At 40.8% G+C, this 499,556-nt stretch overlaps 6 protein-coding genes across 17 annotated transcripts; 4 read left to right on the top strand and 2 right to left on the bottom strand.

Moving 5' to 3' along the window:
* The first annotated feature begins 17,213 nt into the window (after positions 1-17,213).
* On the top strand, positions 17,214-60,041 carry gfra4b (GDNF family receptor alpha 4b). Its single transcript, XM_034208143.1, has 8 exons — positions 17,214-17,596; positions 50,229-50,504; positions 50,760-50,840; positions 52,807-53,152; positions 53,914-54,023; positions 54,771-54,905; positions 58,028-58,194; positions 58,794-60,041. Exons 1-8 carry the CDS (start codon positions 17,554-17,556, stop codon positions 58,935-58,937), a joined length of 1,302 nt encoding a protein of 433 aa, XP_034064034.1. The 5' UTR covers positions 17,214-17,553; the 3' UTR covers positions 58,938-60,041.
* Positions 60,042-92,407: 32,366 nt separating this feature from the next.
* Positions 92,408-121,678, top strand: LOC117541089 (sodium bicarbonate transporter-like protein 11). Of its 3 annotated transcripts, none has more exons than XM_034208174.1 (20): positions 92,408-92,628; positions 105,556-105,606; positions 106,840-106,923; positions 107,250-107,293; positions 107,766-107,985; positions 108,487-108,568; positions 108,779-108,902; positions 109,425-109,634; positions 111,373-111,457; positions 111,623-111,748; positions 111,826-111,939; positions 113,827-113,959; positions 114,245-114,318; positions 115,201-115,480; positions 116,553-116,659; positions 116,990-117,155; positions 117,340-117,513; positions 118,140-118,335; positions 120,074-120,243; positions 121,233-121,678. In XM_034208174.1, the coding sequence occupies exons 1-20, from the start codon at positions 92,568-92,570 to the stop codon at positions 121,297-121,299; spliced, it is 2,568 nt and encodes an 855-aa protein (XP_034064065.1). In that variant the 5' UTR covers positions 92,408-92,567; the 3' UTR covers positions 121,300-121,678. The 3 variants fall into 3 exon arrangements, with proteins under 3 accessions (XP_034064065.1, XP_034064066.1, XP_034064067.1); XM_034208175.1 differs by lacking the exon at positions 92,408-92,628 and adding an exon at positions 96,895-97,147; XM_034208176.1 differs by lacking the exon at positions 92,408-92,628 and adding an exon at positions 103,468-103,516.
* Positions 121,679-122,670: 992 nt separating this feature from the next.
* LOC117541056 (ecto-NOX disulfide-thiol exchanger 2-like) lies at positions 122,671-383,954 on the bottom strand. 9 transcript variants are annotated; one of them, XR_004568261.1, is made up of 16 exons: positions 383,846-383,954; positions 286,207-286,350; positions 227,790-227,915; positions 203,589-203,744; positions 193,076-193,291; positions 189,998-190,231; positions 185,499-185,711; positions 175,809-175,915; positions 171,997-172,117; positions 149,009-149,196; positions 141,906-142,046; positions 133,471-133,527; positions 132,654-132,759; positions 128,617-128,702; positions 124,510-124,691; positions 122,671-123,493 (listed from the first exon to the last, which is right to left on the bottom strand). XR_004568261.1 is itself a non-coding variant. In XM_034208109.1 (15 exons), the coding sequence occupies exons 1-15, from the start codon at positions 383,865-383,867 to the stop codon at positions 124,560-124,562; spliced, it is 2,049 nt and encodes a 682-aa protein (XP_034064000.1). In that variant the 5' UTR covers positions 383,868-383,954; the 3' UTR covers positions 124,247-124,559. The 9 variants fall into 9 exon arrangements, 2 of the variants coding, with proteins under 2 accessions (XP_034064000.1, XP_034064001.1); XR_004568260.1 differs by having other exon boundaries at positions 122,671-123,428; XR_004568259.1 differs by lacking the exon at positions 122,671-123,493 and adding an exon at positions 124,017-124,234.
* Positions 273,881-276,761, top strand: LOC117541058 (zinc-binding protein A33-like). Its single transcript, XM_034208111.1, has 2 exons — positions 273,881-273,969; positions 274,077-276,761. Exon 2 carries the CDS (start codon positions 274,079-274,081, stop codon positions 275,705-275,707), a length of 1,629 nt encoding a protein of 542 aa, XP_034064002.1. The 5' UTR covers positions 273,881-273,969; positions 274,077-274,078; the 3' UTR covers positions 275,708-276,761.
* LOC117541059 lies at positions 309,797-312,997 on the bottom strand. The gene is made up of 3 exons (XM_034208112.1): positions 312,276-312,997; positions 310,878-311,013; positions 309,797-310,669 (listed from the first exon to the last, which is right to left on the bottom strand). The coding sequence occupies exons 1-3, from the start codon at positions 312,866-312,868 to the stop codon at positions 310,370-310,372; spliced, it is 1,029 nt and encodes a 342-aa protein (XP_034064003.1). The 5' UTR covers positions 312,869-312,997; the 3' UTR covers positions 309,797-310,369.
* Positions 383,955-424,744: 40,790 nt separating the features above from the next.
* LOC117541094 (pectinesterase inhibitor 10-like) lies at positions 424,745-430,074 on the top strand. 2 transcript variants are annotated; one of them, XM_034208182.1, is made up of 2 exons: positions 424,745-424,965; positions 429,338-430,074. In XM_034208182.1, the coding sequence occupies exons 1-2, from the start codon at positions 424,820-424,822 to the stop codon at positions 429,960-429,962; spliced, it is 771 nt and encodes a 256-aa protein (XP_034064073.1). In that variant the 5' UTR covers positions 424,745-424,819; the 3' UTR covers positions 429,963-430,074. The 2 variants fall into 2 exon arrangements, with proteins under 2 accessions (XP_034064073.1, XP_034064074.1); XM_034208183.1 differs by having other exon boundaries at positions 429,373-430,073.
* Positions 430,075-499,556: the final 69,482 nt, after the last annotated feature.

The raw sequence follows: 499,556 nt of genomic DNA, 5'->3' as shown, positions 1-499,556 counted from the left end.
AGATTGGTGAGTCTATACAATTGCAGGGATTGGTCAAACATACCTCCAACAATCTCCTGAAGCATTGGATGTTGCGTCTTGTATTTTCCAAAAAACAGCCCAAAATCTGTTGTTCAATAAAAGAAAAAAAAGAAAATCTTCACGTTAAGAGAAACTAGGAATAGAGAGCAGTTAGTTTTTGATTCATGCTTGAGTTAATTAAGCATAATTCATTTTCTGACTCACTACTTTGTTGATTAATTATTTCAGCTAAAAACTTATACATAACTTTTATCACAATGTTTGCAACCCCATCTATTAAATGCTATTCAAATCATTTCTACAAATGAAATGTCCTTGTTTCCTTGCTTTCTTTAATACCGTTTGTACTCTTGCTGTTTTAACAATGTTTTAAAAAAAGTATTCAGTTTTTTACCTAACATATTCTAAATGATTTTAACGCGTGATAGAAATAATTTAGGCACGTAGTTTTATCCTATCATACTTTACTCTGTCCGTCTTTAACATTTCCAGCAACCTGCTGTTGATTTATCCGCCCGGGTGAAAGTTGAACTGTGTTGTTATGACTGCTCGTGTGAAAGTTGTCGATCTATTTCACATTGCATGCTCCAAGTGGGTAAACTATGAAATTAAAGCTGGTTTTTAGACTCAAGCAAACTGAAAACAGGCCCCATATGGAAACAATCTCCAGCCTTAGCTCTGTCCAGATTGGTTACCACAACGCATACCATTGCTACCTTGGAGGGCCACTCCAGAACCACAGTGATGAACGACTGCTTCATGTGTAATTAGCCGACCTGAAGTAAGGTTATTGCACTTTAGCTCACCCTGCATAAAAATAAACAAGAGCGAGGAATACAGTTTGAGAACACTAACATGGCTCCTGAGTGACCCACTGGCTTTGATCAATGTTTGAGATTTCTGCGGTTCACTTCTGCTGAAATCATTTCCTCTGTGAAAATCAAAATTATACAAATTGTCAACAGTACTGACCAGAAACACTGTGGGCTGCCCAATAACATCACATTCATCTTCAGGGAAAAATGTTTAAGACCTCAATGGCGTCATATAAATCTTGCAGTGCGTCCTGAGCCAGTGGGATGGAACATGAAGAATTGAGCTGTGAATCATCCAAACAGAGGCTTTAGCATCACAAATACAACAACAGGGTCTACAGTAACACTAACACCATGTTTGTGACGGAGGACTCAAGAGAAATCTGCTATTTGTGATACCTGTTTTTGTGAACAGTTTCTCTCTTTTGGTTCCTGTGACACAATCAGGTGCTTCTTTGTTGAGAGTGTCGGAGCAAAAAGGAAGAATTTCTGCAAACAGAAAAAAACATTATGGATGGTTATAGTTGTCAACTACAATTGTAATCCATACAATGTTTTACACCCTCAGGATGAACTGTTATATATTTTCTGATCAATAATCAGGTCATAATTAAGAAAAAAATGTATACACTGTACTGCATCATTACAAACATCAAAAGACGAAAAATAAACAATCAAAATCTGATAAGCAGTAATGTGTTTACCCACTGAAGTACTGAAGAACATGAAAGCGACTGCTTAGCTCAAGCATTTTCCTAGCCGTTTTATGCAAACACAAGGTATGCAAATTTGAACAGACAAGGACTCTATGGCTGCTGTGAATTAGCAAGAATCTGGTGATATGTGATGTATCATAAAAGGCCTATAGAGAGTGATTTTATGATCAAGGCCACATGAAGTGCTTTTTTAAATCTTATTTTAGATTGACTGCCATAGTAGCCTTTTCTGTAGAGAACACATAGCAATACAGCGTACATCAAATCAAACACAATGCTTTTAATGTAAAGGTTTAATCTACATTTTATTACAGTCTTAACATAAAAAATCAAAGCAAGCCTTTTTGTGCAATCTGAGCCTCTGACCATGAATGCAATACCCCAAAACATAACATTGCAACACTCAAATGCAGGGATATTACACCCCATTGTGTCCGAATTATTTTGTTAGAACATTTTCCAAGAACAACTCAGTAGCTGTGGGTTTTCCATTCCTGCCTGGATAGCGTAGTTCTTTTTTCTTCCCTCCCTCAGCACAGATTTTTAGACCCCCAGGATGTGTACATTTACTTTTTTACAAAACCTCCCATTTGGTGGCTTGGACAATTAAAACAAGTCCATTGTGCTATATGTGAAAGAGCTCAACTGTGATCAACTGTGAATGCTTAGATGAATTCTTTCTCTAAGGTCAAGCCGGACATTCCCACTGAGACCAAACATGGTCTGACTCATGTAGTGCAAATGAGGCATTTGAAACACTTTGGCTATTCAGCTTTATCTCTCGCTATCTCATTTTCACATCTCGTGCAGGACATTCACAAATCCTTACAGGATGAGGCTAACGCTTTCTTTTGGCTGTGGCATTTCAAAGTCCTAGATGCAAACGAAGCAACTGTATCCAATCACGTGGAGCGTATTCTTGCTTGTCAGAAACATGCATGGTAGAAAGATAGCTTTGCGAGATAAGACACTTTTCAATATGAAGAGCTGCTCCCACACCCTGTGGGCAGCTGGTTGATGAACTGTTCATCAGGAAAAAGGTCACATTCATGAACCAACTACAACAGGAACCTTTACATACAAAAGCCTTTTATAATTTTGTTTTAATTTCTGCTGCATGGATATTCATTATTCTGATTGCACCATTCTGCATAATAAAAAGGTTTAATGGCAATTAACATGTGTTTACCACATATTTTAGGTGATACAGTTGTGCAGTCAAACATGTATTATTAACAAGTACATTTTTTCAATATTGATTAATTTACTATCTGATGAAAAGAGAAACTGGAGATAAATGGGAAATGTATTTTAGTAAAAACATAATCTGTAATCTGATACATTTCAAACTTGGTGGGCGTATTTCTTAGGAACCAGGGAAGTGTGGTGTCGAGTGTAAAGTTGTTTGGATAAGTGGTTCTCACAAAAGCTGCAAACAGGCCCTTTACTAGTAGTACATGCTGCTATACGATGTACAATAACATTCAGGATTATAAATAGAAAATGTCAGAAAACTGTGACAAATTGTCTTGACAATTTCATATATTCATATATTCCAACCTATTTAATGGTTAAAAAACCCAAATATGTTCAGTTTACATCATAAAAAACACATAGAAATCATATTTGAAAGCTGTTAGTATTAAATGTTCGGCATTTCTCCTTGAAAAAACTAACAATAATCAGCTATAAATAGTAACTTTTTGAGTCCATTTACCAATCTAATAAATGTGTTATAATTTCAGCTGTAGTTGGAGGTTCATCAGATAAATATGCAGAATCTGTAACCATAGCAAATGTTTTGCTTTTGGTTTTATACATATTGATCTCTTTATTGGGCGCTGTTTTGTTGGCCCCGTGAGAATTGTGTCTTCTAAATCAATCCCTGATGAAACGCCTGCAGGCAGCAGGAGCCTCTGCAGAGTGACCCCTTTCAAGATTTATGGCCCCCATACTCGAATTTAGAAGAAAATGATCCTTCATCTGCAAATTTCACTGCTCCGTCCCAAATGAAATGGCCTGCGTGTGAAAGTAACACCCCCCCTCATCACCATTTACCCTCAGGACACACTTTGACCAGCATGGGAAGGGGGGGGGGGAGCCCATGCCTAATGCTTTGTGTAGTTTCCTCACAATTTCCATTGATTACACATAAAAAGACCACATACAAGCTTTGGTTACACGAGGCCTTTTCATTATGCTTTCAGGATGAGATAACCCAGTGAACAGTTTCCTCATACATCTGCTATTAAAGCCACACTTCTACTTTCTGAAATTGATTAATAAAGACCTTTACCTGAACACAAACAACAATTGGTATGCAAAGGTTGGCCATTTGATTATTTTCAATGTACCGGTAGGTTGTTTCTGAATGTTAATAAATAATGAACTGGCTTTATTGCATATCCTAAGCCTTGTGCTACTGTTATGGGAGAACATATTGTCAGACATCAATATCACCTCAGGACATCAGCTAATTAACAAGCTGGAACAAACAATAAGAATATTATCCGGAGCTGACTTCCTAATACATCTAACGTCTGTTTACAGATTGAACAGATGAAGTGTTTAAATGGAACTGTCTTTACAGCACACTACAAGAACACCCATGTGCCGTGAGCTACCTAGAATTTCCCAGACGACTCAGCTTTTAGTTTAAACAAACAATCCTCCAAAGACAACTCCCGCTCAGATGGAGTGACGCATCAGGTGCTTCTATGACGCAGTGAATGTCTCGTTCTCCAGATGGATGTGCCTCTGAAGGCCCCCGCTGTCTGAAACCAAACCCGTCCAAAGAAGTTTCATGATTGAGCTTAAAGGTACAAAATCCACCAAGACAGAAAGTTGGATCCAAGCACAAGCTGGAAATGTGATTAAGGCCTGAACGGTTCCTCAGTGGTAAGGATCCACTAAACAAATCCCGTACCCAAAACTGTAATTCTGTCGCGGTTCCTCAGGAGACATTTTGCATTTTCCTAACATGAACCTGTTTAGTGTGACATGGGATGAGGGACCCTGAAGTGACAGATATTTCTCTGGGAAGTATTTTCTTTTTTTATCAGGGGAGGGGCAAAGCTTTGTGGGGCTCAGTGAGATGTTCAGGTGCTTGGGGCTATTTAAAATACTACGCTGATCCATGCTTTCTCTCTGTTAAAGCTGTGCATGTTGATACGAAATACACCTTCTCTGTTTCAGAGAGGAAATAAACTGCGCAGTCATTTCCTTGTTTTTCTCCTCCTTTAGCATGGCAGAGTCAACAAGTTATGAAAATTGAGACTTTCAAATAATTGGGGGTCATGGGGGTAGTGTAGCCTCAAGCAAGGTGCCCTGAACATGTAATTGTTCTTGCACATACTAAGTAAAACAGGGACCACTTTTCTTTCTGGGTTTTAGGTTTAGCTAAATATTTAGGAAAATACTTTTGCCTTTAATGAAAATATCCTCGCTCCATTTCTCTGATGACGGTCCATTATTGTCATCTGCTAACTACAAGAAGTGAATCACAGATTTTGCAAACACTGCAGTGTTTGTTTAATTGTAATGGGACGGCTCGAGCATTGTAGAGGAAGAGGAGAAAAACAAAGGCCTCTCTCATGGAGCTGGCGGTCTGTTTGTGTGGCTGGTTGAAGAGTGTTGAGACACCAGAGGGAAATCCACTAGACCTTCAAAGAGGAAGCGCAGCGGGGCGTGCTGGCAGACGGCTGGTTTGGACAGCTTGCATACCTTACACAACATAGCCCCAGTTAACTGACCAGCACACATAAACACAGCACCACCCACCATCGTGGAGGAAGAAAAGCAATGTACAGGACAACACATTTCAATTGAAAAATAATGACTCCCAACTGGGAAAACCATTACTGTAGCTCCAGGGTTACTTCAGCCTTTACCATGATTGCAGTGTAGTTTTTAAATAGAAGGCTGTAACATCCAAACATTGAGCTGTGATTGAAAACTAGAGATGTGTGAACAGGTCACCAAAAGTAATACATTTTTCAAATGGTTTGCTAAAAAGCAATGAATCGCTCCATTTTGTCAAAATAAAGGGAAAAAAGGTATAGAATAAACATGGATGTTCTTTAACTTCAACTATTGATCAATAGGGAAAAAGCTTGAATTATTAAATCATGGTGAAAAGCTATATAGGGGATACATGGCTGAAATAGAACATTACATGTAATGACAGTTAAAATAGTTAATTAAAAAAACGTGATAAATATGAACAAAGCTAAAAGTAGTTGGGAAAATAGACAGTTTTATGAAACTGATCAAATTGGTGAAAACATAAAAAGCAGCCAATTGCATAATGGGTGAAAATGCATCCATTAAAAGTAATGGCTTGATGTTTGAAGCATAAAGGATTCTTCTATGCAGAAGTCATTGCTGATCAAATGAAAACTGACCCAATTGAACATCAATATCTATGTATTTAAAAATATGATGTGGATTATAGCAAAATTAAAGTTAAATCACATCCAGTTTTAAGTCTCTTATCAAATACTTCTGTATGATGACGTCCATGCAAATTAATAAATGTGTATATTCCATTATTTCCATCCATTCCTCATACACACAGGAAGCCACTGAATTATAGATGCAGAAACAGGAAATGCCTTCCTCTACCCTCTGTCACTCAGCCTCCGACCTTGCACTAAATCAATTAGTGTGCTGCAGGCAATCAGCAGACCTCCCCAGAGTCGCTATGAATGTAGCCTTAATTCACGAGGGCCTCTTGGATCCCTCTCCACAGCCTCTACCTGATGGGTGGCCAGCGCTCCTGTTCATACAAACAGGACAGTCATTTCACGCTGCGCAAATCAGAGAGCAGCAGGGGTGAGATGGTTTTGTTTCCTCCGCTGTGCAGCATCCTGTCTTCTCCGCATAAAGGGTCTTCTCTTCTGTGGTCAGGGGGGGCTTGTTCCACTCGCTGACCACTGTGAAGGTCCCTGACTGTGTCCTTTAGGGGCTTTTGTCTTTTATAGTGCTGCTCAAGGCAAGTGCTGATATAACAACATGGTTTATGATGTAATTAACCTGGCTGAAATAACCAGGATATATAATGTTGAGTTTAATTTGATCCTAGTATTAAAGATAACAACTCCCTGTGAGTGTGACTGCAAACCAGCTCATCACGAGAGGATTTACCTATAGACTGAAAACAAAACAAAGTAGAGCGCCAAAGGGGTTACATTTACTGAATATGTTCTGATATCATTGACTGATCATTAACTATGGAAATTAAAGAAAGTAAATGTGTCTGAATTTGTCTTAAAATTACGAGCAATAAAAGATAACGCAACAGACAGCAACATTTGTTTAATTAAACTTACTATGAAGCTCCTTAAGCCGGGGAGCAGATTCAGGTTATAATTCTTTGTATGTTCATCATGTGCCACATTGTCATCAATTTCAAATTTTTTGTTAATACAAAATAGATTATAGCCATTTAAATGGATTGTTCAAACCTTTGTTTTCACCCAAATATGTGATACTGTCAATCAATCTAACAGAAAGTTTACCAGAACTTTGGATGAAAAATAAATGTCCCTCTAACTACTCGAGAAAACACACAGAACAGGAAATCATTTAGGTCTGTCTCTCATTAAGTGCATGTTTCCATCAATTACACGCAGTTGGGGATTTATGTAAATTGTGGGCAAATAGTGAACATTAGTGGTAATTCCACATATTAGTTGGATTGCATGTCTTCCATACAATGCTCCGAACTTTATTCTGGGCTGGTTTAGCGTTTCCGTTTGGGGAACCTGACACTTACTCAAGCTTCCAGCCATTCAGTGTTTATCAGCAGGATCAATGCAGCATCTGTGTCTTTCTCCCCACGAGACTCTGTGGGATGTAATCCCTCTCCAGCCGAGCGGATCCTGAATCTTCCCCATTCACTCTCGCTCCCAAGAGGACACGGAGGCACATTTCCCATGGACCTGAATAACTCTGCATGATTTGCGCAATGTATCGCAAGATTATTGTACCATAAAGTAATGGCTGTGAATCATTATTAAGAGTGGTTGCTTTTGAGATTGTGATGCCAAAGTGATATGACCCTTTATGAAAAAGCAAATCTACACAGGGAAACTTGCCCTTATATCCCCGTGAAGCTTTTCATACTACCGATCTCAGATCAAACAAATGCTGTGGTTTTCTGCATTAAACTGGGACTTCACACTGATTTCCCTTGGTCATATTTCCCTGACAAACATCAATGTGGGATGAGAAGGGCAAATCACCAGGGAATTACACACCGAACTGGGAAATAAAGAGAGTGGTGTTCTGGGAAATTAACCAAATTACGACATGAGATTTAATAAAGCAAATGAGCAAATTAAATAATTCAAACACTTAACAAGCTAATACACACAGAATGCACAGAGAATGGCACTTTGCGGTAAAAGACTAATTATTTATTTTCCACAAAATGTTGTTTAACTATAAAAACATGTGGCTGCAGTTTCATGGTTTTAATAAAAGCAAAATAAAATATGATCTTGTAACATTAATTTGTACCCAGTACAATCACCACCCTTTTCATTCTCAACAGCATAATAAGACCAATTATCACTTGTGCTATTACATAATTATCTCAATCAGATTTGATTGTACTTCTTTATCAGCACTTCTATCAAGCACCTCAGGGCGAAACACCCTGGAGGTTTTTAAGAATTTGTTCTTTTGATAGTTTAAAAACAACCAGTTTTCGTAAACGTAATCACTTAACATGGTATATCCATTTGAATCCTAAGGTAGGGTCACACAGAAAATGTAATAATGAAATGAAGGATTAGCTGAGCTTTGAAACTCTCTGCTTTAATGTGCTGTCCAATCCTCTTTATATCCTCCCTGGACAGTGTCCCTCATCATATTATTCTTCACATTTACATTATGATTTGTAATGAAAATAATTTAACACACACCATACAAGTATTTGCTCACATCTTTCATTGAGAACACAGCTTTTAGAATTGGTATCTATGGTCTTTGTGGAAGCATCTAAAGGTGAAACTCCACCTTATTGTTTGTTGTTATGATTGTGTATTGAACAGTAAAGAATATGTGGTAAAGAATATGCGCCTTCCTTTATTAGCTGATGCAGTAACTCACTAGACTCCCTTTTGGTCTATCTACTAAAGGATGAGACTGAGTTTGTGACTAACACATTTAGATTTTTGAGTGAAGGATTCTCATTAATCTAAGGACTGCCCTGTCTCTGCAGCTCTCACTGTGACTGTTACCAAACTTGGCACCATCCAATAATTAGACTGGCAAAAAATCATTACATCATTACTCGAAGAGGCCGTGTAATCCAATACTTTTTTTTGCTTGTTGGACCTCCTTAGTATGTCACTATGATTCAACTTACATGGACACTCGGCTGGTTAAATCTTTAAACATGAATGCTGTACACATCCGGGCACAAGTGAAACAACTAAATGCACATTTTCATGGTTAAAATGTATTTTTTGCCAGACGGAAAATTCAGATTCCAGAAAGTTAAGCTAAATGCCTTTAATCTGCAATATATGTTTTCCTTTTAAAACGTTATAAAACGTTTCAATGTGTGTTTTAAGTTCATGAAAGTATCATTTTGGTCACCAGAAAATGGATTGTGTTGTATCTAAGCTCGACCCACTCCAGTCATTGCTGCTTCCAGCCAAACTGCTAATTTGAGGCTTTAAACCCATAGTCCACAAACCAATGGGTGATTTCACAGTGACTACTTTCAGTTATTATACTGTATACAATCTATGGTTTATGCACAAAACAGAAACAGGCTCTAAAACCTCTACAGCAAAGACTGTTATATTGCAGTACATTTGTTGATATCTGGGGCCTAGTAGTGGGGCCCAGAGCAGTCATTTATTAAAGCAGGAAAGGATAACACCTACAGTAGATTGCCTTATTATTTATAATGCTCGCTGCGCATTATGTGAGAGTTTTTACAATGACGGTTTATAAGGGCAGCGAAGAGGAGAGAGTAAAATCATGGCACAGCTCCTATTGTGGCATCCTGTCACAGGTTGTTCATTTACAGTTTGTATTAGTTTAGTGTTTAGGATGATTTGCCCAAGCTAACCTGCCTGTACAGTATACTTAGTGCTTTACTATAAAAGATTCATGATAAAATATATATATATATTTTTTTTTAAGTGAATCCAAGAAATTAACCTTGGATACTCAGAAATGTCTTCATTTATAAAGCCACTATAAAGTTCATCAGTATTTCTAAAGACTGCAAAAAATGCAATAATCTATATCTGAAACTGTGGCTAAAAGATACAAATATAACAGAAAATGTATGCATAATAACATGAAGACTTTAACTAATGTTAAATGCAATAACGTGTACCAGTTGTATGCATTACATGAGACGAAACACATGCATACAGGTTCTAAACCAAAAATAAGAAGACAAAACTAGTACTGTATCTGATTTATGGGTTTATCCAGAATGATTAGCGGAGAAAAGAGGTGATCTGTGAATCCATAATCTGAACCACATTGAATGTGAGGTATCCCTCTGTCATAACCTTCATCTCTAATTCATGAAGTAATGCGATACACTGCACACAACACAGAGTTTATCATAGAGCATGCTACATTGAAAAATGCATGGAATCCTCAGGCCAGCATAAGCAGTACAAGGCCCTGTGAAAAACCTAAAGAGCTGAATACTGCACAAGTTGAAGGATGTCTTTGCCTCTGAGCCAAAAGAGTGAATCACCACCTGATGCAGAAGCTACAAAATGCCTAACCTATATCCTACATGTGGCTTAAACTAATGATCACATATGGAGACCATCAAATAATCAGCCTCTGAGTACTTTAAATTCACAATAAATACCCTCACAACTCCTACTCAAGTGAGATCAAGCAGCTGCTAAATCCCCTGTTAACAGAAAAAGTAGCGTAATTTTACCAACAGGAAAAAACAACAACACAATGACTGCTTGCAAACCACTTTGTGGATGTTAACGCTCGCATCCATACACACTGTCGAACAACACCTTTCACGAACAAGTGGAAGCAGAGCTATTTACAAATTGCAAATTAATTTAGTTGCTGAAGACAGTCACCACAACCTCAACCACTCACTCTGCAGCCAATTAAATGAAGACACAAGGAAAATAGCTAATTCAGCTTGTTTTCAGGAGAAATGAAAGTGATGATGACTTCAAAGCTTTGGAGATTGCATACATTATGGAAATGATGTGAAATTCCCTATGAATACTCCAATAGTGTGTAAAATAAAATATATTTGCACTTTTGCACTCTTGTATATATTTATGCATGCACTCTTGTTTAATTCTTTGTAAAGCAAGACATAAAGTGGAGATAATAGTGTTTATAAGAGAGGTAGCTCATGAGACAACAGCCAAAGTAATAGTTTTCCACTTTAGACTCCTAAAAATAACACTGCCGCTGAGCTGTTTGCTTTACAACCAGCATGGAAAACAGCAGAGGTTCCCCTTTCAACCTTTGCCCTCGCCAGATTTTGCCCTCTAATTTGGCTAATTGTTTTTTTCCCAGGGGAGGTGCATACACAACCGGCATATGCAACATCAATGAGCGAGTGTCCAGGTCAGGTCAGTCTTAAAACGCAAAGACATGCGCCCAAAATGATCTTGATCTGTCATTCCACCATAGACTATTAAGGCTGTATGTTGGTGTCTGCTGTTTGTGGAGTTTTCACAACACAGACCTCCAAAGGGAGATGCTGCTGTCTTCATATCACTAAGGTTTTCAAACTGTCCGCAAACAGTAACACTTCATTTTCACTGCTGCCAACATGGCTCTGTATGCTTTCACTCCAGCTCCTTTACTTTCACAACAACCTGACATGTCTGTTTATGTTATGAATCAATATGTGTTAAGCTTATACAGATATACATGCTGCTTGAGCGATGCAGTCAGTGAAGATTGGTTGGTGAATTCACATCAGCTGTAATTAAACATAGTTACTTAATTAACCTTGAGAGCTATTAGGTTGACTTGAGCCCTGCATGGCAAAAAGCAGCCAGTTTGCAAATGTCGCTATGAAAGATTTAATAGTTGCCACAACAAAATCCTGTGGTGTATCATAGACAAATGCAGCATCTTGGCACCTGATAAACCTTTAAAAAAAAAGTATATGTTACCCACAATGTATTTAATTGTTTCACTATTTAACACACTACTACTAACAAAGGACTTGAAGAGTCCATACACTTCATAACATCCAAGTCACGACTCAGACGTCCAAATTATATTACATCTGAATTGAGTCCATTAGTTTCCAGTTGTATTGCTGCAGGTCTTGGTCTTTTTTGTAATGTGTATAATAACTAAGTGAGTCCAATGTCCAAGTAGACCCATGATAATCTCTGATCACTCTGTGAATATAATCATTAAAGCAAGATGGAGCATTGTACCACACAAGGAGTATTTTGTCAGGCTCCACGATCATCACGCAAACATTCACACAAGTAAACAAAATGATCATGATTTGAGCATTCAGAGTGCCAATAATCTAAAAGTTAAAACTATTTCAACTTTGAGCAGAATGCACTTCAAAACTGGTTTTCAATAGCAGCATCACTTCCCACGAACATCTGCTCTGCGCTTCTAGCTTACAAAGATGTGTGCGTTGAAGTCGAGTGTCAGAGAAAAAGACCAAGTAGCCATTTATAAACACAAAGAAATCTGCATACACTCTCCCACACATATTTCGGTGTGCGCGCTCACATTGACAAATCCCTGGAGGATGAGTTATGGATCTTAAAACACAGAGCTGTTGATCCAGGTGCCATCTGATTATTTTCGGCCACCAGGAGTGTCAGGGACTCTGTGATAGATGCTCACGGATAACCTTATCACCCCCTTAAACCTACCACAGAGATAAATTGCTCATGCTGGAAAAAAGGAAGGAGAGTGTCATGAATTTAACATCTGTCACAGGCAGTGTAACCTGATCTCTTTTTCTTTTCTTATCTTTAATTACATGAGTGATAATAGCTGAACCCTGGGGTTAAAGAAAGGTGTTTTGAAAAGGAGCGTAAGGAGCGGATGCATGTGTTCTATTTTCAGCAAAAATCAACCCACACCTCAGTTGGTGTTGCAGCATGTTGTGCCAATCTTTACTGTGCTGACTATTAGAAAAAGTTGATCCTTATATCAGTAGCACACTCTTTTCCTCTCCATGTGTGTTTTATGAGCATGTGTCTGTTTGTGTCTGTGCCTGTGTGGTCCAAATTAGGTTTAAGACTCAACTAGGCGTCCACAGAGAAGTAACATAACCTTGCACACAGTGGGCATGAGACAGACCATCTGTTGTAGTGAGAGGTAACGAAGTCGCCGTCTGTGCAAATGCTCGCCACGCAGTCTGGCACTGCTCTATTTGGCAAGGCCCTGTCTGTGAAACAGCATCTTCAGACCGCTATAACTGCTTGCCCCCAAACTTCTCTCCATGTTGGACAAACACTGGAGTCCCTCTTTGTCAAACACTGTAGATGACAAGGTAGATTTCCTCCCCTGACATTTACAAGTGACTCCTCTGCCAATACCCACTAGCCTGCGGGAATAAAAGCTTTATTAAACCACAGTATGCATCTTCAAATATTCAAGAATGACACACGGGGTGAGGAAAAAAAGTTAATGGGAGTTGTTTCAAATAATGGTCTACTGAGCTGGGAAGAAAGAGGAAGTGTCCCAGGGGTTCACACAGAACAGCAGCCCCTCTGTTCACAATCAAGACATGATGTCACTGTCCCGGGAGTAATATGTATGGCCTGCTTCTGCGTCAACTGTGTGTGTGTGTGTGTGTGTGTGTGTGTGTGTGTGTGTGTGTGTGTGTGTGTGTGTGTGTGTGTGTGTGTGTGTGTGTGTGTGTGTGTGTTGAAGGTGTAGAATGAAGTCCTGAAACACATGCAACAAGACTCATTATCGCTCACTGCTTCACAAACACTGTCTCCACTTCCCATCCACATTTTCCACCTTAAAATAGGTTATTTACTTGTGTTTGTCTGACCCGGTCATAACAGATGTCTCAAACATGATTACATGGATAAGAGAAAAACACGTTGAAGTTTCTACGGATAATTTCATGCTGCAGACTTTCAATTTCCTCCACTGAACGTCAGATGATTGGCAGTAGTTTGAGTGTAACACAATGCAGATCCTGATGCAACATTTCTCCACTTAGACAGGAAAATAACATCACTAAAATGAAGGATTTCTGCTTACTGTGAAGAATTATCCAGAACAGGGAATGTTCAAGTCTATGAAACTTGTTTACAATGCTGCACAACAATAAGTGACAGCTAACGACTGTGTCTGAAGGAAGAACAACAAAGCAGTGATACCTCAAAGTATGGTTACAAATAAACAAGAGAAAACTAATTAAGAAAACTAATTAAAAAACAAAGTGGATGATCTTTTTAGGTAGAGTAGCAATTAAACATAAAACACAGTATTTAAATAGACACACAAACATAGTTGTGCTACCTCATTTAGTCTGAGACCTCTCCTCAGGATTCTACAACCTGACTGATAATTATTATCTCAACTTACAATTTTCATCATAAACGACTTTCTCGTTTACTCATTTGGTTTAAAGGGGCCCTATTATTCTCAACTCCCTATGGCGTGAACTTTGGGATTTTAGCCTTTGAAGACCATTTACATGCACACAATCCTATACAACACACCACGGGAAAGCGACAAATCCAAAAAGCATTGTAGGGTCTCTTTAAAAATGTCAGAAAATAGTATAAAAATGTAGATTCTAGTTTCTTAGAATTTAAGGGGATGTCTTTAAATGTTTTGTTGTATCAGTCCAAAACAACAAAGTAACCAGTTTAATGATAAACAACAGGGAAAAGCAAGAAAATGTAATTTGAGATGCTGAAATTGAAATCTTTTCACATGAAAAATTACTTTGATTAGGAATCGATGATCAAAACAATCGTCGATAATTTTTCTGTTGCGGAAAAAAAGGATTCAGGGCATTTGGCGGCTTTTGTTGTTTGTTATTTATTACAATCCCCATTAGCACGAGCATTAGCGGTGGCCTAGTAAATCCCAGCCTGACACCACAACATTTCAGACCCAATAAGGTCTAGTCAGGAATATAAAAGAAAAATCTTGTGAGGCTTTGCAAATAGTGTTTAGAAGCCTTAAAACCACCAAAACAAAAATGTACAAAACACATGCATCATGGAGGACACTTTGAAGCTAAGGGAAATTAGGCCACTGGGCTTTGTTTTGTCATGGAGAAGTTAAAGTCTGCAGTTGGCAGTGACTGGAGCCTTTAAATGCTGCCAACTAATATTTACAAAGCCACTCTTCATCACCCAGTTCTGGCACCTTGACACAGCAGTGATTAAAGGTACAATGACTAATCCCTCATTAATGTCGTGTCCACATGGCCCTGGGCTAACTTAGATAGGACATCGATGTACCTTTGCCTGAAGCAAGAGCTGAGAGCTGTCCATCTCCCATGTTTAAACAGCAGCTACTGTCCATATTGAACGATTGTAAGAGAAGTAAAAGACGCAGGACATATTGACAGTAACTAGAGGCTTTGGTTTTAGACACGATCTATGACACATTTATGGAAGAGAGATCACAGCTGAGGTGATTCAGATCACGTTAGGTTGCTGTTTGTTAATTTGATGGTAAAAAAGACAAAGCCCTCTACACCCATAATCCACTGGGAGGGAGCCAAGGACTTTAATGGTTCAGAAGAAAATAAACATTTTCTCTCTAATTCTCCCCAAGCCGTTGACGGGGCTTTTTCATTCTCGGAGCATTTAGTGTTGATTTGAATTACAAATGCCCATGCACATTACAAATATGTACTTTACTCCGGAGCTCCCTATGGCATTGTGCTGCTCTTTAAAGATTCATAAAGCATTTTCACAGCCTATCTTCTCCATGTTTAAGCAGTCTAACTCCCCATAGAAATGGTAATGTATTGTTCCAAATATTCTCATTGCAAGCTTGTTAGAGAGTTCAAATTACAATCGTTGAGGCGTAAAGACATTTTACAGTTACAGTCTTTCCAATTTGAGGCTTCAGCAAAAAAAAACTTAAAACAACTAAAGCTCTGGAAATGCTTAACTTTGCCAGCTCATGTAAGTCCAGTGAAGCCCTGTAGTGGAGCGGCCATGAATGGCTGTAAAGATAACACCAGCCGGCTGAAAGGCCTCTTCAGAGGTCTTCATTCTGTCTCTGGTACACAGCTGGATCATCCTCTTGGACCCCTGTTGTTGCCTTACAGACACACATGCACACACATACAGTAAAGCACCCACACTGAGTATGGCGGATACAACATGGTGACCCTTTGTTATCTGCTCCTCAACAGCTTTGTTTGTGAGGATCATCTGGAAACTCCATTTGTTGTGGCCGTCTTTGAGACGCAATAAATGGGCGAGTCAACAAACTCCAAATGCACATCATGACCCTCTGATCATTACTTTACAAAAAAACAGTTACTGAACCATATATTGAACAGATGGTCAGAAAGCTGAATTCTTAACATTGAAGAATCAATAACTTGTCTGTTTCAAAACAGTGAACAGCTCTGAAAATGGAGCTGCGCAGCTCTAGTAGTCAGTAATGACCAGCAACTGGATCCACCTCTCTGTGGGGGCCAGTGTTTTTTAACATTTGAGGATCACAAATACATGTATTTGTAAACTCTCATCAACATAACTGTCTGTCCAGGTGACTTTCTGCTGTTCCGAGCAGCATTCTCCTCCTGTTAACATCAGAAATGTGGTATAATTATTTTTACCCAATAGCTTCTGGGAGTATATGCCAATTTAAGTGGCTCATTGCCTAAAGCTATCTGACTTGTGAAGGAATCTAGAAAATGAGTCTGCCCACTCTGTCTGTATTTTATTGTATGGCCAATTATGTGCTGTCGACCTGCATTTTTAACTAGAGCTCTCACACTTTGTGCACAGGAAAACTGAAAAAGGTTTTTGGCTGAGAGTGACCCAGATCTGCCTCTTCTGTTTGGATTTTTCTTGTATTGATATTAATCTTTTGTTTTTCTAAGATAACTGAAATAGCTATCAGTGAGGATATAGGCTATGACATTTATCATAAAGTGTCTCAGATTAAGATGTGTATAATCTGACTGACCAACATTGTGACATTTTAAAACAGGGTTATAAAGAAAAAAGTAAACAAAGTCGAGACTGTACCAGGAAGGTATCACAAAGGGATTTTAAACCAAACTCCAACTTTAGTTTAAACAAATTAACATGATATGCTTTTTTTGTGTGCCTTTCTAACTCTCTGCTGCACAATTTCCCACTTTAGATGACATAAGAACTAATGTTGAGGTTAGAATTATAATATCATAAAGGGAAATTATATTATAACATTATTGGAGCATCTGTTAATCCTATAGCATCATAAAAAATACAACCACACAGGTTAGGACCATTATAATATACAATGGCCATATTAAGTGTCAGTAGAGATAATATAATGCTGTTTTCGTAGCTGAATTAACCTTATATCATATTCAACAACGCAACAGAAGCCCTGGCTGTTTAATGCCCTTTCCTGCACAAACAGCTCTCCCTCTCTCCCTCCCTCTTGGCAGTGGCTCTTCCCGGCAGCAGTCAGCATCTCTTCAGCAGCGGACTCAAGGACTTGTGCGACCACCTCGACGCGCAACAGAAGGCTCTCCCTCACAATACCAAACCATTCAGCGCACCGGACAACTTTCACTCGCATCATTACGCATGGCTCTGGCTTTGGGCAAAAGCGCGTCTGCAACACAGTCTTGCAAGAAACTGATGGGATTCTAAGATATTTAAACACAGCCACAACCAACTAAAAAGACGATTTAAGGAATTTGCAAGACATTATTTTCCTTGTCCCGATAATGTTCTCCACACGCAGAGCAGGATATCCTCTTGTTGCCGTGTAGTTGTATAGCATTTCGTGAAGATCCGACGCGTTATCTGAAATTCATATTTCATATAGAGATGGATCTGTGGGGAATGTATCTGTTTCACCTCATAACTTTTGGTAAGTAAATGTTAATACATTGAATAACTGTTTGAACTATTTGTCTTTAGCAGGTTAGGATAATGTCCAACCCGCTACTATACAAATTCGATTAATCTTTTTAAATTAATCAAACAGAATGAGACTGTCGTTTCTTTCTTTATTCTTTTGGATGCCAGCCTGCTAATATCTTTATATATATATATATATTTTTAAAAGACCCACGAACTCAATTCAAATAATTTTAAATGTTTGAGTTATTAAAGAATGTAATTTTCCTGTCAGATATCACCTCTGTTGTATAGGATTGTATGTGTTACGCAAACAAGAGCTTTACGCAAACGCGCACGGGATACAACGTGTGCATGTGTGCGCCTGAGCGCGTGCATGGGATTCTGTGCATATCAAATCTGCAGTAAACGCTCCGGGGCTCAGTATAGTGAATGTTTTGCCCCATGGACATGCATATAGAAACCCCATAACATATCCACATTCTAGGTATATAAATGTCGCACATTATTTATCATATAGGCTTTTTATCCTTACACCAAATAGTATTTGTAATATCGACCTATACATGCATTATACGTTTTATGAAACTTGCTCATTGTTTAATCTATTAACCCGTCTAAAAAGTGACCATGCTCAGCAATAAATCAGTCATTGCAGTGTCACTGAGCTACCTGCTCTCATGTAATTGAGCAACGCTGGAATATTGATTTGTGTGGCAACAACCCACAGTCTTAAGGGGGAGAGCTGCATGTTGTTGGCTCACAGTGTCTCTCCATCTCTAATACACAAATGTGTTCATCTCAACCCCAGTGTTAACTGCCATTATAATTATACCACTGATGGCCATGGCACCAGAGATATTCATTCTCCTTTTAATTAGCATAGTTTCCTGCCTAACAAAGGCAGCAATGTGCATTATATCTTACCCTTTTATTCATTATTAATTAATTAGAGGAATGAATGGAGATGCCATTAAGAAATGCTGAATGGAAATGATTGCAGTTTGGTTTTTGAATCAGCTTTTTTCTCGGTAATGATGTCTGACGGTCACACATTAATTTGGCTGTTAATAGATGATTGGAAACAGATGGGGACAGTGGTGTACTTCAGTGATATGCCTGGAAACAACTCAGATATCTGTCTGTTCTTTATGCAAACCTGCATATTATAATGTATGCCAGAGTATTGCTCTACTCAGGATACATTACCGATAATAAACTGGATGCTGATTATAGCCAGTTTATCCATCTGCTCAAGTTAATTAGCCAACACCAAACAGCAAAAGGTCAGAAACTGTTGGATGACTCAACCCATTTTTTGCGGTGAGTTTCTGTGACTTTCAAGGCTGAATATGGACAGAAAACCGAGCTCAAACATTATCCAGGCCTCTTAACTGCTCCAAATACCTGCAAGCCAACACAGAGGGATTTCAAAGTCACAACAATTTCTCAGGAAAAACTCTAAAAGCAAGGCCAACAATTTATAAATGTTTTGTTAAAAATATATTCTGAAAACAGTCTTTGGCTGCAGCTCTCCTACGCATATGGACAGAATTACATTGATAACCATGGTTCTTGAATGTAGAGCAATATTAGCAATATTTCTAAGCTTGCTCATTAGGAAATCCAATTCATGTTGGTCTGGGATGATACATGAACCTTGAGCAGCAAAGATGTTCAGGTCCTGAAGAAAACATTAATCTAGCAGAAGGTCAGTTCATGCATTGAGAGGAGTTCAAACTGAATTGCTGTCTCTACTGCTTTGAACAATACAAATGAATCCCAGGCAAGTAGTTGACTGTCCTATTTTTGATGATATCTGCATGATGAATGTGCACCGGGGTTCACTTTGACAGATCCACACAGAGGTTCAAAATTATATGGAATTACCACAATTGTGCAGTGTAAGACTTTTTTCTTAGGTAAGATAACAATTTTCAGGCAATATAAGACCCCATTTACACGGGAACGTTTGCGTTTACGCAACTAATTCGTTTTCAAAAAAGTCTTCCGTTCACACGCATTCGGCTCATTTAACGTGTCCGTTCACACGAGACCACTGGAAACGCTGTAGCACATATGCCGGGCCTGTAAGTGGCGCTGTACTTTCACCACAAAATACACCAAAAGCAGCGAAGAAGACCCCCGAGCATGGTTGCCATAGTTGCCCTGCTGTTTATGCCCCGCGGTGGATTTAGCAATGTAGTTCAAGTAATTCTCCATGTCCACTTCTTGCTGATGGTTGTGGTAGAGGAGCTGTAGATTTTGTACTAACATCTGTAGCATGGTCAGTAGCAGTAGCTACTGACCATGCTACAGCAGTGAGCAGCAGAGGTGGGGAGAGGTGGGGCTATGGCTTCATCGTTATCAGGAAATGATCGTATGGGTGTACACACTGCGCCGTTTGGCCCGCCAGAGCGTTCCGGTTGCAGATCTATCCACCTTGGGACCCGTTATCGTTTGCGGGGTCCGTTTCCGCGTTTTCGTTACGGCCTCGTATGGCCGAACGGGCTAAACGAAAGAGAAAAGTTGCAGATACAACCGTTTGCGTTATCGTGTAAACACCGCCTAAGCTTGAAATGGTAACAGGGCCCCCCCAGTGACTTCACATCCATTTTATATGAAGTTCCAATTGTAGCACAAGGTGATTGCATTTACTATTAATGTCGAACTGGAACTGCAAGCAATGATTTCTAATGGCACTGAAACTGGTTGTAGTTGCAGTGGAAACCCAGTAGCAGCAGACAAGGATTATGTAAATTGTCCATTATTCTTCTAATGTTTCTAAATGAGGCTTAGTTTGCATTCAGATTTTTTGTACTTTAACCTATTTTCTCAATCAGAGCTTCTCTTTTACTGCATCAGTGGCCAGCTTCAGCCTACCATCATGCAATATGTTTTGATTTAATGGTTTTGACATTGTGGGATATGACCTGTGTCTTTAATGGAGACAGATAAGTACTGCCAAGGATGCTATTACCTGGCATATTGGCTGGCCTCTTGTAAGGGATTTGTCATGAATCTCATTTGAAGCAGGCAGTACGAAAGGCGGACAAACAGCCCATCACATGCTCATGCTGTCTTCATGTGGGACAGGACAGTCATTCCAGTAAAACTTTGGCATTACTGGTGAGAGGACACAGTGTAACCTTGACTGTGGGATTTTCACCAAGATACTATTACCAGATTAACCCCATGTACGGCACAAGATGTATTTGCACCATAATACTCACTGTTGGTCGGGGTTAAATATACTAACACATCACAACTAAACCATCTGATTATACATCATTTTGAATAATTGTGTGTGGTTATAGGAATGTTGTTTCTTTAAAGTGATGACACTGAAGATTCAATGTGCTTGTAATTGTGAGCAAAATGTGTCATTTAATGGCACATATATTTTGACAGCCTATCACACGTTAATGGAACAACTGACTTTCTAGAGTATTTTATAGGTATTTTTAAGACAAATGTATGTCTAAGAGGGCTACAAATCATGGTGCTGTGACATTTTGTTTAATGGGCCCCTTGGTTTTCAAATAAGTTCCAAAAGAGGAACTTTGATTTAACTTTCTATATTTAATAGAAACTCTGACCTAAAATATACCTTCATTTGGTGTAGCCTGGTTACAGACTATCCACCTCATTGATCTGTTCAGGGAAGGGCACAAGAGCATAAACTGAGTTTCATTTCTAGCATTGCCTGAAGATTATACTCAGTAGTAAAATTCATAAAAAGTAGTCAAAATATACTTTCTTACAACTCTCAGCTGCCAGTTTATGTCATTAAGGAGCACACTGAATCTTAGAAAGGTCTTAGTATAATTTTCTAAAATTCAACAACATCACAGTGCATCCCCCAAAGTGAACATAAATCAATGAATCAACACTTCTCTAAAATGGTTTCCATAAAACTGAACATTATAGCCCTTATAAAAGCTGAATGTATTTCAGGGCAGTTGACTGCATTCTTTTTTAGCCAGGTGTACATAATAAGAAGGACCCATACAATGAATAATAGTAACAGACTGACATTGAGCCCCACATGGGAGCTAGTCATGAAGCCAGGTAATAACTGTTACAGCCAGACCAATACTAGGTCTTTTTTGAATAAATTAATTACAAAAACAAACATTTATGATAGGGATTCCTTAAAGGTGGGGTAGGTAAGTTTGAGAAACCGGCTCGAGATACACTTTTTGTTATATTCCATGGAATGCTCTTAACATCCCGATAGCAATGAATATCTGAAGTGCTTTGACAAAAAATCCATTAAAAAAACGTCATCTGTGGAAGCCGTAGCGCTGTAAAAAGCACGACCAATCATCTGAACCGGCCCGGCTAAAATAACTGGATGGCCTACCTGCCTGTCAGCCTTCCATCTGTGCACAAACTTATCTCGTGCCCTCATTGGTCATGTGCGTGTTTGTGTGTGTTGGAGGAGGGGCTCTGTAAGGAAGTGGCAGATTCCGGCTGTGTATTTTAAATTCTAGCCCACTCGAGCTGGTTTCTTCAAAATTACCTACCCCACCTTTAAATGTCGTTATAATTGATTGAACATTGAAAATGTAACTTGTTAGTGCTTACTGCTGGACCAACTATGTAATGAATGCCGTTTCTAAATTGCCTTGACATATCTTTACAAATGTATTGTAACATCCAAGCCTCGACACATGCATATATTGATACATCTTCAAATGAATAACAGGGTTTCTTTTGAGTTTGTGAGTTGATACAAAAATGGGGTTTTAAAATATGAATCTTTACCATAGGTACTATTATATAATGAAGTAAAACAGGTGAGGAAATTAATGTAATAGATTTTCACATTAATAATAGCTGCAGGAAACACTTAATGCATCTGTCCTTATGGTACCTTCACTGAACTTTTTTAAATACATGTTTATAACTCCTCAAGAGTCAGATCCACAGGAAATAAAACTCTGTAAAAGGATATGAGTTCAATACATCTGAATAACATTCACTCTGACAGGGCTGGGTTCAAAGCTTTTACACTTTTCCTGTGGGCAGCTATGTTCTCCACCCATTGTCAGGGCCCTTGAAAATGCCTTTGTGTTTAATTAGTGAGGTTTTAAAATCGGCTGTTGAGCTGGCACAATGCCTTTCATCTGATGTCAGTCTGATTGCTCTGGCTTTTAATGGTGAAAGTATTGAAAGTCCCACATAGTCATCAGCCTATACTATTGAAATATTATAACTTCAAACATTACTTAGGACTTCTATGAAGTTTGGAGAAAAAGCAGCTTATAGTTTAAAAGACTGAGGCAGGCAGTGACATTGTCAGGGTCTGCTGGGGGGGGTTGAAGCCGAAGACAGCATTGATTAGCCGTGATGAATGTGGGTGAAAAATAAATGAGTCTGAGTTTAAAGCCCTATTCCATTACTGTAGTCGAGTGCTTCTGGTTATATCACTGTTAACTCATCAGTGATGTGTTTACATTTTAAGATTTATGTGATTGAAGTCACTCTGTTGGGAAGTAATGACCAACAACATGTAATGGGGAGACACTGACTACCACTCCTGTCTATCTAACATTTATATTTCAAGTCTTAATAGGCTTAGTGGCTTAGTTCTCCAAGGCTGTTAAACCTTATTGTTTATCCATTCGTTTTATTAATCTTCCATCCTTTTGTCCAGCCGTCATCAAGTGGGAAAATATTTTGAAATATAACCAAATCCGACCATTTAAAAATTCCATACTTTAATTATAAAAACATAATTTAATCAAATGTATAATATCTCTTTGGATCCTCAAAAGACAAATATCTTATATTACTCAAAATACCTTCAATGAGACCTTGGTGTGTTAAGATTCTGTAAATAGTACTATATCCATGCTAATGTAAAATGATAATGTCCCACAGAATGTAAATGGTTTGATAAAAATATCCATATTACGTACTATGGCCCATATTGCCAGACTACACTCTTCCTTTCATTTGCCTTTATACACTCAGACGGAGTGAATGCTTTAAAGCAAAAAGCTAACTTTTGTAGATTTAGTCCAGGATGTACAACAGCAACCACTGACAAAGATCCTGGCAAGAAAACCCCACTGTGGTTAAAGCTGGAGTCAGAATCGAGCTCATGGTGAGGTGCTTTGTTTTCGGAGAAAATCTTGACACTCTGTGGTTGTAAATTGACCTTCCCAAAAGACAGAACATTTTGTTATTTGGATTAAATGTTTTTCTCTGAACTGCTGAGCAAGCCTTTATTTTCCTTTAGTCAACGATTTGCATTAGTTGATGACATTGTGTGGGTTTAGTGAAAAAAACACTGCAAAAGGCTAAAGAAAGATGATGCTGTTCTGTAAAATGCCTCAGGATTACGTCAATTAAACTTCTGGGATGGACATGCTATAATATATATTCTCAATTACAGAGTATCTGCTTCACCAAAACCCCTGCCCCCTTTCCTATGTTTGTCGCAATATTACCCTCAATTATCATGTTACTGGTCAGTGTCCAAGATCAGGTCTGATACTCTACTAGATATAAGACGATGCCCTCTATAATACTGGTAGGTTCTTTTCAAACGTAAAACGGATAAACTGACAGATTAAACGTCACTCAGATGAAAGATAAAGCAGCACTGGTCATTATCTTAACTCAAGTGACAGTGATCTATTCACACAAAGGGTTTCCTTTAATCTGCATAGCACACTGGTTTTTAAAAACTGCTGTTGATCATCAAGTTTAGAGCTGGAGGTGAAAATGACACAGAGCGTGCATAAGTAGGGCTCCTGATCAGACTAAAGGCAGCGTCTCCCTCTCCATTAGACCTGTTAGGAAATTCAGAGAATGGCTCTGAGGTTATAGACATACAGCGGCCTCAAAGGGCCAAACAGAGGCTCATTAACTCAGAGTGTGTCAGTGGTTATCCGGAGAGAGAGACAAGTAGGCACAGCCCCATTGATATACAATTTCAAACGGAGGGCTTAAGCCCCACTTCTTGTAGTCAGTCTGCGACACAGCTAAACCTGTTTGTTTGTATGAGTGAAGTTTCATAAAGATTGAGGCAAATTGTGGACGAGAACGTGCAACCGAGGTCAATAGACTTATTTCAAGGTCTCGGTCCTCTTGTTAAGTGTGAAATTATAATGTCATTGAACAAAGGCATGGACTACAGCCACTGAGTGGGAATACATTCTTTAACGCCGACGGACATGAGTAATAATCGGAAATAAATAATGCAATTTATAGACCTTGGTAAGACAAGTATCCTTATAAGAAAGATAAGACGAGCAAATGTGGACCTTTTTTAATGTGTTTCTCCCAATGTAATAACATTTAGTCAATGTTGAAATTATTTTAAATTATTATAGTGACTTTTCCGTTTCCTCTTTGACTCTGGCATTAATGATGTGCTGACGGTGAAGCAACTTCTTAATGAAAAAGTCATCTGTCCTGTTGTATTTTAACTTCAGATAGCAATGACTGCTTCTGATATTCATTCCTTTTTACGCTTACCAATATGTCTGCAGTATAGATCTACAGTATCATACCGTCCTTTGTTGTTTTATGTTGTTTTATGTTTCATGTGTAACCTGCTTGCTGCAGGTCTCCCTTGAAAAAGAGATCAATGATCTCAATGGAACCTACAGTACCTGGTTAAAAAAAGGTTTGAAATGAAATGAGTGGGCAGCTTTTTGGGCTGCAATATATTGTACAGAAATGGCGCTATTAACTGCTTAAATAACGTTATAAACATGTATTGTATTTGTCCCACCATATACTAATCAGTTAACTTATTTTTGCCGTAAACATTGACACGTTATGTTTTAAAATGTTTGAAAGTGTGAGCCAAATACAGAAAATATGTAATAAAAGTTTATAAACCGACCACAAAGCCAGAAAAGGAGCTGAGACAGCGATGCTTGCAAATGATGGATGCAGCATCGTTGTATCATTGCATTCCCAACAAAGGTTTCATGACAGGCAGGATGAATGAGCTCGCTAACTGAGCGTTTTGATATCTGTAGCTGTGCATATGTACCATACTGATCTACTCTTGCTATTATTTGATTAGTGCAGCCTCAAACTTTATGGTATTTCATTACCATTTCAATGTTTGTTTACATGCACAGGGAAGTGAATTACACTGCAGTTCAGCCAGTAAATGGAATAGTTTCTTATCAGCATCCCCAGACTACACCATATACCAGGAAAGCTATAGCACTGAGCAGTTTCTCACTGAAATTAATTTGGCATTTTTATGCCTTGGGGGGGCAGTTAATCAAATCAGTGAAATCAGTTTGTGGCCTCATGGTAGCCACAATAAAAAGGAATGACTGGAAATGCTTGTTTGCACAATATAAATTGAATTATTGTCTACACCGAGAAGTAGTATTAGTAAAACCTAATAAAAGGCCACGTGTCGTCACTATATGTTTAAACCATTTCACTCATACTATGGCCCTAGTGGTAACTTCATTATACTCTGCAGCCTGTCAGGTGAAGAGACATTGGATTTGATCTCAGTGGAAATAATGTTGACTCTCCCTGAGGTAAAGAAAATATGACTAAATATTGCAGATTTTGCAAAGCATATTTTACTATTCAGTAAAAAAATCAACCACATGCACTTTTGTTAGTTACCGTAGCATAGAGATTTGGAATTCAAGTATACTTGTATTGATAATGATCCAACTATGCAGGACAAGTCTACTAGAAATCAACAACATTTGTCCTTGTTATCGAAGCAAACTAACACCTAAAAGTAATCTTAAAGTAATCACTCTAACAGGCTTAATTCTGGGAGTGTTTAAACATGTCTATCTATGTAAGACTAAACCACCTTCAAAATGTATGTAGCATCTCCAAAATAGTGAGCTTTTGTCGCAGAAGCAGCTTTTAGACATCATATTTTATTTCCTTCCTCCTTTGTCTGCGAAGAGTTTTCTCGGGAATGCACCCTTATACACTGACACTTGAAGATAATAAATAACTTGAATTGTCTGACTGAAATGTCTGTTATTGCAAAGAGCTTATTCATCCGATAAGTGAAAGGAACTAGAGAACATTGAATAATGCGACTGCTTTGGATTCAATACATGTGTGGTGGTGTGGTGAGGGTAGGTGTTAGAAGTCGGTTGCGGACAACGCCACCTGGGGGAGTTTCGCCCCCAGGAAATTATAAAAACTAGGTGTAATGCTGATAAGGACAATCAGGTTCGTTTTACACCACGGGCAGAGACAGTTTTAAGGGTCAGAATACAGTTTTATTTATAACATACAAAATATCTAAAAACACCACACACAATACATTTCAATAAAATACCCACTTTGGGGAAACGGACAGGGCTTGGCTTACCACGGCGGCAGTTAACTAAAAGGGGAGTAAGGGGTCCAAAATAAATCACCTGTGACACTGCACACCACTCAAAACAGATACGTGAAGAAAACCACTGCCACCACCGGCACAGGATCAAATGTTATAGTTCTGACAAAAGGATAAACAAAAGGAAACAACAAAATACACCAAATCTAAATGAATGTAAACAACAAATGAATACAAAAATTAAACCAAATTAAAGCAAATGTAAAGGACTGCAAGGAATAAACAAATTAAATCAAATTAAAGCAAATGTAAAGGACTGCAAGGAATAAACAAATGAAATAATAAATGTCCTTATAGTTGTATTAGGACAATTCCCTGACGCCAAGAACGGCTCCAGCAACAGGCCAGACATGCATATATACACTGTATACAAGTCCAGTACATTTTGTTCCACCAAGCATCCTTCTGAGGGGATCAGTCAACTTGTGTGCTGAATAACCTTGTAATGTAGAGATGTTGGAGGTTGGAGTGAGAGCTGCTCCATTCCTCCAGTGTTTAAGGGAAGGAAACACGCCATTACAGAGGCAGCAGACAGGAACCGGCTGGAGGGCACCTGTCTGTGAGAGCTGCAGAGGATTTACAACATCTGCTCCATGCGGCGGAGTATGCCACCTCCATACACCAATATTTAATTAATTATTATAGGCACAGCGAATGACGCACACAACATAAACTGTGTGGACAGAAGATTCTCATTTCACTTGAGTCTGAATCCGAGAAGATACATTATGGGATCTTCGTTCAGTTGTTAGGATTACTTGGTTTTAAGTAAAGCCTCTGAGGGAGATTGGCAGGCTTTATTATGTTAAAGGTCCCATATTATACTGTTTTTTTATCAATATATAATAGGTCTCAGATATATACAAAACATGTCTCTGAAGTGTTTGGCTTGAAATACCAAACAGATCATTGTAGCATCCCATAATCCCCTCTGTTTCAGCCCTGTTTCAAACGTGCTGATTCTCTGTCTGTTACTTTAGATGGAAATAAGGAGCCCCTCCCCACACCCCTCTGAGAGATATTTGGTTAAAAGAACACAATGGTGCTCTAGGAGGAGATTCAGGGGATAAGGTGGGGGGGGGAGTTACCTTGGTTGGTGATTGGCTAATGGTTACACAAGCCAAAAAATCGTTATGACATCATAAAGTGGCCAAAATCTGATCAGCTCATTTTCAGACAGGTTTTTATATAAATGGATCAGGACAGAAAGTGAGAGAATCTTTTTTCCTGAAACCTTCAGAATCTCTTTACACAGAGGGGACACATGTTTATGTATAAGAGACATGAAAAAGTGGATTTTGCATAATAGGTGACCTTTAATATGTGTTTGGAAACCTAAATCAGCATGTTCTACACTCACAACTTTCTTTGACACAGCAGCACCTCATATGTCTCATTAATGGCCAGAGCGTGACGAGACGTTGGCCTCGCCTGCAGAGACCTTTGACTCTGTCACCACCCAGTAGATTAAAATCCCTTCCCCTGTCCATGCCTTGTTAGGTCCTAATTAATAGCATCAAGAGAATGCCACTAAGCGTTTGACAGCTTTCTGTGAGTGATAACTGTGAAATCAGAGCTGCATTCCCATGGATATTCCTCTTGAGAATAATCACTCGCTATTAGGGCCATTGACTCTCTGCCACACACATCCTGGGGGATTCAATACGGCTGATAAAAGTAGGAAGATTTTCTGCATTACTGTGTCATGATGAAAATATCTTCACAGTGGTAAACATTGTGAAAAACTTATAACCATTAACAGTTTGTAGTATTCCAAAGATTTTTCGTGAGATCAAATCCCATTTTTACATTTTGTATAGTCCGCATCTCTGAATTACCAATGTTTTTACAATCGGTACATGTATATAGACGTTTTTATTGTGGTTTGCAGAATCTGCCATTGTCCAGCAAGATTCAAATTCCCTTCACACTTTTAATATGTTAAAAGAAAAAGGATTCATGCTTCAATCCTAACTTTTCACTTTCGTCACAAAATATCACAGCTGTATGAAGTGCTAATGAACTAATGAAGTACTGCTGCTGCCAAAAAAAAGTGTTCAACTCGCGAAACAAGGTGATTTTATTGTGAAGCAGCCACAAGAAACACGATGTCTTAAAGGTGATAAGAGCAAACTGCGACAACAGTATTTTGGTCTTCTTGTTTTACAGTGGATCAGTTTAAATATGCAGATGCCATTTTGTGTTTTCAATAAATGTATTAAGATGTAATCTGAAAGGAATGGACGTTATTTGATGTCCTGTGAATCAGGAGCAATGAGCTGCTTTAGGTAGAGATGCCAAGAAGTTTTTGGCAACACTGCTATTTATTTTGTATGTGTGTCTGGGGGTCGCAAGTCCTTCTTTTAACTTTAAAATATGCAGTTGGCTTGTATCTCAGGAATGAATACAATTCTGTAAAAAAGAAATATATATATATAAAAGTTGGGTTATTCTTTTAGATACAAATATTTTAATAAATTCACAGGAAAAGCGCATGGTTTAAGACCTGAACAAGTTATGTTCACAGAGGCTTTCTCTGTATAGCAGCATTCGATTGCACTGTTTGTATGTACTGCTTTTTCTTTGGACACATCCATGAAATGTGTCACTTGGTCAGGGTCGTCAGATTATTCAGTGATAGAAAATGTGTCCCTTAAGGACACACCATCACGTTTGGCATACGTAAGATGAAGAGAGTCTTTGAGCCTTGTTGAGGAGAAGGTGGGAAGAGGAGGAGGAAGGTGTCTTTACATCATGTTGCAGAACAAGCTGCTGCCTGAGATGACCTGTGTCAGTACTTTTTACCCTTCGAACCTGGGAAGAACACCTCATTACAAGGCTACAAGACTATTCAAGCAGAAAACAAAGGTCGCTTCAGGATGACTGTCCCGCTCTGAGTACATTTGGAATGCTTTTGGAAAGGTTATGCATAGCGACAACACAGAGGATAAAATGCTAAAATGATTTGCTTTAGAAGCTTATCCATAGAGCATGTCTACCTCTTTTGATAATTAGACTAATTTGGACGTATTCTTTTTCTGGCATTACCCAGGCAATTACAGTGCAACCTTTCGGGGAATGACACCACTAGTCAGCTCGGCATTTTCAAGTGTGAATTTCATAAAAGTAGAACAAATGCTAATTACTCAGGTCATGTTATGGGTTTATTGTCTCCATTTTTATCTTAAGAAATGTAGTCTAGCCAGCCTTAAGTCTGGCCTATCAGTAGGGAAGTCGTTTTCTTTTTTTAATCAAGCAGGTTAATCACATTAATGTGCCCATATACATTCAACTGAAACAGATGAACACACCAGGAATCCTTGAACAGGCAGCTGGACGAGACATACGTTGCATTCAGTATGAGCTAGCCTTGACAGTCTTGGTATTCAGGGACCAAGGAAAGTAATGTATGTGAATATCATACAAATGGCAAAGCAGCACACAATAAAATCGAACCATGTAACTTACTGCTGGAGAATAGGTCAGTATGCTTTACACAGGTACAATAGTGACTTAAATGTATTGTAACGACGAACATTTGATTTAATTCCTAACATTCATTAACTATAGTTATTTTCCATTTGATAGCGCTTACATTAATTGAGGATTCATTTTCGCGACGCATATAATGTGGACCTCAATGCATGTTGGACCCACTAATAAAAGACAGCTACAACAGCTGTTTGTTTTTATTATGCCTCCTGTAGCACCTTGGGATTGCTGTGAGCAATGAAAAGTGCTTTATAAATCGAATTTATTATTATTACAATAAGTTCATCTCTCATTGTAACCAATAGCAAATACTGCAGTGCAGTTCCATACACATTCTGCAAATGCATAAATAACACTGACATTCAATTGGTTATTGCCAGGGTTAAGTTGGTGCACCTCTTTCGATAAGTATTTTCTCAAAACATCAAAGCAGCGTCAGACTCCTGTCAAATCTTGGTCAACTGGTTTGTGGACACCATGTATTTTAGCAATTCTTTAAAAAAAATCATGTATTGTCCATTGCTTTGTTATGGAAGATGGCTTTATATGTTACATGACCCTGCACTCCTGTTTGAAGGAGATTCTTTGAAAGTAAAAGCCTGGTGTATAGTGAAATTGAAATGCCTCTTTGTGAGATGCTACTTTGTTGCAGTTAGAATCCAAAACCAATGGTTTTCAAATCTAAAAAAATGAGGGACAAAAACATGTGTTCCTTTAATGAAACATAAAGAAGATGTTGAAGTATAAACCCAAAATACAAGTATGAACTTGAAAATAAGCATTATATATGCACACTTTAAGATGGACCACTGATGCCTGTGTCAGTCAGAAAAAGGGTGCCAGAAAGAATTGAGTGAAAGTCTACAAAAACAAAGCACTATTAAAACTTATAATGTGATATATTGAGAAATCTATTTCAAAGCCCTTTTTCTTGAAATGTTGTAGGCCGTGTTGGACAAGTCTGTATATATTTTAGAGGAGTTCTGGCAAACTATGAATGCATTAATGCTGCACAGTGAAATGTGGATAACAGTCCACCATTATGAAGGCAGAAACTGGCCTCAGATGAAAGCAACTGGAATGCCGCTGGGATTACAGCACTCGTCATGTACTTGTCATATTTTTGGATTTGTGCAGAGCTTGTCATATTAATTTTGTCATTCTAGAAATAAACAGCTTGTTACTCTGTGGCTGAACAGTTTCAGATTCCTTACCATTACCTTCACAGAAACACAGCAAACATGGTTAATGAAGTCCTTATTCAATTATACTCTAGCCTCAAGCTATAATCCAGGCAGCCTGTTTGACTACGAATTTCAGAGCTGAAATTAATTAGGACATTGTTATGGTTTATAGCAAGTGGAAGTTAAATTGAAGTGACTGAAAAAGAAAATTGTAATCATTTTGTGCACGGCACTGTGTTTGTTCTACAAACTGTGACAGAAATATCTAATGGATTTTGTCTGAATAATAGATAGCTTTTTCAGTGAGACTCAGTATTTCTGTTTACAACAAACAGTGAATGGGGGATGAAGCAGGAAGCAGTGTCATGAACCATGTTCACCAGAAGATTTGAAGAGAATTAAACACAAGCTATTTTATATTTCACGTCTTAAAACTGGAATAATAAGAAAAAACAACATTCGAGGTGAAATGCACATCAATCATTAAATAAGTATTAAACACATTTGCAGAGCTTCTTCACAAGCATACAAGGCTACATGCTATGGTATGATTCACACTGAGAAGGAGCTTTACTGTGTATATTCCCAGTATTTTTTAAGACTGCTCAACACTTCAGCTTCTGACTTTGAATGTCATTTATCACCAACAGTGTAAGCATAACTGACAACTCTGAAGGTGACGAATAGGTAGCTGGGTTCTTTGAGGAATGACTTTCCCATATCCTTTGCAATCATATCCAGAACAAGTCCCACTATGCCAAACAACTTTACAAGAAATAACAGAAACCTGTGTTAACTGAGGGCTTTGTTCCATTTAAACTCTAGGTCATGCCTTTTGGTGTTTCTTATCCCTTTGTGACATTTCATCCGATGCTTTTAAACACTGAATCACTAAGACGCAGAGTAAATTAGCTTCTGAAGATCATTGTTGTAGTCCCATGGGCAGCGCATGATTGACAGAGTCCTGCGCTCTGGAGTCTCTCTTAATAGGTTAACATCTGGTCATGCTGACCCACATTTCACTTTTTGTTATCTCAATGTGGGCTTTGGGTGAATAATAATTCCCCTGCACTGATCCTCTTGTACAAAGTGGTTACAGTGTATGTGTTATTACACCGATTACAGATCATGGAGGCAAATGGAGACGCAAAATCAAACTGAGATGAAAGGCAGAGCTGCTTTAAAGGCCAGTCAACACATTGAGATAATTTACAGCTAAACCGAATTGTTCCACATCACCGGTGTGGTGTGCATCTTGACCCATAAAATTGAAAAACACAGTAAAAGCCGTCAGATTTATGACCTGAATAAAACAACGGGGCTAAGGAAAATGCCATGTTGCAACTCTTTATCGCATAGGAGGTAATCAGCGGAAGAGCCCCATCTTCCTTATTCATGTGTGAGCTCCTGTCATTTGCTGCTTCTGCTGCATTACAACCCAACAGACGGTCCTCAAGGACTGGAGGCATGCTGGGAGTATTAGCAACACAGGGGACCCTGCTGTTAAAGAGTCTCATCAGTAAAAGTGTCCATCAATCATCGCATTGGTATGCATGGACCCTCCCCACGCCTGTAATGACTCTTGAGTGACAGCCACAGCTGGCAGGTGTTATGGTCTTGCCACAACATCAGACCCGACAGAAGGTTAACACTTAATCACTTTGTTAAGGCAGCACTGCTACTGTTCCCTAAATAAGTTCCTTTTATGCATTAGCCCTGGGAAAAGGTCACAAGGAACACTATTGTTCCTGAGATACAGTATGTGCTTCTACCTGTGTGTATATTCCAACGATTTTAGAATAAACGAGGAATGCTTAAACTCAGTTCGAACCCACTAATGTAATATGCAACTGCTAAGACATACAGTATGTTGGTCTACAGACCTCATTCAAATGTTAAATATTAACAAGAGTTTTTATTCTGGTTGTGATATATTTTACATTTTGGGATCAATTTAAGTTTAAAGTAAGAGCTTTAACCTCCATTTTGAGAATGAATATCTGTGTCATGTGATTAGAGTGTGAAGAAGTGTTTCTTTTTTAGATCTACTATTAAACTACTATCAGGCCCACATTTCAAATAATCAAGCCCATATAACAACTTCAATTTAAAGTGGCCCTATTATCTGATAGGTTAACTGGCTTGCTCTCTTGTGATTGGTCAATCACTAAGAGATGTCCCACCCCTTAGTCGACCACCTACACGTGTTTGGGCGCTAGCCAATATAAGCGCGAGTGTTACATAGTGATGTCAATATGTCACGTAAACAAAGGAGAACAATTTAAGGGTTTCAGGCAAGGGGGGAGAGTGTGGGAGAGAAACTCCCTCTGGAGGGAACTTTGGGATTTTAGCCTTTGCAGACCATTTACAAAACCTACATAACATACTTCAGGTAAAGAGAAAAACCCCAAAAGCTAAATAGAGTCTCTTTAAAGCTACAAAACTCTTCTCTCTCGAACATATAAACATCTGACCAACAGAACATATAGTTCATGAGATTTAAGCCTCATGTCAAGCTCTCATTCACTGCTATATAATACAAACTGCAGCCAAGTTAACCTAACTTTAAAAGTTAGTGAATATTGAGGTAGTATTGTTAACCTTGGTACCATCTCTCTCTTATAATCAAAGGGAAAGGTGTTGCATAAGACCGCACAGTGAGAATAACCATCAATAGACTGGTGAGATAAGTAATAGCGATATAACAAGTGCCTGTTTATTCTGATTGCGTTATAAAAGCAAGATATGATTGGCAACCACCTTGCAATATGACAGCAAAGTTTTTCTTGAGAATCATGTTTAGTATTTTCACTGTGCTGTATCTTCTATATTTGAAAAGACCCATCATTTGTAAGCCCCGATGGCTGGCACGAGCCCTGCTCAGTGCTGCAGACTGCCAGCGCTCTGAAAAACATGATGTGTCACCCTCGCCCCCTCACCAGGCAAAGGACGATATGCTGATAAGTTAATTGCAACCATTACATACCAACAGTGGATGCACTCATGTCACAATTTCCAAGTGAAGATAAAGCAGTCTTTGTTGTGCCACATTGAGACTGAACTTGACAATGCAACACCAAAATGCAAATTGGCGCACAAACGTAAAGATAGGGGACTGTCGGACATTATTGTGCTAATTTTTGTCACATACACAAATACTTGAACATAACTCTCCAGCAGATCAGCGAACTATGAAGTACTGTAAGGCAAGGCAAGGCAAGTTTATTTATATAGCACTTTTCAACACAAGGCTATGGACATGGACTACTTTTAACGCAATTCATTTGGAGGTATTTCCAATAGTTCCTCTTTCACTAAAACATAATACAACCCAATCTCTATTTGATTTCCACTTACATTTCCGATGTTATCATCAACTACAGAACAGTGTTATGATTATGACTGCAGGATGCTTCACATTCTTTACTTATGAAAGAAAAATGTATTTGGCAAATATTCCCCAAATATTTGTTGCTGATTTTAAAACATCATTTTAGCTTAGACTGCTTAAGGTTTTAGATTAAATAAAAAAACAAGACATTGCCTTGGCCTCTGGATAAATTGTTGTGGAAAAGTCTTACTATTTTTTAGGATAAGCAATAAAACGTATCAAACATTTCTGAGTTAATAATTAATAATATATTTATGGGTGAATAATTATCAATAATGGAAAGACCAGTTAGTTGCAGCCCTAATCTTCTTGCAGAAGGATAACTGAAATAACAATTAATATATGTGTAAATCATGGTTTATAAAATGTGTAAATGAAAAAAACAAACTTATTTTGACATAAAAAAAACAAACATTCTATTGCAACTGAATGTGAAAGTTATAGATTTGGCACTTTTCTTCAATCCAATCCATTTTATTTATATAGCACATTTAAAAACAACAGAGTTGAACAAAGTGCTGTACATCAACAACTGTATAAAAACATAGCATAAATAAATACATAAAAACAGACAGGACATGAAACAAATGTAATACGAGACAATGAAACCAGATCAGAAGCCACCGACTGAAAAAACTCTCCTATATGACGTAAAAACAATACAAAACACTAGTAAGGTAAAAAAAAACAAAAAAACAAAACACATTTAACAGCACAAGTGTCACCTGGTCTGTACAGTAAAAGCCAAGGAAAATAAGTGGGTTTTTAAGCGATATTTAAAAACAGGCAGAGTTGGAGCAAGTCTAACCTGGAGGGGTAATTTGTTCCATAACTTTGGAGCTGCAACAGCAAAGGCTCTGTCTCCCCGCTGCTTTAGCCTCGATTTTGGGACTACCAGAAGGAGTCTGTCAGCAGACCTCAGTGACCGTGTGGGTGTGTATGGTTTTAAAAGATCTGCCAGGTACGGTGGGGCTAAACCGTTCAGGGCCTTGTATGCGAACAGCAACATTTTAAACTGTATTCTAAAATGGACTGGTAGCCAGTGTAAAGAGGCGAGTACAGGCGTAATATGTTCACGCCTGCCTGTCCTTGTAAGGAGGCGTGCTGCAGCATTCTGGACCAGCTGTAGGCGTGACAGGGAAGCCTTGGTCACTCCAATATAAAGAGCATTGCAGTAATCCAGTTTAGTGGATATAAAACAATGTATTATCTTCTCAAAGTCATTAAAAGAAAGGAAAGGCTTGACCTTTGCTAAAAGTCTTAGCTGAAAGAAGCTGGATTTGACCACACTTTTCTTGTTTTTGTGTTCCTGTGTGAATGTATGTCCTCGCAAACATCTATTCAGCCATCTCTGTATGGATATATTCTTAGATAACAAGGATGCAGATAGCGTAAGCATCTTCAAACCTAAACCTAAAGAGCTGTTACTGAACTGCTACTGTGTCTGAATGCTTTTTTCAAGTGAAATATTTTCTATTGTCAGGTTGAGATTTGCTACAAGGAACAGTAAATTGTCTCCCTCCAATTATGTGAAGCCAGTCAAATAAGACTTTTTCAACAGTGCCTTTGTCCTGTAGTCTTTCTTAAGGCTCAACAGGAAAATATTAAGCTGTGGGTTTGTTGTCTGCTCATATATGTTTCCATGTGTTGGCTCACGGGTGGTGTTTTGCCGGACTGAATTTTGGCACTTGGCCCACTTGGCTTTAAGACTTTTTCAGGCTGCCAGTGATATATGCCTCAGGTGGGTTAGAAAGCCTTCAGAAACCACCTGAGGAGGAGCGGTTAACGCTTTTGCAGAACACAGTGGAGTTAGTTTTTCACTTCAGCTACAATAACAGAGAGAGCAAACAATGGGGTGATGATGGCTGACATTTCCAGGCAGCCTTTTTTTCAGGATAGGTTACATTTTAGTGTTTACACCAGTGAAACATCTGTTTTTTAAGTTGCCTAGAAAACGTTCTGCTTTGGCTTAATATTGGTTTTGGCAAGAGTGGCTACTTCTTATGTTTTCTTGTGAGCAAACCAGGAGCCAGGTGCATTAAACTTGGTGTTTTTTTCAAGGCTACTGATGAAGCCATATCTAGGAGCTTATATTATTTAATAGTTATCCATTTATTTTATTGTTCTTTTTTTGTTTATAGTAAATCTTCCTTTTAATTCTTATTTAAGTTGATCAAATAAGTTGTACCATGCCTCTGTTTTGTAAAGACAGCCTTTGGGCACCGGGGGAGGGGAGACCGGCTCATTATAAATATGGGAAACAGGTGGTAGTGAGCGGCGCACCCGGTAGGCTTATGGTTTTTTACCATCGGGTAAGAAGGAAGAGAAATGCTTGATGTGTTGACAATAAATTGCACTGAAACGACTTTTGCTCGGACCTTGATTTTACCCATGCGTAAGATTCGCTGACGGGTGCCTCAGCGGCACTTTGCGTTATATTTCTTTCTTATATTTTTATGATTTTGGCCGCTATAGCTACAACTGCACAAAATCTATGGATAATTCAATGAAAAACAGAAGAAAGAAGAACCATAGCTTCACAAGATCCTCTCCAGCAGCAACACATCAATCCTCTTGTGATTAGGCACAGCTGTGGCTATTCACAGCACAGAGTCTTAATATATCCCACACGCACCTGTAAATCATCAGACAGTGATCACCATCAAACAGTAAATAGTAATGAGGATGATTTGATGAGAATGATTTAGCTGAAATAGTTTACAAAGTGTTTTGACAAACACAAGGAAATAAAAGGATGTTACGATTAAAAAAGCAATAAAGTTGAGAACACAAAAGCAATTTAAAGTTTAGAAATCAGCCTTTGGCAATGATATAGTATGGGTGAAATAACCCAGGAGAATAACATTGTATATTATATTCCATCTCTTATTAATTTTCAATTTACCTGAACAGTCAGCCTTTTAAAAAAAAAAAAACACCAGTATGTATATAAACATGGAAAAGCTCTGTATATCTGAATTATACAAACATTTGCTTATTGTTACTGAAGCCATGATAGCACCATGCCTCTAATGTTGGTTGTTCGGACTGAAATATCTCAACAAACTACTTTGTATTCTCATCTCATCCTGGCAGTGATATCGCATCCTGTGACTTTATCAGCAAGAGTTTTGACAGGACTCTGGCAGTGTTGTTCAGTTAGAGGTTTATTGATGTCATTAATTATTTTATTCTCCTTTAAATACCAAACTTCTTAATATCCCAGCTCCCTGTCCACACAGGGCTCAAACTATTTGTTGAAAGGATAATACAACAAGAACACAAACAAACACAAACGTTACTAGTCAGCTTGTACTTTGAAGATCCAAACAAACTTTAATGCTATACGTGCCAGAGTTAGTTTTACAGCATCTAGCCTTTGGATCAAACTGACATTAGGTGCTTACATGAAGCAGTATTTCGAGTCATGAATAACAACCACCATCTTCCGTGAATTCAGATATAATCTTTTGTTTACAACTCGCTCCCTTCAGCGAGCATCCCCTGCATTAAAGGATCCCTTTGTGTGTTTGTGCGGGTTTTCAAACAACACAGTTAGAATGTGAAATTCAAGAATAAAAAAACACAGCAAAGCACGTTTCAAAATAAAACTTGCCTGTGTTAACACATGGTGAGAACAAGGAAACATCACGCCCCTGCCGCCAGTTAAGGAGAGTGATTAGTTATAAGAATATTTATCAATGTAAGTACCTCTGTGAAGAGACGTAAGCACATGCAGTGAAATACACAAGAGGCGACTGAGGAGTTGAAGCTGTGATAGTGAATTTATTATAATTCATTACACTGTATTCAGAGTAGCAGACATGAGTGTGCAGAAACGCTTGCTACTGGCTGAGATTATGTATATTTGTTATTTACTTAAATGCCACTTGTTTACTGCACTGCAGCATTTGTGTCCATGTTTGGAGATGGGAAAGAATGATGCGTTTAGGATCGTCTTCCTACAAACTGAAGGACCATCTCCTCTCCAAAGCTCCTCGGACGGAAGCATTGATTGAAGATAGGGTTGGTTGTGTTGGTGGAGGACGGGAGATGGCTATCAGGGAAGTCATTTGTTTATAGTCTAGACCTGATGGTATCTCAGAGACGTGAGACATCACTTAGAGAAATACAGGTTTATTGGTGCTTTAATGGACATCTACAAGCAAAATACGTGGTTGTGTTTAAGTGCATGTGACTTTGTGGTGTTCCATCCTCGTTTTTGCAACATTTTAGCTTTTTCATGTTTACCTGTTGCAGCCTATAAAGAAGTTGACTTCAGTGGCTTTACGTAGCATAACTCCCTCAGTCATAGATTAGCAAAGCATTTAATTCATGCATGTTGGGTGTTGATCAATATTAAATGACTTCTAATCATCAATCAGTCTTTCTAATATATTCCAATACTTCAGACCCTTGTTGTCTGCTATTGGCATCCCTCCATCACTGGAACATCCTCTGTTCCTAAGCTTACTAACCTCTTTTGATGGCATTTCCTGCCTTAGGTTCAAGGTTCTTTATTTTTGTCATACGAACATAGCTACAGTGTAGTTATGCCGATGAAAATCTTAGGTCACAGGCTTCTCCAACAGTGCAACACAATAACACAGATAAACAGAAAAATATAGTAAATAGTAAATACAAAAAGAAAAATAGTTTAAAAAAGTGAATGAAATAGTGCAATAAGAGTCTATATGCAAGTTATTGGAATGATATATTAGAGAAATAGATACATAATTACTAAGTAGCAGATGAATGTTATGGATGTTGTTTCAACAGTTCAGGTGTTTAACAGTCTTATTGCCTGTGGTATGAAACTGTCTCTGAGTCTGGTGGTTTTAGTCCGGATGCGGCGGTAACCCCAGCCAGACGGCAGCAGACTGAACAGTTTGTGGCTGGGGTGATGGGGGTCGTTTATAATCCGGAGGGCTTTCTTCCTGAGGTGCTGGGAGGCAGTTTTCACCCACCTCTGTAAAGCCTTACGATTGAGGGCGGTGCAGCTGCCGTACCAGGCCGTGATGCAGCCAGTCAGGATACTCTCTATGGTGCACCTGGAGAAGTTGCAGAGTATCCTGGAGTCCATGTTGAACCTCCTCAGCCTGCAGAGGAAGAAGAGCCGCTGTCGAGCTTTTTTGGTGATGGTGGTGGTGTGAAGAGTCCATGTCAGATCCTCAGTGATGTGGACACCGAGGAACCTGAAGCCTCATGCTTTTAGGTACTGCAACTTGTATTAATAGTATGCGTTTGCTGCATATCTATTAATTGCCAACAATATCCTTTAATGTGTGCATATCGGACTGAGCTTTTGTTGAGATTATTTGCAAAGAAGCAACCATTGGAAAATATTGAAAAAAGCTACAAAAATGTATATCCACCACATAATAGTTACCTAACACATTCAGATGAAAGTGTGAATGCTTCTCTTTTTAATACTTTGAAGTTGTATTACTGCACTTTTCTAGGTCTTTGTGCCATATTTGTTTGATGTCCAAAATGAATTGTGATTGGAGCTGACATTGCTTTGTTTTAAATATAGATGGATATGTTGCAGTCTCATTTGCAAAATTCAATCTACTCTGCTTTGATGTCTGAAATTGCAATACCATAAAAGTAAAATGCTGTTGTCTTATATTGAATATCAGACAGCAACTATTTATAACAGAAAATACAGGCTACGTCTCTAAAATAAGATGATTAATTCACTGGTAGAATCTATATTCACTTATGCTATAAAAAGCTGTAATTGATAAGACATACAATAGGATACATAATAACCTAATTTACTTTAACAATATAAAGAACTTTACTTTTACTCCAATGGCAATATTCTGCAATATAACACTACTTTAATGCGATAAGAAGGAGTTTAATAAAGAATAAGACCAAATGTAATATTAACTTGGATTTGTATTAAAGTGTGTCACTTATAACCCTTTACATTTAACCTCTTAAGCCCGAAGGTCCCCCCAGTGGACCCCTCCCACAGTTTTTTTTCGAGACTATGTCTCAGGGCTTCTTAACATTTATAAAACTATTAATGTTTCATACCCTTTTAAAGGTAAGAAACTCCGCTAACTGACAATAAGAACAATTTTTAGCTAAAAAAAAACACAAGAGTAATACCAAGCCTTTGAATTAGCATTGAGCGAAAAAATACTAACTAATGCTAACGCTTTTTTACACAGAACTCACGGTAGAAATGCCCTTATTACTCTCTTAACTGCACAAATAAGATATACGATTTAAAGCTGAGACTCCACAGATTCCACACATGTAATGTCATCACTGTCCGACCTCGAATTCCTGGAGCTATCAGCCAGAAAAGAGAAAGTAAACAACATCCGGTTTCAAAAATATTACAATAATTACGTCTTACCTTTTTTGATTTGTGATCAAAAGTTGTGTTCGACGGAATAAAAACGCCGCTCAAGGTTAATCCAATGTCTTTGTGTCACGTAGACATTTTTACTGATAATCCATCATCATATTTATGGCAATATACTGGGTATAAAGTTTTGCCGTCCAGGCTTGCACTTTCAGATATGCTTCGTTTGCTTCTCTATTACGTCCGCTATGGTAATGTTTACGTGGATTTGGGAACTGCCCATCGATTCTATTGGTTCTGATGGTTAAGAAAAAGGTGTAAATCACACGAATCGACCAATGGGTTCCAGAGATATGGTCCTGCGTAAAGTATAAAGAATGCCAGCCAGCGTAACAACATTACGCAGCCGACTTCATTTATTGTTTACAACGTAACGAAGCAGGAATTGCAGCAGGACCCAGAGCGCACGGAGCACAGAGCGGATAGCAGATACCAGAGCAGATTACAATATTTGCGTTGAGGACTTTTTCTGTACTTTGACTTTTGTCAAATAATGGCTCACAGGAAAGAGATGCTTACTACTTTACAGGCAATGGAAATTGTGACTAATGTTGACAGTGATGCAGATATGTTACCTGTTGATTCTGAGTCAGACGACGAGGATCTCCTGCAGCCAGAACGGAACCCGGACCGTTGTGACTCTGATGACGAAATTCCACCACGGCAAAGGTATGTATCTCTGTTTTTATCTATTACTTATTTATTTGGTGTACGATTATTCATATAGTAAATAAAAGCGTCTGCTAAATGAAATGCAATGTAATGTAAATTCACACGCAAAATGGCATGTTTGGCAGGAATTAGAGGGATTATTTACAAAAATACCAAATAGTGTTTATTGTCCGTTACATTTACTAAAAGTATAGGCCAGTGTTCGTCTATAGTCACTAAATGTATTGCATTCACACACTTAAAATGCCATGTTTACTGCCAAGGAAACAGGAATTCATCTAATCTCTTTGTTATTCCACATTTATTTTCATAGTGATGGAGATGAGGATGAAATGACTTCTGGACCCCCACCATTGTCTACTTTCACCCAGCCCACACCTGCCTCACCCTCACATTCCTCAACTTCTGCCTCACCTTTCACTAGAAAGAGATCTGCACCAATATTGGCCACTCAGCCTGCATCCAAAAAGCACTCACTTCCAAAGCTACCATCGTCTGCTTTCTACCAGCTTTCTGCAGCGTCAGACACATCTGTAAAACCCAGGAAGCGTGGCCGAGGTGGGGCTCCCACTCCTCAGCCAGGAAAAGGAAAAGCATCAGATAAATGTGTAAAACCCAGGAAGCGTGGCCGAGGTTCTTCCTCTTCCAGAACGACAGAAGAAGAACTCGGGTGGCACTGAATTTCACGCCAGCCAGAAAAAAGGCTGAAAGGGGAGATCTGCGGTGGATAAGGGAAGGCAAACTCCTGTTCATAAAGTGGATGGACAGCCGTGAAGTGACCATGTGCTCCACAGTGCATGCAGCCTTCAGTGGAAAGACTGTCAGGAGGAAAGTGAAACAGGCTGGTGTTTGGCAGACTAAGACTGTTCCCGTTCCTGACGCTGTGTTGGACTACAACCGAAGCATGGGTGGCGTGGATGTGTCTGACGCTTTGATCGGGTACTACAGCGTTCTCCACAAAACAATGAAATGGTACAAGACTTTTTTTTTCCATTTTATGGACATTGCCGTGGTGAACAGCTTCCTTCTCCACAAGGAGCTGTTCAAGATGAGGAGTGACCCCAGCAGGACAAAGCCACACACACAGAAGACTTTCAGGGAGCAGCTGGCGGCAGAGATGTTGGAATATGCTGAAGGCTCTGCACCTCCACTACCCCCACCACTCACATGCGGGCCCATGTTTTATGGGAAAGATGTCCGTATCCGGAAGAAGTGCAGGAACTGCCATGATGCTGGCAAAAAGAGAGTGAAGACACCATTGCACTGCGTGAAGTGCCAGGTCCCTCTGTGCTTGACTCCCAAAAATAATTGTTACCAGGATTGGCATGCCAAAATGTTGTAACATTGTAAATGTTTAAAATAAATCTGCTCCAGTTGGAGTCAAACTTCATTTTGTATGTTTTTTTTATTTTATTTTTACAACAGTTGTATTTGGATGGAATGAATACCTATAGTGAAAATTCAAAGTAATACAATTATTTTTACAGTAAAAAAGGTCAAATGGAACTGATGGTTCCCAAATTACCCAGAGGTGAGTCCGCCTGGACTTTATTTTTCTAAATCTCTCTAAAAAGGTCGAATTTCACTTGTTTTGCATTAATCTTGATACAGGGTATACTTATTATATGTTATAGTTTGGATTCCTAAAGCTTTTAGTCTACTAACCCATCATGCAAGGGTGGTTTTCACTATAAGTAAAGGTTTATTTTTAGGCGGACATTAGAATTTACATGTTTTTACTATGTTCCATCTGAATTTACTTTAAAAATAAAAACATCTATATTGATTCTGACACTTCTACATCCAACTCACAGATGTAACCTAGCTTTGAGAAAAATAATTATTAATTTACCCCTTTTAGAAGTGAAGATATATCATTTGTTGTGTTAGTGGCATTTTCTAACCTGAAACCTGAAAAACAGGCTCAGGGCTTAAGAGGGAATGAGTTGTAATGAGTGAATTAAAATACAAAGGCACAGTTACAAGCCTCAATGTCCTTCTGCTTTCAGTAAATTAATGTTGGCTCAAGGTAATATTTTAGAGTAGAGAAGTGTAGTTTTTGAAAAAACGAATGTGTTTTTAAAGCTTATATTGCTTAAAACATTAGAAAAACAAATGTTCAAAAGGAAATATGAACTGAAGGAAAACTAGTGTATCAAGAAATGTAAAATAAAACAAATCTGATTAAGGTCAAGGTCACTGTAACAAAAATGTTTTGCCCATAACATAATAAAATCATAAAATGTTGGTTCGGACAGAAATTGTTTAACACGTCCACTGGTTGTCAATTTAAGCTCAAAATGATTTGAACACACACAAAATGGCTTGTGTTTTCTTCCTGAACATCCTTTGTTACGTAGCCATCAATCCAATCCACTTTATTTATATAGCACATATTAAAAACAGAGGGTTTACCGAAGTGCTTCACAGCAAACATAACATTATAATAATATATAATATTACAATAATAGATAAAAGGCATACATAAGAATAGATAAAAGACACAAAGGCTATGGACATACAATAAAAGGATAAACATCGATAAAACAGAGCTCAAAAGCGAGGGAAAAGAGGTGGGTCTTCAGGCAGGACTTAAAAGTTTGGAGGGTGGGCGACAATTTGACATTGGGGGGCAGGTCGTTCCAGAGCCTGGGGGCTACCGCTGAGAAGGCTCGGTCTCCCCTGGTCTTTTTCTTGGTTTTATGGACTACTAGCAGCAGCTGATCAGCCGACCTCAAAGCCGTTGAGGGGGTGTACACCTGTAGGAGGTCAGAGACATACAGAGGGGCCAGCCCATTAAGCGATTTAAAAACAAACAATAAAATCTTAAAATGAACTCTAAAATGGACAGGAAGCCAGAATAGGTGTGATGTGCTCATGCTTGCGTGTTCCTGTAAGCAGCCGAGCCGCAGCGTTTTGTACCAGCTGCAGGCATGCCAGCGTGGTCTGGTTTAGGCCGGCATAAAGTGCATTATAGTAATCTAGACGAGTAGAAACAAACGCCATCAATGCTGGAGGATCACTTACAATTCACAAATCTTAGGATTACTGAAACAAAGGTGATAAGTCTTTAAATGCACCAACACAAAAGCATTTTGTTTCCCGGCCTCACTGCTTTGTAGGAATATATAGGAGTAAGGTAACAATCCAGATGACTTCATTAAGTTTCATTTTCCATTGTATCTCTCCTGAAGTGGACAATTAAGTTAAATTGAGGGTAACTGATCAGCTAATCTGCTTGTGATTTATGTGGCAGGGAAAGTGAGGACTTAACTGAGCCTCAGACCACATTGATTACTGACATGGTTAATTGGCTAAACCCACTGGTACATTGAGACAGGCTTATTGGAAATGTCAAATCAAGCGCCTCATTTGCATTCATGATGTATGGTGTCTATTCCAGCTTCTGCCCAGGCAGCACAAACTGCCACACATAGCAGGAAGGGCCTGGGAACTCTGCCTTGAATTTGCAACTGACCATCTGGCCGTGGTCGGAGTTTGGCTATCTTTTTCCCCCCATCATCATGCACACGTTTGAATTGGATGCACATAGGTTACATGTGCTGAATAGGCGATGAGGACTTCAAAAAATCCTCATGGGAGTGAGACCGAATTCCCCAATGGGGTTTGACTAAAGATCCAGCTTTAAAGAGACACACGCAGATGATTGAACATTTTAGATATTTTTTTGTATGTCGGTTCATTACTTTCGTGCTGTGTGTGTGTGTGTGTGGGGGGGGGGGGGTGTGTGTTTGTTTATTTCAGATCAAAACAGTAGCTGAGACAATTTCGCCAACAAAATTCTGTAAAATACCTGTGAGAGCAGATGAAAGCAGCATGAAATTGAATATTTTTTATATAAGCAGATGGGATAAAAGACATTACGAGAGAAAACAAAGGGGGTATGAATTTAAAAGTTTGAGTATTATGATTCTCCTGGCAAATGTGCTTGTTTAATCTACTTTGGAAATAAACTAGGAAAAAAAAACACATAAGGAATATTGGTCTACAATGAATCCTCTACAGCAGTGGTTCCCAACCTGGGGGGCGCCAAATATTGCAGGGGGGGCGCCAGGCCTCAGATGATTTGAGGCCAAATATCATATTTAGACTTTTTTTTTTTTTACATATAATTGTAACGCAATACATGATTGTCACTAAAAGCCTTGTCTCTACATTACAATAACATATACAAAATAATTAATTAATTTGAATAACAATTCAAGTTAGTAGCTAATAAAGGCATAAAAGACAGAAATGTATAATTCTTTCTTTAATATAAATGTTTCTTCTGCCCGTAAAGTGTCCAAACCAGGCTTTTCTGGATAAACGCATTTTTAAAACATGTCCATGCCGGTTTCAGTTGGATTATTTGTCACAGTTGCTCCGATCAGATCGATCTCCTCCATTTTGTAGATTATTTACGACTTTTGAATTCACATAAACACATCGGCAACATTTCCAACAGGAGTCATTCTCTTGGGAAAAAAGGTTGGGAACCCCTGCTCTAGAGTACCATGATCAGATCACTTCATGGTCAAGTTTATAACAGAAAAAGTCATCAGTGGCTAAAATCCGTAGAGGAGTGCTTTTCAACATTTAACAAAAAACAATCTTTTCTCAACCAAACTTTTTATTGCGCAAGCCCAACCACAGCTGTAACTCTTGATGCACTGATTTTAGTTTAAAGAGCCTTATGCACACAAACAAACAATATCTTTGAACGTAATAGAGGCAGCAATCACATTAAGACCCAACTAGATACACAGAAGGCAGAGCATTTAATTACTTCTAATTCATTACATATGAATATGCCTCCAAGTGTCAGCTCTTAGCACGATACAGTTTATAAGAACAAAGAGCCATAACACAATATAATTCGCATAGAATGCACTTCCATTTTTTCAATAACAACTACACTTCACCTACAAGTAAGTAGTGCAGGTGCAAGTTTAGGCATGACTTTATATCAGCTTTACTTTTTGTCTTCTGCCATCCGAGGTCAGCCATGCGAAAGAAAACCAACAGCTCCAATCTCACAAGCTGTTATGTTGTCAAACTGAGATAGTTCAATAAACAATAAACATGGTAATACATGGGCTCTTCACCACAGCAACGCATAAATACCGTTGATTCTTTCACTCAGTAACTATGTCTGTATTTCCTGCATGACACACACCTGTTATTCAAGTTATCTATCTGAATAGACTTGACTAATTTCAGGGGCAAACGCTAGGGCAAGGTGAGTCAGTGAATGAGAGCATGAATTGTAAAAGTGTTATGAAGCGAGAGACAGGACCCAAAAGCAGGACTCGGAGACAGTTGTCCAAAAATAGAATGTTCTTTAATAACAAAAACTAAATTGTACTTTCAAAAAATAGAAAGTAGTTAAACAGCCAAAACTAACTTGTACAGCAACACAAAAACTCACTTGGCAAAAGGTCTAAATCTCAAGGTAGGTATCAGGAGTCAAAAGGCCTAGGTGCTCACGACATGAAACATAACGAACTGACAAAGGAACAAAGAAACACCAGGGCTATATATAGGTGAGGGGGATGGGCACAGGTGAAAACAATCAGGGCAGGGCCAAGCAATCTCACGGGCGGGAAACACACAAAGGCAGGAAATGTGGGATCTGGAATGACAGGAAAGATTACTTTAAAAAATAAAAACAGGAAGTGACAAGATCAAAACTATAGTAAAAACATAACTAAACCTAACATATCTGTCGAGTCACAACAAAAAGTCTGTCACTTCAGATTTTTCACACCGTGTGAAGCTGACCGTTGAGCGGCCCGACCAAGCAAGGAGGCAGAGGCAGAGAATTCAAATATAACCCGGTGTGGGCATTTATTCATCGCTGTGGTTCCGTACAGGATACACAGCCTCAATATTGCTGCCCAGGTGAACACACCCACCAGCCTTCACCAAACAGGAAACACAGAGCCTAAATCAGCAATTAGACACAGGTGGGGGGGGGGGGGGAGGAGACAACACAGGGCACCAGGTGAACATAATCAGGAGTAACAGAAAGAACGGGAGGGGGAACACTTTTCAAAATAAAAGACATGTGCAATATACTTCGGCCCGAAGCCGTTAGTCCAGTGACGAAGTTACCTTCGTCACATTTCCTCCTTCCTCTCCCGAAAGAGAACAGTCGCTCATTCCTGCGACACTTATGGATCTTGGCCATTTTGCTCTCCTCCATGTGTCTCCACTCCGTCCGGTGTTTCTGCATCTCTTTCTTCTGGATCCTCTGTCTCTTCTTCAGACTCAGTTTCTTCCCGAGACGTTTCTTCTTTTGGCCTGACGCGAGCAGAGAGGCGTCTGCGTCTGTTGTCTCCAGCTCCTTTTCTGTCTCTGCATCGCCCCCTGCTGGTTAGTCCTCAGACTGCACCTCCTCCTGACCGTCCACCTTCTTCCCCTTTTCCCCCCTTCTTCTTTACCTCTGCTGTCGTTTCAGCTGGACTCACAAGACCCTCCTCGTCCACTGCATCCGGCTCCATTTTACTTTTCTTAACCTTCTTCAATGGAGTGGCCTGAGGCATTTGTTGCTCTGCAGCCGGCTCTGCCTTTAGTCTGTTCTCTTTTATCAGGGAAACCTGTTCCTGTATCCCTGAAAACGGCTGCTCCATGTTTCCCAAACGGCACTCCTCCCGCTTGAATCTGGCTGTCTCATACTGCATGTATGACTTCGTCTCCATCGTTTTCACCTCCTCACTTGGTCAATCCCACTTCTGACACCAAATGTGAAGCTGACCGTTGAGCGGCCCGACCAAGCAAGGAGGCAGAGGCAGATAATTCAAATATAACCCGGTGTGGGCATTTATTCATCGCTGTGGTACAGGATACACAGCCTCAATATTGCTGCCCAGGTGAACACAGTCACCAGCCACAAGGCTCTCACCCACACTACCAGCCTTCACCAAACAGGAAACACAGAGCCTAAATCAGCAATTAGACACAGGTGAGGGGGGAGCAATTAGACACAGGTGGGGGTGGGGGGGGGGAGACAACACAGGGCACCAGGTGAACATAATCAGGAGTAACAGAAAGAACGGGAGGGGGAACACTTTTCAAAATAAAAGACATGTGCAATATACAAGGCCCGAAGCCGTTAGTCCAGTGACGAAGTTACCTTCGTCACACACAGTAACTGCATAATACAAACATTTTCAGTGTGCATTAATACTAGTTTTCGTAAAAAAAACTCTCAGTGACGTTAGAGGGAATATAGCAAGTGATTCAGCCTTCAGGCCAAATAATGAGAGAATGGATAGCTACAAATCATGTTATTCATGGTAATGCACTCAAGCAAAGTTATAATCATCTCAATAGAGGTAATGTGAAAAGAGACCGAGATATAAAGCACATGTTTTCCTAGTTTTAATGCTTTAATAAAGAAATCTAAAATCTTGATAGAAATGTTAATGTGTGTTAATGCCAAATCTGTGAGGAAATAATGTGCCAGAGGCAGAGCTGTCTTCTGTATACTATGATCTGTTTTTGGATGCGAAGAGAGAAGACACACATGTTCACAAATATAGGCCATTACCAATTGTTAGCTGACACTGGTTGGTTGGAAAACATATCGTCCGGTCTTAGTCTATTAATCAAATGGGTTCGTGGTTTGATTACCAGTTCTTCTTGTCAACACTAAGTTTCATTGATAAAATTAAACCCTTAATTGCTTACCAATGGTCAAGACAGCACATTGCAATGTAGTAGTGTGTTTGAATGGTGTTTGAATGGTTAAATGTAAATGCAGCAATTTAAAATTCATCGCTATCTTGGTTTAGCATGCTCTTAACACAAAGCAGAGTTGATGCTGATAGAAATAGTGTTCGTTTGGCAGGCCATTGTTCATAAAGCAAAGAATTGGAGACATTTCAACTTTGACCTGATGAAAAACGGGGATCACCAAAGTCATGAGGATTCATTCTCTAGAGATCATTAATGTCCGAGTCACAAAAGCAATGAGATGCATCAAAAACATTTATTAAAATGTCACTGAAGATAATCCAACCTGAGCATTCTCACATTTTCAGATTTAGAGTCACTGATTTAACTTAATGCTCACATACCTCACATAAAATTGAGATTTCCCCCCCAATACCTCTGCTCTTTGTTGTGATCTGATTTTCTCTCTCACAGCTCTGTTAGAGGTCATTCTTGCTGGCAGAGACTGCTTGGTGGCTGGAGACTCGTGCTCGAGTGATGAGACTTGCAGTCCACGTCTGCGGACTCTGCGTCAGTGCGTGGCGGGGAATGGCAGCATGAAGCTGGGCCCCGGGGCCAGGAGCCAGTGTGCCAACGCAGTGTCGGCGCTGCTGTCCAGCCCCTTAAATGGCTGCCAGTGCAAACGAGGCATGAAGAAGGAGAAGAACTGCCTGAGCATCTACTGGAGCCTTCATCAGTCCTTCATACATGGTCAGTGTCTAGAGGATAGCAGTGGTCCTTTAAAAGTGTAAAAATCAGACCTTTGTTTAGTTCTCATTTGGTAGCTGAAGAACCACAGGTCATTACAAACTGTACCGATGACTAAATATTAGACTGTGTACAAATGATCATTTAGGCGATTGGAGTCTTAGTGGCAACATGATAACATGTGATAATTATAGTATACAACCTAATTAATTGACAAGATTCATGTAAATGTTTTACCTGTTTCTATTTTGCTTTCAGGGCTCAACCTGGTGGAGAGTTATCCCTATGAGACCGTGCACAGAGATTACGACTATGTCCGCTTGGCCTCTATTACAGCTGGCAAGTTCACTGACCTTCATGAAGTTTCACCTTATTTGATACAATTTTAACCTTTGAAGATGCAGTGTTCTTGCACAAATACATGACTCGACTGAATTTACCTCTGGAAGCATGCCTGGGGCAATTAGAGGTCCCTTCTGTTCTTAAGACACAGTTACACAAGAAATGCTATTCATCCTCAGACAACTGCCGCATCCAGAAGGGTGTTGTTGTCTTTGGATTAATTTGCCAGATTGACGTGAAATAACAACGAATGGCTGCCAATGCTGTCCATATGAAGTCAATATTATACTTAGGAATTCAATTATATAAAAATCTAATTTAGCAATGCCACTCTTAAAATGTAATAAAACAAGCCCAAACTCTGAAAGGCAGGTTAATTCTGTGAATACAAAACATTAGAACAAACTATTAAAAAACAACAGAATAAACTAGCTATGCCTCATTAACACGTTCATCGCCTGAAATGTTTACTAAAGGCTACACATTTAAGTAGAAGGTAGAAGTCGGAAAACATTGGCCGAAGTTAAATGAGAGTAAAAGGTGTGTTAATGCGTGTATTCTTTTTGTGGTAATTGTAGGCCAATCTGGTCCTGTTGGATGTTAACTTATCTACAGTGACACTCCTTGTTTTACCTCTAGCCATAGTTGAATACAAACAATGTCCAGAGAATTATTCTGCCTAAAGCTACCATCCACCCCAAGAAAGTTCATGTTTTTCATCATGTTTACTGCCAGAAAAGGGGTTTATACTGTATATTTATCAAACTACAAATCCGACAAGAATACCTGAAGAACTGATGACTAATCCCTGAAGCTCAAATAGCTCAATGAGGTCGGCTCGTTGCTCATTTCCCAGGCAGGATGTATACAAAAGGATCCATTCAGAAGTTGTCATGAGGAGCAGGGTTCACTCTCACACCAAACATGACCCGTCACAAAGTCAGGCTTGCTATATTTACTGATGCAATAAAGGACAGGAAGCTGTTTGGATGTTTCTCGCAGATCACAAAACGCTAGCATTACTCGAGTTACACTTGATCTCAGGTGGGAAGATACTCAGATATCAACAGTTTTAGGCATGTTCCTGAATCTTATTTAGATCAGTTTAGTATTTAAAGACATTTGTTTGCTTTTTATGTCTTCATTTGATAGCAATATTGGAGAAAACAAAACCTAAATTGGGGAAACAAAGCAGGGGAATGACATAAAGCAAACGGGCCGAACCAGGACATTTACAGATAAGAGGACAGCAGAGAGAAATTAGCAAAGTAGCTGACTATAATGCAAACTATACTTTTAAAATATGGCATATACAGTAGGCCTAGTATTTTGGTGCACTATGCCTGCTTTTATGATTATTTTAATCAGGATGATGGAGAGGCATAAACCTTGTTCTTGTACTAGCAAAGAAGCTAGCTGGATTATATATTTATTTTTATATATTTTTATTCAGATCTTTCATTTTATTACATAACAGTACAAACGAATTTGCACCCAATCCCTACCCAGAACAGCGAGGGTGATGCAACCAATAGCAAAAAAAATACATACATAAAAGAAAAGAAAGAAATGGTCACTAGTGCACGGTAATAACATCAGTAACAACTGTCTAGCTGGATTATATTTGAGTCATTATTCTCAATGCAATTCAAGAAATTGTTCTGTTTTCATAACGTAAGAATGACATACCAGACTCCTCTCCTAAAACTCGTTTTGTTATTCTGGTCCTCGGGAAATGAGCCACATTGCTTATTCACAGACACTTCCACCTTGCTGCGGATCTTAAATTCCAAACGACCCATCTCAACTTTTGAAAGATTACATCTCAGCATGTTGAATGAATACATCAGTGCAAACTACAGGTCTCACACGCTGTTTATATACCAATAAAACATTTTTGCTCAGTAGGATTTATATTTCCACTGATATCTACACTTTTCTTTGACCTTACTTCTATCCATAGACTCAGACGTTGGCATGACAACTGTGAATCGCTGCCTGGACGCAGCCAAGGCTTGCAATGTGGACGACGTGTGCCAGAAGCTTCGCACAGAGTATGTGTCGGCTTGTATCAAACCCACTGCCAAGTCGGGATTGTGCAACCGGCCTAAATGCAATAAGGCTCTGCGCCGGTTCTTCGACCGAGTCCCCGCCGACTACACACACGAACTGCTCTTCTGCCCCTGTACGGACACAGCATGCGCGGAGCGGCGGAGGCAGACTATTGTTCCCAGTTGCTCTTATGAAAGCGCAGAAAAACCCAACTGCATTACACAGATAAAGATCTGCAACACTGACTACGTGTGCAGGTTTGGAGATAAATGGATAATTGACTCCCATTCATTTTTATGTCTTTCTCTCAGGTCTATAATCTCAGGTCTATAACAGATATTAAAGTTATTTCTCACCTGGTCTCATATGGATACGATAAGATATTGCCGTAATATGATAAAATTCCCCAGTTTCGTTTTGCTTTAATGAACTAACTATTTTCTCAATGTATCCCAAATCATCAAATACAATGTTTAATCATTCCAGGTTTCTTCAAGTACTCCTTGGATATAGATTTGAAATATACTCACACCACATATTTGGGCTAGTGCTGTTCAGTATTATGTCTCTTTGAAACCAAATAAACAGCCATTTAATCAACACAATGGCCTGCTGTTTTACCCTAAAGCTTTCTACCTCCATTGGTTAGAACACCCCAGAGAGCCGGTTGGAATAACACATTAAATATTTAGCACAGATAAAGAGCCAGATGGATCTGAGTTATCGCTCATTGCTATCTCTGGTCATGGCCATTATTTTTCACAGCCCCATTACACTCAGAGGGCTTTGCTAATGATCCCCGGTCTGGGGGATGAAATATATTACTCTTTCTATCACTTTACACATTACAGTCCAATGCTTTCAGTCTACAGCACGTCCAACAATATTTCCTTATGTCAGAGGGGCGAACGTAATTAAATGAAAGTTGTAGTACAAAAATGGACTAAACCAGCAAAGTTTTAACATAAAATCATACAGAGAGATGATCTTGCTAACCAGTGTTTCGTTTCTTCTCTAGGTCTCGCCTGGCACAGTTCCAGTACGATTGCGAACCCTCCGAAATATCTGCCAATGGCTGCAAGCAAGGGAACTACGGAGCCTGTCTTCTCGCCTACACAGGGCTCATAGGTAGGTGCACACCTGAGAGGTGAGAAAAACACATACAGAAAAGAGAAGATTAATTTAAATTAACAGGTGGAGAGACGTGCAGCATATGGCATATGCTGGGTTAGAGAAGCAAGCTTAAAATTGTGCAAGAGGCAGAAAAGAAATAGATAATTAATAAATACTGAACAGGTCAGGAGTGAGTGGGAGAACTAAATAATATTTCTAATTAAAAACCAGAAGACAAACGTTCAACACAGTTTAAGATACAAAAGCATTCATATTAGACTGACTAACAGAGGCTCTTTCTTTACACAGTGTGTTTTAAAACAAACCGTAAAAGAAAATAGGAGCAGCGACTTATTTTCCGCAGAAACTGGAGAGAGGAGATAACCTAATGCATTTCAAGAACCTCAAATGTTGCCCCTCAGCACAGACACACACTTTGCATTCTTATTCCTGTCTTGTATTTATTGAAGCACTTGGAATCCAAATTCCACTATGTTGAAGGAAAACAGCGAGAGAAAAACATTATTAATGCCGGAGACTTCCATGACCTAAACATTTATCAGTCTCTCTCTATAACATCATACAAGTCAATGCACAGCCAGTCTAAGCAAACGATACTAGAATGTTATCATCACTGTGTATCAGGTCAGCGTAAAGGAAACGCAGCGTCCATTACTACAGATGATAATGCACACGGTGTAACAACTCAAAGGGAGGATGAATATTTAATATTGATTGATGTGCGGTGCGTTTTCTCTGCAGGAAGCACAATAACTCCCAACTATATCGACAACTCAACTTCCAGCGTGGCTCCATGGTGCTCCTGCTCGGTCAGCTGGAGCCAGAGAGAAGACTGTGATCACTTCCTGGGATCCTTCACCACCAACATCTGTCTCCGTGAGTGTCTCTGACCCTTTCCACAATGTTTGAATGTACCAACCTTTAATAATAATAATAATAATAATAATAGATGAAATTTGTATAGTGCCTTTCAAGGGACCCAAGGCCGCTTTGCATGGTGAACAAACAAACAAAGAAAGAAAAGGGACAAATAATTTACATTCAAAAGTACCAACATAAGTTTTTGTGGTTAGGGGATTTGTTTGTAAAGCTATTGGGGAGGAATACAAAATGTACTTTTAGTTGCAATTTAAGGGTAAAAGCTGTGGTTAGTTTTTAAAGATACATTTTGTATTTTTTTTTTTTACTGCAGGAAAATAATGAAACTTCATAGAATTTTGTGTTTTTTTGTTTCTTATCATCGTATTGAATTGGGTTTTTAAAAAATAATAATCAATGAGTGTCAATGGTATTGGTATCCACTTTTAAAGTTCTTGTACAACTGACATCCCCAGTTTATACATGCAAGGTTTTGTCTCAAACAGGGGCGCTGCGCCCTCTTACTTTCAGCACCCTCATACCAAAATGCAGATTTTCCACGTAGAATTTTAAAGTGATGCCAGAAAACAATATTTCTGTTCTTCAGAAACTGTAGACAGATTTGTATTTACAGAGCTCCGACCTTGCATGCATCATCACAAAAGTAAGCATATGGGAACTTTAAATTGAAGTGTGCGTATAACAAGAGGATAAACGGGTATAAAGAAAACCCCATCACTGTCAAAAAAATACATTTCATAACGACCTCAGGTGCTTGTATGGTTTCATATTAATTCCCCTCACTGCTGGTACAGAGTAATTGCATTATGATATGAAATATACAAACTGTGTTTTCTAATCAGAATAATTTGAACTGATAACCTGCAACAGGAGGCATTTAAACAGACTTCAAAATTCAAGTAAATGAGTTTTGGGTGTGAAGAAAGTGACAGGACAGAGCAGATGGGATTAAGAGAGACATATTGTTTCCCAGCATGCTCCAACAGCAGCAGCAGAGTGAAATGTATTTAAATCAGATATTATGTTATTTAAAAAAAATATGAAATGTGCTTTTTCTCACTCTCTCTCTCTCTTGTGTGTGTTTTCTCTCTTGTGTGTGCGTGTTTTTATCCCATTTACTTCTCTCACTCCATCGTCTCTTGTTATAAATCATCGACTTCATGCTGTTTCCTTGGTAATTCCACCTGGTTGTTCAGACAGTCACTTCTTACTGAATAATAAGTAGCTGGGCTGTGAGTGTTGTATAATTGGATATTTATTGAAACTCCTCCAAACACCTAATGTACTTTCTTTCCTTTTTGTTTTAACATATGACGGAGAAAACGTTAATCAGAGATGTGCTAATTATTATTGACACTAATTTCCCTGTGTTTGGACCAAACATTCATACCAAGTATTTAGTGACGCGTTTCCAGAGCTACTAATTAATATAATATTGCTTGTAAATACATGTATAGCGTTTTATACTTGTGCACTAACTGGTCGCTGACTCTTAATGTTAATAAACATGATAATAATGCTCAAGAAGACAATGTTAACACCATATTTATGTATGTCAGTGGTGAACCGTTAACTAGCGGGCCTTCTAGAATACCCTGGAACCGAGGGAAACTCTGAAAGAATACGCCCATTGGCTACAAATCAATATATGATTGGTTGATCAAACTGTCAGTCCAAACGTACGCTCTCATTCAGTGTAACGGCCAGGGCATTCGATCTCATTTATTCATTTTATTTATATAATTAAATCGATTTTTTTTGTTTGTTTTATCTGTGTTCCAGGTTATTCTCTGAATACCTTGAAGGCCCTGACGGTTCACCACTGTTGTGTACACCATGCTAGTCTGGTGTTAGAGCATAATACCTTTTGCTAATTAGCACTGAAAATAGTGTACAACTGAGGCGAATGCGTATGACACTGGATTTTCAAGTATTCGGACATCAGCAAAAGTAAAATACACATATGACTTGGCAATGGCACTGGATGAAATGTCAAAAGATCTTGAAAGCCATACAAAAATAGACTATTGGGGAAACAGTAATGTCTTAACAAAATGTCATGGCAATCCATCCAACAGTTGTTGAGACATTTGAGTCAAAAATACAAACTGAGGGAGGGTCTACAAAAAAAAGTCAGCAGAAATGTCAGAACTGTTGCTTGAATACATGGCAATGTGTCTATAACATGCAACCAGTGGGTTTTCAGATATTTCAGTATACTGAGCAGACAGACCAACTAAACAAAAGGCAAATACAGAAAGCAATTGAGGGTATAATTAAAACAAGGTGTGCATTCATTGGGACTTAATCTTTATTCAGTTTCATATCTAAAGAACTATAGTTTGAATTTAAAGTTTGCTGCTGATACTTGACTATCCATCATATAAGGAAAATGTTTTGAAACCTGAATGATGAAGAAAGCTGCAAAGATTTGGATGGTGCAACATGTAACACATTAGAAATAGCAGTCTTAAACAAACTATAAGACTACTTTTTTTTAAATTTAAATCAGTTGAGCTGATGAGATAATTGTATAATATGGTACTACATCAGCCTTAATGAAGAAGGCCTACATTGGTGTCTTGTAATTATTAGTGTCTTCTGTTCTTCTACCATGTTACCCAATGCTAATAGTCTTCTTTCCATTTCTCCTATGACCTCTGCTCTGGAGTATGAATAATTAACGGTCCTTATTATTGACCTTAGCAACATATATATATATCACTGAACCTGTACGAGTATCTTAGCTCGGTGTGAGCGGCGAGGTGAATCTTTGGCCAGTTTCTCCTCGGGCCCAAAGCCTACAAAGGATACAGAGAGAGTCTCAGAGTTGTTTGGCCAGTGCAAACGCTCTACGAGTTAATGAGGTTGATGTGGAGAGGCAGGTGCAGTTTGGATACTTGAAGAGAATACTGAGTATTTTCTGTTTTCCCTCACTCTCTCTTGCCTCTGCTGACTAAACTAGGTCTGGCTCAGCAAATCATGAAAAATGTACGACTGAGAAGCGGAGGCCTCCAATGTGAAAGCATAGGACATGACTGGAACTCTGAGCATATTGAAACAACGCTGCTGAAATATAACAACTGTTTGTCTTTTGATTTCCATATCTAATATTTCAGAAAATGCTCTTATGACGTTTGGAAGTGAATCAAACCAGCAGCCAACTGTCAGCCAGGCCAGCATGCCGAGCCCTGGGTCCAGCAGCAGAGAAACCAGGAGCACCACTTCTCCACAAGAAACCATTGAAACTATGAGGAACATTCTGGATACAATAATACCAACACAGGTGTGCAATGTTATTGTCATTTTAAATATAACATTTTAAATGATTTTGATGGCATACACTTATGTTTAGAGAAAGACTAGGGAAGCACATTTTGAGCAATTTTCTTAAACTGATCAATCAATTATCAGTTAATCATTAATACATTAAAATGTAGAATCATTATACCCCTAGTGCGCATCCACACACCATCTTTAAACGCTCTGGTAAGGAAAAACAGAGGGCCTACCTTCATTGCTGACGATGAATGGTTCCTCGGTTCACTTTTATTCATAGAAATTACCTACATAAATATTCAGTGAAGCATTGAGGTTTTCTCCATGGCACTTTACATATCGCCTATGTACATAATGCAAGCTGCACAAACAGAAAGAAATGATTCTTCAAGGTCCAATGTGTAGTAAGCTGCGTGCCAAGACACGGCAGGAATTTATGACTATTTAATCCTGACCTTCAGAGCTAAACACAAATTATCACCCTTCTGCTTTTACACGATGATTAATGATGAGAAACCAAAGGGCTGTTTATAACACACAGATCATCAGGATTGGACCATTCAGAAAAAGAGTGGCCATATTAACTGATCTATGTGTCTCTTCCAGGCCCTGGGAAATGAGCTGCTAGTGGGTCAGTCCACCCTGCCATCCAACAGCTTCCCAATCTCTGCTTCACCTCCCAGCTTAATGCTCCAAGCTGCCCTCTGCCTTCTGCTGTTGCTCTTTCATCTGCTCAACAATGGACACTAAAGGCTGCAGGGGAGCGTGCTGAGGACCCTCCTAGTATCAAGCAGATGGGAGGACCACAGCAGCTCAAAGGAAAATGGACCGTGCGGCGTTACTCCTCCCTCTAAATTTGTACAGCAATTCTGTTTTTCTATTTTTGTGTCCGAGTGGTCCAGTTCCACCTGCCAGTGTGCTCTCAGACTGTGGGAGACCTCTGCAGACTGAAGCCAGTCTGTACATTTGTACATTGCCGTTGCGATCAAATCAAGCTGAAATGAATTGTCACGTATGTGGACTTACGCAACTCTCAGCTATCGAGCTGTATCAATTTTCAAGAGTTATTATGAAAATATACTGCAGATATGTATGATACAAAGATATGAAGTATAAAAGTACCTGTGAAGATTTGTGTTATCAACAGAAGCTCTTATTTGAAATATTGTAAGGGGAACTGGTTGGAGTAAACCGGTAAGCTTTGTGCCTGCTCAGTTTTCAGCAGACAAAGTCATTGGAAAGCTGCTGGAAGATACCACTCTCCTCAATGGACAGAAAGAGAACCATTATTTCTGATCAATACTGCGATAGTGGGGAGGCAGAGGGACAGAATAACTCAATTTTACTCAGACAACAGGAAGAAGAAATGCCATGTTTCTTACATGTCCAGCAGCACTATCTAGAACAAAAACTACCAGAGTACACAAGATAAACCTTGGCATAATAATCGTCCTATCAATCGAAACTGCTGCCCTATGGACAAACTATCTCACAACATCTGATGTGATATTGCTAAAGCTACAGTATCTGTTAAACAGTCCTTGGTCTCTATCGGCAAAGACAAGCTCTTGGACTTGATGCAGTAACTCTTTACATGTAGCTGCTATACTATGTGTTTGTGAGCGTAATACCCTTTTATTTCTCATTGTGTCCGTGAACATTGCTCTACTGGGCTATGAGTGTTTGTGCCAGAAAGGAAAGTAAATGGTTGGACTTACTGAGCGTTGCCAACTCCAGTACGGAGACCGTGTGAGAAAAGACAGTGATGAATGATTCAGTATTTTCTGTTCAAGGAACGTGACAGTGAATTCTGAACAGCAGCAGAGGTGCTGCAAATAAAAAGATCTCAGATAATTATGTTTACAAATTAGCATCATTTCACTTTTTGACTAATGACAAATGCTTTTTTTGATGCTGTTGAATTAAGTTTTCTGGGGATACAGAGGCAACACAACTGGAAGACATTGTTTACCTAAACTACCACTCCTCAGATGACTTTCGCAGCACTCTAGGGCACATTATTGGAAATGGGATTTAACAGGATTTAAAGCATTATCCAGTACTATTTGTGACCTATAGTCTTCTCAAAAACCAATCTGAATAAAAGCCCATCAGCCGCCTCACTTCACAGAGCTACTAGACTTATTTCTTGGTTTCCTAAAGGCAAATAAAAAATCCATGTCGACCCTAAAGGTATTTCCGCATACTAATTTACAAGAACTATTTGTTAATCTATCCCTTATCTGACAACTTGAACTATTTTATCCCTACTTTAATCTATACCAAAGACAAACAGGCAGTTTTCTGTAGTATAGATTAAAGCAGTGCTCCAATTACTAAAATAAATACCAAAATCAATGGCAAAAGCAGCACAGTGTGCAATAAAAAGCTGTCTGATTACCTGTTTCAGTTTATATACTCAGAAGGAAAAGGATGACTTTAGTGGCTGATTTCTGCTGGCAATCCCACTTAACCCTCCACTGTTTTATTGTTTACATTTTGCCTTTAGTTTGCTGAATACAGACAATTAACATTACTTAACTCACAACAGGCACCATAATTAAGCCCTGGTGGTAAAACACAATGAAGTAATTATCTAGTAAGTGTTGTCGATGCAGAGCCTAACTGCACTGTAGAGGGGCTAGAGTGTGTGTCAGATGGGAAGAGGAAAAGCTTCTGCAAGTGTAAAATTGCAAAAAACACAATTGAAATACAAACATTTTTTTTTTTTAAACAACAGTAGCTCAAAGCACCATTTTTTTTTTTACTGCATCCCCTTACAACGTGAATATATGTAGGATTACTTTAAAAACGTTTTCAGTACTTTTTCTTTGTCACTCACATTTGCAGTTAATCTATTGTAAAAGTAATTATTTGGAAATATTGCTATTTCAAACCTAAAAAGTATAATTGATGCCAATAATTATGGATAAAATATCTTAAGCCATATATACGCTGGAATATACCCCAAAATCAAACCAAAAGTTATCAGCTGTCAGGCGAGAGACCATGATGCAATGCTATAAAATGACACCAACTCTAACCAGGGGCCAGTTTTGCAGACAACCTCCCCAAGACGGAGAGTGTCGCGCACTCGGCAGTGAGACTGACCCCCAGTCAGCGGTTGATGTAACTCGTGCAGACATCCCAAACCCCCACTAAGGTTTTTGGCCAAAAATATTGGAAAACATTTAACAAATAGGCCATACCAAAGGAGGTTGTGTTGACCTAACTGTGAAGCTGGTGTACATGTCACTGCAGTTAAGATGTATTGTTAATGATTATTAAAAGTCTGTTTGCTTAAGAGTGTATAACCATTCTTGAAGATCTGTGAGGCTGCATACATACAAAGCTGTGCGCAGAGCTAACTGCTAACGTAGGCATGTTTTCATGCTAGCAATTACATAATTATAATGCTGATGTTTGCAATCTTCATTTACTTATTAACACTGAACCCAAAGTACAGCTGAAGTTAATGAGAAGTTTGGGCGTCTCCAGTAATTACAGTTAATCCTCTGGGGAACATGAGTGTCATTACCAAACCTCAGTACATCCAAAAGTTCCTGACTTGTTTCAATCTGGACACAAGTTGTTGGCAGACCATCATTACAATCCCAAGAGCCAAACTTCTAGCAAGGCTACTATGAATAATAAGATAACAAGGGTCTAAATGTTGGTCATATTACACACCAACAGCTTTTACTGAACTGTATATGCCTGGCATACTGGTCCAATCATTTTATAGGCCAATAATGAATGGTTCCCTTTGGTGATGTTTGTCTTTTTGCTGGTATTGGTTGTAAGTTTATTATTGTTAGATATTAAACTGATATACTCGCAGTTTGAGTTTTACACAATTCCGTATTTTTTCAACTGCTCTGAAAACAAACCAATGACCAGTGATTGTCACACATTTGAATCAAAAGCTAAAGTGGCAACAACTGATTATTTTGTTATGGATTAATCAATGAATATGTTTTGTTAATGAAAAGCAGGAACTGTAACAAGTTATGTGATTCCTCTTTGATGCCATGTCAGAACAAAAACCCCAAATTATTCAATTTAAAAAAAGATATCAAACAGAAAAGCAGAAAAGTCTCAAAATTAGGAATCTAGAACGAACCCAAGGTTGCCTTTGCGTATTGGCTAAAACATGGAAACAGCTCAAATAAAATGTCAAGATTGATGAGGCTCTTTGTAGCGGTGATGCTAACTAAATGAGTTACTTACACCACAGTGTCAATCCTTCTTGATGGTATGCTGCACTTACAAATGAATTGTATGCATTGTAACTAATGTCATTTTGAAAGGTTACAGCTAAAGCAGAGAGGCAAAGTCAGGAGAAGGCTGCAATATTAAAGTTATCCAGCTCTGCTCAGGGAGAAAACGTAGCCATGTGTATCAAAGTTGTCTAAGGCTCAGCGTTATGACTGGAGAGGTCCTTACTCGGAATGGGGGGAAAGAGAGAAGAGGGAATTTAGGATTGTAACACTTTGTTTGGACTGTGGTGATATTACTCCAGAGGCACTGACACTGGAATGAGCAGGAGCAGTGACTTGAGAAGTAATAACTGCACAGGGAGGAACTGTGCTTATTATAAGTAGGTGAGAAACAGATTGCTGGGATGAATCTAATGCTCAGAATATGATCTGCGCAGCTGATTTATCCCCGACTCATCACTCCATGAGTGATGCACTTTCATTTTCAGTGTGCAGTGCTCTGGAAAAAACAAACATAGTTTAGTCTAATATGTTCTATCTGATGACCCATGATACAGTTTGTCAAGGTGGCGCGACACTCCATAAAAAAACGTGTCACTCTAATTAAAAAAAAACACTCAAAGAGAACTTCATGTAGCTCATAAAATATGCAAACAAGGAGGAATTTGATGCGATGATTTCATGTTTGAGAGTTGTTAAATTCAGTCTAATTCATTGCTTTTTATCAAACACAGTATTGTGTATACGAGTAGGAGTTCTTTAATGTATGAATGAATTACTTATTGTGAAATCAAATACAGTTTGAATAGAAAGAAAAGCCCATGAAAGCAAAAAAACACAGCCAACAGATAAAAAAAACAACCTCTATTTAGTATGGGGCAACAATGTGTGGGTTTCAAAAAATTATTGTATGAGGTAACAACTGCATACATTTGAGCATTGCATGTGTATTCTACATATTAATGTATTCATCACATGTATAGATCTTAAGCTGACATACACCATACTGTCTATGACTAAAGCATCACGTTGTTATCCACTGTGGGGATATTAGTAAACTCCACCACTCACTGGGTTGTGTAAGGCGAGTGTGGACTGCGAGGTGTAGTATTTTAAATATGTATGATGAGCTTTCCAAGGTTTGAGATTTGATATGATTAAGGGTTTAGGTTCCTCCATAACCTTGTATCAGGTAAAACAACTGATGTAGCTTTGAAGCAAAGTTGGCTCACTGCTTATTTAGGCTATCAGCACTAGATGGAGAAAGCGGCTTATGAAATATAGGCAGGGAAAAATAACCTGACACACACAGAAAATATCAAATATTATGCTGCCCACGTTTCTTTCTTTGCTTACTTGTCTTCTAATATTCTCTAGAACTTCCATGTGTGAGGGACTATCGCTCGGATTTATTCATCCATATCGTCCTTGCCCCTCCATTCACCGCAGTTTCTGCCCAATGATGGCTCTGAATCCAACACCGATCAATAGCAACAATCAAATGTTGCTCAAGGGTGTTGAAAACCTCTTACTATTTACCACTGGATCATTTTAACCTGCAACATATCAACCGACTTTCACTACTTTCACACTTTTCTCACCATGCAGTTACGGTGTTTTTTCAATAGTGTTTGCAGGGAAGAATTCAAATGGATTCCTCCCACTAATTGTTGTAAACACCGCAACAAATATAGACAGCGCTTGCGACATATGTCAACTTAATTGTCTCACTGCTCTCACTCCAACACGATGAGTTGTTAGTAGCTGCGGCATGATTTCACTTGCAATGAAAGGCGTGATTAAAACTCACTGCAATCAAACACAAAACCTATTCAATGTTCCCTCTTAGAATACTGTATGAGCAGTAAGTACATCTAAAATGTACTAGGGAAATTAGTAATGATGGGTTTGAACTGTTCAAGTGTTCTGCTGGAACAAAATGTATTAATTTTGTTGCATTAGAAGTCAATTTTAGTTGTTATGCAGAAGGTCATTAAATTGCAGCATGATTAAAAAATCTACTTCAGCATTATGCATCAGACGCAGAAACAGGTTTATTGCCAAGTAGTATGAAGAATGTGCCTTGGTGTATATGGTGCATGCATACACACAGACAAAGAAGATCAATTATAAGAAAAGGACCAAACAAAAAACTATTATAATAATACAATCTAGCAATATTTACATTAAATATAGATGAAATATAGATAAACCTGTACAAAATCAAATGTAATAAAATAAAATATGACAGTATTGGTATGACCAGTGGAAAGCCGTTTAGATATAAGAGGTAATGATACTAACGACAGCAGAAATTAGCTTCAGCCTCCTTCCAAATAAGTTAATACAAATAACAATGTTTAATATAGGCAGAACAAAAACATGTAGAATGATTTTTGAAAAAACTACCCATGTGAAATGAAAATTGACAATCAGAGACAATCATCTACACAAAGGGATTTGTAACTAATTATAGTTTTTAATATGAGTATCCAGTATGTATAACCATGTCTAAAGAGCATCACTTTGTTTTCCCCAGCAAGGTTCCAACAGCGCGGAAAATCTGATGCAAATTCCTCATTACACAACAGTTTGATATTTATAATGCTTTCTACTAAATACTGAGTTTAATCTTTGAGGTACAATTACTGCTCTAGACTAATATTGGGGTAATAAGTATATCTAGAGACTGTTATACTTGATATAACCATATAACGAATTTGCCATCATCTCCTTGGCCGTGATTTCCTCCATTGTCACTGTGTACCTTTCAGTCTTTGTGTCTCGATGAGATGAAAACATATTTTCTTGCAGATACACTCCTCCAGATGTATGAGTAGGTTCAGGTTTGTCCGCTCACATCTGTGGTTGAATGCAAGCCTGTGTGTTCATGCGTGTGTGTGTGCAGCATGTAGGCGTAAGTCTGCAGACATCTGTTTGTGTCTATAATCTGTGTGTGTCCATGCATATACATGTGTATTTGTGTGCGTTTGCATGAATGCACATGCACACATTTGTCTTGTAAAGGTGATTTATTTATTTTTTTCCCCTCATAATATCGTTTGTTTTACTGCCCGAAAAAGGCTCAGCGTTTCTACAGTAATATATAAGTGGTTCAAGTGTACAGGTGTACACATGAATGTGAGCATAAAGACTGAAGTCTCACAGGGAAGGAATTATTGTTACCAGCAGCTGCACTGTAGAAGACGCTGTCGTGTCCCTGAACAGGACAGTGTCTGAGGGGGAGCAGCTGGACAGTGATGTCTCCCCACTACTCACCAATCCTAAACACCCTTTTACCCCCGATGGACTCCAACCGAGGCCTCGTGGGAGCTCACTTTATTGCTGGGTACTTGTGTTCTTCCTGTGGAGGCCAAATGCCCCTCCCCCAGAGACACTTTCACAATTAATGCCAAAATGACTGCAAGTATGTCATTGTGAGCTGGTTTGTATGAGTGGCATGAGTCACAGTAACATGCAGAGCTAATGTACGGCCTAAAAGTAGAGAAATAGCAATATTCTTCTCCAGAATCACAAGGAATTACCGTGATCCATTCTCAATTTAAATGAACTATAAAAGGTGCTTTTGGAGGCCGCAGTTTGTAGCGCTGTTGAACTGTGTTGAGTTATGTTTAAGGGTGTTTATACAATTATGTCGACCCCATCATATCAATAGGACCATGATGAAAACAAGCTATATTTAACTTTTTAAATAAATCAAAATGAGGACAGTAAAAATAACAGCAATAACTCTTTTTTATAATGATTGCATTTGCTTTAGCTAGATATAGGCTTTTCTTTAAGTTGCCATTGTCTTTGAAAACCCATTAAACATAAGGTTTGCATCATTGACAATGTAAGATTGTGTTATCTTTCAAATGTCAGTTCCTGCATTCAAGGATCTTTGGATTAAATAATTTGCACTTCTTGACAATAGCCTGAAACCAACACGGCAGGTTGTCAATAATATTTTTGATGGAGCATAATAACAAAGGCTACAGGGTATACATCTTTACTTTAGACAAAGATATTATGAGGTTGTGCAGCCTCTTCAGTTATTCTGCCACACAATGAATAAAATATACAGTAGTGCTACTTTTATCTGGATGTGCAGTTACAGCTCAAACAAAAGCATGTTTTCTCTCTAATAATTCTCCATTGTTTCCCCAAAAGCAGCAGCGGGAAGTAGCCCACTCCCCCCAGCCCCCCATGAAATGAAATCCATACCCCTGATAGTGTGACACCAGAGTACAGAGACTAACCACAGATAAGCCAGCAGGCAGCGCCTCTGCACTTCTCACCCCTTTTGACATTTCAAAAATGCCATCCCCAATCATCCCTTGGCTTAAATCATGTCCCACCACCATGAAGACACTGCCCTCTATAATCTCTACAGGACAGCTGTTTTACTTAAGGGAGTCATTGTGTAAGAAGTGACTTTTTACACTATATGTGTAAAGATGTAATTTATGGTCACTTTATCCGACATTTCTAAAAATACATAATTAAAAAAGATAGATATTTAAAAAAGCAATTGATATTTACGTTTATGCCCAAAATCCCCACTCTATTGTATTAAAACCCCTGAAATGGAGATGTTTGAACACGATGATGCAGACAGAAATTGTTAGTGTGGTCTACACACCCGCAAACCATTTCCTCCTCAGGAAAGTACTACCTCTCTAGCAGGGACTATCTGAGGGTGAAAAGGTTTGTGCGAACTAGGGGCTATTTCCCCTATCGGCCTAGTTCGGGGGGAAAAGCGCCTCGTGATTGGGTCTTATCGGTCACGATGTGCCCTTCTGTAGGGTCATAATCAGAGTTTAAGTCACAGATCTGACCATTTTTCAGCAAACAAAAAGGAAACCCAATCACTGTTCATGCGACCAATTTCCGATAAATACTAATCTTGCTTTGTTGATTTGTTTTTTAGCATCTGGTAAACAAAGCTCTTGACTAACCTTTTCCCCACCGTGCCAAAATTGTTTTTAACTGATTCGAAGTCAGTTTAAACTGTCACAAATGTGAAATCCATTTACTTTGTTATACACCTGACCTAGCCCTTCCCACCAAAATAACATGTGAAAGATTGCTACAAAATACTTCCTAATTATATGTTTAGTAAATACAATGTTCTATTCAAACTGCCAAATGTACACTTGACAGGTGTCTTCACATGTTCTCTCTTTTAAACTGCAATGTAGAAAATGTGTCTCAAAGTCAACTTGAAGTGTAATAATTGAAAGAAAGCCGAGTCAACAGAAGTATAGACTCTGACTGGTTCAATTAACTGAATCACTTAGTCATAAACCCCCCCCCGCTAATTTACCTTCAAACTCTATAGGTTAGCGGGCTAACATCAATTTCAGTTAAGCATTAAAAGTGTACATTAGGTCAATCACCATATTGCCAAGTGATTATACAAATGATGCATACAGGTCCCAGCTACATAAACGCAAGCACTCAAATTTGCCCCAAAAACACATTCCCCATGATTCAAAGTCTTGACCTTGCTGACAGTAATGTTTCAGATCATTTCAGTCTGGTTTCTGCTCGGCTGCTAAATGAGACATTCTGAAGGCAACAAGCTGGTGGGTTGAGTGCATGAAGTTGTCAGTTCACATCCACCTCCGATACCAGTAGTGCCCTCACTCAGTCACTATCATAAGAGCAAAGCTGTTCAGGCTACAACAAGCAGCAATTTGCCCGAAGGGAAATCTCTGCATGGGCCAGAGGTTGGCATGTTCTCTTTTTGTCTCTCCCTCTCCTGCAGACATATCAACAACTTTCCTACAGATTTAGTTTAAGACCTAAGTCAAGCCAACAGCTGCCCATTGGAAGCACATCACCATGTCCAGTCAGCCTTGATAAAACCACCTTTGCGTTCTTTATATTTTCCCAAAACAACACAAGGAGTGAAAATCACCACAGGCTTTCATGTGTAAACGTTTGGAGATGCCATTGTTCTAATTCTGAAGTTGTTTTCTTATTATCACAATCACAACATGTGTACAAACAAAGCAGATGTGCAAATATTAGGGTTTGAGCCGCTTGTGCAAAGACAACTTGATCTATTTATGTTTTCCTCAGAGCTACCAACAACACAGGACAAACGGCATTTTTTTTCAAACAATCACATCAACAGAGACGGTGGTAACATATTTTCTCTCTGTGTTTTTCATATGATGAAGAAGAAGAAGAAGAAGATTCAACTTATTGTCATTAAGTAGTACAGGTACTATGTAACAAAATGGTTTCTCTGCATTTGACCCATCCTAGTGTTAGGAGCAGTGGTCTGCCATTATGTACGGAGAGCAGTGTAGGGAACGGTGCCTTGCTCAGGGACACCTCGGTAGCACTTTCTTTCCGGGACTTGAACTGGTGACCTTCCAGTTGCCAAGCCAACTTCGCCACCACCTTCCGATATGAATAAGATTGATCTGCTATTCACATATTGTTAGCAACAATCACTTGGCAATATGGTGATTGTCTACTGTCCAAGAAAGAAGCAACCTTAAGAATCCCGGAGACCAATAAACATCCATATATAGTTCACAAAGGACAGTTTCCACTGCTACCATTGGTTGTTCTGCTACCTTAGCACTTTTTTGGTTAAGTTGTTATCAATATTTTAAAATACCATTTTAGCAATATGCTTTCTTGAAGACAATGATTCAGTGTATTATATGTATAGGGCTTTTATTGTGAAAGGGAGGCAGGAGAACTGGATTGTAAAGCGGGGCTATAGGGAACTAAATTGAAATGCCAATGGTGTCATTATTCTACAGCTATAACATTTTGCAATCGACATTAGGTCCATAATAACAAGCAAAAATGTTAACTATTGCCACTCCACTTTTTGTAAATGACCACAGGTTTAAAAGACGTATGTAAGAAATGAAAACAAGTGTGAAGGTAGAAATGAGCAAAACACGAAGCATGGCCATCAGAAAAAATTAACCGCACTTAGTAGACTTTAAGTAGTTAGCAAAACATTCAGTATCACTTCCTGCCAAAACCATTAATCAGTATAAAGGAGGCAACAACCCCTCACTTAATGTTTTGTAGTTGTTCTTATGAACATGCAGTTTAAGAGACTCTGACCTGGGATTATACTGCCCCCTCGTGGGTTGGGCGAGCAGTACAGCACATCCCCAGAATTCAAAATATCAGGACCTGCTGATGGTTTACAATTACTGTTGATTTTACAGCCACGTCAGTGTTGCTGTGACTGAAATCAAATACTGCTCTCAGTGCTACGAGAATAATCCAACATGTGCTTTTCCCTGAGATGACAAGTGTGATATTCAGAGCTGGTAATTCGACCTACAATAACCGAAGCTCTCTGCAGTCATGGCAACGTGGGACTGATACTCAGACTGTACACAGGTGCTCAAACAATCTTATGAAGAAATGTCAAGTTTCATACAGACCAAGGACGAATGACATTAGAAAATGGCAAATGCAATTTCCAAATGTCATTTATTAAGGTACATTATGAAATAATGAAATACACAGAAGAGATGAAAGCTCCTTTTATGAGGAAACTGTGTAACGAAGAGTTGGCAAGAGCAGCAGTTCAGTGGCATTAGGGCAGTGGTTCTCAAACTTTTTCTGTCATTCCCCACTTTGAACAGGTGGGCCTTTTCAAGCCCCACCTGTTCCTCATCGCTCCAATAAAATGGTAGGCCAAGCTTAAAATTGTCAAATGTGTCTTTCTATAACAGGGGTCTCCAACCTTTTTTAGGATGAGGGCTACTTTCACAAAATAAAACAAGTCGTGAGCTACTTTTGCTCCTCTTTTTTTTGTTTTTTGCAGTGTATATATTTAGCACATTTTAACATTATTATATGCTTACCTTTAACCTTTGTGTGCTGTTTGGGTCTGTGGGACCAGTTTTCAGTGTTTACTAAAATAAAATGTATGCAATTTAATTATTTTAACCTACTTTATTTGGGGGTGGACCTCACCTCCTCTAGGGGGGTCCTCACCTCCTCTAGGGGGGTCCGGGGGCATGCACCCCCGGGAAGATATTTTTTTAAATGTTGAAGTGAAATGCATCATTGCATCCAAAATATCTTTAGAATATGATCACAACCAATAACAAATCATTTAAACTTGTTTATTATCTTATGTTACCTAGTTAGCATTCTTTCTTTTTATTTATGCATATTTTACTAATCACTCCCCTTTTAAAAAAAAAATTTGGAATGATTTCTTACTTTATTTTTTACATCTATATTAAATAGATAAAGGTGTGCTCTCTCTAGCTCTCTCGCTCTCTCTACTCTGTCTCGCTCGCTCATAGAGGCTGTGTGCTCCTCCGTGGCGATGGCGGCTTGCGTTAAAAAATAATAATAAACAGGCCTATTTGTAAAGTGGGGGGACACAAACGGGATTTCGAAAAGTGTCACTGTTAAACTCCTTATGAAGTGGTGAGGTGCCGCTCCACATTGCTTTTCTTCCCGACTGCAACGCTGTTGTGTGTGTGTGTGTGTGTGTGTGTGTGTGTGTGTGTGTGTGTGTGTGTGTGTGTGTGTGTGTGTGTGTGTGTGTGTGTGTGTGTGTGTGTGTCTGTGTGTGTGTGTGTGTGTGTGTGTGTGCGCATATGTCTGTAAATGATTTTGGTTTCAGTTGTGTGTGTGTGTGTGTGTGTGTGAGCAGGCTCGGATTGGCCATCGGGAGATTCGGGACTTTTCCTGGTGGGCCGCTGCCGTTGGTGGGCTGATGCCATCGGTGGGCCGCTGGCTCTGGCATAGGTGGGACGTGGACTTTCACAGCGCCGCTGCGCCGGTACCAAATCCGCCGCCGCAAACACCTGGCGGTTCTGGCGCAGCAGCGCTGTGAAAGTCCACCGCCGTTGCGAGTCTCCGGCTGTAACAGTCCACGACCGCCCGCGAGGACCCAGGTTCGATTCTGGCCTGAGGTCCAAAAAATTTATTAAAAAATAATAATAATAATTCTCCCGTTCATCGCGTCCGTTTGCGACCCACCTATCACATCCCTGCGCCCCACCAGTGGGGCGCGCCCCACACTTTGAGAAACGCTGCATTAGGGAGACATGCGTCATTGTTTTGTACTGGAAAATATATTGTTTTCTTACAGCACGATTTAATTTAACTTAAGCTGTGCCATACACTAGGTGCATTTAAATGTTTTATGGTGTTTGAAATTTATTTAAAAAGTCTAGGTTTCTCCATTTTGAAAAAGACTGTCTTGGGTGTGGTATTGTGCAACATTTCTGATGTTTCAAAAACCTAATAATTGGTAAAAACTGAATTTCCCTTTATGTAATAACAATACATCTGATTTATTTTAGTTAAATTGATTAACCTTCTTTAAAATGATTCAGTATTCTTATTTTCCTTGCAAGATGTGTATTTTGCTGCAGGGCAATTCTGATGGGAAACCAAGACATACCGTAAAAAGACTTCCATTCAAGCTTCAAGGTTCAAGGCTTTTATTCCAGACTTCCATGTTACCCAGCTGGCAGGCATTTCTTCTCCACCTTTCTGTGCCACATTATAGTAAGTCACTAAGCCAAACTACCTTGATCCGAGTTCTCTATGTCACCTTATTAGTGCTGCCTCGCTGCCTTAGGCCCGCTCAACCAGAAAATGTGTCACCTATCTGTGTCATTATTTCCCCATTTTTGTGAAGCAAACAGTTCACATCTCAGTCTCACTGTGGTTTATTATCCTGTTTAAACTAGACTGCTGGAGACAGGGCAGTATTTTTGGCAAGGTTAACTAAATCCAGGTTGACTGATTACCTAATGGTTGCTCATTAACTATAAGTGACAGTGACCTCTTCATAACACCCAACCTTATCAGAAAGCCTCGCAAAATGGACCAAACAGCACACCAAATGAATTTGGTTGACATATGATAAGCCCCAGCTGATGGCTCTATGTATCATCAGCTATAATTAGTACAAATAAGCTTAGTGTCTAGACAAATGCAATGCAATTTATTTCTTAAGATGCCAGTCCCAACTCTCAGGGAAATGTTCATATTCAATTAACTAATCACATTTTTCTGAGAAGTATAAGCACATCGTTTTAACAACCATGGATTAACAACAGGATACTTTAGCTCAAGTGGGAGGGCATCACAATGAGAAACACATCTTAATATAACCACAATCACTCATGTAGAAGGCAAAAAGAGGTAGACAAATCAAGTGAAAACTGGTGTCATCAAACACAAAAAGGCACTAATTGAGCTTTGACAAGCAACTTGCGTAAGAGCAGAGATGACACAAGTCACCTCAGGGATAAACATCGCAACTTTACAAGTTATTCCATCATGAAGTTTTAACTGACACACCTTCAAAGGATATCCCAACCCAGTCTCACAAAAAAACGTGTAATAACTACGTTGGTCCACAACGTAGGACGTAGTATTTCTACAAAAACGCCTCTGAAATGGTAAGATCCCTACGTTTTTTTTACACCATTCATTCCAATGGCTGGCGTCTATGTCACGTGATCTTCACATTTCTCCCTGCAGAAAAAAAAAACATGGCCGAACTTCGTTTTATTCTCGGTGTAAAATGCCTATTTTAAAGTTAGTTTGGCCATTAAAATGCCTTTTGATGTCATTTGATGCGAGAAATATGAGTTGTTATTTCAGATGATGTGTGCAGTACATGATCTTTAGTTTGCTAGTTATTACGAAGATTACTTCAGGAAATTGTGTCTATACAACGTTTTCATTGTTACCAAGGTGGTTGCTAGGGATGCTGCTATCGATATTATTTCTGTTATGTTGTGTAACTGTTTAATGGTGTTATCTTTATTGCTACCCCCTTCCCCGTCAATGTATAGGGTTGGTCCACAGCGCAAACGTATTAGTTTAACAAAATCCGCATCTAAAATTGTGGCATAGATACGTTATTTTCCCCTGTGCAATTCTCCATTTACTCAACAATAACACATAATTATCCTTGTGTGTTTGATTAATAAACACAAGTTGGAGTCCTTCAGGATCGAGGGTCGGAGCAGCTAATTTGCTTTACAGAATATTACACCCGGAAGTAAGTATTCTCTCCGCTTCGCTTGACAAACCCTGTGATAGTCCTCAAGCTCTGTGATTGGAGAGTGTGCCGAGCGTCGAACAGCACTTGAAATGGGATGGAACCACGGCAGACTGTCCAAAACTGGATTTGAACGGGTCCACCCCGCCCCCCCCTCCCCCACCCCAGAACTACACATGTTGGCTATTGTGTGTTTCGCAACATGTTCTATGGCACGTCTCTACTGGGAATTGTAGTTTTAAAAGACGTTTTCGTATTTCCCATAATAAGAAGTGGCCAGTATTAAACTGTACATCCCTGGAGGTTTAGGGGATAGGAAACACTCACAATTTAAAACATATAATTAATAAATGGGTGAAAATGGCTTGTGCCCATAATGGGCAGCATTAATATATACCCACATGCCAGCTAAGGTCAGAAGAGCTTTATTTAACAGCTGGTCTTATGTCTGTGACCCCTCCTGTTGTTAATTGATAAGCCTGAAACATGCACTTGTCAAGTTTCAGAGGCAAATTTTGCAAATATGGCAGTAGCCATCGATCATCTTAAGATAAGATATACTTTATTGATCCCAAGTTGGAAACATTTGCGTTACATCAGCATGTGTAACAGTTGTAAATATGCAGTGGTGTTTATTTACATCATTTAGTATAATCACACAAATTCTGTGTTTTATATTTAACAATTCTGTGTTCTTTATTTATTGATTGTTCAATACCTGACAAGGCCGGAGATGAAAAACTTTGGTCGCAGGTTCCTCAACAGTGCATTACAAGACATCTATCAATATGTGTATACCTCTACCATTAAACTGTCGTATTCTGCACATTTCTTATACTATCTACATACATCTTATATAAGAGTATAATACATATGTATAATATCAGTTAAAATAAGTGCTTCAACATAGTTGACATTGCTGGAGGTATACACAAAGTTTTTCATTCATTGCATAACTACACCGTAGTTGTGTATATGATATGTCAATAAACCTTAGAAAATCTTGAAATCTTGAAAGGGATGTGCAAAATAGTCATTATATACAGTCTTTATTTAACTATTAGTAGATAATAACGAGTAATGGCTATACTTTATAGGGATCCTATTAATATCTAATAATACAAATAATGAAATTCAATAACATGCTTTAACCACTAGGTGTCCCTTTATATCAGCTGTGCACGTTTATGGTGTAAATACAGCCTATCTACCAATTGGATCAAATATAAAAGTCAACCGAATTAGTGTTGATACTGCAAGGAGATATATTGTGTGAAAAGAAATGTAAGATGTTGTTTAATTGCTGATATATTTATGATCCATGTCACATTTTCAGTGTTGGCGGCAGTTCCTCATGTTTGTCTAGAAGTCTTCTCATCAGGGCTCTATAAATAGAGAACTACGGCAGATATGTAATATTAAATGCAGCCGAACCGTGTATTACAATGCCGTTATGTGATGACCTCCAAAGAGAAAAGCAAGCACACTCGGAATAAAGTGTTTTCGGTCTGTTTCCGGTATTTGTTAATGACGATGTGAGACTGGAATTGCACAGGGGAAAATAACGTATCTATGCCACAATTTTAGATGCAGATTTTGTTAAACTAATACGTTTGCGCTGTGGACCAACACTATACGTTGACAGGGAAGGGGGTAGCAATAAAGATAACACCATTAAACAGTTGCACAACATAACAGAAATAATATCGATAGCAGCGTCCCTAGCAACCACGTTGTATCGACACAATTTCCTGAAGTAATCTTCGTAATAACTAGCAAACTAAAGATCATGTACATCCACTGCACACATAATCTGAAATAACAACTCATATTTCTCGCATCAAATGACATCAAAAGGCATTTTAATGGCCAAACTAACTTTAAAATAGGCATTTTACACCGAGAATAAAACGAAGTTCGGCCATGTTTTTTTTTTCTGCAGGGAGAAATGTGACGATCACGTGACATAGACGCCAGCCATTGGAATGAATGGTGAAAAAAAACGTAGGGATCTTACAATTTCAGAGGCGTTTTTGTAGAAATACTACGTCCTACGTTGTGGACCAACGTAGTTATTACACGTTTTTTTATGAGACTGGGTTGGATATCCTCACACACAACCTTGGATCACTGCTGACAGTTGGCGTCCAAAAGATCATGTTATGTTTATTTTAGCTGCAGATGAGGACAGTTTACTCAATCTGTCATCGTGCCCACATCCGTGCCCTATTGCTTCAGTACAAATTGTTGACTTTTTGTCAGTGAGGTCTTAGTTCACTTTAATGAAAACTCCTGTTCTAAATTGTCTCTCTAAAATTATGGAAAATAGTGCTATAGCCTGCATAAAACTAACACTATAATTAAAAGTAAATAAATGTGGGTACTGAAGAGTTTATCGCCGGCCACTAGAGGGCAGCGTCACTGCTGTCGCTGTCCGGGTATGCCGTGCTTTGACCCGGAAGTGCCGAGCGGCCATTTTAGTTCACATGTTGTTCATTCACTCCGCCTCGAGTTGAGACGTTCATCCACTCACTCATGTAAGACTGTTTCCACTATTGTTTGGTGTGTCTTTACTCTATGTAATTGAATATATGTGTATTGGTCATGACATGCATGTATGTAGTACTTTGTCAGCTTATCCTGCGGCATTGCTCTGTTTCAGGGTGTCGTCATCCTTGTCATTAAAGTACCGAAACTGACATTAAGGAGTGTGTTTCTTCATGACGACACCATGGTCGTTGTTGGATGCCCCGTCCCCGGCTGCGAGTTCAAATCCGAAGACTTGTCTGAAGCACTCGTCATTATTATATTGACGATTCATGGATTTAGCCACCAGCACGCAGCGCCTGTCATGGCCGCGCCAGCCCAGGCCCCAGCCCCAGCCCCTCACGGCCCGAGACACGATCGGCCCAAAGTTGATGTGGGCGTGTCGATAGAGGAATGGAACGTGTTCATCCGCCGTTGGGACGTATTCCGCGCCGGCTCAGGCATAGGGGATGCCCAGGCCCCCTTCCAGCTGTTTCAATGCGCTGGGCCTGTACTTGGAGACAGCCTGTTGAAAGCCGCCCCCGACGCCGCTTCCGGACCCTTGCCACACCTAATCACCGTCATGCGTTCCCTAGCTGTCATCCCAGTCGCTACATGCATTCTGCGCACCGAGCTACTTCAGTTCCGTCAGGAACGCGATGAGACATTCCGTGCATTAACTGCCAGAGTGCGGGGTAAAGCAGAGACATGGGCATATAATGCGGTATGCGAGTGTGGTAAGGACGTGGACTATACCGACCACATCATCCGTGATGTTCTGCTCAATGGCATTTATGACTCAGATATACGCCGCAAGACGCTGGGGACACCTGACGTCCTGGTTAAGCCAGTTAATGACGTAATTGCACTGGTCGAGAACAGAGAGATGGCCCGTAACACTCTCCCGTCGTCTTCCCTATCAGCCATGTCGTCATTCCGGCGCCTGAAGACGACTCCACAGACGAGCCCCGCCCCGAGCCCTGCGGACAGGGCGAAACGTGCCTCGTGCCCGGAATGTAAGAGCGTCTTTAACGTCTTCACGGAGGGGCCTCGCGGGTGGAATCCTAAGCCTCACCAGGTGTGTATCGGCTGCTACAGGGCCCGCCGACGACAGAGGCGTCAACAGCCGTCGTCCGACAGTCAACAGGCAACCATGGGGTCGTTGCCGGTCTCACAGGTCTCATCGGTGCAAGCTGGGGCCCGCCCTGGCCGACGTCATAGGAGCCATCGCCGACACTGCGCCCCTACGTCGCACGGATGTGTCAACCGGCAAGCACCTATCAGACTCGAGCACCACATCTTCTCCAAGGGTGAATGGAGACGGGCCAGGCTGAGAGACCACCCCCGAGCATTAATCACCATCTCGATGGACATGCCAGTCGGGCTGAGGGATGGCACCGGCAACCGGGGCTCGGCGGATATCCGCCGTCGCGGACACTGGCGCGCAGTCGGACCTTTGGTCGCTGGAGGAGTTCCTGGCCTGCGGTTTCTCGCCAGGACGACCTGCGACCAGTCAGCCTCAGCCTGTCGGCCACCAACTGCTCCCCCATAACCATCGAGGGAGCGTTCTTCGCTAGGCTCTCGACAACCTGCAGCGGGGTGCGTGTCACATCCTGCCGTTCCATGGTATATGTGAGCAGCTCGGTCCGGGCCATGTACCTCTCCTACGAGTCGTTGCTCAACCTCGGCCTCTTGCCCGTGAACTTCCCATCGGACGATGTTGCAGGGGGGCACAAGGACAGGCGTAGCCCTGACACGGCTGACACGCCAGACCAGCCCTTGTCCGTCAATGCGACGAGGTCAGCCAACGGCAGCTGCGTGGGGCCAGGTGACCCCCGGGACGCCCAGTGCACATGTCCTCAGCGCACGGTCCCCCCGGCGCGCCCCGTTGCACTGCCGTTCCCTTGTAAGCCAGAAAACAATAACAGGATGAAAGATTGGGTACTCGGGAGATATGCCTCGTCGACGTTAAATACTTGCCCCCATCGAGCACTACCATGCATGGAGGGGCCACCTATCGAGATGCACGTGGACCCCGCAGCTACGCCTAGGGCATGTCACACCGCGGCTACAGTGCCTCTACACTGGCAGCGGAGGGTCCACGATAACCTCCTGCGGGACGAAGCCCTTGGGGTCATTGAACGTGTGCCATACCGCGAGCCAGTGACGTGGTGCCATGGTATGGTAGTCACTCGGAAGCACGACGGTTCCCCACGCAGGACCGTGGACCTCTCCCCCCTTAACAAGTTCTGCCAACGTGAGACCTTTGCCACTGAGTCCCCGTTCCACCTTGCACGCCGCGTCCCGAAGGGCACCTTGAAGACCGTCACGGACGCCTGGAATGGCTACCACAGTGTCCCCCTGCGTGAGTCGGATCGCCACCTCACTACCTTCATCACACCCTTCGGCCGTTGGCGTTACACCAGGGCACCACAGGGCTTCCTGTCATCAGGGGATGGCTACAACCGTCGGTTTGATGCCGTCCTCTCGGACTATGAACGCAAGGAACGTTGCGTGGATGACACCATCCACTATGACACCGACCTGGAGCAACACTGGTGGAGGACCATCGACTTCCTGACGCGTGTCGGCCGGTCGGGAATCGTGTTGAACTCAGACAAGTTTCAGTTCGTGGAGAGGTGCGTCGATTTCGCTGGCTTCAGGGTGTCGGAATCTACCATCGAACCGCTCCCGAAATACTTGGACGCCATCCGGGACTTCCCCACCCCTGGCTCCACGACGGACATCAGGAGTTGGTTCGGCCTTGTCAACCAGGTGGCCAACTACGCCCAGTTGCTTGACACGATGGCTCCATTTAAGCCGTTCCTCAGCCCACGCTGTGTGTTCCTATGGTCCCCCGTTCTGGAGGAGGCCTTCCAGGCGTCCAAGCAAGCCATAATGGAGGCCATCCGCGAGGGCGTGGAGATCTACGACATGCAGAAGCGTACCTGCCTCCGCCCTGACTGGTCCATGCGTGGCATTGGCTACTTCCTGCTCCAGCAACATTGTCACTGTGCCTCGGGCATACCGGACTGCTGTCCAGGTGGATGGAGGATCACCCTCGCGGGTTCGTGTTTCCTGTCCCCTGCGGAGCAGCGCTATGCGGCCGTCGAGGGAGAGGCCCTAGCTGTGGCCTGGGGTCTGGAACAGACGCGGTACTTCACGCCGGGGTCCGACAACCTCGTCGTGGTCACCGACCATAAGCCGTTGGTGAAGATATTTGGCGACCGTACGCTGGATGAGATAACAAACTCGCGTCTGTTTAGACACAAGCAGCGCACCCTCCCATGGCGCTTTGACATTGTGCATCTGCCTGGCAAGAGCAACTATACCGCTGATGCCACGTCGAGGCATCCTTCCCCCTCGGGCTCAGCGAACGGCCTCTCATTGGGGCTGCCGAGCGGGCCTGACGCCGTGGAGTCAGCACTCATGGCCTCCATCCGCGACGACGCACGGGAGCTCGGAGCCGTCTCTTGGCCCCTCCTCGCACGGGAGACAGCGGCTGACGGATGCCTCGGCCACCTCCTCCAACTCATCGAGCAGGAGGGTGGGATTGATGTAAATGACCCTGCCCTGGCGAGTCTGTCATCGGTCTGTGAGTCCGTCTACGCACAGGATGGCGTCCTGCTCTATCGGGACCGCGTCGTGGTCCCCCCATCCCTCCGTGGGAGAGTCCTTCGGCATCTCCATGCCGCTCACCAGGGGACCTCAGCGATGGGGCAGCATGCCCGAGCCATAGTTTACTGGCCCGGGATGTCCGGGGACATTCAGGCCACCAGGGACGGGTGTGCAGACTGCAACTGCAATGCTCCGTCACAGGCGGCTACACCCCCCCTGCCGTCCTCACCCCCGTCCACGCCATTCGAGGCGGTGTTTGCTGACTTCTTCGACTATGGGGGCCGCCACTACCTAGTTGTCGGGGACCGTCTCTCGGGCTGGGTAGAGGTCCTGAGCTCTACGGCGGGTACTGCCCTGGCGGGCTCAGCTGGCCTGGTCCAACACCTCCGTTCGTTCTTCGCCACCTTCGGCGTACCAGAGGAGCTCTCGAGCGACGGTGGTCCGGAATTCAAGGCGAGCCACACTGAGGACTTCCTCCGCTTATGGCACGTCAAACACCGTGTGTCGTCCGTTAGCTTTCCGCAGTCGAATGGGAGGGCGGAAGTTGTGGTTAAGACTGCTAAGCGCCTCCTGATGTCCAACACCAGCCCGTCGGGCGGCCTTGATCAGGACCGCTTCCTGCGTGCTATGCTGCAGTTGCGAAACACGCCTGACCCCGACTGCAACCTCTCGCCAGCGCAGATCATCTTCGGCCGCCCCCTTCGTGGCTCGCTCTCCTTCGTGAACCGCCTCGAGAAGTTCTCGAACCCGCACATCCGCCTGCTATGGCGCGAGGCATGGGCGGTGAAGGAGGACGCCCTTCGGACCCGTATGTCCCGTACCACCGAATCTCTGTGGACTCACTCAAGACCGCTCCGCCCATTGGCACTCGGCGAAAGGTTATTCCTCCAGAACCAGCAAGGCCCGAGCCCCCACAAATGGGACAGGTCAGGGGTCGTGGTGGAGTCGCCGGGCCACGACCAGTATCGGGTCAGGGTTGACGGTTCGGGACGTTTGACACTGTGCAACCGGCGTTTCCTCCGTGCCTATACGCCGGCCACACCCTGCGCCCGTGAGCAGCCGGCTGCGCCGTTGCCGCCACCCGCTGCTCTGGGCCATCAGCCCCCACCTATCCACAAGGGCTGGGCGACGCCCCAGGGGATTGCTCAGCGGCCGGCTGTTGGACCCCGCGACTCGGCTATGGGCGCTTCCCCACCGGCACCTGCCGTTGAGGCGTCCTCTGACCTCACCGTTCCTACGGGTGCCTTCCTGGGGGCACCGGTGCCGCAGTCGCCGCCGACGCTGCCCTAGCCTACTCGGCCAGGCCGCGTGAGGAGGCCGCCTGCACGTTACGAGCCCGAGTCCGGCAGCTGGATTTAGACCGTTAATCTATTCCGGCCCATAGTTTTCCGGTCTGGGGGGGATGAAGAGTTTATCGCCGGCCACTAGAGGGCAGCGTCACTGCTGTCGCTGTCCGGGTATGCCGTGCTTTGACCCGGAAGTGCCGAGCGGCCATTTTAGTTCACATGTTGTTCATTCACTCTGCCTCGAGTTGAGACGTTCATCCACTCATTCATGTAAGACTGTTTCCACTATTGTTTGGTGTGTCTTTACTCTATGTAATTGAATATATGTGTATTGGGCATGACATGCATGTATGTAGTACTTTGTCAGCTTATCCTGCAGCATTGCTCTGTTTCAGGGTGTCGTCATCCTTGTCATTAAAGTACCGAAACTGACATTGAGGAGTGTGTTTCTTCAGGTACCACTTTACAATAAGACTACCCTTATAAAGGATTCATAAAGGGTTTATAATTAGGTTATGAATTAGGTTGTAAACACTTTATTAATCATTAAGAACCATTTATAAACTAGTTCTAACATATTTGTCATACTGTACATCAACACAGGCTCACTATTTGGCAAGATGACTAAGCCTTATAGTGGCTACTTATACCTCATTCACACCAACGCAACTCCGGTTCAAGCTCCGTGCTAGAGCTTTTCAGGTTCAGAACCGGTTCTTCGGTTTAGCTCCGGCTCTTTTCACACTGCCCAGAGTCCGACTGGTGCTGCGGCATTGCGTCATCGTTTGCGTCATGACGTAACCGTTTGCGTGCCTGCTTCATAAAGCCAAACCGCGCGGAAACCCCTCACAGCTGACACCGACAACAACAACAATGGCCAATTGTGCTCCAGCTTCCTCTGTACCTCTTCGGAAGACCAGATTCCCAGTAGGTAGCTGGTCTCTTCAGTGGACCACTGCTGCTTGTTATGTTTCTCCATCGTTGTGTACAAACTGGATACAACGCCGGCTTTTTGTTGTTGTTCAGGAGTTGATCCCGCACCTGCCCCTGCCCCCGCCTCGACGTAAGCATGCGTATGCGGTGCTTTTGCTCTGGCCGGACAATTTTTGGGTGCTTGAAACAAACCGGATTCCGGAGCTAAGAGGCTGCTCCGCTGCGGTGTGAAGAGGAAAACCTGGTGCTTTTCAAGCTCCAGCTCCGAACCGGCCCTGAAACACCGTTGGTGTGAATGAGGTATTAGCGAGAATCAACTCAGTGAACAAGATACCAAGGATGATGGCTGATGAAGAAGACGAAGTAAGCTATAGGTAGCCAATATAAGGCTTAGCAGTATAGATAAATGTGGGCTCACTATTTGGCAAGCAACCGGTCACAGGTGCCCTGTTTATCTCATGTCTTATAAAAGCTTATTAATGATTTATAAAGTGTTCACAACCTAATTAATTAATTAATTACAAACTATTCGTAAACCCTTTATAAGGGTAGTCTTATTGTAAAGTGGTACCCAAATGTGTTGTGTGGAACAGTAAATCATGGGAGTTTTATTTCTTTATTTCTCAAAACTAAGAAAAGTTATATATGGCTAATGATTGTCTATGCTTATCTCTTTTTGGTTCCTGTAAACTCGACTGTTAACCAGGGAACGGTGTACAACAATGTTTCTCCAAATTACAAACAGTCACAGTTTACACTTCTCTCATTTCAAAGAGCTTCATCTGGAAACTGAAAGAGCCCCAAAGGTCTCAGCATGCCATTTTGCAGCTGCTGAGGTCAATTCAGGTCAGCCAGGACACTAATATACAATTCATAATTGTATCATAATGTTAAGGCTTATTTATGGAAGTAAACAAGAGACAGAAGTATTTGAATTTGATCAGACACCGAATTTATAGCATTGAAAATAATTACTTTGAAAATCACGTATCTGAATTTTTTTTGCTCCGAATGTGAAATAAATGTGAAATAAAAATGTAAAAATTCAAGATAAAAAAATTTGAATGTTCAAATTCAGATCCCAAAAATTCAAGTGAAAAAAATTCGACGTCAAAAATTGCGATGAAGCATCATCCGGGCTACTCAGACAGGATAAGCAATCGAGTCCGAATGCAATCAAACCGACTTCTGGCCTGTCAGAGCCAAGCGGCAAACCCCGCGACAATGCGGTGAAGCCCAATGCTGCAAACTGTAGGCGATGGATGCAAATGGGAGCAATTCCCGTAGACCCTATGTGAAAATGTCCAACTTAACATCAGAAAATGAACATGTTTCTAGCCTGGATCCACAAAAACATATTCTGTATATAGTTAGATTCCCCCTTCATGACAACGGGACTGCTGCTCCTAGCTCCTCTCTGCTAGCTTCGTTAGCTCCATTGGCTCTGTGATGCAGGGTATATGCAGGAATCCTGAAGTCAAATTGAATACCTTTTAAGACCTTTTTTAAGACCCTTTCCATACATTTTAAGACCTCATTGCAACTTCGAGTTCATTGGCGACACCGGTTACATTGGCGACACACTTTACCTCACATTTACTATATTGATTGTAAGATAGCACAACTAAACAGAGTGCAGACAGACTACTGAAGCCTCCTCTCCACATGAACTTCAACCTCTCTGTGAAGGTCAGGTTTAATGCAGTATGCTGCTTTGTTGCTTCTGTACTCTGTGCTCTTTCATTCCAGTAGAACTCCTCAGAAACCAGTAGAAACCAGTATTTGACCAATAAACAAAACAATTGACAAAACTTTGAACTATGAAATATATTAAACTTTGGTGAGCTTCAGCGGGGTAATGCCATATAGGAGCTCCCTCACAAATACCCAGGGGTTAAATTGATCTGGGGCTGTCCGGGGCTAAGCCCGGCACATAGGACGATGCTCTGACGTCATCACCCTCACACATTTGTCATATGTTTACAAAAAACGATATATATGTTAAGACTTTTCTCGTTCTTAATATAGACTTTATTTAGGGTCGATATGTGTTGACCTTACTTTAAAATAGCAGATCGCTGTGACCGGATATAGTTTGGCTTAGACCCCGGCCCCACGAGGACGCATACAGTAAAACGCATACGCAAACGCAAAAAAGTCTTCCGTTCACACGCATTCGATTCATTAACGTGTCCGTTCACACTAGACCGCTGGAAATGCTGGAAACGCTGCAGTACATATGCCAGGCCTGTAAGTGGCACTGCTGCCGCCACAAAATACACCAAAAGCAGCGAAGAAGACCCCGGAGCATGGTTGTCATGGTTGCCCTTCTGTTTATTCTCCGCGGTGGACGGCGTGTTCTCCTGCTGTATATCTCTCAGGTAGTCCACCAGCAGATAAACCCCCCCCCCCCACAGAGCATTTTATGGCACGCTATGCATGGGGCCACCTTGAGGGGGTTTCCCGACATGTTGTTTCAGTAAATTAAAGGGTGTTTCATGTTGTCGTTGCTGTGGACCTTCTTAATACCTTGGAAAATGCCGTTTAATACTTTAATACTAATAGCCTTAATTTTCGCTAAATTGATTCATCAACTTTTAATACTTTTTAAGACCCCGCGGACACCCTGTGATGCTACAGCGGCTCAGCTCATGAGGAGAACACTACTTGAACTCGGCCGTGTTTGTTGTGTTGGTTCCTGGTGGACTATTCGTCATGCAAATATAGGATTTATCTGCGGTTAAAACAGACCATCCATGAATGCAGTTTCTTCGGTAAGTCAACCCTGCGTACTTTATGTTACTGGTGTTTTTATTTAATCGCGATTAATCGCATGATTGTCCATAGTTAATCGCAAATTAATCGCACATTTTTTATCTGTTCTAAATGTACCTTAGAGGAATATTTTTCAAGTTTTTAATACTCTTATCAACATATGAGTGGACAAATATGCTTTATGCAAATGTTTATTATCATTTGAACAATGACAAATATTCTCATGAATATTAAACACAACAACCTCTGAACATTACAAATATTCGCCTCAATTCAACCTGGAACCTCTCTGGCGTTATTAACGCGTTAACTTGACAGCCCTAGTTAAAAGTGATTCTTTCAGTGAGACAACCGAACATAGCAAGCTTCTACAGTTGCACTAAGTTTTGATAACAGTTAAATATTATTTTAATAATACATTTATTTCAATGTTGATGAATTTAGAACGGTTTATTCATAATCTGATTATCTTTGTAGTACACTGTTGGATTTAAAAAACACATTCAAATAAAATAAAAAAACATTATATTTATAGCCCCTGAACAAACAAACACACCTCTTTCTTAAATAACACACTTGCTCTGCAATAATATGTTTTTTGATATTTCTGTTAGGAAAGGACATGCCTGAGAGACAGGACTGCTTCACCATTTTCTCTTTCTCTGAGGGTCCAGAAGAACATCCAAGAGGGAAAGGAGAAGCTGATGTTATGAGATATAAGAGCAGTACAGGACATTCACTAAGAGACACTTATATTGTACCACAAAGACCTGCACACTGAATAGTTTTGTAGTCTAACAGGAACTTCATTTGTGTGTTGTTTTACATTGCACCTCAGAGACAGTGTGATTATTGTCAGGCCTATAAAGTTTGGCAAAAAAAAAAAGTCAGCTGATCAAATGCATTTGCCTCACTTTATGAGCTTCACAATACTTGTGCCTTGTACCGCTGAGTTTGCGATGTCATAAATAAATGGTGCAAATCTTCAGTCAGATGTGAATGTGTAATCTAACATTTTCAGTAAGGATAACGGACAAAATGAATGCAAATACAATTTCTTGAAATGTGAACTAAAAGTTATCAAGCATGAACCATCACCATTTTTTTTTTAAATAAAAACGAAATAATATACATAAGTTACACTAAATGTTAACTGGTTAATTGATTAAGTAAACACATTTTGTCAAATAAAGTGACAGGCTAGGCCTGTGCAGGTGGTAACAGCTATGCCCAGCATGGGATAAGTTCTGTAGGTGCAGCTGGTGCAGGTCCTCCTCCATCAGGTCTGGTCCTCCTCCCTCAGGCCTGGTCCTCCTCCCTCAGGCCTGCAGGGAAAGACCCTCAGCCCTCTCCGGCCAAACCAACAGACAGGACGTTCATAAAGCTGAGGTTTTCCCCAAATTCTCTAATCATCCATCCTGTGAATATGAGAGGGGAACAAATAGTGTAATAGATGCTTTGGACAATAATAAATATAAAGTTAACTGTTGAGTTGCTCAGTTTTTTAGATTGAAAGGGTTTAATAATACAAACAAAAGGAGAGGCACCGTAAAATAAAGATTGGTCTTTCAATAAATTGTGTTGATTTTATCTTTTGAATTATTTGTCTAAAGTCAAGTAGTTAGAACTGTTACTTATAGTTTGAATGATACAGTCTGGTTATAATGTTTGGAGGAGGCATCACAGGTAAGAGCACCATTTGTTGTGTTCCATCCACAACAAATGCACACAGATTGATGTGTGTATTTATTTATCTACTATTTCTTGAATCATTACTGTCAGTCCAAAACAAGAGATTTTGTTTTAGTAACATTTAAAAAAAACAAAAACATTATCTCTTTTCCACTACAGTACACTATCTTGAATACTTTAGTTTTTACGCCACTACATTTATCTAACAGCTTTAACATTGTAAAGGTGTCACTTCAGACTGGGTAATTATGACAGCATGTCCTACTATTTTGAGACTGAACAAACCAGACCTTCATCTGTTAATGTAGAAACTAGTCAGCACATTAAACCATTATGAAAGTAATAATTAGTTAGCTCATTGTTCAAAATGAGCTCCAACTACATTTAAGTCAACTCGTGCATCGGTAATAACAATAAATCAAATTATATAATATAATAGTATAACTTGTGTCTACTTTAACAACACTTTCCTAATTATACTAGCATACTTTTACTAAAGTAACATTAACATGTTTAAATGCAGGGCTTTTGTAAGAGAGTATTTCGTATAGTGTAGCATGGTCTACTTGACTTATCTAACCGAAGTGATCGTTACGTTACTTTGCAAACCGTCACCCCGCCACACACACACAAAAGGACATGGTAACGTTGTGATTCACTTAATGATAACTACGGAGCTTGCTAACAGCAAGGCACAAGGCTACTTCACTCATTTAGCTAGCTAATGTAAGATACAAATGCTGTCGAGCCCTCACTGCTTGTAAAATAAAGAGCACAAACTGACTACTTACCCGAGCGGCGAGCCCCGCTGTTCTCCGTAATTTTTCTCCCGGGTTGTTGTGTTCACATGACTGACAAAGCCGTGCTCTGATAGGCCAGAAGTCGGTTTGATTGCATTAGGGCTCGATTGCTTATCCTGGCTGAGTAGCCCGGATTATGCTGCATCGCAATTTTGGACATCGAATTTTATACACCGAATTTTTTGACGTCGAATTTTTTTCACTTGGATTTTTGGGATCGGAATTTGAACATTCGAATTTTTTTCACTTGAATTTTTACATTTTTATTTCACATAGGTAAATTCGGAGCAAAAACATTCAGATACATGATTTTCAAAGTAATTATTTTCAATGCTATCAATTCGGTGTCTAATAACATTCAAATACTTCTGTCTCTTGTTTGCTTCCATACTTATTTCACTATCAGAGAACTGGTTAAACATCCTGTAACACCAAAGGACTAAGCTGTCGTTTTACTGGCTTGTTATACTGTACAACAGCCAGAGTAACTTGCAGACATCCTAATGTACAAAAGCTACTAAACAAACCACAGGCCCAAATGCCAAATCACTGCAGAAAATCGCTTGATAACAACCATCCAATGCAACATGTAATTGATGTCAAGTTGTGTAGTGAAGTTGAGCTAAACCCATTGCTAGTTAATGTTATATCTGCACAAACAATACTTAAATCAATGCACCCAAACAAAGCTCTCAGTCTCTCAAGGAGCAGTAACATAAACTCCTACACAACAAGTTTAAAGGACATCAAGAAGTCACACAGAGTATGGCAGAAATAGCAAACAACAGCAGCTGTGCAACAAGCCAAACAAACCACACGAGCAAACCTCTAAGCAGCAAACGGTATCACACTGCACATTTGATATAAAATGCGTGGCTTACCTTTAGATGAGCATCTTCTCGACGTTGTGCAAACAGATCAATGAAGTCGTTAAAGTTGTATTTGGTCGCCAGGTCGGACTTTATTTACAGCAGTGACAACACAAAAAGTGATGGTTTATGATCCTCATTCAAAATGTCACATTGTATCTCAATTGTCTGCAGATTGAAGACCATATGTTCATAAAAATGCTACATGATGTGCGGTCATATTACTGCTTATCACGGTCCTGGAGTAAGGTGAGGTGCAGCCATGACATATATTCATGCTAATAAAAGTTGCTTATCGGGCCAACATTAAAAATACAAATCCACAAAAGGACAGCTGAACTCTGTCTGCAACAATTCATCATGATTCACGTCGATGTCATTTGCAAAGTAACACAAACACGGCCTGTCTAACTTGTGTGCAGGTAAATCCATGGATGTAGGATACAACCTGTTTAAAAACCAAGATGGCGCATAGCCTAATTTCTTCTCTGATTACCCAATTGACCTGTTGCTCTCAGTGTTGCCACTGGTGGCCGGAAGCTAAAAAGCAATAATCTTTCAGGCTAAAACCATACGCTAAAACTAATGAACTGAGTGAGCAATAACAACACAATAATTGCGATTACATAGCACAAAATAGAAAACATGTTTTGATATAATATTAGAAGCCACTTAGCTTTTTAAACAATTAGTTTAAAGGTAAATACTTGTAATGCTTCTAATTAGTTGTAAGTATTTTTCTTCTGTTGTAAATCATGTGTTTTACTTTTTATTTGATAGTGCTATTTTTTTTTTAAACATAATAGAGAAAATAATTACTATCACCTACATACTTAGGGCACATACCTGAAGTGATCATGCCTTTAGTTTTAAATGTACAAATATGATTTCTTCTGTTCTCAAGTTGAACATAGGTGAACGTTGTTTTTTTGTTTTTGTTTATTGACAGCACGTTGAGTATCAAACTCCCTTTCAGATATGTAGTAAGAGCCACACAACTTCCGTAAACATGAACTAAAGAAAGCTTGGCACAACCAATCACAAGGTAACAGAGAACAAAACTCCCTCTGATGCTTAATGCAATAATAATGCTGATTTATGATACCTTGGGTTGAGGGAAACAGCTTGCACATTAATAAATCAATACATAATCTGAAACAATGAGAAACAGATGTACTAATGGTTTACTGTAGCTTGTCAACATAATCAAAGATATTCTTTAAAAAGTTGTGAAATACTGAAACACAGAAGAATTGTAATACACATTGATGTATGTAGATTTGACTGCAGGGTTTAACTATTGATCTTGGTATTGCAAAAGATATCCCTCTAGAACACATCTACTTATTGCACACTCGGCTGATTACTTCCTTGAACTGCAGCGGAAGCCACTTGATTACATTCTGAAAAACAAATAATTTAATAATGTGTTTTGTGACCTTGCAAAGAGAGATTTAGTCATCTGTATCACAACATATTACAAAGGTTGCAGTAGTACACTCACAGTGAACTATAATGACATAATCCTGAACTAAGACTTGGAAGAGACCATTGGCAATTTATTATATAATCATGCATGTGACAGGTCAAACCGTGAGATGCGAGAAGATTTAAAACCTACAGACAGATCAAATTAATATATGTCCTATTGATTATGCATGAGTATATGTCAAATCAGTTATAGGGGTAATCAATTCACGATACATCATGAGATCTACAATTTATATTCTTAACCATATGTGATGTACCATACTCTCAATGTACAAGATAGTGACTTTCAAATTATGCTAAATTGGAGATATATAATGAAGTAACTAAAGAAACTAACAAGAAGCACATTTTCTGAGGAATGAGTTTCATTAATTGATTACTCAGAACATTTGAATTGAAATGTCTTGTTATTGTTTTCAGCCTTTCCTTCGTGTTATAAGAATAAAACCATAGTTAAATTGTGCACAGGTGAATGTTATAATCATGCATAAGTAAATGTGTGTGCATATTCTCACAATATTGCATAATTAGACATGTACCTTTAGACTTCCCTTTCGGCTTTTTAGACAAGTTAGTGAAATGGCCTTTTGGTCCATAAAAAATATCTCAACAGCTTTCGCCATGACATTTTGTAGAAATATTCATGATAAAGGCTGAATACTATTGACTTTGGTCGCTCCATAATGGTTATATTTCTGGATTCAACCATAAGTCTCGGCAACTGTTGGATGGATTATATTACAGATGCTCATGAGGCTATCAGGATGTACTGCTTTTACTTTGGTAATTATTTACCTTTTCTTTAATCATGTCAATAACGTTAATTATAAAAATACCTGGTCTGTGACAAAATACCTGAAACTGAAGATATTCACATCTTTAGAAGCTCTTTTGCGCTACACTAGCAAAGGTTAGCATCAAACCTTGTAAACATTATACCTGCAACAACACACTACATGTTCTTCTATTAGCATTTCGATAAGTATAGCCTCAGAGCAGCAAGCACAGCTGTAGACTTTTAATCTGGTTATTCAACGGCTTTCATGTTTGCTTAAGGTCTCTTCCAGGGCATACATAGTTTTTGTTTCACGTTTCAGTGACAATTTAAAGCACTACAGTGTTTGTAAAGCTGACCTAGTTTGTATTCTCCTGCTGCTTTTGTAACAATTCAGGGTTAAGGGGAATGAATTGGCTTTTTTTTCATCTAAGGTCGTACATTTATTAGCCTCCTCTGCAACATATCAATGTCTGAAGCATCTAACTCTGGTGTGTATTTGGCTAATGCCTGCTGATCAGAGGATATGAATGTTTGTGAGTCTTTTCTTTTTTTTAAAGAAGTATCCGTTGCTTCTGTCTGAGGTGTTGTTTTCAAACACACCCTTAGGTGATAAGCAAAAAAAAAAGGTCTCCTCACTTTATCCATGTGTTTGGTGTTGCTGTTTGCTTCAAATCAGGTTGGATATTGTAATATAGACAGGAGCTGTCGAGCAATTAGAGCACTTGTTAGGAAATAATTATCCAGGTGGCATTTGAGTAATCTTTACATTCAATTAGTAAGTTCAATTTACAATATCACCCGCTGGCACTCAAAGACTCCTTGGTTCCCACTCTGCTAGGGAAGAGAAAGAAAAAGAGACAAAAGTGAAAATTGGGTTGATAATTGAACTGATTTATCATCTGAAATAACTCTTGAAGACCTCCCTCTTTGGCAGGAGAGGGATTTGAGTTGAGTGGAAAAAGATATTGCCCAATAGGAATACTTTCACTCTGAGGGATGCAATGTTTTTCTTTTAAAAATGACACAATAAGTGACGGATTACATGTGAAGGTAGATGATTGACGTGCATTCCTGCGAACATTATGCCGTCATATCACCTAAATTGATGTATTCTACATTAAACACTGATCTTTTAAAATGTTTCCAGTCCTGTAAAGATAACCACATTCATGTGAAATAAAATACGCTCTTTTGTTAAAGGCGTGCAGGGTCTGTTTCTTTTTCATTTGAGCTTTTGCTTTGTGCGTCTTTCATGGCCCACCGCCTGTGTTTATACCCTTTACCGACCAAATGAGTGTGTGTGTATATAGAGGTTTTTAAATTGAGGAAAACCCTCTTAAATAGGGCAATAGACTCTATTTTTCCTGTAGATATGCCTTTCTGTTTTTTTAAATGGGTGTGTTTACGAGAACCGGAAATCAGATTTTAGTTAACAGAAGACGGCTGCTTGTAAAGCCACTAACACATTCAAGAGGACACTTTACTTTCTTTTGTATCTGTTACATAATTTAATCTCTCTTTAAACTCACAAACCGGAGTTGGTGACTGTTGTGGAAAAACAAACAAACATGGTTTTGGTACGTTTTATTGAGTGTCTGCTCAGTTTAAATGGAGTGTGTTTAAGGGCAGCATTTGTGTGAGTTGGAGTCAAACAGAGAACCTCTGGGTCTGCAAAATTCAAAGTGCATTAAACTTGCATTCTCTCTGCTCTGGGTGTCACACAACACATATATAAACTACAAACATGTTTCACATTCTTCTCTTGCTTGAATGACCTCACGAGGACTGCTTGTGCAACATGTGGCACCGCAGCATTCTATAATGAGTATGTGCTAATTGTACATTTTCAAAACCCTTTTTTGTGGCTGTGAACAGAAATTGTTGTCTTTAAATAGAGGAAACGCATGGCTTTGAGATCCTTGGGTGGAGCCTTTTGAATCACATGAATGCTGCAATGACTCATCCAGGTGAAACACTAGGGTTGTTTAGCACAACAGTGAAGTGGTGAACGTCTCACAGGACAACTGCATTAAAATATCAAAGAGTCCCAGCTGTAGTTTCCTAACACCTTTCTTCCCCCATCTCTTGTCCCCCACCTTTTCTTTGTTTCCTCTTTCTCCACATTGCCTTTAGCACATAAAGTCAGCTTCACTGTGATTGGCAGGGAGGACATTAATGTGTTATTCATTGGTGGTGAACCATTCCCATCTACCTGAGGGCCTGCCTGCGTGACCACTCATGCAGCAACTCTCACACAGGAAACATTATTTCCAATCCCTGCTTTGTAAAGTCATTTTAACGCTGTTTCCAAAAATATCCCTGACTTTTGGCTGCACTGCAAGCATCTCCAGTTTATGAAGAACCAAAAGGAGGTAGAGGAGATGTCCGGAGTCACTGTGACTCACTTTTCTGAAGGTAAGCGTCATGAATTTCGATCATATTCAGGCACGAGAAAACAATGTGAATAATCATTAGTGCATGTTCATGGCTTTGTGCGCTGAGTAAAAGACAGGAGGACTTAACCTTTCCAGGAAAAGTTTGGCTTGTTTTCACACATACAATTCTAGTCAATTATTGTGCACTGGTCTGTGATCTTTTACTCAGAATGAACTATGCCACTTCTTATCATTGTATTTTCACAATAGAATTTGATTCAGATATTATTTCTGGTAAATAAAAAGTGATACATGTTTGATGAAAGTATGCCCCTCTTATCTAGAATGTGCATTAATTTGCATGCATTTTCCATTGTGCTCGTTCAGGATGATATGCAGTAAACACGGTTGGCTGTTAAGCGATGACCTTTATGGACAAAGGTCACAGTGGGAATATAATGAGCAGCAAATCAATTTAAATGATTTATTCATTGAGAGATGAACACAGTCGACACAAAAAAGGGTTTATGTTGGACTTCAGGTCCCACTGCTTCATATCTGCTTTGTTGTGTATTGAACTTTACAGTGTTTATTTTTGTCATAAAAATGCATACCAGAGTGACTCGTGTCAAATTGATCAATCTCATCGATTTAGAATAAACACGGAAAAACATTTTGAGACAGTCTCTTAAGTTTTATTACAGTTTATGTTTTTATTGGAGGCAGTTTGTGGTAAATGTGTCCTAGCTCAGTCTGTCTGCACAATCACATGTGCTGCACATATTTAATGTTTGACCACAAAAATGAACGTTGTAAGCTGCTGTGCACTCTGTTAGACATTTAAAGCTCTAAGTCAGTAACATATTGTCAACAGATTCATCCAGTAGCTCTTATATGTCATCCATTACTGAATCATGAAACGTTGATCATGCACATTTTATTGAATAGACATCCAGGGAATATGCTTTGTTGCTTCTATAGACAACAATGTTAATATCATGCCTGTGTGTGATGTGTTGAGTTCCTGATGCTCCTGCAGCTTGACTCATGTTTCACACGTAGACTAAACCAAACTAACGGTGCACTTGCAATGGACTCGCTGATCACACAACATTAGTTTAGTAATGCAGCATTTTCTTGCTTTCCTGGCCTTTTTGTTAGTGATGTTATAGTCAGTTTGACTCTTTGCTGTGTCAGCGATGAAAGTCCACAATGCATACATGTACATGTCTGTGCTGTAAAGGAAATGTAGGGGTTATATGAGGTCATGTGTCAGTCTATTTCTACATGGATTTGATATAGAGTAATAAGCAATGACCAAGCTCTACAATATGAAGGTTCGATCTGTGCATGTCTTGTTAGAAGGACAAATAAATAATAACACAAACTATACGATTGTGCTCTCATGCAGTCATTTTGGTTCAGGGCCTAAGACAGGACATGAGACCTACATGTGTCTTTTTTGGGGGGGCCTGGGTTTGGTCAAAGACAGATAACAGTAATACTACATGATCAAATATACCTTTTTATCATATCATATATAACGTGCACATCCATACTTAAGGCCATATTCACCACAACTCGTGATACAGCAGCTGAGGCCTACATTTCGAGATAAAAGTTGATGTGCTCCGGTTTACAGATAGTTTATTATCATTATGCAACACAGTTTCACAAAGAAATACAGTTGCAAAACTATTTCACACAAGAAGAGCATGATGAAACACTATGCACTTTTTAGACTTTTTGTTTGGTCTCTATTGATTTGTTTGCAGGAGACAGACAGGAAAGGAAGAGCGGGAGGGGGCAACATGCAGCAATTGAGTTGTGGGTGAGATTTGAACCCCTGCTGCTGCAAAGACTAAAGAGTCAGATGAGCTATCAGGGCGGCCATCATCATGCATTCACACCAACAATTGAGTTGTTAACTTGTCTGAAAATTCACACCGGCAAACAGCTATGACCATGTTTCAGAAGAGAGACCAATGGAAACAACAACCATGTCAATGATTGCACATCTTGACACATTTTAAAGCAAACATTCATCAAACTGGTATACAAATATAAAAACTGCAGCTTGCGTTTTCAAACCAGATGCACTACACTGATAGGAACATCTATTAATTGTTTTTAGCTGGCCTTTTTCACCAAGAATAGCTGCTTCTCCTAATTGGAAACTCTTTTGATTGTATCCTTAAATGAACTGAGTCAGATTCTGGCTGAAATTAACAAAAGACTGTGCTGCCCTCTCATGGCAGTGGAGGGAAGAGTCATGTACTTCTTTTGTTACCTTTGTCTTGCCTCTGGCCACTAGATTACCAGTTTATTAAAAATCTAGGAACTTTTTCTACTTGGGGACATGGTTTATTATTTTGCATCCACCAACCAATCCAAAATCAACCAGTCCATTTGAGAAATACAATTTTACTGAGCACCTAAGTTGCTCCAAGAAAGAGCTTGTAAGGTTTGAACTTGTAACTTCTATCATTACATTGCATTTAGCTGATCATGAATAACAAGCAGATATAATGTCAGTCATTATATTTCACTATTAGTAATTAAATACAAGGAATCCACAAGGAAATATTATCACCTTACACAAAGACTATTTGTTTTGAATGCTACGTTATTTCCTTTAGAAAGTAATCTTCTCTCGTAGAGGTTTTCTCTTTGTTCCCGTTTATGCCAGTTATAATATCTTTCAACATTGGCAACTAAATTACTCTCCCAAATTGTCAGAGAAAATCACATACATTAAATTCTTCCAACAATAGGCAAGTACATAGAAATAAGTACAAAACAAATTGGTCAAAACAATTTTCATGAAAGTTAGATTTGAACGAATGAATGAGTGAAGAACAATTCAGGAAGTTACAGCTAGTCAATGAATAGCTAAATGGTTTCTGAGTAAGTCTGAATCAAGATCTATAGATAATGACGAGACAAACCGGCTGCGACAAATTATAGTATGTTAAAATATATTCAAACCATGGAATCAAAACAACACATATCTGATATACCCATCTAACACAATAACAATTTGTCATGATGTGTCATTTGATTTCTGCTGAGGGAAGTGCCAAATACTGTGAGAAGAAATGCATCCTTTACGTTATAAAAATACAAGGTAATGTTCCTCTTCCTAGGAGGTGACCACCAGTGGAGTCATTCTATTCCTCTTTCAATTTTGCCGAGCAGCAGGTGCATTGGGTTGATACAGCTAGTGTGTCATGAGCCTTGAAACAATATGTTTTATTTATATTGTACTACTTTGACTCTGTTTGTCTTTGGTCTCAGATACTCCCTGATGCCTTCTGTGAAAACCTATTAGTATTAGTAATATTTGTTGTTAAAGTGATACTGTGAGTTTTGCCTGAAAGGGATTTGGAGCTGGTTTTAAAGATGGTTTCACATTTCGTATTCTTTTCAAAGGGTGGTTTGATGCAATTCTCCTGATTGACAATAGGTGGCAGTAACGTGCCAAGAAATGCAGCAATGACATTACATTACAGACATAGCAAGAAAGGAGAACTCTGTAAAAATGTTTAAATTATTCAAAAAATTTGCTCTGTACATTTGTTGTCAAGGCAGAGTTTACTTAACATGTTATTTTTTTTTATTTAGGCCGAAGAAACACTATCATTTTGGTAAATGGTAGTTTTGTATGTTTACAACAACATGTTTTGATGGGGCACAGATTAATAACTAACTCAAAATAGCAATTTAAAAACGTTATAATCCAATAACAATCTCCACATGGATATTTTAAACATATCAAAATAAGTAAAGATTAACTTTTGTTAAGATTTTCTTCATGAAAGTTGACTGCCTGTCTTTTCTCACTGCAAAGTTATTTAAAGAGGGTTACAATGAATGAACAACACATAATTACAAAATAAAAATAACGCATATTTGCATTTTACTTACTTACCCAAACATGAATCGACAAATTTGAAAATAGAAAGAGGTTATCATTTAAAATGTTTTGTTTTTTGACTCAGTACAGATGCTTATTGGCACCCCACCCCATCAGTAGGTATATACAAGATTTCACAAACAGGACATGCTTCTGGTGATTCAGCAGAATGACATGTATCATGTTTCACAAGACGCTTCAAAGACAAAAGCACTGAATGAATCACAGCAGTGGGTGAGTTAAGGTGTGTACACATTTTACAGAGTTAGCTAACTTTCTTATAAAAGTTTAATCAGGACAAAAACATCCAGAAATATCAAACACAATACACATATTTCAAAAACTGAAATACTAGTTCATAGGCACAAGGACCCAGCAGACAGAAACATGCCTCCCTCTTCCTGCCCTCTCACTTCCTCGCTCAAACCTCCTGCTGGAGGAGGGGCAGTTTCACTTCAGAATGTGTGTGTAAGTGTGTGTGTGTATGGGTGTGTGTATGAAAGACATTGAGAGCACATCAGTGGTGAGTGCAGGGTGATTTGGGGGCAGAGAGAAGGATGATGGGTTGACCTTTGGAGAGCGTCTCACCTAAATAACCTGGATAACATGGAAGCCAAAAAGGTCCTCCATTTTGTGCCATCTGGTAAGTATACAGGGGTGGAGGGTTGTGAGAAGGTCTGTCATGATGAAACATGAGCCAACAGAGCCCAACACGTGGAGAGATCCTCTCTACAGACTGTGTGTGTGTGACTGAGCTGATAGCATTTGGAAAAGTTATCTATAGTGCCGGCTTTTATCGTTGGATGTACAATAATTTCTATTATCTTTTATGTGCCAGCTTCTGTGGGTGCTATTTCCTTTTTTTTATGTCTTTATGTGCTCTGTTTTAAAAGCACAGAATATGAGCAAGATGCTTTTTATTGCCAGGAAAGCCAGGAAGTCAAACGGATATGGCTTAATATTTACAATGTGGCAATAAACGGCACACTTATCTGTCATAGATAGGTTTTTTACAGCTAACCTGCAATTTATTTTGGCATGTTTTAACACTGTTATAAAGCCACACTGCTGGGGTTATCATTCAGAAAAGCACATTGCATTCAGTGTGTATTAAGTTAGAAAGACTATATTTTATGTTGCTATAGTGTCATATATTATCATCATAGCTACACAACTCTTATTTTATCACGTCACTTGCATAATATAACTATTACTCTGGCTATCAAACAACTCACTAGAGCTCTAAGACAATTATCCAACACAAACATGATTGGAAACTATTTTGATTATTGTTTTAGAGTATTACAAATCCGGCCAATACTAATGGGTCTGGATTATTGTGAGGCTTTGCTTCTTTTCTTTATGTTATATAAAGTGAACTGAATATATCTAGGTTTTGGGCTGTTGGTCGGACAAAGCTAGTGGTTTTAAATTGTAACCATGTTATTTGTTTTACTATTTTAAACTTATGATCAATTAATTGAGAATTGGCCAATTATTTACCAATACTGAAAAGCAATTGCAGAACTACAACAGGTATACATGTTTTTCTGTTCAGTGCCATTAATGGGTTAAAAAGTCCTACTTGAGTTGTCTCAGGTCAAGGATTAAGAAGATTATCTACCAGAAAAATGTCTAATATTCTAATCTGGCCTTTCCATTCTTGTTCAAGACATTCTCTGCTTGAAGTTGAAGATAATATGATACAATTGGATATAATAAAGAAGTTGTATCAAATCTACAGCATCCCCTTTCTTAGCTGCGGTTATCTTCAGGCTTACAAACGTTGTTCAAGTTTTACATCATCCAACAAAAAAATTGAATGTTATTAACAAGTTTTAAACACTTCAGTTTCCCAGAGGATTAATGTCACACTTTGAAGTTTACCTGAGTAGAAAGCACCTTCAGATGTGTACTTTGGCTAGTGAAGGACAACCTGTGTGACTGTTGCTCCGGTGCTGGATAACTAACATCGGGTCGTCCTTATCATTGACGTGTTGAAGTGGAATGAGCTGTAGTTCCTCCTTCCTGTTATTTGCTTTATTTCAATATATGAATGTGTACATTGTGACCTACAGAGCACACACTGTTCATGGTACAGCTGCATACACTAACCGTGGTCAAATATAACGCTGATAAGAGTTTAGTATACTTACTGAGAGGACACAATTACAAGCAGGTCTTTATGTTTAAAAGTCAAGGGTTCAAGTAGCAGTCAATTCACAAGCGTCTGCCTCGATGATTTGACCTTGTTCGGTTCAGCACAGATTTCTCAGCTTTGTAACTTTTGTTCCCAGAGACCCAACAAGATTCCTCTGTTTTTATATCGCTCAAGGACGTCCTCTCCCCACAGATAGCACTGTGACAGGGATGAATAAAAAGATGCCTGAGGCTTTAAGTAAGTCCTGTTTGTCAGAAGAGAGACGGCATTGCTAGATCGGAGATCGGGTATGTCAGGAGATACAGAAACATGTTTGGTTGAATATTTTTGAGAGAAAGGAATGAGCAAAATAACTGTTGAAAAAAAGACATTCTCTGTTGCACATATTCAATCCGAGAAAGATTAATAAATAAACATTCAGTTTCTTAATCCTGGTGAAAATGCAAGAACAGTGTTATTATCTTGAGTATTGTGGTGTATTTTCCACACATTTCATATTACTGCTCGCCTCCATCACACCTCTCTCATCTGTGTTGGTAGATCAATATAAAGAGGATGAGGAAGCAGAAGTGAATTCATTAAAGCAGAAACATGTCTTTTTCCCAACTGAGAACCAAACAAAGATCTCTGGCACATTACTTTTTTTTGCTAGCTATTAAAACCTAGAGTAAAGTTGGCTAGTCATATAAAATCACATTTGATTGGAAATTTAAATGTAACCAGCCAAGAGTTCAACGCTTTGTAGGAAGAGATACGGATATGAATACATTTACATATTTGTGAATATATGGCATTGAGTGGTGGAATGAAAATGTGTACATTTAAAATGTTCAAGTACAATTTTGAGGTACATGTACTTCAGCTCAGTATTCATATTTTATGTGACTTTTAACAATTACTCCATTACATTATGGAAGCAAATATTATACCTTTACTCCACTACATCTGAAAAAAGGAGTTGCTTTATAGATTCAGACAAAGAGCTAATGACAAATATAAATAAAATATTACATAATTCTAAAATTAGCCCCACAATTGCTGGCTGTTATAGAACCATTAATGCATCAATAGTCTTGATCCATACTTAATCCTTATATATGATTTTGAAATGGGTTCTTACAATAAGTACTTTAACTTGCGGTACTATAAGTGTATTTTGATACCAATTCTGACTTTTGCTTGAGTAAGGTTTTAAATGCAGGATTTTTACTTTCAACCTGTAACTTCTACTTGAGTATTGGTGATGTCACTTGAATAAAATATCTGAGTACTTCTTGCATCACTGCTGGCATAAACCAAAAACGATAGATTGAAACAGAGACACAGGATTATAACTTGGAAAGTGTCTTGCAATAGTTTCACAGACAGATGTCAAAGCTGGACCAAAGAGTTTCTCTTACACTGCGATGTCACAGGAGTGCACAGTAAGAGAGAGTGTGAGGAAATTGGCCGCATGGCAACAGGAAACCCACAGGCATGAGCCATCGTAACTAACAGTATTTTGCATTGAACAATCATGTTTTTGTCTCCAAAAACTATCTATAGTAAACTAAATACATTCAAGTACATGTGATTATTGATGGCCATGCCTATATCCTCTAGAACATGGGTAACCAACAGGTCGATCGCGATCGACTGGTCGATCTTCAAAGCCTTCAGTGTCGATCCCTAGCATTTAAAAAAATAATAATAATATTTTCCAAAATAAAAATATTTTCCAAAAACTAAATATTTTCAAAAAAAAAAAGAAAATGTTCATGCTCTGGTTGGTTGGTTGTTTAAACAAACTTTTTAGAGCTAGCTCTGGCTTGTTGATTTGAATCACGCACAGGTCATTTTACAAACTCCAATTGGTTATTACATATGTTGACGTCTATGAATTGCTGCATGCAATTGTGGGTGGGGTTAAAAATCGTATCTTAACGGTCATCTTGAGGAGTAACTTAAACTGTACCAAGTTCTGCTAATCTTTAACCAACATCGATATGGCTGAGGATCTGGCGAAAAATAAATCAAAAATGTATTATTTCCACCCGGAATGGGAGCATGAATTTATTTTCACATCAGCGAAAGAGAAGACTATATGCCTCATACGCCTTGGCGAAACGGGGCAACCTGGAGCCATCATGCGAGCACCCATGGTAAATTCAAAGACTCATATCCACTCAACAGCGCATTAAGAACCAAAATAATTGATGAACTGAAAAGAGGACTAAAAGCACAGCAGTCGTTTTTCATCGCGCCTACAGCAAAGAGCAATGCAGCTACAGAAACGTCCCTCCGGATTTGCCATATTTTGGCTCAGCACAAAAAAACATTTACGGATGGTGAGATGATTAAAGAAGCAATGAGCGCCACAGCTGACGTCTTGTTTGCGGATTTCAAAAACAAAGAGGACATACAAGCGAGGATAAAAAGTGTACCACTTGGTGCACCTACTGTAGCCAGAAGAGTCGAGTCATTGCCCGAAGATGTATTCCAGCCAGTATTAAAAGACTTGTCTCTCTCTGAATACTTTTCAGTTCAATTTGACGAGTCTACCGATGCCACAGACACAGCCCAGCTAGGTGTGTTTGTCCGAATGGTTTTCACGGATTTTACTGTCAAGGAGGCCTTTCTTGCCCTTATCCCATTGAAAGAAAGAACCAGGGGTGAGGATGTGTACACGGCATTCAAGGACTATGTTCGTCAGTACAAGATTCCCATTCATAAAATAGTGTCCTTCACACAACCGATGGGGCACCAGCGATGCTCAGTGTTTGTTCAGGATTTGTTGCGCTGTGCAGAAAAGACCCAGACTTTCCACCATTTGTAAACTATCACTGTGTGATACATCAACAGGCATTGGCAGCTAAAGCAATTGACATGTCGCATGTATTGAATGTTGTTGTTAAGATTGTCAACGCAAAAGCGCTCTAGCACCGGCTATTTAAGTCTTTATTGGACGAGCTCGACTCTGTATGGAGATTTGATCCTTCACGCAGATGTAAGGTGGCTCAGTCGGGGCAAGGTGCTCCAGCGTTTTCTGGATTTGCTGCCAGAGATCATCAGTTTTCTGAAGTCTGAGGAGTATGAGCAGCTGCCCGACGATACTTGGTTATTGGACCTGGGGCTCCTTTCCGATCTGACTGCAAAACTCAATGACCTTAACCGAGAATTGCAAGGGAAAGACCGAGAGCTTGGTCACATGATTAGCGCAGTGGAGGCATTCAAAGTGAAGCTCAGTTTGTGGACCACTCAGTTAAGACATGCGAGGCTGACACACTTCCCAAATCTTGAAAAGGTGTCACAAAACCTCACAGACAAAACTGCTTTCCATCCTGAACAATTCTGCGCCCATTTGAACAAACTGACATCAGAATTTGGTGCTCGATTTGTGGAGCTACAAGACATGGGGCAAGTAGTTGGTTTTGTATCAAACCCTTTCCTCAGCATTGACATTGAACAGCTGTCAGCTAAAATGCAGGAGGTGTTTACATTACCTATGGGTGTTGACATGAAGATCATTGAAATGCAAAGCGACATTGAATTGAAGGCCAGAGCAAGAGATCAGGACTTTTGGTCACTCGTGAGTAGAGCGAGGTATCCACTGATTGTGCCATGTGCGCTTAAACTGAAGGCCTACTTTGGCTCCACATACGTGAAACGGCCTTTTCACAAATGAAAATAATTAAATCCAAGTATAGAACTCGTATGACTGACACACATCTTACTGACTGCCTCCGGCTGGCAATCACTAACTATCAACCAGATTTCAAAAGGCTTACAGATAATGTGCAGTCACAGCAGTCTCATTAAAGGCAGGCTGATAGAGCAACTTGAGCATTGGAAATATATTGTGCATTGAACAGAGAAGCTTAATATGGATTACATTGAACTGTAGGCTAATATCTGTACATGTGAATATTACTAATTTAACTGAGAAACTAAATATAGTGCATTGAACAGATAATGTAAATATGAATAGTTTGTATTGAACAGATATGCCTACCGTAAATATTAACATTGTACATTGCACAGATAACTGTGCATAACTGTGTCTTTCTTTGTGTGCATCTTTACACGTACATTGAGCCTGTTGTAACATAAATTGATTGCAAAAATAAATATGATGATGAATAGTCTTACTCCTAAATGGTTTTTTTGGAAGATATCGGATTGGTAGATCTCGGTTTACATTTTGGAATGAAAAGTGATCTTGGGCTTGAAAAGGTTGGTTACCACTGCTCTAGAAGTTATTGATTTTGTTTGTTTTTTAACATAGTGCTGGCTTTTATCATAAGCAGCTAATCACAATTTAAGTAATTGGACATGTTAAAGATGTGTATGGTCATTGATATCTGATACTTTTATTTAATTTAATTTTGTTCTCTCTTTTAGGTGTAGTTTTTAGATAAGCTTGTAGTTTGGTTCTACCTAACCTGCACATTAATTTTGTTTTTATTCACTTTTCCTCAGTTTGACCTTCCATTAAAGTGGAGCTATCATGCAAAATGCACTTTTGTACGTCTTTTATACATGAATATGTGTCCCCGGTGTTCCAGGGAACTCACCATGTGTCAGAAAATACAACCCTCTCTCTTTTCCTAAGTACCCAAATCTTTTAAAAACGGGACTACAACGAGCGGATACAGATTCCATCGGAGCTGACGTCAGCCCGGAATAGTGTTGTTCACACGAGACGTGTCCATTCACACGAGACCGCTGGAAAGCGCTGGAGACGCTGTAGTACATATGCCAGGCCTGTAAGTGGCGCTGTAGTCCTGCCACAAAAGCAGCAAAGAAGACTTCCCGCACATGGTTGCCCTTCTGTTTTATTCTACGCTGTGGCTCTTTTTCTCCCTCCCCGAGGTAAGCGTTTACTCCTGCTGTAATTCTCCCCGGTAGTCCACCAGCAAATGACAAACACCCACCTCTCCGCCTCTTCCAAGGAACGAGGGGACCGTGCGGCAAAGTTTCAGTTCGATTTGTTTCCGCCGGTCAACATGTCCGTTAAAGTTTAAATCTTCCGGACAAAATTAGAAAAGTGCCGGTCAAAGCTCTTCTTTGTTATTTATTGAACTTTAAAACAAATGAATAACGACTCTATATAATCATATAAGAATAAAACACGGAGGACGGAGATCTCTTTTCCTCCCCCTCTTCTGAGAGCCCAGCAGGGTGATCTCCCTCTCCTGCAGGGGGGCATGGTCAGCTGCAGCTCATTTGCATTAAAGCTAGGTCACAGAATCAGCCCTTGCAAAAACAGGGCTGGAAAAGAGCAAATGAGGCATGGCTAAAATGCATGATCGGTTTGGTATTTTGAAAAAAAACTTCACAGACATGTTTTATATAGGTATGGCCCTACAATATATATCTCAAATATAGCATGATAGGTCCACTTTAAGAAAATAATAAGACAGAAAAGTTAACAGGCCTGCAGAAAGACGGACTTACTGTGGTAGTACAAACAGGGACGGATAGATAAAGCAATCAGGGGGAAAATTCCCACGGACACAGTTTTGCTTTTGAAGCTAAAATAGAATTTGTCGCCAATCTCAACGTTGCAGCAAATGAGAAAAATAGTTACTGTTTAGTGTTAGTCAGTGTCTACTGTTGATCATGATGATAAGATGTAATGGAAAGAGTTTCCAACAAACTTGACCTTTATCTTAATGAGCCGAGACAGTAGAGGTCTCGATGAGTAAATCATCGTCCCTCTACACGTCCTGTGGTACAAACAGCTTGCTTTATAAGCTGAGTGGCCCCCTGTTGTCTGTGCAGGCTCCTGTGAAGTAGAAGAGGCCTGGGAATGTTCTGTCTAATCTGCTTTGAGATGTATTCTTGCTGGGAGCCCCCCAGAGCCAATCTCTGCCTCAGGCGAGGAAAAGCTCATCCGTGCAGCTTCAACACAGAAACACGAGCGCCTATACAAACATCAGGCGCAGGTGTCAGGTTTTTGTTGTAACAGAGAGCGAAAGGGTCTCTTTTCAATTCCTACTTCTGTTTCTCTATACTTTTGACATCATCATATCATGTGTAACGCTTCTTAAGTCTTCAAGGACTGACCAACTGCATCACACTTATAATATACGTTTAGACATATCAATCTTCGTCCAGGAAATGTGTTAGTGTATGATGGTAAATGGCTTGTATTTATTTAGTGCTTTTACAGTCTTTGCAACCCCTCAAAGGTGCTTTTTATTTATATATTTCTTCATTCACACATTCATACAGAAGAGCCTTCCGCTCAGCCGCTGAGAGAAGTTTGTGAATGTTTTGGTCACTTTAAGTTTATGCTACTGTTGCACAGGTCAGACGCAGCATGGCACAACTGTGTAAGTTTGAGAGTTTCACAGTTTTATCACCCTTAGCTGGTCACTTCGTATCTGTGACAACGTGTTTCGTAAAATGGGTTGCTCGTACTGACAGGAGGTTTTATCGCTCTGGAGCATTTAGCTCTTTCAGCTCATTATTATGGGTTAACAAAGGTCAATTTGACTTTTTGTTCCACTATTCCCACTCTCACCAACCTTGTTTGCAGCCGACAGCTGTTCTTGGCTGAGGAACTTTGATACAACTATTGTAAGCTATCTGCTCTGCAACAAACTGATTTATCTGCACTGGTAAAGATAGTGGAGAATTTACCCGCTGAGAAGCCAGATATTTCCCCCAGGTTTTCCTGAAAAGGAAATCATAGCTAAAAGATAAATACAATTGGACCTCCTTCATTAGACGGCTGAAAACATGACTTCAATAAATGTTGGACCAAGTAAAGTTTGCTAATATGAGCTATCATTTCCATAATGTGGTTGCAACTTAAAAAACAATGTTGAAAGCTTCTAATATAAAACACTTTATTATAAAAATGGAACGTGCAGTGAATAACACATTTGTCTTTCCTTCTACAGAGGATCCATCCAGCGGGAGGTCAAAGAATGGATATGTTTTCCAAGAGATGGGTGCGTAGCAGTGATAGATATCTGGATTGCTTTTTTCTCAGCATGGTTCCTGCTCCTTTGTGCAAGATATGCTCTACATTATTCAGGATATGAGGCAGAATAATGTAGATTTTCACATGGAAATGTGCTAATGGTAATGCTAATATTCCTCGCTGCTCACTGATGACCCATTCCTCATGCTGGTGAGCACAACACGTGTGTTGAGAGGTTAATTAATGGGTAAATAATGAGGCAGATCATCTGTGGGTCGATGACGGGAAGCGGGAATAATCATAGCTCAAGCGTAGCTCTTGAAGGGTTAAGGTTAATCCTCCAATTCTGTAGCTGTTCCTTTCCCCCCTCATTAAAAATGGCGATGGAGATGCCATATTTATCTTCTATACAATTAAGGAATTTATGAGCGGCTGCTATTGTTAAAGTGCTGCGTGTAAGGGGAATGTTTTTATTGGGTCTCTCTCTCTCTCTACCCGCCTGCTGTGTGCCTGTCAACAGATGGCAGAGTGGTGGAAGGAAAACATAATAAATAATAATAATCCTTATATTTATTATAGCGCTTTATCAAAGACTCTCAAAGCGCTTTACAAATACACATTACACATACAGATCATACATGTAATGGTCATTTACTGTGGACAATACCCACAGGAGCAAATTCGGGTAAAGTGTCTTGCCCAAGGACACAACGGCCTGACGCAGTGGGGCGGGAGCGGGTTTCGAACTGGAGTTCCCCAACGCCCCCTTGATCTGATGATCAAACGCACAGACCACTGCGCCACCCGTCCCAAAAAAACATAAATTGTCCCTTACTGGAGACACGGTTTATGTGGCTGAAGCTGCATCTTAAACTTAACAGTTTTATCTCACTGTTATGTTCAGCTATAAAATGGCCTTCATTATTATATATCATATCATTATTATTACTTTAATCTCTTATGTTTATATATTGTATTTGATCTTTTATTGCACATGCTAAAATATTTTGTTTATTTAATATATTTTATTTTCTTCTTCTATGCATTTTTAAATGGAACAATTGTTACTAAAACCAATTCTCCCCTGGGATTATTAAATTAGTTCTGATTCTGATTTCTCAATCGTCAAGTCAATTGAAAAGTACTGCAGCAAAAAAACTAAGTCTGACACCGAATCTCTCAGTTTTGTTCAAATTAAAGTTTGTATGTAACTTTTAAACTGAGATTTATTGACTGTCACTCCTTATTTGTATATTCACAGAGCTGAAGGATGGGGAACAGAAGGATTGTGAGGATGATCTCAAGGACCACATCTATGACAGCCAGGTCCAGATCAGTGCGTCAGGTAATAATCATTTCACTATAACATGTTCAGCCTGTGGTTTGATTTGTTCTAAGATTATACATTAGAGAGAACAAAGAGCCATTATTTACCGATACACATTAATGAGCTGATGTAAGTGGCGCTGTCTTTCATGACTTCTATCATCTGAGGATAATTTGCCGCCTCTGCAATTAGGGAAATCATGTGTGCTAGCGAGTCATGCACATGCGGTTGCTAGATGTATTAGTTAGTTCCAAGAATAACTTTAGAAATGTGAAAGAACCATTCGGTTGCTGGAGGCAACCGTGTGTACAATGATATATTCTTTATGTGGTTTTTATTTGCAGATCCTGACTGTCCTGGCTTTGGGCTTTTGAACACAACAAGAAAAGTAAGATATGTTTTTCTTATCAGCTTCTCATCACAAACATGAATTTTGCAATACTGCAAAGAAAAACGGCATTTTACACTTTCAAAAACTGTTCCATTTTAATGCTATAATCCTCTTTTTCTAGTGCATGCTTCATATTTTATACTAAATAAGAACTGTAGATAGAATAGTCTGCACTGTTATTATATCCTGTTTCTATTATATTCTATTTTATTTAATTGTACTATTTTATCTGTGTTATTGTGTTGCACTGTTGGAGGAGCCTGTGACCTAAGATTTTCATTGTCATGACTACACTGTAGCTATGCACACATGACAATAAAAGCCTTGAGGCGAATATGAAAGCAGTAAGCTGGGAGGAAATGTGTGGATTAACTTGCCTTTGGGCGGATATACAGTCAGCCAAAGGAACATTACACCTGTTTGCACTTTGACATTAAGCTAATTTCCCTGTGTTCTTGGCTCACACTAGTATGTGAAGCCGATGAACTTCCATGAGGAAGTGCGCGCCCACAGAGACCTGGACAGCTTCCTGGCGCAGGCGAGCATCCTATTGGACGAGAAAGCTGCCACTCTGGACGAGGTCCTGAGGCGGATGTTAACTCACGTGGTAGAGGACGGCCACGGGGACTGCGATGTGGACGAGGTCATGAACTCGCTGTTCACGGACACAACAGGGGAAGAATTGAATAGTGAGCTAAATATATCATAAGCACTTTGAGCAGTGGTGGAATGTAACTAAGTACATTTGCTAAGTACTTATATCGTTGTACAATTTGGAAGACCTGTACTTAACCTGAATACTTCAGTTGTTTGCACCTTTATACAACTGAAATCTAACGAGTCATATATACGTTTTTTAAAAGCCCCACCAATGAAGAGATGAGCACAATAACGCATCTCTATAAACACTTGTAATTCACTTGCATGACATATTGATCTTCAGGAGGCCATTCAGCAACATGGCTACTTTTACTTTGGTTCTCCAAGTTCTACATTTAATTGGGAAAGAATTTGAATGCAATACTTTCATTTGTACTTGAGTAGTTCTCTATTCTTGTATTGATACTTTTACATAAGTAAAAGTTGTGAATACTTCAGTAATTACCGAGTGTAGTGTGTGTTTTCTTTAAACGATGCTTGTAATATCAACTTGTTTTGGCGGTTCAGTTAATTGTATTATGCTCCCACAGTTCACCTCCTGTCAGAGACCCTTCAGGGTGTGATGGCTACTTCCACCGGCATTCGTTACCAGCAGTCCTGGCTTTGTATTCTGTGAGTTCTTCCACTATAATATCAGTTCAGTAGAGTTCATTTGACTGTACAGTGACAACAAACATAAAATCATTTCATTGGAAAAGCAATGTTCTTTTGGCTTTTTCACACCGAACTGGGGTCTAATTTACACCTGCCAATACAGAATGCTGCACAGTCAATCATTTATACACCACTGATCACATATCAATTAATTTCCCATTGATTCAGCTCCAATGTGAGGAGCCTGCAGAGACGCCATGTCTGCATCACCCGCCTGGACAGGCCACAGAACTGGGGAGCGAACTGCCGCGAGGCGCGCTACGTCATCCTCATCCTGGCCCCCCCACGGACGGTAGGGACAATTATCAGTTCTGCTATTTAATATTAATGATATAATGGAGGAAATATCAGGAATGTCCCCCTTGTAGCATCTTAAAAGTGTATAGGCGCAGGTTTTTCTAGCCTTTCATTTTAGTAACCTTGTCATCTTTGCATTTTGAACTGTTAATCAACAAGCAACTTGAACATGTCCCTTAGGTTGTGGGAAAACAACCATTTTTCATAATTTTTCTAAGGGATTTTATTTACCAATTACAGAGGAACTAATAACAATGGATTTTGTATTTGCCACCTTAATCAGGTGCATTGGGAACAAAACAACATTTGAATGTAGTAATCTTTGAGGTTTAGAACTGGCTGATGACCTTCGTTGTTGCTTTATCCTCACTCTTTTTTTATGTGATACAAAGTAAAAAATGGGCCCCACATGCTTGAAAATGTTTTCTCTCTCTGTGATATTATGAACAATTGAAACTGTGTAGAAGTTGTTGTTTAAAGCCAAATTAAAAGAATGTCTCATACCATTCTTCTCCAGAAAAGCACCAAGTCGGCCGTGGAACTCGGTAGAACATTTGCCACGATGTTCTCGGACATTTCCTTCAGACAGAAGCTTCTGGAGGCCAAGACAGAGGAGGAGTTCAAAGAGGAGCTGGTGCACCACAGAGAGCAGCTCTCCGTCGGCTCTGAGAAGCCGATTGTAACGGAAGTGGAGGACTCCGATCCACGGAAAGGGAAACCACTTGAGGTGTGAAAGAATAGCAAATAGGAGATGTAAAACACAATCTGTTATCAGTGCAGAGTGGCCCTTTGACTGTTGTATAACTGCAAAAAAGCACAGAGCTTATAAGCCAATATACAACGATACTTAACTCTACAAATAATGGAGTTGTGCTTGTAAAACCAACACTTATGTTCTCTACCAACTGTTAGATCTCCACATGTGGGACTCACCCGTGTGTTCTCCCTCCATCCAGGCACATAAAGATGTGAGGCCCTAAAGTAAAGTAGTTGAGCCAGATTATCCGATTATCCTGTTTCCACGCTCCATCAGCCAGGCCGAGGAGCGAGCAGCTGGGCAACAAACTGAGAGCGCTGCCAGGTCTGCCATGGCTCTGGCAGCAGAATGTGGCTCCATGTAATGATAAAGTACTTCATTATGTCCTGTGTTTAAATTGAGAGGAAATGTTTGCGCCCAGCAGGAGGGCGGAGAAGAGGGAACACCCAGATACTGCCTAGAGAGAAAGCATGCATTTGGGTTGTAAAAGAGCTAACAACAGGTTGTGGCTGCACCTGATGTCCTGAATGCTTTAATAACAGAATTGAAATGTAGGGTTGTTGCTGCCAAACCAACCTTTTAACCTGTTCTGCAATTACAGAGTTGCATAATACAAAAACAAGCAATGATGGCCCCTTAGATGTGTCATTATGTCCAATTTTATAATGGATGCGAGTTAAATTCCTCCAACAAAAATGTATTTAACATTTTTTTTATTACGCTCATTCAAAAGACCTTTTACACAACCAGCAAATTAATGAAAATTAATGTTATTCAAAAGGAATGTCCCAGTCAGAGGAATCTTTCAACATAAAGTCGTCTTTAGCACAGGAGGTTGCTCAGGTTGCAGCACAGCAAGGCCAAACAAATACATGCAAATGCACCGTCCTCAGTACTGGAGGATGAACTCAAATCCCTCCTAAAAGTAGGCTACTAATACTCCTATAAATACTCATGTTGGAAGTAAAACTCCTGCATTTGCAAAGTAAATTAGTTAGGTATAATCAGGAAAGATTCACAATAATTTATGACATGTCATACTTAATACATATATACTATATATATAATATGTGCTATATAAATCAAATTAAAAAATATGTAAAAACGTGCAGAATAACGTCACATTTAAGAAGCGTGAAACAAGAATTAGAAATGAATTAACACAAAATAAGTGATAGTTAATTGACAGATAATTTCAGCTGTATATTTTCATATGTTTATAAATGTACAATAGCTGTCAGATAATTGTAACGCTTGAGTAAATATACTTAGTGACTTTCTACTGCTAACACTAAGCCTGTTAGATTACTTTGTGTACTTCTACTGTTTACATCGCAAATGTCTACCCAAAGTTACATTGATTTCCATCTTAATAACTTTCTAGAAATGAAAAACATGTTCTGAACATATCAAAGATCACTGTGCACTGTGTTTGCAACTGATACGCTTGAAACTGAGTCAACTAAAGTATTTCATCTAATTTAGTGCCAATTTACCAACACCGTTTTGAAGGATTAAGGAATATCAGGATTACAAGCCATAACACATAGTTGTGCTTTTAGTATTTTAATACTGATTTCATTCCACAACTATAAGTCTCAATAGTCCCCTTCAGGGGGCTCTCTATGTAGTGAACATGAGTTACAGCATCTGAATAATTACTGGAGTGTTAAGTCTGAATGAATAAATCCTGTCTCTTTCTCCACAGTTCAAAGAATTCCTTAAATTCGGTAAAGGTGTTTTTGATGACCTCCGGCGCAGACTCCCTCTCTACCCGTCAGACTTCACAGATGGTATTAATCCTTTCTTGAAACACTGCCTTCTAAGAACAAATCTATTTGACTTAATTGCCTCGGCTGCAAAATCATAAAACGTCTTATTTAAAAGCCTAACACATTGAAGATAACTTGAGGTTTCGGCTGTTATATCTTTCATAACCCTTTAAATAATCCATCAAGGAATAACTGGGAAGGACCGCTGCCTGCTGAAGTACACCACCACTGCCATCTTCCTCTACATCGCCATTCTCCTGCCTGCTATCGCCTTTGGATCATTAAATGACGAAAGCACAAGAGGAGAGATAGGTATGCACCCTTGTCTTTATCTGCAACATTGTTTAATGTATGGCATGCAAAATTACTTAAGTCAGTTTTCTTGACAGATGTTCAGAAGACCATTGTTGGGCAGAGCATTGGAGGAGTGATCTACTCTCTGTTCGCCGGCTCACCTCTCGTCATTCCACTGACCACTGCACCCCTGGCCATCTTCATAAGTGGTGTGTATTGTGTATTACCATTTAAAGGTCACCAAGGTCCATTTTTTCATGTCTCTCATACATCAACATGTGTAAAGAGATTCTTAAAGTTTCAGGGAAAAATATTCTCTCACTTTTGTCCTGATCCATTTATATAAAAGCCTGTCTGAAAATGAGCTGATCAGATTTTGGCCGCTTTATGATGTCATAACGATTTTTTGGCTTGTGTAACCATTAGCCAACCAAGGTAACCCCCCCCCACCCTATCACCTGAATCTCCTCCTAGAGCACCATCATGTTCTTTTTCACCAAATATCTCCCAGAGGGGCGTGGGGAGGGGCTCCTTATTTTCATCTAAAGTAACAGACAGAGAATCAGCACTTTTGAAACAGGGTTGAAACAGAGGGGATTATGGGATGCTGCAATGATCTGTTTGGTGTTTTGAGCCAAACACTTCAGAGACATGTTTTGTATATATCTGAGAACTATAATATATTGATGAAGAACAGTATAATAGGGGACCTTTAACTAATAAGAGGCTGCATCTTCTCCAATTTCTCTGGCACAAGCACAAATCTGTAGGAAGTTTCAACATGGGTCAAACCATTATGTTTCCTTTCACTGTTTTCAGTCTCTCAGGGTTTATTTAGATATATTTCATTTAATTCTAGGCAAAAACGGACTCAAAATAGTATGATTAGAAAATGCATGTACCTCAAAAACCTCAAGGAGGAGCGAATTGAATATCAAAGATATGCACAACAGTACGCAGTGTATACATGTTCTTCATACTGAGACATTTGATACAATGTTGGCGTTTTTTAATTAATCTTTATCAGGAGTCCTGAATTTGACTATTCATTAAAGGGTTAAATGTACTGTGATCTAGACATTTCAAAGTTCTACTGTTTAGATATTTGCCTAGAGTATGGTGTAACACATTTCAGGCCTAAGTAGGGATGGGTATCGTTTGAAATTTATCGATTCCGATTTCGATTCCGGTTCTGCTTATCGATTCCGGTTCTTATCGATTCCCCGTTTCGATTCCAAAATTGTAAAATAAAGAGGTCAAACGTTTAGATAACAAAAATATATTTATTCTTAAAAGCTTTAACTGAAATTGTTACTAAAAAATATACATGCAATACAAATGTATTGCACAATAGCTGTGCTTTATTTTAACTGAGCTATGCCTGTGGCAAGCTATTAACAGGCATTACACTTTGCCTTTTCTTTTTTAGTGTAGTGGAGCCTCACTTCAGAGTGTTTACCGCGACCTATCTTTGGTGTTATGAAGTGACTGAGCTCGTGAAATGTCTACGGGAGGGCGGGGGAGCATCGCTGCGGGGCAACTGTGGACCTCTGTCGCCTGTCAGCGCAATTTATATGATGCCGTTTAAAAAAATGAAGGGCGGTGCCGGCCGTCAGCGTACCGAGCCGGCCGTCAACGGCCCGCTGACGACCGGCCGTTCTGTGATTCTCCAGGTCCGCCCTGTATTCCACCGGGTCACCGCAGCACCGCGGTGCAGACGGACCCGCTGGAATACAGGGTCTACCGCGTTAAGGAACCGTTAAGCAGAACCGAAATTGTGTATTTTGTATGGGTACCCGGTACCCGGCATTTTCTTATCGGTTCTCATCTGGAACCGAGTTTCGGTTCCCAACCCTAGGCCTAAGGCAAATCTGAACCAAATGTTGTTGCATTTAATACTGAACATAGTCTTCGGGCACAAATTGATTAATCAGGTGGATAATATGTAGGGGTTTAACTTTGAAAAAACAACAGATAAACTCCAATAAAGTATTATAATTACCAACAGGTAGCCATTTTACCAGACAGTTGCTGTGAAAACATAATTTTTAATATTGTGATTGACTTATTTTTGTGTCAATATGTATGTTTTTCAGTAATCAGGGGAATCTGTGATGACTACGACCTTGACTTTAAAGCTTTCTACGCCTGCATTGGTTTATGGAACAGCTTGTTCCTCATCCTCGGAGGCTTATTCAATGTCAGCCTTTTTATGAAACTCTTCAAACGGTGAGTACACAAAAACAAATATATTTCAATATGCCATATCACAGACAGAAACTTGTGGCCGGGCACTGAGGTGAGGCTACAGATAGGAGAAGACGCATCTGTTATGACTTGTTTTCAGACATAATTATACATTTGGTTTAATATGCACTCTCGCTATCTGGGCTATTATTTCACCTTGAGCGAACTGTTATGTCTGTGTTTGTATTAATAACACAAATCTGTTTAAACATGAATGATCATGCAATCTTTTTTAGAACACTTTCTTTTACATGTTCTATCTTTCAGCTCAACAGAAGAAGTCATTGCATTGTTTATCTCAATTGCTTTTGTTGGGGATGCAGTGAAAGGCACCGTTAAAAGTAAGTCAAGACAAGGTTAGACTACATTAAACATGTTTTGAATGTTTTTGCAGCAGAGCTATCTCCCCACACCGCAGGGGGGATGACTAAACGTCCCTCACACCGTTTGTTGTAGGTAATGAAGCCCAGCAAATATTCAGATCCATCACAAAGTCTTTAGAGGAAAAGCAAGCATAAAATCAAACAGGCTCCCAACCCTGTAATGTAAATATAATGTAGTCTGTCACACAGCTTCTGTTTCTATCAGTTTTATACAAGGGTTTGTCACAAGACTGGAAATAAATGCATTAGATGTATTCTATTATTTTAAGCCTCAGGTTGTTGTAGCTGCTAAACTGCATCAAACCGAGCAAAGCTTCAATTCAGAGCAGTGCTTGAATGCCTGTAAATATACTTATAATTAATACATAGAAGGTACATAATATCAATAAGGTAGTAGAATATCTTATGGACACTATCTAGCCGAGATCTAAGGACTTCTTAAATGTGTCAGTTTCTAAGTACAGTTTTATTTTGTACAGCAGCATGTTCCTGCCATCATGGCAAAACATGTTTTTCATAACAACAAGGAACTTCTTAATTTTTTACAAGATCCCAAATAACAAACTGCATTATATAAATGTTACAGGGAACATGTTCTTGTAGTAACACCTGCACCTTACAGTGTACTTTAGTTGTTAAAACACACTTGATACATACAATTACATTAAAAAGATCTGGTAAAAACAAGAGCAAGGCTGGTAGCAATCCCTTTACGTTAAGATCTGAATTATTTTTCAACAAGAAGCAACATTTAAATTAATGTGAAATGGTTTCTCAAAAATCAGAAAGGTGACCCTCTATAACAAGAAGCTTGTCCTCTCTCTTCTTCCCCTTCACTAGTTTTTAACCACTTCTACCATGCACCCACACTGGCGACCACAAACACCACGTTCGTGCTCCAGCAGATCACTGAGATTCTAGAGAAGGCCAACAACCAGACGGGGAACATGCTGGCGTCTCCGAATGGGACCGTGTCGGTGATGGGACACGCAGAAGAGCATACGTTAGTGTTCCTGCCCGAGTCTCTGGTGCTGACCACCAGAGAGAGACCCGTCCTCTGTCTGCTGCTCATGCTGGGCACTCTGTGGCTGGGATACGCCCTCTACCTCGTCAAGAGGAGGTACGCTCCTTTTCTGAACTACTTATTCAATTTATCTATACATACTGCAAGAAGTGCGACAATAACTTGAACAACATCCTACAATACCACAAAGTAAAATTGCCTCGTTTTTTAAATATTAGTTCAAGTAAAGACTTAAACATTATAAGCATCTAGTGACGTGACTGTTTCTGTTGTCTTTACGTATGCGGTCTTCAAGCCACATCATACGTATGGTGGAGAATGAGATACTAACGTTTATAAAGATACCAAAGTGTAATGCTGGGTTAATGTGTTTTAATGCCATGAAAAACAAATAGAGAACATACTGTATGTGATATTGTTGTCAGTCTGACAGTTCTGTTGGGCAGGTAACACAATAAGCATTTCCCTTTGAAATGTTGAGTAAGCATTAGTGTTAAGTATATTCACTCTAGTACTGTACTACTTACGTAACATGCTGAGTTACTTTTCCGGCCACTTTATAATGACTTTTCTTCAGCTTTAAGAAGAAAACGTGTGCTTTGTACCCCGCTGCATGTATCTTACAGCTGTAGTAACTTCTTAATACTTAATATATTACTCATTAATTTAATTAGATGAAAAAAGCACTGTTTTAAATGCAGTTCTTTCATACTGTATGTACTGAAGTATATTTTACATTGTTGTTTTGCTAGTTTTATATAAATAAAGGATAACAACTTTAAATATGAAGGGACATAAATGAAAGTAATTGTACTTGTGTATAGCCCTTAGGATCATGTTATTAGTGACTTTCTACCTCTGTGAACAGTAGTTGCATATATGTCCTCACATGGAAAGATGTGAAAAAGATGGAAGATTTCCCAGGAGTCAGGCAGGATGTATCAAATTATCCGCAACGATTTCCACCCTTCGGGTGTAGTAATGTAATGCATGAGGTAGATAAATGTATGTATTTCAATGTCTCCTGGGATATCTCCAAAACTTTTTACCACCCTGTATGAATTATTTTGAGCTAAGAGAGTAACTAGTGTCATCACTGTAGTAAAACTTGTAGAATTGATTACATCAGAGTTGTACAATGTTGAAATATCTTCTTTATCTCCCACAGTCCGTATCTGAATGGCAGAGTCAGAGAGGTGGTGTCTGACTGCGCTCTGCCTATCTCTGTGGTGGTGTGCTCCTTTATTGGCTCCTACCTTTTTCTCGACATACAGCGTGAGTAAAGATCTCTCATATAAAAGAACTGATTGAAGAGTACCCTCGAGACTTAAAATCACAACCTTGTCACAGAACACATTTCACTGTTCATAAATCCTCGGTTGGAGGTAGAGAAAAGGGATGTATTTGCTTTCAGGAAGCTTTCAACTCAGCGTGGCTCCTGAATCAATCTGGGTTAAAGACCCGGGGTTGAACGTTGCTTTAACACAAGCAGAAAAGTTAAATATGAAGACATTTCTTTATACAATGTTATCATCTTTTCCCTTGCAAGTGTGATGTCTCTGTTTGAGATGTGTATACTCAATGTTATGCTCTCTGTGCTATTAGTTCCTAGGTTCAATGTCCACGATGGCCCCATCTTCAACTTCCCTAATTTTGACAAGCTGTCAGGACTGAATACACTGTGCGCGGTCGGGCTGGGTTTCCTCCTCGCTTTGCTCATCTTCATCGACCAGAACATCGTCATCTCACTCACACATGTGCCTGAACACAAGTAAGACTTTGATTTTAGATGTACTTGCCAAACCAAGGCTATAAATGTAACATTACTCTAGTTTTTAAAGTGTCCAAATCTCATAGACGCTCTACTGCTCCTCTGCCATCTACAGAATAAAGAGGTTATATTGTTCTGCTGCTGTGTTGCATTGACAAACCACTTGACACCCGTGTGTTACCAGGTTGCTAAAAGGCACGGCGTTCCACTGGGACTTGGTGCTGACGGGCTGCATCAACATCCTCATGTCCTGTTTGGGGTTGCCATGGATGCACGCTGCCTTCCCACATTCCTCCCTGCACGCCCGTCAGCTGGCCAAAACAGAACAGCACGTAGAGAACGGACACGTCTACACAACGTGAGTCAAGTTAAAATGAAGAAGAAATCAGAGTGGGGCTTTCAAAGATTGAAAACACCAGCTGATCTTAACCCGTTTATCCGAGTGTTTGGAGGCTTTGTAACAATGTTGTTGATTTGCATACTGACAATAATATCTTCATTGTCACTTAAGTGGAGATACTCTATTTTGAAAAAAACTATGATCTATTTATCTAATTCTGAGTTTTTTGGTCAAATATATCTAAATAAAAAACATTATTTTGGTACATATATTATTTTAAAAGTACATTTTATTTTAAATATATAAATATTGATCCTGATTTGAACATTATTTTAGTCATATACTGCAAGTATATTGGATTGTTTTTGATATTTCCATTTCCCTTGAAGATTTCTGAGGTAAATCATTTTCATTAAGCTGGGATGATAAAAGGGATAAGAAAGTAAAAATAGGACTTACTTACTATTAATCTTAATATACTAGTTTTTTCATGTTGTTAAGGGCCCCCTAAATGAAGAACACTCTTTGATTGACATTGATGTCTTCCACATAGATGTAAATGGTTGTACTTACGTCTTTCTCTAATCGGATAAGAAGTGTTTATCTGGATATTTAAAGTATTTCTCTGGCTTTGTGTCCAACAGTATAGTGAGTGTGAAGGAGACTCGTCTGACCTCGCTGGTGGCCAACATCCTGATCGGCCTGTCTGCCTTCATGCTGCCCATCCCTCTGCAGTGGATCCCCAAGCCTGTCCTCTACGGCCTCTTCCTCTACATCGCAGCCACATCGCTTGATGGGAACCAGATGGTGGACCGCATGGCCCTGCTGCTAAAGGAACAGGTGAGCAGCAAGGACACTGTGGTGTGATTGGTTGATCTCTTTTTCCCCCTGTTTATCCATTAAACTTCACATGGTGTCTGCTCCAAATGGCCCTCAATGGTAGATGTCTAATTAAGGGCGAAAGTTATACGCCAACCTTGCTGCTACCTTGACATATAAGAATCCTGCTCAGTGTCATGGTTATACCCCAAAGCACACAAATAATTATTTTTGTTATAATATTATTACATTATTACAAGACACCTCTGCATAACAGTTGGTGAACAAAATACAATCCTATCGTGTTATAAAAACAAGACACTTCTATTAACAGTTCTGTATTTCGTTATCAAGATTGGTTATATGAAGACACATGTTGAGTTTGTGAAATTATTAAAACGTTTTAGTATAAAACAAGATCAGAGGCCTGTACTACGAAGCCGGTTCAACATAACCTGGATATGTTTGAGTTACCCGGTTTACCTAATCCAAAACAAACGCGCTCTCGCTAAACTGTCCTACGACGCTGGTTATCAACTTGTTAACTCAAGCCAACTTTGCCCTATCTAGTTAGGTGCGCGTTCACATGAAAGGGGTGGTATTTGGAGCATTCGACCAATCACAAACATGGACAAGCGTACTGACAGCGCAGCGCGTCATACTTCCTGAATGAAAATTCAACTATAATTAGACAAATATGAAGACGTTAAACTTTAAACATCCATGACTTAAACACTTTATCCAGGATAAAAGCCACATAGCTGCACCTACAGGTGAATACAGCTGGTAAAAGAAAAAGTGTTTGAATGCGTACATTAACAGGTTTATGATATCACTGCCCCGTCTAAGACACGAGTGGATCTGACTTTAATTACATTTGACTCGAGTGTTTCGTCAACTTAATGTGTTGCTTAAAATAATACTTCTGCATACAGTATGTGACACTGTGCCAGCCAGATGCGGCTCGAGAAGCTGACTCAGATAAGGAAATAGGCCTATATGATACATTATGATGTGATATGATATGAATGATAATGGGACACATCGACGTCTGCACTCACAGTGCCGCGGACTGTACGTAATGTTACTTTGATCCGGTTACTTATGTTGTGGCAGATATGTAAGTAAGCTTTCTTAACGCTAATGTTATAATAGTCAGATTGCTCTGAAGATGGGAGGTGATATTCTATTAATTTTCACGTTCACACAGTCGTGATTTTTGCCGGCCGTCTTTCCTGCAACGGCAGTCTAAGCTGTATTTCCTTTCTCCTGTAATATGACTTGATCGCTTTAAACTCCGCACACTGAGCTCTGATTGGTCAGCAGGCGGTGCTTTCACTGACTTGATCTATTAGCCTGCAACCTAACCTGCTCCGGACCAGGCAAGCCGCTCAGCATAAGTTACCATGGAGATCTAGCCCGCTATGAAGTGAACCAGCGTCGTAGGACCGGAAACCCAGAGTTTTCCCTGACGTTAGCTCGCTAAGCGACAATCCGGCTTCGTCGTACAGGCCTCTGGTGATATCTTGTTAAAACATTTCTCATAGAAACATGATTTGATAATAAATAAAATACCTTATTATAACATTTTCCAACCAGATGTTTCATTCATCCTGCAACAACTGTGTCTTTACATGAACATATTACCCAACTTTAATGGACTTGAAAGTAAACTACTTTTACTTTAGGAAACTAAATGTAATGCAACATGTCATCTAAAAGCATTGTAACCACATGTTACTCACTTTTCTTTGTCCAGACCTCCTATCCTCCCACACACTACATTCGCCGCGTGCCTCAGAAGAAGGTCCACTACTTTACGGCGCTGCAGATGCTCCAGCTGATCATCCTGTGTGCGTTCGGGATGTATCCTCTGCCCTACATGAAGATGGTCTTCCCCCTCCTGATGATCCTGCTGGTCCCTGTCAGGTAAGAAGAGCCAGGCCAACAGGGGGCAGAGCGGCACCGTGGAAACCAACACACTGCTGCAATGTCTGCATAGAGTTTACAGTATATTGGCCAAGATTCGTTCTTGATATGAAGTTCAGTTTAGTTCTGGAAACAGGTCGATTAAGTACTGTGGCTCTGGGGGGGACTTTATGAAATATGAGGAAATAACCGAGTGATATCATTTTAGCTTGGTCTTTAAAACCAAACCACAAAGTTATAAAAACTCAGGATGAGGAGTAAGGCTGAACAACATGTAATTATTTGACATATAAAGATGTTGGATTGAATCCTCGAATGTCTGTTATATTATTATAATATAGATTTTATGACATCATCATCCTAAGAAACAAGTCTTTGAACAAAATCCTCAATTTGGATAATGCCATGTCATCAGAGTATATGCAGTAGTCTTTTTTATAATGTCAACTTACTTTAAACTTTAGTTCAGCATTGTATGCTCCTCTGTGTGTAGGAGAGCAAACCGTTTTAAACTCTTTCCATGGTTTGAATTTGAGAAATGATTATATTTATATTTTATTACTTTATTGAATTTTGCACTTTGAAATACAATAACGTTGTTGGAAATGATTTGATCAAGCTAGTCGGAAACAGTCCTTTCCAACAAGCTATCACTGAAATCTAATTCAACATAAAAGATATGACTTCTTATAGAATATAACTAAAGCCTAATCTTTATCTGCAACTGTGCAGAGAGACCATAATGAATAGAGATGAAAGAGAAAGAAGCTGCGCAGCATTTGAATATGGCTTTAACATTTGAGTTTCAACGTTTGAAAGATAACATACAGCTTTGAACTTTTTTGTATTGCCCTATATGAAGTTTGAAACACTTTTGTAAAGCGTTTTGTGTCTGTGTATGAAGGATTAATACATTAAGAAACCTTTTCCAAACTAACATGTACGTAACTGCACAACATCATCTGGTATCTCTTTGTGTTTTATTTCAGGACCACCCTTCTACCCCGAGTCATCGAAGCCAAGTATCTGGATATCATGGACGCCCAGTACATATAGATCAGCAGAGCGCACCTTATGGAAAGATTCACTTCTTCCTGTTGGGAGGGAAACAGACTCAGAACTCAATGACTGTGTTATTACTAACTAAACAAAATGCATTCGGAATGCAAGATGTGGATGTGAGCATTCTCTCGTGACTGGACGACATTTACATCCCTCAGAAGCTTTCTCATTGTTCATCACACATCTACCATCAATGTAGCTGCCATTTTAATATCCAACATTCCTGCATCTTTATTGTATTTACCAGTCTTGAAAGAGTGTCTTCTGTTTTGCTTATTCTTTATACACACACACACACACACACACACACACACACACACACACACACACACACACACACACACACACACACACACACACACACACACACACACACACACACACACACACACACACACACACACACACACACACACACACACACACACACACACACACACACACACACACACCTGGGGCCTATACTACGAAGCTGGTTCAACCTAACCTGGATATGTTTGAGTTAGCCGGTTGGCCTAATCCAAAACATACGCGCTCTCGCTAAACTGTACTACGACGCTGGTTATCAAGTGGATCACTCAAACCAGCCGTTTCCTATCTAGTTAGGTGCGCGTTCACATGAAAGGGGTGGTATCTGGAGCATTCGACCAATCACAAACATGGAGAAGCATACTGACAGCGCAGCGTCATACTTCCTGAATGAAAAGTGAACTTTAATACTAGTCAAAAATGAAGAAGTTAAACTTTAAACATCCATGACTTAAACACTTTATCCAGGATGAAAGCCACATAGTCTGCACCTGCAAGGTGAATACAGCTGGCAAAAGAAAAAGTGTTTGAATGCGTACATTAACAGGTTTATGATATCACGGCCCCGTCTAAAACACGATTTGACTTTAATTACATTTGTCTCGAGTGTTTCGTCAACTTAACGTGTTGCTTAAAATAATACTTCTGCATACAGTATGTGACACTGTGAGTGTTGCACGGCCAGATAGGGCTCAGCTGACTCAGATAAGAAAATATGATACATTATGATTTGATATGCCGCGGACTGTACTTAATGTTACTCTGATCCGGTTACTTATGTTGTGGCAGATATGTAAGTAAGCTTTCTTAACGCTAATGTTATAATAGTCAGATTGCTCTGAAGATGGGAGGTGATATTCTATTAATGTTCACGTTCACACAGTCGGTGATTTTTGCCGGCCGTCTTTCCTGCGACGGCAGCTTTTCTGTATTTCCTTTCTCCTGTAATATGACTTGATCGCTTTAAACTCCGCACACTGAGCTCTGATTGGTCAGCAGGCAGTGCTTTCACTGAGTTGAGCTCTTAGCCTGCAACCTAACCTGGTCCCGACCAGGTTAGCCACTAAGCATAAGTTACCATGGAGATCTAGCCTGCTAAAAATAGAACCAGCTTCGTAGGACCGGAAAGCCGGAGTTTTCCCTGAATTTAGCCAGCTAAGCGAAAATCCTGCTTCGTAGTATACCCCCCTGCTCTTAGCTGGTAACTTGACTGAAATGGTTGTAATGTTTAAAAAACATGTTAATAATTTCAAATAATGTTGGCATCATGTGTTTGATAGAGCTGCTTGGTGTGTGTGTAAAGTGCAATGTGGATGAGGGGGTTACAGTATTTTACCACTGTGGAATATACATGATCATTTAAAGAAACAGTTGATAACATGTAGGGTGAAGTGTCACCACACCTTGACAAAGTGTGTCAACAACACAGATGTTGAACATATATATTCTAGTTGTTTATCTGTGAATAACTGCTATTTTCATTCTGAGGAGACACATGACATGATAAAGTATGTTTGTATAAAAAATATGTTCTGTGCACTGTAATGTTTGGATTAAATCAAACTGTTGTTACACAAATAAAGCCCCTTTAAGGAACTAAATGCAAATGTTTCATTGTACTGATTGTCCTCAATATAAAATGCAATGTGCCATCAGTCGATACAGCAGGTAACAGGAGAGCATTTTCTTAAATACCGTCGCACACAGCACAACGCCAGCCGTTATTGACCCGAGGGTGTGAAGCTCTTCTGTTTAGTGTCTCCAATAGATGGCAGTAGATGCTCGTCTTCAGCAGGGTTTGGGATCAGACTTGGCTGACATACAGAACAGAAACAATGAGGCAGATTTATATCATCCAGCACAATAAGCTGGGATAATTCTGTGGGCAGAAAGCATGAACAGTTTCAACAAAATGTACAACGGTAAGATATTTTCTTCTAATATTTGTTTCATCTGTAACTTTCTGTAAAGCCACATATTAAAGCCACAAACCACCTGATGCTTTCATTTTAAATGTATTTTACTGCTATAGTATTCCTCCATAAGTGCATCAACAATGTTTGCCATGGATGTGTAGCGGGTGCCTTGCACATATTGCAGGAACAGAAACACCAAACTGTTAGTTTGAGCTTTTGAGACAAACAAAAGGAAGCTCTGTTTCACATTTTGCTACAAAGACGCTACAAAGACAATTATCTTCTGTGTCTAAATGTGGCTGAGGCATGAATCCGGCAGAAGAAAGGTTTGTTATTGACATTCAGAAAATGTGAAATAAAATTGTAAAAGGAAAATCGACTGTCTGTTTGAATGCATCTTGGCTGAAAGGCACCGTTTGAATGTCGTCTAATAGCCAATGTCAAACCTGTTCTTTGTTTACAATAACAAGAAAATCACTGCTATGATAAAACGTGTACCTTAGCATTTATTTCATATTTATTTATTGTACAAAATCCAAAGGAAGCCACGAAGGAAGCTATGAGAGTTTTGAGGTTGAGAGGTGACCTTCCTGTAAAGCCCTTTAGTCCGGGTCTGCGAGTTCACTGAGCCAACCGGGACCGGAGTAGAAAAATACAACCGATGCCGTGAGTCCGCTGAGATTGGCTCTCTGATGGGACTTTAGCTGAATCCCATGGGTAAAAAAAAAAAAAAAGGATAGAGTGAGAGTGTGCAACTGTCACCATAGAGATATATCCATCTCCTGATCACCATAGAGATGCAGCCAATTATTTGCCATCACAAAAACCTGCATATTTATCTCTCTGCAACCTACACAAAACACCCCCTCATGATCTGAGATATGCGGTGGATAATTTGGGCTCTTGTCTTAGCAGGTAGAGCCCCACATCTGCATTAGTGTTGTGCGTCCTCCACATTTCTAGAGTTTCCTCCGTGTACCTGTGTGGCCTGTCATCTCTCCCTCTTCTCAGAAGCGTCTCCGGCAGAGTTTATGTGCTCTTGATGCCCTGGAAGCCGCAGAAGCTCCATCGTTTCTCCAGACTCGCTCCGACTCCGCTCAGCTCCTGCCTGAAGGTGCAGGGCAGCCGAGAGAGAAGAGCCTCCACCTCACTGGTGTTAATCTGCGGACACATGTCAGACAGGCAGAGACTTGAATGCCACACACAATTAATTTCTCACGCCTCTGCTCTTCATGTTCACAATGCTCACACTTAGTTCTCACACCTTCTCTTAAACCATATGAAAAGGGCAAGCATCAAGACCATGATATGAGCTACATGACAGGAGCTCCGCTGGTTCACACCACCCGTGTGGACTGAGGGGCACCAACAAGGCGAAGGTGACAGGAGAGACAGAAATCTACTTTATAAGCTGCTGCGGATCACCCACACAGCCATGTATTAAAAAGCTATGTTGTTTGAGCCGTGTGCCAATGTCAGGATGCATTAAGGTCCATCATGGAGATAGGACTCCTGTATCATTACAGACATGGAGCTGTGTGAGTGTGGAGCCGGTAGATAAGCACGGAAGCGGGGTTGTTGTTGGGGAGTCCAGCCAGCACTATTGACAAAACTCTGTGGGTTGCTTGTTGTGCAGACTCAGTGTCAAAAAGGAGATATACAGGCAAACAGCCGCACACAGACTTTAAAGAGGACATATAATGCTCATTTTCCGGTTCATATATGAATGTTGTGCCTCTAATGTGACATGTTTCCATGCTTCAATGTTGTAAAAAAGGTATTTATTTTTATAAGCATAATAGGGCCCCTTTGACAACATTACGCAACACAATCATGAATAAAGCATGTCTCACACCTACACAACATGTATATTTTTGTATTAGGTTTAGAGTAATGGGTTGAGCATTTTGGAAATACCAAGCTTCCTTCTTTTTTTTAATATGCAAAGATGTTTTTGTTTGCCAAATATGTGTGTGTTTTGTAGTTCCATTAAGAGGATTACTAGTTGTTCAAAGAATGATTCAGCAAGAAACACAGGGATATTCTGAACAAAATATAATAATTGGGGCCACTTAATTGTTTGCAGAGAGTCTGATGAGAAGATTGATACTACTTATGCCTGTAAGATACAAATTAAACATTAAGACTTGCTTTGCTTTGACAACAACCTGACTATCAGAAACTTCACAGCTCTTTAATTATAACATTACATCCCTTTTGATTAAGCAGTACAACAAGTGAGTGAAAAATAGAGTTAAACTGATTTGTATTGCATCACTTTTCGAAACAAGCATGTTATCCTAAATGTTGAACTATAATTTAACATTTAATAATAATATTGGGAGGGATGAAACCCTCTTTGGTCACACATGCAGAGCACACAGAGTGAAATGTGTTCTCTGCATTTAACCCATCCTAGTACCAGGAGTCTAGTACTAGGAGCAGCTATTGTACAGCGCCCCGGGAGCAATGGGAGTGAGGGGGGAAGGGGGTTGTCCGGTGCCTTCCTCAAGGGCACCACGGCAGGGCAGGAGGTGAATTGGGACCTCTCCAAGTAGCAGTCCACAATCCATTTTTAGGTCTGGTCGGGGACTTGAACCTGCGACCCTACGGCTCACAGTCCAATCCCCTACTGACTGAGCCACTACCGGTGTATATGGTGTGCATTAAGAATTACTTTCAATGTTTCTAGAATATATATATTAAAGATCTATAACTCAAGTAACGATCACCCACATTTTAATATTCATTTAAAGGTAGGGTAGGAATGGAGAAACCAGATCGAGTGCGCTAGAATTTGAAAGTACACAACTGGAAAAAGTCTGCCCCTTCCTTCAGATTTCCTTACAGAGCCCCTCCTCCAACACACATACACATGCACATGACCAATGGCTTCCACAGATGAATTTTGTTTATGTATCTATTGTCAAAGCGTTTAATATATTCATTGCTATCGGGATGTTAAGAGCATTCCATGGAATATAACAAAAAGTGTTTCTGAAGTGAATTACCTACCCCACCTTTAAGTGCTGAAATGAAGTCAAAACATGGTTGATAACTAAGTGACTAAAAAGTCAACTGTAGCATGCTGAAATTAGCTTTTGATTCTCCTTGCTGGTTGAATGTTCACATGTGTTGCGTCTTTAACCACACACAGTGATGTCACAGTGTACCAACACAATCTGTGGTACACTGTGACATCACTGTCTATAACATAATATTTTTTACCAGCAATCAAGTAATCCATTTATCAGAAATACGCAATATAATATTGATGGGCATTTCTTAACAGTTTTTCTGACAATCCGAGTCTACATTTAAAAAATGTTATACAATAGAAAACATATAATATAATGACTTCTAGTCCGACAACACCCTAAAACAGACTGATGGTGAGTAAAACCAGTTTAATCCCATTTGTTATCAATTTGTTTGTAAATAATTTAGGAGGGCAGGACACCCTAAAACATATCTAACAGAATGACATTGACTGTCATTAATATGACTTTGTTTTATGAGTTCATTGTTAGAAACCGTTGACCATTATTAGTTAATGATAGGACATTTAGTAATTAAGAACGGTCTTATAGGGATGACGAGAACAAGGCTGAGTTATTTTCCAGGAATCAGCTCAAACACGCCGCCTTGTTCCCAGAAATCAGGCTGACTAACAGCCTAAACTGGCAGAGGCAGGCAGCAGCAGGCGGACGCAGAACATGAATATATTCATAAATAAGTCGTGCAACTGGGGATGTGTGATACAATTATAAAGTGATAACGGCAACAGGACAGAAGCAATGAGGCTCGAACAGAGCAAAGAAAATATCGCTTCACTGTATATTGAGGCTGCTGCTATTAACCCTCTGAGACCCACAGGATCGATGGGAGCCCCGGGCAGACCTCACTGTTTTAAAGAAAGCTCACTTTTAAATTGGAGTGAATACAATATTTTCATATTAAAGTGAGAATCTATTGCTACCAATAATATCATGCTAGCTGGCAATAATGCTGCAAAGTAAGGCTACATTCAGCAAGGGAAGAACTGGTGCGGTACATTCACAGTGGTCCCTTGACCTCAAAATATCAGAATGAAAATGGGTTTTTATGCTTGCATGCACTTTGGGACAAAAGCATGCAGTGTTTTGCATGCAGTAGAAATGTATTATTTTCGCCTATTTAAAAAATGTTGTATCTTAACATTTCTGCATGATCTTTGGACTCGAAAGTGGAAATAAGAGGGAAGACTCTTGTGGATGCAATGAGCCTTATCAAATTCATGTGTGATTATGCTAATCCCCATAGTAGCCATTTCCTTATAGTGAGATCATTGTATGGATCTTGTCCACTGAATAAAATGACCTGTTGGAATATTTAGGTTATTCATAGCCTCATCAAAACTTTAAAATGAAAAACCTAACAACACGAGCATTCAGTAGATTTTATAAGAATATTGACAATAAGGGCTTTTTGAGCAGAACACAAGCGCTCAACATCCAGAAGTTAAAATCACAGCATGGCTTTTTCTATGGTGTTCTCAAGGTCTTTGTTTCTTAAATGTGGTATTTTGGAAAGATTTTTGACCATTTATTTTAATTCTTGAATTTATTTGTGTCATGCAAAAAAAGCCATGGACTTTTAAGCCATTCCCATCATTTTCCTGTGGATTTCAGATAGGTACACCCGTGGAACATTATTGAAGCATTATTCCACACTGCAAAGCTTATCTGGTTAAAATGATAAAAAGTAATTGATTATGTGAAGATGAACTATTTCTAAAACCTATAGACACCTTCGATATTCAGCCTATTTGTTTAAACACTGTACAGCCCTGGTAAGTACAGGTCTACGAGTGTGAAGCAGTGAAGCTTTAAATTGATGTTCCTGTTCACCAAGCTCTGCCGAGATAAATGAAGGCTGAAAAAAACCTCAGAGTAATTGATGTCTTTTCCTTGACTCTGGGCTTGTTTGCATGCCAGGAGACTAAAATGGCACAGCAGGGCCCTAGCATACAGCAGGCCATATGTCAGCCCTGCAGGGGAATTTAATCTGTGTCACTATGTCTAGGGTGTGACCGTGTGTGTGTTACCTTGGTGTCCAAGCGCTGCAGGTAGGAACAGATGTACTCCATACTGGCTCCAAACGGGTGGACGTTCAGGAAGGTTGAAATGATCCCTGAGGTTAAACAAATAGGGAAGGCACACATGTTAATTAAACTGTCAAAATGCAAACACATACCTTGTCACAAAGCTCCAGCCTTTCAGTTTCTGTCGCCTGTTAAACATGGCTTCAAACCACTGCAGAATAATCAAGAAATCAGTTTGTATTATTCTTCCTCATTTTGGCTGACTGAATTACAAGCGGGGATGATCGAGTCACTTTTGTCAGACTCACAACACTGTTGAGAGCCTCTTGTATATCACGGCTCCAGATTAGAGTGTTCAATGGCAGCTTTGATGCCGTTATCTTTCATCAAAGCTGTCTGATTCTGAAGCTCTCCACAAACTGAACAAATCATCTGCTCTCGACTCTCTGATGATGACCAGGGGAGAGAAATCCTGCACCTTGACTTGTCGTTTGAGCATCACGAGATTAACAGAAGACACCAAAACGACAGCTGAGATTAGGGTGGGGGTTCTGGATATGATCTTACCTTAATGTATGTCTTCGTGTTTACCGGCAAAACATGCAAGATCTGACTATATAGACTATAGAGCAACATTACATTACATGTTACTTGTTAGACGCTTTTATCCAAAGTGACTTACATACTCAATACTGTGGGCAATCCCCACAGGAGCAATTTGGGGTGAAGTGTCTTGCCCAGGGACACAACGACATGCTGACTGCAGTGGGGTTTGAACCTGTGACCCCCTGATCTGAACACCTACGGACAACCTACCACGCCACACGCCCCCATGCCAACATATGGGATAGGTCATGATTGCTTGGAACAAAATCTAATGAATGTTAAAAGATGGTGATGACAGGTTAGCAATGTTGCATATTGATGACCTACTTTAGTAAAAAGCATATACTGTAGTTTGTTTGAACTGTGACAGCACAAATCCCATCACATGTAGTTAACGACAACTACTGCAAAAATTGTCTAGAACATTGTATAAAGTCATATAAATGTAATGTAGCTTTTAGCTGAAGCATTTAGTTTCCCATGTCCTGCTTTTGAATTGTTTTCCCACTTCGTGAAGTCCTCAATTATTTTTCTAAGATTTTAAAGGTGTATTTTTCATCTGATGATACATTTTTTCAGGCATTTTACATGAATTACAATTCAAGGGAAATGTCCTACTACCTTGTAGAGTAAAAGGGATTTAAAGGTACATCTAGACTATATGTTATTGAATAGTCTTTTAATACTTTGAATATTACATTTTGGTTTTTGGTCGTACCAACAATTCTTAGGTTGGGGTTAAACTGGAATCATTTTGACTCTTGACTTCAGTATTTCTAAAAACATCCCTGTAACTGTGTACAAACAAGGGCCACATCTAGCAATAGGAAGAACAAGAGAAATACATTAACAGGATATAACAGACGATTGTAATGGTGTTTTCAGAAGCACAATAAGAGTTTCATTCTTTTTGAACATCTTGTCCTGAAAAAGCCTTTCCAGCTGAACAATACAAACAAAAAACGCTTTCATCTTGTGTATTTTTGCCTCTCAGTTTTCCAGAAGAAAACAGTTCAAAGATAACACAACTGTGTTCATCTACATTCCCTGTGTGCAGGAAAAGAAAAGGCAAAGATATTCAACCCTTTGTTCGCTGATGAAACGTTTTCCTCCTGGAGCCGAGTGTCCCTTTTTCCCCCTGCGATGCTCACTTCAACTCAGCATCAAACAAGACGTCAAGAGGAGTGATTCTGACATGAGAAGGTGTCGGGAACTTTAACTGTAGCCCGCCTCCGCCTCAGTAAACATCAAGAGTGGGCATGAACAGAGGACAAGCACCATTGACTACCTAACTACCTGCGATGAGACAGAACATGCAAGTGTTTCTGGAGGAAGACGCTAAAACTGGACCCAGATGGACCAATGCAGAAGGGTATATCATTTGGTAAAGCACAATTTGCATTTCCTTTTTTCTCCCAAACAAAAAGGAGCAAGTTTTATCTTTCATGCTTTGAGCCAACGGATGTCTCTGACAATTAACATGTGAAAATGCAGCGTGCCGGAAAAACAAGCACCAAAATAGGACAAGGCTTTGTTTACTTCTATAAATAATGTAGTTCATTACACACAAGGGAGATAGATGTTTGCCATATTTCCCATCATCATGAAGTCACATTGTGTTATGTAATCTAATGATTAAAATGGGCTCTTTCTCTCTTCATATCTTCCTTCTCTCATGCTCTAATTTGTCGAAGTGACTGAAGCAGATCGGAGAAACAAACTGCTGCAGAGGTGGCATTGGTAGTGCCCGTTGTGGTTATTTTACACAAAAGGGGGGACAATAAGTACAATGCAATACATTCAAATCAAATCCAATTCATCAGCTGTGTAGTAAGTACTCCCTTTGTGAAACTAATGATGTATCAGGAAGATACGTCCCCAGCTGACCCAGAAAGCGACGCAGGTTCTGGTCCAGGCTCTCGTCATCTCACGCCTAGACTACTGCAACTCCCTCCTGGCTGGTCTACCTGCATGTGCCATCCGACCTCTGCAGCTCATCCAGAATGCAGCGGCTCGTCTGGTCTTCAACCTTCCTAAATTCTCCCACACCACGCCGCTCCTCCGCTCCCTTCACTGGCTTCCGGTAACTGCTAGAATCCACTTCAAGACACTGGTACTTGCTTACCATGCTGCGAATGGATCTGGCCCTTCCTACATCCAGGACATGGTTAAACCGTACACCCCAGCACGTGCACTCCGCTCTGCATCAACCAAACGGCTCGCTGCACCCTCGCTGCGAAGGGGACCCAAGTTCCCATCGGCGAAAACACGTGGGTTTGCTATCCTGGCTCCAAGATGGTGGAATGAGCTCCCCATTGACATCAGGACAGCAGATAGCTTACACACCTTCCGGCGCAGACTGAAAACTCATCTCTTTCGACTCCACTTCGAGCGATAGAACTATTAACAAAGCACTTATATATTAATAAAGGGCTGGCTTATCTAAAGCCAGTTGAGTAGCACTTGAAATGTTTTTGCTCTATGAAACCTGATGTACTTATATGATTCTGTTTTCTTCAAGTTTGTATTTTGTTGGTCGAACGCACTTATTGTAAGTCGCTTTGGATAAAAGCGTCAGCTAAATGCAATGTAATGTAATGTAACATATCTGTTGAGAGCATTGTGGTATTTATTTCTTTATATTGAAAGGTGTCATTTCGTGAACTTCCCGTTAGTGTTTTAGTGGAACAAAGGCCTGATGAAGATTGTGTGAAGCTCAAATCTCAACCCTAAAAATAACAACATGTAAAACAGTTAAGAATATCAGAGCACCATCACTGTACAGGACATTAAAGCATAATGAGTATGATAAGACATAACATCAGTTTGCTAACATGCTAATGATTAGCAGAATAGTTTATCTTGTTAGAATTGTAACATTTTCTAATTAATGAACAGCTGGGACTTATGGGAGTTATGTAGGTATTTAGTTAAAAAACAAGAGTTAGAATAAGTAAAATGTATGACCTGACAAAAACTCACCAAAGTGAATTTCCATTATCACTCTGGGCTCCATGAATATCTATTTCACACTCCTTGGTAATCCATGTGATATTTATTGAGATGTTTGACTGAGTGACTGACACTGCAGTCCCTAGAGACGAACTGCTAACACGGCTAAAAGCGCTGCTTGCACTTGGAGCCAAACACAACATAACAACAAATATGTTGTTTGGCAAAGGCACACTAAGGCACCTGCAAAGAGTGAATACAAGATACAAACTGTTGGGATGTTAATAACCTTACTCCTATAGGCCACCTGAGAGTAATTTAGGTCACTACGCATTGTTCTGCACCTTTCTTGTAATTTTGTACTTCATTGTTAGGCTTTATTGTGAAAATGTGGTCAAAGAGACACATTTCCACCAGAGTAAAAAGCATATTGCTGATTTGTTAATGTAGGAATGAGATGGAGATACAGTAAGGCAGCATACCGATGAGAAGTGCGTCCCTCTCAGAGTTTACAGGACTCAGTGGATTCTTCTCTGGAAGAGCTTCCTTGTCCTGACTGCACGACACCACTGATGATGCCGTTACATCCTGAGGAGAGACAGAGATCACAAAACACTCTTCATCTTAAAACCTTCCTTAAACACTGATACCAGGGCTCTGGGTAGTAACAGTCTTACTTATTTTAGAGTGTTTAACAAGCATGGGGAACGTTTTGCACTACAAGCAAATGCAAAAATAGAAACTAAACACTAACTAATCCACATAAAAAGAAAAACATCACAATGAGAACAATATGAAGAAGTGAAAGAATGATGCCAGCGGATGAAGTTAAACCAAAGGGCAAAACAAAACAGAAGGAGAGGAAGTGTTAACGATGCTGCTAATGATCAAGCTGGTGTTCACTGTGAGTCTGAGATACACAGACGTAAAGATGGAAATACATTTGCATGTTTGTGTGTGGCTGTAAAAGACATTTATTTGCATCTTAATTGAGTGAAATGTCTGATAGCAGAGTGAAATCAGGATGCATTGGCCTTGTCTTCAGGTTTTGATCTGATTTGAAAGTGCAATTATGTATTTATGTGTGCATATTTACTCTATATGTTCACTGTAGGCTGGATTTTCTAACCCCGTTTTGTTCGGGTCATTCAGTCAGTGACAAGTGACCTATGAAGATGTTCCTGTAATGGTGCCGCGTCAGTGGATGGAGGGGAGGAGAGGAGGAGAAATATGTAAAAATAAAAGGGAATGACAAATATTTTGAGTAAAGTAGTGAAAGCTCAAGGATTTTGCACTTACACTGACTTGATTAGCACTCTGTTCGCTCCATCTGTGATCTTGGTTCAACGTCTCCGGCTAGTCAATTAGAAAAATAAGAGGAAACGTCAACGAGAAACAAGTCACCCACTAATGCAATCAGACACACCAAAAAGTCACTATCCATCCGTCTCTGACACTCTAACACACACACACAGTCTTGTTTCAGAAGGACTGAAGCAGCGTCAAACAGTCAAAATTAGTGTATGTACACCTGCAAGAATAGAACCCTAAAATAATTGGACCCTTTGAGGTTTAGTGCTGCTTTGAAACTAGCTGATTTGTAGAATCAAAGTTGCATCTGCAGCACAGAAACAATGTACCTTATAAATACATATGAAAAGAGACACGTTGTTTAAGATGACATGATGACATACTGTTTAAAAGGATTAAAGTCTCTTTCATGGCGGAAGGTGTTGAAAACATGAAAGCAGTGCTGACAGGTGTGTGATGAGAGATGACATATTGAGAGTGGATTTAGGAGACTATGGGACAGATATGGTAACTGCATTATTAGGCAGATACCCAGTTATTAGGAAATAATGCAGCTCTGACAGCTACGATCCAGCGTGAATGCACACAATGAATGAATATGTAATCTACCTTCCAATGCAAACACAGCTGAACTGTCGCAGTGTGTGAGAGCAGCGGAGGCCTTACACAATGTCTTAGTGTCTTAGTGTATATATGTTTATGAATTATCCACCTACTGTATGCCAAGAGGGAAATGTTTTAATTATATTATCCTCCACCAGATAGAATAATATAAGCAAGAGTTTTCAGTGAATAAATCTACAAATCTAAATAAAAACTGGCCTCCTTTATTAAATCCTTGCCAATCCTTTTGTATTGTTCTATATTGCATTCTTATACTTATGCTGCTTCAACCAATTTCATTTTCCTACAGTGACTGATGTGAATGATATGCAGAAATGTTCCTACATTAGATGATGAGAAAGGTCAAGACATAGATGTAATGTTTATAACAACAACGAGAATCAGAGAAGTTGAGTTTATGTAGTAAGAGTTACTTTTTTAATAGCGAGAACATTTTGGTAAGTATTTATTTGATGTGATTCATTTTGGCTGCATAACCAACTTTTTTGGTCACTTGAGTGTAGAAAAAAACGTTGTGAAGACATCATTGACATATTGTCCCCTATTAGCAAAGTTTGGTTATTTACACAATGCAGCAGTTCTGGAGAAACATAATCATTCATTCTGTCTACCTGATGAATGGCATGCATTCAATCTTCACTTAGCTATGTATTTTGTCTGTACTAACTCCTGAGGTAAATAGGGTGATTTTTCAAGCTCAATGCTCCACTATGTTTTCCAGCTGATCTCTAATGTGCCCGTCTAGTGTTTGGTGCCGAGCGGGTAGTGTAGAGTGGGTTTTAAGAGCTTTTTCTCCCAAAAAAATAGCTGTCTGTCGCAGCCAAAAACCGCACAAGAGTGAACCAAAACAGTAAAGTAAAGTGCTGGGTTGAGCAACTAAACAATGAGCTGAAACTCACTATGAAGCTCCGTAAATCTGAGAGGATGATCAGATCCAAGTCATAATTCTCTGTAAAGTGATAACTAAAAGCTTCCACATTGTTTTCACATTCTAAATAAATACATTATCATTTTAAGATATGTAAGTATACCTCTTTGGTTCTCTCTGACTGACATCCTAAACAATATCAGTACTGTTTTGAAATGACAGCAGACATCTTACATTTTTTTGTATTGTCCCTAATCGGCCCTGCTATTTCATTATTTAGGCTTTAATTATGAGTACTAACTTCAAGCTTGCTACTCGTTAGTGGCTTGAGACTCCACATTTACACTTCAAAGTCATCATCCTTGTTAGGCAAATCCTGACCTTTCCTAAAACTGAGACGGATCAAGAGAATGCAAATACTTTAACCTTCTTAGTGCCACATTTAAAGGGAAAGTAGGAGTGTGTGTTGTGGCTACAGTCACTGGGCTTATCCTTGTGTTTTGGTAGTGTTGGAGGCTGACGCAGTGTTGCATGGTGGGAGTGAGTGGTGTGCATGTGTAGTCCAGGTTCTCTTTTACATGCTGGGAAACGAGATGTAGGGGAGTGTGATGAAGCAGAGACTTGACAATCTCCAGCAGAAGAACAACATCTTGCTCTTGTCTCTGCTGACCAGCGCTGCACATGTTTTTATTCGACAGTCTCTCACTGACAACGGGTTCTTGGAAAGTTGAAATTCTACTGCTTTTCCCAACCAACCAGTGGCGGTTCTACGGGGTGGCACGGGGTGGCAGCTGCCACCTCAGAAAAATGCCTTGCCACGCCAGCTGCCACCCCAGTTGGCAGCCTTGTTTTGAAAGAAAAGTTGTGGCTCATCGGACATTTATGAGAGAAAATCTCTAATGTCCGAGTGCAAGTGAATGCAGCACAAGACGCGAGCCTTGTAACCCCTCCCCCCCCGGCGCGAGCTTGGAAATATGATTGGCGGCGATTTCATTTGAACGGGAGGACAGCGCAAAACGAGAAGCATTTCGGATCCAAGTAGACAGAAGGAATGAGGTATTTGCGGTCAGGGTATGGCTGGGGTAGGCTACAGCCATACCAAGAAATGGCTTAGCCCCACCATGAACAATGATGTTAAAGTAAGCTAAATAAAGTCTGCCAACTCGCGGAGTAAATTGCACAGACAGCAGTTAGTAAGATTGATTTCAGTAGCCACTTGTCTGGAAATACCGAAGACTAGAAACGGTTTTGAAAACTTTTGTCACGGAGTGATCGTCTTCTTAATAGAACATCTTTGATAATGTCTTCTGGCCAATCAGAATCAAGATAACGGCGTGGTGTTGTTGCAGGAAGTCCCGACGGAGAATACTTTTGCTGTAGTACATCTCTATATACATCGATACAACATTACGTGTTGATAGAAATCAACACGTAATGAAATAAGACCCCACGGTTTGATGATTGATAGGTGTGTGGGCTGTCTTCCATTTTGACACACAGAACAATGGGGGCTATCCACAATGTAAAGTAATTCACACAGCCTCTTCCCTCTGTGAGGAGCAGCAGGTTCAGCTTTCAGAACAAAGTAACACAAAATTAAATACCATTCATTTTTTTTAAATATGTTGTGTAGTAATAGATTTATTTATTTCTCTTCTCAAGAGAGTACCAGAATGTGTATTTTATGTTAGTATTTCAAAAAATGTCCTGGGGGAGAATCCCCCCAGACCCCCCTGCAGGGGTTGGGTTTTCAGCATGTCAACTCTTTCACCTGTGGGGAAATTGCAGGATTGGCTCCAGGTCGCCCTTTTTATTTACTACAAGACAAATGTGCCTTTTTATTTCATACAGTTCAATTTGGATTGAGACAGGGAAATAATCTAAACCTCACGCGTGGCGTTTCACTGTCAAGGGGAGCGTGTATGTAATTACATTGCAAATACTGACTTGAGCCCCACCACTGTATGGGTTAGCCCTACCATAGATTACCCAACAAAAATACTCTGGCGCCGCGACTGTTTGCTGTCTACAATGACAGAGAAGAGCCTGTCAAGTTTGGCTGTACTCAGCATTGAATCAAAACGCACCATAGCTTTAAATCATAATAAGTTTGTGAGGCGTTTTGCTGAACAAGATGGTAATCGCCACATTCAGCTGTTATAGGCATGCCAACTTGATGCTCTGCTCACGGATGAGTCGATGAGAATAATAAACTGTTAAGATGATGACCTTACGTGTGTATAATATCTTTCTTCTTTGAGGGGGTCTGCCCCCAAAAGACTGTTTCAAGTCCTGAGAAAGTCAAATAAGACGATGTGTAAAACTACACTGCCCAGCCAAAAAAAAGTAACCACTTTGATTTAACTAGGCCAGTAGGTAAGGACCTTCCACTGGATAATAACTGCAGCGATGTAATGTATATGTTTTAGCTGAATACACGTTTTTTTAACCCTAATTGATGCAGTTAGTCACTTCTTTAATGTTTGTTCTTTCTGATGTAAAGTCAAGGTTGTAAGTTTTTGCAATGAAGTTGTGGGGCGCTGAACTGTTCTTTTGATTATTTTGATTTATGATGGTAATTACTGGTCTTTCAAATTTGAAGGAGGGTGATCAAGCATCTTGAGGAACATTCATCATTAACTCCTCCAAAAAATATAGTTTATTTAATAATAACACTGAATATGTGAATCATAAAAGGGATTGACAGCTGATGGGAATGATAATTATGATTGTTAATATTATCATATTCATACAGACACACATCGATGAGACAGTTAATTAACGTACTTATTGCAGCAGTCTGCATAGATTTGGTACCCCTGCTGGTCTAAGAGTGAAACCAACTCATTCAGTTAAAATTCATTAAATGATGTGTGCCACCTTATATTTATATGTAAGGCTTTACTGATGTGCCACAATAATGTCACCTAATGATATTGAGTTAAAATATCAATATTGTGGCTTTCCAAGTTAACATTGATTGATATGACTGCAATTAAATCAGCATATACTTCTGCCAGGGGATGCCACCCCTGAAATTCTCCTGCCACCCTCTTGCCACCCCATGCATATTTGTCTAGATCCGTCCCTGCAACCAACTAAGACACTTTCACATCTCCCATACACACACCTCTATCTCTTGAATACCTAAGACTGGAAATAAATAAATAGATAAAATCATAGTGGATGAAGATGCATTATTTAAAAATTCAAAAAGTTATATTCAATTATTGATAGCTCAATCAAAGATAGTGCCCTTACCTTGATCCCAGCTACATGCAACTTGTACAACCTGGCATCCTTGCTTATGTTCTGTCTGGTGAACTGAAAGATAACTTTTGAACTTTTGGCACCGGGCGTGTTGTGTCAGGTCAGGGTAGAGGGGAAGAAATACACCATATAAAGAATAATGAAGCCTGCAGAACTGTTTGAAACAATGTTAAATCAGCTTGAGTCCAAATAGAGGACTGTGGTATTTTCACCAGAACATGTCTGCTACTATACAGCAATACCTATATGCAGAGATAAAAGGGGACAACTAGGGAATCTAAAAGAAAAACATGTATTATCCCTGGAGAAAACCACCTTTTCTTGTAAACTGCAGTCCATTACACAGAAGTGGTCTAATCTACATGGTAACTGACATACACAGCCTTGTAAATAACTCTTCATGTTATCGGTTCATCCAGTTATTATTGTTACAACCTGGCTCTAAAGCCATGATAAAAGTGGGAGATGCCGTGTGAGGGCAATTTAATAATGCATTGATTTGAATGAATAGCATAAGGTTCTCACAAAATGAATAACAGGAACAGAACTAACACAAACAAATAAACAAGCCAGAGGACAGTCACACTATATAATTATGGTCCTAATTATTGTGAAAAAGAGGACTTTTAAACAGTTGACTCTACTCTGAATTGCATTCAATTTGAACCAATGTTTTCCCTTTGTCTAATATGTGTTTTTATAGCTAACCTATAACAACTTTGACCAAGAGAATACATGTATTGGAACCACTTAGTAGTTAAGGTATTAGTTCAGTTTTAGGGTTTTTGGTAAATGTTAGGGGGATTTCAGTTAATATACATAAACTCTAGATAAGTTATTAAGATATATTTAAAATTCATTTATTTTTAGTGTCTTAATCTTCAGATAGTTTTGTGGGGGTGTCCCATTTCACACATCTCCTTTTTGTCTTTCAATTATACTTGTTTTTTAACTGTTTGTGAATTAAATAAATTCAATTGAAAATACAACACTAACAATAATAAATAAGTAAACATCAATTTATTCTTCATATTAATTAGGAGACATAAAATAAAGCGCTACGGAAACATTACTTGGATCCTGAAAAAGAGCAATACAGCAGAGGGTGGTAGGCAGCCTTTAAACTATGATAAGACTCACCTTCCAGTGTCAGCCACAACAAGCTAAAGTAATAAAGCTTCAAAAACCCATCTCTTTAATCCTTCCTAGTCAAAAATACTGCTCCTCCAGAGGAGCCGCATCAGTTCTGAACACAACTAGGAGATACATCCAGAAGTGGCAGATGCAGTGGCAGTTTGTAAATAGTTGTGAATATCTGATGAGCAACTTTCCATCAGCTCACAGCATACTAACTTGAGCAGCTCTGTGAATCAAAAAGATGACCTTAGAGCCGACAGCGAGCCACCAGAGTCATCCAGCACCACTTGACAGTGCCATTTTAGTATTATAATTATCCAATTACATAGCTGATTGAACTTGAAACTCAATCTCATGTCTGCCCTCTTCCTTCTTACTGTGCCGAGACAAAACAGGCCAGCAAGAGATGAAGACACAAGAGGAGCACACTTCCCCCCCGAATAGGACTTTGTTGTATGTCCTGCAATATAAATGACTTCTTTGGAGTGATTTAAAAAATGTGCCTGGCTCTTACAGAGTAGAAAAGCAGTGAATTTCAGTAATTCCTTTACTGTAGGGTTAAGAGTTTGGTCTCTACACAGCTTTTGTCTGCCCTAAAATTCAAGGACAGTCCTTACACAGCCAGAAACGGCTTCAACAAGCATTTCAATTTGTCTCATTAGCAGCCGTATTAGCATTGTTCATCAAGTAAGTCCCTCAGTCAAGGGCACCTTGATTATATCCCCTATATAAGCATCTACAAAGTGGTAGAAACAGTTAGTCAGTTACCTTCTGGTTTGCCTTTCCTCCATCCTTTGCTATTTTATGATGCAACATCAACATTACAGGAACGGCAATGATCCTTCACAGGGTAATTTCCCAAGATGTGCAAAGATTTTCCGCTTCAGAATTACATACTGTAAAATAAATCTCCCTTAGGTGTAAAAGTTCATTCAAGGATTTCATGCGCCCTAAACCACCTTCTTCCACACAGGTAACACTTTTAGGCTGTATCAGGATTTGAGTCTGAAGCTGGGAAAGACATTTCAAAACCAGCAAAAGTTTTAATTTAGAAATATTAAGAATTCTTAGATTCAATACTTTTAGCATTTCATTTTCAAATTGCTATCATGTTGAACATTGGACATATTTAGTAATAGTGAATGCATTAACACTGTCTCTATATAGCAGTTTCTATTGTTAGTGTCGTGTTATGTCCTTCTCAAACAAGATTTAAATTGCATTTACACACATGTGATTAATAGGGAATGATGCAGCATGTAATCTAGTGTTACTGTTTGTGATTTAATGTCAATAGGTGTATCTAATTCAACCCTTTAAGTGTGTTTACAGGTCTCCAAGTAACCAGGTTACCATAAAGTCATTAGGTTAGGAATAATATTTGTCACCTGACGTTAGTTTAATAGGTGGCTTTCTTACATAACTGTGGAAGACATTTTTTTTTGACTGGTGCAGGCTAGTTTATTTTCTTTCATTTTGAGCCAGATATATGATTTTCTTTCAAATGGAAAACAAATCAATGCTCTGTAAGGGATCTCTCCTTTCATCCAGCTGCCGTTCAACCCATCTGGAGTATTTTGCTATCTATATGCACTCTTGTAAAAGGCGAATACAACATTTGGTTAAATGTATACATAGCAGAGATACAGCGATGTCTCGGAAACATTAAGTTAAACTAATGAAGTTTCGCTGATCCCTTTTCAAGTTATGCTAACCATTAGGTTATTCGTTTACATGACATTTAAGAAATCAGCTAACCGGATAAAGCCTACTATAACCGCATTATTTCATTTCTTGTAAATGCTCGATACCAGCATCTCCGTTTACTGTTTCTTTTCTTTTCTACAGACTGGAAGAGCTGTATTGAGTTCCTGCTAATGCAAACCATTTTCTTCTCCTGCTCTCAAGTTCACATTAAAAGCATTCAACTGGCGAAACATCGTGTTGCTTTTATCGTGAAGCAGCAGATAGTGCAGAGTCTACAAATCAAGATGAAGGGCATGGCAGGACAGGAAAAATCGACTGATTACTTTCATAAAACAAAAAGTTAACCCTGACTGAAATCTTAAGGACTATCTCCATATGCAAGCTTTGACATGATTTTGATGTTGTCATATGTTCAAAGGTCTTGATCACTTGTTATCAGATCCTTTAGGGAAAATGTCCATCTTGTATCTTATGTTCCGATTGATTCATCATCAGACACCACTTAAATGCACCGAAATATTCACTTAAATGAAGCCAATGGTGTGTTGAATAACTTCCTTAATATGCAATATTTGTCATGCACCGAGACCAATTATGTCGTTGTTCTTTCTAAATAGACCAGAAATTAAGCTTGTTAAACAAAGATTGATTATTACCATTTAGACAAAAACATGAACACTTTGACTTAGCATGTGTGTGTGTGTGTGTGTGTATGTGTGTGTGTGTGTGTGTGTGTGTGTGTGTGTGTGTGTGTGTGTGTGTGTGTGTGTGTGTGTGTGTGTGTGTGTGTGTGTGTGTGTGTGTGTTTTCCTCTGACCTGTGATGTGTGTGTAGGCTGCAGGTTGTGCAGTCCTGACTTGAGGTCATGGATTTGGTTCTTGAGTTGTTGTTTTTCTTCGATACTCTTCTGTAGCTCTACCTCTCGCTCCATCAGCTCGTCTCTCATCCTCAGCAGTTGCTAAACACAAAGCAGAAGATGGGTCAGTTGTTACTGTTTCTCCAGGCTGATCTTTGACAGAGGGATAATCATTTCCTGTGATGCAGGGTCCCAACCTTAACTTAAAAAGAAACAAAACAAAAACTCATTCATCAACTTATTTTTTTCAATGTTGTGCTGAATAATGCATCAGTTACCTTGGTGTGTCAGTTGAGGTGAGCGAGCACTGGTCTGGACACAGACCTGTACATAATGAGCTCACCTGCATATCAGGGACCTCATTTATAACAAGCACTCAACTATGTGTTTTTATTATGTTGTCAAGACAATGGCAATGATCAAATTACACTGTAATATTTTGACATGGTGCATAGTCATTACCTGCATTTAGTCTGAATCATTTTTAGTTTTTGGTAAACACACACTGCAGTGTAGAAACATAGACAGGTGGGAGGGGAACAAATGGAAATTATATCTGGCAATAAAATGGTTGTCCAGTGAAAAAACTGATGACATGAGGAAGGTGAAAGCAAAGAAAGTTTATATACTGTATGCCCAACTCATACACTGACACATTTTCAAAAACCTCAGTGTAGGAAAAAGTTTAAAGTAATTTTGAACAGTCTCAGTAGAAATGATTACTGATGTACTGTGTAGTTTTATTTGGCTAATTTAAACAGACTATATTACTGTTCATACTAGTCTGATATGTTAACAGGATGATAAGCTAAAAAGCAGAAACATGAAATATGTAATTGACCAAATCTGATCACCTTTAAAGTCTGGCATTCAATCTGTTTTGGAAGGAAGCAGGTAAAATAACATAGTACACTCAGCATGTGCAAGTAACAGCACATGATTGAATCTCAGGAAGGTGTAAATGTAATCTGTAAAGCAGATATTTGAGACTGAAAAATAGAAGCTGGCATCGGATGTTGTCTAACCCGCCAAACTATTTATCCAATTTTCTATAGTGATGCAGACAGAATGCAAGTAACAACAAACAATAAACAATTTCCTGATGTAAATACAAGGCCTACAAATTGATGTAACAAATCAGAAAACCTATTTAGATTTAAACAGATTGTAGTTCAGAGTCAGATGTAAATGATATATCAGACCGGAGGCTATTTTCTCAATAAAAATGTACTTAGTGAGAATGAGTAACACTGGAAAAACTGTAGTCAATCATAGTGCTATATAATTGCATATACATGTATGTATTGTTATATGTAGCAAAGGGCTCAAGCAGACTTAAGATTTCAACGGTAAGGGTTATGAATTCAATTCTATCCTGCTGGATATATTTCACTGGCCTTTGAAAGAACATATATTATACAGAAGAGAAGTGCTCAGATTATCTACTGATGTTTTCATATGCGTGCTGGAGACACATTTCATAAAGGTGATTAAAATACACTTTGTCAAATGAGACAGAAGTGGGGAAATGCTCCTCAGCCTTGAAAACAATATTTACAATATAGTTTTATTAAAGAAAGAGTAAATGCAAGCTGGGGCTATTTGACAACACAGCAGGTGATCAGAAAAAGTGGATAGCCGCCTGAAGAAATATTATTATTTCAAGTGGATTACTTTATGTTCCTGAGGCTAATATTCTATTTAACATAGCCTACAGCTGAGGTTCTCAAAGCTGGTCCTTAGGACACAGAACAATGTGTTTTCTTTAATCAAGCCATTTTAAGGATGTGCTTTCTGTACAAATGTCTAATTATATTGTTCAACAAAACAACAATACATTATATCCTATCCCCACAATAAACACATGCCTGCAGCTACCACATATTGGATTAGTATCTGTGGCACAAGTGTTACTGTAAGAAAATAATGCAAATGTTGTATTTTATGGTATCCTTTTCTCCAAATGTAACTACAGTTAAGACATTACTAAACATAACATAAATATTATTGATTGATCAGAGGCCTGTACTACGAAGCTGGCTCAACCTAACCTGGATATGTTTGAGTAAGCCGGTTGGCCTAATCCAAAACATACGCGCTCTCGCTAAACTGTACTACGACGCGGATTATCAAGTGGATCGCTCAAGCCAGCCGTGTCCTATCTAGTTAGGTGCGCGTTCACATGAAAGGGGTGGTATTTGGAGCATTCGACCAATCACAAACATGGACAAGCATACTGACAGCGCAGCGCGTCATACTTACAGGCGTGGATTAAGCAAAACTTCCTGAAACTCAACAGCTCCAAGACCGAAGCCATTATAGTTGGCACCCCACACCAGGTTCGGTCATCCACCATCACCACCATCACCTTCTCCGGCCAGGACATTACCCTCTCCTCAATAGTCACCAACCTGGGTGTTAAAATGGATGCCCATCTGACCTTTGAGGCCCACATTAAACAGCTGTGCAAGAACTCCTTTTATCACCTCAGGAACATCGCCAAACTCCGCCCCACACTCACTCTGTCTGACGCCGAAAAGCTGTCTCCTCCAGGCTGGACTACTGCAATGCACTCCTCATCGGGATCCCCAACAAAAGCATCCAGAAGCTCCAATACATTCAGAACAGCGCTGCTAGGATCCTGATGAGGGTGCGCAAATATGATCACATCACCCCCATCCTTAAAGCACTACACTGGCTACCCGCGGAACTGAGAATCGAATTCAAGGTCTCCGTCCTCACCCACCAGTGTGTCCATGGAACTGCCCCTCCCTACCTCAAGGAACTCCTCACCCCCCATACCTCCTTGCGGACCACCCGCTCCAGCAACTCCAACTTCCTCAAACCCCCCAGGACTAAGCTCCGTACTATGGGAGACCGGGCCTTCTGCTCGGCTGCTCCCAGTCTGTGGAATGCTCTCCCCGACCAAATGAGAGCACCACAGACCGTGGAGGCTTTTAAAAAAGGCCTCAAAACCCATCTCTTCAAAAGAGCCTTTGCCTAGACCTTTTTATCACCCTTTTATTTATTTTGTATTGCTTTTTATTAATTCTACCGTGTTGTGTAATGTTTATTTATACTGTTCATGCTCACTACTTGTAGCACTTCGGGATTTGAAATCAAATATGAAGTGCTTTATAAATACCCATTATTATTATTATCATACTTCCTGAATGAAAAGTCAACTATAATATTAGACATATGAAGAAGTTAAACTTTAAACATCCATGACTTAAACACTTCATCCAGGATAAAAGCCACATAGCTGCACCTGCAAGGTGAATACAGCTGGCAAAAGAAAAAGTGTTTGAATGCGTACATTAACAGGTTTATGATATCACTGCCCCGTCTAAGACACGATCTGACTTTAATTACATTTGACTCGAGTGTTTCGTCAACTTCATGTGTTGCTTAAAATAATACTTCTGCATACAGTATGTGACACTGTGAGTGTTGCACGGCCAGATAGGGCTCAGCTGACTCAGATAAGGAAATATATGATACATTATGATGTGATATGCTGCGGATTGTAATGTTACTTTGATCCGGTTACTTATGTTGTGGCAGATATTTAATTAAGCTTTCTTAACGCTAATGTTATAATAGTCAGATTGCTCTGAAGATTGGAGGTGATATTCTATTAATGTTCACGTTCACACAGTCGGTGATTTTTGCCGGCCGTCTTTCCTGCAACGGCAGTTTTTCTGTATTTCCTTTCTTCTGTAATATGACTTGATCGCTTTAAACTCCGCACACTGAGCTCTGATTGGTCAGCAGGCGGTGCTTTCACTGAGTTGATCTCTTAGCCTGCAACCTAACCTGCTCCGGGGCAGGTTAGCCGCTCAGCATAAGTTACCATGGAGATCTAGCCCGCTAAAAAGAGAACCAGCTTCGTAGGACCGGAAACCCAGAGTTTTCCCTGAAGTTAGCCGCTAAGCGAAAATCTGGCTTCGTCGTACAGGCCTCTGGTTACACAAGTTGTTGTGTGGTTGTAAATATTGAATTTACTGCAGCTGAGAAGCCATTCTTTGATGATTATTATAACTACTTATTGTAGGCTTAATTAAAAGTAGGGAGTAGGTATTCAATCTTAAAATGTAAAAAATGAAAATAAAATAAATCACCTACTGAGGAAAAATGCATTAACACGAGCACTGAAATAATACTCATTAGCAATTCATCTGATAATATATTCACTGTTTAGTCTGCCATCTCCCAAACACCTACCACAATGACCCCATGGCACCTTATTGAAATGGTTTTGTTCAAACAACAGTGTATAATGAAGGGATATTAAATATTTCATGATAAAAAAGCAATAGTTTGCAAGGGTACAATTGTGGGTTTAAACATATCTTAAATCCTGAATCCTGAAGGATGTAATAATTACAACATTTCATGCCTCAAAGCTCCTACACAGTCATCGTCCACCCACTCAGGTGCTCTCACTGAATGTAACTGATCAGAGCTCAGACTATCAGCACTGTGTGGGCGAGAAGACACAATCGTTAGGATGATGCATCTGTTTGGACGGGACAATTAATGTCTTTATCATTCTAATTGGTACATGGCATGTAGTGAACTCATATTTCCCAGCATTCCTATAGCAGGGGTCTACTCAGACAGAGTGAAAACACCTGTGTGGGTGTGCAGCAGAGGTTGCTTTAGACTTTTTCGTTGCCCGTCAACGGGGGGGGTGGAGAGCGCCCTCGTGAACTATTAGCGCCGCTGTTATGCCGTGTTATCTGCGTGTTATGCATGCACCTCGTGGGAGCGCGCACAGTGTAAAGCAAAATCTCGCAGACATTTCAATGATTTGTACGGCAAAGTACGGTTTGGAACCGATATAATGTCCTTTCTGGCGGGCATTCATAACACGGCATAACACCGTGGCCTTGCTGCAGGGAAGATTTGGCGCTGTTCTGAGTTTTTTTATCTAATCTGTCAAAATGACGGACTGATTTTTCCGTCATTGTCTTAGACGGAAAATATTCGGTTAACGGGACCTCTGATGTGCAGGGCCTTTAAATACACCTGGAAGCAGCAAAGCCAGGTGTATAGTTTCGGCACAAAAAATATAGACTGGCACAACGACAAAGTTAACAGGAACACAGAGTGGCCAGTGGCGGTTCTAGGCCAATTTGACTGGAGGGGGCCAGGCTGGGGGTAGTTATTTCATGAGAGGGGCACAATAAAAGCGGGTTAAAAAGCAAGTAATTGTGTGAAATAAACATAAAATAAAGTAATTTGTATTTGTTTTTGTAAAGGTATTTGCTTTAGTACATTTAGTTACAGTCCTTTGTTTCAGTAGTTTTTTTCATTTAAGGTATTTGTTTTAGTACTTACTTTAAGGGACAATTTAAATAAAAAACAAAAACAGTATTTACTTTTATATAAAGTTATGAACAGTTTAATCTTCACTTTACATCCGGGTGTCTGATTTAATTTTGTTCCAATAAATCGTAATATTCTAACCTTTTTTTTTAAGGGAAGTCAGGGACTGGCCCCTGTTGGCCCCCCCTGCGAGCGGGTATTCTTATGTTAATCATGTTATTGCCTTTTGAAACCAAAGCCCTGAACCCTGAGATCTTTAAAATCTAGTTTGACCAACGTTCCCTGCAAAAGAAACATTATTTTTCTTATCTTGAAAAAATAAGGGTTACTCTAATATAGACTTTATCAGTGAAAATACATTTTTCCATTACAAATACTGTATATCCCTCCGGCTGCTGGGCGAAAAGCGTAACTGCTTTAATACTTGTTTTACAGTGAACTGAAACACTTTTTCTTGTGCAACAGCCCTGTAGATGACCTGGGGCTGTGAAGTCTGATCTCTTCTTGAATCCCTGATTACTAATAGCTATGATAAGCCAAAGCTGCCATTTACACTAAAAAATAACAGTCCACTTGCTATGATTTTTGCAATATCGCACAGGGCACAGGAATGCAAAGATTGAAGCTGCTTTAACAGCAAGAAGATGGTAATCATGCTGATTGGAACGACACAGAATGCCAACAAACTTCCTGCATGACTAAAATGGGGCTTTTGTACAACGTATTCTTTAGCTGATAATGGAATCATTTCGAAGTATGATTAGGCCAGGACCTTTTACAAACATGTTTCAAGAGTGTTCTGAATCAAGTGCAACAGCTAAGTGATTTCTTATTATTCTGGTAGCATGGAAATTCTCAAAGAAAAAATGATATACAGGAAACAAATGATATTTGTTGATTGTTCCGGAGGGAAAAAAAACTTGATTATACTATGTATGGTATATATTATACAAAATACTAGATTGATTGATCGGGTGGATATTTTTTGAAACAAAAACGTTAGGGATGCATTTATTTAGATTTAGATGCTTGTATTCTATTTGGAATCATATTACTCAATAATATATTGCTCATTTTAAAATAATGCATGTGTAAAAACTACTGACTCAAGTCATCTGTTTGGTGCTTTAATTTGAATCAAAGGATACAGCCAGTGAGATGATATAATGTAATAAATGTTATGTTTTGCATGGGGTTTTTGTTGTTGTGTTTTACTTGTTATTTGCTCCTTTTATCCCTCACTACTCTGTCTCTCCGTCTCTGCAGGGCTGGTGTGTGACAGGGGGCGTGGCTGGTAGACTCCTGGCTGCAGATGAGGCACACCTGTCCCCACTCACATGATCAACCTGCTCTTTAAGAGCCTGGCCCTCACCTCACTTCTCTGCCAGAGAATTACATGCTGTTCCGCGGTCTGTTTTTGTTCACTTCACAGTTTGTTAAGGAGTTTTCTTTTGAGTTTTTGTCGGGAACGTTTTCCCGCAGCTTTGTTTTTGGACTTACTACGGCCAGCCAGCTCCCTGTCGTCAGTACCTGCCTTGGACTACCTTCGTTTATTAAACACATTGAAACTTTATTTTTGTCAGTCTCTGCTTTGGGGTACAAGTAATATCCAAACGTCACAATAGATACGCGACAAAATCTGAGTTAGATTTGCATGATGTTTAGTAATTATAATAATTTAGTAAAATAATGTATGAGCCATCTTTAGTATCCTTCTGAATGAAACGTACCTTCTGCATGCCCTGCAGAGCTTGCTGCAGGAAGCTAAGCTGCTGAGAGCGTGTGTTGTCCTCCTCGCTGATCATTGGTTGATTCTTGCCTTGTTCCTGTTTGAGCAGCTCCACCTCGTTCCTGTAGGCGTCCAGCTGGCAGCGCAGAGAGTCGTTCTCCTCCTTCAAGGCTTCCGCTTGGGAAACACCTGCAGAATCACACGGGACACAAACACATACTATTAAATCAGAAAATAATTTGAATCTGTCTAGTTTCTGTCTTAATGCCAAACTATATTGTTTTCTTTCTATGGGTTTCCAATTCAATCCAATTTCTTGATTATTTAAAAAATATTTTTGAACCAACAAGCTCTAGGTATACATTTGTGAATAGTCAGAGGTGGGAGTAAGTCCTACATGTGCAAGTCATGAGCAAGTCTCAAGTCTTGACCTACAAGTATCAAGCAAGTCCCAAGTCACTGTGGTGAGAGTCAAGCAAGTCAAGTCAAGGCATTGCTCAGGTCAAGCAAGTCAAGTTAAGTCATACACAATTCTGATGAATAAGCCCAGTTTCCGCATTTAAATCAGTTACAAGACAGTGGTTATGAAAATGGATTCAACCCACACTATGATCTTCATTACATACACAGTTAATCATTTGAAATCTAATTTAGACTGATGACAATCATATTAGATCAATATTAACCCTAAAACTGCAGACAATATAGCTAGGACTCAAAAAGTCTGTTCAAAAAGGCAGAATTCCAGGTAAGAAAATCATATATGGCATTTGCCATTACACATATTTAATTTAAATGTCTGTTAACACTAGAACCGCCAACAGCGTCAGCACCTACATACTGTAGATATAATTTTCAAATCATTTAATTTGTTCCTCTTCATAATTTCCTTATAAACTAAGTAGGACGATTTAAAACTCAGTTAATTGGGTTCATTTTGAAATTGCTTCAGTTTATCATCATAACAGATCAAAAAGTTCAGATTCATTTTTACAATAAATCAAGGAATGATGCACTTCTACAAACAAAAACAACATAATTAAAACATTTAAACAAACTACTAAAAGTAGATGAACTACATTATTCAACAGTTTACAGTAACTTCTGATAATAACACAGGGGAAATAAACGAGGCATCTCTTTTCCTCTCTCTCTCCCTCTCATGACAGCCCGTCAGTATCATACAATGTGACATTTATTACATTCATTTCACGGTTAAGTTGTTCTATCTAAAGGCCAGGGTCGCATTTTAATAATTTAACCCTCAATTATTTCTAACCTAACCTATTAAAAAAAAGTCTGCTTTAGGCAATCTTATAATATCTATTTCAAGATGCATGTTGCCTTAGTGACTGTATCCATTAACTGAATTCAATGTAAACTAACTTATGTCTCATTTTAAACAATCCTGTTGAAGGCTCTGACCTCTCACAAACCAACAGACCATAGACGCATCTGTGTGCTGTTGGATACAAGGCGGCAACCTTCGGGTCTATTAAGTGAAGACAATGCATGCCTTTAACTTGCATTCTCCCTCATATCCAACTCCTAAGGCTGCAAAACAGTCCTGTTGTATACAAGTCTATAATAACATTACCTAACTTCTCTGTTGATTTATTACCTCAGTAAAAAGTGTGAGTTTACTGTTACTATTGCATGTTTCAAGTCTTCTTCAATACTTGTAACGTTACGCTTAATTTGAGTCCCAATTTAGAGTAAAAATAAACGACAAAGCAGGGTATGCTTAAGGGCTAGGATACCTTGTGATTGACAGGTCAGTACCATGCTGTTGTCTTGGACAAAGTGTTTTCAGATCATGAAAGTTAATTGGAACATATTGGTCGTTTAAAAATGTCTTTTCAGTATTTAGTTGTACTTTGTATTACCCTCTCGTATGCAAAACAACAAGATGGCAACGGCCAAAATGCCAACCACGAGACTTCGATACTGTGGGCCACAAAGCCATGGTTGTTGTCCCGATTATTTGTCCACTTCTTTTATGCATCCTATGTGTGATGGAAAATTCTGAAGCAATGGAGACAGGACTCCGAGAGACATTGAGAGAACAGGAACTTTGATGGCAAACACTGATGGTTTATTATGGAGTTACGGCCGGAGAATTGACAAGGCATTTGATGCCGCCACGAGGGGTCACAGCGGTTGCCAAACCAATTCTGAAGAACTCTTCTGTAATTTGAGGTTTTAACTAGTTCCGAGTGTAATAATCAACAATCCTCATCAGCGAGACTAAACAAATATGGACCCTGAATCTAACTAGCTGTTGTCCATAGAAAAGAATGTGCGCCAGGGAACCTACGTCCCTGAACAATAAACTACCTCATGGCGGCTTGTGCTCTGTCATAGCCTCAACAATGCGCCCAAGCTGCCCCTCCTTAAGAGAGATTGCAGCAATACCCGAGGCCGTAGACCTATGCCATTGGAAAAGAGACAGTGAAAGGAGAAAATTATGAACTGTGTCAAAGGTTGAATACCTAAGCTAATTATTCCCTAACACTATGGTCAATACACACGGACATGCTGGAGATTAGGGCCAGTTTTGCTCAGAAAGAAATAGCTTGCTTGGTATGTGGTCCATCGAGTCAGCTTAAGAAGTGTTTGTTCCTGAACAGCCAGGCAGGGTGAAAGTCAGCCATTAAGGAGAGAGGGGAGATGTCACATTATTAAAACATAGAGGGTTCTAAAGCTGTTTGACTGTCCCATAAGGAGTCCTGGTGGATTGAACTGGTGCCTTAAAGCTTTTGTCTGGAGCTACAGTTAAAATCAACACTTATATATCAGCTCGAGTCTGAGCTTACCACCTGCTGCCTAAATCAAATCAGCTGCCTTGTGACAACACAGTCTTTCTCATAATCTATTTATCCATAATGGTAGCTTGAACGCTTTATGATGTCCTGATGTCCATCTGTAGCAAACAAAATACACTTATTTTGATTTGTGTCTTGATTGCTTTTACTTGACTTCGAGTCAAACTGCGGTTTTGTTGTTCTATAGATTAGTATGTTATTGTATGCTTTGTTTATATATTAAGGGTTTAACTATTGTGATTTTTCTAATGTTTTAACACAGCTCTATAATCAGCAGGTCTCCTGAGGGTTAGCTAGGGTGTGAATTAAATCATTTTAATTAATTATCAGAAGAATGCAAATGTCATTCATTATAGTTCGTAATATTCTGAGGGTGTGAATAAGGCTCCTTCTTTTCAGCATTGCAATAAAACTAAAGTGTGACAAATACAATTCAATATCTTATTCCTTTATATGGTGTAGAGAGGGATGAACATCAATCACATTCCCTTTTATTATTAAAATGATTGTCAATATAGGCCTGCTGTTGCATTGACTGCTAGTCAAATCAGGAAGACACCCAATAATAAGATTTCTAATATTTCATCCAGAAGGGTGCTGAAATAATTATATAAATTACAAGGTAACAATATCCTGAATTGTGCTCAATTTAATCTGTGTGACATAAATCACGTCACCAAGTCACAGTGTCTATTATCAACATGGGGTAGGGGGAAGGGAGGTTGGGTGGTTGTACCTCGTTAAAGAAAACTCAATAAAAATAATTGAAAATATATATATATATGTCATATATAAGTTTTTGTGTGTTGACAAATACTTTGAAAGGACTATGGTACTGTATATAAGTTAAGTGTGGAAACATGATTAAATGAACATGTAATTTATTTAACACTTTTTGTTGTATTCCATGGAATGCTCTTAACATCCGATAGCAATGAATAAATTAAATGCTTTGACAATAAATACATACAAAAATGTCATCTGTGGAAGCCGTAGCGCTGTAAAAAGCACGACCAATCATTTTAGCAGGCCCGGCTAAAATGATTGGATGGCCTACCTGCCTGTCAGCGTTCACTTCTGTGCACAAACTTATCTCGTGCCCTCATTGGTCATGTGCGCGTTCGTGTGTGTTGGAGGAGGGGCTCTGTAAGGAAGTGGCAGATTTTTTCCGGCTATTTATTTTCACATTTTAGCGCACTCGAGCTGGTTTCTCCAAAATGACCTACCCCACCTTTAAGCTAATATACAAATAGATTTGGAGACCCTAGCTGCCAGGCAAATGTATGTTTTTCCTCAGTGAGTCAGAAAAAGGATGAGGATATTATTGATTATAAGGTCCTAACTTCGTACCCAAGGACAGCCAACAGTTCGCCCAGATTCAAGCCAATTTCCCATGTGTGTGCTGCGAATATAATGTAGGCACTAGGCACACACAAACTGTACACAACACATTTGGAGAATAACAACAGTGTAGGAGCCATTTCCTTAGATTATAGTATCTTATCTTTTTAGAGTATAACCTGAGATTTGTTGGAGCACCACCCAATGGCGGTGGTGGAAGGTTCACCTCTGCTCCGCGCGTCCCTTGATGACTGATGAGCTAGTCAAATTATAAAAGAAGGAACTCAAAGCACCAGGATAAGAGTTAAACAATAATCTGTTTTAATGGTAGAAAATAACAATACACAATACAGAACACTCTGCAACAGTACCAAATACAGAGTGCTCCGGGCTCAATTCCTACCACCGTGTGATATACGTACCACGACAGCCAGTCAGGAAAAGAGCGCTGACTGTAAGAATGTTACAGTATTTAAACACATTCTGTGGGAGGAGTTGTGTAGGTTGCTCCTCCTTAGCTATTTGTTATTGGCGATTTCACTTCTGGGCGAGCTAGCCAGTGCGTTGGCAGTTCTCCATTGGCCAGTTTCACTTCTGGGTGAGACCCTAGGCAATGAGTCAGCAGTGGTTAACTCCATCTGTTTCGCCCCCTCTCCTTACTGTGAGAGAATATTTTAATCCGATCTCTTTGTGTCTTGAGTTTCTCAGCGTTTCTGAGAAACTGATAAGATACAGACATATGCTTTTCGTTAAGTCGCATATACTCCTGCCTGTAATGTGAGAAGGACACAGGTCAAGAGGTCATCTGATTTCCTGTGGGTGAGAAGTTTGGCACAACGGGTCTTTGTTCCGATGTCTGGTAATGGTTGGGGGAGAGGCGGGAATATAGGTCCCTCCTCTCTTCTCTGCAATGGATCTGTGTTTCTGTTCTCCTTTGTCCTCAGAGTTGATTTGGTTGCTTTACATGAAACTGTGAATTTGCCTTGTGAACTCTCCGGCCGTATTATACTCTTAATAAATATCGACGTTTGACTAAGACGGTCCAGCTTCCATCATTTCCTTTGCATTGCTGCACAGAAGTTTTCATCACAAATTGGCGTTGTCGGCAGGATACCAAAACATCTTCAGAACTGGTAAGTGTAATTTCAAATCTATATTTGGACATTGCCTTACCAGAATCTGTGATTGACGGTATCATAAAATTACCTGTGAAACTAAGCGGCTGCATTTTTTTGGTTTCTCTACTCTTTAGCCTACATCTGGGTTTTTTTTTAACCATAACCTGGGGAATCGGTGTCAAATGGGGATTCTGTCCTGGCCGATTTTCCCTGTGATTGCTGCTGGGGCATGTGCCTACAAGAGCAAGCACAGCTCATGTAAAAAACAATAAGAATATTTGGGGCTAATAATAACCTACGAATATCGATTTGGACCGATTTCCTCTCTGTGTGTTTCTTGGAATTAAATTACACACAGCAAATATTCGGAGAGACCTTAAAGAGAGCATCAGTAAAGTGGACTTCTGCATTAGGAGCAATGTGATGGATTTGTATTGAAACAAATCGCCGAATTCTGGAGATTTCAGCGGTAAACTGGTTAAATCAACAGCACGCATCGCCTCTAATCTCCCTGTTGCTGCTGCACGGGTGTGTGTGTGATTACACCCCCCACTGTGGGGAGCCGCAGGCGAGGAGGAAAAACAAGCACATAGTGTCATATTATTTTCCTCACACCATTGCGGTTTTGGAACTAAACAAAACGCTCTAAAAGGTGACGCGCGCCGCAGTTTCCTACTTGCTGGAGAGACTGGGCGCCTGTCCGGGGTGCACACATCAGAATAGGTTAATTGGTCATTAATGGGAAGGGTGGTACGCGAGAATGTGACATAGCGCTGTGTTTTCATCATTGTAAATGAACTGATGGGTTGTTAAATGTGGCTGTTGTTGGAGAAGAAAGGGTACTGGATAAATAAAAAAAGTCTCTGCTCTCCGGACGGGACGGGCAAAGCACCACTAAATTAGCATAGTGGTTGTTGATTGAGAATAAATTAGTTATTGCTCTTCAACAGATTCCGTTCTTAGCACTTGTACAAGTATATATGAGTAAGAAGGCACTCATATTAAACAGATATTTCCCTACCCCCACTGAAATCTCCCTAATTCGGATTAAATTAAGTTGGATGAGCTTTTGATATCACGCTGATGTTTGTTGCGAGTTCATGTTTGTTTGTCTAATTGTTTTTATATTGGTTTGTCTACCCGCCGTCTTGTGTATGTTTTGTAACAACTAACAACGAATCAGTCCATAGCCAGGGTAAAATGAACTCAACTTTAGTTACCTCACCAAAAGTAAATGACTTGAGAAAAATGAATAAATGATGTAAAGCAAAATTATACATTGTAATATAAATGTGCTGCAAATGTGCTGCAAAAGGAAAATAAATAGCAAAAGAATGTTTTTCTGTCCTGCATCTGTCTTACAACCGAGACCCTCAGAGGCATCACTGCTCATAAATACCGGCCTGAGGAAATCAGGGTTGCAAAAAAAAAAACCGTAATGTATTGAACACATTCCGAAACAAAGCAGATAAGACAGAACTAGACTCAGACATAATTGTGATTGAAACCTTTTGCGCTGTTGCTGCAAAATGAAAACTTTGTTGATTGTCTGTTCCAACTGGCCACTGGAATAGGATAATTGATATAAGTTGAAGTTCAATTACAGTTTTAAATATAGTTTAACATTCTTTATTAAACTGTTTCAAATTATTTCTAGTACAATTGGTCTACAGACATTACTACAATTATAATAGTTGTTAAACTACTGGGCTTATGAACAATAGAGTAAAGGTCGCTGGTTAAGCCAGGATCAATATATTTGTTGAGGTTTTTATTGTGTGCATAATAAATGTGTTTAAATGAATTGAGCAATTTTTAAAAGGAGTATAATGTTGCAATCTCTTTAAGATAAGTAATTGCAGTTCCAAGATAGATGTTGTTTTCCCTGGGCCTCTCCTTCACAGGCCCACACAATAAATCATGAGACTTCCAAATCCAAACAGACAGAGATCAGTATCACAAATCCATGAAGGGGTTCTACTTGGCCCAATTTAAATACCATAAAGAGAGTATTCACCCAGCTGTTTTGATTTCTTAAAAAAAAATGTTTAGTCTAGTTTCCTTCGAGTTCAGTCTAAGCTACGAATTATTTCTCATAAACATTCGCACCGCTGGTTTTAAACCTTGAGCAGACAAGCTGCACACACACACACACACACACACACACACACACACACACACACACACACACACACACACACACACACACACACACACACACACACACACACACACACACACACACACACACACACACACACACACACACACACACACACACACACTACTTTTACTCAAGAACAAGATCTGAGTACTAAAGCTAACGTTAGACAGAAACATTTTTCAGTTCACTTCACGCTCTGCCGCTCCGACAGGAGCTCTGAACACCTGAACGCCCCGTTCTAACAGCTGTTCACCAGCGGTCCAGTCTGTGCCACAGTCACTTCGGACCACACAGTTAATATTAACGAACGTATCCGTAGGTAATATAGCCGCTGAAGCTAGACAATCTTAGCGGAAAAGCAGAGCCTTATTATACATCCAAAAGCAGAGCCAACGGGCAGGAAGACTCGAGCATTCATTATAATAAAAAAAAAAGTACACCATGCGTGTCATGATGGCACATAACAGCTCGCGGCTGCAGATTACTCCGGTTCCCAGACCCCCCCCCCCCCATACCCCAATAATATTTTTATTGCAGATCTACATGAATCACACAAACGACCTATTTTGGATTCAAAACGGCGAATTTCGCCAAAAGGTGACAAGTTTGCATCCCTGCTTGTTATCCTTTTAATCACAGAGCTGGGAAAATGGTGTATTGATTACTGATCCGTGCATGTCCAATTTTAACTGACTTTAGTTATAATGTTAATGTTAATTTGATTTCAACCCATAAGTAATTATTTAAATTAACTCTACATTTCACATGATGGATTAGTGTTCCACATTTTTCCCACTAATTTGTTTTATGATTAGGCCAATGGTAAAGAGAGACATTGATGACCCCTGTGTCCTTTTTGTTAGTACATGGTTCCATTTTGTCTATGGCTTTGGATGGCTTTACTAAGAGTCACCCAGTTCTGCTTTGCTGCAGTCCGGCTGAGTGCAGTCACAGAGATGCTATGGCTGCTCTACATGACATTAATGGTCTGGTCCGAGAATGGGCACCATTTCCTGCTCCCAGAGAGAATGACGATCCTCAAACTGGACTTTACAGCCGTTGATACTGTCTCACATGGGTCTGCTTCCCCCCACCGAGCCATGAACTGAAAGCTTGACATCTGCTTTGAACACTTGTTACTGTCACACCAGCACCAACCCTTGGGTCAGTTAGATGAGACTAACGGCTTCACTTAGGGCATATGGGTCAGAAATATGACTCTCGTTACCACAGAGTGGGTTGTTTGTTTTTTAAGGCTATTCATACTGCTATGCAGAGTGAAAAGCCCCTACTATTTTTAGTATAGGCCTAATGTCAGGGGCCTCTTACTGTCTACTTCTGCATTCACATTATATGGACCATGTTTCCACCTGGTGAAACTAGAGGCTGCACGGAACTCAGGCTACAATACAACCATTCTGTTCTGCTCTAACGATTCAATTTATAGATTCTACATCCAAATAGTTTGTTTTTATTGTTTCCAATGATAACGTCACCTTAAGTGGAGGAATGCAAACCTGTTTTCAAATGTAAGGTTTTTAATTTGTTTGACATTTCTCAGTAATGACACCCTCAGACGCCCACTATCTTTCATGCTATGCCTTCAGTGGTAACTCAGATGTTAAGGGGGTTGAAGCTTTTCCTCCCAAATCAGCTATGCTTTGTGTTTTCAACAACGGTGTGCATTTCCTGCATAATATATGTTTCTCACAATTTTGTTAGCTGCGCACAGGTGATACTGAGTCTTCTCGAATGGATTATAACCTATACCATGCTTACATGGACTCGTATGTTTTTATTTCATATCTAACAGAAGTAAGAGAATTGAAGGAGATGCGGAAGAGAGAGGGATGAGAAAGAGAAAATAGAGAGAGATGTGGAAGAGAGGGATAGGAAAGAGAGAAGAGATATTTGCGAGTTGCATACTGATACTGAGTCTTCTCGATTAATAGCTTATATAGACAATACCATGCTTAAATAGACTCCTAAATTATTATTTCATATGTGACATATGTAAGAAAAGGGAGGGGAGAGTCAATTATATTGAGTAATTTATTTCATATTGGAACATTCATTTCTCAAACCTATGTTTTATGGAAGAGGAAATGTACTTCTGATAAACTAATCTTTTATCAAACGGTAAATAGTGAATTAATATAACATTTAGAATCATTGAGAAAGGGTTATATCCACAGGGACTAGCTCACATTTAACTTAAAATAACATTTCTCTGCTTTGGACTGATGAGTATATGATTCTTGCATGTTGAATGACTAACACAAACCTTACATTTATGCATGTGTCAGGAAGGCTCCCAAATAATTCTGAGGGGCCTATCCTATTTTTGTAATTGAATGATAATGTGCTAATCCATTACTTTGAGTTGTCTGCACTCAGGAAAACATCCCTATCAAGTGTTAACCCAATAACTAGGACAGCTCTGAAGGCCAAGGGTCAGAGAGAGAGGATCACACTCTCCGGCTGCAGAGAGCACCCCATCCACGGGCAAGGAGGCACGAGGTCGTTCGAGATGAGAGGATTCTAATCTTCAACTTTCTGATGAGATGGGATGTTTCTTCATCTTTCTGCTCGGTGGGCCCAACCAGACAACTCTGCAGGACGAGCGATGGCTTCAGAGGCTTCATACAAGGTTCCATGTTTCTTGGAGGAGCAGATGTTTTCATAACCTCTCCCATCACGGGGGGGGGGGCATCTGGATGTGCCACTTGGAATAGGCTCTGCTCTCAAGCAGATAGCAGAAGGAATGCAGGCAGATGAGCCTCTGTTTCACTGGGAGATCATAAAGTGCTCACTGAATTGAGCCACAAAAGCAGAACAATTGGGGGGGTGAAATATGGCGCTCTGAGGAAGAAGAGTTTTGAGCCAGTCAGCACCTCAGTGCTAATCTACAGTATCAGGGTGCCTTTACACACCAGACATTCTGTGTCATAAAGAGAGGAGGAGAACGAGTCAGGAGGACAGGTTCTTCCAGCTCTTGTACAAAGATAACAGTTGAATTGAATGACCAGATGTTTACAGATGTACAATTAATGATTGTTCTTATATTTCCGAGGAACAGACATGTGTTAAATAGTGGTGATAAATATATTTTGTCAGATCAGATTACACTTTCACACTAAACAAATAAATAAATAGATATTTTCAGATTATAAAGGTATTGAACAATAAGATATTTCTAATATTATAACAGATAATGTTAAATATCCTTAATTGTCCAGCAATCAGGTTTAACAACACTACTTTTCAATGTATATCCATGAAAGACCTACAATGATGTTTCAAGTTTTAAACATTTTAACCTTCCTTTCCAGGTTTTACAAAAGTCTTTGAATATTTGCCTAACTTTTCCTTTTCAGATTTTGAACAAATATATTAGAATGAAATATATGTACTACTAAGTGCCTTACTCTTGAATAAAGCGTAATGAAGTAAACGTAAAGTAATGTTAAAGATTGAGGACACTGTAACTTTACAGATTACAGATTGCTCGATTCATCACTGTGAATGTATACCTTAACCAGGAATTTTAGCTGGATCTCTCATGATTCTGATTTTATAACTCAATTGGATTTCTTATAATCCTAAATTCTAATTGTGTTTTAATAAGTAATTGCCTTGAAGTAAATCTTTGAGATGTAAGCTGATTTTGAATTTGTGTTTGATGAATGAGATTAACTGAGTGATAAATGATAAGATCTTATTTTTGAAACATATATTTTGCTATTATATTTTTGTATTTCATGTGTGTTTATTATTGTGCTTTCGACAAATGATGCCAAACACTGAAGAGAGATGATTTTTCTATTATGATTGACTGTGTTCAATCATGGTGATTGAAATGTTTTCAATCTTGTTTTACTTTTTGATGTAATTGATGTATGTGAGCCCACACAACTCTGAAGACGCTTATTGATTTAAGTATTGACTGAAATATTCTTAGACTAATGTTAATTGGTTATCATAAATTGATAAAAAGAATGAAACTGAGAGAATATTTTAATCCGATTTCTTTGTGTCTTGAGTTTCTCAGCGTTTCTGAGAAACTGATAAGATACAGACATATGCTTTTCGTTATGTCGCATATACTCCTGCCTGTAATGTGAGAAGGACACAGGTCAAGAGGTCATCTGATTTCCTGTGGGTGAGAAGTTTGGCACAACGGGTCTTTGTTCCGATGTCTGGTAATGGTTGGGGGAGAGGCGGGAATATAGGTCCCTCCTCTCTTCTCTGCAATGGATCTGTGTTTCTGTTCTCCTTTGTCCTCAGAGTTGATTTGGTTGCTTTACATGAAACTGTGAATTTGCCTTGTGAACTCTCCGGCCGTATTATACTCTTAATAAATATCGACGTTTGACTAAGACGGTCCAGCTTCCATCATTTCCTTTGCATTGCTGCACAGAAGTTTTCATCACACTTACAGTGTGTGTGTGTGTGTGTGTGTGTGTGTGTGTGTGTGTGTGTGTGTGTGTGTGTGTGTGTGTGTGTGTGTGTGTGTGTGTGTGTGTGTGTGTGTGTGTCCATGTCCCTCTGCCCTCAGGCAGTCCCACAACAATGCTTTGGAGTCATGACAGAACGCATACTCATTCCCCTTTAACGCACACACATTCCCCCTAAACATCTTCAACACACACATCCGTTTAAACCAACTACTCCAAAATGTGGTGGAAATGTAGTACTCATAACATGAAATAATAAAACAGATAGAAATCAATAAAACACAGGTATAGTTGAGCAGTAATTATAGCATATAGCCACTGAAATGAACACATACATATTTGATCATGCAGCTTATCACACAAATGTCCCCTGCTTTCCTCTCTGAAAGCTATGCTTGTTATAGGTTTAAACATCCTTGTCTTATGACATCTTTAGGATCAGTTAACTAACAAAGGTAAACTGTTCCCATACCCTAAGGCCTTCCTCTGAACTTCATTCCACCCCAAAGTCAGCTCACTTAGAATGAATGCATCTATTGATAACTCAGAAGGACCATTGTCTCTAACTGTGTGACTCACATCATCTCATGGCTTCTTCCAATATCTGGAAACTGTAATTAAAGTATGTTATATTTGAGAAGGTCCAAGCATTGACATAATATGTCCTCCTTGTATTAATTTAAGCTTTCTAGATCATACAGAAAACTCTTACATACAACCTATTGAGTTCTGCCCTTGAAAGCCCAAAATGACTTTCTGAAAAATACTCATCAACGGGTAATAATTCTACTCAAGGCAGAAATCACAGGCTGTACTGTACCTTACCTACTCACAAATAGCCAAAAAAAACACCTGATTATTAACAAGTCAAGTGAAAGAAAAGACCATTTGCACTAATCTACAACTTTCTGCCAATCCTGATTGGCTGGTGATCTTGACATCAGCGTCAGGGAATTCACCCCCTATAAGTAGCTTGCGCCACGACGCATGCGTCATTCAAAATAAGCACCTCTTCTCGCTTCACCATAGCAAGGAGGGCCGTCTGGTGAGACATCTCACTTCATGTTACTCTGAGAACTGGGGTTACGTAAGTAACCTATAGTTCTCATTCATAACACTCCGTTCGATGTCTCACTATGGGAAATTGTAGCTCCCGTATTGTCAGACGAGCTTATCTCGAAAATCACCAAACCAACCAGAACTTAACAGGTAGAGCTCTGACTCAACCAGGTGCCCAGCACTGCTTGAGTCACACTGGGAGCAGAACGTCCAGCCTGTTAAGAGGCGGACAAAAGTGAGCGGCGAGGACCAGCTCGCCGCTGCACCAATGTCTTGGATGGAAGACATCCTGGACAGAGTCCAGGATGCAGCCAGACCCTGAGTCGAAAAAGCTCGCGGACCCGAGGGTGCCTGCGAACTCTGACTCGTATGAGCCCCAAAGCAATTGCTTCCACAAACCAGTGGGAGAGCCGTTGCTTAGTAACAGGCCTTATAATGGTTAGCCCAGGACACAAGGGGTGACGAAGCACCCTTGATCTGTCCCTGTACGTGCGTAAAGCACGGGCTGGACACGGCAAATCCGGCCGCTGTTCCCCGGAGGAATACAGTGGCGGGGAGGATGCCTCAATGTCAAATGTGGTACCTGAACCAACCGCCTTAAGATAAAGGCAGGGTTGGGCTTCAACCACACTCTGTTTGCCCTGGGGCGAACTGAGTGCATGAAGACTGTACAGATAGTGCATGAGTGCCACTGGCTCGCTTGGCAGCTGCCAGGGTCAGCTTCATGTCACACTGTATTCAGATTGTACCACTCACGGGCCAGGCCCATAGAGCCAAGCGCTCTGGGTGTGGGTGAAAGATCGCCCCCCCCGCTTGGGACAGTATGTCCCTGCGTAGTGGGAGCTGCCATGGCTGCCCGCACAGCAGCTGATATATCTCCACTAGCCAGTACATAGCTGGCCAGTGCGGAGCTATCAGGATAAGTGTGTGGCGTTGCTCTCTCACTCTGGCCAGAGTTGGGGGTATCAGAGCCAGGGGTGGGAACGCGTACAGAAGGCCCGGGGGCCAATCGTGCGCGAGTGCATCCACGCCTAACAGTGCATTTAGATCGTGCATCGAAAAGAACAGCTGACACTGAGCGTTATCTTTCAATGCGAACAGATCCACCGCGGCTCTGCCGTAACGCACCCACAGCTGGCTCACAATCCTTGGATGTAGAGTCCAGTCTGCATAAAGTGGTATACCTCTGGACAGTAGATCTGCCCCGAGGTTCATCACTCCCGGTACGTGCGTCACTCTCAGAGAGAGGAGACGTCTACCGCTCCATAGGATCAGTTTGCGCGCCAGTGTGTGTAACTGGAGAGAACGCAAACCCCCTTGGCGGTTAATATACGATATTGTGGTCGTATTGTCTGTCCTCACGAGGACGTGATGTCCCCTGAGGAAAGGCAGAAAGCGTTTTAGGGTGAGAAACACCGCTAAAAGCTCCAGGTAATTTATGTGCGCCCGCTGGAGGTCTCTGCTCCAGAGACCCCTCACCGGGCGACCTTCATAAATACCTCCCCAACCTGTCAGACATGCGTCCGTGGTGACCACTTTCCGTGAAAGGACAGCACCCATAGGCACACCTCGTACTAGAAAAGTCGGGTGCAGCCAGTGGCGCAGTGCCATTACGCATTTCACAGTAACCATCACTTTTAGTTTTAGGGCGGCCACCCAGCGCTGAAACTCCCTCATGTGTAAGCGTCCCAGTCGTACGACCAGGATGGCTGACGCCATGAGCCCCAGCAATCGCAGGCATGATCTGAAGAGAACATGTTTGCGCAGCTGGAAAAGAGCGAGACAAGCTCTGAAAGCTTTCACTCTTTCCACTGATAAGCGAGCTGAAAAGGGCACCGAGTTCAGGCGTAAACCCACTAAGAGTATAGTCTGCGCGGGGCACAACATGCTCTTCTCTGTGTTTATTATGAAACCCAGGTTGAGCAGGTGCTTTACGAGGACATTTGTCTGCGTAACAGCCTCCTGCTCCGACTGTGCGAGAAGCAGCCAGTCGTCCAGGTAGGTCGCCAGGCGAATACCCTATTGTCTTAACGGGGCTATCGCGGCTTCCGTACATCCAGGGGCGGATCTAGACAAATATTCATGGGGTGGCAAGAGGGTGGCAGGAGATTTTGAGGGGTGGCATCCCCTGGCAGAAGTATATGCTGATTTAAATCGCAGTGTAACGGTACACGTACCCATACTGAAATTATTCGGTACGGGCCCTTCAGTTCGGTACACGTGTGAACCGAAGGGTACCGAACGAATATAACGTTAAATGTAAAAAATTGAGAACATGAACAACTTTCTGGAAGTAATCTTAGGTATATATATCATAGAGCGACCAAGTCATTTCATTGGACGAGAGGCATACTATGAGAGCTGGTCACAGGGATGCGTTCAAATGTAGTCAGTCATTTGAGGAACTGTCGAAATGGCGAACGCAGATAAAGTTGAGCTCGAAAATCCTCCAGCATCATTGAAGTCTCCAGTTTGGGAACATTTTGGTTTCGCAGTTACGTACAAGGATGACGGACAAAGACAGGTGGACTGAACCAAAGCTGTTTGTCGGCATTGTTCAACTAACATTGGTTACGCGGCTGGCAATACATCAAACTTGCACACTCATTTGAAAAGGCATCACCCAAACGTGAATATCACCGGTACCAAAAGAAAAAAGACTGAAGTGCAAACCCAACTCCCACTAGCATTTAAGCCTCCACCAATCGCAACAAGTTCAGACCGAGCCAAAGCTATTACAAACGCCAAATATCCTTATGTTGCCATGTTAGCAAAGCGCTACCTGGCTGTATCTGCTACCTCTGTCCCTGGCGAGAGGGTGTTCTCCACAGCAGGAGACATTGTTAGTGCCAGCAGATCTGCCCTTTCGGCAAGCAATGTGGACAAGTTAATTTTTCTTTAAAAAAACATGAAAATACAATGACAAGCAAGTCCTAATGTCAAGCTGGCTGCTTAGGTACTAGTACAGTACAGTTCAAATACAGATTATTTCAGTTCATTGAAATGCTGCACCTTAATGTTTATTTTATTATATTTAGTATTTATTTGAGTGAATATTCATACATTAGTCACAGTTTAATAATAATTTAAAATTTTTTTTTTTTTTTTTAATGTTTTGTGATAATTTTTTCTGCTGTACCGAAAACGTACCGAACCGAACCGTGACCTAAAAACCGAGGTACGAACCGAACCGAAATGTTTGTGAACCGTTACACCCCTACAATCAATGTTAACTTGGAAAGCCACTATATTAATATTTTAACTCAATGACATTAGGTGATATTATTGTGGCACATCAGTAAAGCCTTACATATAAATATATAAGGTGGCAGACGTAATTTAATGAATTTTAACTGAACAATAACTGAATGGGTTTGTTTCAATCTTAGACCAGCAGGGGTACCAAATCTATGAAGATATGCTGCAATAAGTACATTCATTAACTGTCTCATCGATGTTTGTCTGAATGAATATGATACTATTAACAATCATATTATTCCTATCAGCTGTCAATCCCTTTTATGATTCACATATTCATTTATTATTGAATAAACTATATTTTTTGGAGGAGTTAATGATGAATGTTCATCAAGATGCTTGATCACCCTCCTTCAAATTTGAAAAACAAGTAATTATATCATTATTGATATACAGTTACAACCTTGACTTTACATCAGAAAGAACAAATATTAAAAAAGTGACTAACTGCATCAGTTAGGGTTACAAAAAAAAACGTGTATTCAGCTAAAACATATACATCGCTGCAGTAAGTTATTATCCAGTGGAAAGTCCTTGTCTACTGGCCTGGTTCAATCAAAGTGGTTACTTTCTGTTGGCTGGGCAGTGTAGTTTTACAAACCGTCTGATTTTACTTTCTCAGGACTTAAAACTGTTTTTTGGGGGCAGACCCGCACAAAGAAAACAAATATACACACGCATACAAGGTCATCATCTTAACAGTTTGTTATGCTCATCGAGTCATCCGTGAGCAGAGCATCACGTTGGCATGCCTATTACAGCTGAATGCGGCGATTACCATTTTGTTCAGCTAAACGCCTCACAAATGTATTAAGATCCACAGCTGTAGTACGTTTTGATTCAATGGTGAGTACAGCCAAACTTGACATTCTCTTCTCTGTAATTGTAGATCGCAACTACCTCATTCCTTCCGTCTACTGGGGTCCGAAATGCTTCTTGTTTTGCGCCGTCCCCCGTTCAACTGAATTTGCCATCTATCATATTTCCAATCTCGCACCAGGGCCGGGGGAGGGGTTACAAGACTCGCGTCTTGTGCTGCATTCACTTGCACTCGGACATTAGAGATTTTCTCTCATAAATGTCCGATGAGCCACATCTTTTCTTTCAAAACAAAGATGCCAACTAGGGTGGCAGCTGGGGTGGCAAGGCTATTGTTTAGGGTGGCAGTTGCCACCCCATGCCACCCCGGTAGATCTGCCCCTGCGTACATCGTACAAACACCCTTGGACTGAGAGACAGACCGAAGGGGAGTACTCTGTATTCATAACAGATCCCCTGAAATGCGAATCTCAGATATTTCCTGTGTGGGTAATATACTGGGATGTGAAAATACGCATCTTTCAGGTCGACTGATGTAAACCAGTCGTCTTGTCGCACGAGCCACAGCAGAGATGTGTGAGTGAGCATTCTGAACTTATATCTTCTTAGATATTTGTTCAGAGCCCTCAAATCAAGTATTGGCCGAATTCCGTTCCCTCCCCGTTTGGGAACGAGGAAGTACTTGGAATAGAAGCCGCCCTGACTCTGCTCGGCGGGTACAATAGATATAGCCCTCTTTTCTAGGAGTGAGAGAATCTCTCTCTCCAGAATATGGGCTGACTCTCCTCGGGCCTCCGAATGCAGAATGCCCGAGAAGCGAGGGGGGGTGAAAGCGAATTGGAGTCTGTAGCCCCGTGTTACTGTCTTGAAAACCCAAGCAGATGATGTGAGCATCTTCCACTGCATGCTCCTTAAGGCCCTGACACACCAAGCAGTCACCAAAGGACTCGCCGACGCCGACGTCGGCTGTTGCGTCGTGGTGTTCTCCTGCGTCTTGGCCATGTGTCGCACGGGAACACACCGCAAAGACTTCAGTGCGTGAGTGGCAATAACTCTCCTTACCAGCAGGCGGCGGTAGTGTGTATTCGTCATTAAAAATAGGCAACAACCGGAAGACAGAGAAGAAGAACAGACTACGTGATATAAACAACAACAAATAGCGTGTGCAAACTGCAGCCTGGTTATGATCCACTGCTGTCTGCCCGTCTTTGGTGCTCCACAACTACCCGAAGGGGCAAGTCTCCTGTACCGGGTGTACTGGGTTCGCAGAGAATCCCACTTCTTCCTCAGCTCTTTCTCTGAAGCACACAAATAAACGATGTAAGCATTGTGGCTAGTTAGCATGTCCAATTCATATCTATATGCAGTGCCAAACTGCACAGCTAGCAACAGCTAACAACAAGATAACAACAAAACACAAGGTTGAAATAACAAATTACATTTCACGTTAACGTCACTGTACACTGGCAAACAATAAAAAGCCAACAATATCTGCTAAAGAGCTCAATTGATGAAAAAGGTAATCTTACCCGAGAAACCAAGTTGCGTTTCAATCTCTCGCCAGAGTCCGGTTTTCACTACTCGGTTCGAGTACCTTTTCTCTGTGATGTCGTACAGAGCTGCCTCTCCTGGATCAATGTGATGAGCAGGTCTTCGTTTGCGTCATTCCAGATCGCCATGATGAGATGAAAATGAATATCAGTCTGTGTGTGCCTTCTTAAATCGTTTGTTTACGTCCCTCACTTCCGTTTCGCTTCTCACGCACTGATTCGCTAGCTGAACAGCCAATCAGAGTGATTGTTTGGTCCGACTGCCAGACCCGATGCATGGCCGATTCAACATGTGGAATCGGCCATGCATCGGGACAGGCAGTCCAAATCAGGTGTGTCACGGTCGACGGTGCGGGACACACCAAATTGAGTTTGGGCGACAGGACACGCTTCGTCTCCCGACTTACGAAAACAGCCGAAATCGGCCTGGTGTGTCAGGGCCTTTAGAGCCAGTGGAGATGTCATGTCTCTTCCCCTCTGAGTCTCTATTTGTTGTGTTATGGGGCCCTCTAGTGTCTGAACACAGTGGTGCCCCTTTTCGACAATCCCCACCGACACTGCGCATGCGCATGACGGTGGTGCCTTCACAACCCCAGCTGGCACTGCGCATGCGCGTGGCGGTGGTGCCTTCACAGACCCGCCTGTAATCCGCCTTTTGAGAGATGCCGTAGCTGCTCTCAGAAGGGGAACAGTTGACGGGCTGTTTATTGGTTTTATTGTTTTTCTTTTCATTTTTTTGAGCTGCGCCCTCGGCCTGAAGCCTGGATGCGTCAGCGGCAAATGTTTTATGACAGAAAAATCAACAAATGGGTGACATGTGTTTGTGCGGACTTGAGGATGGTGTTGAGGCATCTCTCGAGGCGGCGGGAACACATTTAGAGCTGGGGAACCGTGGACTTCCAGCTCTGTCACAGAGGGGAGAAGGAGGGGCTGTCACGCCGCTCGCTTCTTCTTCCTCGACTGCTGGCCGAAATTCTGGGTTGGCTGCGCCTGAGCTGCAGCCGGAACCGGAGATTTTCTAGGCCAGCTCGCCCTCGTCTCCAGCCTGGGCTGGGGACTCGGGGCGGGCTGCGACCTCTGCGTCTTCGGTGTTTTGAACCAAGCAGGGTTCGAGGCAGCTTGGGCGAAGGACTGCTGCTGCGAAGGCAGCGGCTGTACCCTTCGAGGGAGGCTGAGGTGGAGTGCCTCGTCCTCCTTCTTTTTCGACTCACACCTCCTTTGCATGGAGGCGAGAGCGGAGCCGAAAATTCCCTCGGGAACGATGGGCATATCCAGCACATCCTCCTTTTCCCGGTCTGGGAGGTTGGTGAGGTTGAGCCATCTCGCTCTTTCCTGCACCACCATGATCCCCATTGCCTTGCCCGTGGCCTGGACGGCGCAGCGTTGGACACGAAGACAAATGTCCGTGACCGCTGCCATCTCGTCCAGAGTGGCTGCCCCCGGGTTACCCGACAGGTCCTCGCAGAGCTCCGCTTGGTAAGCGGTTAGCAGCGAGGACACATTCAGGGCCCTGGCGGACAACGCTGCGTCTTTGTAGGACCGTTCAGTCATTGTCGACTGAACTCGGTCCGACTTTGCTGGCAGCGTGGGGTTCCTGCTTGGTGACGGGCCCATCCTCGGTAGGAGGTGGGCCGCTATCAGCGGTTCCATGGGCGGTATGCGGAGCAGGCCGAGCTTCTCCATTCCGTCACAGTCTAGGGAGGAGGCACCCTGGATTGGGACCTTGTTGCTGAAGGGCCGGTCTCTCCACGAGACCGACACCTCATCCAACATCTCCGGGAAGACCGGAAGGAGTTGCCTCTTTGTCCGCGCTGCTTGGGGAAAATGTTTCCTTCGTAGCAGGACCTGGAGGTCTCCTTGGCCATTTCAGGCCACGGGATGTCGAGTCTGGCCGCGGCGCGTTTACACACGGCCTGCAGGTCCATGCTCAGACAGGGCGAAGCTGGTGTGCTATCGCCCGGGAGAGCAGCCCTCGCTCCAGGCTTTGCAGCCTGAGCCGATGACATGAAGATGTCCTCTTCATGTTCATCCGACTCGGACAGGAGGAACACCGAGGCGTCCTCTTCGTCCTCATCGTAGTCCAGCTCGAGGACATCCTCCGCGGGTGAGACCATGGTGAGGTCTAACCGGGAGCCCCAGCTCGGTAAAGCGTGGGGTCCCGTTCCCGCGTGTCTTGCCGTCACCGGGTCCCGGCCTGCCAGGGCGCGGGATTCCGGTTCTGCAGCCATCGCAGATAATGAGCCCCAGACCGACACGGAGAGGGGTTCACTCTCTGCGGCGGACGCCCCCGCGTCTTAACTGCCGGCCGGCAGGTCAGTGGACATGGGGGGGGTCCTGCTCCGACAGGCTAGCTTGGCGTGCTAGCTGTCGGCGGAGGCTCTTCACGGTGAAGCGGACACAATGTTGTCGATAGCACCTCGGGCGTGTTCCAGCCCGAGGCAGGACGAGCAGACCTGGTGTGTGTCTGTGCCCGAGATCTTCAAACCGCAGCCACAGAGTCGAGCCACCGAGTCCCTGACTCCTCTGGTGTGAGGGAGAGAGGCGTCCATCTTGTTCGCCTCGTGGCGTGGAGAGGACCCGCTCTCAACAGGTAGGTTGGGAGAAAAAAGGTGTTACCACCCTGTCCTTAATCCGGAGAAAAGGACGGTGTGGGTCTTTTATTCCCGGAGAATACTGACTGGTGTGGCAGTATGCTCCTTTTAATCCTTTCCTCCTCCGTGGGGAAGAGAAAAGAAAAAACTTCCTCGCTACCGTGGTGTCGATAGTGAGGGAGCGAGCTAACGCTAGCTTGAAAAAATCAGACCTACCTTACTTTCCGGGGAAAGAGAACGGCGAGGTTGATTTCAATACTAACTGGCGTTAGTATTACCGTCTTCCTGCAAAGCAGAAGGAGTAGCCGGCGAGCGCCCGTCGACCGAAATGGTTATTTGGGTTCAGTCTGTGGACCGTTAAGCTTGTCCGGCTACTATAGAGATGTGCTCTGAAGCGAGAAGAGGTGTTTGAATGACGCATGCGTCGTGGCGCAAGCTACTTATAGGGGGTGAATTCCCTGACGCTGACGTCAAGATCACCAGCCAATCAGGATTGGCGTAATGAGATTGATGCTTCTGTTTGCTCCGCGATGAGGCGCATCCCATAGTGAGACATCGAACGGAGTGTTATGAATGAGAACATGTTACTTTAATACTTCAGATTCTGTGGTGTATATTATTTATTTATTATTTGAGTGCGTTACTCTGCAGGTCGAGATGCTGCAGCATAAAAGGAGAGGTGCTGCAGCCTACTGGTGTGGCTGACAGTTTTTAGACCTTGCTGGTTGGGAGCATCACAGCTTGGTTCTTCTGCCTTTAACATTGAAATATCAGTTTATATGACAAATAGTTTGTTTAAAAACGTTTATTTATTTTTGCCTTTTTTGGAATAAACTATCTTACTTTTCAATCGCATCTGGACATTTATATTTTTTCTCTCAAACTACAAGCGTCTATTCGTCGGTCAGCCCCACGAGTGAGCCACAAACAAAGGACAAAAAACAAATGGATATCGTGGTCACTACAAACAGTTTATTCCCCCATTAATCTGTGTGCTGTGACAGGAAACCTTGAGCCATAACTTGGGATTTGAGATTTATTTTGCAGCTTCTTTGTGCTTATGTGACTCTGTGCACATTGTTTACTCTATACCCAACCTACATAATTCATAAAATTCCACAAAGTACGCCCCCAATGTGACATATTTTCATTAGAAGAGGCTTCAGCTATGCTAGCCTTATTCCCTGTTTAATTTCACAGGTTCTATTGTTGGTCGCATATCAGATTTATCAGTGCAGAGATTCACTGCAGTAATAATAACAAAGCATCTCCCAATATGAAGCCTAAAGGGCGAGACTTTCCTTCAGAAAAGATATTTCAAAAGATTAGCTTTATTTCCGTTCTGCACAGCTTCTTTTATCTGTTATTGTGTTGCTTGTTTCTAATATCAGATTACAGATTTTCTTCAGAGGTAATACAGGCTCGGTTCACCCTCTGTGTTTGTGATTTAAGATTCTATGATTTCTTTGTGGAGAGACAGCTGTAATGCAATTTTGTGCAGCAAATTTGATTGACCTCACTTTTTCAACTATACTTAGTGATTTCCTACACTTCCCAAAATGTATTTCATGAACACATTGAAACATTGCATACGACCTATCCTGTGCTCCAGAGAGAAGAATGAAATGATGGAGTGGGTCAAAGGTTAACTTCCACCTCCTATGCCATAAAGTCATTTGTGACCAGCAAACAAAAACACCCATTTTTTGATGGTCAGATAATATAACATTTTGGCCAAAACAATAGTGGTATGTACAGAATCAGCTGGTAGTATGCTTAATGTCAACCTCATTAAAAATATTTGTACCTGAGTCCTCAGAGTCTTTGCTGTTGGTAGCAGAGCAGTCCTCCATATCATCGTCAGACATTTCCATCTCCTCTTCTCCCCTGATGCCCATCAGCTGCTCATTGTGCATGTTTCTAATCTTCTGCAAAACACAGAAAACATAAGGCATTTAAACGTATGCATTGTGAATATACTGCAAAGTACTGCAGAACACACACACAGCCATCTGTTTAGAGTCTTTCAGCTCAAGGTTCACAGGGGCTGAACATGCAAGCATATAGCCTAAATATACACACTCACATCTGGGCTAGGGAGCTGGATGACAACATCCGACAAGCATACACACATATGCTGCATTTGTCAGGAGATGAAAATGGCAACAGGGGGATACATATCAGCCACTGAATCTCACATTTGAGAAATATTTACAATACAAAAATAAATAATGACAATGTAGCCTGGTACAGTTTGACCTGTAGAAAGATCATAGTGACCCCTATCTTACTCTATTAGCCTGATATGTATACATCCGTTCTATACCATATCACATTGGAGGGCACAAGGACTCTCTTACCTGGTTAATGCAGTGTGAAAGTATAGTACAGATAAAAGACAGCAGGATTAAAACAGGCTATTGAGAATGTTAAAGAACTAACGATCAGAGAAAACGAGTCCTTCATGAATCTGACGCCTTAATGTTAACACAACGAAAACCATTCAAATGCCATCCTATAATTATTGTAAGTATTCATGGGAATAAACACTTAAAAAACCTTTCTAATGTATTTTTGTCACATACGTAATGTTAAATAACTACAAATATTTATAGTTTATACCTTTTCTAAAAAAATCCCACGGGTAAATTAACAACACAAAGAACACAACATGGAATGACGGCCAAGGTGGTTAGATCTCTATATTTGTTTTCTTCAACTGTCTTGCTTTCAATTTGTTCACTTCAATTTCCTGTGCCATGTCAAAGAGGAGGGAAGTCTGCTGTCTCTTAAGTGACATAACATGCTTTACCTTAGTGAGCGCATGAAGGGACGTGACATTTTGTCAGTACACATGATTTATTTGTCAGTCGAAGCCTCTACGGATACATTGGTTTAACTGATTCTCCATGGCTTTACAATGCATCAAGCCTTTCAACAAAGTTACAAATATTGCTTTTCAAAACAAGATAATCCAATAAAAATAAAAAAACAAATAGAGCTATTAATAAAAGGTAAAAGTATTACCAGAGATACAATTTGAGATGTTTCACTCAAGACCAAAGGGATAGACATTACATTACATTTGTTAAACACTTTTATCCAAAGAGACTTACATACTCAATACTGTGGGCAATCCCCACAGGAGCAATTTGGGGTGAAGTGTCTCAGGGACACAACGACATGCTGACTGCAGTGGGGTTTGAACTTGCTACCCCCTGATTCGAAGTCCATCACACTATCCACAGAGCCACAGCCTCCGTAGACCAACATTCAGACAAACTCTGACTTCCCATACTCTCCAGCCATGACCCTTCAAGTTTGTTCCCAACATGCAAACAATGCATACTATTGTTAACATGTTCTTCTTATTTGAAAAGTTTCATTGAGCAGAGTTAAAATGCATAAAAAACTTTACAATTGCACGGCTTAATTTAAGAGTGGATAGAGATTTGATGAGATAATTAAAAGGAAAACAGCATGCATGAAAGAATAGAAACATTTACTGAAAGGGAAGAAAACAACAGAGGTAAATCGTGACTTATTAGAATTAGATTCACTTAATTTAGGCAACTAAAAGAGCATCAAGTATAAATCGTGTTTAGACAGAGTAATGGCTATATTCTGCTGCAGTCTGGCTGGAGTACAGATGGTGAGGCAGTTTGTCTTATTATGGATACAGTGATGGGAACGACACCCAGCCTGACTGAGGCACCCATAATAATTCAGGAGCTGATTTACACTTATGTTAAACACAAGAGGCTTTTCAACAGCAGCAGTAACAAACATGGGGATCTGAACACACACTAGCCTTTGCATCACAGAGCGCACAGGGTCGCTCTGTGATGCAAAGGCTACTGTCATTACACAAGGGATTTAACAACGTGTAGAGGCATGGTGCTCCGCCTAACAGCAAATCAATATTCGTGGGTTAAAGTGTAAAGTGTGATTAATGTATCAACACTCTAATGTGGACGACTCCCAGCAGCGGTTCTGAATGCTTGTTAATGTCATAGATCTATTTCTGGAAAATGTATTAGCATTTTCATAGTTCTGTGGGGGATGGAGTGGAATGAACGCTATTCTCTTTTGATACTGTACATGAATATTCACAAAGACTAGGACTAGAGCCTCATTGACATTCAACAGATACATTGTTTCAGCCACATGCTGTGGCAAAGCTTTAATTGCAATGACATGCGTTTTCTGTGTGTAGATATAACACTTTATATGCAGTGGTTTGTGTGTGTAATATCTAGTTGTTGATTACATCCCTAACTCAATACTTTCTATACTCCGCAGATCAAAACCTCACCAATGAGATCTATAGCTAATGCTGCACCATTAATAAAACAGACCACAGACTCCATTAAATACACATGTTCGCCATAATTAACGTGGCATTTGTCTGAAAGTACATACAAATAAAGCTATGCCAGTTTTATTACGCTGCTATGGACAGTCTTGCACTAATGTACATTCTCAAAGATATTGAAGAGACTGTTATTTTGTATATATTGATTGTTGTGCTTTTATTTATGTCTTAATGTGTGCATATGTATAAATGTGTCTTTTGATTGTGTGTATATATAGGTATATACATATTTTTTTATATATATTTGTTTTTGGATTCGGGATTGTAGGAAACGGTATTTCGATCTCTCTGTCTCAAAGACCAATAACTATTCAATAATGTAGGAACTTTACAACCAATTAATACCTGGTATTTACATGAAATCTGTTTAAGCATGTGTCATGACATGTGTTATCAATACACGTTGTTGTTGTTGTATTGATTCTGCCTGCAATGTGATTTAATTACATAATTCATAATATTTTCCTCAGTCAATTGTGCATAATTTGAGCTTAAGTTTTGTATGAAACCTATACTTCTTACAAGTAGTTAATATATGCATGGCAGGAAAAACAAGTATGTTATACCTTATTGAAAAATACATTTAAGTAATTTAATTTGTATCTATATTTTTTGTTGGGTCAACTTTATACACTCTAAGCCAGGCAATTTTCAAATAAATTAGAGCTCTTGGGAGTTCCTCAGGGTTGAATTTAAGGCCCGCCTTTGCTTATTTTTTCATTACTCTGGTATTACAAAAATACACTTTGGAAAGATGAAATGCAGAGTCTTTTCAAGTTTCAAGTTCAAAAGTTCAAAGTTCAAGTTTATGTTTTATCTTTTTCAACCCGCAAAAGGTTTAAGTATAAAATGTTTTCACCCAAAAAAATATATTTAATTTTGAACCGAATTTAAAAATATATTTGTTTTCACCTAATTAAAATCAGATTTTAGTAGATGAAATTATATGTTGACCCAACTTTTTAGTGGGATTAAACATTTTCACGCTAAGCCAGGCAATTTAGTAGAATTGGTAGAATCAACCTCCTTGCTTGAGAGTTCCTCAGGGTTCCATGTTAGGCCCCTTTGCTGTTATTACAAAAATAGTTTATCTTTGTTTTTCTCTACTGCAAAAGGTTCAAAAACAAGATGTATTGATCTTATCACCGCAAAGCAGACCCTTAACACCAAAATTACCACAAGCTACATACTGTACATTCTTGTTGTTGCAACGCTAAAACATCCTTAAACATTAAAGTACCAACCTCCACCTGGGTGCGCCATAAATCCAGGTTCTTCCGTTGCGCTTTGGAGAAATGGTCCCATGCCTTTTGTTTGGACGCAGCGTGGAATACAGACACAATCTGTTCAACTTTGGTGAGGCAGAACAAATGAGTAGAAGTAGGGAAGGGGAAGAATGAGAAAGAAAGAAAGAAAGAAATGTGTTAAATAACTAATTAAGCCGCAGGGAAACGAGCTGTGTGTCTCTTATATGTTTCTGACCTGTGTCAAATATGGATACATTTTGTGTGGTAAGTTCCACACATAAATATATAGACACATAGCATGACACAGGGACACCCATTACAACTTGTTTAAAACCATCATAAAAAGATCAGCTAAGGTAAACTCTTCGGATCGTATTCTCATCTTGTCTTGATCAGTTGTGGTGCGTGCGCTTTTGATAATATTTATACAGCAAAGTTCTCGCATCGAAAGAAGTCGCCTCGACAGAAGTCGCCTTGACAGAAGTCGCCTTGACAGATGCGTAGGATCAACAACTCTTGACTGTGAAGAAACTTTGTGTCATTATTTTGTTCTTCAAAGTTCAACATTCATTTATAATTCATGGAGGAGTGAGGTTTTAATGCAAGTAGATGTGAAGCAAAAATGTTTTAACGTGTTGTCTATAATCCGTACCACCTACTGACTTTCACATTCTCCTCACCTATATGCCTGGAGCGTGAAAACCAATGAATACTCTGTCTTCTACAGACAATATATTATCTTAAAATGGTGCAATTATTAAAGACACAGAAATGTTTATTATCTTGTGAAATTGGTTCTAATAGTGGGTCCAATGAGAGATCGCTAGTTGCTAAGGAAAAATGCTAGGAGCTAAATGTGACTACTGTCCTTGAAATTGAATCTGTTTTATTGGAAGATAATGGAAAAGATAATAAACCATATTGTGCGATTTATAGTTTGAAATGCTAAGTGGAGCCTAATCAAGTCATTTTCACATTCATTTTTAGATATTGTACAGTGTGACATCCATTTATAAAAACATTTACAGAATATTCTGCCCCTAAACTGCATTTTCCATGTTGTATCATTCCACATATTCAGTTATATTGTGTTAAGAGAGCCACAAATTGAAATAAGATGTTGTTCTTTGACTGCAAATTGCATGAAAGCTCACAATGTTTCTGGCAAAAGCAGATGGTAGGTTGACTCAAAAGCAAATAAAGAAACAACAAAATACTACATCATCATTTTAGTTTTCTCTAAGGCGAAGGAGCAAACTTTTAAACAAAGAAGCAATATCCTCTGTGTGACACTACACAATATGGTTTAGTGAAAATCTGGTTCTAATTTTGAGAGTCATTTGGGATATAGGACATAATGTGCAAAATGTTTACGAGCCAAATGTTAAATTACAGCATATTGCAGTTGGGAGCTATGAGAAATCTCAGTCATCTCTTTATGTAACAACACTCACAGAGGCAAATGTGCATTTTAGAGTTTTGTTTGTCATATACAATAGGGCAACAAACGACCCACATCGTTTGTTGTTTGATGAAATGAGAAAAAGCAGCTCAGATTGGGAAAATGTATAAAACAAGAACCTAGACATTTAAGACAACAATATACAGCATATGACATATCTAAGGCTTTTTCATATTTGAAGCCTGGTTTTCTAAGGAATGTGCATGTGGAATGTTTACAGCCAGCTCCTTTATTAATGATGTTAGAACGACGATTTGTTTCAGTCCGACATTTAAGATTCCTTTAAAACCTAACCACCAAAGCTAAAAGAGAAAATAAAATAAAATAAATTCTCTTTGTAGATATTCAGCATCTAACTGATGTTCAGTCAATCTTTAATCAATCTTTAATCTACTCACCTGTGGCAAATGTCTTATGTGATGGCTGTCCAAGCCAGCAGGCTTAATTTAGAATCATAAATATTTCAGCTTTCATAAGATGCCAAGATAAACTCTATCAATGTTTTTTTGCTGACTAGCAGCTTTCCTTCCTCCTCTGGAGAGACCATCCAGGCACTTGGAGGATATCTTGTTAGACTACAGCTCAAGACAGTGAACTCAGCATTTCATCTGAATGGATTCCCTCCATCACTCAATGCAATAACATCATAAAAACAACAAGCTTGCTGTAGAGCTCAATGCATCTTGCCACCATCACATACTCCATACTGCCTACTATTGATATGTTCAGGGTTAAGACTGCATCAGCTCAGGGCTAGATTATGGTGTATTGATATTACCATGTATTTATGTTATGGCAGTATATACTGTATATATAAGCTTTTATATCAATCAATCAATCAATGTTTATTTATATAGCCCAATATCACAAATGTTACATTTGTCTCAATGGACTTCACAGTTTGTACAGAGTATCAGTATGACAATACGACACCCTCTGTCCTTAGACCCTCACATCGTACAAGGAAAAACTTCCAGAGAAAAACCCACAGTTTAAAGGGAAAAATGGGAGAAACCTCAGGGAGAGCAACAGAGGAGGGATCCCTCTCCCAGGACGGACAGACGTGCAATAGATGCCGTGTGTAAATCGAAGAGATAATACATTTTTCAGCGTAGGTAAACCAAATGTTTGGAAAACTATAGTTAAGCCTTGGGAACATGTGTATATACAAGTGTGTGTGTTTGTATGTATGTATGTCTGTGTGGGTGTACAGTACCTTTCTCTTTCTTGTTTATGTTTGCTCCATTATATATCAAAGTAAATTCCCTGTATGTGTTAACTTACTTGGCAATAAACCTGATTTTAGGTGTTGGCATTAATAATAACGTTCATGTTTGTTTAATATGTCTTTCCATGCGAAGAAATTAGGTATATATCGGTGCTCCACCTACATGTAAGTATGTATTTATTCATTTGTTATTGGCAGGATTTGTTATACCTGGCACTGCCATGGAGCTCAATTATTTACATCAACTAAAATCTAGAATCTTTTTTCCAACATGGCAGAAAAATTATCTACAGTATCCAACTGATTTCCAACATGTTCTAGTTTTAGTGCCCAACCCTAATGGTGGGATATGCCTTGGCTGTAGACATTATGGGGCATAGGGGCCAAATCCAAACATAGAGCATCCTTTCCTTCCAATGCAGTAGGTAGTGTGGAACAGAAGAAGAGGAAGCTTTGACTAGGATTTTTCCACCTCCTCTCTGGGAGCATTGTGTGGAGAAACAATCCCTCTGGTGAGAGCAAAGCACCCAGGAGACCTTCCCTATTTTTTTGATAGAAGGGCAGTCAAGCCTAGCAAGACATGTCAGAGACGGAGCGTGCTGAGTGCCACGACACAGCCTGTGGTAGCAGCAATACTTGTGAGGATCTGCAGTACTTCCTCCTTCTTTTTCCCCTGTCTGTGTTTGTTTTGTCTGTTTGTCTATGTGTCTGTCTCCCTGGCTGGGCGTGGTTACCTACATTCCGATTCCCGCCAACTCACCGCCTCAGCTGCTGCTTATCTCACTGATTGCCACTACTCACCTGCACCTGCTTAAAACCCTGGTTCCCATCTTCAGACTTCGCCAGTTCTTCGTTTATTCTTCAGTGGTAAACTATCGTCCAGGCCTACTAGTGTTTTTTCCTAGTGACTTTTTTGATGCTCCTAGTGAAGGGAGATCATTTCCTAATCCTGCTTGTTTTTCCTGTTCCAGATCTACATACTCCAGCCGCTCTGCCTGCCACGTCCAGCCTCCCCTCCAGAGCAGCCCAGCTCTACGTCTTCCCTCTACGTTTGCTTCGTCAACTCCTGGGGCCTATACTACGAAGCTGGCTCAACCTAACCTGGATATGTTTGAGTTAGTCGGTTGGCCTAATCCAAAACATACGCGCTCTCGCTAAACTGTACTACGACGTGGGTTATCAAGTGGATCGCTCAAGCCAGCCGTTTCCTATCTAGTTAGGTGCGCGTTCACATGAAAGGGGTGGTATCTGGAGCATTCGACCAATCACAAACATGGAGAAGCGTACTGACAGCGCAGCGTCATACTTCCTGAATGAAAAGTGAACTTTAATACTAGTCAAAAATGAAGAAGTTAAACTTTAAACATCCATGACTTAAACACTTTATCCAGGATAAAAGCCACATAGCTGCACCTACAGGTGAATACAGCTAGCAAAAGAAAAAGTGTTTGAATGCGTACATTAACAGGTTTATGATATCACGGCCCCGTCTAAAACACGATCTGACTTTAATTACATTTGTCTCGAGTGTTTCGTCAACTTAATGTGTTGCTTAAAATAATACTTCTGCATACAGTATGTGACACTGTGAGTGTTGCACGGCCAGATACGTCTCAGCTGACTCAGATAAGGAAATATATGATACATTATGAAGTGATATGCCTTGGACTGTAGGCCTACTTAATGTTACTCTGATCCGGTTACTTATGTTGTGGCATATGGCATATATTTAAGTAAGCTTTCTTAACGCTAATGTTATAATAGTCAGATTGCTCTGAAGATGGGAGGTGATATTCTATTAATGTTCACGTTCACACAGTCGGTGATTTTTGCCGGCCGTCTTTCCTGCGACGGCAGCTTTTCTGTATTTCCTTTCTCCTGTAATATGACTTGATCGCTTTAAACTCCGCACACTGAGCTCTGATTGGTCAGCAGGCAGTGCTTTCACTGAGTTGAGCTCTTAGCCTGCAACCTAACCTGCTCCGGGGCAGGTTAGCCGCTAAGCATAAGTTACCATGGAGATCTAGCCTGCTAAAAAGAGAACCAGCTTCGTAGGACCGGAAAGCCGGAGTTTTCCCTGAATTTAGCCGGCTAAGCGAAAATCCTGCTTCGTAGTATACCCCCCTGGTCAGTGTCGTGGACAAAATAAAGCCTTTATGACACTTCACCACAGTCTCCGTTGTAGTGCTTGCATAGCGGGTTCTCATCTCCAGTCACTTCTCGGAAACCTAACAATACTCCTGTCAGGTTTTTTTTTTTCCCTTATAACAGGGACACAGCCACAAGGTCTTGTATTCCCTGACCAGTTAGCTGAAACAGGTGTGAAATGGGAAGTCAGCGCTTCAAATGGAAAGAATGCCTAAGAAGTAGTGGCAGACGGGACAGCCTAATAGTGGTGCCAATATACAGTGGGGCAAACAAGTATTTAGTCAGCCACCAATTTTGCAAGTTCTCCCACTTAAAAAGATGAGAGGCCTGTAATTTTTATCCTAGGTACACTTCAACTATGAGAGACAGAATGGGGGGAAAGAATCCAGGAAATCACACAGTAGGATTTTTAATGAATTAATTGGTAAATTCCTCAGTAAAATAAGTATTTGGTCACCTACAAACAAACAAGATTTCTGGCTCTCACAGACCTGTAACTTCTTCTTTAAGAGCCTCCTCTGTCCTCCACTCGTTAACTGTATTAATGGCACCTGTTTGAACTCGTTATCAGTATAAAAGACACCTGTCCACAACCTCAAACAGTCACACTCCAAACTCCACTATGGCCAAGACCAAAGAGCTGTCAAAGGACACCAGAAACAAAATTGTAGACCTGCACCAGGCTGGGAAGACTGAATCTGCAATAGGTAAGCAGCTTGGTGTGAAGAAATCAACTGTGGGAGCAATTATTAGAAAATGGAAGACATACAAGACCACTGATAATCGCCCTCGATCTGGGGCTCCACGCAAGATCTCACCCCGTGGGGTCAAAATGATCACAAGAATGGTGAGCAAAAATCCCAGAACCACACGGGGGGACCTAGTCAATGACCTGCAGAGAGCTGGGACCAAAGTAACAAAGACTACCATCAGTAACACACTACGCCGCCAGGGACTCAAATCCTGCAGTGCCAGACGTGTCCCCCTGCTTAAGCCAGTACATGTCCAGGCCCGTCTGAAGTTTGCTAGAGAGCATTTAGATGATCCAGAAGAGGATTGGGAGAATGTCATATGGTCAGATGAAACCAAAATAGAACTTGTTGGTAAAAACTCAACTAGACGTGTTTGGAGGAGAAAGAATGCTGAGTTGCATCCAAAGAACACCATACCTACTGTGAAACATGGGGGTGGAAACATCATGCTTTGGGGCTGTTTTTCTGCAAAGGGACCAGGACGACTGATCCGTGTAAAGGAAATAATTAATGGGGCCATGTATCGTGAGATTTTGAATGACAACCTCCTTCCATCAGCAAGGGCATTGAAGATGGAACGTGGCTGGGTCTTTCAGCATGACAATGATCCCAAACACACCACCCGGGCAACGAAGGAGTGGCTTCGTAAGAAGCATTTCAAGGTCCTGGAGTGGCCTAGCCAGTCTCCAGATCTCAACCCCATAGAAAATCTTTGGAGGGAGTTGAAAGTCCGTGTTGCCCAGCGACAGCCCCAAAACATCACTGCTCTAGAGGAGATCTGCATGGAGGAATGGGCCAAAATACCAGCAACAGTGTGTGAAAACCTTGTGAAGACTTACAGAAAACGTTTGACCTCTGTCATTGCCAACAAAGGGTATATAACAAAGTATTGAGATGAACTTTTGTTATTGACCAAATACTTATTTCCCACCATAATTTGCAAATACAAGCGGCCGAGATGGGTTTTCTCCGCAGGGTGGCTGGTGTCTCCCTTAGGGATAAGGTGAGAAGTTCGGTCATCAGGGAGGGACTCGGAGTTGAGCCGCTCCTCCTTCGCGTCGAAAGGAGCCAGTTGAGGTGGTTCGGGCACCTAGTTAGGATGCCACCTGGGCGCCTCCCTAGGGAGGTGTTCCAGGCACGTCCAGCTGGGAAGAGATCAAGGGGTAGACCTAGGACCAGGTGGAGGGATTATATCTCTTCGCTGGCCTGGGAGCGCCTTGGGATCCCCCAGTCAGAGCTGGTTGATGTCGCCAGGGAAAAGAAAGTTTGGGGCTCTCTGCTGGAACTGCTACCCCCGCGACCCGACCACGGATAAGCGGGAGAAGATGGATGGATGGATGGAATTTGCAAATACATTTTTTTAAATCAGACAATGTGATTTTCTGTATTTTTTTCTCATTTTGTCTCTCATAGTTGAGGTATACTGAAAATGAAAATTACAGGCCTCTCTCATCTCTTTAAGTGGGAGAACTTGCACAATTGGTGGCTGACTAAATACTTTTTTGCCCCACTGTATATAAAAGTGCTTTGATGGATAATACTCGTTTGTTGTGATTTTGGGGCAGGAAATGTTGTCAGCTAGCTAAGTAAGGGAGGAATCCGACTCAGTCCACCTGTTAACATTGTTTGTGTGGCTCCGTAGGTGGTCCATATGTTACATTTATAGTAAAGGTGCGCAAAATGTGCTCAAAGTATCTGAAATATCCCTATACAAAGTATGAATGAATACAGTCATTTCATAAATTTCTACTCAATGTTTGCATCACTGCTACGTCATATGTTGGTAGTGGAACCTACATCTTATTGGATAACATGTATTATTGCTACGACGTTGAGTAAATTGACCACTTAAAAAAAGAAAAGAGACCAGGGACAATAAAGGTAATTCTCTTCAAGGTGACAGACGTGAGAGTGCCTATAATACTGTGTCCTTGGTTGGCACTCTGTGACAAAAGCCGGAGCCTTGTAAATATGGATGTTTCTTTTGTTCACAGGTGTGGTTTGGAAACTGCCTCATGGGGGTTCAATCTCAGTGTTGGCATTTGCATGGGTGGACGCCGGGCGAAAGACAAACTCATGAATAGAAATAAGTGTTTGTATGGATTATTGTGTTGGATGTGGAAGGCCTTTAATGAGAAACACCGGAAGAAAGAGGGTGAGGGTGACTGACAAAGAGGAATAGAGACATACAATGAGAGAGAGGAAAATAAAGAAAAAGTCCTAGGAGGTTGTAACACCCTTCAATCTACCCTTTCCAAACCTGTAGGACGTATCAACACAATTACGCCTATCATTATGCATCAAGCATCTCAAATGACAGATCCTCACTATTGTTGTTTCATGCCATTTAACTCCCTATTCACACTTTATTGTGCCTTTTGTCATTGAACACATGTCGAATATATTACAATGCATCAGATAAAAGGGAAAAAAGAGAACATTGTGTTGAGTGTACGGAAGGGCGGTGTTATATCAAGATAAACAACCTGAACGAATGCAAGAGATAAATGGTAGAGGTATCCCCAGGGATTCCTTCACACATTATACGCTGAATACAGTACTTTATTTACATTGTTTATTAAAAAAGGCTTATTTTTTACTTCAATATCGGGCCATTATGTTGTTATAAGTAAAGGAAAATCAGAATATGGCCTAAAATGTAACTTTTAGTCACACCTCTGCACCTGCCTTATTGTTTACTAGGTTACTATGTTGTACAATTTAATTAAGGTGTTGTTGAAGTGTAATTATTGCATCTTTAACACTGAGGTTGTTACTTTGAATCAGAATCTGTTGTTAGTTACCTCACATTATTATGTTAAGTCTAATACATCCCTGACTAATGAATGAATGTTAACTGCTAATTATTTTTAACTAAGCACTATCGGTCTCATGTGGCATCATTCAGCATCATTAGCCTGACTATCAGACTGCATTTCCATTTAGTTTCATTTCATTTATTTAGAGAGAAGAGGTATTTTCTTCTACCATAACCAACTACATCCTTATCAATTGACACGGAAGCTGCTGTAGTTTACTTCATTGTTTCAATTATCAAATAAATATGTCAAATTAAGAGTACAAAAGATTTCTGTAGGTTGACTACAGCTCTTATCAACATCGTGTCCATATGTCACTGTTGCTTTCTATCAATCCTGCCTTCAAAGAAAAACAGCTGTCAGTCACCATACCACCAGATTTAAATAAATCAATAAATACAACTCATATGTTAAGTCAGGTTTAAAAGTCTAGAGCCGGGCTACTTTATGTAAGCTTTTATTTAGGAAATGTATGATAAAATAATTGTTCAACTATAATGTCAAACTGCTAGTATACTTTTGCTTTGGTTAGAAATAGCAGTAGTAAAAGAAGTAGTACTGAAAGTGTGGCTCAAGTCATTTTCATAGTTGTGTGCTATAATTTAAAAAAATTCATTATAAAAACAAATTCATTCTTTATCTGTTTTCAGAAGGATATAATCTGCCTCAAGTGTATTTGTCTCTTACTGAGTCTTATCAAGTTCAGTTTGTCCTGGAACAACAAATTGTGTCCTTCAAAAAAAATGCAAGTAATATCATCATTGTAAAGTATTCCTTGCGTGTGCGTGTGCGTGTGTGTGTGTGTGTGTGTGTGTGTGTGTGTGTGTGTGTGTGTGTGTGTGTGTGTGTGTGTGTGTGTGTGTGTGTGTGTGTGGTGTGTGTGTGTGTGTGTGTGTGTGTGTGTGTGTGTGTGTGTGTGTGTGTGTGTGTGTGTGTGTGTGTGTGTGTGTGTGTGTGTGTGTGTGTGTGTGTGTGTGTGTGTGTGTGTGTGTGTGTGTGTGTGTGTGTGTGTGTGTGTGTGTGTGTGTGTGCATTTGAGAATTTGATATGCCGTGTACAGAGCGGTGACCTGTGATAAAACGGCAGACTGCAAAGTGTCATGGGAATTACTGCAGTGTAGCGTGGTCGATTGCACCTGTTACCGGTGTGGAGCAATAACTGAATGGTAAATCCTGTAGGATGGTGGGCTATTCCCCGTGGGTGGTGACATAGAATACATACTTTACAGAGTGTGTGATTGAGAGAAACACACACTTTGACTGAGCAAAGAAGACTCACATTGACCAAGAATGGTGACCATCGCAGTCTTGAACTTGTCTTTGGCCTCTTCCACCTCATTCTCATGCTGACTCTTCTCGCCCGTCAGCCGGCGGATGTGGCCGTTGGACGCCTGGATCATGGAGTAGAAGTTGTTGGCGTTCCTTCGGTTGACTTCCCCTCTCTCCAGCCAGGTCAACAGCACACGCACTGCTTCAGGAAACTTGCCATCCTCTGAGGAAGAAAGGTCTGGGTCAATATGAGCAGTAACAGATAAAAAGGACATTTCCCTCAGTAAATGTGCTGACTTCTTGGAAGAAGTAATTTAGAAAGGACTCTACAAAAGACAGGTCAAAGAAGGGCCATCTTCAAAAACTCATTTGACAAAGACAGAAGAGAAGTAGCAGGTGAATAGGTGGGTAAGAAGAGAAGGAAAGCTGGCCAAAATCGATAACACAGAAGTAGAATAACAGAACGGCCCCTGCCAACTTAAGTTATATCAGGCAAAAAAGGGACAGGATGAAAGAGTTCAGGAGCAAATAAATGCTGCTCCTGCAAAATTACTCTGGAACGAATGCTGGATCATGCAGGAAGCAACAAGTCTAACATCAACTGAAGTTATGCGAGAGTTTCACAAAACAAGACAAGTAGCAAAAAACAACTCAACTGCGGAAAATCTATTAAATTAATATTTGTTTATTTTGTACAAGCTCTCTTAGCAACTATCTATTGGAGTTGTATTCTGCGTTGTGTATAGGTCATACAGGATTATTTTAAGCAGAAATAATGAGGACATGGAAATGATGAGATGAAAATAACTTCAAGAACTTGCAGTTATTTCGCGAGGAAAATAACAGATAGAATAAATAATTCAATGTTTGTTTATGCTGAACATAAAACAAGTGGAGGTTAAATAAAAACAGTGTCTGGGTAAAATCAATCAGCTCTCATATTTGCTATACACATCTTTGGTAAACGACCATTGCCAAACTTCTATAGAAACAGTGAACATAGTGTGATATAGGTGCTGTTTACAAAGATTAGATTGTCCATGTTTTTATCTTAGTGAGACCTGCAAAGACACCATTACAGTAGAATCGACTACTGTAATGGTGTCTTCAGAGGTCTCACTAAAAAATCTATTAGAAAGCTGCAGCTAATTCAGAACGCTGCTGCTCGAGTCCTCACTAACACTAAGAAAGTGGATCACATCACTCCTGTTCTGAAGTCTTTACACTGGCTTCCTGTGTGTCAAAGAATAGATTTCAAAATACTGCTGCTGGTTTATAAAGCACTGAATGGTTTAGGCCCAAAATACATTTCTGACCTCCTGCTAAATTATGAACCATCCAGATCTCTCAGGTCTTCAGGGACTGGTCAGCCTTCTGTCCCCAGAGTCAGAACTAAACATGGAGAAGCAGCGTTCAGTTATTATGCTCCAAATATCTGGAACAAACTCCCAGAAACCTGCAGGTCCGCTGCAACTCTGACTACTTTTAAATCCAGGCTGAAGACTTTTCTTTTTGTCGCTGCTTTTAATTGAAACTGAGTGGTTGTGTTTCATTTTTGGTTAATGAACATTTGGGGCTAGTAACCCCAGGGAATCAGTGTCTGGGGACTTTGTCCTGGCTGATTTTCTCTGTGTATGCTGCTCGGGACGTATGTGCCATACAAGCGTACACAGCTCATGTTCGGAGAAACCTTAAAGAAAGGCATCAGTAAAGTAGAACTTCTGTGTGAACTATTCATATCTTAAACTGCACTGTAACTTTTTATTCATGTACTTTTTATTATTAATGTATTTTTTCTTTTAATGTTTCTTTTATTATCTTTTCTTTTTAATGACTGTTTTCAAATGCCTTTGTCTGAATGTCTTTCATTTTTGTAAAGCACCTTGAATTGCCTTGTGTTGAAAGGTGCTATATAAATAAACTTGCCTTGCCTTCAGAAGTACTTCTGCTTTGTCTGGTGAATAATAAGATAATGCCAGAAGACGTCATTGATTCTAATAATTGTTGTCATTCAGCAGTGGTTGTCCTTTGCTGTCTCACTGGGCTGCTTGCAAGTCAGAGGAGCAGAGGAGGGAAAATGCTTCCATACGAAGACCTCAAATCTCCAACACACACACACACACACACACACACACACACACACACACACACACACACACACACACACACACACACACACAGAGAACAAAGAGTGGGGCAAATGCATCATAAACACACACAAACATTACTTAGCTTCTTTACATATCTAGCAGCTTGGGAAGGTTTATATTCATCTAAAGCAGGTTCTGCAGATGCTACAGCATGCGTCCAAAACACACAGTCACAGTCTCACACACACACACACACACACATACACACACACACACACACACACACACACACACACACACACACACACACACACACACACACACACACACACACACGTCCGTCAGATGGCTTGCATAAATGATGATGTATCACAACACCAGATATTGAATCAAGGTGTTATCTTGTGAATCCCTACGTGTTCCTGTTTGTTTAAAGGCACGGTCTCATAATACATGGATCCCTGCAGCTGCATTATTAATAGACAATCTGGAGGATCATTAGTTGTATCTGATCACCTATGGCGATTCAGATTTTCATTGAATTGGTGTTAGGCATTACATGAAACATAAATAACACACAACTTTAAATATATTAGAATGTACTACATAGGTTAGTCAGAAAAATATACTCCATTAAAGTTGCCTCTTTCTTTCTCTGTGTTCACTGTTTTATTCATTAATCAGAGCTATTTGGACAAGAAACAGATGGGAGTGACTAAACTTGCAGACAACGATGCAGAACATCACACTATTTCCAGACAATGAGATAATATGTTGCTGCAGTTCTGTGAACAGCTTTAAGACAAATATTTTTGATACATCCCAGAAATTGTGTTGCATTTTTAGCAAAAATGACTCAACTGACTTATCTCAATTAATTTTGTTTAGCCATACGTTTATTTCTTTATTCAAACACATTGCAAGTTAGTGTGAATATATAACAATGAAATAAAAGTTGGTCCAAGCTCTTTAAAATGTAAGTGAAGTTCAGAAATAATTGACCTTTTCTCTGAAAAATAGACGGGAATGGTGGTTGTTAAGTGGTCGATTAGCAGGTTATCAGAGTATTTGAATACAAAGGCATCACATCTATCTACAAACAAATTAGCAGCACTCCATATCAAGTGGATCTCTCGAGATTTTTCAGGCCAAGCTTTACTAGCTTTAATGTTACAGCAAAGAGGAGAGGTTAAGGACAGGAACGTCACTGCGGATCAACGAGGAGTCTCTTGCATAACATGTTTGATTACATGAGGAATCTAAATGGCTCGACAATATTCTCACATCTCATAAGCCCCTTCCGCACACCCTCTGCCTATACAGTACGTCTTTAAATATGGAACTATACTCAACCACAGCCATTAAACCAGTTGAAGTTAAGGTACATGATTAACATGTATCAAGTCGCTTTTGAAAGTACAAGTATAGTCAAAATATAAAGTCTGCAGACATTGTGAACACTTAATGAAATGTGATGAAGTTAGAATACTGTTACTACTGGCTCGAAATAAATGTGAACCTTTTTTCATCCATTTACGGGAGTTCATTTTGCTTTGCACTGGGTAACATTTAAAAAGTATACATATCCAAGAGATGTCGACTATAGCTGCAGTGATTCGGTGATTATATGATGATCCAATCAACATAAAACAAATCAGCAGAAATGTTTATTATATTTTTTTCCGCACCTTTATTGAAGGGACAACGTTGAAATGGAAAGATAGAAGAGAAGACAAATGCCGCCAAGGCTGGATTCAAACCGCTCCCTCCACACGGGGACCAAGCCCCAGAATATGGACCACCAGCTATACCGAGTGAATTATATGGCAGTCCGAAATTTGAACTAAAACCGTCTTTATACTGGAGACGTAGCGAAAGCAGCATGTTAGCGGAGCAGCAGCACCAGCCCTACGTTTCCTCTCTACACAGCCTGTGTTCAAGGAAGGAGCGTAAATCACAATCACTGTGGTTACGTGCGTAAAAAGGAGAAAATAGACAGTTGGTGTTTAGACGGTTGGACTATTTCACACTGAAGTGTAGCTGTTCTGTCAGTTGTGTGTGGGACAGATGACGCAGCAAAACAATGTCTGTGTAGACAGCTTATTGCCATGCTAGTTCAACAGAGAGTTTTTCTTAGGCACAGCAGCATTTTACCATTGACTGTATAAAAGAGTGTGTGTTCCAAGTTGTATGGAAATCCATTTGATAGTTGTTGTGTATACATGTGTCAGGCTAAACTTAAGTGGGTGATCAACTGACTGACATGTAAAGAAACGCCAGTAGCATGGCTAATTACAATTTGTACATTTTTGCATTCACTTTAAATCTTTAAAGCCAACTTCTCCAAGTTTTCTCCTTGCCACCTTGATTGCATGCTCTTCATACACTCAGTCTGCATGTGTCATGTTTCTCTACCAACCTTTGATCCTGTCTCCAAGCTCACTACACTCGTGCTCAGAGTAGTGGGCGATGGGAGGAGGAGAGGGGGGTCGGAAGAGATCCTCCTCTATTTTGCGCCGGTGCCTCTCCTCTCTGGCCAACATGCGCTGGTGACACTCCCACTCGTACAAGTCGTCTCTGGCCTGGGCGAAGTCCACGTGGAGGCGGCCCGAGTCTTTTTTGTCTGTGCTGGAGCCCAAACGGATACGGTAACCTGGGGAGAAGAAGGAGAGGTTTGTATGAGACAAATAAATAAAAAAAGGTGAAATCTGGGGATTAGACAGAGTGTAGAGATAAAACAGAGGACATGAAAGACAGCTGAGACATTTAATCGATGGGATGAGAGTGGTAACAGAGTGAAATATCAATTTCCATCAACACCTATTTTGATTCAGATGTACAGTTAAGAGACAGAGATAAGCACAGACAAAGTAACAAGCACAAAGAGGCAGATATACACAGATACGAAGATAAAAGGTTACACACACACAAGGTCAACTTGTCCTCATTTGCCTTCAGATAGAAATCTACATCCTTCCTCTTTGTTTTCACGGGCAGCTACTCTCCAGGTGTAGAGGCCGATACATAAACAGACAAAAGCTGAGCCCTTGAGTCTCTAAAGCTTGTTATTCTTTATGTACGGACACAAATTACAGTGGTAGCCCTTCATCACCCCACCGCCTTCCACTTGACACTCAGAGCTCATTTCCCTGCCTGTGTGTGGGTGTGAAGAGCAGTCACACTGATTTTGTTAATTGATTGGTGTAGTGATCTGTAAGAGGCCAGGGTGTTTACAGTGTGAACTCTCAAACTAGGAAACAAGCTCAGAAAGCCCTGGGCCTGACTTTCCACTCCAAAAACATCAACATACTCTCATCGGAGGAAAGTGGAGATAAAGTTGGTTTTGGGTGTGAGCAGAAGATACTCGAGTGAGTTTTGGGTTGTTTTCCAGTCTGTTCTTCTGCTCTCGGCTTGCCTTAATATTTAATAAAGGGAGACCTCAGTACGTCAAGTGTAAATGTGTTTGAGAGAGTAGTATTTATGAGAAAGCAACACAGGTCTGTCATCTGGCTAATAGATGGACTTATAGTGCCAGTCGTTCTGTAGGGAAGAGGTAGATGGAATCACACTCACACAATAAATAATTCAGAGGGTATTATTGCAGTGGCTGGTCTTTTAAATGAGCTTTGTGAAGAGGGAATATATGGCCTGCATTTCACATGGAGAGATTTAAGGGGTCTGGGCAGAAGATGCTGCAGGACTGAGATCAAATTAAAAAAGGACATCTGGTGTCACATGACTAAACAGAGAGCATACCCTTCCTCTCAAGGAGCAGTTAAAGAAGCATACCATCAGCAGAAGGATTTCCAAATTCTACAAAAATGGTGGTGTGATCCTGAAAAACAGGATTAAAGAGTGTGACCATTTGAGTTGGGTGACATAGAGCTCGATCAAAAACTGAAAAAGAATATACATTGACATTTCACTGACTGACAAACCATCTTCACTTCTGTAATTATGACTGCATGCTTGCCCATTTGAACAGTTATATAAATCACTGGAGGTGATGATGCATCCATGAAACTTGAGCAAAAGTACTTATTTAAACCAATAAAATAAAAATATTTAAACGTACTGTGTAAAAACATTTGGAAAAAGAAGAGGGCTGCAAATGAAATAAAGGCCTGGTAAATACTACGTGTTAAAACACCACACACAAGTTTCCGAAGCTTGTAGAGATTGTATAGTAGTTGTTTTGTTCTCTGTAACACACTTCAAGCAAAGCCGTCTCATCTGAACCTTCAGCTAATTGCAAACGATTCTCTCCATCACAGAAAATGAAAGAATGTAAACAAAGCTGTTTCAAGGCAGTATTCAGCTATTTTGTAAAAAAGAAAAGGTGAAATAGAGGTCACCTGAATGTGACTTGAGTTCATGTATGTGTTTATTGCACCTTCGCTCTGAATCGCAAGGTTCAAAGGAGCATGTTATGCTCATTTTCGTTTAGATACTTGCATTTTCAGCTATTTTTACAGGCAACAATGTTTTTCTCGAATGGTGTGGGAGTTTTTCAAGATATTTTCATGGAGAAATAAATGCAGGGACTGTTGGGAATATATTTATGAGCTTAACCTATGTCTGTAAAAGTATTGCAACTGTAAATCTGTTCACTAATTAATCCCTATACGATAGAGAATATTTTACATTTGCGATAAAGTGTTCGTCAAATTGAGGATAATTTAGTCTGTTTGCAGAGAATTGATGTCCCAAGTGCAAAAGAAAATGTATTAAGACCATAACCTGATGTAACCCTTAAAGAAAAGCTGTATGCTTATTAATAATAATAATAAAAGTAATTTACCAATAATGCAGAAAATACAACAAAGTAAATATATAGCTGGAGATTAAATATATATATAATATAAAAAAGATCATGACTGAGTCTATTCATTCTGTCTCATGTTGGTTTCCCGACACACATGACTGTTTTTTTCTTCAACAACATATCCATTGTTGTTCACTCCCAAACAATTTGTATGGAGTGCAGCAAACTTTCCATCTATCTGTCCTTCCACCCCTCCATCTATTTATCCATCTGTCAGACGGTCCCGAGTGAATGTGTGAGGCTGGAGAATCGTAGTGCTGAATGATAGATATCAGCCCTTTCATTTCCATCAGAGTAAAGGTTAACAGCTCATCATTCTTCCTCCACCTCAGATGAAGGAGCGCCCGGGGCACTGATAGCAGTGGACTGACAATCCAAGCGGTCTCTACAGATTCAATATTGTCCAGGTGGCTAAGAAAGAAAGCTGTTATCCTCTGACCTTTCAGCCCAATGTAAACCAATACATACCTAGAAACAAGGTTGGAAGTTTGTTGGGGTTTCCATTGCACCACAGAGACGATATGGCAAAAAAACAACAAACTGTCATTGGACACAAAATGTTCTTTCTCTAATAAAAAGATATGATCCCAAACATGACAGTATAATTGAGTTTGAGCATTTGGAAACCTGGGTAAAAGAGTTACCATCGTTTTTAGAGTACATATATCTCACCAGAGAGGAGAAGAGCCTTGTCCACAGTGAACTCCTCAACAAATCGAATATGGCAGAAGTTTTTCTTGCTCTTTCTGATTGCAGCAATATCCCCACACTGTCCAAAGACCTCCACGATGAGCTGCTCAGTGAAGTTCTCGGGCAGACCGCCAACAAACACCGTCTTACACCCAGGAGGGCGTTCCCTCGTGGCCGGAGGCAGAAGGTCGGTCAAACATGGAGATTCAAAGAAAACAGACACAGTTGAAGTTATAAATGTAGTCCTTGACCTAGCAGCAGAGTATGAATTTAAGCTCCTGAAAATACAGAGAAAGCATGCGGATGATTGACCCTCAATAATTGGCTACAGCATCACGTTTTAGACCGGTTTGAGTCATGAAAGATGTCAGAATATGTCAAGGTGTTTGAGCCGTAAGCTAGACTTAAAATTGGAAAGGAAAGTTATGGCTTTGCATTGTTCCCATGAAGTCAATTATTTTCTTTCGGTATATTTCTGTCTGTCTTTCACCTGTATTGATTATGAGGTCCACAATCAGCATCCAAATATCTGCTATAGGTTGTGACACTTTAGTAGTTTTGATTTCCAACAATAAAAACAGCCTGCGAAAAAAACGTTCCCAACTTTAACTGTTCATATAGCACACAATGTATTCAAACTGCTTCCATTGCTCACACTCAAACATACATTGTAATTGCCTCAATGTTTTAACAGTAAACAGCAAGCACTCGTTTGTCTTTTGTTGTTCCATAAAAAAAAAATCTACAAAAGCTGAATTCAGGACTGAAAAAAGCCTTTGAATATATAAATAAATGTTTAGTATGAGGCTGGAACAGCAGAGGTAATTATGATTATGTCTCATTACATTAAATGGCCATTAAATACATCAAGTGAGTGCTTTTAAATTACTCTATATTTAAGCCACATTACACATAGAATAACTGGATGGTGATATTTCATCTTCTTGACATTTGTAAGGTTCATTAGGCTATAAATGTGTATGCACCTTAACTTGAGCCATAGGAATATGCTCTGAGAAAATTATTTCCTGGCAAAGTTAAATTGTTCCATTTATCTGCATAGCCCTACAGTATATCACACATTTGCCTCAAATTAGTTCACTGTCTCTACACCAGGGGTGCCCAATACGTGGATCGCGATCGACCGGTCGATCGCAAAGGTAGTGTGGATAGATCGCATGGCATTGAAAAAAGAAAACAAAAGTTAGCCTATCATCCATGCTTACTATGGCATTTGCCACTTGATTGACGTACAGGCAGTGACAGCAGCAGACGCACATTCATGACGTCCGCTGGCGCATCATAAACACGTCGGATAGTGAAAGTGCATTCGGATTCTCTAAGCACCGCAGTCTCTTCTCCTAAATCCTTTTGAATTCTCCTATCCACTATCCCTTAACCCCGTGACGTTTCACTCAGAGGTCAAGGAATAGGAGATAGGGTTAGAATTTAGGAGCTGATTTTTGGATTATCGGAACGCAACCCTGCCCCTCCCTCTCCCTGTTTAAGTCAATGGTGACTGTAAAAACTACACTGCGCATGCTCAGAGTATTGTCCTATTTAATGTGTGTGGCAAAAAAATAATGACCATTGGGGCATAGTGCTGCCATCCCCACCATACGTCATCTCACATAATTCAGAGCTGATTGGCTGTAAGTACGTGTGCCGCGAAAAGTGTGGTGTGTGAAGAGGAGACGAGAGAGCTGCAGTGACGCGTCCTAAAACCCGGAAGTAAACTGCGCATGGCTTCCCTCGACAAAAAAGCAATGAGATTTCTCCATAGGATTTTAGAAAATAGCTCAAAATAAGATCTGTGGGAAACAAACCTGTTAGATAAATGCACGTTTTGTTCAGCCGGATAATATCCACATGTCTACCCTACTTTTATAATTTTAGAATCATAAATCTATTGATTAGATTAGATTTATGATAGACTTTTGAAACTACAAGAAGATAAGGAGGACTTTTACAAAAAAGTAATAGAGATTTTTGTCCAGAAGGATAGGCAAATGGACTTAATCTTCAATTCAAGGTAAGACTGCAATTTTATTGAAAATGGGATCTTACTAAGAGAGAACAATTAAATATTTAAATGATAAAATTACATCGTTTGGGTATCCTTTTGTTGAACTGTCTGTTTAAAATTAATTGAAGCATCAGATAAAAAAAAAGCTTTTGAAAATAATATTATATTTTGATTTAGGTCAAAATATAATATTTGTAAACCTGAAGAGTCAGTGCCAGTGCCTCACTAGCCATGAACCTCACTGCAGAAGCTTATATATAGACATCTACGTGTTTTGTGCCCCACCACTTTTGTACATATAAAAACGCCACTGCGTACAGGTAAGCTAGACTGAGTTGTATTGTGCCATATGGGTTCATGCAGTTATCAGGGGGCCTCACCTCCTCATCTGAAGCGCAAATGCGGCGCACTGTTATGCGCTTATGCGGCGCAATTATTGTAAGCGCGCCACAGTTTATCCGCCGTTTAGTCCACTAGCACACACCCCCCGCGTGCGACACAGATTAGAAACCATTAAGAGCAACAGAGGTGGGAGACATCTCACCACATCTCAACATATGTGGCAAGATATGCAACACATGTTAGTCATGATAAGAATATTATAGATAGATTGGTAACATATTAGAAAAATACAGATCCAGGAATATGTCAAGAATCTTCCAGGTATTGCTAAACATATAAGACCTGGGCCACACACTTTTCTTTAGAGTTCCTCAAAAGCACCCTTAAGCGGATCTGGCATGAACAGGGAGCCAAGGTCAAATTGGCTTAATAAAGTCAAGTTTTATTGATATTGCAATGAAATCGAGTTTTTTTAACAATCTGAAGAATAATAGTACAGCACACGGCAGGCCCGGCAACAACAACATTACAGTAATCCAATGAAACAAAAACACGAGTTAGGGCCATGGATGGAAAATACTGAAATGTAACTATGTTGGCTGAAAAAAGGCTGAATCTGGCTGAGCAGGAAAGTGCATGGCATTGAGTTTTTTAGAGCACACACCAAAAACCTCTTAATGTATACTTTGGGAATGTCATCTGCCTTTAAAGGAAAATACAGCTCACTCTCATTGTCATCATAGCAGTGGAAATTAATTCATTGACCATTTTTTAAAAGAGAAAAGCAGAGGGCCAAAAAAGATTATGATATAGTTATATTGTTAGTAGAACATGTTGGTGACCTGTGCATGGATAGTGTGGGGATAACACTGTGATTACCTTAGATATTTAGTTTTGAAAGGCTTTAACATGTGCTTTGAGATGTTTGTGATTCCGATGTTTAGGTATAGAGAATTTGTGAGTAATATGGCAGGGGAAGGAGACAGTCTCAATGTTGTTAACCTGGCTATCAGTCTGATGATTTCCCTGGCTGGTCATATGAATTTAGCTAGTGGGCAGGCCCTCTGATGATCTCTAATCACCTGCAACCTGCCCAGCGCTAAGTCCCTAATGTCTAACTTCACATGAACACCTGTCTATATTCCTCCATAAATTAGCTGTGTTAATTGCAGTAGGGTGGAGGCCGACCACTTTCAGCCGGTCAGGGCAGCCCAAGTAAAAAGGCCAGTTATCAACACAACAGAATCCTTGCTCACTCACTACTGACGTTCAGTGAAGTAAGAAGCCCCTCTCCTTATGGGTAATGATGAAATAAACAGTAGGGGAAGGATTGACCAAACCATGATGGAAAGGTGGAACGACAAGCAATACCATGGAACAAAATGCCTGAATCATTTTTATATTACAGAGATAATCCTGTCATGCTTTACCTAGCATAGAAATGAAATCCCTCTGGCCTCTGAGAGAGGGTTGATCTTTTTGTATCGATGGTTTGAACCATGAAGGACCTCTCTGACTGAATAAAGATAAATGTTTACCGATGTAATCTCAGAAAGATGAGGTTTGCCATGGATGATATGAGTGACTGGTTTAGTCGACACAAGGGAAACACGGACATTTGGGATTTAATGTTAGCACTGTTATCAAACCTATAAAATATGGTTTGATGCATAACTCAAGTCATTGCAATTAGACAGCGAGTGCATGTAAGTGCAAGTTACATCAACATCTGTCAGACTAAATGTAATCATTATTATACAATATAACCTCCTGATACAATCTTTGTTCAGGGTTGTTTTAAAAGAGTGTCTTAGTCTAAGCCTGATGAACCTAATAAGCAGGCAAGTCTCAGTCAGAAACATTTACCACAGATATTGATTAAATGTAAGCTTTACATATGTTGGAGATGAAAATAAATTAAATCATGTACAGTAAAGCTGAATACAAGGCTTACACAGCTGATGTTAACAATTAAAGTGTTTCATGTTAAGTGCACTGAGCTACAGCTGTGAAAGCAACTGCTTGACATGTTCTTGTATTGTAAATGTTCAATAAGTTGTACCCATGTGTGTTAACACACAGTTTATTTATAACACCGAAAATCACATTTTAACAGCGGCAGACTAAAAGTACAGTGACGTTTGCTAACTCACCGAACAAATTGGATCCAGCAGTTATGTGAAAAGTACCTCAAGCAGAGCAGAAATGTAGGACTCATTCATGTCCACTTTGAGAGGCTGAAACCACTTTCCCATGGCTATAAAGCCGTGGCCCAACTCATGCGAATTTCCATCAATCATCTCCTAAATTATAAAAATATATAGTGTGTTTTTCTCTCAGTACTCCAAAGGTTGGACATGACATTTTAAATTATAGGCCCAAGAGGAGTCATTATCCAGTGCTGTAGCTTTAGTGCTGGAGAGCCTGTAGCAAAGTTATGGTAAAACACATCAAATGTACTTTATGGCTTTGTCCTCCTCATGTCACAGCTTGCTCTGGCACATGGCCCAAATGCCTTCGTCCCCTGACCTTGGCGATGATGATGGCATTAAATTGGAACATGCACATACTCACTCTCACTCGCATACTCAAAGCCAGAAAACACAGACACACAGACACACACCCACACACACACACTTACACACCAATGCTAGGACAGCGCCAAGGTGATAGTTTCCCTGCCTTTACTTTGCAGTCAGCTAAAAAACTGCCACGCTTCATTGCATGATTCAGCATTAAATTACAATTTATGACAGGGTTCGGCTGATGAGCGAGGAGGACAACAAAGCAACAATCTGACATTTAGCTGACATCCTTGCTTCATAAAAACCTGCCTTTAAAAAAATAACATTTCCCAGACACATTGGAGATGTGACTGCATTACCAAATGTTTGGCTTTGAAAGAGGTTGAAATCCATATTGGGGACGTTTGAGAAATGTAGGCACGTAGACAGGAGGGTTCTGAAGGGCATCTTTGGTTTTTTACTTGAGGGTAATTACAGGAAGACAAGCCTGACATCGATGAAAAAGTAGCAGAGCTGGAGGAAATGATGACCATTAAAGACACGAACAAAGTAATTCCCCGAAGCAGAGAATGAAATGTAGGACTTAAGTATTAAAAGACCAGGGACAAAAATGGGTTTGTGTGTGTGTGTGTGTGTGTGTGTGTGTGTGTGTGTGTGTGTGTGTGTGTGTGTGTGTGTGTGTGTGTGTGTGTGTGTGTGTGTGTGTGTGTGTGTGTGTGTGTGTGTGTGTGTGTGTGTGTGTGTGTGTGTGTGTGTGTGTGTGTGTGTGTGTGTGTGTGTGTGTGTGTGTGTGTGTGTGTGTGTGTGTGTGTGTGTGTTGTGTGTGTGTGTGTGTGTGTGTGTGTGTTGGAGTCATGAGGAAAGATATATCAAAGTTGAAGGTTTTCTGTGTTAGGAGAAGAAGATAAAGTCAAAAAACCCTGTCTGGAAACAAAACTGTGGTTATAGTTGACACTATTATTATTATTATTATTATTATTATGATTTACAAACAGTTGTTACCGTTAAGATATTAACTTTTGTGCCTTAATGCAAACCAATCATAATTATTGAGTAATAAACTAATCAAACAATGGCAGAAAAATGACAAAAATAATAAGGAATTAATAGTTATCTCTTACAGTAAATGAAATTACAGGTATTTTTAGATCGTAACAATATATGTGCTTTTAAATTGTGAATGAGGAAATAGTTTTTACAGTTGAATTGCTTATGAAAATAATCGTTTTTAGAAATATTCATAGTAGGATCTGCAGTTTAATTAACTGCATTGGCCTTTTAAAAATAGAAGTAAAATAAAAAAGGTATTGAGAGCTTCAAAAACAAAACCAGTCATGATATGCAAGTGAAAAAGTGTGGTTAAATGCAGATATGTTTAAGCATGATAGATGGAGAAAGGCTGAGCTTCAGGCATGTTCAGTTAAAGGTCAATGAGGAGGGAGCTGTGTGCAGTGTCGCAGGTGGAGTAGCTGGGGGTCCTGCTTCCTGTAATAGCGGCCATATGCAACCTGCTGCCCTCTATGCCCATCACACACAAACACACTCGGTGCTATCGCCTGCTGAACACATAACAGATACCTCAGGAAATAGAGCACTGACTCACAATCATCCTCTAGTTGAAAGAAGCATTTCTGTCCACGTTTTCCATTTTTTACCCAAGTTGTTGTACCCCCCACACACACATCATATGCAAACACCCTATGGTACTTTCTAAATAAATGTAGAGAAAGACGCATGTCAACCATCTATTGTGACCCCCTGCGTTGTGCCCTGTGGTGGAGCTTTATCACGCTGTGACCCCCTCAGAAGAACCCCACAGGCTTCAATTACAGTAGAAACCTACCAGTGAGACAAGAAATCTCCTCAATGGCTCCGCTTGGTTCTGGATGAACGTCTTCCCATCTGTTAGAATACATTGCCGCGTTAAATCCCACTCTGAGATGCTGTTATTTAGATGGCACTTTAAAACTTGCTGCTGTACGAAGTAATGTTTTCTTATTGGTTTCAACAGACCGTTTTGACACCTTCTATTGTAAAAGGCGGTGGCACCTTTTAAAAAGGGGAAATAAAGTGCTGTTAGGAGTAAATTGGCTTCCTCTCAACACTTACTTTTTAAAAACACTCTCGTCTATGGCGTGCTTCTTGCCAGGTGACAAAAAGGGAAGGAAATGAATAGAGGGAGACAGATTGTATGAGAGAAAAGGTAAGTGAAAATGAAACTGGGAGGAAAAAGTTTCAAAGATGTGTTAAGATTGTAGAAAAGGTGGAGGGAAGAGTTAAATTGAGAGATTTTCTTTCAGGCAGTTTAATGCGCGGCCCACATTATATCTGAACACACCATTGGGTGGATGCTTTTATCCAAAGTGCTCTACAAGAAGTAGAGTGCTTAAGTTTTGTGTGTGAAAGACCCGTAGGAGAAGATGTCCTTAACCACCACGGTGTATGTGCCATCTGTACCGACTGAGCTGCATGCAATATGAATCCCTGTGTGTGACTCTTTAAACAAATATATTTCTTTAGCTTCTTTGCTGTTTATATTTAAATCTTTTGTCACATACACAATACAAAGACTCAGAGGGTTCAAGTAAAGGCTTGAATTGAAAAATAACTACATTTTAGTAACAGGGCTCTGAGGCCAAGGCTAACTTTGATTCTGATCCTGCATGAAGACAAAAAGGGAAGACAAACAACCCTGCAAAGGTGCTCACACTGGGAAGGTGTTTATGACGGCTGATATTATGATGTATCGTGGAGAAGATACAAGTCTGACAACCTGATTTCAGCCTCAGGAGCAGAATGCTATTTTTCACCCATGTGTGAATTGGTCAAAAGGTGGGTGGTAAATACTCTATTGTTAATTTATTGTTTGGATACCTTTTCCTGTCTGCAGTGAACTGTGACAGTGATGCTTTATACTAGGGGTGAAAACTGAACTCAAAGACACTTGGTATCAAAGGCAGACTCCCATGCTGGTTGTAAAGGAGAGCTCTCACTAACAGTGTAGGTTGAAAAGGATGTCTTCCCATGTGATATGTGAGGCAGCCTTGCAAAAGCCCCCAGACACAAAGTTTTCTCCAAAGGAAGGTCGACAGTTCCTCCCACAGGGAGTGAACACAATGGATCATGTTGAATTATTAACAGGATGCGAGTGAGAAGTAAACGTTTTATTTTTTAGTAGTCTCTTTTTGCTGTTTGTTCCACAATGTTAATATATTTTGATATAATAAAGAGACATTAATTGTGAAGGAATTGAGTTTAGTTGTATTCTGGTGTATTGACACAAAAACAAATGTGAAAATAGCACTGAAATTAAGAACTAAATATTATTACAATACGTAATAAGTCAGGATGTGATTTAAACAAAATGAAATGTTCTTTTTTATAAACAATCATTGATCTTTATCTGTATGATAATATAATATTTCAAGATGAAGAATATTATGGTTAAAGATTGTTAATATTAAAACTTAACACCCATACAACTAGTGCCCTCCAGTATTACAGTCCTGTTTGCTCCCACTGCCTTTCTCTACATACATGGTCTTTGTACTGTCATGTACACAAACATGTTTTTGCACAATGGCTTGAACAATATGTAATGGTTTTATCCAAGTTTAGACAGAAAATGTATTTGATTACAAAAGCTTTAAGTTCACATATAAATGATAGAAATCAGATGGGGGTGTAAGTTAGACACCGGACGAATCAAGGGAGTTCACTCCCATTGATGCGAAGTACAATAAACCCCATTTTCTCATTAGGCAGTCCCGATAAGGCCTTTGCAACATTACCCAGAATGGCCCCATATAGAGGTATTAAAGGGGAAATATCCAGAGGATAAATGCTATAGAGAAAGCATTACACTGCATACATGGACATATCACCTTATCCTATTTAGTTGCTTTCTTGAAAAATGTATTGAAATTTGTAATGATACATTTGCGCTGCATATTGGTATGAATTCCAGTGGGTTTATTGAAGGCTATTAGGGGGTGGACTCGTGTAACAGAGGCTACGGCCCCTGATGGAGTCATCCCAGAACCAGGCATGGTGTTCAGTCCACTTTCCACTCCTCTATTGCTCAGTTTTATATGATTCTGCCAGTTTAACTTTTCCTGACCTGTCATTTCGTATAACAACACATGCTGCTCTCCTGGTTCAGGAAAAGAGCTTTCTTGCAATTATAAGAACATTTCTCCTGTTATTCCTTCAGAACCGAGAGGAAAGATTAGACCAATTACCATGAATCACCTACAACCGCCCACAGGTGGACAGTACTGTAGCTTTAAATAATAACGACAATTTAACAATTAAATTATGAGAGCAGGGTCCTTTTCCCCTTTCATAATCATTTTCAAACCCCATTGTGTGACAGTTCAAGTATTAGGTTACAGAGGGCCCCATTTATTTCAGATCCTGATTCACAAATACTTCATAGTAAAAATGTCCACACAGGTTTGTTTGTCCAGGCATGTGTGTGCAAAAGAGAGGGTGTATTTGGACCATAAATGTTTAAAAAAAGTTGACGTTGGCACTGCAGACATCACCCATTGGTTTGTGGACGTTTCTGGCATTTTGGGTGAAGCTAAGAACAACCATACTATTTTAAGGTTACCAAAATGTTAAAAACAAACTTTCTTTAAATGGAAAGTGGTTTAATTTCTAGAAGGAAAACACAGAAAAAACAAAACCGAGAAAAGCTGTGGTAGTGACCTCTCATCACAAGGTATCCACCTCCTAAAGCTTACCCTGCTTTATCATCCAGTGAGGTAATTTCTCATAGACTTTAATACAATTAAACTTATTTTTTGCGACGCCCCCTGCACGCCATTAGAAAGAATGGTCCAAAGCACTGCATCGGCTTTACTATCAGCACCTTGGTTCCCGCTTGGTTAGTACAAATACATATTATGTAACAGTCAGAGCCTGACAGAGAACTTTTGAACTGGAAGTAGTAGCTGGAACCCTCGGAGGTGATCAGTTAATTAAGTTGATTTGACCTCTTAAACAAGGAGTGGAAGGAAAGGAGATGCAGTATATCATAGAGAGGGAAGGTAAATAAAAGTGAGGGGGGGGGCTATATATGTGTGTGGTACAGTATAGCGAGCAGCTGAAGTGAGATTAGGAAGAGATACAGCGATAAGGGTGAGTTGAGCTAAGAGGAGGACATTACCTCTCTGGCCTGGCACATTGAAGACAGGAGCGCTGTGTTCTGTGTTCACAGAGGTCACTCCTCTAATTATACATTCACAGACATCACACAAGGGAACGCCTGCATGCATACACACCTTAATACCTCTTTTAATCACCCCCCCCTCCTCCTTTCTGATGAAATGAGATGCAAATCAGCTCCGCTCTGCCGTACGTAGGGGTATTAAAGGTGACATTAAGAAATAATACACACCTCTTCGTGGTCACACAATATCAGGCTGAGTGGTGCATAGGGGTCTTTTCAGAGTGCGAGTGTGAGGACAGAGATAAGTCATAGATAATGCACACTGCTGCATGGATAAATAAAATATGCTTCAGGCTCGCTGATGACGGGTTAGCTCGCAGCGTTTCTGCGATGCTTATATTTGTTACAGCAGCAGAGGAGACTTACTGTGGTTGGGAGGAAACAGCGTGCAGCTATTGCAGTGGATGATCTCCTTGACAACTGGTGCATCCTGGGATAGGGGCGGGTGAGCCAGGCCCAGGCCGGGCATCATGGGATTTATCGGGGTAATGCCAGTCATCAGCCCGAGACTGGGGTCAAAATCTGGAGTCAGGAGAGAAACATGGATGAGAATAGAGAGCGTGTAGCCCAGCAGCCGCTGAGGAAGCTGTGACACACACATTAAGACATTAGCTTTTGTCTCATAACAGTTATTCAGTCACAGCTAACCTTTACTGTGTCATTATTTGAGGGAAAGTTGGGTTACATTTAACATTGTGTACTTCCTACAGGAACACAGAGCAACTCACCTGTCAACAGCAGTGACACAGAAGCAGTTTATAAATAACTGAATATATCAGCCACTTATGAATAAATCAACTGATGAAAAACATGAATATTTAAACTATTTTTACTTGGTCTTTTTTTAATCTTACTCACTCTCCTGATGTCTTTAGTTCTCTCAATCTCTCTTTTTCACACACACACTTTTTGTTCTCCATCTCCTCCTCTTTAGTCTTTGAATGATGACCTGTAACATCAAAAATAAATTCCTTAAAAAAATAGACTTTATATTCAGAGGTACTGATTTAGACTGCACCTGGGCTCACACAAACAAACAGATCTCGCACGCGTTCCCGGCTTTTTTTGATATGGAAATACAATGTCCTCTCCCAAGAGTCTCCACTGCACCTGCAGCAGACAGCAGCAGAAATTATTATTGTGAGCATGTGTGTGTTTGTGTGCATGCCAAGTCTCCATCCCCATGTGTGAGACAAAACTTGACTGAGACAAAACTGAAATGAAAGCGCAACAAAACCCTGATGCAATGTTCAAGAGGTCTGGCGTAAAACTTTTCTTTTTCTGGGGGAGTCAACAGAGAGAGACAGATGTGGTTTGATTATGCGGTAAAGAAGTTGGAGGAATGGAAAAAGTTCAGGGACACGATGCTGCTGAACTGAACAACATAAAGATTGAAGAGCTGCGATACTGCGGTAGCTCGACTGACTTTCTCTGTCTCCTCTTGATGACCCCGACATCCGTCTTTAGCCAGGTGACACAGGGAGAGGAGGCAGGTGATAATGAACACACTGCTCGGATGGCAGAGCGATGAATGACTTATTTTGGCGAGGTGAAGGAGTAGGAGAGGATAACATGGAGGGAGAGTGTGAAGCAGCAAAAAAAAGACACAGAGCCATAAAATCTGATCCAATTATTCCCACGTCGAATCAAGATGTACTGTTTTTCATTAGAAACTAAATGTTTATAGCATTGCTGTGTGAAAATGATATGGAAAAATAACTATCCTTCGACTGACTAAAGAATAATGCACAGAGCAACATCATTTAGAAACTGCTTTACAATACAGTTGAAATTGTTTAAAGAATGTATTTTCTCTCAAAGCGATTATATTTTTCAGTGAACACAGCCAAATAGATGACTGTAGAAGGGTCTCTTTTTGTTGTTCCGATCTGGATGCAGCGTTAAAAATCAAACATGTCTTCACACTACCATAGCAAGAAATCCATTTTACGTCATCAATCTGATGTTGTTGTACTAATTGTGGACCATTTCAGTTTGGCAGGGCTTGACGTTTGCATTGACGACAGAGAGGTAACAGAACGAAAAATAAATAAAGAAAAGCCTCAATTCAATAAAAACCCAAACGCACTTTCTGAAAGGTGTTGAAACCAAGTGGGAGAATAGATGGAAAGGAAATGGATGAGGATGTCATTGTTACTCTGTACACGCATGACTTTTCACCATCACTGACATTTCATACTGGTGGGGAATATGTGTTACATCCTGAATGGATATGACCAGTCTTCAGAAAATGTGAGGTAGGAGCAGGATTTATAAACTGGGCATGAAAACCTGTTGTTTATTATGCACCTAATGCTTGGCGTGTTTATGTTTGTCATTTATTAATACAAACGGTTATCGCTAATATATTTGTATGTCAAAATGTGCTCCAGTCTTTGGCAGTGTGCCTGTTATTGTGTTACTTTTTGTACTTTCTGTACAAAGGATTTAACAAGGCTCCGTCCGACCCACGAAAACATCGACATCAGAAAAAAAATCTCCAGGGTTACATCCTGGCTTCACCTGCTTCCAGCATTCTGAACTCAGGTCAGCAGATACTTTCTCCAGACATGATCTGACTGCTCACGTCTCACTAACTCCGTGTTTGTGCTTCCTTTCTACGCCTGCACATCTCTGAATTGTAACTTTGTTTATCTGTTTTGCTCCATTTGCTTTGCTATGGTAATCCAATAAGATTCGGAGCTGATATTCTTAAACTCGGGCAAAAATACAGCGGGACATTTGTTCTGCTGCGCTCTGCAACAAAAGTGTTGATAGAGTGCAAATTATGTTTGTATGTAGATTAAGAACTAATCTGGTTAGGGGCATGCTCGATTTGTGTGTTTGTGTTTCATATGTATTCAAGCCCATCTTGAAAAACAACACTACATTTGTCTAACCCCAAATCCAATGCAAAACTGCAAAAGTTCAATATGGTAATTATAATAAAGACAAAGAAAAGAGGAATACATGCAGGCCTATTATCAGTAACATCGCACCCAAATAAAGCAGATTATATTTTTGGGCATATTTTTGTAGTTGTTGGTGTTATTTTGTACTAAAAGGTACCTATTGTTATACATCTACAGCAGTTGTCGAGTTCAGCACTAGGAAAGAAAAGCTAAGCTAAATGTCTCGTTTTAGTCGAAGTCAATTAGAATCAACGAGCGAGGGCACCAACAGTCAGCAATAATGACACTGTCAAATCATGCAGTACAAATCCATCAGACAAAGAAATACATTTCTCCACACACAGTAGTGTCAGTTGAATGTAACAGCCCCGAGACATTTCAGGCATGACTTTCATTTTTCACAAATTGAAAATGTCTCACGTTGTCTGTATGGACAAACAGATTCAGCTCTGGATTTTGTACGTTTAATGATCCATTAACCTTTCATTTAGTACAGTACATCATCAGGTAAAAAGTACAATTGGTCCAGTACGGCAAAACGAATAACATTAGCATTAGCCTATAGCTGCTAGCCTTCTGCTTTTGAAATGATCAAAGATTTCTTGTATAGTGACAAAAGAACTTGGACGATGATCACTCCTTGATAAAGTAAGTAATACCCACAGGCTGTATGGTACTGACACAAGGATTGGATCCACTTTACTACATTTACCTGAATCAACCGTCCCGATGTTCCCACTCATCCATCTACACAAACAAGAGCATGTTCATTTGCAGAGATGATGAGATTGTATTTACAGTCTCTTCTTTCAGGGGATTTTCAGCTACTCTGGCTCTACTCTGGCTCTGTCTCTCTATGGCAACAATGGTGCTTAAGCCCGGAAGCCATGTATTATGCTTCATCACTAACGGTGCGATGACCCAGTGTTTGAGTGGTTTCGGGGGAAAAGGGGTCTGTGGTGAGGAACTCCTCCGAGTCTCAGAGATCATATAAAACAAAAAACAAAAACATCAAGGTTCTAGTTCTCCTAGCGCCCACACAAGGCCGCCAGTCTCTAGGTTTGTTTATCTTTGATCTCTTTTTCTCTCGCTCACTGTTTGACTATGGCTTTTCAAAAAATTAATCAATATCTCTATATGCAATACTTCATTACTGTAGGCTCCATGCTGCTGCTCTAAAGCATTTTAACATATGGTAAGCACGCATATTGGTTCTTTATTTCTAAATATCTCCCGGAGGTTTGCTAAATATAACTGCATTTCAGCCTGGGTGCGTGGGAGCACAGACATGGAATTACATTTACAGAAAACATACAATTGACTACAATAAGCTCCCGGCTATCACTGTTGTACACTTTTTTTTGTATGCCTTGACACAACCTCTCCTCCCCTTTCTTCAACCTCAAACTGTAATTTCACAGTTAAATGTTCCCTCTCAGCAGAGTCGGTGATGGGTGGCGATCAGCGGGACACGGACAGCCGCTGTGAAGCATGCTGGGTAATATTTTCTGATGAAGAGACATGCCTAAGCCTCCTGGAACTCGGCCTTTTTCTCACCCTGCTAACTGTCCCCCCATCTGCATCTTCATTTCGCTCCTTATTTCCTATATCTCTTGAAAACCCATTCATTTATTTTAACCATAACAAATTCTTCATTTGGTTTTCTCTATGGTAACGGATTTAACTTTATCACATTTATTCTGCAAAGATTGTACCTGTTAAGCTCGTTGAAAAATGTATGAACCACAATTTCCATAATTAATTTTCACACTATTCATTTTCCCCCCCGACTTTACCGTGTATTAACAGTCAGTTAAATCTGTCTCTCGCTGATCGCAGCAGTCATTCAAATCACTGAGTGCGAGAGTGTGTGTGCGTGTATGTGTGTATATATGTGTGTATTTTCACATTTAACAAGTGTTTGCCAAGCGAACACAGCAGAGACAACTGCGGGAGATTCTTCCTCTCCTGTGAGACTTTTTGTTCATTCAAAAATACTGAAAACTGTGTGTAAAACAATATAATGCTTTTTCTGTGTGTGGGGTCAGTGTGTGTACAATGTGTGTGTGAAAGAGACACAAAGAGAGAGAGTAAATTCATCCACATATCTTCCTTAGTCTCATCGGCAGCTGCCTTGTGGCCTCCATCCAATTACAGTTATAATAAGACTTTAAACCAGCCAGTCAATGCCACTATAGCTTGTAATAGAAACATCTATTTCTATGAGTAGAACCATCATAAACGCCCTTGATGTCCTGGAGTGTTGTAAGTTTTAAAAAAATTGCGGTGAACACTAATGTAAATATGCATTGACTGCTCATTATTTTTTACTGAAATGAGGGCTGGTGGCTACAATCTGCAGCACCAGGATCTGCAAGCATAAAAACACGTAATCCCCTCTAGCTGACTGACCTTGTACATCCCAATGAAGCAGGGCAAGTGAGCACTTAATTTCCCTTCTGGAGTTATCTATACATTTGTATAAAGGGAGAGTGCTGTGCCCCACAAGTTAACAGAGATATTTTGAACACCGTAATACAAAGATAGACAGAGATAGAGGTACTACTTGTCCTTGGAGAGGAACTTGTTTTTTTGCATACATAGCACAAAACAAGAAACACATTCTACACATTTATACAATGAGACAAAGACATGGATTAACACTTTGTCTTTCTGTCTGGATTTCTTAAAACTAGAGAGGAGGGGACTTATATAAAGCTATAGCTCTTGCTTAGACGAGTCATTCTGCACATGGACTATAGCGGCGTACAGAAGGAAGCGGGGTAAAGTGCTGGTGGATGATTCGGGTCACGTGCGTTTGTGAGTGCTTTGTGGATCAGGAATGAGGTTACAGAAATAAATACAGTATAACCGAAAAGAACATAAAAAAAGGCCTTTTTGATGTTTTTTTGAAAAAGGACTAAATAAACAAAGCTGGAAAAAGTGCTGATAGGGAATATAATTACAGTGGAAACACCTGTAAATGGGCTGAATATGGAACCAAAAGGAACCAATAAACAAGTATTATGAAGCATGAAATCAAACTGTGTTACAGTTTCAGACCGGCAGCAAGTAAATTGTTTTAATCCCCCCCCCCCCCCCCTCCTTTTTTTTGTTGATAAAAGGAACATTGAGGGTAAATAGTCATTAACCATAATTGGTTGACAGTTTAATTTGTTCACACTATGCTGCTTTGCCACCAGCGGTTAGTTTAAGTTTCATTTTATTTTGTTGTTAGCAACCCCTGCTGGCAATGCTCCACTTCCAGTTTACCCATTATATTAACAATACAGAGAGGAAGGTCGGGAATTCAATATTCACTTTGCTCCTCTGTAATTTAACCAATTGTTTTAGACAGCACTTCAACCCATCAAGTCAATAAAGAATGGGGCGTGTAACAGACATTCTGCAGGAATAGCCAGCACCTAGCTGATATAACAACAGCCCTTTGAATCAACTTTTACAGGGTCTTGCTCTCCTGATGGTTTTCCTTACTTTTCCATCAGCTTATGCACCGTGTTAGCACCATTTGTCAAAGTGAGGCATTGCAGAGGATTGTGTAAATGACACAGCACATCGTCAGAATGGAGCTGCCATTTTTTGGAAGATCCCTTCCTCCAGAGGTGCAGGAAGAAGGTCAACAGGACTACCTGCCTGCTTTCAACAGGGAGACGTTACTGCGGCACCTGGTCCCACATAACCAGGCTCAGAGACAGCGTTATCCCACAAAACAGAAAACTAACGGCTGTAAACCTCATTATTATTTATACATGTTATATTTTATCCCTTCATTTATCCCTTTTACAACTTGCAGTACTTTATGTCTTGAATTTGGTTTCCCTCCAGCTAACGGACATCTATATTTGTATTTGCCAATGCTTGCGTTTCCGTACTTCACACTATGTGCACACTGAGCTGATTACAGTACATAAATAAAGTAAAGTACAAGGACAGGCAGCCCTTGCCTTGGAGATAATCTCAGATATCTACTTTTAAATAAAAGGATGTGGCTCTGGAAGTTAAATTACAGAAGGACCAGCAGGTTCACCCGAAAACACCATAATTGCCACTGTGATAAATACTGGGGTCAGGGTGAAATATGACCCTCATATGCCCCCCAGACAGTATTAAAATCACTTACCAGCAAAGGACAAATTTAAAATCGCCCTATCTTCACTCGAGGATTAAATCCAGTCTAAATGGGTTTTAAGAAAGGGATAATACAAGGTGTATTTCCCACGACTTTAATGAATAACGCAGTGGATACATGAAATAAAGCTCTATAGTTATCTCTCTCCGCCGTGCGCTGTCCATCAGACAGGCTATCAGCCTCAGCATTTTGTATTTCCTCTCTTGCCTTATAATGTTCGTTGAATTTCGAGCATACAGTCACAGAAATATCACATTTGACATTATATTAGTATTGTTCTCTCCGTTACCTGTATATACAGTATATTAATAGGCTAAAAACATGTTAATCTGTACAAAAAAGATCATGTCCGTGGAGCAAAACTTTTGGAGAACTTTACTTTAGAGTTCATATTTGTGGACTGTTTTGCGCACTGCATTTTAGACTGTTAAATTGACAATAAGAAGATAATATGTATTGGGCAAGGTTGACCAGAGGACAGACTAATACATGGATGTAATCATAAAAAAAGAAATGAGTAAAAATATCCTTAATCTTTTCTATAGAGGACAATGAACTATGATTCCAAAGATCTCTGAGAAAGTCTTGAAAAAAAGAAATGATTTCCTTGAGATAAAGGGTCTTAGACATAGCTGCTAGAGTGAATAAATCCCGCCAGATTTAGAGATGAAAGTGTCTGTGTGTCTGTGATAATAAGTGGTAGCTTGTAGGGTTGAAAGGTCATAAAGAGTGAGAAAGAAAGGGACAGAGACAAAGAGAGGGACAGGGAGAAACACCAAAACAGCGACACAGACGTAATCAAATCTGACAGAGAGGGGGAAATGGAGGTGAACCATTTCTCTGGCTATTCCAGGGTATTCTGCTGTCATCACAGTGTGGGTGTACTACATGTAGATGAGTCAGTGATATAACAACCTCTATTCAATATCCCAATGATAACACTGTGCGAACATACTACAGAAACCCCCATTCGCCAACCCTGACCGTAAAGATATCCATCATAGAGAGATCAAATGACGTCTCATCTTTATGTTCAACACAACTCAAACTGCATTTAAGAAAAGTGCTCTCAGTAAGTTGCAGATCTCCCACAGGTTTGTCTCCCTCTCCCAAACCAGGAGGGGGACCTCACTCAATTGTTCCTCCTAGCTCCCGTACAATCAAGATGGCGGCAGCAAAAATGTAATCATCTCGTAATCTGCCTTGCTTTGGTTGAGCATAAAATATCGAGAATTGAGTTAATTTGCAAATGCACCGGTTTTAATATAAGATCACAACTCTATCAAGGTCATTGAGCAGTCAATTAAGGTAAAAAGTAAACCTACTTTTTGATATAGTTTGCAACCACAAAAAGGTCCTTAAGCACAATCATAAATGTGCGTACTAAATATTAGGCTGATGTATCAAGCACACACACACAAACACAACCTAACATGATAACAGGGAGGCGTGTGGCGTAGTGGGTTAGTGCCGTGGTGTTCGGATCAGGGGGGTCACAGGTTCAAACCCCTCTGCAGTCAGTATGTCGTTGTGTCCCTGGGCAAGACACTTCACCCCAAAATTGCTCCTGTGGGGATTGCCCACAGTATTGAGTATGTAAGTCGCTTTGGATAAAAGCGTCTAACAAGTAACATGTAATGTAATAATAACACATTTACTCCACTGGATTAAATAACATGTATCCATGCTGAACTCTATTATTACTGCCCACAAGGAGTCCATTTGTCTCACACATCCTCTGACTTCAAGTAATAGTAGTTTAAAAGAAGACAAGAAAGGTTGCCTAATATGTGTTTCAGCTGTAATTAAGCTATAATTAATATAAGCTGATATTTAAACATATAAGTAGAAAAATAGAGACAGGTGTGAATGTTTTAAGTGATATTTTAGTATAGGCATCCTTTAATTTGCCTTTGCCTTTGTGTTGTCTTTTTCCATTTTACCGTTCGATGTGCAGTTGCTTTGATATGAACAATAAACTAATTATCACTTTATATACAAAATATTATATTGCATATAACACATTTTCTGTCTAACATTTAAAAGTATATGTATAAAAGCAAACTAAATCGAATTCATATGACTGATGTAATGGACAGAGAAACATTCAAACAAATCTAAACAGACTTATCGCATGCCTGTCTCCACTGCCATGTATAAAAGAAAACTTTAATTTGAAAAACAAGACATGCAAAATGACAGAAAGCGGGAATCAAATGATACGTTTTTCCTGCTGACAGAGTGCTGAAATATTTGCAAAATAATCAGTTTGTTCAGTCTGTAATATGATCTATTCACAGCAGTGATATTTAATAACAAAAACCCTCTATATTAATATAGAACTTGTCAAGAAGCAGGACTGACAAAGTGCTTCACAGCTCTGATTAGGTTACATCATAGAGGAAAGGAAAACCGTGACATGTTGGGAAGGACAATTGTTAGTTTTCTTACCAGCGGATCGATTTCAGTTTCCTCTCTGTTCAGTCACTATAGAAGTCCAGCATTTATTTTAGCCTGACCTTGAACCAGGCTTTCAGCAGCTCCAAAGCTGTCACATGTACACTGGGTATTTTACCTACACAGAAAACATGAACAGTGAGGTATTTAATTCCCTCAAGGGTAGTATGCGGCTTCTCAAAAGTATGTTCAATGTCAGGATGAAAGGCCCTGTATGGCTGACCATGGTCAGTGGTGTAGTGGGGATTTTTTTACTGGGGGGACGCTATTTTAATTAGGTCATCCCAAACAATGCCACACAAGTGCGCACGCACGCAGTGCACTCACAAAACTATAGGTTACTTACGTAACCCCAGTTCTCAGAGTAACATGAAGTGAGATGTCTCACTATGGGCGGAGCAAACAGAAGCATCAATCTCATTACGCCAATCCTGATTGGCTGGTGATCTTGACGTCAGCGTCAGGGAATTCACCCCCTATAAGTAGCTTGCGCCACGACGCATGCGTCATTCAAAATAAGCACCTCTTCTCGCTTCACCATAGCAAGGAGGGCCGTCTGGTGAGACATCTCACTTCATGTTACTCTGAGAACTGGGGTTACGTAAGTAACCTATAGTTCTCATTCATAAAACTCTGTTCGATGTCTCACTATGGGAAATGGTAGGTCCCGTATTGTCAGACGAGCTTATCTCGAAAATCACCAAACCAACCAGAACTTAACAGGTAGAGCTCTGACTCAACCAGGTGCCCAGCACTGCTTGAGTCACACTGGGAGCAGAACGTCCAGCCTGTTAAGAGGCGGACAAAAGTGAGCGGCGAGGACCAGCTCACCGCTGCACCAATGTCTTGAATGGGAGACATCCTGGACAGAGTCCAGGATGCAGCCAGACCCTGAGTCGAAAGAGCTCGCGGACCCGAGGGTGCCTGCGAACTCTGACTCGTATGAGCCCCAAAGCAATTGCTTCCACAAACCAGTGGGAGAGCCGTTGCTTAGTAACAGGCTTGCCCTTATAAGGGTTAGCCCAGGACACAAGGGGTTGGTCATTATGACGAAGCACCCTTGATCTGTCCCTGTACGTGCGTAAAGCACGGGCTGGACACGGCAAATCCGGCCGCTGTTCCCCGGAGGAATACAGTGGCGGGGAGGATGCCTCAATGTCAAATGTGTTACCTAAACCAACCGCCTTAAGATAAAGGCAGGATTGGGCTTCAACCACACTCTGTTTGCCCTGGGGCGAACTGAGTGCATGAAGACTGTACAGATAGTGCATGAGTGCCACTGGCTCGCTTGGCAGCTGCCAGGGTCAGCTTCATGTCACACTGTATTCAGATTGTACCACTCACGGGCCAGGCCCATAGAGCCAAGCGCTATGGGTGTGGGTGAAAGATCGCCCCCCCCGCTTGGGACAGTATGTCCCTGCGTAGTGGGAGCTGCCATGGCTGCCCACACAGCAGCTGATATATCTCCGCTAGCCAGTACATAGCTGGCCAGTGCGGAGCTATCAGGATAAGTGTGTGGCGTTGCTCTCTCACTCTGGCCAGAGTTGGGGGTATCAGAGCCAGGGGTGGGAACGCGTACAGAAGGCCCGGGGGCCAATCGTGTGCGAGTGCATCCACGCCTAACGGTGCATTTAGATCGCGCATCGAAAAGAACAGCTGACACTGAGCGTTGTCTTTCGATGCAAACAGATCCACCGCGGCTCTGCCGTAACGCACCCACAGCTGGCTCACAATCCTTGGATGTAGAGTCCAGTCTGCATAAAGTGGTATACCTCTGGACAGTAGATCTGCCCCGAGGTTCATCACTCCCGGTACGTGCGTCGCTCTCAGAGAGAGGAGACGTCTACCGCTCCATAGGATCAGTTTGCGCGCCAGTGTGTGTAACTGGAGAGAACGCAAACCCCCTTGGCGGTTAATATACGATATTGTGGTCGTATTGTCTGTCCTCACGAGGACGTGATGTCCCCTGAGGAAAGGCAGAAAGCGTTTTAGGGTGAGAAACACCGCTAAAAGCTCCAGGTAATTTATGTGCGCCCGCTGGAGGTCTCTGCTCCAGAGACCCCTCACCGGGCGACCTTCATAAATACCTCCCCAACCTGTCAGACATGCGTCCGTGGTGACCACTTTCCGTGAAAGGACAGCACCCATAGGCACACCTCGTACTAGAAAAGTTGGGTGCAGCCAGTGGCGCAGTGCCATTACGCATTTCACAGTAACCATCACTCTCGGGTTTAGTTTTAGGGCGGCAACCCAGCGCTGAAACTCCCTCATGTGTAAGCGTCCCAGTCGTATGACCAGGACGGCTGACACCATGAGCCCCAGCAATCGCAGGCATGATCTGAAGAGAACATGTTTGCGCAGCTGGAAAAGAGCGAGACAAGCTCTGAAAGCTTTCACTCTTTCCGCTGACAAGCGAGCTGAAAAGGGCACCGAGTTCAGGTGTAAACCCAGGAAGAGTATAGTCTGCACGGGGCACAACATGCTCTTCTCTGTGTTTATTATGAAACCCAGGTTGAGCAGGTGCTTTACGAGGACATTTGTCTGCGTAACAGCCTCCTGCTCCGACTGTGCGAGAAGCAGCCAGTCGTCCAGGTAGGTCGCCAGGCGAATACCCTGTTGTCTTAACGGGGCTATCGCGGCATCCGTACATCGTACAAACACACTTGGACTGAGAGACAGACCGAAGGGGAGTACTCTGTATTCATAACAGATCCCCTGAAATGCGAACCTCAGATATTTCCTGTGTGGGTAATATACTGGGATGTGAAAATACGCATCTTTCAGGTCGACTGATGTAAACCAGTCGTCTTGTCGCACGAGCCGCAGCAGAGATGTGTGAGTGAGCATTCTGAACTTATATCTTTTTAGATATTTGTTCAGAGCCTCAAATCAAGTACTGGCCGAATTCCGTTCCCTCCCCGTATTCCGTTCCCTCCCCGTTTGGGAACGAGGAAGTACTTGGAATAGAAGCCGCCCTGACTCTGCTCGGCGGGTACAATAGATATAGCCCTCTTTTCTAGGAGAGAGAGAATCTCTCTCTCCAGAATATGGGCTGACTCTCCTCGGGCCTGCGAATGCAGAATGCCCGAGAAGCGAGGGGGGGGTGACGGTGACTTGGAGTCTGTAGCCCCGTGTTACTGTCTTGAAAACCCAAGCAGATGATGTGAGCATCTTCCACTGCATGCTCCTTAGAGCCAGTGGAGATGTCACGTCTCTTCCCCTCTGAGTCTCTATTTGTTGTGTTATGGGGCCCTCTAGTGTCTGAACACAGTGGTGCCCCTTTTCGACAATCCCCACCGACACTGCGCATGCGCATGACGGTGGTGCCTTCACAACCCCACCTGGCACTGCGCATGCGCGTGGCGGTGGTGCCTTCACAGACCCGCCTGTAATCCGCCTTTTGAGAGATGCCGTAGCTGCTCTCAGAAGGGGAACAGTTGACGGGCTGTTTATTGGTTTTATTGTTTTTCTTTTCATTTTTTTGAGCTGCGCCCTCGGCCTGAAGCCTGGATGCGTCAGCGGCAAATGTTTTATGACAGAAAAATCAACAAATGGGTGACATGTGTTTGTGTAGACTTGAGGATGGTGTTGAGGCATCTCTCGAGGCGGCGGGAACACATTTAGAGCTGGGGAACCGTGGACTTCCATCTCTGTCACAGAGGGGAGAAGGAGGGGCTGTCACGCCGCTCGCTTCTTCTTCCTCGACTGCTGGCCGAAATTCTGGGTTGGCTGCGCCTGAGCTGCAGCCGGAACCGGAGATTTTCTAGGCCAGCTCGACCTCGTCTCCAGCCTGGGCTGGGGACTCGGGGCGGGCTGCGACCTCTGCGTCTTCGGTGTTTTAAACCGAGCAGGGTTCGAGGCAGCATGGGCGAAGGACTGCTGCTGCGAAGGACTGCTGCTGCGAAGGCAGCGGCTGGACCCTTCGAGGGAGGCAGAGGTGGAGTGCCTCGTCCTCCTTCTTTTTCGACTCACACCTCCTTTGCATGGAAGCAAGAGCGGAGCTGAAAATTCCCTCGGGAACGATGGGCATATCCAGCACATCCTCCTTTTCCCGGTCTGGGAGGTTGGTGTGGTTGAGCCATCTCGCTCTTTCCTGCACCACCATGATCCCCATTGCCTTGCCCGTGGCCTGGACGGCGCAGCGTTGGACACAAAGACAAATGCGGTTAGCAGCGAGGACACATTCAGGGCCCTGGCGGACAACGCTGCGGCTTTGTAGGACCGTTCAGTCATTGTCGACTGAAATCGGTCCGACTTTGCTGGCAGCGTGGGGTTCCTGCTTGGTGACGGGCCCATCCTCGGTAGGAGGTGGGCCGCTACCAGCGGTTCCATGGGCGGTATGCGAGCTTCTCCATTCCGTCACAGTCTAGGGAGGAGGCACCCTGGATTGGGACCTTGTTGCTGAAGGGCCGGTCTCTCCACGAGACCGACACCTCATCCAACATCTCCGGGAAGACCGGAAGGAGTTGCCTCTTTGTCCGCGCTGCTTGGGGAAAATGTTTCCCTTCGTAGCGGGACCTGGAGGTCTCCTTGGCCATTTCAGGCCACGGGATGTCGAGTCTGGCCGCGGCGCGTTTACACACGGCCTGCAGGTCCATGCTCAGACAGGGCGAAGCTGGTGTGCTATCGCCCGGGAGAGCAGCCCTCGCTCCAGGCTTTGCAGCCTGAGCCGATGACATGAAGATGTCTTCTTCATGTTCATCCGACTCGGACAGGAGGAACACCGAGGCGTCCTCTTCGTCCTCATCGTAGTCCAGCTCGAGGACATCCTCCGCGAGTGAGACCATGGTGAGGTCTAACCGGGAGCCCCAGCTCGGTAAAGCGTGGGGTCACCGGGTCCCGGCCTGCCAGGGGGCGGGATTCCGGTTCTGCAGCCATCGCAGATAATGAGCCCCAGACCGACATGGAGAGGGGTTCACTCTCTGCGGCGGACGCCCCCGCGTCTTGACTGCCGGCCGGCAGGTCAGTGGACATGGGGGGGTCCTGCTCCAACAGGCGGACACAATGTCCTTACGAGCCGGGGTTGTCGATAGCGCCTCGGGCGTGTTCCAGCCCGAGGCAGGACGAGCAGACCTGGTGTGTGTCTGTGCCCGAGATCTTCAACCCGCATCCACAGAGTCGAGCCACCGAGTCCCTGACTCCTCTGGTGTGAGGGAGAGAGGCGTCCATCTTGTTCGCCTCGTGGCGTGGAGAGGACCCGCTCTCAACAGGTAGGTTGGGAGAAAAAAGGTGTTACCACCCTGTCCTTAATCCGGAGAAAAGGACGGTGTGGGTCTTTTATTCCCGGAGAATACTGACTGGTGTGACAGTATGCTCCTTTAATCCTTTCCTCCTCCGTGGGGAAGAGAAAAGAAAAAACGTCCTCGCTACCGTGGTGTCGATAGTGAGGGAGCGAGCTAACGCTAGCTTGAAAAAAAAAATCAGACCTACCTTACTTTCCGGGGAAAGAGAACGGCGAGGTCGATTTCAATACTAACTGGCGTTAGTATTACCGTCTTCCTGCGAAGCAGAAGGAGTAGCCGGCGAGCGCCCGTCGACCGAAATGGTTATTTGGGTTCAGTCTGTGGACCGTTAAGCTTGTCCGGCTACTATAGAGATGTGCTCTGAAGTGAGAAGAGGTGTTTGAATGGCGCATGCGTCGTGGTGCAAGCTACTTATAGGGGGTGAATTCCCTGATGCTGACGTCAAGATCACCAGCCAATCAGGATTGGCGTAATGAGATTGATGCTTCTGTTTGCTCCGCGATGAGGCGCATCCCATAGTGAGACATCGAACGGAGTGTTATGAATGAGAACGGGCAGACAGGTCCACAGAAACTACCGGTATGCTTAGTCCTACTTTAGTTACTGTACTGCAAAAAGCAGACGGCGCTGCGCTCAACACACACACAGACTCAAAACCATAGACACACAGGCACATAAGTTACATAAACAATTTATAGGCCTAAATTGCATAAGCAACAGTATTGCAACTAAGCAGACAGTTCGTTCTCTCTCTCTCGTTCGTTCTCGTTCGTTCGTTCTCTCTCTCTCTCTCTCTCTCTCTCTCTCTCTCTCTCTCTCTCTCTCTCTCTCTCTCATCTCTCTCTCTCTCTCTCTCTCTCTCCTCTCTCTCTCTCTCTCTCTCTCTCTCTCTCTCTCTCTCTCTCTCTCTCTCTCTCCTCTCTCGCTCTCTCTCTCTCTCTCTCTCTCTTACTTTCAAAATCTATTTAAAACTCATAACAAACAAACAAAATGTCCAAAGTTGTCCTGAAATTAACAAAACGAAAAATATAGCCATACTTATGCAAACAACATTGAATCTGGACTTTACATTATTCTGATTAGGCCTAGCCTACATTGCAAATACACACACACACACACACACACACACACACACACACACACACCTTGGGTTTTGAAGACTGATAAATCCGAAATGGATGAACAAACTTTGCAGCCCAGTTTCCCAGCTTTGCAGTCAATCCACGGGTATGCCTTTTGTTTCCTCCGCCACATCTCCTCCGTCCATACCTCTGGGAAAGGTGAGCTTGAGCTAGCCAGGGGAACGTTGCTAGCGCAGCTAACGTGCACGTTAGCTAGCATTATCCACGTCTTTAGGCGGCTCTTCTGATGATGTATTACTAGCAGCTTCACTTGTAGCTTTGGTGCTGCTAGCCTCTTTCTTCTTGTGAATTATATTCTTTTTAGAAAATAAGTCAAGTAAAACATGTTAGCCTGCCATTATAGAGCTTTTTCGTTAGTGTTCTTGAGGGAAAGAGCTGCCGCAAAATCGGTGGGCGCGGCGAGCTGGCTCACCGTGGGTGTGTCAGGGTCAGTATGAATCATACTTTTTTAAGGAAATCGTTTTTATTTTTTATTTTAATTACTGTGAAATGTATCATGTTTTCGTTATTATTACAACAAATACACACTTGCAACTGATAACACTGGCAATGATTTTATATTTATTAGACTTAAAAAAAAGATCATGCTCCAAATAAGTGGGGGTACGGCGTACCCCGCGTCCAACGCCCACTACACCACTGGCCATGGTACAAAACAGACACAGTTCAAGGTTCAAGGCTCAAGGCTTTTATTGGTCATACGTACATAGCTACAGTGTAGTTATGACGATGAAAATCTTAGGTCTCCTCAGGTGTTAATTATTGGGCCGGATTAGAGGTTTCTCAGGACTATGTGGGCATGTACATCTTGATTGACACCTCCCTCACTCGCATAAGCTTTGTAGCAACTTCCAGAGCAGGACAGATTCAATTATTGGCACTTGGAGACGGATGTGGGCACAGTCACACATCCACAAAATGGACATTTGCGTCCAGTTCACATTGACTTTATGTTTGAAAAGTGCCGGAAAAACATTCGCTCCCTCCTTCAATTTGGGCTTTTAGAAAGTGGCTGCTGGCTAATTGGTAAAGTACTGCCAGTGTTTGTCTTCTCTCTCTGTTTCAATCTGTTCAGAGCGCATTCATGTCTGGGCTATTCAATTTACCTTTTACTATAATGTGTCTGTCTCTGAACAAAAAAATAAAAAACATGTCAGGGTTAGATATTAGGTTTCAGATGAGATCCTAAATGATGGATCCATGAGGACTTCTATCTTTGGTGTAATGACGGCTGACAATATACAACCTGTCAGCAACCCCATTTTAAAGCTGTATCTTTGCTCTTTTAACTTGTCTTTTTAAGCTACATTTGTCCTGGGACACCTCCCACACTAAACTCCAAAAGATGTTACTGACATACTGACATATTCTAACTTAAATCTAACTTGACAGCCTACAGGCCCATCTCCCAAATGTTGGTGTATTCATTTATGAACTATAAACAACCTCCACAAAAATCACACACCTAGTTCAGCTCAGGCGAGTTGTCTCTAGTTGGAACTCAACACAGAGCAGGATTCTCTTAGCAATGACGGAGAGTAAAGCCATCTGGATTAGTTCACAGACCGTAAAATACAATATGAAACAAAGTTTGTGTGTATCTTTTATAGCTTGGATCAAGTTATGATCTCTGCCTTGTGTGTGTGAGAGTGTGGGCGGCTCAGGAGGGAGGTATGAATTTGCGTGTGCTGAGTATGTTCTGAGTGGCTCAAAAGGTTCAGAGCTAACAGACTGGAAATATGACCGTGCATCTCCTGCCAGAGTCTACTGGACCTATGGATTATGGATGGAGTTCAGCAGAGGGCAGGTTTACTGCTCTCAGGACGCCTGTTTGAGTGCAGGCAGAACAGGGATGGTAGACGCAGAGTCATACTGCACTTAGCAGTCAGTTCTGATTGACCTGAGGTTTCCGCTTCATAAATGGTTAAAGGAAGAGAGACAGACCGAGATGGTAGGAGTGGAGTGAAAGACAAACAAGTGGTAGGAGTACTTCAAACAGAATGATTTCATCCTGTCTGTTTGTCTGTCTGAAGATGGATCATTCTGAGCTCAGTTCAGACAAAAGTACTCCCTTATAAGCACATCATATAATAGAATAAAAAACTAACCAATGTTCTCTAACAGAATTAGTGATAACTCAAAAGATTATGGTGATGTTTCAACAGTTTAAACTAAATGTGTTTAAAAAGTGTATTCTAGTCCAAGTGATTTAGGTGATAAGTGAATATATTTTAAGGATTAAGAGTGAGGTACTGTTCATTTGTAAATTCCTTGAATTGATATGTTCTCAGTTTGCAGCAAAATCCACTTAATCGCATATTTAGTTTGAGTTTTTCAGTGCGACTGAGTAAAGAAGAACTGTAAAAGCTTTCCGCTCTCCAAAAAGCCAATAAGCAGTGTGTGGCTGTGGCTTACAGTGGCTGACTCAGCTGTAATGAGACAGTAATGAAGATGTTGGGTAATTTTGGCTGGCGAGGGAGAAAGAGATAGTGAGGGCAGGGGGAGGGAGAGAGAGGGAATAGGGACAGAGAGGGGGAGGACGGAAGAGGAAAAGGTAGGGAAGCACCAGCTGCTTTTCCAGATGATCCATGAGGGGAGCCACAGCTGTCCTCTTCACCCGACCCTCCTTCCCCTCCATCTCCTTCTCCTCCCTTCTGTCCTCTCCACTCCACCCTTCAGAAACTGCTTCGGCAAAACGACTTTAATGAAGATATATTACCGCGACTAAAGGCTTATCCATTGTTTTCCCCACAGATCAAATCCCCCACACACACCTCTCCCTCTCTGCGCGTGGGTGCATGCGAGAGTGTTTCCCTCCATCTCCATCACACAGAGCTCCCTACTCTGTCGGTAATGTTTATGATACCCTTGAAAGGAGAGCTAGCAGAGAGTGAGAGCAGTAAATACCACAAATGAAATGGAATAGGTGAACCGCAGTAGTAAAGTGCGGCAACTTCCACAACCATTTGTCTTAAATATGGATTTGAATAACTTCCATATGCATGTATGTGAACACTTGAATGAGAAGCAGACACTATGTGCCAAAAATAGGAAGTAAACACAGATAGAAAGTGGAACGGTGGACCCTAACTGTGTGTTATAAATGGAAAGTGGAATTGGCAAGACTGAATGTGATGTTCTCAATGCAGATAATTAACAATGAAGTGCTCTCCGAGGTTGTAATGACATTGGAAAATAATAAACAGATGGAAACACGCACCAATGCTTCATTAATCTCTAAGCTCTCGGCTCTAAAATATTTATCCAGCGTTCTGAAAGTAATTTGAATGAAGTGTTATAAGTGTCACCTCAGTCCAATTTATTTGAATGGTGCGCTCTCTTAAGGACATATCAATGACACAGCTCTTTGAATGGTTATATTTGTTCATTATTCTCATGAGATGTGAAAAAGATGTGGAGCAGCAGGGAGGAATCCAGTTTCTATGTTGAATTTTCGGACTATTTTTAAAGCAATCTTTTGTAACCTTTACCCTCATTAACTCTAATATGACGGCGGCTGTGGCTCAGTGGGTAGTGTGCTGGACTGCGAATCAGGGGGTAGCAAGTTTGAGTCCCACTGCAGTCAGCATGTCATTGTGTCCCTGGGCAAGACACTTGGATTGTCCACAGCACTGAATGTATGTAAGTCGCTTTGGATAAAAGCGTCTAACAAATGTAATGTAATGTAATATGAGAACATCTTTGATGGTGGCAAAGATCTCTCTAACTCAGACAGAAAGCTACCATGTTGTGTAATATTTAAGTAGACATGGCAGATGGAAAGATTAGCAGAAAGGTTAGAGCTTTGTTTGTTTTGCAAGTTTGCATGCAGTTAATCACCATTATATAAAGTCAAAGATTGAGCATTTTTGAACAAACAGGAAGTTGGCACCTTTATTACTGAGCCATTGTTCTGTGCATGTTTGAGTGTGTGCATGTGAGTGATTCTGACAGTCGTAGAGACATGACTCCATCTCTCAAAGTCAGCTCAGTGTATCTATTTTAATTGGATTTTGAATCTTGCCTATAATAAAATTAAAATACCAACATCGGATTTCAACACTATATCATCCCAACTAACACACCCGGCCTCAATATTCATCTGTTAGGCTCAGAGAAAATAAAATACATTTAATAAACTGCTGAAAAAGAGCCAGTTTTAAGATGTTAAGAAGATTTTTTTTTTTTTTTTAAATTTTTTTTTTTAAATCCTTTATTTATCCAGGAATGTCCCATTGAGATACAAGATCTCTTCTTCCAGGGAGTCCTGACCAACACGGCACACAACAAGTTTCAACATAAAACAAGGGCATTAAACAAAAAACATACAATTCAAATATAAATACAGAAGGCCATTTGTGCAGTGGCAAGAAGCATAATCACATCAGCAATAGCATCAGGTAAAACAGTTACATGTTTCATGAAGGGCTAATCGTAGCATACCTTTAAAAGCATTTACAGTAGGAAGTGCCTCTCGACAAAGTTTTACTTGCAGCGTATTCCATAAAAAGGGAGCATAGTGGGAGAATGCAGTTTTACCAAGCTCTGACTGCATCAAAGGAACATTTAAAAGCATCCCATTGCTGCTCGTCTGGTATTAAAAAAGCAAGTATAAAAGGACAGAAGTCTGGAGATATATAAGGGCAGCTTACCTAGCAATGACTTAAGGATAAAAATCAACATGTGTGATTGTCTTCTTTGGTACAGAGAGGACCATCCTAGGGATTGATACAAAGTGCAGTGGTGGGTGCGAGAGCCTGCACCCGTTACAAAACGTTTATAGCAGTATGGTACGCAGAATCCAGCTTTTTAAGCAGGGAGGAAGGAGCATGCATATAGATCACATCGCCATAGTCTAATACAGACAGAAAGGAACTCTGCCACAATTCTCTTCCTGGCTTCAGACGGGAAACATTTCTTTAAACGGAAGAAAAAGCCCAGTTTAGGTCTAAGTTTTCTCAGTAGGTTCCCAATATGAACATCAAAGGCCATCTTTTCATCAATCCATATGCCCAGATATTTGTAGGATGCTACTTTGTCAAGGCATGTCCCTTCCAGTGTCCAGAATCGGAGGGACAGCTGTATTAGCTCGAGAGCGAGAGAAGGTCATGTACTTGGTCTTTTTTGCATTAAGGACCAGTCTTAGCCTTAGCAAGGAGTGTTGCAGGTGTATTAAAAAGCATCCTGTAGAAGCTCTATGGCCTGGGTTAAAGAGGAAGCCACTGTGTAAACAACTGTATCATCGGCGTATAAATGAAACCGTGCTGGGTTTATCCCATTTCCTAGTTCATTTATAAAGATGGAGAATAAGACAGGGGCCAAAATAGAACCTTGTGGAACACCTTTGTTTACAGTAAGAGCAGCTGAGGTATAATCTTCTACTGAGACACACTGAGTTCTTTCAGATAGATAGTTTTTAAACCAGCTCAAAGCCATTTTGCCAAGACCTATGCAGCCAAGCCTCTGCAGTAGCAATGCATGATCCACAGAATCAAAAGCTTTAGACAGATCAACAAACAATGCTGCACAGTGTTTTTTCTTGTCTAGTGCTTCAATTATGTCATTTGAGACTAGCATAGCCGCTGAATGAAGTAGTTACTATGGCCTGATCTGAAGCCTGACTGAGACTCGTTAAGAATATTATGGTCAGTTAGAAACTTTTTCAGTTGTTCGTTTACAAGAGATTCAAAGACTTTGGCCATTACAGACAGTCTGGAAATAGGGCGATAATTATTTAGGTCAGAGGGGTCTCCGCCCTTTAACAAGGGGAGAACCATGGCCGACTTCCAGGAGCTAGGCAATTCACCAGCACAAAGACTGAGATTCAAAATAGAGGTTATGGGTTCTGCAATCAGACCTGCAGCAACTTTGAAGAAGAACGGCTCTATCTTGTCTGGGCCTGAAGATTTCTTTACATCTAGGCTCATTAAAGCTTTGTGAACCTGAGAGGTCAAGATGGGGGCAAAGGTGAACAGTTGATCAGGGTCAAGTGGCGGAGGACCTGGCTCTCCTTCTGCAGCAATCATCCCTGAGTTGCTAGAATCAAAGATTGAGCCAGCAGAAATAAAATAATTATTAAAGCTGTCTGCAATATCCATTTTGCCCTTGATTTCACTCTGATTTACCCTTAAGAGATCAGGAAGGCTGTTTGGAGTGATAGAACCTGAGGAGGATTTAACAAGTTTCCAAAACTTTGCAGGGTTATTCAAATTGTCATGTATTGCATTAAGATAGTAGGCACATTTAGAGTCTTTATATCTTGAGATATATCTCATTTTTCTTCACGTCTATGAAATGTTGCTGTTGAAGAACGACTTGGGCAAAAGAGGTTAAATTAGACCCTCGTACAAACCGGATTAATAATATTGCCAACCATTCATGCCTATTTATAGATGAATAAATAAATAATCCTGCAAACAATTGACATACAGCTAATAGGAATTCAACAAGAATCCCTACCTAGAGTCCTGTCATTTAATGCGTTTGCACTGTCTACTGACTATTATAAAACGAGCACAATAATTCGCTCTCTAATAACGTTAAATTATGGAGAAGAAATGAATCAGTGGCTTTGTTATGAGAAGCAGGGATGAGGGTCCTCTGGGCTTTGCCTGGTTATTTATTAAGATTTCAATGGTGAAATGCAAAACAAGTTTTAAAAATCCATTAGTGATGCAGCCTGTGAGAGCGCTTTCATAACATTTTGAACTCTCCCTCTCCATCTCCATCTCGTGCACCAGGTGCCAAATATCACATGAGTTTGATCTTTTTTGCATAACTTTGTGTCTGAATGAAGCAGTAAGGAGCCATAATGGAAAACTCACTTTTTGTCTGAATGAAAACAAGCCATTCATTTAATAGGAAGATGAAGCCATGATGATTAATAACAAAATAAGTCTTCAATCTATATGTTATTAAAGCTTCTTAAAACCATATAATAACATAATCCAAACAACCAACCGTGGATGTGATTTGTATTTATTGCACATTTGGTGTCCACATGACAGGACGTTCTATACACAGTTGGTGCGTTCATAAATGTAATAGCAGCAGCTAGACGTGTGCAAAGATGTCTGTGTGAGCTGTCGCAAACATTTATTTGTGAGCTGATGTAAACATGGACAGATGACTGAATTTACATCACGTGGACCCTTATGGACCCTCACAGCTAAGCAAAAAGTAAAATGTGTGCTTTAGTTTGTTGTTCAAAATACATATATATATATATATATATAAGTTAAAATGCAAATCTACTGATACTGTGAGGTTATTATTATTAGACAGCTGCAGTGATTTAGAGGGGAGAGTCGGACTTACATGTTTGAGTTCCAAGTTACTGTGAGAATCAAACATGGGATGATTCATGTCTACTGAAGATTCATCTGCTCTGTTGACCATCCATATTTAAACAGATTTAAACAATTACTTTGATCTGTGGAATACACATAACCACCATGTGAATGACTGAATTATAAATGATATAATACATAATCTATTATAAATTGTTGTTATTTTTTAAATTGTATTATTATTTTTCCTATTTTAGTTCTTTTTTTACTTGATTTTTTTATATTTTATCATGAACGTATGCTGCATGTGTGCAAAAAAGGGTTTGGACTTTTGACTGAATATCATTTTTAGCTTTCAGATTTTGAGCCATGCAAAAAAACAACGTTATTATTACAATTATTGAATATTATTATTATTATTAATATATTATTATATGAGTGTTTATTGATTTGATTCATGTGGTTCATGCAATAATGTGTCTTTAGTGGGAGCAGTGTGGTATCACTGCACCTTGCCAACATAGAAGTAGGTGGATCGTGTTACTTTTGAACAGAGGCGGGCTATCTCTTTCTTCCTCCTTTCAATTGTTATGATAACTGCATAAATCTGCCACCTACACTAAAACGTATGTATGTGCTCAGCCAGTCAGGATGAAAGTAATGAACCCAGTGGGAGCAGGAGGAGGATTACTAACTCTTCTGTGATGAGTGGAACAACGAGGGAACTCCTTAAAGAAGTGAACACATACACTGTAAAATCCTGAGCTCCACTTGTACAGTCATGCAAAGATGCCTTACTGCCTCCACACAGGTATAAAAACATACACACAGTGTGATCCTGTGGACACACTTAGCATTTTCAAGCATTTACTTAAACAGGGACATGAGCTAACCACACACCCTTAATTATAACTGCCTGGGGGAGTAGAAGCAGAGGAGGGGAAGCTCCAGACATTTAAACACTGACGCATCGGGAGCTGCCTGCTGCGATGAGTACAACTTCTCAGTGTTGATGCTCACAGGCTTGCTCAAGGGCACTTTGAGGGCAGCGGAGGGGGAGGAAACGCTGTTACTCATATGTCCTCGGCTCCTACACATAATTCTTCCCTGCGTGTCTGTGGATTCAGGGCCACAACTTTAAAAAGGGTACCATAACTTTTAGGCGGACTGTTTCTCCTACCTCTAAGTGAGGGAAAGCTACACCTTATTTACAGTATATCTTGTAAACCAAACATTTGTAACATAGAACTAAGAAGTTTATTTTGTATTGGCTGTGGGAACAAAATTCCAACATCAATATATTGACTGTACTATAGTGTGCTGCCACTGTCACTGTGTGACCAGTGGCAGCATGTAACATATTTTCCGTGGTACCTGGTATCAGCTGCTGTCCCGTCATGTTTAGCGGAGGCATCCCCAGGCTGCTCATGGCTTGTGTCCAGATGCTGGGGTCTGACATGGGCATCGCCATGGAGTTAGGAGCCATGTTCATGTTGGCGTCTGCAGAGAGAGACACACAAAAGAGTGAGATTTACAATTCCCTGGTACTGCAAAAAGGATCACGCATCAATCTAGATGGGTTAAAGGATTGCTCGGCATTACATTTAAGGTGTCAGATCTTTGGCTTTCTTTCTTGAGGAAATCGTATACTTTATTGACATAAGTGCTTTGTTCTCTCCACTCTCATTTCCTTTCTGTCACAGGAGAGAGGAGAGGCTGCTGTGACCCAGCTTTCAGTCTGACTCCATTATTGACTTTTAACACGCTGTCATTTACAATACATTCCTTTCATTCCAGTTTTGTACTCAACTACCTCAGAGACTTTCAAAAGTCTGGCCTCTTGGCACATCCTGTCTCAGTGACCTATGACCTCTTCTGAAAAGGTGGCAGCTGCTCTGACTGACAATGATGTCACACACACGTAGTCACGTACAGACACAAAGACTAGCAAAGGCACTCTGTACTATCTCTAAACACTTAACATTCAACATAAACCTTAGGTTAAAAGCTGTTTTTGAATTAAAAAACAAAACTCATAGAAAGTGACTTCTGAAGTTAGTATGGTCATCCCTCATTCAATATGTAAATGCTGAGGATATTAAGGATTGTTCACAATTTAAATTAAAAAAAAGAAAAAGTAAATTACTTTTAATTTGTTTTTAATAATAAGTAGAGCAGATGCATGGTTAATCATTGTCTCTGATTGGCTACTCCTGCTCTGATTGCACATGTGATTAATCATCACCCACACTTTGAATGTCGACCCTAAACTTCACTTTGAGTAGAAGTTAGTTTCTTGATAAAAGCTTTATTCCTCACACTGGAGAACTTTCTCGCTCCTAAGTTAACTATTTTCTGTGTAACTCTTAGAAGTTTTATAAACACAAGACCTGACCTGAGTGAAACTTTGACACACAATACACAAAGGGATAAAGCAGTATCCATGTAACAACAAATTCAGACATTAGTTCTGAGCCATGAAAATGTTGAATATTCTCCGACCTACCATTACAAATGCTGCCAGCTGCCAAAACCTCAGGCTTATAGTTATCTGCCATGGCCTAAGACTTGCATAGAAAAGCCAACACATTAAGATCCCCATAGATGAAAACCCTGCAGTAAAGTCAACAGGAACACATCACACATCCACCGGCGGCTCATACAGCCGATCTGGAGTTCATTTCACAGCTGTAAGTACTCGTACAACTCTTGCTGGTTAAGCTCTCGCCGGTGGACCTGTAAATTACCGAGTGGCACCGACTGCTGGCTGAGCCACGAGCCTTTTCTCCTCTTCCCTGACACTTCATTTAACTGGTGTAATACAAACCAGCGCTGGGATTTTACACCCAAAAAGTTTTTCCCAGTGCCTTGTTTATTTGTCCCTGGCAGGTTCATGTTTGCGGTTGTTTGCCAACTCACTGTGATAAGCAATTTCCCTCTCCCGCTGACAGAACAACATGGAGAAGCTTCCCGAGCTGCTTCTCTAAAAATATGCCAGAGAGATGTTTACTAACAAAACAGCTAGATGTTTCCCTCATGTCAGGTTATGTATTAGTGTAATTATGGCATTTCAAACATTATCATTTCAAATTCTATGAGAGCTTGAGAATTTATATTGAATTGCAATGATTGAGGCTGTGCTAGCTTTCAGTTTGCAAATAGGTTTCTGACGAAAGGGGAAAAGCATCAGCAGCAGCATGCTTGTCATATAGCAGCATTCCCTTTCATTCTGTTAATTAATATTCTTCCAAAAATCCCACTAACACAACAACAGACCCACTCATGAAAGGTTGTCTGTATGCTGCCATGGCGAAGCTGATAACACTTCATTGTTGTGGTGTTGCCATGTTAATGTTCCCGACAGGAGCTTCACAGCCCTGTTAACTGCTTACAACCCTATTAGCTGTCCTGCTGACTGGGTGTCAGTACACTCAGAGGAGAGATAATACAGTGGGAGGAGAGGAGTGGGGAAACTTAAAGCTTTACTAGAGTGATAAGAGTCTATGAAAACTAATGCAGGGTTTAACAGTAGATTGTCCTGCAGGCAGAAAAAATGCTGATATTGACTGGAATAGAGGTCAGAATTTGGCCCAGTTGGGCAAGTGCCCAGAAATAAATTCCCGACTACTATTTCTCACCCTGTGACGCTGTTATCCATCCTCTGTGATCAGCCCACTCTCCACTTTCTTACGCCTTTTTAACAAAAACGACATTGCCTGCCAGCTCAGAGTTAGTCAGAAAATAGTGTGGGGCGTTTGTGGGGGATGTTTGAAATACAAAGCAAATAAAAGCATCAGTTAGCCATTAGATAAACAGGAGGAATCATTTTTCACAAGGTGTACCATTTGTCACCTTTTTTAGAAAGGTGAGTGTGTGCACTTAAAGAATACGAGTTATGTACAATGCCAAGTTTTGTTTGTACAACAAAAAAGTACCTTTCAGTGCCTTCTGCTTGCTTTTGTTAAAGCTTTCAACTTTCCGGTACCAATGTGTCATACGTGATTACAGCTATTGGACTATTGAAAAAACTTGATTGTCAACTGAGGTAGGCTACTTTCATGCAAATCAGAAAACAAAAAAATCGATTTAAGTTTTTGGTGAAAGTAAACAGTTTCACAATTCAATGTGTTTTTAATGAGAACACTTGGCTGAATGGCTTTCTTTCAAGGAATAACACAAGCTTTTTGTATCTATAGAAATACATCTCGATAGAAATAAAAGAGGCAGCTGAAAGCATGTGGAACAGGCATCTAAACTTTACAACCCCACAAACTATTTTATATTACACCAGCAAAGTCATCTCTAACAGGGTTTAACTGATTATATCTGATCTACCAGATTTGCTTTTCATTTCATCATCATCCGTCACCGCCCCTGTTATGTGCAAAACCAATTCCTCCGAAAAGCCACCTTCTCTCTGTGAAGCTGCGTGTCTCATTAATTGAGTCACAGTTGAAAGCCCCTTACTTTAAAGATGGTGATTCAAGAGGAGATTGTAATAACAGGGTCAAGGTTAAGGCAAAGTGTGATAGCTGCTGATAATGAGTCCGAATGCGAAGGAGAGGCGCCTAGGACTACTCCCATCCGATGAGTCTCAGCTGGTCGCCTCCAGTCCAGTTTGGGTTTTCTAAAGGCCAATTGAACATGTGGTGCCATGCTGCTCCAAACAATCACTTCTGAGTCGTGACTGATGGATTCAGTATTGAGTAGTCAGACTTTTTGTGACCCTACTGTCAACATTATACAGTAAATATTGTTCGACAAATAAAAATAATGCCTCCATTTAGTGAGAAATATAAAATACACATTATATCACACTGATTTAAGGGGTTTGAAAAGTCAATTTGTGGTTTGCCTTGGGTGGTAATAGAATTTCCTCCAGTATATAATATTTAAATGTACCTCCGATCATCAATTATCCTTTCTCTTTTACAAGTGTAGCCTATGCTACAGTACTTTGAGGATATTTGATTTCAACCTCACAGCCAATTGCTTTCAATCCACCGACATGTTCATTGCATTGTTGTAGCCAGCAACCAATGGAAGATTCATTATTTAACGAACAGTTTAAGCAACAGGTAGGAACCTTCAGATACAGTACAGTATTCCTTTTTATAAACCTTAAGTTTCCAAGTACATTTAATACGGCAAATTAATTCAGGATTCTGGCATTTAACAACGTGTCCCCAATATTTTGCACATGTAGGATTATGAGTCATGTATCTTTTTTTAAATAATTGATATTGACAGGCATTTGAACCTTCTGTAAAAGACTCTCTCTGGTTCAAATGGATTTGTTGATGGGAAGTTGATTCCCCCGTGCCCAACAGTCATGAGCTCGTGAACTCTGAGGATTGATTTTAGACGGAGGCTTTACTGATCTCCTGGACTCTCCTGATTGGCCTTTAGCTCCACTAAACGCTCCCTCAGGGGGGCTTGGTCTGATGGGAAATGAAGCCATTTTAAGGCCTATTGGCTGTAAAACTCCCATCCTAGAGAGAAGCCTGGGACCATTTTGTTCACAATGAGCAAGCTCTCGATAGCACACCACTATCGTAAAGAGAGATGCGGAGAAAAGGGAGGAACTGGACTGAGATAAGGAGTTAGAAAGAAAGGAGGAATCTAAAAACAGATGTACAATGTATTCTGATACATAATGACGACTGGTGAAGTAGTTTTGTAGGCAAACGCATACTGTAAGTTAGCATCGCTATGGGGTCCCTCAATAAAAAGCATGATGTTTCTATTGGATTGCAGAATATTGAAGGAAATAAGCTCTGCGGCAAACACACATTTATGATACCAACAGTTTGTTAAGCAGGATACTTACCATGTCATAACATTATTTTGTACATTTTGAACTGTAAATGCGATAGTCAGAAGAAAAAGCACTGGGCTATAAACTGACTGCATCACAGTCACATAGCTACTCATCAACACCGCTAAGCTAAAGGTGTAATTTAGTTTGCCGTGATGACATTTAGTAGTCTTATCTGATTAGTTGTTAGCAACCGCTGTTTTTAAGACACATAGAAGCTTCCAACATTCAGTGGGGTAATTACTGAAGTATTTTATGTTGTAGAACAAAATGTGACATCCCTTATTCCAGCCATCAACCACAAGCACGTCAAACACCATTGACTTTGAGACAATTTAAATAGAAGTGGCAAAATGCAAACTAATTTGCGGGTTTTAGGACTCATTCCTGCACCACTCTTTGTGTCACATGCTTTATAATTGACTTATTATAAAAGAAAATGTGTATAAGAGCATATACTGGATGGTACCATTAATTGTGTATGTGTATGGTGGGGGTGGTACTTTATACAGTAGTAGTTTATGAGGCAATTATGTATGAAAGACAATATATGATCATTAACATGGAAAGACAAACCTCACGGGCATCAAGTGCATCCTTGATCATGAAAACAAGGAGCAGGCACAATAAAATGCACAGACTGCAAAACCGCTTTCTCGTACTCAGTGGAGGGCTTTTTTACGTGTGTGTGTGTGTGTGTGTGTGTGTGTGTGTGTGTGTGTGTGTGTGTGTGTCTGTGTGTGTATTTATACATCCTCCTCACCTACAGACAACATCAGCACAACCAGGCAAGTGTACTACATCAGCACAAAATGTGGATCATCCCAACCAAGAGCAATCTATCATACATTTTACCAGATCCAGGGTGAAGTGTGTCCATGTTAAAACAATTGTAAACAAAATCTGGTCTCGTGAAATTGTTGTGCCTGTTTCAATGCAAACAAAACGCACGACAGGAGGTTTCCTATACGAAAAAAGCAAATGAAAAATGTTGCCAATGAACATATTGTGATAGTATTGTTTCTCAAAAATGTGACACACACACACACACACACACAATACATCCTTATATCTTATATATCAAACACTCTTCAGATTTCTTCCCTGGTAACACGCAGAACAACACTGTTAATATTTTATAGCTCCCCTACTCTACCACTTTGATATGTTTCTTAGAGCACAATAAAACCAGTCGGGGTCAATTAATTATAGCTGTCTTGTGTAAGACCTACAATTCATCTTTATATATAGAGCCTGGCTCTTCATGAGCTTGAAAAACGAAACACAAGCGATAGAAGCAGCCAGAGCATGGATACACTGATTTTCATTGAAGCTGACCCAGGATCTCAGTGTGAAAAGAAAAACAAGCCTCCATGTAAACCTGTACTAGTGGTTTTGTTGCAATATGTTTTCAAGATTACTGACAGCGTTTGAATGTATTATGTATGGAGTGCATGTAGCACCCCAGTCACTAGACTCCTACAAAACAGGGATTTCATTTTGCAGGTTAAACAGTTGTGATGCATGAGACAGACGGAGCATATCTGCTCAAAATTGTTTCAAATTCAAAACATCAACAAGTAGACAAATATTTAAACAAAACCAAATCATGACTGTATGAGATTATCGGATCTGTGTTGAACAAAAAATCCGCCAGGTAGAAAAGAGACACAGTTTTCTACATCTAAAAGATCTTGTCAGTGTGTTTTCTTAACCTGACAAGAATACATTATTTAATTTCTGCTTCTGGTTCCATTTTACTATGAACATAATTTAAAAATTCACAGTGCATCTGTGTTTTGGAGTGTATTGTTAGAATCATCCTAAGGCATGGCTTTTGTGAATTTTATGGTAAACCATTTTTTTGGTTATTAGAGGACATGGTGTGTGTGTGTGTGTGTGGTGTGTGTGTGTGTGTGTGTGTGTGTGTGTGTTGTGTGTGTGTGTGAGATAGATAGATAATAGAGACAGGGAGAGAAAGCCTGAGTTATTTAGCATCAATATAAATCCCTTCCAGCTCTGCACTTCAAACTATCAGCAGTGCATTATGAGGTTTCAGATGGACACGATTGATTGATCCTTTCTTCTTTTACATTTGAGCGCCAACTGCCAGCAAATGTGTCTTCATCCCCATCAATTAATCTAATCAGCTTTAATAAAAGCATCCATTACCGAAGCAGCGGCATCGACAGACAGAGGCAGAATGTTTACAGACGAATAATCAAACACGGGAAAATACTGATTGGTATGCTGATCCAAACAACCTCTAAAGCCGCCACATTACTGACCGTGTTTTCTGCCAGAGAGCTGCCTCTTATCCGTTTTCTGTCAATCAAAGTGGATGTCTCATGTAGAGCAGTGCATCTCAATCATCCACAGCCAGTACGCAAAGGCCCTCATAAGTAGGCTGAAAACAATTTGATCTCACAGTGTGCAGACGTACAAATATACATTGTTAAAAAGGCAATGGTGAATCAGTTTCTACCACGAACCTCCGAGCAGAATCCACATACACGTATTAGCAGACGAGGAAGATAACAGACGCTGCTTTGTAAGAATAGAATTGCCATGGCTCGCAGGGTTTATTTTCCCTTTACTTCGTCACCAGCTTAGATAAAGCAAAACACAACTTCAGGCAACCTGAACACTGGGGAACCGGTTATGCTATATTCAGTCTCTGTTTTGATTTTGATGAGTTATACAGTAGCATCTCACTCAGTTTATTCTAATACCTTCAGGAAATCAGCGGGAACAATAAGTCTGGAGATACCACCTACGACTGCCTTAAATTGTGAATATGCCACAGACAAAAAGTATTTTTTGTTTAAACACACCGTAAATAAGGAACACTTTAAAAAGAGATATTCAGGAAGCTGTAAGCAGCTGTGATTTGGGACTTTGTTCAGGTTATTTGACGGTTCAATTTCCATATTTCTCACTGCTAGAAATCCTTCCTCTTGTTTTCCATGATACCTGCGGCCCAGCTTGAGTAACTCTCTGCTGTGACATCACAACCTCTTCAACCCGTTCTATAAACAGCAGAAATACAACAGACCGCAGGTGGACAGTGATGCAGCAAATGGGATAACATGCTATGCAGAGATCTGGTAGGATTTAAATGGAGAATTTCTGGGGCCGCAGGAACCTCGAGATCAAGAAGTAGACTTGTGACTGAAAGCCACGTCTTTGAATTTGTAGGTCTACGGGGAATAATGTGGGGAGGAGAGACCAAATGACAAACACTCTCACATCCCCTTGAATACCATCACTTATGCTATGATCAAGGATCTTTATTAGTTGCTGCAGTGGAGCTGCTTCAGGCCCAAAAGTGGAAGACTTGGCTGTTCAGTGTGAAAATGTGCAGCACCATGAAATATAAATTGTGGGCAAAACTAGGCAAACTTTAAAAAAATAATTAAAGTTATATAATTAAGGTGCTAATCTTCTGCTTCTCTTTTACTTGAATGCTAGACAGATTTGATTGTTTCTGTCAATCCAATGGAGTTTCTGATGGATTTGACATGGCCAAAAAGTTGACTTAATTGGATTGTGTTTTTGTGTTTGGGTTAGCTGTGTGGCAACGGTTTATTTGGATTACAAGTTCCTAACAAGTAAGACGGCCCAATGAAATAGCAGCTAAAGCATTTCAAATATATTAGTAATACGAAAGTGAGGGAGTTACGGGAGGTGCCTATCTAATGCAATCTAATAGCAGATTGAGTAATTTAGATATTTCCATAACGCAGGCATTATATTCTGCACCCCAGTCCATCATGTTTGTCCTTGTTCTGCCTTCCAGAGAGAGATACCTTCACTGTCTGTGTCACAGCTGACCAATAAAAGCTTTAAATACTCTCATTATCGCCGCTGAGTGCGAGTGCAGGAGAAGCAGTCAAGTAGATGTGTGCACACAGTGGAGTTTTCACAAGCTTGTACGTAATTATCGGGTCACAGAGGTGTTTGGTAATTAAGTGGAGCAACTCTTTGGTCCCGGAGCTGGTCAGCATCCAGTCTGACAGACTCATGACACCCATCAGGAACAGGAAGAGCAGGCAGGTTAGCAACGACAGCCACTTCCTGCTCCTGACTCTCATTTCCCCTCCTGTCCTCCGGCTCCCTTCAGAGGAACTGGGATTATGAGCCGTTTCTGCCGACAAGCCATGGTAGCTCTGTCATTCTTTGGCATTGTTTGTAGTTTGCAGACGTGTGTTTCCCTGAGCAACACACTATGGAAACAAATATAGGTGTCACTGGTTATACATCACTTGTATAGCATACACCTTATTGTCTTCATAGAGTCATCAATCATTGAATCAAGCACCCACAGGCACACAAACACACACATATCCTTATTGTATATATGATTTAGCTGCTTTAACTTGACTGAAAGCCCTCAGGTGGGCTTCTCCCTCTGCTCTCCTTCTATTTTTTTCAGATATAAAGAAGATGGACAGGAGAAAATTGATGTATTTATAGTCAATACAAGACTCCTTCAACTCATCTCTCAAGAAAAGATTCCAAGCATATGGTACATCAAATACTAATCAAATCCTTCAATAAAAAACGGTTTTACTATACCTATTAAATATGTCCCAGCGAGAAGATATTGGAAGAACAATGATGGGCACACAGGTAATTGCTAGAAAGGCCTCCCCCAGAAAAAGTAATTGGAAAAAGTCCTGTTGTGTTTTCATAATCACAGAGAAATATTAATCGGCAAGACAGCTGGAAGTATAGATTATATTTGAGATTAATAAAACAAAACACAGATTAAATCATGAAAGTTTCACTGTGTGTTCTCTAAAACTTATATGTTGCCATACAGTATTAAGTGGTTGTCTTTCAGAAGAATTTTAGGGGCATATAAGACGGCAACTTAAAGGGATAGTATGGATGTTTTGAAGTGGGGTTTGTATTAGATAATTACACGGTACATATATAGTGTATTAGATATAGATGGTGGTCAGCACTCCCCAGTTTGGAGAAAAAGACAGGAATACGAACACTGCAGAAACGTAATGTACTGTTGTGGATTGTGGCTGCAGCTAAATACACTTAACAACCAAAAAGAAAGGCCCACCCAAATAAAATCAATATCAATTTGAGCATACATACATATATTGTGCCACGCAATTCATCTGGCTCATCTATAATACACTGAGTCATAATATTAATCTTATTGACTTGAGGATTCGTCAGAGCGATGTGATGTGTGCTGGACGACGCATTCAATGACATTCAGCCCTCCCGCTCAGCAGCCAGTCAGTCATGAAGATAAAATGGATTTCAGCAGACAAAGATAGAGAGCCCTTATGGCAAACAACAAACAGCAGCCTGAAAGGGACAAAACAAACTTTTAAGAGGCACAATAAAGACAAAGTCAAAAGTAACAACGGCTGTCAAAAAGATCTGCCATAGACGGCTGTCATTCAAAACAATCCCGTAGAGACATGCTACAGAGGAAAAAACCCTGCCTCCGGCCTGTCACTCATAATACAATTATTCAGAGGGAAAAACAAAGGACTGACTACGCTGTTGATTCTGGGTTACGTGGGAGACATAACGTAACAGTAGAACAGGTGGGAGCATGATGAAAGCCCCACTTTCCAACACATACTGAATTGTACAATGTAAAGAAGAAAATTGGTTAAATGTACACATATTTCTTCTCTAAGGATAAGCCTCCCTCATGTTTCAGTGCTTTATCTTTTTAACATCTTCAAACCATCCTTTATAAATGAGAATGAACAAAGAGTCTTCCCAAATTGCTCAAGTGCTTTGTCTTTCTAGATTCAGATCAAAAAAGATCTTTCCAGTTGTGTGAATACTGTGTTTATAAGATATAAGGAGCAAGTCATTAACTTGTCTCTCAGATCAATAGATGTCAATTTGTGTTACAAAGGAAACTTTATTATAAATGTATTTTCAGCAGTGGCGAACCGTGTCTATCACAACTGGACCTTCTGTAGACACACACACCCCCCCCCCGGCATTATAATGTCCGTCTTTTCACTGAATTGTCGTCTTGAAAAGGGTACTGACAACAATTCCGCAACAACTTCATCTTCACCTGTTGCCAATTCAACGTTAAAAACAATAAAACGGCATGAATTGCTTCGTCGCACTCATCACTCTGTCTCGAGACAGTGAACTAGCGGGCCTTCTAGACTAGAGTACCCTGGAACCGAGGGAAACTCTGAAAGAATACGCCCATTGGCTACAAATCAATATATGATTGGTTGATTAAACTGTCAATCCAAATGTACGCTCTCAAACAGTGCAATGGCCAGGGCATTCGATCAAGGATATAGAATACCTTGGTTGAAGGATATTCTACCCAGAGACCCAAAACAAGATCTGATTGGTTGCTTTCTTTTCTAACACAAAACCACTGAAATGCGTAGTGCATGGTCCGAGAAGGACAAACAAATCAACGTAACACTGTAATATTACAGATCAACAACACAGATACGATTCTCTATTATTCATTTTATATACATTTTATTTATATAATTAAATCGATTTTTTGTTTGTTTTTATCTGAGTGTTCCAGGGTATTCTCTGAATACCTCGAAGGCCCTGACAGTTTGCCACTGATTTTCAGCCTAGTTCAGGGCTATTTAGCAGAAGAAACAGTCAATTGGAATACTCTAGCTGCTAACACGTCATTTCAGAATAAGTCTAAACTTTGGAGTAGCACACAATGGCCTAAATTCATCAAAAGGCTCCACATTGACCAGTAAAGGTCCTCTCCTCTTTCTAAGTAGATGTCTAGGGAGAGAAGCAGTTGCTGAGATGTGGGCGTATGGTCAGGGATATGTATCTACACCCTCTCCCTTTGTTTCCCTCCTCTCTTTCTCTGACTCCCCCACTTCCCTTTGAAGACTTCTCTTCAAAGTCATGTGTTGTTTGATTCAGAAAAGGGCAGCTGTTTTTAAGTCAGGCAATTATGGCTCCCTCACTCTTGTGTCTGAAAATAAAGAAGTCTCTAAGGGCAAAGGAACATGCGTGCAGGTACAGCAGGGGTGTGTTACATACATGTTCTGAAGGCAGCTAAATCAAACACAATGCACATGCAGCGATGTTGACGTGTCAGTGTCCCGCCCTGAGCTGCATCGTTAGAGCTTTCTGAAGTGTACGTTACTTTTGCTGGAAAGCTTTTTCCCCCCTGTTGCCAAGTAAGTCCATGGATAATTGATGCTGTTCAACTGTCATCCTGAAGAAAATCAATCCCAAACGTCACCACACTGATGCAGGGAGAGCCAAATGTGCCTTAAGATCAGGGCTAATTTTAACATAATGATCTTCGCTCCATCTCTCTATCAGAGATACCACTCTGTCACTAAACACCGACTCTCAGTTGTCAGTAAGATGAATGACTGTTAATAATTCATGCAGGTGCAGAGCAGCATTATTCTCTCTTTCTCCACTCTCTGCTCCAAATTAACTTTAATAAAACAAGACGCCTTTACTAGAAGACTTTAATCGCTTAACTGAGCAAGCCAATCTACTCTGGAGAGCACTTCGAAAACAAAAGTAGGAAATTGTGAAAAGATTATCAGAGAATAGATGAGACCGAGACCACAGTATGAACAACGATGGAGAAAAAAGTTTATAAAGCTGGGTTTAAAATAAAAAGCAATTAGAATGTGTGCACTAACGTGTACATGTCAGCGGCAAGGAGTTGATTTAAATGTATTTATATACTGTTGGTTTAATCTATATAATAACGCATATTTTATGAACTGATCATGTTGAGCAAAGGATGGCCTAGAAATGTACCTAAAGTTCGTATAGCCATCTGACATAATACTATACATCTTATTAACTGCATTACAAAGTCCCAATAATGCAACTTTTATGTTGTTATGTTGGCTCTGTACTCCATTGCATTGTATTTCAAATCAAACCATTTACAGGTAATATATGGTAAAGTATCTACATGTTTTGAAATGTATAATTAATGCAGTTGATATAGTCACTGTCCAAAGAGTTACGTGTTATGTTAAATGTATAGAACTTGTATGTAACCAACTGAATAAGTTACAATTGAACGTAGCTCTTGAAGAAAAATGAATCTAGTCACTAAGTCCACAGATTGCTTGAAATCCCCTTTCACAATCACCTCTCAATCTTCTCTACTGCAGCACACCCATCAAGTGTTTATATGAGCAAATGTTACTAAACTAATGGTCTGATTTTCAATCAGTTATCCATCACTTCTTTCTTTGAACATATGCTGGGCATTAGGGCTTCTTGCCTGCAGCGTTTTCTGACTGATGTATGGCATAAAGTTGGAGCACTAATGAATCTGACAATAAGAAATACAGATCCAGATGCTACAAAGCTTAGTTACCACAGTGCAAAAAGGCATACTACTTTTTCTTCAAGGGGAAAAAACTTGTTGTGAATGTGCATGTCCATTTACTGTATGGTTCAGTGGCTGCTGATAGGCTATTGCAAGAGTCTTACTGTCAAGAGGAGGGAAAATGTCACTTAGTTCTCCTGCAGACAAACACAAAGACCAGACTGAGCAGACAAGTAAAGGCAGGCTAGAAAAACAACAGTTAAGACAAAAAAATTAACAGATGCAGAACCAACGTTTATTTTTCTTTCGTATGTGTGCATTGATTCTTGTTACTCTTGCCCCCTTGTCAGCAGTGTGGCATATTACGTACAGATGAAAGAACAAGGTTCATGACACAAGTATCAATTGTGTTGCAGTGTCCATGACAAATGAGTGAATCCTCAAAATCTACAGTGCTAGAACGGTGCAATAAGTACTTTCCCATTGGACTCATGATGTATAACATGATCAAGACTTAAACAGCACTCTTTTCCAGATTGGGGTTAACATTTGTGGGCCATTTCAGTGAGGACAGATAGTTAAATATGTATGATTAGCTGTGAGCACAAAAAATGAACCAAAAAAATCTCATTAGAGTTTCATCATTGACAAAATCACACATATTGTCATAGTCAGGAAAATCTCTTGTAAAAAGCCTCAATCAATTCGATATGATATTGCTTCATTAAAAGTGAAAGCACTATACATAATCTTTTGTCAGTTGTCAGAAGAGACCTTGGAGAAGTGAAATCAGATGCCGTATTCACCATCCTTTATGTCAAACTTGAAGTTAGCAATGCTGATTGATGTCAAAAGCCTGTGCAAGACCTTGGGAGAAGTGACTTTGGTGTTCATCATGTTTCACTGAGCAACTTTACAAGAAAACATGGTAACACTACAGCCTGATGTCTATTTGATCCATTCACCACAGTGAATCTCTATCTCAGGGTTTTCCAGTTCCCAGGAGTTTGCAGGGAAAGACAAAAACAGACCAGAGAAATGGGATCCTGCCTAAGATATTGATTCACTTAGAGTGCACTGGAGCCCCATAAAGAAGCTGGCATACCAGGAGCACCTACACCAGCGACGTGCAGTCAGGGGAGGCAGGGGAGGCAGAGCCTCACCTGTCATACTCCAATGTAACGGAAAAACAACTAAAGAAAAACGAAATAGTAATAATAATAAAATGTCTCCACTGATCTGTGTTGTAAATGTGATTTATGTATGATTCCAATCGCTTTTTATAGTCATAATCAGCAAATTTGCCGAGCTCCGCTACAACTACGGGTAGCGATGAGAAGTGAGGCAGGGACGAGCTCTGCCTCTCGTAAGCCCACAGTAACTGGCTGGAGCGCGGGCACTAATTTAGCGCGGGCACTTATTTTGTGAGCGCGCTCAAGCCAGTTACTGTGTGGTAAGGTGAGGCACAGATGAGCTCTGCCTCACCCCACAGAAACTGGGGGCATGCCTACACCATCTCACTGTAGGTCACCAATGTAATGTTTGTAGATCCCTTTATTACATTTATCCTCGCCATCCATAGTCTCTAAATAACTTATTTCACGTATATATGATATTTAGGCTCGCTGGTCTCATCGTATAACGGCAATGAAAAAAGCACCAGGGGAGGCAGCCATAACCTCTGCCGCACTGAAGGGGGCGCAAGTGAGCCCACAGGTTCTTGTTGCTACTGTTATTCTACGCAGAGTCGGTACACAAACAACAAACTAGACTTTTGAAACTAGAGGAAGATAAGGAGGACTTTTACAAAAAAGTAATAGAGATTGTTGTCCAGAAGGAGAGCATGGACTTCATCTTCAAGTCAAGGTAGGACCACAATTGTAATGAAAATGGGATCTTACTAAGAAAGAACAATATTTAGATTTTGGGTATCCTTTTGTTGAACAGTCTGTTTAAAATGAATTGAAGCATCAGACTAAAAAAGCTTTTTAAAATAACCGACTATTTCGATTAAGGTCAAAATATAATATTTGTAAATCTGACTCTGAAAGAGTCAGTGCCTCACCAGCCATGAACCTCACCGCACGTCACTGACCTACACATATGCCAACACACAACGGTTGGGGGCTCGTTGAGAAGGAATGGAACTGCATTTCAACCAGGTCACACAAAGCATGCAGAATATAGATCTATGCATAATACAGACACCTCCTTCAGTAAGCCACTCTGAACTGCAGAAGGTGTTGCCATGTAATGGATCTGTCTTTGTCTAATGGCTCTCTGCAATCCATTCACCAATAAATAAAATTGTAGCTCTTTCACAAGACCAATTAACTTATTATCTGGTCTTATTATCCTGCAACAATGAGATTTCACAAAGTAAGCCTTGGTGCAAAGTTTATTTGTGTAGAAAAAGAGATTACAAGGAGACAGACAATAGAGACAAAAAATGGGTGATGTGAAGGCAAGAAAACTCTTTTTGCAGGGGTTTCGGGCTAAACACAAAACATGTTAAGACATTTTTCGGCAGTGAAAATATCTTCAAAATCTATAAATTCACCACTGAAATACGGTAGAATAGAATGACCATGAGATGGAGAAAATGGTTCACGGTTAAGGGATAATTCCCTGAGAAATAGCCCAGTGCCCCAAGGGCCACAATAAACCATAATATAATGACATGGAGACTAATGATTAGAAGCCAAATGTGGGCAAAATGTAAGGTCTCTTGCTATTATGAGCACTTACAAAAAGAAAAGGGAGGCTTTTATCTTGTCTGTTCTGGTTAGCTGTGATTATCTACCTCAGCCCCCGATAACAGCACTGGAATCAGAAAAGTACACGAGCCAGGAAAAAGCTGGGTGAGGGTCAAATGTCAACAACTTAAGTGAACCAACAGACAACTCTGAATCTATTGTTAAAGTAATGGCAGATGTTGTGGGTGGAGTGGTTGGAGGTGTAAACTCCCTTCAATAAAGTGGAAATCTCTGTTGCATTAAACATCAAGAAAAGGTGTGAATATTTCTGAACCTTCACGGTACTTGATAATTGAAGACATTGCAATTTCTTCTCACAATATGTACCTAATATCAAAAGTTAGCTGCTGTAACTATATATATTTGTATCAAGGATACATAAAAACAAAAACAAAAACAAGTGAGATTGTAGCTGGAAGGGGGGGTAGGAAGAAAACATAAAACATATATGCAATCTGCTTCTTAAACAATTATTCCGGTTCAAAGACCAAATACAAAAAAAACTTTTCTGATATTTAACATATTGTTTATTAAAAAATTATAAACAACACACGATTTAATGTGATTTCAGTTGGACTTCGAATGCTGGTTTTCGTGGTGGCTTTCAGGAGTTCAACCAAAACAATCGTACTGTTGTACCTTCGATGACCCCCTTTATAACAAACATTCACACACAACACAAACACCCTTTTATTCCCAGTGGTGCTGCCATTTGATCCAGAACTCCTAATGCAGCCATGCCAAGCCTTGTGAGTCATTACTTTCAGATTTATTGCAGATATTTCTAGTTTTAAGGCAGGAGATTTTGAATTAGCAGTCTTCACTTTAAAACTATAAAGCTGCTGTTAGAAGTTGTCCATTTGTCTTGCATGCCACATTGACAAACCAAGGTTGGACAGAAAGACTAAGTGACACTTTACGGTCCCTGAAGGCATCAGCAGCACACATGGTCACACACAAGTGTTCATCAGCAGAGACGGGCGTGTCACGGACTGTCACGTGTCGTCAAACATGATGGAAAACCTTGACAGCATGACCTGAACACACAGAAGCTTCACCAAGATAAACAAATAAAAACAAGGGCTTAACCTCAAGTCAGTCTATCAGAAAGTACCGGTCAATCCATCTCACAAGTCCATTATCGTCAGTTCACAAAGAGCCATTGACCATCTGGACCCTCTAAGAACAGAAGTAGAAGTAAGTGTTATGAGGTGAGGAGCTATGGTCAAATGCTTTATCCATTAAACCAGAATGAAGGTCGCTGTTATTGTTCTAATGGTTGACCTTTCTTCTTCTGGTGGATGGACTGGAGCTCTGACTGAAAGCAGTGCAGCAGAGGCCAGAGCGGGAAGACATTGACGGAGGGTTGAGAGTAGAATAATAGGAGGTTTTTGAAAATCCCAAATAAATATTACCTCGTAACATCTCATACTATTAGCACAGCTATTGGCCCAGTGCATGGTGCTAAATCAAATTCCAAGATACTTACAAGATAACACAGGTAAATAATTCAATCGGGTCATAACTGTATTATTCCCAAGGTTTCTTTTACCAATCCTTTCATTCAAACTCAATTTTTAACAAACTAAAAACACGTCTGTTCAGTCAAACCTACCACAACATGTACAATTCTCCTACAATTATAATTAAACAAGCAGACTTGTTGGAAAATATAAAACAACCAACCATATTTCCTAACAAGCCAGAGATTAATCAAATTGTCCAACAGCAGGATTGTTGAATGTTCAGGTAATTAGTCAAGCATTGTAGGCCCCTTAACACGTAGTGATCAGCCAACCTGGAGGCTTAATGTATATTAGCTTAATGTATATTAGCTGCATCACTGCCTTACAACTACAAATGATGTAATACGCTACTCATTTGTTTTGCATATTACATTTGCGTAGTAGCTTTTTTCTGCCTGCACTATGTTTAGTGGGATTGATTTTTGGCTCATTTTTGTATTCCACAGAAGGGATGAAGGGGGTGGTCGGTGTCAGTGACCTGAGATCAGTGTTAGCTTCTTGACTCATTCGTGTGGGTTGGTTAAGACAAGAAAGATTTTTTGTTTGAAAGAGGTTTTGTTAAGCTATATATACACACTTAAAGTGTCCTGTTCTGTGCTTCAAGTAACCGACTTTTTTATAATAAACCAAGATCACGATTTTTGGCATACTTTAATCAAGTGCTTTGAGTACCAACAAACACCCTGGACCTTTTGCAGAAATGTTCATAAATAATAAGGACTATGTAAAGAGGTTGTCTAACAATGCTCATAATGTACTTAATATTATGTTCACCTCACCAATTGATGTGGTGTATGTAAAACAGATAGTTGTCCGCATTGTTAATGACAAGTAAGCCCCAGACAATACTGTACCAGCTCTCCGGCCCTTATGAGTTAACCGTCTAATCATTTGCTGTAGTGACTTCAGATTAAATGAACAACCCCTTACTTATTATACAAAGACCTGGGGGTAAAGGAAACCCATAAACTGTAGTGGGGGAATGTTAAAATGCTGTTAACAAAGTGAGTGCTGCCTTGATACAAACATTGCAACACTACAATACCCTGCGGCCGTCATATTAAATATGAACTGACACTTCAAAGAGACAAGACTTGTTGTCACTGCCAAGTTGCCCAAGAGATGAGATAAGCCGACAAGGCAACATGCACACTTTGACCATGTGTTATCTGTACGCAGGACAATGCATGTTAATTAGTTGTTTTAAAGAGTTTTTAATCTAGAAAGGCTAAAGGCCCTGACACACCAGGCCGATATCGGCTGTTTTCGTAAGTCGGGAGACGAAGCGTGTGATTGTTTGGTCCGTCTGGCAGTCGGACCAAACAATCACTCTGATTGGCTGTTCAGCTAGCGAATCAGTGCATGAGAAGCGAAACGGAAGTGAGGGGCGTAAACAAACGATTTAAGAAGGCACACACAGACTGATATTCATTTTCATCTCATCATGGCGATCTGGAATGACGCAAACGAAGACCTGCTGATCACATTGATCCAGGAGAGGCCAGCTCTGTACGACATCACAGAGAAAAGGTACTCGAACCGAGTAGTGAAAACCGGACTCTGGCGAGAGATTGAAACGCAACTTGGTTTCTCGGGTAAGATTACCTTTTTCATCAATTGAGCTCTTTAGCAGATATTGTTGGCTTTTTATTGTTTGCCAGCGTACAGTGACGTTAACGTGAAATGTAATTTGTTATTTCAACATTGTGTTTTGTTGTTATCTTGTTGCTAGCTGTGCAGTTTGGCACTGCATATAGATATGAATTGGACATGCTAACTAGCCACAATACTTACATCGTTTATTTGTGTGCTTCAGAGAAAGAGCTGAGGAAGAAGTGGGATTCTCTGAGAACCCAGTACACCCGGTACAGGACACTTGCCCCTTCGGGTAGTTGTGGAGCACCAAAGACGGGCAGACAGCAGTGGATCATAACCAGGCTGCAGTTTGCACACGCTATTTGTTGTTGTTTATATCACGCAGTCTGTTCTTCTTCTCTGTCTTCCGGTTGTTGCCTATTTTTAATGACGAATACACACTACCGCCGCCTGCTGGTAAGGAGAGTTATTGACACTCACGCACTGAAGTCTTTGCGGTGTGTTCCCGTGCGACACATGGCCAAGACGCAGGAGAACACCGCGACGCAACAGCCGACGTCGGCGAGTCCTCTGGTGACTGCTTGGTGTGTCAGGGCCTTAAGGAAAGAGGCCAAAATAAATCTCTCATTGTTTTCCTCTTCAATGTATTTTCTGCTAAATGCATTACATTTGGTATTTACTGTGGGATTTTTGAGAGAAAATGACTAGATTCTACATGACAATCAATGCAATACGTTTCAAATATGTTTATCTCCAAAACATTTAATCCATACTTTATTTTCACTACGTTCAGTATTTTAAATATTCAAGGAAGCCGTTATAAACCAATTAAAGCTGTTCATATGTGTGGCAACAGATCATTGGCAAGGCTGGGTGAAAGGGGGGAGATGCTGCACGTTTTGTTTGCGTTTAACTTAATTGTCATATTGAGAAAGTTTGTCAAGAAGATGATTACATTTTTTCATCTAGAGATTGTAACAGAAACAACCAAAACAATCAGTGTATTTGTATTAAATCCCCCTTCTGAAATATCAGCACTGAAACACTAACTTTATGAAGTGGCGTAACTTTGTTGGGTGGAAGGCATTTAAGAGAATAAATATTAATTTGAGGGTTGTAGTGTCTTGGACGATATCCGACCACATCAACCCCATTCTCACTCAACTACACTGGCTTCCTGCACGCTACCGTCAGAGTTGGGTGTAACGCGTTATAAAGTAACGCGCTACAGTAATAATATTACTTCTGTCAGTAACGGAGTAGTGTAACGCGTTACTTTCATAATTCAGTAATCACACTACAGTTACTAACATTGCCCCGACACGCGTTACTTCGTTACTTTTATAAAATAATCACACTCACTGACAGACTAGAGGGGTTTCCGCCGCAGGTTTATATCGGTTTATATACATGTAGGCCTATGTAATCTGCGCGATTTGCGAGACCACATCTCCACGTGCAGTGCTGCATAAACATGGATGAGTCTTTTCATCTGTAAACTCCCTCAACGGGGCCGCTCGCTCTCTTTTGTTGATCGCCCTCTCACGGGTGAACAGTTCAATGTAGGGCTGTGCAATTAATCGTATTTTAATCGCGATTACGATTATGGCTTGCGACGATTATGAAAACAGCATAATTGACAAAATACGATTATTTTTGCTGGGTGCGCTTTCGCCCCTCCCTAAAAGCCCACTCGGCCACGTGGGAGTGACATGTGTTGTGAGTGTTCAGCGCGAGCGAAGATGTCAGAACAAGAGCAGCAACTCGTTAAAAAGAAGGGTCAAACTATTTCCACTATTTGCAAGTACTTTGCCTTTACATTCCACATCGCTAAAGATATGTGCCCAGTTAGCACTGTTAGCAACCAGGGCTTTAAACAACTTGTCAACACGTTGGACAAGCGTTACGCGATGCCGTCTCGGTATTATTTCAGCAGGTCTGCGCTGCCTGCGCTATATGACAAATGCCGTTTGATTGATTGATTGATTGATTGATTGAAAAGTTTATTAACAGCTTGTATATTGGGTACAGTACAGTACAGCTCAAAACATACAATTGTTAAGGGGATGCAGACCAGAGAAAGACTTTCGTCTTGTTTACATCAGGGTCCCCCATTTCCAATTCATCATATCATTTAAGACATATAAGACATATTTGACATACAGATGGCTTATTTACAATTTACATACAGGTGGTTTTTTACATACAGATGGCTTATTTACAATTTTCATTTTAGATTTCGTTCTAATACATCCTAACCGGACATTTAAGACATACCAACAGTGGCGGCGGGTCATTAGGGGCAGGTGGGGCACAGCCCCACCTAGTGTCAGAAGAAAGTATTACAAATAATGATTACAAAAAAATACTAAAAAATAAATAAAAAAACATATAAAATATATTTTAAGGTCATGTTTAATAATCTGATTCGTCTGTACATTTCTGTTTTAGTCTGTGTTCTTCTAATTAGTGTCTAGAGTGCCGTTTTGAGCTGTTTAGAGCCATGTGGGACAAAACCCGATCCTGCCCCTCCCTCTCACAGTCTAAGTGAACGGTGATTGTAAAAACGACACTGCGCATGCTCAGAGTATTTTTCTATTTAATGTGTGTGGCAAAAAAATAATGACCGTAGGGGCATAGTGCTCCCATCCCCACCATACGTCATCTCACATCATTCAGAATTGATTGGCTGTAAGTACTCACGTGTGCAGTGCTGCGAAACGTCACGTGTAGTTTGAAGAGGAGACACAAGAGGAGAGAGCAGCATATAGCTAACATCACCAGCGATTAAAAGAAGTAAAAAACTGAAAGAAAATGAATGAAGTTGACCATTTACTGGAGCACACATTTGAGACACTTAGCCCACCATCCACCGGATTTCCAAATGGTCCAGACTGCGGGCAAAGTTAAACGTGGGTTTAACGCTGAGTGGTTTGCTAAAAAGAAATGGCTAACGGCGAGCATCCAGAAGAATTCCCTCTTTTGCTTTCCTTGCCTGCTTTTTGGTGAAGATCAAGGTACTTGGTCGAGGACAGGTTACAAGGACTTAAAGCATCTTTCGGAGAGGACAATGAAGCATGAGAGCAGCAACAGTCATTTGGAAAATGCCGTAAAATTGGGATTACTTGGAAGGGTGAATGTTGCAGCTCAGATTGACAGCGCCTACAGACGCGGCATTGATTCTCATAATAGGAAGGTGGAAGAAAACAGGTACGTGCTTGGTCGGATCATCACCTGTATTAAACTGTGTGGGAAATGTGAGACAGCACTGCGGGGCCACAACGAGTCGGCGGACTCTCTGAATCCAGGGATATTCAGGTCAATTTTCGAGACAATGTGTGAGGGCGATTCCAGGCTTCAACGGCACTACGAAGCTCAGCTTGTTTTCAAAGGGACATCAAGCACCATACAGAATGAACTCTTGGACTGCATGTATGATGTGTACAGGGAGGAAATAGCCAAGCAAGTGGACAACACATCATTTGTTGCCGTTCAGGCCGACGAGACAACCGATGTCTCCTGTAAATCGCAAATGGTGATTGTGCTGCGATACATTATGCCTGACCTCACAGTTACAGAGCGTTTTTTGGAGTTTGTGGAAGTAAAGGACAAAACTGGTGTAGGTCTCTCTAACAGCATCAAGGCTGTTCTGGAACCCCTGAAGCTGAAAGAAAAGCTAATCGCTCAGACCTATGACGGGGCGGCCGTCATGAGCGGTAACGTGCGCGGGGTACAGACGGTGATGAAGGAGACGTACCCAAACGCTCAGTTTGTTCACTGCTACGCCCACCAACTGAACCTGACCCTGCAGCAACTGTGTTCAGCAAGGATGAGCATCCTGAAGGTGTTTTTTGCAGATCTAACTGCTTTTTCCACTTTTTTCTCCGGTGCTCCAAAACGTGTTGCAGCTCTTGCAGAGGCAACACAGAGACGCATCCCACGGCCACCGGCTGTGAGATGGAACTTTAAAAGCAGAACTGTGAACGCGGTTTGGGAGACCCGAGATGCACTACTTCAGTGTATGAAGCATATACGCGCACAACCAGGATGGGATGCGGTCACCATAAGTGAGGCATACGGCCTGTCAAAGAAACTGCGGGACCGAGCATTTATGCAGCTCCTGGAGTTTTTTTCGTTGCTTATGCCAGAAGTGGATGTTCTATACAACACTCTGCAAAAACGAAGCATCGATGCACCTGGGATCAACAGCGCGCTCTGCCGTTTCAAGGAAAATGTTCAGAAAATGAGGCAGAAAACTGATGCATTGGCCGCCACTGCTCATGATGGAACAGACGAGCCAGGCCGACGAGTCAGCAGCACAGCGCCGGTGATGAAGGAGGCTTGTGACACAGTCATCTCACAGGTGGAACAGAGGTTCTCACAGAGTGACCATTTGATCGCTGCAAAGCTTGTTGACAGCTCATTCTTCCCACAGCATGTCCTGTCATTTCCTACACCTGAGCTTGACTGCGCCGTGAAACTGTGGCCTGCGTTGGGAAACAAGGAGAAGTTGAAGTCTGAGCTGATCACGCTCTACCGCCACAGTGAGCTTCACACTGGAAACACTGCCCTGTCTCTGTTGAAATCCATTCACTAGAACAACTTGGAGGAAACGTTTGCTGAGACTGTTATTTTGGTCAAAATAATAGTGACAACTCCGATGACGACATCCGAGTCAGAGAGGAACTTTTCCACCCTCAAAAGGATAAAGACTTTCACTCGCAACACCATGGGACAGCCGCGACTTAACGCATTGGCCATGCTTTCAATTGAAAGCCAGTTGATCCAGCAACTACAGGACTTCATCCCCAAAGTGATAGACACATTCTGTCAGAGGAAGGACCGCCGTGCCGCTTTTCTTTTCAAGTGAGCCTTCAGCTTTGGTAAGTTCATTTATGTCATATATTTTGTTGATCTTCTGTGTTTTGCCTCTGCTGGATCGATTGATATTGTGACCTCGATGATGAGTGTCTGTGTTTTCCTTATATTTACAGTCTATGGTGTTTTAATGCTAAAGCATTACGGTTGTTGTTATTGTTAAGAATTACTTTGTGATGGTGACCTTTACTCCATGTATGAAGGTGCATTACTATGACATCCCCACGCTGTGTACGTAAATGTATGCGCTCACAGTGTTGCTCCTGTGGTCTTCAGTATGTAATTTGACACTCCCCCTCTCTCTCTCCTCCCCCCCTCTCTCTGTCCCCCCTCTCTCTCTCCTCCCCCCCTCTCTCTCTCTCTCTCCCCCGACCTCTTTCTGCCCCCCCAGTTTTGTACACCTAGAAACGCCACTGCATACCAAGTCTACAGATATACAGTTAGTAACAGTGGGGAAGTTGAGAGAGATGTGGCTTCAGCTGACTACTTTGCTACCACAACAGACCTATGGTCTAGCCCAGGGGTGCCCAACCAGTCGATCGCGAGATGTGTCTAAAAATAGAACAACAATATTCTGTTTTATCGTTAATGTCCTGTAACATAATCTTCCTGTGCCAGAATAATGCACTTGAACGCATCAAAGCTTTGTGATTGGCCGGCGTCACCCCATGTGTCGGGGCGTGGCTGAGGGTCTTCAGTACAGGTGGCAATATCGTCACCTGCCTGCGCTCATCTCTGAAACCAGACCATGTAAACAGCCTGGTATTTCTTGCAAAACATCTTTAAGAGATGACTTGAGCAGCCCTACCAACATTTGCCATGGTGGCCTAAACATTTTTATTTGGTCTTAAATTGTTGTTCAACATTTATTTCCTGTTACTTCTGGACCATGACGGTTGGCCAGCCTTCAACGTTTAACTGAGTGGAATATGTTGAATATGTTTTACCAACATGTTGGCTATATGTTAAGGAGTGTTCAGTAGGTTGTGACAGTGCACTGCATCATGTTTGATTTCATTTATTTTGGTCTAATTTATTTTTATTTATCATATTAATAATATATGTTTAGTATGGTTTTGGAAGTGTGCTCCAACATATTTGTTGATCTTGTTTATTGGTAAAATATTATTTGTTTTAAAGTTCAATAAATGGTCAATGAATAATCGTCAAAATAATCGTGATATCAATTATTGACCCAAATAATCGTGATTATGATTTTTGCCATAATCGCACAGCCCTAGTTCAATGCCCCGCTTCATTGTAGGTTTTCTGCCGTGTCTCTACCACTTTAGTTTGATCATCTCTGTTACTAAGTTATGGAATACTAAATAAATAAGTAATTAGATACCTTACCGTTATGCGCTCATAAAGAATGATAAGAATAATGCGTCTTGAACTGGTTTCATTCATTAGTGTCTTTACGTTTCACAGACTGTTAGTTTGTTGTGTGGCTGGTAGCCTATTTTAGAGCATAAAGAAAGACTTGTGTTATGTCTTCCTTAATGCAATAGTAATTCTGGGTGCAAGTGGAGTCTGGCAGAGGCAAAACTGTGGCGCGCTTACACTGTAGGTGCGCCGCAGTCTGTGTGATCTGCCTGTAGGGAGGGGCGGGCCGGCCTTGCGAGTAAAGTAACAAGTTACTTTATCTAGAGAGTAACGAAGTAGTGTAATATATTACTTTTTTTTTAAAGTAATATGTAATATGTAATATATTACTTTTTTTTAGTAACGACCCCATCTCTGGCTACCGTATTGATACAAAAACCTTCTACTTACATATAACGCTCTCCACAACCTTGCCCCCATCTACATCACCGACCTCCTTCAGCAGTACACCCCCTTCCGCACCCTCCGCTCTTCCTCCGTAGGACTTCTCAGCATCCCAAACTCTCGCCTCAAAACCATGGGTGCTCGAGCTTTCAGCTGCTCGGCTCCCAGACTCTGGAACTCCCTGCCACTACATATCCGACAGTCTGATTCCATAATAACATTCAAAACCCAACTCAAAACCCACCTGTTCAAACTGGCATTCTCATTATAAACTGTACCCTGGGTCCTTTTGTGTCCTTTTGTAGTCCATTTCCTGTTTGTCATGTTTTACCCCGGCTGACATTTCATTAAATCCACTGTTTTAATTTCCCTATATTACCCTATGCCCTGTAAATTGTCCTTGGGTGCTATGAAAGGCGCCCCCCAAATAAAATGTATCATTATTTATTATGATCTTTTATGGCAACATTTTCTTTATGAATAACCTTTACCTGATAATAGAGCATACGGGGCTTTGAGGTTTCACAGACGATGACAGAAAACATAGTTAAGAGGAAATGAAAATATGTTGGCTTATTCAGAGTGAAGCTCACAGTTATAATGAGAGGGGCGGAGAGACACAAGTGGAGCCATGGGCCAAGAGCCGGCTGCCAAACAACAATGAAAAGCACTTGTGTGTGATAGATCCCGCTGTGAGAGAAAGATGAAGGGCAAGCTGGGGTCAGAAAGATAGAAATCCTCTGATCTCTCACATATTTCCCAGACGCCGTCTGTCTGTGAGACACAGAGGGGAAACAGATGGCACAGAGGGAAGATAGTATTTTAAAAGAAAAAGAGAGGGACACAAAGAAATAGAGAACAAAATAATGGAAGAAGGAACAAGACATGGATTGATAATGAGACAATGGGCCCCTGGGCACAGACATGTAAAAGACCCCCCCCCCCCCCATCCCTCATGCATAAGAGCAAGGGACAAACATTGAAAGAGACAAAGTACAAATGATGCAGCTGTTTAGTTTATGTTTTGTAATCATTATGTGTCTCTTTAGAATCTCACAGTTCGTTTTGTCTCATTACCTCATTTTGTTTTTCTGTTTTTCTGTTTTGGTAGTGTGTCTCTTTGTATTCATGCTGTGTCTCTTTGTGATCATTGAGAGACTCTTTAGTAGTCATTTATCATTTGTTTGCAATCCTGTGTTACGTCACTCTGTAGTCATGTGATGTCTCTATGCAGTTGTTTAAAGTTTCTCTCCGGTCATCTTGCATCTCTTTGCCATGGTGTTCATAGACTGTATAAGAGATCCGGAAGCAGTCCCTGTGAAGTCACGCAGTGGCTTGTGGACAGCGCTTTTAGAGACTCAAATGTGTCGGTTTACTGTAACCAAAAAAGAATAGGAGAGGATGGAACACAGGAAAACCGAACACTGAATTATTGAGTTTAAAAAAGGACCAAAATGTTGCAATTAACTTGAATGATCTAAAACGTCTAAAACACACTATAAAAGAGGTTAAATTGCAAGGCAAATGCACAGACAGGACCTGTCTAACATAATTTAGATACGCTCTAGAGATAGCGCTGCTTTATCGCCTATTATACCAACAGAATTGTAACGATAATTATAGGTAGTGTCATTTTCACATAGACTTGACTACAACATGTTTGCAACCAGTGGAGCCGCACCCTGCTGGATATTAGTGAGAAGCCTTTGTGCCAGTGCTCGATAGGCCGGTTCAGAAAATCTATCCATGGAACTAGAGGGTCTAACAGGACATCTGGGAGAAGGTAAGTTGACCTCTAGAGCTTCTGCGCTGCACGGCTGGCTGAACATATTGGATCCCACTGCTAAACCATTTGAGAAAAGGGCTGAAGGCAATAGGAGGAGGGAGACGAGGGAGCTCTGTGGGTTAGGTGTGAACCGGCCCTTTTTCACATTAATCATGCTCCGGTGGAACGCTGAATGAACCTGAACAGCTATGGCGTTATATTTGTGCCTCTATCCTGAGCATGCAATGAAACATGTTGAGCATAGAAAATGCTATTGAGCGCGCACTTGAACATTTTTGATCACAGAGAAATATATTTTCTCTCATAAAACTCCTGCTCCGTGCGCAAGCAGACCGCTGCACGCGCTCTCTCTCCCCCGCTCGCTCGACCTCTACAGCCTGTGCGCGCTCAGCTTTGCCTGCGCTCGCTCAAGTTGTCACAGCGTTACAAATGTGCCACAAAACCAACCAATCGGAGAACTCGAGAAGGTCATTTCTGATTGGCTGGTCGTCTCCAATCATATCTTCTATCTGAGATGAGAGAGGGATTTTCGGTTGCCATCAGGCTGTTGACGTTCTTATTACACATCTATCGTTGACATTTACAGGACATGACAGACTCGAATGAAGAGAATAGCACGCCACAGTGTCAGGTGAGTTATACATTTCTAGTTTTCTGATATCACGTTATTGTTTACAATGCCTGAGTTTGCTAGCCGGCAACATAGCTATAGGGGTAGTTTAAGCAAACCGCTAACAAACCGTAGCCTACATGTACATGAACCCTTCTGAGGTATTGATTACTTGCTGTAAGCATTAGAGGTGGCAGAATGACAAAACATGTTTCTCTCTCTATCACAATTTTGGGTTGACCAGAACCAACTTCTGTTTCCTGTTCTACAATGGGCATAGAGCTTGCGTTAATGTTCAACCGGACAGATGAGGCTAGGATACCGGATAAAGTTAGCAACACACGTTATCCATGAACAGCCTATTAATCCAACGTTGTGGAATTAGAGAAAAGGGGCTTCTTAACGTGCTTTTATCCGGGGTGGAGGGAGTTACATATTAGTTAAATATAACATTGGGGCGTGTGATTGTAGTGGATTTAGAGTGGATATTTGAGACTTCTTAACAGTAAACCAAAACGTAACTTATGGGTGAGTGTTTTTATCAGAGCCATATTATGTCCTTGTGATTCTGTTGATTATTACCTGTCTGTATTATGTTGCAGCTCAGCTGATTTTGGATTGATGGCAAAGGGAGAGGGATTTAAGTGAGAGTGAAAACAAAAGGTACGTTTAAAATAGGTCAGCAATTTCCCATCCTATAGGTTGCTAGATGTATCTAACCCTTTCTCCTGTCTCCCTCTCTCAGCACAAGAACCCCAGGGGGATTCAATGGAGCCTGAAGACCTGCACTGAGACCCTCACCCTGCACCTGAGTCTCAACTCCCAGAGTTTAGCAAGCCTCTCCCTGTTCCTTATTTTGATTAAACAGACGTTAAGCTTCCCAATGGTGTGATCTTCGTTTTGTGTAAAAATATGATTACCTCACATATTTAGTTGCTGTTGTTGTCTTTTGTGATAGTTAAATTGCTCCTGCTGACTTGAGCCAGCCATTATTTCCTCCTCTCTGTGTCAGTGGGGAAACCTTACATTCATACTCCTTTCTCTGAGCGATTGGAGCATCCAGGCAGCATCCAGGCATCCAGGCAGCACAGCAAACCATGGGGGAAACTATATGCCAGAACAACACAGAGGAAAAGGCACAGACAAACGGCATGATATGCTATTCAATGTTTATTGAATTCCATTTATTTACAATGGATGTTCCTAAAACAACACATTAACATCATCATCATGCTGCTGCTGCTTTGACTCATTGTGCTGTCAGTTGACAATCATTGATAGGCACCTGTGGGTCTCCTGTCCTTTCTGAAAGTCATAAAGATTACATTAGTACTTTAGATCAGAGGTTCTCAATTGTTTTTCAGCCAAGGACCCCTTACAAGATAGAGAATACACCAAGGACCCCCTCATTCTGATTTGTGATTTTGGGCTATATAAATAAAAATGGACTTGACATGTATGTCCCTTGGAATAATCTGACGTAGCCTATTTTTTACACTTCTATAGTCTTAGTTATGTGAAAAAACAACACAAGAGAAATGTATTAGATATGTATTAAAAATATTTGCACCATCTCAACACAGAATACCCATAAAACAATCAATCAATTAGCTGCAAGTAACACTGTACCTAAAGAAAATATCAAAGGGAAATCAAGAGAAAAGTGATCATTTGAAGTGCATTTCAGAACATACACACACACACACACACACATAAAGATAACACATTAAGTGTTTCACTCTTAGTTAAATGATTTATAAAAGTCTAATCACAAAATAAATGCAGGCTATAAACAATTGAACACATGCCTGCATTGCAACATATATCAAGTAAATTGCAAAACAACTGCAACTGCATTGCTACAATCCCAAACCACTACTTGTAATGGCAGCCAGCTCTGGACACTATTGGAGTGATGCAAGGCAGTCCATGAAGCTGATTGCTTCTCTCTGCAAGTGAAGACACGCAAGGTGTGGCCCTTAGTGTGGGTGGGACCTTGGACATGCTGCGTGATGTTAAAGCACTCCAATAGTGACAGAAACTCAGCGGCAAAGGTGCAGGTTCTGGAGTCCACGTGGATGTTAAAATCACCTAGCAGTAGTGTGCAAACTTCCCTGCTTTGGGACGCCCCCCAGACAGTCCCGAGATAGTTACCGGACGCACCCCTCACTGTAACGTCATTAGTCACGTGCTGCGCGCGACCAGTTATAAACAGACTTTCAGCAAGTGAACGGGTCGTTGTGTGTTCCACGTTGTGCGTTTATGAAACTATAACCAAAACATAACAAACGAACATCCTGTAAACACCATAACTCCTGTGAACAATTAAAGTTTGGATATCTACACCCCCTGGATTGCTGCAATCTTTCTGACAGAAGATTTAGGCCAGACTTGTATACACCAGCATCAATTATTCATAATTTCACAAGTAGTGTGGATGGGGACATGGAGCAGATTGAGGTGAGAAGCTCAGACAACTCAGACATGAATGACGTGGAAGGTTTGGGGGGGGCGGTAAATGAGGACGACCTGCTGCTTTGAGGGGGCAGCCACTGAGAAGGCAATGCACTCAAGTGAGATTGTATTCGTCACAAGCAGCTGTTTGACAGGGATATCTGCTCTGTGGATGACTGCCAGCCCACCACCACGACCAATGGAGCGGGGCTGTTGGAGATAAACATAACCTGGGGGGTGGCTAGGTTGAGTGTGAGGAAGTCCTGTTGGTTTTGCCATGTCTCAGTGAGGCAGAGAAAATCCAATTTCCTATCAATGATGATTTCATTAATAAGTTATGCTTTGTTGTTAAGGGAGCGGGTATTTAACAACATGAATGTGTGGGAGTTGTTATATGTAGTGCTGGAATTGGGCCGGTACTCACCGGTACGCAGTACCGGCCCTTCTGGTTCTGACCCATGGAGTACCGGCACTTCTTGCTCAGTACCGGCATGCTGCGGTACTCCGGTACTCATGCACCGTGCCAGTACTCAACACTCTCCCGCTGTTCTTATTATACATCCATATATATATATATATACAGCCGCCCGGTACTCAGTAGATGAGTCATGAGGTGCCGAACGGACATTCTCATCGCTCTAACCGCTGGAGTTTCACAGCGGCTGTCAGCTGTTTACTCCTGTCATTCAAACAGAACGTGCTGGAGAGGGGGCGGGGCTTATCTTCTCCATGTAAATACTGTGGTGGAAACGACTATGTCAAAATTAACCTATTTGACCGTGATTTAATAGTAATACACGTTTCAAAATAATAATAATAATAATGCCGAAGTAACAACATACTGAAAACTGTTAGTAAAACCATGTTTTAATGCTTTACAATTTACATACCTAGATGTACGTGTGTTGTGTTTATGCAGTGCAACTCCCACCCAGTGGGTGGCTATGTAGAGTGATAGAACAGAGCAGGCACGCCCCCGAGAGAAGGAAAGCAAGTCACGTCACAAATTAGCATTTCTAAAATGTTAGCGTGGATTAATAAAAGTGCAAAAAGACAGCGGTTGTCGCCGGAAGAAACTTCAAATACAGAGAATGCTGTGCCTGTGTTGGAAATTGTGTATGATGGGGAGCTTTCTTTGGTTGATCCTCCTGCTCCAAGTTCTAGTACATTAGCATTAGCACTAGCTCCGCCGCCTCCTCCAGAGCCTCTAACGTTAGCTGCTGCTGGCGCAACTGCCACCACCAACACCGGGCAAAGCGATGCACCTGACTGCTGGACAACGGACCAGGTGCAATATTTTTGCAAGACCAATGCATGGCTCCTTCTTAAAGATAAGAAGCTAGGATGTCGGATATGCAGAGATGTCAAATCTTTGGGAATACACACTGGACAAGGACTGAAACTGTCAACTGAATGGGGTGAGTGTGCAGTGTCTCATTTCGGTGTTGACAAGGGCAAACAACAAGCTAGCCTGAGAAAAAAAATCAAAGAACATAAAGAATCACAAGCCCATGTAAAAGCTGCTGACATCCTTACATCTGCTTCACGTGAAACTATTCAACATCAAGTGCAGTCTATGCATAAGTCTGAATTAGACACCACTATCAGAGTTTTTCGAACGGCATATAAATTGGCAAACATAGCCAGCCATTCACAGACATGCCAATTGATTTGAATGTACAGAAACTGAATGGGCTGAACGTGGGCAGGGTTTTGCACTCCAATAAAACCTGTGGCGAAATCATCGACCACATAGCTCATGAGCTGAAGAAAAAAATGGCAAAAGACATTACAGAAAACCAAAGAAAACTCTGTGTTTTGGTCGATGAATCTACCACTATTAGTGGTAAAACGGTGCTTGTTGTGTGTCTACGCTCAGCATTAGCTGATGCTGAGCCCGAAACGTTTTTTTGGGAGCTGATCGAGTTGGATGGAACAACGGCTGATGACATCACAAAGGCGTTAATGGAGTGTCTTGGAAGAGATTTTAACGAGGACTTTTTAGGTCAGTGTTTCGTTTCTTTTGCATGTGATGGGGCTTCAGTCATGCTAGGGAAGAGAACAGGCGTTGCTACCCAGTTGTGTAGTAAATTCCCAAGCCTGTTTGTGTGGCACTGCTCCAATCATCGTCTAGAGCTGGCAGTTGGGGATGTGGTCAAGGAGGTCTCAGGGCTCAATCATTTCCAGATCTTTTTTGACAAACTCTATTCCTTGTTCCATGCCTCCCCCAAAAATCAGAGGCAGTTAGCGCAGTGTGCGCAAGCAGTCGGACAGCGTCTCCTGGTGATAGGGCGTGTTTTGTCCATCCGCTGGGTGGCTTCAAGTGAAAGGAGCGTCAGAGCAGTCTGGGAAAAACTACCGAGTGCTTCATGATCACTTCACAAATGCTGCAAACGACACGAGCAGGGATTCCAGAGACAGAGCAAAGTACAAGGGCCTGGATGATGTGCTCACATCTGCAACGTTTGTCAGCAATCTGGGACTGATGTACGATGCGCTCACAGAGCTCAGCGACCTCTCTCGGCAACTCCAAAAAAGAGAGATGACACTGCCTACAGCAGATAGGCTCTTAACTCGAGAAATACGAGTTTTTGAATCCATGGTCACCATGCCTGGCCCACACATGACTACAGTTCATACAGCTCTAGCTGAGAAGTCCTTCAAGGGTGTTGCCCTGCGTGAGAATGGCAGGCTTGTACAGATTCATGCAGGTCAGTTTTTCCGCAGTATGGTAGAGAATCTGAGACACAGAATGACTTCCACAACCTCCTCTCATGTCAGCACAAGAGAAATCCCATTACATGGCCGGGAGGCCCGGGACAATCAGCTAATCCAGGACATGAAAGTTATCCATCCTGGAAGTTGGCCTGAAGAGGAGTTAGACGTACAGTATGGGGACGTAGAGGTGCTACGTTTGTGCGAAGTGCTGAAAGTGGACAGAAGAGAGACTGTTCAGGGCTTTCGCGAATACAAGGAAACCAGGGCATCCCATACACCTGCTGCCATGGAGCCTCTACTGAAAGCAGTCCGAACCATCGCTGTCTCCACTAGTGAGTGTGAGCGGGCATTCAGCTGCATGAACGATATCCTTACTGCAAAAAGGAATGCTCTCTCTGTCAGCCGACTGTCCAGCCTGGTTTTCATTAAATGTAATGGACCATCACTAGGACAGTTCAATCCGGAACAGTATGTGAGGTCCTGGCTGGCAAAGGGAAGGAGAAGTGCTGATGAAAGAGCCTGTCCAGCTCCAGCCCCTGATACTGATGTCCCCAAGGCCTTCTGGAGCCTTTTCTAACAATGTGAAGTATATTGCAAAGCAGCTCACCCAGTGAGAAGACTTTTGGCATAATGTGCCGATTTGTACAGATCCTGGAGATAGAAGGACTTCAGACCAACCAGGGAGTTATCTGATCAGCTTGGTGTTCAATGTAACTCTTTACCATGGCTCAGACTTTGTTACTTGCCGTTACAGTTTCTCATTTTAGATTGTGCAAATTTTGCATTTGTTTTTACATGTTCTTTGTTCATGCTCTTTATCATTTTTCTGAGTTGGAAAGTTAGATTGCATCATAGTTTACTTTATACATATTTGTATTCTTCAGTGGTGAAGTATATTGCAAAGCAGCTCAGCCATGTGAGAAGACTTTTGGCACTTTTTCGTTTTTCGTTTTCTGAGTTGGAAAGTTAGATTGCATTCAAAATGTACAGAAATACTTAATTTGTTAAAGCTTTTTATAAAAAATGCTTCTGACCAGAGCTTTGTTTCCTTGTCATTAATGTTGAAACACCACCAGAGGGGCTCTCACCTGAAAGGTCTCTGCTTCATGTGTCTTCAGCAGAAGATCTAGACTTTGATTGCTATATTTTCAGTTAATATTGACCTTACTGGGCTTTAGCCATATCCGCTGCCTATCATAAAAAATGTTAAGTACAGTGAGCCTTTCTAAAATATACAGTAGTAAAGAGACAAACCCACCAGCATTATAGTAGCCAAATTCTTGTTTGTGGGCTGTATATATAAAATTGACTTGAAAAAGTTGCTGATTTTAGAGTACTGGCACCTTTTTCATTCCAATTCAAGCACTGGTTATATGTTGCAATGGCTGGTAAAACAGTGATGCCATCAACACAGGCCAAGGGCTTCAGGTTAACACTGCACACGTGTGGTTTGTTGTGATGACGTAAGTGGGCGGTGACGGGGCGCCGGGACCACACAGTTGGGATAGTGTCAGCTGAGCCGGTGTAAACAAACCCACGTTTGGAACCTCTATGGACATACCTTGGTCTGCCAACTCGTAACAGCCCGAGGTATTCAATGACTGACAGACATAGAGGGGTGTAGTGAAGTGGTTGATCCTAAAAAGTTGCGAGGCGGAGTAACGAAGCATCACGATGGTATGATGCTAACGATAGCACAGCGTTAGCTGTGGTCGCGGATCGGCCGGGAGAATGCGCTATCAGCCAAGAGTACAGATGAACCAGGACAGCAGGCAGCCTGTCCAGGAAGTGACTCAAGGACGGACAGCACTGAGGAGAGATGGTGGAAGTTGAAGACGTTTGCCGCAGAGGAGCACCGGTGGTGGCCAGAGCAGGCTAGCCTGAGCAGGTAGAACTAGGCTAGCTTCTGATCGCCGTCAGACTGGCTGGTGGAGAGGACCGTTGTTGTGTCTTTTGTGGCAGAACAGAATCAAACAGCAGCTAAGCAGGTGATACAGTGAAGCAGGATCGGGACTCAAAACGGGAAAATGAGACGGAGAATCGGGCTTGTCGTCAGATGGAGCCACTAACGTTAGCGATAGCGTTAGCCCTGAAGCAGGAGCAACATTAGCAGGTGTAGCAGGGTGGACAGGTCGGAAGCGGAGCATCCGTAAAAAGTTGCGATCGGGTGTTACAAAAGTGTCCAGAACAGCGTGTGCAAGCCACTGAACGTATGGAAAATGAGGTAGAAACGTTGGTCCAAAATTCGGCAGATACATTTTCGGACAGAGAAGCGGCGAACAGACAACGCCAGCGTCCTCTCTCTCCAAAAGTGTTGCGTCACAAAAAAAAAACAACAACTAATGAATCTGAAAACTTTTCACGGACCCCCTGGCAGAGTGCCACGGACCCCCGGGGGGTCGCGGACCCCACTTTGAGAACCACTGCTTTAGATAACTTGTGTCCTCAATTACCAGGGGATTACTGAAACCACCATGAATTAAAGAAATGGTAGAAATTATTCTAATCTGAATTTTGAAACCTTCCTTCCTTCTCTCCCTCTAAATATATCAATAAACATTAGGATGTGATGCTCCTGACTACCATATAAGTTTAAGAAGATAATATTTGTTTTAAAGAATTCAAAGCAATAAACAACAGCAACAGGCTCTAACCAAGGCAACGTTAGCCTAACATGTATATGTTAACATGTAAGATAGCTGTTCACACTATGTATATTTTCTACTTTTTGTAATGCTATGTTATTTCTATTTAAGATGTTTACATTTTTGATTGTTTAATTCTAGTCTTTTAACTGTCTAATGTACAATGCCTCCTTGTCTTTTGCTGCTGCTGCAGCGTAAACATTTCCCCAATTGGTATCAAGTACTTCTTATGTTATCTTAATCCTCAAATATTAGCACATTTTACTTTAAAAAAACAAAACACATTGATGTAACTACATACACATATCGATATGTTGTATACATATTGCAAATCAAAACCTTTATTGACCACTAATTACCAAAAATTGCATTTCTATCCTGGTATTAATGCATTCAAATCGTGATTCAAATGGCCCGCCACGAACTTCAGGGAACTTTCTGAGTCTCTCTGAACCACGTGATGATCAAGCATTTTGGATTTCCACTGTCGCAACTCTTCTCTCTACATGGCGCTGGACCAGCCAATCAGAATTGACCTTCTCCGATTGGTTGGTTTTGTGGCACATTTGTAACGCTGTGACAACTTGAGCGAGCGCAGGCAAAGCTGAGCGCGCACAGGCTGTAGAGGTCGAGCGAGCGAGGGAGAGAGAGCGCGTGCAGCGGTCTGCTTGCGCACGGAGCAGGAGTTTTATGAGAGAAAATATATTTCTCTGTGCTCAAAAAATTTCGCGCTCAATAGCATTTTCTATGCTCAACATGTTTCATTGCGTGGTCAGGATAGAGGCACAAATATAACGCCATAAACAGCTGCCCCTCCCTTCTCTTTACTGCAGCTTAAAGATGATGGAACATTAGAAACCACTGGGGCTTTCTAGAAGAATATTGTAGGATAATATAGATTACTAGAGAAACAGCATAGGGGAGTACACAAGGGAATGTGTTTCAGACTAACGCACCAATACTTTGAACTGTTTAAATTGTCTGCCAAAACTCGCTGTCTTTTTGCCTCCTCCTAAAAATCTATTAAAGATCACATTTACCGAACCTTAGAAGTGTGACGACTGATGAGTATTTAAAAATCTCTCTGCCTCTCAATGCGTCTCCTCTGCTATGGATCAATAACTATTTTATACTGTCTATAATTGAAATGCACAGAGCCTGAGGTGATTTAGAAGGCTTTAATTTCCTTGTTCGTTATGAATACAAATATAAGCCCAAGGACATCAGATCTCCTTTCATCTATAAACACACAAACTCATGCACTCATTACAGCCACTTTAAAAGAGATATACCTGTTATATACAGTGGGGCAAAAAAGTATTTAGTCAGCCACCAATTGTGCAAGTTCTCCCACTTAAAAAGATGAGAGGCCTGTAATTTTCATCCTAGGTACACTTCAACTACGAGAGACAGAATGTGGGGAAAGAATCCAGGAAATCACATAGTAGGATTTTTTTATGAATTAATGGGTAAATTCCTCGGTAAAATAAGTATTTGGTCACCTACAAACAAACAAGATTTCTGGCTCTCACAGACCTGTAACTTCTTCTTCTCCTCTGTCCTCCACTTGTTAACTGTATTAATGGCACCTGTTTGAACTTGTTATCAGTATAAAAGATACCTGTCCACAACCTCAAACAGTCACACTCCAAACTCCACTATGGCCAAGACCAAAGAGCTGTCAAAGGACACCAGAAACAAAATTGTAGACCTGCACCAGGCTGGGAAGACTGAATCTGCAATAGGTAAGCAGCTTGGTGTGAAGAAATCAACTGTGGGAGCAATTATTAGAAAATGGAAGACATACAAGACCACTGATAATCTCCCTCGATCTGGGGCTCCACGCAAGATCTCACCCCGTGGGGTCAAAATTATCACAAGAACGGTGAGCAAAAATCCCAGAACCACACGGGGGGACCTAGTCAATGACCTGCAGAGAGCTGGGACCAAAGTAACAAAGGCTACCATCAGTAACACACTACGCCGCCAGGGACTCAAATCCTGCAGTGCCAGACGTGTCCCCCTGCTTAAGCCAGTACATGTCCAGGCCCGTCTAAAGTTTGCTAGAGAGCATTTAGATGATCCAGAAGAGGATTGGGAGAATGTCATATGGTCAGATGAAACCAAAATAGAACCTTTTGGTAAAAACTCAACTAGACGTGTTTGGAGGAGAAAGAATGCTGAGTTGCATCCAAAGAACACCATACCTACTGTGAAACATGGGGGTGGAAACATCATGCTTTGGGGCTATTTTTCTGCAAAGGGACCAGGACGACTGATCCATGTAAAGGAAAGAATGAATGGGGCCATGTATCGTGAGATTTTGAGTGACAACCTCGTTCCATCAGCAAGGGCATTGAAGATGAAACGTGGCTGGGTCTTTCAGCATGACAATGATCCCAAACACACCGCCCGGGCAACGAAGGAGTGGCTTCGTAAGAAGCATTTCAAGGTCCTGGAGTGGTCTAGCCAGTCTCCAGATCTCAACCCCATAGAAAATCTTTGGAGGGAGTTGAAAGTCTGTGTTGCCCAGCAACAGCCCCAAAACATCACTGCTCTAGAGGAGATCTGCATGGAGGAATGGGCCAAAATACCAGCAACAGTGTGTGAAAACCTTGTGAAGACTTACAGAAAACGTTTGACCTCTGTCATTCATTGCCAACAAAGGGTATATAACAAAGTATTGAGATGAACTTTTGTTATTGACCGAATACTTATTTCCCACCATAATTTGCAAATAAATTCTTTAAATATCAGACAATGTGATTTGTCTCTAGTTGAGGTATACCTAGGATGACAATTACAGGCCTCTCATCTTTTTAAGTGGGAGAACTTGCACAATTGGTGGCTGACTAAATACTTTTTTGCCCCACTGTATATTTATTCCACCCATCCATTTATAAAGCACATTACTGGTGCAACTATTGATTCATGTCATCTTAATTAAGGTGGCTAATAGTATCTCAATTCATTATTAGTTTAATCAATACATTATTTTGAAATTGTTTTAAAACAGCTTGTTACAATCGACCAGAATCCACCTAAATGTGTTCCAATGTCCTTGAAATATTCGAAAATAACACAGATTGATATAATTTTCATGAAAAAACTGAATTATTAAATTGGCTTGATTTCTAGCCAATTGATTTCAATATTGTAGTCGTAAGGCAATATACATATGATGTGAAATCCACCTTTACTTGAGCCACAAATTGCCTATAGGCATCTGAGAAATGCACAGGCTCCTATTTAATAAAAGGCAAAAAGGCCCCAACTACTTCCCATCTCTACCCTTACTTTAGCACGGCACCAGTACACTTTGCCCTCAGAGAAAGGCAAACGTACAGGGGGAAAGAGAGGAAAGTGGCATCAGCATGATGTTATGAGGAGGAAAGAGCAAGAGAAGTGCAGGACCTTGTTAAAACCCCCTCTGTGACAGTGAAGGAAAGGCTGCAGCTCCGAGTCATTAAATGTGGCCGAAGTCGGGGTGAGAGAAAGAAAGAGACGGTTTGACAGGCTGCAGAATGAAGAGATGAGCAACGGTTCGCAATTGTCACGGTGTGTGAAGCAGATAGGACCCAAATGCAGATTAACGTGAAAATTCCTTTATTTCAAGGCTAGACTAACAAAGACAGAACAGAACACTCACCGAGGACAAGCCAAATCACAAGACGAACCGACAAAGACAGACAGAAAAACCAGAACTTAAATACACACAAGACTAATCACACAAACAAGACACAGGTGAGGAGGGAGGAGAAAACACAGGGGCCACCAGGGTGGGTGGAGGGGGGTCAGGAGGACGGGACTGAGCTGACCGCCCAGGAGCACAGCAGAGGACCAGGAAGGGATCTCGAGAGGGAACTTGAACGGAGACTCGAGAGGAGACTGGAGAGGGGACTCGAGAGGTAACGAGAGAGGGGACTCGAGAGAGAGGGCTAGAGAGGGAACTCGAGAGGGGACTCGAGAGGAGACTTGAGAGGGCTGTCGAGAGATGACTTGAAAGGGAACTCGAGAGGGGACTGGAGAGGGAACTTGACAGGGGACTCGAGAGGGAACTTGAGAGGTGACTTGAGAGGGTCGGTAAGCCGACAGGACACGGGGAGATGGCGTTGGCTGGAGAGCCAACAAGAGACGAGGTGCTGGAGTCGGCCGGTACGCCGACAGGACTCGGGGAGTTGGTGTTGGCTGGAGAGCCAACAGGAGACGAGGTGCTGGAGTCGGCCGGTACGCTGACAAGACTCGGGGAGCTGGCGTCGGCTGGGGAGCCAGCAGGAGACGAGGTGCTGGAGTCGGGACCATGACTGCTGGAGCCGGTACTTGAGCCGGAACCATGGCTGGAACTGGGGCCGGAACCATGGCTGCTGGGCCGGGTACTTGAGCCGGAATCATGGCTGGAACTGGGGCCGGAAACCATGGCTGTATGGGCCAGCTCTGGTGCAGGGACCACGGTTGTAAGATCCAGTTCTGGAGCCGGAAACATGGCTGTAAGGTCCGGAGCTGGAGCAGGGACCATGGCTGTTGGGGCCGGCACTGGAGCCGGAACCATGGCTGCTGGGCAAGGAACCGGAACACGGATCCATGGCTGTGTGGGGTGGTACTGGAGCACAGTACCATGGCTATGTGGGATGGTACTGGAGCACGGAACCATGGCTGCTGGGTCCGGCACTGGAGCCGGAACCATGGCTGTTGGGTCCGGAGCGGAAGCCTGGACCCTGGCTGTGTAAGCCAGGTAATCCAGTATGGACGCAAAGCTGCGTGGGCTGGTACTGGAGCATGGAGGCATGGCTGCTAGCTTGGCTTTGCGCCTCCTTCTCTTAGCAGCCGCCTGAAAGCTCCGTGGACCTCCATAAGCCAGACGAGTTCCAGCATACGACTCCTGGACAGGAGCAGGAACTGGGGCAGAAGCACTGGCTGACTCCAGACGGACCACACCGAGAGGTTTGTAGTCAGCAGGCTGGAAATCACACACCCAGAGGAAGTTCAAAATCCAGCCAGGCAAGAACTTCACCAAGTCTGGTTTCTCCATAGCCAACCGGTGCGCCTCTACCAGAGCGGCCTCCCTCTGCCGAACACTGGACGCTCCACTCCACCAATCACAGCAGCAAGCCAAACAAAAGGAAAAATGCTGTAGCTCCACCTCAAATGGATCATCTGCTGGGTCCATTTCTGGTCGGTTCGTACTGTCACGGTGTGTGAAGCAGATAGGACCCAAATGCAGATTAACGTGAAAATTCCTTTATTTCAAGACTAGACTAACAAAGACAGAACAGAACACTCACCGAGGACAAGCCAAATCACAAGACGAACCGACAAAGACAGACAGAAAAACCAGAACTTAAATACACACAAGACTAATCACACAAACAAGACACAGGTGAGGAGGGAGGAGAAAACACAGGGGCCACAGGTGAACACAATCGGGTAATCAGACACACCAGGGAAACTAACGACAGGGAACCACAGACAGATCTAAAAAAGACAAAACACAACGCAGACAGAAAACCAAAGACAGATCTAGACAAGACACAACGCAGACAGAAAACCAAAAACAGATATAGACAAGACAAAACACCATAAAGACAGATCGTGACAGCAATAGGACATCAGTAGCTCACTTTGGTAAAAATAAGAAGTTTAAGAATGTGACAGTCTGCTATTTATTTCAACCACAGTTTTTACTGAAAAATCAAACCTCGTCTCTGAACAGTGACACCATTATCAATGACATACAAATAAGTGATGCTGGGCATGCATCATTTCCTGTGAATTCCTCAAGTCTTTAAAAGGCAAATAGTATCTTAAAATTGGTTTTGGTTTGATGGACATCTTGCAGGTTTCCATTAATTTATCCTTTAGGTGAAAACAAGGCAATTGTGCATTACGAAATACAAAAATGTGACATAACTTACTTTAAATGATTGAAAATAATCTCAGTTGTATGGGTTTCTAAGGCTCTGCAACCAGCCATCGCACAAGTCTGTGACCTCTGTAACATCAAACATATTTTACCTCATGTAATCTTCAATCATTCAACCAATGTGTCATTTCCAGTCACAGAGTCTGGCAAATAGCCCAAATAAATAATTCAACAGTAGCAGGCTATCGGAGAACTCGTATGGAGTTTGGAGGCCAACTCAGATAGTGGTATAAATCCAACAGTCGCCTCATGCTTAATGAATACGAGCTTAGATAAATCAGCTCAACAGCCTTTACATTTGTAAATAAGCTTTCTCATCCTTTAAATCTCCAGGCACCACTTAAGGTTCAACAATATGTCCAGTTTGATTTCTAAGCGGCAGAGTAGCACTGATACATTTAAAAAGGGTTTTCTCACACTTCAACGTATAAAAGATGGTCCTACCAAAGACATTCCTCTACTCAAAGGCTTTTTGAGAATCAATCGGGTGTGAGAATCTGTATTTATTTTTTCTATTTCGTTTTTAATATGTCACTTAATGTTGTTGATTTTCTTCTGTTTTGGAGTCTGATGCCTTAGGTCTCTTTTGTTGCTTATTGCCAACAAAAAAATAAAAAATCTCAACGGACTGTCACAAATATCCATCTCCTCAAATGACTTTACGAAGTCTTAAAACGTTCCACCTTATTGTCGAAATACTTAATACAAAGAGTAACGACTTGGGTAGAGAAACGTTGTAATGTTACGGTTTGTTTGTGTCAAACAAGATGTACTTAGAATTGACTTGCAACTCAGGTTCAGTGTTTCAATTTTGCCTGGCAATTTTCGATGAAAAAGGTAGTATCTCCGCTCTCTCTTTCCGACGCTAAAAGCATTGCTTTTAACAAGAGCATCGGAGGGGGGGGGGGGGCTGCTCTTAATCCACAAACACCCTGACAGAGATAGAGTCATCCTTTCAAGCTTGTGACCGTTTCAAAGTCATCCCATCAAGGGGGTACATCTAAAGCTTAGTGTCTGGGGAACAAAAACACTGGAGGCAGAGGACTCTCATCTGGCTTCATTTCTCCTATGGCAGCCATGCTCCGCAGGCTGATGGATTACAGGAGAAACTCATCTCATGACTAATTATTTATTTTCCCTCCAGAACTGTTGTGTCTTGAGGGTTGGAAAAAGCACAATCCTCTGCTCTGACCAGGTAGTAAACAAACTAGAATGATGGAGGTGAGTGAGTCTTCCTCACAACACTGTAGAGCATGGCTGCCATACATACAGCCAACAGACACGCTCTGGCAGGTTATATTTGTACCCTGCTGTGTTTGTGTGTATTTCTTAAATCACTTTTTTAAGAGTGAGTGACCAATGAACCGAGTCCTTCATGTAGTGGCCTTGGTTTAAATCTGGGATGTTTGTTGCCCATGCTGCACATCGTTCGCTCTCTCTCCCCCTTTCCTGTCTGTATTAACCTATTATATATTATCATTGATAGTGGGGCTCTTTTGGCCACAAAAGGACACATGTGAAGTTATTTGCTTTTGGACTCTAAAACACCTTTGTCGCCAATTAGGGCTGTCACTCAAAACATTAGGAACTAAGACATAATTTGTTGAAATGCCTGGTATTGTAATCTATGCTGTTTGAAATGCTTCCACACAAGACAAAAATATTGCTAATAGAAATGTTGAACCTTCTTAATGCTTACACGAAAAAGGGAAATGTTGCCAGTTCAGAAGCACCCACTCTTTTTAATTATCGTAATATAACTTTCATTAAATCTTTCAGACAAAAATATCAAACGTTGTCTAGCTCTAGCTTCTCAAATATAAGAATGTTGACTAATCAGTTGTGAACCTTGGGTTTTGGACTAGATTATAATAAAGCAAAACATGTCACTGTAAATTAAATGAGTTATTGATTGCTTACAGTTTATACTTTTGCTGCCCATACACATACTGTATGATTAATCCAACTAATCCCAGGCAGGTCATTACAGAGTAGGAGCCCTGACTACTACTGAGCTAAAAGAAGGTCCTACCAAAGACATTCCTGAAGATCTCAGGTGTGTGTGGGAAGGGAAACAGGGCTGATGAAGTCTGATAAAGACTAAATCTAATTTCCTTCTTTTTACTAGTTCAGAAGGGTCAGCCAAATTGAGATTATACCTTCCAAATTACAGTCATTTTAGTACAACATGTGTTTCCTTGCTGAGCGTGGGTTGGAATGTCTTTAAGTCACACTAGTAATAACACACTGCCAGGATGTAGATACCAACCAGATTTTACTGGCTGTTGAAACCTTACACATTATTAAAAGAACTTCAGCAGGTTTGCACAGGAAGAGGATTGTTCTTGGATTATATTGCAGTGTAGTTCCTTTCCAACGTAACACTTCACAGGCAGTGTGGAAGGAATGACTAGCTATTATAATGAACATATGGCATGTGAGCCTTGTATTAAAACATAATTGAAGCCTATACTTCAGGATCCAATAAAATCCAATTGCAAATGTTTAATGAGGAAGGCACTCGGCATGTGTTTATAGAGCCGAAGGGTATACATAATGACTTATGGTGAGTAACTGAACAAAAATATTGGTTTTTTACAAGAAAACTCCACAGGGCACCTTAAAATGGAGGAGATAAAATCGTTGATAGTTGTTTAAAAGAATTACAGGAATAATAATGTTGTTTTGCTGATGATGGTGAAGTTTCTAATGATACCGTTTACCCTTTTGTCCACCACAGTGTGTCTCTTGGGGAATAGGGTGGCCGGGCTTTGATGTAGAATCAGCCTCAATTTAAAACTGAGCAGACTGCTAGCAGGAGGCATTCAATTCTAATAGAGGAAGGTCTGTGTCCTTTAGCACTTTGAGCCCCTAATCTCTTATTCATGTATTCAAGGTGAGAGAGGAGCAGCTACAAGTAGGAGCAGAACGGGTGAGAGAACAGAGATGGATAGGGAGAGAAAGCTCTGGTTGAAAGAAGGAAGAAATTGAGAAGAAGAAAAAATAAGGAGGCGAAAAGCCCTGACTCTCACCCTGTCATGAACGGAACAGCAGATCCTGTACAGGAGAAGAAGGTTCAGGTACTGGAGCTCCACACAGACCAGGATCAAAGGGAATCCCCATCTGATCTGAATGTCTTATGAATGTTTTATGGACAAGATATTGAGGTTATTGGATAAGATGTGGCTCAAGAGAGTTATGATCAGAGGTAGCCTGTCATTTTCAGATGAGAATGTCACTCTTGGGAGCTTTTTTTTGTGAGCAGATAAACTGTATAGATAATTTAAAATACTGAACAAATATACATTCCTTACAGCCGTATGATTGCATTTTCAAAGCCTGTTCCCTTTACATTATGTCCTGATATTGTCAGTCACTGAATTCATTAACAGCTGGTGCAGGCTGTTCACATTTACACAGTAAAGACTCCAGCAAATACAAGACTGTTGAATAACTGATGCATTCGCCCACATATACATATTTAAACAGACACATACAGTGTAACTGACAAACCAAACTGCATGCAGGCTAATTCATTTGTGTCACTGAAAGGTTAAGCACAATGCATCATTCACATATTTTTATTTTATTTGATTAACCATCAGCACATGTTCACATGCTCACACCTACATAGTATAAGCCGAATGCAGCAAAGGAAACGCATTCAATCATCCATGAATGCTGCTAATGCACAGAGACCTATATACGCATCCTACATAGATTATTTCAGCCGTGACAAAGCCCTTCAAATATGCAAGGAAACTATTGTGTTCAAAGCCGTGTCTTGTGAGAGGAGAAAGCCCAAGACGAGAGTATTTACAGTTTATTATGCAGATGCCACCACTAAGCACTCTCGTGTAATGCAAGTGCACACACATGCCTGCTAACAAACCCATTGAAAATATAGCATGTTGTGCTGTCTCAGAGATTTCATCTCGTTTGTGCATGATACTGCACATGAAAGGGATTTTTGAAGCACTAACATTGTGAATACATCAACAATAAAGTAACCGAGTGCAAAGAATAATATAAATGATACACACCAGACAGAAATCACTGCTCATACTGTATAGCGGTGTACAAGCCGTTGAAGTTGAGATCAGGGACAAATGATACATCTCTAACTAAGCTCTACTGCAGGGGTCTCAAACTCAAGGCCCGGGGGCCAAATCCGGCCCGCGACTTCATTTTATGTGGCCCCGCAAGAGCTTGCAAAGAATATAATACGTTTATTATACGGTTACATGCCACTTTACAGAAGCAGGTTGCCCATAAACTACATGTCCCACAATGCATCTCGTTTTGTGACATGCGCACTGAAGAGACTTGCAATTATTTGCCCTGGACATCTGCTTTCAGACGTAGTTAATTACTAAGTTATTATCCTATCCGATAATAATCCAATGCAAAGGCAATAATGTAATATATATAATACATTATTTTATATATATATATATATTATATATATTGTATATTTATATAGTTACAACCGGCCCTTTGAGTGCAACCTTTATGCGAATGTGGCCTGCGATGAAATTGAGTTTGACACCCCTGCTCTACTGGATCAGGAAGACAAAAAAAACTCTAAACCTGGGTCAATGAGTAATTACAGCATGCAATGGGTTAACTTGTTGGATCAGGAAATAGGAGGGGACTGCTTCTCTGACGTCACTGCTGAAAGAGAAACTAGCAGGAACAGAGACGTTTGTTGTTGTGTTTTAACTGTCCTTAACCGATCTGAAAGATTTGGGAAACCCTTCAAACATCAGGTAAAGTTGTAATTTATTAAGGTAACACTTATCTTTGGTGTAAAACATTAAAATATGGATTGACTTATCCAACTTTTTCCCCATTTATTTCACCATATACCTTCTAGACATGGCTTCTGCTGCAAGTTCTGAGGATAATTTCTGTTGTTCAATCTGTCTGGACCTGTTCAAAAAACCTGTGACGATTCCCTGTGGGCACAACTTCTGTCTTAACTGCATCAACGACTACTGGGACACTACCAATAACATATTCCAATGTCCACTGTGTATGGAGAAATTCTTAACCAGGCCGATGCTTCGAGTTAACACTTTCATTGCTGGGATGGCTGTAAAGTTCAAGGAATCCTTTGAAGAAAAGTCTTGTGAATCTCCTGAAAAAGCAGAAAATGGAAACGTGCTCTGTGGCCTGTGCACAGGGGCGAAGCTTGCAGCAATCAAGACCTGCTTAGTTTGTTTCATGTCTTACTGTGAAACACATCTGGAGCCTCATCAGAGAATTGCGGCCATGAAAAAACACAAGCTGATCGACCCGGTTGAGAACCCAGAGAGCAGGATGTGCAAGACGCATGACGAGCCTTTGGAGTTATTTTGCAGGGTTGATAAAATGTTTGTATGCGAGTCCTGTAAAAACAGCGACCACAGAAAGCACAAGACAGTGAGTCTAAAAGAGGAGGCACAAATGAGGAAGATCACACTGAGAGTAGAAAGGGAATACACGGATCAGATGATCCAGACACGTCAGCAGAAAATGTGTGAGATCGAACACTCAGTGGACGCTAGCGCAACAAATGCAGCGAAGGCCCTGTCATACAGCGTGCATTCGCTGACTGCTGTGGTGGACTACATTAAGAGAAGTCAAGCAGAGCTCTCTCAGGTCATTGAGACAAAGCAGAAACAAATTGAAACAGAGAGAAAAGGCTTCATTAAAGAGCTGGAGGCAGAAATTATGCAATTAAAGCAAAGCAAGTTGAAGCTTGATCAGGTTTCACTTTCCAACGACTCGATGATGTTCCTTGAGAATGTCCTGTCTCTTACAATCACTCAGCCCCCGGTTAATAACTGGTCAGATGTGACTTTTAACAATGACGAGTTTTCTCTGCAGGGAGCCACGGCCATGCTGGAGGCAACCGTGATGAGAGAAATAAGGATGTTGTGCGATCCAGACTTGAAAGAAATGCAACGTCATGCTGTGGATGTGACTCTGGATCCTGACACAGCAAACCCTTTTCTACATGTTTCACCGGATGGGAAACAAGTCAAGTATGGAGACAGAAAGAGGAACCTCCCACACAAACCAGAGAGGTTTGAACACGTCCTCAATGTCCTTGCAAAGGAGGGTTTCTCCTCAGGAAAATTCTACTATGAGATCCAGGTTAAAGACAAAACAAACTGGGATTTAGGAGTGGTGAGCCAGTCCATCAACAGGAAGGGAGATATACGATTGAGCCCCAAAAATGGATACTGGACTATTTGGCTGAGGAAAGGAAATGAGTTAACAGCCAATGCCGGCCCTTCTGTTAGCCTCAAGGTGAGGGAGACGCCTCAAAAGATCGGGGTGTTTGTTGATTACGAGGTGAGTCAAGTTCTCTTCTATGACGTGGACACCAGGGCTTGCATCTTCTACTACACTGGATGTAACTTCACAGAGAAGCTCTTTCCGTTCTTCAGCCCCTGTAGTAATGACGACTACAAAAATCCAGCGCCCTTGATCATCACTCCTGTCAAACACAGCAGATGAGCTTTGTTTCTGGATGTTGTGAAAGAAAATAGACAGGGCGAGGGATTCGGGGAGGGATCATGGAGCACTGAAATGTTTCTGTCCTGAAAACTCCGGCGGTTTATTGTCTTTCTCTCATCCATCAGTGTCAGTGCCGTGTGTCACTATGTGTTGCCTGTCACACATACTGCTGTAGATCTCCAACGGTCAACATGCAGTGAATCTCAATCGCCTGTACATTATTTCATTGTTATTTGTATTGATTGTAATTACAAACTATGTCTGCAGAAGTATTAAGAATGGGTAACTTAGTGTTTACAAATAGTGTATAGCATCTGTTCCGCTTGTAGTACTTTACCACATATCAAGAGTGATGGATAAGATGAATACATAAAGCTGTTGGAAATAACTATTACTGTGTTCACAAAATATTATTTTTGCTTGATGGAACACACCTCATGAGATTAAATCGGGCTGTGACTGACATAATACAGCCACCAATGGAAAATAAATCAGCACAGAACATGTTCAAATAACTTGAAGGACTTTTTTACACCAATCAATGTTATAAGGTTAAAAAGGGGTTATTCAACTTTATTGAAGGGCACAAAATGGTATTTCCTCTAGTTGAAATCAGCCAGACCTTCTATTCACTTTAAAACAAACAACACATACATAACTGAAATAAAGAAAAGTCAATCATTTCTTAATTCTGTTTATTGTTGGTAACACAAAATTCACTTTTCTTTATTTCAGTTATGTATGTGTTGTTTGTTTTTTATGGGAGCAAAGGGACTTCAATCTATGGTGAAAAAAGCAATGACACTTTATGTACCAGTGATGTAGAATTGTGATGTGTTGTTAGTTATTGATAAGAAAATAATCGAAAAGTGAATCAACAATTATACTCAAATGTGAAGATATGACGCTGTACACTCTTAAATATAAAACTGTTAATTAAATCAATATCATTATTATTACATAGGGTCAAAAACATTTGTGATTTTTTTCCCTGCTGTTTTAATTTGATTAGATGTAAAAAATAATAAACAGATTATTTGAACATGTAAATGCAGCCCTTGTCTGTAATGCTGTTCCGCATGTGTTGAATATATTAGTAATTGTTCATTGTTACTGTTTGATGTTTGGAGGGTAAACAATGTTCGGCATAATGGTAAAAATAAATAAAGGTAATTTACGAAGTTGCAATAGAGCACACACTTGATGAACACTCACAACAATCTAAGAAAATCCTGCCAACAGATAAAGACACAGAACACCAAATTACTTTAATTTGCAATTAAAGTGCATCTGTCACTTTGAGGAGTATAAACACAAATTATAGACTCTTCGGACAGCCTGAGATGCCCAAAACATACACTTAGCAATTTCTCCAACTCCACTCAAAACAATCCATAACGTTTCCCTCCCAGAAAGGTTGGGAAAATAATATTAATTATACCTTTCACAAAGAAGGGTATGTGTTTTTAATGATCTGACAAAAATAATTGCATGAAATGTCTCAAGCGAAAACAAGTTATCTGCAAAAGGAGAAAATAAATATGCAAGTGTTGCATAAATAGACATCCTAATGGTCATCGCTAGTTAAAACATGTAGCAATACTAACATATACAAATCTTAAAAAAGGTGCATCCAAAAGCTCACTTCAGTAAAGGCAGGTAGTACAAACAAGTATAAACAGTAAAGGTATAAACAGCTAACAGTAATTTCAGGGTGAAGCTAGTGGAGGTAGAACCAGCTCTAAACTTTATAAACTCATTCTGCAAACTACCTGGTAACAATATATGTGGAGAAAAAACTAAAAAGAAGCATAAACATTTAATTGAGTTGATCCAATTATGGAGCAAAAATCTATTTATCATATATCTTAATATTCAAATATTATTTTGGAATAACACAAATGCTATATTTCTTACACAGTACCCACACACCTCGAAAAAACCACCAGTGTTTTACCGAAATGTAAAACAAATATGCACAGCTTTAAGTTAGCCTTTTCAAAATCCATTTTTACAGTGGCTCATTCAAAGGCTAATGTGCTTGAGATATCACTGCCTTTTTATTTATTATTTTCTTACATGTTATTATTCTGCTTTGCCACACATGACTGCAAATAGCTGTTTTTGGCATTATACTTTCTGGTTGAATTAACAGTAACAGCCTCAATTGTGGTTTAAATATAGCTCTATTGTATTTCAAAGGTGCTCCAGTACAACTCTGTCATGGAAACAGGCTCATACAAAGAGGCTTGTTACAAAGACACTTTCACCAGCCAAAGGTTTCTGTCAAGCAACATTTGAAAATAAAAAAATCACAGTTCTGAACTACACTAGTGTTGTTGATTTGCAGGCTAACAAAAGCACGTTACTTATAACTGCTATTGATTCATTCAACACATAAACTCATATTTCTCCAGAGCACCACCATCTTTAGAACTCCTCATTCTTCTCACTGGCTTTTGATGAATCAAAACGGAGCTGCAAAGAGGGGACCATTCTGGACTGCTGTGAAATGCTGATACTAATTAAAGAATTTGGAAAATATCCAGGTTCGTAAGAGGGCCCTGAGGCTGTCTTTGTTATGCGTTGTTTTAAAAGAGACATGTTGAGAAGAAGTGCAAGAGTTATTCATGAAAGGCGCAGGATCTTACTTCTTTAGTATTGAACCATAAAGAGTTTGCCACTGAAACATTTCAATATGTTTGAGTCATCAACCCAATGACCAACTGATATAGGGGGGAATTGTTTTCAACCTTGAGGTGAGCCACCACATATGCAGACAGGATTATACAAAATGGATATGCATTATATATTTTAAATGCATAGCTTTATATTTACACTAGGAGCGTGGCTCTTGGATTGCAATATTGGACAGTCAATGGATACTTGGTGGTATCTATACTTGAAAGTGAGATGTTTGAACAACTATTGGATGGATGGGCATGACATTTGGTGTAGCCATTAATTGTACCTTTAGGATGAATTTCAATAACTTAACTTTGTTTAGCACCATCATCAGGTCAACATTTCCAATAGTGTAATGTCAAAGATCCTGGAGAAGATTGTCTACAGTCAAATTAGGTTTTTTCTGGAAGAGAACAACATACTGGAGGTTTTCCAATCCGGTTTTAAAACTATGCACAGCACTGAAACAGCGCTTTTAAGAGTCTTTAATGACATCCTTTTATCTACTGACTCTGGGGACTGCGTTGTGCTCCTACTTATTGACTTAACTGCTGCTTTCGATACAGTCGACCATGACATCCTGATCTCCCGCTTGGAGAAGTGGGTGGGCATTGAGGGAAAAGCCCTGAAATGGTTCATGTCATATTTGAAGGACAGAACTTTCTCTGTCAGCCTTGGTAACTCCATGCCTTTGTCACCACCCAGCTGGACTACTGTAACTCTCTCTACATGGGGGTCAGTGGGTCCTCCCTCGCACGACTGCAGCGGGTGCAAAATGCCGCAGCAAGGCTCTTAACTGGCACACGGAAGTATGACCACATTTCCCCTGTTTTAGCTTCTCTCCACTGGCTGCCAATTTATTTTAGGATCCATTTTAAATTATTTTATTTACTTTTAAATCCCTAAATGGCATGACCCCACCATACCTTGCTGAGCTGCTACAGCATTACACGCCGAACCGCCCTCTCAGGTCAGCAGACCAACTGCTCCTGAATGTGCCTAAAACCAGGTCAAAGCTCAGAGGGGACCGTTGCTTCTCTGTAGCGGCTCCCAAACTGTGGAACGCTCTGCCCCTGGAGATCAGACAGGCCTCCACACTGCCTGCTTTTAAATCGCTTTTAAAACCCACCTTTTCTCTTTAGCGTTTTAACATTTGGCGTTTCAACATCTTTCAGAGTGTTGCTTTTTTGCATTTCAATTGTTTTTTGTTTTTACTTGTACTTGTTTTATGGTGTGTGAGCTGAGCTGTGTTACTTTTTTGTATGCTTTGTTTTATCTATTTGCCTGTACAGCACTTTGGTCTGGAGGTTTAAAGTGCTTTATAAATAAAGTTGTATTGTATTGTATTGTATAGTAATATAACTAAATACCTACAAAAGTAATGAACATGTTGTTATTCTCCTTACCAAATGACTAAATATTAGCATGCTGTCCTGATCAGATAAGATAGTAAATATGGGCAAAATGGTCAACATCAAACCCTTATCAGAACAGTTAGCAGTTAGCTCATACATGATGAATAGTGGAAAATTAAGGGACCTGGGAAAGTTGATTAACTACATCTCTGTATTCATTTTTCCTGACAGGCTCATTCGGGAGTTTGTTTCACTGGGTTATATTATAAATACAATCTGCGAGTATGTTGGTCAGGGTAATTACACTGGCTTAATGAATGACAGCTTGAGAAGAATACAAGTACATCATGTGGTCTGTGTGTGTGTGGATGTGTCCATTTTTGAAGGGACCACATGCCTTTGTCCTACATTATTTGTATCTAATGAAGTGCCAGATGTAATGGGATAAATCTATCCATTAGGGTCCCTTAACGAGACTAAATCCACATGGCTGCTAATGAGTCGGTACTCCATCAGCCGTCCTCCGAGGGCTGGAGGACCTGACTAAAGCTGTAGACGACCTGGAGCCAGACACAATCACACCCTCTAAGCCCGTAAATCCACAGCTCCAGCTGTTGCAGGCCTCCATCATTTAACTTCCAGTCCTTCAGGGAGTGACTTCAAGTTACCAAGCAGCTACAACAGACAGACAGTGGAGTCATAGCCGGCACAGAGAAACACTAATCATCCGTAATCATTGATCTGCCATTAGTGGGCCATGCTCATTAGCCTGATGGAACAATGCTCTGTAGATTTTAGTTGTTACCGTGCTATTATTAGCTTTTAAACATGTGTTGTATACACAGGCTCTACATGATATTCAACAACATGTTGCAAGCACCTGAACTCAGTCATAACTCTAAATACTGAAGTTAGTCAAAAGATACAAATCCTAAAATCGAATGTTTTGCTTTAAAGCTTGGTTTCATCCGTGGTATTACAGAGCAAACAAGTCCATGTACATTCATCACTGTCACACCAATAAGGGGTGCTGTGTGAAGGCATTTCAAGTTTAAAAAGAGGCAAAGAAAAAAAGAAAAAAACTGAATCAAGCAGTAAAAACTTCCGAAACCATTTAACGTTTTAGATTATTTGAATTTTAAAGGCTGATCGAGATACGAAGTAGCAACAAGACAGCACTAGCAAGAGCTAGCACAGCGACACAGTGTAAAGAAATCCTGTGTGTTGAGATAAGATAATCCCTGCTAGCTCTCCTACAAGGATCGGCAGTCACCAGTGCTAAACCAGTTTCAAAAGCGACCTGTCAGTGGTTGTCATCTAGTGTGCAACAACGATGTCATGCTGTGCTAGAGTGGAAGAACTGCAGCTGCGTGTGAATACAGTCATATGCCACTAAATCAATATAGCTTTCACCAATTTCACTGCACTTCAATTACATTTTGATACATTCTGTTATTATTATGGTGTTTTTTATGAATGTTATCATTGTGCAATTAACTATAATATGAAGATTTGTTAAAAACCATCAAATATAAATGCTCAAGTAATTTTGGTTAGAACCAAAGAAGTGGACCAATGACATGCTTTGCACATAACATTTCCTTCTCCCGATGTTTCTATGAACATGTGCTCCTATAACATCCATCCACCATCTGTAAACAACTATCCTAAACTTGGAGTAGAGAAAGGAAATTGGACAATCACAGGGTCGCATCTAAGAGACGGACGAACATTGACTTCACACCTATGGGAAAATTAGAGTTGACAACTAACTTAACCGGTGTGGATTTGCACTGTGAGAAGAAGCCAGATGAGACCATGCAAACTTCCGACAGAAGTCCGGCAGGTTAACCAAAGGACCATCTTTCTTTAAGGCGACAATGCAAACCACTGCACAACCACCCAGACTCATTCATTGTAAGCAGAATAGCATTTACTCAACATAACTTCTAAATCTAGGCAATACAAATGTATATAAGATATTACACAAATTGTGAATCCAGGTCACCCAGTAGCTTTGCTAGAAAACCTGATAAATCTAAAGTATAAATATCTAACTAATTCACTTCTCAATATTTTCAGTAGGAAAGTTGTTCTGTTTGGTTTTCACCTTGTTTTCAATTTAAGGCAAATCTGTTTTCTTCATTTAGCACACTTCAATTCAAGTAAAGTAAATGTGCTTTTATGTAATGGATGTGAAATCAATTTCCTTGACAATATTAGAACAATTTAGAGTTTGAGGTTTCCTGTTGGTTTTCCTCGACTAAATGCAAAAGAACTGCAGCGAGGTGTCATCATGATAGTAGTGCACTTATCCCGCTTCAATGGCACCTTTATTATAATGGTTGTTATAACTTGAATAAGTGACAGAGAAAATATTATGGATGAGTGACTTTTCTCTTATTTCTGAGATGGAAGAAAAAAGTGGTGGCTTTTCCAGTGACGGATCAGATTTGTGCTCCACAATGGCTTTGATCTTAAGGCTTTCTGACTTTAATCTGAGCAGACCACACACATTCACACTCATATACTACACACTCACACACATCTTTTCATGAAGCAAAAAACAAAATGGACTTCATTCATTTCCAGCTGTCTATTTGTGGTTCTAGGAAAAGTCGGTGCAGAGAGAAAGCTTAAGTGAACTCTTGCAAAGAAAACTTTGGTTGATAAATAACAAAACATCGTCTACAAAAAGGAAAATAAAACCATGCTCATCTGTTTTCATTTATGCACAAATCGTGGTGAGTCAGACTGTACTATAACTCTGGGACTCTGCTTTTCATGCCTTTTGAAGCTGATGTCATGAAGGTTGCGTTTACAAATAAATATATATTCATATTTCTGAATAAAAATGACTAAATGTGAGAAAGAAAAGGACAACAAAGCTAAAATGGTAAAACTGAGAAGCTCAGTTTACTATTCTTTAGGCTCCCTTGGTTTTACTATTAATATATAACACAAACAAAATAGCACCACCGGGATATAATAAAGAAGTCTCTTATCTTTTACAGTGATTTCAAGATTGATACTCTGTAGGTGGAGAAGATTTAAAGGTCACACAATTAGAACAGGTTGCAGCAGGTTACTTATCAATATGTTGAGAAAAATGTTATTTAACATGGTGAGGAACACACATTTAACAAGTTCTGATTCGTTCATAGTTTCACTGCTTTGTGCTATAACGCACAAAACTGAAATGTACATCAAAAGACTCCCAGTGTTTCCCCTAGGATGGAGTCATAGCAGTGGTGCGAAGGCACGTGGGCCCAGCATAATGCGAGCGCGGAGCGTGTGACATTTTTGTGTGTGCGCGTGCGAAGTGCGCCCCGCCAATTTGTTTCTATGTGTCAGCACAAGAAAGGCTCTTGAGGCCTAGTACCAGGGCTGGTTCTAGCCAATTTGCTGCCCTAGGAATAAATGAAAAATCTCTACTAAAGACAAATACACTACAAAAACAGAAACGTATTGACATAGGTCATATACGTCAACATGGCTTCAAATGTATTCAGTATTGTATGAACATGTTTGAATTGGGACGTGGACGTCACATCCTCTAGGGGGGTCTGGGGGTCCGGGGGTATGCCCCCCCCCCCCCGGGAAGATATATTTTTTAACATTTTAAAGTAAAATGCTTCAATCTGGTGCACTTTGAGCACACAATTACTAGAGACCTGATCTAGGGGGTACAACACTAAAACACCCATATGAAAAAGATCGGTTTACATTTTAATATTGAAATAAGTATGTGAACATAAACAATAACCTATCATAGCCAATAACAAATAAATGTAACTTATTTTAATTTTGTTGTTCATTTATATCTTATTTTACCAGTTAACATTTATTAATTTATGCATATTGTGATATCTCTCCAACTTTAAACGATATTTGTGGTTTACTGTCCTACAGTATGCATTGGAATGATTTCAAACCTGTTTTTATTTATCCTAATAATTATAAAGGAGTGCCTTGGAAATAAGTGTTTACATCATTTGTAAACACATATTTGTTTGAGACCCACTGTGATAACTTAGACTAAAATTAACTATCTAAACACTCAGAGAGTCCTTTACCTCACTGAGCCTCTCAGTCTGACAGGAGAGCTCTCCTCCACCATGGTTGTAGAAACATCTACTTCTTATATCCGTTAGCGCAGCTAGCACCAGATTCTAATAACAACAGCGCCAGTACCGGTGCGCCCTCTCTCTCTCTCCCTCGCTCGCTCCCACGCTCGCACTTTGGCTGTGAGCTGCGGGTGCCTGATAAGCCAACATCCCCCACTTTCATCACTTACAGCGCCTATGTCAAAAATCGGCCCTGCCAGTACATACAGTGGCAATGTCTCAAGATTTTTGCAAAAATACACCTTTATTGAACATACTGTAACACAAATACTACAAATCCACTTCTTCTTTTTTTTGGGTACCTGGCTGGCGCCCCCTTGCTGTGCCGCCGCTATTTGTATATAGGGGAAACACTGCATCCCTTGCCTTTTGTTTGAACCAATGCTTAAGGGGGCCTTATTATGCGTTTTGGGCCCTTTCCTGTAGTGTGTTATAGCTTTTGTGCATGTGAATGGTCTGCAAAGCCTAAAATCCCAAAGTTCCCGACAGAGGGAGTTTCTCTCCCACACACTCCCCCGCTGCCTGAAACTCCTTCAATTGAAATCCTTTGTTTACTTCCGTTACATAGTGACATCACTCTTGCTTCTATTGGCCAACGCTCCAACACATTGTACGTGATAGGGAAATGGCTAAGGGGCGGGACATCTCTAAGCGGTTAAACAATCACAACAGAGCCGGCCAACTAACCAATTAGAGCAGACTAGGCTCTCGTTACAGGCAGAGGGTGAAAAGACCACCCAGGCAGTATGATAAAAACAAATACCTTTTTGAACAATAAAGCATGTACAAACTTCACTATAGACACAAACATCGAATATGAGCATCATAGAGCCCCTTTGAAGACTATCCATGATAACAACCATCATGTTAATGGCCTCCAAGATTATAATTACATTTACGTATAGTCCTCACTTCTGTTACATTATTCATGTTCCTCTGTCAGTTGTTAGTTTTAGTGTCCTCTGCTTTGTACCATATGAGGCTTTACTTTGTAGCCGCACAACAAAGAAAGCTCCTATGCTTTATATGAGCTCTGCCTCAGACTCTGATTGACTTTTCTGAAACAAAAGCTGATATAATCCGATAACATTATCCGGTTTCTACAAAAAGGGAGAGGGAAGTGCAATAAGATAAGAAACACCATAATATGATGCAAATGAGGCAACTGTTACTCCAAGATGGGTTTTGCAAATCCCAGCATGCATTAGCCTGCAGGGCACAACACCCTGGACAGGTGTAGCAATATTTACTTGATATTTTATTCATAAACCCTCAATATCATTATGGAGAAACAAGATTAAATTGAAAAGCAATTTAAGCTGCCTAAAATAGCAGACCATTTCTCTTATAAGGTCATCACTGTTGTTGACTGGGGGACAACATTATTTACATCTCATAATTGGTAACACAAGCCGATGGTGAAAGTGAACGGACAGAAAGATGGTTTATGTGTAAATGAGAAACCTCTTGGAATAAAACCTATAAAAGCACCAAACAAACACAACCGTCTTTTTTTGTGTAAGAAAATGTGCCATTTGCAGGGTATTTCAAGATTTCACTGGTGATGTTTGACTATGTTCACCAGCAATGCTGTTCCCTTTAAGTACATATATTAGTTCAGGTGGAGCACCTGTGTATCTCTGCTAGATTGTAAACTCAGACCAAAAGTTGCAGCGCAGAAGAAAACACTAAGAAACATCTCTTTGTCTTTAGGGCCATCTCCTTTCTGGTCATAATGCAATTCATTAGAAAACCATTCTTAAATTAATCAGCACCTTGGCCCTGGTTGAAATGTAAGCTCATTGATTGAGTGTTTGTACACAACACACACACATGCAGAGACTACAGTGCACTCAAAGACAACACAATGGATTTTGTGTATAACAGATCAATGTGCGAGCGAGAGTCAAAGGCATGTGAGTTTTGATTGGCGGGCCTGTTGGCATGGTGAAAGGCAAGCGTATGTACAATTTCCACCAATTCAGCTTCCTGGTTTTAGCCGTGTGACCTCCAAAAAGTCCAGACAAGCAGAGCCGCGGGTACAGCAAGCTAATCAAACAGCAAAGACCAAACAAGGCTACCTCTTTTCAGACTGTCTCAAAATAACAGGATTATAGTTTATCTCTCACCAGCAGTTATTTGATGCTGGAAGCATTTCAATTGCATTCCATCAAGAACTTACAACCAGATAAAGTGAGCCTCTGTAATTTAAGGCAGAGCCTTTGTAGCACAACACAGAATAGTATTGAAGCGTTATTGAAAAAACAGGGATGACAGGTTTCTTTTTATTTGCTGTCATGGTGTTACTGTGGTGAGGTAGCAGTGTCAATACCTGAAGTCAGACCAGTTATCTTCCTCTTCTTGCTGTTTTCAGCAGTGTTTTCCAGGGAAGGAGACTCAGTCAGCGGCCCGTTGGAGCTGCCGAAGTGGAGAGGGTCGTTGCCGGCCGTGGGGTCAAAGGGCAGAGCGCTGAGCCCTAAAAAAGACAACAACAACAACCGTGTTTTTTAAATAAAACTGCAGAATACAATCAGCCAACACAGCCAACACATTAACTTCAAGGTGAAAAAATACAGTACAAAAATAACCATTATTTTACAGTTTCTGCTTAGCTGTTTGATCAATAGCATTGACTTGTCAAATCCTCTGTATGCTGCAATTTTCGCCGTCTTTAATCTGACCGCCATTCACTGGTTGTTCATTTTCTTCTTACAGGCTTAGTAACCTTGCAACTAGATTGAATTTAATATATTGGCTGCCTTGCTACAAGACATCATTAACTTGAATGGGAAAAACAAACCTGGTAGATGTCTTTTTTTCTAGGAAAATCATTCTTAACTGAGCAAAATTAAGTATTCATTGTTTTTGCATTGGTATGCTTTATTACACAGAAAACTAAACAGGTATTTTTCCCAGTTGACCTTTGCTCCATATAAAATCTATTTAAAAAAATATCATAGACAAAGAATGATACAATTGACATAATGTGAATATATCTGATTCAAAGTAATTTGACAGTGTTGTTGACACTTCTCTACCAGAAATAACCCGAAAACATGAAAGAAGTGGAGATATAATGAGCAACAGAGAAAAAAACAACAACCAAAAAAAAGCCAAAGAGGCTCTGAATCCCAAACAAATATTTCTGTCTTTTCTGGAGAAAATATAATACAAATATTTTGGTGGGCAGACTGTCTACACATACTCATCGATATACAAACGAGTCTGGGATTTAATGCAAATCAACCAAGTCTGTATAGTGGTTTGAATACTTTAATATACACCTGCTCATTTTCTATCTATTCTGTTCCTTTAACAGACTTAATAGACTTGCACTGATCTATATCAATGGTCAAAACAGTCATATGTAGATATTATTTCCAAACAGACTGACATGCAAATCTGATCAAAAAATGCTGCTATTTGATTCAATGTATTATATGTCATATCCTGATTCACACATGTCTGCATGTCTCATTTGTTCAATATCAAACTCAGACATATCTTCTTTCCCTCCTAACATGTTTTTATTTTTCGGTTAGTAGATTGTTGAATGATTTATATTCCTCATGTCAAACATACTGTAATGAAATAATATTGACTATAATTGGACAAGTGATGTATCCCTGCAACGTTCTTCTAAAAGTTGCATAATTTATGGAATCGTGGCATTGCAATGAAAGGTCAAAATTATTCATTAAAATGTAACCTTTCAGCTTCCCTTTGACATTAACATCTATCTCTGGGGTGGCGTTTTTTTTACTAAGTTTCTACTAAATGAACCATTTGGAACATTAAGAATAAATGATCAGCAGCTTATGTTTGTGTTCTACCAAATTTCCTTTTCAATGTCAAAGAATTAAACGATAAAGAAGAAGAAAATAATTCAATGTTTAGAGTTTTTACGAGGATCCAGCGTCATCTTGCAATGATAAATAGATTTTTGTGAAAATTGGTAAACAAATAAACAAACTAGTGAGTATTGAAATGCAGTGTTTCCCACAGAATTTGATTATATTTGTGGGGGCAACGCACCCCCCCCCCCCCCCCTTCAAATAAGAAAATACATGCAAGTTCATGGCTACTGTAGACAACGTTCTTGTTCTGCTCTGTGTTGCGTTGTTAATGAGTGAGACACACCGGAAAGGTGCCAGCAGACATTGACGTGAGATTGGCTTCATGCATTTATGGATACGGCTCAGCCTCTATCACTGTTATGTCTCATTCTATATATTGGACAAGACCAGGCCCATAATGTGTTTACAAGGGATTTTAATAGCTACCTTCATTCAGCTGCACCTCTTCCCCATTCACTATTAGACAAGGATAGATGGAGCCTTTCTCTGCTTGGTTTTTCACCAGTCTGTCTTTTTGTTTCACTGTGGACTCCTCCTCTATCTCTGTATGTGTGGCATGTTTTTATGTGAGTATACATGTGTCTATGTCCATCAATCCATCCATCCGAGCAACGTTCAATACTGGCCACTCAGCTCCTCTAATCTACTTCAAAATCAAAAGAACGTTTCGTAACGGGCTGAATGTAGTGTCCAGTTCTTGTTTGTTTCTACATGGAGTGGAATCGATCGGAAATTAAGTTATTTTAGAAGACCAGTAGGTGAGTGCATTTGAGCAACAATTGTGTACAGGTAGCTACTTCAGATATACACAAAGATACTCACTTTACAAGTTCACTAGGTAAAGAGAAGCATCAAATTGTCAAAACAAAATAAGCTCAAATTCGGGAAAGTTGAGTAGACTCCATCCTTTCAGCTGTAACATTTCCATCAAACCAGATAAAAAGGAGACAGGATAAACTCAAGAAAAGGGATTTGAGTAAATTAAAGACAGCCATGTGTGTGCCTCCTCTAATTACAGCTATGAAACAAACTAGAATACTTTTTATTTGCATTTAAGATAAGAGCTGGTCTCAGCAGACTGAATCAAGGCGTGTTTTCATGCAAAAGTATCCCCAAAATTGAAGTACACTACCTAAGCATAAACAACATCACAGCTGTTCACTTAACTTCCAATTTAGTGCATAAACACACCATTTAGGAGAAAATGAACAAATCAAAGTCTTATGATGAAACACCTTCATCTTCGCAGCTATTTACATTCTAAAAGTAACCTTGAGAACAGTCCGTTATCTCGAGTCCGTGACACTTCAAACATTTACCTTCAGTCCCCCCTGTAAACACAGTTCTTTAAATTACCAGTGTTGCTTCCCTTTATGGAAAACAGAATCCTTATCAAAGCCTGTCTCTGACACTGCATATGAATGCAAATACGAGTATTCACAGATGCTTGAGCCTGCGCCTGATTTCCCCCCCTAAAAAGTCCTTGAGCTGTATATGTAACGCAACTGTCTGGGGTTACATCAAACACACTGACGCACACAGTCCCTGAAAGCATCTATTTCCTGAGACGTCTGGAGCCCATCAACATCCATCTGCCTGAGACTTCTCTCTTTTTCTCTGGTGCCGCATGACAGACCGAGCAAAGTGTCAGTTAATCTTCTGTTGCTGATTTGATATTACTGCTGTCAGCCTACAAACTGATCTTTGTCAACGTTTTATCCAAGACATTCAAAAGTATTAAAAAAGGCAACATGAGGGCCAAAAGATCAGTCTGTGAAACAGAGAAAGGAAGAGAGAGTAGGTGTGTACACAGGTGCGCTGATTCTCAAAGCATGAAGCGATGTGTGCCCCACCCTAATGTGTCATTCAACCATCCCCTTGCCAATCTAGACAACCTCAGTAAATGTGGTGCTTTTTAGCTGTTATTTGTATGGTTGTGCTGTTTTGAGGGCATTGTGTGGTTGTGTTTTTACAGAGCTACCATCTGTATTCCTTCTCTCCATCTGTCCAGGCAGATGGATATGTGCTTTTTTTCCTCCAAAAGCCTTAACCTTAGCTTCCTTGTTATGACTGGAAGTGGTCAGACACATTCTGAAGGGAAACACAAACAATGTAAGAGGTCAAGATGAGTTATGGTGTTGTGCGGCCAAATGATAAATGATGCTGTAATATTGCCAGCAATTAGCAGTTTCTGGAAATGCTAGACCCATCCAAGTGTTTTTATGCCACATACAGTATAGTATGCACAACATTATAAATATTGACTATAAATGACAAGTACTGACAGAGATTCCCTGATTTAAACGTCACGTAAACATGTTGGAGTTCCTTGAGGCAGAAAATATCTCCTGTGGAAAATTGTTGAATATCACATTTGATGAATAATTAATGCAGCAGTGTAAAGACTATATCCATTTACTTTAATGTGCTCTCTGATATAGCTCTCATATATATTTTTACATTCTAAAAGCCTGCACCCCCACTAATGGAAATACACCTGATTCAAATTTTATTTTATGAAAGTTCCCCTGAAGCTGCTATAATCGATATTCCTCCGTGTTGATAATGGATCAGAAGTGAAACGTAATGTTCTTTGAAAGGGGTTGCTTTCAGTGCCAAAACCAAAACATAACTATGGATTTCCTTTCAGCGCTACAGATTGTCTTTAGCATCTTTAAGCTTAATGTTATGGTTTTCCTATAGTTTGCCTGCGGTTTTCCTATTTTGGTTCAACTTTTAATGCAGATTGAACTAAACTACCCTAACTTTAAATTAACTTCATTCATATTCAAAAAAGGGACTTTAAGGAAATTACTATTGTTTTACCGTTTTATTTGAGTGCTGGGGTCGGGAGCAAAATGTCAGGTTTTCTTGTGGCCAGAATTACAAACTTGTGACAACACAGACCAGTGAGATACTAGGGTGTACCATAATGTGTCTTCTTTAATATATATATATACCTAGTTTTTTTAGGGAAATGATTAGTTGAATACTTCATGGAAAGCTGAGTAAAAAATGTCAATATGAGAAAAATAATCAAATGAAAATCTCAGAATGTGCAATGAACATTTCCGAATATTGAATGAAATCTACAAATAAGGAAAGAGATTGAGACTGAATGGGTACATTCAGCAAGAAATTACATCCTTTAATCCTTATCAGCTTTGCACTTCTGGACACAAAAACCCCCTCTTTGCTATTTTTGTGCCACATTTCTTGACACTTCTTCAGTATCTTTCTGCATGCAGGCAGACATGTATTTACTGAAGGGAGACACACTAAACCCAATACGAGAGAGATGACATAAAGAAAACCACCAATCATTAAAAAATACCATGTAATACTAACCCTAATCTAAACTGGCTAATGGGTAGGGAACAACAGGACAATGTCTGCTGAAAATGATACCACCTGTACAGATGAAGCACTCCAGATCAGACTCAGGTGGGTGTGTCCCAGTCAAAAGCCCAGTGGATGCCAGTGGCTGGGGGTGTTGCCAAATTGCAAGAGGGCATTGCCCAATTTCCCCATTTGTTCAATTACAGGATTTAACCATAAGATGGCGCTTCATTCACAAAATACACAAAGACAACTGGGTGTTGATGAACTTAGTCTGTTTGCAATGTTTGCAGCTCTGCAGTTGTGTTTGCTGAATACTGTAGCATTTAATCACTTATTTGTTACTGTATGGTTTTCACAAGCTACTATAATGAAAAAACATCAATATTTTAGATCAAATAAAGTATATAGTTTGCTTTATGCAGTATATTTCTTGTAATATTGTTGGGGTGTTTTTACACAGTACAGTAGATTGAAGTAAATCAATTTATACATTAAGATAAGATAAGATGGACCTTTATTAATCCCGTGGGGAAATTCAGTAGTTCAAACAGCAACAGGGTGAGAGTGAAAAACAGGACAGCACAGATTCACACAGATTAATAAAATCAAAAATAAGATGAGCGATAAAAATAATAATAACGAGAAACTATGAAATAAGAAATGAATAAAACTAAAATGTAATTATCATATCATATATTATAATGTATTGTATTATTTAAGTAATATCATACATTAACCCCATTATAGCAGATGCCACATTGAATGGATGAACACATTTATGCATCAATAATTACAACAGAGTATTTCTAAATACAAGTTGTAAAAATACTTATATGTATTTAATATTAACCCTTTGGAGTCGACCGTCACGCCGGCGTGATCAGATCACATGACCTGTTCAAGCCGGTGCCGCATAAAAACAACAGTCCAGACAACATTGCCGTGTGTTTCTGTCAAAAGTACTGGCTTGAAACTATATCCCAGTCTTTGTTTCATGCAAAAATACCCAGTAAACACGGAGATACGATGATATAAAGGTAATACATTTCAAAAGTATGAAAAATGGAAGCACATATTTGAATATCTTCGCCGCATTTGATCATTTTACGAAACGGAAAATACTGGAAACTGTAGATCCTGCTCAACAGGATGTATATGTGTATTTCTGTCGAAAGTACTGGCTTGAAACTATATGCCAGTCTTTGTTTCATGCAAAAAGACCCAATAAACACGGACATACGATGATATAAAGTTAATACAGATATATTTCAGAAGTATGAATAATGGAAGCACATATTTTAATATCTTCGCCGTATTTGATCATTTTACGAAACGGAAAATACTGGAAACTGTAGATTCTGCTCAACAGGATGTATATGTGTATTTCTGTCGAAAGTACTGGCTTGAAACTATATGCCAGTCTTTGTTTCATGCAAAAAGACCCAATAAACACGAGATACGATGATATAAAGTTAATACATTTCAAAAGTATGAAAAATGGAAGCACATATTTGAATATCTTTGCCGCATTTGATCATTTTACGAAACGGAAAAACTGGAAACTGTAGATCCTGCTCAACAGGATGTATATGTGTATTTATGTCGAAAGTACTGGCTTGAAACTATATGCCAGTCTTTGTTTCATGCAAAAAGACCCAATAAACACGGACATACGATGATATAAAGTTAATACAGATATATTTCAGAAGTATGAATAATGGAAGCACATATTTTAATATCTTCGCCGTATTTTATAATTTTACGAAACGAAAAATACTGGAAACTGTAGATTCTGCTCAACAGGATGTATTTACCAGGGAGGAGGTAATCAGGTAAACGGAGTGATACGAAACGAGACGAAGAGGGACGGCGGGAGACTGCGATTGAAGTAAAGTGACAGACAAACATTGAGAATTTAGATATAGTTAGATAGATTTTTGAAGATTCAACTATGATGAAGATAACTCTGAACGTGAGTCAAGCTTTAAGCTTGTTTTTTTATATGGAGGAGGAGGAATCTGTGATGTTGCCCTCTGTGTCGTATTGACAGAAACCGCTTTGAAGCGTGGCACAGATAAAGACAGAAAAAACTGATTTTTGTACATAATATGTATATATATATTTGTATTATATTTATAATAACACTTTTGCCTTATCAGAATGAAATCCCATGCTACCTCAATCAAACTTTCACATTATCATAGTGACATCCCATGTATATATTTCCAGCTTTTAAATGGTTTCGTTGTGTATGTTTGTGTTATATGAAAAATAATATCATTTTCAAAATCTGTTTTTACGTTTTTTTTTGTGATTTTGGGTCCAAAATGTTCATATAGTAGTAGATCACTGCTCTAAACAAAATCAAAAATCCTACATCCAAACGAAATAAATATAATTAATTATGATGAATACGTTAAGTCTTGTTCATTGTTTTTCACTTTTATTAAATGTTTGATATTTCCGGTGGAAATGGTGGACTATCGGACATTCAAAATGCAGCATATTTTCACTCTTACACATATATTCTCCTTTTACATACATACATTTTCACTCTTACACACATATATTCTCCTTTTACATACATACATTTTCACTCTTACACACATATATTCTCCTTTTACATACATACATTTTCACTCCCACACACGTATATATTTACACTCACACATTCATACATTTTGCTCTCATATTATCATATTTCAATGCACACATATTGTCACTCACACATTCATGCATTTTGTTCTCATATTCATATAATGTAATGCTCATATTTATACATTTTGCTCTCATGCGAAATCTACTAAAACAAAGTATGTCATGGTAGTGGTCAGCTGTTAAACACAAAAGTGTATCTTAAGGGCCGTAAATATAATAAGCCTGTTGTCAATTTTAGACACAGGCTTATTATATTTACAGCCCTTAATAACATTCATTTTCTGGACTCAATGTGTGTCTTGGCCGTTTTCTTTGTTCCAAGCAAACGAGTGCTTTTTGTTTTGAAATCACTTCCGCGAGTTTCGCGGGCCTCCCCCCTCGCTCCACTGACCATTAGACCATTTAGTAAGGTAACAAGCAAAAGGGCAAAAACGCCTCTCAGACGCTCTTCCGTTAACTTTTTTAATAAAGAAAAACAAATGGTCCGTAGATACACGGGCTCATATAGCCTATGTATGTATACTGTAAGGAGAATGTATGTGCGTGAGAGGACCAGTATGAATTACGGGATAGAAATATGCAAACACAAACCTACAGACTGGGGGATGGGAGATCACAGGAGTGGGGGGGGGGGGGGGGGGGGGGGGGGGCAGAGCTGTGGAATGTGACCCTTGGGAGAATTCCTCCACACATTCCGATGGCCAATTCGTTTTAAACAAAGAGTTCGCAACACAGGACAGCATAGGCAACATGGGGGGTGGGGGCTGGTGAACGGTCTGGTCAACACAATCCCCAGGATGTGTCCTAATCAGGAGCCGGGTAAATGAGAGACTGAGGAGCCCCAGAAAAACAGATCCCGAAATAGCTCGTCCTGGTTTCCGCAGCAGATAGGCCTACAGTATGGTGTCTGTTATGTCAGTTATTTTAAATAAAACGTTGAAAACTGAACTTGAACATTGTTCCCTCTTTTTATTTTATTTATCATTTTCGGGACGTGTGTGATTAAAAAATAATAATTTTCAGAAATGTAAAGTGATCTAACTAAGTTCTATTCATATTATTGACGGGAAGAGCAGTGTAAATGGGTGCCCATATGCATTTGAAAAGCAATATAAATCACACAGTTATTATACAATAGGCTATAAAAGCACCATCGATAACCATTACCTTTATCCAATTCAAACTTTGGACGGGAAAAAAGGAAGTTGTACATGGTTGGGCTATACTGTAGGCCCAGGGGCGGCGGAGGCTATGAAGGCTAAGCCTTCCCAAATATTTGTGTAACTGCATCCTGGTCAAATAAAAATATAATGTCTTTGACATTAGCGCTGCTATGCAGCCACCTGTGCCCTGTACCACGAAGCCAGTTCAACAGACCCTGGATATGCTTGAGTTATCTTAACTAACCCTAACAAACGCGATCTCGCTAAACGGTCCTACGGCGCTGGTTATCAACTCGGTAAATCAAGCCAGGGTTTCTCTCTCCAGCTGAGAACGCGTTCACGTGAAAGGGGCGGGGTTAGCTACATTTGACCAATCACAAACAGGGACAAGTGTACTGACAGCGCAACATCATACTTCATTAATGAAAAGTAAACTAATATTAGACAAATATGAACTTTAAACATCCATGACTTAAACATATAATCCAGGATACAAGCCACATAGTTGCACCTGCAAGGAGAATACAGAACAACTCGTTAAAAAATAAACTACCGAGTGTTTGAAAGCGTACAACAGTTTTATGATATCGCCCCATCTAAAACACGAGGGGATCTGACTTTATTACATTTGAGTTGAGTGTTTCGTCAACTTAATGTGTTGCTTAAAATAATACGTCTGCATACAGTATGTGACAATGTAACTAAGTGTTGCACGGCCAGATACGGCTCGAGAAGCTGACTCAGATAAGGAAATATTGTGATATCGATGTGAGATCGATGATCTGATTGATGATGTGATGTCAGTGTGATATGAATGATAAGTGCGACACGTCGGCGTCTTCTCTGCATACGGCAGTTTAAACTGCATTTCCTTTTTCCTGTAATATGACTTGATAGATTTAAACTCCGCACACTGAGCTCTGATCGGTCAGCAGGCGGTGCTTTCACTGAGTTGATCTCTTTTCTATAGACGCCGGAGGCGGGCAGCGTCAGATGAAAAAAAAAGTTAGGCTATTTAGCCTTCCCAAACCTGAGCCTCACGCGCCGCCTATGTGTAGGCCTACTGTATACATACAAAGGCCATTCAAGCTAGAGTTCTTCTGGAAATGTTCACATCAGGCACCTTCAAGTTAAACAATACTAAACAATTAACACAGTAGGCCTAAATTATGTGGATTAAACCACATTTATTTCGTTAAAAATAAACGAAATATGATTTTGTTTGAATGATTAAATGTCATCAGGCACCTTCAAGTTAAACAATCAGGTGCACACTTTAATGTGCCGCCACCTCCGGACTCGGCTTGACTCGGTTTAAAGAATGCACAAATGTGTTTAATCGTTTATGTCAGATATGTACTAAGTAGCCTAAATACATTTGTTCCTGCTCAAGATTAGATTCAACGTTATTGTTATTGCACATATTGCAGGTACTGAGACAACGAAATGCAGTTTAGCTTCTAACCAGGGGTGCAACAAGCAGCGAAAAGTAATGTGCACAATACTACAGTAAACAATTAACACAGTACATTATGTGGATTAAACCACATTTATTTCGTTAAAAATAAACGAAATATGATTTTGTTTGAATGATTAAATGTAGGGTGAATTGCCCTAATGTGGGACATTTTTGCATTTCAGACTTCGGGAATATATTGCGATATGAAGCCGATACAATAAATCAAAATCCAGTAGGCTACCATTCCGAAATCCCCAGTAATATTAGACACTAATAATACAGTAAACTATTAACACTGTACATATTATTGTTTGCCCGTGGGATTAGGATGATCGGTAGTGAGACCCGTGCTGCATTTTCCTCCGGTCGGATGTGATATAAAAACAAAGCGATTATGTTTGTTGTTGTAAACTCACGTGGATTAAATTTAGTGCATTCATTTCAACTCGCGAACATATGATAAATTAAATGATCGTGAGGATGATGATTGAAAATCGTTTGTTTGAGCCTGGATGCATTTCCTGATCTAAAAACATAGCGATGGTTTTGTACTTACGCCAACGTGAATTAAACATTATTTTGTTAAATAAAAACATGGTGATGTTTAGTAAATGATTACATGTCTGTATACCAATAAAATGAGTCAATGCTAGACTAAACACAGAAACAAGCTGTTTTGAAAAGTAATTCAAAACATAAAATATGAAGAACTCCAGCCATGCCTTGGTCTTAACATGTGAGTTGAGAAACAAGCAAGGGTAAACAGCCATGCTAGCAGCTCTATGAGGCTAACTTCCATTAGCACTGTTAATAGGTAATCAACTAAAATGATGGATAAATATAAATTTGCTAGGCATTTAAACTATCCTATTTGGTGCAACTTTCACATTATACCATTACAACGATACATATATTTCATCCCTTTTTAAGCACTTATCTTGGTATTGGTGCTGTTGGTAGCAGCCCAGACATCCTTCTCTCAAGCCAGTTGCTCCTGGGGGACCCCAAGGCGTTTCAAGGCCAGATGGAATATGTTATCCCAGCAGCATGCTCTGGGTCTGCCTCGGGCCTGTGCCCAGTTGGATGTGTCTAGATGCATGAAATCCCTCAATGTTCTCCTTTCATCATGAAAAAGCATCGGAATAATGTTCCCTCGGATGTCTGAGATTTTTAGGAAAATGTCCCAGCCCAGAGACACTGCGAGGGAAGCTTGTTTTGGCCGCCTATATCCGCAATTTCCTTCTTTTGGTCACTACCTAAAGCTTGCGACCATAGGTGGAAAAGCAGATCAACCACCACCAACACATCCGTCAGTCTTGCACAAAATCTAAACCTCACTCGAAAAGAAAAAAAAGACAATGAGATCCATGAACTCCTTCAGTATGGTTAACAACTCGCTCCGAAACAAGAGTGAGGAGTCCACGGTTTCCTGGCAGTAACTTGGCCCTATAGGCTTTGAGGTCATCCTAACCACTTTACACAACTGCTACACACCAAATGCAAATCATATGCTTTTTCCAGGTTGTATTGTTTCCTGCTTTGCTTAATTCATAGTATCTATGCAAAACGTTGCACTGTTGGTCGGACCAAATGAGCAATTTGCATCTGTCCCCTTAGGGCCCTGAGAAATTGTCATTGAATTATTTTTACAATTCTTTACATTTTATAAATACAATTATGAGAAACTAATTTAGTAAGAACTATATTCATTAAATAAAACTTTTCCAAAACCAGGATGCTATCATAAAGTACGATGATGACATGACATACAATCAACCAAACATAGTATTAAATTGCTTTGATAACTAATTTGGGACACAATGTCCAACTGCAGTAATTTCACGTTCCATTCTCTCTAAGCGTAAATGGAGTGGTTTATTCTACTAACTATGTCGATTTTTTTCAAATCTGGGAACGGAATGTTTTTGGGCACACAATAAATCAATTAGCACCGGAACAGTGTCAGTTCATTATAATATTAAACCAGGTTATCTGTTATTCTTTTCTACTCGTTAAAATAATACAAAAAAATTGCACCATTGCACAATGTTCTCTGCAGCACAATTTGTCTGCTTGGTGAACCCTTTCTTCTGGAGTAAATTAACTGTAGAAAAAACACAGATTGTGTTATGTGTTGTAAAAATATAAACCACTTTACCAGCAGAAAATTGATACACATTAGCAGGTGAACTCATGCATCTGGAAGACTGTGTCCAAGAGACAGAGAGAGAGTCAAGCCAGCCATATACAAATATGAGTGTGCTCATCCATCTGGAGTAGATAAAGGGCTTCATATAAAATATTTACATGTCAATGAGGGAATTTGGTTTTCTTTTAATACCTAACTTCCCATTTATTTCCTGTGCTTATTTGTTCATGCAGCTCAAAGGATTTGACTGTTATGATAATATAAAATATCAGGGACAGTGAAGGAATTTGAATTAATGCTTGACTTCTCCACACTGGTGTTGGAAAATATGAGAAAAAACTATAGGTTACTTACGTAACCCCAGTTCTCAGAGTAACATGAAGTGAGATGTCTCACTATGGGATGCGCCTCATCGCGGAGCAAACAGAAGCATCAATCTCATTACGCCAATCCTGATTGGCTGGTAATCTTGACGTCAGCGTCAGGGAATTCACCCCCTATAAGTAGCTTGCGCCACGACGCATGCGTCATTCAAAATAAGCACCTCTTCTCGCTTCACCATAGCAAGGAGGGCCGTCTAGTGAGACATCTCACTTCATGTTACTCTGAGAACTGGGGTTACGTAAGTAACCTATAGTTCTCATTCATAACACTCCGTTCGATGTCTCACTATGGGAAATTGTAGCTCCCGTATTGTCAGACGAGCTTATCTCGAAAATCACCAAACCAACCAGAACTTAACAGGTAGAGCTCTGACTCAACCAGGTGCCCAGCACTGCTTGAGTCACACTGGGAGCAGAACGTCCAGCCTGTTAAGAGGCGTACAAAAGTGAGCGGCGAGGACCAGCTCGCCGCTGCACCAATGTCTTGGATGGGAGACATCCTGGACAGAGCCCAGGATGCAGCCAGACCCTGAGTCGAAAGAGCTCGCGGACCCGAGGGTGCCTGCGAACTCTGACTCGTATGAGCCCCAAAGCAATTGCTTCCACAAACCAGTGGGAGAGCCGTTGCTTAGTAACAGGCTTGCCCTTATAAGGGTTAGCCCAGGACACAAGGGGTTGGTCATTATGACGAAGCACCCTTGATCTGTCCCTGTATGTGCGTAAAGCACGGGCTGGACACGGCAAATCCGGCCGCTGTTCCCCGGAGAAATACAGTGGCGGGGAGGATGCCTCAATGTCAAATGTGGTACCTGAACCAACCGCCTTAAGATAAAGGCAGGGTTGGGCTTCAACCACACTCTGTTTGCCCTGGGGCGAACTGAGTGCATGAAAACTGTACAGATAGTGCATGAGTGCCACTGGCTCGCTTGGCAGCTGCCAGGGTCAGCTTCATGTCACACTGTATTCAGATTGTACCACTCACGGGCCAGGCCCATAGAGCCAAGCGCTATGGGTGTGGGTGAAAGATCGCCCCCCCCCGCTTGGGAAAGTATGTCCCTGTGTAGTGGGAGCTGCCATGGCTGCCCGCACAGCAGCTGATATATCTCCGCTAGCCAGTACATAGCTGGCCAGTGCGGAGCTATCAGGATAAGTGTGTGGCGTTGCTCTCTCACTCTGGCCAGAGTTGGGGGTATCAGAGCCAGGGGTGGGAACGCGTACAGAAGGCCCGGGGGCCAATTGTGCGCGAGTGCATCCACGCCTAACGGTGCATTTAGATCGCGCATCGAAAAGAACAGCTGACACTGAGCGTTGTCTTTCGATACGAACAGATCCACCGCGGCTATGCCGTAACGCACCCACAGCTGGCTCACAATCCTTGGATGTAGAGTCCAGTCTGCATAAAGTGGTATACCTCTGGACAGTAGATCTGCCCCGAGGTTCATCACTCCCGGTACGAGGTTCAACTTTAGTTTTAGGGCGGCCACCCAGCGCTGAAACTCCCTCATGTGTAAGCGTCCCAGTCGTACGACCAGGATGGCTGACGCCATGAGCCCCAGCAATCGCAGGCATGATCTGAAGAGAACATGTTTGCGCAGCTGGAAAAGAGCGAGACAAGCTCTGAAAGCTTTCACTCTTTCCGCTGACAAGCGAGCTGAAAAGGGCACCGAGTTCAGGCGTAAACCCAGGAAGAGTATAGTCTGCGCGGGGCACAACATGCTCTTCTCTGTGTTTATTATGAAACCCAGGTTGAGCAGGTGCTTTACGAGGACATTTGTCTGCGTAACAGCCTCCTGCTTCGACTGTGCGAGAAGCAGCCAGTCGTGCAGGTAGGTCGCCAGGCGAATACCCTGTTGTCTTAACGGGGCTATCGCGGCTTCCGTACATCGTACAAACACCCTTGGACTGAGAGACAGACCGAAGGGGAGTACTCTGTATTCATAACAGATCCCCTGAAATGCGAATCTCAGATATTTCCTGTGTGGGAGTTTCTATGTAATGAAAATAGTGAATAATGCACAGCAGTTGGAAAACGGATCCAAAGCAACTAAGTATTTTTCAGCTTACATAACTCTCAAAAGAGACACGTGTTTAGAAGGTAAAGCACCCAGATATTGTTCTAAACTGTATTAAAGTAAACAGGTATTATCTTGAACTGTATTGAAGTGAACATGTATTATTTGGGACTGTTTAAAGTAATCCTATATATCTAAACCTTCTTACTTACACTCCATGACCCAGAGACCCTGACACACACACATACACCTCCTCCTGTCTTCATGCAGCACACACACATAAACTCCTTAACCCAGATATCAGCAACACACACACATATGCCTCTGCTTATCAGCATGCACACACACACACATACACTTTCCCTCACTAACACACACACACATGTTCTTTTTCTTTGGTCCTTGCTGGGAATAATCCGAAGCACCAATATTTCTGTGTACAATGTTTGATTGTTTTAAAAGAATAGTTTGTGTGAAATCTTCCCTGGGAAATTAAAGGAGTTATCCCAGGTATAAGATACAAAGTGATTCTGACCTTGTATAGTTCCGATGCTGTCACGCTCTGTTCAGAAGAAAAATACTTTTTCCCAGAACTCTAATTCGCTTAGGAGTAAAATGGGACGGAAGAGCCGACACATCTCCACCTCCAAATATGTCCATATATACTGTTGTTTCTTCATGCAAAAGGCTCCCTGTTTCTGACTGGCTGGTCCCGATATCTGTATCGCACGGCAGTAGAGCGGGGAGCCCGGAGTGTTCTGTTTCAGGGCACTCTGTATTTCGTATTGTGTTTTTTACTGTATTAAAATCAGATTATTGTTATAACTTTTATGCCGGTGTGTTGAACTCCCTCTTTTATCAATCTGACCAGGCTCATCTAACGGACGGCGCGGAGCACAGGTGGGCTTTAAGCCACAGATATTGTGTTTGCTCCTACAAAGGTTAGAGCTTATATTTGACATTTATACTTAAGTAAATTATAGATTTCTTCAACATTTACATGTATCTTTCTAACTTTTCAGAAAATCATTAGTCATATCACTTTAAAGCAGTAGAGGAAACTAATGCATTTACTTATCTATTGTGATAGAAAAGGCTATTTGAATTTCACAAAGGGATCTAATGACAGAATATTACCTTTAGGCTGTCACTGCTGCGACAATTCTTCAGTTCAGTCCTTTATTTGAAAAAGGGCAATAATTAACATCATTAAGTTGATATTTAATCAGTCAATTGTCAGTAAGCTTTTGTATTCAATAAGTCCTTGAAGGGGTCATGACCTTTAATAGAGAATCTGAAAGGAAACTCAGCCATCTGTGGCCTTTCTGTCATCACTTGAATTAGCTGCTTCCTGCCTATTCAACAAAGACATCCAGGCAATGGGTGACAGAGCCAATGACAGTCGTGCTTTTTACAAAAATGGTATCCGTCAAAGACGCCGTAAGTCACACCCGGTCACAGCTGGGGGTTCAGGGTGCAACGCAACCACTCACATTAATCTACTGGCTGATAACCCATTTCCACATTGGATGCCATTGGTCATATTCAAGTGACACATTTCTCGTATCGTCAAGCACTGTGATAGCTCCAATATTAGCTTCCTGCCACCACTAGAAGCTATGTTCCAATATCTGGAGGTTTGCCCATGTAACTGATGCTTCTGAGAGTCTATAGGAGCGAAGAGCTACTGAGAGATAAGGCAACCAGCGGATCAAGTCATTGATCTATTCATAGCCTGGGCTATATGGCCCAAGGAGATTAGTGAAGGTCGCTGAGACTAGGCTGTAAAACCTGCAAGCCGTAAAACTAGCAGAATATGATGAGTGAAAGATGACCCCAGCAGATGAATAAACAAGGTGCCTGACAGATTCGGCTTAGCAGATGCTGATTTGGTACACTGGGCACTTGAATCATCATCATAGGGATATTAACCTGGCTTTTCACTTGGTGCCTGAGTATTTTTAGCAGCAGAAACAATAAGGGGGGAGATGTATGCAGTGGCAAGAAGTTAACAAGAACAAACACATTGTTGTTATGTTTGATGCCTTGCTCAAGATGTTTCCCTACCTTTAGATACACAGTAATGATCTGGCAAAAAATAATAACTGTATATCAGGATTAAAATTGAGTTCTTAGAGAGAAATAGTTTCTCTAATGCTTCATGAATTTATGATTTCAAAGACTCTCAGGTGCAGCAAAACTGCCTCAATGGAAATATAGTTTTGGAATATTCAAGTTAAAAGCTCCAGGGAGCAGTGTGGGGGTCTGCTTTCTTGCTCAGGGGCACTTCGACAGTGCCCAGGACTCAAACTGGCCCCTCCTGTTTGGTAGTTTTCCATACCCACAAGTCAAGTCTCTAAAGACTGAGCTACGGCCGCCCAGAATCAATCAGACGTTTCAGCTCCAGATGTACAAACACAAACATATGGACAGCCTTCATCCAGTTGATCTCAGCACAGCAGGCTAGTTACTGCTTGCCAATAACAATGAGGACATGTGCAAGCACATCTATCAACACTTTCTCAGCCTGCCCACTCAAAATTGGACTCTGCTGTGGATTTGAAAGGTACATACAATTATTACATAAATGACCCCAATGCTGAATAATTTCCTCGAAAAGTAATCGAGAATGCAGTTAAGATGTATGTGAAAATAATGATATGGGAGACAGAGGAACGTGTGGAGCTGACAGGAAATAAGTAACAGTTAAGAAAGAGGGATTACAATTAACCCAGCCACCCTGGGTGCTGTAACAGTCTTGTGTATATACTGTATGTAGAATACTATAAAAAATAATGAAATGCTTCGAATTAATGTTTGATGAAAACAAAACAATGTTGAAAGAGAGCATAGTGTCATGAAGGCTTGAAGAATTGGATTGCAGAGCAGAGTATCTATGGCGGCACTGTAACCCGTGGTGACAGGGTTCTGTTGGCAATTGTACCAGCTGCTGTTGTTGTTCAGTTTGACTCTGAGATCTGAATGCAGAACAAGTGGACATCTCAGCTGCTTCAGCTGTCAGCTCTACAGTATGTTCTACACACAGAGGCTGTGAGAGACATTACACACACAGTCGCTCTCATTCACAAAGTCCTACACACTTGAGCAAGAAACCAGGCAAACTGAATCACACAAATACACAAAGGCATACATAAACATGTCTACACACTGTCTTTGTTGGGTCTGTATCACACTCGGCCACATGCACTTCTGCATGCAACAATGAAGCAGCCACACATCTTCCATGCCAGTAGTTTCGACTTATCAAATCGACAGCTTTCTGAGAAAATGGGTTTAAAGGAGACAGTGAAAACACTCTGCCTGCTTCTCTATAAATTGCTCTTTGTGCAGGCTGTTTGTTAACATTTGTGTACAAAGAGGCCGGTTGCAGATTTTATGGTATCAGGCCATTTATTGAGACAGCAGGAGCTGTGTGAATGAGACTGCTGGTGTGAAACAGCCTCATTGGTACAGCTTTAGCAGAAGTAAAGAGGATAGGGAGATCTAGGAAATGCTGAAAAGCTACTGTAGAAAAGGCTCCAAAGTTATAGTTATCGATATATATATATATTATTTTATTATACAGAGTTGATACCTGTTAAATTGTGCCTTCATAGTGGGGAGGGGCTAACCCACGTGGTTTGGATGACGTCACACATCAGAGGGTAATGTGCGTCAGTAGTTGCAGGAAAGTTAGGCCGTCTTAAATGTTGTATTGTGTGCGTAAATGAACGTGAGTGTTTGTCCACAGTGCTGCCTGTTATGTTGTTCTACACTTCATTATTATTGTGATAACTTCTGTGCCGATGGGGCTTAATGCAGACTGCAGTCTCCGTGCTCATGTGATTCTTTCACACACAGTGACGTCACAGCTACCCACAATGCAACGCGCGCCATATGTTTTTTTATAAAGACGCCATTTTTCTGGAGGTGCAAAAATCCTGGCAATGCTAATATAAACAGCTAGCTTATGTTGCCAGGCAGAGCGCACTAGGTTTTTTTTCTGAATTAACGACCGAAGAAATCGCTGCATGTCTTCGGATTACATCTCTGGACTTGAGGGGTGTGCTCTAGGTCGTTACCAGCGTAAACTAGAGCTGTGTGGGTTGTTGGATGTACAATGTATGGAATTACGACCCTCAAAAGTGGCCTTCGGTCGATTTTGGCTGCATCTACGTCTATCTTCTGGAAACACCAGGTGAATACCCCACTTGTCACAATAATATTATCATGCCAATGCATATATGTGGTATTTTAGGGTTGACTATATTGATTAAGGCAATCGACTATGATATTCTGTATGCACCTCGTGTGAAATGGTTGATACCGGAAGTACGGTGTCGCCCTCGGCCCAAAACCCGTATGTGTGGGTGAAAGAATCGGTGCATGCTGCGTGCATGTTTATTATGGCTGCTCATTAAGTCACTCATCAAGTGAGTCGGCACTCCTGTCTCAAAGTTAGGGGTATATACACCGTGTTGAGTGGCACAGATCTATTATTAATGTAATAGGATGTAGTTTATGTGGATAAATGTTTATGTGGCATTAGAGGTGAGATATTATGTGTTAATAGTTCATTTATAGGCTACATGCACAGTCACTTCCGCATTCTACTCATAGCGGCCGATTCATTTCCTGTTTGAAAATGACGACCTTCTACACCCGCTGCCTACAAGAGCTTCCGAAATTAAAAATGTCAGATGTTCATCGGATTTGCCGGACGACTAAAGCCCCAGCCAGCAAACTCGATAAAGGCTTCAAATTATATGCTGCGTCATATATACACAACTATGAAGGTAAGAAGGTAACCGGTACTAACCAGCTAGCTTATGCTCCGGGTTACGCTAACATTAGCTGCCAAAAGCTAGGTAACGCCAGAGCCCTATAGTATAACTACTATTATTATTATTATTATTATACTACTACTATAGTAGACTACTATAGGGCTCTGGGTAACGCTATGTACTGTTTCTGGTGTTAATTCTTTAAAACATTAGCCATTTTGCTAACAAATACTATCGTTTAATAGCCTTATAGCATAGCCAAGGTTATCTTGTTGTTAGCCACACTGCATAATGGTATCAGCTTTTGTAAAGCAATGTTGCCATAGATTTGTTGACGTGAGTATAGATCTAACGCTGTTGCTCTGTTTTTCTTCATTCAGTGTCCAATAAAGACAGGCTGACAGGGCAGGTCAGCGTGAGAGCCTTGTGCTACAGGTCAATGCGGAAGAGCGAGACAGCACACAGTTTGAGTGTAGGCAGGCAGTATTGACACTGTTCCCCCCCGTTTATTGAGTTTCAGTTCAGTTAAACATTAGTTTACCTTAAGGGAATCTCAACAGTGTCCTACTTCTCCCTGCTTTATCACAGCTGATTGGTCAGATATTATTACATTGATTATGGATGTGTAAGTTTGGGGGTTCAAATATATAGTAAAAACTGCTTTAATACAATTTTCAAGGCATCTTAGTTTCCAAAGAAAGTTCATTGTGGTATTGTAGGGTAAGAGGGTAAAACCTTAAGCATTCAGGAATACATGCTTCTTCTAGGATAATGGGTCAGTAAAAATAACCAATAATTCTACTCATAATAACCTCCTGGCTCATAGTAACAAGTGAGGTTACTAATCACTAGTATTTCTTCTCTCTTTTTTAGATAACGCTTCGTGATTCATCACCAGTGGTGCTCACGCACAACCAGTGCTCCTGTGTTGCAGGAACTGTTTTGTGCAATCACACAGTAGCATTGCTGTTCCAAACAGCACACTACACTGAACTGAACATGCCAGTTGTGCCACCTGTGCATAGCTGTACTGAATCGGAACAGCAATGGCACAAGCCGCGAACAATGGTAATTTCAATGAGGTTCAAATACTTGTAATCTTTCACAGAGTTTTTGTTTTAAAGTGACTCAACGAATAGTAATTGTCTTTTCCTTAAGGGTGTGAAGCCAGGGCCCATCAACTCCATGGTCTTCACCAAGCCTGTACCAAATAGGATGGTGCAGACTGGAGTAAGGTAATTTTAGCTGGAAAATTGTGTTTCCTGTGTCTTTAAAATTCATAATTCTGGTGCTGTATTCCTAACCTTTATTGTCACATTAATGTGCTATATTGTCTTTGCCATTCTTTGTAGGAGTGGATTCTACAGAGGCATGGTGGGGCCATTACCAGATCCCTGCCTGTTCAGAGTTACGGAGGCATACTCAGTATTCAGCATTGAAGACAGGCCGCTTGTGACCACAATGAACATGAGACCTGACAAGCCCCTTGTGGAAAGTGCCTTCGGGATTGTGCAGGAGGGCAGTGTTCTGTCCTATCAGATGCCTGCTTTGACGTCTCGGTACACCACACTTCACACTGACACACCACCAACACCCCACTTGCCCATAGAGGGGTATGTGATCTTGCCATGTGATTTACCGCTGGTGTGCTCAGAAGAGGAGCAACTACATATGAACAGCTTATCTGTTGATTTGGAAATGTCTCACAAAATTGAGGAGGCTACCCGTGAGCAAAGCTCTAGCTCAGAGTGGCATCTGCTCCGCAAACCCAGGGTTACTGCCTCTAGGTTTAGAGAGATTTGTCACGTCAGAGGTGAGAGCTCTGCTAACTCTCTTGCAGAGCGAATACTCAAAGGTACAAGGCAGACTGCAGAAATGAGGAGAGGTGCCGAGATGGAGCCCACAGTAGCAGCTGAATACAGTAGACTGGCAAACGTGAACTACTCCCCTTGTGGCCTTGTCATTCACCCCTCTACGCCCTGGCTTGGTGCCTCCCCTGATGGAGTTGTTTTTGACCCAACAGAATATCCCCAATTTGGCCTTGTTGAATTCAAATGTCCCAATGTCCCAAATTATGTCGACTGCAAATATGTGCAGATGGAATGTGGCTCCCCTAAGCTCAAGAAAAGCCATGCCTATTACTGGCAAGTACAGGGTCAACTTCTTGTATCTGGGATGCAGTGGTGTGATTTTGTAGTGTGGGCACAAGAGGACTACCTGGTGCAAAGAATATACACAGACCCAGAAGTGCAAAGAGCAATCAGAGAAAAAGTAGACTTTTTTTTTTTTTTACACATACATGCCGAAGTACCTGTCATTAAAAAAGTAGTGGGCACTGTAGCCATTGTTAACTCTGTAAGCAGTTAGCTGCTCCAGGGGTGGCCAACCAGTCAGAGGTTAAGAGCCACATGTTTTCTATGTTACTGCAAGGAGCCACATCAAACACACAGTCACTGATACCGCTTGTTTCAGTTTTTTGTTTTCTGGAGACAAGATTTCAACCACGTCACTGATTCATTTTTGTGGCATTGGGATATATTTTTAAAATCCTCTGGAGCAGAGAGAGGAGCTGTGTATTATTGTTATTGATTAATGCATCAGTGTTTCTTAGGGTCAAAAACACTAAACCCACAAATTAAAATGAAAGCGTTTAGTTTATTTAATAAAAGAGCACATGTTCAATGTGAAAAGTGACAGTAGTTATAGATTATTTGCAATTTGATGCTATATATATTTTTTAAAAGTATATATATATAACACCTTGAATATCAGGGGGGGCGCGGGGCTCCGTTGGCGGCTCGCAGTGCCCCTCCAAGACAATGGTAGGGGAAACACTGAATAGTGTTTAATCAACAATAGGTTTTCCCCCCCTCAAAGGTGATTGGTTCACTGCATTGCAGGTATTATTGTGATTGGCTGTTGGGCCACATCAAAATTAGACGCGCTGTCATCCTCTCATACTGACACCTGACACCACACATACACACGTAGGGAGAGCCGGGACGAAAGTAAGGGACCAAAGTAACGGAGCGATTTTATCCGAGCCCAAACAACTTTGACCGGCCAAATTACGTCAGAATGATCAGCATCCAATACTTAACAGACCTACTAAATATCAGGTTTAACTGTCATTGTTGTCACGATACCAACATTTTGGTTTCGATACCAAGTCAAGAATTGCGATTCCGATTATTTTTCTTAAAAAACGGGAAACAGTCTTAAATGTAATTATTGTGCTTTATGTCACACCAGAATCATAACCATAACACAAACTTTTAAACAATGAGAACAGTAAATACAATAAATGACAAGAATTCGTATTAAATACAATTAATACATTTCTTACAGACAGGCCTCGTGGTGTCCGTAGGCTTGCCCTCACTGTCAGAGATATAGCTAAAATACTTCCAAATTTAGCTTCTGGCATATTTTTTGTCAACAAGCCGAGGCGCAGCGGCAGTTGCACTCCCACTTGCAGCTATGCTTCTCGTTTTCTCACATGCTCTGGCAGCTAGCGCGTGCACGAGAGAGGGGAGGGATTTAGAGCGTGCTTGAGAGGGGCGGGTGCAGGCACGGCTGCAGTGCAGGGAGTGGAAGCAGAGCGCTGAACACACACGGCTCTTATTAAAACAGCGCTTTCTCACCGGAGTACTTTCCCCCGTCATTCTTAAAGTACCGATACTAATGAAACGGAGGAATCGTAACGATTTTAACGACAGGGTATCGCGGTATACCTTTCAAGTATCGGTACACCGTGCAACACTAGTCAGGACAGGAGTCAGTGTCTCTCCCCCAAACTCACACATATACAATTCGATATGAACTGAAGAGCCGCATGAAACTAGACAAAGAGCCGCATGCGGCTCGAGAGCCGCGGGTTGGCCACCCCTGTGCTAGACCCTGGCTCAGCCGTCATTGTTTTTAGGAGGCAATCCCTCAATCATGTGTTCTGAATGACAACAAAATGTGATTTCAATATTTTGTTTTTGATATATATTGTTTGTCACATTTCATATATGTAAATAAATATACAATTGTATTTAAAAAGACAATAAAGTGAAGTGATTTGTGTAATGAATAGTAAATCAGTGCATTTGTAAGAAATCATCAACGCATTGTAATTTGCTATTTACCATTTATTCAAACAAAACACTAGAGTGTGTCAGGCAACACGGGATTACGGTGTGCTCACCCAGCTTAATCACAGCTACCTGCACAGGTGTCATAATCTTGTCTTATTTCACCCATTTCTTGACCAGTGTTTTGTTCTGATAGTTTGACAGCATACATGCTACTGCAAACAGTTGGTTGATGTTGTAGGCATGGGACAGGAGGATGACACCATCAAAAAGTTTGTTCTCTTTTATCCTCCTAATGACACGCTCCACATGAACCCTCAGTCTGGCAATGGCCTGTGTCTCCCTCACCTGATAGGCTGGCATTTGCTTCTGCTTTGACAGAAAAGGTGGGCAGTACACCTTGCATTTGCAGCAATCGCTGATCAGGAAGCCCTTATCTACCATCACTGCCATGTTTTCAGTCAACAACGCAGCTATTCCAGATTGTTTGAAAATCTCCTTGTCGCTGACAGAACCACCATACAGACTGCAAACAAATGTCACTGCGCCATGTGGGGCTATGCCAACCAGGGCTTTCATGGTGCAGTGAGATTTGTATGTAGAATACATTTAACTTTGGAGGAGGAGTGAGGATGGTGTTTGACACCTCAGCTCTGTGCAATCCAGGATCACCTGTGTGTCTGGGAAATCTTTGAATGCCTCTGGGAGGTGGGCTTGAACTTCTGCAGGTGTAAGCCAGATGCACTGTGACCCCAATAAAGTTGTAAGAAAACTCGTCCATGTTGCAATGATGCGGCTCACAGTGGACTGGTGTACGTTGAAGCGGTTTGCAAGGTCCCTCTCTTTCAAACCCACCGACAGGAAGCAGAGAAAAAGGAAGAACTCGTCAATTGGCTGAAGCAGCTGTCTCTGGAAGATAAACAAAAAAAGGGTACTATATTAATGTCATGAGTGTAGCACACCATGGGAAAAACATTAAGTTGTTTTAGTTCTCTGATGTATTCAAAAAGGATTGAGTACTATAGCCTTTTAGCCTACACGAAAGCAATGAAATGTTGGAGAAACATTTTCCCTTCAGTTTGTGTTTAGATTGTGTGTTAAAAGAAACGTAGCCTACTGTTGATGGACGTGCGTGTGTAACCACTTCTTCATTCCTCTTGGCAGCTGATATCGCTCTTGTAACACGAACCATTTTATAAATGGAAGGCTCAATCAAAAACCAGAAGGCCATCAGGTGGTTATAGCTCGGGAATCTGTACACAAAAGACACATGTCAGTCATTAATTGACTCGTTAACTCAGACCCATGTACATGTCAAAATTCTTCCCAAAGGTCAAGGAATACCATGATCATAACACCAGAGGGAGCTCCACAAATCATGTGAAACCCAGATTTGGCACAAAAAAGGGGGAATACACGTTTCGCAATTATGCCACATCAAGGTGGAACGCTCTTCCCACAACTGTAAAGGAAAGTAAAACTATACTTACCTTCAAAACCTCTCTTAAAGAGCACCTTCGGGGAGAGCATTGCAAAACTGGCCCCGGTAATGGTACAAATCTCAACCTGTCGTTCAATGGACAGCTTCCCCCCCCCCCCATCTATGTATATACTCGCATGTTAGACTCTGTTACTAACTGTATATCTGTAGACTTGGTATGTCTTAAATGTCCGGTTAGGATGTATTAGAACGAAATCTAAAATGAAAATTGTAAATAAGCAATCTGTATGTAAAAAACCACCTGTATGTAAATTGTAAATAAGCCATCTGTATGTCAAATATGTCTTAAATGATATGATGAATTGGAAATGGGGGACCCTGATGTAAACAAGACGAAAGTCTTTCTCTGGTCTGCATCCCCTTAACAATTGTATGTTTTGAGCTGTACTGTACTGTACCCAATATACAAGCTGTTAATAAACTTTTCAATCAATCAATCAATCAAAACTGTAACACATGGGCTAATGCTTTCCTCTTGTTTGCTATAATACATTACAATTAAAATAGACTGATTAAGAAGGCACTTGGTGCAGGTATAGTAATATACAGCAGTAACATGTAACAACTACATTAAAGCAGCAGTAATAATAATCTAAAACATACAGGGAACATTTTACACAGAATGACTACTTTTACTCTTCATTCTTAAGTGTGCAACTGGGAGAAACGCAGTGGATATTGACATGTACTTTTACTTTGGTAAGGTTTTGAAGATTTCCACTTGTAGTAAAGTATTATCAGTATGTTGTTAGTATTAGTATGTTTTACTCCACCACATTTAGTTAACCTTCATAGTTTCTAGTTACTTATGAAAACACATGATTTATGATTCTACATGTTCAGTTCAGGAGTATTTTCAAACCATAGTATTTGTACTTATACTTCAGTTAAGTTGAGTAGCCTACTTATTCCAACACTGCATGCAAATAGTCAGCAGTCAAACGGCAGGTAAACAGGATTCTTTATAAGCTAACCCATCTCAAAAACTTGGATAGAATTTAGCCAAAACATTACCTGGTATAGAATCGGATGTTGTCGTCGGAGCCAGCAAACCGCTGTAAGCAAAACTCTCGCTGGACTCTTAACTCCTGCAGTTGCTTCTGCAGATCCTCCAATGTTTTGGAGTTGTCTTCTGTAGCTTGAGAGGACATGTCCAGTGAAGCTAGTTCAGGGGTTGAGCAGTAATCATGGTCACGGACATCGATGTGCTCTTCCTGTTCCTCCCGAGAGACTGGTTCAGTGGGCCGCTCCCTTCTCTCCCAAACACTAGCCCGCGGTGTTTGAGCAGTGAAGTGATTCCACTCAAACAGAGTTGGGACAGCACCTTTCACAAGCCTCCTACGGCCATCAAGGGTTTTTGGCTCTATTAGTTGATCCGTAGCGAAGTAACGACTGCAGACCTTGGAGTGAGAGGAGATTGTAAAGTTATCGCGTCGTATTTTAACCAGCCACTGTCTTCGCAGCTCGAGTTCGGTCGGAAAGCCATGGAAACTTAGGACGCCGTTGAATTTAGCTGACGCCGTACAAAGTGGGACACAGCAGTGCTCGGAGTAGTTCTTTACTTGTCTTTGCAAATGCTCCGTTTTGAAAATCTTCCGTCGACTCATATTTAAACCACAGATTTAAACAGTAAAACATTTGTGGACGCTCAGCTACGCAGACCAGAAGCAACCCGGAAGCGTCCGAGCAGTATAACGGCTAAGGCGGAAGTACGTCTCAGACCCTAGTGCATGTAGCCTATTGCTCCGCTACTCGGCTACCGGAAGTAGCATGTCTGTAGCGTTTCACAATAAGAGCATCGGCTGCCGCTTCCCGCCAACCGGAAGTGGAACGTTATTCATTAGCGGTAGCTTAACTTTGAATCTCTGTGTTGCCTGGTAAAGAGTGTTTGACATATGTTAATGTGTGTATGATTATAAATAGAAGGGAGACATGTTGTTTTATAGCTTGTCTAGATTATTATTTCTACAGGGTTTGGCATTACTATGTATATTATTTTTGTATGCATAAGTGATCTTATATTGATTGTATTTTGTTTATTTCCCTTGTAGGAAAACCACACACACACACACACACACACACACACACACACACACACACACACACACACACACACACAGACAAATATCTGTATGTCTGCCTAAATAAGTAAAGAAGTCAAACCTCATCGTAGCTCCTCATTTCCTCTATTCTGGACCTTTGGCCTTAAGTGGTGTTCTGGCCGACATACCTGGGTGAACCTAGTGATAGACACAAAACTCGTGCCAACACAACATCTCTAACTCTCCACTACAGCTACTGTTTTCATCGGAGAGAATACTAACCGTTCTCTGCTGCTGAGATATTGAACACAATTAAGACAGGAAAATGGAATGATATTACCAACATGTAAAAACTTAAAATAGATATCTAATTGTTTGACGCAGTAAGATAATTTGAATGATTATTTTTTATAAACTCACCAAAGAAGGTTAATCAAAAATACTTACTAGGTATGTTGCAATACCATACATTTGGTGGTTGGGCATATCAGTAAAAATGATGTGTGATTCATAATACCACATTTTTTAACCGTAAAAAAAAAAAGATTGCCATGTGATTCTACATTGTTGCATGGCGGTTTGTATACTGCTTTTTTTGCAGGAAGTTAAATGCTCATAATACCCTCTCTAATATCTGTTTTTGTATTGGTGTGAACACTTCTCCTCCAAACAACTTATTCAAGTTTATTTTCAAAATCTAATCATTTACCTTTGCCCAATAGTAATTTTTACTGAATAGAGCTTGAATGCATCATTAGGTAATGATTATCTATCTCTGTTATTGTCAGGACTGTGCTGCCTACAGGCTGCTAACTGATAACATTGCTGGATTTCAACAGAGTTTTGTTGTTCACCATGTAGCTTTCTCAAAGTAAAAATAGGGTGCATATAATGAAAGCCTATAAAGTAACGTTACTGCATACCTAACATTCTCATCATATGCTAGAGCAGCGACAGTACATGGGGCACTGTAGAAAAATGAACACTCACGTTTTCAGAATTGCAGCATCAAGTCAGTACTGAAGAATCTTTGTTTTGTGACAACCCCTAATGATGCCTACTGAGAAAAGGAGAACACAATTTTTGTTCAAATGTGATACATTTCCAGCTGAGAGAGTGCCATTTAAAAATGAAGCTTCTCTTTCAAAACATCACTATGTGTCCTATTCAGAGCTCATCATTTTAACGTTCTGTATTAAGCAGATACAAAACATTTGTGGCTACTCACAATAGTGGTAGCACATCCCCACTGTTTTTGTGCATTTAGAAGCTCACTTTGTTTGATATTGTACACTACATGCAGGTTTTCCAATGACTTAATTTATTCTTAGCTTTAGCACCACTGTGCCTTTTTAATAACCTTTTGTGAATGAAAACCTCACTAAAGCCTCTTATTGCAGAACACTGCCTAATACTCTACTTTTTTCTGAGTCCATGATGCATACACACACAGACAACAGCACACATTACATTACATTGCATTTAGCTGACGCTTTTATCCAAAGCGACTTACAATAAGTACATTCGACCAGGAAGACACAACTTTGAAGAAAACAGAATCATATAAGTACATCAGGTTTCATAGAGCCAAACATTTCAAGTGCTACTCAACTGGCTATAGATAAGCCAGTCCTTTATTAGTATATCAGTGCTTTGTTAGTAATTATTTGTTAGTAATTCTATCGCTCGAAGTGGAGTCGAAAGAGATGAGTTTTCAGTCTGCGCCGGAAGATGTGCAGGCTATCTGCTGTCCTGATTTCAATGGGGAGCTCATTCCACCATTTTGGAGCCAGGATAGCAAACCCACGTGTTTTTGCTGATGGGAACTTGAGTCCCCCTCGCAGTGCGGGTGCAGCGAGCTGTTTGGCTGATGCAGAGCGTAGTGCACGCGCTGGGGTGTACGGTTTAACCATGTCCTGGATGTAGGAAGGGCCAGATCCATTTACAGCATGGTACGCAAGTACCATTGTCTTGAAGTGGATTCTAGCAGTTACCGGAAGCCAGTGAAGGGAGCGGAGGAGCGGAGTGGTGAGGGAAAATGTAGGAAGGTTGAAGACCAGACGAGCCGCTGCATTCTGGATGAGCTTCAGAGGTCGGATGGCACATGCAGGTAGACCAGCCAGGAGGGAGTTGCAGTAGTCTAGGCGTGAGGTGACGAGAGCCTGGACCAGAACCTGCGTGGCTTTCTGGGTCAGCTGGGGACGCATCCTCCTGATGTTGTAAAGCGTGTATCTGCAGCAACGGGTTGTAGCAGCGATGTTTGCAGTGAAGGACAGGTTGTTATCTAGGATCACACCCAGATTCCTTGCAGTCTGAGTCGGGGAAACAACAGAGGTGCCGATGTTGATTGTCAGGTCAAGAGTGGGACAATCTTTTCCTGGATGTGTATATATCGACACATGTCGGCTATACTGAAAAACGGCTATACTGAAAAACGCTACATACCATCCTGAGAAGTTCATTTAATATATTTGCAATCTTCTATTAAAGATTAGGCATCTTTTTTGCATCCACACAAGATCATGTTTACATATAGGGTTGAACAAGAACAGAGTATATTCGGGCCAGAATCATGTCATCAGTATTCATTACATCGGTGACAAGGAGAAAATTCCTCCTCAACCCCCTTCTGTCATTCCCCTGGGCCTCTGGGAATTTACTGAAGGTTAATTTATTTAAATCCTCCATCCACTCATCTCTATTCCATTAAACTCTACTAATAAATCTTTGGTTTGCCATGTAATCTGTTTCCTACTGTCAAAGGCCCAACACTCAGCTGCATTTTGCACACATGCTTATTGATGTGCGCACAAAGACAGCATGGCAGCAGATAAGGTCATGCTCAAATCAGTGGAAGTCTTGATCTCTGTGTGTGTGTGTGTGTGTGTGTGTGTGTGTGTGTGTGTGTGTGTGTGTGTGTGTGTGTGTGTGTGTGTGTGTGTGTGTGTGTGTGTGTGTGTGTGTGTGTGTGTGTGTGTGTGTGTGTGTGTGTGTGTGTGTGTGTGTGTGTGTGTGTGTGTGTGTGTGCAGAACTGTGCATACACGTCTGGCCTTTGAAAGTGGCCAAAAAGCCTGGTTTAATTCATGTAAGAGCAGCTCGTCGTGGTGGGGGGTAATAAAATCAAAAGCCTGAACCCTCTCAGAGCATCGAGCAGCATTAGAGTCCCAGAGGTCTTGTAAAGTCTAAGCTTGGTCTGAAACAGAATTTCCCCATCTTCCCTCGCTCCTGTTTGTATCCCATAAATAGAAAATGGTCATATCACTCTGGCCATGATGGCGTTGATTAGTCTGAAGTACAAGGGGACCTTGACTATATGGACAGGCGCTGTAACATTATTACAGCATGTCATGTCAGCGATACACAGATGCTGTTATCATAATGGCTGTTAAAAAGCTCAGCTGTGGGTTTAATAGTGGGTGAAACCGTATGCGGTCTGTTGGAGGGGACGTCTCATTGAAGTCAATGTGGTTTTTGTATTCCAGAGGATTTGTTAATGAGAGGCTTGGACAGTAACGACCCTGGTGCACTAAGAGAGGTCAGTTCATAGTCTGAAGTGTTTCAGTGTACATGTTTTGCCAAATTCAGCCAAAAAGTGACCATTGGGCATTTATTATATCCTGTATAGTGAGAAGGATTCAAAATGTGGGACACACATATGTCAGAGATGCCTTCTTTCACCACGTTTGTAAGGCATTAACGTGTTATTTGGACTAACCAATGGAACAGTGACAGCACCGTGGATAGCAATGGAGTGCAAAAACAAAATAGAAACCATGTCAATCGGGAATTGTAACTATTGTTCAATCTTCTATCCACTGCTGTCACTTCCTTCCCATGCCCTTTTTGTTTATCAATTACCCCTCACATTCTGTTGAATATTAGTTAATGTAGAAACTTTAGTCTCAACACAATTTTCCTTAAGAAGTTAAAAAAGCTGCGATGAAATTGCAACATTACATTACATACATTACATTACATGTTACTTGTTAGACGCTTTTATCCAAAGCGACTTACATACTCAATACTGTGGCCAATCCCCACAGGAGCAATTTGGGGTGAAGTGTCTTGCCCAGGGACACAACGACATGCTGACTGCAGTGGGGTTTGAACCTGCTGTGACCCACTGATCCAAACACCAACGCTCCATCCACTGCGCCACAAGCCTCCCCTATATGTTTTTATTCAAGTAAGACTATTGTCTTTAGTAAGACCTTCATTTATCCTGAATTGACTGTGTTGGATTAATGTTTTGCATCACAGTATGAAATGATTTTTTTCTCTCAGCAATTGTACTCAAAGGAATTATGTCCACTCTTTAATATAACTGTCAATTCCAGTATGTTTAAAAGCTGATGTATTAAAGCACTGACTGCATAGCGATTGGTTCAAGTGGATCCTCTTAAACTACATGAATACATTATTTTAAATATGCACAATATGTGGGGTTAATTTCTTAATATTAAAGGTGGGGTAGGTAAGTTTGTGAAACCGGCTCGAGATACACTTTTTGTTATATTCCATGGAATGCTCTTAACGTCCCGATAGCAATGAATATCTTAAGTGCTTTGACAAAAAATCCATTAAAAAATGTCATCTGTGGAAGCCGTAGTACTGTAAAAAGCACCACCAATCATTTTAGCCGGGCCGGCTGACATGGCCTACCTGCCTGTCAGCCTTCCATCTGTGCACAAACTTATCTCGTGCCCTCATTGGTCATGTGCGCGTTCGTGTGTTGGAGGAGGGGCTCTGTAAGGAAGTGGCAGATTTTTCCCGGTTGAGTATTTTCAAATTCTAGCGCACTCGAGCTGGTTTCTCCAAAATTACCTACCCCACCTTTAAGATATTTAGTTTAATGGGGTTCGCAGTCGGGTATAAGTAAAAATGTCAATACCACAAGTTATTTTTCATGAGACAAATCTTCATTGGACATGTAAGAACTGCTGAGGGAATGATGCTTCTACATTGTTACATTTTGACAACTCAATTGACTTTAGTGAATAATAATGGGGGAATCAGAGTAAGGACAGAAATCATAACAACTCTATGACATAAAGCTGCCAGACTTTCACTGACACAAGCTTCATTTGACAACAGGTGTCCTGGCAATTTAGTGTATTAAACACAATAGTGTGTAAATATATTTTTAAGTGCATCTCTTCTGTTTAAAATGTCCATGCTTTTAAAAAGACTTCAAGCCTTTTAAAATGCTGGCCTCATTCAAAAATATTCTCCAAATCAGCATCCAGTAAAGCAAAATGTCATCCGAAGATGTCATACAATAAATCCACTGAGCTAGCACAAAATACTTGAAATACCTTGTGTCTCTCATATTACCCACCATACATGTAACAATACCTCTGAGTTTTGCTTTTTCCCTCTCTCCAATTCTTCCTTCATTGCTGTGTCCACTGTTTTCTGTTGCACCAGTTTATGTTACATTGCCATATAGTATCCGTGCCCTTTTAAATATCTAAATGGCATTCATACATACCATCTACCGCTCGGCGTGTAAAGGAGCTCTCGATCATTTAGACGTTCTGTATCACTCCGCCATCCGCTTCGCCACCAATGCCCCCTACAGGACACACCATTGTGACCTGTACTCTCTGGCTAACTGGCCCTCTCTTGAGACCAGGCGCAACATCCACTGGCTGATGTTTGTTTACAAACACTCCTAGGCCTCACCCCCTTCTACCTCACACAATTACTGCAACTCCGCACACCCCCGACGCACAACACCCGGTCAGCTACAAGCATCCTGTTAAAGATCCCCAAAGCCCATATATCCTTTGGCCACTCTGCCTTTCAGTTTGCAGCAGCAGATAGCTGGAATGTCATTCAAAAAACGTTGAAAATGAAAACCTTTGTCTCCCCCCGCACCTTCAATGTCACTATTATTGACACCCTGGTACACACATGTAGCTGCTTTGCCTGATGCTGATTGTAATGACTGATTGAACCACAGCAATATTGTTTTAGAGTTTTTATATGTTTAACTGTTATGCCTGTCATCTTTGCTCTATGTGTTTGTGTTGTCTCCTGGGTTCTGTAGTGCCCGGAGTCTGTCTTTTTAATTTTTTTCCCTCCCAAACCCCATCCCCTCAGGAAATCATTGTAAATAAGAATTTGTTCTTAATTGATTTGACTGGATAAATAAAGGTTCTACTACTACTACTACAAATGGAACACAATGAGAGATGTTTTGGCTGATAACGCCTCTTTTCAGCTGACTGGACTCATCTTGCTTCGTAGGGCTGTACCCGAATATTCGAATATCCGAATATTCGTTCGTTGGAGTACTATTCGGGTTTCAATTTCGTTATTCGGATATTCGTTTTGTTTGTTTTTTCCCCGTTTTTTTTTTCAAATTGAATTTATTGGATGGATGGAAATCTCCAACATCAACGTAAGAGCTTGTTCGAGGGTGCTAACACTTAACCATAAACGTTAAAGTTTACTTTCCCTGTCTTGATATGTAGATATTCTATGTAGATATATTGTTTGTACTAGTGTTTTCCTTCTTAAAATATTTTGAGATTTGGTTGAGCAGGGTATACTTGTACCTGTACTTTTACTAGTCCTTTATTAGAGATGTGTCTGTTGTTTGTGTTTATTTTTAGTGTCAGGATGGAACCCTTGTCTTTTTCTCTGCAAACAGAATCTACCTACGGGTACAAATAAATAACCTGAACCTGAATTATTTTTCTCCGTTAATCTCCGTCACATTAGCCTCATCCCAATACCCCTCCTCGACTCCTCTCTTCCCCTCCTCCGGACTTGACCCGGAAATCGATCAAGACACTCCATTTTGAAGGACGTCCCAATAGCTGAAATGCACACGGAGGAGTCGAGGAGGGGTGAGGGAGGAGGGGTGCGGGAGGAGACGAAAGGGAGGATACACGCGAGCAGACTACGCGGAAGTGTTTTCACCACTCGCGTATAAAAGCCCCGCCCCCACCCTCACAGCTGGTCAATTTCAACAGAGGAAAACCAACAACTGGAAGATGAGTGGAAAAGCGTCACATACATGTATAAGTGCTCACAGCTCCGTGGGAATTATTATGTGCAATTCATTTATAAAAGGCTTTCACATTACTATTTTTATTTAAATGTCGGCTACATTTTACAACAAAACGGAACACAAAAGCAGGACCAACCATCATACATTGAATTCCTTGACTAACAAGAGAAAGATTCATTCATTTAAATAAATATTTAACCAGAAATGGGCCGGTTCTAAGGGGTTATTCAGTTAAGCGCGACGAGAGGGGATACAGCTGTGCACATGTCATCATTAACAGACGTCGTTTAAGAGTGACGTTTGAGTGAACGAGGACATCCCAATTAATATCTGAGGACTCCTCCGTCCTCGCGTGACCTCCTCGTGTCTCTCGCTCGCATCTTACGGAGGCGGAGCTAAGACGCAAGGAAGGGACGCGAGTGAGGGAAAGGAGGAGTCGAGGAGGGGTATTGGGATGAGGCTAATGTTTCCAAAGCAACAACAACTTCCTGTCAAAAGCGCTACCTCTCCTTCAAAATAAAAGCATGTCCATAAATAGGAAGCCAAGCCAAATTACACTTAAGACATATACAACTGCAACGAAAGTAACAAACACAATGCGATATCCTTTTCAATTTCAAAGAACACAAATTGGGTTAATAACTATAAAACTATCTTCCAACTATTTGGACGCAAACTTGCATTTCCCCATAACGATGTTGTTTAACAACCGGCGTAAACGGACCATCGCGAGCTATCAAGTAGTGAGCGTGCGATGTCCTCTTCAGATGACGTCAAATCCAACGGGATGCCATAAATAAACTACACAGTCACACTACACACCAACGCAATGATTACATTCAGCCAAACTTTAGAATTCAACCTCTTTGGACCATTTATATACTTATTGAAAACAAGCTACAAAATGTAATACCTTGGGAAATGCCGTATAATACTTTTTAATAGCCTTAATTTTTGCTAAATTGATTTATCAACTTTTAATACTTTTGAAGACCCCGCGGACACCCTGTAAATAGTGTCAACGAGTAATGACAATGGAAAGCAATCTTAGCACTACCGCCTTACTGGTGCTGGATTACAGGCCAAACAACTACATTTATATTTAGGACTTTGAAAAAGAGATACCTTTGTAATGTATATCAAGATAAATAATATCTTGTTGTTGTAAATGTATGACGATGAGTACTTTTCTTATTATTTCACAACAGTTTCAGTTTTTTTTATGAGAAAGCTTGTATTTGTATGGGTAAAAACGTATTTCCTGGCCAAAAAGCACAACATGCCAATTTTAACATCATCCAAAATTGCCACACAGTCCAGTCTTATTCCTGTAAGCTGACCCTGCTGCCCACCCTGCAGCTTGCCACCAGCACATTTGCTGTGGTTGTTTGACTTTGCCTTCACCAAAGCATTAATCCTCCTCTGTGGCATCTCTGCCTCTCTGGACCATTCATGGTGTTTATTTTCAATCAGGCAGGAAGCACAATAAGCTTAAGTCCTTTTTTTCCATGCGAGTGTGATGATTACGTACGATGGAGTCTGAATCTGAATGAATTATAACCCGACTGATGACACAAGGGAGCGCTTTAGTGCCAGAAGCCTTCTTTCAAAGAAAGCTTTAAAGCTATTCCAGTGTGCAGTTAGTGAATAAGCTTGGGGAGAAAGATGGGCAGATGACTGCTTGTCATTCTCTATGAGTCTATGAGCTTTCCGTTCTGCAAACCTTACTTGACATTTCAAATTCAAGGGTGTTATTTTTTTACACCACCACTTGACTTTATGTTCTGATAAAAACGTAACCCTAACCCATCGTGACCACAGAAAATATAAGCTAAAAGGAGACACATCCTTTGTAAATAAAATAAGAAGCAAGTAGAATGCAAATAACTATTACTACCATTTTGTTAATGGTCAATCAATGGATTAGTTGGCCTTTTGATCATCCATGAATACTATTATAGTGTCAGAACATTTGAGAATGTTGGTGCTGCTCTCCCCAGTTTAATAAAAATGTGCAGGGAATATTTTAGGGGTATTAAACTGTGATTAGACATCTCTAGACGTATACATATTTCACAGATTTTCGGATGTCTTACCAAACGTTTATTTGCTCAATCGAGAAACAAAAAGGTTTAAAGTTATTGAAATTAAATGTTTGTTGCGGCCAGAATGTATTTATTGAAATCCAGGAACACTGGACATAATTGCAAACTATCAATTCAACAGCTTTTGTTCACAAGTGTTATGATGATTTACCAGCATTGACCTCCTTAGTGACTTGGTAACGAAACTAGCAGTCACTGCAGTCCGGTCCATTTGTCCAGTGTGGACGGACTTAGAAACAAAATCATTTATTTGATTTATTCAGATGTCCTGAAGTTTCAAAGAATACATACTGAAGCAAATCAGTGAGTCATTTCCCGACAGCGAGAACAGAAGGCAAGCTGAGTCATTATTAAAGTAACTCTGCAGCGAAGAGAAATAAACCAAGTGGCGTGTTGTACAGTGAATCACAACTGCTGCAGGACAAACAGATGGCTTCTTTGCTAAATATGCTTTGTCCATAGATTTTATATTATTATTTAGAAAATGTCTAACACTTATTGCAAAGTTAGTGAGTTTGTTAGTTGGATAGTGGTGGAGACAAAATACACATTGCATGTCAGTCTCTGGGACAAAAAATGATAATTTTACTTTTTAGGATTAAATTGGGAGCGAAATCCACCATAGGCTCCTTATGTTTCTTACAAGAACACATCTCAAAGACAAACATGACGAATTGGGATTTTTTTTGTAACCATTTGGCTTGACCTGGACCCAATCTCCTACAGAGCAAAGTGAGTGCATCATCTGTTATCCCCCATTTCCTCCTAATGTCATTTTGACCCGTTGGAGGATATTTATGGGAAAAATGCAGTAAGGTAGCAGACCAAGCCCGAATTATATTTCTTGCTTGTGGAAAAGAGAATTAAGATGGATAACAAGGGCAAAAGCTTAAAACAGACCTCACTACGGAAATCTATTACAATTTCCCCACCAGCCAGACAAATGTTATTTGAATTGATGGTCACATTCGCAGGATGGCAAGAAAATAATAAACCTTTCAAGACAGGGAATGACCCGGTCACAGACGCCATTACTGCGGCAAAGGAGAAAGATAATCAGCCTGTCCATAGATTACAATTTAACGGCTGAGGAAAAAGCAACCATCCAGTCAGAGCTAATTTAGCTAACATTACAAAGAAACTTGCAACACCAATATTTTGCACCTTCAATATCCTCAAACTCCATCTTGGGGTTCACACCTTGTGATTGAACTGACTAAAATCCTCCTGGTCCTCACTTACAAAGCCCTCCACCATCTGCCCCCCCCCCCTCTTGGGTTCAAGAAAAGTGCTATAGAAATATAATTTATTATTATTATTATTAAAATGATAATGGCTGTCATCAAGGCTAGTGTGACATTTCACACCTGCTTAATTTAAAGGTCCCATGTCTTGGCCCCCCCCTTCCTATGAGCCCACTGTGCTCTGATTGGTCAGCTCGTCCACTCGGTTCTGATTAGTCAACCACCGTTACAGCCTCGTGGGGCTGACTCCTGAGCTGCTCGGGAGTCCACCCTGGCAGAGGGTGCCAATTGGTCCAGATTTAGTGACGGCAATAGCCCCCGGAAGAAAAAAATGGAAAAACAAAAATCTCCAAGGCGTTCTGGGGCAGCATAGACACATATTTTATGTGTTAGAGTTTTACTCGCTAGAGGGTATAATTTGAGGGTGTGTAACTCTGCAGACCGTTTACATGCAGAAAAAGCTACATAAAACACAAGGGGACGGGTAATAACCAGAAAAGCATGTCATGGGACCTTTAATTCAGACACAACAGAGTGCTTTAAACAGGGCCAAATCCAGAGGTGGAAAAGAGGGTTATTTCATTCAAGTTATATCCAGATTAATAATTTAGCTGAAGGATATAGTTTGTAGAACAAATCTATTAGAATTCAATAAATAATGGAGAAACCAGCCCAATGGCTCCACATTAAATAAGGTCTCAAATGCGTGTATGCACTGGAATTACATTGCAGAGGGATTAGTAAGGACTTTTTTTTAATGGCGAGACTGACCCTGCTGACACCCGGACATGTTCAGCCTTCGAAATAGCTCACAGCTCCCCCCCAACACACCTGTCTGACAGCAGCTGGAAAATAGTGTGGGCTATTTCTATTTGTTGACCCCAAGAATACCTTTCACACTGTCTAAATGACTGGACCACCTCCCATATAGATGATTTGACCTCCATCCAATAAAACTGCAAAGGGTGACGGTGGAATCACAGTCAACTACAACAAACATATATTTTCTCCCGAAGACGTGGAGTGACATTCTGGCCTTAGTTATTGAACATAAAACATTTGCCAACAACACAAACACAAGAAGTATACAGTTGAGTACAATTTATATTATTATTATTGATTTAAAAAGGTAGCTTGTTGTAATTCAAATGAAGTAGACTGTATTTAGAGAGTAAATGTAGCAGTGATTGCATTGGCAAATTCTATTGAACATTAAAGCAGGGTTACGAAAGGCTTTGGAGGTATACAATGTATTTTGTTTGTAGTCCAAATTCGAAAAGATGAAGATTAAGAAAGATGTTTATGGAGGAAAATATTGGTCATGATCCTAGTATCTTATTTTGTTTCCTGTTTGATTTTGAAATGTATTTCCTCCTTGTGTCTTGTGTTGTTTTACTTCCTGTATTTCGCTTTTTTGTTGTGATTGTCTACCCTGCCCTGATCCAATCCCCCTGCGTCTAACCACCTGTGTCTGCGTCTTGTTTTCGTGTTTAGTCCAGTGAGTATATATGCCTGTCTTCCATAGTGTTCTCGTCTATGTTCCCTTCTGTTTCCTGATGTGAGAAGTTACTTCGTCCCTGCCTGATACCCTGTGTTCCTCCCTGTGTTTTTGCCCGTGTTCCCAGTGCCCTCTCTGGTCTGTCCTCGTTCAGGTTTTCTTTGTTGTTTTTTACCTTGCCTGATCTCCCCGTTTGTGATTTAACCTGTTTTTTGTTATCAGCTTAGTTTATTTAAAACTTGCTTTTGCGTTTGGGAGCAACCTCCTGCCAAAACTGTGACTGTGACATCATTACCATTTTCTTTATAATAAAGGAGGCCCCCCATTTCACTTGTACCTGATATCTTCCAATTATATTTTATTTAAGATAACATGAAGCCAGGGATTTTTATGTGGCACAAAAAATCCAGCTATGGCTGAACTTTGTGACAAACAACTGTGTTCAATGTGAATCTGGCATGTATTCACATTTCATATTTTATATTCTAAAATTCATTCATAGCATTCTATTTCCATGTAAATTACTGCTTTATTTAATTTGTATTGCTATTTAACTGTATTTTATTACGGTGTAAAAGACGTTTTGTTTTATATTAGATTTCTTTTTCTTTTTTTATATTTAATATTTTATGTATGCACCATGACATCAAGTCAAATTCCTAGTATGTGCGAACCTACCTGGCAATAAACCTGTTTCTGATTCTGATTTATGAATGGCCAATCCATCCAGAGAGTACATCCAGAGAGTACATCCAGAGAGTACGCTGATTTAGTGTTGCACTCACACAAACCACACTTTAAAGAAAAATAAAACAAATATGGTATTATTTTTTCAAAACATGGAGACTACAACATTACATTACATTACATTACATGTTATTTGTTAGACGCTTTCATCCAAAGTGACTTACTTTGGGCAATCCCCACAGGAGCAATTTGGGGTGAAGTGTCTTGCCCAGGGACAACGACATGCTGACTGCAGTGGGGTTTGAACCTGTGCTCCCCTGATCCGAACACCAAGGCTCTATCCACTGCGTCACACGCCTCCCAATGCAAATAATACAACTTAACGGGCAGCGCTTCAGTCAGAGATCCAGGAGTTTTATGCTATTATTAGTTAGGCCACTAGGAGACATGCAGAGGGCTATAAACGTATGGTAGGCTCACTTCTTTATCATTATACACCCCCATATTGTTTTTCAACAGCACCAACAGACAACCCACAAAACACTTCGTACAATGTATTGTATGTCTTATTCACATTTACAGCAGTAATAGCAGTAAAGAGATGTGTAAACAAGAAAGGAGTTCCTCCCTAACCAGGTCAGTATCTGCGTATGTACTGTACCAATCCAGCAAATTGGATCGCTGAATTTCCATTTGTCTCATGATTCATTCTTACTTCTACAGCGCACAACAATGGTTTTCTGAATAAAACCTCCTGATCTAATAGAAAGGATTTTCAGTGGCATAAACAAGCCAAGGAACTTTTACACTGGAGAGAATGAAATCCCCCAAGAGTCTTTGGATCTAATCACTGCACGGCAGGCAGAGGCATTTCTTTCTAATAATACAATTTGTCTTTAAAATCTAATTTACAATAATATGTTAATAAAAACATTGTGTACTTGGCATTCTGAAAGTCACACTACTTCAACCGAGGAATCTGAGCTGTTGATTTTTAATTATTCTCAGGATTACTTGAGGCCTATTTCTCATCTTATCCAAACCGTCATAATAGAAACGTGTGGATATAAAAATAGAGCTTAAGCTGCTTAACCTCTTTTCAGTCAGAACAAAATATATCACACAGGGACATGTGAATCATGTGAGACAATTATTTGAGAAAGATTGAAATATGGAATTTGAATGTGTGAATGTGTTATTACGTAAAACACAACATCCTTAAAAAGAAAAACCTCTGAATATAAAATAATGTAGAATGCATTTCAGTACTTCAACAGGAAATGTTTTCTTTAAATTGTAATTTAAAATATCTTCCAGCTCATTCCCTGTACCAAACCTCTGAAGAGGCTTCATAAGAGTTACGATGGTCAATGCAAATTAGTGTAGCAGTGATTCATGGGAAAGCCATTGGTAACCTCTATGTCATGGTGCATGCCTGATCCCCACTTTTCACACCCTATGTGAGAGGAAAACAACATTTCCTGTAGGATATAGGATGTTATTAGTCTTACCTGCTGTCAGGACTGTTCAACTATACGGTGTTATGCTGTCTTGAAGGCTGTTGTGTAGCAATGTGATCATTTCACCATGATAATCTGTCGTGGGTGGCATAACAGATTCGTTAACAATAGGAGAAAAAAACAATTTGAAACAAATTAAATGAAGACGCTGGGAGCTAAATGATTAATATAATTGTCTAATGAACCAGCGGTGTTTTTACCAGCTTGACTATTCATTTTCATGTAGTTAAAATCAGAAAAGTGAAAGGAAATACTGAACACAGAAGCAATGGAGCTCTGCCAACCCACATGGCAAAGAGCCTATATGAAAGCCTCTCTATAGTGGCACAGAAAGGGTTGGGAAATTGATGGTACTGTTACTGAATATAGACCAAACAAAATGTCTCATATGTTTACGTTTGTAATATCTTTAGATGTACTTTCTGTATGGAGAGGGGAAATAGAATCTTGTTGTTTTAGCTCCTTAGAGGCAGTCAAAGTACATTGGCCTGGTTTTCTCTAATACTGTTCATTTGAGTGACTACAGTTGGGGGGGAAAGTGCTTTGGGGCCTACAGGCCGTCGTGAGTAAAGCATAGTAGGATCAGTAGACGTCAACCCCACGCTTTTTACTTTGCAGTGGCACTGCAGCAGGAAAACAAAGTAATTAACAGTGACAAAAAGCCATCTTAATAAGAAAATGGCATGGAGCCTTGTCAGGTTTGAGCTCACATGCCTTACAGACTCTTCTTCTCTCCTACCACGCTCTTCCCTTGATGAGCCAGTCAAATCAAGCCAACGCCAGAGGCAGCGCAGTGCGAGGTTCTCTGACCAGTGCCAACATAACACATTAGAAATGGGTGAAAAAGAGGCAAATGTCTCAGCCAATTAACGAGATAACTGATGAGAAGTTGCTGCTAGGCACAGGATACAACAAAGCACGGATATAAAGTGTTGGACTCTATATTTATCGCAGTAAGCTTAGGATCTGAATGCCACGTGACTTGGCAGCACCCTGAACATCTTGCTGCTGAGACCTAGGGAGCCAATACATTTGAAGTTTTCATTATTTTTGGTGGTCACAATCCCAAAATAAATTGAGCTTTTTCAGAAGCAGATTCTGTTTTTTTCTAGTTTGTTTGTCCCCGAGATCAAGTACATCAGTCTGCAAAAACATATAATGTTATTCTGGTTGTTATGGCAGTTATGAGTTGTTCAATGTTTATAGAGGCTAGGCTTTGTCAAATACTCAAAAAATAAATAACATACCTGTGGGCTATCTTAGTGGTGACCACTGAGAAAGGGAGGATGGATTATTTTACAACATAATATTTTCCCAGTTGGATATAGGAAGCCCACCTCCCTAACATCAGGGCTACATCCACCCACTTATCATACATTTCCTTATATCTATATTTACTTCACTCCTAATGTAAATACAGTGGCTTATACAGACCGCCTAGAGCAGGGGTAACCAACAGGTCGATCGCGATCGACTGGTCGATCTTCAAAGCCTTCACTGTCGATCCCTAGCATTTAAAAAAAATGGTTGGTTGTTTAAACAAACGTTTTAGACCTAGCTTTGGTTTGTTGATTTGAATCACGCACAGGTCATTTTACAAACTCCAATTGGTTATTAGATATGTTGACGTCAGCGCCATATAGATAGTGCAGTCTATACGGCGCTGGTTGACGTCTATGAATTGCTGCATGCAATTGTGGGTGGGGTTAAAAATCGTATCTTAACGGTCATCTGGAGGAGTAACTTAAACTGTACCAAGTTCTGCTAATCTTTAACCAACATCGATATGGCTGAGGGTCCCGCGAAAAAGAAATCAAAAACGTATTATTTCCACCCGGAATGGGAGCATGAATTTATTATTTATCAGCGAAAGAGAAGACTATATGCCTCATATGCCAACAGGCGGTAGCCTTGGCGAAACGGGGCAACCTGGAGCGCCATCATGCGAGCACCCATGGTAAATTCAAAGACTCATATCCACTCAACAGCGCATTAAGAACCAAAATAATTGATGAACTGAAAAGAGGACTAAAAGCACAGCAATCGCTTTTCATCGCACCTACAGCAAAGAGCAATGCAGCTACAGAAACGTCCCTCCGGATTAGCCATATTTTGGCTCAGCACAAAAAACCATTTACGAATGGTGAGATGATTAAAGAAGCAATGAGCGCCACAGCTGACGTCTTGTTTGCGGATTTCAAAAACAAAGAAGACATAAAAGCGAGGATAAAAAGTGTACCACTTGGTGCACCTACTGTAGCCAGAAGAGTCCAGTCATTGTCCGAAGATGTATCCCAGCAAGTATTAAAAGACTTGTCTCTCTCGGAATACTTTTCAGTTCAATTTGACGAGTCTACCGATGCCACAGACACAGCCCAGCTAGGTGTGTTTGTCCGGATGGTTTTCACGGATTTTACTGTCAAGGAGGCCTTTCTTGCCCTTATCCCATTGAAAGAAAGAACCAGGGGTGAGGATGTGTACAAGGCATTCAAGGACTATGTTCGTCAGTACAAGATTCCCATTCATAAAATAGTGTCCTTCACAACCGATGGGGCACCAGCGATGCTCGGTGTTCGTTCAGGATTTGTTGCGCTGTGCAGACCCAGACTTTCCACCATTTGTAAACTATCACTGTGTGATACATCAACAGGCATTGGCAGCTAAAGCAATTGACATGTCACATGTAATGAATGTTGTTGTTAAGATTGTCAACTCAATTCGCGCAAAAGCACTCCAGCACCGGCTATTTAAGTCTTTATTGGACGAGCTCGACTCTGTGTATGGAGATTTGATCCTTCACGCAGATGTAAGGTGGCTCAGTCGGGGAAAGGTGCTCCAGCGTTTTCTGGATTTGCTGCCAGAGATCATCAGTTTTCTGAAGTCGAGGAACGAGGAGTATGAGCAGCTGTCCGACGATACTTGGTTATTGGACTTGGGGTTCCTTACCGATCTGACTGCAAAACTCAATGACCTTAACCGAGAATTGCAACGGAAAGACCGAGAGCTTGGTCACATGATTAGCGCAGTGGAGGCATTCAAAGTGAAGCTCAGTTTGTGGACCGCTCAGTTTGTGGACCATTCAGTTAAGACATGCGAGGCTGACACACTTCCCAAATCTTGAAAAGGTGTCACAGACAAAACTGCTTTCCATCCTGAACAATTCTGCGCCCATTTGAACAAACTGACATCAGAATTTGGTGCTCGATTTGTGGAGCTACAAGACATGGGGCAAGTAGTTGGTTTTGTATCAAACCCTTTCCTCAGCATTGACATTGAACAGCTGTCAGCTAAAATGCAGGAGGTGTTTACATTACCTATGGGTGTTGACATGGAGATCATTGAAATGCAAAGCGACATTGAATTGAAGGCCAGAGCAAGAGATCAGGGTTGCGTTCCAATAGTCCATTTAGCTTAGGAACCTTCCTAACCAAGTGAAATGACCCGGAAGTACGTCAGTGGCAGCCATGTTAAGTACCGTTCCAATTCTCCAAATGAAAGGAAAGGAGGTTTCAAACTTCCTTTATGACCTCCTTTAGCTTAGGAACCACTGGACCTCCCTTGATGAAAGGAGAGGAGAAAATGCTGCCCCACAATGCATTGCAGCCGCAGCATTTGCCGTCACTCAACAGTCGGCCGTTCACGGAAACAACCGATTATGACCGAGAAATTATATCATGAACGTTACGGTGCTTATTAAGCATTTTAAAACGTATGTGGTAAGTTGCCAAAGTGCTTTGTTCTGAACGTTCATCAGTATTATAATCAAAAAGAGAAATATGAACGTTAGTTTTTACTGAAATTATCAAATAAAGTCAACATTTCACAGTCTTTACTGAGCTGTGTGGAGTTTGTTCAACTTTTAAAAGATGTTTGAATGGTGATATATACATGATAGATGTTAAGGACTAACGTTTATAATAAATACATTTGTATTGATTTTAAGATATTTTCATAGTTCATACAATCATACGTATTGGGATCATTTGTATTCATGTGGATCGGAGGGAGAGGGTGACGAGCATAAGTTTCACTTTCCTTTTTTATTTCAATTCCAACTTTGGTCATGAAGAATATGTTTCTCTGTTGTCCACGTTCATAAAGCATAAAGCAACAGCATCAGAGCACGGTGCAGAGTCTCTAGATGAGTTTACAGTAGTCCCTCCTTCTTATTAAACATCCATGTTGAAGTCCGCTGTATAGAAAACTGTAGTTTCCATAGTTTCCCCACAGCAGCAGACGCACATTCATGACGTCCGCTGGCGCTTCATAAACACGTCGGATAGTGAAAGTGCAGTCGATTCTCTAAAGTACCGCAGTCTCTTCTCCTAAGTCCTTTTGAATTCTCCTATCCACTATCCCTTAACCCCGTGACGTTTCATTCAGAGGTCAAGGAATAGGAGATAGGGTTAGCATTTAGGAGCTGATTTTTGGATTATCGGAACGCAACCCTGGACTTTTGGTCACTCGTGAGTAGAGCGAGGTATCCACTGATTGTGTCAGGTGCGCTTAAACTGAAGGCCTACTTTGGCTCCACATACTTATGTGAAACGGCCTTTTCACAAATGAAAATAATTAAATCCAAGTATAGAACTCGTATGACTGACGCACATCTTACTGACTGCCTCCGGCTGGCAATCACTAACTATCAGCCAGATTTCAAAAGGCTTACAGATAATGTGCAGTCACAGCAGTCTCATTAAAGGCAGGCTGATAGAGCAACTTGAGCATTGAAAATATATTGTGCATTGAACAGAGTAACTTAATATGGATTACATTGAACTGTACATGTAGGCTAATATCTGTACATGTGAATACTACTAATTGAACTGAGAAACTAATTATAGTGCATTGAACAGATAATGTAAATATGAATAGTTTGTATTGAACAGATAACTGTGCATAACTGTGTCTTTCTTTGTGTGCATCTTTACACGTACATTGAGCCTGTTGTAACATAAATTGATTGCAAAAATAAATATGACGATGAATAGTCTTACTCCTAAGTGGGTTTTTTGGAAGATATCGGATTGGTAGATCTCGGTTTACATTTTGGAATAAAAAGTGATCTTGGGCTTGAAAAGGTTGGTTACCACTGGCCTAGAGTAAGACAATACCTCCATTCTCTTCCTCAGATTGTTTAGATGCAAAGTCTGTGCTGTCTCCTGTCTTTCAGATGTGTGGAGGGTTAATGTAAGATTATCGAGCATCTGACAGCTCATCCCTTCAAAGGCTTTCGTCAGGTAGCTGCTCTGCAGTGGGATTGAACAATAAACTCCCCAAGGGAATAAGTCTGCCCTGAGCACATCCCTGTTATCAGCACTGGTCTGTTGTACCTGCAAGCAGCATGTCCAACTAGAGGAGTCGATGGCAGATTGGACACAAACATCTCACCTTCGAAAAAACAAGTATGAAAACGTATTGATTATATTGATTTGACACCCTGGTGTATTACTGGAAGAAAAAAAAAGTCTAATCCTTGTCAACTGTGTACTTAAAACTATTACATTTTGTTCCTTTTCATTTAATTGTGGCTGGAAGAAATCATTATAAAAATTGAATTATAGTATGGTATTAAAGCTAATCTGTAATGGAGAGTATTTCTGTCATCGCTCTACAGATTCTGGCCCACATACTTCTTGCATGCCATCATATATAATTCATGATCATTACACCTCTCCAGAGCCGTGTGATTGTCTACAAGGAGCTCATGACGGATGCCACAGACCCAAAAATCTGATAACTACGGTGTTGCCTTGCCCTTGCACATATCCTCATTAAGAAAGTACAGGCCAAGGAAAAGGTTGGGTAAACAAGCTGAATCCATTCTATTAATGGCTGTGGGCTCCCCTGCCACACCACCATTAATTATCTGGTGTTACAGAGAGATAGGTTGAGAGAAAACAACAAGCCATGTGCCAGAATCTACTGCCTGGAGGTCTGACTTTTTAATTAGACAGGAATTCCTCATGAAGCTACAAAATGACCAAACTTCTGAAGTGATTTGTTCCAGTATTTAATTACAATTGCTGTCAAAACATGTCAAGAATCAACTCAATTGAGGAAAAGGCTGCATTTAATACATCCATGCTCAGAGTGTTTCGTTCTCTTTTTGTATCATTATAATGACGCAAGATAAATCAACACTGAATGGAAAGTCCTAGAAAAAGGGATCTCCCTAAAAAGATGTTTGAGCAGATCTGGAGCCTGGAGGTGGGAACACCCTCTGTAAAACAAGAGTGAACTTAAAATCTAGTGAGAGGTGTGAGGGCTCTGGAGAATGTTGCTGACAACAAGAAAATTGGCAGATCACCCACAGATAAGCAACTGTTTAAGAAATTATAATCAGTGAGGCCTTGCAATATACTTAGACTTGACATTTTCTAAACTTTATAGTGCTAACACTGAAATTAATTACCCAACTTTAGTTCCTCCTTTGCAGCAAAAACACTCAAGCAGTGTGTATGTGCACAAGACAGAAGTTAGTGGACAAACCAGAAAACAGAATGGGCTCTTCATGCTTGATGCCAAAATTGCTCAGTGACAAACATGCTTATCATGTTTACCACAGGGTTTTGTCTAAACCGAGTAACAGGAGTGCTGTGCCCTCTTAATTGCGGTGTTCGTCCTCATGCGAAAATGCAGATTGTCCACGTCAAATTATAAAGTCATGCTCCGAAGTCGCGTTGTTGTTGTTTACGTCCGTGGCGCCATCTTGTATATGGGCGTCATGTTCTCGCGCCTCAGTATTGCCCTCATACTATATTTTGTAGAAAAACCCCTGTACCACGTTCATTATCTCTAATTGTGACGTGTTAGCATGCTTTACTTTGTTGCAATACATCCAATAGCTGTTGAGACAGATGTCGACCTCATGTTAGTTTATCAGGTCTGTTTTTTTGAAGTTCTTTCCCCCCCTACAGTATAGGCAAATTAGGCATATGTTCAGCAAAAGTGGCTTGGACATGATCAAATTAAGTAACTAAGTATATTCATATTACCCAAGACTTTAAATGTGCATCCAGCGTTGTTCAACTCAATATTTAGCACTCTGAAACTCTTAATGGCACTGTACTAAACGCTGCACCTTAGCTACAATGCTTTTCATCTATTTATTTCAGTTAAAAAAAGTGTATTCTAAACTTATGCTTAGTAGTCTGGCAATGTTCTCTTTAAAGGTACTGCTTGTGAAGAGTCCTTTGTTTGTTCTCCATGTTAAGTAATCTAGTATGAACTGTGTGGATGTGGATATGTGGGTGAATAAAATCTGTGTTACGCCTGCAAAAAATCATACTAGACCACTCTAATTACTGAAATACTTAATATAATCACACCAAATATTTTTGACCACCAATACTATATAAATGATGAAGCTATCAACCCGTCAGCTCTGGCATCTAAAAGGTGAAGGCTGGTTTCTAGTTTGACAAAACTATTGGCCATAGTAAATTGCTCACATTGAGGTTTCCTTTTATTACAACATTGTAAAAGTAAAAAAGTAAGTCTGCAGCCGCACTTAAGAGGACTTTAGGAAGAAACCTGTACAAAAGATGGTGAACACCAGTGCTATCTTTAAGGCACTTTGCCACAGCAATAAAGCACACAGTAGGCATTATTTCTATTCATATGATGTTGTGTCATCACATTGAAGCTGGGAAAAGATCTTCAAAGTCATCTCATCTTTCCTCTGGGCGGGACGGAAGGTAATACGGGTGCAAGGCAAGGCAAGGCAAGGCAAGGCAAGGCAAGGCAAGGCAAGGCAAGGCAAGGCAAGGCAAGGCAAGGCAAGGCAAGGCAAGGCAAGGCAAGGCAAGGCAAGGCAAGGCAAGGCAAGGCAAGGCAAGGCAAGGCAAGGCAAGGCAGGCAAGGCAAGGCAAGGCAAGGCAAGGCAAGCAAGGCAAGGCAAGGCAAGGCAAGGCAAGGCAAGGCAAGGCAAGTTTATTTATATAGTACCTTTCAACACAAGGCAATTCAAAGTGCTTTACAAAAAACGAAAGACATTAACACAATGTATTGCATCAATCACTGTCAGATATTCCATGAAATAATGTCTGCGTATTTAATAAGCAACAGTAAATATCCTTCATTATTGATAAGTACAATCAATGTAAGCTATGTGCTATTTGCTAGAAGCCCTCTTCTGCTGCCAAAGTGTGCAAATTACCTGGAAACACAGCAAACATTTGTTATATTGGTAATGTAATAAATCACTGTGGTTCGGCTGGTCTCTAAACACCGTTGCTAGAGGCCAGTCCTGCTCATTATGCTCTGGTTCAATAGTTTCGCCCTTTGGAGCTCTGTTACTTTCTGGTTTCATTTTCAAAGTTTGGGATACAGACACTGTTCGAAATGGGGGGGAGCCAGGGGGAGCTTGGCTCCCCCGAAGAGGGAGGGAGCTCCCCTGAAGGCAGACTTTGAGATAAATAGGGGGAGCCCAAAAGAATTGTGCATATTTGTGTCACACAGATTAGAAATGTTGAGTTTCTGTAAATAAAAGTTCTTGAAATAAACAATAGTCATTGTTCATAGAGTGGCGATCCCTCCCCTTCCAGGGAAGCTCCATGGGACCTTATTTCGGAAAAAGTATTGAAGTCAATGGTGTAGAGGAAACTTCTGTGTAGCTATGCAGTGGGAGTCACCGACTCAGGAAGGAGACACGGGAAGAGCAGTAGCTTTGATGTCAAACACATGATGGTTTATTTGGAGTTAAACGGCCGGAGGATTCACATCACAAGTCCAAGAGTCAGAGGTTCTGACTTCACGGTAGAGTTGCCACGTCAATTCTGGAGAGCCTCTCTCTTGCCAGCCCATCTAACTGGTTTCGCAGAGAGTAAACAACATATTTGAGGAGATAGCCTAAACAGTGTGGGAACACAGAGCTACTTGCCTCGGACACTTATGACCTCGAAGATTTTACCTTGGAGTCCACAAATACAGAGAAGGAAGTGTCCCAGTGTACCCACAACACAGACCATCTGTGACCCAGTATTGACCGGTCACAGAATGGGAATAATAACATTATTGGCTAAGCAGCCTGTGTCCTTAAAGAAGGTAAACAGACATCAAGGTTTGTCCTGTATGTCACATCTTGGCGTCTATGACAATTATTTCCATAACAAATGGAGAGAGAAAGATTATCTTTCAATCCCGTTTGAATTGTGCCACGAATTACACATATGATGTTTGTCAATTTAAAAAGATAATTTTGCAAGTCAAAAAAATAAAAATGTGTCGTAAAACTGTGACGTAACACATTTTTTTTGTGTGAAACGCTTAATGAACTACATCTCTGGTCTCGCAGACTCTCACAACAACACACGTCACCAAGATGGCCATCACTACTGTCTTGTCAAAAAAGTGATTGACTACCCTCACTATCAACACAATGAAACACGTACAGAAGAATGTCATGCAAAGCTGCCTGCCTGCCTGCCTTCCTTTGATTCTCTCTGAACTGCCTGATCTTTTTAATGTTTAATGTCAACCATTTGTGCAGATAGCATTAAATGGTGTATTATAGAATGATCACACCGGTGTGACAGTACTCTTCAAAGGGTTCACGAAATATGACTACTACTCTTACTTACTGACTACTACTCTAACATTTTGGGTTACTTGATGTTACTCCATGTTAAGGCTAATAAAAATGACAAGGCTAAGACTGTAATGCTAATTAAAACTGCGGTCGCACTTGTGCGCGCAGTGATGAGCGGGCCCTCGCGTCCGTGCGCCTGTCGGGGAGGGCAGCCGGTCGTCCCGGCGTCAAGCAGACGCGCGCGAGTCCTGGGAAATGAGCCGTTTCTCATTTCTATAATTTTCGCGTCCCAGACTCCCAGGTCCTCCTGCAGCGACCCGGAAACGGATGTCGGCGCGCCGTCTCGAAGGAAAACAAATTTCTCGAAAGGGTCGTCGAGGATCCATTATCAAGGAGGCTGTCTGGAGGAGCCGTAACCGAGAATACACTGATTTAGAGGAGAGAGGAGTGTCTCTATAGGAGCTATAACCGAGGGTACACTGAAGTATTCTCCTGAGACGATTTCAGCCAACAGTGATGTTTAAAAGAGGCGTGACGCATGGCTGGACTTCTGTCAACGAAGCACAGCTCTGCAAACTGTTCCCGTTGTGATTATAAGTTATTCAAGATGATCAAATGTGCATCAGACTTTCTGCCCTTTACCGTTTGTTTACTCACTAACAGAGATGGGGTCGTTACTAAAAAAATGTAATATATTACATATTACTTAAAAAAAAAAAGGTAATATTACACTACTTCGTTACTCGCTACATAAAGTAACTCGTTACTTTACTCGTTACTTTACTCGTTACTTTACTCGTTACTTTACTTGCCGAGCACGTACGAACTGCGCATGCGTGAGTGGCAATAACTCTCCTTACCAGCAGGCGGCGGTAGTGTGTATTTGTCATTCAAAACAGGCAACAACCGGAAGACAGAGAAGAAGAAGAACAGACTGCGTGATATAAACAAACAACAAATAGCGTGTGCGGTAGCTTCACCTTAGCATGTGTTCTTAGCAGGTGTTTGTTGAGGTTTGACGTGGTGTTTACAGCAGTGGATAACAGCTTCTGGCCTGGACACAGTTTGCACCTCACCGTCACATTCCTGTCTATTCTTCGGACGAACTCAAAATAATGGGCATACCTCCACCCAGGGGCGGACTGGCCATCTGTAGAATCTGGAGAACCACAGAACGGGCCGGTCGTCAAGGGCCGTTGACGGCCGGCCGGCCCTTTAAAAAAAAAAAAAAAAAAGTTTAACGTCATCATTTAAATTGCGCTGACGGCCGACAGAGGGCGACAGCGGCCGCTAATGCAGTTGTGTGGTTCTTATCTGTCAAATAATCACACACGAAGAAGAAAAAAGACCGGCCACACGAAGAGAAGGGATTAGACGCCGCGGCAGACAGGGAGAATAAAAAACATGGATAAATATCAAAGAAAACGAAAAGAAAAAGGTGGGGCCGAGAAGGCAAGAGAGAAAAAGGTGAAGTCACTCGCAGGTGAAGCATATCAATGTCGCAAATTGACAGACCTTTTTGGCAGCAGCGCTGCTACAAGCACTATCAGCAGCAGCTTAGAACAAGTGCAAGATGATGAAGAGAATGATGAGGGCGCGAGTTCAGATATACAGCCAGCCTCCTGCGTTCATGATGAGGGACAGAGTTGAGCTGGTGGAAGAACCAGCTCAACTGGCACAGGTGCAGGGCAAGAGCAAGAGGTGGGTGAGAATTATCCCTTGAACTCAGTGGCGTTTTCTCCTGGAGGCCAAGGGAAGCCAGGCTTCCCCTGTTTTTTTGGATTGTAGTTATAATTTTAATAAATAAATAAAAACACTTTGTTTAGTTTCGGTAATTATTCTGCCGGCCCGTCTCTTCCCCCATTCTCCCAGTATTTTTTACAAAGAGTGAAACAGCGCCCCTCTAGATGTTATGATGAAACAGTAGATTGCACTCTGTTGCGAGAGGAGGCTAGCCGAAATTGGCTTCCCTTGGTGAAAATAAATTGAGGGATTTACCAATCAGATGAGGCTAACATCATGCCTGACAATCCAATCAAATCGCATCAACTTCAGTTCGTACCGTAACTGTCATCACAAAAAGTAGCAAGCAACTGAAGCAATTGCAATTATGGAGGGTAGAGATTTGGAGTATTTCATCAAACATAATTTTACTAAACTTCCGCTACACAGCAGCAACTAAAAATGAAATCTGATGACAGGCCAATGCCCAAACTGGAGCTGTGTACAGAGAGGGAAAAAGGAGCGAATCGGACATAAAACTTTAAATAATAAACAGCGGATTTCTAACATTTGACATTTCATGTGGCCGGACTGGGTCAGTTTCCAGGGCTGAATTTTAGTCCCAGTCCGCCCCTGCCTCCACCCCTCGAAAGTTATCACTGACTCAGCCATGTTTATGCAGCACTGCACGTGGAGATGTGGACGCGCAAGTCGCGCAGATTAGTACATATAAACCTGCGGCGGAAACCCCTCTCGTCTCAGTTTGATGATGACTGATTTTAGTAAGTAACGAAGTAACGCGTGTCGGGGCAATATTAGTAACTGTAGTGTGATTACTGAATTATAAAAGTAGCGCGTTACACTACTCCGTTACCGACAAACGTAATATTATTACAGTAACGCGTTACACCCAACTCTGCTCACTAATCACATCTCCCCTGGATGTTAGGCTATTTTTTTTTTAATACAACCGCTTTCATTGTGACGCGATGTTTACAGTGAGAACATCAATAATATATGTAACAGGCCTACATTACACACTTTATTTGTATGCTTTAGTAGATATCTACAAGTAAACAGTAGATATTTTTCATGAAACCATATCGTGCTTCACATAATAAAATATACAAGGGCTGTAGCCTGATATACATTATATGCTTTAGGAGCTGTGTGTTTTGTACAGTCAGTAGGTGTCTGTTGTGGAGTGTATAGGTGTCTGTTGTAATTGATTTTGCCGCCAGCAGAGCCGGTGTGTGTGTGTGGTTTAGGAGTTATGAGCATTTATTTCTAAGCCCCGCATTTAGATTAATGACGGGCATATTTATCGACTGAACATGCTCATTTTCTACAGTAATGTGTCTGACCCTCCACTGATGCTGTATACTAAGTTTGGCGTTGAAAAAGAAAACATGGAAATGTAAGGTAATATTTCACTGTTTTTAACATTATGGTAATTTTAAAAAAATGAAGTAGGTGGAGCTTTGGGGTTCAAGGACATAATATGTAGAGTAGGTCCACCCGAATAAGTGGGCAAAATTGCAGGTCATTCTGAGTTACGGTGCCACTTTGTAAAGGTTTCCAAAAATGGAAATGTAGTAGTTTGGATGAATTTGTGACATGTAAATCGTCAAAAATGGTACATTCTCCGTTAGCTTACGAGCTTCCCGTTTGAGCTAGCAACTATTTTCTTCGTAATTTAGCATCATATTGGATAGGGGTTGAATTTGTCCTGGAATTGAATTGTTCCGATCATTCCCCTAGGAGGAGTTTGCAAGAATGTGATTAAAATCCATGAAAAACGCACATTTTTCAAAATGGCCGACTTCCTGGGGGGTGGGGCTAATGGAAGGCAATTTGAAATATATGTGCAATCATAATAGCAATATGTATACAGCGTTTCGTGAATATCGGAATAACTATATCCGAGTAGTTTGGAGTAATTTGCGACATGTAAATCGTCAAAAATGGTGTATTCGCTGTTAGCTTACGACCTCCACGAGTAATTTTTCAAAAATGTGCTCCGCAATTAAGTATCATATTGGATAGGGGCTAAACCTGTCCTGCATTGGAATTTACGTGCTTGCTACTAGCTAGGTAGCTAACTTGATCCAGCCAGCCACTCCTGGTCCTTTCATCAGACGGGAAGCGAAAGAACGAGCAAGACCCATTGCTGGTATGATAACAACCTGGTACTAAGCACACAGGCATCTTGTTAAAGTTATGTTATCTTAGCTATCTCTTATATTTAGCGGAGGAAAACAATTGTGACATCAGTTATGACATCACTTACGCGACTCTGGGATTTGTAGTCTTTCTAGAACGTATTTTTCATAGTCTTATATTTCAACAGTTTTACGACAAACTGTGACTTTTTTGACATGGAAATTATTTTTTAAGATTGACAAACATCATGTGTAATTCATGACACAATTCAAACGGGATCGAAAGATAAGTTTTCTTTCTCCATTGACCATAACTTTTCCAAAATAAGGTCCCATGGACCGGAAGTAGGTGGGCGTGACTTTGCCACTCCATTACAGTTTCTGAATATTTGTTTTATATTTGTGAATATTTCTTGGTGTTGCCATCTGTTAGGATGTCATAACTGATGTCACAATTGTTTTCCTTCCTCATACTGATATTCTGAACAATCTGTGCTGTTGTATTTGCTGTAAAGTGTCTCTACTGTAGGCTATTTTTATTATATGTACAGCACTTTGGCTCGACCAAAAATCGTTTATAAATGTGCTATATAAATAAAACTTGATTTAATTTGTACGTGGCGGCGCTGCATTCTTTACGCTACTTACGTTACTATGGTTACGGCATGCGATGCTGACACGGTATTTGATATTTTCATACTGATATTTTTTTTAACTCTGGCTTTGTAATAAAAAATATGGCGAAACGAAAACAGCCAAGCCCCGCAGCTTTTGGATTCACAAGCAAAGAAGCGAAGGAGTCTAAAAATGACAACATGAACGGAACAACTTTTAGTTGGTCGGCTGTAAGCGGCGTGAGGGTCGAGTTTGACAGCTCCACACCGAGGGAGAGGCCTGCCGATGTGGAGCGTGAAGAAGCTTCAACAACGGCCACAGCCGCCGGCGCCACCTGCGCTAGCGAACCTTTCCTGACGATGTCCATGACCTGCCTTTTAACTGGACACAGAAAATATGGAGTAAGTGGAATGAAAATGAAAATCCATGGCTTTTAAAAAAATTTTTTTAATTTTTGGATGTGAGATTTGCAAAGAGGCAAAAAGTATATTGATCTCCCTGCCGCTCGCAAAAAAAATCCACCTTTGTGCACCTTTCACAAGAATGGATTCAGGGAAAAACAGAATAACCTGCGGAAAAAGATGTACAAGCACTAAGAGCCAGGCAAACGAAAAAGCGATCGAGATTTCGGAGATGAGAAAAAAGATGTCCACCAAACAAGGTAGGCCTATTGGCAATCAATATTGATCTAATGCAGGAAACATATACATCTTTAAGGTCTGCCTATATGATTGCCAAAAAAATAAATAAATAGGGCTCCCCGAAAGCAAATGGGTAATTCGAACACTGGATACAGATCAAGATTATACTTTAAATCAGTGTTTCCGCCAGGTAACGTCACGTCTTGTCACGTGACTTGAATTTTGAATTGAGCCGTCTCTTATAGATACTATCTCTTTACGTATTAGTGAGGGGAATTCCGGCTCATTTGGCTCGGCTCGCTAAGAAGAGCCGGCTCTTTCGGCTCCTAAACAGCTCTTCATTTTACCAGTTTACCACAGAGCCTCAGTTTCGCCACTGCGAGGCTCCGGCGCTAGCACCCCCCGTCAACACTTTCCGTCACAGGAACACGCTTTGCTGGCGGCGAAAATAATCCCACCAGACTCTTTGCCCCTCCAACGAAGGGATGTCCTTTTTCCTTTTCAAGCTATAAAAACTCTCGATCTTCTCTCGAATTATTTATTTATTATTATTATTCGGCAAAGACACCCCCGTGGCGGAAACGCTGCTTTAAGTATTATTTTGCTATAAAAGATTAGGTTAAAGTCACTCATATTTCCTTGATATGTTGATGTGATCTGGAAAGGAGTCGATAAATGAACAGGGCAGGCAGGATTTAGATATGGTGGTTTATAAGTGTAGTTATTTGAAAATGACCTTAGTTTCACCTTATACAATAAATCCTATTTTCTATCTACGAAACAGAAGGGCTTTGTCCAAAAAGTCAAACTATCCATCAATAGGACAAGCAAGGACAACCAGTAGCTTTCTTGACATTGCCAGCTTTTAATTGGCCAGATTGGTATGTATGAGATAACAGTCAGTTTGAGCATACGGCATAGACTACCAAGTACGCCAAGTCCTTCGCTTACTTTTCCCTTCCTCCTCACTATAATAAGAAAGATAAAAGATGAAGAGACATGCATTTAGGGGTCCACAACATATAACTTATCATAACACAAATATGTATTCCTACTGTAGGTGAATTATGTGAAGCTGTCACAATCTCAGCAGTGTGCTGTCCAATACAGCCTTCCAGTTTGCACACAAGCATATGGCAAGCTGAAGGTTATCTGCAGAATGTATGCGTGTGTCTGTGTATGTGACTAACAGGGTATATGCAGGAATCCTCAAGTCAAATTTAATATATTTTAAGACCTTTTTTAAGACCTCATCGCCACTTCGAGTTTTTACATTGGCGACACACTTTACCGCACATTTACTATATACAGTATTGATTGTCCTTCCTCCTAATCTTCTAACCATTTGGACGCAAACTTGCATTTCCCCATAACGATGTTGTTTAACAACCCGCATAAACGGACCTTCGCGCGCTATATATTTCCCCCTCCAATCAGGCACGCAACCTTGGCGTAATCTTTGACCCCACCCTCTCCCTCGAACCTCACATCCGCCAAACAGTCAAAACCTCATTTTTCCACCTCCGCAATATTGCAAAAATCCTACCCTCTCTCACCCGCCCCGCAGCCGAACGACTAATCCATGCCTTCATTTCCTCCCGCCTTGACTACTGCAACTCACTTCTTTACGGCATCAGCACTACATCCCTCAACAGACTCCAACGGGTTCAAAATGCAGAATCATGGCATCACATCACCCTAGTCCTCAAAGACCTCCACTGGCTTCCTGTCTCCCATCGCATCAACTACAAAATTCTGGTCCTCACCTACAAAGCACTCCACCATCTGGCCCCCCCCTTATCTCACAAACCTTCTCACTCCTTATCAACCCCCACGGTCCCTCAGATCCACCGCAGCCGGACTCCTATCCATTCCCACATCCACACTCTGCAGCTTTGGGGACAGAGCCTTCTCAGTGGCAGCTCCTAGGCTCTGGAATTCCCTCCCCCAAGATCTCTGTGAGTCTGAGTCCCTCACAGTCTTTCAGTCCCGCCTCAAAACACATCTTTTCAACTCTACCCATAAGCCCGCCCCCCCTCTCAATCAACTTGCTCTTGACTGCCTTTTTATTTTACTATACTTACTTGTTTGCCTGTCCTTGTTTGTCTACCCTCCCTCATACTGTAAAGCGTCTTTGAGTTGTGAAAAGCGCTATATAAATAAAATGCATTATTATGATTATTATTATCAAGCAGTGAGCGTGCAATGTCCTGTTCAGATTACGTCAAATCCAACGGGATGCCATAAATAAACTACACAGAATCACACTACACACCTGCGCAATTATTACATTCAGGCAAACTGTAGAATACAACCTCTTTGGACAATTGATATACTTATTGAAAACAAGCTACAAAATGTAATACCTTGGAAAATGCCGTTTAATACTTTTTAATAGCCTTAATTTTCGCTAAATTGATTTATCAACTTTTAATACTTTTTAAGACCCCGCGGACACCCTGTCTAAGACTAAGCTTATTGAATATAAGTAGCTGCAGGAATATCGATGTACCAGAGGGAGTAACAGATGTGAGGCTTCAATGTAAAGTTGCAATATTAAGTTGACAGAGAATATGTGTGGGAATTGGCAAGCTGGGCTCTGTCTTGTCCCACCGACAATTAAGCTTGAGCGTTCACATTCTGTCTCTTTCTCTCACAGAAGAGGGCTCTTTGTTTCCACATTATCAACCCCCACATTGTGAAAACTTGAAAACAAATGTTCTTTTGTTTTTTGCACTTTTATTGTCATTACACAGTACAGGTACTATGTAATGAAATGGTTTCTCTGCATTTGACCCATCCTAGTGTTAGGAGCACTAAATCATGTTTAAGTCCATTTATCTTGGAAAAACTAGCTTGGCAGAAGCATTGTTTTCTTTCACTTTTATAGAGTAGAAACATCTCGGATGGGTGCCGCCCAGCATTGAAGCGGTCTATTGTATGCTTTAATTTAGGGGGACCTGCTTTATTCACAACCATCTGCAGACATACTATAGAACTAAAGATATTCCCGTGTAGCAGATGTCGTGGAGAGAGAAGAGTAGAGTTTCACTAATGAGCACTTTGATGTGAAACTAAGGGACAGCGTTACATGATCAAGCTGAACTATAACAATCTGCATCTTTAAATATTTTATTGACTGAGCAAAAAAGAGCTAGGGCTATATTAGAGTGTCGAAATCATTAAATGATTTATGTAGTTTATATTACGTTTTTATCCAATTAAGTGTATGAATCTTCTACTCAGATTTTAACAATAACTGAATTACTGTTGGCAAGGATACATACATTGTCGTGATTGGAAAATGGGATTTAATCCTCTGCTCAATGCTCTTAGAAAACCGATAAAGAGGAATATGTATGCAGAGATTCGTATAGAAGAGGAGATGTTTGACTCGGTTTATGAAGGCAAAATATTTTTGCTTGGAATGCAATTTGGAGTTTCTTGGTGGCTGTTTGTATCCACATTTGCATCGTCTTCCTGGCAGATATCATTCTCGACCCCATCAGTAACAAAACTCCTCCACTCACAATCAGTGTTGTCTTTAATAAATCAGCCCAACAACACCCACATATTTCTGTGGCCTTCAGAAAGGGAATTTATCATTCAGCCGTTGACCAAATCTGGCACACCCCAAGCTGTGCTGGCAACCATCGGGGAGGTTACACACATACCGTTGATTTATTGGCATGATATACTGGACATAGCAAAATAAAATATGTTCCATGGGGCATAAGCCATTTATCTTGCAACTGTCACAAACCAATCTTCACCGCAAGGACAGGCAGAAATTGAAAAGGGAAAAACATAGTAGAAAGTTGACCAAGTAAGCAAAGCAGTGCCCTCAAGGCCTTGCTGCATTCAAACATACAGATGTATTTAGTTGAAACTGCTGTATATCTTTTCACTGAATATAGTTTTAGACCAAATGTCTTCAGATAGAAAAATATTTTCTTGAAAAAAAGTTAAACTGACTCCCTAGTTGATTGAGGCAACAAAGGACTGTAATCTAATACTTCTTTTAGAAGTGTGCAGATTTCATCAGGCTAAATGGAAGGCATTCCGGGATTAGATGCTCATTCTACTGGGAGGCAAGCCACTGTGTGCTTCTCTGGAGCTGTTTTTCAGTCTGGAGTGCATAACAACATGCTCAAGCCAACTCGTCTGGAGAAAAGGAACAGATTTCACCCGACATATGGAATCTCAGTGGGGTCGCAATAAAACAGACTGATGGTATTGCCCTCTGTACCTGTAGAAAACAATTAATCCTCATTCATCCCCGCCCTGATGGCCCTTGTTTGGGCTGGTGTCAGTAGCACAGAGAGACAAATGATAAGGGAGAAATTCTGATAAGATGCAGCTGGACTTTTTTGCTACTTCCCAAATGTTCTTCTTCTGTGAACCAATAGATGCAATACCAGTATTTCTCTTGCAGAAAGGAAAGCCTGCTCACTCTGCCATAAAAAAGAACACAAGATGAAGATTGAGTGAGAAAAGGGTCATCTCATTCCATGTCAGGCCATATGCTCTGACCTCTACTTTCAGTTCAGATGGCCTCAGTTTTCATGAAGCAGAAAAACTCTGCAGATCAGGATTCCTCTTGATGTCTCATCCTCCCAGCTCAGTCCTTTTCAGCATCCAGAGTTTGTTGCGGTACGAGGTGAAGAGGGCCAAATGTCTTGTGAGATCCTGTGGCATATTTGCAATTTGATCCAAACAAATGAGCCAATTAATCCAGTTTTGAATGTACTTTGATTTAAAAGGATGTCAGAAATGACTTTGCCTTGTCTTTATTTCAAACAATAAGTCAAAGGTTTAATTGCCTTTAAAAGCATTTATCATTCTAGTCAATGATGCAGGGCTGATTTCTTTGAGGCTGAGTGGTATCACCATGACTCATTACTCACCAGTGGTTTCTGCTCAGTAAAAGCTCTAAAAGCAGGGGTGGGGAACCTCCGGCCCCCGGGCCGTGTACGGCCCGCGACACCATTTGGTACGGCCCTCAAGGTAATTTATAAACACACGCAAAAAATAAAAAAATTAAAGAAATCTAGACCGCAAAAGATTATTAAACAAGCGAGTGTCTGTTTTTCCTGGCCAAGGTCAGGGTCCTTGAACACAACACGAGCCTAATGTGTCATCATGTGGTATATGTCTGGCAGTTTTTGTGTGGCTGTGTCTTTAGTTGAAAGCCCAGTGGCGATCTGTTAATCTCATCTGTCATACTGATCATACAGTCAGTAACTTTGTTGTTATTAGCATCTGGTTAGCTAGCTATGCTAACGAATATAAGAAGCTTTTTCTACAACCAGTGAGGTAAAGGCACATCTTTATATGATCATTATAGTTATACAAAAAATAAGAGAATAAAGTAAACAGGTATAAAATACTATATGACAGTTAAAAAAAAGTTGTTTATTAATAAACAAGAATACAGTTTGAAACGGGAGTGATTTGTACAATATCCATAAAGAAAAAGAAAATCTGCTTACAGGTCTGTTTCATATGGGTGTTGAGAGATGTATCCATAGATCTCCTAATGTTGCTCTCAAAGTGCACCAGATTGATGCTTTTAACTTCAACATTTAAAAAAAAAATCGTCCCGGGGGAGCAAGCCCACATGGATAGGAAACTAAATACATTTGCACACATCTCGTCTCCATATCTTTCTGTTTTGGTGGTCCTGCCACAAACGTGCACGTGAATGCATACGCGAGTCATGGTAGGATATCTGGATTAAGAGTAGGGATGCACGATAATTATCGGCCCGATAATTATCGGTCCGATATTAGGAATTATGACGTCATCCCGATAAACCCGATACCAGTATTAATAGCCCCGATAATATACAATATATTTTTTGGGTAAAAAAAAAGAAAAAATACTGCGGTGTGGGTGGATTGGGATGAGGGGCGCTTGTTTTTCACTCGGCTCCTCCCGTTTTGCCAGTACTGTGGTATTAGTGGTTTAGGAAGAGGGGAGTTCTTCACAAATCCAGCGCTCCCTAACTCATGCCTGGCTGTGACGTAAATGGTGTGCGGCCGTGAAGCCAGGACAGTAAACAAACATGTCGTCGGTGGTATGGGCGTTGGAGCTATGTGCAACTCAAGGCATATGCTCGAACCGGAGCTGCCTGGACGCTGCAATCATGTTGCGCACTATCCGTGCTGAGTGTGCTGACTTTTCGTACAATGTCCCACTGTCTGGCTTCCTGCATAAAGTCAAGTGCTCGGCGCAGTTGTGGCGAAATGTCGCTCTTCTGTTTTCATTTAAACATCTCCTTATATCCGTTAGCGCAGCTAGCTAGCACCAGATGCTAACAACAACAATGCACGTAAGGTCTCTCGCTCGCTCGGGCCACACATACACACACCCTCCCGGTCCTCCAGATGGCCAGTCGGTGCCTGCCGGTGAGCGTGGAAGTGTGGTCTGCCACAAGCGGGCGGCAGGAGCGGGGCTGTCAGCATCAGCTTGTAGATGGTATTTTAAACTCGATGCGCTCTGAAACTACGGGGCGGCCAAGGAAAAAAAAATACACATGCGTTAATCGCGTTAAAATAATTAGTGGCGTAAAAAAAAATGTGTTATCGGTCTTGAGAAGCAGGAAGTTATCGGTTTCAAAAAACCAATATCGTGCATCCCTAATTAAGAGGTTCCTTTTTCTTTGCACAGCATGAAAGAAAGGTGAAATGAATGGGCTGTGATTTTAGTATTTTTAAGCAGAGGTCAATCATTTATACGGCCCTCTGAGGATGTTGAAAACATTGAAATGGCCCTTGAGAGGAAAAAGGTTCCCCACCCCTGCTCTAAATGAAGGTAAGAAATGAAAGCTGATGCTCCCCTGGTGCTTTCTCCTGTGCCGGTTCCCGCTACCTACAAACTGCTTCTGAAAAACTGCCCATTCCTTGAAATATTACCCATAAAGCTCAATGTCACTATAAACCTGAAACTGTCAGCTGATTTGTGAACCCAATAAGCTTCCTCTCTGTAATGGGTGTGTTCAGCTGCTGCAAGCATCTGTCAACTAAGCTTCAACAGAATCTGGCACAGAAAACTTTAAAACTGTGTGTCCCATTACTCTATCAGCATTTTTGAAAAAAAAAATGTATACCCAATTTTTTTTTTTATAGGATATGTAGCCTACATTTCGGTTAACCGTTTTTTGGGGGGGTCGAATATTCGAATATACATTTGCTTTGAAATTCCCATCCCTAGCTTCATTTAGCCTAATTCCCACAGTGCCTAAGTACAGTCTCACAGAGATACTAGCATGGCTTCAGTAAATGTGTGTGGGGTCCACCTACTTATCTATGGGCTCTTGGTAATTTATTCATACTAAATTGCAACACATGGGACCTACATTGGGAGGTTATTAAGGACATTCACGCTTTCTTGCATTCAACTGTGAGGTGGCGAAATGTATGCAGTGGAGTTTGGCATTTGATAGTATGCTTAAATCATTGGCACGAAACAAATGGTGAGATGAGCATTTGCTGACAGCACTGTGGGAGTGCAAACTCAAGGTACACAACAGTTGGCATCAGTTGACATCTGGGAAAGAGACAGGCTGCTGACAGGGAGATTATCTCAGAGCTGGAGCACAGTGGATGCTGTCCACTGCAGCTGTGATGATCCTCAGGGAGCGAGGACTCTGAGGTCTGCTTAGAGAGACTTTCACGGATATACTGAAAATTAAGGAGCAAATTATATTCTAGTATTCGAGTCACTTAGCATACAGTGTCACAATGAAAGACAAAGAGGGGGCCGGAAAGCATATCCATCTAAAGGGAAATGATATGCAGGAATACAACGATGATGACTCAGATCCCATGGGCATCTGTCACCTGCAGGAAGCCATGGTCAGGCAGGTGTGAAGTAAAATGCTCAATGTGGTGAAATAAAAGGGGAAAAGGACCGATTATAGGAGGATGGGGAAGTAGGACAAAAGGGTGACAGAATCCGACTGTGTGTGTCATTGTTCCTTAGCTTTCCTCCAGTGTGTAAATGTTGAATACTATTTTTAGCATCATTTCATTCAGTTATAGGGGTGTAACGGTATCCGTATTCGTCCCGTACCGTCACGGTTCGGCACATGCAGTCACACGACGAATACGCCTTTTTTTTACGAGTGGGAAAAAAGTCTGTCATTCAGGGCAGTATTATACTATATATAATCCAGGGGGCGGTATTATGCCTAAAAGCTGTTTGCCAGCCGCCCTTAAACAACAAATGAAGAACAAGAATAAACGCAACAACAAAACCAACAAAACGAACAAAATACAAGAAGAAGAAAAGTTAGTATGGCGATTTCAGATAACACACAGGAGCTAGAACCCACCTGCTTCTTTTAAATCAGCTGTGTGGGAACATTTCGGGTTCCCTGTGGACTACAACAACGATGAAGTGTGCGAGTGGTGGATCGGACGAGGACGGTGTGTCGGCGTTGTTAGACAGCGGTGCGGTATGCTAATGGGACACACGCCAAACACGCCAAGGCATCACCCAGATTTGCCAATCACCAGAGCCCGGCAAAAGACAACAGCAGTTCAACAGCTTATCCCCGCTGTTTTTAAGAAGCCAATAGGCATGAAAGCCGTGAGACCAAAATAGATAACGGAAGCTTTTGGCATATATTTCAACGGCTATGCGCTCTTGAAACACTTTCTTATTATTTATGAGGTAATATTTTCAAGACATTCTTTTTAGTTTTACAGCTTGATGAAACCTTTTTGTTTGACATCAGCCATTATAGATAATATGGCCATCTGAGTGTGTGTGGTACTGTTTGTGGTTTGTTTTTAACTGTTTAATACAGTTAATTATTCAAAATGTCAGAGTTCCTTATTTTTAAACTGAAACTTGCACTACTGTTCAAAAATAAATAACAACAAACCTGGAATTATGCATTTGGGACTTTTTTTTGCTTTTTCTTGTTGTACCGAACCCGTACCGAACCGTGACCCCCAAACCGAGGTACGAACCGAACCGTGACTTCTGTGAACCGTTACACCCCTATTCAGTTATAATTCATCCAATTCAATCCTAGGCCGGTATAAGGACTGTTTAACTGTGTATTTATCATGATTGACTTATTAGTTAAAGTGCCAAATGACGTCAGGACTGCTGAGCATGTAATGGTCTTGTCAAAAGGCCATGTACACGGAGGTAGATATTGACAGTTTCTCCACATACAGTAAAAGAGTAATTGTTTTTTCTCCACACGGTTTTTATTTCCTTAGGCCTAGAAAGTAATCAGAGGGGGCATCTGAACAGTTTGAGACCTGCAGCCTTAAGAGGAATTCAGATTGGACTGACCCAGGTGGAGGTCTGCTCAGCTCACAGACGAGGCCAAATCAATGAGGGATGCAGTGACACGCAGAAAGCAAACCCCATCGGGAAGGAGTTTGGATGCACAGCCACAGGCGGAGGAGGGATGTGAATGTAGATGAGAATTCACTTGGTGAGAAGGCTGCAAGAGAGTTTAATAAATGAGCCCTGAACAAATCCATAGGAGTTGAAGTCTTTCCCTGAATTGTTGTTGCTTCCAACTTTGTACAGATGTCAGCAAGCAATATTCCTGTATCCTTGCTTGCATGTCTAAGCGTACTGAATGATGGTGAGCGTAAAGGTGGCAAGAAGCAGTTGCTCTGGAAATATGTTGAAACTGGGGACAAGTAAATAAAACCACATCAGAAACAAGATGCCGATACGCAGTTCGATTCCATGTTCAAAAACAAAACGATAAAAGCCACTTACCATTGATTGCATACATATTTGCTTTTTAAATTGCATGGATACATGAGGAGTGAGCAGTTACAAGTACAAATGAACACACAAGCAAACCATTGAAAAACAACTCTCGATTATGTGATTTACCAAGAGAGCAAGCAAATTAGACTGTGAAATAAATAATTGAAAGTGAATGAGTGAAAGCTGTATACTACTGACTTAAATAGGTCCATTTACTGGACAGACATAGACAGAGCAATACATTAACAACTCAATGAAAGCTTTTGCTTTTCTCTGGAAATGTTACACCAGTGATGTATCACTTCCTTGTAAATGCTGACCACAATCCATTCCACATGAAGAGTTAAACCAAACTCATTTTGGTCAGTGAGATGTACGCACAAACTTACTCAAAGTTATCCAAACAGCAGCTCAGTGTGGTAAACACTCAGGGTACAGGGCTTCTTTTAAACGTACACAGTGATTCCTTCATAGCCGCTCTACATGACATATGAGAGAGAGCTTCTTCTGTGTGTATGAAAGGGTCTGCATAGTGGGGGTATTTCAGAGTGAGGATGTTTACAACAAACAGGGCAATAATTCCAATATAGGATTCCCAGAAAAGACCCTTTGGGTAAATGGAAATTAACAAGCCGCCTTGAGGTTTTCCCATATTATAGAACATTTAAAAATAAATCAATGTGTAATAGCTGTGATTCAACAAACAACCCTTCCATGGTGATTTGACATCCAGGGGGATAGTACACATTCCCTCTTATTCAGTGAAGCGTATAGGCATGTTCTTCATCCAATGCCAGACTTCCCCCTAAGGACAAGAATGCACCCAGGAGGCTGTAGCCACACGATTGATAACATTTTGGGTTTGAATGTCTGAATCCCCTCCTTTGGCATTATGGCTTGTTTTTCAATGTTCAAGCTATTTTTGTGTCATGCTAACATTTAGTTCAAGTCCCTGTTCCTCCTCAAACTGCCTTCAACACCCCTAAAGGCATCTTTTGGCTGTTATGTTGGAGACATGGCTGCTTTTCAGACAGGGAATCTCAGTGGAAGCTGATTTTTCCTGGGCCAAACCATTGAACCACAGCCTCAGGTTTCGTCTCTACTGGGGAAATGTTCAACATATCAATGTCTTCAAGGAAAAGGCATGATCCATGAACAACACTGTAAGGAAATCCATCACATAGGATGAAAGAGGAGAACAATGTAATTTGGAAAATTCAAATCTGTACAAAATATTCACCAGTTTGAGGTTATATAATTGGAAAATATATCGGAAAATACAGTATTTTCAAATAAAAAGCTTTAATTGATACAGAAGATAAGAGCCATTATGACTATAATGTCTACATTTCTGGCTTGGAGGTGCCAATAAATAAATGATGGCAGTCAGGCAGATGGAACATATGCTAACAGGGCCCAAATGTTAAAAAAACATTAGATGTAAATTATATTCTGTTCACTGAGGAAAAATGAGCAATAACTAATTGTAAATATCTTTTAGAGTAGCAATTGTGTGGTTGTAACATTACATATTCTGAGGAGTTGTGATGTACAGTATTATGCATACTGATTGTAAATGTTTTGATTGATATAGCAATTTAACTATTATTCAAAATATTGAATTGACTGATTATTTTTTGCATTAATTTTCTCATTTTCATTGAACGATATATTAAAAATATGATTTGTTTTAAAGATAATCTGAAACAAACAAAGACAAAATTGTTGTGTTGATGTAAAAACAAATGTAATAGTTTCCAAAACATATTATCTGAGTATTAAACTGACAATAAATCAATTTAATTTCCACCTCGAAATCCAGTATCAGTTTTCTATTCTTCTTGACAATAATAAGTTAAGTAAATGTGACTACTTTGCAGTCACAGTTTACAAGCCAGTGCCCATAGATGAGAGTAACACCTACGTCACTTCCGGGCAAAGATTACGGCCCCGCCCGTTTTGGGGGAAAACAACGCTGTCATTTGAATGACGGTCAATACAAATTCTGAAGTTTTTGCCAATCCGATCAACATTTTTGGAAAACCGTGGATTTTTGGATCTTCAAAGAGCCCGATTACGATGGCCAGTCAGGCAAACAATTACATTAAATCATTTGAAATCGACAATCGGTCTTGATATATGGTTAAATTAAAATCAGTAGGCGAGGCTGTAATTTCTCTCTCATGAGCGATGCGTAAAATAATAGTTGTATCATGCCAAAAAGCTGCCGTGTTGTTTATTGCACCTCAAACATTAAAACAAATCCAGAGTTCAGTGTTTCTGTACTTCCTCTAAGAAGATAGGACAGTAACCGAAGAGCTCTGTGGCTTCAGGCTTGATCGCCATTCAAATGACAGAGTTGTTTCCCCCAAAAGTGGGCGGGGCCGTAAAGTGACGTAAATGTTACTCTCATCTATGAAAATCGATAGCTTACTGCTATATTTAACCATATATCGAGCCCGATCGTCGATTTGCCTGTCCGGCCATTGTAATCGGGCTCTTTGAAGATCCAAAAATCCACGGTTTTCTTAAATTTCTGATCGGATTGGCAAAAATGTCAGAATTTGTATTGACCGCCATTCAAATGACAGCGTTGTTTTCCCCCAAAAGTGGGCGGAACCGTACTTTTTGCCAGGAAGTGACGCATTTGTTACTCTCATGTATATTAGGAATGTACCTGAATATCTGAATATCCTTTGGAGTACTATTCGGGTTTCAATTTCGTTATTCGGATATTCGTTTTTTCAAATTGAATTTATTGAAATCTCCAATATCAATGTAAGAGCTTGTGCCTCTTCAGGGGGTGCTAACACTTAACCATAAACGTTATCGTTTACTTTCTCCGTCTTTATATGTAGATATGACTTTTCTCCGTTAATCTCCGTCATGTTGTTTCCATAGCAACAACAACTTCCTGTCAACAGCGCTAACTCTCCTTCAAAATAAAAGCATGTCCATACAAAATAGGAAGCCAAGCCAAATTACACTTAAGACATATACAACTGCAACGAAAGTAACAAACACAATGCAATATCCTTTTCAATTTCAAAGAACACAAATTGGGTTGTATACATTAACAAATAACTATAAAACAATAATTCTGTAGAATAACAAAATGAATGCTGTGAATAAACCGCAATACACGTGTTGAAGCATTTCGCTGCTGATTACTACGCAACCCCTCCCCACCCCACGCTGGCCGAATATCCGAATATTCGCTGCTGATTACTACTGAATGTCCGGAGCCTGAAAAATTGTATTCGGGACAGCCCTATGGTTCCATGTATACAGATGACTCCATCTACTGCACAACAACAGTAGCAGCAGCAGCAGCAGCAGCAGCAGCAGCAACAGCAGCAGCAGCAGCAGCAGCAGCAGCAGCAGCAGCGGACACAAGCACAATCTGTCGTAGTGTGCTTCATCCTTCCGGTAATCAATCATAGCTTGTGTTGTGTTATTTCCAATTGTTTATCCTGGCATTGCCAGAAAGAGAAAAATGCTAGAATCACAGTAAAGTCTCAGCATCACTTTGTCCCTTGAAAGAGTCCACTGTGCAGTAAAAGCGATAGTCACAGTAATATTTCCTAGTCTTGCTGCTCTGCTGCGATCACATCAGTTTTAACCAGAACTTCCTCTATTTAGAAAGGCGGAGAAGCCAAGGGGAGGAAGGGACCAAACCATTTTAGTTCAGGTTTTCACATTTTTATAAACAGCAGCGTCGACAGGAGGCCTTAGTTCCATCAGTCAGTCCATCTCAGGCTCAGTCCATTCTTCATACACAGAGTATTATACTGACAGGCGGAGGTGATTCCTGTTATTGACGTAGTAGCACAGTGAAGGTTTGCTTCTCAATTTGATTTGTGAGAACAGAAATGAAAAATCTGCAGAGGTGTAATCACAGAGCCGCTTCCTGGTGAACAGTCCAGTACAGAGTCTTCCATCTTCCATTTATTTTTATATCCAACTTTGCTTTTATTTTTTTATTTTTTTTATTTTATTACCCTCCAATGTCTTTTTATCATAAATCATCCATTTCTTTTAAATGTTTTCTCACCGTTTTTAATCAAAAGCCTTAAAATCAATATATTATAGGGATGCACAGATATATTAATTTATTTGCAGATGGGAAGACTGTTATCAGCCAATTGGCAAATAAGATGGTTTTCAATGATGGCCCCATCCAATCGGTCAACATCAATTGTGTGCCGGCTAAATTTTTTAGCTAGTTAGTCTTAACAGAAATGTGCCCACACTCGAATATTTAAGAAAGACTCACCTCATTTCCTGCTCCTTGTTACGCATGGACAGAGACGATGTTCAGCTCTGCCTCTTGATTGTTGGGTGAGAACAGACTGCTGCAATGAGATGCTTGCAGTATATCTTTAGTTGTTAGAAGGCTATAGCTATAGGTAGTTGTACAGCATGCTAAAGAGGCATTTGAAACAGTAATTTAAACAATTAAAGAAATCTTTAGGTTGTGAAAAAAGGCTGTATTGAAGGTTATTTTATCAGTGTACAATTAAATACCATTTTTATTTAGATGTCTTCATTAAAAAAGAAAATACGGACCAAAATAACTACAAAAACGAAATAACAAAAATAATATTCTAAATTACGTTATCAGCTTATGATTTCACAATTGGTGCGTCCTTATTGTTTGTACAACATTTCTGGATGAGCAGTCCTTCCACATATTGATTAAGCACACAAGCTCTGCAACTGAACTGTAGCAGCTTTACTCCAATGGATCTGCTGAATTAAATAAGATACCCCTTATGACTGATTGTTCAGCTTTGGTAGCCTCCAAAAGATCACAAAGCTGAACAATCACACTGTCCCAAATTGAGTTTCTGGCTAACACAGACACTGAATTAGTGGCAGGCTAAAATATCAGCCATTACGCCACAGGGAGACAGCATGCAGGGGGAAGCATTGACACAATGTGAAGTTATTGCCCAAACTCTGATATAGCTCCTGCAACTGCAGAGTCCTTAGTTGCAATTTCAACGTTCCTTGCATGGTACTTTATCTCTGAAGTGATTAGAAATAAACAGGCCCATCAATCAGGTGGTGGAGCCCTATTATAGAGTACCAGAGCTGATCCAAAAACGCCTCGAGGCTGCCAAGTTTTTGCTGATTCTGCTGACATTCACAATGTTCAACCACACAATCCTTCACAATGCTCTTCAAATGAACTGATTCTGGTACTAAAAATCCCATTTGTGTTCTGATTGTCTCACCTGGAAGACGAAGCCAGACAACAAGGACACTGACAGACAACAATGGTATTCAAACACGGAAATCACAGAAAAATACAGCCACCAAAGCATTCATTCACTGAAAAAAAAGGAAGGCTTATAGCCTCATTATCAAAGGCTGGTTTCACAAAAGTGATTTGCGAGTACTGCTTGCATACAGATCGCAAATGGTTACTGCGCCACATTTCACAAGATGCATTTCACAAGATGAGCTACAAGGCTCTCACATGCTAATGAATGTGTTGCAAGTATAGCATATCACAGCTCACATGTTGCACATTTGGTGGAACAGGCCCAAGGCTGAGCTGCCATTTCGTTTCACTTCATTATTCAGGCTGATATTATGTTCATGTTAGGCCATTTATGTTTGAAAAGAGGATGTTATTTTATGTTTTGACCTTAACAAGTAGTGAGTGACTTCCTGTACTGTCATAGTGAGTTGTCCGGCAGTGGCTCAGTCAGTAGGGGCTTGGACTGTGAGTTGACGTGCGTGACTTTGGTCTCAAGAGGAAAGAAGTGAATTGTTTGTTTTGTGGATCTCTTTTGTTTCGTCAAACTTATAGTTGTGTTTTTTTTTGTTCTGAGTCCCCCCCCAAACAGCCTTGTGTCACGATCTGTCTTTGTGGTGTTTTGTCTTGTCTAGATCTGTTTTTGGTTTTCTGTCTGCGTTGTGTTTTGTCTTGTCTAGATCTGTTTTTGGTTTTCTGTCTGCGTTGTGTTTTGTCTTGTTTGGATCTGTCTGTGGTTCCCTGTCGTTAGTTTCCCTGGTGTCTCTGATTACCCGATTGTGTTCACCTGTGGCCCCTGTGTTTTCTCCTCCCTCCTCACCTGTGTCTTGTTTGTGTGATTAGTCTTGTGTGTATTTAAGTTCTGGTTTTTCTGTCTGTCTTTGTCGGTTCGTCTTTTGTTGTTGACTGTGTTCACCGGTGAGTGTTCCGTCTGTCCAAGTTCTATTTCATTATCCTTGAAATAAAGGTATTATCAGTTTAATCTGCATTTGGGTCCTGCTTCCTTCGCTCTACCGTGACAGAACGAACCGACCACAAAATGGACCCAGCAGATGATCCATGGGAGGTTGAATTACAGCATTTAACTTTCTATCTGGCTTGCTGCTTCGATTGGTGGAAGGGAGCGTCCAGTGTTCGGCAGAAGAGGGCCGCTCTGGTAGAGGCGCTCCGGTTGGCAGCAGAGAGACCATGTTTTGTTGAGTTTTTACCTGACTGGATTTTGGACTTCCTTCAAGCATGTGATTCCAGGCATGCTAGCTCCCTGTCTCCCAATTCCCAACCTGGCACCATACGCCTTGGTGGGTTCCGCCTGAAGTCTACCCGTGCTTCTGCCCCAGTTCCTGCTTCTGTCCAGGAGTCGTATTCCGGAACTCGTCAGGCTTATGGAGGTCCAAGGAGCATTCAGGAGGCTGCTAAGAGGAGTCGTCGCAAGGCCAGGCTAGCAGCCCGAGCCCCAGCAGCCATAGTTCCGGCTCCAGTACAGGCCCCAACAGCCATGGTTCCGGCTCCAGTGCCGGGCCCCAGCAGCCATGTTTCCGGCTCCAAAACTGGCCCACACAGCCATGATCCAGGCTTCAGCTCCGGACCTTACAGCCATGTTTCCGGCTCCAGAACTGGATCTTACAACCGTGGTCCCTGCACCAGAGCTGGCCCATACAGCCATGGTTCCGGCCCCAGTTCCAGCCATGATTCCGGCTCCAGTACCGGGCCCAGCAGCCATGGTTCCGGCTCCAGTTCCAGCCATGGTTCCGGCTCAAGTACCGGCTCCAGCAGTCATGGTTCCGACTCCAGCACCTCGTCTCCTGCTGGCTCCCCAGCCGACGCCAGCTCCCCGAGTCTTGTCGGCGTACCGGCCGACTCCAGCACCTCGTCTCCTGTTGGCTCTTCAGCCAACACCAGCTCCCCGAGTCTTGTCGGCGTACCGGCCGACTCCAGCACCTTGTCTCCTGCTGGCTCCCCAGCCGACGCCAGCTCCCCGAGTCTTGTCGGCGTACCGGCCGACTCCAGCAACTCGTCTCCTGCTGGCTCCCCAGACGACGCCAGCTCCCCGTGTCCTGTCGGCGTACCGACCGACACAAGTTCCCTCTCGAGTCCCCTCTCCAGTCTCCTCTAGTCCCTCCTCTAGTCCCCTCTCTAGACCCTCCTTTAGTCCCCTCTCTAGTCCCTCCTTTAGTCCCCTTTCTAGTCCCTCCTTTAGTCCCCTCTCTAGTCCCTCCTCTAGTTCCCCTCGCGAGTCCCCTCTCGAGTTCCCTTCTCTAGTTCCTCCTCTAGTCCCTCCTCCAGTTCCCTCCTCTAGTCCCTCCTTTAGTCCCTCCTCTAGTCCCTCCTTTAGTCCCTCCTCTAGTCCCATCTCTAGTCCCTTCCCAAGTCCCTTCTCTAGTCCTTTCTCAAGTCTCTCCTCTAGTCTCTCCTCTAGTCCCATCTCCAGTCCCTCCTTTAGTCCCTTCTCAAATCCCAACTCTAGTCCCATCTCAAGTTCCCTCTCGAGTCCCCTCTCCAGTTTCCTCTCAAGTCCCCTCTCGAGTCACCTCTCGAGTTCCCTCTCAAATCCCTTCTCGAGTCCCCTCTCGAGTTCCCTCGCCAGTCCCAACTCAAGTCCCTACTGAAGTGCCGTTGGAGGTTCCGCTGGGGCTCCTGCCAACTCCATGTTCTGTCCCGTTGGGGGTCCCGCCGACTACTCTCCTGCCGGGGGTCCTGCCAACCCTATGTCCTGTCCCGTTGGAGGTCCCGCCGTCTACTCTCCTGCCGGGGGTCCTGCCAACCCTTTGTCCAGTTCCCGTTGGAGGTCCCGCCGTCTACTCTCCTGCCGGGGGTCCTGCCAACCCCTTGTCCTGTTCCGTTGGAGGCCCCGCCATCCTCTGTCTCGCCGGGGGTCCTGCCAATCCCGTGTCCTGGTCCTCTTCCCTGGGGGATCCTGCCGAGGCCTGTCCCACCAGCACCGGTTCCTGTCCGGCCGACACCGGGTCCTGCCCGTCAGCGCCTTCCTGCCCGGCCTCTGGAGCTCTCTGGTCTTCGCCCTCGAGCCCGGCCCCCTGAGAGCCGCGGTCTTCGCCCTCGATCCCGGCCCTCTGTGAGCCGTGGTCTTCGCCCTCGAGCCCGGCCCCCTGAGAGCCGTGGTCTTCGCCCGCGAGCCCGGCCCCCTGACTCTTCCTGCCGCTGCCTTCACCCTCATGCTCGGCCGCCCGAGTCCCCCACCTTAGACTCTGCTTTGCCCCCGGGCCGTCCGCCCGAATCCCCCTTTTTGAACTCTGCCTTGCCCCCGGGCCGTCCGCCCGAGATCCCTTCCTGGTCCTCTGCTGTGCCTCTGGGAAGAGGAGGGTGGAAGTCAGGAAGAGAGTGAAGAAGAGGATATACGTGATAAGGCTGGGAGCAGGATAAACGAGGAAGCTGTGGCTGCTGTCGCGGCGGTGTTTGTGGCGGCTGCCGCAAAGAGAGCAGCTGACGCGGCTGCCATGGATGGTGGAGGAGACGGAGGGAGGAAGAAGGGAAAAGCAGACGAAGGAAAGATGTGTAGTAGCAGAGCCAATACTGCTGCTGTTCCGGCTGCTGCGGATGATGGACAGAATGCGAGGAGTGGTGAAGGTTTGGTTGAGACTGAAGTAGAGGCTGTGTTGGATGTTATTCTGGGGGCAGAAACTGATACCGAGGCTGAAGAGGACGTTGAAGGTGAACCTGATCCTGAGGCTGGAGGAGGAGCTGTCGGTGGGAGGAGAGGAGAGGAGGAGAAGGAGAAGGAGAAGGAGGCGGAGGACAGACGGCTGAGGGAATGGAGGTCAGCTGGGTTGTGTCGGACATGGAGGAGGGAGGAGACGACGAGGAGAACGAGTCTGAGGGCGAGGAGGTGAAGATGACAGGACCCATAGAGGAGAAGATCTTTGGCGAGGCGAATGCTGGGTTAAAGAGCAGAGGAATGAGGAGAGAATCGAGCAGGCTGAATGCAAAGAGGAAAGCCGATAAGGAGAAAGCGGTGGAGAGAAGACGGGTGAAAGCGAAAGGAGGAGCTGCAAAGGGTCCGGACAAAAAATAAATAGGATGAAAACAATAATAACCTTAATAACACTTGTAATGGTGACAATTTCCTCTTTCAATGGAAATGGGCTGAGGTCCAAGGACAGGAGAGAGCAGGCCTTAATGATATGTGACTCAGACATTATTTGCTTGCAAGAGACACATTGGGATGAAAGGTGTGTGGAGGATGTAAGGAAAGAATGGATGGGAGAAATGTATGTAAATAATGGGAGTGTGGGTGCTAGAGGGGTGGCAATATTAATTAAAACAGGGGTGGTAACGAATATAAGGAAAGTTGAGGATGATGGTGTTGGGAGAATGGTTGGGATAATGTTTGAATGTATGGGGGAAACATTTATTGAGAATGAGAGTGTTAAAGGAAAGGAGAGTTTGGTTGATTTATATGTGGGGAAAGAGGATGTCAATGTAAAAATAGAAAATGTGAAAACAAAAAATATGTATAAATGGTTAAAAGGGGATGTGATTAGAAGACCTGCATCAGAAAAAGTGTGGATGAGTGTTGTGAATGGTATGACTGGCAGGAGAATGTGGGAGAATGTGAAAATTAAGTGGAACAGTATTGAATGTGATAATTTAGATGTTTTGTTGAGGCATAATAGGGTGTTTAACAAACCTGATCATTAGTCATTTTGATGCAACTGTTGAGAGAGAGTGTGATGTGTGTAAGGATCAGGTTGAAACGTGTTTGCATGAGTTTGTTGAATGTAAAGAGCTTGTTGTTTTTTTTTTTTGGAAGGATGAAAGAGTTAATTGGTAGATGTTGGAATGAATGGTATGTGAGAGAAATGGAATGGAAGGAGCTGTGGCTGTTTGGTGTGATTGAGAAGAAGGATGAATGCAATGTGAATCTTTTAAATTATGTTCTGAGCCATGCAAGGCGTGCGGTCCAAATAAGGAGGAACATTGCCCATTTCGAGGGTAAAATATCAGAGGTGTGGCATATAATGAAGAGGACAGTAAAAAGGGACATTAACCTTGTGCTAATACATGTGGAAAAGGACACATTTTGCGAGGATTTTGTGGATGGCAGCAGGCTAGTTGAGATGGATGAGGAGGGAGCATTGTGCTTCAACTTTGAACGGTAAACTTAAGGCACACTACCTTTAAGCTAGTGGTATGAAATATTGAATGTGTGTATTATGAGCAATGCTTTATGTAGTTGTGATGAGATGTTAAATGTCTATTTTTGATAATAAAAGATTTAAAAAAAAAAAAAGTAGGGGCTTGGACTGTGAGCCGTAGGGTCGCCGGTTCAAGTCCCAATAGACCTAAATATGGAGTGTGGACTGCTACTTGGAGAGGTCCCAGTTCACCTCCTGCCCTGCCGTGGTGCCCTTGAGCAAGGCACTGGACAACCCCCTTCCCCCCTCACTCCCATTGCTCCCCGGGCGCTGTACAATAGCTGCTCCTAGTACTAGACTCCTGGTACTAGGATGGGTTAAAAGCAAAGAACAAATTTCACTGTGTGTTCTGCATGTGTGACCATTAAAGAGGGTTTCATCCCTCCGATTCTATCTATCTATCTATCTATCTCTATCTCTTGACACAGAAGCTGCAATGGTGGGTAAGAATTAAAGACATATATATATATATATATTTTTTTTTTAATAAGGTTTGCCTCAACCTGTACAGTCAATTGGGATGCTAAGTTAGCTAACCATAGCCAGGTTCCCATGAGACACATTTGAAAGGGGAAACAGAGGGGATGACACAAGTAAATGGTCCACAGGTTGTTCGACATCCCTAACATCTGCTTCAATCCAAGCCAACCGTGTTGCCATTTTGTAATTTTCCACTGATGTAGTCATATGTTATCTCGAGATGATGTTCCCATTTTAAATTATTTAAATGAAAGATGTGGACAGTGATTCAGAGGTTTGAAACCAGGCTGACAGAGTGGTGAAACTGCAAGAAAATCTTACATAGTATACCCATACAATAACTGTCAAAAACACCAAGCTAAGAGAGGAAGGTTTGCCAATTCTCTTTCAAGCTTAGCAATTTCATCAGGTTTTCTATACGGGCTTTGTGATAATGGATTAAGAAGAGCTGATAAGTTTCTGATGATGAAATACTGCTTTTGACAGTGTCACAAAGGGGCTCATTTATTTGTATGGTACCTTCTAAGGCTGCAGTTAATGGTGTTACTTTGCTGAACTGAATTATATTGTAAGGTTTTTATAGTATTTTCTCTTTTCAGTAAATGTAATAGAAGTGGATAACATACTGCATACACCTTTCAATATGATGCAGTACGGTACAGATGTAACATCCTTTAGAGTTGAACCAACAGCATAACAAGGAATAGTTACTGTGCTAACCAAGGTAGCGTTTATTTGGATTTATCGAAGGACGTTTTTTACTTGCATTGCAATGTACTGGAGAGGGGCGGTAAATTATTGGTCACCTTATGTAATTTCAAAGCACAGGGAAGTTTAAAACATGATTAAGATCCATAGAGGATTCATTTAATGTATAATTCTCTCCATGTGCCTTTTCTCCTTATATCTAAGATATACATTAACTGGGACAGCAAGGATTCTGAGCTAATTATCTGAATATTTCACTTTCCATTATTGCTTTCATTAATTACCTTTCAGTTGTTTGAAGAATAACTTTAGTCTTTAATAGAGAACGTTTCAATATTTTGGGAAGCCTAAGCATTCCAAGTTTGTCCAGATAAGACTATTCTAACGTGTATTGATCGATGTGTTGATGCTTCAAAGGACTGTCAAATGACACTTCACAACAGCAATTGCTGCAGCCTAATATATTACCTCTATTTCCTTAAGTGTCTCCATATTTGCATCTAATTTCCATTGGGACAGCGTGACAATTGGTAAAGTAAAAAAGCATTATTCATCTTCATCGCATCCTTAAAAAGGCTTTAGATGACAGGCAGAAAAGCTTTCATCTGCTTCACTAATTACATGAGGTGAAATGCTCCATTCAATCATTATAATTAGCTTAATATTGAGACTTTGTGATATAGCAGCTATCTTTCTTTCATATGGTTATACTGACCAAACCCAGCATGTTGCCGGGAAAACTTTCTCAGAGCTAACCTCTGCAATCAGCAGATTTCTGTGCCTCCTTGCTTCCCTTCTGCGGCGATGTTCTTTTCCAAAGTTGATTACAGTCTTTCAAAGCATTCTGCTAGCCTGTTATTCGTACACTGCAAGAATACAGGTGTTAAAAACTAGGACTAAGGAATGGTTGCCAACTTGCCACCATCAATAATTTGCTAAGCTTTTTAGTTTATTTCCAATCTAATTAGCACCATGATCTATAGCACCCCACCACAATGGGAACTCTATGATGAACAGCACTTGTCCTGAATGTTGTACCTACATGAGACCACTACATAGATGTGATCAAAGCCTCTCACACCGCTCACCGTCAGCCAGGAAAGAGCAGCCAATCAACAGAGTTGCCAGCTCTGTGAATACACAATAGCAGCGCTCAATAACACAGCTGTCCACTGCAGCGCTTTGAGAGTCTTTGATAAAGCGCTATAATAAATATAAGGATTATTATTATATTATAGTGGTTGTAATTGTGGAAAAGCACCATTATGCACCAAATGCTGATGTTAAAGTGTCTCTTCACTGAAACAAGGACATTGCTTACACAGCCCTACAAATACTATTTTCCAAATAATTGCTTTTGTGCCTGTAACAACAGTACATAAGACGTGCATGAGGTGCTCAAATACAAGAGGGGCTCAGTGAGAATTACAAACTTGTTTAATACCAAACAGGCCATGAACATGCCTTACCTCCTAAAACACAACCCTTTTTGTTTTCCACCGGTTTTCCAGAAGGCACACTTAAATGAGGACACAGGAATAAGATTTCTATCTTCCTCAAATTTGGACATAGCAAGATAAGAAAAAGCTGTTAAGAGATTCACTTAAGCTCCTTGTCAGGTTGCATGGTCAAAAGAGATGTTCCTTTTTATTCAGATGCAAAAAGGGTTCAAACTGCATTTATCAATGATGCCTTCACATGTGCAAAATACATTATGAAAATATATCCCTGAGAACCACATTTGATGAGGCTCTACTTTCATCATAATTCTAACACATTCCTCAGATCTTACTTTAAAAGTGTCCAACTACCTTGAAGGGGAACCGCACTAAGAGTAGAAAGTTACTTGCCCAGTTATAGGAAGTTAAAGCGAGTTACTTTCTTCCACACTTGAAGTAATAGAAACATAAATGTATTATCCTTCTGCCAACAATACACTAGACATTTAAGAGATTTCACTGAGTACAACACTGAAAATCAAATGCACACTCGTCGTGTGTGGGGTGAATTGTGAGGACTGTTTCTTCACCACCAGTGACGAGAAATAGACGGAGATGTGACAACAGAAAGACAACATGCAAATATTTGTGTAATTGTAAGTAATTGTCCACTTAATGAACAGCATTCTGTTCATGGAAATGGTCGGCAAAAGTTCCATCACGAAGGAGTTTGTCTCCCACACACTCCCGCCCTGCCCGAAACGCTTTGATTGGAGTCCTTTGTTTACTTCTGTAATATAATGACATCACTATGTAACAAGTGTCCTTCTTTTGGCTAGCGCTCCAACACATTGCACATGGCTAAGGGGCTGACCAAACACAACAGAGCCAGGCAGCAAACCAAACAACCGTTTCAGACAGAGTGTGAAAGAGGTGTGAAGCAAAGGCAGTATGACCCTAAAAATGACTTTAAAAAGTAAAGCATGTGAACATGTCACAGTCGAGGCACACAATACGAAATGAACCTCCAAATGAACAGAACAGGGTAGGGGTGTAACGGTATCCGTATTTGTCCCGTACCGTCACAGTTCAGACGTCACGGTTCGGCACATGCAGTCACACGGCGAATACACCTTTTTTTACGAGTGGGAAAAAAGTCTGTCACTCAGGGCAGTATTACACTATATATAATCCAGGGGGCGGTATTGCTACTAAAAGCCAGCCGCGCCGTAAATAACAAATGAAGAACAAGAACAAAACGAACACAATATATGAAGAAGAAAATTTAGTAGCCTAGCTATGGCGAGTTCACACAACACACAGGAGCTAGAAGACCCACCTGCTTCTTTTAAATCAGGTGTGTGGGAACATTTCGGGTTACCTGTGTACTACAATAATGATGGGGTGCGAGTTGTGGATCGGACGAGGACGGTGTGTCGGCGTTGTTCGACAGCGGTGAGGTATGCTAGTGGTAACACACGTCAAACATGCTCAATCACATCCGAGTCAGTCTCAGTCCCCAGCGAGAGGGTTTTCTCGATGGCAGGTGACATAGTTACCGCCAACAGATCTGCCCTCACTGACAACGTAGACAAACTCATCTTTTTGAAGAAAAACTTGAAAATAGAGTAAAGCTTGAGTACCTTTATTTAGGCATAATGGCCTCACACACTCACAAGTTAATTACACATGTTAGACATTGCTCCTAAAAGGTACAGATTTTATTTTCTTATTATTTATTTTAATATGTTCAAGACATTCTCTTTAGTTGTACAGCTTATTTAACCTTTTTGTTTGACATCAGCCATTATAAATAATATGGCCATCTGTGTGTTACTGTTTGTGGTTTGTTTTTAACTGTGTAATACAGTTAATGATTCCAAATGTTAGAGTTCCTTATTTTCATACCAAAACTTGCACTACCGTTAAAAATAAATAACAGCAAAAAAAATTATGCATTTGGGACTTTTTTTTGCTTTTCCTTGTTGTACCGAACCCGTACCGAACCGTGACCCCCAAACCGAGGTATGAACCGAACCGTGACTTCTGTGAACCGTTACACCCCTAGAACAGGGCCCTTTAAGCATTTATTTGACCTTTGTTTACAGTGACGAAATGTATACCAGCCCTAGTATGTCAAAGCTTAAAGAAATATTGCTCAAAGTTTTTTCTGCAATAGTCACACAGAGTGAGTGACAAGGCTTGCTTTATCAGTCTTAAAGAAACTCAGTGAAGACAATAAGAAAATGTCCTACGGTTAGGAAGAGCACAATTTAAAAGTGTTGCTTATTTAGTTTCAGCCTTTGGGTCTTGCCAACAGCACTGGCTAAACTCCTCAAAGACTTGACCACAGAAAGACATAAAGAGAAACTCAAAGCCAAAGAATCCCAGCTGAGAAGTTTAACAGCCAGAAGACTCAATGCCTTCCTGGACCTTCAAGGCGCTGCTGAGTGATCCATAAACTTAGAGCTGAGCATCTCTGCCTTTCAGCAGTTTACCCTCCTGATTTCTCCCTCCCCAAACAGTGATATTTCCAGGGGTTCTCACAGAAGGGAAGCTTCCTTTATCTCGGACTCATATTTTCACATTTCATTATGCTGCTTTTTTCCCCATGGCATTTTTTTTTTTTTGTTACCAGACACACACTTACTGCTGAATTGTTAGCTAAACTGAACTTAGGTTCTCTCATTTAAAAAAGGGAGATTTTTCTAAAGCTGACCACACTCTCTCCATAGTATCTCACTCTGCATTCAGTTGTGCTTACATTTAGATATACTAGCACCATTACCCTGGGGCCACTGCAAGAGCAAAACAAAGCAGATAAAAGTAGTTTCTTTCTCTCTCATTCTCTCTGGGCCTCTCATTTCACTAATTTCCCCTCCTCGAATCCTCGGTCCTCTGGTAGTGACCCGGAAATGGTTTTCGGCGCGCCATGTTTAAGAACATCTAATTTCTCTAAATGCACATCGAGGATCGAGGCTCTCTGGAGGAGCTCTAACCGAGGATACACTGATGGGTCCTCCACGGCTCCTTCGTGGATGCATTTCCGGCAACAGAGATGTTTCAAAGAGTCGTGACGCACGGCCGGACTTATCTCAGCCAATGACAGCTTGTTACGGTTGCTGTTTGTCTGCTCATTAATGTGCCTGTGAGTGTTTTCAGCTGTGTGTGTGATTATGTAAATGAGCTGTGTGGTTGCTCCAACATCATTGGCTGCCCATCTCCTGGTCCGCCTCTGAAGATGGTGATTGGCTTGACGTCATCCAATCGCAGCGCACAGCCGGCGCACACCTGCTGGGGAGGAGTACAAAGGCCGCGGACTATCACCACTCTGGAGGCTCTGTTGAGGAACAGACGCCTCTCGCTACTTGCTCGTTGTTCTGTGGTTAACTTGTGTGGTCTGTGTTTAGATAGTGTTTAGAGTGGTTAGTATTGTGTGACTGTTGCCTTTAGGTTAGCTGTGTTGTGTATCGATTATTTGGTTAGTTGTACCACTGTTAAAGTGAGGTTTTGTTTCGTTCTTTATTTAGTATAATAGTATTTATTTTCCCTGTATGCGTTTAGACTCACTTTGTAGAGTCCTCCCTTAGTTTGGTTGCCCATTTAAACTTGCGCCCTTGTGGCCTCTATTGTTTGTTATTTAAACCGGTGTTTGTGGCAATTTGTTTGTTTCAGGCCTGCCATTTTGTTCACCTGTTGTGCATTAAAACAACTTGTAACTTTTACCAATTCCACTCTGGTTTGTGTTGCTTCCCTTTGGTTCCCCTAGCCCAGTAGGGAACGTAATACAGCTCTGCATGCATCCCCTGGATATTATTTTATTAACTGCTCTCATCGCGAAGCGATGTTTCCAGAGAGAACAGCTGTGAGGTCCGTGCAGAAAGCAGAGCAGTGTGTATAATATATATCACTCAGTATAAAAGGCCTACATTACTCTCTTTATTTGAATGCTTTAGTTTACTAGTATATCTACAAACAAAGAGTTGATATTTGTCTAAAACCATTTAGTGCTTCACATAATAAAATACACAATGAATGTAGACTGATATTGTGTGTGTGTGTGTGTGTGTGTGTGTGTGTGTGTGTGTGTGTGTGTGTGTGTGTGTGTGTGTGTGTGTGTGGTGTGTGTGTGTGTGTGTGTGTGTGTGTGTGTGTGTGTGTGTGTGTGTGTGTGTGTGTGTGTGTGTGTGTGTGTGTGTGTGTGTGTGTGTGTGTGTGTGTGTGTGTGTGTGTGTGTGTGTGTGGGTGGAGAGGTCTCAGTTGGTTTGGTGTCCTATGCTTACTTTTAATACTTGTAAATCGAACCCGTAATTTCATTTCCTCATTGTAGCGACCAGAGGGTCAGTCTCTGATAGTGTTATGTTATTATGCTGTGAGAGCATTCATACTTGTTTGATTCTGAAATTGTATATATATATATATGTATATATATATATATATCAGGGTTTCCCACACATAGACTATACTTGGGCGGGCCGCCCAGGTATATTAACGGCCGCCCAAGTATATTTCGCGACCCTTTTTTTTTTTTTTTTATAATTTTTTTTGTATTTTTTTTTTTTTATTCGTCCGTGACCACGACGCCATCTGCGATCGATTAACTTGTGGACAATGATCCCTCGCTCCCTTGCTCTGATCTCGCCTCGTTAAGTGGCCTGCCTCACACAGGGTAACTGGCTGTCTACATGATGTGGCCTGCCAACATGGCCACTGTCATAGAGATCATAAATCAAAGCCCTTGATTGGTCTCTGTGTGTCATTCAAGCTCGGGATAACCTCAGCTCAGGTGAGGTAAAGGAATCTCTGAGTGTTTAGATAGTTAACTTAGTTTAAGTTCTCAGTGGGTCTCAAACAGTGTGGTCACCATTTATGTAAACACATATTTCCATTTGAGAGGGTAGTGATTGATCTAATGGATAGTGAGGTGGGCTGAAGATCGGAAGGCTGTGAGTTCAAATCCCGCCAGGAACACCACCACTAGTGTGCCCTTGAGTGCCATCTTTACGCAAAATGATTATACAAAATGAAAACTTTTTTTTTTTTTGCGCACCCCCCAACCCCCCCGCCCGCTGCCACCACCCGCCCAAGTATATTTCAGATCTGTGGGAAACACTGTATATATATATATATATATACACAGTGGGGCAAACAAGTATTTAGTCAGCCACCAATTGTGCAAGTTCTCCCACTTAAAAAGATGAGAGATGCCTATAATTTTCATCCTAGGTACACTTCAACTATGAGAGACAGAATGGGGGGAAATAATCAAGGAAATCACATTGTAGGATTTTTAATGAATTAATTGGTAAATTCCTCGGTAAAATAAGCATTTGGTCACCTACAAACAAACAAGATTTCTGGCTCTCACAGACCTGTAACTTCTTCTTTAAGAGCCTCCTCTGTCCTCCACTTGTTAACTATATTAATGGCATCTGTTTGAACTCGTTATCAGTATAAAAGACACCTGTCCACAACCTCAAACAGTCTCACTCCAAACTCCACTATGGCCAAGACCAAAGAGCTGTCAAAGGACACCAGAAACAAAATTGTAGACCTGCACCAGGCTGGGAAGACTGAATCTGCAATAGGTAAGCAGCTTGGTGTGAAGAAATCAACTGTGGGAGCAATTATTAGAAAATGGAAGACATACAAGACCACTGATAATCGCCCTCGATCTGGGGCTCCACGCAAGATCTCACCCCGTGGGGTCAAAATGATCACAAGAACGGTGAGCAAAAATCCCAGAACCACACGGGGGGACCTAGTCAATGACCTGCAGAGAGCTGGGACCAAAGTAACAAAGACTACCATCAGTAACACACTACGCCGCCAGGGACTCAAATCCTGCAGTGCCAGACGTGTCCCCCTGCTTAAGCCAGTACATGTCCAGGCCCGTCTGAAGTTTGCTAGAGAGCATTTAGATGATCCAGAAGAGGATTGGGAGAATGTCATATGGTCAGATGAAACCAAAATAGAACTTGTTGGTAAAAACTCAACTAGACGTGTTTGGAGGAGAAAGAATGCTGAGTTGCATCCAAAGAACACCATACCTACTGTGAAACATGGGGGTGGAAACATCATGCTTTGGGGCTATTTTTCTGCAAAGGGACCAGGACGACTGATCCGTGTAAAGGAAAGAATGAATGGGGCCATGTATCGTGAGATTTTGAGTGACAACCTCCATCAGCAAGGGCATTGAAGATGAAACGTGGCTGGGTCTTTCAGCATGACAATGATCCCAAACACACCGCCCGGGCAACGAAGGAGTGGCTTCGTAAGAAGCATTTCAAGGTCCTGGAGTGGCCTAGCCAGTCTCCAGATCTCAACCCCATAGAAAATCTTTGGAGGGAGTTGAAAGTCTGTGTTGCCCAGTGACAGCCCCAAAACATCACTGCTCTAGAGGAGATCTGCATGGAGGAATGGGCCAAAATACCAGCAACAGTGTGTGAAAACCTTGTGAATACTTACAGAAAACGTTTGACCTCTGTCATTGTCAACAAAGGGTATTTAACAAAGTATTGAGATTAACTTTTGTTATTGACCAAATACTTATTTTCCACCATAATTTGCAAATAAATTATTTGAAAATCAGACAATGTGATTTTCTGGATTTTTTTTTCTTCTCATTTTGTCTCTCATAGTTGAGGTATACCTAGGATGAAAATTACAGGCCTCTCTCATCTTTTTAAGTGGGAGAACTTGCAATTGGTGTCTGACTAAATACTTTTTTGCCCCACTGTATATATATATACTAGGGCTGTCAATTTAACGCGTTAATAACGCGTTAACGCAAAAAAAAAATAACGCCACTAATTATTGTAACGCGATTAACGCATGTGTATTTTTTTTCCTCGGCCGCCCCGTAGTTTTAGAGCGCATCGAGTTTAAAATACCATCTACAAGCAGATGCTGACAGCCCCGCTCCTGCCGCCAGCTTGTGGCAGACCACACTCACCGGCAGGCACCGACTGGCTATTGGGAGGACCGGGAGGGTGTGTGTATGTGTGGCCCGAGCGAGCGAGAGAGAGACCTTACGTGCATTGTTGTTGTTAGCATCTGGTGCTAGCTAGCTGCGCTAACGGATACAAGGAGCTGTTTAAATGAAAACAGAGGAGCGACATTTCGCCACAACTGCGCCGAGCACTTGACTTTATGCAGGTAGCCAGACAGTGGGACATTGTACGAAAAGTCAGCACACTCAGCACGGATAGTGCGCGCAACATGATTGCAGCGTCCAGGCAGCTCCCGTTCGAGCATATGCCTTGAGTTGCACATAGCTCCAACGATCCCACACACACACACCACACACACACACACACACACACACACACACACACACACACACACACACACACACACACACACACAATTTGTATTGTATTATTGAATGAGAGAGGTTCCAGGTTGAATTGAGGCGAATATTTGTAATGTTCAGAGGTTGTTGTGTTTAATATTCATGAGAATATTTGTCATTGTTCAAATGATAATAAACATTAGCATAAAGCATATTTGTCCACTCATATGTTGATAAGAGTATTAAAAACTTGAAAAATATTCCTCTAAGGTACATTTAGAACAGATCAAAAATGTGCGATTAATTTGCGATTAATCGCGATTAACTATGGACAATCATGCGATTAATCGCGATTAAATATTTTAATCGACTAACAGCCCTAATATATACACATACCTATTAGGGCTGCACGATATATCGTGTCGTGACGATAATCGCAATATGCGCATGCACGATATTCTCGTCGCAGGACGTGCGATTTAGGACTTGCGATATTAAGTAGGCAAATTAACTCAAACACATCATGTTACAATTATTTTGCTGCTTGCTACAAAAGGAAAACTTGCGCGGCTCTCATGTCAGCGGTACTTGAGTGAGTGACATGCAGGCTCTGCATGCACAGCAAACCACCAATCACAATCAAATCTCCAAAGCAAACGCACCCGGTGATTAAAGGTAAAAACACTGAATAAAGTAGTTTCATGTGTTTCTCCAGGGCAGTTCGGCGCTGCTAACCCAGCTAGTTGCTCTGATAACTTAAGATCTAGACGTCCATGACTAAAATCCTTCATCCGGTTAAATATTGTATAGCATTAAAGTTCAAGAAAGGATGGTTTGCGGGAAAAAAACGGTATTTTCTTCAATTCCTGTATGTTTTCATATCGCAATATATATCGCAGGGGGGGGGGAAATCGCAATGTCAGTTTTTTCCAATATTGTGCAGCCCTAATACCTATATATATATATATATATGTGTGTGTGCGTAAGTCCGCATCTGTAGCCTGTTATTGTCTCATTATACCGCACTGTGAATGAATTAAAAGTAAATATATAAAAGTCATCATGAACACAGTTCTATCCATCAGACTGCTGTGCCTCCTGTCATCATTAATGAACGTCTCTTTCAAATGACCGCTCAGAGGAGAGGATTTCTCATTTCTCTAACCGCCTGCTGCTTCCCCTCCTCTCTCCTCGGCTCCTCCGCTCGCATCTCCTGTGGGCGGGACTAAGACACGAGGGTAGCGGTGTGTCCACACAGCAGCTTTGACCAAATCTTGAAAATCCTGGAGCTGGGCGTGTCTGACAGCTTGGGGATTTCGCGACCAACAACCAATCACATGAATATCACATGAATATCCCGCCCCCCGACATACAAAGCAAAAAAACCCGGTTCTTCTACACTATTCAAATAGGAAGGGCTATGATGAACATTTTTTTTTTTAACATTTTGAACATTTATGAGATTAATGTTTATGGTGCTATTTTATGCTACATTCCATGCTGGCTAATGATACTGTCTATGCTTGCTAGCAACGAAGTAAACTAGCAACGAAGTAAACTGGATATAAAATCCCCAAACAAGCGAAAACCTACCAGTTTCACCCACTGCCTCTGCCACCTCCCTCCATGCCTGGTTCCTCCGGTTTGTATCCCGGTAAGTAAATAGGGACTGGTCATAAAGAACCGGGTGATTTGCTACCGCAATAACTAACTTCTCCTCCATTTTTGTGGAATATAGAAATGAACTGCGGTCTGGTTCTCCCAGCTTGCACGCGGTTTGATTGGCTAGCGCTTGAACTGTCAGATTTGCATAAACGGATCTGATTGGCTGTCGCTTCCAGCTCAGCCTCAAAAGTTGAACATTGTTCAACTTTGGAATCCTGAACATCCTGGAAATCCTGGAAATCTTCGCCTCGCCCCCCCACAATGCAATTTGGCGACAAGCGAGGGAAAGTGACGTCATCCCCATTCAAAGTCAATGGGCGGAGACGCGCTGGAAGCGGTGGACAAATCGCCAAAAGCTGCTGTGTGGACGGGCCGTAGGAGTCGAGGATAGGAATCGAGGAGGGGAAATTAGTGAAATGAGAAAGGCCCTCTGTGTTTCTGAAAACGCTCTCTGACAGCCCCTCCCTCACCAAAGCAATCCAACAATGTCCAGGGGCCTCATTTATAACGCCGTGCGTAGGATTCACGTGGGAAGGTTGCTTACGTAGTAGAAATCCAAAAAATAGGTACAGAAATTTTCTGATTCACCAAACATTGCGTACCGGCGAGGAAAGTGCGTACAGCACTTCCTACGCTGGTTTCCCTTTATAAATCACAATCGACTCGAAATGCGGTGCAGCTTTTGGGGGCTTCACGTAACGCCCATATTTGCCTATAAATAGTCAAAGAAACGCCCATTCATTTTGACTGACTTTATGAAGAAGATCGCAGGAAATGACGAGGGAATAGCTAAAAAATACATCTCACACTGTGTCAGATTTTGGTTATTTTTGGGGAGGTCGAGATAAATCATATTGTTTGGTGGATGCCGTTTGAACCAGAGTAGCAGCATGGAGGTCGGATCGTCACCAAAATAAAAATACACATAGCCTTCCTCAGGCAGTGTGTTTGTACCGGGGACAGGAGACACCCCCTTGATGAGAGACTGTAAGAAATGATCGGGGAATCCCTCCGGAGTGGAGTCATGACGACTGGATCTGAATTATGTTTTCGTATTTGGTGGTTTGTGTCCCAGCTGTCGATCAGCTGTGCGCAGCGTCTCCACTGCAGCAACTCTATATCCACCAGTTAAAGGAAATACAACTAATGTGTTGTATTATATTAGCTGTACAATTGACCACATATGGTGTTCTTAGTTTCCATACCTCCTGTGTTTTATGAGCGACTTATCAAGTCTTAGCAAACGGCATAAAACATGATTAAACATGGTAGTATATAAAACCATGCTCGTACAACCTATAGAAATGCAAAACCGCATAATTTACGAGAAAACATTTCATAACATTAACACAACATATTCGAGGTGGTTTTAAATAGCATATTGTAGTGCCGAGAGATAGGGAGTCGGAGGCGGTGCAATGGAGGTGCAAAAGGGTAATTTATTAGAGTGTAGAAAAGGACATGTTGTCCGGTTGCAGTCCGGGAAGAAGAGAGAGAAGACAGGAGGGCACACAATACATATAGACAACCACATACATGTCCGTGTGGAAACAATACCCCCAACTCTAGTTCCATGTGTGGATTATGTAACCCAGTGTATTAAAGGTGGTCACCACACAAGCCCCCCCAGAATCCAAACATGGCAAACAAATCCCAGCGTCCGGGAGGAAGCACCACAGGGGCCGAAGAGGGTGAGGTTGCAGGTGAGGGCCGGGCCATGGAACGGGCCGTCGGAAGGGGGCCGTTGGAAGGGGGCCGTCGGAAGGGGGCCGCAGTAGGCGTTGTGGCGAATGAAGTCATCACCCGCCAGTCGGTGAAAGCCGGGTCGCTGAGTCGCGACGGGCGTCAACAACCCGGTGGTCCCCAGCAGGAAGGAGCGCTGCCCGGCCGCAGGCGAGGGCACAGCGGCGGCGGGCATGAAGTCCTCGGGAGGAAGGAGCCGGGTCCTCTGGAGGAAGGAGCAGTCTCCCCGGGAGGAAGGAGCCGTGGACAGAGGAGAGGCCAGACAGGGTCCCGAAGCGCGCCACCCACGGGCCGACGAAGGCATGGGCGACGTCCGAAACTGTTGAGGCGAGACGGGGTCCAGAAGCGCGCCACCCAGGCGCCGATGAAAACGCAGGTGACGTCCGAAGCCGCCGTCGAGGTGGTGAAAAGGCGAGAGGGTCCACACGAGGCCGATCGGACATGGTCGAACCTCCTCTCAGGCACCAGAAAAAAAAACTCAAAAAGGATCGATAGCCGTTAGCAGCTAGCTGGCAGCCATCGGTAGCTGCTAGCCGTAGCCGTTAGCTAACGTGGTTAGCTGCTAGTCGTCGATAGCTAGCGCAGCCTGGACTTGCAGCCGCACACCCCGAAGAAACAACCCCACGTGGAAGGAGTCTGGTTCTCTCCCCTACCCAGCAGGTCGTGCATCGTCTCAGTGTAGATGGAAGGCCCGCTGTCCTCCAGTGTCGAGACGATGCGGGAATGGCGAGTGACGTCCTCAGCCATTCCGCGGGGGGCGCACCGAGCCTCAGTCCGTGTGCCCATGGCAGCCACGGACGTCTCCAACAATCTCTGGCATAACGAGAAAAACAGCGCTTTTCGCCATGTTCGGGTCCGTCCCGGAAACTTCACGAGACGTTGTCAGGGTCACCAATGTAGTGCCGAGAGATAGGGAGTCGGAGGCTGTGCAATGGAGGTGCAAAAGGGTAATTTATTAGAGTGTAGAAAAGGACATGTTGTCCGGTTGCAGTCCGGGAAGAAGAGAGAGAAGACAGGAGGGCACACAATACATATAGACAACCACATACATGTCCGTGTGGAAACAATACCCCCAACTCTAGTTCCATGTGTGGATTATGTAACCCAGTGTATTAAAGGTGGTCACCACAATATCCGTATTTATTTATTTCTCCAAGTTATGTTTTTGTGTGCACTGAGGAGTCTCAAACAGGCGTTTGTTTAATCATTTTAACATTGGCTTTAATCAATGTTTGAAAATGAATTCTTCATATGATAAATGAGAGGTAACATTTTGTTTATGGTATTATTTCCACATATTTCTGTCCATTCTTCCTTCTGCCAACGGTATCGCAGTTTCTCGTCTCTCCCGTTTTTGTGCTTAGTGCGTAGGCCTACGCATGGGTTAGAGTTTGCGTGGAGGACCACACGTTTTCCCGTCAAGTTAGTATTTTATAAATCGCAAACATTGCGTAGAAACTGGCGTACGCCATTTTTTTAGCGTATATCCCTTTATAAATGAGGCCCCTGGTCATTGATCAGAGAGAGGGTCGGTGCAGGGTGGAGGTAAATGCCTGTCACAGGGGATGATAGACCTTAACTCAACCATGGTCGCTCCTGAGGTCACTCAGCCTCCACTTACAGTGATGGATGCAAAGATGTCGCCCATCACATTCTTGAGAGTGGTCAAGACTTGGTTCCATCACTCCAGGAGTCAGGAAACATTAACATATAAATTATTTCTGATCTAACAATTGCTCAAAACTAGGGTTGCAAAATTCCGGTTATTTTCAAAGATGGAAACTTTCCATGGGAATTAACGGGAATAAACGAGAATAAATGGGGAATTTTCTAAATTGAAGGTTGGCTCTGCATAGAGAACTTAAATATAGTTGGGGAAAGTATATTTTAGCATAATCTTGACTAAAACAAACAGATGCCATTCAAGTACACTTGAATATCCATGCCATAGCACACTGCTTACTGCATGGCTATTGAGACCACACCCCCTACAGGCACTGTGCATTATGTTTCGCCCCTTTGCAACCCTACTCAAAACACAACATAGCTTTGATTTATTCAGCCTTTATTTAACATTCTAGATCAAATGATTGATTTATTAATCTTCAGGTCAATCTTGGGGTGTTAATCATGGAATGCTATATTATTTCAATTATTCGAACAACAATTGTATATTTGCTGCAATCAAAAAGTTGCAATAAGATCTTGATACAGGGCCTGAGACTGATATCAGACCATATCCTATATAACTTTAAAATTAGATCTGTCAGTAATATGTCTTTAGCTATAGACAACATTATGGAATGCATAACAGTAGAAATTGAAATGAAAAAATCTAAAAACCTTCTGATAAGCTGCATACGTATAGAAAACCAGGATCATGTATTGACACATTTGAGAAAAAGCTAGCTGAACTTTATAACTACACAAGCAGCAAGAAAATGCTCTTTGTATGTGGAGATTTTAACATTGATTTGCTGAACCCACAAGAACACAATGCAACTACACAATTTATTAATTCTATGTACAGCAACAGTTTATATCCTACAATCACACGACCAACCAGAATAACATCACACAGTGCAACACTCATTGACAACATATTCACAAATGTTATGGATAGGAAAGTAATAAGTGGAATATTAATAAGTGACACAAGTGACCTGCCAGTCTTTGCAACGATACAGAACTGTAGGATCAAAAAAGACACCAGAAAAGTCACAATTACAAGACACAAAACACAAGAGTCTGTTAATTATTTTAAAGAAGAATTATCTAAACAAGACTGGAACAAAGTGTATGTACCAGATGTAAATGAAGCCTATGAATCATTTCTACATATTCTATGAGGGCTGTATGAAAAACATTGTCCTCGTGTAAAGAAAATAGTGAAACAAAAATATGCTGAAAAACCATGGATCACTAAGGGAATATTAAATGCATGTAAAACGAAATATGAATTATATAAAGACTTCTTAAAGAATGGATCAGTAGAGGCTGAACAAAAATACAAGACATACAAAAACAAACTAACAAAGATAATACGATGTAGCAAAATGAATCATTACAACAAATTATTGGAGGATAACAAAAATAACATTAAAAACACATGGAATGTATTAAATACCATTATTATAAAAGGAAATGGAAAGGCACAATACCCAAACAGTTTTCTGTCAAAAAAACGATACAGTAATTTATGACATGACCTCAGTTGCTGAAGATTTCAATTAAGTACTTTGTCAATGTTGGTCCTTGTCTAGCTGGGGAAATTCCAAATACTGGTTGTAGGGATGGTGTTGAAAGTAAAGATATATATGTGAAGGAAACTATATTCTTAAGAGGGACTGATGAAAATGAAATTATTGACACAGTTAAACAACTTAAAATAGGTCTACAGACTGTCATGATATTGACATGCATACAGTTAAAAACATTAATGAATGTATAGCCAAACCACTAACTCACATCTGTAATCAGTCAATACAAACCGGTGTATTTCCAAATAAAATGAAAACTGCTAAAGTCATACCAATACATACATCTGGAGATAAACATGTACCGTCAAACTATCCAATTTCATTGCTCTCACAGTTTTCTAAAATACTGGAAAAAAATCTACTATACAAGACTAAATGACTTCATCACCAAACATAACATACTCTATGAACAACAATATGGTTTCAGAGCAAACAGAACCACATCATTTGCAGTTATAGAATGTATGGAACACATTACTAAGGCAATAGAAAAGAAAGAATATGCAATAGGGATATTTCTGGACCTTAAAATAGCATTTGCCACGGGTGACCATGAATTATTAATTAAAAAAACCTACAGAGATATGGCATTAGAGGTGTTGCACTATCATAGCTATCCAGCTACCTACATAACAGGGAACAAGTAAGTTGAACTACAAAGCCATAAATCACAACTACTGCAGGTTACATGTGAGGTGCTTCAGGGCTCAGTCTTGGGGCCATTACTATTTATTCTGTATATTAACAATATATGTGAAGTATCAAAAACTATTAAAACCATTCTTTTTGCAGACGACACAAGTCTACTCTGCTGTGGGGACAATTTAGAACAGCTATTGGTCACAATGGAGAAGGAACTGAGCAGGATGAAGATCTGGTTTGACCAAAATAAATTAACATTGAACGCAAGCAAAACCAAACTCATAATATTTGGGAATTGATCGACCAATACAGAGAAGAAACTCACTATAAATGGCGTCCAATTAGAAAGAGTATTGGAAATAAAATTCCTTGGAGTAATCATAGACAATAAATTAAGTTGGAAACCACATATAAGCTATATCAAAGCCAAAATATCCAGGATATCAGGATGAAAATTACAGGCCTCTCTCATCTTTTTAAGTGGGAGAACTTGCACAATTGGTGGCTGACTAAATACTTTTTTGCCCCACTGTATATATTATTGTTGTATGTTTTTGTTTCTGACATGTTCAATAAATTGACAACAAAAAAAACATTAAGTTGCATGTATATAAATTCTCAAAAAAAATTAAATACAAATTGACGATATATTCTCTAAAAACAATCTTTTATTTTTAATCTTAGTGGATGTCCAGTTGTTCACTATGAAGGGCCAAATCTTTCATACTTAAGCACTGTTAGAATGTTTTGGACAGGAATAGTGAAACAAAGGTGCCATTTGAAAGTAAAAAGAAATGCTCAATGTTTTTACTTTGCATCGATGATATTGGATCGTTGATCAGTCAATCATATATCGGTATATTCTAGAACCATAGCAAGTCTACAGAAAACTAAAAGGCAACAATTTCAAAATATGGCTATATACTGTAAATCACTACTACTCAGGCTTGCACTTGTTTCTTTTGATATTATAGTGAATACTTTTAGGTTCTTGACAGTTTGTCAGACAACAGGCGTTCTGATAACTTGTCTCATAGCCCAATGGGAGGTATCCATAATGACAAATAAATAAATAGAGTATCAAGTCCACAAACATAACAGCAGTCTGATTGACTATACTGCACAGCTGTGTTTACAGAGCTGCTTCCTCAAAAACGTTTGCTCGCATATTTGCAACACTTGGCCGGCACGTTACCGGGGGAAATAAACATCAAATGATGAGCACTTATTATATAATCCATTATTAGACTGGCTGTAAGAGACCTGGAGTAAGTTCAAATGAGATCACAGCTAAATAAACTGGAGGCAGCTAAAACAACAAACAAGTGTTTGAATAAAACGGAGCACTGTAAGTCAGTTTATAGATTATCTGATCCCCCAATTGCTCAGTGATCAACACTGTAAACTGTTTTATTTTACTACAGCTTAAGGATCACAAAGAAATTAGGAAATAAGGAGAAAACACAAAGTCAGCAGCAATCAACCAAAACACCTAGATGACTTTAATCCAGCAGGCATATTAAGGCTGAGTTCAGTAGTTTCTAGTGTGCTTTGGAGGCTATACTAACAGAGTTCCTCCTCAGGAACAGATAGTCAGTTTAGTCTGAGCATATAGGCTACTGTAAGATCTCTTAAATGTGTTTTTCTGAAATTAAAGTCCCAAAATAAGGGAAAGCTATGATTGCTCAGCCATATCAGATTTGTGGCTGGAGAGTCTGATAAAGTTAACTTTATTTATCCCTATCCAAACCAAATCAAATCGTTTTTCAACAGTAAGTTCACACTTCCCCCAAGTTCTCCCCTCGCTCACAGGATGTGAAAAGGGATAAACCATATTATAAAGTCAAATGAGCTGTATGAATCTCATTATGAACAGAAGTGAACTAATCCTGTAATAAAGTTTTGAGAGGCCTAGGAACTTTGATGCTACATTTTGAGCAAGTTTTCAAATACCCTTCAACAGAGGGTAAACAATAGAGATTTAAATAGATGTTACTTGTGAAAGGTCAATGTTCACTCACAATTATTAAGACAAACAAGAGGTGGAAGAAATACTTTTTACTAAGATAAAAGTAGAAATACCACCATGTAGGAATACTCAAGTTACAAGTAAAAGTCCTGCATTGCAAATGTTATTTAAGTAAAATAACCAAAGTATTAACAGTAGTCATTATTCAGATTGTCCCATTTTCTAATAATATATTTAGATGTATAAATATTAGGGCCGGGACTCGTTTAAAAAAAATTAATCTAATTAATTAGAGGCGTTGTAATTAATTAATCGAAATTAATCGCATTTGTAATCACATATAAATATTTGACCTGAGAACAGTGAGAAGCCATTTTTTTCACATGGATTTTAGTATACCATTAGGCGCATTCACACCGCAGTACTTTTCCCACAAAGGTTCATGAGAACTTAGTTCATAAGAACTCTTTGAACCTGGGGGAGGATTAGGCAAATGAAGCCGCTGACGTCACTTCTTCTTCTTCTGCTTTGGGTTTACTGGCAGGCCGCAAACCACTTCACGGCGTATACTGCCGCCCAAAGTCCCCGGCCGGAAGTCCCCGGAGTTGGGGACTGGCTTCAGTAGAAGCTGCTGGGAGTCCCAGCAGCTTCTACTGCAGCCTTCCGAGTAAATCGCCAGAACGCCGACACCTCCTCATCTCCACCGCTCCCATGTTTTATTTTGTGTTGCCATAAGTTAGTCTCTCTGCGTTTCTGCGCTGGGCTAATGCTAATAATGCTAATGCGAGGATAATAAAATGGCGGCTTCACAAAACTTTTTGGGAGTTTTACGGGGCGTGGTTTGCAATCCGCCCAGCCAATCAGAAATATAGCTCTTTTCTCACAAGAGAGCCGTACGAAAGTCCCTGCTTTCGTGGGGGTAAAAAGGTTCTCATGAACTAATTTTAGTACCGGCTCTTTTTGGTGTGAACGCGATAAAAGAGGCTAACGTCCACGCTAGCTTCCACGCTAGCTGCTATATGTTTTGCATTGAGGTGATACTTGAGGCTTGATGTGCTGCGGTGGTATGCGAATTCCTTTTTGCATAATTTGCACACAACCGTGCTCTTATCGACGCTTCCATCCGTCCGTTTTTTAAAACAACATTTCCCACTGTTGTTCACTGTGGTTTGTTGTTGTCTGAAGTCATGAACGTTAGTTGGTGCTCCAGTATAATCGGTACGCCTGAAACTCATCCAGTGAGAAACGTTCCGCGGTGCAAAAATAAGTGCGATTAAAATGCGTTAATTTTTTTAACGCGTTAATTTTTGTGTAATTAATTAATCTTAATTAACGCGTTAAAGTCCCGGCCCTAATAAATATATATATTTTTTGCTACTTTGTACTTCTTCTATATAACCAGCACGGCCCCTAATAGACCCCCACACACACACAACAACACAGACTATACAGTAACACCTCTTGTTGTTAAATACCAACTATGTGCAATATCTATATGCCGTTAAAAACTGTGCAATATATACCTGGCTGCTAAATCCTCAGAACTGTTACAGGGTGTGTATTTTTGTAAAATGTGTAACTTTGTTACTTTAATTTATTTTGTTTATCTTTAGTACTTTTTTTATGCATGCTACTTAGGTAACATTAAGCTGTCTTTGGCTCTTTTCTGCTGTAACAATGTACATTTACCCTCTGTGGGACTAATCAAAGGTATTCTGATTCTGATACCCAACTACAATTTTGAGGTAAATAATGTACTTTTACTCCACTACATTTTTAAGTACCTTTAGCTGTTTTGCAGATTGTTTCATAATGTGAAATATAATCAACACTTAAATAAGACTTTAGATGCACCTGGAGAAACATTCACAAGCTACCCTGCAGTATACAAAGTAAATTAAATTAGCTGCACCTTTACCAGCTTTGATAACACTCTAATGCCTCCATAATAATAATCAAAAAAGTATATGTTCTGAAATGAGAATTTTAAAATGTTACTTTTGCTACTTTAAACATTTTATAAAGCTAATACTTTTGTACTTTTACTTTTTGATTGCAGGACTTTGACTTGGAACAGAGTATTTCTTCACTTTGTTGATTCTACTTCTGTACAGGTAGCCTACTTCTTCCATCTCTGGATACAACAGTGCAATAACTGAGAGCCACAGTTAATCCAAACACAATTAATGAAAATAGTTTGATGTTGCCATAAAAAGCTAAAAATCGCCAATACCAAAAGAAACTGCTGTGTTCCCCAGAAACACAATGGCATCATTAGGTGATCTAATTACCATAACATGCTATGAAGTATTTTTAAAGTCAGCATTTAGCCGACACTGACACACTTCATACAGTTCTTCGTGAATACAACGTGTTTTTCTGTGTGCACCGTGTGATGCTGTGAGGATAGTTGGACCAGCCCACTTACCCGTGTACTGCAGGAGAAACATTGTCCTCTGTCGCGGATTTGTTAGACCTAAACAGTCCGGACGAAGATAAAGTCTCTCAGGTTGATATTAATCCGTGAAGTGGTGAAGTTTCTCGGTCGTTGCACTGCGGTAGAAAAGACGGTCCTCTCGACGGTACCGTGTAACCTATGACAACCAACGGTGAGCAGTTATCACCTGCCTCACAGTCAACGCACGCTGCACTGTCAAGCTAGCAAAACCATTTCAAACAACTTCTGGTTATGACTTTCACAATAAATCCTACTTGATACTCAGGTACTCTTTTGTACGGATTAACGAACATTTATATAGATTTATAAGCTTACATAATACAGATGTTGTCTTTTAATACCTTCAGAAAGCATTATTCTTTCAGAGAGCGCGTATGTAGACCTGACCCTCCTGTTTACTTACGTTTCTACATCACTAAAATGAATGTGTCCATTTATTTTGAAGGCAGGTGCTCCTTTTATTCCGTGTAACAAAATAGATGTAAATATGTGTTCTTCACAGATGATAGGTTTTTATGAATACAATGACAAAACTTGAGAGAAAAACGGAATGAACACCGGTCTGTGAACAGTACCACACCGAAACAGGTCACAGCAGCAGTAAATAGACACAACACATACTTCACAAAATGTGACACTGACGCAAGAAGGCTAACATTGTAAATGTTCTCCACAAGTGGGAAAGCCTATGCCATGAAGGTTCTCATTGCTAAATTCACATGTATTACATTTATTAAGATTATTTTAAATACCACTTACTGTTTAAGCAGAATTTTGAGCAGGTATCAGTGTGTTCGAGCGTAGACGTTTATTAATGGCCTTAAAAAGTAGTTTTAAGCAAAAATTCTTACCTCAATTGCTTTTTTCTAGACCCTTCAATTAAACCTCACTGTATTTCCCAGTGGATAGAGTATTTTGCAGTATAATCTCAGAGGGGTTTGCATTAATAAATGTCGATATGCATAGCTTTTAAAGATAATGTGAATAAAAGCTCCTGAAAAAGCTACTTATAAGTCTTTGAGTTAAGAATTTTCTTAAGAAGGGAGCTTACATAATGCCCCAAAAGAGTAAATATCTCAAATTGAGTCACCTTTTTTATCTGACTTCAATTTAAAACCAAAATACATCAGTTGTTTGTTTTATTATTATCCAGGCGTCTAAAGATATTACGGAATAAGCCACAGCAGTGAATATCTGGGTTGTTGTCCTCATTAGGACTCCTTAACCTAGTTGTGACCAAGATTGGATAAGATGCATCTATTTTTGTGATTGCTATATTCATGCAGAACGGACGCTATAAAAACATATTTTTTATTAGGTCAATATGTGTTCATTTTGCTGTGTTCTCTGGTTGATTCCACTTGGTATTTTGGTCACAGATCCTTAAAGTTTAGCTTTTCCTAAGTTAAGGAGAAATGCACGCAGCAACAGAGCAAAGCACGAGCCAAACACAACACTTTCCCTTCACACGATTAACATGTGCTGTGTTAAGTGGTTAAATCCTCCATTGCCAGATTCTGGCTGGTGAAGGTGCTCCTGCTGCACCCAAACTGTCCCTGAAGTGCTTCACCACCAACGCCTTGCTGGCTCTTCGCCTAATATCACTGAGCCGTTTTCTACACTGGGAAATAGTTCTCCCAGCACCTGGCAAAACATGTTGACGAAGTGTGTTATCTCTTTCCAATTTAGTTTAACATCATCTGCTCTCTGTGGCCCAATTCATGTACCATATGATGTGCTTGTGGCTATTCAGCACCATCCTTTTAGTCATTGGAGAAGCCTTTGTGGGTTCTTCCATCATCAAGACAGCAGCAGGAGTGGAACAGCAATTTACTTTGACAGGTATTCTCCTGTTAAAGATGTGATTCTTATATATTTCTGAAAGCAGCGAAGTGGTTGTGCTGTTTGATATGTGCCGTGTTAAATTACAGATCATTTACAGACACTGCAGGGTTGGTGAAATAATTTGAAAACCTTTCAAAGTGAAAAGTTAGATAAAAGCTTGGGCAACAGACGACCTACAGTTTTATTCTTTGCCCTGTCTGAAATGGGGTTTGTACCGAGGTGATATTCTGCATTTAATAGTTGACACCAATGTCTTCTTGAAAAATCCTTTTTGAATTACTGTCCCTTCACCCTGGAACCATAAAAAAAGGTCAGAGATAAACACAACTTCAGACATCTCCTAAAGTGGAAAGGAATTAGGCCGAGAGTGCATCCATCATATACAGCAAAGTGTTTTCAGCATCGATTTTTAAACAACTTTGACGCAATTGAAGAAATAAATGAGGCATACCCTTTTCACTGAGCATTGATGTTTATTTCTCAATCTGCACGGCCATTTTGCTTCATATGGAAATAACATGTTTAGAGCCAGTCTGATTACATGTCACTGCACAGTGCATATAGCATACATTAAAGTAATGTATGAATACATTAAAATTCATTCGGGGGCATTTAGTTAGTTTATTATGGAAACAGAAAGTCATTTATCACCTGCCTTGGATAGTGTAGGTTGAAATAGAATATGCCTTTTTATGTGCCACATGCAGAGCATAAAGAGAAACATTAATTATTCTCGCTATGAGAAATGGCATGAAGCAGAACAATTTGTTTTTGAGTTGGAAAATATTATTTTCCTACCTTTATTGCTTATTTAGTCATGCATTTTATTGTTTGGAGAGTTATTGAAGACGTAAGACCAAGCTGCTCTGCAAGAGCCAAATGTAAAAGTAATCAGAAAGCAATACAATAATAAAGAAATGTCATCTGTGAGTGTTTTACATTACAGTTTTGAATTGTATTATTACTAATAATGCATTCATGTGTATATATACTTTTACTGTTAGCCAAGAGGGGGCGACTTTAATTATTTTATACGCTGTTGAGTAATTAAATCTAAGCTCATCTTAGGTTTTGTATGTTGAATAAATTTAGCAGATTTACCGTACTGGGGTAAAAATACCTTGTTTTTTACATTATTTCCACCACTTCCAGGATTACTGTTTACATTAGACTTTGTGAAATATGCAAATAAAGCCCCAATATGCTCTGTGCTATAATGTATGTAAGAGCTCAATTAATTCACAGCGTGTGGTTTCAGTGTTGAATGAGCCAAATGTAAACAGCGGTATTGATCATTTGATGCTGATGTCACTGAGCAGGGCTATATGGGATTTACACTGAACAAAAATATAAACGCAACACTTTTGTTTTTGCTCCCATTTTTCATGAGATGAACTCAAAGATCTAAAACATTTTCTATATACAAAAAATAACCATTTCTCTCAAATATTGTTCACAAATCTGAAAAAATCTGTGATAGTGAGCACTTCTCCTTTGCCGAGATAATCCATCCCACCTCACAGGTGTGGCATATCAAGATGCTGATTAGACAGCATGATTATTGCACAGGTGTGCCTTACGGCCCGTCTACACTACAGGCGTCAAAAAATGCTTTCAACGCTTCGCCCATTCATTTGAATGGGGTGACGTAGGATATTTTCAAACTTCGCCGAACTGCATTGTGGGTAGCATGGCAAGGCGTTGCAAGCATCGCGAGCGTCTATCGGCGTCAAAAGTTGAACAATGTTCAACTTTTGAGGCTCGATGCTTGCTCGAAGCTGGCGTCAGCCAATCAAATCCCGTTTTTGCAATTCCCGCCAGTACAAGCGCTAGCCAATCAAACCGCGTGCAAGCTGGGAGAGCCAGACCGCAGTTCATTTCCTCATATTCCAAACGAGAAATTACGGTAGCAAATCACCCGGTTCTTTCCGACCAGAACTATTTATCGGGATACAAACCGGAGGAACCAGGCATGGAGGGAGGTGGCAGAGACAGTGGGTGAAACTGGTAGGTTTTTGCCTGTTTGGGGATTTTATATCCAGTTTACTTCGTTTTAACATTGCTATTGCTTTGTATGTCGGGGGCGGGAGATTCATGTGATTGGTTGTTGGTCGCGTTGCTCGCAAAAAATCGCCAAGCTTCAGACACGCCCAGCTTCAAGATTTTGTTATGCCTGTAGTGTAGACGGGCCGTTAGGCTGGCCACAATAAAAGGCCACTCTAAAATGTTCAGTTTTATCACACAGCACAATGCCACAGATGTCGCAAGTTTTGAGGGTTCGTGCAATTGGCATGCTGACAGCAGGAATGTCCACCAGAGCTGTTGCCCGTGAATTGAATGTTCATTTCTCTACCATAAGCCGTCTCCAAAGGCGTTTCAGAGAATTTGGCAGTACATCCAACCGGCCTCACAACCGCAGACCACTTGTAACCACACCAGCCCAGGACCTCCACATCCAGCATGTTCACCTCCAAGATCGTCTGAGACCAGCCACTCGGACAGCTGCTGTTGCAACAATCGGTTTGCATAACCAAAGAATTTCTGCACAAACTGTCAGAAACCGTCTCAGGGAAGCTCATCTGCATGCTCGTCGTCCTCATCGGGGTCTCGACCTGACTCCGGTTCGTCGTCGTAACCGACTTGAGTGGGCAAATGCTCACATTCGATGGCGTCTGGCACGTTGGAGAGGTGTTCTCTTCACTGATGATTCCCGGTTTTCACTGTTCAGGGCAGATGGCAGACAGCGTGTGTGGCGTCGTGTGGGTGAGCGGTTTTCTGATGTCAATGTTGTGAATCGAGTGGCCCATGGTGGTGGTGGGGTTATGGTATGGGCAGGCGTATGTTATGGACGACGAACACAGGTGCATTTTATTGATGGCATTGTGAATACACAGAGATACCGTGACGAGATCCTGAGGCCCATTGTTGTGCCATTCATCCACGACCATCACCTCATGTTGCAGCATGATAATGCACGGCCCCATGTTGCAAGGATCTGTACACAATTCCTGGAGGCTGAAAACATCCCAGTTCTTGCATGGCCAGCATACTCACCGGACATGTCACCCATTGAGCATGTTTGGGATGCTCTGGATCGGCGTATACGACAGCGTGTTCCAGTTCCTGCCAATATCCAGCAACTTCGCACAGCCATTGAAGAGGAGTGGACCAACATTCCACAGGCCACAATCAACAACCTGATCAACTCTATGCGAAGGAGATGTGTTGCACTGCGTGAGGCAAATGGTGGTCACACCAGATACTGACTGGTTTTCGGACCCCCCCAGACCCCCCCAATAAAGAAAAACTGCACGTTTCAGAGTGGCCTTTTATTGTGGCCAGCCTAAGGCACACCTGTGCAATAATCATGCTGTCTAATCAGCATCTTGATATGCCACACCTGTGAGGTGGGATGGATTATCTCGGCAAAGGAGAAGTGCTCACTATCACAGATTTTTTCAGATTTGTGAACAATATTTGAGATAAATGGTTATTTTGTGGATATAGAAAATGTTTTAGATCTTTGAGTTCATCTCATGTAAAATGGGAGCAAAAACAAAAGTGTTGCGTTTATATTTTTGTTCAGTGTAGCTGGCTTGACTCATAGTTCAATGCAAACACTGGGCAGATCAGAGCATATCCTTTGTTTGTGGTGTTGAGAACACTATCTATTTTTATACTCAAGAAGAAGAAGAAGAAGAAGAAGAGATTCGAAACCCTTCACTGGGTGAGCAAGATGTGCTTCATGCATTGGCTGCTTTGGCCTTTAGTGGTCGCGTATGTCATGTACAGCCAAACGGGGCTCTCTTTCTCCGCACACGTTTCCTCTGAAGAAAGGCAGACATAAATAATCTTAATGGTTTCCAGACTGAATTCCATTACCTCTGTCACCCAATATAAATGAATAAAAGCCAGTATGTGTTCTTTTATTCTTCTTGCATGTCCCTGTGGGATGATGTTTGCATTTTCTAAAATATTCAAACTATGGTTTGCTCTCTACATGGTTTGCTTATTCAGAACATTCATTTAATCAAATGCTAATTTCACATAATGCCTAACAGACGCAGGAGACCTTTTGTGGCTTTTATAGATAGCACTGTGCATTAACAACACTACAGTTCTCTGTGATAAAGTGAATTGGGTGGTTTGAAAGTGGTGGTGCTATAAATCAAAGTAATTCCTTCCAGAAGATTTCCACTTTCTTCCTAAAATCTTTACAATCAAAGAAAATGTCACGGTAGCCATTTCTTTTGTTAAATAGGCATGAATTTTTGCTCATTCCAATCCAAAGGCACAATTTATGCATCAGCTGGTCATTCGTGAAAGCACAATCTATATTTGTAATTACGTGAGGGAACATTGATTCATAAAGGAAACCTACTATATTACTTTATAGCAACCCGCAGATATTTAACCCATATAGGTGTTTCATGTCTTTATCAAACACTCCTGTGCTCTCCCCATTGTCACATCCATTTCTTCATAAAAAACCTAATTTGATTTTAAAAATGGAAATATATAATAAAATAGTTTAAGATCTTGGATTGTTAGATATTCATATCAAATGAAGCCACTCATTGTTCTTAGGCACACAGCAAGCTTTAAATCACAGTTTGGTTCCACTGCCTCTGCAGAGTCTTCACATCCTCTTCTGAGCTGAGAACACACTCAGGGTTTGTCTTCTGTTGTGCGTTCTATGTTTATGTATTTAGCAGGAAATGTGTGATGTCCCGCATATAGCGCCACGCATAGACGGTTATGTTTGATTTTCTTTCCTATTTATTATCTCCCACCCTCTGTCTGTTCAATCTTTTCCCACTTCCCTTCATGCCTTATCATCATTAATTCTCATTATTTCCCATCATCTGTTCCCTGACTGCCCTCCATACCTTTCTGTTCGCTAGTGATTAGCAAGTGATCATTTGGATGGGGAAGGTTGCGGTGATCCTCCAGCCTGTCAGAGCCACACCTCATTAGCCGAACAACACGTTGTCCCAGAAAACGGGTTGGCACTTTATAGTTTGTGTGATGAAATATACTGGAAGTGAATTAAGCGATAACAAGAAAAGGAAAGTGTGGCTGAGCTGTTTTATGTTCCAGGAGCCTTGTGTTGAGGTCGCCTATATTCTCAGAGGAGGAGGAAAGAGATTGGCGTTTTGTCAGTGGTAGCATTCGGTAAATTGGATTAAATCTACACGGAGGCCAGCCGCTCCCTAGAGGCTTTCCCTACAGCATGAATATTGATGCAGGGGGTTTCATGCAGGGCACATAATAACAGCCTTAACCTCTCTCTATCGCTGAAACCCTGTCAGCAACCTCACACCATCACTCAGACCCCAGAGGTCACTAGAACTTAAAACATCATCAATATAGCGACAAGGGCAGGTTACATTATTTGTTTTCATCACAAAGGGGTCCAAATTTCCATTAACATACCACAAGCATCCTGTCCCAAAACAGAACAGTTCCATGACAGTGAGTGGGTTCTCTAATTCATTTTGGCAGCTGTGTTGTGCAGCTTGCTGGTCACGATATCTGGCACCAAATGTGCCATCTGTGCAAATGAGCACAGACTACTTTAACGCAAGGCTAACAGTTGCTTTGTTTACCATGTCAAGGGTAAGGTTGGGAAGAAACAGAATGCCATGTTAGCGATACAGATCAGGATATTGAAATTGTACTCTTCAAGTTGTTGATAAGATCTGCATCTACACTAAAAGTCAGGGAGCAAAACATTAAAGAAGGAAGATCATACAGGTTTGAAATGAAACCACATTTTGAAAAAACAAGAGGAACAATTAAATTGAGTTAGTCCCATTGTTGAAAAACTCCACACTCTACAGGCTGATGAAAAGCATTGGTATTTTGCATTTAGGAAATTCTGTTCAAATGTTGCTTAAAGGTAAACATCCTCCCCAAAATGATCATTTGTATATCAATAACTCTCCACAAGTAATGTTGAATTTCTGAAATAAATGATATTTTTCTCATAGGCCTCCAATATGAACCAAAAGCTGAGAAAAGTGTCTTTGAACTGAAGTATATGGGGGCGGCATTGAACAAAAACAAAACTATATCATACAGTACCATCCATTTACAAACTGTAACACAATTCGAGCAGTATAATCCAAACCTCATTTATCGAGTCGTATACTCACCACTTCCCCAACATGTGCGCCTTTAACTAAAACCTTACTATTGACCAAAATTGAGTGGTTGAAACTATGGCAGAACATTGTTTGTGAATAATAAAAAACTGATTGAGAAAAATATAATATAACAACAATAATAAAAAATACAATTAAAATAAGTAGGCCATTACGTGTGTTAAAACAGATGGCAGATTCAAATAGTCTAACCACAGACAATATGTGGATGACTGGTTTTGTTGACCGTTACAAAAATCGGCCAAATTATGCAGTTTTTAATGATATGTGTTTGGCAACATTCACATCCGAATACAGGGTTATTATGTCACAGAGTGAAAGTTCCAAAAATGCCATCGAACTAATAATAATTATAATAATCACACATTTGTATTCAAATGGAACATTTAATGTGTTTTAAGGTCACCTTGCATTAAATCAAGCACACTAATTAAAATAAAGAACCTTTATACAGTACAGTAATAATAGCACACTACAAAGGAAATTGAGCATCAGAAAAAAACATTAATGAAATCAACAATTATACATATAATAATAAGGAAAGGAGGCGAGTTCAAATCAGTAAAATGAGATGCAGTTTTTGTTAAAAAAAAGGCTAATTAGAGTTGCAAATTGAAAGTTATTTTCCCGATATAAATGCTGGCCAAGACTACGAAAATAAGACCCAAGTTAATCCGGGATTTATCCTCAAAATGTTCACAAAGAAATTACCATCCCGAACATAAACTTATTTAAACCCACATCATCTCTTTGCTTATGGCTCGGCATGCTCATTCTCTGGTAATTATGCATCAGACACACTCCAGCTTCATTACCATCACTTTCCTCCACATGCAACATTCAAGTGCCAGTCACAACTGATAGAGGAAACCACCGAGGCATCCAAATCCAACCAATCCTGCAACCCCGTGCCCTGCCCTCCACCTCCCTCGCTCGCCGATTAAGAGGGTGTGGTTAGCAGCCGTGAACTTGACACTTCCTGTCTCTCAGCGTTAATTAAGTCTGAGTCCCTGAAGGCCACAGAGAGGACAGCGTCCAATTAGTCGACAGAGACATACAGGGTAAGGTTGTGGATGACGTCACGCACACATGCCAGAATCCATCAAAGAGAGCCAAAGATACTCTTCAGCTGTTTGGTGGTGAAGGAAAAAGATCATCTAAACCATGGGTCGGCAACAGGCGGCCCGCGGGCCATTGTTGGCCCGCCAGCAATAATATTTGGCCCGTAATTTTGAGAATCAAAAATACGGGCCAAATATCATTATCGGCCGCCGGTCATTATCGGCCGATATTCACTCTTAATAGTTTGATCTGTGCTCTCTATAAAGGCCGATCAGGAGAGCTGGATCTGATCGATATGGACATAAACGCGAGTGAAGTGTAACCGGACCCGAGAGAGAGATCAGATCAGCTGCTGAGTCTGATGGAGACACCTAGATCTGCATGATCACCTGAAGCCCCGCCCACTGTTTAGCGAGCTGCATGAGAAACTGACGGGCTGTCAGGAGAGAGAGGGAGGGAGAGGGGAAAAGAGAGCATCCGTTTCTCCCGTGTTATTATTAAAAGTTAATGTAAACTTTTGAATAATGTACTTCATCTACTACAAGTAGTTTGTTTGAATGTAATAATTATGTTGTTTGTTGTTTGTGGAATCATTTATTGAAAAATGATTCTGAATTTTTTGATCTGTAACGATTATAAACTGAAGCAATATAAAAATGAGCCCCATTATCTGAGTTTTAAACATCAGCATATCCGGTCCTAGTCCGGTGATTACCTGCTAACGGAAACTCTGCTACACAATTCTTATTATTATTATTGAAACATGACCGGTAAGTTTCAAATTTGTCCGGTAAAATAAATTCTGTCCCGACATATCCGCTTACATTCATAATGTCAGCGGAGGGAGGGGAAGCGGCGCTGTGGAAGAGCAGAGTGGAGGGAGAGCTGTCATCTTCCCTTTACAAGCTTCAAACATGTATTTATCGTGTGATTTTGGAAATGAAAATGTCATATTCTGAAAGCCAAGACTTTGTTTATTTAAAATCAAACAAAACACCCGATCCCCGAAAAACTATGTTTTTACGCAAATGTTTTTATTTTGAAATGAGCCGTTGCGACTTTCGACTGATTTCGATAGAGCGGGTCACATATGGCAAATGTGTGGTTGGGGGGAACCAGGTCAATTAAAGTACTTATTTAACTATTAAATACATTGAGTTTGAGTAAAATACTTGGTTACTGATTAATTTAGGTTATAATAGGCCTATATGAAATTGCAAAGCAAAACTGCTGTAATTGATTTATTTTGTCCTTTGGTATTTTTTAAAGGTTTTCAACCTGAAAGAATCCTAATGTGTCCTTGAAAAGTTGAAATAAAGAAAAGGAACAAGGATTCCAGTTGTCCCTCAAGCCTCTCAAATGTGGGCAAACACTCAAATAAATGCCAAAAACCCAGAGAACTTGACAATACTTATCAGAATAAAAGTATGTTAAATAACACTGCTAGTTAATAACTCTACTTTACTCAGTGGAGGCTCGTCCATTGAGGAAAGGGAGGACCATCCTCCCTACAATTTCAGAGAAAAATAAACTTTGAAGAGAACAATAAATACACCTCAATTTAAAAGATAAGTCAGTTAAAATACAGATAATAGCCCTGGCTTTGGGACTGAAAGAGAGGACGAGCCTCCCTTTGGGCGGGCCTAGCCAGAGGCTCTGGATTGGGCGCCTATATCATCAGTGAACCAATCAGCGGATCTGACTGCGCATCAGAGTGTTGATGGGGAGGCTTATCAGCGATATCAGAGTTTTTTCTGAACCGGGGAACAGGGGCGCTGCGCCCTCTTACCAAAATCAATTCCTTGAATTAGGCTTTGATTATGTTCTGGCCCGCCATCTTGCGGCTCAGCAAAAAATTGGCCCACGGCCAAACTTACTTGCCTACCCTTGATCTAAACTAAGAAGGGTGACGATAAGGGGGAGAGGGGTGAAGGATGGGAGGGATCAGAGCTGATGAAAAAGAGATGACGGATACAAGGGTAAATGCATCTAAAATAAATCATCAGTCAGTATGTGCTGTAATCACAAACTTCTCATTTGCTTCTATCTTAATCTACCCCCGTTTTTGATCTCCACCATGTTTGATCTTTATTGCCGTTTATTGTCTCTCAACATCCTTTCCTCTTTCTCAATCCCCCTTAATCTCTGCTGTGCCCACGCATGTCAGCATGTTATTGTTCTGGAGCGATTCACATTTTCTTCAGGGAAATTGTACCGCTCTTTACACCCTGTCATTTTCCCCTCACTTCTTTAGGGCTGCAGTTGTGGAGCAATAACATAAAGACAGTCCCAGCTTGTGCTCTCTTTGATCCCTGGACTGCTGGCCTTCAAACAAATAACATGTTTTCCGGTTGTCTTTATCAAAATGAAAAGGGCCTTCACTTTTATGTGTCACAGAGTAGAGATGCGGTGCTGGTACATTTTGATGAACCCACATTAGTGGCTTGTTTCATATGGACTCACAGAAACAAACAAACAAAAAAGGGAAAACGGCAGCAGGTCCTGATGCCTGCATGGAAAAACTGATTAAAACTGTGCAGAGGAAAGGGATGGAGAGATGGAGCTCCAGGGGTTAACACAGAGGAGAAGCAGCTCTTCTCAGATCTAAGGAAAGACCTCCTGACAAGGGATAATGACACCGTTATCAGGAGTGAAACAGAAATGTTGCCAGCAAAATCCTCTTTGTACTGTAAAATCGGAACAATCCACCTGTCGTTGGAGAAGCTTCCTCCAGTGAGGTGTAACCTAACCTACTAAGATATGAACACAAGCACAGACACACATTTACACAAACAAATGCAGTGCTTTTGAGTCTATTTATCTACAAAATACATGAACCCTGGGACTCCCATTTATCTACACTTCGACCAGTTCAAGGACACAGAGACAAGTGGTTAATTGGGGTCACTGTTTTGTCTTGCATGGACTTGAGAAAAACAAAGGATTTTCTTGTGTTTTATCTGCTCCACGGCAGAGTTCGACCTTCTTGCTGAATGCTGCGAAAGCTAATGTGAGCCAGAGACAGCGTCAAGGCCTGCGACTTAATGAGCATTCAAGCCGGACAAAACTACCCGGAAGATATGCAAAAAGCAGCAGAGGCAGATTCAGAGGAGAGTGCGATGAGCAAGAAGTGCCCTGAGGGTCTCGTGATGACCAGAATGATTGGATTTCCACACTTATTATAATTTGCATCATTAATTCCCTGCTAACATATTCCAGCACACAAGGAAAGGTCACAAGTTCCACAAAGCTCCCTCCACTATTCCCTTACGAGAAATCTCTATTTAAAATTACACATTAAACGAGGGAACGCTTCCTCAGCAGGTTCACCAGCCAGAAAAGATTGACAAGCAGCCAGAAGTGTTTTTGGTTTTTCAGAGTGTGTGAAGAGAGATGCCCAATAATCATTTGACCTACAGATCAACAGTAAGAAAACAATGCAAGATTAATTGTTTATTTCCTAATGATTTTGGACTCTTGTTGGCATGTTTGAATTAAGTTTTAAAAATAAATATGGTCAGTAAACCACTTGGTCTGAGTAAAATGTCTCAAAAAATATATGATCAAGTGTCGCAATATTTTGTACACTAGTTAATGTTTCCTAGATTATGTAATCTAGGGATCAACTGACTTTTACTTGCAGCATCAATCCCCTTTAGGATATAAACCGAATGTATCCAATACTTTGGTTTATTATCAATAACTGCAAAACATACAAGTATACAAGTACCAGTGGTGCAAGGTAACTAAGTACATTTACTCAAGTACAATTTTGAGGTACTTGTACTTTACTTGAGTATTTCAATGTTTTGCTATTTGTACTTCGACTCCACTCTAATTCAGAGGTAAAAAGTGTACTTTTACTCCACTACATTTATTTAATATCCTTAAGTTACTTTGCAGATTTGGATTATCAATAATCATAATCAAAACATGTAATATATTTTTCTGAAATGGGCCAATTTGCATAATGAGTAACATTTTGGTTGCAGGACTTTTACTTGTGACAGAGTATTCCTACTCTTCTACTTTTACTCAATCACAAGATCTAAGTACTTCTCCCACACAAATAAAAACATTCAGCTGTACATTTTTGATGGGTGATAATGAGCACATTAGCATTCTTACATGATGACCTAATACGGATAAAATAGTAAATATTATTAATCCTGACCATGTTAACACTGTCACTGTGAGCATATTAGCTTTTGCACTTTAGACTTTCACACCTTTTCTTGTTTGGTTTAACCTTGTTTTGGACCTTCATGTCTTGAGTTCAGCCTCACAAAGCCTCTAGCATTGCTGTAGCCCTTTGTACTTTCAATAAATTAGCGATATGATTTTAAAGCATCGGCAGGTAATTATTCTTCAGCACAACACATGCTTATGTCTCTGACTTAAATGAATGCTAATGTATGAGAGGCATAGCCAAGACTCTTATTCCTGTTTCTGTTTACCTGCCCTTGATCTCTTTTGTTGCTTTGTAACGCACAACAATGTTGGGTGTGTGAAAATAATTAACTTTTTGCTTCTGCTGACCAACAGACCTGTCCAATTTATCCACACTGTCTTTGTTTTCTCTGCCTTTCTTCTCGCAGCCTCAGCATCCTGCCCATCAGATTGGTTGAATAGCAGAAATCGAGGCAGAGGGCTAATGGTTAAGGACTATTGATCAATAACCTATCTTTATCTCAAATTAGCACAGGCCTAGCCTCAGCTCCAACACAAGGCCAAAGTTGTTCATTACATCTTTCTTAGTTGTCACGGTGAATAATGGCTAACAGGACAGGAACACAAGCAGTGCTGTCAAAGTCCTGACTCCAAACAAGTGTCCTTTGTGTGAGAAACTGGTCCAAGGTACCAGCTGAGAGAATGGCAGTGTGTTTCCAAAGCTTTTATGGGTATATATATATGTATTATGAGGGAACACTCATGCATTTATCTTTTGTTGCTATTACCATTGGTGGCAGTTCTGAGAAACATTATCTTCTGCGAGAGACAATTTAATTTAATGAGAGAGAATTGTAAAAATCAGATCATCATGGGAGAAGAGAGGACTTTAAAGCTGTTGTCTCTAAGAGGAGGACCCAGGAGCTTTTAATTATGCTAGAACAAAAATGTAAACCACTTCTCTTAATAGCAGGTAACATTAATGTTGGAAGAGTGGATTTTTTTTTGGAAGGGGGATTTTTGAGGCAGCTGTTGAGTTGCTTTGTGCATTACAGACATACAAGTCTGACTTCCTGTTTGTTGCCTTGAGTTCAGGCTGTCTACTGGTACTGTAATTGTACACACTTGTAATGTATTAAGCCCCCTGACATTCATCCTTGCATCTCCTTCAGTATTATTTTCATTAGTGTTGAGGCCATTTTTAAACTAGGCTACAAAGGCTGATTAAGGTTAAGCCCGATATCAGATTTCAGTAAATATATCACTTCAATAACAGCAAAAATCAACATTCATGTGGTTTTGTTAAGAAATATCGAAATGTCTTGCAAATACTAGAAAAGCACACACTTTGTTCACATCTTTTTCAGATAAACAAAAAGACAGATCCTTCCCAGCAAGAAACAAATGATGGTTCAAGGCTCACTGGAGAGCGAACACTTTTATTTAAGGTAGATGGTGCATTTCTTGAGGAAGCAGAAAACAATTTCACCATTGATCAACAAAAACCTGATGTGGTCAATGGCAAAGTCTCTAACTGCTATTTAAAAGGCTCATTATTCAGATCGTAAGATGAGCCAATAAGATGAGTTTACAACTCTCTGCTTGTGACATATATAGGGATACGAAGCAGTGGCAATGTATTTATTTATGTCAATGAAAAAAACTAATTTAGATTTCTACAGGATTGGCATGTCTTCTAATCTAGAAGTATTTCTGATACACATGTGCTGAGCTACTGAGCTACTAATCTAAAGTAATACTAGAATGTGGGAGGACGCATTGAATCTGCATTGTTCTATTAAAAACCATACGCACAATGTGCTTTTCTAACGTGCAAAGGTTTCTGTTGAAGGCATATTATCCCTGGACACACAGCATCTCCCGTAATGTGGAAAAGGAGAACAACACAATGCAGCGTGGCAGAGGAACACCTTCTGGAAATCACACTCGTTGTGCTGAATTGGAAAACGCAAAGGCGCTTTTCTAAAGGCAGTGCAGGGTGAAAGAAGCCCACACAAAACAACATCAGCAGCATCCATTCATCACAGCCAAAACACCAATTGTATGTGTGTATATATATGCCACTGAGATTTTTCATTCCGCTTTATGTAAGCGCTTCCTTTAAACGACTTTTAACAGGCTTTAGGTAACACATGTGTAATGATTATTAATGGAATGGGGTAGAGGAAAATAAAATTGGACCATAGTTATGTCTGTAATTTGTCTCTGGATACAGCGGGCATGTTCAGATTTATGCTCATACATGAAAGTGGGGAAAATACATGCTATTGCTCCAGCGAAAATCCTTTAACAGTCTTGCCAAGAGCAATTTGCATGGAAATTAACCACGAGAACATCATACAACTTTATTCTTGAAATGTTATTACATCTGCTCTCTCAGGATATGCAAATAGGCAGCATCTATGGTCTTCTCTACTTTCAAGCTATAGTACATGCCAACGTGATCTTTGAAATTTACACAGGATGAAAAGTGAGTCATGCTTAAACATGTCCTTGGGATTAAATGTATTAGTCAAATTTATGTAATATTATACCAGGTACAACATGCAGTAATCCACAACAGATGTAAGGATGAGCTGTCCAAAAGGTACGGAGAATATGTGCGAGTAGCTCTTTAATCCTTTCATTCATACAGATAGATCACAAACGAGTCCTGCATGTTAAGTAAGGAGGCCAGAAACCGGTTCCCTGCACCGATCAGACGACCCCCTCCATGAACACAAACTTGCCAGACAAAGTCAACACGAGCGCTCTGTCATGGAGGAGGGAGATTCAACGCCATGGCACATCTTAGTCCATTCATCTTGCCTGGTTGCACAGCAGGAAAACAGCAGCCAGCGAGGCGCGGCACCTGATTCTGCACCAGGTCCCCAGAATTGGATAAATCATACCAACTTTACCAGAAGTAATCCATACTTCACAAGCAAAACTCGGCTTCGTTCCTCTCCTGTAGTGGGGCCTCAGTCTGCATTCTTATCTGTGTGATGAAGTGCCTCATCCCTCAGAAGAAACCTCTTATTTACTACATACTGAGCGTAGAGGATGGTTAGAGGCTGTGGAAAAGCATGTTTGGACAAAATGTTCATCCCTGATTGTCTTCGCTTCTTACCAAATTGTTTTCTATCAGGAACATCGTTTTTTTAAGGACTAGGATGGAGAGAAGAGGAAGAAACATCACAGCTTTCACACATTTTTATCCCACACAAGAGGAAGAAAGCAAAGTCATGCTACCACTTTTTTTTCCCAGCTTCTTTTCTATTAAATATTGGACAATTTGAACAGTTATTCAAAAGAGAAATGAAGAGGGGAAATGGTACTGTTAATAACTCAGATATCTGAAACATCACAGCTATCACACATGTTTTAATAAGAAAACACTAGTCAAATGGGTTTAGTCCTTGACAGTGCATTCATTGAATATTATAAACGGATGCATTTTTTCTTGATGTGAAATCCTAAACTGAAACGTAGCGACATGTTTTAGAAAGTAAAATATTTCACTCTGAATTACATGTGTACCTCACAGTTGTAGTACAGAACTTGAGTATGTTTATGTATTGGGAGTACAACCTTAATGATACTTGTGTATCGAGGTACCTTCTCTGGCGTCCTGAAAAACTCACAAAAAGCGTTTTATTAGATGAGGATGCAAAAATGAAAAGTGAGGGACGAACGGACGACGTCTTGTACCGATTGTCAAGGGTACATTTGCACCAACATGGTAGGTGCATACGTATTATGATGGTTTCTAAATGAGTATTATATTTACTTATCATACAGCTTACTTCAAAGCAGGGTTTCCGTTAGCCGGTAATTACCGGTTTTTAGCTGGTAAAATTTATTAAAAACCGGTCAATTCAAAACCTGCCGGTCAAAATGTCTGGTAATAATTAGGGAGGCTCCGATAGATCGGCCGCCGGTCATTATCGGCCGATATTCACTCTTAATAGTTTGATCGGTGCTCTCTATAAAGCCCGATCAGGAGAGCTGGATCTGATCGATATGGACATAAACGCGAGTGAAGTATAACCGGACACGCGAGAGAGATCAGATCAGCTGCTGAGTCAGACCGAGACACGCAGCTCTGCATAATCACCTGAAGCCCCGCCCACTGTTTAGCGAGCTGCATGAGAAACTGACGGGCTGTCAGGAGAGAGGGAGGGAGAGGGGAAAAGAGAGGCTCCGTTTCTCCCGTGTTATTATTCAAAGTTAATGTAAACTTTTGAATAATGTACGTTATCTACTACAAGTAGGCCTAGTTTGTTTGAATGTAATAATTATGTTGTTTGTTGTTTGTGGAATAATTTATTGGAAAATGAATCTGAATTTTTCGATCTGTTACGATTATAAACTGAAGCAATATAAAAATGAGCCCCGTGAACTGAGTTTTAAACATCAGCATATCTGCTCATAGTCCGGTAATTACCTGCTAACGGAAACTCTGCTACACAACTATTTTTATTATTATTGAAATATGACCGGTAAGTTTCAAATTTGTCCGATAAAATAAATTCTGCCCGGACATATGACCGGCGAGAAAAAATCCTAGCGGATACCCTACTTCAAAGATTACTTAGAAGATTGCTTTCCTTGAAAGTTTCCTGTAACATTATAGAAGGATTTTAACTCTTGGATTTAGAGACCTTGATTTTCAGAAGGTTTCCGTTGTTCTTTGCTTTAAAAGCCCAAAGGAACCAAACAAAAGGATAAACATCAGAGTTGGTTTGAACAAACAGCTTAGGTGTAAAAGTACCTGAAGTTGCTGTTGTCCTCTGGACACTCACATCAAACCTAGGATCGGATAGGGATCACCTCACTCTTGGCACAGATAAGATTTTTTAATGTATCTTTAGAGAAGGTTGTAAGCCCAGTTGGTCCTTTGTTTACAATTCCTCTTGTTCACTGAGGCTGGAACTCTTGTTGGACTGAGGGGCGAAGGCACAGATTTGTTTAGTTAATGAGTCCCTGCTGACACATTTAAGACATGACAGGCACTGTCATGCTTTCATTCGCTCAAGGAACCAACAACCCAGTGCCAGAAGCAGACGTCTGCTAGAAAGCTGGCAGAAGCTCCACGCTGCAAATCAGATGCCCAGACATAGTAAATGGATCCCATCAAAAAACAGAATAACAAAGGCTGAAACGGTTTGAGGAATAAAATCAGGGTTTGACAACAATTCAAGCGACTCCAGTAATTAATGGGTAGAAGTCTTATTGTTTATGAGCGGAAAATCATTACAATATGAAAACTGACTCTTCATTTACATACTAAACAACACAAAAAAGGAAGAGTCCCATAAGAGATCGTTAAAGTGTTGGCAAAGGTAGCAATGATAATGAATCCCTAGATTTAAAAAAAAATGTTAATCAATGTTTTGGAGCACGATTCTTAAAAAAGACTTGCATAGCAGAATAGTTGTACCCTTTGGAGAGAGCTTAACTGATGTCATGCCCATATGAACCCAATTGAATTTACAATGCTTGACTGAATATTTTATTTGCTTTTCTTTGTTGGGCCTTTTGCAAACCAGTACTGTGAGGCATTACAGTTGGCATTGCATGTTTTAAATCACACCAACCTCCTCAGATAATGTCAACAATCTTTTATGTGGATTATACAAAATGAAATTATGTTGAATATGTTTTCGCAATAATGAACTTCCATGCAGAAATGTGTTGAGACAGAGTTAATATTCTGTGCCACAGAGACAGCTGGCAGGCTTTGCTTTGGCAGCGGGTCTCGTCCCCTCAACCAAACAGCTTTCCTGAAGTCGGGCTTGGAGAAGAGCTTCCCTCCTGTTATTTATGAGAGCGCTGGGAGCCAGTGTACCTTGTTTAACAGCCTTCAGCCACATGTTCTCTTTGCATCCATTTCCAGTAGGCAAGACGGTGAAATCATTCCCAGCCTTTTCTCATTTCCACAAAATCATACATCACAGAGCGTCGCAGAAAAGGATGCAATTTGGCACGACCTGTCGGAATTTCTCTCATGAAAAGAAAAGGAAATAAATAAGCGTCACAAACTTTAGAAGAAAAATAAACTGCCAAACATTTTAAATCATTTTTGACAACAGTGTTGAGGTAACTAGAAGGAATGAGAAAGACGCAATAGAAAGGAAATTGAAAATGAAGCCATTCCAGAAGTGTCCGTGGTACAGAGTTTCGGTTGGATTGCTCAGAAATAACAAAACGGTAACCCTTGATATTTTTGTGTAGAGCTGTGGTTGTTCCTTGCAAACACAATTTGCATTAAAGTGAGGAACCTTTCTGTCTTGATGTCAAGAGAAAAGTGGCCTTGGACTCACAGGTGTTCCTGTTCTAAATGTGTCCTGTCATTCAGGGCTACCACCTGAATGGTGCCATTAGCTTGACTAGCAATTAGCTTTCTCTGTTATTGGCTGTTATAACAATGCATCATTAACTGCTTCCACTTAGAGCAGAAACCTACCTCCCATCTGACTGGATGTGTAAGCCAATAATATCGTCGCAAGGAGGTGCATCGTGGCAGCGAATACTTTGATGAATCGACATCACCAAGTGAGCGATTGTTCTCATGGGTTACACCACAATGGAGGCTACTTTGGACAGTGGGTTGCAGAGAGCTGCAAGCAGGTGGGAGTTGGTACTGAATCATGTTAACTGCTCACACCTGTGCCGACCAATTATTCCGCAGACCAACAGAAAACATTCCTGGTCCAAAAGACAGTCATGAATAGGGATGAGGAGGAAACACAGCCAAGTCAATCTTATACATTTGAATTTCTACACACATTTAGTTTTTCTCATTTCCTCATTTTAATTTACTTGTTTACTAGTTTTTTCAAGCACAGTAACAATGGCATTGAATTGCAATGTAAGCTACTCAGGGCTTCAATAAATGTTCAAAAGAATGTCAGAGAGTGTCACTGTGAATCAAAGAGAAAGAATCCTTTCAAAGCGAACCACTTTCCACTAGAGAAATCCTCTATTAAAGAGACACAGGTTTCTTTAGAGACTGTATTCTACTCTTACGGACTATAAACGTACACTTCTTTTAAACACATTCATAACTATGAATTACGGAACCGGCTGTGGCTCAGTGGATAGAGTGCTGGACTTTGAATCAGGGGATAGCAAGTTCGAGTCCCACTGCAGTCAGCATGTCGTTCTGACCCTGGTACAGGACACTTCACCCCCAATTGCTCCTGTGGGGATTGTCCACAGTACTGAATGTATGTAAGTCGCTTTGGATAAAAACGTCTAACAAATTACATTCAGGAAAGTGGGAAAACACATTTCCCTGCTTAATCAAGTCTGAGCTTAATTGTTTTCTACCCTGTGTTAATAACCTATCTTTTGATCATTTATAAGTATAAACAAATTACAGTTGTATTACTTAACCTACGAACAAACACAATATTTACCTTGTGTTCAGTGTGAATGGAGAAATTAAAACTCACCTGGTAGAACACATATGGGGGTTGATGCTCTTACAAACAACTGATCTGAACTAAGAAGAATTATTCTATTCCACAGATATACTAATGAACAAATAAGGAACAAATAAGTGTATCCTTGCAAGACTTTATCACCTCTCCTTAAGTCATTAACACCAAAGAAGACAACTTACTGTATGCAAGATTTTATCTCAATTTCCATAGTTATTTATATCAAAGCCGTCAAAATATATTTTGTTAAATTAATTGAATCACTCACATTACATTAAACATTGAAAATAAGAAATGGTATCAAGCTGTCAGTGAAAACATCACACCTATTGTCATATTCAATCAAAACACTTACAGTCAAGCTACACATTAAGAGAGTACATGGAGGTGAGAAGAAAGTGGAGTTGGGTTTTCAGCAAACAGCGCTCCATGCTGCTCTCCTGAGAGTTTCAGATGAAGCTCCAGTTATTCTACAGTGAAGGCACAAAACTAAGTCTGGGGACACACTGGAGGATTATCTAAAAAGACATATTGCAGTTTGCTGTATCTCTTAAATTGACGGATACAATCCAAAGGGAGGCTTGTTAGGAACATACTGTATGTGCTGCGTAGGTTATTGATCAAACAGTGTAATGGTCTCAGCTTTGAAAGAGAATACAAATGAAATCAAACCAATTACATGATGTTCTTGGGGGATATTTCAATACAAAAAAACTTGCCTCACTCCCTCTTCATTTACCTGTTTTGGAATAATATGCAATTAATATGTTAATTGAGTAAGGCAGACTATCCCTTTTGAGGAGACATAGTTATCATGGATTCAAAGAGATTCTTGTAAAACGACCTTGGGTATTATGAAAGGCGCTATAGAAATCCAAGTTATTATAATTATTATTATTCCCCATTAGAGGCTGATATTGTTGCTTACGGTATTTGGCCTTTACACGTTGGTATGTTAACTAAAGCTAAACTCCTCAGACAGTCTTTCAACTTGAAGCCATCTCATTTCAACATAATACATTCTTCCATTGTCTGGTTTTTATTCATCCTGAATTCTAGTCAAATAGTTACTCTCTGTAAAAGTTGTTCCCTGCCTGACCTTCTGGGTTCACCATTATTAAACATCACCATCATGTCTGATCGCAAGACATTAGCTACATAAAGGCAACAAACTAAATATAGAAAATCAACAAAACAAGACTCTAAGGTTCACTCTGTTACACAGGATCCAATCATTGCTCTCCACACAAAGGAGAACTCTTTAAAATGCAGGAACAGTAATTCATGTCAATAGAGTCTTGAGATACTAACAAGCCCCTTTTTGTTGAAGGCTTTTTAGTCAGCTTTCTTGCATGTTGTATTACCAATGATCAATATAATATATATATTATTCATATACATGATGTTAAACCATAACAGGGTTCATTAGAATGCTCTCAGTGGTAAAACCTGCCTGTGCACAGTGCAACCATCCGTGATGTGCTGCAATGTGGTTTTTCTAAAATCAACTACATTTATTCACAAAAAATCTGTAGCCTGGGGGCAATCACACCACCTACTGTATATAGGCTTTCAACCTGTGGGGCACTCTGCCTGATGAGAGTCCAGAGACCCTTTTAAGCCTGTAGCATGTGTGTGCAGCTTGTTTAGCTAATTAAACAAATGATTGTCTGTGTGTGGACAGTAAACAATCTTTCCAATTTGAAATGTTAAAGTCGTAAAATAACATCCGTATTCTTTAATGATTATTTACAGCTTAAGATTCAGACAATTTAGCACTCAAATAACCAATGGTTAATGTCTCAACTGATCTGGCATCTTATATTCAATGGAAATAAAACCACCCATAGATATTAATGACGTCTGAATTGCGTTTGTTTCCCTTTAAAATGTAGCCTTGCTTTTGTCTATTTTAATGTGGTGGATATTGTAATGTAAGGATATGGGGTTTTTAGCTTTAAGGCTCTTATGTATAATAAATAGCAGCTGTATTTATTAGTGAAAAAGTTGTGGTAGGAAAACAATCCATGCGCAAAAAGGTTTAAAAATCGGAAAAGACCATCTGTATCCTTTTAGGATTGTCTCACAGCCAAGAGACAAAACATCCCACTCAGATATTTCATGCAAAGCAAGTTTATTTATATAGCACCTTTCAGCACACGGCAATTCAAAGTGCTTTACAAAATAAAATAAAAGACATTTAAGAATAAATACAGCAGAAACACATTATAAAATGCCCTTTAAAAACAGGCATTAAAAAGAAAATATAATACAAATAAACACAACAGGTAGAATACATGAATAAAAGCCATACTGCAGTGTGAATATTTACAGCTCAATCAAATGCAGCGGTAAGTTTAATGTCTTAACTGATCTGGCATAATTTAGTCAACGGTAATAAGAAAGACGACCCGCAGACATTAATGATGCCTGAATTGCTCCATTATTTGTTTAACACTGCTGCCATGAGAATAAGGCTTTATTTCGCCTTTCACATTCTGGTGTTTCTCCTCTCTTCACTTTGCCATGCTGCAGCCATTCCTCTCCACCCAGCAGTAGCTTCAAGCAGACCATAAATAATTCATGGTTTTGAAATGGACACAAAGAATACCAATTCTCTCATATTGCTCAGCCCCATCATCAAGTAAAGCATTGCTCAACCTGAGGTCATTACCCTTATTGGTGGCAATATGTCTGCAATATCAAGCGTTCAGTTTGGAGTGTTGACACCTAAGTCAGCCATAGACTAACTGGACACACATTGGCTAAAGTCCATCATTAGGAGTGACATGATGAATCTATCATGGAAGAGTCTGCCCGCATGCTCACTGCCAGACAAATTAAAATCCTCAGACTTTTATTTTTGCTGATGGTTGTCATCTTTTCCAACTATAGACTCTTTGCCAGAAATGAATTTGAGATCAGTGACTAGATTGGCATCAACCACTGGAACAAGCATAACATTAGACTTGGCATTATGCAAGGACAGTCATGTGACTCTCCTTGCATAATGCCAAGTCTAATGTTATGCTTGTTCCAGTGGTTGACGTTCAAGAGAGTTCTGACCAAAAGGCAGCACCATTTTGACCCAGTTCTTGAATCTCTACATTGGATGCCAGTAAGTCATACAACTAATATTTATCTTTTTACCAAGAAATATCTACATGGGCTCGACCCATAGAACTGACACATACTCGAGCAATAAAACCCTGCACTCTCAGATCACTGAGTGGTTATAGGGCCACATCTAAACTAGGAGAAGTGTCTTTAAGTCCTTCTGCAGCACAGCCTGGTGCCTCCATCCTTTATGGTTTAGAAATCAAGTCCTTATTCTTCCCAACCACATCTTTTTAAAACCCAAGGCCTTATTATTGTTTTATTTGTAAAGGGTATTTTAATTTGTAACTATTTGGAATTATCTAATACTTCTCTGTGCAGCATCTTAGACCTACCTCTGTGTTTGAAACTGGCTTTATAAATAATACTGCCTTGCCTCAAGTTTTATGGGTGTCTTGAATTAAAATGGCTAACTTTCCAAAGACTGAACTAATAATTGCCAGCATTGGCTGGTGAAGTATCAGATGTTGGGAACAGGTGCTCATGACAGTTCCAGGCTGAGATTTGTTCGCAGTTCTCTTACAGTTCAAGCTAAAGTCTGTAACAAAAGTTTCCAATACTCACACATGACTTTCGTTACAGACTTTGGTTTGAACTGTGAGAGAACTGCGGGGCAGCTGGACGTGTGCCGACATGATTTAGATTGGCTGCTGGATTTGTAAATATGGAGCTCTTTAAATAATCTCAGCCTGGAACAGTCATGAGCACCTGTTCCCAACATATGATACTTCACCAGCCAACGCTGGCAATTATTAGTTCAGTCTTTGGAAAGTTATTCATTTTAATTCAAGACACCCATAAAACTTGAGGCAAGGCAGTATTATTTATAAAGCCAGTTTCAAACACAGAGGTAGGTCTAAGGTGCTGCACAGAGAAGTAATAGATAATTCCAAATAGTTACAAATTAAAATACCCTTTACAAATAAAACAATAATAAGGCCTTGGGTTTAAAAAATATGTGGTTGGGAAGAATAAGGACTTGATTTCTAAACCATAAAGGATGGAGGCACCAGGCTGTGCTGCAGAATGACTTAAAGACACTTCTCCTAGTTTAGATGTTGCCCTATAACCACTCTGTAGTGATCTCAGAGTGCAGGGTTGTATTGCTCGAGTATGTCAGTCTTATGGGTCGAGCCCATGTAGATATTTCTTGGTAAAAAGATAAATATTAGTTGTATGACTTACTGGCATCCAATATAGAGATTCAAGAACTGGGTCAAAATGGCGCTGCCTTTTGGTCAGAACTCTCTTGCAGCCGTTTCCAGTCTTTATCCAGTCTAGCTGCTATCTTCATTAACATATTTCCTATAAAGATGCGAGTGGTTCTCAAATAAACACATCTATCTACAAAGTATTCCTTTAATAGCTCTTTCCATAGTGTTTTTCTTTCTTTACCTCAGCTCTCCTTTCTCATCCTCTGAACTTAGTGCAGGATAAACAGGACGTGTCTCTGTTCTGAAATGCTGTGATATTATATACGACCTTTAGTCTTCAAATATTATGTTATACGTATTTTATCATTCTCGCCATTCCTACATGAGAGGTTAATGCTCTGTGTTGCTTGTATCTTTATAATAATCAGTGTGTAGAAAATCTGGAAAAAGCAAAGCCGTCTCAATCGAAATTTGAACAGTATATGATATGACTGTAGAAAAATCACTTTCAGTATACATTTGATCTTTTTGCACATCAAAAATTGAGTGAAAAGTATCCTTTGCAACACACGCTTCAGATTTCCTCCGACACTTTCCACTCAGCTTACCATCAAAGGACCATATCATATTCACTTGGTCAGCATCTCTGTAACCTCCCTTGATAATTGACTCTCAGATGACGTAATATCCACTAAATATCAGAACAACTAAACCCACCATACAATCTGTGTGCTGCAAACCAAGCAGTGTAATTTTTACTGAAATACATCGACCAATTGGAAGCATCCATCCAGAAATTCAAACCAAAGAAATGCAGACAAATAGTTGACTCTTCAAGCAAAGGCAACTCATACTTTCAAAGAATTCTAATTGAAGGACATATCCATGACTTAAAATATGCAGAATGACATGCACTTCTATGTTTATTCACAGAGACTTTGAAGTTCCCCTCCAACAACCTCACATTACATTTGAAAAACCTCAACAGTCTGCAAGTAAATTCCCAGACAAAGCACGAGTAATGCTATGTTTCTAAAATGTAATTTTCTTAAATGTTTTATGTGAGGGACTGTGGATGGAAATTAGGTCAAAGCTAAATCTGGCACTGTTACGCTTGACACATTTTAATGTCTTAAGTGTTCATTACTGTGCATTGTCCCTGCCAAATAAACGATTAAATAAAAACATTTTTAAAAACTAATTCCTGCCAACTGAGAGAGGCTCTTTCTTTAACTGCTGCACATTTGAAACTTATTTCAAATGGTAAGTGAGAGGTGTCCTTTTACTTTGTGAATATGAGAGGTTTCAGGACATGGTTGTGCTGATGATGGCTCTAAAATACCTTAAGGTGGGAATAATTATGTCATGTCACTTGTTAGATGCTTTTATCCAAAGTGACTTACATACTCAATACTGTGGGCAATCCCCACAGGAGCAATTTGGGGTGAAGTGTCTTGCCCAGGGACACAACAACATGCTGACTGCAGTGGGGTTTGAACCTGTGACCCCCTGATCCGAACACCAACACACAACCCACTGCACCACACGCCTCCAATTATGTTGAAGAATTGCCTTTAAACTTATTTCAAATAGGAATAACCTTACACGCTGATGATATTGGTTTTCTGACTACAGAAAACATACTTCCTCAGGTAATTCTGTTTCATTTTAAAGTAATATCACAGATCTTTAGCCATTAATCGGGCAAAAACAAGACTCTCAACATGATTTAAGCAGCAGATAAAGTCATTTATCATGTCATCCAGTTGTGCAGTAATATTCCCAAAGCATTTAGTTTAGTTTTTGCATTTCTGTAGTATCTATATCCTGACAAGATAACCTATATTTGCAACATGTTGACATGACAGACTACTCAGACATTACTCACTAGCAGCAGGATAAAATAACACAGATTCTGCTCTCCCTAGTGCACTATGAATTTCTTCCTGCATCAGCACATAAAGCACAGACAGACGGAAACACACACATACACAAAAAAGGAAAAAGATAACACACACACCCTCAGGCAGTGGCTCTGTCAGCAAAAGTAACAGCAGGTGTCTGGCGCTGCAGTGGTCCTGGGGCAGCAAGGGTTCATGTCGCAGGTCAAAAGGTCAGGAGACTGTTACAGCTTTCCGAAAAAGAAATTACCAAAGGCATCTTTTGGCTTCTTGAAATCCAACTGACCCTCTGTCGCAAAACTCTGCTGCATTAACAGAACTTAAATCCCAGTGGAGATTGGAGGGAGCAGAGATACAGATCTTGGATAGTCTCACCTAATGGAAAAGTTTGAACAAAAAACACACGCAAGCTTGGGGTGAAAGGTGTGCCGGGGTATGTCATATCGTAACGGCTGTAATTTTGAGCAGCCTGGATGTGAATCCTAGCAGGAGATTATTGGTATAAAATATAAAGTCAATAAAGCCACCAATGCCGGCAGTTAAATCAATAAATAAAATCCAAAATGAACACCAATGTAATATTTAAAGTAACCAAATAATGTTTTTTTTTATCTAGTTGAACTGATAAATTGCTAAAAGGACGTTAAAGTAAATGCAACACATTTAGGCTGTTCTAAACGAAGCCTCAACAAGAGTAGTGTGAAAACTGCAGCTTTTTCCTGCCCATTTTGCAGACATTGCATAAATGCAGTAACAGGATAAATGTATTGAGGTGTATTTTGGAAAGTGTAGTATCAAGCAAAATTGGAGCTTAACCCAAAGTGGATTTCGATGTTTTACGGTCTCTTGCAAGCTCCCCCACTTGCTGTAATATACCCTTACAAGGCCTATGTTGTACAAATTGCTTTAATGTATACTCTTCAGCCTCATCATTATTATCCTGTTAGAATGTGAAAGTGTGCCATTATCACCTTTTCCAATGTGTGAACATCACAAGCTCACAATGAGTTGATTCTCATCCAAGCAAAGTGTAAATACTCTACTGCAGTCTGTTATAAACAGTGTATATACATACACTTTCAAATCTAATTTTAAGTGAGAGGTCCTGGCACGGGTCTATTGTTTCCCCCCCTCACTGCTTGTGTAGCTGAGCGGGCGGCTCATCTCAGTCTGGCCCAGTGTTTATTGATGGATTTCCAAACTCTGCATCAGCCAAAGCTATTAAGTGGTCTGCTGGAGCGAAATGGCTTTACCGTTGGCGAGGTACAGCGATTGGCTCAGCAAATCCTGCCTGCTATTGTCTCAGACCTCTGTGACTAAGTTAATTTATTGCCAGACAAGCACAAACACATAATGTGCTGACACATACAACAAATAACAAGCAAGAAATACGATGAATCCCATATCTAACAACTTATTTTGTTCCCCTTCATTATCAGCACTGACTTCAGATGGAAGAGGTGACCCACACTGAATGAATTACCCTCAGACAAGTCTTTGTTGTCAGCTGTATGTCTTATGCTGTAACTTATGTTATATAATAACTCTGCTACAAGCTTCATCCATTATGTGTTTGAAATCTCTCAGCTTCTTTTGTTGATTTTTGATCACTGTATTCCGCTTTGAGATCTTAGTATTACAACAAATCCAAAGTGATGATGCAGTGTTATCGTACCACTGACTTCTATCAAAGAGGTGTGGGAAAAAAGAATGCTCCTTTGATCCCTCTTCAGTACTTCCTCTACCTGCTTCTACATTATTCATGATCATATTTTAGTCTTAGAAGATAAAGCCTGTCTTTACATTGATGGTGACAGGCGGGATAGGCCCTGATGAATTTAGCCCCTCTGTGATTTAAGTGCCTGACATGGTTGGCCAAACACAGAACTGGATTTCCCAGTACAGAACAGACTGCAAGCAGTTATTTCCCAGAAGACCTTCAAGGGACCCACAGCAACAATTGTGAGACAAAATAAAAGCCAGCAGAGAATAGACAACTTGTTTTTTCTGTGCAATACAGTATGTTCAAATAGGAGTACAGAGGATGGGTACTGCTTTAATAGAAAAAAGCGGTATGCTCAAACAATACATGTACAAATAAATATGTCTGCAAAACTTTCATTTTGTTATCTTTTCAACTTCCGCTCCTAACGAAAGCGCGATTCATCTTTCTTGCTTGGTAAGCTCAACGTAGTCTTGAGGTTAGGGAAATGTCATATGTATCATAGCCTACATCATAAAGGTTGAATATTGGAAAAATATATTGCTGACTGGTAGCAGGATACAAAGAGAAGTTGACTTTTCAATAGGAAACCAAAGGGTTTTATATCAAAAATGGAAATCAAATGACTGTGTTATGCGAAAGAGATTGTAGAAGCCAAGGACAGAGAATGATGACTTTGTAGTTTTTCTCAGCTATATAGAGCGTTTTAGCATCTATCAACTAATTGTTTTGGGTTTACATCCCACAACTTTACTGTTTTGGTTCCCTCACGCATATGAAGTGCCATTTAAAAAATAAAAAATAAATGTTATCAGCGTGCCAACGATCGAGAATTATCAAGGGGGGGGGGGGTGGTTGAGGAGCTTGACGCTCGTCAACTATCAGCAGGAGGGCGGGGGAGCCTCGCTGCGGGGAAGCAGTGTGTGGACCTGTCAGCGCAACTTACATGATAACGAATTTAACAAACACATTTAAATAATTGGTTTAAACGTCATAATAATAATAAGGACGATCGTCCGTTCTGTGATTCTCCAGAGCACACATGTTATGATATTAGGGTCATGCAGAGTGAGATGAGATCGCTGTCCCTTTAAAGATCAAATGCAAAGCTTCCAAATATGCTACATTTTTATAGAAGTGTTGTTTTTAAGACTGCCTGTATTTTTTATTTGATTTAAATCGAGACAATACACCCCAAAAAAAGCTTTTTATTGATCCAAAACTCGACCCAAAGCCGTCTGAATTTCTGACATGTAATTCCCAGCAGCCTCCGCGCGCGTGACGTAATAGTGGTCAAACAGTCTCTGGACCAAATATCCCGACTCCGCAGTCTCGATCACATGTTTTTCGAAAAGAAAATTGAATTAACATGGGTTATTGTTGAGCTTTTTGTTGTACGAACGGTGCGGGATCTGGGAGAGTTTTACATGCATTTCCCAAAGACCAAATCATCCGCAAAAAATTGATTTTTTTAGTGAATCGTGTTGGATGGCAACCGACAAAATGGAGCAAGTTGTGTTCTGACCACTTCGCGTGTGATGCATACGACGTTGATCCTGCTATCATGAAGTCTGTTGATGGAGAAGCATTAATAGCACGTCGGAGGCTGAAACCCGGAGCCGTCCCCTCCACATTTCAGCACAAGAAACCACTGAAAGAACGAAAGAGCCGGGCGATGCAGAAACGCCAAAGAATTGAGGTAAACAACTTTTGATTAGATTTCAAAGCGCACGGAGCACAGCAGATAACGCAGATAACGGAATTGCAGTTGTATTGCTTATAGAGGTGGGCACCGTTAGATTCGGTGTCTTTACGATCATAAACAATGTGTTGGATGTGGAGCTAGGATAAGTAATAAGGGCGCTAGGAGTGATAGGTTAGCATGTTTCGCTCAGGGCTAATTCACTGTTAGCATTGTAGTTTATCTGCAGCTCATTCATCGCTCCTCCACTCATAACGGAAAATGTCGAACGTCCTACAGTCGGTGATGCAGACTTCTTCTCCCATCTCTTCCTTCACTTTCCCATAGTTGTGGCAGCACTTGTTTTCTCGGCTTGTATGCATGGTCTGGCAGTTTCCACATCTACACCAATTCTCAGCACCCTCGGCCTCTTCCTCAGATGGCGAACTTGAATCATCGCTATGGGCATAGATATGTCTCATAATTATTTGTGTGAACATAAAAATAATTTGTGTGTAAATATGTGATTTGTAAATGTAAAACAACATCCACAAATGCATTTAAAAGATTTGCAAACTCACAAATACATTTGCAAGTGTAAAACGGATCTGCAAATACGCTAAATATGTTCACAAATAAAAAAAAGATCTGTGAATATCTCTTTAACATTTACAACACCTTTCGATCAGGCATTTGTGAATCCAATTTGTATTTGTGGACCAAAAATGCGCTTGCGGATCTCAAATCTCTGTTCACGGATCTCAAATCTCTGTTCGCGGATCGTCTTTTACACACACGGAATTTTGAGACATATTTTCCGCCGGTCCCGGCTAAAATCTACTCGTGTCACTCGGTTATTTTCGGAAACCACGTGATGGCCTGCTAATGGCGACATTTCCGCATGATTTCAAAGTAAGAGCATGATGGTTTGTTTAATGCTCTGTTTTTGTATTATAATGAACAGCGGAACGTTAGATGCATTCTTCATCACCATCATGTTATAGTGATACAGTTAGTTTGTGTTATTGATTCAATATAGCATATATCGAGCACTTTCGTTGATGTTGAAGTGCAGGCTATACGCCACTTTCGGGTCCCGGGGGAGCAGCTCTGGGGGAGCAGCTGGCAGCGAAACAGCTCCCCCGGGACCCGAAAGTGGCGTATAGCCTGCACTTCAACATCAACGAAAGTGCTCGATATAGCCTCCGACTCAGACATGATAAGCCGGGTGGAAATATGTTAGGCATTGAACAAATTCCCATCCACCTCGTCCTTGTGAGGTGAGTCCGCCTGGAATTTATTTTTCTAAACCTCTCTAAAAAGGTCACATTTCACTTGTTTTGCATCAATCTTGATACAGGGTACTTATTATATGTTATAGTTTGGATTCCTAAAGCTTTTAGTCTATAGTCTACTCAGAATCAGACATGATAGACGAAACTAGTTGTACTATCGGCGGAAGCCGCTGTGATTGATAAGCCAGGTGGAAATATGTTTGGCACATCTGACGTCACGCGCCGCCATCTTGCGGAGGAGCGGCGGAGAAAATAAATCGTTCGATTTGGTGTTAGGGGTTGAACAAAATTAATATTGCCCATTGCCAGACTCATATTATCTCCGATTTTAATACTGCAATATCTTAGATAGTGTTGTAGCTATATGATTTCGATTGTACTGGCAATTATACAAAAAGCTTTGCATTTGATCTTAGAGAGAGAGAGAGAGAGAGAGAGAGAGAGAGAGAGAGAGAGAGAGAGAGAGAGAGAGAGAGAGAGAGAGAGAGTAGAGATCAGACGAGAGGAGAGAGAGGAGAGAGGATAGAGGAGTCTCGCTCCTCATCTCTCTCTCTCTCTCTCATTCTCCTCTCTCTCTCTCTCTACTCTCTATCTCTCTCTCTCTCTTCTCCTCTCCTCTCTCTCATCTTTCTTCTCTCTCTCTCTCTCTTCTTCTCTCTCTCTTCTCTCTCCATGACTCTCTCTCTCTCCTCTCTTTGCTCTCTCTTCTCTCCTCTCTCTCTCTACTCTCTCTTTCTCTCATCTCTCTCTGCTCTCTTCTCTCTTCTACTGCTATACTTAGAGAGAGAGAGGTGTGGCTTGTGCGTTTGTGGATGGTAGAGCGACAGTGAGAGAACGTGGTTGCGTTCCGATAATCCAAAAATCAGCTCCTAAATTCTAACGTCACGGGGTTAAGGGATAGGGGATAGGAGAATTCAAAAGGATTTAGGAGAAGAGACCGCGGTACTTTAGAGAATCCGAATGCACTTTCACTATCTGACGTGTTTATGATACGCTATCGGACGTCATGAATGTGCGTCTGCTGCTGCTGTGGGGAAACTATGGAAACTACAGTTTTCTATACAGCGGACTACAACATGGATGTTTAATAAGAACGAGGGACTACTGTAAACTCATCTAGACTCTGCACCGTGCTCTGATGCTGTTGCTTTATGCTTTATGAACGTGGATAACAGAGAAACATATTCTTCATGACCAAAGTTGGAATTGAAATAAAAAAGGAAAGTGAAACTTATGCTCGTCACCCTCTCCCTCCGGTCCACATTAATACAAATGATCCCAATACGTATGATTGTATGAACTATGAAAATATCTTAAAATCAATACAAATGTATTTATTATAAACGTTAGTCCTTAACATCTATCACTGTGTATATCACCATTCAAACATCTTTTAAAAGTTGAACAAACCCCACACAGCTCAGTAAAGACTGTGAAATGTTGACTTTATTTGATCATTTCAGTAAAAACTAACGTTCATATTTCTCTTTTTTATTATAATACTGATGAACGTTCAGAAAAAAGCACTTTGGCAACTTACCACATACGTTTTAAAATGCTTAATAAGCACCGTAACTTTCATGATATCATTTCTCGGTCATAATCGGTTGTTTCCGTGAACGGCCGACTGTTGAGTGACGGCAAATGCTGCAGCTGCAATGCATTGTGGGGCAGCATTTTCTCCTCTCCTTTCGGTTAGGGAGGTCCAGTAGTTCCTAAGCTAAAGGAGGTCATAAAGGAAGTTTGAAACCTCCTTTCCTTTCATTTGGAGAATTGGAACGGCACTTATCATGGCTGCCAGTGACGTACTTCCGGGTCATTTCACTCCGTTAGGAAGGTTCCTAAGCTAAATTGACTATTGGAATGCAACCCGTGTGTATGTTTCTGGAAGTGAAACGAGGAAGCAGAAAAACAGAGGTCTGTGATGTATTTTGTGAAACAGAAGAACAGCTAAATAAATGCAACGGCCTCCCAAGAAGAGCTCGCCTCTCTCCAGTCATTTAAGCTAAAGTGGGTTATTGAACCTGAAGCTTGTTGCTTCTGCCCTCCTCGACTATGGTCTGGGAGCCGACAGGAAAGTTCAACACACAGATGGCCCTTTGTAGCATATTATTTCGATGAGAGATGAGCAGATCGCCACTGGGCTTTCAACTAAATACACAGCCACGCAAAAACTGCGGCATTTGTACAGCTCCTTATGGGTACTGCAATTTGTGAAGTGTTTTCCTCCGTGGTGAAACGATCAGCACTGCACCAAGGAGGAAAGCGGCAGAAAGTCACCTGGAGTTAAAGAGAGCGGGGCTGCGTTGCGTGCATGGCTTCCTTCTGCAGGTAACGGGGAGACGCGCTCTGGCGGCGGTCTCGTTCAGGATCCGAAAATACAATTTAAATATTTTTGCACACTTATTCCACTTATTCCTAGTGTGCCACTGGTTACGGTGCTGCGTGCCAGGGGTTGCCGACCCCTGCTCTATGTGTTGGAGATATTAGGCTTGTTTGAGACGCGTTGCGGCTCGCCTCGAAAGTAGACGAGAATAGCCGATCGCAGCCGGGGGAGGTCTCAAAAAGCTCGCCTGAAGTCGGACAGCTCGGAGTCGGCTTCGTCTTCTTCTTCTTCTTCTTCTCTCGGTTTTTTGGCGGATTGCAAACAACTTTAAGGTGCATACCGCCACCTCCGGAGTCGGCTTGACTTGGTTTGCATTTATAAAGAATGCACACATGTGTTTAATCGTTAATGTCAGATGTGTACCAAGTAAATACATTTGTTCCTGCTCAAGATTAGATTAAACTTTATTGTTATTGCACATATTACAGGTACTGAGACAACGAAATGCAGTTTAGCTTCTAACCAGGTGCAACAAGCAGTGAAGTGAAAAGTAATGTACACAATCTACAGAATAAAATATAGAATGAATTGAATGATGAATAAACAGTGAGGGGTATGAATACACTAGATAGGCTATACACAGCAGCCTGAGAGCAGTATGAACAGTGTGTATAAATATGCTATATATAAAGTATGAAAACGGTAAGCAGTGCAAGTATAGTATAAAATATATGGATATTAATTTAATGATGATAAATATTGTGGAACAATGATGAAAAATGTGAATGGAAGTGGCGACGTAAAACGGACACAAAACAACAACAAACTTTTGCCAGCCAATTGGAGAGTTTCATCAGCAGCACGTGGAAAAAACCACCAATGAGCGCTCAGCTCGAGATACCAGCGAGCCGTTTCCCATCAAGCATTTCGCTTCCGCAGCCCGTGGATAGGAACTGCGCCGCCTCGCCACGCCTCGCTCTCAAGGCTGCGGGCGTCTTTGTCCCGCGAGATTTCAACGTCTCATGTAGGCGAGCCTCCAGAGCAAGTCGGACAAAATGACTAACCATCATGCAACGCACGATCAAGACGTTGATCGAAATTGCGCAGGTCTGCGCAGGTCTCACTTGTCTCAAACAAGCCTAATGGTGACCAACACAGTATAGATTGAATAATGAATATACATTCCCTAGGTCTGCTGGATATGTTGATAAGCCAGCCACTGTTTCTCCTTATTACATTTATTCGTGATCATTTGTCAGTGTGATGTATAGAGCTTGTTGCACTACCCGAGTTTAACCTGGTGTTTATTAACATAGAAAAAAAAAAACACATGTTACACAATTCGCACCTTGGTCTCTGTTGCCAATTCCTCCCTGTCCTCCTTAGACTTCTGTGCAGTGAGTATGCCATGCTTCCTCGACTGCAGAAATGAATAAAAAACGTATGGCAAAGCAAATGTTTTGTAGGTTTCACTACACTAGACTAGAGGATTTACAAAAAAACAAACATCTGCCTGCTATGTCAAAGAACAAGGTCGATAAAGGCGGTGAAAAGCACAACAGTAAAGTTGTGGGCCATAAAAGCACAACAATAAGCTGAAGGTCACTAAAATGCTCTGCACAAAATCTGTGTTATGTGCTTAGTATATACTCAACAGTTTGATTTATATCATTAACCTGGAATTATATATTATTCTTAGCGGAAAATCAAGTTTTTGAAGTTATATATTTAACCTCTTTGGTTGCAGAACAAGTCCTTCATCAACAAAAGACCCGGAAAAAATATCCATATTGAGCCACTTTTGTTCTACCTCTGCATAATCCAATGCTAATTAGTACCTTAGCACTTTGTCAAATAGTTGGTTCTTGGGGGATTTAGCAGACAGTTTCGGCAGGAATTGTATGAAAGCACCGAGGGCGAGAAATGGGAAAGGCTGTTGGAGTTTTGGGTGACATACTCTCTCTGGTCTGTCCATTGTAGTGAGTGGGGTCTAGCTGCAGTGCTGCTCTGTCTGGGGGCCTTATCTGGCCGAGGAGCGCCAGGCTCTGTGCCGCTGTCTCTATTGGCATGGTGATGGAGGAAAGGCCTGCCTTCGCAGATAAACTCCTCCTCTGTTCTCCCTGCTGCCTGTCAGGATTCCATTTTGCCCCAGGCGTCCTAGAAAATGTTCCCACAACCATAGACATCAACACGTCTGCTGCTGGTGACAAGTTGGCTTCCAGGACTGGAGAAGATAAAGCACAAGGTGGGAGGAGAAATGTAAGGTAGCCTGGTTGCAGGTAAGCGAATAGCATCTCAAAGGATGTGGTTCAGGCCAGGACAAAGGATTGAGGAATGAATGAAGACACAATGAAAAATAACTCAATTTGACCAACTAATTAAAGTATTTAGTCCCAACATCCTGTTACAGTAGTTTGGGCCAAAAGGGACAGAAAACTTAATTTCTTGTTCTGTCCCAAAGGTTTCTCCAAACTTTTCTGCACATTTAGCATTGTGTTGGGAGTTGTGTGGATTACTGTTGCAATGTATTAGAGAAATATAAAGTATAACATCTGATGATTCAAAGTCAACCTTATTGGACCAAATGTTTCAAATGGTGGAGACCAAAATAAAGCTAAAAGTAGTTTTAATATTGGACTAACAATTATCAGATGCTCAGAAACAACTGTAAAGGCAACTTTTCGCAAAGTTTTAACTTGTTATAGTTATATGTTAGCCTAATTTCCTTTTGTTCCACTACCCCTAAGAGGTTAAATATATATTTGTATTGTATCATTAAGAAATTGGTCGGAATCAAACGTATCAGTATTTCTCTATTTATTTCCCTATTTCACTTCCTGTCACATTTGGTTAATTAAATTAAATGATTTTTGAGTATAAGTCATTAATCATGAAATACATAAGTAATTTAACGTCTAATTTCTACATTAAATTCACTTCAAACACAAATGATGTACATTGACAACAAGATTGATACATTTATATGACTAGGCTTGTTTGAGACAAGCGAGACCTGCGCAGACCTGCGCAATTTCGATCAACGTCTTGCTCGTGCGTTGCATGATGGTTAGTCCTTTTGTCCGACTTGCTCTGGAGGCCCGCCTACATGAGACGTTGAAATTTCGCGGGACAAAGACGCCCGCAGCCTTGAGAGCGAGGCGCGGCGAGGCGGCGCAGTTCCTCTCCACGGGCTGCGGAAGCGAAATGCTTGATGGGAAACGACTAGCTGGTATCTCGAGCTGAGCGCTCATTGGTGGTTTTTACCACATGCTGCTGATGAAACTCTCCAATTGGCTCGGCAAAAGTTTGTTGTTGTTTTGTGTCAGTTTTACGTCGCCACCTCCATTCACATTTTTCATCATTGTTCCACAATATTTATCATCATTAAATTAATATCCATATATTTTATACTATACTTGCACTGCTTACCGTTTTCATACTTTATATATCTTAGCATATTCATACACACTGTTCATACTGCTCTCAGGCTGCTGTGTATATCTAGTGTATTCATACCCCTCAATGTTTATTCATCATTCAATTCATTCTATATTTTATTCTGTAGATTGTGCACATTACTTTTCCCTTTACTGCTTTTTGCACTCCTGGTTAGAAGCTAAACTGCATTTCGTTGTCTCAGTACCTGTAATATGTGCAATAACAATAAAGTTGAATCTAATCTTGAGCAGGAACAAATGTATTTACTTAGTACATATCTGACATTAACGATTAAACACATGTGTGCATTCTTTATAAATGCAAACCAAGTCAAGCCGACTCCGGAGGTGGCGGTATGCACCTTAAAGTTGTTTGCAATCCGCCAAAAAACCGAGAGAAGAAGAAGAAGACGAAGCCGACACCGAGCTGTCCGACTTCAGGCGAGCTTTTTGAGACCTCCCCCGGCTGCGATCGGCTACTCTGGTCTACTTTCGAGGCGAGCCGCAACGCGTCTCAGACAAGCCTACTTACTTGTCTCTCAGTTGGCCATGCTTGTTGAAAAAGAGGATGAGGCTGCGTTTCACTTCTCTTATTTTTCATTTCCTCGCTCCTCGGTCTCGGTCTCACCGGAAGTTGATTTGTCTGCGCCATCTTGAGTAGCGTCCCAAAATGGCCTTATTTTTGCCGGAGGAGCGAGGAGCGAGGACCGATAATGGAGGAGCTATAACCGAGGAACCACCAGACCATCCTTCGATGAAATCCTCAGACACTCGCCCCGCCCCCTTACTGTGTATCGCTCACTGATTGGACGATGCAGCGCATGCACTGATCTGATGCTTCTTGACATGAGAGCATTTTCCCAGCGGAGTGAAGAAAACACATGAACCTCACGGGACTCACTCCTCAGTTTATAGGCCTACCGTGTTTTGTTTCAATTCATGTTTCATTTAGTTACACATATGTGATATATCTGAACAACAAAGTGGTCAAAAATCATTTTATTCATTTTTTGGAAACATTTTCATGATCGCTTTTTTCGTTTTACATTTTCATTTATTGTCATTTCCATTCAGTCAGTCAGTCATTAAGTGCTATTAAAATGTTAATGTGCTACATATCCAAACAAACAAACAAAGTGTGCAATCCAATGAATGTTAATCTAACTGGGTTTTGCTAGATAACATAGGCCTATCTCTTTTTCTTCTCTCAATTATTGTATTTCTATTGTGCACTCTAATCAATATTAATGAAACTATTGTTCGTTTATACATTTTAAGAATGGCGTTTATCTTTTTTGAGAATTAGTTATTATTTTATATTATTTATTGGGGTCTACAACAGATGATACAAATGTTTGTGTCAGTAAATGTGTACTAACAGAGGCGGGGGGGGGGGGGGGGGGGGGGTGGAAATAACGGGGACAGAGCTGCTGTCAGACGATCAGCTGTGCAGCGTCATCACAAACGGACGTCACTTCACGTGGCGCTCCGGAGGAAAGGAAGTCCCATTGCTCTTAAAACTCATTTCCCTGCTTCTCGTGGTTTCCTTGCGTCTCTCCATGCTTCCCTGGTAGGAGGGACTAGTCACAGGGAAACGACGCAAGTGAGGGAAGCAAGGATTCCATTTAACCGAAGTGAGAAGGGCCGTGGCTGCTTCTCAGGTCGATTAAATGAAATCCTTGCTTCCCTCACTTGCGTCGTTTCCCTGCGTTTAGTCCCTCCCACCAGGGAAGCATGGAGGGACGCAAGGAAACCACGAGAAGCAGGGAAATGAGTTTTAAGAGCAATGGGACGTCCTTTCCTCCGGAGCGTCACGTGAAGCGACGTCCGTTTGTGATGACGCTGCACAGCTGATCGTCTGACAGCAGCTCTGTCCCCGTTATTTCCACACACACCCCCGCCTCTGTTAGTACACATTTACTGACACAAACATTTGTATCATCTGTTGTAGACCCAAATAAATAAAATAAAATAAGAACTAATTCTCAAAAAAGATAAACGCCATTCTTAAAATGTATAAACGAACAATAGTTTGATTAATATTGATTAGAGTGCACAATAGAAATAAAATAATTTAGAGAAGAAAAAGAGATATGTTATCTATCAAAACCCAGTTAGATTAACATTCATTGGATTGCACACTTTGTTTGTTTGTTTGGATATGTAGTAAATTAACATTTCAATAGCACTTAATGACTGACTGAATGGAAATGACAATAAATGAAAATGTAAAACGAAAAAAGCGATCATGAAAATGTTTCCAAAAAATGAATTAAATGATTTTTGACCACTTTGTTGTTCAGATATATCACATATTTGTAACTAAATGATACATGAATTGAAACAAAACACGGTATAAACTGAGGAGTGACTCCCGTGAGGTTCATGTATTTTCTTCACTCTGCTCTCATGTCAAGAAGCATCAGATCAGTGCATGCACTGCCTCGTCCAATCAGTGAGCGATACACAGTAAGGGGGCGGGGTGAGTATCGGAGGATTTCATCGGAGGATGGTCTGGTGGTTCCTCGGTTATCGCTCCTCCATGATCGCTCCTCGCTCCTCGATCCTCGGTCCTCCGGCAGAAATAAGAGCCATGGGACGGTACTCAAGATTGCGCAGGCAAATCAACTTCCGGTGAGACCGAGGACCGAGGAGCGAGGAAATGAAAATAGTCGACCTGAGAAGCAGCCCCTGAGACTCTGCTGCTGTCCACTTCAGATGATGTGGAGTACTGTGATTGGTTTATAAACATCCAATTAGATGCATTTGTGCAATTGGGTGGAGCCAAATGACATTTACCGTAGAGCTAGACATCCTAGACAAGTAATGTACATTGAGGATGTGAATTCATTGAATTAGAATGAAAAGAGTGAATAAATTGAGAAACATAAATAATTGAGATACTTCCTTACAGATCATAAGCGGTTAGTGAAATGGTTCAATGAGTATTAAAATGATGTGAATCATATTCTATTGCCTAATGGTTGGCCTTCAGTAGAGGTCCAGGGACTGAAAGTAGTACAGACGTTTCTAATGCAAGACCTTACAAACATGTATATAAACTAGTGCTGTCAAAATTATCGCGTTAACGGCGGTAATTAATTTTTTGAATTAATTGCGTTAAAAATATTTAACGCATTTAACGCATGTGCAGAATGGCCCGCCCCATACGTGCCACCAGTGGCAGCGCCAGGGTATGGCTGGGGTAGGCTACACCCATACCAAGAAATGGCTTAGCCGCACCGCACCTCTGGAGTCAGTGGTGCACATTATTTACGTATTTAATCATAGATTTTCGCTTGTAAGGAGTAGAAATATGATTCAGATATCTGCCGAATCGCTAGAATCGTAGCTTTTCAAGAGTATCTCCTGTGAGACTGTACCCAGGGCACAGCAGCCAATATTGCCGCTCAAAGCAGCTTGATTCGGCGTTACACTGTGTGTGTGATTGGTGGATTTGTGTGTCAGTCAAGGACATCTCGGCCGGCCGCAGCCATGTCGGTCTGAAATGACCAATGGACACTCGATAAATCTAAGGACCTACCCACCAATAAAAAAACATATAACAGGTGTCTCCCATCAGTTTCAGTCTTTTAGTCTGTGAAGAAGATAGAGAAAATGGCTCGAAGGAACTTTACCGTTGCGGACGCGCTGGATTTTATTTTCGCGAGCGGCAGTGAAGAAGATGGCTCATCAGAACCTGAAGGCTTCGACTCTTCTGAAGAAGAAGAATACAGGGACAGCAGGGATCCATTTGAGGATGGGTAAGTGTAAATATAACTTGTAGTGCATTTGCCATTTTGTGAGGAGTACCGCGAAAATGAACAATGGGTTTATCAACCTTTTTATTTTCCCCTCATGAACTTTTTCTCGGGACAAACTAGACTATTGATTAGTAAACGTTTACTCTGTGTAAATGTTATTTATGTGTAAACGTTATTTTGGCATGTATAAGTAAGGTTACATGTGTAGATGAATGAAAATAATCCTTTATTCGTCCCACAACGGAGACATTTATAGACATGTATTTTATTTGATCATACTGTTCTGTACAGATGAGACTTTGTCATAGACTTATTTACATGTGTGTCTGTGATTATTTTACCGTACTGTTCTGTACAGATGAGACTGTCATATACTTATTTACATGTGCAGTTGCCATTTTGTGGGGAGGAGCACGAAAATGAACAATAGATTCATCAGCCATTTATTTTTTTCGTCATGAATTTAATCTTTGGACAAAATAGACTCTTGATTAGTAAACGTTTACTCTCTGAAAACTTTATTTGTGTAAACGTTATTTTGGTGTGTATAAGTAAGGTTACATGTGTAGATGCATGAGATAATCCTTTATTTGTCCCACAACGGAGACATTTAGTGTGTGTGTGTGTGTGTGTGTGTGTGTGTGTGTGTGTGTGTGTGTGTGTGTGTGTGTGTGTGTGTGTGTGTGTGTGTGTGTGTGGTGTGTGTGTGTGTGTGTGTGTGTGTGTGTGTGTGTGTGTGTGTGTGTGTGTGTGTGTGTGTGTGTGTGTGTGTGTGTGTGTGTGTGTGTGTGTGTGTGTGTGTGTGTGTGTGTGTGTGTGTGTGTGTGTGTGGTGTGTGTGTGTGTGTGTGTGTGTGTGTGTGTGTGTGTGTGTGTGTGTGTGTGTGTGTGTGTGTGTTGTGTGAGTGTGTGTGTGTGTGTGTGTGTGTGTGTGTGTGTGTGTGTGTTCCATCCATCCATCTTCTCCCGCTTATCCGTGATCGGGTCGCGGGGGGAGCAGTTCCAGCAGAGAGCCCCAAACTTTCTTTTCCCTGGCGACATCAACCAGCTCTGACTGGGGGATCCCAAGGCGCTCCCAGGCCAGCGAAGAGATATAATCCCTCCACCTGGTCCTAGGTCTACCCCTTGGTCTCTTCCCAGCTGGACGTGCCTGGAACACCTCCCTAGGGAGGCGCCCCAGGTGGCATCCTAACTAGGTGCCCCGAACCACCTCAACTGGCTCCTTTCGACGCGAAGGAGGAGCGGCTCAACTCCGAGTCCCTCCCTGATGACCGAACTTCTCACCTTATCCCTAAGGGAGACACCAGCCCCCCCTGCGGAAGAAAACCCATCTCGGCCGCTTGTATCCGCGATCTCGTTCTTTCGGTCATGACCCATCCTTCATGACCATAGGTGAGGGTAGGAACGAAAATGGCCCGGAAGACCGAGAGCTTTGCCTTCTGGCTCAGCTCCCTTTTCGTCACAACGGTGCGGTAAAGCGACTGCAGTACCGCTCCCGCTGCTCCGATTCTCCGGCCCATCTCACGCTCCATTGTTCCCTCACTCGAGAACAAGACCCCGAGATACTTGAACTCCTTCACTTGGGGTAAGGACTCATTCCCTACCTGGAGTGGACAGTCCATCGGTTTCCTGCTGAGAACCATGGCCTCAGATTTGGAGGTGCTGATCCTCATCCCAGCCGCTTCACACTCGGTTGCGAACCGATCCAGTGAGTGCTGAAGGTCGCAGACCGATGAAGCCATTAGAACCACATCATCTGCAAAAAGCAGTGGTGCAATCCTTAGTCCACCGAACTGCAGACCCCCTCCCCCATGACTACGCCTCGAAATCCGATCCATGTATATTACAAACAGGATTGGTGACAAAGCGCAGCCCTGGCGGAGGCCAACCCTCACCGGAAATGGGTCCGACTTACTGCCGAGGACCCGGACACAGCTCTCGCTTTGGGAGTACAGAGATTGGATGGCCCTGAGTAGAGACCCCCCTCACCCCATACTCCCGCAGCACCTCCCACAGTAACTCCCTGGGAACTCGGTCATACGCCTTCTCCAAGTCTACAAAACACATGTAGACCGGATAAGCGTACTCCCAGGCCCCCTCCAGGATCCTTGCGAGAGTAAAAAGCTGATCCGTCGTTCCACGACCAGGACGGAATCCGCATTGTTCCTCCTCAATCTGAGGTTCGACAATCGGCCTGACCCTCCTTTCGAGTACCTTAGAGTAAACTTTCCCGGGGAGGCTGAGTAGTGTGATGCCTCTGTAATTGGCACACACCCTCTGATCCCCCTTTTTAAATAGGGGAACCACCACCCCGGTCTGCCACTCCTTCGGTACTGTTTCCGACTTCCACGCAACGTTGATGAGACGTGTCAACCATGACAGTCCCTCAACACCCAGAGCCTTCAGCATTTCCGGGCGGATCTCATCCACCCCCGGGGCTTTGCCACTGTGGAGTTGTTTGACGACCTCAGTGACCTCCCCCCGGGAGATTGGTGTTGATCCCCCGTCATACTCCAGCTCTGCCTCTAACATAGAGGGCGGAGTTGTCGGGTTCAGGAGTTCCTCAAAGTGTTCCTTCCAACGCCCTAACACTCCATCAGTTGAGGTCAACAACGTCCCATCCTTACTGTACACAGCTTGGATGGTTCCCTGCTTCCCCCTCCTGAGGTGTCGGACAGTTTTCCAGAACAACTTTGGTGCCGCCCGAAAGTCCTTCTCCATGTCTTCTCCGAACTTCTCCCACACCCGCTGCTTTGCCTCGGCCACGGATGAGGCTGCTGCCCTTCGGGCCTGTCGGTACCTTGCAACTGCCTCGGGAGTCCCCCGGGATAACAAATCCCTGAAGGCCTCCTTCTTCAGTCGGACGGCTTCCCTGACCACCGGTGTCCACCAGGAGGTTCGAGGGTTACCGCCCCTTGAGGCACCTAGGACCTTGAGACCACAGCTCCCCGCCGCGGCTTCGGCAATAGAGGCTTTGAACACCGACCACTCTGGTTCAATGTCCCCAACCTCCACAGGAATGCCCGAAAAGCTCCGCCGGAGGTGTGAGTTGAAGGCCTCCTGAACTTGGGCCTCCTCCAGACGTTCCCAGTTCACCCGAACTACACGTTTGGGCTTACCAGGTCTATCCAGAGGCTTCCCTCGCCACTCGACCCAACTCACCACCAGATGGTGATCAGTTGACAACTCCGCCCCTCTCTTTACCCGAGTGTCCAAAACATACGGCCTCAGGTCCGATGATACGATAACGAAATCGATCATGGACCTTCTGCCTAGGGTGCTCTGGTACCACGTACACTTATGAGCATCCTTATGTTCGAACATGGTGTTTGTTATGGCCAATCCATGACTAGCACAGAAGTCCAGTAACAAACCACCACTCCGGTTCAGATCAGGGGGGCCGTTCCTCCCAATCACGCCCCTCCAAGTGTCTCCATCATTGCCCACATGTGCGTTGAAGTCTCCCAGCAAGATTAAAGAGTCCCCTTCAGGAGCCCCATACAGGACTCTTTCCAGGGTCTCCAAGAAGGCCGTATACTCTGAACTGCTGTTGGGTGCATAAGCACACACAACAGTCAGAGTTTTCCCCCCCATAACCCGCAGGCGTAGGGAGGCGACCCTCTCGTCCACTGGGGTAAACTCCAACAACGAAGCACCTAACCGGGGACTTGTGAGTATCCCCACACCCGCCCGGCGCCTCACACCTTGAGCAACTCCGGAGAAGAATAGAGTCCAACCCCTATCCAGAAGTAAGGTTCCAGAGCCGACGCTGTGCGTAGAGGTGAGCCCAACCAGATCCAACTGGTAACGCTCCACCTCCCGCACAAGCTCCGGCTCCTTCCCCCCCAGAGAGGTGACGTTCCACGTCCCCAAAGCCAGCTTCTGTCGCCCGGGTCTGGTCCGTCGAGACCCTCCGCTTTCACTGCCACCCTTCTGGCAGCGCACCCGACCCCATTGATGTTTCCCGTAGGTGGTGGGCCCGCGGGACGGAGAAGCGGAGGTGTTGCCCACGTTGCCTTTTCGGGCTGGGCCCGGCCGGGCTCCGTGGCAAGCCCGGCCACCAGACGCTCGCCGACGAGTCCTCCTTCTGGGCCTGGCTCCAGAAGGGGACCCCGGGCTTCCTCCGGGCCGGGTATCCTCACTTCTTGTATCGTCTTTCATGAGGTCTTTTGAACCAATCTTAGTCTGGCCCCTTGCCTGAGACCAATTTGCCATGGGAAACCCTACCAGGAACACAAGGTTCCAGACAACACAGCCCCCAGGTTCATCAGGGCACACAAACCTCTCTACCACGGTAAGGTGCTGGTTCTTCAGAGAGGAGTGTGTGTGTGTGTGTGTAAATTTTTATTTGTTTCACAGCTGCCTGGGCCTAGCGGCCCACAGATGACATTTATCCAGGAGCCTCCAGCTGTGCCTGCCACCATGTTGAGATCTACCGTGGATCAAGGGCCTTCACCACTGCCATCCCCACCAAGGACTAGCGGACCAGCATCACGACAGCTGCCTCCATCTCTGCCTGCGACTAGGTCAAGATACACCTCAGCTCCACCACAGCCATCACCATCAACCCGGACCGCAAAGAGGTCTCGTAGAGCACACGTACCTCCCACACAGCCACCAGCTGCCCATGCACCATCACCCCCACCTGCACAGCAGCCAGCTCCACTGTCTTGGAAGACAGGCGAAGACCCTGACACTGCTCCCCCTGTCTCCAGGTTTCAACCTGCTCGCACACCCGGGCCACAGCTCAGCTCAACAGTATCAAACAAACCCCTTGACCTGTTCAAGCTGTTCTTCAGTGCACTAACAGTACAGACACTCTGTACCAACACAAACAAGCGGGCTGCACAGGAGATGGGAAAGGGTAAAACCTACAAATGGACTGACTTGACTGTAGAGGATTTCTATAAATACATGGGGCTGCTTCTATACATGGCCCTGCTGAAACTGGACAATGTATTGGACTACTGGAGGAAGGATCATTTTGTCAGTGTATAATGAATAGTTGGTTGAAGGAAAAAAAGTTCTGATGTTCAATATTGTAAATAGTGAGATTTTGCAGTTATATTTATATACATTGTTGGTATTATAATAAATTGTGGGTTGAAAAAAAAAGTTCTAATGCTCAATTCTTTTTTTTTTTTACACATCACATGAACCTTGTTATATATTATGAAGTCATTATTCAGACCTGATATATCTCAGTCCCTGCTGTGGTGAAAGTAGAGTGATTGACAGCTGTTTTACTCAGAATTCGAATTTATAAAATTTCATTTTAGACATGAATAACACATTTATATACAGTGTAATTCAAATATTTCACTACTTTTGTAATCCTAAGACTTTGGTAACCAAATCTAAAACACCAAAACAATTCGATCACATGAGTAAATTTGTGTTTTCACAAGAGTTTTGAAGATTTTCCGAAAATCGGATGTCAAATTTTAAGCTTTTGAGCTACTTATCTCATCAAACAGTGCTCTAAGGTGAGTAATTTGCATATATAGCAATACTAGAGATTGTCCTGAACATTTTGATATTTAACACATGGGGTGCCATGTTAGAAGAAATACATTTAAAAGGTGATTTAAGAAAACATCTAAAAATCGAGAAAATACCCTTAGACTCCAGAGGGTTAAATTAATCAAAATAAAGTCTGCCAACTGGCGCGGAGTAAATTGCAGACAGCAGTTAGTAAGATTGATTTCAGTAGCCACGGTTTTGAAAACTTTTGTCACGTAGTGATCGTCTTCTCAATAGAACATCTTTGATAACGGCGTGGTGTTGTTGCAGGAAGTCCCGACGGAGAATACTTTTGCTGTAGTAGGCTACAGGGGTGCACATAACTGGTACGCACGTTATGTGCGTAATCTGAAATGCGTACCGTCACTTGTGTCACAAAGCGCATTTGCGTACCGACGTACTTGTGAAGCTTTTCCAGAAGGCGGTTAGATCACCGGACGACAGAGTCGGTCTCCGTGTGCACAGACAGGGCTGCTGTTAACGTCGGTCTGTACAACTAAACGGAATTGTGCCAAAACTACGCCAACCGGGCCGGCTGCGGAGGGAGACTCCCCCCCCCCCCCCCCCCCCCCCTTCACTGGAGAACTGCGCTAAAACATCTGATCACAAGGTTCACACTCTGTGGTCACGAAGTACTCCACTAGCCGCCGCCGCCCCCCCCCCCCCCCCCCCCCCCCCCCCCCCTCTGTCGACTTTCCTGAAGTACTCCCCTGTTGTGTAACATGTAATGAATTAAGACCCCACAGTTTGATGATTGATAAGTGTGTGGGTTGTCGTTCATTTTGACACGCAGAAAAATGTTATAATAAACATAGATACTGTATGTTAATTGGATATATCCGCCTTCTTTCATTTATCTTTCCATTCCCACAACAATATACATAAAGAAATGGCATATTTTGGACATAGTTCGAATGGTGATTAATCATGATTAATTAATTTTTAAGCTGTGATTAATCTGATTAAAAATGTTAATCGTTTGACAGCCCTAATATAAACATATACATTTATATTGTATGTTAACATATATTAAGATGTAAAAAAAAAAAAAGGGAGAAGGGGTCGGATTAAATAAGTGTAAACTTCTTCCGACCCCTTTTCGGACGTCTAATTAGCTAAAGCTTTGTTGTTTATTGATATCAGACAATGATACTACAGATTATTCAATTATTAATTAAATATTTCGTTTTGTTATTGCATTCATTTGTATAGTACTGTATCATGTCCGTATCATCTTTTGTTTCATTTGTATTTGAGTTTTCTGGACCAAAGGTGTCATTCCAAGTATGAAGATATTCCATCCCACTTGACCCTCTTTTACAGAGTTATAAAATGAGAGGAATTGAACTGCAATTAAACGGACTGCTCTTTTCAATTATACTCTCTGAGCTTTCAGAATGTACCACATGTCTGAAAGTTATATTTGTAGTGCTATTGTGTTTATCCCCTTCAAATGAAAGAATCGAGTTAGGGCTGGAAGCAATATCTAAAGACCAGGGGCGGATCTACACTGAACAAAAATATAAACGCAACACTTTTGTTTTTGCTCCCATTTTTCATGAGATGAACTCAAAGATCTAAAACATTTTCAATATACACAAAATAACCATTTCTCTCAAATATTGTTCACAAATCTGAAAAAATCTGTGATAGTGAGCACTTCTCCTTTGCCGAGATAATCCATCCCACCTCACAGGAGTGGCATATCAAGATGCTGATTAGACAGCATGATTATTGCACAGGTGTGCCTTAGGCTGGCCACAATAAAAGGCCACTCTGAAACGTGCATTTTTGCTTTATTGGGGGGGTCCGAAAACCAGTCAGTATCTGGTGTGAGGGGTAGGGTTAGGGTAATGTTGTGAATCGAGTGGCCCATGGTGGTGGTGGGGTTATGGTATGGGCAGGCGTATGTTATGGACGATGAACACAGGCCACTCGATTCACAACATTACCCTACCCCTACCCCTCACACCAGATACTGACTGGTTTTCGGACCCCCCCAGACCCCCCCAATAAAGCAAAAATGCACATTCAACTGTAAATTGAAAAAATGTATGTTACCAACACACGCATGGACCATCAATTGTAATCCTTTTGAATGCCTTTGAACATGGAGGGTAGACAATTGTGACCTTTTGGTTTAAAAACTATCTTACAGGTGAATTCACAATCAGCAGGGTAATCAACTTAAAGGTCAAGATGAAAACAAATCTGAGATATAACAGGCCCACTGCATAAAATCCCTGAAGCTACAAAAGCAGTTAATTAGTATTGGACAACTGATGTAAAAACCATTTTGTACTTACTTCAAAATCCAATTTCTCCTCTAATAATGACATGTCATACCTTCATGGTTATTTTCCTGCGTTGCAAAACTAACATTTTTGAGAGGGAATGAACTGTTTTTGGTGTCATCCTTTCATCCAAAGAGCTGCATCATTACAGTTTGCCAGGAAAATGTGCCATCTGTGGACAATGAGAGGTCACTGTGAATGTGGAGAAAACATCCACTTCACAGCGCTGTGCCAGGCAGCAGGAGGACACCGGCAGATTAGAGCACCTGCGCCTGCCAGACTGTCAACGTATTTATACCCAGCACAATCATTTGCACCAGGAATGCACCGTGCCAATGACAAGGAGATCCAGAGGAGGAGGATATTACCATGGTGAGGAAAAGCCGGTCTTGTACAGATTCACATGACCTTCTTCCATCTATCGCATGCTTTTCCTGGAAGCCTTCCACAGGGGAGTGAAACAGTGACCATGTGTTTTCTCCTCTGCCTGCTGTCACCTTCCCATCAAAGCCAGGATTTAGAACATTATCGGATTGTAATCTGAGTTCAAATTTACATGTATGGAAGTCTTGGCTGTATTGTTGCTCACAAGTTGCTAAAAAAGTAAAGGTATAAACATATATTTGTGAGGATATTTGTATCTCAAAGTGGCATAATGGTCTATATTAAATACAATTTAACAATGCACACCTGGCATAATAACACGTATGTAGTGTCTCTACTTTAAAGAGTCCTCTCCTGCTGATGTTCAGGTGTATATCAGTATATAGTGTCTCTACTTCAAAGAGTCCTCTCCTGCAGATGTCCAGGTGTATATCAGTATGTAGTGTCTCTCTACTTTAAAGAGACCTCTCCTGCATATGTTCAGGTGTATATCAGTATGTAGTGTCTCTACTTTAAAGAGTCCTCTCCTGCAGACGTCCAGGTGTATGTCAGTATGTAGTGTCTCTACTTTAAAGAGTGCTCTCCTGCTGATGTTCAGGTGTATATCAGTATGTATTGTAGTGTCTCTACTTTAAAGAGTCCTCTCCTGCAGATGTCCAGGTGTATATCAGTATGTAGTGTCTCTACTTTAAAGAGTCCTCTCCTGCTGATGTTCAGGTGTATATCAGTATCTCTACTTTAAAGAGTCCTCTCCTGCTGATGTTCAGGTGTATATCAGTATGAAGTGTCTCTACTTTAAAGAGTCCTCTCCTGCTGATGTCCAGGTGTATATCAGTATGTAGTGTCTCTACTTTAAAGAGTCCTCTCCTGCTGATGTTTAGGTGTATATCAGTATGTAGTATCTCTACTTTAAAGAGTCCTCTCCTGCTGATATTCAGGTGTATATCATCAGTATGTACAGTCTCTACTTTAAAGAGTCCTCTCCTGCAGGTCCAGGTGTATATCAGTATGCAGTGTCTCTACTTTAAAGAGTCATCTCTTGCTGATGTACAGGTGTATATTAGTATGTAGTGTCTCTACTTTAAAGAGTTATCTCATGCTGATGTCCAGGTGTATTTCAGTATGTAAAAAATACATCCCTGTCCCCCTCTGAAACCTATATTTATTTTGTATTTGTAACTCTCATATTACCAGGTCAAAGTTAATAGTATAATTTATTTTAAGACACTATTTATTTGAGTATGTCCATTGATACTTATTTGTACTTTGACTCCACTGTATTTATTTAACAGCCAAAGTTACTTTTCCATTGCTTCATCAAACATCAGTGTTGTGTTGCATTGTTCTAGAGACTAAAGCACTCGAGAGTGTTTGAATAAAATTAGCGTTAAAGTAACATTTAATGCATCAATAATAATGATCCAGCTAATATAATAATACACTCACAGGGGCCAATTTTGCAGAATTAGTGTTGTTACTTTTGTATTATGCGGGCTAATTAAGACAAAATACTCAAACTCAGAAAATAATGTCTCACTTACGAACACATTCCCATTCAAGTAGTCCCTCGAGCTGATGAATAAACATAAATCATGGATTTTAGATCAGGTTCACCTCACCAATGTTAGTGCCATGAAAAATGTATCTAATTGTTATTTAAAAAATGGGTCTATTCACGAGGCGTCTCTGATCTGCCATCACAGAGGTTTGGGTACTTGGATAAGGTCAGAAAAAGATGGAGATCATGTTAAAAATGCATAATAATAGATGCCGACGATGGTCTCCCATGTCCCTACAAGGTTTTGAAGAAACCACACCACGCTAGTTCCGCCTGTTGCTTTTGAGAGACTACACAAATATATTGCACAGCCACAATTCACACTTCTATATCTAAATTACTTTATGCAGTTCAAGATACAAGTTACGAGAGACATACTCCAATATTGACACATAGAATATTGACACATAGAAAAAAATAGCAAAACATTTTGAAAATATGACCAATGCTATATATGTGGCCCCGCCCCAGTATTAAATATAAAACAAGTCACATTTATCACTAGAAAATTAATGTTCTGATAAAAAATTAACACTGTATCTTGTTTTTTTTAATATCAGCAAAGTCTATAAAAACACTTATACTGTTAGCACCACATACTGCATGCACATCTAGCAGCTTGGTTGATTAGTGCATCAGTTCATTTAAAATTCCAGCTAAACCACGTATACAGTACTTAATGTGTCACAGTGAGAGAGTGAATAGGGGAGTATTTGCTGCCTATTAGTCAGCCTTTTTGAATTAATAGACATCCTGTCCTTTGGCTCTCCTTTGAAAAGAGAAAAGCCTCGAGGTAGGGAGGAGGCAGAGGCGGCTAAAGACATTGTAATTAGTTATTGAGTGGAGAAGGTGCCTGCTGCAGTGGACAATGTCAGCCGGTGTAACATGAGCGATTCGATGTGTGGGTGACATTATTCTACTCGCTTTCTGTCACCGCTCAAAACACCTATGGCAGTTTTAGATAGTGTCAGGCTGTCAGGCTTTGGCTGTCAATCAACAACATTCTCAAATCCAAATTGGGAAAACAAAGCTTAACCTTCAGATCAATAAACCTTTGTGATAATAAATCCATAGTTTCCTGCAGACAGGCTAAAAGAGATTTTCGAACATTTCAAACAATCCAGCCCAAAGTTCTAAAAATAAAGATTTATGAGTCTAGCAAAAGAGCAGTAGCCTATATGTTCAGCTCAATGAATCGAAATACCAGGAACATTGGAGTAGCAATAGGCACATTTTGGCAGCCACGTTTGTTATGCAGAGAGGAGAGAGGGGGAGTTGAGCGGTGAGAACAGGTGGGAGGCTTGTTTCTGTGTGTGCAAGGCAAGCAGGCATGTTCACAGGTGCGGTATAGAAATATTCATTCAGGTTGTGTTTGTCCATGTGGATGCATTTGTCATGTGTCCCAGAGGTGCACTAGTGCAAAGGAGAGAAATATGCGGTGTTGGCAGAGTGGATGTGTCTAATGGCTGATGCTCGGACTCTAGTAAAGTTTCTGTTCTGGGGCAGCTTGTATTTATATAAAGTCTCATTCTGCATGGGCCTTAAAATGGATTTACATTACACTATTAAACAGGAGACGACTGTTCGTATTAAATGTTTATCTAACAGTAATTTACCTTTTCTTTCTACAAAGACAATAATCGTTCTCTAATGTTAAAGGTTATGAAATCATAATTATGATGACCAAAATGTCCACTATGGTGCCACTTTCTAGAAAAGGCACCAAATATAGGATTTAAAAGTAACAAATGACTTTCGTAATGGTTAAACAATACTAATACAGTATATATATATATATATATTGTTATAAGTTAGTTTTCCAGGTTGTAAAATGCTCCTGTTTGTCATGCCTGCAAATGTTAGTATGTCATGGATCAACTTTTCAATACGCCATCATGTCTGCAGTTTTGAATGTTTACATAGGCCTACTGTTAATAAATATATTTTTGGCCACCATTTGGAATTTTCTTCTTGAGTAATTGGCTGCATCTCAGGTCGATTAAATGGAATCCTTGCATCCCTCACTTGTGTTGTTTCCCTGCGTTTAGTCCCTCCCACGAGGGAAGCATGGAGAGACGCAAGGAAACCACGAGAAGCAGGGAAATGAGCTTTAAGAGCAATGGGACGTCCTTTCCCCCAGAGCGTCACGTGAAGCGACGTCCGTTTGTGATCACACCGCACAGCTGATGTCTGACAGCAGGGTTGCGGTCGGATAATCCAAAAATCAGCTCCTAACGTCTAACCCTATCGTCTATTCCTTGACCTCTGAGTGAAACGTCATGGGGTTAAGGGATAGTGGTTTCCACTGCAGGGCTGCTTCTCAGGTCGATTAAATGAAATCCTTGCTTCCCTCACTTGCGTCGTTTCCCTGCGTTTAGTCCCTCCCACCAGGGAAGCATGGAGGGACGCAAGGAAACCACGAGAAGCAGGGAAATGAGTTTTAAGAGCAATGGGACGTCCTTTCCTCCGGAGCGTCACGTGAAGCGACGTCCGTTTGTGATGACGCTGCACAGCTGTTCGTCTGGCAGCAGCCAGCTCTGTACCCGTTATTTCCACAAACACCCCCGCCTCTGTTAGTACACATTTACTGACATAAACATTAGTATCATCTGTTGTAGATCCAAATACATGTCATTCTCAAAAAAGATAAACGCCATTCTTAAAATGTATAAACGAAAAAAGCGATCATGAAAATGTTTCCAATAAATGAATAAAAAAATGTTTGACCACTTTGTTGTTTAGATATATCATATATTTGTAACTAAATGATACATGAATTGAAACAAAACACAGTATAAACTGAGGAGTGAGTCCCGTGAGGTTCATGTATTTTCTTCACTCCGCTGGGGTATTGCTCTCATGTCAAGAAGCATCAGATCAGTGCATGCACTGCCTCGTCCAATCAGTGAGCGATACACAGTAAGGGGGCGTGGTGAGTATCTGAGGATTTCATCGGAGGATGGTCTGGTGGTTCCTCGGTTATCGCTCCTCCATGATCGCTCCTCGCTCCTCGGTCCTCCGAGAAATAAGAGCCATGGGACGGTACTCAAGATGGCGCAGGCAAATCAACTTCCGGTGAGACCGAGGAGCGAGGAGCGAGGAAATGAAAATAGTCGACCTGAGAAACAGCCCAGGCCTCGCTCGGCCTCGCTCGGTTTGGTTAGGCCTTATTAGGCCCGGCTCACTTAATGCTGCGCTTCCATTACAGTTTAGGAACTGGGCCAGTTACTATAGTAACGCAGTGTAGGCGGAGCCGTGACGTCATCTTCAATGAGAGCCCCAGAAAAACAACACAGCCATTAGCTCTTATCACTCAGAGCTCCTCATATCTGTTTAGAAACTAGACAAAAGTTAAACAAGTACAAACCACAGACTGCCTGTGTCATGGCGAATACAGTCGCTGGTCTGTATACGCCGTTGTTGTGAGTGTGGACGGTCGGAGCGTATATAACGTTAGCTTAGCCAAGCTACATTTAGAAAACACGCATTTTAAAAGGGTTTGTCTGCAGACTTGTCAAAGCATTAATTCATGGTTTTTACTAACCGGTATCAGTATGTTGTTACTTCGGCATCATTTTGAAACGTGTATTGCAATTAAATCACGGTCAAATATGTTCATCTTGTTGTAGTTGTAGCACCCTTGCCAGCGATTCTCTCTCTAGTTTAGCATACTCAGCCCGACTCAGCCTTGTTGTTCCTGGCCCTAGAACCACGATTTCGCCAGAAAAAAGGTGATTAATGGCGCGTTTCCACTGCAGCGGGTAGCTCGCTTTAAGCGTGCCGAGCCGTGCGGGGGCCGTTTTTGGTTGCTTTTCCACTTGGCCTAGTTTTGGCCCGGGGCTACTTTTTCACCTTTTTTCTGGCCCGACTAAATCGTGGTTCTAGGGCCAGGAACAACCAGGCTGAGTCGGGCTGAGTATGCTAAACTAGAGAGAGAATCGCTGGCAAGGGGGCTACAACTACATGAACATATTTGACCGTGATTTAATTGTAATACACGTTTCAAAATGATGCCGAATTAACAACATACTGATACCGGTTAGTAAAAACCATGAATTAATGTTTTGATAAGTCTGCAGGCGAAAAACCCTTTTAAAATGCGTGCTTTCTAAATGGAGCTTGGCTAAGCTAACGCAGTATATGCTCCGACCGTCCACACTCACAACAACGGCCTATACAGACATAAATAAACCAACGACTGTATTCGCCATGACACAGGCAGTCTGTGGTTTGTACTTGTTTAACTTTTGTCTAGTTTCTGAACAGATATGAAGAGCTGTGAGCTCTGAGTGCTAAGAGCTAACGGCTGTGTTGTTTTTCTGGGGCTCTCATTGAAGATGACGTCACGGCTCCGCCTACACTGCGTTACTATAGTAACTGCCCCAGTTCCTAAACTGTAATGGAAGCGCAGTGAGCCGGGCCTAATAATGCCTAACCAAACCGAGCGAGGCCTGCAGTGGAAATGCGCCATAAGTAGCCCCGGGCCAAAACTAAGCCAAGTGGAAACGCAACCAAAAACAGGCCCCGCACGCTTAAAGCGAGCTACCCGCTGCAGTGGAAACGCGCCATAATATCACTCTTCGCTCCTCCGGCAGAAATAAGCAATAGTATGAAGCTGCAGCGTCGGGGACAGCAGTTACAGGACCGCAGTTACAGGACGTGACGGAGCACGTGACAGCACGTGGCGGCACGTGACGGTCAACGCACGTTCACATGAATGTTTATATGTATATTAAACAAAAAACACGGTTTCATTATTATTAAAAAGAAAACAACACTGTTAAACACTGTTTCAGAATACATTTTTATTTATTTTTATTTCCACACTGTGGGGGTCTGCTGTCAGGCAGTTTTGGCAGAGCTCATAGAGTAAAATGTGATATATTGACATATATATTAAATCAGATGGGTCAGTCACTGGGGGTGAGGCGGGGTCTGCTGTTTCTTCACTGGGGGTGAGGCGGGGTCTGCTGTTCCCTCTCCAGGGAGATAACCTGTCGTGGCACTCTGAACACTGGCTGAAGGGTTCCCTCCAGCAAGCTTCTGGCCTCCAGAGTCCAGAAGGCAAACCTTTGGCCATGCCTTTGAAACAATAAGAACAAGGAGACATAACTGACTAAAATACCTCATGCAATATTACAAAACATGTCGAAATGATGAGACTGTCTGATAAACGGTAAACAGGCAGTAAGCACAGTGAAGATTATTTACAATGAATTCCAATTGTAATACAATGACTATTAAAGAAGCATTTACACTAAAGACAGAACTTAGGCTACTGCTGATTTAATGTAGTGGACATATTGACATGCTTTTGTCATCCGTTGAAGTTTAATTAATTAGCTGACTATAATTAATCATCAGGGTTGGGAAGTTTACTTTTTTTTAAATGTAGTAGGTTACAGATGAGTAATTACCCTGTTAAAAATGTAATAAGTAATGTAACTTGACTATGTAACTATTTGTATTGAAATTCTAATGTTAATTATGGTTATTTTATGTTTTTTGTTTGTCAATTTGGATAAAAGCCTCTGTCAAATAACATAACCATAACATACGGTTTCATTAAACAAATAAAGAAAACAGTTGGTTTTGCAGCGAGTCATCATAGGCTAACAGATGACATTTAGCACTTGTTGCTTGTATGGCTGTTCAATACAACAGAATAGTTGTTAACTTTAAAAAAACAACATGATTCACATTACTCATACTCTTACTGTAATTAGTGATTTAAATTACTCAACTATGACACCTAGTTGGGCTTGCCAAAATCACGCTAGTTTCATTATTAACAAATTATCAAATATGCTAACGAAGCTAATGCTTTTGCCGAAAGCTATAGCTAACAAATAGTTGTTTTTAGAGACTTTAATACGGTTAGAAGCTATCATAAGCAAACAGATGTTTGTTTGTATTGCCTTAACACTATCATAGTTAATGTTAGCTAATCACACTTCATTTGAAGACACGGGAATTGTTATTAATGTTAAACAAATACAACTTTAAAAGCACTTCACATTACTCACATTTTCTGCGTTGACGTTCACATTCATGTGAACGTGCTCCGTCACGTGGTGCGGTCCTGTAACTGCTGTCTCCGACGCTGCAGCTTCATGCTACTCGAAATAAGCGCCATGGGACCATGGATGTATAATAAGAACTGGATACAGCGTGGGAGGCGGGGCCTCATTCATTCCTATGAGAGCTGCTCATTAGCGCATGATGATAAAATGGCCCAACTTTTGAGAGAGTGAAACGTCACAGATTACCCAGCATGCCTGAGAAGTACCCGTATGTGCACTCATAGAGCATGCGCAACTTTAACCAAAATGCTCGTTCACATCAAGCACGTCAATTTGCGTACACGTAACAGCACCGTGCGTTCATGACAGCATGGTAATGAATTGTTGTTATCATGGATTTGATATGAACGAGGCGGCAGTTAGCAGCTAGCGGCTAGCTAGTAATGATGCTAATGTACACATCAATCGTTATGTACTTATATTACGCTGTAACAGGATCTAGTGATATCCAACAGAGCTTCATTTAGCATGAAATTATTATTGCACTGTATATATATATATATTTATATACAGTGCAATAAGCTTCTTAGTGCAATACGAAGCTACAGGGACGTTAATAATGTCGGTAATATTAACTTTATTTAATACAACATTTACGGTACAATATTTAATCATACAGCCCATGTAGTATGATAATGAATTACAGCAAACATGTGCAATATATCCATTATTACAGCTCCGTGGGATGGCAGTAAGACGATATGGATCCGTTCTTATTGTGCATCCATGGGTAAAGATAAACGCAACTCACATTGGTTTCTCATACAGCATCTCTGTAAACTACGTGTATTCACTGAATTTCACTCTCTGCCTTTAACGGCTCGTTGAGTCGTTGTAGCTCCAATGGAGAGGCGAAGTCACGCCCATCTACTTCCGGACCATGGGACCCCGGAAGCGAAAAATTTACATTGAATTCAATGGAGAGAGAACACGTATCTTTTGATCCCGTTTGAATTGTGCCACGAACTACACATATGATGTTTGTCAATCTTAAACAATCATTTCCATGTCAAAAAAGTCACATTTTGTCGTAAAACTGCTGAAATATAAGACTATGAAAAATACGCTACTACAAAGACTACAAATCCCAAATCCCATTCTGGGTCGCGTAAGTGATGTCACAGGCATGCTCGGTGATTTATAATAAGACTCGTAATTAAAGCGAAGAAGAAGAAGATCTCATAACTGATTTATTCCCTCCAATAAATTATAGATCGCTAAAAATAAATTCACTTTTACAAGATGCCTGTGTGCTTTGTACCAGGTTGTAGTCATAAAAGTGATCATACCACTTGCTCCTTCTATCGATTCCCGTCTGATGAAAGGACCAGGAGTCGCTGGATCAGACATATCAGGTAATATCATAGGTAATATACATGTTGTGCATGGAACATAGTCAAGTTAGCTACCTAGCTAGTAGCGACGAGTAGCGAGCACGTTAGTTAGCATTACATTACTTAGCCTTGTCATTTTTAGTAGCCTTACCATGAAGTTATTATTTTATTACATGAAGTAAACCAAAATGTTAAACAGTAACCAAACATGATGGTAAGTATTTCGTGAAACTTTTGAAGAGTAGCCTACTGCGCCCTCCACCGGGTGCTAAGGAAGCAGTTCAGGGAGAGTCGAAGGCAGGCATGGAGCTTTGCATGACATTCTTCTGGACGTGTTTCATTGTGATGACAATCTGTTTGTTGGAAAGACAGTCGTTGTGTGCTTATTGAGAGAAAATTGTTAGAAGAGATAATTATTCAAAGTGTTGTTACTTTAAAGTGTTGTTACTGACCTTTTTCTCTTTTATTTTCTTTACCTCACCTGTAACTGCTGAGACGTTGAGGAACATGCACACTGACCTGCTCTGGCAACCTGATTTCCACTGTACGTAATAGTATTTGGTTATGGTATATTATTTATATACATCAAAGGCACAATGCACCCCCCAGAGACACACATGTATTGAGTGTGATATTTTGCATAGGTCATGTGAAATCATCTTTACATACTAGAAAACTGTAGGAGCGGCAACTTGTTTTGAAATTGAATTTTTAATATCCGATAATAAAGTTGATCTGTTTTCTTTATTCTTCTCTCTTCCCAGCTCCATACATCACCATTATCTGTTCCTGCAGGTCCTGCTTGCTAATCAATGCTCATATTTTTTTACACAATTACAAATAAAGTCATTGTATTGTATGACATGAAGTTGTGCTTCATTCGGAGTCAATAATAAATTAATTCTGCCTTCAACTGCACAATGATTGTGGACTGCACCGACATCCATGTAGCTGCCCCCCAGTAACATGAACCAAGCAAAGAGGGTCCCCATCATGCCCAAGGACATCCAGCTGGCCCGCCGCATCCGCGGAGAGAGGGCTTAGACTGACCTGAGACCAGCACACCCAAACACAACAGCTCTTTTAAGAGCCACATACATTTTCAAAGAGTTGCAATCCTACGTTATTATAATGATTAAACTGGTTCATGTATCACTTAGTTTATTGAACCGTGATGAATGAAAGAAATTAGTGAGGTAGTGGTTTACTGAAGTTACAAAGACATTAATATATGAGTAACAGGTCAGTGTAAACACAAGCTTCTGTCAATTATGGATCATTCAAACTATTTATATAAAAATATGTAATAAAGTTCTAAAACAAGTATTCAGTATATTCCTTGATAGCTTTTGGAGAAGGTTGTTTTTAAGTTTACTAAAATCTATCGTTTCAACTGTTTCACTTTATAAAAAGGGAACAGGTGAGTAAAGCATCATTGAGTTTCTTATTCTGTCAGTAAATTATCCAAATGAATGTTTTTCATTATTTTAGTCAACCCTAAACAAATTGATTGTACCTTTTAATGATGACCTTACATGGTCGGCAAAGTTAAATTAACTTCAGAAAATCAAATCTGTTCTGAGAAAAAACTAATAAATGTTTAAAGATAGGAACTTGCCATCCCACTGAAAAACAGTCCGTAGAGATTTAAAGGCGTAGTTGTAGTTCAGTCCAACATTTCATTTGGATTCATTTGACAACAGTCAACTATTTTCATAAAGAATATATATATTTTTCAAAGTCAACTTTATTGTCAATCTTACTCAGTTTGAGAGATCAAAAAGACATTTAAATAAAATTATACAATTTACAGATATGTATACAAATATATATATCCTATATACACCATCATGTATAATGATGGTGTATGATGTAGAAGGAAGTGTGGTAGATAACAAGTAAATATAGAGTTACATACAGATCCATGTTACAGCAAAAGATGGAATAACTAAGAAGCACGCAGTATAATAATAATTACATGCAACAATTAAATAACTGCTCAGCATCTCCACCACAATCCCAATCTGCTGTGTCCTGTTTTCCTCCCCTCTGCATAACACCCCATCACACATACAAAACACAACGCAGAGTCCGAGGGTGTTAAGAGTATGTTTATTGAAATGTCCTCCTCTCTACTGGCCAACACAGGGAGCATATGCTGGGTGTATAATTGTTCCAGGAGGAGGAGATTTCCATGCCATGCAGGGTCTTTGGGGATGGGGATGATGATCGCCTCCTTCGTGGTCCACACAACAAAGTAGCAGAGACTCCGGTCTGTGATGTGCAGCTGCCCTTGGACCTGATGACAGTATGGGTGATTCTCCTTGAGAATATATGACCCACCCTCCTCACGGAGACAGAAGGATGGTAACTGGACTGCCTCCGTGATGGTCATGTTCCTCTGGCTGTGTGGACACTTCAACTCCAGCAGGGCAGATGGCTGCACAAGTCCATCGGGTGATGCTCCCAGAACACCCGACTCACTCACAAAGAGACCAGACTCGATTCGAACACTGTCACTTGATAGGCCTCCACAAAAGCCTTCACCCCTTCGGCCTCGTTTACAACCCCCCAGTTGACAGTTGGCGATGTCTCTGGCCAGTGGGTTGTATGTCTCCTCTCGCTGTTGGTAAAGTTGAGACACCGGCTGGACTACTTTGGAAGTGCCAGGCTTCCTCCACTGGCACTCAACATCTGTGGAGCTGATCTGCCACATGGCAAATATTGCCAATGCTGCAGCGTGGCTGCATTTGTACATCTCCTGTGCACAATCACAGACAGCGCTCTGCATCGCGCCATCGTCTCCCATGCAGATCTGTAAAAATAAAGTAAGTACCATTTGTTAGCATGCTATAATAGATTGAATGAGCAATAATACAAGGATGGTCCGGATCTGGGGGTGGGAGGGTTTATTTTTCCATAGTTTTGTCCTCTTGTCTGTTGTTATTGTTTGTTTTTTCTGTATTTTTTTGTAATTTGTGTTGTATTGGTTGTGATTGTACATTGTATTTTTCTAAATGTGTATGAATGCATTTTTGAAAAACATTTGATCAACAATAAAAAAGGATTTGGTCAGGATCTAGACTCAGTGTGTAGTTTATTAATTAATCAATGCTCTCTACATTAGGAAAACACATACCGGTGTACCAGAGGGAGTCACACACAGCTGTGACTAGATAACCAAAATCCTTGAATCGACACACAGCAAATAAACTCAAATGACACAACGAGAAAAAGGAGATCACACATACAGTATAGTCGATATAAAACTGGCCGCTTCAATCTGAAGAGCAACTAAAACAAAACACGGGAGTGTACCTTGTTCTTGTGAACACTAATGTTATCCACAGCATACACAGAGACCACGAAGTTCTTAAGGAGAAAACTAGTTGCTAAAACAAAACACGTTAGTGTACCTTGTTAGCTAATGTTAGCTAGCTGACATTAACGTTACACATTGCACTCATATTACTCACCGAAACCTTGTAAAGCCGGTCCCGCATGCTGGCTCTTACAGAACCGACTAACTCCCCCTTTCATATAGGTACAGCTCTCAACGTGCCCAGACTTGTAGTGATTTTCACCTCGTAAAATACTTTTATTCTCATTCTGAAAGAATGTGGTGAAATGTGCTAACGTGACGGCCATCTTTATGTTGGTGACGCGTATTGTGCGAGACGAGAGACCTGTAGTTCACTGAGCGGTTTCACACCAAAAAAATGTGTAACTTCACAGTTTTACGACACATTTTTCTTTTTTTGACTTGCAAAATGTTCTTTTAAATTGACAAACATCATATGTGTCATTCGTGGCACAATTCAAACGGGATCAAAAGATAACCTTTCTCTCTCCATTGACTTCAATGTATAATTTTCCGCTTCCGGGGTCCCATGGAGGCTTTCGGAAGGGGAGGGACTTCATCTCTCTATAGCTCCAGCCCCACCCTCCCTGTGAGCACAGTGTGCTCTGATTGGTCGGGACACGTAACATGAACATGCCGGGCGGCGCGGTCCCGTGGGTTAAATGCGTGTTCATAATGCAGAGGGAAATAACTCTCAGAATAACGTTATTAGCAAATGTTTACAACTTGAGGAACGAATGTTTTTAATAAGGGCTATACAAGTGTTCATACTGGGTAGTTTATTTAGTTTTAAAAAAATTATCCAACGAGTTACAGACCACTCTTTCCCCATGTAAGTCAATGGGAAAAAGTGTTTCCGGGCCTGGCAACCAAACGGAAGTGTAGTACCGCCGTTTGGCCAGCACGAATATTTTCATCTGAGTCCAGCGCACTTCCTGGGGGCTTGGGACCGACGAGCGAGGAAATGAAAATAATCGACCTGAAATGCAGCCATTAAAGGTAGGGTATGTAAGTTTGAGAAACCGGCTTGAGATACACTTTTTGTTATATTCCATGGAATGCTCTTAACATCCCGATGGCAATGAATATCTTAAGTGGTTTGACAAAAAATCCATAAAAACATTTCATCTGTGGAAGCCGTAGTACTGTAAAAAGCACGACCAATCATTTTAGCCAGCCCGGCTAAACTAACTGGATGGCCTACCTGCCTGTCAGCCTTCCATCTGTGCACACACTTATCTCGTGCCCTCATTGGTCATGTGCGCGTTCGTGTGTGTTGGAGGAGGTGCTCTGTAAGGAAGTGGCAAATTCTACCGATCTCGAGCCGGTTTCTCAAATTTACATGTCCTACCTTTAAGTTGGTAAAAATACAAAGAAAATGTCATGTTGGAGGAGGATTAAAAACCTGCAGGCCAATTGTTGTTTTCTTTAACACTTACGATTTGTAGACTTTTACACAAGTAATAACTCATGAATGGTGAATAAGAAAGCGTGCCTATGGGATATAACATTCACATGAGTTTTATTAATCCAAACACAGGGCTACCAGATGTGAATCAAACACTGTCATAAGATCCTAGCAGTTCCTCCATTACTCACTGTCTGTGGTTTAGCTATAAATGACATCATTACCACTGTCTCACTGCTGTAGGGCTCAAGGAAATTCCCACCATAAAACTGAGCTATTGGATACATAAAATGGGATTTTTTTGTAAATAATTTTAACAATGCACATACTGTTGGTATTAGCCAAAAAGGAATCGACCTCAAACATTTCCGTGACAATAACTTGTGAGATTATTTGAACAGACCTTCTGAGATAAATATGTTGATTTTGAGGATTTGAATAAAAGGATCAAATGAGAGGCACATAATCCTGATGAAGTGAAGAGATATTTCTCTAGACAGCCACTTCTTCCTTTCTTCCGAAGACAAGATTTTGCCATAATTAAACTTTTCTTCTAAAGAATAAACAACTTTAAATCCTACCAACCTCGTAACTTGAGGGTTTCATTTCAGCCCATGACAGAGCAGAGGTTACAGTTAATCTCGACCAACACACCACCGCAAGAGAGGGGCCGCTTTCAAATCTAAGGTCAATAAAAGGGACTTTAATTGAAAAGACCAAAAGATCTGGCCAAGAGAGGAGTATCATGTTATTATCTGATCTTAAGATAGACTTGTTGGCTTTTAAATTGAGAGGGAAGGAGCAGACCCGATGCTAGATAATCCATTGTTCCCCCCAGACACATGATTGCTCGCCTTCATCTACAGCTAGAATACAGCCGACAGGCATGGTATCACTCGGCTAAAACAGAAAGCAGGTGGAAATAAGAGTGTTAAAATCCCAGCAGAAAGTAAGAGACACTAATAACTTGACAGCTCTGATGAAGTGAGAATTGAGAGTGAAGGGTCCTGAGGAATGAATGCTCAAGGTAACTTGACAGTAAATAATATCTACTCGGTAATAGACAGGACTGTCTCTCCCCGACGTCAAATGAAATAAACATCTTACTGCTGTGTGTGAGCGCGCATATGTGTGTGGTCAAGGCACTGTTACGGAGACTTAATCGACTTGTGTGATGAGACGTGAGAAAAAGAGGCCGAAAGGGATGGAGAGTTCAGCGTGACTTGGCAGAGATGAGACTAGTTAATTTGACACAAGACCTTTCAACTTAGAAATCCTCTCAAACAAAAGAGAAACGGAGCAAAAAAACACTCATCCTTTTCCTCATCCTCCTTGACCTCAGCGCTGCCTTCGACACCATCAATCACTCCATCCTCCTCACCCATCTTGAAACCACCTTCAACATCACCGGCACTGCCCTCTCTTGGTTCACCTCATACCTCTCTGACAGAAACCAGTTCATCTACATCAATAACTGCAAATCCCCCACCGCTCCTCTTCCCCAAGGTGTCCCTCAAGGTTCAGTTCTCGGCCCCCTCCTCTTCATCCTTTACCTGCTTCCCCTTGGTCACATAATCCGCCGTCATGGACTTCAATTCCATTGCTTTGCCGACGACATCCAGCTTCTCATCTCCACCAAGTCCATCTCCACTGCTACCCACTCCATCCTGACAAACTGCATCACTGAAATAAAATTCTGGCTCCAACTTAACTTCCTGAAACTCAACTGCGATAAATCTGAAATAATAATAATTGGACAAAACAAGCTCACCACACCTATCCATAACTTCACCCTCAACATAGACGGCTTCCCAGTTCAAACCTCCCCTCACATCCGGAACCTAGGCATCATATTTGACCAAACCCTCTCCTACAACAAATACATCAAACAGATCACAAAGACAGCCTTCTTCCACCTCAAAAACATCGCCCGTCTACGTCCATCCCTCTCTCCCACTGCTGCCGAAGCCCTCATCCACGCCTTCATCACCTCCCGTCTAGATTATTGCAACAGCCTCCTCTACGGTTCACCTGCAAAAATCCTCAAAAAACTTCAATATATCCAGAACTCCGCCGCCCGTCTACTCACCCACACCCGAATCCGTGAACACATTACACCCGTCCTCATCAAGCTCCACTGGCTCCCCATCCCCCAGATAATTTAGTACAAGATCCTCCTGATGACATACAAAGCCCTCCATAACCTGGCCCCATCCTACCTGACTGACCTCCTTCACAGACACACTCCCACTCGCTCCCTCCGCTCTGCTCCTGCCAACCTCCTGTCCCTCCCCACCCGGACCAACCTCAAGTCCTGGGGCGACAGAGCCTTCTCCGTTGCTGCACCCACCCTCTGGAACTCACTACCCCAATCCATCAGAGATTCTTCCTCCCTCACAGCATTCAAAACATCACTCAAAACCCACCTGTTCAACACTGCATTCAACCACTGACCACCCCTCTCCCTCCCTATTTTCTGTTTTGTTTATCTCTTTTTGTATTTCTTTGTTATCTATTTTTTAATTTTATTTGTTTTCTCTTGTCTTTATTTTTCTTAACTCTCTGTCAAAGCGTCTTTGAGTTTCCTGAAAAGCGCTATAAAAGTCCCATGTATTATTATTATTATTATTATTAACACTCAGACAGGCGTCCATGTGCGTAATTTGGTAGAACTTTAATTTCCCTCCTTGTAAAGCAATAAACACAGGACATCACAGCGCTGTCGATATAATATTGAAATGTATCCAGGCTGAAATTAGAGTGTGGAATTAATCAGTAACAAGCCAATATATGCGGCTCCCATATTCTATTTTCTGTACATAAGGCAACATAAATCATTGTGAACCTCATTAAATGCTCAGCAAGCTCGAGGTAATTTCCCTTGGAGGCCGCTTGGCTCGAAGCTGCCCGAATCCACATGGCTGTTTCTGGCCTCAGCAGGGCCTGGCAATGCAAAGAGGAAGAGATTGAGAAAGGGAATCAGAAAGAAGTATGGACAGAATCAGATAGAGATAGAGGGAGGGAAAGATGGATGGCAAGGTCTTGAATGATGAGCTCTCCTCTATCTCTCTTCAGCCCCTGATAGAGATGGAGGGAGCATCAGACCTGTAGTGATAACACTCCCCGCTATCATAAGCACTTCAAGCTTGCAAACACATTGTCAGCATGTTTCACAGTTTTATGCTTGATTACTGTGTTTCGTTTCAGCATATTGTAAAACAAACTGTAGTTTTCTATCTACGTGTATGTCATCACTGCATTCACACGATGTCTGCAAAATTGGAGAGTAAAAACCTCCTGTCGTTCAGAGTCGGGAGTGTTTATGCATTATTCAAGACGATTGCTATCATTTCTAGCCTTGTAGCAACAACATTAATATGCTACATTAGCTCAGTCAGAGACACTTATGTCAAAGAATTGATTTAATTATATGTATACAGTTATAATTGGTGGAAAAGGCTCTGCTATTAGAAGGGGCTCTTGAAGCAGAAGTCGTATAATCTCTTAATAGACATGCGTAACCATTACATTGGTGTAAAATCAGCAAAATATAAATCTTGTCATATTAAGAGGAAGTTGGAGAGCAGGAATAAGCAGCTTGTGATGATGTTAAACGATCAAGAGGTGGATGTTTTGGTGGCCAAATTGGATATGAATGCAAGATAATCAGCTTTGGGTAATCAGTGGGAAAATCTAGCCAAGATTTAAAGACAATTAAAATTGATCAACCAAGACCAAAAAAGGCTGCAAGATGCACTTATTGAAAGGATATTGAATGATTTTGTGTATTAAGTATCTGCACAATGTTTCACTCTACTGCTGCTTACTTGTCAGACATTCAAAAAGCTTTTGAACAAATCCCTAATCCTGTTTTTCATTACTGTGTAAATCGTGGTTTGGGCACCACAGTTTTTTAATCTCAGATATTTTTCCCTGCATAAATCCTATTTCCATGCTCCGTCACTGCAATGTGACATTTGTCTCTTGGATGTGCTTGAATGATACTCACTCAGTTATAAACAAGTTTGCAGTTTTCTGTCTTTAAATCGTAAAAAAAATCTTCCTGGTGCGGTTGAGATATCACCCAAGGGTACAGAAGCAATCTGAGAATTAAAATTACTACTCTCAGCAATTTGATCCTCTCGGTTAATCAGAAAAAGATGGTGCCAAAAACTAATTCACAAAATAAAATGCTTGTTTACAATTCACCAATGAACACACCACAATATAAAAACTGCCTTTGGGAATCATTGAAATTGGACTTTCCATGTTGCAATCAGTTTAGCGAGACCCCCACTCTGTTTCTTTAACCGCTGCCTCTGTGATACATCAAGAAGCTCCAGCCCACTCACTGAGAACAGGTCAGTGATTGCCCACAGAGAAACAAAGAGGTGTCGATCCAACTCAAGAGCAGCTTATTAGTGAGCTACAATTACCGTGAATGCTCCGCCAACACGTCAACTTGCCCTTTACATCCATGTGAATATGGAGTGAAGACCTCAAAGTAAAGGGAGGACAGTGCAGCTAAAATAGGCGACCAAAGGCAGGCCTTTAACCTGCAAACTGCATCCAGTAAGTCAGAGTAATATCTTATTAAAATGCGAAAGATTGCTTACAACCTTCCCTTCTGTTCCTGAGTTATGGCGATGAGATATGTGTGTTTGCATAACATTAGGATGTCACAGTGACGTTGATCCGTCCATCCCTGATTAAAATGGACAATTGTACAACATTTAAAGAAATTTCCTCAAAGCGTTCCTGATATATCACATCCACGAGAATGGGATTACAAATCCAGAGAATGGACTCCACATGTGTTTTATTTTAAAATCACTTCTCGTCTATTAGCACAGTATGTACTCTTGAGTATAACTACTGAAACTTTGCACATTTATGCATGACAATTAGCATATATTAAACCGCTGTAATAGAGGAGTGAAACCATGCTATTAAATGGCAATAATTCATCATTGAATTTCAAGGCCGTTTCAATTTCATTGAACACTAGTTAAAAAAAACATAGTTTCTCAGCCTCAGTTAATATCTCATTCCTTAACTGATGCACCACAAGGTTATTACAAGGAGTGGGCAACCCTATGTGTATGTGACATATATTATCTGAAAGCAGTTATACAGTATGGTGGTGCTCCAGAATGGGTTCTCCAGATCTGATAGAAAACATGTGTTCTCATATGACATTCAAAATGACATACGATTCCCCACATCTCCTCTTTTTTTCAAACATTCATGAAGGATCGGCTGCTCAAAGATTCACTAAGCAACTCAAGGTGACAGTCACCCTGCTAAACTATCCACCCTAAAGTGTTGGCTTGAAATTCAGTCGATCTTATTCTTAAAGTATTTCTTTGACATTTTGGAAAATACAATAATGTTCTTTCTCGGCTAAAGGTAAATGAGAAGATGAGCGCAACTTTCTTTAAATACTAGGTTACAGCGTGTTAGCTTAGCACAAATACTGGGAATACGGTAACATCTAGCTCTGTCCAAAAATGACTCTGCTCATCAGTTCCTGAAAAAAAAAATATATATATATTATTTGGTTGTATTTGGAGTAGGCTACAGGGTGGCATTTGCCTAAATGTTTGCGGTACCAGACTACGCTTGTTATGTCTGAGAGACTGCTTAGAGCCAGGTCATGGTACAGAACACAAACCCCCCTTCCCGCAAAAATACATCGAGACGAACTTTTAATGTTCTGTTTGTGGATATCTTATGTCTGTCGTCAACTCTTAATTGGTTTGTTGTGATTGACAAGCCGTATTGACCAACCACAGAGGAACGATTCGGCCCTGCTTGATACCAGGGGATCGACTTCTAAATAATCACAGCATTTCCACCAGAGCTGCAGCAGCCTTAATGGCGATGTGTAATGCACTTATGCACCCTGCTGATGTGGCAACTGGCCTCTCTGTACCTCTCTCATCACAGAGAGGCGTCCTCGTCTCTGTCACCATCAGGTAGCAGCATCATCGAGCGGAGCGGAGGGATTAGTGGATGAAAAGGGGACAGGGGGCCTTTCAGGATCAGAACCGGGAAAACAACATCAAATACAACTAGATCACACTAAGGGCAGAGTCAGACCATATTTTGTTTTTTATAGGCACAATTAAATGGTATTTTCGCCTCAATGATAACTATGTGTCTTTGATTCTGGACTCAATAAAGTACATTTGGAAGGAAATAAAATCAGGATGCATTAAAGACATCAAATATCATGGATACCTTCTCATATTTAGTATTTTATCAATAAAACATTGATATATACATGTAGATGAACCAATGTTTTTTATTTGCAGGGGCCATAGAGCCTAGAAAATGGCGAGAAACGACTACTAAAATAAAAATAGTCATAACAACCTTTAATTATATAGTAGATAACCTTTCTTAAGAGTGTTATATAGAGCTTTACGCAGATAAAATGTATAAAAAGCCAAAGGACATAAGCAGTGAGGAAGAAAAGACACAAAACAAATAATCAGATAAAGAGCAAATAAGAATGTATAAATAAAAATTAACATTTAAAGCTTTTTACAAAAAGTGAGGTTTAAGACGAGATTAATTGAGGTTAGATAGCTGTCTGAGTTAAGTAAGCAGAGAGTTCCCATGGTGACGGGAGGAAAAAGCCTAATCACTCTTGTCACTCAGCATGACCTGTGAGCAGCCATCAGGGCTCCATCAGCGGAGAAGAGCACATACCAGGGCAATAAATCACTGATGTGTTTGGGAGCAAGGCCGGGAAGGTCCTTGAAAGTGAGAAATACATTGAGTGCAGTGATTAAGGTCAATACAGAACACATAACCATTAGAAGCAAAAGGGCAACAAAAAAAATCACCAAACATCACCAAACATTAACACACACAGACACACACACACACACACACACACACACACACACACACACACACACACATGCCTGAAAGCTTCACGCTGGGGCACAAAATGTACCTAATGATTATAAACCATTTATCCCCACAGAGGGTCTGTTCACTGTAACTCACTTCCACCAATGCCCTTTATATATTGTTGCATTTGTATGTCTACATGTGTACAAGTGCCCTTCTAGATATTGTGCATGCTGTTTATACTGGTTACCTCACTTTTCAGTGGTCTCACGTGAGAATGTGATGGTGATTCTGATAAAAGTAAATACCTTAACACCAATTCCTTTAGATGGCCTCTATACAAGGTGATGTTATAAGACTAATGAAGGGGTGACATCTGTACACTTTCAACAGGGGGTCAAACGTGAGCTCTCTAGGGTCCTCAGAGTTCGATAGTGTTTTTGAACATGACACATATGCTTGAAAGCTTTACTTGATTATATGCCTTTTATCTCCATGCTGTAGGTGTAAACTGATGTTCATTGTAACTCACGTCCACCAATGTCCTTGTATTTTATTGCATGAATACATTTGTTCAGGTGCCCTTGAGGTTATTGTAAATCTGGTTGCCTCACTTTTCAACCTTACACATCTGTAGAGTATGCGTTTTTCAACAGAGGGTCCATGAGGTTTGTTTTTTTAAATATTTTTTTCTGGAAACCAGTGCCTTTGTTGGAGTGACAACATTGAAAGGGGGAGATGACACGCGATAAATTGTCCGGTCCTTCTCATGGGGACCAAGTCTCTGTTTATGGGCTGCCAGCTCTACCAACTGAGCTATAATCAAGACTATTAATGAAATAAAAACCACACACAATTTATTAACGCAACATTAATTTAACTGTCTCCTGTATGAGTCCTCAAGTAATTATGTGAGTTGGCTAAATCACTGTGTGACATCTATCCATAATGGCAAACTTTATAGATAAGGATATATGTTGTGTATATGTCATTTTTGCATATAAGTATTGCATAAACGGTATGTTTACATGTAGACTATGTTATTGTAATTTAATATACATTTGTCTACCCTTGTAGCAGGGGCGGATCTAGACAAATATTCATGGGGTGGCAAGAGGGTGGCAGGAGATTTTGAGGGGTGGCATCCCCTGACAGAAGTATATGCTGATTTAAATCGCAATCATATCAATCAATTAGGGGTGTAACGGTACACGTACCCGTACTGAAATTATTCGGTACGGGCCCTTCGGTTCGGTACACGTGTGTACCGAACGAATATAGCGTTAAACGTAAAAAAATTGAGAACATGAACAACTTTCTGGAAGTAATCTCAGGTATATATCATAGAGCGACCAAGTCATTTAATTGGACGAGAGGCATACTATGAGAGCTGGTCACAGGGATGCGTTCAAATGTAGTCAGTAATTTGAGGAACTGTCGAAATGGCGAACGCAGATAAAGTTGAGCTGAAAATCCTCCAGCATCATTGAAGTCTCCGGTTTGGGAACATTTTGGTTTCGCAGTTACGTACAAGGATGACGGACAAAGACAGGTGGACCGAACCAAAGCTGTTTGTCGGCATTGTTCAACTAACATTGGTTACGTGGCTGGCAATACATCACACTCATTTGAAAAGGCATCACCCGAATGTGAATATCACCGGTACCAAAAGAAAAAAGACTGAAGTGCAAACCCAACTCCCACTAGCATTTAAGCCTCTACCACTCGCAGAAAGTTCAGACCAAGCCAAAGCTATTACAAACGCCAAATATCCTTATGTTGCCATGTTAGCAAAGCGCTACCTGGCTGTATTTGCTACCACTGTCCCTAGCGAGAGGGTGTTCTCCACAGCAGGAGACATTGTTAGTGCCAGCAGATCTGCCATTTCAGCAAGCAATGTGGACAAGTTCATCTTTCTTTAAACAACAAAATACAATGACAAGCAAATCCTAATGTCAAGCTGGCTGCTTAGGTACTAGTACAGTTCAAATACAGATTATTTCAGTTAATCGAAATGCTGCACCTTAATGTTTATTTTACTATATTTTGTATTTATTTGAATACATTAGTCACAGTTTAATAATAATTTTAAAAAAATATGTAATGTTTTGTGATAATTTTTCTGCTGTACCGAAAACGTAACGAACCGAACCGTGACCTAAAAACGAGGTACGTACCGAACCAAAATGTTTGTGAACCGTTACACCCCAATCAATGTTAACTTGGAAAGCCACAATATTAATATTTTAACTCAATCACATAGGTGATATTATTGTGGCACATCAGTAAAGCCTTACAAGGTGGCAGACGTAATTGAATGAATTTTAACTGAACAATAACTGAATGAGTTTGTCTCACTCTTAGACCGGCAGGGGTACCAAATATATGCAGACTGCTGCAATAAGTACATGAATTAACTGTCTCATCGATGTTTGTCTGAATGAATATGATAATCATATCATATTATTCCTATCAGCTGTCAATCACTGTTAATAAATAATAATAATAATAGATTTAATTTGTTCGCGGATACAAGCGGCCGAGATGGGTTTTCTCCGCAGGGTGGCTGGTGTCTCCCTTAGGGATAAGGTGAGAAGTTCGGTCATCAGGGAGGGACTCGGAGTTGAGCCGCTCCTCCTTCGCGTCGAAAGGAGCCAGTTGAGGTGGTTCGGGCACCTAGTTAGGATGCCACCTGGGCGCCTCCCTAGGGAGGTGTTCCAGGCACGTCCAGCTGGGAAGAGACCAAGGGGTAGACCTAGGACCAGGTGGAGGGATTATATCTCTTCACTGGCCTGGGAGCGCCTTGGGATCCCCCAGTCAGAGCTGGTTGATGTCGCCAGGGAAAAGAAAGTTTGGGGCTCTCTGCTGGAACTGCTACCCCCGCGACCCGACCACGGATAAGCGGGAGAAGATGGATGGATGGATGGATTTAATTTGTTAGTGTTTTTACAGGTGCTCAAAGACGCTTTACAGATATAGTGAAGAACTGTTATGATTCACATATTCATTTATTATTGAATAAACTATATTTTTTGGAGGAGTTAATGATGAATGTTCATCAAGATGCTTGCTCACCCTCCTTCAAATTTGAAAAACAAGTAATTCTATCATTGTTGATATACAGTTACAACCTTGACTTTACATCAGAAAGAACAAACATTAAAGAAGTGACTAACTGCATCAGTTAGGGTTAAAAAACGTGTATTCAACTAAAACATCGCTGCAGTTATTATCCAGTGGAAGGTCCTTACCTACTGGCCTAGTTAAATCAAAGTGGTTACTTTCTGTTGGCTGGGCAGTGTAGTTTTACAAACCGTCTTATTTTACTTTCTCAGGACTTAAAACTGTTTTTTGGGGGCAGACCTCCTCAAAGAAAAAAATATATACACGCATACAAGGTCATCATCTTAACAGTTTGTTATTCTCATCGAGTCATCCGTGAGCAGAGCATCAAGTTGGCATGTCTATTACAGCTGAATGCGGCGATTACTATTTTGTTCAGCAAAACGCCTCACAAACTTATTAAGATCAACAGCTGTAGTGCGTTTTGATTCAATGCTGAGTACAGCCAAACTTGACATTCTCTTCTCTGTCATTGTAGACCGCAACTACCTCATTCCTTCAGTGCTTGGGTCCGAAAGGCTTCTCGTTTTGCGCTGTCCCCCCATTCAAGTGAATTCGCCACCAATCATATTTCCACTCTCGCGCCAGGACCGGGGGAGGGGTTACATGACGTGCATCTTGTGCTGCATTCACTTGCACTCGGACATTAGAGACTTTCTCTCATAAATGTCCGATGAGCCACAACTTTTCTTTCAAAACAAAGATGCCAACTGGGGTGGCAGCTGGGGTGGCAAGGCTATTGTTTAGGGTGGCAGTTGCCACCCCATGCCACCCCGGTAGATCCACCCCTGCCTTGTAGTAGAAGGACCCTGCTCCGTCTCAATTTGATGAAAGTGGTCCTTTGCCTTAAAAACGTCCTGCTGTAGAGGACCGTCAGACCACTAAACCCCCTAATCCCACCAGGAGCGTCTGCGCTGCCTTGCGCTGCGGCTGCGGCGTTTTTAGCGATCGCGGCCACTCTAGTCAATGGGTGCTATTCCACCAGACCCGCTGCGCCGCGCTGCGCCGCGGCTCGAAGCGTCCCAGAAGCTCCTCGCCGCAAGGAATTTCTAAAATATAGGATGAATCCTATTTTTGACGTGGCGCAGCGCGGCGCAGGCAGGAAGTGGAACGTTCATCCAACAACTGCGAGGCTGCACACACGACACTCCGCTTCCGCAACGTTTTGAAACGCGCCTGGTGGGTTATGACCAAGCGGCAAACTGTGGGGTAGAGCCGGGAAGCCAATACGGAAGTGCCACACACTGCAGTTCATATATTGGCCGATAGGCGATGGCTGCAGAAAGGAGCAATTTCCATAGACCCCCATGTTAAAATGCCCAACTTTACAGCAGAAAAAAACATGTTTCTACCCCTGGCTCCATACATTTTATTAGCGATATAGTTAGATTCCACCTTCATGATTATGGATCTGTGAGTGAATTGTTTTCTAACGCGACCCTTTTATTTATATTAGGTCTTAAAGTTTGTGCATAGATTAGGGCTTGGTCACATTGAGTGACGGATCTGTCAAGTGCCTGCCACTGTTAGCTTCTTGTCTCTCTGCTAGCTGCTCCGTGAAGCTAGCTACAGGGACTGTGCCTGCTCAGCTCATCCAGGAAACACAACTTGTAGCCGGCCGTGGTTGTTTGTTCTTCATGCTTATATATCGGACTATTGTGACTCGCTCTGCGGTTAAAACAGACGGTGCATGAATGCGGTAAGTGAAATTCGAGTGCTTTATTTATGTGTTAATGATTTTAATCGGCTACGTAATGAATGGTAAGGCTTGGGTTAGTTAGTGGCTAGTGGTAGCTACATCGGTGCTAACGATTGTAATCGTAGCCTCCAAGTTAAAATCATAGACTGTATATATAAAGGTTAAAACTAAATAGACAAGTGTTAAGTGGGATAATACTGTTGAACAAACGGCTTCTGTTTGAGGTTGATAAAATAAGGTTACATCCTTGTAACTTAGACATATTTTATTATATAGGTAGAACTGTATGCATCTAAGGTTAATTTAAATTGGCTATGCTCAAGTATGTAGCTAATGTCGAAGTAGTGTATGTGAAATCAACCTCACAATAAGATGTGTGTATATTACAATTATTAATGTCATATTTCAAGATGATTACTTAGATATTACAATATGGTTGGTTGAGCTGGAGTTCATTATCGAGCTTACACATTAACGTCACAGTCATCTGAAGAACGAACCCAAACCTTGAAGTTTTTATTAATTGCATTACCAAATGGGTATCAAATAAACAGTAAGCCTTGGTAACACAATTTCCAAAGTTACAGTAAAATAAAAAGGACCCTGACTCGGACAATACACAATCCAACATGTTCAACAGAAGAGAATCAGTTATAATGTTTGTACACATGGTACTTTACGTATATATCTGTTTGTTTAAAGTGTCCAGGTGATGCAGACAGGCTGGACCAGAGAGTGAGAGACAGAACTGTACTCCTCACAGCAGTGAACTTCAGCACAGGTACAAAGACTCTTTTTTCATACTGTACAAAGAATCAAGAAAGATATTGGTTTAAATGAATGAAGTATTGACTTGAATACACTGATATACATTCCATTAAACAATACTAAATACTAGATCACCTACACATCAGTTAAGTTGAGGGTTTTTTCCATGCAAAAAGTTACATTTAGATATTTAGCAATATGACTTTGTCAGCTTTCTAATTTAATGTATTGAAGGCAAAGATATTTAACACATAGTGAGAACTGCTACTATTTATCTCTCAATATTGTCTGTAAAAAGTTATTCTTTCAGTGAGACAACAGAGCAAGCTTCTACAGTTGCACTACGTTTTGATAACAGTTAAATATTATTTTGATAATAACATATATTTCAATGTTGATGAACTTCATACTGTTCATTCGTAATCGGATTGTCTTTGTAGCTCATTGTTGAAATAAAAAAAAAACATTACAATTACAAAATAATTATATCTATAGCCCCTAAACACACAAACACACCTCTTTCATAAATAGCACACTTGTTCTGCAATAATATGTTTTATGTTTCCTGTCATTTTTGTTAGGAAAGGACATGCCTGAAAGACACGACATGTTCTCCTGCTCTGAGGGTCAAGAAGAACATCCAAGAGGAACATTAAAAGCTGATGTTATGAGATTTTAAGACCAGTACAGGACATTCACTAAGAAACTACTTTTATTGTAAAAACAGTCAGCTGATCGAATGCAGCTATTTCCACATCTACACTCCATCAGCTGATTATTTCTATTTGCCTCACTTTATGAGCTTCACAACATGTACCTTGTTTTGCAACGTCACAAATAAATGGGGCCAATCTTCAGTCAGATGTGAATGTGTAATCTAACATTTTCAGTAAGAATAATGGACAAAAGGAGTGCAAATACAAATACAATTTATTGAAATGTGAACCAAAAGCACATATGGACAGAAGGTGTAAACCTATTAAATGTATAAGTAAACACATTTAGTCAAATAAAGTGACAGACTAGGCCTGTGCAGTTGGTATCAGCTTTGCCCAGCATGGGCTCCTCCATCAGGCCTGGTCCTCCTCGCAGAGGAAAGACCCTCAGTCCTCTCCAAACCAACAGACAGGACGTCCATCACACAGAGGTTTCTCCCTGAAGTCTCTGCAGCTCTCTGGACACCATGCTGTCTTAATCCGTCCACACTGAATATGAGAGGGGGAAAATGAAAATAATAAATGCTTTAGACAATAAGAAACATAAAGTTGACTGTTGAGTTGCTCAGTTTTTTTAGATTGTCAATACTATTACTGTATAACTAATATCTCAGGTTAAGAGGCACATTCAAATAAAGATTGGTCTTTAAATACATTTTATCTTTTGAATTGTTTGTCTAAAGTCAAGGATCTAGAACTGGTACTTAGTTTTAATGATATAGTCTGGTTATTATGCTGTTTGGAGGAGGCCTCACAGGTAAGAGCACTAACTAGCTACCATCACATGTACCTTAGCTTGACTTAAATGTATTAAACGTATAGTTAAGTGATATCAAAATATAAATAACTAATGTCATGCAAACATATTAATATTTGCTTGATTCCAGTGTTGAATTTAGCACAATTGCATACAAACGTTATGGGGTTTTAAGATTCTGAAGTGCTAAAAACTCAATAACTTAGATTATTATTTATAGTTTCATGTCCGCTTACCTTAGAAACGTAAAATGCGACGGCAGCGTGCAGATGGGGAGCATGTTAGCATAGCTTGGTAGCTTCAGCTAGCTCTGGAACTTTCAGCTCGGTGGCAGGAGGTCCCGCTTCGGCTCCGCCTCTTTGCCCTTATTTGGAGCGGGCTGGAACAGGCGGGAGTTGAACTCTGACGTCACTGTCGAGCCGTTAGTGGCCGACTCCGCCTACTAAGGGCTTCACGGCAACTCTGCAGAATCCTATGGGTGACGTCACGGACCCTACGTCCATTTATATATAGAGAGGCGAAGTCCCTCCCCTTCCGAAAGCCTCCATGGGACCCCGGAAGCGGAAAATTATACATTGAAGTCAATGGAGAGAGAAAGGTTATCTTTTGATCCCGTTTGAATTGTGCCACGAATGACAAATATGATGTTTGTCAATTTAAAAGAACATTTTGCAAGTCAAAAAAATAAAAATGTGTCGTAAAACTGTGAAGTTACACATTTTTTCGTGTGAAACCGCTCAGTGAACTACAGGTCTCTGGTCTCGCACAATACGCGTCACCAACATAAAGATGGCCCTCACGTTAGCACATTTCACCACATTCTGTCAGAATGAGAATAAAAGTATTTTACGAGGTGAAAATCACTACAAGTCTGGGCACGTTGAGAGCTGTACCTATATGAAAGGGGAGTTAGTCGGTTCTGTAAGAGCCAGCATGCGGGACCGGCTTTACAAGGTTTCGGTGAGTAATATGAGTGCAATGTGTAACGTTAATGTCAGCTAGCTAACATTAGCTAACAAGGTACACTAACGTGTTTTGTTTTAGCAACTAGTTTTCTCCTTAAGAACTTCGTGGTCTCTGTGTATGCTGTGGATAACATTAGTGTTCACAAGAACAAGGTACACTCCCGTGTTTTGTTTTAGTTGCTCTTCAGATTGAAGCGGCCAGTTTTATATCGACTATACTGTATGTGTGATCTCCTTTTTCTCGTTGTGTCATTTGACTTTATTTGCTGTGTGTAGATTCAAGGATTTTGGTTATCTAGGCACAGCTGTGTGTGACTCCCTCTGGTACACCGGTATGTGTTTTCCTAATGTAGAGAGCATTGATTAATTAATAAACTACACACTCAGTCTAGATCCTGACCAAATCCTTTTTTATTGTTGATCAAATGTTTTTCAAAAATGTATTCATACACATTTAGAAAAATACAATGTACAATCTCAACCAATACAGCACAAATTACAAAAAATACAGAAAAAACAAACAATAACAACAGACAAGAGGACAAAACTATGGGAAAATAAACCCTCCCACCCCAGATCCGGACCATCCTTGTATTATTGCTCATTCAATCTATTATAGCATGCTAACAAATGGTACTTACTTTATCTTTACAGATCTGCATGGGAGACGATGGCGCGATGCAGAGCGCTGTCTGTGATTGTGCACAGGAGATGTACAAATGCAGCCACGCTGCAGCATTGGCAATATTTGCCATGTGGCAGATCAGCTCCACAGATGTTGAGTGCCAGTGGAGGAAGCCTGGCACTTAAAAAGTAGTCCAGCCGGTGTCTCAACTTTACCAACAGCGAGAGGAGACATACAACCCACTGGCCAGAGACATCGCCAACTGTCAACTGGGGGGTTGTAAACGAGGCCGAAGGGGTGAAGGCTTTTGTGGAGGCCTATCAAGTGACAGTGTTCGAATCGAGTCTGGTCTCTTTGTGAGTGAGTCGGGTGTTTTGGGAGCATCACCCGATGGACTTGTGCAGCCATCTGCCCTGCTGGAGGTGAAGTGTCCACACAGCCAGAGGAACATGGCCATCGCGGAGGCAGTCCAGTTACCATCCTTCTGTCTCCGTGAGGAGGGTGGGTCATATATTCTCAAGGAGAATCACCCATACTGGCACCAGTCCAAGGGCAGCTGCATATCACAGACCGGAGTCTCTGCTACTTTGTTGTGTGGACCACGAAGGAGGCGATCATCATCCCCATCCCCAAAGACCCTGCATGGCATGGAAATCTCCTCCCCCTGGAACAATTCTACACCCAGCATATGCTCCCTGTGTTGGCCAGTAGAGAGGAGGACATTTCAATAAACATACTCTTAACACCCTCGGACTCTGCGTTGTGTTTCGTATGTGTGATGGGGTGTTATGCAGAGGGGAGGAAAACAGGACACAGCAGATTGGGATTGTGGTGGAGATGCTGAGCAGTTATTTAATTGTTGCATGTAATTATTATTATACTGCGTGCTTCTGAGTTATTCCATCTTTTGCTGTAACATGGATCTGTATGTAACTCTATATTTACTTGTTATCTACCACACTTCCTTCTACATCATACACCATCATTATACATGATGGTGTATATAGGATATATATATTTGTATACATATCTGTAAATTGTATAATTTTATTTAAACGTCTTTTTGATCTCTCAAACTGAGTAAGATTGACAATAAAGTTGACTTTGAAAAAAAAAAAAATTCTTTATGAAAATAGTTGACTGTTGGAGAAATGAATCCAAATGAAACGTTGGACTGAACTACAACTACGCCTTTAAATCTCTACGGACTGTTTTTCAGTGGGATGGCAAGTTCCTATCTTTAAACATTTATTAGTTTTTTCTCAGAACAGATTTGATTTTCTGAAGTTAATTTAACTTTGCCGACCATGTAAGGTCATTATTAAAAGGTACAATCAATTTGTTTAGGGTTGACTAAAATAATGAAAAACATTAATTTGGATAATTTACTGACAGAATAAGAAACTCAATGATGCTCTACTCACCTGTTCCCTTTTTATAAAGTGAAACAGTTGAAACGATAGATTTTAGTAAACTTAAAAACAACCTTCTCCAAAAGCTATCAAGGAATATACCGAATACTTGTTTTAGAACTTTATTACATATTTTTATATAAATAGTTTGAATGATCCATAATTAACAGAAGCTTGTGTTTACACTGACCTGTTACTCATATATTAATGTCTTTGTAACTTCAGTAAACCACTACCTCACTCATTTCACTTTCATTCATCACGGTTCAGTAAACTAAGTGATACATGAACCAGTTTAATCATTATAATAACGTAGGATTGCAACTCTTTGAAACTGTAGGTGGCTCTTAAAAGAGCCGTTGTGTTTGGGTGTGCTGGTCTCAGGTCAGTCTAAGCCCTCTCTCCGCGGATGCGGCGGGCCAGCTGGATGTCCTTGGGCATGATGGTGACCCTCTTTGCTTGGTTCATCTTACTGGGGGGCAGCTACATGGATGTCGGTGCAGTCCACAATCATTGTGCAGTTGAAGGCAGAATGAATTTATTATTGACTCCGAATGAAGCACAACTTCATGTCATACAATACAATGACTTTATTTGTAATTGTGTAAAAAAATATGAGCATTGATTAGCAAGCAGGACCTGCAGGAACAGATAATGGTGATGGATGGAGCTGGGAAGAGAGAAGAATAAAGAAAACAGATCAACTTTATTATCGGATATTAAAAATTCAATTTCAAAACAAGTTGCCGCTCCTACAGTTTTCTAGTATGTAAAGATGATTTCACATGACCTATGCAAAATATCACACTCAATACATGTGTGTCTCTGGGGGGTGCATTGTGCCTTTGATGTATATAAATAATATACCATAACCAAATACTATTACGTACAGTGGAAATCAGGTTGCCAGAGCAGGTCAGTGTGCATGTTCCTCAACGTCTCAGCAGTTACAGGTGAGGTAAAGAAAATAAAAGAGAAAAAGGTCAGTAACAACACTTAGTTTAAAGTAACAACACTTTAAAGTAACAACACTTTGAATAATTATCTCTTCTAACAATTTTCTCTCAATAAGCACACAACGACTGTCTTTCCAACAAACAGATTGTCATCACAATGAAACACGTCCAGAAGAATGACATGCAAAGCTCCCTGCCTGCCTTCGACTCTCCCTGAACTGCTTCCTTAGCACCCGGTGGAGGGCGCAGTAGGCTTCTCTTCAAATGTTTCACGAAATACTTACCATCATGTTTGGTTACTGTTTAACATTTTGGTTTACTTCATGTAATAAAATAATAACTTCATGGTAAGGCTACTAAAAATGACAAGGCTAAGTAATGTAATGCTAACTAACGTGCTCGCTACTCGTCGCTACTAGCTAGGTAGCTAACTTGACTATGCACATGAACATGCACAACATGTATATTACCTATGATATTACCTGATATGTCTGATCCAGCGACTCCTGGTCCTTTCATCAGACGGGAATCGATAGAAGGAGCAAGTGGTATGATCACTTTTATGACTACAACCTGGTACAAAGCACACAGGCATCTTGTAAAAGTGAATTTATTTTTAGCGATCTATAATTTATTGGAGGGAATAAATCAGTTATGAGATCTTCTTCTTCTTCGCTTTAATTACGAGTCTTATTATAAATCACCGAGCATGCCTGTGACATCACTTACGCGACCCAGAATGGGATTTGGGATTTGTAGTCTTTGTAGTAGCGTATTTTTCATAGTCTTATATTTCAGCAGTTTTACGACAAAATGTGACTTTTTTGACATGGAAATGATTGTTTAAGATTGACAAACATCATATGTGTAGTTCGTGGCACAATTCAAACGGGATCAAAAGATACGTGTTCTCTCTCCATTGAATTCAATGTAAATTTTTCGCTTCCGGGGTCCCATGGTCCGGAAGAAGATGGGCGTGACTTCGCCTCTCCATACAGTCTATGGTTATGACGCAGGAGGAGGTCGCAGCGCGGCGCAGCCGCAGCGCAGACGCTTCCGGTGGGATAAGGAAGGTAAAACATATGAACAGTGAAATGTTTAGCTTGCTGTTAACACCTGTGCTTTATACTGTATCCATTTCTTTATTGACCAGTGGCGAGCCGTCAGGGCCCTCTAGGCCCTCTGTGAGGGCCTAAGATATTCTAAAAAATAATATTTGAAAACATAAAAAAAAAACGTTTTTTTTAAAATATTATTTTTCATATCTTTTTTGTTGTTACATTTTTCATTAGTTTTTACCAAAATAACTTGATTTAATTGTATTTAAAATAACATTTCCAAAGAAATAAATCCTTCGAATCTGCCTGTTCAGTTTCTGTTGGAATGTGAAGGGTTAAATGCCGTCTCTGCGAGTTATGTGAAGACGGGAGCAGAGGGCTTGTTGGTCCCTCTGTCAAATGACAGTACAATTGACCACTCATATCTTCCCTCTAAATGGGTGGGCTTTATTTTCGCGGACTTTATGACAAGTTCCGCCCGCTGTGAGGTCTATGCAAGTGGTGCAGTGACGCGTCCTAAAACCCGGAAGTAAGCTGCGCTCGGATTCCCTCGACAGAAACCAATGTGATTTCTCCATAGGATTTTGGAAAATAGCTCGAAATAAGGTCTGTGGAAAACGAACCTGTTAGATAAATGCACGTTTTGTTCAGCCGGATAATATCCACATGTCTACCCTACTTTTATTATTTTCGAATCATAAATCTAAACGATAGATTTATGATCGATAGATTTATAATTAGCATAAATTCGTTCATGATGGCTCACTTCAGTGATAGTGATGACATCGTTGCGAAATTATTAACCGAGTCATTTTCAAGATTGAGTTACAATGATAAACTGGAGTGGCAAAGGATCAGCTGCATGATCCGCCATCAAGTGCTTCATCCAAAAGGACAGGAGGATGGACTTTGTGTTTAAGTGATTTGATCATCAAAGGTAGGCCTATGTCATTTTCAATGTGGGCCGCCGTGCCGACTTAATTCATTTGCAATTGTTACTTGGCTGTGGGAGCCTGTCATGATAGGTGTTTATATAAATGGTGTGGTTTTGTGTGGTAGGGTCGCTGTCATTGATGCGTTTTGCAACCCGGGCCGCTGTTTTTATATTCCGCTGAAGTAGCCTATACGCTGTGACGTAATATCTCTTCTTTTTTTCCGAGGGAAGGGGGGTCAGAGGGCCTAGGAATAAAAGTCACGGCTCGCCACTGTTTTTGACATTATTGTTCATGTAATGTGCAAGGTCAAGTGACTCAAATTGTACATGGTGTCGTGCAAGTTCAATCAAATATCTAACATGCAACCAATATCATTTATTCAATACAGTGAAACATATAAAAGAAATTAGATTTGAGTGATAATTCATCATACTCAAGGTTGCACACATTGCACTCTGTATTCAATTAAGTTAATGAATACATTACTGATTTTCAATAGGTTCCATCTCAGGACAAAGGTGATTAGTACATACATCAGCACCCATCAGGACAGAGGTTGAATTATTAGCTTATTGATGTGGGTTCGCTGCAATGAGCACAGGTCATTGTGGAAGACTGAGTACCCAAAATGTGCAGCTTATAACAGTGCACAAAGACAGAAAGGTAATATGAAAGGGAATTAGACAAAAGACCCAATCTGAGAGATGATGAAATGCAAATTGCACCAGGAATATAGTTTGCTAAGGATTTATTAACACGGAGAAGATGGAAAATAAAAATATAAGACTTTTATGGAAGGAATGAAGGGTAATGCAGAGTTTAAGGACACAGTTTGGCATGGATAGCATTATCCAGTGTGGTTCACATGCACAGGGGAAATTATAGGAGACAGTGCTGCCAGAGTTTCAACAGTAAAAACACATTCCAGTTCCAGCGGCCTGAGAGGAAATTCCAGAGACTCGTGCACTTGATGATGATATCCTGCGAGGCATGGCAGCGGTTGCATGTGAAATGTTACCAGTGGGGGAATCCTCTGCCTAGATGTGCTGTGTTGAAACCATGATTGAAACACACAGTAAGCCCCTAATGTAACTACAGTAATAAGCTGCAACATGTTTATCTATTTGGTTCGTAACTGTCGGCTTTCCTATTCCTCTGCTAAAGTTTGGATTTCTTTTTCAGCTTTGTGTTTTTAGAAGGGCCTTTTTGAGGACATATCTTTTAGTAAAGAAAAAGTAATGCAATAATATACAAACACATGCAAATGAAGAAACACATGCAAAGCATTTAGAAAACACTCACCAACTTGACGAAACATGTGCAGGGTTTACTGAAAGCACTAAATAAACTAAACGCTGCAAGAACTCACAACAGAAACGCTGACACTAAAAAGTGATCAAAACAGCTGGAATCGGGACCGGAGTGCTTGTTGAAGTTCAGGAATTACCGAAACATACAAGAAGTATTGTGAGTTGCCCATAACCAAAATCCTGTTCAAATTTCAATGTAAATGTAATATTCAGGAGACAATACAGATAAAAGCCAGACCATAGACTGTATATGTGCCAGACTGACCGTCCCTATAAGGCTGAAAGTTAAGCAGCACGTACGGACATAAGAACAAAGGGATCTGCTGCTTTGAAAAACCTATTTCCTCCCAGCACACGTCATGATCCTGTTACAAAACAGAGAACAGCCAGCAACCATCAATCAACCAGATCCTTTCAGCACACACGTCACTCATCAGTACTGTAAAGCTGTGTCCTCAGCTCCACAGCCTTGAACATGAGTTACCGTAGAGATGATGCTGTGATCCCGAGTCTATACCACAAAGAAGTGAAGCCCATTGATGACACAAGTGACTGTGAAATATCCTCCCTAAACTCAACAACAAAAGAACAACATGTCCTGGAGTAACTGTGTACAACTCTCTCATCTACTCACTAATTAGAGCTAAAGGCGGGAATATACCACAACCCGGTGAAATATGCACAGCTATTTATTTCAGTAAGAGAGAGGGAGAACAACAGGGTCACTGCATATTGGCAATATCTCTGAGGAGGGTGGTGAGGGATTTGTTTGGATAATCCTACAACTATGCAATCCCAGGCTGCTTCCCCATCATTCTGAGCATGATACTGGCAAGTGCTTAGCTATTGTGTAGATTCTCTGTTAGGTAGACAACCTCCAAAAGCATAGCCTGTTGTATTATTAACTTTTACATTTTTAGGTGAGAGACAAGACACGCCCTGCTTTTAACAGCTCTCTACTGTACATCAGTGGGTTTAAAGAGTTTGTGCCGAAGTCCCTCCAAAGTTTAAACCAACATCTCATATTCATGCAATATAGCCATTTTACCAGGTGTAGGCCTACCACTCTTATCCCTAATATAACGTTTATTTCTTATAAATTAATGCCAAGACAAACAACTATTATACTCATGACTTACGTATTCACAAGATGATTAATGGATTGGAACTTAGTAAAATAACATCATAGTAGCAACTAGGGCTGTGCAATTAATCGTATTTTAATCGCGATTACGATTATGGTTTGCGACGATTATGAAAACAGCATAATTGACAAAATACGATTATTTAGCTGGGTGCGCTTCGCCCCACCCTAAAAGCCCACTCGGCCACGTGGGAGTGACATGTGTTGTGAGTGTTCAGCGCGAGCGAAGATGTCAGAACAAGAGCAGCAACTCGTTAAAAAGAAGGGTACAATTATTTCCACTATTTGGAAGTACTTTGGCTTTCAGGAGTCCGACGTGGAGCAAAACAAAGTACAGTGCAGGATTTGTTACCAGGTTGTGTTGGCACCACACGCTAACACAACCAATCTATTTAATCATCTGAAATACAACCACAAAGTGCAATACGACTGGGCAATAATACAACAAAAAGCAGATGCCGCTCGACTTCATCCACCACATCATCACAGTCATCGATTCAGGACGCATTGTACAGAGCAACGGCCTACGCGACGAGCTCGCAGAGACACAGAGATATTACAGGTGCCATTACATTCCACATCGCTAAAGATATGTGCCCAGTTAGCACTGTTAGCAACCAGGGCTTTAAGCAACTTGTCAACACGTTGGACAAGCGTTACGCGATGCTGTCTCGGTATTATTTCAGCAGGTATTATGTGGCAAATGCCGTGGGGAAGTTGAGAGAGATGTGGCTTCAGCTGACTACATTGCCACCACAACGGACCTATGGTCTAGCCCAGGGGTGCCCAACCAGTCGATCGCGAGATGTGTCTAAAAATAGAACAACAATATTCTGTTTTATCGTTAATGTCCTGTAACATAATCTTCCTGTGCCAGAATAATGCACTTGAACGCATCAAAGCTTTGTGATTGGCCGGCGTCACCCCTGTGTCGGGGCGTGGCTGAGGGTCTTCAGTACAGGTGGCAATAGTGTCACCTGCCTGCGCTCATCTCTGAAACCAGACCATGTAAACAGGCTGGTGTTTCTAGCAAAACATCTTTAAGAGATGAAACGAGCAGCCCTACCAGCATTTGCCATGGTGGCCAAAACATTTTTATTTGGTCTTAAATTGTAGTTCAACATGTATTTCCTGTTACTTTTGGACCATGACGGTTGGCCAGCCTTCAACGTTTAACTGAGTGGAATATGTGGAATATGTTTTACCAAAATGTTGGCTATATGTTAAGGAGTTTTCAGTAGGTTGTGACAGTGCACTGCAACATGTTTGATTTCATTTATTTTGGTCTAATTTATTTTTATTTATCATATTAATAATATATGTTTAGTATGGTTTTGGAAGTGTGCTCCAACATATTTGTTGATCTTGTTTATTGGTAAAATATTATTTGTTTTAAAGTTCAATAAATGGTCAATGAATAATCGTCAAAATAATCGTGATATCAATTATTGACCCAAATAATCGTGATTATGATTTTTGCTATAATCGCACAGCCCTAGTAGCAACACACCCATTTAATTAAGTGTAAAAAAATGTAAAATGTCAATAAAAGATAATGAGGTAATTGAACTGCACATGCAGCTGACAAAAGTACTAAATAAACCCTTAGCTCCAGATCGGGCAAGACACAGACATGCATGAGGAAAAACTTGGGAACTGCAAACATTTTCTTTTTTGCCGCAGAATCCGTTTGAGAAGCACTGCTCTAAATAAGCCCCCCTCCAAATCTCAGTTTGTACCCCTGCTCCGCCAAAGCTGCAACTTTTTTTTTACTGAATACTTGAAACCCCTAGGAGTCAGAAGAATTGATGTGGGAGTAAAAGTCATCGATAGTCCAGCCTGGAAGCACCTCCTTGTGTTATTTATCAGGGCCTGTGAACTGAGCACAGGTGTTCACTCTGCCAACTCCAAATGCCAGAGCATTGATCAGAAGGTCAGAGCAGATTGGATTCAATTGCTAATTCACTGTGTCCCTCCATGTCCTCTCTCCGACAGCTGTCAATTATGCTACCGGTTACTGAGGTCAGGCGCAATCATGGCAGACCATCATTCACTATGATAAGGATTGGGACAAAGGAGGAGGACATTGGAAGTGGACAGACATGGACAGTCCTGATCTTCATGACTGGTAAAAGAAAAAAAAATGCTTTGAAAGGAGACAAATTGTAAAACTTCATGTATGAATTTTTTTATAAAGTTCTCAATATTTTTTTCGTTAGCTTTTGTCTTTTTAAGCATGGTACGGTGGCTGAGAAGTGCAAACGAGAATGACAAAGTGTGAAACATGTTAACAAAGCTTGAGACAAATTTACATTTTATAAAACAAAATTAAATTTTATAACAAACTAGAGAATCAAACCGGAAAGGGAATGTCCATCATACCTGAAATTACGTGCAAGTGATTGACACAAACTTAAAGGGGACCTATCATGCAAAATGCACTTTTTGATGTCTTTTATACATAAAGATGTGTCCCCGGTGTGTCAGGGAACTCACGCAGCGTCAGAAAATAAAACCCTCTCTCTTTTCCTCCGTACCCAAATCTCTAAAAACGGGGCTACAACGGAGCTGATCCAGATTTACGTCCGATATGACGTAATATCGGAAATGTAGGCTGGCTTTACACCCACGGCCCTATCAGAAACGTTGCTATCAGAAACAATGCCCGACTGTTTTGGACGTAATATGGTCGGTGCATGTTTACATTAGCATCGCTAACACTCAGAGCTAACCTGTACTGCACAGAGCATGTGTGTGAAGAAGCAGGAAATAAAAAGGAACTCACCTTGTGGTATAACCGGTAAGACAGTAGTAGTAGTAGTAGTAGTAGAACCTTTATTTAGCCAGGAAAATCAATTAAGAACAAATTCTTATTTCCAATGATGACCTAACAGGAGGCAAAAGGCTTCCTGAGGGGATGGGGGTTGGGAGGAAGAAAATAAAAGACAGACTCCGGGCACTACAGAACCCAGGAGACAACACAATGACACAGAGCAGAGATGACAGGCATAGCAGTTAAACATATAACATATCTAAAATAATACTGCTGGAGTTCAGAAAAAGAGAGAAAGCCTTTGAGCTCCATACTGTTTCAGATATAATCCTTGATAATCCATGATATGGCGTTTCATCACCGCAGTATCTGCCGGTAGCATCTCCCACATGAGCTCAGCCCCCTCCTTTTTTTTTATCAATTTCTTCTTCTTTTTTTTTTAAAGCTTTATACCCCAAATCAGCACTTTTGAAACAGGAAATGAAATAGAGGGATATGAGGCATGGCTAGAATGGGTGATCTGGGCAAAACACTTCATAGACATGTTTTTTATATATCTGAGACCTATGCTATTGCCTAAAAATAGCATGATAGGTCCACTTTAAGTTTGTTTTGGCGGATAGACCGCCGGTATCTACAGTATGGACGGCACAAGTATGTTTATTGTCGTTAAACATGTTTTGTCCGTTCTGTGGAAACCACCTGGGCCAAGTGACACGGTTTTGCTCATCACGATATACTTGTGATAGGTGTGTGTGGTTAAAACTAAGCAGCCTGCAGTCGCTCTTTAGCTGTTATAATGAAGGTAAACAGCGAAAGCGGTGTGTAAAAGGCACAGCTCCACTTCCTACTTGGCGAACCGGTAACTTTCTCGTGCGCACGAGAGCGTATTTGTTAAAGTGTTTCGGCAAATGTTAAAGTGTTTTGGGAAATGTTAAATTGTTTCGGGAAATGTTCAATTGTTTCGGCAAATGTTAAAGTGTTTCGGGACTTGTGAATTTGTCTCAGTTCTCGTAAAAGTGTTTTAGCAAATGTAATTTTGTTTTATAAAATGTAAATGTGTCTCTAGCTTTGTAAAAGTGTTTTGCGTCTTGTTAATTTGTTTTTGTTAATATTAAATTGTTTTTTATTTGGTAAAAGTGTTTAGCTAATGTAATTTTATTTTATAAAATGTAAATTTGACTCAAGCTTTGTTAAAGTGTTTCACACTTTTGTAATTCTTGTTTGCACTTCTCAGCCAGCCTAAATCTAACTTTTTAGAACAATACAAATGTTGTCAATCAAGGGCATATTTAGGATCGCTTTCTTGGGCTTAAACAAGTGTGGGAAATAATGAAAAGTTAGCAATAGAGCGCAATTTCCACAAACCTCATGGGGCTAATGTTAGCTTTATTAGCTAGCAGGCTATCTGCACAATTGTCATTTTGACTGACAAAAATCGACAGTTGCTGGTGAGAAATTATTAGCTTACCTTTGTCTACCTCGGTCTATAAACAAGGAGGTCTTTTTTTATTTTAGATTAAATATGTTTGTCTTGGAAATCTGCCAACGCTATCATCATAAACGGTATGTGCCATGCGAGAATTGAAAATGTGATAGCTGGAGAAATAGCTTGGTGGCACAGGGCTTATACTGACAGAGAAATTATTACTACACTTACATTGTTCAAACAGACCAACTAAAGCAGCTGTAATGTCGCTGTCAACTTGATGAACACCATGCATGCATACATTACATGTGTCCCATTGATCCAGTACTCTCATTTCATAGTCTTATGTTTCCCCTCCCCTGCAGAGGGCTGCTGGCATGCTGGGCCACCGGCCTGAAGGACATTGAGCTGTGTCTAATGTCCTTTTGCATCAGGGAACAGAGTGTTTGAACAGACAGAGGTGAACATTCAAATCGCCATGTTGGTCATGACAACGACACATTTTCTTCCTTTTCACAGCAGATTCTTTTTTTTTTTTTTTAATTCTTTATTTATTTGGGGTCACATTATTTTATAATACAAGTACAGTTTTTCAAATCATATGTTTTTAGAGACCCAAAAGTGACAAATGAAATAGCAAACAAAATTAGTCAAAATAAAATAAAAACGAAAAAGTACACAGGGGTTGTTTGAAATAGCAAATGTCTACACATGTACATATGCATTCATATCAACATGCATATATGCATACAATACACACACACATACATGTGGCCATACATACACATCTATATACATTCAATCGGTGTATAGGAACAGTCAAACAAGGGATGGTCGTCTTTGGGATATGTAAATTCTCCACTTTTTCCATATTTCCTCAAATGTGTTTTCCTGTAGCCTCATTGAGAATGTGATTCTTTCCATGATATAGATTTCATGGATTTTGTCATACCAGTTGTCAAGAGAGGGGATGTCTGCTTTGAGCCATTTTCTAGTTATTGCTTTTTTTGCTGCAACAGTAAGAATTCCAAATAATTGTTTTGTTTTTAAGTTTGAGGGGATTGAATGTACGAGCCCAAATAGAAATTCATCCCAGTTTAATGGGATTTTTTCCTGTAGTATTATTTCAATTTCTACATGGATCTTTTGCCAAAAAGTTACTATTAAAGGGCAAGTCCAAAACAAATGGTAGTGATGTGCTAACTGAGAACCACATTTCCTCCAGCATCTGGGGGGCCCTAGCTGATGTGATGACTGGGCAGGGCTGAAAAAATACCTGCTCAGCATCTTCCAACTAAACATTCTGTAGGTGCCTGAGCTAGAGATCTTCCATTGAAAAGTACAGTAGCTTGTCCAAACTTCGTCAGGGATGGTTTTTTTTGTTTCGTTTTCCCATTTGTGTTTTATATAGAAAGTATTTTCCTTTTTAATATCTTGAAGAGCTTGGTAAAGTTTGGAGATTACTTTCATCCCTGTGTCTGATGTGTATGCACTGGTGAAAACTATTAATAAAGGGTTTTCAAGGGCCTTCTGGCTGTCTGACAGGGAACTATTTAAGTAATGGCGTACCTGTAGAAATCTAAAAAAATCACCGTTATTCAACCCATATCGTTTTTTTAATGTTTGAAAATCAAACATAGTTCCTTTGCTGAAAAATGTGCAATATGAAGTAAGGCCATGTTTGGCCCAGCCTTTAAATGTTGTATCTAGCTTGCTTGGGGTGAAATCAAGATCATGTGAGCACCATCTTAATATCTTCATTTCCTCCAGCAAGTCACTCCTGGTGATGGCCCTCAGCCATAGTTTTAAAGAGAGGTTGATCCAGCGGTTATCTTTTTCCAGTAAGTTTTTAATATGTTTTTTATCCCCTAACCTTGCCTCGATTGGTACTTCTCCTGATACATTATTCTCAATTTCTTTCCATCTAGCTCTGTAGTCTGGCTTGCACCAGCAGAACAAGCTTCTTAATTGGGCTGATATATAGTAGTCCTTCAAGCAGGGGAGCGCTACTCCTCCCTTGTTTTTTGATAGTTGAAGAGTACAGAATCTAATCCTTGGTTTCTTCCCTTGCCAAATGTACCTTGATATGGTTTTATCCCATTCGTTAAACTGCTTGTCTGTGATTTCAATTGGTAGATTCTGGAAAAGGTATAAAAGTCTAGGTAGGATGTTCATTTTCACTGATTCTATTCGAGATTCAAAGCTCAGCACTGGGATCAAGTTCCATCTATTTATGTCTTCTTTTATTTTCTGATTTAGAGGGTTGAAATTTAGTGTATACAAGTCCTCTGAATCTTTAGAGATGTTTACTCCCAGATATTTTAAGTGGTCCAGTTCCCAATTAAGAACAATGGTCGAGTTTATATGTTGGCTTGGCTTGTAATTAAAGCTCAGTATTTGGGTTTTTGTTATATTGAGTTTGTACCCTGAGACAGAACTATAAGTATCCAAAAAGGTCAGTAAACTCAAGAATGATTCATCTGGGTTTGACAGGTATATTAATATATCATCAGCAAATAATGATAATTTATGTTCCTGGCCATATACTTTTATGCCGGTAATATTGTTATTTTGAGTAACCCCCAAACTCAGAGCTTCGATATAAATTGCGAATAACAGAGGGCTAATTGGACATCCCTGTCGTGTCCCTCTCTCAAGGTTGAAAGAATTTGATATGGCTCCATTTATTTTTATTCTTGCATAAGGGTTGTCGTACAATGCTTGAACAGTATTAATAAATGTCTTGTGTCTTGTTTCACAGCAGATTCAAGGCAGTCTGTAGCTCCTTTTTTACACAGATAGTCTGCTGTACTGCCATTAAGAAGATCTGAATAAATCAATGCAGGCATCATCTTTTTCATAACCTTCACATCCGACAGTCTGACACAATCACCACATTTAAGTCCCTCCTCAAACCCACTTGTTCAGATCAGCCTGCCCTACTCACTGTAGTGCTATGTCCAGGAGAAGGGTCTAGCTGCGGCCGCGGCCAGTACACGATGGTACACGATGGTACACGACACGCCCACCTGACACGACACTACGGTGGCTGAGAAGGGTCGAGCTGCGGCCGCGAAAAGTTGTACTTCCAAATATGGTCAGAAGAGAGCACGCCCAACACGTGAGGTTTACAGACAACAAACAACATGGCGCACCGAGTACAGGTACTTAACGTATTGTGGTTTTAGATATAATTACATACTATTTAGGTTCTCGTTTGTTTGTCGATGTGGCTGTTTAGCGCAGTGTAATTGTGTTTATTTTGCTATATATATATATATCTTAGCTTGACATGCTCGACGTTCAGTTAACTTAGCATATATGCTAATGAACATGCATGTACTCTAATTTTTACAAGAATCTGATTTTATGTAAGTTTTAAATATTAATTGAAGGTGTCTTTCACATTTGAATGTTTTTTATTTAAAACATGTATTAGCTCCTATACTGTAGACATGTAAATATGTATAATTATTATTTTAAGTGTGGTTTAAAGTTAAATGGTAGTTATTGGGTAGAGCCAAGTAACCCAGGTGGATGCAATCAGGTAATTAGGACAGAGCCTCTGTTTTTAGATGGGGTTTATGCTGTAGGCCTGACATTTAAACTAGCTGAAGGGCTTTCTGTTTGAACCACAGTGAAATCTAGAGGTTGTTTTGTGCATTAAAGGGTTACCTTCTGAAAGTGAGGAAGTATGACCAGCTTTGTCCCATAGGATTATACAGGCCAGTCCATTGCTGCTTGTTTAAGGAGTTAACTATTTCCAATATTAAAGTCACTTAAATTGTATTCTATTTTATTCACCTATAGACAAACAACACAACACTCCGTGATGGAGCACGCCCAGAGCTCAACAAATTGGACTCGGACACCTTCCAGTGTCCATTTTGTGAAAGGACCGGGTCACACCCAGCCGTCACGTGTACATTATGTCTTGCATGTGCTAATAAAATTCTCATTACAGTATGCCTGGTATTTTGCCATGGAGGCCAGCTTTGACTTCAGCATTGTAAGTATTAAGGAAAGAAGTCACATTAAAATGCTATAACAAACTTAATGAAAATTGATGCTCTTTCTTTAGCATGACATGTCTCTCCTGAGAAGGTGGTGGTGTGTTATCCTGGTGGAACACTTTGGACTGGAAGGGTATGCTGCAGTGCTACAAAAACATTTGAATTTGTAATTGTATTATCAAGAAGATTTGGGGGGAACACCTGGCTCTAAAATTCAACCTTCTGGTGAAGAAAATGTGTCTTAATTGCAGGTATGGAAAGAGGTTTGCTCACTATAGTGAGGAAGGCAGGGCGACCCTTAGCGACAATGTCCCACGTACATTCAGGATCAGTCGTAAAAGGACGCATGCAAGCAGCACCATGGTCAGTGTATCGCTCAACGTATCTATGACCCTGTGTGCCTGTTTCAGAATGGGTTACTACTCCTAAAACACATACTACATAGAACTTATGGTACATGCAACATTTGTTTTGTGTGGTACTGTGTCATTCTGAATCGAGCCTGGATCATTTTTGGAGGAGTTAAACCGTGCATGTAAAGCACTGTCAAAATAATGGTTGACTGTCTACAGATGCCCCTGGACACTGATGAGGACCACTCCTATAACAAGAGGCCTTACAGCTTCCTTCCTAAAGAGTCGGTTAGTGAATGGACACATTAAAGTGTACAACCCCTGATGCATGTGATTTTATAATATTACATATGACTTCTTTATACCATCTTGTCTAATCAGTAAGATGGAACTTTGTTCTCATGACCTCGCCAAGAACATGAGTGAGGAAGCGCACCAAAGGCTGAAGGACTTGTGAAAGATTCCGAGGAGTTTATTATTTATTCAATATTTTTTGAAGTTGACCAGCTCTGATTTTTCATTTGATGTTCTGTTCAATAAATGTTCATTGAGGAAAACGGTATCAGTGTCATATTTTATATACATCACAGTGAATGCTGAACTTGCCTGACCATATACTGCAGTTGAAAGTACACAATGAAACACTGGCTCAATCAATACAATTCCCACATGCTCTACCCCGGAACCTGCGGTCTTCAGACTCTGGCCCCCCGCACCAACCTGCGATCCTTCGGGGACAGAGTCTTCAGTATGGCAGCCCCCACTCTCTGGAACACTCTCCCTGCGGAGATCTGCAACATCCCCACGCTTGATGCCTTCAAAAGGGCCCTCAAGTCCCATCTGTCTGCCAAGGCCTTTGGCCCCAAATCTATTTGTTGTTTTGTCTGACTGCCTTTTGTTATGTTTGTTTCTACTCCTGTTCTTCTTTTTAAAGGGACCTTGGGTCACATGAAAGGCGCTATATATATCCCATTATTAATACATCATTGGTAAGCATTTTTACAATATTCTAGCTTTCACTGTTCAAATGAGATGTCAACCATCAAAATGGGATAAGGGGTTCCAAGGGGTTCTCAAACGGATAGGTTATTAATTTATTTGCCTAATAGTTGCTTAAAACGGATAGGTTATTAATTTATTTGCCTAATAGTTGCTTAAAACGGATAGGTTATTAATTTATTTGCCTAATAGTTGCTTAAAACGGATAGGTTATTAATTTATTTGCCTAATAGTGGCTTAAAACGCCTAATATTTGCTTAAAACGGATAGGTTATTAATTTAGTTGCTTAAAATGCTACAATAACATGCCATGTACGGTCTCCACCGTAGGCGGCGTAGTTGTCGTCAATTCGCTTTTCATCTGCCATGCCTCTCAGCCACTGTAGTGTCAGGTGGGCGTGTCGTGTACCATCGTGTACCGCCGTGTACTGGCCGCGGCCAGAGCCCTAGAGATTATCTCTCTAGGGCTCTGGCCGCGGCCGCAGCTAGCTAGCTTTCTGTTTTGGTGGTCGTGCCACAACCGTGCATGTATGCACAAGTCATAGGTGCGCATAGGAAATAGCACATACACCCCTCAATGTGTGTGAAAGACAATAGACTTTACAGCATGTTTTTTTTAATTGAAGTTGCGTTGGTGTTTGTGTGTTGGTTGTTGACGGCAGTGTGTGCCCCCCCTTGGTAATGATTGCCCCCCCCCATTCGATTTGTTCTAGAGCCGACCCTGGCTGCACATAACTGGTGCGCATGCGCACCTCCACCAAAAAAGAGAGAGAGAGAAGAGAGAGAGAGAGAGAGAGAGAGAGAGAGAGAGAGAGAGAGAGAGAAAGATATTTGCGAGTTGCATATGAACCATGATATGAACTCAGGGCCGGCCCGTAGCGCTGGCTAGATGTTCGCCTAGGGCGCCAGATCTGGGGAGGTGCTGCGCTGGCAGTTCTGGGAGGGAAAAAAACATTTTGACCGTTGGGGCTCATCCTAATTTTCGGCCTTGATGTAACAATATTCATAATTAAGTAAATGTAACACCCTTTTCACCCCGGTTACACGTTTCATTTGCCCTGTACGATGGGCGCTGTAAGTGATGAAAATGGGGGATGTTGGCTTATCTGGCGCCCGCAGCTCACAGCCAAAGCGAGTGAGCGAGGGAGAGAGGGAGGGTGCACCGGTACCAGCGCTGTTGTTATTAGAATCTGGTGCCGTGCTAGCTGCTCTAACGGATATAAGAAGAAGATGTTTCTACAATAATGTGGAGGGAGAGTCCTCTCCAGTCAGACTGATAACTACAGCTCAGTGAGGTAAAGGACTCTTGAGTGTTTAGATAGTTCACTTTAGTCTAAGTTCAAACGGTTTGGTCACAATTTATGTAAACACATATTTCCAAGGCACTCCTTTATAATTATTGGGATAAACAGGTTTGAAATCATTCCAATGTATACTATAGGACAGTAACCAAAAAATATCCTTTAAAACTGGAGGGATACAAAAAATGCATAAATAAATAAATGTTAAGGTAAAATAAGATATGAATGAACAACACAAATAAAATAAGTTACATTCATTTGTTATTGGCTATGGTAGGTTATTGGTTATGTTCACATACTTATTTGATTACATCCACTTGTCTAAGATGACAACAGAGACTTTCGACCCAAAACCAGCTGTTGACTTGTGGATGCAAGCAGCTAATCGCAGACTCAACCAGAGAGAAAGTAGTAGGCCTACATCATCAGCTACAACCCTGTCTCCTAAAAATTACGTTCCCACAGAACTAAACTGCATTCTCAATTACGTTTAGCTAGAAACGTATTTTCTCCCACGTTACGTTTGTTATGAACGTATCTCAAATACGTTTATTTTCTACATATCTTCTAGAAACATATCTTCTCCCACGTACGTTCGTTATGAACGTATCTTAAATACGTTTATTTTCTATATCTTCTAGAAACGTATTTTCTCCCACGTTACGTTCGTTATGAACGTATCTTAAATACGTTTATTTTCTACATATCTTTGCCATTTATTGCCTTGCTTATAATAATGATAATAGTCATTTATAAATATCATTTTAGAGCACACATTTGAAATCGAGAATCGGGCTCGATATATGGTTAAATTAAAATCAGTAGGCGAGGCTGTAATTTCGGCAGCTGTTACTCTCATGAGCGAGGCAGAAAATAATAGTTTTAACATGACAAAAAGCTGCTGTGTCGTTTATTGCACCTCAAACATTAAAACAAATCGAGAGTTACTTGTTTCTGTACTTCCTCTAAGAAGAAAGGACAGTAAAAGAAGAGCTCTGTGGCTTCAGGCTTGATCGCCGTTCAAATGACAGCGTTGGTTTCCCCAAAAGTGGGCGGGGCTGTAAAGTGACGTTTTACTATCATCTATTATTCAAAACCATTCTATTTATTCTAACGTAAATTACATGCCAGTGTTTTATCTTTTTATTTATTTGTTTTTATTTTAAATCGTATAATGTCGGACTTTTTTCCCGTCTGTGAGGAAAATAAATGGGGTTTAGAGCCTCAAAATACTGAAATCTGTATTTTTTAAAATCTTTTCCTTCTAATTTGTTACTATTTTCTAAATAACACACTGTTATTTACTCAACCATAACACACAATTATCCTTGTTTTTATTTATTCGTTTAATTCTATAATCTTGGGCTTTTTAGCCGTAAATAAAGTCACCGGAAACAGGCGGGACATTTTGAGCGATACACACCACAAACCCACCGAACTGATTACCCAAGATCCTCAGCTTGAAGCTCGTTGATTGGATGTTTTAGCCGCAATAAACGCTGGTATATGGTGTTAATAAGTTGTGATATCCGAAAACGAAAAATAAAATAATACCTAATTCAGAGTGTTCTTGCTTTTCTCTTTGGAAGTCATCACATAACGGCATTGTAATACACGGTTCGGCTTAGGGCTGGGCGATTTGGCCTAAAAATAAAACCTCTATTTTTTCTAACTAATGGACGATTTTCGATTTAAACCTCGATTTTTTTCTGAAATGATATGGATCCTCCTGGATGTGGTGAGTTAAGTATGGCGAGTAAAAAGAAGAATAAAACAGATGGTTGGAGTAAAGATGCGAGGACTTGACATTTTATTTTGGGATCATCCACATTTCCAACAAAGGTTCACGGATGAAAAAAATGCCAATACTGAATCTGATGTTAGAAATGTTGACTGCATCTGGTTTCATTTCAATTTCAACATTTCTATTATTTCCAAATGCACCTGCATGGAAAGAAAACCTATTAAATATCACTGTCCAGAATAATTTGGGTTGCATATTTAGTTATGTGAGAAAAATATACATTATACACTTTTGTCAATCATTTCAACAAATCATATCTCAAAGAAAATTAAAAGAAAGTATAAAGCCTCATATATCTTTGAAAATGTAAAACTGTTTTATGAAATATGTTTTGTTATGTTCCAATACAAAATATAAAGGCTATAGGTCAGGGGTGGCCAACCCGCGGCTCTCGAGCCGCATGCGGCTCTTTGCCTAGTTTCATGCGGCTCTTCAGTTCATATCGAATTGTATATGTGTGAGTTTGGGGGAGAGACATTGACTCCTGACTAGTGTTGCACGGTGTACCGATACTTGAAAGGTACCGCGATACCCTGCCGTTAAAAACGTTACGATTCCGCCGTTTCATTAGTATCGGTACTTTAAGAATGACGGGGAAAAGTACTCCGGTGAGAAAGCGCCGTTTTAATAAGAGCCGTGTGTGTTCAGCGCTCTGCTTCCACTCCCTGCACTGCAGCCTTGCCTGCAGTCCCTCCCTCTCAAGCACGCTCTAAGTCCCTCCCCTCTCAAGCACGCTCTAAGTCCCTCCCCTCTCAAGCACGCTCTAAGTGCCTCCCCTCTCTCGTGCACGCGCTAGCTGCCAGAGCATGTGAGAAAACGAGAAGCATGGCTGCAAGTGGGAGTGCAGCTGCCGCTGCGCCTCGGCTTGTTGACAAAAAAGACGCCAGAAGCGAAATTTGGAAGTATTTGAGCTATATCTCTGACAGTGAGGGCAAGCCTACGGACACCACGAGGCCTGTCTGTGAGACATGTATTAATTTTATTTAATACGAATTATTGTCATTTATTTTATTTATTGTTCTCATTGTTTAAAAGTTTGTGTTATGGTTATGGTTCTGGTGTGAAATAAAGCACAATAATTACATTTAAGACTGTTTCCCTTTTTTTAAGAAAAGTATCAAAAAGAATCGGAAATCGCAATTCTTGACTTGGTATCGAAACCAAAATGTTGGTATCGTGACAACACTAGCTACTCCTGACAGTTAAACCTGATATTTAGTAGGTCTGTTAAGTATTGAATGCTGATAATTCTGACGTAATTTGGCCGGTCAAAGTTGTTTGGGCTCGGATAAAATCGCTCCGTTACTTTCGTCCCGTGTTACTTTCGTCCCGGCTCTCCCTATGTGTGTATGTGTGGTGTCAGGAGTCAGTATGAGAGGATGACAGCGCGTCTAATTTTGATGTGACCCAAGAGCCAATCACAATAATACCTGCGATGCAGTGAACCAATCACCTTTGAGGGGGGGAAAACCTATCGTTGATTAAACACTATCCAGTGTTTCCCCTACCATTGTGTTGGAGGGGTGCTGCGCCCCGCCAACGGAGCCCCGCGCCCCCCCTGAAATTCAAGGTGTTTCAAAAATATATATAATATATATTTTTTAAATATATTATATAGCACCAAATTGCAAATAATCTATAACTACTGTCACTTTTCACATTGAACATGTGCTCTTTTATTAAATAAACTAAACGCTTTCATTTTAAGTTGTGAGTTTAGTGTTTTTGACCCTAAGAAACACTGATGCAATAATCAATAACAATAATCCACAGCTCCTCTCTCTGCTCCAGAGGATTTAAAAAATATATATCCCAATGCCACAAAGATGCATCAGTGACGTGGTTGACATCTTGTCTCCAGAAAACAAAAAACTGAAACAAGCGTTATCAGTGACTGTGTGTTTGATGTGGCTCTTTGCAGTAACATAGAAAAAATGTGGCTCTTAACCTCTGACTGGTTGGCCACCCCTGCTATAGGTCATCAGTTAAACATTTTAAAAAATAAAATATATATTGTTATATGTTTTTAATATAATAGTGAAATAGAAAAACATGTCCAAAATAAATCAGGTTACAGGATGTTGATTTCAGGAAAGGTAATATTGGGGTTTGTTATAGCTTGCAGGAAGTTAACCATTAGAATAATTGCAATGCATGAATTCCAGGTTAGTCTTGCTGTTGGCATCAAACAAAAAAATCACTTCAGACTGGTTTCATCATTTAAAAATATCATCATGTTGAATGATACAAATACAACAAATAATGATAATAAAAAAATACCCTCAAACAAAATAACATCCCTTTAACTTTCTAGGAAGTTTTCTACAGGTTTTTCGCGAGGAAGACAAGCCTGTCTACTGCCTCTGGCTTGAGGCATGCTCTTTGGCATGTTACAATATTACCCCCCGTACTGAAAACCCTCTCCGAAGGGGCACTTGTGGCAGGAATGGAGAGATATTTCTTGGCCAGATAACTCAGTCTTGGGAAGTTAGCTTCATGTAGCTTCCACCACTGCATGTCTCTGTCGCAGGTGCTGGAATAAGTTGGTTGTGTTCCCATGTTTTGCAGCGATCGTCTTTCTACAGACCTTACACAGAACAGTTGTTTGTTCTATGTCTGACTGCTTGTACCCGAACCACTTCCATACAACTGAACTTACTGAAGTGGTACCTTTTTTAGGAATGAGTTCTTCTTCATCTGTGTTCGTGGACATTTTTATGCTACGTCTGTCGTAGTGATGTGTCGGTCGCGAACTATTTAAGTGAACGACGGGAGCCGGCTCTCGCCCGCGAACGAGCCGTTTTTTTGCGGAGGGATCGGCATGAAGGCACATTATGCAATGTGCAATGTGCACATTATCCCGCTTATTACATGGCCAAATTCTCAGCAAAGTAACGACATGACTCCCAATATTAATTGAAATGCTTTTATGGATTTAGAAAATGATTTTATTGATTTAAAAAATAGTTTTGTATTGATTTAAATTGACATGCATCCGCTAAGAAAAATAGTGCGTTGTTACTGTTTGAACTAACGTAGCAACGGCAGGAACTGCTTCGATAGTGTTTTTGAGGAGCTTTTTGATTACAGATCCAAAAAAAAATCTCGGTTTAGCCATTTCACAAACCGTAGGAAAGTAAAAATGCGATTAATCGTGAAAACCGAAAAAATCGCCCAGCCCTAGTTCGGCTGCATTACATATTATACATCTGCCGTAGTTCTTTATTTATAGAGCCCTGATGAGAAGACTTCTAGACAAACATGAGGAACTGCCGCCAAAATTGAATACTTGATGTGGATCATAAATATATCAACAATTAAACAACATCTTCAATTTCTTTTCACAAAATACTGATACTTGCAGTATCAATAGTAATTCGGCTGACTTTTATATTTGATCCAATTGGTAGATAATAGGTTATATTTACACCATAACGGTGCACAGCTGATAGAAAAGGACTTGTAGTTTTTAAAGATATTACTGATTTTCTTTGAATATAAGAATGTAAATACTGAGTTGAGAGAATAGTCAGAGGATTTGGGTGATGGGAGACACATCTATAGATTCAGAATTTCAATAGCGTACCATTAAATGACGGATATACCTTTCTGTCTGTGATGTTTTACAAATCAGATATTAATGTGTAGAAGTAAAACATGTGAAATAATATAGCAATATCCTGTAAAATTATGTAAAAACATGAATAAAACTACACATCTTCAGATGTTATACATACATAAGTGTTCTACACTAATAATACAAAGTTATCATTAGTATGCTGTGTGTACTTTGTGTGCACCGCCTAGTGGTTAAAGCACGTTATTGAATTATTTTTGTTGAATAATGTTATTTGATGAAAACAATATTAAGAGTACATACTTTCATAGGGGGAAAGTAGAAGGTCAATGATAGAAATATAGAATATAAAAAGTCAAGAAGATACTATAAGTGATCTCTACAATAAAACAGTTTAGTGCCGGATGTACAAAGATATTAATAGGAGGATGTGCAAAACAGAAAAACGAATTAACCTTTATTAACACATTAAAGAATACTTTAGGTTAAAGTCTTATTTTAAACAAGAAAAAAGCTTTGGGGGTATCTATCTACCGATGAATATTAAGCCTGACAAAGTACTTAACGTCTAATATATTGCTTTCCTGCAATGTTAACTATGTTGAAGCACTTCTTTTAACTGATATTATACACATTAATTATACTCTTATGTATGTAGATAGAATAAGAAATGTGCAGAATATGACAGTTTAATGGTGGAGGTACACACATATTGATAGATGTCTTGTAATGCGCTGTTGAGGAACCTGCGACCCAAGTTGTGTATATGATCAAGAAACCTTAGAAAATCTTGAAATCTTGAAAGGGATGTGCAAAATAGCCATTATACAGTTTTTAATTAACTATTAGTAGAGAATAACGAGTAATGAATATACTTTATAGAGATCTGCAGATAAATGTTTCGTCTTCTCAAGCACCACCTATCAAATATCTCTCCTGATTGTTGGCACTTGACAATCACCTTCCCTGAATTTTACTCAGGTGTAACTAAAGTCTGCTTTAAGGGTTGTTTATATTTCACATCATTAATCAGAATCTGCAAAGTAACTCAACTAAATGTAGTGGAGTAAAAATACCAGGTTAACCTCTGAATTGTAGTGGAGTAGAATTACAAAGTAACAATGAGCTGTCGTGTGGGTATATATTAATGCTGCCCATTATGGATATAAGCGATTTTTACCCATTTAGTAATTACATGTTTTAAATGTGTACACACCAATGTGTTTCCTATCGCCTAAACCTCCAGGGCTGTACACAGTTTAATACTGGCAACTTCTAATTTTGGGAAAAACGTCTTTTAAAACTACAATTCCCAGTAGATACGTGCCATAGAGAACATGTTGCGAAACACAATAGCCAGCATGTGTATTTCTCGGGGGGCGTTCGAGTCCAGTTTTGAATAGTCTGCTGTGGTTTCGTTCCATTTCAAAGAGCTTGACGCTCGGCGTAACCTTGGCGCACTGCCACTCCAACATCACGGGGTTAGTCAACGGGACTGTAGTCCCAAACGATAGCTGGGGATTATGGGTAGTGTAGTGTCTTCGGCCATCCTAAATCTCGAAATGTCCCGTCTGTTTCTGGTGACTTTATTTACGGCTAAAAAGCCCAAGATTATAGAATTAAACAAATAAATAAAAACAAGGATAATTGTGTGTTATTGTTGAGTAAATAACAGTGTGTTATTTAGAAAAGAATAATAAATTAGAAGGAAAAGATTTAAAAAAATACAGATTTCAGTATTTTGAGGCTCTAAACCCCATTTATTTTCCTCACAGACGTTTATACGATTTAAAATAAAACAAATAAATAAAAAGATAAAACACTGGCATGTAATTTACGTTAGAATAAATAGAATGGTTTTGAATAATAGATGATAGTCAAATCTACGTCACTTTACAGCCCCGCCCACTTTTGGGGAACCAACGCTGTCATTTGAACGGCGATCAAGCCTGAAGCCACAGAGCTCTTCTTTTACTGTCTTTTCTTCTTAGAGGAAGTACAGAAACACGTAACTCTGGATTTGTTTTAATGTTTGAGGTAAACGACACAGCAGCTTTTTGTCATGTTAAAACTATTATTTTCTGCCTCGCTCATGAGAGTAACAGCTGGCGAAATTACAGCCTCGCCTACTGATTTTAATGTAACCATATATCGAGCCTGATTCTCGATTTCAAATGTGTGCTCTAAAATGATATTTATAAATGACTATTATCATTATTATAAGCAAGACAATAAATGGCAAAGATATGTAGAAAATAAACGTATTTAAGATACGTTCATAAGGAACGTAACGTGGGAGAAAATATGTTTCTAGAAGATATGTAGAAAATAAACGTATTTTAGATACGTTCATAACGAACGTAACGTGGGAGTAAATACGTTTCAAGCTAAACGTAATTCAGAATGCAGTTTAGTTCTGTGGGAACGTAATTTTTAGGAGACAGGGTTGTCAGCTACCATGTCTGACAGAGAGGAAGACAGTGAGGAGAACAGTCAGGAGGGTAGTGATGACAGCTTGTAGGATTACTGGTCGTGCTAATGTTGTCTTGTATTCACCTCTGCATGTGTGTTCTGTGTTCACCTCTGCATGTGTGTTTAGTGCCGTGTGTCTGGCAAATACAGACCCCCTCAAAAGTTACGGTTTATTTAATTTTAAGGATGAGCACCAAGCAACATCTCCAGGTGCTCCTTTGAGAACCAGGGCAAAAAAGTTATGTGCACCCCTGGCTATGTCCCCTGTTTCCCAACATTTTCCCTGTTACGGTCCTTTTGTACAGTCTTAAACCTTTCCTTAGAATATTGTATGAATTGTAAAGTTTCCTTAGGTCCTTGCTTTGAAAGACGCCTCTAATTAAAATGAATTATTATTATGAATTATTATAATGCTGCCCTAGTGTGTGACTCTATGCTGGCACTCAACAGAAAATATGTCATGACCATGGATGTATAAAATAGCATGGAGAAGGGCTTCCTTTCATTCAAGGCAGTTGTTCAGTGACGCATGAAGCAGAAATGGCCCGACTGCTGTTTATAATTTTTTACCAAGATCTTTCACATCCGTGAGCCCATGGAGAAAGCACAGTAGCATTTAGTTTCAACCTCCAATTTACAGAGGAAAGATAATTACTCTGGATTGTAACTACTTCCGCTGCTGGCTTAGTAGCACAACAACTACATCCCCCCATTCTGTGTCTGTTTCTTTTTTATACACAACAGCAAGGCAGAGTAATGCTGCAACAGTCCCGCCTCGAACATGCTGTGTGAAATATCTTTTTGCTAAAGTTTCAAAGTTTCTCATTGAGGAAGGGAGGAACACAGGTTGAATCCGTGTGCACATTAATCCAGATGGCTGGCTGCAATTTCAAAATACTCATTGTCATTCTCTGACATTTCACCAGCCCCCCCTCTGAGCCTTTGCTTATCTGAGACATGCTGACTGAAATGAGGATTGGAGCAATATGGAATTCAGATGCCTCAGTGAATTATCAGCCTGTCTCTTGATTAAAGGAGGATAGCTTTTCTGTCCTGATTGTCATCGTGAAATTAAACATGTCAAACCTAAATGAGTATAAACAAGCATGTTAGCAGACAGGAGCATCATTTAACATCAATATTTAATATCAGTTATTATTACTGATAGATGCCATTTGGGAATGTCACAACAATATGTGTGTTTCCTGTTTTATTTGGAAAAGTCTTCACCCTGCAATTAAAGATATTTTTAAATAATATAGTGTTGAGTCACCTGAAATAACTGATCATCTAACCAAATATCTTATGGATTAGTTTCTCATCCCCTTAACTGCAGAATGCCAGAACACGGTTTTGCAATTAGATACTTCCTCTTTGGTTTTACTTACTTATTCATGACTTATTTCTAAACTGCGTTTAATCCAAAAGGAGACAAAAGGTTTCATACAATTGATAGCAGTATAGAGGGTGTGTATGTGATTTCATCCTAAGTGGAAGTCCCTGCAGTTATGCCAACTCAATGGCAGTGTTAGTGTTCAGCTTGAATATTGAGGAAACACACACACACACACACACACACACACACACACACACACACACACACACACACACACACACACACACACACACACACACACACACACACACGTCTAAAATGGAAAACACCTGTTGTGAGATTGATCGTAGAAATATAGTCAACATGTTTTGGAGCTATCTTTTTTTCAGACGGCCAAAAACTAAAGAAAAGGGAAACAATTGGATTGCTGCAAGTTGCTGCAACTATAATTGAGACCTTTTTGAGGACACCACATACAGTTCAATCAATCAATCAATGTTTATTTATATAGCCCAATATCACAAATGTTACATTTGTCTCAGTGGTCTTCACAGTTTGTACAGAATATCAGTATGACAATACGACACCCTCTGTCCTTAGACCCTCACATCGTACAAGGAAAAACTTCCGAAGAAAACCCACAGTTTAAAGGGAAAAATGGGAGAAACCTCAGGGAGAGCAACAGAGGAGGGATCCCTCTCCCAGGACGGACAGACGTGCAATAGATGCCGTGTGTAAATTGAAAAGATAATACATTTGCAACATAGGTAGTCCAAATGTTTGGAAATGCATGTGTGTATAATAGGAAGATGAATCCACGAGGATATCCATCCAGGACCTATGATCCAGGACCACAGCCACGACTCAAGATCCAGGGCTCGCGATCCAGGACAGAGGAGCGCAGGATCATCCATGACTCCGGATCCTGGCGTATATAGACACCAAAAGAAAGAAATTTGGGGAAGCTGGGTTAATCGGAACATGAGAGTACACAGGTATAGACAGAGAGAAGGAAGAAGTAATATGTCACCCGACAAACTAAGCCTATATCAGCAAAACTAGGGGCTGAATCTAATCAGCCCTAACTATAAGCTTTATCAAAAAGGAAGGTCTTAAGCGCACTCTTAAAAACGGATAGGGTGTCTGCCGCCCGAACACAAACTGGAAGCTGATTCCACAAATGTGGAGCTTGATAAGAAAAGGCTCTGGCTCCCATTGTACTTTTAGAGACTCTAGGAACAACCAACAACCCTGCATTCTTGGAACGCAATGCCCTAGTAGGACAGTAGGGTATAATGAGTTCTTTGAGTTAAGATGGCGCCTGCCCATTAAGGGCTTTGTAGGCGAGAAGAAGAATTTTAAATTCTATCCTGTGTTCTATAGGGAGCCAGTGTAAGGCAGCCAGAACAGGAGTAATGTGGTCCCTTTTCCTAACTCTGGTTAGTACACGAGCTGCAGCATTTTGAATCAGCTGAAGTGACTTGACTGACTTCTTGGTACACCCTGATAATAAAGAGTTACAATAATCCAGCCTTGAAGTAACAAATGCATGGACTAGTTTCTCTGCATCGTTTTGAGGCAAGATATGCCTGATTTTTGCAATGTTACGTAGATGGAAGTAGGCGGTCCTTGAAATTGATTTTATGTGGGCGTTAAAGGATAAATCCTGATCAAATATAACACCAAGATTCCTTACAGTCTCACTGGAGGCCAAATTAATGCCATCCATAGTTAGTATATCCTTAGATAATTTGTTTCGTAGATTCTTCGGGCCAAGTACAATAACTTCAGTTTTGGTCGTGTTTAACATCAAAAAGTTTAAGGTCATCCACGTTTTTAAGTCCTTAAGGCAGTCTTGAATTTTATTTAGATGATTAATTTCATCAAGCTTGATTGATAAATATAGTTGAGTATCATCCGCATAACAATGAAAATTTACAGAATGATTCCTTATAATATTGCCTAACGGAAGCATATATAATGTGAACAAAATAGGTCCGAGCACTGAGCCCTGTGGCACTCCATGGCTAACTTTGGTTTGCGTGGAAGATTCATCATTGACACGTACAAACTGAGAGCGTTCAGATAGATAGGACCTAAACCAGCCTAAAGCAGTTCCCTGTATGCCAACTAAGTGCTCTAGTCTTTGCAATAAGATATCATGGTCGATATTATCAAATGCAGCACTGAGATCGAGCAAAACAAGAATAGAGACACGTCCCTTGTCAGAGGCTATGAGAATGTCATTTGTGACTTTAACCAGAGCTGTCTCTGTGCTATGATGTGTTCTAAAGTCAGACTGAAAATCTTCAAATAAATCATTGTTTTTTAAGTAATCACACAACTGTTTTTTTGAGAGGAACGGAAGATTGGAAATAGGTCTATAATTGGCTAAAACTTCTGGATCGAGGTTGTGCTTTTTAAGAAGCGGTTTTATCACTGCTACTTTGAATGATTGTGGAACATAGCCTGATAATAAAGACATATTCATAATATTTAATAAAGAAGTGCTAATTAATGGAAAAACTTCCTTCAACAGCTTAGTTGGAATTGGGTCTAACATACACGTTGATGGTTTAGAAGAGAGAATCATTGAATTTAATTGTTCAAGGTTTATGGCTGAAAAGCATTCTAGTTTACTATCTAGTGTAATATTAGAACTTACGTTTCCGGGAGCTGTTGATAACACTATACTGGTCAAAGGCAAGAGGTCCTTAATTTTGTTTCTAAGAGTAACAATTTTATCGTTAAAAAAGCACATAAAATTATTACTACTGAGTGCTATGGGAATATAAGGCTCAATCGAGCTGTGGCTTTCTGTCAGCCTGGCTACAGTGCTGAAAAGAAATATTGCATTATTCTTATTCTCATCTATTAATGAAGAGTAGTAGGCTGCTCTCGCTTTACGCAGTGCTTTCTTATATTCATTGAGAGTAATATGCCAAATTAAACGAGATTCTTCAAGTTTAGTGGAACGCCATATCCTTTCAAGTTGTCTCGACTTTTGCTTTATTTTTGCGGGTTTCGGCATTATGCCATGGAGCTAATCTATGTTGTTTTATTTTCTTCTTTTTCAAAGGAGCAACAGAGTCTAATTTTATTCGCAGCGCATCTGTAGCACTATCAACAACATGATCAATTTGGGGTGGTGTACATTTTGTATAAGTTTCCTCCCTTACATATAGACATGCTATCGAGTTAAGTATTGGTGGAATCTCTTCCTTAAATTTGGCTATAGCACTAACAGATAGGTTTCTGCTGCAGGAGCTTTTGACTAATACTTTGTAGTCTCGTAACAGTACTTCAAAAGTTACTAAGAAATGGTCGGATAAAGCAGGATTATGCGGTTCGACTAATAGTTGCTCAATTTCAATACCATAAGTCAGAACAAGGTCGAGCGTGTGATTATAGCAGTGGGTTGGTTTATTTACACTCTGACAAAAACCAACAGAATCTAATATAGAGTTAAATGCAACAGTAAGGCTATTTTTATCATCGTCAACATGAATATTAAAGTCACCTACGATAATTACTTTATCTGTTTTAAGTACCAAAGTTGATAAAAACTCAGAGAATTCAGATAGGAATTCTGAATAAGGACCTGGTGCACGGTACACTGTAACAAATAAGATTGGCTGCAAAGTTTTCCAGGTCGGATGCGTAAGACTAAAAACGAGACTTTCAAAGGAGGTATAATTTAATTTTGGTTTAGTATTGATAAGCAAACTTGAGTCAAAGATTGCTGCAACTCCACCTCCTCGGCCCGTGCCTCGGGCAATATGAGTATTGATATGGCTGGGTGGAGTGGCCTCATTTATGCTGACATATTCTTCATGTCTCAACCAAGTTTCAGTGAGACAGCATATATCAATATTATAATCTGATATTAAATCATTTACCAATATTGCTTTAGATGCTAGAGATCTTATGTTTAAGAGACCACATTTAATATTCCTGTTTTGTTGCACTGTAGTAGTTGTTAAATGTACTTTTATTAGGTTATTATGTATGACACCTCTATTAGGTTTTACCTTAACTTGTCCTTGGGCAGACACACACACCGCTAATATTGGGTATTTTATTGGGTTCGGGATTCCTATGGATGACTGCCTAGGAGAGAGCGCAGAGAAGCGTGTAAGACTGCGACTCCGCCTCCTGGTCTCAACTCCAGTTTGTCATGGATCAAGTCCACAAAGCCCTGAAATGTTTGCCGAAATGAGATTTGCACCTTCCAAAGTAGGATGAATGCCGTCTCTCTTAATCAGACCAGGTTTTCTCCAGAAGGCTGTCCAATTATTTACGAAGCCCACATTGTTTGCTGGGCACCACCAAGACAACCAGCGCTGAAATGATGACATGCGGCTATACATGTCATCATTGATCAGATTGGGGAGGGGACCAGAGAAGATTACGGTGTCCGACATTGTTTTAGCATAACTACACACCGACTCCACATTAAGTTTGGTGCATTCTGATCGGCGTATACGAACATCATTACCACCGACGTGAATAACAATCCTACTGTATTTACGTTTATTTTTAGCCAGCAGTTTAAGATGCGCCTCAACGTCGCCCGCTCTGGCCCCCGGAATGCATGTGACTGTGGAGGCTTCGGTCTCTAATTTCACGTGTCTCATAATAGAGCTACCAATAACCAGAGTTGGCTTCTCAGCGGGTGTCTCGCTGAGTGGGGAATATCTGTTAGATACGTGAACGGGTTGGTGGGGACCTGCGGGTTTCGCGTTATGCCCCTTCTGAACAGTCACCCAGTCTCCCTGCTGCTCGGGAGTTGCCGGGGGACGGCTAATAGGAGCTACCTTTTGCCGGTCCGCACCGGCTAACATGGGCTTTACTGTAGCTGAGTTACTTTCTAAGATGCGGAGCCGGGCTTCTATGGCTATGATTCCCGCCTCCAACCTAACAACTATACTACATTTAACACATGTACCGGTACCAGTAAAGAAGGTAGGGAAGTAACCAAACATGAGACAGTTAGAGCAGGAAATAGCACCCGAGGGTGGGGAAAGAGCCATGGCTAGCTATCAAGCTAAAGTAGCTATCGTTAGCAAACCCGAAAAGAGTGTAGGCAACTGTGGAGTTACAGTCGCTAAGAGAAGGAGAGTTGTGAGTGCTTAAGCTATAGTAACGTGTGATTACAACGTCAGGCAGTTGCCGTGATCAAGAGTTTTAAAACGATCGATTAAGTTAAGATAATAAGCTATCAGCAACAGAACAGGCACACGGGATACCCGGAGATGACAACAACCGGAAGTTACAACATGCTTACCGCAATAGTGGTCCGTGTAGAAACTGACAGATAGACAGCATCAAGATAGACAGCATCCTGAATACTTCTAAGAAACAAATAAGGAACAAATAAAAACTGAATTCCAATGAATGAATCCCTAACAAGACATTCTTGGATAGCTGTGAATCAAGGATTGTGTAACTAAAAGCCCTGTGGAGCTCCAACACACCGTACTCAACTCACACAGGTGCTTCCACTTATGTTGCCTGATTAGACCTCTTCTTGAAGTTGTGTGGGTGTGTACAAACTGGCCTTGATTGGCAACTTCCTTACTGTGGGCGGTCCACTAATTGGACGATTGGGGGTTCGATCCTTGGCTCATCCAGTTTGCATGTTGAAGTATCTTTCGGCAAAATACACTTTAGGCCTATACTCCAAATTGCTCCCAAGCAATGTGGGTGATTGAACATCTAGAAGATCTAGAAAATAATTTCTACCAGACATGACAGCCTTCTAAGTCTTTGTGTGTCATCATTGCTCCTGGGTCCCGTCTTATGAAGGGAGGTCCACAGGTTTTGGTTATCTGACCTCACATGTCTGACACGACGGATTGCCTTGCCTTTGTTTTTGAATAATTGTATTATATGCAATGGGTGATTATTCTATAAGATATTAAAGTAAGTCTAGTACTCTGAATTGTGATAGTATACCTATTTATAATTGTTCTCATACTGCCGGAGTTACAGTTGAAAGAAAAAAATGTAACTAAACTGAGACTCAAATTGTTATAGGCCTGTCTCTGAACTCTAGCCCTCCTAAAACCCTATGTCAATCTTCGTTCCATAATTAGTTGCTTTTATATTTGTTGATTTGTATTTCCAAACATAACCTAAGGCAGGTGCCGCATTCCTCCATTGTTACCACAGAGGAGGTGACAAGTGGGGAAGGGGCATTCCCACCCCCCCCCCAAGGGGATGGGGGGGTGTTGAGGTTGGTGTGATCCAATCTCAAGATGCTGATGATGTGCTTACCTTATAGTAATTCAAAATCAATAGAGAAAACCAGGTGTTTAGCCCATGAGATCTACAGGTCTTATCAGTCTTCATGTTAACAACACCAAAATAAGACATTCTCAGCTCCTAAATAATCACTCAAAAGTATCACTGTAATCATGTTTAAAGATTGTGGAAGATCCTTCCCCATATGTCAGACATCTAAGTCCCATTAGCTTGAGCTGAGAGGATGACCTTCAGGTTATTTATGACCTGTAGGATTGACCAAGGTAAGAACCAGCAATGATCTCCTTGTCACTTTCACTAGTTTATATCAAACGGCTGATGCTTCATCACCAACCCAACTGATGGCTCAATTCCAGCAGCAAAAATACAATCAGCTGCAACATTGACCATCTGTCTGTGGGAAAAATATTGCGTTCATGAGGGAGAGCGCAAGTTTTTCAGGGTTATGGTGAGAAGTTACTGAGTCAAACAGCTCACAGCATTTAGGTCACCCTCTGATGATCAGTTAAGGGAAAAAGGTACAATGTCCCAACTCATGCACATCCATGTTAAGTGAATTCAGACATGTATGGGTGTGCATTACACAGCGACATGCCTTTTAACGGTGCAGGATTAGCATAGCACTGTTACCCCACGTGTCAAATGCAATCAGAGTGACTGCTAGGTCAGAACTGAGTTTTCAGGCTTACTGGTGTATGAAATTCATTTACTCCACACTTCTTCTCAGACTTCATCTTAAATCAGTGGCCATTCAGCTCTGATGGGAGGACTTATGGCATGTGGCGGCCTGCAGCAAATTCAGCAGAGGACTTTGCACTTTAGAAGGAAATGTTGGCAGAGGTGTTGTAAGGTTAGGAGAATCAGATGTGGCTAATATGTCATCTTTGGGACAGTGATGTGTAATGCTGCTTCCATTTAGTCGCCATAAGTTTAAAAAAAATGTACAGTGTGTGTATTCATATTTATGTATAAGTTAGTACTATGTATATCCCAACATAGCTAGTTTGCGTGTGTGCTCTAAAACAGACACAATTATACTTTCTGGTGAAAGACAAGAAAAACGATCCCTAAAGTCCCCCAAAATGAAATGGGTGAGGCTGCTTTTATCCACTACGCTCCCAAACTGTGGAACACCCTACCAGGAAATATCAGAGGCCAACTCAGTGGACATATTAAAGGACAGCTAGAGACACATCTTTTTAGATTAGCTTTTTATTAGCAACCCCCCACTTTAAATGTTATTTTAGTCTTTATTATTTACCTACCTTTATATTGTTTTATTTATTTTATAGGTCTTAATCTTTTTTCTTTTTTTTTTTCCGGTTGTACCTATATGTTCACTTTGTTTTATGGGGTTTTATATTTTATATTGTTGCATCGACTTAGTTGTCTTGTGTCTTATCTGTCAGAGAGAAACCATTATTTATTCTATTTGTATTATCATACATTTTACCTCCTTGTGTCTATTAACCTGATAAAATGTTATATGTTGCTGCATGTACCTTTTAAAGTTCTTAACAAATAATCTGAGGGGAATTTCTTGTTTGTTTTTAACTTGTGATGTGTCATTTTGTAAAGCACTTGTGTTGTATGAAAAGTGCTATATATAAATAAAGCTTTATTATTATTATTGTTACAAATGCCTAATGACTACACATACATTCAATTTACAAAAAGAGTTGATAGTTTGGTCAACAAAACATACATTCTTGTTATTGTTTTTCGAAATGTTGGTCTGCAAACCGGGGCCAGGGAAAGTGTAAAAGTAAGTGCACTGTTATTGTACTGCCTGGATGTAAGCCATATTGATCTGCAGTATTTCTAATGGACTGTATTATGTAAAGTGCGCTGTGTACAGTAGGTTTGTGTGAGGTCAAATGAATTTGATTCTTCAGAAAAACACACTTTTTGAACTGCCGGTTTTCTTTTACAATTATATTACGTAACCAGTCCGTTGAATTCAAAGTTTATAGACGTACCATTATCAGTATCGTAATTAAAAAGAGATTGGTGGGTGTATCATTTTGCAGATGTACCTTCTGCCTACTAAATGGTTGAATTTGAGCTGTTCAGAAAATTACTTCACAACCACTTATGTCTTAATTTCTTTAATACTGTCACCCTTAAACAAAAAATATTGACTGGTATGAAATTGCCACCTAGTACTGCTACATACATCATCAACTCCATGGCAACATTGTACTCCATGTTATAATTCCCAAAAGTCCCCAAACTTGTCCTCAAGTAACAGAAATGCATAGCGTCACAAATCTGTTTCTGTCATCCTAGCCTGTGAGCATTTACCCAGATTCCCTTTAGTCTTTTGTCTGGCTCACCAGGTTCATGTACCTTCCAGGCAATTAGTCAGTCAACGCTCCATCACCCAATCAAAAGGCCTCCAGAATAACCAGTGGGATACCAATTAGAGAGAGGTGCGCATATCTCCATACGCCAGGTTTCAGCCTCCTATACAGAGCTACATTAATAGAGTGGCTGTCAGAGATCAGTATATTATACTTTGAAACTGAAATAGGTCGGATGAAAGAAAATCAAACAGGATTTTGAAGTCGGGTAGAAGAAATAGAAACCTGTACCAAGAATCCGCAAAAATATCATAGCGATGAAAAAAAGTGTCATGATTCAGCCTGATGTGTTGCAGATGGTTAAGATACCACTGATCCTGTCTGTCACTTTGATGTGAGGGACGAGCACAGCCTGTAAAAGCATATTGATTGAATGTAATGGAACCTCCTCACATCTACATCTGTTCTCATTTTGCCCAAGCCCTAGAGGGTCAACACAGTGTCTATGGTAATTGGAAATGCTGCCGAACCCCTCGCTGTGAAGGACAAAAACAATTTTGGCCAGGGTGGGTAATAAATGGGACTCAATGTATTTGCCGTTTGGATTGCTGTCTGCAGCGTCTGAGTTTTGTGTATACAGCTAAGGCGTAGGAAATGTTGCCTCTTCTGAGTTCAGCTTTGACAATCTCTGAAACCCAGCCTGCTGGAAAAAAATTAACACAGCCAGAAGCAAATCTAGAAATAGGCGCTATATCAATAACATTGAGGCATGACCACACACAAAACAACATACCTTCAAACATTACTTGAACTGTTTGTGCTTTTTGTCCAAAGGAGTGTTGAATATCATCTCTCAAATGCAACATCATATCACCACCCACCCAGTGAGATTGTATACAAAATGATAGATTTAGCAGCAACTTATGAGACACAATAAGATCACATTAAAGACAGCTAGCATTCTGGACTGAACAACGGCTTTCCCCACTGAAATCTGGGAGAAGAACACCGAGGATCCAGGGTAAACCAAAGGGACAAAGGAGGAGAGCTCCAGATGTATGGATAAAAAGGAGATACAGTATATTCCTATATTATAATGGACAAGCTAACTGTGTTGGCTAGGAGTCCGACGGAATATATGGAGCAGGGCCGTTTCTAGCTTTTTGGGGGCCCTATGCAAGATGCTGTTTGGGGGGCCCCTAGTTTTGACAGTTTTTAAAACTACAATGGGGGTGGATTCCGAAAGCCTTTAAGATGATCTGTGGAGATGCATCAATCTGTTACACTTTAATAGGAAAAACAGGCTAATTTCATGAAACCAAGCAATTGAAAATTACAAAAAATGATATTAAAAAGGTAAACAATAAATGTCAATAATGCAAGAGATGCAGCATTTTTCTCAGCTTCTCATTTTAATTCTCCCCAAATAAAGACGGGCTCATTTTAATTCTCCCCAAATATATTGAGGCTGAACCTGAACTTTGAATTCTCTGCTCCCATCATAATCTTGCCGATCTTGTTAAAATTGTGAATGCAGAATTAAAAATACTATGTAACTGGTTTGCAGTTAATAAATTATCCCTTAATGTGGTCAAAACAAATTACATGTTATTCAATACAAAGTCTGAGAGTATAAATGACTGCATTATACGGATTTGCAATACAGAGATAGAAAAAGTTGGTGCATG

This window comes from Gymnodraco acuticeps, unplaced genomic scaffold, assembly GCF_902827175.1.
Source record: "Gymnodraco acuticeps unplaced genomic scaffold, fGymAcu1.1, whole genome shotgun sequence".
In the NCBI taxonomy this organism is placed as follows: domain Eukaryota; kingdom Metazoa; phylum Chordata; class Actinopteri; order Perciformes; family Bathydraconidae; genus Gymnodraco; species Gymnodraco acuticeps.
This window is presented reverse-complemented; position numbering and strand designations above follow the sequence as displayed.

Excerpts from the sequence above, each read along its gene's own strand:
- gfra4b (XM_034208143.1), top strand. The coding sequence starts at position 17,554 with ATGGATCTGTGGGGAATGTATCTGTTTCACCTCATAACTTTTG. Across the intron at positions 53,153-53,913 it reads AACACTGACTACGTGTGCAG|GTCTCGCCTGGCACAGTTCC; the intron begins GTTTGGAGATAA and ends TTTCTTCTCTAG. Across the intron at positions 58,195-58,793 it reads ATACAATAATACCAACACAG|GCCCTGGGAAATGAGCTGCT; the intron begins GTGTGCAATGTT and ends TGTCTCTTCCAG.
- LOC117541058 (XM_034208111.1), top strand. The coding sequence starts at position 274,079 with ATGGCTTCTGCTGCAAGTTCTGAGGATAATTTCTGTTGTTCAATCTGT.
- LOC117541056 (XM_034208109.1), bottom strand. The coding sequence starts at position 383,867 with ATGTTTCTCCTGCAGTACACGG. Across the intron at positions 185,712-189,997 it reads GCTTGGAGACAGGATCAAAG|AGGATGGCAAGTTTCCTGAA; the intron begins GTTGGTAGAGAA and ends TTTCTTCCTCAG. Across the intron at positions 132,760-133,470 it reads AGAGTGCTAATCAAGTCAGT|GATGTAACGGCATCATCAGT; the intron begins GTAAGTGCAAAA and ends GTCTCTCCTCAG.
- LOC117541089 (XM_034208174.1), top strand. The coding sequence starts at position 92,568 with ATGAAGAACCAAAAGGAGGTAGAGGAGATGTCCGGAGTCACTGTGACT. Across the intron at positions 111,749-111,825 it reads AAGCACAAGAGGAGAGATAG|ATGTTCAGAAGACCATTGTT; the intron begins GTATGCACCCTT and ends TTTTCTTGACAG. Across the intron at positions 111,940-113,826 it reads CCTGGCCATCTTCATAAGTG|TAATCAGGGGAATCTGTGAT; the intron begins GTGTGTATTGTG and ends TATGTTTTTCAG.
- LOC117541059 (XM_034208112.1), bottom strand. The coding sequence starts at position 312,868 with ATGAGTCGACGGAAGATTTTCAAAACGGAGCATTTGCAAAGACAAGTA. Across the intron at positions 311,014-312,275 it reads AACATCCGATTCTATACCAG|ATTCCCGAGCTATAACCACC; the intron begins GTAATGTTTTGG and ends TTTTGTGTACAG. Across the intron at positions 310,670-310,877 it reads CACACGCACGTCCATCAACA|AGACAGCTGCTTCAGCCAAT; the intron begins GTAGGCTACGTT and ends TTTATCTTCCAG.
- LOC117541094 (XM_034208182.1), top strand. The coding sequence starts at position 424,820 with ATGGCTCGAAGGAACTTTACCGTTGCGGACGCGCTGGATTTTATTTTC. Across the intron at positions 424,966-429,337 it reads AGGGATCCATTTGAGGATGG|CGGCCCACAGATGACATTTA; the intron begins GTAAGTGTAAAT and ends GCCTGGGCCTAG.